A 469306-nucleotide genomic window follows, 5' to 3' on the forward strand; every position below is an offset into this window, starting at 1 on the left:
TTAAGTGCCATTTCCTTCTGAAAATTGGGTGTATGAGGGAAAAAAAGTATGTCAGCTACAATATAAATGTTGAGTACTTTTGTAGTAAAACGTGTCAATTGAAAGCTAACAAAGGAGAAAGCAAGAAGTCTACCGTATCTAAAGCCGCGTTTCCACCAAACAGTCCGGGTCGGTTCGTCTCGGTACGGTGCGCTTTTAGTGGCGTTTCCACAGACTCAAAACCGAGACGAGCCGTCCCACTTTTTTGGGACCCTTTCGTATGGGTGCCAGACTGAACCGATCTGGTCTCAGAAGGTGGAGCAACACACTGCAGACGGTTGATTGGTCAAAAGAATCGTCACTTACCCCGACAGCGGCTGCATTTCTCCTGGCGGCTCACAGACTTCTCTGAAACGAAGCTTGATTGCACTTTGTATGAAAGAGCTACATGCCAATCACAGAGAGGACAAAATGCTGCATGTCTTCCATCCGTGCTCTTTGTTTACTGTGTCGCGTTTTCTTCTTTGCTGGATTCAATAGCGAGGTAAGCTGCTACGGCGTCGCGCTATTGTTTACCAGCTGTGGCTTCCGGCATGCGGCTTACACGCCGCCCACCACGAGAGGGCACAGTTTGCTGTGGAAACGCAAACGGGATGAGACTTAACTGTCCCAAACCGTCCCAAACCATACTGAACCGACCCGAACTGCTTGGTGGAAACGCAGCTTAAATTTCCTCTTTATTGTTTTCTGCAATGGTAGAATAACTAACAATACACCAATATCTTTGTAACTATATGAATACAAGATAAAAAGGGGATAAACTCATGCTAAATACAATAACATGAAGGGAGAAAAGCAAGACTATTGCTAGCCTCTTGCTGGCTTAGGCATCCCTGGTATTCTTGGTTCCTAACATATGAGAGAAGCAGTATTTCCTGGCTCTGCTTTAATTTTTTTCACAACCAATTTTTAAAAGACAAAACCAATCCAGTTTAGAGTTTGGAGCGCAAAGTAAGTGTTAGCTGTTTACAATCCCTGCATTAGTTCAAATTAGAGGAACTTCACTCACACACAAACACACTCTTTAATTTCCCTTTTATCTCCTAGACCAATGAAAACTAATATGATTACCAGGGCTAACTTTGCCAACAGCAACACTCGTGATGGACATGACACATTTTCCCTCAGTTTATCTTTAGGTTATAAAATGCCATTTTATAATTGAAATATTTAGCATGCAGGAAAATGCAAAACGACTCATCAGTCACTGCAAAGAGGAGTGATGACTAGCTGTTACGCTGTGATGCTGAGTGTTGGTGAAAAGTGCCCTGAAATTGATGTTGCGGACTAGACAGACTGAAAATTAGGCCATTGGACACAGGCCCTTAAACCCCCCAATTTTAAATAAGTCTATATAATAGTCTATATAATAATGGTAATGATCTCTGGTTATTTTTCTTTATCTATGTACTTTAGTTTCATCATCATAGGTGCCAGTAATCACAGTTTCCAGACCTACAGTCCCACAGAAAGGCACCTACCTACCTTAGTGAATCACCAAAACCACCAACTCAGCCTTTTAACATCCTCCACATCGATGTTTGTCTCAACCCGGTGACATTTGACCTAACAAAACAACAATCAATAGCCGGCACACACACAAACAATGCTGCCTTGCTCTTGCCTCACATGATTTCCCGCTGACTGAAAATGTGCCTCTCTATCGCTGCGTTTTGTTCCCGTGTTTCTGGAAGCTTCGTCATCGGTGCTGTTGAATGGCACACAGGAGAGCTGCGACACTCCACCAGCTTTTGTCCTTGTGTTGTCGGCAGAGCAACATTAGTCAGCTTTTCTCACAGGAGCTATTGTAGTCACCGTTTTGTTAATCACAGAGCAGAGTCCATCGAGAGGTCAGTGTTTTGTTTGCCCATCGCTTTGGCTCTGAGAGGTTCCTGTAATGAAAACGCTCCTGAGGAGTTCAGCGGTGAGGGCTCCCTGTCTCAAAATAATCGTCGACTTTAGCTTTATTTGCATAACTCAGCCGAGCCTGCTCCCATCCTGGGATGTCAACAAGCTCTTTACATCTTTCAACCTAACTCCCCCTCCTATAGGAGAAACTGGGGTTACCCAACCAGCCCAAACAGGTCAAGGTGAAATTTACCCCTTCTTCCTATAATGATGCTCAGAATTGCTTTCTCTTGTCCTCTGGGGCTCAGTGCAGAGGAAAACGTCTGACTTCTCTCTCTGCTGTCAGGCAGGGTGAATGGTGGTTATCCTGGGGGCTGTCCAATGACCATTTTCAGAGTCCTCCAGTAAAACATCCCAGCTCTCACCCTCCTCTGTGGAGAATACACCACTGTGGAGCCTTTCATTGCATCTCTTGTGGTTTTGAAGCTGTAAAACAGTTTTATCTACATTTTAATAACCTCATTTGTTATACAGTAAAGGTTAATTATGACCCGAAAGAAATTGTGAAAGGTTTTTTTTATGCGCCTTGTACAACCAATTACAGTCTATTCTGATGTGCCATAAATATCGACCTGTCTTATGCTCCGCTGCCTTCCTTCATTGTGTGCTGATGCTTGATTACGTTTCTAAATACAAAGAGAGAAGAGTCTTTCCATCAAACAGACTGGATTAATGAGATTTTTAAGTCTGTGTTTTACTTCAGGAGGGGCACAGATGAGGTTCTGGAAAGTTATCGAGTACAGAGTGAAAGAGTTTGCTCAGTTTATGATCATTTGTTGGAGAGCTTGTTTGGCTTGATAAGTTTTGTCTGCTTCCAGCTTTGGATGGGAAACTGTAACTTTGTTAGACTCCACCAAAAACTTAAACTCGAAGGAAAACCACTGCTCAGCATTTCTTCTGCTGACAAAGCAGTCTTGATGATGGAAATGTGGGCAATTGTTAATAACCCGAAACCTTCCTCTGTTCAGATCAGGTCCTAAAAATGACTTTATGCTCTCTTTTTCATTTTGGTTTCTAGAAATCAGTCAGAATGTATAGGAATTATTGTGACAACAGAGAAAAACTGAGGATCTCAGCATCCTTTAAATATAACGATTGGAAGCATTAGTTTGCAGGGTCCAAAAATGGCGGAAAATGTTGGTACATGCTCATCATTTCTTAGAGTTTTTCTGCAGAGACATGATAGATCCCAACAGTCACTGTCCATAAGGCTAAACATTAGCATCCTTGTAATGACTACCCAAGGAGCAATATCTTACAAACACACCAAGCCAATAAAAAAATGTCACTGCCCTAACTGGATCACTCATTTCCCTCGCAACACACACTGTTCGTTAGATTTTTGTCTAAATCAGGGGTTTAGATAATATTAAGATCACAAGTTCACCCAATCAGAGGCACAGCTCTCCTGACTGACAGGTCTGGTGCCATATAGGAGGCTCAAAGCCCGCCTCTGGAGTCAGCAATTCCAGTAGGGCTGCTGGTGACTAAAGATTTCAATACTCTGTATTAGGAACAGATGGGTGATGTCACAGAGACTATGTCCATATGGTGTGCAGCAGGGGTGGCCAATCTGTGGCTCGTGAGCCACATGTGGCTCTTTTTTCCTTTTGGTGTGCGGCTCTTCGATCCATTCATAAATATATATATATATATAAATAGTTATGAAGAGTGGTGTGCTGATCAATCTAAACTATTGATATACTGATGCCAACAAGATCAGTATTGATCAATGTTTGGGTGTACAGAATGATACTTAAGTTTCAATTTCTCTTCTCTAGTACGAATTTAAACACACAAACACAATAAATCTTGCTTTGAAAATTGGAAATGTATTGATTTTCATTTTATGTCATTTTGTTAATGTGTGAGAGCAAATGCGTTTGTAAGACCCCGTGTGTGACGTGGCTCTTTGTAGTACCACGGTCATTTTTGTGGCTCTTGGTCTCTGACTGGTTGGCCACTCCTGGTGTACAGTCTATGCTACAGCCATGTGTTTTCTTTGCTCCTGCACATGGTTCAACTACAAGCTTCCTGTAGGCTCCCTCAGCAAAGTCCACATTCTTGTGACTTGTCTGTCACCAGGTCCTCTGTCTTGCTGTTTCAAGTCAGTCCCCTTGTCCTAGTTTACTGTCCTTTGGGCCTGTTTCCTGAGTGTATGGCCTTGGCATACAAGAAAATCCCATCATGGAACAAACTGTCACACTCATATCGTCATGTTCAGTCTTTAAATTGGTTTTGTGGAACACCAGCTTGAAGTTGCCTCACCGCACAGGTCCTATCCAGGTCAGTCAAACGTGGATTGTTGATTCATGGAGCGGACACCTACTGACCGCTGTAGCACATGGTTACAGGTGCAGCCCATCAGGCACCCGATTTAATTTATTCATCTTTGTCTAATTTGTGTCAACATCAGCTTAGCTATAAAAGAGGGCTCCTTACTACCCCTCATGACTGGCAACTCCTAATTGACCTTGGAAGTCAACTCAACTTCCCAGTCAATATCCCAAACCACTTCACTCTGCCCAGATATGGTCTTAATATTAGGGTCAACCAAGCAGGGGCTTCTAGTGGAACTGACTATCCCCTGGGAGGACCGGGCTGAAGAGTTGAACTAGCGCAAGAGGTCTAAATAAGCAGAACTGATCGATGAGTGCAGCAGAAATGGCTGGGAAGCCCCTTGTGAGCCAAGTAAAGTCGGTGTCCAGGCTCAAGACAGTAAGTGTGCACCAAAGCTTAGGACCGCAGACCCTTGCCCTGACTTACAGGTCAGTTGGGTGAGTGTTTGATGATTAAAGACCCCAAACACCCTATGACCCCTGGTTTATAACTGGCATGTCCAAATATCACCAGTATTCAAACACTTCTTTATTTTATGAAATATTAGTAATTATTAGAATTCTGCTCACTTTTTATCTCAATTTACGCTTAACATAATCAAAACAGCACATTTTATGTTACTTTCTTTATGTAGTCTCAGCAACAGCAAACATTTTTCAATCTTCCACTCAGAGCAGAGCAAACGACCATGCGCTTTCAGGTCTTGTTAATTTAAATGGTGAAATGGAAAAGCTAATAATTGGCCGCGCCATAATGGAAAGACAGAAACAGAGCGGAGCTTGTTCGCCTCGGTATATTCTGTTTGCCACTCCACCCCTCTGTTCTCTGTTTAATGAGCAGCCAAGTGTCATAAATACTGTGGTTACATGAACTCAACAAGTGCGACCCAAATCTAGACATGAGCACTCTACAGGGAATTAACACGTACCCCCACCTTCAGAATGAAGTGCCTTGATGTCGCTGTTTGGTTTTTATTAATTTCATCATAGACGTTTTGATGCTCTTAAGCGTTACCCCCTTGGGGAGAATGATTGTGGTCTGGTACCAAGCCAAGCAAAAGTTCACCGCATGGGTGACTGTTTCTGTTTACGTCAGAAGTGGAGGAAGTCTGAGATGGTTTGCTCGAGAAGGACGGCTTAAAGGGAAGTGAAAGAAGATGCTTTGAGAGATTTTTAGTGTGGTCATTTGAGGACTGGCTTGGCTCCTTTTTTGCTGGAGTGTGGACCAAGGTGATTAGAGCAGCAGACTGTGTGGAGGGAGAGTCTCAACTGCTGTGATGATTAAACCGCTTGGTAAAAAAGTCTCTTGGGAAATAGGCAGAAAAAAAATAAAAGATGGAGGAGGGGACGGGGATGCTTTCCCAGCCTGAGCACTGAATCTCATTACATCCTCATACTGTACTGTATCTGACTCAAAGATGTTTCAAACGACTGCACTGCTTTTGTCAACAGCAATCTGTTTTTACAAAGGAAATACAGCTCTAAGCAGCATGTTTTATTTCTGTGTAGGCTGTGGTGCTGATGGAATCACTATGAGTGATTCATTTTTATGCGAATCTGACACTTTCATGGACGGGTGCTGTCAGCAGATATTTGTCTGAGTCTTTTGCTCTTAACCTCTCCAACAACTGGTTTTTGACAAAAGTCCCACATTCCAAAAAATCATCCAACAGCTCAAAAAGTGAAGATTTACAGCCTTCAGGATCTTTGGATAACGGTACATTTCAATATCCAACAGTTCCTTTATCATTTTCGAGACTCATCATTTCTGACACCCGGAAAATAGGCTCAAGATTTGTGTTGCTAATTCTGAGCAGAGGAGATCCCGAGGGATGCCAATGGAAAGCATTTCAATATGACAATCCACAAGTTGTATTCACACAAGAAAGAGCTGAGGGCATGGTCGCATCGGCCATCCATAGTGTTCCTTAAAGCATGACTGGCCCCCGCAATGCAGTTCTCTCGCTGACCAGTACGGTCTGCAGTCACACTACTCCATTATGAGCCCTACTCAGGGCGCAGTCACACTGGCAGTTTGTACCAAGCTTAAGCACGCTTCAACCCCATAGTCCAGATTGTTTGGCCAGTGTGACCGCAAGCATGCTGTGCTTGAGCACAGTTCACTTCTCTGCTTTGGCACGCTTAGTAGAGGTGTGCTTCAGTGTGGTGTACTCCATGCATGAGCAAGAGTGGGGTGTTAGAGGGCTGTGTCGGACCTAAAGCCAGTATAAAACATGGACGTAGCCTATGCAACATCACCCGTCTGTTGCTGAAACTGTGAAATGAAGCTGCATTTAATATGACGCTGGCTGTGAGTTTTGTTTCGAACAGCTGCAGGGCGCCTGTCAGTCACGTGATCTAAGCTGTGTCTCTGATCATACAATTAAATGGTTCTAACAACTTCTAAATCGCTAGAAAAACATTCACTCACCGTGAAAATATTGAAATAGTGATAGTAAAATCAGCATTTTAGAGCCAAGCCGTTATTTGAACCAGGCTTTTTAGTACTGTAAGTCTGTTTTGTGGCTGGGTGTGTATGTGACTTCCGGTCTTTCTGCTGCCAGCCTCAAGTGGATTCTCGATGAACAGCAACTTTTAGCACTTCCCCATTGACTTCGGATGTTACCCCTTGGTCGTAACTAAATGAATTAACATAAGCCAAAGAGTCACTAAAGTTGCTCTCTTTGTCTTATTGAGCTGACTCTGATGAGGTTTGCTTCATGTTAACACACGCTTCATGATGATGTAGGTGGGCTAAGCATGTGCCTTGAGTCTGGTTCACTTTGGAGTAGTGTAACAGTGTCATACTGACAGTGACAGTATTCTCTAGCAAGATAACGGCATTGTGGAAGGGGGGATCGTGCTTGAGCATGGTATGGTTTGCATGGCTAGTGTGACTGCACCCTTAAGACACATGCATAGCCTGCCCATGTCATATGATGATGATATCTGCTTCCAGAAAGAGAAGAAGAGACCAGGGCTACAACTTTAGTTACCTCTTGGCTTATGCTAAGTAGTTTTGGTCCAACACAGCCCTCTAAAGGCCCATTTACAATCCTTTTACAAAATATACGTCCATTTCAAGCGATGTTACCGTCAGTGCTTACATCCTTCCATTCGTCCTTTACATTGGCAGTGCAGTTACCCAATGCATCCACCAGGGGAGGGGTAGTGAGGGAGTTACATACATCGCAAAAGTTCTGACATAGTTATTTTTTCTTTGTATTACACTAAAGTTTTGATTCGGGTAGTAACAGCAACACTGCCCCCATGGTTTCCAGTGGTACTGCTCAATTTGGTCCGTACCCATAAGCCTCATGGAAACGTGCAGAATTACAGACAAAATGAACATAGAGCACGGGCAGAAGGCTCCATCCGTATCCATATGTAATGTTGAGCATAAATGGGCCTTAACACCCCGACATTGTTTAAAATGATTATGTGCATCACTTGACCAGGTAGAATCATGTAAGCCAAAAACAAAGAGGACCTAATATTGAGCCTTGAGGGACGCCAAAAGAGGTAGGAGGCAGACAAGTGATTATTGATGACATTACAGGAAAAGACAACATCAAACCCAACACAAAGCTTAAATATCTGTGCATACCCAGATAAAAAGTGCTGCTCTGTGGTCTGAAGTGAGAATCTTTGTTTAATTTTGGCTGTTTTTACTATGTCGTCATTCAAATGATAGTTTTTGGTATTTTAATGTTGGTTTCTGGAATAGTTGACTATGTTTATTTTCTTCAAACAGTTAACTCTGACTATACTTAAAAATCAATGCTCCTCCAGAGTAGATCACGCCCACTGATTTTTCTCAGGTCCTGCACAGAGCAGCCTCTGTAATGCTTTTATGCAGCAACCATTCCTGTCACCACTGCTGCATCGTCTTTCATTGGCAGTCCCTTCTCTGTAAAGATAATGGGACTGACGACTTTCACTAGCCAGCAAAGATAATCAAGGTAATGACTAATTACTGACAGAGCTATGGAGGTAATTGCTATATATCGATCCATGCTCATTTCTGGAGCCAGGCTTGTGTGCTGTTGCAGAATATTTGTTCCTTCCAGTTTGAATTTTGTGACAGTGATGAAAGTTCAACCACAAAAAACCCAACTGAAAATCAATTTTGTGTATCTGAATTCTTAACGTGCATGTCAAGCAGCAGAGCACATTTTCAAATTGGTCCTTTATACGAGAGTTTCCTCCCAATGTTGGGCTTTTCTATGATTTGTGGCTCCTGAAGTCCCACAGACAGAGTTAACTGGAACAAGCACGAGGTCTAACTTATTCATCCTGTGCAAAACGAGCACATGAAGGAGTAAAGTAAGTTTTGAGTGCTGAGAGAAGATTGACTGAGGAAAAAAACTCTTCCCTGACATGAGGAGTTTCCAAACCCTTTCTACCCAACATGCCACAGGAGTTCTTGAAAAACTAGCCTCTCTACACTAATCCTACAGCTTTGTTTCTGTTCAACCACTTCAACCTTGGATGACAACTTTTTACTTCATGATTTCTCTCTTTTAATCAAGTCAGCTTTATCTTTAAATATGCAAAACCTGTGATGTTAATAACTCCTAAACAATTTTCCCAACCTGGGGTCTGCACCCCTCGCAGGTGGGTGCTAGAGAGTTCAGAGGGCACAAAGGACTTAGACTGATCTGAGGCTATGAGGTTGTCATAGTTACATTTGGGCATGTCAAAGAAAAAAAATCACACCTTTAATGGGAGAAAGAAAAGTCTGTCTAAACCCTTTAGAAACACCTCTGAACCTCTGTGATCATGGCAGCATGAGCAACCTAATAAATGATGAGGACAGACTTGTTGGACTGTTGTTGTATCACCCAGAGATTCAGCTGTCGCAACATTTTTTCCTGAATCTCTGTCCACCTTACACAGTGTGCTTGTCTGTTTAAGTGCGTGAGCAAACACGTTTGTGCGTCTCTGTACGCTTCAGGGTGGAACTCTGCCATGTGCAATGCCTTATCTTTGACACAAGTAGGGGGAAAAAAGGTATGGAACCAATATTTCAAAGTAGAAAGTCATACAAAAATTTACACTAAAGTTTTTTTCAGTGAAATAAGCTAGATGGTGCCACCTTTCTGTTTTGGTTTGTATTACATGCAAGTTGCTATGCATAAAGACGCCATCATTGATACATTCAAGATAGAGAAGGAGAGACGAAATCTCATCAGAGAAAAGTTGGTGAAGGTTATGTCTATATGTATTACTTCCTATATAGAGACCTGGCTTTATATTCTCTGCATCTAATTTTGTACAAGAAACCACTGTATAGAAAGTTCCACACTGTCGAGTCCATACTTAATGCCAACCATAGACTGTAAAAAAAAAAAATGGACGTGATGTTGCTCAGCTCAAAGTGAGGTCGCCACAAAAATTGCTTTACCTAGTGGCTGGCTTCAGTATAGGTTAAAAAACACGTCTCTCCAGTCATTCCAGATGGGCTGTGGTCAGATTTTAAAGAATTAATACACCTCATAGAAATGTTTCTCACGTCAGATTGTTGTGGTGATTTGAAGATATTATTTTGCTGCCTTGTATTCAAGTCGTCTTTTTTTCGTTTTCATTAGTTATAAGAGGTTAAAAACAAGGGTTGCGTTTAACAATTATTGACAGCTGCCGTTCATGAGAATTTTTTTACGTGGATTGTAAAATATGTCGGGAGGTAGAGTCAAGAAGTGGTTAGACTCACAGAAGAAAATTTTTTTTTATTTTTGTCACCCAGCTCCACTCTCCTAGAATTCCTCACAGTCTTTACTGCGCAGACTCTGGCTGCACAACGGCTAGCAATGGCTACGCCTGTGACGGGGTATTTTGGCTTCAAAACTGTAAAATGGTAATCAGCGGAGCCATGCTGTCCACTCTATATACAGTCTATGATGCTAACCAGTTAGCCTGTTGGTAAACTTATTTTTTCCCATTCAAAGGCAAAACTAACTTTGACAGGCCTAACTGCATTAGAACAAAAAAGGCCCGTCTCTTTGCCTCATTGTTACTCAAAAAAAAGGTAGGATGAGTTCAGCATTTCCAAGAGGCTCTGAAACTCCATATCAAAAACAAATGGATGACGTCACGAAAACGATGTAGAAGTGCGACGCTCTGTACGTCGGTTTGTCGCACTTCCGCGGTAGTTTCATTTTGAAAACTTACTCTACGTGGTTCACGGACACCATGCGTTGTACCTCTGCGTGCACATAATTGTCCGTATTCTTCAAACTAAGTTAAACAAACCTCCCTAAGGTAAGAGTTTCAGATCTTCAACGTCTTTTTTTTCATCTCGCAAACAGAAGGCCTACAGCAGCAGCTCCAGAAGCTCCAAAGGCGGCTCTCCACATCACTCACACGCTGCTTGTCAGACACGCTGCTCATAATATCCCAAGGCAAGAAATCTGAAAGGCTCCCCGGCAGCCGGAGAGACGCTGCTTTGTGTTTGTCTCCTCTGCTTCGTTTTGTCTTGCACACACACACACACACACACACACACACACACACACACACACACACACACACACACACACACACACACACACACACAGGGAGCATCAAACAGACGGAGACGAACTATTGGCTCAGAGGAGCTGATGACGGAGGGAGCGCACTGTCTTCAGGAGCGCAGCAGAACACACACACACACTCACACGCTGCACCTCAGTGGGATGAGACCAGTGCGCGGAATGACATTTTAACTTGGGAACTTTTATTTTCTTTCTCCCTGCCGGTGCTATTTTTCCGCCTGTGTTTACGGAGGTGGGGAGCCGTTAGGAACGAGCGCGTTTTTCTCTCCAGGAGCGCGCAGTGTGGCGCACGCTGGACAACAACAACAAAAAAAGCAGCTCAGTGCACAGCGAGTGCAGAGCAGGCAGGTTTCCGTTTTAAAAGCAGCAGGAGTGGGAGAGGAGTTACGGAGTCTGTGCGGGAGAGCGGTGCAGGAGAACCACGGGAACCTTTCTGAAATAAAGGGGAAAAAAACACGGAATACTGAAACACAAGACAGCAGAAGTTGGATATGGCAGCCGTGAAGACGTTCGACCTTCTGGTTGTAGTTGTTGTAGTTTTGCAGTGTCTCTGGAGTGCACGAGCCGAGATCTCATCCAGTAACGGTAAGAAGCTGAACCTCATGCATGTAGCAGACCTGCTCGGGTCCTAATGTAAGAAACAAATGCAAAGCCTGCAGCAGGATACGCTCACTCTTACTATCAGACACAGGTGGAGTGGTTTCACTTCCTTTCATGCACATTGCATCGTTTCCAGTTCTATAAATGCTTCATATATCCTCTTTAAATAAAAGAAGAGGTCCTTTGTGTGCAGTAAAAAGAGAAGACAGACACCCTGGAGGCTGTTTCTCTTTCATTATCTTATTTTTAGGCTGTACACGAGGCTGTCTCGACCTACTAACTTCTTTTTTTCAGTCTGGATCAAAGACTCTGCTTCATGCCAATTATCATATTTTCACAACTATACCAAGTTTGAATTAATGAGGTTTCTTTATTAACATATGCATATTCCCCCAAGCCAAAGTAGTAATTACTGCATACTGTACTACAAGCAGTGCTGGATGTTTTGATTCAACTGCCTCTGAGATGATCTCTTACAGTGTCTGCAAAGCTTGTGCAACTTTTGCAGAAGCACAGGTGCGTTTGTTGGTCAAGCTCCTGCAGAGGGAATACATGCTTTCTCTTTTTTTTAAATATATATTCTGGAGTCTCTCCCTTGCAGTTTCCCTACAGCAAAGCCAAAATGTGCACACCTTCTGTCTTAAATCTAGTTCATGCTATAAGCTGTAACTGTAACACCACACAGTCAGAAGACAGTTGGAATAAGTTCATGCCAGCGTCGGTTCTGTCCACACAGGCGAGCTCTTGTTTCCCCCAGGCTTTTATTGCTGGCTGCAGCTTTTCATCACATATCAGATAGTGGTTAGAGAAATGTTCGGCTGCTGACAGTGACTGTAAATTAAACCCTTATGTGTGTGCGTGTGTGTGTGTGCAGACCACAGAGTTACTGGAATGTAAGCCTTTGTTTGAGAGATGTTATCTGTCACAGAAGCTTTCAGGTTTCACACAATCTGATTCAGTCTTATTTATGGATTTAATCAATCTGGTGCTGTCGGTGTGGCTCATTTCACATGTTTTTGCGCCTTTGCATAACCAGCTTTTGGTGTTCCTCGCCGTGCAGCTGAGAATGTGGGTTATTTTAGACGTTACAACTCCATTCAAGACCATAAACACAAGGAGCATTCCCTTCTAAAAGGCTCCATCTCCAGCTCTGGACACTTTTAGCATGTAGGACAGTATTTTTAGACATCTGGGTGAGGTGCTTCCCTCGCTGTGGACTGACCTCGACTCACGCAGCCCCCTGTCCTTCCTCACAGAAGCTTTTATTAATAGAGTGCAAGCGGAAGATAAAAACGCACTCTTCACTTCGCAGGGAAGCATCAAGACTTTTACAAAGTGTCTCAGCAGGGCTGAAAGGCTCGGGCTTGCATTTATAACTTGGATGAGCTGTGGAGCACATCTGGGTGAAATTACACGACATCCTGTGAGCTCAATGCATCTTTTTTTCTGTAAAAGCTTTCAGCCTGTGATGTTAACCGGCTGATGCTCTCACCAGTTGCACATTCACAAAATTGAGGCTGATTTTGGGGTTAATCTGCACTCGGGTGGAAAAAACAAGCGATGTTCTGCTTCAGTCTGGAGTGTGTCTGCATGTGAGATACGGGGGGAAAAAAGAGAAGGAGAGAGCGTGAGAGAAAGAGAGTCCTGCCTCACATAATGAGGTGGTTTGATTTAAAAGCCTGGTCTGAGGGCTGTTAATGTGCTAAGACTGTGGTTGCATGTGGAATGACACTGGTTGTGGAGTTGTGTTTCTCTGCAGGCTCACAGAGGCTGGTATCAAGGGTTAATACACTCTCAAGTGCGATGTGGACGTCTCCAGCTCCAACGTGCTGCTCCTCATCCATCACGCTGCCAGCAGCTGCCTCTGCAATCATAAAAACACACACTCAGAGACACATAATCATGCAAACACACACTCAGAAGCAGAATTGATTGTGAGCTGCAGAGTGACATGCCACCGACTTATTTTGAGGGACTGGATCTGATAGCTGGAATTGTTTTGGTGGGCTCGAAGCAGTGTCTGTAAGTTAGAGAAAACATTAAAAGTATGGACAGTGTAGTAAATAAATCACATGTTACATGGTATGTAGGGCACTGATAAGACTTTTTTTTCTAAAATGAACAAAAACAGCATATAAAGTTAGGTCACTGTTTTAAATGGTTCCTTGTTTTGCTTAAATTCTCCGTCCTTTGGGTCACCACAGTCTGATGTCTTTGTCTTGTTTTATGTAGTTCGTCATCTTTTCTCCTTTCTCATGTTCTGTACCCCAAGGGTTTTTGCTAGTGTTGCTGCTGCTGAACATGAAAAAGACAGGAGGTGTGCTCTCCCATCCATGAGCTTTGGCATCCCACATAAGCATGTGAAAGGCAGGGGAGCTCCCAAATAAGAGTCATACTACCAAATTCAACTGCTGGCCCAATTCTTGTTGCTGGTGCTCTCCCTGCGTTGGATTTTCATCCATGCACTTGAAGGAGAGGCAGTGTGCTCTCCCTGCCTAAGGTTTTAGCATTCCACAAAGGCACTTGGAAATAAACGGGACTCCATAAACAAATCCATACCATCAAATTTCACTTGATTCATGAAAGTAATGAATTCTTCTTTCTTGCTTTTCATGTATGCACTTGAAAGAAAAGGGATGGTGTGCTCTTCCCCATCTTTAAGCTTTGACATTCCAAATTGGCATGCTGCCAAATTTAAGCTATTGCATGCAAATGGTTGATTTTTATGGGGATATTTGTTTCTACCTTGGCTTTTAATAGACACTTGACAAAGAGAAGAGGTGTGCTCTCCCTGCCTAAGGCTTTGGCATTCCACAAAGGAACATGAAAGGATAGGGAATTCCAAGAACAGAGCCATATCAAATATAACTCAATGTATTAAGACGAACAAATTCTTCTGAGGGTATTTGCTGCTGCTCTCCCAGCCTTGGCTTTTCATATGCACTTGAAGGAGAGATATGCTCTCCCTGCCTCTGACTTTGGCATTTGTCACAGGTATTTGGAAGGGCAGGGAACTTCCACTGCCACATTTAACTTGTTGCAAGCTAATAATTTATGTGTTTAAGAGGTTTTCACTGCTGCTGCTCTCCCTGCATTGGCTTTTCGTGAATGCACTTGAAAGAGAGGGGAAGGAGGCTCTCCTTGCCTTAGGTTTTTGCATTCTTCATAGGGATGTGGAAAGACAGGGAGCTCCTAGAACAAATTAATTTGTTGAATGCAAATAGTGAATTCCTTGACAGAATTATGCTTTTTGCCTGGAAGAGCAATTTTTAAAACAACAGCATCGAGGCACATTTGTTCTTGCACTAGCATGACATTGTTGCCAATTTTAAATAATTTAGATGATTCCAAAGGAGAAAAACCTGATAATGGAAGGCTTTACCTCTGATACTAGGAAGATTCAGACCTTAATGCAAAAATTTAGCAGAGAAGGAGGAGTTTGTGTTTTAGACAAAGTGAATAAATGTCTGTCCTCTTTCCACACCTGGGAATCTCAGCTGTTGACACTCCACATCTACAGTTTCTTAACAAGTGTCTCTTTTCCCCTCAAACTGCTGTTTAAAATATACAATCACAGGATGTTTTTGTTTCGTCACTCAGCGATGGCTGCTGATTCTTGACATTAAGTGTCTGCACACAAAATGTGAGGTCTAATTCGGTCCCCGTTAGTGAGGAGATTGTAAGCCCCCTTGGAATCTCATCTCTGCCGGTCCACCCTCCTCTGTGTCTCTCCCTCCCACCCTGCTCTGTGTCTCCCCACTCTTTCTGACATTGCACATTTCAGGACAAACAGAATGAGCTGGCCTCTTTATTGGCCCTCTGAATGACCTGCTGAAAGGACCTGCCATGAATGGATGACGGGGGTGGGGCGGTTTTGAGAGACAGGGAGGGGCAGCGGCGGTGGCTTTAGGTTTATGTGCCGCCCTGTATGCAGCCTCAGTGGGTTGTGCCATACATCCCAAAAGCATGGAGGCAGGGTCGTCGCCCCTGTACCAGCATGCATCAGCAACACCAGTGCTCCTGCATTAGTCACGCCTGGCCCTGGTCTCTGAGCTCCCTGCCCCTTTCTTTCGTGAAGAAGCCCAGTCTTATATCTGGAGCAGCATGCAGGGTTCAATGGGCTCTGAGACAAAGAGCAAAGAGGCCACTGGTTAATGAAACTCAGCACAGTTGAGCTCCTCTTTATTGTCTTTCATGTGGCTTAAAAGCTCCTTCACTTCCAGTTGGAGTAATCAGTTGCGAGTATTTTTCTACTCAATCCTACTCCTGATTTTGTTTAGTTTACGTGCAGCAAAGCTCTGTATCTGAGCCGGTGGAGACTGTTCGGAAAAGGTCAGAGGCGGGAGCAAAAGCCCTGAGATGTAGATCTGAATGTCAGCGTTTCAGCCAGAGATGACAAGCATTTTCCGTGCGCGATAAACCCACAGATCCACAGCTGCTGGTAGACCGCAGTGTCGTCTGCATACGGGCTGTTATCTTCTCCTCCCGATGACTCGGCTGCCAGAGGAGAGGGCTGGATCATCAGCTGAGAAAAGGGTTGGAGTCAGGAGGGAGGGAGAGGTTGCTTTTTTGATAAAGGAGGGAAAAATTTGATGAGGGAGCACGGGAGGAGCCCTTTGTGCTGACTGAAGGAAAGAATTACTGCAGTTTAATAGCAGAAATATAACACTCTTAAGAGTGAGTGCTGATTAACGTCATAGATAACAGGAAATATTTTATGGAAGCAAATGGTTCTGGTGGACAGTTTTGTATTTTGTCAAGTTTTTGAGCGGCTCAATCCCCAAAATGAAAATTTTTCATCAAGAAATGACATAGATAGATTACATGTACAATTCTCGCCCCATATCGCTGTACTTTTGTTGTATGGGGGAATTTAAGCTCACTTCACACTGAAGGCACAGAGATAAACCAGTTATGCCAGGGAATCTTGGTGGCCCAGTTACAGGAAAACTGCTGCAGGGAGAAGACAACAAAAGATGTTTGAAGAAAGGGTTTAAAAAGTGTTTTTATCAGGTTTAGGACTGAAGGAAACAGAATAGGATGGCACAATTTAGAAGAATAAGCAGAATAGTCCATCAAACTGGAAATAAGGGCATAAATCTGCCTGTGGGGGGATGTCACATCGTTAAAAATTTTGGAGCTGCATGTCTCTTTTTTGAAGTTATCTAATCTGGCTTCTTTTAATGCCAAATGCATTTTCTTGTCTGGTCTCGCCCCTCTGTGTGAAAGACTGCTGGACCCCTGAGTTATGACTGAACATATTTCTCCACTTTGGCAGACGTAACATTTGTGCAGGATCCACCGAGAGTTTTTTAGTCTCAAGCCAAAAAAGGCATTTACTTCCATATTTCAGCCTCTTAAAACCTCTTAATAGATTCAGTGTGGGCATAATGCACATGACTTTTTTAAGGATAAGCAGAACTACAAAAAAAAATAAAGGATGACTCATCACGGAGCAGGAAGAGTAAGGGCCAGTGACATCTGTGTGCAGAGTGAGCAGCAGACGGTCTTTGCACGCTAACAAAGCCATATAACTGCAAAATTAATGAACTGAGCCAGCACTGACTCTTTTCCAACTCTGTAACTTATCTAAATAAAAGGTCAAAGGTCAACACCTGAAGTTAGTTAGTAAAGAGAAAGCTCTTTTCACGTTGCTAGTTAAAGGCATGATTATCATCCCGTTGTTCTATCTTATATTAATTATGACAGCAATGAAATAGTAACCTATGTAGATCTGTCGTGAAAATTAGCAAAAAAGTGACCACAGTAGAGCGAGCAGTGCTGCACCACATTTCATGTGTATATGACTGAATTTGTAAGTACATTGAGAACCCATGGTGTTAACTTTTTAATGTTGCGTTGAGGTGACCAGAAGCTTACAAGCCACATGTGGGTGAAGAAGTGTGTTTGTGAATGCTTATGCCGAAACACCATCTAGATTTTTAAACAAGGTCTTACTCTAAAAAATTAGCATTTCCATTGAAACCAAGCTTTTAGATTTGAATTGGTTGCACACAGGATGAACACATAGACTATAAAAAAATGGACGTCATGGCTTGGCTCGATGTGAGGTCTCCACAAGAACTGCTCCCCCTTGTGGCTGGCTGCAGTATAGGTAAAAAAAAATCCAGCTTTCCAGCCATTCCAGATGGGCTGTGGTCAAACTTTAAAAAATTAATACTACTCGTAGAAATGTTTCTCACGTCCGATTGTTGTGGTAATTTGAAGATATCATTTGGCTGCCTTGTATTCAAGTTCTCTTTTTTCTGAAAAGTTTTGTTTTCATTAGTTATACAAGGTTAAAAACAAGGTTTTACATCACGTTTAACGATGATTTACAGCTGCTGTTCTTCTCTATTTTTGGGGGGATTGTAAAATATGTCAGGAGGTAGAGTCAAGAAGTGATTAGACTCTTGAAAGAAAAAAAAAATATTTTTGTCACCTGGCTCCACTCAGATTCTCCCAGAATCCCTCACAGTCTTTACTGCACAGACTCTGGCTGCACAACTGCTACCAATGGCTGCGCCTGTGATGGGGGTATTTTGGCTTCAGAACCGTAGGATGGTAAATGGCAGAGCCACGCCGTCCACTCTATATACAGTCTGTGGTCAAGTCATGCAAATCACATTGTGTTACAGGATCAGTAAAAATTAAAGGAAGTGAATATAGCTGAGCTCCTCTGATGGCTTCAGTGCAGTTTTATTAGAAATGAAAAAAGAAAATAGTTAAATCCTCTTGCTTACCATGAAGTAGATGTATTTGAATGCTTTTGTCTGCTGCGGAATAACAAACGCTGCACAAAAAGAATCTGGAAGTAAACCTGAAAAAGGAGAGAAGTAAAAACAGGTAATCAGTTGGAGAGACATGAAAACTGAGAGGGTTTCTGACAGACTGAGGAGGTTTAGGCCAGAGATTAACTTCACATTTAGCAAAGAGTTAAGGCTGAACGCAACTACCACATCCACGGGATAACAACCGTGGACTGTATAATGTGTGGCTGTAGTTGCCATGAAGTAGCCCATCAGTGATGGTTGCCAAATTGGAAATACGGGACTCAACCTTGCGTTGTTTGAATGAGGAAAAAAGGCGAAGTCCCTGTTGGCAAAATCTGATAAAACATCCCAAAAAGGTAACAATGCAAGAGACAGATGGGATTATTTTGCTTTTCTTTCCATGGAGAGACATTTACACGCGTCTAATGAGCAAAGTGATGAGATTTACTCACAGGTGAAACCAAACATCTGTCCTCTGTTTTATTCTGTAGGTTCACTTAAATAAAAAATGGTGGATTTTGAGGCTCTCCTCTCTTATACAACCCTTCCCTCGCCTTCTGTAGCTGTGCATCATAATATAAACCAGCCTCACTGAATCTGAACATTACATACGGCTCCTGCCAATTTTCCACATGCTGTCTGCACAGAAATGATGAAAAGAACCCAGAGATTTAGTGTACTAGCTCACTGGTGAAAGTTGAAAGAAGTAGCCCTCCAGAGGGGGGGAACAAAGTGTTACATGCATTACTATCATGAAGGCAGAGCACACATTGTGTTTAAGGCCGTTCAGGCATGCTGAAAGAAGATAAGGTGCCGGCCCGGCGAAGGAGCCCGCCGCCCCACCCTGCTGCAGGCTTCATATCCTGAGCCCAGCAGGAGCGGCGGCTTGGCTTTGTCTCGCGAAAGCGAGTGTCACTCACGGGGTTAACGGCATGCTGCTACATGCCTCTGCCTATATGTGCAGCCGTGTGTGAAAGTTTCTCCCTCCCGCTCTGTCTGTCTGTTCCCATGAAGTTTGTTCTCACTGTAGTTTAATTTCTTTTAGACAGAGGAGATACTGATGGTGCTTTCAAACCCCAAGACTCTTTCTGTCCAGATAGAAGGGCTAAAGGCTTGGTTGGATTTTGGTTTAGAGATATCCAACATCAAGGTCTGGTGCTAACACTTCATAAATCTCTTTTTGTCAAAAGAAAAACTGGCTTTTTTGTAGTCAAGTTACTGAATAAGTATTTTTTCTGGCTATTTTTTGAGTTGTCTATTCTTTGAACCCCTTCAAGCACAGTTAAAGCAGACAAAACCAGAAATAAAAGGGGATGTATAAACAGAATGCTACTGACTATTATCATGTCTGGTTAATCAGCTTAATGTTTTTGAGATGATTATTTATCATTTGTCATTTTCATTCATTTGTCACAACTTAAATAACATACTGGTATAAAAACAATCCTGTTAACTGACTAAAACAGAGGTCTGCAACCTTTACTTTCAAATGAGCCATTTCATCTCAGCTCACCTGAAATAAAGTCATTCAAGAGCCACAGAATCGACTTCATCTTCACAGTAAAGACAACACAGTGTATGAAATTCTATCAATAGTTAAAATCTAGTGAATTATTGTGAATAATTATCTTTACAAATTAATATGTTTTTTTTATAAAACTGCACGTGCTGTTTAAGTTTTTAATTTTTAATAAATAAAAAATATATTAAAAAAGGAAATAAAAAAAAATTAAATTCAAAATAGTTGCAAAATTTAAAAAAAAAATTGCAAAAAACTCAAGAAGTTTTGAAATATTAAAAAGTTCCAAAATTTCAATAAGTTTTTACATTATAAAAGGTTGCATAAATGTCAAACAATTTCAAAACTTTCCAAACATTTAAGAAAAAATTGAATTTCTGTTTGTTCCTTCTCTTGCCACATACTAAGCACGTATATAAAGCAGGCATGTTGGCCGATAAGTTAATCCACACGTAATAAAAATCTGTATCAATTCTCTCAGGTTTTTTTTTCCCATAGATTTAGTTATCCTACCAGGGGTGTAAAGCTTGAGGTTAGCCACAGGTGCATGGAAAGTTGGTGGGATGTTGATGGAGGAGTTGAAGTAGAGTGGTGCCAGGCTTTATTGCAAGATGCGATGCATATTTGGTTGAAATTGTTGATGAATGATTTTATTTAGTGTTGATGTCTTTAATCATCAATATCCTCTGTAAGACAAATTAAAAAATCTTTATTTCAAGCTTCAAGGAGCCACAGTAAAGGAGTCAAAAAGCCGTAGGTTGCAGAGCCTTGGACTAGAAATTAGTGGAGAGGAGAGCAGTACAGACGTGATGTGGTCCCTCTTTCTCGTTCCAGTCAGGCGGCGAGCAGCCGTTTTTTAAACAAGCTGCAGGCAGTGTATGGATGACTGCTTTAAGCTCATATACAAAGAATTGCGATAGCCAAGATGAGATGTTATGAGGGCATTTATCACCCTCTCTGAATCTTTGAGAGGGAGATAGGCCTTTACTTTCGCTATCAGTCTCAACTGTAAGAAGCTGGGGCTCTTTTTTTATGCCTGCACTGGAAGATGGAACAGTAGATAGAGCAGGAGGAGCTCCAGGGTGGGAGTCAAACCTGGGGCTACCGCTACTAAAACACTAGCCTCTGTAAATGTGGCGTCATTGTTAACCAGTTAAGCTAAATTGGCTCTTAACTAGGGTGGTTAATTTTCTTTCTTTAACTTTTTTCTTCTTTCTATAAAGGAATAACCTGCCGTCTCAAAACTGGTCCTCAGTTCTATTACATATACGCAGAGGGCAGGGTTAGCATCTCTTGCTAGCTCTAGAAGTTTCACAACCCTGTCTGTCCACGATAGTTCAACTACAATTGATAATGTTTAGAAAATATGAAGGGACAGCACTTTTCTTACCTCTGATGTAGCTAGTTTCACACTTTGCTTATTGCAAGAACTTTGCTAACAACATGTAGCGACTTAGACTTTGTGCAAAATGTTGTTTACGTTACCATCACTTTATATAACTTATCTTATTTGGGCTTACTTAGAGATTTTGATTTACAGATTTTGGGCTTATTTAAGTGGACTTCAGCTTGGTTAGCTAACCAGCACAGTTAGCTTTAGCTAGCAGACGTGAAAGTGTACATGTAAAAAGATGAAGCTGCTTGTGTTTCTCTAACATTAGGATCCAATCAAAGTGGGAATATAAAAAATGCTACTAAGGAAACATTTTTAAGCTAGCTATAAACTGGTCCTTCGTGCTTTTCATATTAGCAGAGGACAGTGTTAGCATTGTTTGTAGGTTGTAGAAGTTTCACCACATCTACCTGTCTGAAGTAATTCAATTAAAATTGATCATCTTAAGAAAATATGAGTAGGAAAGCACTGATTTTACCTTGTACTTACAGCTAGCACCTGAAACAGGCTAGTTCCAGTTAGGTCAAGTTTAATGACTACACAGTCTGCTAATGTTAAAGTTGCTAACTGCTTAGCTCCAGGAAGTGTGAGAGCTGTGGTAGGAGGAGAAGAACTGAAGCGGCTTTGCTAACGGCGAGGCATTAAAATAAGGATTGATATCTTTGGGCTTCAAAGGCAGATTCAGCAAATGCAAAACACTTAATTTATTTTATTGATTCCAATTCCATTTAACCCGACCCTTCACCTTAGCTCCGGCTGATCTCTTTATTAGCCTGTTTGTCATGTTTACAGCACGCTCTCCTGAAAAAACCATCAATAATGTCTTTACGACACACAGTCATGCTCGTCCTCTACATTAAACCTAAAGCCACACGTAGCCTTTGCCATCATTAGCCTGCTAATGCTACAACCCCTGAGCCGTGTTTTTAACCGTGCCAAGCAAACACTCCCACACGTTGATGTGTTTTCCTTGCTGTAGGTCCAACAGCGCTGCCTTTGTTACTCTGCCCGGAAAATGTCTCCGCATCCTCAGTCCAGAAGTTTCTTTTCCCCTGCACCAAACTCATCCTGACAAAAGAACAAGCATGCCCCACGGCCACCTCTTTTCAGCTCTCTCCACAGCCTGCGAGGCTCAGACGGGCTGCTGGATCTTTTTTTTATTATTTAAGGGTGGAAATAAAAAGATTTACAGCCACAAGTGGATTTCTGCATGATGAGGCAGATGATGGATTGTGACAGTGATGGCTACATCAAAGCTGCTTTTTGTTTGCCAAATAACATTTATAACGTATGAAGCCTGAACAAATTTTACTTACGGACTTGTTCCGTTTGTTGTTTCTGCCTTTTTTGTGGATATAACATGTTTTATACTAGGTTGTACTTTTTTCAGTTGGTTAAATGTTATGACTAGATTCCTGGAATCACCAAATTGACTCAGACTTATGGGTCGTGCTGTCAGGGAAATAAAACTGGTTCATCTGTCATTGCGTTTATGACCGGGAGAATGGTCAACAATTTGCTAATTTGCCTCCTGTGATGGAGAACCGTTCAAGTTCTTCTGATGCATCTTTTCCGTTAACCGTTCAGAGATCAGATCTGCCAAAGCAAGGAGTCTTTCCAGAACGAGTAAAGGATTTTTAAGACGGGAGGATCCTTGTTTGCATGCATGCATTTTTGGACAAGCTTGTTTTTAGTGTCTCCCAGCTGTCTGCCTCCTAACTCTGCGCTGAGCTCATGCTGGAGAGCTGTAAACAGGAGGCCAGTTGGCAGCTCAGACATAGTCTCAGCTGCACTTGTAGGACATATTTTATGTCTGTCCTGTTTACCACTTCTCTATTTTCTTTGTCTGACTTGATCAAACAGTTTTTGATTAACTGAAAAACAAGCCAAATGACAGAAAAAGGGGAAAAAAATCAACATGTTCCTCTGGTAAAGGAGGTTTAGTGTGTGCCAGGTGTTCAGGTTTCTGTCTCCTCGCCAGTGCTGAGATTTTTTCTCCCAGAGCTCATTGCGGAGTGGGGAACAAAGGCTCTTTTGAGTCTTTGTGGTGATGAATTGCAAGGTGTAACAGCAGCCTTTGTGTGTGTGCGTACTGTATGAGGGGAAAGTGGGAAACTCTGCCCAGGTAACTAATACTCTCAGGTCTTAATCTGGTGCTCAGGCTGCAGGAGCTGTGTATGTGACCTCGCAAGAATAAGCAAGAGTGTGTGCATGTTTCTGGAGCAGTGCACAGGTTCGACATGTTTGGAAGAACAGCACATCAGTTTTAAAGGTGTGATAAATCAACATCAGAATGTGGTTTGGCTCTGTGGGCTCTAAATTAGCTGGTTGTCAAACCTTGGCCTGGCTCCTTCCTTCATCTCTTAAAAAAAGAAGGTGTTAATTATGTCGAGTGCGTTCTTGTCGGTGGGTTTTTGTGCTTTATTCTGTCCCATACTTGTGGAATTGATAAACAAACAAGCTGGTGCAATGAAGAGAAACCTCACCTAAAGGAAGGGCTACTCTTAGAAATCCCCCTCCTTCAGAATGATGTGTCTTTTATCTCGTTGGAGCGCGGTATTCGCTCTCCGGATGTCACCCAGTATGAATGGTTTTTCCAGCCTGTCTTCCTGAAATACTCTGTCACCTCTGCAGGACTGCCTCCCTGCTCTGCATTTGTAATACACTCCACTCCTGGTAGCGATATCTGCATAAAAACGCCAAATTACATCCATTCCAGGCCGCTAACGGCGCTCTGTGCAAAGATTATGATGAATGGCGCTTGTAATTCTCTGTGTTTGTGACAGTTAAAAGGTGTTTGTGCAGGAGCTCTTTTGTTAGGTGGCTGGAGGAGCCCTAACATCATAAGGTGTAAATTGACTCCCATTCAGAAGCCTTTGTCTTCCATGCCCCAGACTGCTCTAATTAGACAGGAGCAAATTAGTGTGAGCGGTTTAATTATGAATACGTTAGTCATACCACAGCACAGAGGTAATAAATGTTCCCCTCTCTCGAACAGGTGGGGAGTGGGAGTGAATCAGTAACCGATGTACAACCACAGACAACCTGGCAACATGGCATTAGTAACTGTTAGCACACAGTGTCATGGCAGTGGCTCTGAGGTGGGAAGTGACAGCAGACGATACACAATAACAAAAGAGCTAATAAGAACATACAAGGGTGGACTGAAAAGTTCATAGCCTGACTAGGAAGGAGTTATCCTATAGTGATGAAACTTGGCATAAATTAAATTAAACATTTTCTGACACTTATGGCATCGTTTATTTTTCAACACGGTCTATGTTTTCTTGGGTTTTTGCTGTGGCAGGACATCCGGACCTTGGGTCATTTCAAGGCTCTCCCTACCCTCTTGAATTCAGCTGCCCACTTTTTCACAGTTGATAAAGCTGGAGCATTGTCCCCTTGTGTAGCAACCATGTCAGCGTCAATGTCCTTTGAGGTTAACCCCTTTTTCTGCAGATATTTGATAAAACCAATTTTTATCCGTATTCACAAAATGTCTCTGGTTCTCCTTTCCAAAGTCTTCAAACACAACATCAGCGTCACTTAATCTGAAAACAAACCATACCATAAGTGTCAGAAAATGTGCCGAATTGCATTACTATGCTACAACTCCTTCCTAACCAGGCTACAAACTTTTCAGCCCTCTCCTGACCAGTTTTTCAAGATTGAAAAAGAGCTCATTGAACAGGTTTTTATCAAAATTAGCTGCAGATGAAAGTGAGGAAAGTGTAGGATAAAGGGCAAAAATCAGCATATAAGATTCTGTAATGTATATACAAGAGGCTGTAGCGCATCTTAAGGCTGTTTTGCTGAGCTAGCCAGCATTACCTAAGAAGATTGCTAGAATATTAGTGGGTAATTTAGCTTGATTTAGCTTGACCAATCAGAATCAAGTAGGGACAGATTTTCTCAAATCATATCTTTCAAAAGCAATGTTAGCAATCTATCTGGATGAAGTAACGTCACTCACAACTTTTTAAGTCTAGGGGGCTGTTTACACAACGATGGTTTAGGGTGAAAAGTAAACGTTTTGTTGCGTTTCAGCCTCGCGTTTAAACGGAAACAGCTTTTCAGCTGACCTAAAACGCAAACTTTTGAAAACAGCCTCCAGAGTGGGATTTTTCTGAAATGCTGCCAACACATAAACAGTGAGCCGGACTACCATGTTGTGCTTGTGCTGCTCGTTCTGCTGAATCTGCTGACTGTCTTTATACAAAATGTGCATCTGTTGCTCCACTTCTGCACTTAGTATTCACCAATACACCAGATGATCAGCCCAACTCTACTTCAGTGGGGATCTACCAAAAGCGGCTTCTAGACAAGACATTTATAGTGCCGCCTACAGGCCTGGCATGCTTACTACAGTGCTTTCAGTCCCTTAGTGTTTCCATGTAGCGTTTTTGGATGAAACTTGGTGTAAACGAGGCCCAGAGATGCATCTTATGCTCCGACATGACTTCTAACAATACTTTTTAAAGTGTATTATAAAAATTAAATTGAATAAAAGAAACTATGAAGTATTTTATACAGACTTCTCGTCTACAGGAAAAGGTGTAGTGGGGCAACCTTTTCAACCTACTACGGTGAGGAGCTCTTTGAAGTTAAGGTCATGCGCTTAAATAAACCCACTTAAATAGATACAACGCCTTGAAAGCCACTTAACCAGGGGTGGCCAACCAGTCAGAGACCAAAAGCCACAAAAACTACCGTGAAACTATGAAGAGCCACATCACGCATGTGGTCCTACAAACACACTTCCTCTCACACATAAAGGAAATGTCATAAAATGAAAGTTGATACATTTCCAATTTTCAAAGCGTGTTTGTGTGTTTAGATTTGTACTAGAGAAGAGAAACTGAAACTTAAGTATCAAATCAGTATTGGCATCAGTATACTAATATTTTAGACTGATCGGCACACCACTACTCATAACTTTATATATATTTTTAAGAATGGATCAAGGGCCGCACACCGAAAGGCAAAGAGCCACATGTGGCTCGCGAGCCACAGGTTGGCCACCCCTGCTCAAAACCGTAACTCAACAGGATGGTGTTTTCCTTTTGGTTGTGCCACCTGGCTTAATTTTTTATCATGTTTTTTTGGCACTCGCCTCTATTAGATACTGGTGTTTGAGCTGCAGCTGAGTCCAAGAACATGTTTCATTCTGACATTAGGCTCCTCCTCCCTGCTTAACTAAACTGGCTCCCCATGTTTCCATTTATTAAACTATCTTTTCTGTTTTCTGTTTTTTTCACATCATAGCCTCTGTACGAAGTGAAAAAAAATCTAATCTGAACATCTATCCTTGTTTAGGTATAATTGCTGAACCCAGAGGTGGGTTGCAGAGTTTATCACTATACCGGTGTCCCGCAGCAGCTGAAAGCTGATAGGTGTCTCAGGCAGGGAGGGGAGGTTCAGCCATCGATTAAATGTCTGGCTGGCTCTCCGATCACCCTCAGCCCTGTGGTATCACTGGCGCTGAAAGTGCTCAATATGCCAACACATCGAGCATCATTGCAGCCTTGACCCGCTTGCTGCCAACCCAACTTCATCTAAACACATTTATTCAAGCCATAAATAAAGCATTGTGGGGATGTAATTTGACATCTGTGATGCAATAAATTCTCCCTCTGTTTTGTTTTTGGCCGGACAAAGTAAATGACCAACTTCCCAGATTACATTGAATGGGGGTCAAAAATGAAATGCCCTTACCACAGAGGGCTGCCAAAGTGATGATATACGCCCTGGAAATCCCATCTATCGACAAGGAGCCAAAATGGAAAATGAGAGGTAGGGATATGAATATAGATAAGTCAGTTATGTCGTTTTGTCCCAATGAGACTGTCTGAAATGGCTGTCCGACTCAAGACTGTGCCTTTCTTTCGCTCTTTTTCTTCAGTAAACGATCATTTCTCTGCCTCACAAAGACAGCTCAGCCATTTGTGACATAATGTGATTTTTTATGTTCAATTCTGGGTCGCACTTTCCCTCAATAAGTGCTAATTTCATTTGAGAGGTATTTAAGATCCCTCTGATGCTTTTATAGTTTGATCAGAACGGCATGCTGAGAAATACAGAACATGCTCTCTGAGTTCTGTTGTGTCTTGTCTTACGCCTGCACACCCTAAGATTACAATGCAATAAAATGTAAAAATGTCTCATTTTAAATGGCATTTAAACACATAAAACTTCTGCAAAGAGACAGAAGCAAAGCATGAATTACATAAATGAACCAAGACTTTGAAAAGCCAATGTTGTCCTGAATTAAAGTTTGTTTGTAAATAATAAACCATCACCTCCTGCTTCAGGGCTGTTCCCTCTTTGTGTCTGCTGTCCCACATGCAACAAATTTGTGGGAGTGTTTTCACTCGACTGTCCAGAGGATGAGCTCAGATCAGAGAGGGAGATCAGCTCATCAGATGTTTCGCTGAGGCGTTTTATTGTTTGCACATCATCTCTGCAAGCAATTAGGCCTGAATGGATGCATTAAAGGGTTTATCGAAAGGTCAAGTCCAATACACGTCTGCTTTCACTGTGGCATGTTTCAGTGTGCACGTGCAAGCTTTTCAACGAGCATGAGTGTGTGATTTTTTGTGTGTGTGAGGTTATTGAGCAGCCACTCCACAGCCGCCCATCAGCAAAGGGCTGGGCAGGCTATTATGTGTACACAGACGGAACGAATGGTTGTTTTGGGATCATTCTTTGATGCAAGAATAAAGATGAAGGTCGAGGGACATGTAAAAGTCACTCTGAAAAAGGGACTGATGTCCCCCGTGTCTGAATGTACTCAGGAAACATAAATTATCTGTGTGTTTGTGGTGAAAGTGCTTTTAATGTCACTTCAACTGTGACGACCAGACAGAGCACCGAGCATGCAGCATGGCCACAGTGTTAGTGTAGCCTCCTCTGTGTGTTCAATGGTTTGTGCAATCATTGTCCGTATGTTGGCTGTTCATAAATTACTCTGGTTATAGTCTTTTTTTTTGCACTGTTTTTTTTTCTTTACATAAGTGTTAGCATGACAAATACATAAGAAATGTAACCATTGTACTCAAACCAACGTTGTAAACCTGGTGCTCATACTATGGCACCATTATGGTAAAAGTACCATGATAATATGTGTTAGTACTTCTACTTTGGTACCACTACTGTATGAGTCCCATGGTCATATCTCTTTTGGATGGACCTCCTTTCCTGGATATAACAAAAGATGCTGCTTTTTACAGCTTGTACTGACTATATGTAGTATTTGCTTCAAGTTGAAACATGCTAACCTGGTTTGCTAGCTTCAGTTGTAACGCACATAGTTTTTAGCTTTGTCATTTTTTGGTGAGACAGTTTGTTATAATGTGGAATATCAAGTAAATCTAACATAATTTTCTGACTAATAGGCCTTCTGAGAATAGGGCGGAACCCATTTCAGTTAGCCTACTTTGCTAGCTCTAACTGTCTTTATTTTTAGCTTAAATTAATGTTTTTTTCCACACATAAAGAAGATTCAAAACTTAACATACAATACAAAAACATAATTTATCACTTCATAAATTCCAAACACTATGCACAGCTCAGCTTAACTGAATGTTAGCTGAATGTAGCAATCTTTAACAGAAGCTAACCTGTGCAACTAGCCTATAAAAAGTCTGCTAGCTAAATGCTTTTGTATTAGGGAAATCCTATTGACTGGCAAGGAAAGCATCGCCATCGTAAGTTAAGTTTAAGTCCAATTAATTGTAAGCTTTGCTATTCCTGTCTGTTGTGTATTCAAAGCTAATTTGCACAAGTTTTCTTGCTTCATTTTTTTATGTGTGGTTTTTGCCTTGTTAGGTAAAAGTAGCTAGCTCAGTTTGATAGCTCCAGTTTTTTCGAGTGTAGTTGTTGGTGATTACCCTAGCATGCTAGCTTAAACTTTTCAACTTTAAGCTAAAAACCTTATGCTATCATGTTCCCTGATACTGTTAGCTTCAGCATAAATGTGAGTGATACTAAGCTAATAAGTGGGAAAGTCATTAGCCAGTGAGATTGGCTGTGTTTCTTTGAGTTCAGGGTCATTGACTTTAAATTTTACATACACAGAATTTAAGGGGTAAAAGGGTTTTTTGGTTTGTTTGTTTGTTTGTTTTTTGGTATGTTAACATTAATCAAACCTCTAAACAGATCTAATTTACCTTAATAAGGCGGTTAAAAGTCTTTCTCCACCTCAGCACGATCAGGACCATATACTCCAGCTAATGCTCCTGTGTCACAGGTGATTAGCCACAGAGTGAGTGGTAGCTTCTTCTGTGATGACCTGGAGTGACCCTGAGGACAGACTCGGGATGTGTTTTTCATAAGGCTGAGATGTGAGGCCAGTCTGCCTTTTTTCTTACATCTCACATCTCTGTCCTGGAGTACTTGATGGTAGAGAAATGGATTATGGGCATTCACACTGCCAGCAGGGCTTTTTTAAAGGGCTCTATCTTTGCCCCAGCCACCTCTTATGGTCCTGTTCTCAAAGTCTCACATCTCTGCCTGGTCTGTTTTTTCGTCAGACATGGGAGCTGTAAAAAGCTCATCTTACATATTCATGTGTTGTAGAAATCCCTGAATCAGTCTGTAAACTGCTCAAAATGGTCAATTCTAAAAAATAGCACGAGATCTTCACGAGACTTGATGAGGTCAGATTATCGCATGAGGAACTCCTAACTGGTTCATGACATGTGGGGCATAGTGGTGGGCCTCAAATACCAAGATCTGCCCTCAACAGGCCTTCAGGGGGCTGGAGCAGAAGGAAGGGGGTTTGTGGAGCGAGAAGCCTTAAAGAGGTGGCAGATACAACAGAAAGAGGCTGAAATAAGTGTTTTTTTTTACACTAATGTGAGAAAAATGAGGATTTTTTTGAGCTGTAAATTATGTAAAGATACTACAGGGTCACCAGAAGGACAGTATAAAACCTTAAAAAGCACAATACCCCCTCTTCAAAGACAAAGTTGAGCCAAAGAGAAGGCAGTCTGGCAGTGTTATATCTTGGAACTCCTCTTGACCTTTGTTCTTTCTCTGGCTGTGAAAAAGACCTCAATCTGTACCACTGACTGGACAGCGTGTTAGATGAATTCATCTCTCTGTCCTGGAAGAGGAAGACAAACACATTACCGCTGTAGTGCCGGCCCGTAGCCAAATAAAGGTTTGCCAGCAGACCTCAGACAAATACCCTCAGGAGGGAACAAATGTAAATACAGGCTTTCACAGACACTGGAGAGAGTTTCTAATCAATGAGAGAATGGGCGCATTACCCTTTAACCTTAAAGTACGGATGAATTGACGTTTACACTACAGTAGGCTTAGGAAAAGTCGTCCCAAAGGAGACTGATTGGTTTGAAAAGGAATCCAAATCACATGAACTGTTTAAAAAGAGTTGAGTGAATTGAATTATCATACTTTTAAGATATCATGTGTCATAATATATCGACTGCAAAGTGGAAAATCTGAAAAGCTCTGAATCATTTGGAGTTGGAAACAAACAGATGCTGCATCTGTTTTTCACTGGCGCCCTTAACCAGTTGTTTCTTTTTCTAGGCTGGGTTTCATAAACGTGCTACTTTCAAGATTGTTTTTCATTTCATCCTGTTTAGCACATCCACAAGATGCAGCGATAAATCTATTTCCTACAGCACAATACCACTGACACAGGAAAGCTTTTGGGGGCTTTGAGGGTTGTTAAGTTCAGGAAAGCCTCATAAAGTTTTTTTTTCTTTTTTTTTTTTTGAAAGAGAAAGTGTTTTCCTCCTCACTGCTGCTCATATTTGAATTTGTTTGCACTCCTCAACTCCAGAAACTCAAAGGTGTAAATCAGTCATACAGTAAGAAACACCTCTACGCATAAAACTTTATGGCTCTGCTTTATCAGGAGAGAAAAAGTTGACAGTATGATAAGTAAATACTTTCTTCTCCACCCTCTTTAAGTGCATCGTAAAAAAGTAACTGTAAAATGAAGTGAAGATGATTTTAAAAGACAGATCCTGTAAGTCAGGTACCGAGAGCGTCTTCTTGCTTTCTAAGTTAATAACACAAACCTCTTCGCATTTTTCTCCTCCCATATTCTTTCACTACTAAGCTTTCTACAGACACTGCAGTCCAATTTGTGCTAACTTTGATATGTTTTGGTTTCCACCTAAATTAAATATCACATTTGGCCATGTTAAAAAAATTATGCTAAACTTTAGTCTTTTATTGATGAGTCTTACCTCTAGACAGAGTGGTTAGTTGTATTTATGTTGATATTTAAAGAGGGGGTATTGAGCTTTTTTAGAGTCTTTAAATTGTCCATCTGGTACCCCATGGTAGCTTTACCAGCTCACAATAGTGTTTTGGAAAACCCTTATTTAACCCTTTATTTGAAATTCTTTGGGTTAGCTGCTGTGTCTTAAGGCTTCCTGCTCCACAAACCCCCATCCTTATGATTGGATAGTTTTCTGGGGGGCTAATTGGTACATTCCATATGTACTCAGAATTTCCGAGTTCCGAGTGGGAACGCCCGGCTGGAACACTAGTCAAAAATTCTAGAATTTCTGACTAGGGTTTTCTGACTAGTGAAATTCTAGAATTTCTGACTAGGATTTTCTGATTTGTGAAATACTAGAATTTCTGACTAGGGTTTTCTGACTAGTGAAATTCTAGAATTTCTGACTAGTGCAGTAAATCAGCCGTATTTTTGTATTATTTGATGTTTATATACAGAAATACTGCTGTTATGGCAAGTTTTTCCAACTTGGAAACTAGAACGCTGAACTGGGACGTGACATCATTCCCATTCCCAACTTCCAAGTTCCCAGTACAAATAGATCGCAGCATAGAGAGCTTATGGGCAGAAGTTGATAGTTGAGGCCCAGCCCTCCTGTCACGAACCAGTAAGGAGTTCCCTATGTGATGATGTCATCATTTCAGCAAATCTCATTAAGCTCTCATACTTATTTCAAAGTGGACCACTTTTTTTAGCAGTTTTCTACGTAGCTGTTTGAAAGTTTTGTTGCTTTATATCTGTTTTTAAAATATGGGAATGCAAAATACCCCCTCTTTACATGATCTAGAGATAAGTTGTTTTCAGAACATCCTCAAAAGTTCTGGTAGTTTTTCTATGACAAAACGGTCATGACATTCATTGTGGATTCAAAATTAATGATTGTATCTTTCTAGGGAAGTATTAAGCAAATGTGTAAGGAAATGGTTTAATAATCTGCAAGAAAGTTCCCAGTTTCCCACAGAGACCCATGAGTGTAGAGCTTGCCAGCTACATGAATGTTTGCCTAATGCACATGGTGAACATCAGTTCAGTTGGCAGTGGTTTGTGTGGATTCAGCCTCAAGATATAAAACACTCCCAGCTTGTAACCAACCTTTTTTCTTTCTCTTTTTTGACACTAAAATCAAAGTTTACTTTATCTGCTTGTCTTGTTGTCCATGCAGACTGCAGCGCCTCAGGTCATTTCTCACTTTAGCATACATGCTATCAGATAAATCACCCCCCCTTTGACTGGGATGACACAGCGGTTTTTCGGTGCAGCACCCCGGGTGTTTGTGTCCTGTGGCAGATTTGCGGTGACAGGCCACAGTCGAGACATGACAGGCGACACATACAGCTTGACGTGAGGCTACAATCACACTGACAGAGAGGTAATGAAAGGGCCACGTCTCCCTGACACCTCGGCTGTCCCACTCGGTGCCAGCGTTGAAGTGGATTGTGCAGGTGATTGACGGTGATAATTTGACCCTGTCAGTCAGGATGTTTCTTTTTATGGGGTGGCACTGGGACGCGGTCCTGATTGTCTTAGTGGACACAGGTTATATGCTGACATAGTAGATGCGCTAAATCTGTTAAATGGCGTGTTTCACAGTTTTCTTGGTGATTCATCAGATACAGTAACAAGTTAAATCAACAACATGTTTTTTACAGCATATCTTGCACTTTCTGGTCAGTGAGCTCCCTCCTGTCAGCTGTTTTCATCTTAGCCCTGGTATTCAGTGGAAAAAGAGCAATGGGAATAACATGTGGGACCGCACATCTGTCCTTAAGCGAGAGAGGAAAAAAAAGAAAACAGGCCTGGCATTGTGAGGAGGACAATGAACAGAGAAGGAGATGGAGAAAGGTTGGAGGAGAACTCCAGCGGGGTTTAACAGCTGGAGCTTCATCAGCTTCCTTTATGCCAAGGAGAAGATTCACAACCTCACTTCAGCTGCAGGAGATGATTCTGTGAGCCATGAAATCACAGATGGGACTCAGCAAGTTCAGTGGAATAAATGTTTAACGGGTGAAACTTTTAAAGGGTCGCCAGGAGAGCGTATGTAGTGTGTAAATGTTGCATTGCGCAGAGCATACTTTGGTTTTCTGTGCGATATCCCCTCATCTTCTTGACTTCCACAAAACTTGGCCCTGCTCCATCTTTTAGTGTCTCCTGCTAGCTTCCACTCCCTTACTCTGACTCTAATAAACACTAGAAACACACATTCTTACATACGTAAACAGAGCCCACACTCCACAGCCTCCACTCTTCTCATCAAAGCTGAGGTTTCTAGAAAAAAAAAGCTGAATTATGTGCAGCTGTCTTGTTTTCTTCCTGCCTTATTTTTTCCTTACTCCACTTTTTTTTATCTTCTGCAGATGTTAAAGCTTTTGTCAGCCATTTAACATCACAGCATTTCCTGAGCTCAGGGTAGCTTCAGCTCAACAGGCCAAAAATGTGCTCATTTATTTATTATGCTACAGCACACACTGTGTGTAGGTGTTTCATTATGAATAAAGTGCTCTCACACAGGTTTATGGAAGGATGGCATCATGCCTGATTGTATTGGGACAAAGGAAATAAAAAAAGATTTAATCTGGGTAAAAAGGAAGCAGTCCTGACTGAGTGTGCTTAAATATTGCGGAGGTTAGTAATGATCCATTCCTTATTCTGTTGCTTTGAAACCTAAAAATCTTATCCAGAACTCATTGGATTGCTATAAAATTTAATGAAACCATCCGTTTTCACCTCAAATGTTTCTTGACGTAGAAAAATATTAATATTGTTGGTCTCTAAGCTCTCTACCACTGAGTCATTATCATGTCCAAATGTCACCATATTGACTGCTTTTTTACAAAACTAATGACACTCCTGTTATTTCACCTGTATTGTATGTGAGGAGCTTGTTAGCATCCAAATTTAAAAACTCAACCATGATGCTAACACATAGGTTGTATAGCTAATGGACGTAGTCTCTGCATCCCCACCAGTCTGTCTCTGAAACAGATTTTGAAGCAAATCTGAAGCAGCCATATTGGAGGTGATGCTGGCTTTGAGTGACATGAGCTGGGCTGTCCCTCTGATTGGTCAACTTGCGATCTCAATATCCTTCAAACTGCCCAGTCAGAAAAAAAATTCACCCCTGTACAGTGTGTGCTGATACTAAAATTAGCAATTCAGATGGGATATGTTTTTTTGTACTAGATCGTAAATATGTTTATTTCTGTTGTGAAAACAACTTGTTTTTTTAGCTTGGTGTGTATGTGACTTCCGGTACTTCAAGAGTCAGTCTCTAGCGAACACTCCAGAAACAGCAGATTTTAGCACTTCTACATTGTCTCATATTGTTAGACCGAGGTCGCTGCTTGTGCTAACATCAATTAACTAGCATTGGTACATTTACTCTCAGCTTTAAGCATTACTTTGGGTTTCATCACTTAGGTTTACCGTGTTCAGTTGCTCTCAGTTAGTGTTGCTTTTTGATTATGGAAGAAACTTTGTAACCCCTGGGAAAGAATTTTTTTTTTTGTGTGTTAGAAATTATCTTTATTTGCACATTTTCAAAGATTTGTTCCTAAATAAGGTAGACTGACAAGAAGTTTTTGCTCTATGTGATGCTATCAACTGTTATGTGTATTTTGTACCCCAATCAACCATAACATTTGACCAACACAATGGCTCTGGTATAGATTCTACATTTATGCAGCGTATTTGCCTTTAGTTTTCATTGGTGTGTCAGAAAGTGGATAAATGTTCTTTTGGTTTGTAGCGTCAAAAGTGGTAATTTTAATAAGAATTTTGAAGGAAACTTTAGTGACAGTTGCCGTTTGCTTTGTCCTTGTATGTTATTTCTGCATGGTGCTGCAGTGAAAATTACAAAGATAAGGCAAGTGCCTTCCCGTGCTGTTTGGATACTCTAGCTTCTTTCCACTGGCCTTAAAAAAATAAAAAGAAAAAGAAAAAGAAAAAAGAAAAAGAAAAGACAAAAGGCACAAACAGCATATTCTTGCCACCTAAGAGGGCACATGCATTTTTGCTGCTAAAGAGATGAGCTTAGTTCACGTTTTTGGTTCCCAAGATGGCTCTTGAGCTTGTGTTTTGGTTTGTAAGACGGCATTTTGGTGCCTTTCTTTAACAAGAAGGAGGGCAACCGCCACCCCTCCCCCCCCTGTGCACACCACTGCTCTGAAATGCCCATATGTGTGAGTGAATGGTTGGCTGTCTCTTCATGTTAGCTGTATGAAAAGCTGGCGACCTGTTCAAGGTGTACCTTATTATGTGCTAAATGACACCTGGGAAGGGACGCTAGGCAAAAAACTAGACTTGCCCACAACAATGCTGTTATAAAAATGATTTGAGTATCAAGTTGTACAGTTGGGTAAAGAAACAAAAATATGTTTTCTGTATCAGTTTGTAAGTGTAACTAATTCTTCTCTAAAAAAAGGATGCTACCCAGGTTTTCATGGTTTTTTAGGACAGCTTCAAGTACAGGCTCTAAATGACCTTCAGTTTTTCCTCCTTTTTTTTAATAAGAAAGCTCTTACCTTTTTCAACTTCATTTTCCATTTCCATATGTTCTCATACAGAAACAGAGCCTTATCAATGCTGGTGTTGACAGCGCAGATTGTAAGTGAAATGTCAAGGTCCCCGTGTCTCCAGTCTGTCTGACTTTAAGAGCACAGATGGTAATCATGCAATTCTGCATGCATGTGCACATGCTTGTCTCTGCTTTTTATTACACGTATGGATGAAGCATGTAGCTTTGATTTAGCTACATGTGTAGTTGTTTGCCGGGCTCCCTGTGTGCCTCGTATCAGTCTGGATTACTCATAAATGGCATGGAAATACTGAAACTCATAGCAGATGTCGACATGAGAGGAGGAATAGATAGCAGATATACTCAGAGAAGACGAGTTTGTTAGCCAAGGTCATTTCCCTCCCGACATCAGAAGAAGCTGACGAGCTGTTTCCGACATGTTTGTGCAGGTTTGTTTCTGGGAGGTGACCCACTTCTCCAGCTGACAGGGTCATAAAGACAGCAACACACGACCAAACTGTCTTTATAGAGTGTGTAAAAGAGCCAGGGGGATATTACACAGTTTTACAGAGTGTTAGTCATGTGACGCTGTGGAAAAGCAGACTTACCTGGCCTCCTTTCTTACACCTTTTGTAGACTCTTACCTTATCAAGCTTGTTGGGATCTGAATGCAATGAGGAGCTCTGAAATACTCCTTTGCATTTTGATCAGTGTTTCTCTAAAACCATTGCTCATATCAAGTAACGACACTTGGTCAGAGTGTTATAGAAAATCAATTAGAATGAGGGATATCATCTCTCTATCTGCCAAATATTATAGCTACATTTGGAGCAGCACCAAAGACAAGTCTTGTTGATCTATTGTCTCCCTGCCAGCCAGTAATGGCATGCTAATGCTGCAATTATTTTCCTTGTCAAACAACAAAGTTTGTCGTCCGTTTCCAAGGACGAAATTACACTTGAGGCATTTTAGAAACGGATGAAAAATTGCTGAACTCGCTGCCCAAACGGACACCGTTACCTCATGCTAATTGTTGGCTCTTGTCACACCCAAACTGCTCTCTTCAGAGACGCCAATTATTGGAGAGGAGATGAAGTGAAGTTGGAAAGTCCACCTCTCTGTCAGGTACAGAGCTGCAGGGGCCTCCTGTGTGTCTCACAGTAATGGAGCCTGTGTTTTCTGGCGGAAAAGCCCCCCTGGCAGTGTTGTCTCCGGTGGTTGAATCCTCAGAGACAGGCGGTGTGAAGTTGGAGGGTAGTGTCTGCTGCAGCTCAGAGTAAAACAGTGACTCAGCCCTGAGGGCCTTCCTCAACCCTTCACAGCCCCTCTGACAGCTCCCGCTCCACTGTTTCCTTCCTCCATCACAATCCAACATGTTCACAGGGAACAGTAGCTTCAGCTCTCATTTTAACACCATTTCACTTTGTATTGGTTTCCTTTTTGAGACATCATTGTGAAAAACCCACCAACACAATTTGTGTTCCTGAGAAGAGCTTTGCACATTTTATCTGAAGTGTTAGAAACAGGCTGAGTGGTTTTAAGATTTTGCTGTGGAGAGGTTTTCATGCTTTATTTACCATTTCTTTGTGTCGGCCCAGAAAACACAACCTCAGAATATTTTCTCTTTATATTTGTCAAAGTACTGCTCATAAGATGAAGTAAGATCTTAAGTTTCTCATTGTTATGGTTCTCAAAATCATACATTTGACACCTGAATGTGTCGTATTAGACTTAATTTGAGCCAAATTTGCCTTCTTTTTTCAAGAAATTAAAAGGCAAAATGATGACTGGGATTAGAAAAAAAGTGCTTGTCAAGTTTCTCAAAATAAGAATATTATCTTGATACAAGAAACAAAACTAATTGCTCTTTATTTACATTTCTTTTTCCTTTGTTATCTTGAAATGAGACATTTTTCTGGTCTTGTCAGATTCACATGGCTCACTTTTTGCAGTGTTGATGTTGATGATGCGTCTTGCACTTTGGGGCAGAGGTGTGTCCAAAAGTGGTGACCAAGTCGGACCTGAAACTTAGATTAAATCCAAAGATTTGTATGAGCAGTTGGCCGAGCAGTTTTAGCAAATAATGAAAAAAAAAAAGTCACTTAGTTTCACCTTCACGTTCTACTTACACTTTTTTCATAAGAAAAACTCTTCACTTTACGAATCAGATCAAACTTTTGATGCTAATGTACTTTCAGTTGACAAATCTCAATAATAAGCACTTTAAATTTAGTACTGGTACTTTTCCATCATGATTAAAGTCGCTGAATACCTTTTCCACCAGAACCTCATTTATCCATGAGTGCTGCCTCTTTTCCTCCTTGTGGCTGCTTGGACATGCTAGTCAAGGCTCTATCTGTGCCGTGGGCCCCTGAGTTTGATCAATGGAGCCTACAGAGGCAGAACATGGGGCCCAGTGCTGATGGCAGGGTGCCCAGATGCATGGCATGAGGAGAGCAGGGGGCGGGGGGGCTCGGGTATACTTGTCACACTTGAGAGTTTCAAAACAGGAAGATGTTCAAAGGCTGAGTGGGTTAGGGGCTTAGCTTTCCCATGAAATGTCAAATCCCTGGAACGATACTGCAATCTGCTGTCTACCAGAATGAAACGTTATTCTGTCACAAACCAGCTTCAATAATATAGACATCAACTAGGGCAGTCACAGTAACAATAACAGCGGTCTTTAACAAACGGGGAATGTCAGTATCATGGTAAAAATACATCACATGGTAAAACCAAGCAACAAATAAGTTTTCAGTTCTGCTAGAGTGGCACACTGGTTGATGCATATGTAAACATCTCATATATGAATGTACTGTACACAAAAATATCATAAATAGACCTGTATATTTTCATTATAAATGTATCATAATGAATAGATTTTTTTTCTTATTTTAAGCTATCATTTATATACAAACATTTGTATGTGATTGTATAGTGTATAAACTTATAAAAAGTATTAACAGTATAATAAGATATTGTTAATGTATTGTATGGTATATAAAGATATGTACATAAACACATTATATCATATATCATATCATATCATATCATTTAATTTCATATATATAATATCATATAATATCAAGTATTAACATCATGTATAAACATCACATATAAACAATACAATATATCATATTGTACATAGAGGTGTCATTTATAAATGTATTGCATTGTATCAAAACCTATTGTATATCAACCTATTATATATAAAAGTTTCATATCATATATAACATATTGTATCATACAAACATACTTTATAAGTGTTCTTTGTATAAACGTGTTGCATGTATACTTATTTTAATGTATACAAATGTTTACAAAAAACACTTATATACAATGCTGTAATATATAAACCTCTTATCGTGTATATAAACGTATCATATTGTGCAAAAAGATAGCATTTATAAAAGTACTGCATTGTTTATAAACGTAATGTATGATATATCTTTGTACCATATGTAAACATACTTTATATAAACATTTTGTATACTAACAAATGGTATATAAACTGGGCATAAAAGTTAAAAAAAATGTGCTTGGTAGATTATTTCTTTGTCGCAACAATACTTAATTGCAGGAAGCCTTAAATAGTCAAATGGTGCCACATTTGTTAGGAACATGCATTTGTGGGATGAGCAGCAGATCACAGTGTGTAGATATGAGTACGTAAGCCCATGAGAAATTTGCAAGATCTCCTCTGCCGATGCCAAACAACATATTCTGACATTGACTTTTATCCACCCCCTGCTACATAAAAGCAAAAATCTAAGTAGAAGCACATTTTCACAATCTCAATAGTTTTTTACCCTCTGGACCCAAAAGAATCCCACTTTAACCTTCTAAATAAGGTACAAAACCAGTCTGTTTTCCTGTAAATCAAAAAAAGCCTAAGGCTCAAATAGGTGTGAATATGATTTTCCCACAGACTGATTACAAGAAACTTTCCCTGACTTTGGGCCAAAACAGCGGCAGCGTTAGTTCTCCTCCTGGGAAAATCTTGAGGGTTTGTAAGTGTGGGCTGGGACTGCCAAGGTACATCCATCTCTCTACCCACACAACAGTAATCCTCCTCCTCCTCCTCCGCCTCCTCCCTCTTGTTCAGGCTGGCTAAGAAGGCAGAAACAAAAGGAGAAACAAAGTTGGGGGATATTTTCGAAGTGTGCCTTATTTGCATTCAAAGCCAGTGCCTCTCAGGCTGTTTGTCAGAGGGCACTGGACTGTCCATTTCTATTAAAGACTCAACACAGCCAGGCTCAGCTCTACAAGACAAATGGTGCCATCGCTTCTGATGTGAGCAATTACTCCCTCGTCCTCTGCAGGGGTCACAAATATGTTTGGGCTAGATCAATAGGCCTACTTGAAAGAATCGATGGTGCACAATGTAGCGCCCTGCTAGTTTCGGTCTTCATCTATGCTCAAGGGCTTTAACCACAAACATACATGTTGGTGCAAGTGCGTCAGACAAACTGTAGCAGAGATGAGTGTCACAGGTGGCTGTGTGGTGACAGTGTGAGCCTGAGGGTGGAGAGACAAGCAGCAGCATGCAACCTTAGCTCACCTGTGGCTGTTTGAGTCTGGTCACACTACAGAGTAAAGTTTCCCCACATCCTGGTGATTAAGACATTTCTGGAAGCTTGTGCCAGGTTTCTATCTGTGAGTGAGCTCATCATGGGTGCATTAAAAGGAATCTCTCATCACCTTGAAGTAATGTAATGTAACATTTAGTTTTTATAAATTTTAGATTATTTTATTAGTTTTACATGTTGTCTAGAGTCTTACAATAAACCAATAAACTGTTGATGTTTTTTACAACCCCAGCCCCAGTACATTTAAAGTTAGCAGTAGTGTCTAACAGAGAGGTAGGGTCAACTTTAAAAACAAAACATAAAAGTAATCCAGAAATATCAACAAAGCTCCAAATAAAGATTTTAATCAGCTGTTCATATTTTCTTATCCTTTTGCATAATCCGCACAACAGTGTAGGGCTGTACCAAGGCTACTTGTAAGGGAAGCTCCTCAACTTAAGCTAGCAAACTATCATTTGTTCTCAAAAGATGTTTACGTGCTAATGCTAGTAAATACTCTCCTTTTAACTTGTCCTTAACCTTATCTCTTGTATCTTATAGTATTGACACTGTTTATAACATTGTGTGTGTGTATACAAGCAAAAGCTCTCCAGATTAGCTTGTTTGAACAGTCAGTTAACAAGGGGGACGCTAGATAGCTTGGTTGCTACCTAGATATTTAAAGTCACAGGTAGTGTCCCAAATCACAGTGAGTTAGATGTAGTGGACTTCATAGTTCACTCACTCTGAAAAACTAAAACAATATTTTAGACACTACTCACTCACTCCCATGTCGTTCATGAATGGTTTGGGATTTGCAGTTGTAATTTTTCTCAAACACTGCAAAACGTCATGGATTTCTGTGATAACTAATATTATACTGAGCAGATGTTTCCACAATAACCACCAAATATAAGATTTGAATTTATTATACATTTACATTTTAAATAAATAAATACCTTCCATGTATTCGTGCCACATCTTGTGCTGTGTTTGAGAATAACAAGGTGCATTGAATGCATCACCCGCGATTGACGGTTGAACAGCTAACGTCTGTGTTGTGAGTTTCTCTGATCGGAGTAATGAGACGCGCTCGTCAGAGAGTCAAACAGAGAGCTAAGTGTTATTCTTTGACTGTATGAAATGTTGTTGCATGGTATCAGTAATCAGTAATCATTTAATCACCAATTTCTTCTGTTTTTCTGAGATTTTGTACAGCAATACAAAATAGCATATTCACTATATAGTGGATAGGGAGCGATTTAGGACACAGCCACAGCGCTAGCAACTCTTGCCTTGCCAAAGGTTGAGATAAACATACCAATAGCCTTTTGTTTGTGTTTCTGTACAGCAAATTATCAGTTAGGTAAACTAGCTTGTTAGCTTGGCAGCTAAACATATGATCTGGTAACTTTTCCATCTTTGACTAATGGATAGATATTTTGGAGCTTAACGGTGTATGAGATGGTTTCAGCCTGTTTTGCATTTTCTTGCAGCATGTCATTGAAGGTGCTTTTAGAATTATGAGGAGTAGTGTGAGGAGTATTTAAATGAGAAATGTGATGAAATGTAGATTTTACTGAGTCTAATTAGGCTTACATAATCTGACAAGCGGAGAAACCTTTTGTGCTTCTCTTCGGTCCTGTCAGAAAAGAAACAAAGCAGAGCTCAAATGAAACATTTCCTTTGCTAAATCTGCATAATTGGATCGTTCCAGTGGAGAGAAATCTTGTTATTCAATTCACTATGCAAATATTTGGCAACATTCATCCCTGAATGAAAGTTTAGAGTCTTAGCGATATTTTCTGAATCTCTATAATGAGATTTTTGGGATGAGAATCAGCCATCTGTTGGGTGACTTGCTGCTCTGTAGGTCTCTGCACAACTAAACCGCCAGCAAGTCGACAAGGGTGTGTTGTAAACAGTTTTATAATATTGATTTCCTGTGAGCGGCTGAAGTCTCTAGTGCTGTATGGGAAGAGATTGAAGCAATTACAGACTCAGTGTGACTTGGATGGCCTCACAGTTTGTCAACAGATATATGAAATGTTCAGCTCTAGGTTTGGCAGCTATAAGTGTGGACAGTCATCCTCTCTTTCTCTCTGTGTCTCTGTTCTGCTCAGTATTTACAGCTGAAAGGAAAAGACAGAACATATAGACTGCCTAGTGAGCAGCCAATGTGGGTTTTTGGGGATTTGTCTTTTTGCTGATGCATGTTTGTTGGCGTGTGAGCCTGCAGGCTGTATAGGTAGGAGGATGTGGGGTTTGGCAGGATATTAAGGAGTTATCTCATGTTCATATTTATAGATTTCATTCGGTTAAACATTAGGTTAATGCCTTTACATCTTCTTGGTGGAAACATTTGGAATGGATGTTTTTGTTCAGTATTACTCACATGTTCTGTATCTGAAGCAAATTAACTTGATTATGAGGAATTTCATGAGAGGATATGAGAGCTTGTTTTGGTTACGGAAAATGGGCCCGGCTGTGCAGTCTGACAACCACAGAACGTGTTATTTGTCAAATTTGTCTTGATGGATAAGACACTGAGCAGACAGGGGAGGATGCTTCTCTGACTAAACATTAGCAGACTTCCTTCAGGAGTTATACAAGAATAAAGGCTGATGAATGCAAGATGAGAGCAAAGTCTGTACGACAGCTGTGTGGTCATGTTTTTTTTTTGCCAAATCAAACATCTATGTTAAGACGTGTCTTACATTTTCGGTAACTAAGATAAAAGGTAAAGATGAATGTTTGTTTCAAACAGTGTAGCAAAAAAAAAAAAACCTGCAGGAAATCTTGATTACACTTTAAAGAGGCAGTTTGTTGTGCTATAAAGATAGATTCATGTCTTCATTTTTCATTAGATGATTTGGTTTAGTGTCCTTTTTCTTTAGCTTTGGGTTTGTTAGTCATTTTCTGTCTTCTTTGTAGTTTTACCTTGTGTTTCATCTCTTGTTTTCCACCCTGTCTGTATTAGTATAGCGTTATCCTTTTGCCTTCCTTGTGTTGTTTATAAGATGATCTATGTTATTCCATTCCTCATGTGTTTGTTTTCACAAGTCTTCAGTATTTCCTGTTTACAGTGTTGCTAACTTTGTAACTTTGTCGCTATATTTAGCAACTTTTTAGACCCCTTTAGTGACTTCTTTAACAAAAAAAAGCAACTAGCAACAAATCTAGCGGCTTTTTTTGGAGTTTGGAGTCTGATGTGAAAGCATGTCTTGATCTCCAGCACCTGCTTCTTCAGCAAATTAATTGTGAATACGCTTGTCTCCTTACCATCACTTTTTTCAGTCCCTTTTTCCAGATAGAGATGAATTCATGAAAAAGAGTTTCTAAACTTTTGGTTTCTAAACTTTGTCTCCACTGACTGCATGTAAGTCCATCTCTGTTGTTGTGTTTGCTTGCATGACTGAATTCAGTTATTGAAAATCCAGGTGAACTCAGAGCTAGCTTAAACTGAACCCTAGCTAGCTGGGTGACAGTATATAGTTTAGAATGCAATGAACATGCTAACTTTGTCTTTGTTGACACCGTGCTGTTTACTCTTACATTGTATTTACTTATGAGGTATTAGTTCATCTTCAAGAAGTGATTTATGGGAGACAGAGAAAAAGCACACACAGCAAGCTAGCTTAAGGTGAATTGTAGCTGGCTTGCCAACAGTAAATCGTTTGGCATTCTTGCTTTTTCCACTTCATAAATGATGTGTCAAAAGAAGATAGAGAAATCTGCTTAGAGAGCAAGCTTAAAATGAACTGTAGCTAACAGTCAGCAGTTCTCGTTTTAGCTATGTAAGTCATGATACCGCGACTTTTAGTTCCCTGTGTGCTTAACCTATTAGGTATCACTTTATCAAAAAGGGTGTCTTATTAAAGACAGAGAAGAAGCTCACCCAGTAGGTTAGCTTGGGAAGCATTAGCAAGCTAGAAAGCTCACCAACTAACAGGAGGAGTATGGCCACAACTGATCCCAAAAAATACTTAAACACTATTTATTTTAGGACTTAAAAATGAGGGATTCTGTAAATAAACAGAAAATTAGTAGCTTTAACCATCTTGATGTTTCCTTGTTGTTAGCCATCTGCTAGTGGAGTTAAATCATGTGTCTGTGATAGATCATCCTTTGGCCTTTCCTTCTCTATCTCAGACACCCAGGCTTTCTTTATTGTCTGTGAGATATTGCAGGTCCACTGGGCTAAGAGTTCACCCTGTCTCACTGTTTACTTAGCGAACATTGGAGTGTGGAGAGGTTTGGCAGGGCAGATGGGGGCGAGTCCCGCTGATGCTGATGGATTAGCAGGAAAGATGAGGACAGACCCAAAGGCCCCTTTTGGCCTTGCCTGTAGCCCTCGACCCAGGAGGAAAGTGGAAAAAAACACTGTTAATACACTCACAGTCACACTCAGTCAATCAATTTCCACCTGCATGATGAGTCACACACACATGAACACTGAACACACTGTGGACTCATATGGATCTACACACTCAGAATGAGCCTGTCCACGCTACAGGGAATCAATCTTCAGTCCAAACAGGGCTGCCTGACACACTGTTTCTCACTCCGTGTGTCTGAGTCACCTCTAAAATTGATCGTTTTTTCGAGCAACAAAAAGGCAGCGGTCATGCAGCCTTAAGCTCCTGTGTTAATCTATATTTTAAAGTGACTGTGATTTAGCTCTATGGTTATTGTCGCATTAGTGTCTGGATGTGTGAAGGGTTTTCACTCTTTCTTTTCATTTGTCTGACTCAGTTATTACTTTAATCGTAAGCTGTTCAGGCAATAGCTTCCAAACACTGGGATTCATCATACCTGCACCAAGATAAGCTATTGGCTGTTCTCTTTACTAACACTCCTACTCACAGAGGGTCTGGGACAAACATGTTAGCACAGTTTTTAATTCTTTTTTCCTCAACTATCAGCAGCAACCACTTCTAACGGAAAATTTCTGCCTAACCCGAGAGCAGCATACACCCTACTTTAATTAAATCTTTCTCCTCTCCCATAAAAAAACCTCAACAATTTCCTTCCAAGTTGTCAAACCTCAATATAAGTACAGAAGCCCTAAGCAGACATGCATCTATACACATTATTTAGAATAGAATAGAATAGAATAGAATAGAATAGAATAGAAAATACCTAATTTATCCCCGAGGAAAGGAGTCATAGCAATCAAGAAAACGAAAGTAAGAAAGTGTATAGAAAGTGCAAAAAGGTCCATAACAAGATAGATGATGACAGATCAGTCTTCCTCTCTTGTATCCTGTCTGCTCACAGCAGGTGAAGTTCTTCTAATGTAGCATTCATGTCCAGTGTTAGCTATGTCTGTAAAAAGCATGATGCTACTCTGCCCTCTGGTATTCCCTCTGTTGCTGGGTTAGCACGGCTAGCTCGTCCATCTTATTGGAGATAGATATTACGTTCCCAATAACAATGAACGGAAGGAAAGGTCGATGTCGTCACGTCTTAGCTCACACCTGAGAACCAGCACGTCGTCCTCACCTCCTTCTCCTCACCTTGTGGGGAAACATCAGGCCTTGCACCGGTTAGCATTGACATACAATGGACTGCTACAGCTGATTTCACATGTGAAAAATGTAGCCATGGTTACATGAAGTACCTCCAGACAAACACAGGAGCAAAAATAGTAAAAATATCACTGAAGACATAACCAGTTTGGTGTCCACGACTAGCAAATGACCATACAAATTATCCACTCCAAATGCAGAGATTATGAAAAAATCACAAGAAACGAACAAAGAAGAGAGAGCTCCGCAACAGGCAGCCACAAGGGGGTGGCGCTTAGTCAAAAAATAATTAACTTCCTGTTGTTTTATCAAGATTTACACAAACTTTTTATAATATAAAATAAAAAATAAGAGATTTTTTGAGGATTTGAATCATGTAAAGCTACTATGGGGTACCAGAGTGCTTGTATAAAGCCTTGAAAAGCCTGATATCGCCTCTTTTAAAAGTTTTATAAAGGTTGGCAACTTTTGCAATCTTTTAATATGAGTTACTGGCAATGAAACGTGTTCATCAAGAGGGCCGGAGCCACCCCTGATCACCTGTCTGTACACACCCCTGGGAATAAGGTGTTTTGGGGAGTTCAAATGCCTTAACTGCCTCCATCAGCCACATGCCTCTAATCCCGGGTGTGTATTCAGCCAAACATGTATTTAAAGACACAAGCTGGTGAGTGAGTGAGGTAACAGTGCGATCATCTTTTGAAGGGGATATTATTTTGTTGTAAATGTCTCTGATGTCGGGTTCTGTGGCTGAGTTTCTTTTCACTGAAGCTGAGCTGAAAATTGTGAGAGCCAGAGGATAAAGGTGCAGCTATTGTTGGAGATGTGGCGTATCAGAATAAAAGAGCAGGCTTTTGTCCCCAGGATCCCTCTCCATTCAGCAGTTCAGATTTGACCATTTCCAATTTTAAGGTCTGTTGAGCAAGCACTAAGAGGACTGTGGGAACAGTGAGAGGATGGATTCAGTGTTTTTACCCTGAGACTTAGGCAGAGTGAGGTGACAATTTTGGCTTGCTAGTGACCTGTCAGAATACAGTGATATTGCCACAGGTAATGGTCTGCATTAGAGGGAGGAGGAATAATCCTCTGCAGGGGGTCCAGTGTGCTGTGATACATCTCCCGCTAGGTCTGGGCTCCCTCGCAGTGCAGAGATTCAAAGCCTCAGGGCTCCTGGGCCTGAAAGTTGAAAAAGTGAAATCAGAGCCAACACAGCGCTCCGTCGTCCTTCAGTATATCAGTCAATCTCCTGAAATATGAGACACACACGGTGCCTGACTGGAATCCTGAATTCCTGAACTCCCGTGTCACTCAGGAAGCTCACTTCTCTCCATGAACCCTGCTGTCTGTTTGCATCTTTACCAAAGACTCCTTGTATACACTTCCTGCACTGACCAAGACAACCACCAATTACATGGAGCAAGCCACAGCGGTGACAGCATACTCCACAATGGTTTGCTCCAGCACTTTAAACCCTGTGTTTTGGGGTTTGCTACTGTGTGCTTGGGTTTGTCTCTGGATGCTTTGTGGCTTTTTGTGTTTGGATTCTGTGTCCAGCCTTCTCCGTTTTTTTTTTAGCCGATGCCTGGATGGGAAATTAGCTGCGTGGTTCAAGGTTAAAGCTTTGATAAAAAATCAATGGATCTAAAGCCGGACGTCTCTACTTCTTATTCCCCCTCAGTCTCTTTCACCTCTGCCTCTAAAACATGCAGCTCTGACACCTGTCTTCTTCTCAGGGACAGTGTTACCCCAGGCACAGTGAACGCAACATCAGTCTCCTTCCATGCGCTACAGAAAGTAATTAACACTCTGAGGGTTTGAAAATTGTGTTTTATTTTTAGCCCCTCTGTCACACACACCTCTTTTCTCATTGGGGCGACATTAAAGGGACAGACTTAGAAGAAGTTTCACATGATTAAATCCCTTGTTTGTTTGCTCATTTAACACATTTCAAGTCCTTGCAAAATTGAAAGACAATGTTCAGTCTTTGTTGTTATCTTCAATGAAAAGCACAGAACAGTTATCATAGATAGACAGTAATACGTCTCCGGAAATTACACTTTGTTGGCATCCCAATAACTAGACAACTGAATAGCTGCTGTTATGTAATGGTTTCCCATATTTGCAGAATGGCTATACACTCACCGTCCACTTTGTTAGGCACACCTGTCCAACCACTCGTTAACACAAATTACCAATCAGCCAATCACATGGCAGCAACTCAATGCATTTAGGCATGTAGTCATGGTCAAGACGACCTGCTGCATCTCAAACCAAGCATCAGAATGGGGAAGAAAGGTGATTGAAGTGACTTTGAATGCGGCATGGTTGTTGGTGCCAGACGAGCTGGTCTGAGTATTTCAGAAACTGCTGATCTACTGGGATTTTAACCCAAAACCATCTCTAGGGTTAACAGAGAATGGTCCCAAAAAGAGAAAATATCCAGTGAGCAGCAGTTCTGTGGGCCAAAATGCCTTGTTGATGCCAGAGGTCAGAGGAGAATGGACAGACTGGTTGGAGCTGATAGAAAGGCAACAGTAACTCAAATAACCACTGGTTACAACCGAGGTCTGCAGAAGAGCATCTCTGAACGCACAACACGTCCAACCTTGAGGCAGATGGGCTACAGCAGCAGAAGACCACACCGGGTGACCCTCCTGTCAGCTAAGAACAGGAAACTGAGCTACAATTCACACAGGCTCACCAAAACTGGACAATAGAAGATTGGAAAAATGTTGCCTGGTCTGATGAGTCTGGATTTCTGCTACACATTCATATGGTAGGGTCAGAATTTGGCCTCAATAACATGAAAGCATGGATCCATCCTGCCTTGTATCAACGGTTCAGGCTGCTGCTGCTGGTGTGATGGTGTGGTGGATATTTTCTTGGCTCACTTTGGACCCCGTAGTACCAACTGAGCATGGTTTGAAGTCCACAGCCTACCTGAGTATTGTTGCTGACCATGTCCATCCCTTTATGAGCACAGTGTACCCATCTTCTGATGGCTACTTCCAACAGGATAACGCTCCATGTCATAAAGCTGGAATCATCTCAGACTGGTTTCTTCAACATGACAATGAGTTCACTGTACTCAAATGGCCTCCACAGTCCCCAGATCTCAATCCAATAGAGCACCTTTGGGATGTGGTGGAATGGGAGATTCTCATCATTTATGTTCAGTCGACAAATCTGCAGCAACTGTGTGATGCTATCATGTCAATATGGACCAAACTCTCTGAGGACTGTTTCCAGTACCTTGTTAAATCTATGCCACAAAGGATTAAGGCAGGTCTGAAGGCAAAAGGGGGTCCAACCTGGTACTAGCAAGGTGTATCTAATAAAGTGGCTGGTGAGTGTATGGACAAACATGGTGGATAAATGCTACTTTCAGCCATGTTTTGATGGTTGCTAACAGGCTTACAAATAAGAATTTTGTCCCATTGTAGAATCCTTTTTACAAACTTCAGATATTACATAATATATATAATTTTCCAAAACTGTCAGACACTTTATTTGAGAGCATGTCTCCACTTTGTCCTGCATTACACAACCTCATAATGTGTGAATTAGCTTCATTTGAGTGTAATCCAGGCGACATGTCTGCTATCTCCAGTCCTTATCTGAACCTCGGGGGTGTTTGTGTTACAGCGCTGACTTGAAAGGATGTGACTAATTGTTGGCAAAACAAGATCTGTGGTGTAATGAGGCATTCATGACAGGGAGGGCACTCACTTAATGCCTCTGTCTAAAGGGAGACAGAGGGAACAGTTTGCTTCATGGTTACATTTTCAGCAGGATAATACATATATTATTTTATACAACTCTGCTGCAGTTTTTTAACTGTCTGTTTTAACTCCTATGCACTGATTATCTGAGATCAAGCTGTATCTTCCATTTAATCTATTCAAATTCCCTCTTTTATCACGCTGTTCATCTGTTTTGGTGTTATTTGGAGTGGGGCTTGCTCTCTGCCAGCCTACCTGTGTTAAACTTTCTCCTGCAGTCAGCTTTTCTTCTTTAAGTGTTTGCTAAATGACAGGCTGCGTTTTTAAGGGGGGATGTGTAAAAAGCAAGCTGCAGCAGGTTAGGACTGCACGCTTTGCTCTGCATAATAATTGCAGACAGTTTGCATGTCTGGAATTTGTGTTGACTCTATGTTGAGACAGCCGTAATGTTTAATGTGTCTGTAAACCTCCTGCAGCAGAGATTTATGGGGTCTCTAATTGGATTACTTGGAGTCACATATAATTTACAGTTAAATAATTCAATTAATTTGAACATTGAGTGTGTCGTGTTGAAGTTAAGTTTCTGTAAAAAGATGCAAAGAGAACTGAGATCTTGCCTCCGATCAAACCAGCAGCCACCCTCTATTAAATTCAGTTTATTGTCTTGTTGGTTATATTGAGCGCCTCAGCTGGTTCTCATTTTAGCATCATCAAAGCCAGATAACTCTCTATCAGGGTTTTAAACCTCATTTTAAAATCCCTGCCTTGAATCGGAAAGGACTTTTTGCATCATAGTAGAAAATTATTCTCATTCAAGTTTCCGTGGCATCACTCATTCTTTGTTGTTGCCCCATAAATAAAATACAAATTAACTCTGGGAATATAAGTTCAAGGCCTCATCGGGAGGGGAAGTATTTAGGTTTTAATGAGCTTAATATTTCAATCAGTCTGTGTTAAGCTCCTTCATGCCAAGAAAATCTGCAATATACTCTAATTTAACACCAACAGCCACTTCACAAGCTCTCAGACCTTTTCATGATCCGTTCACAGTTCTCGTGCTTACTCACAGGGGTGTGTCCAGGGCATTCATGGCCAGGGATCCTCTTGGATTTCATTGGCCACCCTAGCTAGGCACAGGGCTTGTGTTAAAATAAAGGGTAAATGTTGAGATAAACTCATCCTAAAGGTACCAATTTATATTGTTTTTAGTTGTGTTGGGTTGTAATTCCAGTTTATTTCACCAAAGGGGGCTGTTGTGGGTCTGTAGCATGAACTATGGAGATGGTTTCCATGATGTTCCCTATTTGTTTCTGATACAAAGTTTTGAAGCCTGTCATTGTTGGACGCCATGTTGGTGATTATAAACTCAACCTAGCTTTATTCAAGTTGGGATGACGTGGGGGTTTTGCATCTTTTCTAACAGCTACAAGGTACCTGCCTGTCAGTCAAATTGGTTATGCCCTTATATGGACAAAACTTGTAAGTTTATTAACTTAGTTATGATAATTCATTTTGTAGTGATATATTCAGACTCAAACCCTTTTCTGAACCAGGCTGTAAACATGTTTATTTTTGGTGGTTGTCGATATTTCTGCAGCAAGCCCCAAGTGGAATCCTGAGGAACTGCATGTTTTACTACCGCCGAATGGATTTCATTCTCACTGTTGGTGGTTTTTGCTTCATCTGAATGCTGTTTGCTAACCCTGTTAGACACTAAAGGCAAATTAGCAAAAGAAGAAGAAAACATTTGTGGCGAGCGCGGAAAATGCAGGTGTATGAATGTGAGGCTCAGAAATCCAAAGAGTTGCAAAAACTGTTATTATGTTATCTTTTACAGAGGTTTTTGTTCTCTTAACCTTGAACTTAAATATGTAAAAGGGAAATTAATGTGCTTGAACGACACCTACTTAATCCTTGTTGTTGGTGCTGAGTTGATATACTTGGAGTCAGCACTGTTGCAGAGCTGGAGAGAGGAGGAGGTCTTGGCAGTGTCTGCGGGTACACTGATAAAGCAGCTTCCAGTGGACTCTACATCCAGCCCTCTGACACTCAGAGATAGAACGGCCAAGAAACTGAAAGAAAGAATTTCTTTATATACATTCTTTGAAATTATGCACACCACACACATTTCTCTTGCCAGTCATGTGTGGCCATCTTCTCCACAACACTGAGTCAGTTAGGGCCTGTGGGGAGAAAACAAGTGTGAAAATAAGTGGAATTAAAGGAAAAGGATGGGAGCTTCATTCTTCGGTTTTATGACTTCTTAACAGTGCTTGAAAGGTTTAAGGTGGTACCAAATTACAGCTCGTGTGTATGTGAGTCAGAGGTGTTGACAAGCGTGAGTCCCGCCATCAAGATGAGAGTCAGGGTGAAGGTATGCAGAGGCTTTCAGAGCAACCAAAAGAAAAGTAGAGGGGAAAGATTTCCTTTCGCACAAAAGCCGAAGAACAATCCCGCACTGAGGAGTAGCTCCGTCCTGCTGGGGGGTTATTTTAGGTGTCCCTCAGGAGTCTGCCCTTGGTGCCCTTTTGAAGGCTTGACAAAGGAGCTTGAGTTTCCCCCGGTGAATAAAAGAATGTGCTGCCACTGAATCACTGAAGTGGCGTTCACAAGAGAAATGCAGGTGCATGTGCCCCTCCAAAGGATGACTCATCATTGCCGTTCACAGAAGGACATGCTGGGAAAAGAGCAGCCATTTATTCAGACCCCCTCTGCTGTGGTCATGGTCTTTAGTAAAGCTAGTGATGTTTGCCAGCTTTCCATCGTATACATGTAGGAGCTGACAGAGGTCCTTTACGGGAAGAAAATAGATGTTTATGTGAAAAAGGAGTGGTGCGTGTAGGTGCCTCTTGGTTTCAGGATTATAACTGTTGATAGGAAATGAGCCTGGGCTATTTTGTCCACATGGGTGTGACTAATGACCATTAGGGAAGGAGTGAGTGTCAGGAAGTGTTAGTTGTATGGTGAAAATAAGACAGTGAGTGAATAGTTGGCAGAGAAAGGCGCTGGAGACATAAGCCTGAAATGATGCATGTGGAAGGAAAACTACTTTGTGCAAAGATGCAGAGCTTTTAGCGTCTTGTAGGGTGACATTGTGCGTAGCTTTTAGCCTAATTAAAACACAACTAAAACCTTGTAAAAAGAGTAACTTTGGGTTTTTAGTTAAAACTGTATAAATAAAACATGAGTTTTCTATTGTCTTTTTGTCCTATGTCAGTGGTCTGCAACCTGTGGCTCTGGTGCCTCATGTGGCTCTTTGACTCCTTTGCAGTGGCTCCTTGTAGCTTTAAAAATATAGTTAATAGACAATTTAAAAAAAAAATTCTACCAGGGGTATAAATGATAACACAGTCACTAAACGTTTCACAGTTAAACATTGTATTGTACAAAATATGTATAACCTCTTGCAATAAAGCTTCTACGTTATTAGTATTTTTTTTTTTTTTTCGAAATTTTTTTAACTTAAATATTTTTTTTTTTACATTTTTTCAAATTTTTTAACTTATTTTGCAGTTTTTAGAAATGTTTTACACTTTTTTTTTAAATATAGCTAAATTTAGAAATTGCATAATTTAGGTTTGGAAAATTTTTTCTTTTTTAAAATTTTTGCCCGTTTTTTGCACATTTTTTGATTTAATTTTCCTTTTTTTAAAAATCTTGTTTAGATAATTATTCACTAGATTTTTACTTTGCTTGGAATGTTATTCACTTTTTTTGTCTTTATTGTGAAGATGAAGTATATTTTGCGGCTCTTGAATGACTTTCATCCAGGTGAGCTGAGGCAAAATGGCTGTTTTGAAAGTACTACTACTACTACTACTACTAACTACTATCTACGGTTTATAATCCTTACATGAACTAACCTAAAGGCTAATACACAGGGTGACATCCTGGACACCCTCCCTGCTTGTTTTTTTATGTCTGTAAGTAATCTCTCCCCTCCACCTCAAAATGTTCAGTAATGTCTACAGGATGTAAACGTGTCTCCATTGAACTACAAGTCTAACTGAGCTACATGTTAGCTAGCATAGCTGGAAGCTGACACTTAAGCATTCTGTGCCATAAGTCTCAGCATTTTCTGTCCCTGGATTATGAGCCTGCTTCTGCTTTTGTAAGGTGTGCTTTCATTGCAGTTTTTAGATGGTGTAAGCAGGGTATAATTGCTCTGTATTCATTTAGCTGAGTCACTGGTTCAGTGAGTTTTGAGCTAACATAGCTGAAAGCTGGTGATTAGCTGTATGAGTCAGCACTTTCTTTCTTTAGCATGTGTGGCTTTTATGAAACAGTTATTTTCCACCTTAAGGAATTATATGCTATTTTTGTTGGTTAAATGTAGTTTTACCATCACTAGGGGTTTAGAAAAACCTTAACAGTTAAATATTGTGTGAATAGCAGGATTTTACACTGCTAGCTAGCTTGGTTTACAGCTTACAAACCAAGGGAAAGTACCATCAGATGTAAAATGCACTGCGTTTTTTTCTTTTAACAAAGATATTCGGTCTCCTTTTAATCTAACAATACAAAATGTCTTTTTGAAATAAAAACATAAGTACTGTATGATTCATTTGTCAGGCAGCAAAGTTAGCCCAGAGGACAAAAATAGGACTTATTTTCACAACTGCTCTTTAATTTTTATTCTTTTACCGACTTCTTTATTCCAAAAAATAGTAAGTTATGAAACATTTCCAAACCAGAGAGAAAGAGAGTCACCAACCAAACATTTCACAGACATTGTTCATGTAAGTGTTTCAGGAGAAGCTTGTTGAGGAAATTGGTTTTCAGGACCTTTATTTGAAAGAGGATTCAGATGTAAGGGAAGGTGAGTGAGTTTATTTGTGAAGCACCAGGCCAGTTCAGAGCTCAACAAAAGGTATAAAAGACACAGCATAAAAGACTGAACACAGAGTAGAGGACATGCAAATCTGCAAAAAAATGAGTAAGACTGAGTAACCTAGTAACCGAGTATTGTTTTGGTGAAGTGGAAGACTTGAATTGATGGCCCTTAAAACTTAATCAATCCACCACCAGCCCAAAAATAGAGGCTGCAATTGTGTGCTTTGGTTTGCCAACATTTGGAGATGCATGTAAGAAGGCTGGGCCCCTGAGTAATTAAGCATGAACACTCCCCGTCATAGATCCTTAACGTTTGATATATCATTCAAGCCATGCAAGCCAGTTAAGTAATTAGCCAAAAAGTGGATATTAAATTCAAGTCATAGACCACTAATGCACATGGATTTCTGGCCTGGTTCATGGTCTTTAACATCACTTATTGAATGTGGGCACTAACTTTTAACTGTTCTTCCTTGGCTCCAAAAACAATTAGCTGCAAATTACACTTTGTCCTCTTTCAAACTCTGCACCGTCCGCACAGTTAAATCCCTCCAATGTAGATCAACACCTATCTGAAAGAGCAGATTGGTCTCTTTGCCTCTGTGCTCTGCAGACGCTCATTATAAAGTGAATCTGTCAGCTTCCACTTTAGGTAAATTAGCATCTGAAGCGCCTTTGCTGGCTTTCACCACCTTTCTCTCCTCCCCGTCCGCTGAGGAGCACTGGTCTGGGGGGCCCAGAAAAAGGAGAGAGAAGAGAGGAGGATGGCCAGGAGAAAGAAATGTGAGCGTGAGAGAAAAGAGGTAGAGGAAAGCGTACTCTACTAGTTAAACTCAGGGACCTCTGTCTCATAAAAAAAGAAGCGGTACAGAGTTATAGTAGAGGAATCAGCAGTATTTTCTAACCTGGAGCCAAAACACTTTGCATAGCTGGAACAGTGTAGGCACTTTGTAAACTTTGTGTTAGGACAAGCTCTATGAAAATAAAGTTTATACCTAATTGTCTTTAACTGCTTAATCCTATTAGGGTCACAAGGAGCAGTTATCCAAGCATGCTAAATGTAAGCCTGAGGAAGGGGAACAAGTCTGCAGTCCATTACAGGACTATCAGATAAACAGACTGCTCCAGTCATACCTACAGCTTCAGGCTGTTTCACTAATCCATATGATTGGAGGAAACCAACAGAACAAGTGAGAGAACACGTTAGGGTTTCAGTTTCTTAACGTTTATTTGACTGGACGATGTAATTCAGTACAGGTTTTTATTTTTTTTTTTACTGAAGCTTCTGTCACAGTGATAGTGCCATTGTCAGCTCAGTCATGGGGCACTTCATGCTCCATCATTGTACATGAGGACGACAAAACCAGCATGAATGATGCTATAAATCAACTCTATAATTTGATTCATTTTTAGATTAAAAGGACAGTGTTTTCAGTTTTGTTTGCTTCTTATTTACACTTGTTTCCATGGTAAAACTGACAGGAACAGATAGTGGTCTTTTTATAGTTTCTGTATTTCAATCACCTACTTCCAAGATAATCTAATTAACATAATTTAATAAAACAATCTAGTATTTTTTTTTAGTTTATCCCATTTTTATCACTGTTGAACCACAACTATTTAGCGTAAAATAAGAACAGACTTCATTGTAAGAGGTTGGTGTACCAGTGACGGTGCATGTGATCTACAAACTAGTTTAACTGACAGCCCTGAAACAAACAACCAAAAAAAAGAAAAAAAAAAAGAAAAAAACAAACAACTAAATGTTTATAAACAGTTATTTGAACCAAACATACAAATACACGAGTTATTGAACCAAACTGGAAACTTCCGACTTGGCTTGAAACAGTCATAAGGAGTTGTTTTGATTATTTTCTAACCCTATGTAACGCATCAAACCATAAACTGTGTTAAAAGGGAATGACGAGACAGCTCACCAGAAGCGAAGCCAAAACACTCGGAGCTCCCCCTTGTGTCTGGCTGTAGTAGAGGCCATAAAGTCACTTTTCCCCATGATAAACATAGACTGTATATAGAGTGGACAGCTTGGCTCTGCCATTTATCATTGTACGGTTTTGAAGCCAAAATACCGCTGTCTCAGGCGCCACCATTGTAGCAGTTTGGAGCCATAGTCTGCGCAGTAGACAATTAGGGATTCTGGGAGAATCTGAGTGGAGCTGGGTGACAAAAAGTAATATTTTTTTTTTTCTTTCGAGACTTTAATCACTTCTTGACTGTACCTCCAGACATAATTTACAATTCCTGAAAAAAAATACACAAGAATGGCATCTGTCAATCATCGTTAAACGTTACGTAAAGCCTAGTTTTTAACCTCATATAACAAAAGAAAACAAAACTTTTCAGAAAAAAGAGAACTTGAATGCAAGATAGCCAAATGATATCTTCAAATCACCACAACAATATGACGTGAGAAACATTTTGACAAGGTGTAATAATTTTTTAAAGTTTGACCACAGCCCATCTGGAATGACTGGAGAGCCATATTTTTAAACCTATACTGCAGCCAGCCACCAGGGGGAGCAGTTTTTGTGGAGACCTCACTTCAAGCCGTGCAAGCGGACGTCCATTTTTTTTTACAGTCTATGGTGATAACAGATGGGGCATGGGTCAAACTAGAAAATCAGAACTCATTCAATCAAAATAATGAATTCCAAACCGTTGGGATATTTGGTGCTTTATCGTAACTCAAATAAGTGATTTGGTTGGAATTGTTTCGAGTTGTGACATGAATTTTATGGCTCTAACAGCCAGATCACTTCAGGACACGTCTCGGCTTGAAAGTATGTCGGCAGGAGTTTGGCTTCACTTTTTACAATGAGAAGAGGTGTGTCGTCCACTCTTTTTTTTGTTAATGTTTCAAACATCAATGAAGAATGTTTTCAGGACATGTTTGATACCTTTCTTCTCCGGTCTCATTTCCGTTTTGTAGACCGTTTCTTTTAATGACACAGCACATTTCACACATATCCAGCGCTCTGTCTAAAGCTCAGTTTATCCAGTCGCTGTTTTCATTAATGTACAGTTCTTCCATTTTTCACCTCCCGCCATCATCTCATTTCAGACACAGGACAGGGATGATTGTGTATGTCTGTGGCCCACTGGTCTGTGTGGCGGCTGCTGAGTCATTCCTAATGTGCATCTGTTTCAGGCACTGAGATTTCCTCCCCTGTGCAATGAGAAAAAGTCTGCAGAGACAGTGAGTTATGAGGGAGCAAAGCAGGATTAATAGCTTGAAAAGTCCCTACCTCTGCGATATTCAAGTCTCCTAAAGTGAAAATCTGGATATTGTTATTGTCATGTGTGATTATTGTATCAGCACTTACAGATTGCCTTTTTCTGTCTCCTCAGGGGTCTTTTACTCACACGTGCAGGGGCAGACAGCAGACGAAGATGTAGCCGTGGACGTGAAGCTGTACAGTCACCGGTGGAGGAGATGGCTTCCTCCCAAACCTCGTAACATGGACAGTAACAGGGCCAGTCAGGAGCAGGAGCAGGAGCCAGAGCAAGTGGAGCCTGAGGGCTTTCCTGGCCTGCTGTCTGCAGAGGACACAGATAACAGCTCACAGATAGAGGTGGGTGCTGAGTCACATAAATTCACACTCGCTGGGATCATTGCTGTTGTTGTTTTTTTGTCATCAGAACAAAGGAAGTCGTTTATGGGGGATAATGGATTGCTGTACTTCTGGACTCAGATTATTTTTCTCTGTTATGTGATGTTTCTTTGGCTTTGGGGAAACTTTCTGTCGGTAAAAGTAACTCTAAATTCTTATCAAGGTTAACACAATATTGGAGGAGTGACAGAAGGTCTAATGACTTCATAGTATTATTTTATTGGTCCTCCTGTGGAGAAGTTTTCTTCTCTGGTGGGCGTGTGAACATTTTTGACTTCATTTAATTGGCATGTCTCTGATTTTTTTCAATCCCTGCTTCATTTATGTGACAGAAATCTGTCTGTTCAAATGTTGTGCAAAAAATTCAAGAATACCAGCAAAAGGAAAATAGAAATGCAAATGAATTCTGCTTTTAGAAGCCGTGTCCTAGAGTTCAACATCAAAGCTTTTTTGGTTTTTACTTTTTTTTTTAAAAAAAAGCATCAGTCAAACCTCAAATGCTGAAAGACTTTGAAGAAAATGTAGCGATAAAATGGCAACAATGTTAGTGTCAGTTCAAATCAAGTGAAAATAATATGTTTATACACAAAAAAGAAAAATACAAACTTCACAATACTTGTCACTACGATGGAACCCTGAATTTCCTGGCTGATAAATCAGGGTTTTCCAGTTTAATACCGACTTGTTTATTAATTTTTCTCCCCAATAAGAGAGAGAAGAAAGTTCCCCAAAGCATCTGTCCTTTAATGCATTGATTGAGATGCTTTTCATACCCCTGTTTTTGAAGTTATGTGCAGCTGGTTACTGTTGTTGTCACTCTGCTGTATTCTAACTTGGGTCATTGCAAAAGCGACTTACTTTAGAAGCTTCCTCTGAAATCTAATTGATTTCAAATCACTAATAGTGGTGTCTTTGTAACATGGCTATTGATGAATTTCGTCTAAAGACATCAGACGCCCAAACAAAAGAGAAACTGTTGGAAGAGGGGAATTAGAGGCCACCAATGTTCGTTGCAGGGCTTCAATTTGTCTCAAGCCTGACCATTCTTCAGGTTTTGATACAGAAAGTCATAAAAAATCAAATATAAAAGAAGAGAGTGAAACATTTTGTTACACACCAGTAATATAATTCTGTGTTATATATTTCACGATGGGGATAGAAAGTGACGTCTTGAATCTGATACAGCTCACAGGGGGGACTCTAATCACAATCGCATTAGCTAACTCGATCAAAGTTTTCCATTATCCCTTTCCAACTGAGTGGATTTAAACCAGATTTTATTGTTCAGCAGCTCACCCAGTAAACCTGCCTGTCTGCTGAAGAAGCCCACTAATATAAGGAGGATGAATCGATAAAGTCCTCTCTTGAGCTGCACCTAAAAATACTTTTTGGTCGCATCCCTGGAGCAATTATAAATCTCTCATAAAGAGTGGACGTATTGTAATGAAAAGAAGACCAGGAGGGGCCTTTGAGGATTAATATTTTATATCAAATTAAGTCCAACCCTCAGGTGCTCATCTACCTTCTGCAGGAGACTGGATCCTCTTAAACTTGACCTCAGAGCAACCAGAACAGGAAATTACTCCGGCCTCCCGCAGTTCCAGGAAGGTTGGTGGTGGTGGAGCTGCTGGAGATTAATGGCTGGGTTAGGCCCGTGTTTGAGTCTATGTAAATGAAAGGCATCGCCCGTGTCGCCATGTTATGGCGCCTTTGGCCCGCGCACAGCATCGAGGCGTTCAGTCATAACGTCGGCGGCCGCTCAGGTTCAGACAGCTCGTTAAGTTTTCCTGTGGCTTCTAATCATCTCAGGTTCACAGCCCCATGCCTCTCAGCGAGGAGGGGTGTAAGCTTTGATTGTCAGCTGTAAACACACACACACACACACACACACACACACACACACACTCTCACACACACGCACTCACACACACACACACACACACACACACACACATGCCGGAACAGCAATGTGCTCTCCACACAAACAATCTCACAAGCATGTCCTCCCTCATTGTTGTTGCCCTCTGAGGCTCATTTGTTTTGCACCGGATGGCAAAGCAGTCCACAGCACAAACACCCTGTCATTCCTCCTGTCATTACCCAACACACACACACTCACACACACACATTCCCTCACCGTCCATCTACTCTTTGTTGACATGGGAAAAGCCGTCACATAGAGAGGGCAGAGACAGTCAAGCTAAATTTCTGCCCTCGGCAGTGAGCTGAAAGGTTTAAAGATCTGTCAGCTGAAGAGTGAGGGGACAGCTGAGGGACCTTGTGTCCATGTTTCTTTGAGTTATTTTGTGTCACCTTTTCTAGAGCACTCATCCTGGAATGAAGTATGTTGGGTTCATGATTTGCAAACAGATTTACTGTTGAGAAGAGTTAAAAACTCCTGTTGAAACTGTAGCCTATGTAGAAACAGATTACTCTGGCTCCCCTTTGCTTCAGATGAATAAGACTATTGCAAGAAATCAGTTGTGATGGGATTAGTTACTCTTTTATTTTGGTGTTACAGCCAGCAAAAAAACTCATAGTAACCCACTTAACATTAGACGTTTGATAAAAAACCAAAACCACTTTTGCCAATTCTGGATGTCTTCAAATAATGTCCTCCATTTTTGGATGTCTAATTTCAAACATTAGTTTTTAATAAAAGTAATATGTTGTTTGTTTACATTTCCTGTTTTCATTCTAAAATTGTGTTTTGTGATCCTGTACTGGTTGATCTTCTTGTAACTTCATTTGGCTCAGCAGGAGGTTTGAAGTGGAAATGTGTAACGCCTTTGTATGTATTTACAGTTACCATCTACTGCTGAGAAAATCAAATGAAGCTATTGGGTGAGAAAATGAACCGAAACATGCCACCCTCTGAAATTGGACTGTAGTTATGCACAGAAACTAAAAGTAGTATAAAAGCATATAAAAACAATAAGAATGCCAATCTGCACTTTCAGGAGAATCAAAGTTAGATGTCCAAAAATGATGGTGAAAGGACGTCCTTTGAAAGTCTCTTTGCTTAGTGGGAATTGAGAGCTGTGGGGTGTTGACGAAATGATGTTGCATTTATGGTTAGCGTAGCTTAAAGACTGAAAACAGAAAGGAACCAGTAAGTTTGAAGTCTAATTATCTCTACAAAAATAACAAAAATACATAAAAGAGTCTGGTTTGTAACACTTTGAAACCAATAATTGATGTATTTCTATAAAAACATGATATGACTGTCTGTTAAGGAGCTTCAAGTACATTTTGTTATTTTTGTACAGAACTAGCCAGAAGCGGGTCTAATCTTGGGCTTATTCAACTAAAAAGCAGTTTAGTCAGGACCGCTCTTATCAAAAGACTGAATTATTCACATGCAGTGACTTTAACTTGGTGATATGGCTCTGCTCTGGCAGCTCCCTGCCCTTCCATGTGCCTATATAGAATGCTAAACCCTTTGGCAGGTAGAGCACACCTCTCCTTTTTATTTCATGTCAATATTTGGAACGCCAAGAACAGCAGCAGTAGGCAGGCTATGTAGAATCATAATTTATAGTATATTTTGTCATCTTTTAACTGGATGCGTAGAGCTACCAGCTAATAGAAGGTGGTGTTAAAAGTGGCTGATGTTCTGTCGGCCAAAGTTGACTTTTTGTCTGCTTGAAATAATCTAGGTTATTTATTTAATTTCATCATTTAGCTTCATTTAACCTCATTATTTAAGAAGGTACAGTCTTTTTAGTGACTTTTTTACTTAGAAACAAACAACCTATGTTACCACTATTAATGCTGAGCTAAGCTAAATGGCTGTTGCCTAACATTTTATTTGCACTATACAAACACAGCTGCCAGATTTTAAGTAAAAAACTGATTAATTAATGTATTTCACATTAAGTTATAACTCTATTAAAAGTATTGATCTGTCAGAGTTGTGTTAAAAACAGGAGCTAATATCTCTCCCTCAGAGTCTGTCTGTGTTTGGGTTTTCTGGTGCCATTGAAAGGAGTTTCTAACAATAGTTTGTCTCACCTTATACATGCAGGTTTATAACTGTGGTCTTAACAGCAGACTGTCTGACGCCCTCAATGACTGTGACTCACTGTGTCAGCTCTCCAGAACATTAAAGTAGATTAAACAGCCTCCCTGTTTTTTCAGGTCACTCTGAGGTAGAAACAAGAAAAGATGGAACAAATGTCGGGAGCACATCTGTGTCACTGATTTAATCTGAGATTCTTCACGGTTTCTTTTGTTCAGGTAGGGCAGAGCTTGTGCTCGTCCAGACACGTCACCAGTCGTTGCTCAGTTTAACGGTTTTGTTTTTGTTGTGATAGTTTAGTCGTGGTTTGAAGAAGGTGTCTCACCTTTGTCTTGGATCAAAGCCTGGTTTTATGTTCCCACACGTTTCAAAACCAACAGCTGTTTGAGTCAAGTGACGGTTTGGGTTGCTCAATTTTATCTGGAACTTATGCAATGTTGTGTTTGTATAAGCATGGAGGAAGCTCATCTGCAGCTGCTCATTTATTTATGGTTTTATACTTAATATTCTTTAGATACTGATACAATAAAATAGTCTCCGATCAACAAACTTTGATTGACTTGAGAAACCTTTTAGGACTTTTCTGTCTGGGTTGAAGAAGATCTACCTTCTTAGAATCAGATTTATTGTCATAAACAGTGTAAATTGCCTTTTGCTGGCCGCTAGAAAAATGCAGGTTGTTAACAGTTATATATGCTTACATGGTGTTTTTGGGGGTTGTTTGGGCACCGTGATCTTCGCCAGGAACACACTAGATCTGTGGCCATTCCTCTGCTTCTTTGTGTGTTGACTGCGTGGTCACTTAACTGTCAAGTGACACCGACTGCATGTTCAGTCTGGCACGTCGCAGGACAGCCAGACAGCTCGGTTTCCACCCTAATGATCATCCTCTCCTCATTCATGTTGGGCTGTAAAACCTCAAACCTGATGATTCCTGGCCTGGTATAACCTGTTGTGCCATTTTTTAATAGAATAGAATGGAATAGAATAGAATAGAACTTTATTGTCATTGTACCAAGTACAACGAAATTGAAGTCTCAGCAGCAATCAAGACAACAAAAGTAAGAAAGTGCATAGAAAGTGCAAAAAGGTCCATAAGAAAATAGATGATGACACATTGTTCATCATTGTCCAGTTCAGCCAGTCTCCACCTCCACAGGGTCCAGGACTGAGCTTCTTCAGCAGTCTGTTCAGTCTCTGTCTCCTGGATCCTGTCTGCTCAGAGCAGGTGAAGCTCTTCCAATGTGGTGTTGGTGTCTGATGTTAGCTCCGTTAGCCATGTTTGTGAATAGCATGATGCTACTCTGCTCTCTGTTATTCCCTCTGTTGCTGGGTTAGCACAGCTAGCTTGTCCATCTTATCGGAGATAGATCGTACGTTCCCAATAACGATGGATGGAAGGACAGGTCAATGTTGTCACTTAGCTCACACCTGAGAACCAGCACGTTGTTCTCACCTCCTTCTCCTCACCTTGTAGGAAGACATCAGGCCTTACACCAGTTAGCTTTGACATGCCACAGGCTGCTAACAGCTGAATTCACATGTAAACAATGCAGCCATGGTTACATGTAGGATCTCCAGACAAACACAGGGGAAAAAGTAGTAAAAATATCACTAAAGGCACCAAAAAGTTTGTATGGCTCATTTGTTGGTCATGGACACCAAAGTAATGATCCACTCCAAATACAAAGATAACGAAAAAGAGATGAAAAAATTACAAGAAACAGACAAAGAAGAGAGAGCTGCTGTAAAAGGCAGCCATAGCCAACAGGGCGGCACCTAGCAACCTCAGTCAGTTGGCAGTTTGAGGTGGTTTATGTGCTGATGATGTGAAAAAAAAGAAAGGCTTGTGCATCAAATTCAACCTGCTGGTGCTAAGATGCAGCCAGAACACAACAGATTGGAGGTAATGTGGCACAATGGACACAATGACTTGAATAGAAACCTATGAGGTCCTGTCCCGTGAAGAAGTGGTGACACATCTGGTGTATTTTGGCTGTTTTTATCTGTCTGCATGTGCAAGCAAATGACTTTGGCCTTAGTCAAAGAAGTCGGGTACTTGTTTTTGTTAGTTGTCAGTCACTATGAACAACAATTTCTCCTTGATGATCGAGTTTTTCAGGAAATGCCAGCAAACAGTACAAAACATACCACCATTGCCGCTGTCCTCCATCTATGAGAAATTAGTGTGTTGGAAATTTTAGGTCGGTAAAGTGCCTTTGTCTTGTCTTAATTCTTTCCAAGAAAAACAGAGGGTTGCACAGTCTGCAAAGTAGCTCAACAAGGGTCTATTCGTTGCCTGTGTGTATACAGAAAGATAAACAAGAAGACGTCTTACAGTTCATCTGAGGTCAACAGAAAAATAAGTTTCATGTCTCGATTTTATGCTGAGCGCAGCCGAACACTTCCCTTATCAAATCAATGTCATGAGTCAGATGTCAGCAGATGTCTGCGAGCCACTTCCTTTAAATATTACAATAAATGAACTTCAAAATCTCCATTAAGTTGGTTCACCTTCACCACAAGGGTATTGGTCTCATACACCCTCTTGGACCTTCCTAAAAAATGGCATGTTTAAAACACGGTTGTGGAAAAAACTTGATACTGATTGGCCTGATGAACTCATGAACTTGTGTTAGGTAAGGTGAGGTATTCTAAACCAATGCAGACCCTCTTGTTTCATAAACGTCATAGCGAGTGTAGCCATTAGAGGGCACTACTTTCGCCAGGCTTAAGTAAGAAACTATGAAACCAAAGTCTGTTTTTTCCTAATGACTTTGACAAGAGAGGCCTATGCTTAAATATCAGCAGAGCAGAGAAGAAGCTCTGACTTTATGTTCTCATAGAAACTGTGTCAAAGGTTTTCCCAGTGCACTGTCCTGATAAACCACAGAAACAACACATGGTTGTCACCTGGATGATAAATTTTACAGACTGTTCCTTTCATATTGCAACACCAGTTGGCATCACAAATGAGGTAAACACACACACACACATACACACACGTCCTCATGTTGCCTTGATATGATGTGAACATTTGATGGTGTCATTTTCACACCTGGTTGTTCTCACCTACAGTAAAGAACAGCCTGTTCTGATAATTTAAACACCGATACATGAGTCAGGTTGGTGTTCGTGGGTTGTTGTTTGTACATCTTGCTTTGATGTGTCTTAAAAAGTGTGTGTTTTGCAGTGGAGACTCTTAGGGACTCACATTCTTCGCATAAGTCACTGTTTATTTGGGGATTTCTTTAGGGAGAGGATTCACACGGCGAGGCAGCTTGCTAATTCTCCTTTCCTGCTCTCGATTCCCAGAGCTGCTTTTACCCCCAACACACTCCATATTCTAAACCTGCCATGAATGTAAATGAGTTTTTTTCCCCCCTCCCTTTGTTTGTTTTGTGTCTCAGTTAGTCAAGTTTGTTAAAAGCGTCCCAGAGGATATTATGTTTGGAAAGAGAAGACTGTCTTTATGTTGTTGAGTGTTAAAACTCTGTTACGCTAGCTGCTGCAGCCTGGAGCTGCTCTTAAGATGAACTTATGGTTCATAAATTTCAGTCTGCTGTTCTACTCTTTGACTTTGAATGATCCTCTTCAGTCAATCTTGTTTTTTCGATGGTTGGTTGGCCAGCTTGTAGATGTGCAGTCTGCATATGAACAGAGACAGCAGAGGTTGTGAGTTTGTGTTGTGAGCTCGACATCTCTGAACTCGACTTTGAAATTCGAGCACATTCTGTCTGAACCCTGAAGACTGCTCGCGAAGGCAGTGCAAAAGATCTAAAACCAGAGACCTGAACACCTTGAATTATGTATCAGCAGCCTGGCTTCAGCTTATTGAAGTTACCACATCGCATTTTTTATTATTTAAGAAAAATACACCACCAGTAGTTGGATGTTTGTCAGTTTAAAAATCCTCTGGGTTAGATTACTGCTGAACATCAACAGGGATCAACCCACATTTTCAGGCTCTGTAAAGAAAATGTAAAGAAATGTAAAGAAAAACAAGCTTGAACTTCAGTATGAAAAAGTTTCATAATTACTTGATGCACTGAGTTAACTGAGTTACATTGGAGATGGTCTTTGTTAGCAATGGGCAGATTTGATCAACCACATCCTCACTACTGGACACCAGAGTTACTAGTTTGTTTTACTTGTTGATTTGCTTAATAGATCGGCCCTTTGTCATGGATATCTGATCTAGCTTTTTGAGTCTGTTTCAAACTGATACCCAACACCAGAATTGGATCAGTGCATCCCTAGCTCAGATTGGTCAGTAAAAAGGGGGTTTAACCCCTTGATGCCTATTATTGCAAATTTGCAACATACGCCATCAGGTCTTGATGCAGCTGAAATGACAATTGTTTCCTGCCATTTCCTTTTGGTTTCTATCTTACACGTACCAAGAATCGTATCGGATAAATTTTGTCCCACTATGTTGGTCAGAAGGTGAACATCTCATATTCATAGATATAATGTAACTTAGTTATAACTATTGTGTGTGCTATATTCAAATTAACAATCTCCACTCAATTTAGCTTCTGTAAGAATGCAAAAAAGAAACACAAAAACAATTTTTTAAAAATAATTGTTAGATAATTCATGCAGTACGGGTTTCAACAACTCGGACATGAGTCACTTTAGAATATTCAAAGGTAGAACAACAGGTCAACAGATTTTTGCTAATATATCATTCAGTTCGAGGACATCCATAACCTGTAGAAGCCCAAATCTTGTACCCCCCTAACAGGCTGCTGAACTCATTGGCTGCCAGCCATTTACAGAGCATTTTGACCGATCTATCGAGATCCACAGAAAGTTGTGTTTTATGACACATTGAAAACTTCCCAAAGAAAGCCCAAAGAAAGAGAAGTCTCTCCTTTTTATCAGGAAAAAAAAGTTTGCTTTTACCTTTTTCTGTTCTTTAGTTATCATCAGTAGGACACAGGCAGGTTTCACCAAAAACACTTGTTTTTGATAAAGAAAAAAAAGGTAGAAATTGAGCTTTGATAAGTTTTCAGCTCTAGTCTTCGAAGCTCCATCCTTTGATCTTCTCCCTGATCTCCGTCGTCTTTTTTAATTATTGCAACACATTCTCTGCTCAAGTGTGAGCTGCCTGAACTTGTCAGTTTCACCATTGTCTCTCTTGTCATCTTGCAGCTTCTTTTGATAATCTATGCTAATCTCTCATCCAAAGAGAGCACCACTGCCACTTGCAGGGTCAGTTTGTCAGTACACTGGTTTACAAGCCTGATATTGATGGACCGGTTTGTCTAAAGGGGCCAATAGCAGCCAATGACTTAACAAGAGCAATAAGCAATAAGTTTTTGTGATGTTCCTTTAATTCCTTTAACATAATCAACTTACAGCTGTGAGGTTTTGTATGTATGCATTTTGGATTTTGGATCATTCTCAGGAACAATAAGGGCCAGAACGTATGTTCAGTTTTAGGCGATGAAAACAGACTGTTTGTAAAAAAAAATTGATCAGCAGTATGCATGAGGCAGGTTAACGCTATTACAATTATACCACCATTACAGGTGCTAACGGCAGTATCACTGCATCTGTAGGGCTGTTTTAAAGGATGGCGGACTTTGTGCTGGTGCCGTACATTTGTGATGAAATGTGTGAAAAGAATGGACACTTAGGGTACGATGGTGTTGAGATATACAGAAAATTTAGTACGAGTTTGTGGCTGGTCTGTCATGTCCCAGGTAATACGCAGCCATCCTATTGGTAATCCATAAATTCAGTGTAGGAAAGATTGAGCGGGGCAGGAAGTCATGACCAGAAACTACCTTTAAACACCCAGTTACTTTCAAAATAAAAAACACCCCGTCACAATCAGTTTGTATTTAGCTTGACTGGGATGATAAATGGATGGTATGAGTGGAGCCAGACCAGGAGTCAACAGGTCGAGGTTTTACAGCCCAACATGAATAAAGAGCGACTTATCAATGGAGTGGGAGGCGCAGGAACTTCTCTGTCTGTGACTCCATCTGTCCGTCAGTCACGCTGCTTGTTGAACTAAACACGCAGCCGGTGTAAGTTGACAAACGCAGTCAAGACGCAGTGCAACAAAGTCGCACTGCAGACGTATCTGGTGTATTTCAGGTAGGGATGGGTACCGAATGAGGTACTTTTATATGTGCCGATCGAATTCTGCCAAAAGTACCGGATACCGATTCACGTAAAGTCAAAAGGTACTATGTTCAGGTACCTAAATGCATCCTCATGACTGTGAGGGAGTGGAAGAGTAGGTGATTTTCCATGCTAGACATGAACACAACATTTACATATTGAAGAATAAATATGTTGAATCAAAAATAAAAAAATGTTATTAAACAAATTGATATTGGACACAAAAAAGTACTGAAAATTGGTACCGTGGAGTACCGGTACCGATTGCCAGATATCGGGCATCGATAACGTATCGTTTCAAATGCAAAAGGTACCCATCCCTAATTTCAGGCATAAGGCTAAGTTCAAACACGCTGTTCTGTCACGGTACGCTATGGTTAATGGTCTCGTTTGTGTAATGACTGGATGTGCATACAGGCTCTTAAGATCAAACATGAGTATCTTTACTTCTACCAAAGGGATGTGAAGTCAGCTGATTCAGCAGTGTAATACAGTAACACAAAAACACACCAGTGCCATTGAGCAGCCCCAATGCAGGAGAAGACACAGAGTGATGAATAATGGATCACAGACATTATCAGCTGATAAAGAGCAGCAAACATGGGAGATGGCGTTTTCAAAGTGCTTTTTCAAACAGTCTGCTTTAACTGTGTATTCTGCTCTGAATGTGTGTGTGTGTGTGTGTGTGAGAGTGTGTGTGTGTGTGAGTATTTCGCTGACATGCAGCTTAATTCTAACACATTGGAACATTTACTCTAAGCTCCGCTCGCATACATGAAAGTGTGTTTTCTCAGGAGCAGAGACATCGTTGCAGTTGACAGGATTATGTTTTTCTCTTATTTTTCTAAGAAGCATTCACAGCCAGAGAAGTCTTTCGTCAGCCGCTGCAAACATTTCTAAAACGTATATTTCCTCAAATTGAAAAAAACAAGAATGACTATGAAAGTCAAGTCATAAATCTCTTTATTCACTCCTTCTTTTGTGGAGGGGTCTTTTAGAAGAGAAAATGTGTCGGCATAAGATATTCAGGTCTCAGATTGATGCAATATTAATGTGGTGGGCAGCTTGACTAAATGTCTCAGACAGAGATGGGAGTGAATTTGTGATGAGCTTCAGACACAGAGTGAATTCACATTGTTTTTATGCTTTGAAGGCAGAAAAAATGCCATTCATGAAGTGGCAGGATATTTGGATTTCTCCGTTCCGTTTCAACACAGTGTACAAGTAAGACTTGGTACGCTGTTTTAAGAAGTCACCACACAATACTAGCTACAATACTAACTACATCTTCTTTTTGACATTTGTGGACAAACTCGACTCAGTTTTCTCTGTGCTTTCCTTCGATTCACCTGCTCTGCACTCCTGAGGTCCTCAGCCAAGGCTCTGCTCGCTGCCCCAAAGTCAAAGCTGAGAACCAAAGGTGATCGGACCTTCTCCGTCAGAGCTTCCACCCTGTGGATAAAACCTGCCTGAGGAGATCAGAATGTCAGACTCTTTGTCCTCTGTTAAATCTGTTTTAAAGGCACATTTTTATTGATGTGCTTTTACTGGAGATTCAAGCTGAGGGTGTTTTAATCATTGAAATGCTGCCTTTATTTTATTTTACCTTCAACTTTTTTCTCTCAGAGTACATGGGCAGGATCTTGACTTTTTTTTTTTTTTTTTAAATCTGTGTTAATGCTTTTATTACCTCCGCAAAGGACGGTTATTTTTTGGGGAGAGTTTGTCTGTGAACAACATAACTCAAAAAGTAACAAACAGATCTTGGTGAAATTTTCAGGAAATGTTCAAAATGGGATAAGGAAGAAGGGGTCAAATTTCGGAAGTGATCTGGATCACCGTCTGGATCCAGGTTTTTTTTTTAAAGGATTCTTTATCATTGTGAGATAGAGACGTTTTCACCATATGTGTCTATAACTCCGCGATAAATGGTTGGATTGCTTTGCAAAACAATACAAGACAAGGTCATCATAATTTCTGACGGATGTAAAAGTATGATCCAGATCCTGGCAATATTCTAGATACTAAGATCTGGAATATGAAATATGTACTGGGTCGTCATAATTTTCAACACTGTCAGGTAACAGATTATCGTACAAACCTGCAACTAACACCAAATTGTAAAAGACAATCTGCTGAAAGGGAGTATAACATTAAAGTAAGACTAAAGTGTTGCGTGACAATCACAATATGCTTATTTAACTGTTCATTTCATTTTGCACAGCATTTTATGACACAAAAGTGATATTTATGTTGAGTTTATTATTATTTTTATCATTAAAGCTGTTAGTGTTGAAACTCAAAGCCTGCCCCCTTTCAAATACAGCCGAGGCAGCCAAATTGCTTCAGAACTCCATTTATGAAACAGGCAGGTGACCTATCGAAGACTATGGGTGCATCTCAAAGCTCCAAAGTTCCATCCATCCTTCCTCCACTTGCGTCGTTCTCTTGCGTCTTAGCCCCTCCCACCAGAGATGCATGGGAGAGACGCGAGGAAATGAAGAGAGGAGAGAGGATGGAGGAGATTCGTTTTTAGAGCAATGGGACATCCTCTCTTCGGGAGCGTCACATGAAGCGACGTGTTTCAGTGATGACGGCATCAGCTGATCACCTCTGGATCAGTCAGCTCTAACAGCTGTTTGTGCGTCTGGGCATGTGCGCTGTAATAACTCTGATCAAACATAAACAGTAACAGAGCTTTGTCTGTTCCTTTAACCTGTTTATAAAACACATAACCATGAAGAAAACCTGCTCTCTGTTTATTCTTTGTGCTGTTTAGAAGCACACAGATGACTTTACAAGTAAAATACGAAGTTGTGAGATTATTAATAAATTATTTAGCTTTTATCTAGAGCCATCTGATCGTGAACTCTGAAGCTTATTAATATAACCCACTGTATTGTGTCTCAGGAAGATATTATTCATTAGTCAGTTTTCTGTATTAATCTTCTGTTAAATTGATTTGATGATAGTTGTGTTCAGTGTTTTGTGCTTTAAACTCACAACAAACACTTTATTACCAGATTTATGATCAGCTTCTGAACGATCCTCTGTGCCTGTTTTGAGCTCGTCTTTTCTCTCATTAAACTCTGTTGTGTTTGTGAAGTTTCATGTAGAGAAGTCTGAGCCGCTGAGAGTGATATTCAATATGGGGGCGTGTCTGTCAGTAAAAAGACTTCCGCAAAGCCAGTTCTCGTGTTTCCTCGATCATAGCTCCTCTGATCAGTCTCCTCCATCCTCTCTCTTCTCCTCTGAGTGCAATTATCGCTTTGGGACAGTCTTCAAAATGGCCACTGGGAAAGTTCTCCCGGTGCCGCAGAGGAGATAGGACGGAGGAAGCACGAAGTAAACGCATTGAGATGCACCCAAGGTTCATTTATTAAACAGTCTATGTTCAAAATGCGCTTGCACAAATACATTGAGTAGCTTGGTCACTCTCCTCTTTTTTCTTAGCTGTTCATCATGCGAGCAACTATGAGGTGCACAGTTAGCTTCCTCTGTTTCATGTCCAGTTTTTACCATTGAAATGAAACTGAAGCTGTGTTATGATATGTATCATTTAATAACCCAGAGTCTGATGGAAAAATCAGTTTATCAAAGGAACCAGAGCTAAGCTTACCTCCTATGAGGCCTGTAAAAACACATCATCCCAGCAGCGCTCCTTTTGCACCACACCAACTTTATAAATAGCTGAACAGATTCCAAGTCGACAGTGTTAAAGCAGTTCAAAACAGAGCCAGAAAAGCAGCAGCCGCAGATTTCACACCAAGTTTGTATTTTCACACGTCAATATCGAGTATCACACTTTACTTTCTGGCACTTTTGGCAAGCAGCGCCTCCTTTCTCCACCACCCGCCAAATCTCCCGCTTATAAATGTGTATTTTTAATACGTGTGTGAGACTGTTTGTCTGCTGGAACACCCTGCGCCGGTCTTTTCACAGCTTCAAGTCCACCTACACCCAGCTGGACGATGGCGCTCAGCCCAACCTCTCCCCTGAGGGGGGGGGCAACCACCAGCTGGGCTCCCTCACCTCCAGTGGGAGCCGCCGTCTCCCTCCATCCGTCCTCCCTCCGCCCGGCAGAGGCAGAAAACATCTTGTGCTGATTAAGAGGAAGCTTTACGGCTCCTTCGTTTGTGTGTCTGCTGCTTTTTACAAGCGCCCTTGTTTTCCTATTCTGAGAGCAAAGTGCTGACTCAGGCTGCCTGGTGGGGCTTTTTGTGCCCTGACACGATTTGTCTGCTCTTTAAGCTGCGATGAAAGGCTTCTGGTGATGTTTGCCTAAATCTTCAAATTAATCAAAAGTAACACCACCTACATGGCTGAACCCCATTTGGATTCCTGATATTTATCAATCCCACGGAGGCTTCACTAAGCCTGAAACATAATCTCACTGTCTTGCCTGGATGATATGTAGAGGTATGAGAGATTAACTCGCCAAGGGAAATAAGAATCCTTGAAGCAAAACGAACAAAATAGGAATGGATTGTGCTTTAATTAATGTTTGTCTCGCGGCCTTTTGACAACAGGCGCACGTTAGCGCGTACATCAAAGAATCAGAGCTGCGTGAGATCACAGCGAACAGCTCCCTGTCTTCCTATCCGGCAAAACTCTCACTTTACACATGTTTTTAGATAAAAGAACAGCTGTAAGGTATCTCAAGAGACAAACAAGACACAAGCATTCTTCCTCATTCCACACAGGAAACAATAAAAGCAGAGCGGCCGCTCCCACAAAGCTTATAAAAGTCCACGAATGTTTCTGTTGTAATCCTGACTGTGCAGTCTGGAGGCTTGTTTCAACGTAAAAGCGGAGGAGGTTAATGGGTTTTCTTGGCTTTTTTAATTTGATTAGCAGACATTCAAACCAACTCTTGTACTGATTGTGCCTTAATGAAAACCGCTCAGTGAATGCACACATAATGGAAGCAATTGTATTCTAATATAATCTAATTTAGACACAGATTTGTTTTGCAGCCAAATTAAAAACGCTTTGATTTTCCATACGTGTCTGTGTAGGGGCCAAAAATCTGATCGCGGCTTGTGATTAGATTTCATTTGAGCTCACGGCAGCAGAGCAGAAATGTGTCCTTACAAATATGTGTTTACACATTCAGCACAGTGTGTAGTAACAGCTCATACTGCTGCAGCTTAAATCACAACGCACCACAACAATACCCGCTTTATTACATTCTTCACAATAACTTTGTTTCTTCTTCCCCAGGAGGACACAGACCATGATTACTACACGTCAAAAACATACGGCCCCTCGGATCCTATGAGCAAGGACTTGTGGGTAAATATTGACCAGATGGACAAGGAAAAAGTGAAGATCCACGGGATTCTGTCCAACACTCATAGACAAGCAGCGGTAAGCCGACAAACAACCCCAGAGGAGATTTCCTCTGTGTATTTGGTGGGTTTAGACGCTCCCCAGCTGAGGCTTTGATTTGGAGATCATTCATAAGAAGCTGCTGCTTTTCTGTCATCAGGGTGGGTGCAGTTTGAGGGTACATGACGAGTTGTTGTCAGAGCTAATGCTTGCTTAAAGCATACAGAACACAAAGAGGAGAGACATTTAGTTAAAAGTTTCCATTAAAATCAAATACATTACATCCATAAGTCTGAAAACTACACAAACAAAAAAGGCGCCAAAATCAACACACAAATAGGGTATTTTAAGTTAATTTTCAGGCTTTTTATACCTTTAATCGAGTGGGATAGAGTAGGAAACAGGGTAAGAGTGGGGAATGACGTGTGGGAAACAGGCCACAGGCTGGATTCGAACCCTGGCCACTCACTCAAGAGTGAACTTCATGGGGCTGGACTGAGACTGCTAGACCATCTATGGCCCAAATTAGCTGTTTTAAAGTGACAAAGACTCCTGTATTTTAAACTTCATCTTTTTTTTAAAGTTACTTTTGGGCTTTTATGCCTTTAATTGGATAAGAGAGAAGACGGTTGATAGTGGAGGAAACAGGGCGAGAGTGGGGAGTGACATGCAGGAAAGAGGCCACAGACTGGATTCAAACCCAGGCCACCTATGCGGGGGCAAACTTCATGGAGCACGACATAAACCGTTAGGCCATCTGCGCTCCTGTAAACTTCGTCTTGAGCATGACTATGGCAACATGAGGTTCAGAGTCACACCAGAAAGACTTTCTCTAGACATTGAATGATCGCTGTTTCTATTAAACTGAACAAACTAAGACCATGACTTCTCGCCTCTTTAGATTATCTCATAATGTGTCCTAAGAAAACGTCTTCTGTCTGGATTGACAGTTTGCGAGTATTTAGTTAAATTTGGAATTACAGCTCTGCTCTTGGACCTCCAAGGCCTGAGGCAGGCAGAGCACACCCCCTTGTCTCTTTAATGTACATACTGTACATGTGCCATTGTCAAATGAATTTGCAATGATGATCGTTCTGTTCTGAAACTTTTGGGGGTCTTTGCTGATGCTCTCCCTGCCTGGGCTTTTCACACTGCAAAAACTGACATCAAAGCAAGTGTTTATGTTTTGTTTTTTTTTTTTTTCTAAGAAATAACTTTTTGTTAGATGTAATATGAGCCACATTCACCTGACATGTCCAAAAAATGTTCTTTTTTAAGGCCTGAACCACACGTATATGGATATATTCCTAAACGCACATTTTTCTCTCCAATTGGGCCTCTCAACCACACAAACACGGTGATTTCACCCACATAAACAGAGATTTTTAAAAACGGATAAAAAAGTAAAGAAATGAAAAAATATCCAGTGGAGCGGATTCGTGTAGCGGTGTTAAACGGAGCTGGTGTTGACGCAATGACGTCAATCGCCTAGCAACAAGTCACTGTGTTTGACTGCGCATGCTCATAACGTTCTTCTTCTATGGTTTTCACATTTTGCTAACCTGCCACTTATCGGCCAGGCATGGCATTGCAGGCTTCAGAGGCGATCGTTTTCAGTTTGGCCTCTTCGTATGAAAAGGGATATTTCTGTGGTGTGGACAGAGATTTTTTTTTAAACGAGGATAAAGATATCCGATCAAAAAAATATCCATATACATATGGTTCAGGCCTAAGACAATAGACAAAAATGATGCCTGTTCTGCTTGAAAAGAGTCCAAAAAAATCTGCCACGGGGGTACAAAAAATGCTTGTGTAAATTTTCTTTCTTTCTTTTTTTTTTGGTGGAAAAACATTTTTATTTTTGATAAAGTGAAATGCAAGACACCAGAAATGTCCATCCTGGTACCATATCAGTGATGAGATGACTTGTACATCTCACCCCTTGATTCTTGGTTCAAGAACTTGAAGAGAAAAATTGTCTTATGTGGCTCCTATTAAGTCGAATAACACAATCTTTACTAGAATGAAGACATAAACACTTTCTTTGATTTCAAAGCCAAGGCAGGGAGAGAATCAGCAAAGTGTCCCTGAGGTACAGAACAGAGTGAGCACTAGTCAAAATACATATAACAGTGATAAAATCAGACACAGCATAAAAGGAGGAGCTGAGGTGGAGTCCGGTTGCGAAACAGTTTGCATCAAGTGTTTTCAAATTAGCTACATAGATGTAATTAGCTGAGCTGTCAGCTGACAGTAGCTGGTATGAAGAGCACCTGAAAGTCTGTGGACCGAGCTCAGTTTGTTGCCAGCCTGCTCACTTTATGTATTGGCACCATATACATTGAACCTGGTTAATCAATTAATATTCATCAGAGCACTTCAGAGCAAACTTTATGATTCTCTCGTGCCACATTTACTGCTGAAATACTCGCTTTCTGTGAACCGACCAGGCTCAGCTGCGCATAAGACACCAGCAATGACATAATGTGGCAGGCTTCTAATAAAGCACAGTATATTTGTTTTCTTTAACATTAAAACTAAAGCTGGAAAGATTTCCTATAAGTACTCCAACAGTTTAAGAGCTCCTCTGCAGTGAAGTTTAAAGCCCCCCTCCTCCCCGCTCCGCTGTTAAAGCAGGTGACCCGTGTGAGGAGCATACTGATGAAGCCGCGCAGAACACCGTCAACTGACTGGAGAGACAGAGCGTCATGGCAGCAGGGCAGCAGCAGACTGTGGAGGAAAGGAGAAAGCATCCAGAGTGAACAATAGCTGGTGCAGAGATAGAAAAGAGCTCCACATTGTGTATTCTGGTCCTCCACCTTCAGACGTGAAATGATGGATTGAACCACACAATCTCAGATGGGCCATTCTTTTTATCCACAGAGCGGCTGATCTATTAGGAGAGGGTTTTCTTTCAAATGTTAAAGAGGGAGGTCTCTTTCCTGGAAAAAATAACACACTAATTTGTTATTTTATATCCAGAAAATTTGAAGCTGGTATAGAAATTCTACGTTAACTTTTTTAGAGACTAAAGAGCAGGAGGTGGAAACCATCTGTGCTGAAATTCATCCACCCTGTCAGCAGACTTTCACAAACAGACTCTGCTACGATGGCAGTTACAATGCCTGAGAAACTGCATTAAACTCTGAGCTCAACTGGAGGACAGCCTCCCTCCTGGCTGCTGCCCACCAAAGCTTTGGCCCCCGACACTGAGAGGAATCGGCCAACAAGGTCGTAAAAACAAAACACAGCCGCAGAGTTCAACTTCATCACAGGAGTGTAGAAAAGTTAAGCTCTGGATCTGCTGTGAAGTCAGAGAGATTCAGCGTGGTAGGCCTCAGGATTACTCCCCTTTGTATCATCGGGGATCATGTGTAATCGCTGTGTGTTTACAATGGACGGTCAGGCTCTGTAACACTTTTTGGCTGCTGTGTGATGGAACAGAAGCATACTCAGTTCAGGAATGACATAGTAAATGCATAAACCATCTTCTGTGGTGAGCAGTCTGTTCATATTTGGTTCCAGAGTAATTTCATAATGTTATAGTTTGTTAAAGAGATTTTGAGATCGTGATAATTCCTGTCAACATCTTTATAAATACTTAGAAAACCCTTTTTTTGCCAGGAAAAAAACTGAGACATGGTGGAAAGGGAAAGTTATGAAAACATTATTTTTATTACCAGAGACATACAAAGGAGCTTAAAGAGGGGGTACTAAGCTTTTTCAAGCAGGGATACAAATTAACAATGGTGGATGTTTACATAAAATGTTGACAGTTTTTTTAAACTGCTGTATGTTTATTTGTTGTAGAAATCCCTAGATCTGTTTCTAAACATTTAAAATGGTCCATTCCATAAATAGAGAGAAATTTTCATGTGAGATTTATGACACTTAAAATGATGATGTCATTACTCAAGGATCTCCAAACTGGTTCATGACAGGTTCAAGAAGAAGTCAAAATCAAATCCTCAAATCACCAAGGTCAAACCATAGCTCTACCCTGCCTCCAGAGAGACAGCAGCTAAAAGAGTTGTTACAGACAGAGGATCACACAAGGGTTTTCTATAGAACCAGTGTGAAAAAGTAGATGTTCTTTTTTGTGCTGTACATCATGTTACCAAGGGGGAAACTGTAAAACAAAAAAAAACAAAAACAAACAAACAACAATATACCCCTCTTTAATGTTAAGTTGGTGTAAAATCTCCAAAGAAACTCAAATAAAGTTACAAAAATAGTTAAAATAAGCTCAAAAAAAATCCTTCACCGTTTGAGGAAGAGTGCTTGTAGAATTTAAAACATAGACTGTATAATCAATGGACATAGTCTCCCTGACGTCTCCTGTCTGTTTCTGAAACGAAAAATGAAGCATATCAGCTATCGTGGCCATATTGGAAGTGGCAGAGGGTTTGAGTACAGCTATGTCATGTGACCTGCGTGGCGCCTCAGATTGGGCGAGCTTGCGATCTTAAAACCCTCTTAACTGCTGAGTTAGAAAAAATTCAACCCTTTACAGTGTGTGCTGATAGTAAAGTTAGCGACTCAGATGGGAGACGTTTTTTGAACCAGGCTGTAAATAGGTTAATTTCTGCTTTAAAAACAGCTATTTTTGGCTTGGTGTATATGTGACTTCCTGTACTTCTGGAGCCAGCCTCAAGCGAACACTCAAGAAACAGCAGATTTTAGCACTTCTGCATTGTCTCATATTCTTAGACCGGAGGTTGCCGCTTGATTTAAAGTCATGCTAGCATCTCTGCTGGGGCTAACTGCTAATACCAGCTGGCTAAAACACTGAAAATGACAATCATATCCTGTAAACGTGAAGCAGATGATTACTAGAGTCAGCATTTTGGTGGACTTGAGTCTGATCTTTGCATTTTGATAGCTACTGCTCTACCTAAAATTTCTCTCTAAGCTTAAACAAAAAAAAATGTTTTGAGATTTATAGATACATTATCTGTATGTAAATGCTGCCTTATCAGCCATGAACTTATTGAAGGTGCTATGACTCTGTGACCTTTAATTTTGAAATTTGCATTCCCTCTTCAGATCTGTATTTCATCTCCTGCTCAGAAATGATAAGCGATAGCTCCTCAATGTAGAGTTGAAAAAGCACCTCGGGGCTTGTCTGTATTTTCTTTTCAGATTGTTCTTTTGATCCAAATCCTCTTTTTGTTTTTTTGAAATGGGAACAGTCTTCTCTCTGATCCTCCTCTTACCTCTATCTCTCTGACCGGGGTCGTCTGTCTGTTTTTCCCCTCACAGAGAGTTAATCTGTCCTTCGACTTCCCTTTTTATGGACATTTCCTGCGTGAAATCACTGTGGCGACTGGTGGTAAGTGAACACTGTTTTCTCAATAGTAGTTATTACTGTTATTATTGGACACACTGAATGTGCTTGGCATATTACACTGTACACAGACAGATTTTATTACTGCTGGCTTAGGGAGAGAATGTGGTCAAATTAATAAAATGAGTCTGGAGAACAGAAGCCTTCATGAAACAGAGAAGAGAGAGTGTGTGCCCATGTGTTGCTGGTACTTTATGTACCTGTGTGTTTGCAGCAAGCAGTCAAAATTAGAAGCTTCTCCATAACACTTTTTTTGAATGTAACCTTTTTAAAGTGGCCGTGAAGCCAGAAAAGATAGTAATAAGAGTGCTTGAGTCCAACGCCTAGGGTGATAAACTGATCAGACAAACACAGGACTATCATTAATAAGATCTGGTTGGATTTCTGTTTGAATAAAAAGCAAAAGTTCACTCTTTAGCATCTTTAAAGAGGGGTAATGAGATCCCTCATTTTTAGAACATTGCTATAAAAAAGCTTAGTGTTCATACTGAATGTGCAAATTTTCAAACTGCTACATATTCTTTTGTTGTAGAAATCCCTGAATCTCTCTGAAAACATTTTAAAGCAGCTTATTCAAAAACTAGAATGAGATCTTCATAAGACTTGTTGAAATGATGATGTCAACTGATGAATTTCTCATTGAATGGTGGGCCTCTAACATGAAGGTCTGCCAAAAAATAGACTGCCAACGTGCCTCCAGAGAGCTGGCCAATCAGAGGGAAGGGTGTTTTTGAGTGGAGAGCCTTAAAGTGACATTGGCTAAAATGAAAGGTTCAAACAAATGGTCTTTTCTAAAAACAGCATGTGATGTCAACAAGATCTTCATGAGACTTACTGGAATAATGGTTCTCTATAGGATCATGAGGGATAGGCCTCAAACCCCAAGTTCTGCTCATAACTGCTCCTAAAAAGGTGTCTAGAAGGCTGGCCAGTTAAAGGAAAGAGGGTTTGTGGACAGCAGCTAAGACGAAGGGTTTCAGACAAAGGCTGAAGGGTGAGGAAAATAGGGATGACTGGTTTTTTTTAGCTTTAAATCATATAAAGCTACTACAGAGGTACCAGCAGGACAGAACAAAGCTTTAAAAAAAGCTAATGAGGAGAATCTGTTTTAATTGCACTCCCTTGCCTGGAGTCTCCAGACACTGTCATAAGTCACTTTTAGTGAGGTGTGTGTTTGTTTTGGAATTAAATGAAGATCAGATCAAAACAAATTTTCTTTGTTCAAGATGACTTTTTACTAGATACAACGCACTGAGGTAAGGTATTTATCAGTACAGTTACGTAGCGCTACAGTTTGAAACGTGACATCAAGCAGACATTGTAGCAGCTGGCTCTATGTAGCGACATTGGTGCCCAGTGCTCCGACATATCTGTAGGCTAACGTGACAACAAGTAAACACTGTCAGTTTGTAAGTAGTTTAGTAGCTGTGTATGTTTAGCACAGCTGGCAGTCTGGTGCTCTAAGACGTGTCCATAATGTGTAACGTTAGTAAATCCTGGTTAGCTATGTCCTGCCAGTCATATACCAAGCAGAGCTAATTAGCTTTTAGCTAGGGCTGTATCACTCTCCTATTTAGCTTCCTTCTGTCCTTCTGTCCTTTTTCTGTCTGACAGTTAGCAGAGAAAAACACAGATCTCTGTGTTTTGTCTCCTCTCACTACTAAACTTCGTCAGCCGGTGTGGTGTTGTCATAGAGACCTAGTAAATCAGTCTGGTCCTGGTCGACCTGAACTGGAAGCTTATAAAAAGCAATTTAAAATAACCTGTAACCAGCAATATTGCCTCTGATAATCCAGTTTTAAAGTGTTGGTTATGATCAGGCATATGTCTAGAAGGGAGACTTTTACAAGATAACTTTCAAACTCCTCACAGCCCCTTCAACATGCTCTCATACTCTCTGTCACTCCCCATTGACTTCTGTGGTAATGTCCTCGTCACGTGTTGCTGAGTGGACACCTGCCTTAAGAGTAGTGAAAACGTTCATAAGATGAATTTCAGTTAAGGTGGTGACAGTGTCTTCTTTCACCTAAGACACATCCGTGCTTATGTAACATTGATGCTGTTGCGCTGATAAATGGAAAGATAAGAATCAATGGAAAAACCCCAGTAACAGGAAACAAAAGTATGTGAAGTGATCTCTTAGGCAACATGATCTCTGAAGACGGTATTTCAACTAGTCTTACACCCTTTTAATTGAGAGACCACCACCTCTACCACTGAGCCACAGTCTGACCGCGTTACGTTTACGTAGTTTGATGTCAGGCCCACAGACCACACTGACAAATTAGAGAAGTTTGCAGTGAACATAAGAAGGTGTCTGAAAGGCTGCATCTAACCTCACCCTTTTACCCAGAACAAGACACAAACAATGAGTCATTTTTTTGCTTCTGGGAAATTACACCAGGAGATTTAGGCTTGAACAGTCCTGTCTCGCACTAACCACAGTGCAAAGACACACCAACAACGCTCTGGCAGCCGAGCAGGCAGCCTGATACAGCACCGTTAACAGCTCTCACCTTTGGCTGGATTGTCTATTCGAGCGGGGGATAGAAAAACAAACCACTCCCAACACTCAGCACCACCAACGCCACACCAGACTCAACTGGAAGAGAAACCAGACCGATGGGTTTGGACTGGAAACAGGAGCGTGTGAGCCGAGTGGCCTCGCACACCCTCATAGACATGGATAAGGAGGTGTGTGTATCTGTGTGTGTGTGTCTGGGGGTTGCGCACGTGACACAGCAGACGTGTTTGCCGGAGTGTGCAAAGCAATTTTCCACTTGAGTCTTGACGGTGAAACCACAACACCCCAACCAGCTATTATCACATCAAAGACTAAAGCCCTGCTCTTACCCAAATATTTCAGAGATGCTGCGTTTAGCTGCCGCTGGAATAATAAAGAAATGTGTCTCTTATCGTCATTTTCATCGCCTTCTCCTTTTCCCACTTGATCCTCGGTTACTGACACAACATTGGGTTTGCTTTCTCAGAAGGAATGGACGGCTGCAGAAAGCTGCGAGCTGAGAGCAGATAACAGAAATTTGCATTCCTCCAGGCAGGGATGGAGGGATGAGAGGGGGAAACCAAGGAAGAGGCAACTATCTTAGTCTCACAGGCCTTAAGGGGCTTTGTCTCCAAGAAGCCTTCTTCATCTCGCTGCATTTCAGGGTCTAGCAGTCACCTCGTCTTACCACCTTTCCTCCTGGTTTTGTTGCCACCAAGTCGCTGTTCCTGCTTCTAGTTCCTGCCAATGGTGAAGCATGTGTGTGAACAACTTTACATGAAGAGACTGTAAATAAAAGTAATAATATGAGATCCAACCACATCCAGCTGTGGAGCTCTATTTACTCACCAAGCTGTCACATTTTACAGCCAGAATACAAACACAAACTGAAAACAAAACATCAACAGATTTGTCACGTCATGTCATGGCAGTTATTAGACTCTGTTGTTACACAGCTGTGTTTGGTACTTTATTCGGAAAGGTCATTACACAGCAGCAGTTTATAGCTGTTATTTACTCATAGCTAACTGTGGCTGTAAAAAAACACACTCTTGTTTCCACAGACTAACTGTAATCACATCGATCTGTTAAAGGAAGACGGATGAAAGTGAAACTGCTCTGTTCGCGGAGGGAAACCAAGTAAAGGGGAAAAAATCGTGCAAGAAAAGGAAAAGTTAAAGGAGCAGTTTGTATATATTAAAGGCATGGAGCTGAACAGATGGTAGAAATAGAATATAAAAGTCACATGCTTGTTGAAATCATTTTGAATTTAATATTAAAGATTGAACCCTGGTGGACCTCGGAAATGCACATGTTGGAAAACAAAAGGGGCTTTTCAACTGCAGGAACTCTCCCCTGGGAACTAGGATCTGAACAAAACCTGAGTATCCTACATTCTCACAGGCTAGCTTCAGTGCTGCACACAACAATCTCAACTTTTCTTTGCCATCTATGATGTCGTCTTTACTGAATGGCCTTCATAGTTGCACTACACTGCCGTCTAGTGGTTTGGCCTGATTTGCACAATCTTTTTAGCACTTCAAGGGCCAATGGACATGCAGACAACAATGCAGCACTGGAACCATATAAGCTGCATTTCAACAAAAGGATCCAGGAGCTACCAGTCGTTATAAAACATTTCTCAGGACTAGATTGTTCCTGTTGCCTATTGTTTGTATGTGTTTTAAAGGCGGTGCTGAAAAAGAAGTTTGATTTTGCACAACATGACAATGACATTGAGAAAAAAAACAAACAAACAGGTAATTTCAAACTAAAACCAGACTAGGGGAGGGCAGTGAGACAACAATGAAAGAATTCAAGTGAAAATGACACCATAGGAGACAGAGAAGCTACAACCGCTTAAACACCAGGCTGCTCTGCTGGCTAAACCATGAACATGGTGGCACGTTAAAGGATGAGCCCACTGATGAATTTCAGCAGGATGAATTTGTCTTTAACAGCTTTAGATCTTTATTAAATACCAATCTGATGAGGATATTTTGACACATATATTAAACTAGGATGCATCTCCAAGGACTTCCTCAGTGTTTTACCAGCTGTTGTAAACTTGATATATACTGACATGTTCAGCTGAAGGTCTCCAGTTAACAGGGTCACTCTTTAAACTTTTATTTATTTTCATTAAACTGGGTCAATCACAGCTGTTTGTGACGGTATTTGAAATTTACTACTTAAAACAAAATTCAGTCCCTTGTTCCAAGGGTTGAAATGCACATAGTTCTGGGGGAAAGTTCCACTGGTCAAAACACAGCTTTAATTCCCTAAAGAGTAGTTCCTGGAACTAAAAGTTCTTCCGGTTTAAAATAGGGCTGGGTTTTGCTAGGGACCTCACGATTTGATTCAATTTTGATTCTTTAAGCTGCAATTCAATTTGATATCAATTCGATTTGATGCTGTTTTGAAAGCTTTCGATTATCGATTTTCATGCCCCATGTAAACATATGTGGTATGTCACCTCACGTTTTGGAGCAATAAAACTACCCAAACGTCAGACTTTAAAGCTGAAGGATCTGGCCTTATTCTGCCATGTTTTTGTTGTTTGGTCTCTCGTTGCCCTTGTCCATACAATACGAATAGCATGCACAGTCCCCATGACTTGCCAGGAGATTAATCGATTCAGAAGATTTGCTGAATCAACATTGAATTGGGCGGGAAAATATTTCGATGCATCGATTCATCAATATTTTTACCCACCCCTAGTTGAAAAGCACCTTCATTGCCCTGACCAGTTTAATCTGTTCTGCACCTAAAACCATCCTGTCACATTGTTTCTCATGCAGCTGGAAGTTTTAGTGACCTATAAAGAGTTATTTGTTCAAACACATAAATAGTGCCAATTTTAAGTGTCCAAAGATGTTGAAAAGACTTTGTGCCAGATGACTTTTTGTCCTGAGAGGGGCATGTTGGGTTGGTTATAGCCTGACTCAGCACCAATAAAAGAAATAAAGTAAAACCAGACAGACCTTTAATTTTGATTAGATACTGGGTCATGGCTGTGAGATTCACTCCTAGCTCTGAACAGCTGTGATGACCAGAAAACATCTCTTAAAATAAACACAGCTCTGTGATACAGGAAAGAGGGGTTGTCTAAACACGATGTCTAATAAAGGAAAGCTTTCGTCCACAAAGGAAGTTAATGCTGCTAAATCCTTTTTCCATGAACACTGTTTGGACTTTTAAACAACAGGATGTATAAACACAACTTTACAAGAATTATTCCACTTCATTCCTCTCCACACAGACCTCCTCCTCTAGCTCTCCCGTACTGTAAATGAAGATCTGAATTAATCACCGCTCAGCACAGCAGGGCTTCATGTGTGTCCAGAGACCGTCCTGTGTTTGTGCATTTTGTCATGGATGATGGACGTTCTAAGCTTTCTTCAGAGTAAAAGTGAAAGGCAAACGTGATGACAAAGGTGGAGAATGATGAAGAATAAGACAGGACATGCTGAGATGAGATGGAATGTATTGTTGATGATTTAGAGGAGGTCATTCGTGTCGCTGTACAATCAGATTAACTCTGGCACTGTGTGTGTGTTTACCTCAATTCAGGCAGGTAGACCAAACAAGGTGCCTGTTTATTTTCTCTTTATACTGCGTGATAACAGAGGGACGCTCTTGAGGACAGAGCCAACTTTAAGACCTCCAAAAGATATTTAAAAGTGTTCGCATTAAAAGTTTCTCAACATCTGACATTGGCAGTGTTTGAACAGCTTGTGACCGACAATGACCAGATTTTCTTTTTTGAATAAAATAATCAGAGACTCATGTCTCTACCTAAAGCTATATTTTATACAGAATGGCTAAGTCTGGAAACTGTTATAAAAAGGTCACACAATCTGCTTACCAGAGCAAGATGGACACTTACAAACAAGGTTTTTAGTTTCTAGATCCATACTCAGAACCATGGACTGTGCAGCCAGAGATACAGCAAAGTAACAAATCCATTAAATTATCCATAATCACTGATAAAGTGTCTGGTAAATGTTAAGATTTGGATTTGAGACTTTGAAAAGACCCAAGACTTATGCTAAGTTAAACTAGCTGACTGCTGCTGGTTGTAGGTTCATATACACAGAGAATGGGATTTAGGCCACTTATTTTTCTTATTACTAACATTACTATTATATTTATTTTATTGGGGATTTTTTAAAATAATTTTATATGTTTTAATTTATTTATTTATTCTTTTTTAATTTAATGGTACTTGTAAAATTTTTCTTCCTATTTTTCCTCCTACAATTAAAATCTAAATTCATTTTAGAATCCAAATTCTTACTTTTTAAATTTATTTTCTTTAGATTTCTGACTTCAATCTCAGAAACCCAGCATTTTCATTTAAATTCTGTATTTAAGTTTATAGAGTTTTGATTCCCACATCAACATTCAGGTTTTTTTTTCTTTAAAATGTGAGAATAATTTTAGATTGATTTTTTTTTCACTGATTATGAATTTAATCTAAAAGACCTGATTATGATCATTTTGACCAGATTAAAAAATAATTAATTAGGTTACAATTGTGACTTTTTACTTAGAACTTACGTCAAACCTCAGAAGTCTATAAACAGTTCTAACTCTTTTTCTCAAAAGATTGCGATAAATTCAGACTTTGATTTTTGATCACAGGATAACAAATTTTTTCTTTTGCTTTTTTTTTCTTTCTGTCTCTGAGATTACAGTCGGAGTTTTTACATATAGTTATGGCTATAACCTGAGGATTCTTCAATCAAAGTCTGAATTAATTTTGACTTAGTGGACCTCGGGCCAAAATATCAGAATTCTGTTTTATTAAAAAAGATATATAAAAATAAATAAATAAAAACATACAAAAAAACAGAATTCTAATCTCAGAAATTTGTCCTTTTTTAATCTCTGAATTCTTTCATAAAAATCCAGAAAGCTGTCTATTAGTTATCACAGCCAGTGTTATGAAATATCCCTTTAACAAGGTTTATGTTGTGTTGTCTAGTGGTGATGTCATCAAGCAGCGCCTATGACTTTTACTTCTATTTTACTTCATGACGAAACGCACACTGCGCCAGTCGGATATACTTTTTTGCTTTCTTGTGCTTCCAAAAATAAAGGTGGCAGCTAGTTGTGGCAACCATTTCTTTATGTATGAGAGAGCAATAGCAGTACAAGCAGGTTTGGTAAGGTTAGAGTGTTTGATAAAGTTGGGTAAAGATGGGCAGGGCAGTTTATGAAATCCCAGTATCATGTAGACCTGAGTTTTTTCTTGCTGTTTTCCTCTTATCTCCACTGCTTCAATCAAGCTGCATGGCCCCAAAACCATTACACAGTCAATTTTTCATTGAAAAAGAAAAAAAGGAAATCTCTGCAAAAAAAAAAAACTGTTGGCCTAACCTCAAACCCAAATATCCCTAATCCTCTTCAGGAAATATGAGATAATGTGATTCAGATCCCTGCCAAATTCAACAACATTGTTTTTTTTAATTAAATAATAAATGGAGTTAACGTAAGTTCATGAAGGACACGGAAGTCATACGCCCAGCTGTGATCAGCTGACAGACTGATGTTCTAACCTACCCCTCTCAACCAATCACAGCGTGCGTCTAACAACAAGGCGGTGTATTTAAATCACGTCTTCATTCTCAGTTATTCCTGCTACCTCATTGTTGCTCAGCTGCTGCTGTCACAATCATCCCACCTCCACCCCAGCCTCCTCCTATTTAGCCTCATGTATGTATCTTATTGATCTGTATGCATTCATTTGTTCTGTATGTATACGGGGGGTTTGCTAGGCACTCCCTGGAAAGCTCGAGCAAGCTGCTCGGCTAACCCAGGGAGTACTCTGAAAAGCAGAGCTTTAACGCCAATTCTAACTGTATCCATTTGGCAATAAATGGTTAATCTATGACGAGAGTGTTCCTGACTGAATTACTCAAATTGTTATTTTTGAAAGTGAATTGATGTTTGAATGTAAAAATTAAATGCTCTAGTCCCTGTAATTGCTAAATTTATCTATTTTATACACAAAGTGTTGTTTTGATTATAAAGAGGCAATTACAAAACTAACAGTTTCATAGATTCATCCGTTAAATGGTGATTTATTATGGATGTTTTTTCAGTTGTATTCTGCTCTGAAAAGCTCTGACGTGTAATTTTAAAATAAATAGACATGATATTTGTGTCTGTGTGTTGACAGAGACTCTGCTTTAGAAAGGGGGCATTCAGAGTTGGTTGTGTAGCTTTAACCTGAAACGTAATAATTCCTCTGGAGCAGCCGGTGAATTTCCCACACAGTTAGAGTTATTTCAACACTCTGGTCGTTAAACTACCCTCCCCTTCTTGGCAGCTTCTCATACTGAGCCATAAAGGACTTGATCTTTTACCTGATTCACTCCAGGTGAAGTTCTGTACAGTCGAGACTTCACACGCCTGTATTAAGTCTCATCCTCCCTCCCACCCTCCTCTTCCTCCCTGCTTCTCCTGCCGTGTGTCTGCTGACAGAGCTTCATATAGAGGTAATTCTCAGCTGGGAGGTCTTTGGGGAAAGATTGATTCCCCCTATGATACTCCCTGCTTCTGGTTTCTAAAGTGATAGATGTGTTTTTATAGCCCGCCTACCGAATGAGAAGACATATGGTGTCACGAAATGAGGGTTTATGGGCCCAGCTTCAATGAGACTTTTCCTTAAAATCCGTTTCCTTTCAAAGCCGTGTGATTTCTTTTCTCTTTATGCCTCAGGCGGCTCCTTTCTAACTGTATTACTGTCAGACATCTGCGAAAGCACAAAGAGATCCCTTCATACGACCAGAGGATGAATGATTTTGTTGTGATATTAATTTGGGCCATAACTGGATTTAATATAAACAAATCTGTTTCATCTATATATTGGTAAGACAAATTCACCTTTTTTTCTGAGAGTTAAAGGAGAGGATTGATATTCTTTTGTCTATATGGAGAGTATGAAGTTACAGTGAGCGGTTGAGAGGCAAAATATGAGGTTCACCACATCTTGAGCATCTATTATAGATCACATTTTAAAGTTTGTGTTTGGATTCTTTTTGAATAACACTAAACTCTTGAGATTGAAAACACATTTGCCCTAAATATAGCTTAAAGAGGGGGTATTGTGCTTTTTATTTTAGTAAAAATACTGTCCCTTTGGTACCCCATAGTAGCTTAACATGATTTACGGCTCAATGAAATCCCTATTTTTCCCACACTCTTTTTTGGAAAACCCTTATTCCAATTTCTTTCTTTGAGCTTCTGTCTCTTTAAGGCCCCCTGCTCCACAAACCCCCTTCCCTCTGATTTGATTCGCCAGCCCTCTGGAGGCCTGTCAGGGGGGAACTTATGGACAGATCTTGAGGCCCACCAATTCAACACTTCATGAAATAGATAGGACAATCCTATGTGATGACCATATCACTTCAGCAAGTCTTGTGAAGATATCATGCTGCTTTTAGATTGGATGTTTTTGAGAAGTTTAAAGGGGACATATCATACTGATCCCTGATTTAATACTTACATATAATATAATAATTTGAAAACAAGACCTTTCACCCCCTGAATTTTCAAAAAATGAGATATTGTATTTTTTCTGATATCCTAGAACGAGATTTGATGCCTCTGAAAATAGGTCATTGCCATTTGGCTTTGAAATTTCGACCTTCGTGACAACACGAGGATCCTTTCTTTTTATTGGAGTAATCTGATAAAGCAGCTCATCCACTGTGATGTCAGTTAGTCACACAACCGCCACCGAGGGATACACCCACCAAGACTGACTGAGTGCTGGATGCAGGGACTCTGCTCTGCTGAGCAGCTCGGCTTTACATGGTGAATTAGCAGTTAAAACACTGTAGTTTTAGCAGACGTCGTAATACTTGTGAGACTGTGATATTTGCATGCTTGTTCTGACATGCACTGTGAACCTGGACCACAATAATGCTGCAGTAATAACATAGTGACAAACTGACGGTAGAGGCGATCTTTAGACTACATTTTCAGCATGATGGATAAAACAGACAGAGAAAAGTGAAGGAGCAGGATGGAGCCCTGTTGTAGAAATAGTTTATTGGTGAAGTCTGCCTATATTTCCACGTATAAACTCTACATGTTACAGTACCGGTTTGACTCACCACACTGAAGCGTCCTGAGATGATCTGTGTCGAGGTGGATTTTCTTCCTCCTGAGCTGCAGAACCGTCCGGGTCTGACTCGGGGTCCAATACAAAAGGACGTATCCTACACTCTGCCATTTTATTAATGCTATCAATGCCTTACAGTGAAGTTTTGGCAAACAGCAAACTCGCTCAGTCTGCTCCATTCAATGTGGCGATTTTGTAAGTACTGCCATGCTGCAAAAACCGCCCCCTGGCTCTACCCCCTCCGCCCCTCTGATAGAACTGACCAATCAGAGCACAAAGGGCTGTGACGTTGCGAGGTTACTGGAGGTCATTCTCCAAACGGAGCGTTTCAACGAAATCTTCAGAATTGCCTAAACTGAGGATATTGAGAACGCTATTGTGGGGCAATGAAGGAACTAAATGACTTGTACTGAGGGCAGAAATGCTTTACAGGCATCCTAGTCTGGCATAGTGAAAAGGAGAAACAAGCATGATGTGTCCCTTTAAAGACAGATTCAGGGATTTCTACAACAAATTTAATGTATTGGTTTCAAAATCTACGCACATTTAGTCCGAACATTCAACGTTGTTACTTTATATCCATGTTTGAAATACTGTAAAACATAATGTACCCCCTCTTTACGTTAGCATCTGACTCTGCTAAAGTTTGTCATCATCTGGGAAATCAACACTGTTTGATTCCATTGTCATCACTGCTTTATTTCTTATGCAAAGACTGTTCCCCCGTGATGTATCGCGGGCGTTTCCCTCCTTTTCTGGAGTCCATTAATAACCACATTTACAGCCTGCTAAATGATGCTGCTCTGCTTTGCATTGACAGAGCGCGGCCCTCTCTGTGGAGGCATCTACTTGTGCCTCGTTGAAGGAAGGAATAAATCGAGAAAGTTAACATAATCCCTTCTTGGTGTCTTCGTTAGCGAGTGTGATTGATGATGTGGAGTAAAAACACACACAGGAGGATGGAAGGAGTGCTGGTAACAACATAAAGGAGGATTTATAACTCCTCATTTTGCAGATCTACCTGTGAGTCGTCTGAATTTGCCCATCTGTTGTTGATAACAGATAATAGCACTAATCAATTGCGCCTGCACGCTGAAGTAGCCTGCAGTGTAAGACCAGAGAGAGGGGAAGCAATGCTTGTGTGTAAATGAGGAGCTTTTAGGTTTAGACTGGAGGAATGACTCGTTGTCCTCCTGAGAAATCCTTTATCTGATAACAGCTTTACGGAGGGAGGCAAAGGAAATAGAGGAGGGAGAGATTGATGTTTGTTGATTCTGATTCAGGAAAGGATAAAGACTGATCAAAGCAGGGACACCACAGATGATACATCGAACAGTGAAGCAGCATCTGTACAAATGGTAATCTCTATGTTTTCTTTCTTCAGGGTTCATCTACACAGGTGACGTCGTCCACCGGATGCTAACGGCTACACAATACATCGCCCCTCTGATGGCGAACTTTGACCCCAGTGTCTCCAGGAACTCAACTGTCATCTACTTCGACAATGGTAACATCGCTTTACCTCCAATATCATGTTTCTGTGTTTCACTTTAAACTCTTACTGCAAACTGTCAGGAACTGGCATCCTCTGCTATGTGAGAGCACTAATAGTTAAATCTAAAAATCAACAAAAACAATCGAAAAAGCCAAAAAACTGTTACTTAGCTGCTCTGTAGAAAACTGTGTGCACATATTGCTGTGTTTCCTAAATTTGGGACAGTTTACACGACGCAAGTTAGTGTTTTAAGTATTATGGTGAAACGCAAAAGTGTTGTTGCGTTTCGGCCTAACGTTTAGCATTTATTAGATTTCAGGTTTCAGTTTAATCCTCCGTTTTATTGATTTCATGATGGCTGTGTTCAGTATTTTGTGCTGTAAACTCACAACAAACACTTTATTGCCAGATTTATGACCCATTTCTGAACGATCCTCTATGCCTGTCCTCAGCTCGTCTTTTCTCCCCCATTAAACTCCGTTGTGTTTGTGAAGTTTCATGGAGAGAAGTCTGAGCCGCCGTAGCGTCCAATCAGAGAGTGATATTCTATATGGGGCCGTGTCGGTCAGTGAAAAGACTTCCGCAAAGCCAGCTCCTGTGTTTCCTTGATCATAGCTCCTCCGATCAGTCTCCTCCATCCTCTCTCCTTGGGACAGTCTTCAGAATGGCGGCTAAAAAAGTACTTCCAGTGCCTCAGAGGAGATAGGACGGAGGCACAAAATTAACGCATTGAGACGCACCCCAGACAATCTGCCCACCTCTACTTCCCTGGAGATCTACCAAAAGTGGCTTCTGGACAACGCAGTTATAGTACCAACTACAGGCCTGGCATGCTTACTACAGCGTTTTCAGTTCTTCGGCATTTCTATGTAGACGCAGATTTTTTTCACTGCATTTTAGCATTTTCAGATGAAACGTTGTGTAAACAGGCCTTAATCTGTGGCAATTGGTGCGGCTGTGACCCCGGCTTAGTCACCTCTGGGGTCTTGTAGCAACAAAAAAATATTGAAAACAGAACAAACATTTTTTTTTCAGTTTGATATGCATCCCAACCTGTATTTTGGTTTATATCTTTACAATAATCAAAGAATTATGCAGTACAGACCACCACAATCATCCTATCAGGAACAAACAGGCACTCAAGCTTGCATACAAATAATTTTTTTAGTAAGCACCTTCATAATTCATGGCCTTCATGTTAGTCAGTGCCGTCTAACACTGTGCAGTGCAGTAACTGACCAACACCCTGACCTTCTGCAGTGGAGCTCATCAGACTAGAACAAAAGTGGCAGCTGATCGATCTCTCAGCCGGCCTGATCCTGGGAACGCTGTCCATCAGTCAGTGTCTCACCAGTACAGCAGGAGGAGTGTACTGCGGGTCATGTTGTTGGGGAGTAAGAAATCCTTTATGTCAGACTGTGAGCGGTTTATGGACACAAATTGGCTGAAGTGTTGGTGTGGCACTTGTTTTTATAGATGGAAAAGAAATCCCAAACAATTTCTTGTAATCTACCTCTTTAAGGAGCAGTCACATCTATCATCTGATCTGTTTGTAATTGTGTTAATTGGTACGAATCAATCCATCTTTACATCTTTGACCAATTAAGTCATTTTTTCTTTAAAAAATATCATTGAACATATCCTAAACTGCAAAAACTGAAATCCAAGCAAGTGATTATGCCTTGATTTTAGTAAAAATGTCCTATTTAACAGACAAGCCTCTGGTGCACAGTGGTCACTGCTGCTCCACTCCTTTGAGATTTATTTAGTGGTCACTCATTGTAACTTCAAGTGAATTTTCTCTGGCGCCAAGATGGCGGCTAGATAGCCACACTTGTGGACCCCTGTTAAATTACGATTAGCCATATGTCCTTTGAAGTGGATGCCTTTCAACACTAAGTATGTTTCCAACACAAAGGTAATATGTGTAAAAGTATGTAAAAAAATTGCAAAGCATAAAAAGAGGAAATTATTAATGGAATTAACCCAAAAACACAACTTAATTCTATTTTACACTAATCTCCTATGTTTCATGTTGATGCTCAGGTGCATGTAGTCTACAGGAGTCAACATGTCCTTAACTTTAAAAAAGAATTCAAAAATTAAATTTCAAAACATTTAAAAAATAAAAAGATTAAAAAAGTTCATACATAGGAAAAATGAAATAAGTTAAGGAGAAATTCTTAACACAGGCTTTCATATCTTGTGCATTAGAAGATGAGCCACATTCCTCCAACAAGTTACGATTTTTTTTATTATTTAAGATGTTCAAAGGTAAAAATTATACTTTAATTTCTTGTTAAGAGTTAAAAAATCAACTTGTCTAATTAATATCTTAATACAAGTCAGTTCTTTTCTAACTTCACATGCAATCCAGCGTTATTTCTGTCTCTTAGCATCTTCAGATAAAACACTTGTCCGCCAAATGAGGCTCATAAGACATTTTTAGTGAAAATAAAACGTAAACACTTGCTCAGGTTTTAGTTTTTGCAGTGAAGAACCATCCAAGATGAACTGCTTTAGAAACACCCTGGAGGCATCTTAAAATGCACCTCACCCTGGGATGGGGACAGAATATTTACGGGAGCAATTTGATATCACTGAATGTTACTTGGAAGAACAACTCAGAGTCTTTAGAGAAACACAGAGGAGTTTAAAAAAAAGTATGAAATGGCCCAAAGACTTAATAAAGTGAAACATGTTGAGAAAATTTTCCAAACCACATTGAAACTCTGGAGTTGGCTGGCATAGTACAGTAGATTTGATTTGCTTTTGTTGAGTTTATACAGCATGTAAAGCTTGTAAGAGGAATTAGAAACAAGGCCAGTGTGTACTCCCTCCACGTCTCCTCAGCCTCTCTGTATTTTTAGACAGAAAGTCCCAGATAACTCCAGCCTCCCCTCCTGAACTCAATGCATTTTAAGCAGACTTATATCAGGCTTTACTCGTCTGACTGAGTAAGCACGCTGTGTCATGAGGTAGCTGCAAATTAGCGCTCTGCTCCTCCTTCTGATGATCACGGCTTTCTGCTTCACTTTGTGTTCTTTAATTGATGACGATCCTCAAAAACAGGCCAAAAAGTACTGAAGAGTTTAATTTTCCCCCTTAAATTTTTTATGGTCTGGTCACCACAGTCCAATTTGATTATGCATGATTTCTGTATGAAATTAGGGAGCCAGGGCAGTAATCATCTTGACCTGTGTAACTCAGATCAAGATTGCTTCATCGTCATCATCATTTCCTCTTTCTATCACCGCACCTTGATTTGTTTTTTGTCACAAGTTTCACTTTGATACATTTTTTATTCAGACCCTTTGGTGTGTTTTCACATCAGCACACACTCCTTCATTGTCAATCACGTCACACCCACAGGGCAAACAAAGTCCCTGCCAGGAAACAGTCCCTCAAAAACAGATCCCCTCACAAACATTTCTGCTACATTGATGTCTTCTTGTTCACAGGCTTTTGCTTGGTCAGCGGTTCATTTCAGGCTACATCAGAGACAGTACAGATGATGTTTCAAAGCCGTGAAACACAAGACTGTGTTATAATCTGTCTGCAGAAAGTATAGCTGTCAGTGATGTCTCTGTTTTCTTTTAATCTACATCATTCCCTGGTTTATGAGCTGTGTGCATTTACATCGTGGTTGTGTCTGCTTTAGGTACAGCTCTGGTGGTGCAGTGGGACCACGTTCACCTGCAGGACAACTACAACCTGGGGAGCTTCACTTTTCAGGCGACGCTGCACAACACGGGCAGGATTGTTTTTGCATATAAAGAGGTCAGGACTCATCAATCTGTACGAGTCTCCCATGTATCTGTCATGCTTGTGTTTCTTGTTTTGCATTTACAATATGCACTAAAGTGTTAGAAAATCCACAATCAGGCCTTTGAATGAAAAACTTAGACCAATCCACCACACAGATTTATTTGTTTAAAGCAAGTAAATGCACAACCTTAAAGAGGGCTGAAGAAGGGGGTATTGTGATTTTTCTTTTTCCTTTTTCCCCTTTTTTTTTAAAGAAAGGAAGCAAGAAGAGGAAGCTAGAGCTCCAAATCTGTTTTCATTTATAGATATATTTTTGATGAAGCTGTGGAAAACATTGAGTGGTACTGATTCCACAGATTCACTCAGCTTAAAGAGGGGGTGTTGTGTTTCTTTCAGGCTTCATTTTGCTCCTCTGGCACCCCCAAAGTTTCTTAACATAATATACAGCTCAAAAAATCCATATCTTTCTCAAACTTCAGCCATATTTCAGCCACTGTGTGTAATACATTTTTTTAGCTACTGTCTCTTTAAGGCTCCATGCTCCACAAACCTCCTTCACTCTGATTGGCCAGCCCTCTAGAGGCCTGTTAGGGACAGAGCTATGAGTAGACCTTGGTGTTGGGGTCAGCCCCTCCATTTTTTTACGTAGCTCTTGTGAAGATCTCGTTGTTTTTTGGATAAACAGCTGGCCAATTAAATGTAAGGAGTTCGTGGAGCTGGGAGCCTTAAAGAGACAGTAGCTGAAACAAAGTGTTTCAGACGGAGGCTGAAATAAGAGTTTACTAAAACACTAGTGTGAGAAAAATATGGATTTTTTTTTTTACCTGTAAATCATCTAAAGTTGCTGGAGGGAGAGCAGGGGGGCAGTATTAAGTCTAAGAAATAAATCCCAATACCCCTCTTTAACCTCTTTTGAGCCGGGTTTTGGTCACAATACTTCAACCCCCAGGAAACATGACCGTACCTTAACAAGTATTACTCTATGTGCTCCAACGGTTTTAATTTGCTTTATTCTGCTGGAGCATGATTAAAAACCTCTTTACTAGGATCCATTAATTTCAACTTTTCAAACATTCACCCTTAAACAAATTAATTGGACTGTGAAAAGAAAAAGCTGATGAAAGATGTTATCCTACAGAGACTGCTGTAAGGGCTTAAAATTGCATTAACAACATAATGATACATGATGAGTGAAATGTTAGCGACGGCAGAACAAGGCCTCTTTCATGAGCTGTTATTTTCTTGTACTTCACATTTGAATCTTATCTCTTCAGCTTTTTTCCAAGTACTCCCTCTTTAGTCAGCTCATTCTCACATTGTTTTTGTGACAGAAAGACATCTCATTGTAAATGTCAGGTCTCTGTTTTTGTCTGTTTCGCTGATAAGTGAGTCCTCCAAAATTGTTCCTCTCTGAAATGTTTATTCTCTGCACAAAAGAGGCCATATGCTTATTAAAGCTGTATCCTGCCTCAGCTGATTCCTCTGGGACAAGGTAATAAATTGGTTGAATTGAAGTGCTGTCAGACTGGTGTGGCCTGCTTCTGTTTCCCAGACAGTCTGTCGTGCCTCTGATAATTGATTCTCCTCTCTTCTGTTCCAGATCCCCGTCGAGGTGTCACAGATCAGCTCTGTCAATCACCCGGTGAAGGTGGGCCTGTCTGATGCCTTTGTGGTGGTCCACAAGATCCAACAGATACCCAGTGAGTCTTTTAAAAACCCTTACTCATTAAAAATGTTCTGATAGAAGTTGAATTTGGCTGTTCTTGGAGCTCCCTGCCCTTCCAGGTGCTCACTCCAGGTGCCCAGGCCTGACACCTGCCTGAACTGACACTATGCTTGATATCTGAACTCATTCAAAATAATGTCTGGTGGAGAGACGGGGAAAACAACTCATTAATATCAAAATTGGAATTTTAGCTCTCAAGCGGGCACTTAAGCATGATTTTGGCAAATGCTAAAGCACCCTTGGTTCACAAACGGCGCTTTAGCTGTGTTTTGGTTACCAAAAGGTCACTTCTGCACACATTTTAGTTTCCAAGTGGGCACTGTAGTGCACATTATGGCTTCCAAGAAAGCACTGTGTTGTGTGTTTTGGCCCCTTGTAGGCACTTTTGGCCCTGAAGAGGGCACTTTAGCATGTGTTTCAGCTCCCAAGTGGGCACGAGTCACTGTTTGGACCACCAAGGGGGCACTTTAGCAGATGTTTTGGCTACCAAGAAGGCACTTTAGTGTGACATAACCTTGAAGGGCCACATTAATGGGTGTTATGGCTACCAACTGGGCACTTTGGCACGTGTTTTGGCTACCAAAAGGTCACATCAGCACACACTGTGGCACTGTAGTGCAAGTTTTGGCCCCCAAGTGGGCACTTCAGTGCATATTTCTCACAAATCTGCTTCACCCCCAGAACCCCCGCCTTCCCTCCGTTCTGTCAACACCAACCTCCTGTCCCCCCCCTGCACCAAGTACCGCACCTGGGGAGACTGCGCATTTTCCACTGCTGCCCCCACCCTCTGGAACTCCCTCCCCATGCACAACCGGATCTGCGCTGACCCCGCTAAATTCCAAACCCTCAAAACACACTTATACAGACTTGCTTTTAACTTGTAAACAATTCTTGCCCCTGTTTTTATTCTCTTTTAACGTAATTATTAATCTGCTTTTATTTACTTATTTTTGTGTGTAAAGTGTTTTTGAATTTTATGAAAAGCGTTCTCTAAAAAAAATGTATTATTATTTTATTATTATTTATGTTTTTAAACAATTGGGCCACGACAACCAGGAACACTCCCCCCCTGCACACTAGAGCCCAACCAATACCAATACTGGGGGCAAGAGAAAGCCTATATCGGATATATCAGCCTATAGCCGATATATCAGCTGATATATATAATAAATTCATTGATATACACAGGATATATACTGTATATGAACACAAATTATTATAATACCCATATGATTCAAGACAGAGACAGAACACTATTAAATTAAAACAAGGAACTTGAATTATGAAACTGTCAACACAAGAACTGTAGTGTAAACCAATAATAATAAGAACAAGCTGTAAACACAATAATAAATAAAAAAGTCAAACTTTAAACACAGGAAGTAGAAAAAAAGTCAAACCGTACACACACGATGAGTAGCTTACACAACGTTAAAACTACGTTTTATAGTCTTACATTAGATAATGGTGGACGTGTGGAATTTTTAATTTTTGGCTACATGTTGATTAATTGGTGACAGGCTATAATCTGCCCGATTAATCGGCCTGCCAATTAATCGGTCGGGCTCTACTGCACACCACTGTTTCGACTGGCTTTGTCAACACTGGAAGTTTGTCCTTGTGCTAAAATGTGCCACCGCTTTCATGGTTTACGGTGATCAAGAGAAGGGAAAGCTTGGAGGGTCGAGGTAAACCGACAGAGTGTATCTTTTCATCAGCTCTTTATTGACCCTTTAAACCGTGTCTCATAGCTTGCAGCTCAGACTTGTCTGGTTTGCTTTAGCTCCGACTGTCACCACCTCTCCCCCGACACTCTTTCTGTGGGCAGAGCTGTGGGCACAGCTCCAGATCTGCCTCTCCTGTTTGCTTTCTAGTTACTGCAATTTAGGCTCATTAAATTTAAAGCCAGGGTGAGCGGAGGGGAGGGCTTCAGACCTTTTCATCCACAGTCAACTCTTTTCAGTCTGCCACAATAATGAGAAGCCAAATGTGAATTATTCTGTTATTTAAACTCTGTTTTGATACAGGGTGTAGTTTTTTAACTTGGCTTATTGCATTCCTTTTCTTCTTGTGTCTGTTTGGCATCCTGGCGTTTTTGAATGGAGAGAAAAAAAATCGTATAAGTCTGCTTTAAACGTAAAACCAAACATGGGATGTTTGGATTGGACTGACATGTTTTCTGTGTCCTATGAAGTCTTAAAATCTCCCTCCAGAGAGCTGGAGTTGTTACTGAAAGATCTACATTTTCAACTGGTTCGTTTGCTCCACCCAGACTTCATAAACCAAGCTGTCTGTGACGCCTGTGACACGGCATGATGAAACCAGAGGTCGTCGGCTTACTGCGTGATAAAACTCAAATGGAAGCTGATTAAAATGAGAATCTAAAGTTTTTTCTACCTTATTTTGATTAACGATGGTGTTGGAAATTCATTAATGAAACAACATAAAGAGGATTCTTCTTGCTAGAGAAAAAGACTGCCGTACTTTTCATCTTATATAGAAGCAGTCATAGCAGTAATTGGCTCCTGATATCTGGTATGTTTCATTTCTATATCCTGAGAACATTGAGCTCTGATCCTGCCAAAGAATAAATCAGAAAGAAGAGCCATGAGCACTTCAGGAAGTGTTTCCTCTCAGTTAATTGTCTCTGCAGCCAATTACCGCACCACTGCCATGGCAACGAGGGGGGACATTTTTAAAAGCGACACTGGCTTTGCTGCAGATTAAAAGTTCAAATAAAACATTTTACACTTCCTCCAGGCAGGACAGGCCGTCCAATAAAAGACAGAGATGAGAGAGATTTGTTGGTGTCCTGTGGCCAGAGCGTGTAATTAACATGAACATGAAGAGCAGGGCTTTAATGTACTCTCCTACTGTAAGCTCACACATGATCAGACCCTGTGAGGACAAGAAGATGAAGACAAATCACCCTCTAACCTTTTATATCGTCTACGTGGATCATTGATATCAATCCCATGAGTGTGTCTCACCCTCAGTGTAAGAAATAAATGATTTTTCTTTAATAAGTCGTGTTCAGCTGATAAAAAGTTTGCACATCTGCCTTAAACCAGAGCTGGGTCCACTCACCCACTCCACCCTGAGCTGAGTCCTTACTTCTCTGCTCCAACCTCATCTCAGACAGTCTACTTGTTCCCTCCTTTATGATCTGCACTTCACTGCTATCAGGTGTTGGCAGACTGTTGATGAAACTTAAAGCTCCTCTAAGGGTTTTTGGTTCTTTATTAAAACGACTAAACTCTGTCTTTCTTTCTTTCTTTCTTTCTTTCTTTCTTTCTTTCTTTCTTTCTTTCTTTCTTTCTTTCTTTCCCTTTTACTTTCAAGCTTACTTGCTTTGTCTGTTTTTCTTTTCTTTCTTTCTTTCTTTCTTTCTTTCTTTCTTTCTTTCTTTCTTTCTTTCTTTCTTTCTTTCTTTCTTTCTTTCTTTCTTTCCCTTTTACTTTCAAGCTGACTTGCTTTGTCTGTTTTTCTTTTTTTTTCTTTCTTTCTTTCTTTCTTTCTTTCTTTCTTTCTTTCTTTCTTTCTTTCTTTCTTTCTTTCTTTCTTTCCCTTTTACTTTCGAGCTGACTTGCTTTGTCTATTTTTCTTTCTTTCTTTCTTTCTTTCTTTCTTTCTTTCTTTCTTTCTTTCTTTCTTTCTTTCTTTCTTTCTTTCTTTCTTTCCCTTTTACTTTCAAGCTGACTTGCTTTGTCTGTTTTTCTTTTTTTTTCTTTCTTTCTTTTTTCTTTTGTGGCTTCTTGTTTCTGTTTTCTTTCTATTTTGTTTCTCTTTGTCTTTCTTTTTTTATTTTCTTTACTTCCTTATTTTTCATCTTGCTAGCTATGATCTTTGTAATTTTTTTCTCTTTCTTTCTCTCTCTTTCTTTTTTTTTTACCTTAGTTTAGTTTTTCTGTCTTTTTCAGTTTTTTTCTTTCTTTTTTGTGTCTTTCTTTATTTGACTTTCCTTTTTGTTTCCTTTACGTCTTACTTTCATAATTTCTGTCTTTCTCTCTGTTTCTTTCTTTTTTCTTTTTCTTTCCCTTTTTCTTGCGATCTCTTTGTCCTTTTTATGATTTTCTATGTTCTATTCTCTTTTTTCTCTGTCTTTCTTCTTTCTTTCTTTACGTGTTGTTTCTGTCTTCTTTTGTCTGTATTTCTTTCTTTGTCTTTGTCCTTCTTATTTTCTGTACTTCTTTTATTTTTTCTTTCTATTATTTTATTCTTTCTTTAATTTATTTCATTGTCTTTCTTTTCTGCTTTCAGTTTTTTGCCTTTTCCCCTTTTTCTTTCTTTTTTGTCTCTTTGTTTTATTTTCTTTTTCTTTCTTTTTCATTTTTTTCCGTCTTTTTGTCTTACTTTATAATTTTTTCTCCTCTCTCTTTTTTTCTTTCTTTCTTTTTGTCTTTTGCATTCCAAAATCCAACAGGCATGAGTTTCAAAAAAGTAATACTTAAACTCACTGTGTGAGAGGCACCAGTTACTACAGCTGTTTTTAAGAGGCAGAAGTTAGACTTTGTTGTAGCATTATGACCACAGGAGGCGCCAGAGTCCACACAGATTGAGAGTTTCTTATAGGAGCTTTAATGGGGGTCAGTTGTTGGAGTGTATTCACCTTAATTTTAGTTGGACTCTAACACTTGTGTGTCTGTGCATTCACAAGGGCAGAAACATCACAGATACCTGTGATGTAGTTTCGTAAATGTTAGACCAACACCACTCTGTCCTGTAGGAAAGATGCCAAGACCAGAGATATGAATAACAAGAAGTAGTTTAATTTCTTCAATGTTTATCTTTTTTCAGGATTTTATCAGCTGATCTCTGCTTAAGAATAAACGTTGTGATTTATCTCAACAAGCTGATAATAAAATCACAGGCTTTAAGAGATCGATTGAAATCAGTGTGTGATTTAATTGGACAGAGCCCAGAGATGAGTGGACAGTAGGAGCTGCCATCTCAACATCGATCCTGAGCTCCATGTCTTGATATTACATTTCTATTGATTTTCATGCTCTGTGTGGATGAATAAGCAATGAGAGGATGTTTTTATTACTAATTGTTTTCATTATATGTTTGTGTTACTTCCTGTTTCTTTTAACTGATTTGTAAATCAGGTTTTGTGTTTGATAGTACCAGTGGATGTCAGTTCAATCCTCATTAGACCTTGTTTATGTTGTGGCTGATAGCAGACTATAATTGATCTGATTGGAGGCTTCCACCCAGCCAGGCGTCACAGTCTGCCCACACATCAGCTGCCTCAGGCTGGGGGACTGACCTTCCTCTGGCCCCCACCGTGTCATTAGGCACCTGATAATCCCTTTGCTGGAGGCAGGAGGAAGTCAGGCACCAGGGGAGGAGAGGATGGGAGGCAGGAAGGGGGGTACTTATGCGCAGGTTAGACTGAGCTGCCTCATGTTTGCTGCTTTGATCAGCTGTCCTGTGTGTAATCAAACCAAGCAGGTCTGCAGGGGAACAACATCCTATCACATGAGAGGAGAAACTGTAGCCAGTGCAGCGATTCATGGAGCGAAAACCAACCAACAAAGCACAAAATCAACCTGATTCGTGTTGAATGGAGAGTTTTAACATCTTATAAATACTCTTGCGTTTTCTGTTCTACATAACACAGACATTATCATACCTCCAGTTAATACTGTAAACCTGAAGGAATATTATTATGTCCAAGCATCCACAAAAAAAAAACTGAAATCAAAAAGAAATGAATATTTTTTCATCTGTTTCTGAACACAAGACGATTTTAGGGCAAATACTCTTTTTTAGCTCTGATTTTGGTCTCCACCATCTCCTGAAGAACATTCCTGGTTCTTTTGATTCCATCAACTTGTCTTAAAATGTGTATTTCTACTATCCAGTGCCCCTGGTGTCAAAAGCAACAGCAAAGCCTATTTTAAAATTGATTATCCTTCTTCAGTCTTGATTTTTTTTTCTGCTGGGTGTTGATATCTTCCAGGCTCATAACAGCAATCAGAGTGATCCAAAACTTTAACGTTGAGAGCTTAGAAAATTTTAATGTAAGTCTCAAACTTGTCAATGTGTTATTTCAAAGAAGGGAGTATTCTGCTTTACCATATTTCAAGCATGAATATATAAAAAAAAAACAGTGCTAGATGTTTGTACTACACTAGCAAATTTTCAAGCAGCTACATGTTCATATGATGTAGAAATCCCTAAATCGGTCTTAAAACTGCTCAAAATGATCCAAACTCAATACAGGAGGTCCTCGACTTGGGTGGTTCTCCACTTACGTTATTTCAACTTAACTTTTCTTTAATAGAGAAGTTTTCAAAGTTACCCTGCCCTGTTTGTAAGCTCCTGCGACGCATACTAGTTTTTGACATGGAGTGTGTATGAATACTCAGCTACACAGTGGAACACAGTCATCAGCATCGTCCACTTTGTTTCGAATTGTGTCATAGTGTAGATTGTTTATTTCAACTGAAATGTCTATTATCATTGTCTATTGTTTCCCCATAATTATATGAAGGAATAATACATGTATTTGGATAGTTATTTAGGGTAAAAATCTGACTCATGCGGGTTATGACGTGTTGTAGGAACGGAATTCATTTGTAACTCAAGCACTGCCTGTATAGGCGAGACAATTTTATGTGTTGAGCACAGTTCGTACACAAAGCAATTAAAAGTGCTCTACAGCTATCTAAGTATCCAGAAAATTGTCAGGATCTGGATTGTACTTTTACATCCGTCAGAAGTTATCGTGACCTTGTCTTGTATTGTTTTGCAAAGCAATCTGACCATTTGCCGTGGAGTTATATACACATATGGTGAAAACAGCCCTATCTCACAATTATAGAGTCCTTTAAAAAAATCCTGGCTCCATATGGTGATCCGGATCGCCACCAAACTTTAATCACTTCTTTGTTATCCCATTTTTAACATTTCCTGAAAATTTCATCAAGATCTGTTAGTTACTTTTCAAGTTATGTTGATTTGCAGATTGCTAGCTCAAGAGACAGCAGCTGAAATGAAGTGCTTCAGACAGGTTGAGAACTGGCTCTCTAAAATACCAGTGTGAGAAAAATGTGGGGTTTTTTTGGAGCTGCAAATCATGTAAAGCTACTACAGTCGTACCAGAGGGACAGTATAAAGACTAGAAAAACCCACAACACCTCCTCTTTAAGCTAAGTGAAGCTAGACTTTGTTTCAGTTGATGACAAAAAATGTAAGAAAGGAGATTAAAACAGCCTTGATAGCTTTGGAGCTTTAGCTTCCTCCCCTTGATTCCTTCCTTTAACTCAGCTAAACATCGCCTTGTTGTCATATTTAAGACACTAAATCTTCTATCAGGGGAGTATGAGCTTATTTCCTAAAATGTCAAAGCATTCTTTTAACTTTGAAGCTGTTTCAGCAAATCAGAAAACTATATGATGAATGAGTCGCTCTCCGCTCTGGATGTTACACAGCCACAGTGTGGTGTATTGAATTACAATTTTGTAGCTCAGTGCTCTAGCAAACAGGAGTCCAATAGGAAATGTCATGGATTGAGCAATGGCACGATGCATATTGCAGAGAGTTATTAAACAGATTTAGTGTTTTGTTCCTGGAGCACCTGCATAGAAAATGACATTATAATCCAATTAGGCTTTAGATTAACCACTGCATTAACAGCAGCGAGGGCTTATCAGATCTATTAGGCTCTCTTTTCGACTTCAACAAAGGATGTAATTAATCATCCTATTTTCTATCGCAACTGATGTTGGAGGAGATGCATGTTCATTGAAAGCAAGCAGCTTCTTCCAGCAGCCTGTGAGTTATGAAGGCCAGAATGCAATGAGAGTCAATGATGTATCCAATCAATCGCTCTCTCCTACCCTTCCTGTTATAGATGACTGTGAAGGCAGCCGTTCAACACAATCTGATTGATATCAGCTCCCAGGGGAAATTGCCTCCGTCCATTGCCAAGTCTCGGGCTGACACTTGGTCACAAAGATAAAAAAAGGAGGGAAATAAAGTGCTGTGGCAGCATCCCTCCTGACCTGATTCTGCCTCCCGCCTGCTCTCCACGCTCTTCTGGGACCACTTGTCCCAGTTTTTATCTTCGGCCGGGAGATTTGTGATGGTTTGCTCACTCTGTCTTCTCCCTCTTTCTCTCCGAAATATAGACGTGAGGCGGAGGACAATCTATGAGTACCATCGTGTGGAGCTGACCAAAACGAGGATCACCAACTCTACAGCTGTGGAAATGTTCCCTTTGGCCAGTAAGAAGAGTTATTGAAGTATCCTTCAGCTCTCTAAATGTGTAGCATGTCTGTATATCATCTGAGTCCTTTTAAGATATAACTTGTTTATATTTTGACTGGTTTTGTCTTTTCTCCTCTACAGCTTGTCTGCAGTTCACCAGCTGCAGCACTTGCATCTCCTCACAGATCAACTTCAACTGTAGCTGGTGCCATCGGCTCAACAGGTTAGACTTTTTTTAAACACTTTATTCATATGACACATTCATGACTGCATCATTGTGTCTAAAAGCCCAGCTGAGCATCTTTAGGTAACTTTTTTATCTTAAAAACATTGACAGTATCCAGTTTACAACTTTGCTCGACATTTTTAAGCAGGAAGTTTGATTGAGAAGTAACTCAAGTCATGTCTCAAATTGTTTCAGGTCTTAAAAACAACAATCCTTATTTCAGCATTTTATCAAGTTAAACATTTGAGATCAGAAAAAAAAACTAATGTTAAAAAAAAAAAAATTAAGGGCAAGATCTTTGCCTGCAATAGTGGGAGGTATTCACTAAGCCAAACTACTCTCCAAGACATGTCAGGGTTTAAGAGTGGGTGTATTGCTTTCTCATATTTTTAACATGGACGTGACGTAACAATGCTGAATGTTCGTACTACCTGTGTTTTTAAACTTCTACAAATTCATATGTTGTAGAAATCCCTAAATCTGCCGTTAAACTGCTCAAAAAGTTATGTTCTCAAAATGACTCAAGACCTTATTGAAATTTCCTGAAGTGATGAGTTCATCACAGAAGGGCCTCAAACACCAGGGTCAAAAAGGGCTTCAGAGGGTTGGCCAATCAGAGGGAAGGGGGTTTGTGGAGCTGGGAGCCTTAAAGTGGCAGCAGCTTCGATCCAATAATAATAATAATAGTAAACTTTATTTATCACTTTCAAAACAGAGATACAAAGTGCTTTTCATCATAAAAACAAACAGTTAAAAGAAATAGAAGAGAAGTAAAAGAGGAATGTAAGGAAAAATTAAGTAAATTAAATATGTAAAAGGCTAAGAACCACCACCAAATAAAGGAAAGGAAAACATCCGTAAAAATAAAAACAGTAAGAGATTAAAACAATTAAAACAACAAAGGATAAAGGATTTTAAATCCTGCCCATGATACTGTCCAAAAAAAATGTTAAAAAATAAAATAAAAGCAGCATTATGACGATTAAAATATTCTCAGCTAAAATCTCTGATAAAAGCACATCTATAAAATGTGTTTTTACAAGAGATATAAAAGAGGAATGACATCTTCCCGAGATTTGCTGAAATGATCACGTCATTGCATGACTGGTTCATGACATCCTGGAGGAGTGGGTCTCAAACAGGTCTCACAGATGCTCCTCAAAAGGCCTCCAGAGGGCTGGCCAATCAGAGGGAAGAGGGTTTGTGGAACAGGGAGCCTTAAAGAGATACCAGCTAAAACAGATAGAGGCTGAAATAAGGGTTTTCTAAAACACCAGTGTGAGAAAGATAGGGATATTTATTTTATGGGGGTACCAAAGGAACAATTTAAAGTGTAAAAAAACAGCACAGTACCCCTCTTTAAACTTTGTGGTTTTGCATAACTTCATGTTCAACCCCACCCAAGTTCAGTTCACAGACTGTTTCAGTTATCAAAATGTTTAAGTAGTTGAAAAGAATGAAAGTCCACTTAGATTTAGACCGTCAACAGTGCAACATTTGCTGTTTAAATTCTGTCCTTATCCTGACTGAGAGTTTAGTTTCCCCCATTCAGACGGGACAGCAGCTTATTTTAAAAGCCATTCAGCTCACACCTGTTCTGTCAACCCTCTGCTCCTCTCCTTATCTCCCCCTTCCTGTCTCCTCGCACTTCAAACCAAAGTAAATATTTGAGTTGCTGAAGAAGTGTTAGCGTTTCTCCTCACAAATTCCTGTCAGCTGAAATGTGAGCTAAACTCGGTTTAGGAGTTTTTTTTTTAAGCTGAGAGAGTCGAAAAAGAAGCTGCTTGAGTGACATTCAAGAAAGTGTGAAGATGTGAGTCAGTGGATGTTTAATGCAGATGTCCTGATAAGTACAGAGAGGAGTTTTGGAGGTTGTTTAGAGGTAGTTGGTGTGACTCTTCTGTTTTGTTTGCGGCTGCACTTTGAGTGCCTTTTTTTACATCAAATATTAATCTGCCTCTTCTTTATTCTCAAGTCATCATTTATCCTGAGAATAATCTGGTGAAATGAGGATATGTGGTCCATTCTTTCTCCGTCTTTTGATATGTTTGGTTCTGACTCGTGTCACCCCTCTTCTGATCTTGAATTCTCTTGTTTTTGACAGAGACATGCTAATTTAAAGTGCTGCCACAGTAAAAAGTGCGTCTTCCTCTCAGACACGTCAGGACACCAAACAGACACTGTACGCCTGCAGCACTGATCTCATTAAGCGGCGTTTTAATTAGCCCTCTAACAGCGTTAATACCAGCCTGCTCAGCCACACTCTGCCCTCTGTACCCTTCAGCCACTTCCTTTAAAAACACCAAACATACTCTGAACACACGCTGATTAGAAAGCGTGGCGGCCTCTTGGCTGCTAGGGTTAATGAAAGATGCTGACATTTAAGAGAACAGCCCTAATGAACTTCTCTCATGTTGGAGTGCGGCGAAGGTGAGAGCGCTTTAAGCTCTGAACTACATCAGTATGTTGTGGCGGATGTGTGCAGATGGTGTTGCAGCAGGTTAATAAAGCACGGCAGAGTCCCGGGAGGCCGTGTGTGGCCGTGCAGCTCAACGCGGATGTGTTAAGAGGGAGGGAGGAATTAGATTTCTAAAGACGCACAGCTGGCGAGCCTCAAAGACGCGTCACTCTGGAGATTAATCACCATTAAAGAGGAAAATATTGAGATGACACTGTCTCTCAAGAAACTGTTATTATATACTTCCCTTCAAGACCTACCATTGTGCAGCTCTGCTAGGTTATATTCTTACATTTTTAGTGCAACTTTGTAGCGTATTCTTATTTGCTTTACATCAATAAAACCCTTGCAGCTAAAAAACACCTGATACGTCTGCAGTGTGACTCAGTCAAGACGCATCTTGACGTTGCATTTTCAGTCCAACAAGCAGCGTGACGACAGACAGATAGCTGGGGTCACGAGACCGAGGAGTTCCCACTTCCCACTGCTTTGATAAGCCTCTCTTCATTCATGTTGGGCTGTGAAACCTCAAACCTGTTGACTTCTGGTCTGGTTCTGCCCATTATGTCTGTTCTTCGTCGTAGTCAAGCTAAATACAAACAGATTTTGCCACGGTTTGTTTTATTTTGAAAGTCACTGGGTGTTTTTAGGTAGTTTCATGTTGTACTCGAGCTTGCCAACGCTGTACTTAGGCGTCACAGCTCAGCGTCTGTAAAAAATAGGATGGCCTACAACAGTACAACTATAACCTACAACATTCAAACTGGGCTCCTCCTACTTGGATCAGGGCCAGCGGCAGCACACACCCAATGCCTCTGACTGTGACTACTTGAACACACTCACTAGCCCAGCATCCACCTGTAGCATTGCATTTTTACGTGGGAGAGACTTGAGAGCCATGCACCCGACTTGGCATGTTAGCACAAGCTTGATTAGCGGGTGTTTGACATATACCTGGTTAGAATAGAATAGAATAGAATTAGAATAGAATAGAACTTTATTGTCATTGTAACAAGTACAACGAAATTGAAGTCACAGCAGCAATCAAGAAAACAACGCAAGAAAGTGTATAAAAAGTGCAAAAAGATCCATAAGAAAAGAGATGATGACAGCTTGTCCATCATTCTCCAGTTCAGCCGGCCTCCACCTCCACAGGGTCCAGGACTGAGCTTCTTCAGCAGTCTGTTCAGTCTCTGTTTCCTGGACTTTCCTGAACTTCAGCAGGTGAAGTTCTTCCAATGTGGCGTTGGTGTCTGATGTTAGCTCCGTTAGCCATGTCTGTGAATAGCATGATGCTACTCTGCCCTCTGGTATTCCCTCTGTTGCTGGGTTAGCACGGCTAGCTTGTTCATCTTATTGGAGATATTTCTTACGTTCCCAATAACGATGGATGAAAGGACAGGTCGATGTCGTCACCTCTTAGCTCACACCTGAGAACCAGCACGTTGTCCTCACCTCCTTCTCCTCACCTTGTGGAGAAACATCAGGCCTTGCACCAGTTAGCATTGACATGCTACAGGTTGCCAACAGCTGATTTCACATGTAAATAATGCAGCCATGGTTACATGTAGGATCTCCAGACAAACATAGGAGAAAAAGTAGTAAAAAATATTGCTGGAGCCACAAAAAGTTTGGTGTCCATGACCAAAAAATGAGCCATATAAAGTAAAGATCCACTCCAAATACAAAGATAACAAAAAAGAGACGACAAAAAATACAAGAAACATGAGGGATTGAAAAAGTACCAGAAAACCTAGAGAATGAGTTGTGCAGGGATTTAAAATGATGTCTGTTTTGGAAGGAAAAGAGTAAAACTGTACTCCTGAGGACATATGTTACAGTCAGCAATTTGCAGTTCCTGTGCAGCTGTGTAGCTCAACATGAAGTAGCTCTGACAGCTGTAAACTAGAAACTCAGCAGCAGCTAAAAGAAATTAAATAGCTGTAATGTGTTTATTATATGTTTGCACAAAACTGTTTCTCTTCCATGAATTTGAGTCAGCATTTCAAGTATGAAACCAAATGAAGAAATCTACTTGTGCTGTCATGACTGCAGAGGAACCAGAGGAGAAATACCCTCACTTATGGGTTAATTTATATTCACATAATGCCTCCACACACATATCTAATTAAAAGCACTTTGGCTTACAGCACTAGATGGCAACCAGCAGGGATGGATGCCATTCAGGAGAAACAAAACAGCAGCTCCCCATTGAGACAGGTTAGACCAGAGCTGCTCTGTGATATTGTTTTTCACTGTGCTCGGGAGCAGACGAGGGGAAAAGCAGAGGATTAAGAGGAAGAATCTGTCTCGGCTGATTGAACTGGTGAAGCATATTTTTTAGTGGGTGGGGTAAGCAGGAGAGGAGGGATGATTACAGAGGTGGAAAGATGAAATGGACTTCTGCACAAAAAGTCATTACCATAACAATGTGTTCAGGAAAGAGACTGAGCCTGCTGGGGATATCTGAGACTTCTCTGGACTCTGGCTTTAAAACAACTTCTCTTGATTGCGACGGTCATAAGTTTCCATTTGTGCTCACTCCACTCACAGCTTTTCAACTTCAGTTTACTTAACACAAGCTAGCGTGGGTGGTTTTCCCTTTCTGCATACTTCCTCTAATCCAGACACGATACAGTTTGTGCCAAAGGCCCAAGACTGAAAGTTCACCAGTGGGCGGGTTATAGTTTTGATCCCTTTACAGCATGAAGGATTAGTAGGTGCTGCCTTGAATTACTGTCTGCCGTTTGAGGTTATTAAAAGTCCTGGACTGCGATACACAGCTGACTCAAAATCCCACTTTTCCCAAGACCCATGACCCGATGAACTTCTCCTCACAGATCCTACGTCTTCATATTGCACAAAGCTGCTCCTTCCTCAGAGGGAGGCAGGGAGTGGGAGGTGCAGATGCTGAATCCCAGCTTGTATCTGAGAAAAAAAAAGGATTGTTATATAAAGTGATTATTCATTTTTGGCTTCTAGGAGCTGGTTCACAAAACTCAGTGTTTGTGAAAGGGCTGGTTCACCAATTTTCACTCATAAAGATGCGCTTTGCCTCTGAACCGTCTGGGACTTTGAATTCTATCTGTAAGCCAACCACAGGAAAGCAAATCTGTGAGCTCATTCTTTATTTTGTTTTGGAGGATTCATCTGGACCCCCATTTCATTTTAACAAATATGAGTTCAAGCTCTTAGGTCAGGCCTATCATGACTGTTTATTACCTGTGAGGCTGGTTCAACTGCTGCTTTTAAACAGTGTAAACAACTTCGACTGAGATTGAAAGTGATGTAAAATATATATCTTTTCGTGTCTACTAGATTCTGTATGAGTGCTACCTGCTTAGCCTTGTGGCCTAACTGTAGGTCTCACATTTTGTTGCTTGTGTGTGCTGTCTTGTGGCATTAAGACTCAAAAACTTTAAATAAACTGTTGAAATTGATAACGAAATTATGTTCTTGCCACCTGATGTCCAACTATGGAGTTTTGGTGCATGAAACTGTCTAGTTAGCTGCTGTATTTGGCGAGCTAATAGCAAGGTCTGCTTCACAGTTAGCAAGTGAACTGGAAAGCTAATGATTTTAATTTGAAAGTTGTGCAAATATCTAGTTGCCCCATCACAATTTTGCAGTTCTTAAGCATAAACCGGAACAGTAAGCTGCAATATTTTGCTGGCTAGCTGCTATGCCTTGCTAGCTAATAGCAAAGTCTTCTTCACTCTTAGCAATTGATTCGTAGAAGTGACCTGAACTTCCACATTCATAGTGTAGAAGTTCTTAAACAGGAATCTGTGAAGCAAGCTGCTATAATTCGCTAGCTAGCTGCTGTACCTTACTAGCTACATGCTTATCAAATGAGATATAGAAGCTAACTTTTTTATTTATTATTTTTATTGTTATTACTTTTATTATTATCTAAGGGGTTGTTATAACCTTGTTTACCCAAGCCATATCTTAGCAGTCTTGAAGTATGACACATGACAGCTAGCTGCTACAGTTTGCTAGCTAATGGTCAAGTGTGCTTGACCCAAAGTATGTGATTAGTAGAAGCTAGCAATACATTTTTTGTCGGATGCAGAGAAGAAAAGCTTGTTTGCCCGGTCATATATTAGGTATCTAAAATCTGAAACTATAAAGCTAGCTGCTACATTTTTAGCCTGTCTTCTAACCATTTTCAGGGTAAAACACTCATTTGGCACCAAGAGGAAAAAAGGTGCATCTTGTTTCTTTTTAGAGAGAAAGAGAGAAAGTGCTATCACAGCCAGAGATGTAACAGGTTTATCCTATTATCAGATACACAACAAGCAAGGGAAAACCTACAACTTGTCTTAGCAGCTAGCTTAAAAAGGAAAATCTAACAACCAGCATAGTTTCAGGAACTGTTGGCTAAAATCGTGACAAAAACAAGCTATTCTAACAGATTAAACAAACAGAAAAACTAACCTAGTCTCAGTTAAAATCAGTTTATCCCCACTGCAAGCAAAAGTGCTAAAATTAGTAGTAATTTACTGGCTAACAGTAAAGTGTGCTAGTGTGAACCAAAGTGAGCGATATGTCGAAGTTAACTAATTCATTTCCATTTGGTTTAATCTTGTTTGCCCATATCCCTCATCTTGTTTTATGTTTGTGTAGTTCTGTCTTATGAATACCATAGCTCTCTATTACTACTATTTGCTAATGTTTGTCTGACCATGAGCAAGTGAAAAGCTAGCAGAACACATACATTTTTTGTTTGATTTATTTTTATCAGTTTCTCTTGTTATGGCCCCATATGATTCTCTTGATTTACTGGAATAATGTTTGGAAGATAAAAAACAGATTAAAGTCTCAAAGAGGCTAAGAAGTAAATTTAGGAAAATAAAATCTGCCAATCAAGGCATTGAATTTTTATAGGGCACATTTTTGGTGCTTTCAATTGACCTTTGAACTTTGGTTTGTTTTCTCTGTCTCAAGGTGCTCTAGTGGCTTCGACCGCCATCGGCAGGATTGGGTGGACAACAGTTGTCCAGATGAGGTAAACAATGAAGACCGCAATTGAACACAACTTGAATCTTCTGATTGAGTTCACTGAATTAACGGTTCTTTGTTTCATCGTCTAGACCAAGGACAAGATGTGTGACATCCTCGACACAACACACCTCTACCCCTTCACCACCACCATCGCCACCAAAACAACATCCAGGAGCAAAGAGTCCACAGCAGACAGGAGCTGGCCCTCCACCTCGCACCCTCCCACTAGCGCACCGACTGAAGGTAAAGCTGGATTGAAGCCTTGCTGCATAGTTTCACTGAGCTCAGAGCTTCTTAGTGATGGATGTTCTGTTCTGGCTGTAGGTAAATGAAGTGAATTAGCTGGAACTGATTTTTATTGGTATTGATGTGTTTCCTCTTTAAAAACATGCAGAAGACACTTTTGTGTTTTGGAGGAGGCATAAATATGTTCTGAAAATCCTCACTTAAGCAAAAAAAAAAATTCAGACCAGATGGTGGGCAGTGGAGCGAAGCACAGCAGCTGTGTTTGTACTGAGTTTTTAACAACGCAGATTGAAATAGAGCAAATCTAACCGGTTCAAAATAAAGCACAAACCTGTGCTCACGTCAGTCGGCTAATCCTGAATCATTGTTTTCCAAAACCTTTCATTTCTTAAATCTTCTCAGATGATGGATTTCTTGAGGTGTGAAAAAAATTATCGTCATGCTTTTCTTCTTAATCTCTTTTGGGTTTAATTTGAAGCTTATTCTTTCACAGGGAGGTCAAAGGAAGGAAACCTTTGTATTTAAAGGCTAAATGTTTTAATTAGAAATTAGACTGAGCGCTGACTTTGTAGCAGTGATTAGAAAATGACTTTGAAATCAGTTTGAGAAGAAAATTCACCTCCTGATTCAAACACTGAGGCTCTTACAGAGCAAGAATTGCTATTCTTTCTCTCACTCAGTGAAGGTCTTTGAGGTCAAATTTCATGTATATTACTTTTGAACACGTTGAAAGGAAAGAAGCTTCAAAAGTCAGGTACTCACAGGACAAAAAAAACCCACTATGACTTTTTTTTGTCTTTCAGAAAATGTTGTAACATTGTGAAGTTTATGTTGAAGATATGGGCCGTAATCACATGCAGCGTTTGTTGATTGGACTTACTCACAGATCAACCGGGACTAGACTCTTAACACATCCTCAACAAAAACAAACAAATTACAGGAGAATATAGGCATATCACAGCAGTAAAAGAACAAAAAAAAGTTGGGCCATGAAAAATACTTTCTTCTGACAAATTATGAGATTACAGTCAAAATTGTACCTAAGATGCTATAAGGAGGATCTGTTTTAATTGAACTGCCTCTGAATCTGTCAGTCGAGAAGAGGTCACTTTTACTTTTACTATTTCTTTGTTCAATACAATTTTTTACCAGATACACGCAGAGGTAAGGTATTTATCAGTACAGTTACGTGACAACAGGTAAATGTGGTGAGTTTGTACCATATGTCAGTAGCTAGCTATATGGAGTGCCACTAGCAGCCCAGTGCTCCAACATATCTGTAGGCTAACATGACAACAAGCTAACTGCTGCATGACGGCGGCTATCGGCTATGACGGGCTTATCACAAACAGCTTAGCCCTTTTAGCATTTAGCTCAGGCTGTATCACTCTCCTGTAAGGCTTTCTTCTACTCTTCTGTGCTTTAGGTTATAGGCTCCCGTGTCCACCACCACTACAAAATTAATCACAGAAATCGAGACTTTAAAAGAAAAAGGCCAAAAGAGCAGAAGACAGCTAACGCGAGAGTGATACAGCCCAAGCTAAAACAAGAGCTAAAGGCTAAAACACAAGCTAGACTGTGATAATGTTCTTTCTAACCCACATGCAGCAATCTTACTAAAGTGGTCTGTCCAAACTTGAGTCTAGAGTGAGGTTACGTTAGCTCTGCTTGGAAGATGACTGGCAGGACACAACCAGGATTCACTAACGTTACACATTACGGACATGTCTTAGCTGCACTAAATATGGACAGCTACTACACTACATACAAATTGACAGTGTTTACTTGTTGTCATGTTAGCCTACAGATATGTCTGAGCTCCGGGCTGCCGATGGCACTACATGAAGCCAGCTACGACAACATTTGCTTAAAGTTATGTTTCAAACCGTAGCGCTATGTAACTGTACTGATAAATACATGACCTCTGTGCGTTTTATCCGGTAAAAAGTTGCCTTGAATGATCTCCATTTAATTCCGAAAACAAAACACTCACCTCACCAAAAGAAATTTGTGACAATGTGTGCGAGACTCCGGGCCAGAAGGTGAGGAGGCAGTTCAATTAAAACAGATCCTCCTCATAGCATCTTAAAGACATGTTGTGCTGCGATAATTACTCATTAATGCAGAGAATGTGTCTGAATCCAAGGCTGAAAACAGCCCCAAAACATCTAATATTTATTCTGTGTCTGGAAAAATCCACACAGCCTTTGTTTGCAAAGAAACAGGCATGTATAATGATTTTTTAATCACAGTTTTGTTCCCATAAGAAAAAACTGGCTTCACTCTGAGGTCATGGTTTAGAAGTAGTGATGGACAAAAATACCCTCATCACCCTTTGGGAATCAAACTCATTCATGACATCTGAAGATAGAACATCTAGAAAATGTACTTCCATGGAGTTTTAATCTTATAATCCAGGGTGGATAAGAGTTCAAGTCAAACATATTTAACTTGTCTTTCGTTGAACTGCTTCAGTTCAGCTCACTGACACCCTTCCCATCAAAGTCAGGAGTCATGCTCTTTTGATACTGCTTGTAAAACACTGAGCACATGACTCCCTGAACCCCGGCAGGAGGCTAACCCACACCATACTGCTGCATAATCTCACAGAGATCTGATGCAAATCCTCTCTGAAAGCCACAGACTGCAGACTTCTGCCCGGGACAGGAAAATGGCCAAGGTGTCCTTTAAAGTTTGTTTACTTCTAGTTTTTTTCTTCCTCTTTCCCTTGGAGATGTAAAAGTTATGATGAGTCTGTAAGATTTATGCTTCCACATTTCCCTTTTTATGGCTTTTTGGGAACTTATTTGAGCAGACAGACGTTTAGTCTCGATCAGCTGAAGACGTGTGGTGTTAGAGGACAAAGAAATGATAAAGCCACTCACCTACTGTCATCAGAAGTGAATGTGGAGTCAGCCCAAAGTGGACACCTGAGGTACTGCAGATTTCCACTCTAAATGTTTCTCAAAAGAGAAAAGCTTTTACTCCCAGTAGCTGACCTTATTCTCTATCACACCCTCATTAATCATGTCAGAGGAGGCCAGTGGAGACAGACTCTCTGCTGCAGGTGTGGTGCGCGATGAGCTGCTCTGCTGAGGGAAGGTACAGTGTGAAAACTGGTCAGCTGTGAGCCAAAACATGACAAGCCACCCTGGAGATCACACCAGGTCACTGCTGAAGACGTGACAGAGAAACTAAAATAAAAAAAGTGTGTGCAGGAGGTCAGGAGGTCTCTCTGTGGTATTTGTGACACAGTCGATGTAGAGAAACCCCTCCTCACGTACAGCGGAAAGTCTCAAGTCCCGTCCTGTCTCTTCAGCTGCAGGGGTCAGAGGTCATGTGAGAAAGCGGGCTGGGTGGCTCGCCGGCTTTCTGGCAACCTGCAGCTGGACGGACTTGTGAGTAGAAATGTATATATGTGCGTGTGTGTGTGTGTGTGTGTGAATGTGTGCGTGTGTGTGATGGTGGGAATGAGTTAACAAATCTTAGCATTTAGCATTCTCTCTGTTGACATTAAACCAAACATCAGAGGAAACCAAGTCGGCACAAGCTAATTGATCGTAAAACAACAGTCCTTTAATAACACACCTCCCTTTACAAAAGTCCGGATTGAAAAATTTTAGAAGAAAACTTGCTGTGTTAACTTTTTACCTTTTTATAATCTTTATGTGGTCATGCTCCTGGGTGGAGTTTATAGCTTTAGTGTGAGCTTTTTTATGCGTTTACAGCCTGATATAAAACACAGTTCTGGACTTTATGGCTCATTTCTTAATGCATAAAAACTCCACAAGAGTGTTTTTAAATTTAATTTTTAAGCAAATTCATTTTGATACCATGAAGGCTTAGGGTTATAAATTTGTGATTTTGAGAATAAGTTGTATCTGTTTTTCAGGAGGTGAAGCACAAACTCTTTTGAGTTTACACTGATTAGAAGCTATGTTTATGTGGCTTCATAACCACAATGGGTGGCACCACCAGGGGTCTGCAGCCTCTACTTTCTTAGAGCCATTTTGCCTCAGCTCAGCTGAATGAAAGTCATTCAAGAGCCGCAAAATATACTTCATCTTCACAATAAGTTGGCAAAGTAAAAATCTAGTGAATAATTATCAAAACAAGAATTGAAAAAAAAATGAAATGAAAAAATATGCCAAAAAAAAGTGCAAACATTTTGAAATGTCAAAATATGCCGAACCTAAATTATGCAATTTCTAAATTTTGCTTTATTTTTTTCAAAAAAAATTTGTAAAAAAATTGTAAAAAGATATCTAAAAACTGCAAATTAAGTTAAAAATTTGATTTAAATAAAAACTTCAAAAATTTGCAAAATCTCCCCCCTTTTCAAAATTTGAGAAAATGTAAAAAAAAAAAAAAATTGGAGTAAAAAAAAATTCCAAAAAAAAAAAAAAATTTACAAAAATGTAGAGGCTTTATTGCAGGAGGTTATACATATTTTGTACAACACAATGTTAAACTGTGAATTGTTTAGTGTCTGTGTTGTTATCAGTTATACCCTTTGGAAGAAAAAAAAATTAAAAATTGTCTATTAGTTATATTTTTAAAGCTACAAGGAGCCACTGCAAAGGAGTCTAGGAGCCACATGAGGCTGTAGAGCCACAGGTTGCAGACCCCTGAGTTAGACAAAAGAATTTGGTCTAGAAATGTGAAACTTATGCTAAGATCTGCTGCTACTCAAGTGTCCACTTGAAGCTGGGTGCAGGACAAGGGGCAACATCTGGTTTGGAAAGGTGCTAAAAGTAGCTGTTCATCAAGGATCCGATTGAGGCTGGCTGCAGAAAGACCAGGAACCATGTACTCACCCAGCCAAAAAAGCAGAATTAAAAAGCATATTTACAACCTGGTTCAAAAAACAGCTTGGGCCTGAAGTGATAATTCTGCTATCGGCACACGGTATGGTTGTGAATTTTTTTTTTTTTTAGCTTGGCAGTTTAGACAGTATTAGGATCATCTGGTTGTCCAATCAGAGACACAGCTCAGCTCACGTGACTGACAGGCGCCCTATAGCTGTTAGAAAGGAAGCTCAAAGCCCACCTAATACAGTATCTAACATGGCTGCTTCCACAGATTGGCTTCATTTCACAGTTTCAGGAACAGACGGCAATGTCACAGAGACTACATCCATGTTTTATACAGTCTGTGGTGCAGTAACATCGCAAACTACATACTCAGACACACACACCAAGCCAAAAAAGATTTCACAGCAAAAATAAACAGGTTTATGTTTAAACTGTCAGTGGTTTTACACATTACACCGGGAATATACTGGCTGCGTGTTCAGTCTGGCACCATGACGGTTGGAGTCACATGACTGAGGAGTTCCTGTGCTTCCCACTCCATCCATGGATGATCCTCCCCTCATTCATGTTGGGCTGTAAACCCTCAAACCTGTTCACCCCTGGCTCATTATGTTGGTTTGTTGTGAGAATCAAGCTCAATGCGATCTGGTTTTGACACAGTCTGTTTGAAATTAAAAGTCACGGGGTGTTTTTTGGTGATTTTCGAGCACAACTTCCTGTCCTGCTTGATCCACTTTTCGTAAATTGACGCGTCCACATAGCTACACGCAACGAAATCCAGTGTAAGTCGACACATGAACTTGAATAGAAACCTATCTGATCTGGTGCCATAGCAGAAAACTTCTGTTCTTCTGTCCCACCAACTATTTCTACTCAGACCATAAACACAAATACTTTTTTTTAACAACTTTCACTTCATACTTTGGGTTTAGTTTTTAAAGGTTCAAACCATTCTTTCTTTTTGACGTGATTCTGCTTTTAACACTATTTGCAGTCCTGCTCTTTTTCAGACTTTGCCTAACCCAACAGCATGGTGTATTATTAACAAAAGTATCCAGTTTACACTGAAAATAAAACACTCTGAACATTTCCGACTTGCAAATCAAATCTCATGCTGGATATGCATATTTACAGTATTTATGTGTGTGAAATAAACAGACCCAGACAGTTGCTGTGCCTTGTTCCCCTGATAGCTACAGCAGACCTTAGCTCTCTTTTCCTCAGGCAGCGACCATGATCAATATTTATGATTCTCCCTACGACTGGGGCTGAGATTTTTGGGGCTGTCGCTTACACTACGACGTCTCATTTAATGATTCATTTCAGACACCAAAAACGTGGCTGCATTGGCCTTTTTGTGAATCGGTATGGAAATTTCTTTTGAGTATCATAGTTCAGTGAAATGTATCTGGTGGTGAATGTGCTGAATTTACATAATGTGAATCCTGTGGTGTGTGTAAACGCCTGCTAGCCTTGGAGGAGAAGTGGGTCACGCTGCATTTCCATATTTCACATGTATAGTTAACCCCAGACAGCTTTTAGGAGCTGAATTATGCATGCATGGACTATTATATTCAAAGCATTAATTTTTAATCCAATCTAAAGTGTGGTAAATATCACGGTGCAAGGAAAATGAGCCTCCTAATGAATGAAGCTTGATTTCTCCAGGGAGTTTTTGAGACTGTCAGAGGTTAAAAAACAAACTACAAAGAGAAATAGTGATTAATTTGTCTGACGCTGGAATATCTCTTTCTCTATTTGTCTCCAGATGACACCAAGATCGCCCTGCATCTCAGAGACAACCAAGGTAAGTCCCATCTTCCACCTCGTAAAAGTAGAGTGTCTGCCTCCTCTTTAACTCCCAGATTTTTTATAGAGGAGCTGGTTACCAGCAGACACTGTCTAATGGGATTACCTAATTAAGTTTTTCCAAGGTGTTTGGGTCCAAGAACAACAAATTCAGTTTTGTCCGAGTTTAGCAATCAGACATTTCTACTCATCAAGGGCCCATATGCACATCCAGTCATTTCACAAACTGGACCTTTTACAGTAACTTACCTTTATGGAACGGCCCATTTAGCTCTAGCGTCAGCCACATGTACGGGCTACAAATTCAAAATGTGCATATGTACTCCGCATAATCCACGGTTAAAACTGAAAAATGTTGAGGCGCAGATGGCCTAGAAGTTTAGGTCGTGCCACAAGGTTTACTCACAAGTGAGTGGCCCGGGTTCGAGTCCAGTCTGTGGCCTGTTTCCCGCATGTCACTCCCCACTCTTGTCCCCTTTCCAGCTCTATCCACTGTCTTCACCTCTGTCATTAAAGGAATGAAAATCCCATAAAAGAACTTAAAAAAAAAGCTGTGTCTTTCAAATCTGAGTCTGCTGTATATCTCAACATCGTCATTCTTTTCCAAATGATTTAATCCGTAAATATATCTGTTATCTTCGCATAATTTGTCTTGAATAGTAATGCATGAGCACTGCCACCATTTTTAAAACAGCCCGACTGGTATTCCTGCTGTTAGTGCCTGTAATGGTGGGGTGTACTACCATTTAATTTAATGCTCTGTTGGGGCGCTAACCTGGCTTATGCACAGTGCTTAACGTTTTTTTTTTATCATTAGTCTAAATAGTAGGGGTGGGAGAAAAAAATTTGAAAATAAATATATCAAGATTTTGTGTTTGAGGATATCAAAATCGAGATTCTTTGTCAAAAAACTGTTTGTTTTCTATGAATTCAAATTCTTCATTTCAGTCTTTGTTTATAAGCTAGATTGGAAAAAAGTGACCACTTTTCTCTAGCAGAGGCTGAAATTTCCCATACAATGTGCATTGTATGGGAAAATACACTGATATAGCCTGTGGACATTATCATCATCATATAACTTTTTCACATGGTCTGGTGTTAAAACTACAAACTTAAAATTGGAAAAATCTTAAATATTGGAGAATCGCAATTTAAAAAAGATCAGCACTCCAAGAATTGTAATAGAATCAAATTGCTAGATTAGCATTTCATCCCAGCCCTGATAGCTGGTTTATTTTCATTGCTAATGGCTGGACATGCATGCCTACCCTGGTTTTTACATCTTCAAGGCATGCTTCAATTTTTGTTAATTGATCGATTTCCTCTGGCTTCACTGACAGATACAACTGTGTACATCACAGTATTTTGTCATAATAGTACCCAGAAGAGGCATAAACAAAATCAAAAGAAGTGGGCCAAGCACTGACCCTTGTGGAACGCCATAACTAATGCTGATGATTTACACATTTATAACGCCATAAAATAACGTCAAAGTTAGTTTAAAAATGTTTTTATTTTACCTAAGTTTACAAAATTAGAAAAGCCTAAAGTTGACAGAACATAATTCTGAGTGTCATCTGCATATAAAGGAATGGAGAATGTTATATTAATACTGGTATGGGATCACATCAGTGACGGCTGATGCCAAAGCCCAGGTGTTGGAATTGGTATCAGGATAGTTGGCGTTTCTACAAATACTAATTTATCATGAGTTAACATCAAATTATCAAATAATTTCAAGGACTCACTCTCAGTAAATATACCACAGCAGTCAGAACTCAGCATTCCTCTTAAACTAAATACCTCATGCCTCAGTTACCATACTAATATATGCAAAACATCCACACACTCTGAAAATGCTTCCATCTCTATTCGTTTCATTTCCTGCTTGAGAGGAAATGGAAATCAGCCTCTTCTATCATACCTCCGTTACACAAACGCTGCATGTCTCTCATCACTTGGCACACTGGGGCTGGCACCTCAAACTGTGAGGATATCTCTCCTTTTCATGCATTTAACCTTTTTTCACACAGTGTACCTGGTTATAATGATACCTTAGCACGAGCAGTAAAGATGAGGAAGGCATGGAGATTATCATACTAAGAGAAGGAGACGTATAAAAGTTAAAAGTCTGACTCTTACAAGACTAAACACACAGGTTTGATTTAGACTTGTTCAATATGTTGCTTCATTTTTCCACCTGTGGAGCTGTACCATGGTGAGGCCATTAAACCCACACATAAGGGCTGAGATGAGGAATAACAGACACAAACTGCCCTTTTCCTAGAGTTTATACCTAACACCTCCAGCCCTCCGAGTCCCTACACAGTCTGAGTTATGGCTCTGCCTTGGTGGTATTGTTACTTTTCTAAAACCCCATTAGCCATGTTCAGCTCTTCTGTTAGCACTGATGTATAGCTTAAAGGTAGAGGTTCTTGGCTCATTTGTCTTTGTGTTAAGAGCTCTAATGTATTTACTGTGTGGAGGAGCTCTGCTGTCCATTAGTGTTGCACTGGACTTTGGTTTTCGGAGGTCATACAAACAAAACTAATGGAGAATAAGTCTTGGGTGCTTCTTAGAAGATGATATTGTACCACTACGACAAATTAAGTAACAATTCCATTATCCCAATATCATTCGTCCTATCAAGTTTATTCCTCTATTTCAGACGAGTCTCAGTTTCACTGTAAATATTAAGTTAGACTGAGGCTCCTCTTTGGCTTTCCAGAGTGGTATGATTCTTAAAACTAACCCTTTTTTGTTAATTAGCCCTTATTGATGGGTTTTGAGTATGTTGAGATCATCTCAAGGAAAATTTGTGAAAGTGTCCTCTTTACGATGTTTGTTTTTTCAAATGGAGATGGATGTTGTTGCTGACATGTTCCAGGAAACTTATTCCTGATTGGCTGTCTTGACACATCTGAAGACTGAATGTGTCACAGTGGCACGTCAAAGGGTCCTCTAAGTTACTTTACCGAGGCGTCAGAGGATACAACAGTAGCATTCCTGTGGCCCAACATGCCACATGAGTCTTTGCATGTCAGTTGATTTAATACAGTAATACACTGTTAGATGATAGTATGTTGTTACAACACCATGAATAACTGCCTAAAGTGATTGAAAAAACATACACATTGATTCTTGGAACTATTTTGGAAAGTTGGTGATGGTTGTATTATTTATGTGGTGCTACCTGTGCAAGGTAGTTGGCCATTACTAGGCAACAGTATCAGCTTCTTTGACGTTAGGTTTCTAGCATTAACTGTTGATAGTGTAAACAGTGAATCTCTCGTTGACCAAATCGTCTCATTCAGTTTAGCCAGTCATTTGCACAGCTAGCATCAAACAGATTTGTTGCTCAAGTTGATTCATTTGCTTCAGAATGTATCGTGTGTTGCACTTGCATTTTACTGGGTTAATTGAAGATACAACATGCAGTCCACATCTCTGAACAACCCTTGATAGACGGAGCTCCCTCCAACCTTTTCCTCACTTTTTATGGCCCTCAGTGACATTAGTGTGTGTATCCCTTCGACATTTCCATGGCAACAAATTCTTTCCTGTTTAAATCATACTTAGCTTTCTATCAAGTCATTGGCGCACTCAGTCTCCAATGCAGCATGCTTGCCCCTGAGACAGTTACTGGTTGAACTGTTAGGTTAGCCACATTGATAGTTGAGTGACGACCACTGTGGTTGAAATTATAATTAATGGTGTGACACAGGTTAAATTTTGCCATATGGTCCCTGTTCTTCCAGGTGCCTATGTGGAATGCCTAAGGCCCCATTTACACAACCTTTCATCCAAAAACACCAAAACACAGTGCAAAAATCTGTTTGAAACACTGAGGGACTGAAAATGCTGCAATAAGCATGCCAGGCCTGTAGTTGGCGCTATAACTGTCTTGTACGGAAGCTGCTTTTGGTAGATCTCCACAGAAGTAGAGTTGGGCCAATCATCTGGTGTATTGACGAAGACCAAAGAAAAGATAAAGATAAAGATAAAATATACTTTATTGATCCCCGAAGGGAAATTCATGAAATGAATGAAATGCAGAAATGGTGCAACAGATGCACATTTTGTTGAAAGACAGTCAGCAGATTGAGCAGCACAAGCACAACATGATAGTCAGCAATGATCGTAACAACGGTACTGTTGTATGCGCTTCCACTGAAAACGCTGGCTTACTGTTTACATAGCAACGGTGTCAGCAGCATTTCAGAAAAATTCAACTCTGGAGGCTGTTTTCAAGAGTTTGCGTGTTAGGTTGGCTAAAACGCAACAGAACTTTTGCGTTTCACCCTAAAACTGCCCCTAAGCCTGAGGCAGGGAGAGCACATCTCTTATCTCTGTCGTTCATGCACATGAAAAGCCAAGGTAGGTAGAGCAGCAGCGAAGCCTTTTAGTGGTACAGAACGGAGTGGGCATCAGTGACAATACATATGACACTGATGAAATCAGACACAGCATAAAAAGGAGGAGCTGAGGTGCGAAGTGGTTTGCAAGGAGAGCAGCAGCAGCAGGAAGGCTAAAGCAGTTTAAATAGAACAACTATTTGCGTACTTGCCAATTGGACGTGTAGTGGTCTTAACTTGTTGGCCTGCCTGAACTAACACCTCTTAATTTGTGTGTAGTAGATGGTTGTTAGATTACTGCTGATATTTTGCTCCCTGTAAAGAGTGTTTTTCCTGCATTTAGCAAAGCCTGCTGTTACATGATTGGTCATTACTTAGACTACACCAGCATGCTATCATGCACAACATAAGCAGGCTGTATACGAAGTGAGCATTCAGCGCTTGGCATTACTTTGCTAATGTCTGGCCTGATTGAGCTGCTTGCACAGCACAGCATAAATTATACTTTACAGACTGTGCTTCTATCCTCCTACTGGTTTAAACACATCCCTCACAAGAGTTCAGATAAAACGAACAGTCTCAGAGCTCCTGAGGCAGACTCACCTCAGCTGGCACCATGCTGCTTATTTAGCTGCTGGGCGGTTAGTTTCTCATTGTGTCTTGTCCATCCTCGGCCGTCTCACGCCCCCTTGCTCACCTACTGACACCTCAGACTAACAGCCTGTCGCATTGTTTGAGCTTCAAGCTGACCTGGAGAGGCTCCTGGACAAAGAGACACGGGGGAAGCTGTTTTTGGAGGAGGAGGAAATGTTCTTTTTGCTGAATTATAGAGAGAAAGGGGTTTGATTTTGGTGCGTTTGTTGATTGTGAAATGAGAACAAGCAGCATTTTTATTTTCCACACACAGGCACACATTCACAGTGAGTGGCCACGTGCATCGGACAGGTTTGATTACCACCCGGTTGTTCTGTGAGCTGGAAATCAATGAGGCAGGGAGCCCGGGGGAGCGGCTGGTTGGCTGACAGGCTCAGTGGTGGCTGTAGCTGCTAATTAAAGGCAGGGAGGAGCCCAGGAGGAGGTTGTCGGAGGGGCAGAGAAGATGAAATCTGATGATAGATCTGGGCTGAACCTGCTTCAAATCTCACAATGCTCTTTCCCTTTGTGCGTTTTATTCTTATCAGACGATTTTCTCCTGATGACAAATAACAAGTGAAGCTCCTCTTGTTTCCAGTGCTCCTCAATAGATGAAAACAGATATTAGCTCAGAGGACATTCACCTTCATCTTCAAAAGAACTCGCCGTGAAAACACCTGCTGGGTCGACTTTGACGCTCCAGTGTGTATCTGAGTACTTCAAAGATGACTGATGCCTTCCAAGATTCAGTGAAGGACGGACTCGATGTGTAGCCACTGTACACAGCCTCTTCAGTTTGCATTGACATGAATGGAGGCTTTGATTGCTTTCTCTATCTGCATCTATAGGCCTGTTTCCTGCCTCATATCAGGTCCTGCTGCTAACCTTGGTTTGGCATTACTTGTACGGCAGGAGGGGAGAAAATGCTCATGAATGCCAAAGCAGACCCAGACTAAACAGGAAATGTCACATTAAAGACTTTACCCACAGAAATGAGCCTTCAAGAGAGCTTATAGAAACATCACTCAGTCAAAATGTTGATATTTAGCAGAAGTGTGGGCTCAGAAACATATACTTACAGGCTACAATGTACACAAGAGAAAGGAGGGTCCTGATGGATGATGAGTGCCCCCTACTGGCCCAAATCTACACTGCACATAACATGAAAACATGCCTATCTGCACCCTCCTGACAAAAACAGGCGCTCCAGCATTTGAAGATATAAGCTAAATGAAGTGTGTAATTAATTACATATTTATTTAATTTATAAAAAAGTTTTTTCTCTTTGTGTTTCAGTGATGCCAGCAGACAGCGCTGCAGACAGAATGCCAGGTACACACCCTCTTCACATTGGCCTGATCCTCGGCATCCTCCTGGTGGTACTCATTATGATCGCCGGAGTGCTGGTCACCGTGTATGTCTACCATCACCCGACCTCTGCAGCCAGTCTCTTTCTCATTGAGGTAAGAAAAAACACCAGTGGGTGATTTGAAATTTCACTTTTTTTCTTGACTCAAGAAACGAGAACCGGATGTGGTGTTCTAACACCTATAACTCTGCAATTAGCTGCTGATAAAAACGTGACATCACCCATAGCACAAGAACAGCTACTAAATAAACCCATAATTGAATCAACGCAAACAACTTAAACATCACAGACACCTGTAGGATCTTTGAGGTATGTCTCTTGTTATTGTTGGTGTTCTACTTTTTTCATATTTTAAAAACAAATATGACCATAAAAGTTTTGGATGTCAAGCTAAAAGTGGGTAGAGTCTTAACATAAACGTGTTTGAGTAATCTCCAGGCTGGTTGAAGCAGCTGGTTTAAGAAGCCAAATGAGATTTCAATGAGATTAGCTCAATCTGTGACATCACTAGTTGGGAAATCCTTTTAAAATGGGCTTATTTGCCATTTTAATAAAGAAACACAACTTTTCAAAATGGCAAAAGTAGGGGATGCTTCTTGAAATCTGGATTTTGGTATATAGGGGAGCCTTAAGGACACTGTAGCTGGAATGTAGCCCCAGATGGTTCTTGAAGCCAAATGAGGTTTCAGTGAGATCAACATGAGATTAGCTCAATCTGTGACATCACTAGTTGGGGAATCCTCTTTTAATGGGAAAATTTGGAAAAATAAACAAAAACTTTTAACAAAGCAACAGTGGAGGATGCTTCTCAAAATCTTGATTTTGGTATACCGAGGAGCCTTGAAGACACAGTAGTTAAATTTAAGTAGAAACTAGGATTAGGGAATATTTTTGGAGTAAAGCCACTACAAAAATACTAAATGCACAATATCATGGTAGCCTGTGTTTAGCTGTATTAATGTAAATTTTAAAGCTCCAGTAAAGATTTTTTAACAGCCAATGAAACAGACTAAAAAATAGCATTGATCCCTTTTTCTGACCGACATAAATAAATATGACTGACAGCAACCAGAGAAATGATTTCTTATAGGGAAGTTGGCTGTTATTACCACCGTGGGGGTAGGTGTCAGGCAAGACAATGCTGCAGCAACATATGTTTGAAAACGTTTTCTCTGAGAATATCTACAATGAGTTATTTGTTAATTTACACGACACACAACTTACACATGTGCAGCCTAAAATTGGTCAATTTGTCCACAGGGAGCGCCAGAATCAACACAAACTGGAAGCTGGTCACAGGAGCTTTAAATTTCAGCTTTATCATTAAGCACTTTTTGTTGGGGGAAAATGGCTCCTCCACCTGTTTTATATGTTGAATGCAGAATTTTGTGACTTTTTTAACATAAAAAAGCATTTTAATGAATATCTAAATAATGTATTTTTCAGGACTGTGTTTAATAAGACTCATCCCAACCAAATCTTAAGAGACTCCAATCTAAAGGCGAGAACTGTTTCAAAACACAGCAGCTCAGTGAATTTTATCCTTTAATACCTGGCTCATAAATATGCACGAAGACGTTCAGAGGGGAATGATGAAACTTGGTGCACACTCTTTCTTATTAAGAGAAACTGAACCCCCCTGGGTGAGGGGCAGGTGCTGTTTGCAGAGTGTTATACAAGTCAAGTTCAGATATGTTTTAGACAGAAAATATGTTGAAAGTTGTTTTTAGTTTCCCTTTTAAAGGTCATTGTCAGTCAGAGAGACCTGAAGTGATGTTTTATCTTTTACCTTATGTGCAAGTAGGGTTGCAAAGGGATGGAACATTTCTGGCAGTGTTTCCCCGAGGTTTACAGCCATGGGGGGCGGCGACTTTGTTGGAAATGGATCTTCACAGAGAAAGCATTGGGCGGATGTTTCTTGTGGTGGTTTACCGAGCTCTCTGTCCGCTATACATAGTGAGCTTGTCTGTGTGTGTAAATACACGCACGTGTTTGTGTGTCTGTGAATGCGTCGAAGTGGAACTTCACCGTGCTGTACAAACAATATCCCATCAGGTAAATTAGATGAATAACATAAGGGTATCTAGTCTGTTAGATTTAAAAAAAAACAAGGTAGAGACCTGATTAATAAGGGAGATAACTTAAAATCACTTCTGCTGTGATTTTGTGCTGTATGGCTTCCAGGGGGGGCAGGTGCCTCTGTTGGGGGAAACACTGTCCAATAAATTTCAGGAAAGCTTCCTGAAAATTTCCGTTGGAATTTGAGCTCAGGACTACTGGAGGTTTGCAGAGTTGTGTTGCCATCAAGTTATTTCCTTTTTTTTTAATTTTGGAAAAATTTCAGTTTCATTTTCTTATCAGCTTGATTTTAAAAATATTGTTTTAAACATGTTTGCATGTCTGCTTACATTTTTTTTTCATGTTTATACATGTATACGACCAGGTAAACAACTATTTCTAGAGGATATTATTTATTTCTTGTCTTATCTGCTTTCTTGCTGTTTTAAAAGTTTTTACAATTTTTTTTTTAAACATTTATCTTACCTTGTTTTTATCTTGCTTTACAATTTGCATATGTAGGCTACTTATAATGTCCGACATCTCTATCTGTCCCATGCCTGCTTAAATATGTTTCCTTGGTGATGATTTTATTTATTTATTTATTTATTTATTTATTTATTTATTTATTTATTTATTTATTCATGTTGTTGACTGTCTGTACAAATGCATATACACAGGGAAGCTACAAATGAATTGCCCCTTGTGGAATGAATAAAGTTGTCTGAATCAGACTCTGAAATGCAGTAAATATAAATTCTCAAAAATTTCTGAAAAATTTGTGTTAATGTCCGAAAAATTCACATCCTGTATTCCCAACTTTTAAAATTCCTAGAATTTTGCAACCCTACATACACTTCAAGATAAAGTATTTATCATGTCAAATCCCATTGTGATCTCCAGTAACAGGAGAAGCTACTTTGCTCTTGTTTTCCATAATAAAGGATCATATCGTCTCGTTAAATAACAAATAATATTACGACTGACCCTATCCCTGTGGACTGTCCCCTTGCAGAGACGCCCCAGCAGATGGCCCGCCATGAAGTTCCGCCGGGGCTCGGGCCACCCAGCGTACGCAGAGGTGGAGCCGGTCGGACAGGAGAAGGAGGGCTTCATCGAGTCCGAGCAGTGCTGAGGGAGGAGGGGGCATCTGCCTCCCTAGCAGCCCCCCCCTCCTCCCCTCCCCCCTTTCTCCCTCCTGGACGTCTCACAAGGAACCTCCAGGGTCTGATACTGACGGAGGAAGCTCACAAAAACTCGACTGTGGGAAATCGGCACATTGAGCGAAAGATGAGACTTCAGATAGAGCGACACGGATTTGAGGGTGTGAGAAAAAGCCTGAAAACTGATCTGGGACCAGCTTGCTGTGCAGCTGTTCTGGACTAACCTAAAGGGGATGTGAGGGGGGAGCGCTGATGTCATGGACCCAGGCAGCGTTGGTTAGCTTTGGACGGCTGCTATCATGTTGCAAGGGAGGGGATTGTACAGTCCGACTGCCTCGACTGGATACTGATGTATCTGAGGTGTTGAAATATACAATATATATTTTAAGAAACAATACAGAGTATGTGATCAGACAATTCCTCTTTAATGTTGGTGGGGTTATACTGTATAGGCCTTTATATCCATCAGGTTTTCACTTCTTTTACTCCTCTTTGTCCTTTTCACAGGGGGTGGCACATTAATCTTTAGAGACCATCGGTATTGCTTCTCAGTGCCATAGCAGGCTTAATTGACTTTTCCACTGCCCGCTCTGCAGAGAGGCTGCAGCTGTGCGATATGACGCCAGCTGAAGTCAAATTGATCGATCGCAACCTGATGAAAAAATAATCCTGCAAATTCAGCGCAGGTGTAGAATAAATCTGAACAGTTAGCTGGGTTTTATTTTCTGTGAATGAAACGTGAGATTTTCTCTTTGAGTTTTCCGGTTGATGGGCACGCTTTGCTCTTTTTCTTCCTTTCATTGCTTTCGTTATTTTCTTTATTTTTTTAAACTTCTGCAGTTTTATTCATGACTGCTGTGCCATTTTGTCCCTGACGAGAGTTTGCACATTATTTTCCAAGCACAATTGATTCTCTCATTTGACATGTTGTACTAATGCAGAATGACAAGACAGGCGCTTGTGAGTGTGTATGCTGAAAATATTTTCTATAAGTGATTCTATATGTTTGCGTGAATGCATACGAGCACAGTAGTGTGTGGATATCCTCCTGCGTATGTTTGAGCTGGCTCTTAATGATATAAATCTGAGGTGTCAGGTGACGGTGTGTGTGGTATGGTTTGATTTTACAGTGTGGTGTCCTTCTGGCATAACCATTAGCGAGTGTGTGTTAATGCTATGACTGGCTCATTTATGTATATACCAAGGCCAAAACATTTGCAGATTCAGGTAACTCATGGCAAACATTTTTTTGATATTCACATTATAGTACAGAAAAACTTTTTTATTTTTGATGAGTGGCCTTTTTTCTCTACTTTTTTTACTCAAATGTGAATACTGTTCGAATCATAACAATCAACACACGAGGCTTCTGACTGATTACATTCAAACCCTTATTATTTCTAATGTTATATATAAATATATATATTCTGTCATGACAACATTATGTTTTCACACCAATGATTGTAGACTCATTTTAGGAAACCTGGAATTCTACTGAAAAATAAAGTGTGCAATATGACATCTGTTCAGTTTCATCCCCAAAATACATCCAAATAAAAATCATCTGGATTTTTTTTTTTCGCCTATCACATTGAAACCAAAGACTAATCTGCATTTCAGTGAAATACGTATTTAAGATTTTACCTCAACAACCACACAACCAACCAATCACCGTAAGTTCATTTGTAGCTCCATTGGCTTACAGGCGACACAAAAATGACTCACCTATGGGTTTGTGTATTGGGAAGTTTGAACAGTCGCGTCTCTTTGTTGACAATTTCTTTAACCATAAACACTAAATAAAATTCTACGAAAGGATTAAACAGGGTGCTACCTGGTCTAGCTTAACTTCCAACAACTAGTATGCCTGACTAGCTTACTTGCTAGTCAAGTATGATTGATCTATCATAAAACTGTATTCCACTAGCTAATAAAACTTAACAGGTGTGCTCATTACTTGTTGAATTGCATCTCTATTTTCAAAGCAAACAAAAAAAGTGGATAAAACATTCAAACACATGGGAAACAGTTGGCACCTGGGAACAAGGTTGAAAAAAATGTAAACAATCAAATCTTTTTTGACTCCTGTTCTATTTGGAATTTTGAGATTAAAGCCAGATTATGTTTTTCTTTTCTTGTTCCATTTTTATTTAAAGAAAGTCAGAATTTTACTTTGTCAAACTCTGTTATTGGAGAATTCTAATCTATTTTATTTTTGAGAATCGTCGGTTTATTCTCACAGTCAAATACTTTGGAAATGCCAGAAAAAAAAAATCTGACTTTCTGAGTTATAGGTCAGAATTCTGACCCGATTTTTTAGCAGCCCTTCTCCTCTACTAAAATGTTTAGGTCTAACTTTTGTTGTCAGTTTGTTTCTCGAATTTTGGTTCATTCAGAGCGAAGCTAAACTGGTACAAGTGTCCTGGGATGTTCATCCAGACTAAAATTAGTCTCTACCCATACACTCTAAAGTCAACACATTTACATGTCATTCTTTCTACCTTATCAAGAGACAGGACAGTGAATAAGGTTAGACATCAGGAAGAGAAAGTGGCGAATGGATGGGACGTGAACCAGAGGTCGTAGCTAGGAGGACTGTAGCTTCTGTATTATAGTCACCATTCACCATTTCAAACCCTTTAATTCATTCTTGCTAACACAGGATAAGTTCAATCAGACACCCAAAGATCCAACCACAAATACCAAAACCAGGACTAACAGGTTATTTCTAAACTCTCTCACAGACCCTCTGAGAAACTACACTGGGGAAAGAAAAATTACCTTGGACATTGCTTGTTGTACACGGCCACCTGAAACTGCAAGTGTTTTTATAACATCTCTGAAAATACAGTCAGAGAAACGGTAGCAGATAACAGCGATTTAAAGTTGAGCAACAAAACTTTCATTTGAGTTCACTTGACCTGACAGATCATTTTCACCCTCTCCTTCTTTACAATAGCAGCTCGATTCACAAAAACACAAACATGGTTTTATCTGATGACGATCACTGACACATAAATCACCTGGTATCACAGCTGTCTGTTATTTCTGTAACTGCTGTTGTTTTGATGACTTTTCAAATAATAAACCATTTTGTTATAGAAAAACTCTCAATGTTACTTTTGCATCATGTTGCTGTGTATGACTAAAAGTTTGCAAATCACTTTTAAAGGAAGCATCCACATAGAAAACCTCCAGTGTTTACGTCAAGATTCGAATGACAAGTGGCTAAACTCTCTCATTCTCCAAGACAGAACAAGTCTGTTTATCCTCTGATCATTACACATGTGGAGTCTCCCACAGCTCTATCCACAGGCCTCTCCTGTTTTCCACATGCCTTGTTAGGTAAACAAAAAAGCCATCCGTACTTCATTGTCCTCCAAGGTTGCATGCGGCAAATTTTTGTGTTTAGATTTTCACTTAACAGGTCTCTAATATACAACTTCCATCTTGTTCAGAAATGACACCGCCAGGCTTACTTCTTTTACTTTCAGAATAGCAGAATCCCTGTGTTTTGTGGACAAGGTAAAACCGATGGTGACAGTCAAGCTGCTGCTGCCCAAACATTATCTGTGTTGTACTGCCATCTAGTGGTTACATCACAGACATGTAAGAGCAGATAAGATATTGGTTGCTCATAAGTTTTACAGCATTTCAAGAACCCCATAGTCTGTGCTCATTTTATTTTAACCAATTACTATCATGCTAAATTTGAATAATGAACAATTTATTTTTTCAAACAGCAAAAATGTATAAGGTATATACAAGAATTTTTTTTTTAAAGAAATGGTATATTATGGTTCCCATATCTGAAAGGTAAAGTGTGCAGGATTTTCCTGAATAATAAACTGTCAACTTTTACAGAAATAGTCCCGCTCAATCGTCACTTCTAAGCCCCTGTACATGTACCAGTGTCTGCCTCAACCCCCCTCCTCTGCCTGTATGTTGATGTTTTGGTTAAATCAGGACATTTCTGGGTGGAGAGTAAGCATAGTTAACTCACTGAGTTAAGGAGGAGAAGCCCAGTTTGAATCTGTATTTGCAAACAAGTAACAAAAATTCCTGCAGACCCTATCTTTAAACATGGATAAAATAACAACTAAATGTGTGTACATTTTCAAACCTTTACATTTTAATATATTGTAGACACCTTTAAGTCTCTAAACTACTCAAACACTGTCTATTTTAGAAAAAGCGTAAGATCCTCACACCAGGTAAATTAAACTTTGAAGTGGGGGGCCTCAAACACCAAGGTCTGCCCCTGACAGGCCTTCAAGGGGCTGACCTATCAGAGGGAACAGGGGTTGTGGAAAGGGGTTTCAGACAGAGTTTTGAATAAGGGTTTTCCTTTCTGTAAATAATGTAAAACTACTTTAAGGGTACCAGATGATGATCACTTAATGCAAGTGGGAATAACGATCTCATTCATATAACTATAATTTCTTGTAGATGATTAGATTTTGAATGTTTCTTGTAGTTTAAAAGAAAAACTGGCCGGTGGGAGCCACTTTAACGGTTGTATGGGATACAGAATTCCTTGCGTCTGTCTGCCTCAATTTTGAGAGGAGGGGCAATTTTCTTCTCTTCGCATTTTTGCTGCCAGTCCGAGAAGGATGTCTCGCCCTCTGATAAATACTGAATGAATGCATTAATAAAACACGCCCTCGCTTGAGAGGTTTTCTATTTAAAGAAACATATCGTGCTAATGTTAGTTTAGGGTCTGCTCGTTTTCGAAGTGCGGTAAAAAAAAACGTTACGGAAGTCTGCTCGTGAGGTTAACCGTTACAACGGTTGTTTTTACTTCTCTACAGTTACGGTATTTGGTTTCTTGTCAGCAACAGTAGTCACACGGAAAGAATTTTCCAGAATGTTACTCTAAAATTTCAACTGTATTTGCAGCTTTGAACGCAGCCCGGGGTTTTTTGGTGATGTGATGCAGGGGGCGTGCCGTGACCCCCGCACCGAGTGATATCGACTCCTCCGGGAACGTAAACACACCATTCCGTCAAGATGGCCCCGCTCCCCGGGTTCCGAGTGGTACTGCTGGTGTCGTTTTCAGTGTTTCTCACGGTGTTGTTGGGGTTTGGGCTGCCTGCTTTGCTGAACGCAGTCATGAGGGTGTTAGGACTACCGGAGACCAGCGTGACCGAGTGCATAGTTGTGCTTTATTTATTTTTTGTGCTGTACGTTGCGACGCCTCGAATTCCAAGAGGACTGATCGAGGTAATGTACAGTACCGACTGTTACTGCCATTACGGTAAAGATCAAAATGTGCCTGTACATTATGATTTGTAGCTAAAACAGAATGATAGCATCTCTGCGGTATGCCATGGAGCTTCTTTAGGATGAAATTTCGTCTATGGTTCAAAATTTAGAAGAAATTCATTCAGAAATAAGGTTTAGTGCATGTAAAATGTTCTTAAATAGCAAACTGGGCTGTTTTATGAATTATTTACCTTACTTTCACCCTGTTAATGTTTACAGAGACAACCTCTTTCAAAATATTCATGCATTGAACTGTACACTTACTTTCAAACTGACTGTTAGTGTCTTCAAATCCTTATTTTTATGTTAATTGTCACACCTTTCTGCTCCTCTCTGCAGGTGAAGGGTAAATCTGTGTTTATTACAGGCTGTGACACTGGATTCGGCCATGCACTTGCAAAACACTTGCACAAACTGGGCTTTACGGTCTTTGCTGGGTGCCTACTTAAGGTACGGATATGCAAGACAGTAGCTGACAAAAATGTGGCATCGATGGTTGAAACACAAGACTGCTAGTTTTGAATGCATTTTTATGTGTTGGAAATGAATGCGTCCTTGCAGGATAAAGGAGGAGAAGGTGCAAAAGAGCTGGAGGAATTTCACTCAGATCGCATGAAGGTCGTCCAGCTGGACGTGTGCAGCGATGAGCAGGTGAACCAGGCTGCAGAATACATTAAAGACAACCTGCAGGACGCAGAAAGAGGTGCTGTATTAACCCTCTTGTTTTATTATTGACAAGGAAGAGATCTCACAGATACACACACACAAAAACACACACTTACACACTCTTCCCCTATTAAACAGTCTGTTGTGTCTCATGACTCAGGTCTGTGGGCTGTGGTGAACAACGCAGGCTTGTCAACATTTGGGGAAGTGGAGTTTACAACAATGGAGACGTACAAGCAGGTGTCTGAGGTCAACCTTTGGGGCACTATCAGAGTTACCAAAGCTGTTCTGCCACTGATCCGCAGGGCCAAAGGTAGGCAACTGGAGGACATAACTGTGTTTTATATGTCACATATCAACCTGAAGGAGTTAAATAGTGTCTGCACAGGGAGAAAAATAATCTTAAAGGGACAGGCCCCTTGTATTTCATAAACTTCCAACATCGCTGTTGTGGATTAGATGCATTCTTTGAATTCCTTCTTAAATGAAATGCTTGTCAACAAGAGTAAAAGCCCCATGGCTTCTCGTAGGAATACTACCAATAAGGGTTGCAAAGGGAGGGGATTTACGGTAATTTTCAGGAAAGATTCCTGAAAATTTTCATGGGATTTAGAGCTCAGTAATATTGGAAATCTTCTGGGTTTTGTTGCCCTTAACTTAAATGAATTATTCTTAAAGATTCCTGAGAAACTTTGGCTCAGAAATTTGGTAAATTTTCCGGTTTTTCTTATTATTAACTTGATTAAAAAATAGTCATAGATATGTTTGTGTGCAAGTTTGCCGATAAAAACAAATGTTTAATATATACACACTTTTAAGACCAGATAAATGCAATTCTTCCTGAAAATTTCTTGTACTTCCCATTAATATCCAAAAGTTTCAATGTAAAGTTTCCAACTTTGAAAACTCCAGGAATTTTGCAACCCTACCCTAAGATATTACAATTTTACTTTGTTTTTCCAGATACAGTTCTCAAGATTGGTAAAAGATTTGTCTAGTGCTTAAAAGTGGCACTACACAACAAATCTTGTATCAAAAAAGGTGTCCTCAGTTTTTGTGTTACGGGAGGCTTTAAAAAATGCTCAACAACACTTTTTTTGTCTTTGCAGGTCGCATTGTAAACCTGGCCAGCATGTACGGCAGGATGGGAAACGTCATGCGCTCCCCATACTGCGTGTCCAAATACGGCGTGGAAGCCTTTTCCGATTGCCTCCGCTATGAGATGAAGTCCTGGGGTGTAAAAGTGTCCATCGTCGAACCTGGGAACTTCATCGTCGCCACCGGCATCCTCACCCGGGACATCGTCGCCAACACGGCCAACAAGCTGTGGAACGAGGCCCCCTCTGTCGTGAAGGAGGATTATGGGAAAGCTCACTTTGAGCAGCGCATGGCTCAGATGCGCTCGTACTGCGGCAGTGGACAGAAGAGCATAGCTCCTGTTTTGGATGACATCACTGATGCACTTGTGTCCAAACGTCCGTACACACGATACAACCCTATGGAGCCACACTGGTGGATCAGAGTTCAGATGATGACACATCTGCCCGGAGCTATATCTGACTTCCTCTACCTCTGAGAGAGAAGCTGTGCGTAAACTAGCTCCCTCTGCTCCTGCCCTTGAATCCAAGATATCAGCATTTATTTAGACTATTAGCACTTCACAGACAGGCAGAGGAGGGAACTCTCTAATCCTTAGCACTTGAAATCATTCACTGATCAAGCCTTAGGGTGTTTTTACACCTGACAGTCCAGACCATGGTCTGGATCAAAGCACATGTTTTTGTTATATTGTATACATTTGGTTCCGTCTGTTAGTGGTTTCACACTGTTATTATTGCAAACAGACCGTGACGAACCTACATAATATCATCATCAACTGCGTGCTGTGCGTGTCTCAGTAGTTTTTGGTCATTTGGTCAGTAGGCGTCTGACGCCAACATGTTGAATGACGTGGGTCTTGAATATTGACAACAATGAATGAGAGTGTCAATCCCACTTGCATATTTTTGTTGATTTTGTATCACCAACAGCGACAACTTGAAGTCATGTACTGACTGATCAGACGCTGTCTCGTGAGTTTCATGATCACATGAAATCTTTATCGTCGTCGACAGGAAAGGAGAAGAAATGCAAACATTTCCTCTCCTCCCCTCCCCACGTGCTCCCATAGCTCTATTTGTTTTGATGATGGATTTCTTTTCTGGTAGTTTGTTTTGTGATTTCCTGTCAACAGTACAAAGGTCCAAACCTTTCAAAATAATGCTTTCACACTGGGCATGAACCAGATGTTGTCCTGTTTGGTCCGGACTGAGACCACCTATTTTGGACGACACAGAAAAGTCTGAAAGTCCGAACCAAACAGGGTAGGGGTGAAAGCCCCTTAAACCTTTTAGACTGTAAATTATTGCATTCAGACACATCCTGTAACTACTTTATGTTGGATATCAGCAGGGTTACGATATTAACGTGGCTGTGAATTAATGCGTCTTTTTTCGCTTGCTGTGATATTGTCTTAAAACCCTTAGTGCTTCTTTTCCCCCCTTACTGATACTTACATATTTTTCCTCATGGGAACCATTCAGACTTTCACTGGTGTGTGGACCAAAGCTGGCAGAACTCAAAGGAAGAGCTGCCTGCTGCTCTGTTGTGATGGACTCCGGAACAACGCCGTGGTGAGATCTGGCTCAGCTCGTCCAAAAGTTGCATAACAACAACACAAACATACTCTGTCTGAGAGGTGCTGTTCAGACAGAGCTGTTTATTTATGTAATTAATGGGGATGGTTGAACCAAAAGTTCTCCCCATCTCAGTGGCTCTAACTGGAAAAGTATTTTGTGTACAATGACAGGGAAAAATAATTTTATATTGATGATGTGGAAAAAATATAATTTTTCACGTATGAATTAATAAAGTGATTCAAAAGTGACTGTTTTGTAAATAGTTTTATTTAAGGGAATGGTTCAAAAGGTTGGGGAAACACAAAAATCCAGGGAGTATTCACAGTGCCTTACTCTTCCGACATGCTATGATGTTCTCAGATCACGAGAAAGAATATTCTCTGGTCTCATAAGACAAAGATTGAACTCTTTAGTGTCAATGCCGGGTGCCATGTTTGGAGGAAACCAGGCAACGCTTATCACTGGCCCAAGACCATACCTACAGTGAAGCATGGTGGCGGCAGCATCATGCTGTGAGGGTGTTTTTCAGCGGCAGGAACTGGAAGACGAGTCAGGATTGAGAGAAAGATGAACAAAGACATGTACAGAGAAATCCCAGATAAAAACCTGCTCTGGAGCGCTTCTGTACTCAGACTGGAGCATCAGTTCATCTTTTCAGCAGGAAAAAAGCCCTAAGCACACAGCCAGGGTCATTAAGCCACAGTATCAAAGGAGTAGCTACAGGATAACTCTGTGAATGTCCCTGAGTGACCCAGCCAGAGCCTAGACTTGATGCATACTTGCAAATTTCATCCATTGTCATAAAGATGAAAAAGAAATATGGTTTAAATCTTAAATAAAAGCATGCAAACTTTTTTTTTTCTTTTGCACACAACCTCAGACAGCTTTGCCAGGGTCCTAACAGAAACAGCAAATGCAGATTAATTTACTTAATTTATTTAATTTAACTTAAGTAGCATAATTTTCTACTGATCAACCAATTTGTTTATCTTAAGCCCTTTGTTTCATTCACTCATTCATTCATTTTCAGAAACGCTTATCCCTAGGGTCTGGGGTGGCTTGAGCCTATCCAAGCTGTCATTGGGTGAACGGTGGGTTACACCCTGTAATGGTCGCCAGTCAGTCACAGGGCTGACACAGACAGACAATCATTCACACACACTCTCACACCTACAAACAATTTAGAGTGTTGGATTAACCTGGTGAGCATGTTTGTGGACTATGGGAGGAAGTCATAGTACCCAGAGAAAACCCACACTTGCACGAGGAGAACATGCAAGCTCCACACAGAAAGGCCCACCGGCCAAGCTGGGAATTGAACCATTGACCTTCTTACTGTGAGGCTGCAGGGCTAAACGTTGCGCCACCGTGCAGCCTTTGTTTCATTCACCCACACCTAAAAAGTTTTGGAACCCCTGATTTAAGACACATGTAGTTTAGAGTTGTCTGTGAGTGAAGTATAACAATTGGCCACCAGGGGTCAGACATGTACTACAGAAAATGAGCACTAAGGCTCATTAAAGTATCATCTGCTGCCCATCAGATGAAATTTACGTCCCAATTTAAGCTGCTTTGTTATGAAATGCATCAAAGCACAGCACAGAAGAAGAAGAAGACAAAAAACAACAGGGCTATTTTTAAACACACAAAAAAAAAACTAAACTCTTAAAGTAAAATGTTGGTGGTGTAAATCTGTAAATTCCTGCTATGAAACAGAAGTGAAAGTAAAAAATCTCATCAAATCAAACAAGAAACACTTCTCCTTTTCTCATTGTTTATTACATCTTTTTGAACACTCTAATAAACTCTTCTAAATTATTACACCTGAAGACGGTCTCCCCTCCATAAAAACAGTATTAAGAGCATGACATTAAATTCACAGCACTGCCTTTTCTCATTCCACAGCATGGGTCTGTTTTCTTCACTCTCTCTTTCATACAGGGGAAAAAAACAACAAAACAAAAGAAGCTTTTCGAGACAAAGAACACCATAGAAATGTAAGCAGCACAAAAGCACCAAAAGTTTAACACGGGGGGTTGTTTGTTTGGAATATTATCGAGAAATCGAAGGTTGTCTCAGGTTAGTCGAAGAAATAGTTGCTGTGTTGTAGTTTCATAAACGATTTCTTGATAATATTCTTCAAAAGTCGCCTCTATGAACTTTTGAGCAGATTCTTTTATCATTTCTGTACAGCTACGAGGATCTGCTCCTTGGTTTGAGTGAATTCAGATTTGTAAGAATATCTATGCAGGACGACACCACAGATACACAGAGCACCTGAGTCCAGCAGAGGTGGTTATATTTCTCTAAACGGTCACCCTCCACACAGCTTCAGGAGCTCTGCACAATTCTGTATTTGAAAATAAAAATCAAGCAGTACATTTAAGTATCGAGGATTTCTCTTTTTCAACTCTTTACATATCTGTGTGGCTAAACTGCAAAAGTGACACAAGTCTTATATGAAACACAAATGTTTCTCCACAACCAACAATATGTGATACCGTTGTGTTTGAGGTGCTCCGAACATGAGATACAGGTCATGATTACATCACACCTGGGAGTTCTGCTTCTGAAACATCACATACTTTATACTGTACATGTAAGCATTCACTGTTCAGTTAAAGTGATGAAATCCATTAAGGTAAGGTCACTTGAAAACCTCAAAAATGGGCATTTTATGCATGAGAAGAAAAAAAAAACAAACGTTAAGCCTTTGCCAACGACATAAAGGAAATACCCCTTCTTTTTTACATCAGGATGTTGTTCGACATCCTTCAACGTGGAGCTCACAAGCCAGACGTAACTGATGCACATGCAAAGCTTTAACCAAATAGCGCATGGCGATGAAAAGGGGAGGAAAAAAAAAGAAAAGGGGGGAGATGTAAAACCTTTGGTTGACAGAAAGCTGTGAAGGCACATGAAAAAAATCTCCTAAATCCTTCAAACTGGGGCACGTAGCGTTGGCGTTTTTAATGCTGCGTCACGTCGCAGATGCTGCAGAGCTGGAAGCGTGTCAGAGGAGGAGGGTCTCCAAAATAAAAGGTTGTCGTCAGAACAGTATCTCATGTTAATGGCACAGATATATCAGCTTGGAAAGGGGGGTAGGGGGAGTTGAGTGCAATATACGACACGTAACAGGATTCGTATAACCCAAATACTCATGTGGTGATGATAACAGGCACAAACGTCAGACAGAACAGTCAGCGTACACTGAAAGGAATCTGAAAAGTTAGGGACCAAAACTTAAAAAAAAAAAAAAAAAAAAAAAAAGTTCATTACACACCGATCACAATCCTGTGTTTACATTTTTAACCATGTTGTAATTCCGCTTTCAAATCCTGGAATGTGTTTGTTTTCTTTTAACGTAATCCGATATAATTCACAACCTGCAGATCTGTAATTAGAACTTGCCTTTTTCATCCTTAGCTAATTGTTTCACCATCGTTTAAAGCTCCATACACTCAGTCATCACACCGCCGTCCGATGAAAAGATCCGTCAATCATGTTAGGAAGAAACAAAAAAAGCTCTGTCATGTTTTCTGCTCTTTGTAGTACAGCTGACTCTTCCATCCCATCTATTAATCCTGTCCCCTCTGCTGCGATACATCAGCCTCACCTCCTCTACGACTGGGAGAGGGTAAATCCAGAAACTCCCCACCCAGTAAATCCAACTTTTGTTTTTAAGGGTCCACTTTTCCATTCCTCCATCCTCCGTCTCTTTTTTCTTTTCCCCACGCACAGGATCCAACAGCTGGAGAACTCATCATCAAGAGCATCAACATCATCCTCCTCTTCTTCTTCTCTGAGCCTTGCTGCTTGAGCGGCTCCCTGCCAGGCACTGCTGCTGCTCTGATTGCAGGCGCTAATGCTAGCTGCCCTCCACCTTTGACATTCAACTCTACTTCCACTCAACAAACACCCGCTCATAAGGGAGCTGTACTGTAAATACAAACCATGTGTCCTGCTGGAAAACAACTAACTTCCTTGACTTAATTCAGATATTCAACTTCAGGCTTACTTTTTTTTTTTTTAAATCTGAACTGTTCTGAGTCGTGTCTAAAAATCCCCAAGGAAGAGGGCGTTTCCTAGCTTGCTGTATGTGCGCTGCAACCACATGAACATGACCCCTTTGTGACCCTCTGCTCCACTAATTCTGGAGGAGTGACAAATTTTTTCCGAGCCCCTATAACCTCACCTGATTCGAACCGTACCCTTTGGCAAAAACTGTCAGCGAGGACACATCGGCTGTCAGTCACAATCCAACAAGAGGAGGGAAGGGCGTTCCAGACTATCAAGGAAATCACTGTATAACCTCCGGACACACGGATACACACCCTGCGTCGCTAATCCAGACCGTCAATCTTTCCTTTAGGAGAGGCAGTGAAGGCGCGAGGAGGACGACGCTATCCCTTCAGCGTGCATGCATGCAAAGTCATGGGATTTATCTAAGCCCACCTCCCCTGTCCGCCTGCCTGCCTGCCTGTGATGCCTCAGGTTTGTAACATTCACATGATATGGATACAGCAATATGTGAGACAAGCAGTTCTGTTGTAGAAAGAAAGAAAAAACAGAGAAAAAATGAAGGACTAGTTTCCTTAAAATCAGACGAGTGTTTCTGCGACTGTGATCCTGACAGAACTTTATCAATAAATATATTTTGGTCACTTATCTTTTTTTTATTATTCATGATTAGCAGTTAGCAGAAGTCATGGGTTAGCGTGTCCACAAGCAGACGACACAGACACGAGTAGCAGTGTAGACCTCCGAGGGTTGGACTAACGTCTGAGAAATGCCTGTGTGTGTATTGTTGTGTATTGGATACAGTTAAAAATCATCACATTTTAAAAAGAAACTGTTAAAAAGATTATATATTATCAACAAAAACAAAAAAAAGGAAACTAAATGCGACTCTAATAGATAAAGGTGGAAATACATGGCGTTGCCTATGACCTAACACATCTGGATAATTTAAAATAGGCGACCAAGAGGTCTGTAGTCGTCTCTCTGGAGTCCATAGTCTTTGTGTCTCCTCTCCCATCCTTTTTCCATCCCTCCTCTTGGAATGCTCACAAATCGGGCGTTAAAGTCCTGATGATGTGTTAAGTCTTCAGGCTGGGAGTCTGAATGTTAGTGTGTGTTCTGGCGTTAAGTATCTGTATGTTTATATATGGATGCAGTTAACTATCTATACTTGTGTGTGTGGGTGTGTAAGTGCGTGTGAGTGTGTATGTGTGTGTGTGAGTGTGTGCGACACAGAGGGATCAGGAGGCAGCCAGGGCCTTGATCAGGTACAGTTTGTCTCCCTGTTCGCTGGTGAAGATGGGCGCCTTTTTGTAGTGTTCGACAAGCTCCTCCATGGAGTTGAACTTGCGCTGTCCGATGCAGTAAAGGTTTTCCTTCAGCTGCACTTTGAAATGCTTGTTCTTGCTCTGCGCCTTCAGGGAGATGGAGAAGTCATTTGGCTGTGAAAAGAGGAAACGGCAGGTGTTATTATCAGTTTGTTTTCAACATGTGGATATGCAAATTGAAGGGCTCTTGTTGCACCAGGCGACCAAAACACAGTCAGCAATGTTCTAGTGCCACTTTTTCATTACAAATACCATAAACCAACAATTGTAGGCTTAGATCAGTGTTGGAGACCAGCCACGGGAATTCAACAGGCAAATTTTAAAAACAGACAGAAAAAAAACATTTATATTTGATTCAGCTGATCAATGGAAAATCAGACTCCCTATCTTCACGTTTTTGTTTCCTAAACTAATCATTGCACTGACGCCACTGCCATCCTAGGTTTAGTTAGCTCAAAGGTCTTGCAGCAATAAAGAAATGTGGAAAAAAGATCAACATTTTCTGTTATTATTGGTTTATATCACATGTAACCCCTATTTTTGTTTATAATTTACAATAATAGATGAAATTGGCAATCAAAGAAGCCTACCAGGATGTCCCAGTTGCTACCTATAGAACCTATATAGCAACAATACTTGTATAAAAACATCACATTTGTAAAATTTTGAGATCTCTGACTGATGAAATAGAAATTTTCTTACACAGTGGGGATATTTAATTAATTTTATGACTTTTTAAAACATATTTCTTGCCTTAAAACATTCGGTGTGAATACACAGTTTTATCTTTTATCTGTTTTTTGGTGCTAATGCTGTATTACATTATCATCAACACTATTTTCCAGCCTAGACTGTCATATTAACAGCCATAGTAGCAACTTAAAACGGTTGAAGTTATTTCTTTGCTCATGATGCTCTTAGCACAACACAAAGCAGCCAAATAAAGGTAAAAAACACATTTGACAAAAATTATTAATGCTTTTTTGGGAACTGTTCCAAATTTCGGAGGCGTATCGTCTTGTAAAGCGGCTTTGCTTCCAACGTCTTTTAACGTTTAACCGTTTACGTTTCTAATATCTGTGTGGATCTGCCGTGTCGGGGTAGCATCATATCAGACGTGACGCAGTCTGTAAAAACATGGCGGACAGCAACAGACGAGCTAAAGTTCGACTGATTTTCGCTAAAAAAAAATAATGAAGATGACACAGCAAGAGAGGAAACACAACCGCCATGACACTTACATAACGTTCATAATTAATTTAAGGGACAGCGCCGTTTTCGATGTGCTGCGGTCTCCTTCTCCTCAAAAAACGTCTCGTCACGCGCGGATACAAAACGCAGTTGAGCTCACGTTCTTATTTCATTTATCGTGATAAACAAATAATGTACGCACATATGTAAAAAAATATCTTAGATGGGACTCCAGAGAGCTTCCCTCCACACGGTTTCCATCAACAGTCTCTGTGGTGCAGAGACTGTTCACTTCAGAAATGAAGCGTGAGATAAACGAAACATAAGGTCTCTGATGGTATTTTATTGTCACGGTTTTATATCTTTATGAGTTTAATATTTTCCTAAAAGTTTGGAATAATTTGATTAAAAACATTTTTGATGAGAAAGTCATGTTAAAGGATGGAGAAATCAAAAATCCACATCACTGCTTACATTTCACAAAAGAGGGCCTCAATGAGCAAACAAAGGCTGGGTGGTTTTAGTTTTTCTAACTTTTTCTTTCACTCCAAATCAAAATCAAAAAGAGATCAGGGATTAATATGAACCGGAAACAACAAGCCCAACCTTAAAGTGATAAAATAAGGCTCTAAGGCCTAAATAAGGCTCTAGTTCTTATTGTGTCTCTTTGTCCTGGCAGACTACCTGCGTTTGTTTATATCTGGCACGCCGCACGCAGGACTGATACACTAAGCAGCGAGCGCCTCGTAGCCAGCTGTGGCTCTGCAGCGGAGGTAGCGCCGTTTTACGACCCGATGAGAACTAGAGCCTCATTTAGTGGTGTTTTTGTGTGAAAGTAACATGCTGAAAATTCTCTAAATAAAGCATGAATGCAGACCGATATCAGATTTTTTCTGTGGGAGTCCATTTATTTGCGTTTTTGGTCAAGTAAAAAATGGCCCCGTCTGAGTGCAGAGGAAACCGGCAGACGAGCAGGGAGGGGGTGTTTGGTGCGTGCGCCTCTGCTGCACAAAAACACTGCTGTAGGGGTAATTTCTGCCCTTAACCTTGTGATAGGACCCAACTTGTTCCATCCCGGAGTATCACTTCAAGTGAAAAAATTCAGAGGCTAAACCCTGGCCAAGGAGTCTCAACCCCTGTTGGCTGAATGAGTAATTTTAGAGGAAGGTGGAGGTTACTTACCGACGACTCGCTGTCTCGGATGAGGAAATCCCCCTCGATGCCTCTCTGGTTCAGGGCCACCTCGGCCTGGTGGCGCGTCACCTTCCCATAGTACCACTCCTTCCCCGCAAAGCGCCCGCTGCCTGAGGGCGAGATGTAGTCACAGTCGGGTGTGGGCGGCCCAGCGGGCCCTGCTCCTCCTTTATGGAAGGTGGAGTCCAGCACAGTGACGTAATTTTTAGGCACCAAGCCTAGCTGTCCATCTGCTTTACGACACTTCCACCACTCGGGGTCGTTCTCCGGCTTCTCCACCACCTCCATCACCTCGCCCTTCTCGAAGTTCAGCTCCTCGTCGTTCCCGGAGCTGAACGGGTAAAGCGCCTGGACTGTGTGCAGTACTCTGTTTCCGTTAGTGGTGCTGTTCACCACCGCCGCCAGCTTCTCCGTCAGCGATCCTGCAGGGTCCCCTAGCCCGCTCATGCCCCCTCCCCCCGCTGTCCCATCCATGTCCTCCGTCACGTAGTTGGACGGAAACCACCCAGAGCGGCCGTTATAGCTGCCGCGCCACCAGCCGTCGCTGCACTTCTCCATCACGACCACACGTGTGCCTTTCACCAGCGACAGCTCGTCCTCTCGCTCGGCTGTGTAGCTGAACTTGACCAGCGCGGGCAGGTTGAGGTCGTAAAGCCGCTCGCCGTTATCTGCGTACATGTCTGTGTCTGCGTTGGAGGCCGTGTCCCTCATCCCTCCTTTCCTGCTCTTTACCTTCCCGATTCCTGGAGGAGAGAACAAAGGAAAGATGAAAGAGTTCACGCCTGACTCCAGTATCATCAGCAACAAAACCAGTCGCACAAATAAAGCCAGGAGCTCGATCACAAGCATGCTGACTTTCTGAATTCACAGGAAAACAAACTTTTATGTCAATTAAAGGCAACATTTTACTAAAACACGTCTCTCTGAAGACCCAATTTAAACATCTTTTCACTGGTGTGGAACAAGTTTCAACAGCAAAACAGAAACCACAGGAACAGCACAGAGAAACACCTCTGAGATTTTAAGGGAGGAGGGGAAAAATCCCAGACAAATACCAGGCAGTGGTAATAAGCATTAGAGCTTTACTGAAATACAGGGAGGGTGGGTGAATCAGGCCTTTTCCAACCTGCAGTGCACTGCCCCCCCTCCCACTCCATGTCCTAATACATTCTTGGGGATTAGGTAGACGTGCTGAGGAAACAGAAAAAGCAATGCTGGGTGGTAAAAATAAAAAAGAGTGGGATGAAAACCTGTTATGGCATGGGGAAACTAAGAATCGTATATTAGCTCATGAAAGTCTAGCAGCCTCTGGGTGAACTGAGCCATGCAGGGAAAAGAGCTCAGTCACATTTCATTGTTGCTAATCACATTGCACTAATCACCTCAGCTGTCCAGACACCTGCGGCCTTGCCCGTACAGCAGCTGGATGCTAAAACCCTCGTCCAATTTCTTCCTTCCTTTCCGTCCAGACTCCCCCATCTCTCCTCAAAATCCATCACACCCCGAGCACCCCGCCGAGCTGACCGTTTGACTTCAGCCTAGAGCGGGGGATGATTAAAAGCGCTTATTTTCGCAAGACCTTATCAGCTGTGGTCTCGCAGAGAACTTCTCCTTTTGGTTTGTGGGTAAATGTCAGCCAGTCAAACAGGGAGCGACGACTTCAGGGTGAATGTTAGTGTATTTGGAGTGAACCTTCTGGCATCTCTGAAACAGCCCCGAGGCTAACAGAAGGGGGATTACCAGAGCTCTTGAGCCTGTTTCTGGGTTATGTAGTCTGGAGGCAGAGCTGTGACGGGAACAGGTCATCGTCTTACTAAAGGTTCAGCAAAAGACCAGAGAGCAGAAATTGACTGAAATCTGCCTCTCAGCGCTTTAAAGATAATTTGTTAAGCTCTTCAGTTTTCTGTCTCTCCTTTGCATTTTGTAATCATGAGGTAGTTGCACAACAGACCAGGTTCTGGCCTGTCAAAAGGCTGGGCTGCTGAAAATTCTAGGCGGGCATTCTGGGCAGTAGACAGCCTGGAAGTTACAGAGTTAGAACCACATTTTTTCAGGAAGCTTTTTAAAGTTATACATCCATAATCCTATTCCTGTTTTCAAAGAGAAGAACAGTGGATAGAGCAGGAGGCTGGGAGAAAAGGAGAGGGGGATGATATGGGAGAAGGGGCAGCAGGTTGAAACTGAACCCAGGCCCCCTGCTTAAGAACTGTAGCTTCCGTACAAGGACACAACTTCACCACCAAGTCTAACTGTGCCTGTGTGACCTATTTTATCTGAGTTGTTTTGTTTTTTTTGTTACTTTCACAATCACCACAAGGGGCACTGTCAGTAAACAGGTAGATAAATGCTACAAAAGGGGCACAGGTGAAGCAGCTGTCTTGGGAACAGAAAGAGCACACGGTTTTTACCATTGATAGACATCCCTGTTAACTTTATCACGAATCAAGCAAACAACAGGTGTTCGAAATACAACAACATAAAAGGAAATACAAGATCAACAAACATGAATTCTACTCCTTGCATAAAGCTCATGTCTTACATACATCTACATACTTTTACATTTCTGAAAACAAAAAACAGCTATACAGAACATTGATTTAGTACAGAAACCTACGCATTTAGCCCAACCTGCACTACCTTCTAAATGCAAATGTTGAAACCATGCAGAACGCAAGCACTGATTTGTCTGCTGAGCAGGATGGTTCTTCCAGTATTTACAACACGTCCAGAGTCGACCCACATTGGCTATGAGTTTCATCTCTGACGTTTCCTCTCAAAATAGTAAAATGTGCTCAAACTCGCACAGTAAAACAAACAACACATAGCGGGACCTGACACAGGTGATGTGACAATGATGCAGACTACACTGCTCTCTAGCGTTTTGGTGGAGCACTGCAGAACAACACTGACACATTGACGCAGAAGTACATGATACAATGTGGCATTTCACTTCCAAATAGTTTTGTCCAAAGCAACACACAACACTGAACAGTTGTGGTATCGTAGCTTACTCAAGAGCACCTTGACAGTGCACATGAAATTATATCAACACCTCTCTAGCTATCAGCCCAATTCCCAGTCTTGGTCCATGCCAGGACTTGAACGAGCAACCCCCTGGTTACAAAGCCAAGTCCCTTTAGACTAAAGCCCCGTTTCCATCAAACAGTCCAGTTTAGATCAGTACGGTTTGGTACGGGTTAGCTTGGTTAAGCTTGGTCCTGTTTGTGTTTCCACAGCCAACCGTGCCCCCTTATGGTAGGCGGCGTGTAGGACATCTAGCATTTCGCCTTCTTTGTGATTGACATGCAGCTCTTTGGTACACAGAGCAATCAAGCTTTGTGTCAGAGAAGACTGTGTGCCGCTAGGAGAGATGCAGCCGCTGTCGCACAGCAAGTGACTATTCTTTCGACCAATCGACAGTCTGCAGTATTGTAGCTCCACCTCCCGAAATTTGATCGGTTTAGTCTGGCCCTCCTTTGGAAGAGTGCCAAAAAAAAGGATGGCTCATCTCAGTTATTTGGGGTCTGTCCCGGGATTAGTCAGTGGAAACGCTGTAAAAGCTTAAGCAACTGCTGTCCAACAACATGGTGCTCACAACTGCTTGGGCCACTGTTTTAGCCTGTAGTTTGTTGCATTGTCATTTTAAATCAAATGGGTTAATGTGAATCAAATGATGGTGTTGAAAGTAATTTAGCTTTGTGACTAGTTTGTAGTAGCTAGCTTTAAGAGTTTTAACTACTACGGAGGCAACCAAGAGGACAACCACAGAGTCAGCTTAAGGTGTCTTTGCTTAAAACCATTTTACATTTCTGACATTCTCCTAGAGCAGGCATGGGCAAACTACGGCCCGGGGGCCACATGCGGCCCGTTTAACGTTTTAATCCGGCCCGCCGAACTTGAAAAAAATAAATGAATAAAACTTGTTAATGTTTTATTTTCCCTGCAATTCTGATGTTTTCTATATGGAGAGTTCACATTTAATATCAGAATATCACACAAACAATTTTGACACAATCTTTTATTATTTTTTGTTTTTTCATTTTTCAAACCAGGACAGAAAAAACATGTTTTTCTGTAATTCTGTTTTGGTTTTAAAACAGAAAAACAAAAAAACAAGTCAGTTTTTTCGTTTTTTAGATTTTGTTTTGAAACAGAATAACGAAAGAACGAACCATACACAGATTAAAAATCCCATTATAATTCCATTCTCTCATATTCTAATTTTAATTTCAAAACAAAAATCAAGACAGCGAAAAATAGACCGTTACGTGTTTTCTGATTTTTGATTTGAAAACAAAAAATTGAATAACAAGTCGTTATCCGTTTTCCAATTTTGGATTCTAAAACGGGATATGGAATGAACGAATGATACCCTGATAGTTACCAAAGCACTCCATCCATCTGCTCCTGGTCCGGCCCCTTTGTCAAATGTTAGAACCCATTGTGGCCCACAAATCAAAAAGTTTGCCCACCCCTGTCCTAGGGGATTTTTTTAAAAACTGCAGCAAATCCTCTTTGCAAATGATCTAGACCTGAAATTTTAGGATGTGCCAGTGCCGTTTTACTATGTTTTGTTTACCTGTAGCTCCTGCTACAAAACTCTCAGCTCAGAGAGTGAGACTGTGAGACTCCTCAACAATGGTAAACATTGCTCTGTCCTCTTTTGACTAATGATAACTAGTTGTTCCACCCTTTCTGCTGACCTGTGTCTGAACTGGTCTGCTCTAGCTTTAGTCTTATCTGGCTGTATCATCAGACAAAGTGAGCAGACCTTACTAACGTCTATATGTACGGCTACGTTTGCAGATCTATTGCTTACATTATCAAAGGTCAGCGATTTTAAATTACACACACAGACAGGGTGTAGTCTCTTATGATGACCATGTGTGTATTTGTTTGTTTTCTGAGCAGGGAACGTGACTAATTTGTCACAAGGTATGCTGAATCTGTTCCACCGTGGGTAACTGAAACGTGTCCGTGACTCAAGGGGTGCAGACAAATTTCATGGTAGCGCGTGGAGTCCGACGTCAAATTGCTTCCAGGTAGACCCTGTTATTAGTCAGAGTTGTGTGCATAAGTACAGACTGCAGACAGGGTGTTAAGAAGTGATGTCTGTGCAAGACGGTAAGGTTTGGTAACTGTTGCACTGTGCTGCCTTGATCACTCAATGGGAGAAAAATACAGATAAGAAAACGTTACGTTATGGAAATTACCCCAAAGCTTTGTTGATTTGTCTCAAACCACATAAATAAACACTTTTGTTTTTTGTTTAAAGGTTTTAAATGATACAAAAACAATATCTTCATGTCTGTGTTGAGGAAGCAAACATGTTCCCACAGGTGCAGGCCCCAGGATGTGTTTTCTGCGCAGTTGGAATTGACCTAGTTAGCTCCAAACAAAGGTTAAAGGTCAACCCAGCATAAATACTGTGTCTCAGCTCAGACAAGTGGAGCTTCACGCTTTAACTCTGTGACCAGGCAACACTTGGCTCTTATCAGCGCCCCTGTCAGTTTATTTTCCACTTCCTGCTTGGCCATACTTTGCATTAAAAAAGTAAAACAACCAAGACTGTAGCATTTGACTAGATGTCCCATCTCAGGGAAGTTAAGATTTGCCTGCACAGCTACAGGTGAGTGATGCTGGAAGAAGATAAAGGTTGTTATTTACGGCATCTGCTCCTCTGGGGGCCCGTCTGTCATGCCGCTCTAACTTAATTGCGGAGACTTCACCTGTGTGGCAGCCAAAAAAACAACAGGGAGCCTGTGTTTCCGCCCTTATCTTCGCAGACTGTCACACCAAACACGCAGCGAGGTGCTGCGCAGAGTAAAGGCCACCGTCTTCACTGCTGGACGCAGCTGCATTCTGCTCAACTGACGGTGACAGATTCTGGCAGCAGCTTCTTTGATATTCGGCCAAGGTTCGCAGCCAGGTTGGTGATCCGATGGAGCCGTGCTTGTGGGACAATGTTCAAAGTATACGGGCCTTGACACAGCATGTTTGGTGGCTCTCTGGTATTAACAAGAGGATTACAGTTTGCAGGAAACACATTTGAAATCAAACAAGAGGAAGCGGTGAGGTATTTCCAGTCAAGAGTTTAAAATACAGGCGGAAAAAAGTGTTTGATGCCAAACCATCTAAGCTTGGCACACAAAGTGAGCAAATTTTGGTTTGTTAGGTGATTTCTTTGAAGTAACAATGTGTCTCAGCAATAAGTCTTATACCATTGGAGAGCCTGTTTGTTCCTCTTTTAAATGGTGCCACATTTGTAAGAAGTGTGAATCTCTGTGATGAGAAGCAAAGCTGAGTATGTGGGTTGCACACATGAAAAATTAGCCAAATCTTATCTGCCAACCGCTGCTATTACTTCCCTATAATTTTGGTACTGACTTCCTTAATTTAGAACAAAATTCTTCTCATAAATTTGGCATTCACATTTAGTGAATTAGTATCAGATTTAGTGTTCATTTAACTTACAACAAACAACACAAATTATGACACTGACTGTCAACAATCCTTTTTTTTTCCTATTATAAGCTTTAAAAAAATCCCTGGTAATAAAGACTTTAAAGTCACAAGTTCTGCTTCCTTCAAAAATATAAAATATGTGTTAAACATTACTAGTGGGCTGTCCGATGTATAAAAAATAGGGTTTCTTTCCACATGTATCTGCAAAGTTGGAAACTGCTTTCATACAAACAACTGAATTAAAGAGTGGGGACAGAGTTATGTCGCCACTTATCTGCAACAAGTCGCCACCAATCACCATTCTCCAGCCATCTTTATGTGTATAAATATGTTTTACCACAATGGAGGAAGTGATTGGGGAAATGTCAGAGATTAGGGATGCACCAATCTGATCCTGGTATCGGGTAACAGCGCCCGATCCAGCCCCTCACAGCTGGACCATGTATTGGTGGAAAAGGATTGGTCCAAACTTGACACTAAGGCTAAACTATGATTTAGTCTACAAGGTATAAAATCTACAATCAAATAGTCATTTCTGAAAATTTTGAAGCATTTTTAACCAGACTGCTGCTAAAGATTTTGACACATAGTTTAACTAAATATTAACTGCATGCCCACGGTAGGGCATGCAGGTTATTATTTATCACTGGTACCGGATCAGGATCAGTCAATACCCAAAGCCCAGGTATCGATATCAGGACCAGAATGGATGGATCGGTGCATCCCTACTGGAGATCATATAAAGTGTGATGTTTCACATTTTTGATTTAATGAGGACTAAATATCTGTCACCACAGGTTCAGTTAGGCTTCGCTGAAAAAGTGCCTGACAGACCTCTTCATTCTTGAACTGGCTGACGAGGTCAAGTCAGGGATACACTGCAAAAACTGAAATCAAAGCGAGTGTTTGTCTTCTTTTTTAGTAAAAACTACATGATTAAACTCACTATGAGCCACATTCACCTGGAACGCCCAGAATAATGTCTTATTTAAAGATATGAAACGAGCAGATCAGCTCTGCAAAAAATTCAGGCATCATATTTGTCATTTAATACATTATAAGAAACTTTTTTCTGGATTGGTCAGGTGAATGTGGCTGATAAAGTCCAAGTCAATTTTCACAAAAAATAAGAATCTGAGATTTCAGTGATTTTGCAGGGTATTCATCCTCTGTTCATTGCTCTGTTTTGAGCTCTGTGGGTTCATGACACTATTATTTAAAGTCAAAGAAAGCAAACAGCAACTGTGGCCAAAGAAAAATGTCTGCGGGGGACTATTTCACTGTGTGAGCACTTTTATCTCTGTGTTATGTACTTTCTTAACCTTATTTCAGCTGGGACAATGCATTGTGGGAGAGACTCAGCTAGATTATTACAACTGTGATACGGGTTACTACTGGACTAATAGTTTAAAGAGAGAAGTGTTACAGCTTAAAGTAATGACTAACATATAATCTTTCCCTTTAATCGTGTGACACTAGACTGAAATGTGTCATTTTAATGTTGACTGGAACTAGATTGGAACTATTGCCAAACTAAAAAAAGCCCTCAGAGAGCACAGACCTCCACCAAGAATATTGGGATTGTCACACAACACTTAGGTCCTACTTTAATGTGATACTCCCTTTCAGCAGACTGTCTGCTACAATTTGGTGTTAGCTGCAGGTTTGTACGATAATTTGTTACCTGACAGTGTTGAAAATTATGATGACCCAGTACATATTTCATATTCCAGACCTTAGTATCCAGAATATTGCCAGGATCTGGATCATACTTTTATATCAGTCAGAAATTATGGTGATCTTGTCTTGTATTGTTTTGCAAAGCAATCCGACCATTTATCGTGGAGTTATTTACACATATGATGAAAACGTCCCACAATGATAAAGGAGCCTTTAAAACAATCCTGGATCCAGACGGTGATCCGGATCACCTCCAAAATTTAATCACTTCTTCCTTATCCCATTTTGAACATTTCCTGACAATTTCATCAAGATCATTTTGTTTCTTTCTGAGTAATGTTGCTCACAGACAAACAAACTCTTAATTCAAAAATATCTCAAATAGCTCTTTAAAGGCAGGCAGCTCTGAAATTCATAAACCCCACATTAAACATTTTGCCCTCACCCCAAACTTCACAGTCCTCCCTCTTAAACCTTCCACCTGAAGCTGACTGCTGTCGCAGCTGTCGGCTGTGTGTGTGTGTGTCTGCATATATGTGTGTGTGGCTGTGTTGTATCTTCGTGTCTCCCCTGAAACCCGCAAACTTCGCCTCTCTGCCTCTACCTGAAAAACGTCTTAATATCTGCTGAGAAATGAAGCAGCACCGTGAGCTGGAAACTTTCTGACGTCACCTGCTTTTCCTGTGCATTTCCTGAGAGAAAGACTCAAGAGGAAGGAAGTCACGCTGCGTCAGATGGCGCTAAATCACAAATGACACTCACAAAAGACCTCTACACACTTTTTGTTTGAGCCCTTCTCAAAAACTTCACTTTTTGTTTACTGATGAGGTGAGCCAGCAGGAGGAGAAGAAAGTGCCGGAGGCTTTGTTTGGCTGCTAGTGACAGACAGGAAGTAGTTTTGTTTTTTAAATTTGGCCTGCGCATGCTAGCTGGCCTGCCATTGTCTGCCTGGGCCCTTTCGACCCCTCGGCTTCCCTCCATTCCACGGCTCTTCCTCTGTGGGCGACAACACCCCGCGTCAGGCTGTCTGACAGCGTTGGAACATCCCTGCACTTGAACGCAGCACAGCCACTGAGTCTGTCAAGAGACTGTTTGGTTTTCAGTGCTGCAGCTGACAAGTCAGGACTGAAATAGCCTTTTTTTCACCTGGTTGCCCAACAACTATGAAGCAACTGCTGTGAAATCAGTGCTGAGACTTTTGTGCGTCCCTGCCAATTCAAAGTCTGACACTAATGTGTCACCCCACACATCCACATCCACCAGACGTGTGATGCAACCCTGAGCCATATGGTCTTGTAGTAGACATACACATTAGATGCAATGACATCACGTGCAGTCAGAAAGAGTGAGTCAAACAAAGCAAAGGGAACACACACATCAGGGTGTTGGCAGAGGCTTCAATTGGGAAGGTTTTTGGCTGACAGCTTCAATCGAGGTGCTCGTGTGGCTGACTGATGGCTGCGCAGGAAACGTGCAAAAAGCTCTTTAAACCTCAGTTCTGTGAGACTTCAAACACAGGCAGGCATCAGAGTCTGTGACAGAGAGAATGGAGGTAGCAGGCTCCATTTGGTTCTTACAGATCAGGGTTGTTGGGAGTGTAACTTCTGGTTGTAAAAACCAACAGGTAGCTCAGTTATTGAGAACAAATACAACCAAATTATCACAGCAGGGGAAAAGAGCAGGATTATATCTCGCTCAAACAGCAGCATTTTCATCTCTTCAGATGTCTGCTCAAACTTTTTCACTTGACCTATTTTCCTTCACCTCTATTCTGGTGACCCAAATCTACTGAAACCTTTCTGTGGATTTCTCCCGATTTCAGCAACAATACCTCAGTGTTGTTCCGCCCCACTGAACACTGATAAACAACTTCACAATAAAACCATTCAAAAGATGAGAAAGGTCTCTCGTTTCCAAATAAAAGCCACTGAATTCAATGTTAAAGCTTGTCTAAATACATGTTTTAAAAACAGAATCAGACCTAACTGATTCGTAACTGCTGCTTTGGGATCTTGCTGGGCAAAACTTGTCAGGATGTAGGGCTGGGCAATTTTATTCATATCTCGATATTTTTGGGCCAGATCTCGATATAGGATACGTTTCAATGTTTTGCCTTAGTCTTGAGATGTTGCTTTGATGCATACAATCCAACCAGAATGTCAACACTTGATATATATTGATATTTATTATCGATATTGATGTATGTATTATTTGTTAAATTTAACACTGGATCTAAAATTACAAAAAACAAAAACAAAATCAGAGTAGTAAAAAGTTTTATTCCTCTACTATGGAAACCACAAAATTAAAATACAAATGTGAACTGTAAATTTCAAAAACCAATTTAGAAATTTTGCAAACCGTTAAATACAAATATTTCCATTAAAACAGGAAATTACCAGTTGTTTTTGACAACTATTTACAAAACCTTCTGCTGTCAAAAAAAAGTTTTACAGAATAATTGTCATGAATTGCCTCATTGCCCCAAACACAAAAACAACACTACACACTAAACTGACAACACTACACACCAATGATGTAATCCAAACACGCTAAAAGCCAGGAATTGATCAAAACTCACTTTCGAGCCTGCTGTTTTTTTTCTGTAACTACCGAAACTTTGCCCCTAGTATATACCATATAATTTTGTGATTGGCTGACGTGATGCACTTTTGACCAATAGGAAAAGAGTGTCATGTTTCTTTGTTGTTTTTGTCTTTTGGCTTGCGAGTGCTTTCCAAAGAATCACTTGTTTTAACTGTTTCATCAGGTTTTTGACATTCTTTACAGAACACATTTTGCTGCTTGTCATCTGACACAATGAATCCAAACTATCTCAAAATTATTGAGCCATAATGTAGCTTTCACTAACCAACTCTTTATGAGAGGAAGAGGAGAAGTAGGAGTGAACCTGCGGCCCATATGAAGGAATATATTGCTTGAGATGATAGTGAGATGATAGTGTCATACAAAAGATACTAACTATCGTGTGCCGTGCTATACCGTCTATCAGAAATATATCAATTTGTTCAAAATATCGATATATTTTCTGCATTTCAGTCAGTTTATGGCATAAAAACAAATCTTTTTGGCCCTTTTTCCCCAGACATGAACATGATCTAATTGCTTACTTTCCATAAACTGCTTTCCATGATCCGCTTTTTAGAGTTTCCTGCATTTCAAGGTGAATTTTTCAAAAAAGGACACACGATCCAACTCTTTTATACTAATACTAATACCAAACACCAAAACCGAAACCTGAGCTTTGGTATCAGCCGTTATTGATACTGATCCAGTCTGATACGAGGGTTCATTTAACTTTCTCTATTCCTTAATACAAAAGAGTGAGAATTGTGTTCGACGTGGTAAATACACAATTGCTGAATGCAGAAGAGCATAGGACAGAGGTGAAAACATCTGTCCTATGGATTGGCTCTTTGTTTGCAATATCAGATCTTACTTTATATTATTGTATAAGACTGATCAGATACCTGGTGCCTGTTTCATTGTATTCCTACTTTCTTATCCACCAACTCGTCCACCGACTCTCATGTATTATGTGCAACGAGAAAGATCTTTACAGCAATGTCAAATACAAGAAACCCCCAGTTTTAGAAATTTATTTATTTATTCTTAGAAAAATATTTTTCTTTTTTTACCACTTTGTAGTATGAGTGATATTTAAAAAAACAGACTTATTAGGCCATTTGTCTCTGTTGAAAAATAAACTTATACTGATCATAAGGGCTTTCAGTTGTGTGATGCCTCCTCATATATGCAAATTGGTGATCAGTTTTTCAGTAACACACACACTCACAGTGCTGCCAATTTTTGGAAGCAATTGCTTTGAGGACCATGGTAAGATTTTCCCTTACAGCTGGTGTTTTCAGGATTCTTCTGACCCTCTGTGGCATCAAAATGCAAGGCTGCCTTAAAGTTTCTTAATGTCTCTGCTGCATTAAAAACCAACAACATGAGATCAGCAACTTCTTTTGGACAATCTGCATTTTCTGTTAGGGATGCAGAACAGTGGATCCTCACCATGGCTCCAGACAAACAAGTCACGATATGACCACTGATTTGTCTTTTTTTCAAATTTTTCAACTGAAAGTTCTAAGATTCTTCTCCCCAATAACAGCAGATGTAAATTAGCTTTCCAAGCTAACCCTGACTCAGCAGTTTTGCTGTGCTTGGTCCCAATCCAACAAACAAACCAAACAAACTAATCATAACTCTGCCTCAGATGTTGGTTAGCTTTGTGTCCTTTTGAGTCACTGTCTCAAACGATTCGTCTATCCATTTTTCATCCCTTTGGTGCTGTAGTTGTGAGCGATGGCTGGTCTGAGTGAGGGTGAGTACATTGACACTTTAGCTTAGTGACACCATCTTTTTAAAGTGTTAAAGACTAGTGTCCCTTAAAAAAATGTACAAAGGTGTTTTTACTTTCCACTGGATGTAAAATTGGTAGTAAATTTAGTTTTTAATCTTTTTTTAAACTCTTTTTATGGTTAAATATTGTCTGCAATTCCAAAGAGTAGAATACACATATAGAGTGTTTCTATAAATAACTAGCCTACTACAACTTTGCGTTGTCATTAAGTTGATCTTGAGTTAAGTAGGGAACTATTCAAATATTCAGTAAAAAGTGAGTATTAAATAGTATTTGTGCTTTAAATGCCCATCCCCACAAAAAACCCTGCCCGATATTCCTGTCAATACGGTGGTTGCATTAAGAGAGCTAGAGCCGTTTCATTTTATGTCTTTGAAGAGAAAATAAGTAGAATTCATAATCCACAATCAAGGTTATTGCCGATTAATCTTCTGTGAAGGAAATCAACATCACACCTCAGCACTACTGCTAATCAAAGAGTGGAGAAAATAATCAAAAACAGAGGAAACAGCAGGCGATAGGTTCAAAAGACATGGAGAGATGCCCTGTTGACGTTTCCACTCTTCCCTGCTAACATGTTTACAACTCTGGCTCGTCCTCAACAAGCCCAGACCACTGCTCACTTCCTCTGAAGCAACTCTTAATGGCAGAGGACACAGGAAAACAAAGACTGAGTGAAACAAAGAGGCCGGGAGTGACGCTGACACTGAAGACTCTCCTGCTGATGTTATAATTAAGATAATGTCGTTTCTGTTCTGGGGGAGGAATGTGAAGCGGTGGTTCGAAAGAAAAAGAAGCGGGAGGACAGAAACCTGCCAGAGCCCGGCACAATGATTCAACTTCCTCCCAACTTCTCACTTCCTCTCTAGCCAGCGCTGCTCCATAAAGGCTCAGGGAGAAATGTGGCTCAAATTAGAGTTTCCGCTCGCTGGGGAGGCTGAGAAACAGGAAAACAGAGGGTGGAGAGAAAGAGAGAATGAGAGGAGGCTAACAGCTCTCAGTTTACACAAGGTTTCTTAGCTTGTCGCTGCGTTCTCCTCAGCACACACACACACTCTGCTGGTGTGAAGAGACAAGAGATAGCACTCAACAATTACAAGGTGAGATTACAGCGAGGGTGTGCGGTGAGGCCTTTTGAAAAAGTGTGGCTGTAAAGTATCCGTGGCTCTCGGAGCTGCCGAGGTAATGACATTCCTGTGATAGCCGAGCGAGGTGCAGGAGATGGGCGCCCGGGTCCTATCAATCAGCAGAGGAACCCCCCCAACCCTACGGCACAATGACAACAGTGTTCTACATGAGCACCCCGCGTCCCTTCAACTGTAACCCATGAGTGGCAGAAGGGTGGAGGAGTTTTTTTCAGAAAGCTCACCCTGAGGGGAGCAGAAAAGAAAACAGACCACATCTTGAGATACTCCTAGAAAAAAAAAAAAAGAATCTTCCAGGGAGATAATCCATCGAGTCGCAGCCCACTTATTCGGACAACTTCGAGTAAAAAATGAAGCAGGATAACTGCATGTATGAATGTGTGTGTGTGTGTGTGTGTGTGTGTGTGTGTGTGTGTGTGTGTATTTGTGTGTGTGTGTGTTTGAAAGAAAGACAGAGAAGGATTGCTGTGGCAATTACAGGCTTCAGCTCAGCTTTTCAAACGCATATCCACCCAGTCTGCAGCCACACACACACACACACACACACACAGAGCCTCAAAAGACTGAAGACACCGTCTCTACTTTCTCAACATGTTAGCACAAATAAATCCTCTTTCTCTAATTGTGACACTCTTTCAGAAAACAAACAGAGGAATAAAGTGAAAATCAAAAGAGAAGATGACAAAAGAAAGCTACTTCACGATCAGAGAAAGGGAAAAAAGTGGCCCCACTTTCTGAAAATAACAAAACAACTTCTCCAAAGAGTAGAAAGAGTTTGAGAACTCACGAAAGAAATGTTTGAATAGGTTAGCCATGTCCATTCTCTCTGTCTCCCGGCCCCTCGCCTTCTTCCCACTGCAGCTGTGGAGTTATTCCATGTGAACACCCAGAAGAGCTGGGGCGGATAGCGGAGCAGGGCGGCCCACTCAGAGAACCATGTGGTCAAGGTTCAGCCAATGGGAGCGCGGGACAGAGAGGGCCTCTGGAAGGCAGAGTGCAGAGGCCTCATGGAAAGGGGAAGAGGGAGGGAGGGAGGTGGAAGGAGGGAAGGAGGAGGAGGGTGGGTAGTGGTGGTGAAGTTCAGACCCGGAGGACGACGAGAGATGAAAGAGGAGAGATAGAAGGAAAGTGAAGCAGCTTTTTTTTGTTTACATCCAGCTGTGGATTTGTGTTTTTGAAAAAGTAGGGGGTTAAATAAATGAAGTCAGCAGGGATCTATGAGAACACTGTAACGCCTGAGTGAGTCAGAAAGAGCTCCAGGGTCACATGACTGCAGTTGTTTGTAGAGAGACACTCATAAGTGTGCAGCAAACACAGGAAACATGAATCCACACATACTTCTGAATGATGACACAACTCCACACCCAGCAACAGGCTTGTTTCAGAGAGACTTCATCGCACAAAACATATGAAAGTGTGTTCAACTGACTGTAACTGCTCTCCCACAGAATAACCACCCACGCTCTGACAGTTAAACCATCCTGAATCTGCTCATACGCTTTAAAGAAGTACAAATGAAGGTGACGTATTTACAAGCCGACTCTTATTGTATTAGCATTTTACGAGGCTAGTTTTTAGCCTTACCTCATGTTTTACATTACAGTGTGTGTTTTATGAGACCTGAGACTGTGTGTGCGTGTGTGCATGTGTGTATGTGTATGTGTGGTTTCTGCAGCTGTTCACCTGAGGATATTTGATCAACAGAGGTAGTGACAGGTGGGAAGTTGTTGGGAGGTTCTGTAGATGTTGTACATGAAAACACAAAACCCCCACTGAGCCTCACACACACGTGCATAAATACAACACATAACAAAGGTTTTCTATGCTTTAAGACACAAGGTGTGAGGACGATATGTTAAGCGTTTGTTGGTTACAGAGACACTTTTGGCCAGAATCTGGATTATTTTTTTCTAAGAAGAGGACTCAATTTCCCATGAGCACTATCACCCACTGTTGAAAGGACATGACTCTTGCAAAGGCGTGCATTTGTATTCGCTACAAATGAATCTTCCTCTAACACAGCTTTTTTTTTTAGATCAAAACAACTTTTCGTACAACGCAAAGTGGTGATGTAATGTTTTTATCTATAGTTACATAGCGGGATTGTTTGAAACATGACAACAAGCAAACTTTTTTAGCTCAGTTTTTAGTGTAGTTTGATGAACAGAAGGTGAGCAGACTATGTAATGTTACAGCCTGGCACTCTAAGGCATGTCAACCAGTACCAGGGGATACTGAAAAATAGCTTTTAGAAACTAGAAAAGCACTCAGAGAGCCAAGACCTCCACCAAGCATATTGTGATTGTCACGCAACATGGTGTTAGTTGCAAGTTTGTACGATAATTTGTTACCTGATAGTGTTGAAAATTATGATGGTCCAGTACATATTTCATATTCTAGATCTTAGTATCCAGAATATTTCCAGGATCTGGATCGTACTTTTACATCTGCCAGAAATTATTGTGACCTTGTCTTGTTTTGTTTTGCAAAGCAATCTGACCATTTACTGTGGAGTTATTTACACATATCGTAAAAATGGCCTTATCTCACAAAGATAAAGAATCCTCTAAAAAAAGATCCTGGATCCAGACAGAGATCCGGATCGCCTCCAAAATGTAATCACTTCTTCCTCATCCCATTTTAAAGATTTCCTGAAAGTTTCATCAAGATCCGTTGGTTACTTTTGTTGTTCACAAACAAACAAATAGACAACTCTTCCAAAAACATAACCTCCTTGTCAGAGGTAACAGCAGATCTTAGCACTGATAATCACAGTTCAAATTGTAGATTATCAACAGGCAAATATGGAAACGTGAGACTATTTTAGGTCACTGATAAGCTCCTCACAGGGCCTTTCAGAAGTCTTGTTGGTTGAAGTCAATGTTCATAGAGACATGGATGAACACGCATGGATCATATTCCATCGGGGCATTTCAGCACACAACACTCCTCTGGTGTCACAACAGACATGAAAAGGAAAACACTGCACGGCTCACAGGAAGCCACAGTTCTCATGTCCGACAGATAACTTTCCTTCTGACACTGCAGTGTGCGATAAAGCCAGAGTTTGATGACACACTTCTGGTTAGGAGCACCCACAGAGAACAGCCCCCTCATCTTGCTGTGCTCAGTACAGACATAAGAGCTCCTGGGGGTGCTGGGCTTCCTCTCACAGTCCAAACTTCAGATCACTGCAGCTCGACACCACCACAACAAAGATGGTGGAGGAGATAATGCTCCCCGTGTTGGCGGTCTCATTAGTGTGGTTAGACGTGTTGTTATTGTCTGAAGAGCTTTATAACAGAGTGCTGGCTTAAGAAGCTGGGAGAAAAGCTGCTGTACTGTAAGCAGTAATGTGTTATCTTCACAGCCAGAACAACCCTGAGCCCTTCTAAAACAATGCCATTAGCACACAGGCTTGTTTGGTGTGCTTTTAAGTCTCTGTAACAAATGTTGTTGTACAACACAAACCTTTGACCTAATCTAATGAGATCTGTGCCAAACAAACATGGCCATAGCACACTAACAAACATGGTTATCCGGTAATGCTCTTAGCCGGGACAATGATGCCCTGCAGAGCAGAACAACTCGAGAGATTAGAGTTTTAAAGCATCAGAAACTGAAGAGAAAACAACATGATATGAACGATCATAAAGTAGAAACAGAGTTACTGCGTCTGTGTTCCAGACGGGATGCCAGCGGTCAGAGCGGAGATCCCAAATTATCATGAGCGTCTGTCATCAGGAAGAATTAAGCAAAGAAAAATGGTAACCTTGGCTTATGAACAGAGTTACATTTGGCTCGGAGAATGAGGCCCTTGGCAAAGAGCAGTGCCCAGAAATATAACTACTGTGTTGTCAGAGGAGACAACACCTGAGCAGTTCAGATCCTGATGGGTGGAGGAGGGCAGGCGGACACGCATGGTTCAATCGCTCATACACAAACAGAAAGAAGCGATGCCAGTACTTAATCTCCAAAGAGTAACAGGAATTAAAGAAATATGAAACCGCTTTCGCAGTGAAATAAAAGCACTTTGCATCACACAACATGCTATGCAATCAGATACTAAGTGTGCAGTGAAAAGCAGGAAGCTTTCAGCATTTTGGCCAATCATACGCTACATTAAACACGATGTGTGCTCAGACAGATTGAGGTACTTTTGGTCCAAAAAACTACCCAATGCTAGAATCAGCTGTGTGGTTCAAAAAGCAGGAACGTTAAACCAATGTTTGCTCTGAAAATACCTCCACAGCTAGAATCCAAACCACATAAATCCTAAAGTCATACCTAGAGTGTCTTTGAGATTCTTGACAATCGAAGCTTTCCTCGCGCTGTTTTTCCTTTCTACGTAGTTAGACGGCACGAAGCCCGTTTTGTTTGTGGCGTTCCGAACCCTCCACCAGGACTTGGAGTCGTCCAGGAGCCAGAGGCGCTCGTTCTTCTTGATGTCCAGCTCCTGGTCCTGCTGGGCCATGTAGTCGAACTTGGCGATGACAATCACCTCTTCCGTCATCTTGAAGCGGGTTCACTAATGAGGAGAGGAAAGAAGAGAATATGAAGTTTAGAACGGCTGGAAGAATATAAATTATGGAAAATCCCTCTGCTGATCTAAATAATCTGGTTCAGTGTCAATTTAAGCTGAGCAGTGATGTAGACACGGGTTTCTGCTAGGTCAAAAGCATTGGGATTAAAAGGCAGGTACAGTGAGGAATCATCTGTGTATAAATTCACATTATGGCTGCAGATGAACCAGGGGTTACATGTAACAGAAAAAGAGGAGTAGTCCGAGGATTGACCCCTGGGGAACCCCAAAGGTCAACTTTGCACGACATCAAAGTGGATCTGGACACTGGAAAAATGTAAAACATAGAAAAAATTTCTGCAAATCTCAGTTATTTGTGTCAGTGTCGGTCTATGTCAAGCAGTTTTAGCAGTAATGAAGCTAACATGAGTTTCTACTTGGAATTTCAACAACAAAGAAAGACATGGTCTTAGATCTAAGAAATTGTTAAACTCATTGAATTAAATAGGAGGGTACATTTGGGTATAATCTGCATACAAATGGAAAGTCACATTATGGTTTGTTAGAGGTAACATGTTAAAGAGGGGTAGGGAAGTGGTATGAGGACCAAGCCCAGGGGGACCCCTCAGGTCAACTTAGCATGAGATCAAAGCAGGCAGAAAACTCAACACAGTGAGTGACTGTTAGACATATTCCAGTTATTTTGTTGCAGCAAATCCACTTTTAGACGTTTAAGTCTTGCTCTATGTGACTATATGTCTACAGAGATCATGTTTATGACCCTGCACTGCATGTTTATATCCAGTATCTTTAACACGCCTTTCTTGCTGACTTTCCAGGAGTGTGAGATGCTTGATTCTGATTGGTCAAAGTCCCTTATTGTTATTAATTTCAGTTCCTTCATCAGATGACAAGAGTTCAAAGCTTCTGCTTGTTGACACCATAGATAGAGGTAAACTTTTTAGCTTATGTTATTATCAAAGTGACATCGATGTTAGTTTTGGTTACCATGGCAAAATGTCACAGCTAAAAAGCAGACATTTTCATATGTGACCCTGTCCCGCAACCCAAGTGATAACAGCAGCAGAGCAGGTAAGTACAATTTTAGTTAACGCTTGAGACTGAGCGTTAGCAAAGAAACTTAAACCATGAGCGGTGGTGATCATAGCAGCAGCTTTTCAATCAATATGAATCTTTTAATCAATGTTTCCTTCACTTCACATTGCTGTTGTGTCACACCCTGTTGGGCTTATCTACTAACCATATGTTGTGTTTATCGTTAACATTTCCTAAATTCAATCACAGAAAACACTTGAAATCTGCGTTGCTACTGTTCACCATTGAGAATGATGAAGATGGCATGATTCAGATTTCTTCTGCGGAAATCAAAAACAGACAGGGCACCCCCCTCTGCAAGTTGGTAAGCAGAAGTTGTGAGCAATTCTGGCCTTTTTTTGCCACTTCTGCATCACGGATGAGTCAGTTATTTCATTTTGAATACGCTTAGAGGACTCAGTTTCCCTTCAAAAAGCCTGTTTCTGCATGAAGATAACTTTTTCCTCCTATCTTTGTCTTCCCAGCCTGCATCTGCATTTCATCCTCAACACAGTGATGAGGTGCTGCGAGACGCACAAGAAAAGATAAATTTAGAACTGCGTTTGGGAATAAATAGATCTATCTACCTGTGCTGCATCAAAGCTGAGAACTTCAAGGGTTCTGGTGTGTCTCAGTAGACCTGGGAAGAGCAGAGACAAGAGGAGAGGATTACGAATAAACTCATGCGAAGATTTCTGAACCCTACTCTGAAACTTGTATTTGCCTTTCATTTCAAATGTCATGAAAGCAGACTGTGTGGTACAAAACTAACTGTCCAAACCTACCTCAGCTGGGCAAGAGTTTTGAAGGGATGCCAGCTTCTGTTTCCAAAGTTTAGTCTAGTTAAACATAATTTCCCCTGAAACCAATTGTGCTCTTAACATAACAGAATTCTCTTCAGTTTCCAGCAACTAAAGCTGCCAGAGAGTACAGAGGCAATCTCTTAAGTGGCTACATTCTTACAAACTTTACAAAAGAGATGATTTCCTCAGGAGCAGTCCAGTGATTGTCTATTGTACTAAGTATCAAACCCAAACCTGGGAGGCAGGACGATGGCAAAGATTAGCGTACAGGAGGGTGAAGAAGACAGGGACTGAGAGAGGATCTCTCACTCTGCGCTAATGATGCTGGATATTGCTTTAAATTTAGCACAGGCCTATAAATATTCCTGCATGCGCTGCGTATGCAAATGCTCTAATTATGTGATCTGCATTATAAGTGTGGCCCCATTGTCTGCAGAATTGCTTATCACAAGAACTTTCAAACACCCCCCTTCTGGTTGTTTTAAAAGTATGATCTGAGAGATCAGTGATCGAGCAAACAATGAGCACATTCACAACAACGGGTCTTATGACTGGTGTGGCGTTCAGCACAACTTAGCTTAATACCACCAGCGCACAGGAGGAGCGAGGCAGGACTTAGCCGCTCTGATGTCATGGGAGTAGATGAAGTTTCACCTCCCTGACCGTCTTCGGGGGCCAGACAGTGACCTCATTGATCGAGGGCTTCTTGGTTTTTATTTGAAGCAGTCGAGTTTAAGTTTCAGCTGCAGCTGGCCTTGAGATAGAGGCCCCCGAACCTGATCTTAGGCAAACATTCAGAGCTGAGCTGACTTTCAGTATGATTAACCAAGAGGAGTAAAACAAACAGCAAATAAGCATCGGCTAAGACCCGAGAGGAAAAGTAAAGCTGGTGAAGAAACGCTGAATCATATCATGTAAAAGATAAAAAAGAAGGCGACACCTCTGGGTGATTTTCCTCTCACTGAGTGTTGTTGACTTTGTTTACCAGGACAATTAGGGTGTACACTGTGGTTTTATCTCATGGCATGTTACTGCCTGCTTCTTTTCCATGTCCAATTTAATTAATGAACACTGGGAGACATGTTAGGGAGCGGCACACAAAAACAAAGAGCTGATTTACTCTCCTCGAGTGCTGCCTCTTTCACCAAGACAAAGGCAACAATCTCTCCACTCCCTGGGCTGGGCTGGATAACAGTCTGCCAAAGAGGCTGACGAGAGTATATATGTGCTGCCTCTCCGTTTACAACATCTTTTCCCCTCCCTCACTTCATTCTCTTTCCATCACTGCATAATAGAATCTTCAATGTAGGACTCTTTCAGCTGTGTCCCATTTTTGGGCAGCATGCTGCATCCCAGTCTGACTCCTGTAAAGAGCCACCACCCCCTAAGGCTGGCTGAGCATTAAGTGCACATTAACACCGAGCGTGACTTATGACGGTGCAGATGTGAGGGAGGATCACAAAAAAGGAAAAAAAGTTTGGGTGACAGATGCTCGGAGCTAATCGGGCCACAGCTCCAGACTGAGGCGAGGCCACGAGTCGCTGCGGAGCACTAAGCGAGAGGTCAGACGGGTCAAACTGCTCAAATGATGCGGAGCTCTGTTCACTCTGCTGTCTGTCGGGAGAAATACAGGTACCAAATCATCCGCTGACCCCATCCACAGGGGGCCTTTAAATATAAAGGCAGAAACTCTCAGTCATAACAATGCATGACTGCTATAAAAACCACCAACATGTGAAATATTACAAACTACAAAAGAACTCAGAGAGCGCAAAGCAGCTACATGTAGGCCTGTCACGATAACAAATTTTGCTAGGCAATAATTTTCCAAAATATTATTGCCGATAAACGATATTATTGTCAATAGTATTTTGATTTTTTTTCCATTTTTTTCATTGATGTAATAATGATAAATGGGATAATAAAGTGAGTACACCATATCAAAAGCAAGAAACTTTAATTTCTTAAGAGTATTTAACTGTAATTAAAAGGTCAGGATTTTTTAAATAAAACAAATTTAACAAAAAATATAATAAATTTAACAAACAAGAAAGAGAAAAAAAACCCAATGAAAATGAAATGGACTCTCTTTTAGAAAAAAAAATACATGTCAATGAAAATAATTAATACTAATCAAAAACAATAAAACATAAATCCTGTCTCTAAAGAAAATACAAAACTCAAAAAAAAAGGCAACAACAATAAAAACTATAGCCTAAATAAAAGGGAGCTTATACAGTTCCTGAATTGTTTGTAACATGTCCTTTTTCCCAGTCAATCCGTACTGTCTGTCAAACATTTTTAACTTTTCCGGCTTTCAACCGTATTGAAGGGCTGCATTTCTTTGGCAATGTAGCTGTCTTTGAGCGCCCACCATTTGGCGCTCTTATTTCTATTTTCTTTGCAGACCAAAAGCCTCAGTAAGAGTGGATTGTCAAAGAACAAGGCTCCGCTGCACCTCCCTCTTCTTCTTCGTCGCCACTGTTTTCAAATGCGACATATCAGCTCGTTGGTGTTCATGAGCTCACACTTTGTTCATTCTGATAAAAAACAAAATATTCCCACACTGGGACTGTGGCAGGCGGCTTAAGAACCGTATCTTTCGTGCCATCACTCATATTAGCGTGTTTCCTCCTTACCCCTCAGGGCGCTCGCTTCAGCTCTCTCTGTGTGTACGTGCGAGCAGCCCCGTCGTCACCCTAAAGATCGCATTTTTGACAGATGCTCACTCCGCTATAAATCCGCTAAATCCGCTATAGAACCTATGCACCCCGATGTTAGGAAAGATAGACGTAGTGAGCCATCTTCTCATTCAGCCTCTTTGGTTGAAAGAGAGGGGGAAAACAAACATGCATGCACATGTCAGTTTATCGAGGCTGGCAAACTTACCCAGGACGTTTTTATTTATCATTCGGTTAATTGATTTACTGATTATCGTGACAGGCTTAGCTACATGACTTCTAGGTAGGTATGCTGGTTACATATAGTCTTGTCTAAATGAATTTTAAACTATCTGCAGATGTCCACCAAAACACAAGGAGGCAGTGTGGGCTATGACTGTGATCACTTTTTCTGGTTGTGCTTGCTTTTTTTGTGATTTTGTGCAAACTATATCACGCTGTTGATGAAACATGTTGCTGTATTTCAAACAACTATTACGTGGAAGAATAGAGAATAGATGGCGGATGAGATTCCAGAAATTCAATAGGCACGTGGGAAATCTAAGCTATCTGGAGCCAGTGAAGGGAAGCCAAAACAGTAATGTGGTCTCTCATTTTTTTAGTTCAGGCTGCTGCATTTTAGACTAGTTCTACTTTGTGCAAACTCTGTTGGTTAAGACAGGAACAAAGAGTTGCTGTGGCTCAAAAGAGGAGAGATTGAAGCATGTGTGATGTGTTTTAGGTTTTGTTTTGTTTTCTGGATAAACCTCATTTTGGATACTTTCCCCAGATTGACATACTGGTTCAGACTGAAGTTCTTGTCAAAGAAGACGCCAGCTAACATGCTACACTGACGTGTTCAAGGTGCAGCAAATATGTTTTCCAGCATTAAGGTCAGTTTCAGTAAAAATTGCCACATATTTAATAATTACTTACAAAAATAATAATAAAAAAAAATCTCCTTCCAGTGGGGATTTGTCCTTTGGTCATGGATAACATGATGTCATGATCCACTCTGTGTCATATGACCAGTGTAATGACTAACTGCCCCTATACATGAAGCAAGTCCAGCTCTATAAATAACTCAAATACCAGAAAAAAAAAAGAAAAAAAAACAGGATCTGTGAGCACAAGCTCTGGCTGTCAACAGCAGTGTGCTGACCACATAGATTGCAGACAGGTGGTCAAGTTGTTGGCTGGTGGTAACTGTCGGGGATTCCCCACAAACTGGGACAACTCCTTCAGAGCAGGTCAAAGCTGCAGAGGGTGTTTCATGATCAGTTATATCATCTTGATGGTAGCTTACTTTGATGTGAACCCATAGCACAGCTAATCAGCATACTCCAATATTAACCGGTGCTAATTACCGTAATATCCAGAATATAGGTCACATGGTTTTATGTAGTTTGTGTGTGGAGCTTTCACCATGCTGAGTGAGTTTACAATCCTTCTCATTACTGGTACAGCAGTTGATGTCAGGCAACGGTATTTTTGACAGCTGTGCTGTACTGTGTGGCAGTCATGTTCAAAATACATGTAGTCTCGATAAACTACTATAAAAATATAGAAAATGCACCACTCATTTTATACTGATGGATATGCTTACCACAAGTGGCCTATTTTATGTCTGAAAACAAGACATGAAAAGTGCATCTTGCAACTCATTTATGGCACGTTGCAGCAGACAGAAACCGTCGAATATGGTTCTTTTTCTCACATCGTTTAGTGTTGAGTGTGACCTATAATGACAGGTAGATCTGCCCGCATGTTGATACAGCTGATCCTACCCTTCTAAATCATTCTTATTCTCTCCTGTTAGAAGGACATTGTTGCTGCATAAAGTTCTTGGAGTAGTCTGGATATACTGAGTAAGTCCTTCACAAAAAGTAAATTTATCAATGTCTGAGTCAAGGTGAAATGTCCCACCGGCTGCCCTGCATTTGCTTACTGAGGTACAGGTGCCTTGGTCATTGTGACACAGAGAACCTCAGGGTTTGGTAAGCAGTAGTTTAGTGGCTGAGGAAGGTTTCTAATTAGCAAGCACACTCCTTTTCGATGCTACTAGCTCAGGCTCAACCCAGGTTACGAGCATCATTTATCTACAGGCTAGCATGTAGCGGTGCGCCTGCTACTAGCAAACATTGGCTGATGTTTTCCACTTTAATACCCTAACTGACAGGTTGGAACTAAAGCCAAAAGCCCACATGTATTCCTGCCATTCAGGTCATCGATTTGGAAATAATAATTGTGGAAATTGTTCATTTTGTACTATTTTAAATACTGCACTAGAAACTTAATGAACTTACTAAAACTAATTAGAAATGCTGAGGAAAGAGGAAAGTAAGCATGTATTGCATGTCATTTTCAATTTTCCAGGAGTTATTCCAACTTGTTTAACTGAAATCAGAACAAAGCAACCAGATAAAAACATTCATTCCACATGAATCAACCCACATGTGTTTGAATTCATAATTTTAAGCTTTTCTTTTACTTTTTTATTTGCTTATTACTTCCGCCTAGGGGGTTATGTTTTTAGGAGAGTTTGCCTGTGAACAACATCACTCAAAAAAATTGTAGCGGACAGTCTGTTGAAAGGGAGTATAACATTAAAGTAAGACTAAAGTGTTGCGTGACAATCACAGTATGCTTGGTGGAGGTCTGTGCTCTCTGAGAGCTTTTCTAGTTCCTAAACATTTTCTAAAGCAGATTCATTTCCACCTGCAAAAACAGTTTCACAGAAATTAAACCCACAAATTCACCCACAGAGTGCCAGGTTGAACTTTATTTGCAGTCATAACACCGTGTGAAAGAGCATGAGTGCAAATGTAAAGCAGATACACGGCAACTAAATACCAAGCTGATAAAGCAGATCCACTTATCTGCTGTGACTCTAGGCCAGTGACGGGTCAACCAGTGGTCCTATCAGTCCTCCACTTATGTCCTCAAGAGTGGCAACACTGCTCACAACTGTTTCCCATCAGCAGGAGATAAAACACCCCAAACCTGGCTCTGCTGTCTCTACATAAAGGACAGGCACTGATTTTCAGCTCTCATCTTCCAACGTATTTTAAAATAAGGGGACTTAAAGGAGGAACCGCAAACCACAACTACTGCACATTGGTGGTGGAGTGGAGATGCAGAGCAAGCTTGCGAGTTAGGTTGAAACAACAGTGACACAAGTTCACCACTTCCTGCAGACAACAGCTGCTGCCACAAGCCGGCGTTTCTCTACAGGAAAACAAATACACAAGTGGCGGTGTAGTGAAAGCAGAAAAGGTTCCTGTAGTCATGACTGGATACTGAATACAAGTTGTAGAAAAGTAATTATGGATACTTGCAGCCCAGAAGGAGCAAATAGTGCCCTGCTGCTCGACAGGATTGCTGAGGCACTGAGACAGCAACAGCATGAGCTCACAGAGGCAGACAGAGTAACCTAATCCCTGTGACAGCCTGCTAAAATCACAGCCTCTGCTGCCTTCTGGAATGTGCTCTGTATGCTCACTGCTCACTCAGCCCCTCTGGCACTGCTGCACTTCCTCCAACATAACACCAAAACTCACATTTTGGCAAACAAGGCCGAGGGGGGAGGAAGGGGGGGTCTGCTTTCACAGGAAACGGACAGTTGCAGGATTGATGGAAACATGCTAGTGTAGTCGCTTTTTTCCCCCTTTCCACATTAAACTGCAAAACCCGTGAGACTGCAACTCTCATCCCAGCTGTCCTAGATTCTCTCAAAACAAAACAAAACAGCAGCATCGCAGCAAAGGGTCATGGGAGACTTGGCAGGCCAGCTGTGAGACAGGAAGTGCGGACGCAAGGGTGACCGGATGATGGGAAAGTGATGCAATCTGACAGAGAGCAGGCTTGACCTCTTGATGGAGTGCAGATAACTTATCTCTGCTCTGCATTGATGCAAGTAATGGGCCTCAGTCAGGAGAAGGCAGGGTGTGTTCTCTTCAGCCTGATGCTCTTCATTCAAACAGCACATTAAAACTTTATTAAGAGCAGAGGGGCCTTTGGTGTTTGGGGGCTTAGCATAGAGGCTCATGAGTGTGTGAAAGCAGTTGGTTATTCACCCCTCGGGATCACCCTCAGCAGTTGGGAATGGCCTAAAATAGACAGGGGCTCATGTCCTTTGAGAACTGCCAGAGATTTACTCTCATAGCAACGACAAACACCAAAAGTTTGAGCGCTCTTTAAGGCCAACTTCACATCAAAAGGCCCACTCTGTGCTCTGAACAGATCTATGAGAAGCGTAAACAACTGTCACGGTGTGAGATATGTTTTAAAGCCTTGAAATGAAGACTCCCATGCAAAAAAAAAAAACTTGGTCACAGACTGATCTAATTTAATCTACAGCATTAATTTATGAGAATTAAAGAGATCATCAAATTTCTCGACACAATGATTGCTGAAGGAATTTTCACTTCCTTATTTTAACTTCCCACTTCCGTGTGGCTGTTTTATAAAGCATATTGTGAAACTGCATGTTGTCTGTCTTACACACATGAGGCTGACTGTGTGTATCAACACATTATAAAGTGATTTTTTTTTTATTTCATATTCTGTTTGATTGCAAATTAAATACCTGGAATGTGCTTAATTCATTAGTTGGCAGGCTTAAGCTTTAATGAATTCTTAAATATTAGGTGTAAAAAAAAAATTGGAGCATAATTTTGTCAACCGTGTAATGGACAAAAGTTGGGACAATTTTTTCCAACATAAATCCATATTATTTTGGATTTAGGATTATTAAACATTACTATGCAAGACTACTCTTCCTAGAAATGTTCCTCAACGTTCATATCATAGTTTAGCCAAAATTTAAAAGACACAAAATCACATGTAACACAGTTGACAACATGTTACACGGTTGACAGGTAACACAATTGACATTTTCTCAATTTTTTGCCTCTTGTCATAACTGCAGACTTTAAACATGTCACCACCTGACCTCCATCACCTCATATTTCTGTGCATTTTCTTCACAGTTTTTTTTCTACATTTATAGTAGCACCAGAAATATTGGTAACACAGTTGACAAACAACCAAAGCGCCCCATGTACAGACAATCATTTTGATGAAATATTGATGAGGAGGAGTTAAAATATGCAACATTTTTTTCATGGTTCCCATCAAAATGGGTGTGACTTTAATTGATTTCAGTCATGTGACTTTGAAGCAAATCATTGCTGATTTATAGACCGTTTTTCAAAGGGTAACACAGTTGATGCTGATTTCTCAGACACACACAGAGTGAATTATTTTACCCATATAATTTATTAAAATCGTTTTTAAAACACATTTATAATATTTGGGTGATTCCTTTAAACAAATAATACTGAAATTAATATTCAATACCATGTATTTTGGTGTTAATTTTGAAGAGCAAACTTGTCATTTGAGAAATCAGACAGAAAAGCACAAAAAAGCATAAAAACTGAAACTGAAAATGAAATATCACCCAAATGACCCACTGTAAAATTGGTCATTGCTTGAAATTAACATATAGTAAAATTTATAAGCATATCCCACACCTAAAGAATCACTCTATAGTTTAGTTGACCTAACTTCTGTGATACAATAATTAGAGCTTCACTGATATAATACTGGTACTGGAAACAAACACAAAAAGCTATATTTAGACCAATCCATAGGGCAGATGTGTAAAGCTCATGAATTGAACTAAAGTCAGAACAGCCTGAGGATGCTGAATCATCGTTCTCGGTCCCATCTTCATATTAAAGGATACAGACTGCAGAATTAACACTGGCATCAACTGAATCAGTTCCTGTATCAGTTGATGCCAAAACCAAGGCACTGGTACCAGGACTTCAAAGACTGGATCCTTGCCAAACTCTGATATTTTACTCTCAAATTTTCCTGGCTTTCACTGTGTCACTACACCAGGACCTCATTAAGGTAGAATTTACAAAACAAAACAAAAAAACCTACCTACACAAACAAGAAACCAAAAGCAGCACGATAGAAGGAAAGCATCAGGATTATTTTGGAGCCAAGTGGCAACTTTCTGTCTAAACATATGAAATTGATATGGAGTGCTAAAAACTGCAGTTCTTTGAGAGTCCACTAGGAGCTAGCCGCAGAAACACTGGAAACCACATAAACACCAATTCAAAGAAGCTGATTTTTGCAGCATGAATAAACCTGTTTATGACCTGGTTTGAAAAGTGCCTGGGTCTGAAAAGCCTCTCCTCCATTGGCACGAAATGTGTGTAGGAGAATCTTTTTACAACTTGTTATTTACAATTTTTTTAAACTAAAAGTTTTGTCCATGCTCAACTTGACTTACTTAGGCTTTGCCTCTTGCTACTTTTCCAAACTGGAACAAAGCTAAGTTAAGTTTTGCCTTTCCAATACAACCCCTATTGAAAAAAGCTTCAAAACTCAGTATCAGACTAAGTGCACAGTATTCTGTTTTTAATGTCAAACTCTTCTCCTTTATCCAGGCTCGGGACCAGTAAAAGCAACCCAAAAGAGACAGGAATAAGCACATGCAGCAGTCACTGTTTCTGGCTGCAGCTTTGAGGGACTCCTGCCAGCCAGAGGCACTTGTCTGGATGAGTGTTTTGGACAGTGGAGGGACTTAGCACCCGCTACTTCTCAACAAGCAGCGGGTGCTAGAGATCAATATATGCTTCTACAGTCAGTCTCCAAACTCTACTAAAGGTTGCTAGATTTGTCACTGGTTGTTTTTTTTTGGAAAAAGTTTACTAGAGGGGTCTGAAAAGTTGCTAAATAGCGATAAAATTGGCTACACTGTCCTGAATACCTCAACTGTGTGCAACGTTACTGCCAGTCATCGGTGCGTTATCGAATCTTGGTGACATGAGTAACCCTTTGGGTACCAAAACTTAGCACCGAAAGACAGTGCATATTTTGATTCTCTGCACTATGGTAGCATATTTTTTAGTGCCATACAAGGACCGTAGTTTAGTTCCCAGCCTTAATAACAGGTATTCATAATGTATCAGTATCAATATTGGACCAGGTATCTGACGATGTTGGTCACTTTTTTTTTAACATATCGGCATTGGCCGATGTTGGTAATTTTTTTTTAACATGTCGGCACTGGCTGATGTGTAAAAGTGGGCCAGTATTTACTCATTAGCTGCCAGCCATTTTCAGAGCATCATGAACTATCTTTCAAGACCCCAAAAATATTGTTTTCTATGGCTACGTAACACCAAAACTAAGAGTGGACCCTCTTCTTTAATGTCCCTCGTCCTGTTTATGATCCAAAAAACAGACAAAATATACTTTTTTAAATGCATTCATTTCGGTGCTCCATTCTTTGATCCTCTCTGGGGTCGTCTTTTCCCATGATCATCTGTGTCACGATTGTTCTTTTCCTTTGTTTTCAATATTGATATCAGTAGATATCAGTTATTGACCATATCAGCAATATTTGCATCGGATATTGGTATCGGACAAAAGTTTCCTATGGGTGCATCCCTACCTAATATCATATAGCATGCTGCTTGGAAATTTCCACCCCTTCCACACAGCATTAAACATCTGATTAAAATCCAAGTGCAGCACCATGCCTTTGCCTGTGAACTCTCAAAAGTTTGCACAGTTATCTTTCAGCTCCTTGTTTTGTGCAGTGGTGAAACCAGCTAAGCATGAAAAAGGATGACATGAACATGAGACAAAGTGATTTTCTAGCTGCTTGAACAAAAAGATAAAAAGCCCAGAAATGACTGATCAAAACACATCATGCCACATGCCTTCACAAAGTCCACAGTGTCGCAAAAGAGGCTAAATTTAGACGTGCATTTGAGGAATTAAATTGAGCATAAGCCAGACTCGTATCATCTTATTACTGCCTTTAACCATTTTCACTAAATGACTTCACCAAAGTTGACAAGTGGCCTCTGCAGCAGCCGCTTGCCTGCAAACACTCCCGTCTTCTGTGTAAGCAAATACACACCAGAACATAATACCTCTTTGGAAGAACGGATCAATTTCCTCAGCCCCCACCTAAATGAGAAGAGCCTACACATCCGCCTCCACGCCCTGCCTGTTGCTGGATTTGTCGGTTGTTGTTCTGGGTGGCCCTTTTTTTTTTTTTTTTTGCTTGCAGGTCTGACTGTGGCCACATCCAAGCAATCTGGGATCAAGAAAGCAGCAAAATGAGCTTTCAGGTTACCTCACAGTCTCTCGAGAGCCCAGGGGGATTTCCTAATGACTAATCCAAGTTTACAAAGCAGGAGGACTCTTACCATCAAGACTACTGTAAATTAAATCTGTTTGTGGTTTGGTTGTGTGTGCAGGCGGGCTATCATAGCATTAAGGAGTCAATAAAAGAGACGATTTGAATAAAATCTAAATCAGGCCGTGCAGTGTAATGGAGCTGTAAACCTTGTAACTGCAGCCTTCTGGAAAAAATTATTGTTGCAGTCAAAATAGCAGATCATTTGTAAACCGCAAGATAACTCCAGACTGCCTGTGTCAGGGAGGTGAAATGGATACAGCAGCTTCCTCTTGGTTTCTGTACATCCTGGCAAATATGAGCCTCAGGGTGCTGTCACAATAGGACCAAACAAGCCACTTGGGACCTCAGGGAGAGCCACGTGTTGGGACTTGTGTGTGAGCTTTTTGGGAGCAGGAGGCATTCCAGGTTGCACGGTGATGCCACGAAAATCAGTAAGATATATGATAGGAGGGGAAGCAGAAAGAGAGAAGCCTCATCTCTGCTCTGCCTGGGTGAGAAAAAGCATCAGTTCGATCTTCACACTGACGGGAGTTTGTTTGATTACACTGCGAGTCGCCAATCAAGACGCTTCCAGACAACAAGATAAAACTTAGATGTATGGATTGGAGCCCACACCAAGTCAAAATATTTTTAGTAAAGATTCATCAGTTCTCACAAAATAACAACAGACTTTGTGGATGTTGAGCCAGAATTTCTCCCAGAGTTAGTTTACTTCCACAATTCTAACCCTAGACTTCTGAGGGATTGGATTTCATCCCATTTGAAGCTGGCAATAGCATTGGATAAATGGTCTGAATAATCTCAAACTTCCCGTTGGCTTTCTGTCATGTCCAACAGCGAAGCCTGTTTTTGCTGTTCCTAACAGTTTGTTGGTCAAATTGCCAGCGTGCTGTCAAAAGATGTGCATCAAAATGCAACGCAAGTGAGCGTGAGTTAATCATCTGGAAAACACTTCACATGTTGGGACTAAAACGTTGTCCAGACACAGGGAGTGTAGTTTCCCTTTGAGAATTGAAAAAAGGAACAGGGCTTTCATTTTTGGTCAGAGCAGTTCAAGAAATGGTTTCTTGGTGAAAATGACCGAAACTGTCACTAGACATTCATTCCAGCTGAGCAAAACATTTGGGGACATTAGAAAGAAGAATTACCCAAGAATAGTTCCTTCGACCTGATGTGCTAAGATTTCTTAAACAGTTCTGCTTTTTACACTGCAGTCAATAAAAACATCACACAAGTTAAGCAAAAATTGGTGATCCGAGTTTTTAGTTATTGGATTGGGGCCTCTGTCCATTGACAGCAATAGTGGACATAGGCCCTAATCTATCAAACCTAACCAACAGCAGTAAGAGGCCTTTTTAAAAGACAATAAAGTAAATCAGTTCAGAAACAAATTAAAATATTTGAGAATTTTAAGAATTTGGGAATTTTCACTGCTCACCATTCATTCAGTTATTTGTTGTTGCTTCATTCAGCTTAATAAGTTAAACATTTGAAACACTGCAACACTTGTCAGTGTCATTTCTCCATAACCAATCAGACAGAATCAATGGGAATACTGTCAGAGGCCCAGATAAAGTAGAAACTAACTGCATTGCTTTTTTTTTTTTGCAGGTACAGATATTTCAGTCACTTACTTTAAGGTTTTCTCCGAATTTCATTAAATAAAAGCAAACAGGAAGCATTCATTCCATGACAAAAATAGACTCAAAGAGTCAAACGAGTAGTATTTTTGATCAACTCACTTAAAAAAAAAATAGTGTTTATAAGTATGCATAGATGATTTTTTTTAAGGATGGGCCTTTTTCATTACACTGGAGATGGTCCTCTTTTCCGATTATGAATGTTTGAATGGGAACTGACAAAGGATTGAAAGTAATCTGATTTGCTTTGATTTGTCCAACATTTTTTGAGCTAGATCTGATTAAAACACATTTTCAAAAAGGAATCATGCAAGTTATGCAAAAGTTAACAATCAAAATGCAAATTAAATGGATCGTGTCTATTAGGGCCCATGTCCACCAATAGCATTTAGTAGACATAGGCCCTGAACTACCTAACCTAACTAACAGTAAGTAGTCTTGGCTACATTTTTTTTTTTATTCAGTGAGTGGCTGCACAAGTTGCAGTAGTTGATGGTTGTATGTAAAATTATGCATTTTCAGACGTTGTGATGGTTAAGTCTTAGCACGCACTGAGGAAGTTTCTTGTCCCCAAAAGCCACCATTGCATCACCGACAAAAAGGGTGAGAAAGAGAGAGTTTCAACTAAAATCTAATTGCTAAATATAACCATCTTTCTTCACTCTACCTCAAAAGGTGGCAGGTATTGGACATTTAAAGGATATCTGCTGCCGTCAGTCACAAGTACACACATCCTCATTTTTATAGTGCCAAACCTAACAAAAGAAAGCCCCAAACCATTATGACCCAACCAAGAAAAACACCACTGAAACTTAACACATCTTTCTGCTGTATGAGGAAGTTAAATAACTCACTGTAAATGAGAAATGATAGCAAATATTTCAACCACAAACTGCTTCCATGGTAAGATTTTACAGAAGTGGGAGGAGATGTCATCACACCTTTGTCTGAGCAGTGCTTTATGACTTTCCTTTTGCATGAGATTTACTTTTGTTTTCACATCTACATAGAAACAGCGATGAGGTAAAAGTAAATATGAAGTAGTCATTCTTCCCCTTTTTTTCTCCTCGTCTTTTTGTTTCAAGGAAAAGAATAAATTCCCGTTTCAGTAAGTGATCTGAGTTTTCATAGAGAAAATATTTTTGTTATTGACTCTTCAAACATTCAAGCATGCATGAGTAGTTGAGGGGAAACGTCGAACTGAAAAAAACAGAGACTATGAAATAAATTGAGGAACTTAAGATAAGAGAATGTAATAACTGAAATGGGAGTGATCATAACTGTTGCAAAAATCACCTTTTCAGTTTCTGAGAACTTCAACAGAAACCTAAAATCAGCTTGTTCCTGTGATTATATTTTTGAACAGGGGCGTTTTCAGCTACATTAGCTTTTTGGCTATCAAGGGGATGCACAGTTGGTATTTTCCCCTCAGGCTGTGGCGACAGATTTGGCTGCTTGAGGCCACTGGTAGCAAACATACAGACAGGAAGGCAAAGGCAAGGGCAGGATGTTAAACCAAGAGGGCTTATCCCTGCATATACATAAGCCTTAAGTGTGATGTTATTACAAAAAGAGCAAAAGGGGTTATCTGAGTCAACAGAATCTATAAATAGGGCAGAAATAAGGCCACATCACCATAATATTAAAATGCAAAGCTAGTAGTAGAGAAAAAGATCAGCGTTGTGCATAACCTGGTAACCATTTTCTGTAGGGCTTTCCAGATGCGGTTTTTGGTTTTTAATCTCTGCTGATACAGAGTCCTGATTGGATACTGGAGTTTGCCAAGATCGTTCCTAATGCGTTTCCAAGCGGGCTTTCTGATTTAGTTTAGTTTATTTATTCTTTTTAAATCCTCAGTTTTAGTTTAACTTTAATTAGTCTCAGTATTGGTTCAAGTCTATTTTGTAATGGGGGCAGTTGTTAGGGGCGAGATTTAAAAATGTCAGGAAAAGCGGTTTTGTCATTTAAACTCAAACTAGGCCTGTAACGATAACAAATTTTGCTAGACGATAATTTTCCAAAATGTTATTGCCGGTAAACGATATTATTGTCAATATTATTTTATTTTTTTTTCCATTTTTTCATTGATGTAATTATGATAAAGGGGATAATAAAGTGAGTACATCATATCAAAAGCAAGAAACTTTAATTTCTTAAGAGTATTTAACTGTAATTAAAAGGTCAGGATCTTTTAAATAAAACAAATTTAACAAAAAATATAATGAATTCAACAAACAAGAAAGAGAAAAAAAACAATGAAAATGAAATGGACTGATGAAATGGAAAAAAATACATGTTAATGAAAATAATTAATACTAATCAAAAACAATAAAACATAGACCCTGTGTCTAAAGAAAATACGAAACTCAAAAAAAAGACAACAACAATAAAAACTATAGCCTAAATAAAAGGGAGTTTATACAGTTCCTGAATTGTTTGTAACATGTCCTTTTTCCCAGTCAATCTGTACTGTCTGTCAAACATTTTTAACTTTTCTGGCTTTCAACCGTATTGAAGGGCTGCATTTCTTTGGCAATGTAGCTGTCTTTGAGCGCCCACCATTTGGCGCTTTTATTTCTATTTACTTTGCAGACCAAAAGCCTCAGGAAGAGCGGATTGTCAAAGAACAAGGCTCCGCTGCACCTCCCCTTCTTCTTCTTCGTCACCACTGTTTTCAAACAAATGCGACATATCAGCTCGTTGGTGTTCATGAGCTCACACTTTGTTCATTCTGATAAAAAACAAAATATTCCCACACTGGGACTGTGGCAGGCGGCTTAAGAACCGTATCTTTGGTGCCATCACTCATATTAGCGTGTGTTTCCTCCTTACCCCTCAGGATGCTCGCTTCATCTCTCTCAGTGTGTACGCACGAGCAGCCCTGTCTTAACCCCAAAGATCGCATTTTTGACAGATGCTCACTCTGCTATAAATCCACTAAATCCGCTATAAAACCTATGCACCCTGATGTTAGGAACGATAGGCGTAGCGAGCCGTCTTCTCATTCAGCCTCTTTGGTCGAAAGAGAGGAGGAAAACGAACATGCATGCATGTGTCGGTTTATCGAGGCTGGCAAACTTACCTAGGACGTTTTTATTTATCGTTCAGTTAATCGATTTATTGATTATCGTGACAGGCCTAACTCAAACCATCATAACTTTTGTAAAATATACTACCTGAGGATAGATGAACAACAATAAAATGTGTCGCTCAGTGTTATTCTGTCACTTGGCAGTATATAAAGTGAGTTTATGTGATAGATAGACTAACAAAGACTACAAATATTTTTTTTCTATTATTTTAGTTTTTTTTAGTTTTGTAATCTTAAAATACAGATTAAGTTATTTAAAGTTTTTTTTTCTAAAGCCTTGTTTTCATCTTTATTTTTTCAGCTCAAAAAAAAAATTTCCCTCTCATTTTTTATTTTACTTTCTGTTAACTAAGGATCAGGAGATCCCTGGTTCTCCATAGGTTTTCCAGAGGCCATTTGCTTGTCATTCAAATTGCCTTCTTCTCCAAAGAGAATAAATCCACAGGTCTCTTTTGCCCACCCCCCTGCAAACTGTGGCTCTTCTTCCACCAAGAGCACACCAAATGTCTCCCCCTTCCTCTCACCTCCTTCAAACCTTAATGAGAGACTGTGAAGAGGTCTGTCAGTGTCACAATAATTACAGAAGCTGCTCTATTCAGCAGCTGCAAAAGGCCCCCCACCCTTAGGCACATATGCATTACCATCCTACCAATCATCTACATCCAGCCAGCGGTGTATCTCCAAATTTAAATCAGCGAGATAAAATCCCCCAGCCATATTAATGCGCTGTTTGTTCCATGGCGCTGTTGAGCAAGTTTGGTAACAAACATAAGCCAGAAGAGCTTGCCAACAATTACAAAACCTTATCGCCTGTTGTGCTGCTGAAGCATGACATTTAGTCTGGCTCTGCTTGTGTGAGGTAGAAACAGTGTTAGGAGATAATCAGAGTGAGTAATTTCACACTAGAAGAAAATAAATGGAAAATGTATCGAGTAAGTGAAACCATTTATTACTATTACTGGAGTCCCTGGGTAGTCAGAACTGCAGAGGTTTTCCTGCTGTTGTGCAGGTGTAAGTTTCTGTCATTGAACCAAGTCATTACAACTTGTATGATCCTTCTTAAGAGTGTGGAGGACAGAATTCTATAGGCTTCATCATCTTCCTTAGGACTGGCTCTCAATGCCAACAACACTAAGGTGATATACTTCTCTTGGTCAGACAGAAATGACTGTCAGAGATTTACCTCTGCAACCGAGCTGACTTGCAAATACCTAGATTTTCTCCAGGATCAGATCCAGAGCCTAACCAAATCCTGAGGATTAAGTTGGGTTTCTTTTACAGAATCAACTCTTTTTAAAATCTGCACTACAAAAAAAAAAAAAAACTCACAACCTTTTCTCTGTACCCGAGTTTAGTGATATTGTTTGGATGCACACCACCCCTGCCTCACTAAAATGCTGGACTAGTGTACCATGCTGTATTGCGTTTTGTCTCTGGTTTAGGATTTCATACACACCACTGTGTATGAAAAAGTAGGTTGGTTTCCTTACATCTGTATCTTTTTCAATAAGGCCGTACTAAATAACCTGCTGTCCTATTTACGCTCTTTACCGACTCCTAAGGTTGTTGTTGGCTGTAACCTTTGGACAAAGTGCTTTCCATGGTTTTACTTAGTGAATACCTACTGGTACCAAGTCCAAGTCCGTCTTCATTTTAACAATAATGAATAGTAAAATAAATTTTTCAATCTTATTCCTTCAAACTTAATAGAGCTGGATTTGCAGTTAAAATTTATACAATAAAATGCGCTAAAATCCAAGGCTGGTTGATTCACGATGGACTACAAACATAAGTAGTAAACATTAACATGACCATCACATGTTCTATTTCTCCCTTCTTGCATTGAAATTTAATTTTACCACTAAGCAGATTACAGTTTCAACAGACCTTTTTTTAAATTTATTTTTTTACTCATCAAGTTTAAAAGGTTGGGAAAACACAAACTGCTGGGTTATGCTTCAGAGCTGTGTTCAGAGCCAATTCTGCTCAGTGAATTGTCCTCATTCATCCTAAGTCTGAGCTAACAGGTCACATAAAACTGGATAATTTTGTTAATTTGGATCATTTCAAAACAAAGGTTAAAGATCAACTGAGGATTTTTTGCACATGTTTCACTTCTTGGTTGGTATAATGTTTACTTGTCATTGTCTACACTGTGTGCAACTTTTTGTTCAGCTTTCTTGACCAGGACTCCCTTGTAAAGGAGATTTTGCATCTCAGGGGGAATATCCCTAACAAAATTAAGGTTATTAAACTAAAAAAAAAAAAAAAAAAATCCTCCCATTCCTACATAAAAAACCTTCTCTGTTGTGCAAAGATTAATTAAATAACAATAATGCCATTTGCTGCATTCAAAATCAAAGCCAATTGCCTGTTTGAAACAGGGAGTCATGATTTGATGTCAAGGAATGCTTCCATCGTCACTATAAGCAGGCCGGATCAAGCAACTTGATAATGTGCCAATATACCACAAATGATAGAAAACGACAAATTATACAGCAAAATCTGGAGTCTAGTGGTGCTGCTTCCACTGTAGAGGGTTCATGACAACCGTTAAGGCCATTTTCCTCCCAGGAATTTACGTGTTAACCTGGTGCAATGCACGAAATTAAGTGTAACCCCGTTTACTGGATGAGTTGCAGTTTTATTTGTGGTTTTATCAAATAACTTGAGTGTGACACGCTGTCACGGTATCCAACTTGGCTAGCTTGACTCATGAAATTCAGAAAAAGCTCTCAATATCCACGAATACATCAGTTAGAGTATAAGCAACCGTTAGCCAGCTGGTAATAGACTGTTGGCCATGTTGGCACGGCGACAGACTGGTTTTTGTCTGGGTTAACAGTTAGCTGTTAGCCGACGAGACTTGTAATGTTCGTTGAATTGAAGGGTAGCATCAGCTAGCCTGTAGCTCTCGTGAGAAAGCGTTAGTATGTCTCCGAAAGCTTCACCCACAGAGGAGCTCAGATTCATACCCTGCTCAGCCGCAACACGTCTTACCCGATATGTGATGGCCACCTCTTCTCTTCTCCTTTGGGGGGATATTCAACGTGAAAGAATCGAAGTGGGGGCTCACTGATGATATCCACACTCCTGAGCAAGCAGGGAGTTAATTTCCACTCCAAAACGCTAGCCTAGCTGATGAGACGCTGTGCCCCGTTGGAATAGCATTTCTGTATCAAAGCATGTCATTGCTCAGCAGCACTGCTAGGCTAGGCTAGCAGTTGAGGCTGCAGGTCCCGCCTACTCATGTGGCTGATTGGTTGGAGGAGAGTATGCTGTTTTGTGATTGGATAAGGGCGTTGCCAGTAAATCACACTGCAGCTGCTGATGTTTTGAGTTCCCATGAGCATCCATCATGATTTTCGAAGTGAAAGGCCATTAAAGGCCCTGTGAGGACTTCATAGTGCATCTTGAAATAGTCTCACTTTTATTATTTGTCTCTTCATACTCCACACTTTGAAATTAGGTTATCAGCTCTCAAATGTGTTATTTCTAAATGCCATTTCCCAGTATCCGTGGATGACCCGACCAATCCATTTAGTCCTGCAAAGTTAAGCAGTGAGATCTGTTTTGGATTTATTTTGTAGCGATGACTCTGGGGCTGGACTGTCGAAAAGAAAAAGGACAGTGGAAATCTGAACGGGAGAGTGATAGAGAATGAACTAAAACCCAGGTTAAGCTGTTTGTGATTTAATCTGTATTCCAACCCACATGCAGCAGTAATACTGCAGTGGTCTGTTCAGACTAAATGGAGAGTGAGGTTTGCTGAGATTGGAGTTGATCGACAAGCACATGCTATGTTGCATTATGTAACAACAATTAAACACATTACTTTGTCGCTTTAAAAGCTGTAAAAAGTTGTTATGGACAAAGAAAAGTAGCATTAAAAGGAGATCGAGCCTTCATAGTAAATGCATGTTAAAGTCGCGTCTTTACAACAGTGGGTGAAGGTTCTGATGGGAAACCGAGTCTTTATCCTGGGAAAAAAAAGTTGGATGAAAGGCTTTCAAAACAGGAAATGGGAGTCATTTAAATCTGAATGTAGGCTTGTGAAATCAAAATAGTAATTTCTTACAACTTTATTTTAAAACCAATCACTTGAAATGAAAATGGGAACAGTTATGTTTAAAATATAAGAGGAACTAGCTAACACTGATAATGAATTGCAACTTATTTTCTCCTTCATAAGCCCAAATGTGACAATCTTATACTACTTTTTCCCACTCACTCATCATGGTGGATGGAGCCTATTGTGTACATTTGACTTACACATCAATTGCCCTAAGGGTATACAGGTTGATTTGCTTAAATAGCTAAAAAAAAAAAAAATGCATTGTTACTTTGAGCCTTTCATAAAAGTGCTCAGTCATCTGTATAGCAAACACACATAGACACACATTGAATAACTCACCATCAAATTCCATTCAGGCCCCTCCTGGGAAATTATGGTACTTCTAATAAACATGTCTGCGGTGAACAGAGTTGCAGAGTAATTTGGAAGGTTGTGCAGCGCGCTGCAGGATGCAGTCTGTTTCCTGCTCAAACAGATGGGCCTCCCCTGCATGTATTCTGCTTTCTGCACCCAAAACCTCTTTTGAAAACAAGACTGTAATACTACGCAGACAAAATGCATTATTTAACACATACATACAACTGGAACTTATCTCAGTATATTCACTTAGACTGAAAGTAATCTTGAGCTACTGATGCTGAATCAAAGAAATACATGATTGACAGAATGTGCTTTCAAAGTAAAAGAAAATTTTCGATTATAAGTTAATGATGGCTGTAGTTAGCTCTTGGTGTAAATGAATGGTTTGTTGCCACACATTATGATGACATCTAAAATTAACATGCACTTGTATTTTGGTTGTGGTTTCACACTAAAATGTTTTATTTTCTGTTTCAATAAAGTATACTTTACATTCAACAAAGTGTTGTGATGTTAATAACATTTTATCAGGTGATAAAGTGAGTAAGAGCTGTAAATGTATCTAATTACTGCTCCTGCAAAGACAATAAAAGGAGTTGGGCTGAACTGCATTTCATTTTTTCTGACAAGAAGGGTGCAATAATATCCCTCAGTTGCACGTTGTTAACCGCAGAATGGTCTTACAAGAACAATCATTTCAGTAAGAGCTCTGCTGAGGCTTTTGGAGTGTTGAAGTGGATTGTGAATGCCACCTGCTGGGCTGTTCATGGAACATCATTTTCTCAATTTTGAGCCCAACACACAACACTTCCCCTTTCATTTACTCTGCATTCTCATTATCCTTTTATTTCGACCCGTTGCTGTTTTGCCATGCCCTGCGGGGATCAGAGAGTCAAACGTGGTTTTCTCCACAGAGGGAGGCAGGAGGGCTGGTGAGTCAACACAGAAAAGCAGAGGGTCAGTTGTTGTTAAAGAGGACTTTAATTCAATACAGAGCACCTGCCTCTGGGCATTAGTCTGATATGAGTCTGAAAGTAAACAGAAGCCGCGTCCAGGGATGTAATCACTAGTGTTGAATATCAAACTGCTGCTGGGGCCAGGACCCTGTGAGAGGAAGTAAGAAAGCACTGAAAGCTTTTAGAATCTGCCTCGAAGTTTAGATTTAAATAATAGGATCCCATCCCTATCCCAGGATTCATTGCAGCTCTGAAGTCAACCCCTTCACAAATGCTGGTTCCTCCGTGGGTGTATTTATTACATATGTTACCCATGTGAGCAATAAATTAAGGCTCAAAAAGCTGTAATTGAACATTGGTGGTATTTTTTATTGTTTCATTCATTTATTGTTTCATTGTGCAAATGATTTCTGGACTCACATTTACACAATATGACAAGTGTGGCAGTGTGACAACAGACCTTGTTGATGTTACTATTACAAAAGCTACGGTGCTGGACCAAAATAATCACAAAGAAAATCAATCACCCGACCCTTTTTTTGCTGACATTTTGGTCTTTGAAACGCTGTAACATTAAAGCAGTACTCACAGGTAGAAACTGTCACCATAATACACTTTTCTTTTATTTCACACACACATATTAAGACTTTAGTTACACAAAACTGGCACCCTTCCCACAGCACAACATTACAAAATCATCAGACATTCGTTAAATTGCACAACCAAGCAACATTGTAAACAAACAGACTGACGAACAATCCGGACTCATTTGATGGGCGAGTCGAGGATCTCTTGGTAATCCTGTCTGATGGCCCTGCTCACCCTGTACAGCTTGACTCCAGTGAGCGTGAACACACTGATCATGATGACCAAGCCTCCAATGACATCATAAACAGACGGGATCATCCTCAGAACAATGAGCTGGAGGAACATGGCGACTACGATCTCCAGGTGCTGCACGGTGCTGACTAAGGCTGGATGAAACTTGTTCAGAGCATAGTAGACTCCGAGGAACGCCACAGTGGAGCAGATACAGATTCCGATTAAGTAGCCCCAGGTTTCCCCGTCCAGAGGGATGATGGGCTCCTGCATGATAAACATAGTGGACGCCCCCCACACTGTGCCCGTCCAGCCAAAGGTAAAGAGGGCCGTCCACATGCTTACACGCTCCTTGATGGCCCTGTAGACGATCATGGAGAGGGCGGCCGTTAAACCAGCCATCACTGTCATTGTGTACCCAAAGGCCTCCTTCCAGAACCCCAACCTGGACTTCTCCTCGTCTGCTACATTGGGCACCATAACCAGGCACAAGCCGAACACACTTCCCACCACTGTGACCACGTCCGTGTAACCGAGCCTCTCATCCAGCAGCAGGAAGGCCAAGATTGCACTGAAGACTGTGGTGGAGGCACGCCACATTATGGTACCATTACTGGGAGGGACTATGGCGAAAGAGGTGTATGCACAGGTGATGGAAATTACGTTGCACACGCCATAGAAAAAGAGGCGCAACCGGTAGCCCTTGGGGCCAAATGGGGCCTCATGGTAGTAGAAGACCACCAGGATGGAGAGCACTTGGATCACAGAGCGGATGAAGAGCAGCTCCAAGGAGGGCACTTTAGAGCGGTCGGCTGCTAAACGAGTAATCAATGCAACACAACCATGAGCCACTGCTGCCCCGAACAACGCCATCCAAGTCACCCTAGAAGCCAACACATTCGCCTCCCCAAAGCTGGCCAGTTGACCCTCAACCCCCTTGTCTCTTTGCACACTCTGCTGCCTAGGCTGAGTCTCCATGGTGCCGAAGAAAGTCCTTCCCCCTTTGCTGTCCGACACCAGTCTCTTTCCCACATTGGCTTCAGCAAAGGCGCCAAAATCCTCGAAAGAAGGCGCATCATCGTAGCCTTCATCCCCAGGCTGGGGGAAGTGAGTGGCATATTTTACTGTCACTGTGTCTGGGTGGATCTTAACCCGCTTCTTTGATCCGTACTGCAGGGAGGATGAGGATAAATCCATGTTTCTTTATTTTTCAGAATCTAAAATAGACATAAAAATGGTTGGTGTTATTAACCTCAAAATTATGCAGTGGAATTTTATCCCACTAATCAGCCAAAACAGAGCCTTTAAAGGGGAAATATGTGCATAAATCAACCTTCATTTTCACACTTTCCATGCCTAACACATGCTGGCAAACACTCATCAGCCTATCTTACTTACCTTCCTTCCCTGCCCGTGGCCTGTCAGAGCACTTGTATTGTGTTACTTCTATATATATCTCACGAGAGCTCGTATAAACTGAGCTGCGAACAGTGTGAGGCTGATGCAGTGTGATGGGGATGACATTACATAACAGGAAACCACACAGGGGACAATACATGAATGTGGGCCACTTGTGAGAGGGATGGAGTTGGACGGGATAAAGTGGCAAAATGTGGTAAAGTAGAATGCATGAACAGGGTTACACAGCTTTGAACAGTTTGAAGGTCCTCATCTTGTGAGATTAAATGATTCTTTCTCTCTGTGATGCCAAGAATGAGTTGTGATAAAATCATCTTTTTTTATGTTTTCAAGACAAAGTATTGTAATACTAGCGAACCATATTATTATTCCACAAATGTTCTTAAAAAATATAATCTTTACTGCAATTATATATTTAATTCTCTGACACAGCATGGTTCAAAACCACAAGGGGGCAGAAAGACACTCACATTTTCCTCTGACATGCGGTTTCCCCTCCTTTTTTGATATGCCCAGTAATATAACTTGATTCTGAATAATAAACGATGTAGTTGGATAATAAATTGAGGGATAACCCCTTTAAAAACTGAGTTATTCGACGTAAGTGAGTAGTAAACTAAGATCAAATACGTTCAACTGACATTAAAAACCGTTTAAACGCTGGTTTTTAGATATTCTTGATGACAAAACCGGTCGGTTAAGAGAAATGATTTCCTGGAATTCTCGACGGGGAACCGCGGGAAAAAAAAAGAATACAAATCATTGTTCGAGTTTCCCAAAGAAAGCCAAAAATAAAGTGTGTAAATTATCAAAAAACAGTTGAAATTCAGATTAAAAGTGGTAGGTTTAATAGTCTTTCTTCTCTATCTTCGGTAAAAACCGTTATCAATGAACACTGACGTATTTGCATCAAACTGCAGCGCGCGAGACACAGAGAAAACAGAATTTCATCTTACCGTTTGTTTCTTTGACAGTTCCTTTGATTCATAAAGGAGTTTCCGTATCATAAATAAATTTCTCGTTTCATTTCTTCATCCTTACAACCGCTTGTCTGCCAATTCCCCATCTTCCTTTTCGACCTGAGCGCCTCTAACTGCCTATTCACTCTCCACGCCGTCGATGGACGCTGATTTCTCGTCTGCTGCTGCTGCTGGCGAGGCTGGAGAAGCTGCTGTTGCTGAGGGTGATGATGAGGAGGATGATGGTGATGAAGCTCAAGCGAAAAAGTGGGGGGAAGGAGGTAGAGAGAGAAAGGGGAAAAAAAAGCCAGTGAGAGAAGCAACTGTCACTGTCACAGCCAGTGGTTTCTCTTCCTCCTCCTCCTCCTCCTCGCCCTCCTTGAGACTGATTTCCACTTCCAGCCGTTCATCTTCGTCATCTCTCAGGAGGGAAAGGGATGTGCGTTGGTCAGTCATCATCAGCATCACCACCTCCATCATGTTCATTTGATTCCAACTTTGAGAGAGAGTGTTTTGGTCCCTTCAGAATTAATTAGGCTGCAGGAGAAAGTGAAAAAGAAAAAACAGTCACAGTCTCCATTTGGGTCCTTTTTTAATACATCATTACTGGCCTGGTTGTTCTTCATGGTAATTTGGATAATGGATGAAACATTGATATGGAAATAAATTATAGATTTAATTTATGCAAAAATTGTATTATTGTTAAAAAAAGAAACACATCTCTAGCTGCAATGCGCTGTATTTTGTTAAACTGTACAGGTTGCATAATATTGTACCGTTATGTATCCTATTCTATCATATTACACTGTATCACATTGTACTTACTTCTGTTTGTAGTAATCTTGTGATAGTTTATCAAATTGTGTCATAAAATATTGTAATATATGTAAGGTACAGTATTGCAAGACATGTTTGCATCTTATTACAATATATTGTTATTTACTAAAATATATTGTATCAAATCTGTTAATGGTATTTTATAATACGAAATTGTACTCTATCATATGGTACAAAATACACCATATCAACCTATCATGTTTCATATCCTGTCATATTGTATCAATTATATTGAGTTACATCTTTTGATATCATTTTGTTTCCTGACACACAATAGTGAATTAAATCATATCGTGTCATATCATCTTATATCATACACCACTGAAACATGGTGCATTATTTTGTACCATATGGAGCTGTATTATTTTGTATGTTGTATTTTATCATATCGCATTTCACCATAGTGTATCCTATATTGTATTGTACTTGTGTTTACTACTTTTTCTCCTGTGTTTGTCTGAAGATCCTACACGTAACCATGGCTGCATTGTTTACAAAAGAACTCAGCTGTTTGCAGCCTGTAGCATGTCAATGCTAACTGGTGTAAGGTCCGATGTCTTCCCACAAGGAGAGGAGAAGGAGGTTTGGACGACGTGCTGGTTCTCAGGTGTGAGCTAAGAAGTGACGACATGGACCTGTCCTTCCATCCATCGTTATTGGGATCGTAAGATCTATCTCCAATTAGATGGATGAGCTAGCTGTGCTAACCCAGCAACAGAGGGAATACCAGACGGCAGAGTAGCATCATACTATTCACAGACATGGCTAACGGAGCTAACATCAGACACATTAGAAGAGCTTCACCTGCTGTGAGCAAACAGGATCTAGGAGAAAGGGATGGAGCATGACTGAAGAAGCTCAGTCCTGGACCCTGTGGAGGTGGAGGCTGGCTGAACTGGACAATGATGGACAAGCTGTCGACATCTATTTTCTTATGGACCTTTTTGCACTTTCTATACACTTTCTTACTTTTGTTTTTCTTGATTGCTGCTGTGACTTCAATTTAGTTGTACTTGTTACAATGACAATAAAGGTCTATTCTATTCTATTCTATTCTATTCTATTCTATTCTACTGTGTATTGTATCATACTACATTGCATAATTTTGTATTGTATCACTTCTGGTAATATGGCACTGTATATCGTATTGCATATAGTATCGATCTTTTGTTTCATATTGTTTTGTGTCTTGTGTTTCGTATCTTTTCTTTTTGCACCTTTTGTTTCTTTTCACTTTGTGTGGTTTCTAAACTTCTGATGTCGTATCACAAGTTTCCTTGCAATTCCTGCCCCTATCATATTATATCTTATGATACCACATACTTTATCCATCAGTCAATCAATCAATCAATCAATCAATCAGTATCTATTTATATAGCGCCAAATCATGACCATTCTCCCAAGATGCTTTCAAAAAATGTTAAAATAAAATATTGATGAACCCAACATAAGAAGTGTTAACTCATCTTAACCGTGATAAACCATAATCAAACAGTATCCTATTGTATTATTTCAATCATATCTCATGATATCTTATTGTCATCTTATCTTATTGTACAGCGTTGCATCATAACTTATCATATTGCATTTATTTCATTCTATGTAACTTCTGGTCTTACATCACAAGTTGTACACTGCAATGACTGCTCTTTACTCATGGTGATCAAGCAGTAAATAGTGTTTTTCACGGGTTATCACTCTGCCTTAATTATGGTTTATTGAAACCACCTTAACATGGCATTTCTTTTATTCAATGTTGCAATACAAAGAGAAAAGAATTCCCATAATCCTCCCTAGGATCCTATCATCAGCATGAAGACTCCCTCGAGACCTGTGGTTCTCTCTAGCATGCAGTACACTTTTGACTACTTATTCCTTACAACCAGAGAACAATAACTCACGTGTCTGTCTCTCAAAAGATCAGTTTAGTGTCTTAATAATACAATTACCTGTTTTGGAAAAGGAAGTTTAAGTGAGATGAAAGGCAGGCACACATTTAAAGTCTCATAAACATGAGGAAAGCTGAATGCACTTAAAATTAGATTGCAGAGTTGAACCCTGAGGCGATGCAACAGGAAGCTCAGCTGGTGTGACATAGATCATTCTGCCACTTGTGAGCCCTGTCTCTGTGACATGATTTTGAAACTGAAACTGTGGAAGGTGATTTGTGATGCCATGACAATTAACTCAGTGTCAACATTTACATCCAGCTATTAACAGCTGATGTAAATCAGGCAACAGGGAATGAAGACAGTCAAGGGATATAACTGACCTATTATAGATGTCATTGTTGTCATGACGTTAAGACTTATTGGGATGCAATAACCTGGGCTTTTCATATTTATGGATTACCCAGTGAGGTGAGAGGTCAGTAAATGTTTCTTTAATTGTCTTAATTAAAAGCAACACATTAATCCATGATTTCTACCCTCATTTAATGTGCTGCTTCAGAGTTAGAGCCATATACATAAGTCAATAATTTAAAAGAACACCTAAAATCAAAACCACAGCGCGGCTTAGTGTATCACAGTGAAACTGGGAGGCAGTAACTGCTTGTCCTTTCAATCTACCATCCTGGGTGCATAATCTCAACATAAGAAATTCATGGCTTTGGTTTTAATGATTAACTGGAAGGAAAAATCCCAAGTTGAAGAGAGGTTCAAGGAAGGGAAATGCTAGAGGTGTTTCATTATCTCACTACACTGGAGAATGAATCTCGGCTATTAATTTTCTCCAGGGAAAGGGCAACACATTAAGCTTCCTTACCCCTGACTCCACTGGTTTATGTCAGACATCCTTAGTGGAGGCTCCATATCCTGAATCTCTCCATAAACTCAACCCACTCTGATTGTGGTGTTAGCTAGCATGGATAGTCTAGTCTTTTGCATCTTTTGCATTTTTTTTTACCTGCACTTAAAGAGAGGTATGTGCTTTTTTTAAAAATCATACTTTATACTGTCCTTCTGGTGCCCTGTAATAGCTTTATAGGACTTACAACTCAAAAAATCACATTTGTCTCACTTTGCTGCTTTAGATAACCCTTATTTCAGCCTCTGTCTATTAGCTTGATTTGAGACTGTCTCTTTAAGGCGTCTTGCTCAACAAACCCCCTTCCATCTGATTTGCCAACCCTCTGGAGGCCTGTTGGGGTGGGGCAATGGGCAGACCTTAGTGTTTGAGGCCCACATTTCAACATGTCATGAAACAATCAGGAATTTTTTTATTATCTTTTTATTATTATTTATTTATTTTTGTGATGACTTCATCATTTCAGCAAGTCCCGTCACGATCATGCATAGAACAAACTGCTTTGAGCAGTTCCAAGACAGATTCAGAGATTTCTACGACGTAGAAATATGAAGCTGTTTGAAAATCTGCCCACTTGAAGTATAAACACGCTGCACTGTTACTTTTTAGTTATGTTTTAAATGTAGGAAAGCGTAATACCTCCTCTGTAATGTGTCGAGGAGAACAGCATAATGAGAATTAATCACTGGCAGCAACTGATTTCTTATCATATTCTAAGATGCATCAAGTTTTGTACAACTTTTTTGCAAAAATTAAACCCTTCCTTTCTTTCTAAAAATAATTTAATCCAGAGTCTGTAGAAGTATGGATGACATGACTGCCCTCCAAAAATAAAGCAACAACATTTACCTGATGACCAGCTCAAGTAAACATAAAGTCTTTCTCCTCGTGATAACAGATAGAACCAGGGTCATTGTAGAGGTTTATTTTCCAATCAGTTATAAGGCTCCTGCATTGTTCTTTTCTGTATTAGCTGAGTAGCAGAAAGCAACACAAACACTAGAGCAGGGGTCTGCAACCTTTACTTTCATGGGAGCCATTTTGCCTGGTCTTACCTGGATTAAAGTCATTCAGGAGCCACATAGGTGTATAAAATTCTATACATAGTAAAAATCAAGTGGACAATTAATCTAAATGAGAAGTTTTGGGGTTTATAAAATTGAACATGTGATGCTTAACTTAAATATTTTGAATAATTTTGAAAATGCTTAAGAATAAATTGAAAATTTTCTATTATATATTCATATATTAGCAAAATTTATTGAATTTCAATAAGTTGCATTGTTTTGTTTTGTTTAGTTTTTTTTCTCTCCAAAAAACGAAATATAAAAAATGTGCAAAATAAACCATAATTTTGAAATTTCAGGAATTTTGAAATAAAAAAAAAATTGCCAGAATGTCATACATTTGCAAAAACAATTAAAAAATGTGACTTAAAAAATTTGCTTAATGAAACAAATGCTAAATTAAAAATAAAAAATGGGCTTTAAATAACTTGCAAAATTTTTCAAAAATTAAAAAACAAAAATGAAATAAGCAAAAATTTCTAAACTTTGCAAAATCCAAAAATCTGGAATTTTTTCCAAATTTGAAAAGAAAAGTCAAAATTGAAATATATTTGCAAATTTGTTTTTTAACGTTGAAGTGTCAAAAAATGAAAGCTTTATTGCAGATGTAGATGTAGCACATATTTAGTTCAACAGAGTTATTCAGTCTCAGTGTCTTGAATCATTAAAACCCTCTCTAAGAAAAAAAAAATTCTTCATTTAAATATTATTTTTAAACTACAAGTAGCAACTGCAAAGGAGTCAAAGAGCCGCATGAGGCTCCAGAGCCACAGGTTGAAGACCCTTACACTGGAGTCACTGAGCTTTGCATAAAAAGGAGAACCTGCCCCGAGCCAGACTCTTCTGCTTGGCTCCAACATTTGCACGATTTCTACCGTTTTATGGATATGACACGTTTTTGTGTCATTTCTGTACAAGGGCAGGAACAGAGACAAGTTGTCCATAAATGCACCCAGCGTTAACAGCATACATACACTGACTGACAAAGTGTGAATTTACACCCAGTCCGCAGACACTCCATTAGCAGTACATGTGATGAACCAGGGGACAGATTCCAAGCTGAGTGCAACAATTTGTACTTTTCCTCTGATCTCACAGACAAATTAATGCCCTGACTCTTTCATTGTTTAAGACTTGAAAAAAGAAATGAGGCTCTGTGTTATTGAACTGTCTATTTCAACCTTTAATTAAATCAGAAAGGCCAAATGACAGGCTGCACAGGCTCAAGAATTTATACAGAAAGTTTTGTTAGGTTGACATTTCAAGCTAATTCATTTCTGTATTTCATTTCTTTTCAGTGGTGGCTGAATCTCTGCACGATCTGCAAAAACACATACACTTTGAAAGTCCTTTTCTCTGTAACCCTGATCTTATCTTCAACCTTTTCTTTAATTCTTGTAAATAAATGTTTTTTAACAAAGAAAAAAATCCATGAATTTTTCACCTCTTTTATAGCTTTTTGTTGAGCATGCTGGAGAATATATAAAAGCCTGAAGGCATGTTTTCTACTGATCGTCTGCTTTTTTCCCTATTGTCCGTAACAGGCTTCATGTGGCTCATTTATCTTCTGCCCGCGGCTTAGACTATTCGCCACTGATTGAGCAGTTATATTGGAGTTGTATTAAAGGGATAACAGAAAACTTCAAAACTCTATCCCTGGGTACATTGACTGACAGACCTATATAGAAATCCATAGCCTTATGGAACAGTGAAGGTAAGAGCAGATTTATCCCTGACATGGAGAAAATAAAATAGAATGACTGGGAAATCGTGGCTTATATAGGCAATCTTATTGTGTTGTTTTGTTCAGTTTCAGGGGAAAGGAAATAAGCTCCTACAAGTGAATTTAAAACAGCATACCTGACACTTATGAACAAGTCACATGTTGAATATCGGCTTGTTACCAGTTGTTGAAAGACCTCTTCTGATAAGATTTGAGGCTGTTTGAGTTTAATTTGCTCAGAGTGCCAAGCCAACTTTCTCCATCAAGATGCAACCCACAAAAGGTGCTCAGGGACCAGCTCATCTTGGTAAACTTTCCGCACTCTTGTTTTCTATTTGCAGAACCCAAAACCAAATACTGCCCCACGTTTCATGAATCATAAATGGACAGACACAGCAGTTTGTTCTGGGTTGAGGTGTTTAATTATGCATGAGCTGAGGAGGATTCCACTTTAGTAAAGAGTGCTTCCCTTTTCGTTTTACAGCTCTCTTTCTCAATGAGTTAAATAGTCAGTTAAAAAAGAAAAAGAAAGTGTTTACCTTTATCAAAACAATATGGCTCTACGCATCCACAATAAACAGGTGTTAAAAAAAAAGAAAGAAAGAAAAAACATGTAGAAGCACAATGCTTCTCCATATTTGACTCTTAGATAGTGGCCTTTAGATACTGGTTTGAAAATAAGCAGCTATGCTAGCAGCATGCTAGCAGCTACACTCAGGAAAAAACAGTGAACTAAAAGCTAATAACTCCGACTTTGCCAAGGAAAAAAATTGGCTTAAAGGTAACGACAACAGCTTTTATTCAAAAACACCAAGCTAAAAGCTAGTGCTAAATGCTTTGCTAATGCAACTGAGTTTAAAGGCACTGAAAATAGCTACTTAGATTATCACAACACTTTCTTAAACATAATTTCAGCAACTCCTTTAGCAAAATGGGGAGTTAGAAGCTGAAGCTTGCATGCTTTTGTTTCAAGCTATCATTTAAGAAAGTAGTAAGTACTTTGGTCAGCATCAGGATTGCTGGATGCTAACTATAGCTTCTTATCAAAGTTTTTTATTTACAGAAGAGAATGCTAAAGGCTTGATATGAAAAAGGGTGACGTCAATGTCAATGACAACAGCTTCTGATACGATACAGTGAGCTAAAAGCTAATTCTATTCTAAAAATAAACAGTAGTCTTAAAGAAATGAGGAGCTTCTTCCACCAAACACTGAGCCAGAAGCTAAAGCTAGCATGATGCCATTTGAAGATAGCAAATACTGTGGTCAGCATCAGCTCTTTCAGATGCTAACAATAGCTTTTTGTCAAGTTTGTACTCATTTCATCATTAAAATACATTTTTCAGTCTACCTAAAGTTGAGTGCTGATGCTAGCATGGCTAAAACTCTAAAAGATGACCTTCATTTGAGTCTTTGCTATTTTAAACCATGTCAAGCTCACTAAATATTCAGGTATCAAAAAGAGCAGCAGAATTTGTGACAGTTGGTTTGGATGTCAAACTTCATCCAAGTAACACCCTTGATCAAAAACATCATAAGGGAATGTCTCTGGGTGTGTGTGTGTGTGTGTGGTTTTTTTTTTTTTTTGTTCAGACTCCTTCAGCATCCTCTCCACACTCTTCATTAAACTTGCACCGACTCCAGCAGATGATGAGTTTTAACACTCCTTCATTTTTTTCCCAACTTACTGTGATATTATCAGCCTCTCAGAGCTGCACAGACCATAATTGGATCCTGAAGCTCCAACAGCTGATAATTTTCATCCTGTCACCACTGTTTTTCACTTCTTCTTCTTTTTTTTTTTTTTAAAGTAAGAGTTCAGGGAGCCTTCAGTTTAACTTATTGTTTCTTTCTTGGAGAATTCTGAATCACGACACCAATATGGGAGAAATGAAGAGTGGGTTGATGTCTCAGAGGTAGCTCACGGCTGTACCTCGAGACTTTGATTAGTGTGATTGAGTGTTCGCAGCAGATGGGTCTCTGAAAAATTTGTCCCATTTATATCTGTTTTTGGTAATTAGCTTGAGGGGAGTTCTGTCACTAAGATTGTGTGTGTGTGTGTGTGTGTGTGTGTGTGTGTGTGTGTGTGTGTGTGTGTGTGTGTGTGTGTGTGTGTGTGTGTGTGTGTGTGTGTGTTTCAGGATTAATCTATGCATGAATTGCCTACTTTATTAACATGACAGGCTGTTGACTGCACACGCAGTCAGGTTTCCACATTTTATGAAAAGCTATTATCAATCTGAAATTATTATGTCACATTTTCAGCAGTCACTTAAAAGATGTTTTTGTTGAAAGTATTGCCAATTTTTCAATGCCTTTGCAGTACGCTTAATGTACTTGACTCCAGTGGCGTTTTCTCCCGGAGGCCAAGGGAAGCCATGCTTCCTCTCTTTTTTCAGACTGTAGCTGTGATTTAATGAAAATACTCCTTTTTAACAGTTTCGATAATTCTTCTGTGTTTCATCACTGTTATCTTTTCCTTATTCCTCTCCTCTACTTATTGAGCATTTTATCATGTGTAAAACAGCGCCCTCATAAATGTTTTGTGGCGAATGAGTGGTGAAAATACGATATTGCACACTGTTGTCTGCAAGGAGGCCAAGCCGAGTTGGCGTCCCTTGGTAAAAAAAAACAAGAATGATAAACCAGTCAGATGAGGCTGCGGTCATGACACTGCTCACCTGTAATTGGCCAAGACTGTGTCAAGGGAAGCCGCCCTGTCTTTGGCCTCAAACCAATCAAATCACAGTATCGTCATCATCATCAAGCCACTGAATGAAATCAGGGAGATTAGCATATTAGCGGTGTGTATGAAGCGGCCAGTTGTGTATTTGAGTGGGCGGTTGAGTAAATTAATAAGATATTTAAGCTAAGTCAAGAGGACAATGTGTGAATGAGTGACTGAGGGTGGGAGAGTGAAAGGGTGTGTGTCAGTGTTCAAAGTGTCGGTTACATAACAAGCATGTGTAAGTAAAATGAGCGCTCTCTGGGCGCTCTAACAGATCATTCCATTACATGAAATAGCGATATAAAAACTATAACATAGTCTTTTATGTACCCCACTCCCTAAAAATCATACAGATTAGAGGCTTGTCTTACTTGGCTTCCTCAAAAAGAAATCCCCACGCCACGCCACTGCTTGACTCGAGAAAAAGGATTAACAACTAGCATGAATCAGCACATTTGCAAACTTCTACCCCAGAAGCTGGCTCCTTCTTTTCTACACTGCAAAACTCAAAAAAAAAAAAAAACTCTTATAGAAGAAACTACTTACCTCTTAAAACAGCTGAAAACCTCTTAAGACAAAACTGAGTGCCAACTCTAACCAAACAGCAATCTGCTAGCATGCTTAGACTTGCTTGGCTAAGCTAGAGGGTTGTTTTCTTCATACAGTTTTTTATGATGTTCTCTTGTTTGGGGATTTTATCTTAAATTTCCAACTCATGTCTTTTATTTTTTATTGCAAGTATGCCATAAGATAATTGAAAATAAGGTCTAATGTGAGCTAGTCCCACACAGTTTGGCAGCCTAGCTAGCTGACACATCCTGGTTACAAGCTTAAAAACTTAACAAGTATTATGCTGAAAAAAAGAAGAAAAAATAATCTGCAATGAATAAAAAAAATAAGTGAAGGAGAGCAGGTAGAGTAGGACCAGATTGATCTACGGCAAATCTAGGTCTCTATGACAACGCCATGCTGGCCGATTAAATTTTAGTTCATTGTAAGAAGAGAAATCTTTGTTTTTCTCCGCTGAAAAGTATTTCTGTAATGATTTTAGTAATAATGGTGGACACAGGAGCCTAAAGCCCCGTTTCCACCAAGCAGTCTAGTTTAGATCAGAACAATTTGGTACGGGTTGGCTCGGTCCTGTTTGCGTTTCCACAGCCAATTGTGCCCCCTCGTGGTAGGCGACATGTAAGCTGGATGCCAACAGCCACATCAGTAACATAATAGTGTGATGCCATAGCAGCACGACCGTGTACCCTGCTAATAAATCCAACGAAGAAGAAAAACGTGACATAGTAAACAAAGAGCAACAAAGGAAGACATCCAGCATTACGTCCTCTTTGTGTTCGGCATGTGGCTTGACAAAGTGTTGTCAAGCTTTGTTTCAGAGAAGTCTGTGTGCCACCAGGAGAAATGCAGCCGCTGACGTACAGTAAGTGACGATTGTTTTGACCAATCAACAGTCTGCAGTGCTGAAGCTCCACCTTCTGAGATCAGTTCAGTTTAGTCTGGCACCCCTACGGAAGGGTGCCAAAAAGTGGGAAGGCTTGTCTCGGTTATTTGCGGTCTGTACCAGGAAACACTGTAAAATGGGTGCTGTGCCGAGACGACAGTCAGCTGTTTGTGATAATGTTCATTCCAACCCACAGTCAGCAGTTATTCTGCAGTGGTCTGTTCAAACTAGAGAGTCTATCAATAAAATGAAGAGTGAGGTTACGTTAGCTCTGCTTGGTTGATGACTGGCAGGACGAAGCTAACCAGGATTTACTAATGTTACACGCTATGGAAATGTCTTCTTGCAGGTGGCTGCCAGCTGCTCTAAATATAGACAGCTACTAACCGACATGTTTACTTGTTGTCACGTTAGCCTAGAGACATATCAGAGCACCGGATGGACAATAGCCGTACCTCGGCCTTTGACAGTGTGCTGAATGTGCCGACGGTGTGTGGAAGACTCCAAGTCAGAAGGTGGCGAGGCAGTCCAATTACAACAGATCCTCCTCCAGGAGATGTTAGGTTGCCTTAAACTGGAGATGATGAGATATTCTCTTAAAGGGTCCCTTGCAACTTTCTATGAAACTTGGAAGCCTGACATATTTCCAGTACTCTTTCACTTTTTACCTACTTTTCGACTGTTTTTTTTTTCTTTGCCATTTATCATGTTTGCTTCTGATATGTCTAACTCTTCAATATTTGTGTACTTTTTATTTTTCTATTTCTGGTTTTCTACGTTTGTAAGACTGTGAGTGACCATTGTGTGGTGAGGGTAAGGGAGGGGAGGGCAAGGGTGGGCAGGGAGGGAAGTGTGTGTATGTGTTTGACGGTTGTGGGTATTTGTGGGATGGGTGGGATTTGGGGTGTGGGGTTTTGCTATTGGCGCCTTTTCAATTCTTGAGATATATTCGCCTATTTATTTTTTGCTCCTGCACTATCTCTTGCGAAATTGTACATCTACTGATCTTTTGTGATATACTTTGTTGGCCAAGGAAAATTAATAAAAAGATTTTAAAAGAAAACAGATCCTCCTCAATCTATGGTTAGCTAGATATGCTAATTTGCAACCTTGCTAGGTAGCTAAGATATAATATGGCTACAAGCTTAAAAACAAGGATTATGCTAAGTATGTGAATATACATTTTCAGGAGGCGATCCGTTTTAGTAAATTAGTGGCATACGCTGGCACATTTTATTTAAACAAGCAGGATATCTTGAGCATAGGGTCTGTGCTATTGTTGTTAAGTTTCTGCTATCTAATGCTCCTTATAGAATTAGGAAAGGAAGGGAGTGGGGAGCTGTCTTAAAGATTTGTTTTTGACACAAAACAGATGCCAATAGAACGTCTCTGTGATCACACTATTTTTTTATCCTGTTGAACATGATGGGAAGAGAAATCAGTCAGAAATCTACTTTCTTTCTGCAGAGAACCAGACATCAGAACACCAACATTCTGGGCATAGATTCTGGAAATACTTAAGCACTTGAGATGCCAAAGGGGTTAATATGCTGCTTAAAAAAAGGCTGGAAACTTTGCTTCTGGTTCCATTTTCTCTGAGAGAGATAAACTCTGGGACCTTTCACCAGCAGATTGAATCTCACACCTCTCTGTGTCGACATGTGAGCAAGAGATAGACACTAATGTAGCACTTTCAAATCACCATGTGGAAATTAATGTGACATGTTCCCTGCTGTGTCTTCAACACCTTTCTGCATGTGTGCCTGTGAGCTGAATAGTTGGGTCAAGTGACATTTTTTGAGGGTTAGAGAGTCCTGGTGTTAGAGAGAGCTGTAATGTCTTTTGTTATGAGTGGGTTTGAACAAACCCCACCAAAACTCTTCAGCCTGCAGAGCATCATAAGTAGAAAAGGTGGGCACAGTGCCTCTGTGTTTGTTTAAGGGTGAGTAATCCTGCTTTGTCATACAGGACATCTTTATTTAGACTCTACAAACCTAAATCCAAGCTGTTTAAAACTTCATACCTCACATCTAAAAGGAAATCTTTCATGCTTGGGCACATTTATCTATAAGTACAATCCCTCAGACCATCTGGAGCTGAAACACCCTGTTCTGCCGCAGGTACTTCAACTTCAGATCCAGCTCTGTGATAGGACAAGGCCATTTCTAGTTTTCATTAACCTCTCTAGACTCATGCCACAGATGGCTCCTGTGAGGCCTGATACTGCAGCCTTTGTCCATGCGAGTGTGTGCTAATGTGTGTGTGCTGATCCATAATGCATGTGGCATTTTTGACTGGACGCCTCCTCTCATGTGAATGCTCTTTTCACTGCATCTGCTCTCTTATTAAAACATCAGATCTCCTCTGATACCTCACCACGGAGGAATGTTCAGCTCAATTTATCAGATGCACAATTAGGGGAATGTCTTAAAGGACCATTATTCCGCCTTCACATCCTATCTGGTCTCTTAAACCTGGATAGGAGGAGATAGAGACCATCATTGTATGCAAACACAGGAGGCAGCTGTGTTGTTTTTACAGCCAGCACAGTTCAGAGGCTACAAGCATTAGTCAAACTTGGGCTGCATCCATCAGGCTGGAGAGCAAAAAGGATGCGTCAGTCAAATTATGAGGTGTAAAATGAACCAAACAGAGACCGCATCTCATAAATCACGCGCTGGCTGTGTGAGAGAGGCCGCTGCAGGCAGTAAATGCAGCAGAAACACAGAAAATAACAATGCTGATCAAAGTGTTTTATGAGAGTAGGTGCTGCAGAGGCTGCGGTGTGAGGGCGTAATCAGCAGCTCACACCTGCAGTTCAGAGCAGATTTATCCACATCAATAGTAGTATTGATTGGACGAGTGGAGCCAATAACGCCAGTAAAAGCATGTATCTAAACTGTCTGAAGTAAAGATCAATTTCTAGAGCTAATCCTTAACCGTCTAATTCCACAGAGGATAACTGGTATGCCGTCAATCTTTTGATCCTTCATTGGCATTTAGGTAATGTATTCAGATTATTTAAACAAGTTAAGCTGCGCGTAAAACAATATGTTCAGTAGATAATTGACAGGACTCAGTTTAGAACATAATTGTAACATAGCTCCTCCATCACAAAACCTTTGCACTTTGATATTGATTCTGCAGGGGCATAATATTAATGCCCCAGTGTGTGATTTCCCACAACACAGAAGCAGCTTCACACACTCACAGCCCTGCTGCACCAGATCCTGACAGTGATCCTGTCTCACCCTCTAACACCTCTGCTGCTGCCAAAGACGCTGGCACAGCAGTGGGATGATGCCTCCGGCTCCGTGACATTTAACTTAGAAGTAAGATGTTTAAGGGTCATTACAAGTTGTTTTTATTAAATAATATGACACCTTGGGCTGGCACTATCTAACTAACTGGTAACTAATCTACTTGTTGGATGACAAAAAAGAAAATAGTTATTCAAAAGGAGACCTTTTAGCAATAAATCTAAAAACTGTCACTTTAAAAGCAGTAAAAAAAAAAAAAAAAAAAAAAAAAAACTTTAGAAAAGGTTTATACATTTCCTAATTCAAGAACTTTCCTGTATGGAGTTTAGAGGGAAAAACAAACAAACATTTAAAAAATAAATAAGTAAATAAAAAAATAAACAAAAACACTTGATTCATCACAGACATCACGAGATGTGGTTTACGTGAAAAAAGTTCCTCTGACTGCTGTAGACTATCTTAAAAACTGCAAATCAATTTATATAAACTTTGTAAAGTAACCCTGGCCTGACATTTACCTTATCATCTGAGAGTTTTATTCAGATGTTCTGAGTCGGTGACAAAGGGCACAGACGCCTGAGGGATAATCCTCCTGCTTTAAATGCCACATAGTGAGGAAATACAGCTGTTCAAGTCTTCCATATCTTTTACCCTGTGTGAATCAATCCCACATTTTGTTTCCTCTGAATACATTACAGTTCAAGTTCACTAAAGCCAGCATGGATAATCTAATTACTTTCCATCTTTGTTGGGTATCAGAGGGGAAACTGCAGTATCGTTTTAGCTTGTCTCTGTACAAAGCCATATAAGAGGGAAATAGATCAATAGGATATTGTGTTTTACACCTCAGCTCATGAAAAGTCCACCGAGGCAAACACCGCTGCCACGGAGAGTCTGAATAAAATCAATCTAAAACAACAGCGCATGGGAATCAGATTGACTGCTGCACCTGAGACTAAACCTGCCCTCCAAAGTCCTCTGTGAAGGCACCAGCCCGCTGCACAACAAGCTGTCCAGAGTCTGATTCATTTATCATTTTTAATGCGTAAATGTGGTCTCTGATTGGACAGCAGATTGAGGAGAGGGGATATGCAGGAGGTGGCTCATCTCCGCAGTGACAGCAGTGTGATACACACCAGTAATTACGCCCAAATCTGAAGCCAATTATCAGAGGAACACAACCCATTATTGAACGGAGGATTTATCATAATCTGCATCATAGAGTGATGTCTAGAGATGGAGATATGGGAGATGGAGAGGTTTGAGAGGAAGGTGATTTATTAATGAGATTATGGGTCCACAGAGGCCCCCATGTGAAAGGAAGGCTTAAATAAAAACCCTCAAATCCATCATCCTGTGCGCTTTGACGCCAATCCATAAATAGAGGATATATGTTGATGCAGCCAGGACTCTAAAGACAAGCTGTTTTCTGTGGAGGGCAAAGCTGATTATTGATAGTACTGTTGTGGGGTTTGTTGGCAGTGCATTATTTTGATCCCTTGCATTGTTTGATTGGTTCGTGATATTACATACATCCTTCAATGTCCATTAACCCAGAGAAGAGACCAACATCCACAATGAGTTTATGAGTTTCTACGATACATTCTCTCATAAACCACCAAAGTAAACTTAGAAGTCATGCCAGAGAAAATTGTGATGAGATCTCTAATGTTTCTAACGTCCAACCTCTGGGGACCATGAAAGTAGTTTAGCAACCCAACAAACCTTTGTTCAGTTATTTCAGGTAAGACCTAAGCGATGAACAGTCCTTGAATTCTCAAGCAACTCTCAGACATGTTGCAAGATACCAAAGAGAAATGAAAGAGTCTACCAATAGTACTACGGTTCATCCCCAGGGGACTTCCATCAACTATTTTTAGAGGTATTCAGTCTTAACCAAAGGGCAACATCCAGTTAGTAAAAATTAAGCCTATGCGGAAGTGCTTAAAGTTGCTGTTCATCAAGAATCCACTTGAGGCTGGCTGCAGAAAGACCAGGAGTCACGTACATACCCAGCTGTAAAAATGGACTTTACAGCATTATAAAGCATATTTACTGCCTGGTTCAAAAAACGGCTTGGGTCTAAAACCCTGTGTTCACTATCGGCACACACTGTGCTTTTTGTGGCTTCAGTGATATTTTTACTATTTTTGCTCCTGTGTTTGTCTGGAGATCCTACATGTATCCATGGCTGCATTGTTTACATGTGAAATCAGCTGTTTACAGTCTGCAGCATGTCAATGCTAACTGGTGCAAGGCCTGATGTCTTCCCACAAGGTGAGGAGAAGGAGGTGAGGACGACGTGCTGGTTCTCAGGTGTGAGCTAAGAAGTGACGACATCGACCTGTCCTTCCATCCATCGTTATTGGGCACGTAAGATCTATCTCCAATAAGGTGAACGAGCTAGCCATGCTAACCCAGAAACAGAGGGAATACCAGAGGGCAGAGTAGCATCATGCTATTCACAGACATGGCTAACAGAGCTAACATCAGACACCAAAGCCATGTTGGAAGATCTTCACCTGCTGTGAGCAAACAGGATCCAGGAGACATAGATGGAGTATGACTGAAGAACCTCAGTCCTGGACCCTGTGGAGGTGGAGGCTGGCTGAACTGGAGAATGATGGACAAGCTGTCATCATCTATTTTCTTATGGACCTTTTTACACTTTCTATACACTTTCTTACTTTTTTTTCTTGTTTGCTGCTGTGACTTCAATTTCGTTGTATTTGTTACAATGACAATCAAGTTCTATTCTATTCTATTCTATTCTATTCTATTCTATTCTATTCTATTCTATTCTATTCTTTGCTCCTAATATGGATGTATTTTCTGTATTCCATAAATTAAACTTAATTGTCTAATACCACTTCTGATTGAGTAATATTTGTTGAAAAAGTGTGCCCTGCAGTTCCAGGGCACTACAGCAAAGTCAGGGATGTGACCCACATATTTATAAAAGAGTCTTAAAAATGAAGTAGGAAATAAATGTGTTTGGGGCTGAGGCAAAACTGGGTCGGGGAGTCAGAAGTTACACAGGCACAAACACATTTGTTTTTGCTTTTGGTCTCTGTGGGATCCGAAGTCGTAAGGAAGACAAAGAGAAACTCAGAATTCAGTCGTTAAATGTTATCGACCATGACGATTCCAACTCGTTTTCCTTGTTCTCACTTTTTCCGAAGCATTTATCAGAGAGAGGGTTCCAGCATGCCATTTCCTTGTTACCCCTGGCTACACGTGTTTTCACTCCAGCATTGAAATTCAGTAAGATTACCTCCATTTTCCATTATGCCTTCAGAGTGCCTCCTTCTAATGCCCATCATTATACTCCCTTGTTGTATTAGACCATTAAGAGGGGCGGCTTGTTTTGAATTTGGTTCAAGGAGACGTTTTCTGCAAACACTCCTCGACGCCAGATACCACAGAGCATTGATTTGAGCAGCCAGGTAGGCCCATTAAATTTATCTCTGCAAACACAGTTACCATGACAGAAAGCTTGTTGCTAAGCTAATTTCAGGTTTGTGCCGAAAAGGTTGACAAGAGTGAGACAATGGGAGAGAGAAGAGGAGCTGAGATAACAGAAACAGTGTTAACAGTGAAGTTCCAATTAGCTGTGAAACAACTGTTTTGTCAGGGGGGATTGATTGCGTCAGATAATAATGCTAAATGTCATCTCTGTGTCATGATGGAACAGATAACACGAGAAGTAATGCATACTAATCGGGGGTAATGTCATGGGAGGAAGAGCATGAATCAAACCGAGTGTGTTAGAGTTGGGAAGCTTGGGGAAAGAACTCAGGTTTTCATGCTAACAGAGCAGAAAAGTGGGCTTTGAGAAATTTGAAATTGAAAGTCCTCAAGCTCCAGTTTGGAATGAGTCACGACTTCCTAATTTCTGCACACGAGTCAAAATAAATTGAATTGTGGCCCTCAAGTAACGCACCCTTCCCCTGATAGCTCACAAGCAGCCAGCGAAAGGACGCTGCAGTTTGTCATTGTCCCCACGCCTCTGCCTCAGAGCCAGCAGCACAGGCTAGAGCCTTTATTGACCGCCCGCCTCTCCTGGTGGTCATTATCTTTACTGCCTTGTTACCAGATGGAGCCGGTCAGCACTGGCACACAAAACAGCCTGATACAGCTCCTTTATGCGAGCAGATGGACCATGAGGAGCCGGGTGAGATCACACAGAGAGATGGTGCAGGCGGACTCACTGGTGAAATAGGGAAGGAGGGAATACAGAGTGAGAAGTGACATGATTAGAGGAGGACTGAAGTGATAGGGTCACACGCTTGGACGCCAGTAAGGACAGGATACGCTAATCTGCTTGAATTTTAGCTACCTTTACCACTCCTTTCTGGTTCTTATTTATATTTATTCAACCTTTATTTAACCAAGTTGGTCCCATTGAGATTAAAAACCTCTTTTTCAAGGGAGACTTGGCCAAGACAGGCAGCAGCAAAAACACAAAGTTACAGACAGGAAACACAAAAAGAGACAAAGCACAGTCAATAAGACACAAGATAATGGATTAAAATCTGGTTCCAGGATACAGCTGTTCAAACAAATTAGCTTAAACACTGGCATCTTATAGAGGATTTTCAGTCTACGTCATCATAAAGATGCACATGCATCTTGACCGCAAAAGCAACATTTAGCTCCATTCATTCAGACGAGTTAGCGTTTTTTTTAACACTGAATTTAACCCATCAGCAGCATCAAAATGTTTGGTTGTTCTGTGGTCAGTTTTTAGAAATGATACTATCCAACAGAGGCAAGGTCTGTTAAGTTTTGACCGTCACAGAGCAACTGGTGTTTTGGAGTTAATGGCGACCACGCTAACTGGTGACTCTGAGCCGACAGTGTTAGCAGCCATGGTTACTTGAGGAGTTTTCCGTCTTTCTGAATGGAATCTTTCCGATTGACTTTTCCGAAAACACTAGTATACATGGAAAGGAATATTCCAATCTCTGGTCTACATGCGCCGCTATAATCAAACAGAATAGTCAATGGGGCATGCGCAGAAAAACGTAAACATCACAAGATTTATCAAAGCTGGAGGACAACAGTTTGTTTATCACGGTGTTGCAATTCTCTGTATTGCGAGTTTGTTGTCCGTCCAGTCTTGAATTTATGTTAATTTCTTTCAAAGTTTGGATCAAAAACAAACTTTCCGCAGCAGTCCAGTGCTGACGGCTTGCCGCCATTTTCAAACGTCTCTAGTTGCGTTTTACGTCATATCTGAGCATGCGCTGAAAGAATGTACCCTGACAACTTTCCGTTTGAGTGGATACATGATACCTCAATCAGTTTGGGGAAAGGAATATTCCACCCCTGTGAAACCGATTAAATGTCCATTCAGATTGACACTTTTCATTCGGAATGAGGTGTATACAAAGGTTAAATTCTTTCCATTTGAGCAAATAAACCGAATGCAAGCAAAATTTGGGTCCATGTAAACGTGGCTAGTGATTTACGGCTGAGAGTCACCAGTTAACAGGGTCACACTTTACATTGAAACACCAGCGACGTCTACGGGTGTTTCAGTGTTAAGTGGTTCTGAAAGTGGTTCTTTTACTATGAACCGGGTCTCAGACTCGGCAGCCTGTGTGCAGTTTTTGGTCTGGGAGGGTTTCTGAATTATTGACACGTTTGCATCCTGGTATGTCACAGTGAGTTTGTTATGAACCTCAAGGAGGTATGGTCGGCAGTATCCATATGGTGACACTGTGCAGAAGCATGCATGTACAAAATGTCTCCATAATCTAAATAGGTAAAAAGGTCGCAGCAACAAGACGCTTTTTTACACTGAAAGAAAAATACAACCTGTTTCTTAAATAAAACCAGTTTTAAGCCTCAGCTTTTTCACAAGACATAGTACATTACTGAGCTTGTGAGAACAATTCCTCACCAACACATTTGTACATCACTCCTCACTTAATTAAAGAACAATACACTGTTCAAGCTGAGAGAAAGCCACATTCTGTTTCAGTTTTTGTATTACTTTTTGATTTATGAGCGACATAATGAACCGATAACCCAGAGGGAAATCCAGCTCTGTATGGAGCTAATAATCCATCCATCCATTATCCTGATTACTTTTCACTTTCAGGGGGCACAAGGGGCCAATACCCCAGCAGGTATTTTACACCCTGGACAGGTTGTCAGCCAATCACAGGGCTAGCGTGGAGACACACAACCATTCACGCGCACCTGACAAGCATGTTTTTGGAGTTCCCAGAGAGAATGTTTAAATTAAAACCAAAATTTCCAAGAAATTAAAAAAACTTGAATATATATACTACTTCATTTTAATGTGCATGAACTGAACTGAACTGAACTGAATGCTCACACTATAGTAGGAGTAGTAGTCTCTTCCTGTTCACTCACATTAAAGAGGTTAATTACTTTTCTCATGATTTTTCTATTCAGGTCCATGATCATAACTTTTTTCATGATTTTTGAGTCAGGTCCAGGGTCATCTCTGTTCTCAAAATTTTGCCCTTCAGGTTATTTTTGGGTCTTTCATGCCTTTAAGTGGACAGTTGAGGACAGTGGATGGAGCAGGAAACAGGTCAAGAGGCCTAAGGCTGGGCCATCTGCGTGAAGGCAAACCTCATAAAGGGTTACTCTGGCTCCAGTCCATCTGTGCTCTATGACTTATCATCTTTGGTGCTATCGCAAAAAATATATTGTTATTCAAAATGCGATTGAGCTCTAGTCTTATTGACCGTAAAAATGGATAGAAATCATCTATGAGGTATTTTAGTCTGAAACAAAGTGATGAAAAACCATTGAAACAATTAATTAGATATTACTAGCATGTTTTCTGGTTCACCCCCAGGGAACCATCAACATCACGTGGTAACCCGTCCAACATTTGCAAGCAGTTTTAAGTCTGCACAAAGGTGGCAATCAAATCTTGATTTCACTGGCAACTGTCTGACAACAATTTATCCTCTTCAGTGTTAAGGGAAATTTGAAGATATTAAAACTGTGGTTGAGGTTTAACATATTGGGACCATAAAGTGGATGGAAATCAATTTTAATCCTATTGACAAATCTTCTGACAACTTTTTGGCCTCTTTGGTCAATGGACAACATTTCTGAGCTACTAGCACAAGTGGATCCAGGTGGCACATATAGGCTGAGACTTGGATCTGGTGGTTATCTGCATTAGGCCCAGCAATTTGAGATGTAAGTAGATAGGTGGGGAGTGGATAGAGCAGGAAACAGGCAAGATGTGGGGAGTGGGAAAGAGCCCACAGGCTACATTCAAGCCACCCACATGAGGGTAGGTCTCATGAAGCACCATTTAAACCACTAGGCCATCTGCCCTCCATTCAGGTCCAGGTTAATCCCTTTTCTCAGGGTTTTTCTGTTAAAGTTTAGGGTCAGCACTTTTTCATGATTTTGAGTCAGGTTCAGGGTCATCTCACCTGTGTAACCATTTCTTAACCCCACCCATGAGTTCATACAAAACGAAACACAATAATGGTTCTCTATATTCTCTCCATAGTTTGAACAAGTTGCAGTCCCCAGCTGATGAAACAGGACTGCTGAGATCACAGAGAGCAGGGGGAGCTTGAGGTAACTGATGAAGAAGTTAAGTCGCAAAAACAAAAAAATCATCTTATTTTTCATCATAGTAGCCTCATTGATAGATGTTTTTCTGTGACTTAAAGAGACTGAAGACTACCCGTTTGAAGTGGACTGTGCTGACACCAAACAGCAATCTCAGCAATCTAACAATATGAGACAATGCGCAAGTGCTAAAATCTGCTGTTTCTCAAGTGTCGGCTTGAGGCTGGCTCCTGAAGTAGCGGAAGTTGCGGAAATCACTTGCAAATACCAAGCCAAAAAAGACGTTTTCAAAGCAGAAATTTACCTATATACAGCCTGGTTTCAAAAATGTCAACACTGGGAGTGAATTTTTTTCTAACTGGGCAGTTCAGAGGATATTAGCCTGTTAATGCCCAATTTTATTCTGTTTGTTGAGTTGTGAGGCATATAGTTTTATCAGTTGAGTCACTCTGAATCATATTACACATTTATTTTTTCCATTATATATATATATATATATATATATATATATATATATATATATATATATATATATATATATATATATATATATATTATTTATTTTTTTTGGAGGAAAACAAGATTTCCTGAAAAAAAAAAAGGAAAATAAGATTTTAGGGTGAGAAGCTCAGCTATCTGAGAGGAGCTCGGAGTGGAGCCGCTACTCTTCCGCTTTGAGAGGAACCAGATGAGGTGGCTCAGGCAAAAAAATATTTGTCCCAGGTGCAATTTTTGGAGACATGAATAATTAAATAATTATGAATATGTTTGGGGGGGGGGAAATTATCAGAAGTGTGTAAAAATTGGCTTTTTTCAGAACAATTTGTATCTGTCATGTCTTCCAACGGAAGGATCAGGAAGCAGATGATGTCATGTGACAGGAACCACTCGGAAACTATTTTTTATAAACCAAAATCTTTGTTTAAGTTGTCTACAAGCATAAAAGTGGAAAAAGCTGCATAGTAACGTTGAGATTTTTTTATTGTGAGTGTAAAATGACACACTTCGATACACTTCGGCGACCAATAACTGCACCCAAAGCCCCCACCACTTTCAACATGGCCATGATAGCCGATATGCTTCAAATTCTGTTTCAGAAACAGAGGGGTGACGTCAGGTAGATTAGGTCCATTAATGATACAGTCTATGAGTGACACCTTTGGCTGGAGTCATGTGCACACTGTTGTAACAACATGACTTTTAACGAGATAAAGTAACGAGGTAATGTCCAGGTGTGGTGCTTGCATCACTGTTGTCCCCGGCAACGGAAGGTTCCTTTTACAGTCTTCAAGCAAGCAAGGTTTTTTACAACATACTGCACTCTTTGATTGATATCCACCTTTCTAACTCTACAGCCCTGTTTGAAACATGGAAAAACACAACACCCCATCTTTAAATCTACTGTAACCTGAACTACAGCGAATCATAGCGAGAGTGTGCCCTGTCAGTGTTATCATTTAGTATGAATAGATGCTCAGAAAAGTTGAAGATGTTTCAGACAGGCTGAAAGGAAACCCACTGTTAGATGGACTGTTTCATCGATCGACGGTTCATCTCGTGTCTGTTTCTGAACAGATTTGTTGATTTATCCCCCACTTCAGCCCAAAATGGCCTCATTAGAGAGGATTCATCTTGGCAGGGACATTCCTCCTCATACTGGCTCAACACAAACAAGTGTCGGGCTTTGCTAAAGAGGTTTTGAAGTACTGCCTACCCTCATTTCTGGCACACCTCCTCTTAGAGCCACAAAGCGATCTGAGCACATGTTAAACTGAGACGGATCCACGCCTCACCAACTGTTTTCATCCTGTTTCGGACTGTTTTCCTCTCACTCGTTTGATCTGGCCGGGGGGATCCTATTTATGTGACCAAGCAGCTGTCAACACGGTGGCCTGGCAGACTGCAGAGGAGCCTGCAAATGTGAAATGCTATTTCTGGGTGTCCACAGAATACAAAAACGAAGCTCAGGAGAGAATAAGTCATGCCACACACTGAAGAGCGTAGACGCACAGTGGGTGTGTAATCAGGTCATGCTGCTTTGTTGTGTGCTCACCAAAAAACAACCTCATCTCTCTGTAAAAAAAGCCTGTTGTTACACCCCAATCTCTGTATAACAATTCTCTCTGATACTGTGGCTCTGTTTATCAAAAATATGCACTGACAAAAGAGAGCAGAGAGGGTTTGTGTGTGTTTGTGGACGTGTGTTATACTAGGTTCAGTAATGGCTCCATGAGGGAGACAGAGACAGAGGGATGAAAAGGGAGGAGGGGAAGAGATAAAGGGAGCATTAGAGAGGGAGAAGACTGATAGACAGTCACGACAAAAGGAGAAATGAGTCATGACCGATGATGACGTAGGTAGCGGATGGGTCAGGTAAGCAGCCCCCATGTCATGTAATCATCGACCCAGCAGGAGAACATGTGAAACGATCAGGACGGGAAACGTGAATCAATACCTGCTGCAACACATTTCAGCATTTCACTGCAGAAGTCATTTCCCTCAAGCAAAATTTATTTATCTCCACGTCTCTTGAAATGTGTTATTGTCGAAGGCCTATTTTCTGACAGATTTGTTGTTAACTTGATATGCTTTTCAGAGGTCTCTGCTGCAGTTCTGTGAATGCTTTTGTTTTAATTGTGACAGATGTCTTCAGAATCAGAGTTTAATGTCAAAACATAAAAAAGCACAGCTGGTTTTTTTTTTTTTTATTATTATTTTAACATTTTTCAGTAACTACAGCAATATTGATTGACTGAGGGTGGAATAAACACCTACCTACTTTCTGCCTTAGGCCAAGTCTGACTATTCAAATCCACCTCAATCAATCAATAAATCAGGGATACTTTATAAATCCCAAGCGAAAAATTTAGTATAACCATTGCTCTTCACATAATACAGCAATTGAAAAATAAGATGTAAAGGGGTTATAAAATGAAACTGCAAAAGCACTTAGAGAGCGCAGACTTCTGCCAAGCATATTGTTATTGTCACGCAAGAAAGCTAATCAGGACAGTGATACAGCCCGAGCTAAAGGCTAATTAGCCTTTAGCTTCTGCTGTGCAGTGGTCTGTTCAAACTTGAGAGTCTATCAATAAAATGAAGAGTGAGGTTACGTTAGCTCCGCTTGGTAGATGACTGGCAGGACATAGCTAACCAGGATTTACTAATGTCACACATTACGGGATTTTCTTACAGCACCAGACTGTCAGCTGCGCTAAATTTAACTGGCTACTAAACTATTTACAAACTGACAGTGTTTACCTGTTGTCATGTTAGCCTTCAGATAAGTTGGAGCACCTGGCTAACATATAGCCAGCTGCTACAACATTTGCTTAATGTCACGTTTCAAACCGCAGCAGTATGTAACTGTACTGATAAATACTTTACCTCTGCGCGTCATATTCAGTAAAAAGTTGTCTTGAACAAAAAAAATTGGTTTGATCTGATCTCCATTGAATCCCAAAACAAACACATGCCTCACTAAAAGTAATTTATGACAGTGTTCAGAGACTCCAGGCCACAGGGTGGCGAGGGAGAACAATCAAAACAGATCCTCCTCATAGCATCTTTAATGTTATACTCACTTTCAGCAGACTGTCTGCTACAATTTGGTGTTAGTTGCACGTTTGTATGATAATTTGTTTCCTGACAGTGTTGAAAATTGTGATGACCCTGAACATATTTCATATTCCGAAACTTAGTATCCAGAATATTGCCAGGATCTGGATCATACTTTTATATCTGTCAGAAATTATGGTGACCTTGTCTTGTATTGTTTTGCAAAGCAATCCGACCATTTATCGTGGAGTTATATACACATATGGTGAAAACCGCTTTATCTCACAATGATAAAGAATCCTTTAAAGAAATCCTGGATCCAGGCGGTGATCCAGATCATCTTCAAATAATTGACTTCTTCCTTACCGCTCATGATAAACTTATTTTTAATCATTTGAAAACATTTCATGCACAAACATTTATAACACCAGAGGAATAATAGAATCGTGATCATAGATGATATGTGATAAATGTAAGGAGAAAACCCAGTAGATCATAAACATAACTAAGGATATAATACAAACCCATGAGCCACACAGTTTTCATCTTAAAGATGTGTCTGACGTGTCGCCCTTTGCAACATGCTTCACATTGTGACTTCTTTTTTTTTTTTTTACTCTAGTTATCACGCTAAGCTCAGTGAAAGAACCTAAAGTGCTCAGTCGACTAAACTGTGTTTAAATGAGGTTTCATTTTGAATCCCCCAGATGTGGAGAGCCCAATGGTGACAGGGACAGTGCTGTTGCTTCACGACCAGAAGGTTCCTGATTTTGTTACAAGCAGGTGTCACTGAGGAGTTTGCATGTCATCCTTACCCGATTGGTCATCAATGAGTAAAATAAGGTACATTCTAAATTTACTCATTAAAAACAACAAATCCAGGCAGAGATTTCAGGATCTGCCTGGAAAAACTTTGAAAAGGCATTGATTTATATTACAGTAGAATTCATTATATTTCATTTTTGATCTCCACCAAAAGTTAAATAGTTCATTGAAAATAAATCTCTGTCTTCATATTTAGCAGCTGTATGGAGGCCTGGAGAAAAAAGACTGTAATATTTTACTTTCATGGTTGAGATTGAGTGAACAAGGAATTTTAACCCTGCTGTCTTAATGTCACATCACCTTTACCTGCTCTTAAAAATGTTTCCTACACGTCGCATCAATACTTTCAACGACACTGAAAAATGAGGGAAACCTCAGTGTTTTTGTTCAAGAATAAATAAAGGTTTAAATGGCTGAATGAGTCATTCCTGATGAACCTTGTTTAGAAAAAGTGAAATTCAGTATCTTCATCAATGCATTTCTAAACCAAACGGATCATCTGGTAATGTTGTTATTCTGTTTTAAAGACAGATTGATATGGACATGGATTTTTGAAAGCATCCTCAACCACACGCACACACACACCCACACTTACACCTACACGCACACACACACACACACACAAACACACACACCTTTATACAAAACAATCACACTGAAATGAGCAAAAATAGGAAATGCAACATAAACAGTTAAAAGATCAACAATGCTTTAACAGCATTTGTTACGTAACATACTCTGTAATGTTAAAAATCTGAGTTTAAAGCAAAATTATTGTTTTTTTTTTATTTATTTGTTTCTGTTTTTATTTTTTTTTAGATTTTTTTTTTTTTTTTGCTGAACACATTTACAAACACATTAAAAACACATTTACAAGCATTTAAAGGGAATGGTAATTATTGTAATGTTGTCTGTGACTGATCAAGTGTTTACACACTCAATGAAACACAGGCATTACAACAAACACAGTTAAAGGAGGAACAATGGGGGAACATAGGGGGTTTCAAAGGGGGTTCAGAGGGGGTTCAGAGGGGGTTTATGTGAGGAGGTCACTGGCCATCACTAGAGGCTCCTCTGTTTCTCCTAAAAAGGCCCAGGAACCTTTTCCTCAAAGATTTCTTTGGTCTTCTTTGAGCCAACTCCTCTATTTGACCATCAAGGACTGTGAGAGTGTCCATCACAGAGGTCGATGGTCTTATTTCTCCCTCTTCCTCCTCCCCCACTGGAGTCTGCTGAGTGTTGTTAATAGACTCCAAAAGAGTGGCCTCCTCCTGCTGCCACTGGTCCTGCTGTGGTGCCAGATCTTCTTGCACTTGTCTAAGAGAGGCCGTAAAACTGCAGGTTGGTCTTACTGCCTCCTCTTCCTCTTCCTCCTCCCCTACAGGAGTCTGCTGGGTGTTGTTGACAGACTCCAGGAGAGTGGCCTTCTCCTGCTGCCACTGGTCTTGCTGTTGTACCAGATCTTCTTGGACTTGTTCAAGAGAGGCCCTCAACCTGCAGGTTTCTCTCTGCTCTGCGAGGAGCTGTGACCTGACAATTTCCCACTGGGACTTCTGGGTCGTCAGCTCCATCGAGACCTGTCTGAAGTCCTCTGACATCCTGTGGGTGTCCTCTCTGTGTTTTGCAGTGAGGTTTGATTTTTCCTCTTCCCACTGGTGTCTGTAGGTCTCCAGGTCCTCTCTGGCCTGGCAGAGGGCGGTCTGCATCCTGTCAGCTTCTGTTTCTTGTGCAGACAGGAGATGTGCTCTTTCTTGATCCCACAGACGCTGGAGTTTGTCCATGTTGTCTTGGGCCTCGTTCTGTCTGGCCTGGATCGTCTTCTTCTCCTCAATCTGTTTTTCCAGGAGATGAAATCTTTCTTTTTCCCACTGGAACCTCAGGCAGTTTGTTTCATCCTTGGCTCGTTTCAGATCAGCCGTCATCCTGGAGGTGGTCTCCCTCTGTTGTTCCAGGAGACCAGATCTTTCCTCCTCCCACCGCTGCCTCTGACTCTTCAGCTCCTCTTGGGCCTGATGCAGGGCAGCCTTCAATCCACTGGTCTCCTCCTGCTCTGAGCGCCTTTGGGATCTCTCCTTTTCAATCAGCTGCCTCTGAGTGTCCAGGTGCTCTAGAGCCTGGCGCAAAGAGGCTTTTAGCTTGGTGGTTTCTCCTTCTACTGATCGGTGGTGTGATCGTTCTTCCTCCAGCTGCTTCTTCTGGTTTTCCAGGTCTTCTTGGGCCTGGCACAAAGAGGCTTTAAGGATGGAGGTTTCCTCTTGTTCAGATCGGCGGTGGGATCTTTCTTCCTCCAGCTGCTGCTTCTGATTTTCCAGGTCTTCTTGGGCCTGGTGCAGAGCAGCCTTCAGTTCCTCCTTCTCTGTCTCATGATGGGACCTCTCTTCTTCCAGCTGGTTGTTTTTATTTGTTGACTGATCCTCTGGAGCCGTGATCTGTGCTGGCTCTGAGGCTGTTTCAGTCTGAACCTCCTCAGGAAGATTGGACCTGGACTCAGCTGACTGTGTCTGCTGCAGAAAAACATGAAGCCGTTTGATTTCTTCACGGAGGACATACCTCTCTTGTGCCCACAGCTGTGCGTTGGTTTGTATGCTTGTGATAATCTGGGACAGATAAGCTTTCGCCTTGTTGGTCTCCTCTGTTTGCAGGGCCAGGCTGTCCTCAGTTACTCTGCACCTCTTCTTCTCAGCTTCAAGACCTTCCTTGAGATTTTCCACCTCTGTGTTTGCTGCTCTTGTTGAGGCTTCATGATTTTTGAGCTGTTTTTTAAGCTGCTCTACCTCATGAAGCAGAGACAAATTTTGTTCCTCAAGTTTTGAGACCTGGTCCTTTTTGCTAATGAGGCTGTGAAACTCCCGCTCAGGGATCTGTAACACAGCCTGTTTGGACTCCTTAGGTTTGATGTCCGGCTGGGTCAGAGGTTTCTTTTCAGTGACCTTTTGTTTACCAGAAACCACTGCACTGAATGACAGAGTAGAAACAGTTTTTTTGTACGTTTCTGCTGGCTGCGGTTGTTTCGGTGATTGACCAGGCTGTGGTGCTGGCTTGGGTCCTGGCTGGGGTCCTGGCTGGGGTCCTGGCTGAGGTCTTGGTTGGGGTTCAGGCTTGCGTTCAGGCAGTGGGTTAGACTCTGCAGGCGTTGGTGTTGGTGGCGCTGCAGAGGCTCCTGTCCATTTTCTGCACCCCTCTGCTTCCAGTTCCTCCTGGGTATAATCTCTGAGCAGGACTGGAAAGGACGAAGCCAAGTTGACCTCTCCTTGCTTTTTGTTCTTCTTTTTCTTTGAGAAACTTCTCTCAAAGTAATACTCGTCTAACTCCTCCTCAACAAGGTCGATGGGTCTGAGCTCAGTGTAGGATGTCTGAGCCGTTGGGTGGGAGACGACGTTGTTTTGAGTCTTATTTCTGCCTTTTCTGGCGTTCTTTCTTGTTCCTTGAACAGTTTCCATTGTGTAATTGCTTTTAGATGCTGTGATCTGCAAATGTGGCTCCGTCTGTTGCTCGTGTGAGTGAAATGAAGATTCTGGTCTGAGGTTCTGAGGGTAGTTCATGCAAAGCACTTGATGACATCAGAATGTTCCACTCTGTGACATCACGATGTTCCAAGATAAAGGGACAGTCTGTGTTGTTGTTTTTTCAAATTTGAATTGAACAATCATTTAAAAAATGCTTTTAGGAAGGTAAAAAAAATGAATGAATATGTATCAATTTGATTTATACATTTACAAAAATAAATTTATGGTAACGCTTTATATTAAGGTCCTGTAATAAGCATTAATAAGACCTTCGTAAGTACTTATAAGATGCTTATTAACATTATTTGTTTATAAGACTATATAACTGCTTAATAAGTGTTTAATAAGGTCATTGTAATAGTTATTACAAGACAACTTAATCTATAAGCTATATCTATAAGCTAACCTAACCCTAACCCTCTTTGTTTTTTGTCTTCTGCTTTTGTCTCTCATGAGCCCTACCCCAGCCCTTCCCCTAAACCTAACCAATTTTTTGTTGTTGCTAGGCGCTACCCAAGTAGCTGCCTGTTGCAGCAGCTCTCTCGTCTTTGTCCGTTTCTTGTAATTTCTTCGTCTCTTTTTCGTAATCTTTGTATTTGGAGTGGATCATCACTTTGTATGGTTCATTGTCGGTCACGGACACCAAACTTTTTGTGGCTTCGGCTGTATTTTTTACTACTTTTGCCCTGTGTTTGTCTGGAGATCCTACATGTAACCATGGCTGCATTGTTTACATGCGAAATTAGCTATTAGCAGCCTGTAGCATGTCGATGCTAACTAGTGTAGGGCTTGATGATTTCCCTCGAGCTGAGGAGAAGGAGGTGGGGACGACGTGCTGGTTCTCGGATGTGAGCTGGGAGGTGATGACGTGGACCTGTCCTTCCATCCATCGTTGTTGGGAACGTGGGATCTCGCTCCGGGGGATGGATGAGCTGTGCTAACCCAGCGGCATCATGCTGTTCACGGACGTGGCTGACGGAGCTGACATCGGACGCCGCGACACATCGGAGGAGCTTCGCCTGCTGTGAGCAGACAGGATCCAGGAGACAGAGACTGAACAGACTGCTGGGGAGGCTCAGTCCTGGACCCTGTGGAGGTGGAGACTGGCTGGGCTGGAGAGTGGTGGACGAGTGGTGGACGGGATGTCCTCATCTAATTTCTTATGGACATTTTTGCACTTTCTATACTCTTTCTTACTTTTGTTTTGTTAAATGCTGCGGTGACTCCTGAATTTCCCCTCGGGGATAAATAAAGTATTTTCTATTCTATTCTATTCTATTCAATTGGGGCCCCATGCCTAAACCTAACCTGTGGGGCCTAACCTTTACAATGACCTTATTAAACACTTATTAAGCAGTTATATAGTCTTATAAACAAATAATAATGTGAATAAGTATCTTATAAGTACTTACAAAGGTCTTATTAATGCTTATTACAGGACCTTAATATAAAGTGATACCAAATTTATAAATTTACAAGAGCAAAATCACAAATTTACAAGTATAATCTCATAAATTTATGAGAAAAAAAGTCAAATATTTATGAGAATCAACTAGTTATTTTAGCCTAAAGCTAGGCTATCAGAAGAACAGACACAGACACTAACACACATAAATAGAGGCCCATAGGTGACAGTTCAGCAGGTTTATACCTATAAAAGTTGATATTTCATTTAAAAGGAAATTCTTACACCTCTACCTTTCTTTTCACAACTTATTATCAAAGATGTCACAGAGATGCTCATTTCCTCCCTGCTGAAAATCTTAATGGATTTAGGAATAAACAAAGTGGATACCTGAAAAGAGAAATTGAGGCTTGAAATGCCGTTGACGCACTGACTGATTTAATGAAGTGAATCACAGGCGAGGAGTTAAGCAGCTTATAATGACGTGTTCCTCCGAGGAGCACTTATTGTTGCGTTTCAATTCAAAGCAGGAGCCTTTAAAGATCAAACTGTTATGGATCTGAGAAAATAGCTAAGTTGTTGATATTTTCAGGACGGTAAATCCAGCAAAATAAATGTCAGGATAAAAAGAAAGCCAGTCTTGCATGTTTCTGGTTTTTACTTCACTTTGCATTTTGCCCACATTCTGCATGTGTGTGTCGTGGTGAAGACAACATTTCAGTCATATTTATTATTCAATCAACAGGGAAGATAAAAGGCTCCATTGCCCACACTGAATCGCAGCTGGAGATAAAAGCCCCCGACAGCACTCTGAAAGGAACGCTATCAGAGAACACAAATTCAATCACGGCCAATTAACATGAGCCACCTCCAGACGTCTGAATGTGATGTCTTCATTCACTCGTGAAGATGAAACACCCAAAGCCGACCGAATAATAAAAGTGCCTCAAAAATGTAATGAGTATTTTCTGAGATCCAGCTTTACATTCAGCAAATTGTTCATAAAAACAAGACACAATGGCATTGGTTCCACCGAGGGAAATAAGAGCGAACTGTTTGGATTGTGGCTCAGAAAAGTCTTTTCAGATCTAACAGAGAGGAGTGATTCACAGTGATTTTCTTCTTATGTGTTGTTAGAGAGCTTTTTACAGGACCATTTTTATGGTATACATTGATGTAATTTAAAATAATAACCAAAAAATGGTCCAGATGATGTAATTTTGTTATATTTAGACAGATTCAAACTTCTCTAGCTTTTTTCCTGCAGTTGTGCTAAGCTAGGCTGTGGACAACAAATTTTCCAACTGGTCCCATCATTCATCTTGTATGTGTCAAAAAGGGCCTGGGGTTGGATTTAAGCTAGCAACCAATTCTGTATGCCAAATTGGTGACCTTATTTGTTTTTGTTGTCAGTTTTTGAAGTTCAAGCTGTTTCTTCTCCCCGCACCAAGCCAAGGCTTAGCTGAGCTGAATTGTGCCATACTGAACTAAATGAGGTAGACAGCTCTGCAAAGCTAAACTAAGCTAAAGTATGTAGCTAGGACAAAACATGCTAAACTTAAAAACAAAAACCTAAACCAAGCTGAGCTGAGCTAAGATAAGTTGTTCAGGGCTATACTTAAACATATTCTAAGTGTGGATATGCTAAACAGCCAATCAAAACTAAGCTATAGTAACCAAGCTTAGCTAGAATATGCTAAAATCAGCCAAAATATGTGAAGTTTAGCTAAATTAAGCTCAGTTAAATCAAGCTAAGAGCTGCAGAGCTAAGCTAGGTTGTGTTCAGGTGAACTTAACAGTAAACTACATTAAGAAAGGCTGTGCTTGGACAGGCTAGGTTGTGCTAAGTTACACTAAACTAAGATGTACTGTGGTAATAATTGCCAAGCTGTATAAAACTAAACTTGACTTAGATTGGCTAGATTATGCTAGTATGAAGTTAGCCAAGCATCCTAAGTTAAAATAAGCTAATTAATGATAAGATTAACTTTTCTTAATTAGGCTACTGTGTTCTAGACTAAGCTAAGTTTTACCCAAGTTATGCTGAGCTAATGGGCTATGTTGGGCAAAGCTACACCAAACGAAACTAAAGGAAAATGTACTGAACTAAAAATGGCTAAATTATGCTTAACTAAACTTAGCTTGGCTAAGCTAAGCTTAGTTATGATAAGATAAACTCTTCTTAGTTGGGAAATATCAAGCAGAGATTTACTAAATTACACCAAACCATACTCAACTAAGATGCTATGTTGCAAAAAGCTAAACTAAACACAACGAAAAAAATGCTAAGCGTAGAGAGGCTACATTATGATAGACTTAACTTAGCTCAGCAAAGATACACTGAGCTAAACTTAGCTAAGCTAAGTTATGATAAGATAAATGATCCTTAAGTAGTAAAGCTACTGCTAAGCTACTTTAATGTAAAGCATACTGAGCTATGATAATTTATGCTAAGATTAACAGAACTATAGTAAGATATGCTAATCTTAGATGCTAAACTAAGCCAAGCTAAGATATAAGACGCATAGTCAAGCTCTGATTCTTGGCTATTTAAGCTTAGCTTGACTAAAAAATGTAGCACTAAGTTTAAAGTCTTATAATGTAAAGTTTTGTTTGTTTTTTTTTTTTTTTTATTGATCATGTGAATAATAGATTTTCTCAAATATTCTTGACAAAAAAAATAAATGAATAAAAATAAGACCCTTAAGCATTTTGCATCATAAGTAGCGTAATTCTAGCACACTGTTCTCGAGTCTGAGCTCTCTGCTTCACATCCAGCTGTTCATGTTGCATTTTTAACCACATATGGTTTGATGCAGCATCAGGCAGCCCACCTCCGCGGAGCATGCAGAATTAAGACCACCGCAATCTGCCAGAAGCCATTAGTCGACCACAAATGGATCTTACTTAGCCTTTTCAATCAATTGATTGTTTGTGACTAGAGCACTGGCAGTTCCTGGAGGTTATCAACGGGTCAGCAGGAAAGGGAAGCAGAGGTAGCCACAGTTCAGTGGTAAATGTTAAAGCGGCGCACGGAGCAGGGTTATACAGCACACTTTTGGGTGTTTTTGTGGTATCCTGTTTGAGACTGTACACCATTTTATCCAGTATTTATTTCCTTTTTAATGAAGTCGCAGGGATTTTAGATCAAAGGTGTCATTTTGTGGGAAGAGAAAATGGATCTTCTGCTGGAGGATAAGCTGACTTTTATTAATCTGGTCTTCCAGCAGTCAGATTTGTTTCCCAGCATTGTGCGCCTGCACCACACACTCTGGATCTGTTCCAGCTACATTAAACAAGCAGCTTTCTGAATATAGTACAGCCCTGTAACTGCTCTAACATGAGAACAGATCTGTTTTTCCACATGTCTTCGTGGAATTGCATGCTGTCTAAAATGTCATGGCGGTAATCTAGGACAGGAAAATAGCAATGAAAGAGAGAGAGGAGGCAGCAGCCGCCAGCTGGCTAACTTCAGGGCACAGAGCTGGAGTCACGCCTACATGATGAGCTGCATTATGGTGTTACTGGAGGGAGAAATAAGCTTGGATCATATACCTCCCTTCACAGCAGGAATGCTTATACGTTCCACTTTATGTTTACTCATGTATTGGCGCTTAAGGACACTGTACTTTGTAGCTTTCTGGAACTGGGTGCTCAAAAATCGATCCCTGAATCAATCTGAGCAGCTGGAAAATAACGAGGAGGTGCAAAAGGATAATTTTTAGACGTGTGCAGCACCTCCTAATTATGTCCTCCACTGTAATTTCTAGTTTCCATAGGAACAGAGACAACAAAATCAATTAGGGTGCCTATGTTGGTCTGCAGGAGATCATGGTGTTAAAATAAAATCGAGCCATTAGAGGCAGAATTCTGTGGTGAGGAAGTTCACTTGATTTAAATGGTGTGATCGAAAACTACACTTTTATAATTCACACAGTCTGGAAATACCAGAAAGATTAATTTAGATGTCAGGAAGTTTTCATGTAAATTCGGAGGCGTTAATTAACTTCTTCACCTTCGATTCAACTGTGGCTCTTTCCGCATAATGAAGCCTTATTCATGGAGGTCAAGTGCATGCTGGGAACACAATGTACTCAGAGGGAATTAGTTGTCGTAATGAGTGAGGCAAGCCTTTCCTTCCGTGTGTCTTTGTGTGCTGTGCATGTTTGTGCGACACATATGTCTGCAAGGCAAACATTGTCAGAGGACGCTGGGATGTGTGGAAACTCGCCATCAGAGCTCTAGATCTGCCCACACACGACGCAAACAAACACAGCTCCAGACTCATGCATGTATGTAATATCTGAGTGCATTGATGTTTGGTTTCATCAGATGAGATAAGTGAATGCTTTGCTTTCGCAGACCCCCCTGAGCATTTTGCTCTCCATCTATCATCGTAACTGCAGTCACAGGTGGAAGCAGAGGGCCGGACCCACCTGCCACTCTCTGTTTACCTCCAGCTAGGTAAATAAAGTCTTCATTTCATGTGTTGGCTTTAAAACACAGACAGCTTCTGCGTCCACTCGTCCCTACTGACTCTGAAGTCTGTATTAAGCTATCTCCAAACTCAACGCCTGCCAGTTCATGCAATGACTTCAATTATGACAGATTGTTAATGCCATCAACCGATAGCCATCCACGTCAAGCCCTAATAGGAATTTAATGACTTGGATAACAAATGGTCCTTGGTTCATGCTGCATTAGTATCATGGATTGCAGCTTGAATGAGAAAGTTCTCCACAGCGTGTATTTTAAAGCAGGAGGAAGAGGAAGGTGAGGCTTTCACACAGCAGGAGGAAGGCAGAGCCATCTTCAGCAGCCCTTCCTCCCCGCTCTGCAAAGTAATTACAAAAAAAGGGAAATCTCAAGAGGGAGTGCTTTGTGTGTGTGTGTGTGTGTGTGTGTGTGTGTGTGTGTGTGTGTGTGTGTGTGTGTGTGTGTGTGTGTGTGTGTGCAGCTCAGCTGTTGTTACAGAATGTGGATCTGGCTTAACCTGATAACAGCACATTTTCACTTTCATGCAGTGCATATTCCACACACACACACACACACACACACACACACACACACACACACACACACACACACACACACACACACACACACACACACACACACACACACACACACACACACACACACACACACTTTTCCACTCTGGTTTTTTTTGCACATTGTCTTCATCGGCTCTCTCTGTATTTTGTGTCCCCCTTCAATTTTCACCCTCTACCTCCTGTGGTTGAATATTTTAACACTCAGTGTGTTTGTGTGTGTGTGTGATGGGTACACAACAGCCACAGCACAGAGGCTGGCTGGGGAGGAAATGCTAACCCGGTCAGGCTCTGGGTGTTTACATAAGAATAAATGGCTGACGAAAGCACAAACATTAGTCATCAAGGTTTCTGAAATGCTGTTCCTCGTGTATTTTACTTTTTGTTTGTGTAAATATTTGAAGTCTCAGTTTTTGGGTCAGAGAAGAAATCAGTTCACTGAACATCAATTATCTTTCACATTAAAATGGTAAACAATCCCTATTTTTCACTTTTATTTTTATTGTTATATTTACTGTATTTTAATGTTATATCTGCAGTAACTTACTGACAAAGGCCTTTTCCGTGTATTATTGTAAACAGCAAAAGGTTTTTTAGGGAGAAAAAAAAAAAAAAACCACAGTACTGATTTTAAATGGAGGATATCCTTAAACGCATGTAAATACTTCAATAAATTTGTAAATTTACTGCAACAGTTTGAATGTGCAGGTGCACAACTATAATATCCTGATAAGAAACCCTCAACATAATGTATGTCTTGATCTTTAGAATAAAAGGACTTTAAAAATGCCATATATATATATATATATATATATATATATATATATATATATATATATATATATATATATATATATATATATATATATATATATATATATATATTATATGAGTATATTATATATCACGTTTGTCTGGAGATCCTACATGTAACCATGGCTGTATTGTTTACATGTGAAATCAGCTGTTGGCAACCTGTAGCATGTCAATGCTAACTGGTGCAAGGCCTGATGTTTCCCCACAAGGTGAGGAGAAGGAGGTGAGGATGACATGCTGGTTCTCAGGTGTGAGCTAAGAAGTTACGACATCGACATGTTCTTCCATCCATAGTTATTGGGAACGTAAGATCTACCTTCAATAAGATGGACGAGCTAGCTGTGCTAACCCAACAACAGAGGGAATACCAGAGGGCAGAGTAGCATCATGCTATTCACAGACATGGCTAAAGGAGCAAAAACCAGACATCAACGCCACATTGGAAGAGCTTCACCTGCTGTGAGCAGACAGGATATAGGAGACAGAGACTGAACAGACTGCTGAAGAAGCTCAGTCCTGGACCCTGTGGAGGTGGAGGCTGGCTGAACTGGAGAATGATGGACAAGCTGTCATCATCTATCTTGTTGTCCTTTTTGCACTTTCTTACATTTGTATTGATTGCAGCTGTGACTCCTGAATTTCCTCTAGAGTATAAATAGTGTTTTCTACTCTATATTATTCTTTTCTATTCTATTCTATTCTATTCCACCTGCAGCTACAACCAGCCACCAGGAGGAGTTCTCTTAGTTTTGGTTTGACTGCAGAGGAGCTGTTGCACTGGCGTGTTTTTTTGGTCTGTGGGCCAGAAGGACACATTCTAATCTGCCATTGCTCACATTGATGAAGTAAGTTAAACCATCTGCTGAATACCAAGAAATGCATATTTTATGAATGGAACTAACCACTTTAAGAGGTCAAGATAATTTTTAATTTTGATTTGCAAAGAGAGTGGAAAAAACACATTTTTCACAACCCCTAACCCATCTGCATCCCTCCACTGAATCATTTCCTCGCGTGTTTTATCTGCATATAATCCTCCTCTCAGCAGGCTCTCTGACATCTTGCCTCCATTTTCTTCTGAAAAGCTGACACAGTTCATTCCCTCCCTGCCTCATACTGACAGTGCCACCCAGCAGTAATACACCTCTCCAGGGCTGCGAGGTAGATCAGTGCATTTCTGGCTTGACACGAACTGAACCGTGCACCTGCTGCAGTTTTTTTTTTCATTTTCAAATTCTGGCTGATCTGTTTTGTAACACACACATCAGTGCACACATGCTGAGCAGAGCCACAGATGATTGAAGGAGCTACAATTGGAAATAGGAGTGGGTGCTGTTTGTGTAAGTGGGTAATAAATGAAATGACTGCTTGTGTTCATCAGCACTGGAAAAAATAATGTTTGAAAACAACAGAAAGCCCCAGTGTTACCTAACAGGGACTGAAACTTCTATATGACAAAACTTCTCCCCAGTGTTTCTGTCAGTCAAAATAATCCTGAAAATCTCAGATTTCATGCTTTCATAGACCCTTCAGTGCAAAGCGTGCTATATCGTGTGCGAGTTCATATATGTTGAGTGAGGAGGGTCAAAGCCTGGCATGCATTGCCCTGTGGGGGACATGGTTAACTGGTAAATGAGGTTAACATGAAGAGACAGCTCCCTATCGGCTCAAAACGGAGCCTCTGTAGTTGTGAGGACGTCGTGATAAATATGTCAGGGACAAATAAAAACAGCAGAGAAGGTGCTGAGGTGTGTTTCTTCTCTAATCTTCTCATACTCAAAGTGAGAGACTGCGCTCAACCGTTGACAATGATCTGTCAGGAAAGGGGAAAAAACAGAGAAAAGTGGGAGCTTTCTGTGTACAGTATATGTTCTCAGCTGCCAAAACAACTCATCTTAACTCAGGTGGAGAAATCCGCAGCCTTCCAAGAAATGTCACAAGGAATATTTGTTTTATTTTGAAGGGATTCCCTCAGGACAAAACCGCAGTAAAAGCTTTGCTCCTGAGCTATTTGGATAAGAAATGTTGAAATCATCAACAAAGAAAAAAATAAAAAATAGCTCATGGCAAAATATCAAATTAATTTCCTCCCATGATAAGAAGACAGTTAATGAAAACAGTAAGTCATGAAGATATACTGTAATAACAAAGCCATCTGGTTTTATGCAGGAGAAATGAAATGACATGTTTTTCTCTCCAGGAGATTGGACGCTGAAAAAGCAGATGGATGCAGATTCGACTTCAGCAGGGTCATCCTGACAGCAGAACAATGTGTGCTGTCTGCTGTGTCCAGCTCCTCACCCCTGCTGTATGGCAATTAGTGCAGGAAATAAAGCAGGGCACTCTCACTTAACCTCCTTAGCTGCTGCTGCTTCATTTCTATTCCCTTATCTATTGTTGTGTAACCACCGGGTACCCTGCAAAAACTGAGGGAGAGGAAAAAGTAACCTTTACCTTTACCTTTTCAAAAGTTAAATGCGTTAATCAGTGAAAATCCAAATGATTTACACATTATGTCCAATACCTCAACTTCTATTAAAGGTCCCATATTCTGCTCCTTTACTGCAGTTTAATATGGATCATTGGTGTCATGTTTTGGTCCAAAAAGTCAATAAATCAAGCACAGCAGCATTGTTTCCAGGCTCTCATAGCCCCTCTGTTCAGAACGCTCTGGTTTAGTGGGCGTGGCCTTCATATGTAAATGAGCCACCGCTGATACCGCCCCGCTCTTCTGCGTCACTGAGAGCAGCGCCACGAGCTCAGAGTGCACAATGTTTAGAAAACACCAAAGCTCGTTTCCCGCAACATGACAGGCTAAAACAACAGGCTAACCGCAGCTAAAGTTAGCATCCTGAAGCTAACACAGAGACAGGAGGGACACTGAGGAAAAGCTCTTACCTCTGCTCCACAGCACACAGCATTTAAAATACTCACATTTCCAGGGTCCCAGGTTTGTTGGTGGATGGTTGGTAATGCGCCTGGATTCAGGACCAGTCTATTCGCTAGCCCTCTGTTGTACTCTCCAAAGTTGGAAAAGCAGTCGGCCGTGAAGTGACTAGCACACACGCTGTCATCATCTATCTCGTTATGGACTTTTTTGCACTTTCTATACACTTTCTTACTTTTGTTTTCTTGATTACTGCTGTGACTTCTCCTGAATTTCCCCTCAGGGATGAATAAAGTATTTTCTATTCTATTCTATTCTATTCTATTCTATTCTATTCTATTCTATAAGGGTTATTATAGTGCTAGGGTTTGGGTTGGGGCTAATATAGGGTAAAGATTAGGTTCATTTCAGGGTTGGGTTTTTATATGGTTAAAGTGATATTCTGGGATATAACAAGTTGGGTCCTATCACAAGGTTTAGGGCAGAAATTACCCCTACAGCAGTGTTTTTGTGCAGCAGAAGCCCAGAGCGCTCGCACCAAACACCCCCTCCCTGCTCCTCTGCCGGTTTCCTCTTCACTCAGACAAGGCCATATTTTACTTGACCAAAAACACAAATAAACGGACTCCCACCAAAAAAATCTGATATCGGTCTGCATTCACGCTTCATTTAGAGAATTTTCAGCGCGTTACTTTCACACAAAAACACCGCTAAATAAGGCTCTAGTTCTCATCGTGTCTCTTCGTCCTGGCAGACTACCTGCAATTGTTTATATCTGGCGCCCAGACTGATACACTAAGCGGCGAGCGCCTCGTAGCCAGCTGTGGCTCTGCAGCGGAGGTAGCGCCGTTTTACGACACGATGAGAACTAGAGCCTTATTTAGCGGTGTTTTTGTGTGAAAGTAACACGCTGAAAATTCTCTGAATAAAGCGTGAATGCAGACCGATATCAGATTTTTTCGGTGGGAGTCTGTTTATTTGTGTTTTTGGTCAAGTAAAATATGGCCCCGTCTGAGTGCAGAGGAAACCAGCAGAGGAGCAGGGAGGGGGTGTTTGGTGCGAGCGCTCTGGGCTTCTGCTGCACAAAATCACTGCTGTAGCGGTAATTTCTGCCCTAAACCTTGTGATAGGACCCAACTTGTTCCATCCCGGAGTATCACTTTAAGGTTGGGGTCTGGGTAAGTTTAGAGGATAACCTTAACCTTTAACCTCTTGATTGATTAACACTTTCATCTTAGGTTAGACCATTTTTTTCCCTTTCTTTTGCCATTATGAGGTCTACACCAGTGGTTTTAACAAATCTCAATAACCACTGGATTGGTTGCCAAAAACGTTTTCCTCATAATCATGTCCTCTTGTGGATACAGCCCTGTAGCTTCGGTCAATATGCAGCCTTTCATCTGTGGCTTGTATCAGTCTTAATCAATCCTGGAATCAATCACACCACCCAAGAGAGCAGGAGAAGATTTTCTTTCTCATTGTTTTTTAGGGCTTATACTTTACGAATAAGCCCTGAAAATTATAAAGTCTGTGAGCCGTAGCTTTCTTTTAAGATGGCTCATGAAACATGCATTCAACATTTACAGGAAAAATCCTGCTTCTGGATTATAAACCTGAATTCTGCTTCATGCGCCGTATACGAGGACATTGAGCACATGTAGCTCAGGGCACATACATTACCCCCCCCCCCTTGTTATGAACATGGAAACATGCTGATGTTAGCATTTCGCTAAAAGCATCGCTTCAGCTTCTCAGTTTCCATTAAGAAATACTCCTAGAGCATATTTTAATGCTCAACTTGTAGCTACCACAGAAGACAGAAGCAGCTTGTGAGTAAATTCAGATTCCCCAGAGTTAGAGCCAGCCCCGACGCATGAATGAATGTAATTACAGCTTGTATTACATTGGTGGTATAACACAGATTACTGAGATTATTCACAGGCTCCATGTGCGCAGAACACAGTGTGAAACTTGTATGCCAATAGAGCTTCCAGCACTTCTAAATATAGGGTATCTTACACCAAGAAATGTGTGAACTGGGAAAGAAAGTGACAGAAACTGAAGAGAGAGAAGTCTGAGAGTCTTGTGGAGCAAGAAATGTTGGATTTCTCACTTACATGCTATAGATGTATCAGCTGATTGCCACATTGATTTTCACTCCCCAATCAGCCAATGAAAAGAAGCTGCAGCTCTTTGTGATGCTGTGTGGCTGACATCAAGCCTTATCTCATCTCTGTACCTTTTTCCACCCTCTTTCATCCATCCATCCATCCATCCACACCCCCCCTTTCCTCTCTCAGTAGCTATTCTATCTCACAATTTGTCATGCTGCAACGACACGCTGAGGCAACGGGCACTATGCTGGTGCCTGTGAGCCGAGCCTCTCAGGGGTTGAGATAAAGCTAAGCTGACAAGAGGGTTCGTCTGCGTCACAGTGTCCTTTGGAGCAGCCTCAGAAAAGGGAGAAAAGGAAGAAAGGCGAGGCGAGGCATGTTACGTCCAGAGGTGGCCCCCCCTCCCTCCCTTTTACACTTCACCTCTTGGCTCCTCCTTTGCCTCTGCCTCGGGGGCTGTTTCTTCAAATAATGCTGCCCTCATGTTGCAAAGCAAACACAGAGGCATGCAAAACAATCCCACCCTGAGGTTACATGGAAAAAATCACGACAACTACCAATCAATTTTTATGTTACTACGTTGGAGGAACTTAAACCTGATGAATATCTTCACAGGAACGACCAAAGACGTACCCATCCCTCATTTAACACACACAGACACACACACAGTCTCTCAGGTGTGTCACAGCCCCTCTCACTCTGTAGTGTATACTCACAAATCCATCTCCCTCTCGTCTTTCTACCCCCACAGTCTTCCCTCTCGAGCCCATCCCCCCTCCAACCGTGGAGTGGAGGGCCCTGGTTAATTATTGAGGTATATTCCCTCTCAGTCACTGGAGCTTCCCCAACATCTCTCCTCTTCTCCTCTTCTCTGGGTATCATCACCATCATATCTAAAAACAGCTATTTCTAGGTTTTGAATATTTGATGCGCCCTACTTCCTTCTCTGTTTGCGAAGGGCTTTTCCAGCACGGGCGCAGGATATGCAGCATTAAATATGCAGATACAGAGGCATCAGTGTCGTTAACTTTCTCTCATTAACGGCTTCTCTTGTTCGGTTAAATTAATCAAACAAACCCACAGACTCGTTCTGAACACTTCATAGAGAATATTCATGTCGTGATGAATCATACAGAGAGCTTTCATGTTTTAATATATTCATTTAGTATAAGACAACAGGCCCAATTTGGATTAAATGTTGAATTTGGAGAGGAGTAATGAGGTGATGTGTTTCATAATGAGGTGTTTGCTGACACCTGCTGTCTCAACGCAAGAAGTTCTGGTTCAACATTGTGAAATATACAAGTACAAGTCACTGGCAATTAAATTAGGTACTAGAGTTGCTAAATTCAAGGAATTTTCAAAGTTGGAGACTTTTCATGAGAATTCTAGAAAAAAAACGTGAATTAACGAGAATTTTCTGGAATTTATACTAGTTTTTCTCAATTGCTTTGGTTCATTTCTCAGATCAGAATTGAAATTCTCAAAACTACTTGTTCAATCTTCAAATCAGTGTCACTTTTGCACATCAAAAAAGCAGTTTCTCATATTTTTTAACAAGTTGCAAATGTTTTGGGATACCTATGCAAATGATGATGCATAATTCTCTGCTGTTTCCTACATTATCAACTATTTAAAGGTGCCGTAGGCAGGATTGCCCAGGTAAGATGGCGATTTGAAAACTGGCACAGCAAATGTTACCCATGCAAAAAATGCACAGCAGCAAATTTGTCCAGAACATATTCTTTTGTAAACATTTGAACACTTTTTTATCCAACACTTAAACCAACATTAATGTAATTAACATGTACATTAAAATACAGAACAGAAAGGAACTAGAGAGCACTTTCACACGTTTTGCTCATTGGCACCAACAGAGGAATGAACTTGAAATGAGTCCATTTAAAGTGAAACGTAAGGCAAAGAGGCTGAAATGGTTAGTTGCCTGAGATTAAATGGAAAAAGACATCTTTTTGCAAACATCCCATGAAAAAAAAACCCAAAACCATCAAATAAAAAAAAGTGCAAAAATAAAAACTTCATGATGGATTTTCTTCCAACACTGTTTGACTCATCATTCAGTCATAGGCGCGAATCCCGGGGGGGACGCAGGGGTCATGTCCCCCCCTTCCATCAAGTTGCCCCCCCCCCTAAAAAATCCAGTTATAATTAATTTTCTAATAGTAACGTTTCTTTTTTCAATGGTGTAATACAAGTGATGCTACTTAAAACACAATGATTGACGAGTTTAACTATTGAAAGATCACACACACACACACCCCTCCCCGCGCGATCCTCGCAGTGGTTTGATCCAATCTGCACGTATGCTGCAGCCGCGCGCACACACGCACACAAATAAACTCATACAGACAGAGCGGAGGGTCGCGGTCAAGTAAGTAGTTTTCACTGAAAGACTTATCAATCATAACTTCACTTGTTAAACAGACACACAGAGAAAATGAAAAGCAAATGTCAACTCCTTTTTCCAGGTCTGACAGTATGCTTTAAAAAAAAAAGGCGCTGATTAAGCCTTCCATCCGATGTGGTGCGCACACACAGACACAGACTACAGAGCGCCAAGGATCGCGATTAAGTGCATTAAAACACTGAACAATTTATAAGTTAATTATCACACCGTTTGTTGCTGGCTGGCAAACAGCCTCTCCTCTATGATGCAAAGAAGGCTGTGACAGATAAGACAGACAGGTGACATGCTGACATCCTTGTCCTCTCATTTATGACACAAATATTAAAACTATTTAAGATGCCTCTAGTGAGACAGAGGCATCTCTAGTGAGATTTATGAATTCATAGATGAAGCCATTATTTATTAAAGTCTTATGTTCTATTCTAGATTTATTGATTTAAAAAATAAAGTAGTTATGACTTTGACTTAGATCTTGAAAAGATACAGTTTCTAATTCCATTCTGGCTGTTAATTTACACCCCTTATTGTCCTCTAATTAAGATCAACACTTTTTTCATTAATTTGGATATAAAATACTAATTATTGAGTTCATAGTGTTGTGGATGTGTTGCTTCCACATTCCTGCCAAAACACTTTTTCATGAACTAAAGGAAAATTAAATCTAGGCTGATTATCCATAGTTGGGACTAGTCACTGTTTAATATCACAATATGAAATAACACAGCAAAAATTATAGCATTTATTTTTATGTCCCCCCCCCTAGGAATCAGTCTCTGAAATTTTACTGTTTATTGTCCCCCCCAACAATGAAACGGGATTTTCGCCCCTGCATTCAGTGATAAATGCAGCAAAGGACAAACTATGAGCTCACCATTGGCTTTTAGTGCAAATTAGGACAACCTGTAGCAGCAGCTAACACTGGGCTAAGGCTTCATCCTGCTTTACATGCAATAGCTTTCATATGCTGCAGCACGGCTCTGCTCTTACCTCTGTGTCTCTGCGGTCTCCGGCGCCTCCTCTGTGCTGCTCAGAAACAGTACCCTGTGCCGCCGGGGTGCTCGAGTCACTCAGGCTCTCCGTGGCAACTTCGAGGCCTGCGAGGCTGTTTGCTGTTTCTGTGCTTGGAGGAGTGGTAGTGATCGTGTCACTTTCACCTTCCTGCTTGGCCTCCTGGGTCTGTGGCTGTTCTCCTTTTTCTTCTGCTGCTTTTTTTTGGAGACGGAGGTCTTTGGTCAACAGATGACGTATCTGTGAACAAAGGATAAAAAATATAAATGAAATTGAATTTGAAATTTAAAATCAGGATGGTTTTAAACATTAAAAAATTCTTTGATTATCTGGAAAAAGAATAAAAGCATTCCGCAAAAAATGGGATTAGCTAAACCCAGGCATGTGTACTGTGTCATGGAAAGTAGTTTCCACAGCTTTGGTCGTCTTTCTAAGCAGAATGACATCAAACTTGTGAAAAACTTGCACAAAGGTGCTTGATCCCACTGCTTTTAGAAGCTATAGTGCTCCTCGAGGTGCTTACCCGGGTTACTCTGATCACAAGAGTCACCATCGAGAAACACAAGTTTCTGACCAGTGCACAACATACCAGAAGCGGAGACTCAGGATTTTTCAGTCGTGGCTTTAAAGTGATACTCCGGGATGGAACAAGTTGGGTCCTATCACAAGGTTTAGGGCAGAAATTACCCCTACAGCAGTGTTTTTGTGCAGCAGAAGCCCAGGGCGCTCACACCAAACACCCCCTCCCTGCTCCTCTGCCGGTTTCCTCTGCACTCAGACGGGGCCATATTTTACTTGACCAAAAACACAAATAAACGGACTCCCACCGAAAAAATCTGATATGGGTCTGCATTCACGCTTTATTTAGAGAATTTTCAGTGCGTTACTTTCACACAAAAACACTGCTAAATAAGGCTCTAGTTCTCATCGTGCCTTAAAATGGCGCTACCTCCCCTGCAGAGCCACAGCTGGCTACGAGGCGCTCGCCGCTTAGTGTATCAGTCCACGCGTGCGGCGTGCCAGATATAAACAAACGCAGGTAGTCTGCCAGAACAAAGAGACACGATGAGAACGTGTGAAAGTAACGCACTGAAAATTCTCTAAATAAAGCATGAATGCTGATATCAGATTTTTTCGGTGGGAGTCCGTTTATTTGTGTTTTTGGTCAAGTAAAATATGGCCCCGTCTGAGTGCAGAGGAAACCGGCAGAGGAGCAGGGAGGGGGTCTTTGGTGTGTGCGCCCTGGGCTTCTGCTGCACAAAAACACTGCTGTAGGGGTAATTTCTGCCCTAAACCTTGTGATAGGACCCAACTTGTTCCATCCCGGACTATCACTTTAAAGCCACGTCTGAAAATCTGGAGTCTCTGCTTCCGGTATGTTGGAAATATCTGCAATTCACGGAGGACAAATGTCTTTTCTAATCAGCATTGAGAGACAGAGTGTGTGAGCACACGTTTCCATCTTAAATTAGACTTGGTTACCTAAGTCTACAGCTTGCTGTGTGGGTGAGGCTTCACTTGAAATCCACACAGCTTCTTTAACCAGAAGCAAATCTATTTCGATGACACTGGAAAAGCTGTGCTCAGCAGCTGGAGGCACCTGAAAACAGAAAGTGTTAGACACAAAGAAAAACATGTAACATGTAATAGAAGAGATTTGATGTTTAGTAACTTGTGTGTTTTCTTGGAGTTGGTTCTTCGTTGCTGTGAGGAACCACAGGTGACTGCAGGATTGTCCTTTCAGGCGTGCTGGACTGAGTCAAGTGAGTTGGGATTCTGTGCAAGTATCCGTACCCGATGCCACAGCCTAAACTAATTTTCAACACAAATGCAACAGGGGTGTTACTATGAATATTTTATGAAGCTGTTCATATTCAGGTGACGTGCCACGACACAGACCTTCCCTCTCCTCCCCACGCTCTATTTGGTTCCACCAAGTTACATGTTTTTTTAACAGCAATGTATTAAATGACACAACATGTAACAAAAAGTGTTGAGCCCAAAATGTAACACAAAAAACTACATAGAATCACAACAAACCCTTTAAAGGATTGATGTTTTATTCTATTCAGTCCCTATGTTTTTATAATTAAGCATAAGAAAAAAAAAAACATGATTCTTCAACTCCACTACATTCCCACAAAGGGTGCATAAATTGTCTTCAAATTAAAACCATGCAGAGAGCAACTCCTTTGAATAATAAATTCTGTTTGTTCATTTAAAGTGTGTTTATTTTTGTTTTCTATTAAGTTTTCGACTGATCTTTATATAAAAATTGGTGTAAAATATCATTCCTGTTCTGTCTAATTTGGAATTACGATTCTACTCACAAGTCTTGTATTTCCAATGGAGGGAATGAAGTCAAAGAAAGGCTCCAGGCCTTCTTTCTGAGCAGGGGTGTTCTCCAGAACCTGAAACATGAGAAAACAAACTCATCCATGAGAACAGGTTTAATTTGACGGAAAGATGAGTGTGATGTCGCCCTCTTGTGTCGAAAAACAAACACTGAAGTGCCAGGAATTTAGGACTCCTTGGCGCGAAGTTTTTGAATTCAGTATTAAGACTAACACAATATTAAAATTATCGATGTTGAGTTGCTCAGGCACGTGCAAAATGCCACCTCATCGTGGGCGCGCACCTTATCAGCGACAACGTATTGCACTTTAAGATATAACATGGCACAACATGACAATCACAAAACAGCATTTAGTCTCTTCTGAAATAGATGAAGATACGATTTATTTCACATTGAAGCATGGTTTGAATGTAAATGAATCAAAAACACAGACTCAAGCTGTCGGTGACAGTCAGAGGTTTGCATGATAACCTTGTAATACGTACCCCGTGTACAGGGTATCCACAAGTTGCCCCCATATAGTCTATCGTAGCCCCCTCGTCCGGCAGAAGAGAGCTCTGAAACAGCCCCATTGCCTTCAGCAGTTACGTGATGCTATCCCTGTTTAGATGTCACTGAGGTAGAAAACGTTAAGAATGTTTTCTAAAATCTTTACCAAAATCACAAAACTGATTCAAAGCTGGCAGCTAGCACCAACATCCCGTGTGGAGTGGCAGCACGCGCTACTGGGCAAAGTTCATAAACAAAGATACCAGAGCTGTGCGGAGCTCGATTAGCCGTCCTGGGTGACTTCAGGCTGTCACTCCACGTGGAAATGATCCCAAACAAACAGTGCTTTGCAGCTAAAATGAAATAAAATCACAATAGGCAAAATAAAACTCATACCATTAAACATTAAAAATGATTAATTAAGTTAAAAGAGGAGAGTGCAAATTAAATACTTTCAGTTGTTGTATAATAAGCAAAACAGAACTGTTTTCAGCCGGGATTTGAACATAATCAGAGTTGGGCCCTTGGGGCCTGTCTCACATCTTCTGAAAGACTGTTCCAGATTTTGGGGGCATAAAAGTGGGATGCAGCCCCACTGTGTTAAGTCCTTACTCTGGGCACCAGCAGACCCTCCCTGAGGTTCTGAGGTTCAGAGACCAACCAAAACCCCACCAGCTGATATCACTGATTAGTCCCTGCTCTCTGCTAGAAGGCGAGGTAATCAGTGAAACCAACTTTGTTGGAACAAAAAACTGCAGCCTCTCGGCCCTCCATGGCACGACTTTGACATCCCAACGATCTATGAAAGTTTCAGCTCTGTTCATTCTGTCCCTTTCGATTTGCCATAGAGGGATGACGTCATGACGCACAGCGTTCTCATCCCCGGGCGACGTAATACAAATTTGCGCGGGTTGTTGTCAGTTCGAAGAAACAACCATTTGGAGCCGTTTCGTTAGCTTAAACTTTTTTGGATAAGAGGTTTCATACTAACGACAGACAGCCACAGGTATATTAGGAACAGCTTGAAGAAATAACACTTATGAAGCAAATGGCAAACGGGGCCGCCACATTTGTTTTGGTGTTGTCAACGTACCAAAAGTCATACACCGTAAGTTAGCTGAGGTTGTTTATCCCTGATAGCTGCTGTTTTTCTCATCGCAGGTTTGCAGGAGATCTTGATAAATCGTCAACATGTTAAGGCGAGAGGCTTTTTTAGAGGCCGTCTCTAAGGAAAATGTGGAGGACTTCCTTCGCTTCATCCAACTCAACGTAAGTAGCGTTATGCGACGTGAACCAGTGATCTAAAAGCGCCAATGTTTGGGAAATTAACTGTGTAATTAGATAATCAAAGCAACGCAAATTCCCACTTAACCATGAAGGTTAATTGAAACCGGTATGATCTCACAAGGAAAACACTGTAGAACTGTGTTGTTTAATTTTTATATTTAATTTAGTGCACCAAGACTTGATAAGTTAAAAGTTAGGTTCAATATCTCAGGGAAACGCCTAAGAAACCCAGAAAGATTACAGTAATATTGAAAAGTTTGCGGGTACATTTGTAAACACCTGAAAAAGCAACATAATTCAGACCTCAATTTTTGATTGTGTGACTGTGATTGTTTTTATTCCGCAACTCCTTGTTTTGCTATGCAGAAAGACAAAACAGAGCCCTTCGATGTGAAAGAGGTGATGCAGGAGATGCCCCGGGACCAGAGACAGACACTGTGGGGGAAACTGTCCTTTCTCCTGCAGGATGTCTTGCAGGAGTTACCACCAGAGCGCTGGGTAGAGCCTAGAGAGGAGGGCATGGAAATAGAGTCTGCTGCTGACCCTGTGAGATTACTAATCAGAGATAGTCCCATTCTCCTGCTCTAAGACTCATATAACCTAATATGGATCCCTTGTCTTCTTCATTATTATCTCCTCAGAAACATGTCATGGCTGTTGTGGATGGTGTGACACTAGTGGCTTCAATATCTGTAAAGGTTTTACAGGATGGTGACAGCTATACTGCCCTGCTGGACACAGCACACATGCTTCATGGTTGGCATCTTTGCTTATTTTCATCTCTGCTAAGTTGATGTATCCTCAGGGAGATGTATGTTTGTTTTTCTTATGGGATCGAGTCTTTTGTTTATGTCTTTCTCCTAGCTGTCCTGGAGTCACTGCCTGTCTCAGAAGGACCCCTGCAGCTCCACATCCAGAATCTGTGCGATGCCTGGTGGAAAAAAGGACTGAAGGAGAAGGAGAAGTTCGGTCGCACTGCTTTCCTCATCTCCTTGCAGAAGAGCTTCATTCTAAAGAAACCAGTCAGTGACATGACTTCCAGGAAGATCAATCAGTACCCTGTCTTTTGCTGTAAGTTTTTATTTCAAGATTTCATCTTTGTTGTCAGGGTGCTGAGATCCAGAGAGTTTGGAGTTTGCATGAAGTACTTTTGAGCCTCGACTACACATCGGAGGACAACAGGCAGATAAACGACCTGTTGCTGCAGTGCTTTCAACAACCGATCTACATCAGAAATGATGATGTGAGTAGAGCAGGCGTGTATTAATTGCGTTTGTATAAGTAGTACCTCCTCAGGTCTTATTGTTATGACTCTTCCCCCACCAGGGAAAGCGATTCCTCGTCTTCCTTTTCACCTGGAACATTGACTTCATCTTGAAAATCCACGGCACCATCAAAAACCAGCTGGAGTTCTACAGCAAGTGAGACACAAACTTTGGCACCATGCTCCGTGTGTTAATATTTATCACTTTCTGTCACTTATTGCTCTATTTGTTTTGCACAGGACTGTGATGGCTCATATCATGGAGATCTACTTCAGAGCGTGGAAGAAAGCCAGTGGGGACTTTCTGGAGCAGATTGAGAGCGTATGCATTCAGGATTTGATGCAGAGCGCTGTCCTTCTTCACAGAGCTTCTCCTGTTTACTCCAAAGTCAGACAGGTGGACATATTTCTTCCCTTAACCTACAAACTTCTTAGTCATAGGTTCACACACGCTGACGTCACACATAACGTGCAATGCAACGCCATTTTTTCCCGAGGTGCAAACAATCCACAGCAACGCCCATAGCAACACCTTCAGAACAATGGTACAAATCTGCGGTCCGAGACTTTTATGCCAGTTTGTAAGTTTGTTTGTTTGTTAGTTCGTTTGGTAAGGTCGTGTGGGCTTCCATGTCATCGGACTACATAACTCAGCTCGAGCCTAGTGCCCTTGCCCGGTATAAATACAAGCTTAATATATGCGGTCTGGAAGAGTGTCCATATCGATTTCTGGGGGATGTCTGGCGGAATCAGCCAAAGTCATAAATACGAGATAGTAAATTATAGTTATGAGATAAGTCATAACTGTGAGATGCATTTTCATAAGTATGAAATAGTAAGTCATAATTATGAGGTATTAAGTCCCAACTATGAGATACATAGTCAATTGTAAAGATGCTAAGGCTGTGGGTGGGCTTTTACTTCAGACATAACTCTTGTTTTTTTTCTTTTGCTGCATGTGGTAATGTGAAATGAGATTTTTATTCTTAATGAGGCTCTCCTGTTTAAAGTTTCATTCATTCAGTAGGCTATTGGTAATTTTACTATGACCAAGTGACAGCAGCTAAGAAAAATGACAGGATACTTCGCAATAGCTGTACCAGTTAGAAATCTAGTCACCTCACCTTGTCATCATGATCTTCTGATTTAACGTTACATATTTAATTTATTTGTGTGCTTTTTGGGATCAGACAGCTGGAAAAGTAGATTGCGGCTGACGACAGCAAAGAAACTTGGCAGGCTAGTAGTAGTGAAGGTTGTGAAGTGTGTGTTTCTGCTAAACTACCACAAAACAAACTCTAACCATGATTATAATTAGACATACTGTACTTGCCACTAATGAAGTGTGCCGAACACACATACACGGCCTTCGCCTCATTCCGTGGCGCCCATGCCTTCTTCGTAACCGGGTCGAGGGGGTTACAGGCTTTTGCCCACAGTTCGCTCCTTACTGGCTCTTTTAAATGGGACGGAAACCTGTAGGATGAGTACTGCTGTGTTCCATCCTCTTTCTTCATATAATGATTATTCTTACAAGTCTCCACACTGCACCACTTTAGCATTTTTCAAGCCGTCAAGTCTGAGATGATCGCTCAAGTCTTGTTCTAGAGTGGGTCGTTATGGTTGTTATGGTTGCTATGGCGCTTTGTTTGCACCTTCAAAAAAATGGCACCGTTAGTACGAGCCCACGAATGCCCGGATGTTTGTGTCAACCTATGTCGTGCTTAATTTGATGCCTGTTTCCTTTCAGATTGTGAGTTATTTCCACTCAAGGAAAAGCTGTCAAAAGGTGGAAAAGATGCTCTACAAACTCTACAAGCCCATTCTCTGGAAAGCTCTGAGTGTATGAAAACCAGCATCTTTCTATCTCTACATAAGTATGTCATAGATTTTTTTCCTAGTCTGGTAATTTTATTTTGTTCAAACTTTAATTCTTCAGGCTCCAAACTTTGAGGTGCGAGCAAATGCCACTTTGCTCTTCACCGAGGCGTTCCCTATTCACGACCCGGAGCAGAATAACAAGAACATAGACAAAAGCATTCAGAAGCAGCTGGACACAGTGATGGTGAGAACCTCACAGAAAATTTCAGACACTGAACTATTCCTGAGCTAAATTATAACCAACCCTCTGCAGAGCCTCCTTGATGACCCGTACCCCACTGTGCGCTCCAATGCCACCCTTGGAGTCTGTAAGATCCTGGCTAAATGCTGGGAGCTCCTCCCACCTGTGATCATCACAGACTTCCTGAAGAAGCTGATGATGGAGCTCGCAAATGACAGCAGCTCTGCTGACGTCCGATGCTCGGTCTTCACGGTACGAAAACTCTGACACAATTAGTCCCTTAAATCTTTCCATGATTCAGTCAAACCTGCAGAATTGAGTCAAATTAAAGTAACTAAACACTTGTTCCTAAGGTTTAATGAAGCCAGGTTTTGGGCTGAAATCTTATCGCAGACAGACTTGGTTCAGCAGTTTGTATTTGCAGCCGATAGGATCTTGAAGGATTTGTTGTTCCTGTGATGTTTCCTCAGTGTCTCATCATCGTCCTGGACAACGCCCTCAGTCATCCCATACTGGAAAAAATGCTGCCTACTCTCAAGAACAGCCTTCACGACAACTCAGAGAAAGTGCGTGCGGCTTTCCTTGACATGCTCATCAAGGTCAAAGAAGTGCGTGCAGCCAAGGTAACGTCTGTGAAAACTTTCTCTTTGCTTTTATAATTCAGAAGAAAATGAAAAAATCCTGCACACTGGCCAACTTGCAGAGAGAATTTTTTTTCCTAACGCAACATTGTAGTCATAAACTGTACCTATGTCAAGCAAATAATTCAGAAAGAATACGACACGAACAATCTCATTATAGAAAAAGAGACAAAAAGAGGAACTGAGAGGGATTATCAGTCTACGTCATTATTAAAAACACACGCATCTTGACTGCAGAAGCAGCGTTAAGCTCCATTCATTCGAACGAGGAAGCATTTTAAAACACTGAATTCAACCTGTCATCAGTATAAAAATGTTCGGTTGTTCTGGGGTCAGTTTTTAGAAACGATACTATACAACAGAGGCAACTTCTATCAAGTTTGGACCGTCACAGAACAACTGGTGTTTTGGAGTTAATAGCGACCGTGCTAGCTGGTGACTCTTAGCCGACAGTATCAGTGATTTACAGCAGAGAGTCACCAGTTAACAGGGTCACACTTTACACTGAAACACCAGCAACGTCTGCGGGCGAATAATTAAATGTGCCGTCTTTATCTGATTTGTTGCAGTTCTCTGGACGTAGTTTTCTGGTTCCTTTATTTTGAACCGGGTCTCAGACTTGGTCTGTGTCTTTTTTTTTGGTTTGGGAGGGTTTCTGATTTATTGACACGTTTACGTCCTGGTATGTCACAGTCTGATAAGTGTCCACGGAAAATGTAGTCATGAGCATCGAGTGACAGTTGTATGTTTAAATTGCTCTCTGGGTACACGGCGGATTTCTCTTCCTCTTTCTCTGAAGAAATATCTGTCCGCTTGCTGATCTCTTCTGTCCACTCACTGCTATTTCACAAACCTGGGAGCCGTTAACCATCCGTAACAGTGCTGATATTTAGTTTAAAAATGTGTTTTTTGGTGGTTAACTCCTCCTCGTCAGTTGACAAACCATTATACTCCACAGTGCTTCTGCACCCAAGTTGCGTGGTGTTGATAAACAAATAATCACTCTACTCGTGCCTGCAAGAATCAGAATTTTTTTTTAATCTTTGTACTCAGTCACAACATGTTTTGAATCGATTCTTTCTAAATGTTTTGTACTTTATCAATAAATTCTCATTGTTGCAGTTGTATTTTGGCTTTTAAACCTCTTGCATGCAGAGAAGCGACCGGTTGGAGCCACACAGCTACTCCTATGGAAGATGGCTTCGTTGGCTGGCACAAACAATTGCTTGACAAAGGTTTATGAAATGTTGCATTAGAAATAGTCTTTTTCTCTCTGGAAGTTGGCCAGTGTGCTATTTTTTTTTTTTTGTTTTCTCCTGTCAAATTTGGACTGTTTTGTCTTCATCCGACGCACCTGATGTGCGAAGATCTGTGCTGTTTCTTTTTTGAATTCAAACAGTTCATGCTCTTGCTTTTTAAAAAAAAAAAAAACTTTTGGACATTCTTTCACTTTTCAGTTCTGGGACATTTGTCACATGGACCACCTGCTGGCCCGCCTCGCCGTCGACTCCCAGCCTGTTTCGAAACGCATCGTGGACTTGCTCTCAAAGTCCTTCTTCCCCGCCAATGAGTCAGAGAAAGAGTGGTGCTGCCGCTGTGTGACGCTCATCCAGATGAACCCCATGGCCGCCAGGAAGTTCTACCTGCACGCCCACAAACACACAGCTCCCACCAACATCTGTAAGTGCCACGATCACGAGCTGGAAACCAAACCACGTGTTGCTTCAGAGGTTAATCGCTGCTGTTTTCTCCCCATGACAGTGAAGCTGATGCTCGCTATCCGTCGGGCTCTGAACAGTTGCATCCAGATCAACCAGGACATGTCTGAGCTCAATGACAGCAACAAGGAGAACAGCGCAGTGAGACAGAGAAGCTAATTTAGCCGAGTGAGACTCCCTGAAAGCATTTGTGTCCTAACCAGAGTTTGCTTCCAGCAGGTTGAACCTCACCTGAGGAACGATACCACACTTGTGTCCCGTCTGCTGGAGATCTTGGTGATTCTGTGGAGGAGTGTGGACAAGGCGCTGAAACTGAACGAAGAAGCCCAGAAATATACATACGCCAAGTTTGGAACTGTCATGTCCAAATATTTTCAGGCTTTTGAGGTACTAGAACCTGCGCCTCATGTTTGAATTTTTACTTCCTTTTCTTGTTCAGTGATCAGGTTAGTGTGTAAGTTTTTCTTCTTGTGTTTTCAGGATGAACAGTGCACTGCCCCTCTGATCCAGCTCGCCTCGTTGATGCCTCCAGCTGCAGTTCCAACCTTCAGGTGCCTCCATCGTATTTGATCTTAATAAACTCATTTAATTTTCTCTTTCCCCGTCCTGATCTGACCTCTCTATCCCTCTCGTTCTCAGCTGTGGGGTTCTGTCCAGACTGCGCCGGATGGACTCAGGAGCAGCACCTTCGCAGTACTGCCAGCTGTTAGCCTGCATGTGTAGCTGGGGCCAGGCGGCTGACATCCTCGAGCTCATCACCGACTGGCTCAGCGAGGTTCTGCCCAAACAAGGGGTCAGTAAACACAACAGGAAACGGCTTTGACAGAAGCCTCTAGGGCTGAAGTGTTGTTTTATTCTGTTTTATTCTATGTTAAATCTCTTGTGTCTTATTTTCTTTTACTTTCAGGACAAAGCCAACAACAATCGAAAGGTGCGTATCTTTGAAACAGCGGAGGCCAAACCAGAGCTGGGGTTGGCCTATCTGGAGAATCTGTTCAGCCACACGTCAACACGGGAGAAAGTCCTCGCTCTTGGTGAGCAGCCTCTGAAGCAGCTCCACACTGTCCTGGGAAACTGGAAGGTATGTTAGAAACAACTTTAACATCTTTTTTTCTGTTTGGATACATTTTTCTTCATCTAATCAATGTATTTTATGTCCTTAACTCTTAACTTTTCAGTCGGTGCTGTACATGCACCTCAGCTCCACCAAAGACAATATTAATGGTCCCAATGTGGAGACTGCTCTGAAGGTTTTCACGTACCACAGTCGCCTCGCTGCACATCTGCAGCATAACGTGAGTTTCTGAAGTTAAATGACTTTTTTTTTATCCTCTTCCAAATGTGAAGAAAGACCCAAGTGCAAGTGAATAGATTTACTAAACTAAAACCAAGAATCCAAAATATGTACTGAAAAAACAGAGCCCCAGGGGGAATAGTTGGGCTCAGTGAAATGATTTTTAGTACTGAAATGTTTATTAACTCTTTGAACAAAACCACATTAAAAATATTGCTTCAACATTTTGTTTTTGCACATCCGGTGGTTTTGGCAACTTTTTTAGTGAAGCTTTTAGTAAATATGCATCTTATGAATCAAAAAAATACTTATTTGACATAAAAAAATAGTTACAATGCATGTGTACAAGGCCTCAGTCTGTTATTAAAGGTCCCATATTCTGCTCCTTTTTTGCAGTTGAATATGAATCATTGATGTCTTCATGAAATGGTTGTAACATGTTTTGGTCCAAAAAGCCAATAAATTAAGCACAGCAGCATTGTTTCCAGGCTCTCATAGCCCCTCTGTTCAGAGCGGTCTGATTTAGTGGGCGTGACTTTCATATGTAAATGAGCCACCGCTGATACCGCCCCGCTCTTCATCGTCACTGACAGCGGCGCCACAAGCTCTGAGTGCACAATGTTTAGAAAACAGCGAAGCTCGTTTACTGTAACATTACAGGCTAAAACAACAGGCTAACCACAGCTAAAGTTAGCATCCTGAAGCTAACACAGAGACAGGGGGGACACTGTGGAAAAGCTCTTACATCTGCTCCACAGCACACAGCATTTAAAATACTCACATTTCCAGGGTCTGAGGTTTGTTGGTGGATGGTTGGTAATGCGCCTGGATTCAGGACCAGTCTATTCGCTAGCCCTCTGTTGTACTGTCCAAAGTTGGAAAAGCAGTCGCCCGTGAAGTGACTAACACACACATGCACAGTTTTACTGAGTGTAGCTGGCACATTTCCCTCATAAATGAACTCTAGCCACTTAGTGCTGTCTTCTTCCGAGATGGGAAACTTGTGCATGGAACTATGTGGCTGTTTACAGCCAAAAATAGAGCAGTGATGGCTCATCAACTTTGGTATTCTCCTCCCCGCTGTGGGAGAGGAGTGGGCGGGGAGAGGGTTCGGGGTATCTGCTCCGGTGGACCAATCAGGTCAGACTTGCTCCTGATTGGTCAAAAAAGGGAATTGCTGACGTCGGCAAATCCCTAAAATCCAAACAGCTCGTTTTAGGTCAGGATTTTACATTCACAAGCACCACTAAGTACAGGTTTTGTCATTAAATATCACATTTTGTGGGCTGGGAGGAAAGCTCAAGACCCACAAATTTCACTAAAAGACTTTATAAAGTGATTTTTGCATAATATTGGGCCTTTAAAACTACTATTTTACTGCCCTCCACTGGTGCGTCGTTGTGTTACAGCTACTTTTTTTTTCTATGTCATATGTGATTTAATTTGCATAATTTTTTCTGGGAACACAAGCAATGGTTCCAAGGAACAACTTTGTTCCTGAAACAGTAGTTCCAGAGACTAAAAGTTCATTCAGTCATGGAATTTAAAGTTCCTGGGACCACTCTGTCTCGAAAAGCAACTATTGTGAACTTTTTGGACCACAACAACCTGAGGTAAAATTCTGATATCATGACGGCCCTTATCAAATATTTATACAATTAGTTGATGTTGTAGGTAGTCGTTGCTTAGTTTAGTAGCTCTTTTGCAAACATATGATCCTGTACAATTGCCAAGAACTGAGCTTTTTTGGAGCAAATTAGTATCACCAAGGGAGCTACAGAAAAAAAAATATTGTTGCTATTTCAGTATAAAAGCTCACAAAGCTGAAATCGTATGTGTCTCTTTCAGTTCTCAGAGGGTCGAGATTACCTACTCTCCCTGGAGCACGTGGCAGCGTGGATTGCTGAGAAAGTTCTGCCCTTCTTGGTTAAACCCATCAATGATGATGATGAGAAACAGGAGGCAGAGAACTCACATCTACTGGCTGCACAGATAACTGAGGTGAGATCCACTTTTACTTATGTAAACATTTAATTTCACATGTTCACCCCATCGAACACTTCAGTCTGGAGGAAGTGCACTAAAAGCTATTGAGTCTAAACAAATATGTGTCTAAGTGTTCGCAGAGCTTTTTGTAACTGCAATCAGTGGAGCTGAAATGACTCGCTGAATGTGCCAAGCTGCGGTGAGCAACAGATTTTAATGTGGGCAAATAGGGAGAATGTGTGTGGCCTCCATTAAGGGAGATGGTACAATTTCCTCCACTGCAGCACTAATGAGTGATTCAGGCACACAAGGTGGGAGTAGTTTCATAACAGAGTGTAGCCTGAAGCAGCTGTAAATGAAGACTCATAGAGCCTGGCTAATGTGTGTTTTTGAGACTGATGTAGTTACAGATCAGAGAAGACAAAATTCATCAATTGCCAATATGGTGACATAAGCAGATTTTTTATCTGGTACAAAGCAAAATGTTTTCGTGGATCCCTCAGCAGTTTGGCAGTACAAGTGTTTTTAAACAAGCAAATGTAACTTGTCAAGTAAGAGGTTAAAGAGGGGGTATCTTGCTTTTTCCCTAAGACCTTTGAATACCCTGTGGTATCTTTACATGATTAAGAGCTAAAAAAAAAAACTCCCTACTCTTCTTGCACATGTTTTGAAAAAAAGAACATATCCTATCTTTCTGAAACACTTCTTCTGGCTGCTGTCTCTTTAAGGCCCCTACTCCTAAAAACTCCCTTCCCCCTGATTGGCCAGTTTTGTCATCTTGTGTGAAATCATCATTTCGATCAGGAAGTTCACGTTCTATTTTTAGATCAGACTATTTTGAGCAGATTCACGATAGATTCAGGGATTTCTTTAACATCAATCAATCAATCAGTCTTTATTTGTATAGCGCCTAATAATAACAAACATTATTTCAAGACACTTTCCAAAAACATTAACAGGTCTAGGCCCGTTAATGTAAATTAAATTTTATTAACAAAAACCCAATATCAAGATAAGGAGTCTTATCTTTTCTTAACCCACCATGAGTTCAGGACTTTGCAGCATTTAGCAAGTTACAATGGCAAGGAAAAAATTTCCTTTAACAGGCAGAAGCCTCAGACAGAACCAGACACATGGTAGACAGACATCTGCCTTAACTGTGTCAACATATGACTATGTAGTGGTTTGAAAATCTGCACATGTTCAGTGTGAACATCTAGCATTGTTATTTTATATCCATGTTTAGAGTATGGGAAAGCAGATCCCCCCCGTCTTTAAGAAGCAGGTACTTTGTACTTTGAACCAACTATCTTCATTCTGATTATGTGGAAAAAGGATGACTTTATGATTTATAGAGCAGGAGGTCCTCGTGGGGAGCTATTAAAGTTTAGGCGTCACTCAGGGGAGGTAATGTCCATTTTTTATTTTAAGTTTTAAACAGACTGTGGACTTTTCCCAAACTGCCCCTCTTCACACTTCCTCTGTGTGTGTTGTGTAGAGGATCCACAGCATCAAGAGGTGTCCAAAACCAGGGATACACAATCTATCGGTATCAATATCAGTATCAGTATCGGCCGATGTGTAAAAGTGGGCTGATATTTACTCAGTAGCTGCCAGCCATTTTCAGAGCATCTTGAACAATCTTTCAAGACCCAAATAATATTGTTTCTTATGACTATTTAAACACCAAAACTACCCAAGAAGAGTGGAAGAGTCTTCTTTAATGTCTCTCTTCCTGTTTTTGATCCAAAAAAAAGACAAAATGTAATTTTTTGATCACATTCATCTCGGGCGCTCCATCCTTTGATCCTCTCCATGGTCGTTTTTTTTTTTTCACGATCGTGCCGCTCTTTCTCTCCAAACTACCTCAGTACATCATCTTAGATTGTTTTTTTTTTTCACCAATATTAATACCCTTAAATATCAGTTATTGATATTTCCATTTTTCATATTTTCACAACAGTAGCAATAAATAAAAAATTGATTTTATTTTATTTGGTTACTGAGCAGATGTAAATCTCATCATGACAATTGGTAAAACCAGATGCAACTTTTACACATATATACATTGTAGGCTGTATGTGGGTCATTTTGGACGGCGTCATTTCGCAAGGCATGTGGCCAATGAAATGCATGTGGAGGGAACGGAAAGTAAATTTGTGTTATTTTTACGACCAGCTTTTGACTGCCGAGGTGGATGACAGCGTCTGAAATGACCTAGTTGTGGCGTAAATGTTGCATCCAGTCAAAATGGGAGTTCCATATTATAATCTGCACAGCCATAAACTACTTTTACCAACATAAAAATTAAACCATCAATAATAATCAAAAAAGTAAAAGTTGGCTGTGTATATTTACAGTCTCGCCCTCTTTCTATTTCTCAAACTAACTCTTTTTTTAAAGTGTTTTATTTTCTTTAGGGCAAAATAAGCAATTTGTAAACCTTCAATTAAAGAAAACATGGTATAAAATGAAGAAAGGATGCTAAAACTTCTCATACCTTAGTATCATAAAATTTATGATTTAGTTAGAATGAGGATTCTGTATCAAAACTTGTAGCTGAATCTGAACTTTCTAACCTGATGAGTTCTTCATTTCAGCTTCACTCAGCGGGTAGAAGTGGAAAGGGCCTGTGATTTGAGTTAAAGTGCCCTCTGGTGGACCAAAACATAACTACACCATCTCTAAATCACACCAGGCATTATTTTCTGTTTTATGATGAGAATAAAAGGTTTGTATCGGTAAAAATTCAATAAATCTTGAACTTAGCGGTAGATATATGTGTTTTATCATTTATACATAATAAAAGAGAAAAGATGAAGATTCTTAGATGATTATTGAACATGAGCCAAAAGCTTTCATAAGCTGCTATTTAATGTTTTTTTCCTGAAGGCTGTTGATGCTAAATATCATTCAGGAGCTGCTTTAAAAAGCCATCAGTGATGGATGCAGAAGAATAAAACATCTAAATGGTTTTAAGCCTCATGTTGGAGTGCGCTCCCTTAAAATCATCTCCTCAGTGAAATCATCATTTATGTGGATTATAAAGTCAGGCCAAGCCAGCCAATCTCTCTGCAGAGGGATGATACCTCCTCGTTCATAAATCGCAGATTGAGTTTTTCTTCTTGCTCCTGAAACTCTCAGCCTGTACCGACCTCTGCTGATGACAAACACACAGTGATGGTGTTTTTCAGAACATTATGTTTTGTGGAGCTTTTTTTCCCGCCTACTCTTAGGACTTTTAGTTATGCTCTGTAAATTTAGACTGCTCATGCACTATTCTGCTCCACTCTACACTCACACATGCACACAAACACACACAGATTCTGCTCATGTCTCTTCCTGCCACTCTGAAGTTGGCTTATTTTCTTTATTTGTGCCATAACTTTTCTGCCTGTCACCACACGCCTGCTGCCATCAGCTATAGAAAATAACCCTGCATGTGTTTCTGTGTCCTCACAGTTCGTGTGGTGGTATGCAGCTATAACAGGCCAATATCTACAACTGTGGTGTGTTTTATGTGGGTTTGATTGGGTTTTTAAAAATGAGAAACTCTTCCTCATGATGCTGACGTCTTTTAAAAGAGTTTCCTAACGGTGTGCCGAGATGTTCTCCTCGTCGGTCTGGGTGACGAGACGTTCAAAGGTCAAATCCTTCAGTTGTGCTCACTCACGCTCCTCTCAGGTGAGGGATGATATTTGTATTAAAGTAAATAACTCCTTCTTCTGTCGTATCTTTATCTCAATGAGCAGCTTTGCAAACATTGTTGTTTCTCTGTTATTTCCAGACGCAGGCTACCTGTGTATCCCTGCAGTTCTTCCCATCCTGAAGGAGGTGGCAGAGGGCTACGTACCCGAAGACCACACTCAGGAAAATCAGGACGACCCAGCCAGTATCGTCCTTGGTGTGGTGGCCAACATCTTCCATAAGATTATAGAGCTTTTCGCTCGCCACCTCAAGAAGGAACCAGAGGAAGGGAAACAGGTACCCAGACATTTAACCCATTCTATGTGAACACATGCTGCGAAACTGGAAAGTCAGGACTGGGAGTGACGTCATCTCCAAGTTCAGCGTTCCAATTGCCCAGTTGGAAAAACGTGCCTTAACAGCAGTATTTCTGTATACAAACATCAAATAATACATGTATACAGCTGATTTATTGTGACAAACACTAGTCAGAAATTCTAAAATAAAAAGAATATGACAGGAGCTTAATTACTGTTTACCCCTGAAGTTGGAATTTCCTGCTGGGAACTCAGGGGTGGTGTGGGTGCTCAAACTTACAAATCATAAATTCCAAGCTGGGTATTCCCACTCTGAACTTGGAAATTCTGACTTCTGAGTACAAATAGAACGCACCTTTAGTCCACAACTTCTTAATAATCGTCCTGAACTGGTCGCTTCTGAAACAGACAAGTAGCTAACAGGCGAGTTAGCTACCAGCTAAATAACTAAAACTAGATTAGCTTAAAATGGCTCTATTTAAAAGAACAGTAGTCAAATGGAACTGCATTTAGTGTCTGCAGAAAAAAAGAAAATAAAGATGGATATAAAGTATCAATCCTGAATATTCATACTAAACGTGCAGATCCTCGAACCTCTTCATATTCATATGTTGTAGAAATGCCTAAATCTGTCTGTGATCTGTTCAAAACGGTTTTGCTCTAAAATTAGAACAAGATCTCCACAAGATTTAATCGAGACTTCCTGAGATAATGTGGCCATCGCATCAGGATCTAACTGCTTTCTGACCTTTTGGGGGTGGGTCTCAAACATGAAGATCATCCTTAGTCAAGCCTTTGACAGACTTCTTGAAGACTGGCCAATCAGCAGGAAGGGGGTGGAGCGGGGAGCCTTAAAAGGACCGCAATTACAACAAAGTGTATCAGAGGCCGAAAAAAGGAGTTTCTGTTTTAGCTGTAAGTTATATAGAGCTACTACAGGGGTACCAGAGGGATAGTATAATGCCTAAAGAAAAGCAAAATACCCCCTTTTAATGTGAGGGTTATGGCTTTAAGTTAAATCATCCATTTTTTTAACTGTGACTCTTCACTTGTCCAATAAATATATATATATATATATATATATATATATATATATATATATATATATATATATATATACAATAAAGGCAGAAATACTGTCCCTACATGGGGAGTGCAAAAAGATATTGCATAAAGATCATATTTAAATATAAATGTAGGTTTTTTCTGTAAAATGGATCAAAGGTTTACACTTACAGGGTGTCGGCAGGGTCTTAAAAAGTATCAAAAAGTCTTAATCGTGATGTTATGAGGTATTAAATTCTATCGTTATTCAAGCTTTGACTCCAGAAGTATCCATGAATATTTATTTTCCTCCTTGTGACTGTTACAAACTAACCTTACACGCCAAACAGACAGTTCCATATATCCGCCACGGAAACAGTCCATCTGGTTTGAAAATGTTTTTAAGGGTCTGAACTAGTGCTGCACGATTTGGGTAAAAGGTGCGATTTGCGATTAGGTGGACAATATTGCGATTGCGATTGTGCTTGCGATTTAATAAAAAAATTTGTGTCATGATGAGTCTACAGACTTGCTTGGTTATCATGGAGAAAAATCTGAATTGCTTGTGCTGACATTGCGATTGCGATAACCTCTTTTGCGATTACGTAATTGCATGTGCTGACATTGCGATTGCGATTCCGATTGCGATTGCGATAATCGTGCAGCCCGAGTCTGAACCTTCAAAAATTAACCACAGCTGGTGATTGGATGATAATTCTGCTGGTCACACTCATCACAGACCAGTGTGTGTTTGTTGTGGAACAAATTTTCTTGGTTCAAATCAACTTTTTACTGGGCCATTTGTATTGCTAGCAGCCCAGCATATCCGTTTGCTAATGTGACAACAAACTCAGCTCGTACAGTACTTCAGTAGCTGTCCGTATGTAGCGCTAATGGAAAGCAAATAACACAATCTCAAGCACAAGTCCTAAATTTTGATAATGATGAAATAAATTCTTGTTTTTTTTCTGCAAGTTGGCCTTGAATAACAGCCGTTACTTGTTGTGGGAATGGGAGTGTCAATTAACCTGCCTTTTGTTTTCTTTATTCTTTCAAGCTTTATTCCTTCTAAGCTTACCTAATTTATGTTAAAATGCTAACTACGATTGTCAAAGATGGGTTGCCAACAACAGCTTCAAGTTGGGTTAAGGTATTTGGACTTTTTTAAAGGTTTTTAAAAAAAGTCTTGAAAAGATATTGGATTTAACCTCAGAATTTCAGCATATACCTTTATTTAACTAAATCTGTAATCCATCCCATATACAGGATTTTACTTTTTAGGTTGCACCAGGATTCATTAACAAATGTGATCATATATTCTCACTTTAAAAGACACTAACTTTCCATATTTTTAATCAATGTTTGTTTTGATTTTTATTCTCTATGAAGACTTTTGTTAATCAAAGGCATCCTCTATTAGAGCCACTACGGTAATTTGACCAGCTTCTGTTTTCCTGCTGCTGATTTTCTAACCTTTGAAGTTCTTCAAAGTGGTTTTTAACATTCCAGCATTTAGTCTGTCCTCCATTCATGAATTATTCACTCGGTCTCTGTGCCCTGACTCAGCTGTGTCAGTCATCCATCCCCGGCCTGTCAGACTTCCTCCAGGTGGCTCAGACCTGGGACAGAGCGCCTCTCTGTGGGGTCTTTTCCACTCTTTTGGCTATCATCATCGTGGAGAAAAGACATCTGCTTCAGAAGGTAGAAACTTCAGCAAAGATGAGACAGGATTAACAGTGGGGAGTAGAAAAAATGAAATAATAATACTTTGCTTTTATTTTGAAAGATAAACCACCCTGAGGAGATCATCACACCAGAGTCAGTGGAGGACATGCCTCCTCTGTCCAGTATTCTGCTGGCTGTCATCCTAAAATCACCCTCTGTGATCAGGTAAACATCATCTATGCACAATCTTAGCTTGATGTTAATGACATTTAAATGTCTTTTACCAGCTTTGTTTGATCATGAATGTGTCTTTCAGAGCCTTTTTGACAGAAATGATCTTAACTCTGGACAATGAGCCCATCGGCAGCCTGAGTGAACTCGCTGCTGTCCTCCATGTTTTGGCGGTCATCAAACACAGTGAGTTTTCAGCATCAGATTCAGTAGCTCGTATATTTCCTGGGAAAGATCAATCTCATTTTGTCCTTCAAACATTTAACCAGGTCAGTCTAAAGTGAGTCTGAAGAGCGCAGCTATATCAGTCCAGCAGCATCTTCACAAACACGCCATCTTGTCTCCAGACAGCAGAGGAATCCAGAGGTAAGATTTCCAGATGATTCCTTTAGATTCACTTGTGAATAACTGAATTGATCTTCACGTCACGCGCTGCGGTGACTAACATTTCCTCCCTCTCATCCGCAGGGTTATTTATGAATCTTCAGTGAAGACCTTGAATGAGATCCTGGATTTATAGGGAGTCTTATCTGATATGAAATACTTGCCTCATCAATTTAAAGAAGAGTGTTTTGTTAAATTTCTGCTTTGCTTTTTGCTGTTGCAGACTTAAATCTGCTGGCAGAAGAAAACAAAGACTGAAACACGTATTGTGAATTTGGCGGCCAGGATTTTAAAGCATATGGTTTGGGTATCAAGTGTCTGTTTCTGTGTTTATTTCACATTGGCTCGACTCCTTTTTGAGTTTTTCTTTGTTTACTCATCTCTCATTTTTTGTTACTCACGCTTTGTTTATAGATAAAGTTAAAAAATATGGAATGGGTGCACCAGACAGTGGCATTTCCCTGGAAGCTTTCTCTCTTAGACCTGTCAAATATTTTCTAACTATTTCACAGAAAACATATTTTTTTATGATTCATGCTCTGTGTTTATCTGATGTTCTGTCAGCCTGCTGGCTGCAGTGTGCTTCCTTAAGAAAAAAAAAACTGTATTATTAATATAATGCTTTATCTTCATACTGTGTTGCGTGTTTTATTATTTGTGGCTCTATTATATATTTTCTCAAAAAATCAATATTACAAATAAACTATTAGACTTGTTAAATTGTTTGTTGTCAGTGGCGACTTTTAATGAAACTCATTCAGCTCTTCTTAAGACCATTGGGTCACACTTAGTGTAAAGCTTAACTGTATGTGTACGCAAAGAAAAAGGATAGGGGCCATTGGTTTTGTTTTTGGAGTGTTAAGGTCAGTTAACAAATTTTTTTTTTAACTCTGACTTTAAAAACAAATTCTGAGATTGATTTGTAAATTATATCTCGGGATGCTAATGTAAAGGGTTTATGGTGTGTGTGTGTGTGTGTGTGTGTGGGTGGGTAAAAGTTAAATTCTTGTTTTCTATGGTTTCATTGTCCAAAGCAACATGTTAATCCCAGAATTCTGAATTTATGAAATTAAAGGTAAAAAAAAATAAATAGCCAAATTGATATGAGTTGGAATCATAAGACTCAAAACAAAATCTCACCCTAGTCCCCGTAAGTATTCTGGACATTTGGATTAAATTCAGAATTCTGTTTTGCTAGGTTAAAGTGAAAAGTTATTTTAGAAACCAGAATTATGAGATTAAAGTCATTTTTTAATAATTCAATCTCATTGTGACATCTTAGATTTAACTTAATTTAATGTCAAAATTCTGATGCATGAGACTCAAGTCAGGATAACCTCCTGACTACCAGGAAAAAAAATATTATCCAATCACAAAGTTTTTAAGATTCCCCAATCTTTGTGAGGTCATTAGAATACTAAATACATTAAATACAAAAAGGTTTTTATTTTTCAGATATCGTGTCTACTACAGAGGACATCGGAACGCCGAACATGTGAAACTGAACCTTGATGGCAATCATTTAGTGCCAAAGAAAATAGCAAAAAAAGGGTATAAGAATGAGTTTAACTGTCCGTTTTCCTTTTTGTTTTGCTTTTTTGTGCTTATTTGGTTTAATACTTCAAAAAGCAGTTCCCCTTCTTGGAAACACAAAGGAGAACCTTCACTTTGTGAACATTAAATATGTTTTGCCCTAGCAGCCGGATCTGCGACATCTTGCTGCATATGTTTTTGTCTCCATGTCTGGAAGATGGATGGCATGTTGGTGTTGTACTCAGCAATCGCAAGGGGCCTTGACACCTGGACAAACCTTCTGTCTTTCTTGGACCTTTTTTACAATACAAACTGAAGGTGTCCTTTGGATTTTTGCTCCACAGTTAACACCAACTGGACTTAGATGTGGACTGTTCTGTCATCTGACATCTGCTTGCCCTGCCTGAGTTTCATCCTCAGAGCTCTCTGGATCATCTTCCTCTGCCTCTGCATCTTGATCTTCTTCATCAAACTAAATATCTGAGTTTCTATCAACAACTGCTGTAAAATTCTCTCTGCTTCTGAGAATGAGCCCCTTTCTTGCCTTTTGAAAAAAAAAAAAAAAACAGAACAAAATGAAGTAAATAACTACTGATGTCCACTACAAAGGACAATTCTTAAACACTTAATTACAATGCTAAAATACAGTTAAAAAATTATTCAAATAATGTTTAAATGTGTTGTTAAGAGTCCCATTCAAAATGTGCATATTAAAAAGTTTTATACACTTACTTTTCCTCTTCCCATAAAATGCACTTGCACTGATGGATGCCATTTTCCTTAATGAAAAAGAGAAAGGTACCAAAGCCTCACCCTTTCACATTTGGTATCATTGAACAGCCCCAAATGTCCTCTGTAGATGGCATGAGGAGTTTATTCAGCAGTGTGAAGTAATTGGAAGATATTCAGGTTAAGAAATGTCCTCCACAGAGAACAAATTTGAACTACTGGTAGTCAGGAGGATAAAAGTGAAAAATCTAAGATTACTATCAGAAATCAGAGAGAAAAATGTCAGAATTCTGGCCTCAACATAAATTATAAGAAATACATCTCAGATAAAAAAGAAACGAGTAAATATTATATTTAAATACTTATTTTAATCCCAGATTTCAGACCTTTGATTTCCTTTAGCTATTCTGGGAGATGAAGAAAAAAAAGTTAAGAATCCTGACTTTAACATTAGAAGTGTTAGAATATGTTTTCTACTTCATATAAGTTTTGTACAGTCTCTGTATTTCCTTTTGAGGTGTAACTGCATGTTTTTCTCATAAATCTTAACATAGGGACGTACATGTGTATGATTCTCTAGAATAAATCCGAGGCATCAGTCAACTTCTTTTTATTTATTTGCTCCTGTTTTCTGCCTCCATGTCTCCCGGGCAGTGATCAGTCAGCCCACCTGTCCCCTCAGCCACCCATCCTCCTTCTCTCCTCTCCATCCATCCATCTCTCCTCCGTCCTCTCAGGCGCTGTTGCATGCTGAACACATCGTCCCTCCTCACCATGTGTGTTTGACGTCAGAAACTTAGGAGGGGCTCCTCCGTCAGGCTGGTTGCTGTTTGTGGTGCTGAAACAACGCTTGCACTCTGTTGCCGTTCAGTCTTTTTCTTTGCTCTTTTGTGTTTTTCCTGCTCCAACATGAGTCTTTAATCCGACATCATCGCCCGAGCTGCTCACACCTGGGGTCGGCGTTGAATCATGCTGTTTTAGCGGAGCTCAGAAATGGATTAGCACCGTACTGAACACAGGCAGGAGCGGTATGGATCCACGGTGGTGTCCCATCCTCGTCGCAGCATTGGCGGTCAGCTTGTACTCCTCACCTGCCCTGGCTGACAGAAAATTCGGTAGGAAGCTCTTCATGTTGTGATTATCGAGTGTTGTATCGATTCACTTCCTTTTAAGAAGTCTTAACATGGTACCAAATCCGCCTCAGTGTCTGTATGTGACATTTTTGCAAACATTTCTCTATTTGCAAAAGTTCCTTTTTAATCAGACTTCACAACAGAAATTACAAGCGCATGCTATTTTTATTTGGCATCTTCCATAACTTGTCTGTTCATTTGCTGTCTGAATAACATCTGAATATCCAGCAGAAAAGTTACATAATCCACAAGGCCCAATGGATAAAATGTTGGCATGCACTGAGACTTGGTGCTATATATCGTATCAGCTGCTCTAACACTCAAAATATGTATATAAGCGTAACTTTTTCCAGCTACTAACACATAAAAGCTACATTATTACACATAACTTTCATAATAATGCACTTCATTTCATGTCTGGGTTTTTAATAGGGTTTGGGGTTTCCATGCCGTTTAAAAAATGACTCAACACATAGCCTGAAGCAGCATGCAATTTTAAATCCAGTTTAATATTTAATACTATCCTATGCCTCCTCAGGAAAAAAGGGCATCTTTTACACAGCTCCCTTTTTCAGTTTCAGACTCGGCCAGGCTGGGTCCACATTACCCTTGATTTGTTCTTGCAGCCCAGCCTCAGACATTACACTGTAATTTTTAAAAGTATGGCACACATCCAAAATATGAGATGTTATAAAAGCCACTATAACAAATTATTGTGTCCTTGGTTTTAGCTGACGGAAAATAGATTTATCAAACTTACCATTCTCAGCACATATGACAGGAGAAACTTTATAATGAGCTGGTGGTAAATATAGGCGTATCAGTCTGGCACTTCTGTATGATGATTCATAGAGACACACGGAGCACTGTGTCCTCTTCTTCCTATTTTAGTACAATATTCATGCACTCAGCTTTTATTCTGCATAAATGAATGTAACTCTTCCATTTCTGCCTCTTTTAGCAAACATATTCCAGTAACTACAGATCAAGATTTAATACACTGTTTTCTCCCTGAAAGTGGCGAAATAATGCTAAGACTACTTGTGAATAAGTCAGAGCTTATTCCCAGAGTGCTTGTATCTCATTTAATTCTCAGTATGTTTTTTTACTGTGTGTGGAAGAGGTCTCCATTGACAACGAATAGCTGGTTATTGTTTTTAATTAGTCCCTCTGTGCATTACACTGTATTGGAAAGCTATAGACCAAGGTGTGCTTGTGTGATGTAGTTACATGAATTATATACTAAATATAATAATCACGCTGCATGCTTCTTCCATGAACGTGGGTGTGTTTGTGTGGGAGAAAGACGGTGTGAGCTGTGAGGGGCTGTGTGTGGGTGGGTGTTTGTGTCCTGCTTGTCTGAGAGCACATGAAAGCCAGACAGCGGGAAATCAGTCTGCAGCTACACGCTCTGATTGTAAATTTAAGTGCCATAAAATTTGAAGAGCGGTGGGTGAGTCTGGCAATGTGCATATTACTGAAAAAAATCAGAACTTTGAACAGTAAAAGTTGAGCTATGGTGCAGTTTGAAGTACTTAATGCACTGACTAGTCGAGCAAAACCTCACAAGAGTTCATAGAATTTGACTTTTTAATGCTAAAGCTTTTAGTTGAATGTATGCCAGTTGTACTACAGAGGCAGAAAAATATAGTAAAAAGTTCAAGTAAAGTAGTTTTTATTTTAACAGAGACAGCAAGGTACAAGGTACAGCAAGCTAATGCTAAAGTAAAGATGATTTGGCTAGGCTGTGCCAAGTGTAAGCTAGCAGGTGCAGTTAGCCTTAGCCAAATGAAAGAGTACAAGAAAATAAATTTATCTTAATCTTACTTTTTTAAATGAGTTAAAAATACAAACTTTAATAAACCAACATCTTAATTTTAACACTTTTTGACGTAGTAGCCAAATTCAATCAGGATAGAATGACACAGCAAATTTCTTGCTAACTGTAGCTAACTTGGCTGAGTAGCACTAACAATCATTTTTTTCTTACTTAAAAGGCACTTACATGACTGTATGTGTCAATTTATTTATTCTCCATTGTATATGACTTCAAACTTACTCCTTTAATATGTTCCTTAACAAATTGATGTTAAATACTAATACTTATGGTCTAACTTAGCAAAAAACAGGATTAGGTAAGCAGTGGACTAGCAGAACACACATCTTGAATCTGTTTGGTTTTTGGTTATTTGAATAAGCAAATTAACTTCAGTTTGTCATTATTTACTACTGCAAAGAACTGAGATTTTATTGGTAGATAACTTATTTTCTATTAGAATGATGCTAGCTGTGACTTGTTTAGCACAGAGTAGCTATTAGCTGCCATTAAAGCAGTGAACCCAAGTGGAAAACCTTACAGTGTGGAGTTAAAACATATGTCTGATTGTTTAAATTGATTAATTTTTCATGATATATTGTATTGATTGTTTTTATGAATTAAAACACAGAAATCACTGCATAACAGATGTAGGGCTGAACTCCTGTTTACCTTCCCCCAAATAATTGCTTTTTTAGAAGGCGGTGAAAATGCACTAGACTGATTAAACTGAATTGATGTTATCTGTTTAGTTTCATTTGTGTTTACATGCCTTGGCTTTATAAAGCGCTACAGAATACACTGATTACAGCATCATGTTGTGTAGATTCACTGTGACCCTCACAGCATGACATAAGCAGCAATAAAACACTATAACATGCTCTTTAGTCACCTTGGCTAAATGATGACATCTGCAGTCCCTCGCAGGATGACGCTCTGAGGTCATGGTGGGGTTAATATGCTTTACTTCTCCTTTCCAGCTGAAGTGACTCACAAACCAGCTTACTTACAGCCTTGTGCCTTGATGTGGGACATGATTCAAAAGCATGTTTGAGAAACAGCCGTGGGGTATTATTTCAACCAGTGGGGAGCGTTTGTGAAATTAAACAACATTATTACACGCTAATTATGTCATAACAGCACAGCCTGAAAAACAGAATATTGTTATTCTTTGATAGATATTAAAAAAACGGATTTGAATTGGCACATTTTCCACTGAATGTCATGAAACAAGTGCATGAGCAATAATAATATCTGTAGATAATTTGCAGTGGGTAGTTCTGTTACCATCGTCTTGCAATCAGCTGTAGTTAAAATTTTGCTCAACATCTTCTTCTGTTTGCAGAGGTTTTACAGCGTCCTAAATCCCACTGAAGATCCCAGTGTCTCAACAAAACAGTCTGTGCTTTACGTTGGTCTTCAGACTGCTAATGTAGTTTTATACATCCAAAATTAAATCCATTTTGGAGTAGCTTTCACAGTTTGATGGAATCTGAATATTAGTTCAGCTCCCAAGAGCGTATTTAGCAGGAACACAGAGATCAGACTGTGATAAATATTTCTCAAAGCGTGACTTCACGGCAGGAAAAAAGTACTTCATCACACCACACTGAAGGTGTTGCCAAGTTTTTTTTAGCGTTGCAGCATGCACTAGCTCATCTACACCTGCTTTTTAGAAACATCTGCTTTGTACAGTCAAATAATGGAGAGGTATCGATGGATAGAGATATCTCACACGGAGGGTTATCTTCAATATGTACATAAAGACTTTGTCCTCTAATGCTGCTTTGCCACACGGGCCTTTCATTACAGCTGGCTATCAGCAGCCATCGCCTAATACACCCCGACAAGTTGGATTTGATTCATCGGCTGCTGAGCTCTATCTATTCTGCCGCGGGCCTCTGTCGTCCCATAGATATCAGGACTGAGTGGTGATATCAAATATCTTATAGTGGTCGTAAATCATCTGAGGGGATTGAAATTCACTCTGATACGAGGATGACTCTTTTACAACTGTGTGGGTTATGAGCACTGCATGACATAGTGAGGTTAGACATCTTGATTCACTGGAGGTAGTTTGTTTTCATCCTGTAGGGGTTGAAGTTAGTTTTATTATTATTATTATTTTGCGGAGTTGCTAGGACACTCCTGTTCATCCCAGGGGACCATTCTTTATCCTGGGTCTGACCCTGCCATAGCCTGGCTGTAAGCTAGCTATATTTAGCTCTTTAACGGTTTCAGCAGGAAAAAAACATCCCATTGCTGTTTATGCTTGAAGCTACGTGAAGCTGTGTTCAGCCATAGCAGTGTGTTTAGCTTAATGCAAACATCAACATGCTAACAAACTGATTCTAAACAGGCATAGTGGTGACCGCGTTGGCTGTTTTATCAAAGTTTTAGCATGCTAACATGCTGTTGGGATCATAGATATTCATCTCAGTTGTGTTGCCAGAAAAAAATGTCAACGTGCCAACAGTTATGATACACCTGACCTGAAAGAGGTGTGAGGATTTCCAAGTTTTCCATTATCATCAATGGGGTTAGCATGCTAATAATGGTCAAATCTAAAGTTCAAAGCAAATCTATAATAAGTTGCACATTTTTCCAACCCAAGGCACCCTCTGCTCAGCAAAATTTTTGTGCTTTTTCTGGGGAATCCTGAGGCATTCCCAGACCAGAAGGGGTGTACAATCCCTACTTGAGTTTTGGGTCTTCCTAGGTTCTGCTCTCAGTTGGGCGTCCCTAAAACACCTCTAGAGGGAGAAACCACCCAAGCTGGCACCTTTGATGCAGAGGAGCAACAGCTCTACTCTGATTTCTCTAACCCTATATAAGGATGAGCTCAACCACCCTTAGGAGGAAGACTTAATTGTTCAGGTCCAAATCCATAGGTCAGACAGGTAAATTGAAAGCTTAGCCTTCCATCTCTGCTACCTCCTCACCCTTATATGAAACAAGACCTGAGACATGGGCATAGGCTCATGGCCTCAGACTTGTTGGTGCTCTGTTTTTTTCACTCAGCTACAAAACACCATAAAGCTAGCTGGAGGTCCTGGTCTTGAGAAATGAACAGAATCCCATCATCTACAATGAGGCAGAGGTGATCTCTTGGATGATCCAGAAGGAAAAGTCAGGGGATCACCAAAGTCAATAAACCTGATCTGCTTTTGGTTAGGAGTAGCAGCATCAAAGCTCTTGCTGATAATCATAATCGTAAATACATAAAAAACCTAGATATAAAAGCCCAACAATGTGGACAAAAAGTCCCCATTCTACCATCCTTATGTTTACAATTTGTTCGATATTTAAGGCTATAACATTTCAAAACAAGAAAAGCACTCAGTGAGCACAGACCTCCGCCAAGCATATTTTGATTCTCACGCAACACTTTAGTCCTACTTTAATGTTATACTCCCTTTAAGCTGAATGTCTGCTACAATTTGGTGTTAGTTGCAGGTTTTTACAATAATTTGTTACCTGACAGTGTTGAAAATTATGATGACCCAGTACATATTTCATATTCTGGATCTTAGTATCCAGAATATTACTAGGATGTGGATCATACTTCAACATCTGTAAGAAGTTATCACAACCTTGTCTTGTATTGTTTTGCAAAGCAATCCGACCATTTATCGCAGAGTTATGTACACATATGGTGAAAACGTCCCTATCTCACAATGATAATGAATCCTTTAAAAAAAACCTGGATCCAGACAGTGATCCAGATCACCTCCAAAATTTAATCACTTCTTCCTTACCCCATTTTAAACATTTCCTGAAAATTTAATCAAGATCCGTTTGTTACTTTTTGAGTTATGTTGTTCACAGACAAACAGACAGACAGACAAACTCTACCAAAAACATAACCTCGTTGGCGGAGGTAATAATGGGCTTTCTAAAACTCTGCTTGAACGCCTCTTGAAACCTGATCAAAGCAGAAACTCATACAAGGCTAGAAGCTAATAGGACTGCCAGAACTCAGATGACCCTGCTGAGATGTCTCTCACTTTCTCTGTGAAGGCTGCAGTGCAGTTTTCTCATCTCAGCAAGCCTAACTCATCTTAACTGATCTGGTACAGTGTCTGCTTTCAGTTACAAGTTGTTCACCCTCCTTTAGACTTTGTACTTGGAGGTTTTTTACAATTCACTGAGGGGTATGCTTCTTCCATCGAATAGAAAACTCCAGTCGATGAGACTTTACCGAGGGAGACTGCTTTTCTTTGTTCAGATTGCTGAGCAGGATGCTTAAATGGGCATTTGGTGTTATTAGGAAAGCCTTAATGTCTTCCTTGATAAGTGCAACAGCTGCAACGTTCACATTAAGTGTAATTACATTTAAAATGTGTCAATAAGCAGCCACTACAGCTTTAAGACGATCAGTTGGCACAGATTCCAGACTGATAAGGCAATCAGATTCAAGGAGTTATTTAGTTTCATTCTGCAGCTCGTGTAGTGAACTTAAGCACAAAAAACAACACAAGGCAGTCTGTATATTCCTGACTTGGGATGCTGCCATGGCTGGTGTGAGAACAGACGAAGTGTGATGTTTCTTTGTGACTCAACAGATGCTCGGAGGAGTGAGTGTTGGCTTTGAGTGGTTACTGAGACTGAGGCTGCGCTTCTGTGACTTTTCCTGAAAAAGCGTCAGCTGCTCTTGAGAGGAAGGAAGTCAGAAACGTGTTGCACAGACTTGTCAAGGCAATCCATCTAGTTATTTCTCTTCTCCCCTTGCTCGGGTTTGGGGTGAAGCTGCAAGAAAATTCTGGGTCAAGGTGGAAGTTGGCCACTAGAGAGGCAAGAGAAGGTCGTGTTATGTTTTCATGGTGCACTACATGCTAATCTAAAATTAAATTAGGTTTCCGTAGCAGCATTTTACTCCCTTGAGATGAGGTGTTAGGATTTACACATAGATGTTGGTAACACTATTTAAAGATTGTGCGCCTTTGGACTTTCCCACCCTGTCTTACACCTGAGCCTTACTGCTGTGTGTCACAGAGAGTGTGAAAATACCCGTGGGTCTGAAAAGAAACAGTTGATGGCTCTGTTCTGCCTTTTCTCAACTGTTTCATTCAGTTCAAATTAAACAGTGTTGATAAAAGGGTCAGTGCGCGGGTCACCTTTGTTCTGCCGAGCCAAGATTAATAATGAGGACAATAACAGCATAATGAGGATTCTGAAGGCTTGTGAGTCAGGCGCAGGAATGAATCCATACTATCTCAGCTGTGATTAAAGCAGTAATGTGTCTGCTCAGTCTTACGTGATGCTGATTAATACTGGAGTCCATTTTTCAGGGCAGCAAGGAAATACAATTACCATGGAGGGGGGACGGGGAGGCAAAGACGATGAGCCGGTAATCTAATGGCATTTTCATGTTTTATTCCTTAAACCTATCACAACTAAATACCACCAGATATACGTACAGTCTGTCTCTGCTTCATCTTATAGGTTTTAACTTTGGTTAATGTTGTTCCTTCCTCTGACTCTGTTCTGTTCAGTTCTGGCTGTGTTTCAGATCCAGCAGGTGGTAGCCCTCTGGTGCTGCTAATGCAAGACTTTTATTTTTACCGAATGCTTGAGTATGACGTATTAATCAGCACAGAGCAAAATGAGCAAGACAGGAAGTCATCCACCAAGAACAGCATTTAGATCTCCGGTTGATATTCAGGATAAATCTCTACAGATAATAACTACAACAAACCATTATAATGAGAAGAGCCAGGCCTGGAGCCTTCTGGTTTGACGTTTGCCAATAAAGACAGCATGGTTGAGGAGAGGCTCATCATTTGGGCAGGAGGCACAGGAAATCTTTGACTGCACTGGAGCGGAGATGGATCGGACATAGATCTGGTAGAAGTCCAATGTTAGTTTTGTGATTGGCTGAAGCTACACTTTTTTAATGACATGATATTAATAACAGATAAAATGTGATGTAAAGGGGTGTTCCGTAGCTTCTTTTTAAGCACAGTTTAATGGCCTCATCTTTACCTGTTGCACTGAGGTCATGACCATAGACTGTATATAGAGTGGACAGTGTGGCTCCGCCATTTATCATTGTACAGTTATGAAGCCAAAATACCGCCGTCACAGGCGCAGCCGTTGGTAGCAGTTGTGCAGCCAGAGCCTGCACAGTACAGACGATGAGGGATTCTGGGAGAATCTGAGTGGATCTGGGTGACCAAAGTAATATATATTTTTTTTTCTTTCGAGAGTCTAATCACTTCTTTACTCTACCTCTTCACATATTTTACAATCCCTGAAAAATTTACACGAGAACGGCAGCTGTCAATCATCATTAAACGTTAGTAAAGCCTTGTTTTTAACCTCGTATAACTAATGAAAACAAAACTTTTCAGAAAGAAGAGGACTTGAATACAAGGCAACCAAATGATATCTTCAAATCACCACAATAATTGGACGTGAGAAACATTTCTACGAGGTGTATTAATTTTTTCAAGGTTGACCACAGCCCATCTGGAATGGCTGGAAAGCCTGATTTTTTTAATCTATTCTGCAGCCAGCCACCAGGGGGAGCAGTTTTTGTGGAGACCTCACTTCGAGCCAAGCAAGCAGACGTCCATTTTTTTTTTACAGTCAATGGTCATGACAGGCAGTCATGTTGGATATACCCAAAATGACTGTTTATCCTTGGTCCATGAACCAATGTTTGAAAGATTTGAGTTTTGCAGTTGTTGGTCGCAAACTTATTTCTTTGGTAGCAACACCAAAGCATCTATATATTCAATCATTTGGACCATAAATCTGACAGTGGAGGTTTGCACTGAGCTAGTGAACATTGTGGGGTTGTAAGCTTGGAAAGAACCAAGTATTTTCCAGATGTGGTGGTGGTGGTGGCCAAATTGGAGCAAAAAGAGAAGTAACGAGTGACCTTGTTGAGTACCAGTTGACTTGAAACAAACACTTTTGTTTTGTTTCTGCTAGAAGTGTACACACACAACTGTTTATTAACCGATAAATTACCCTTAATCTGGGAATTGTGTCTACAGCTTTTTGCACTGACAGGAAGTGGCCAGAAACAGTGTTATGATGCAGATTGAAATAAGAACTTAAGAATGTAAACACTGCTGTCAAACCCCCTTTAGCTGTACTATTTTGGTTACAGCAAATCAATCCATCTTTTAACTCTTATCAAACCACAAACTGCCTTTTCACTTGTGACAAATACAGAAAAGTCTCCTTCATTTGCTGGTCCACTTTAAACCTCCTGGGAAAAAAGTGCCAACATTGTTATCCTTTGATGACTTACTTTTTAAATAAGGTTCAACTCATAACATTTAAACCTTTTGGAGCATCTGTTGAGCGGAGATTTCCCTTGGGTGCCAGGTCGTGTTGGCTCAATTTGAGCTCCTCAGTACATTGCAGGGAGGACTCTTATTTATTTGACTTGCTCCGGGTTTGCACTTCAGTGCCCAATCACACCTTAGAAGAGGAGAGAAAGTCAAATGTCTCAATCTGTCATTTCAGGTCAAGGAAAAGGTCAAGCTGTCCTATTTCTGGGCCCTCCGTTGCTGCAGTGATGCTGCCATCTTTAATTCATGGTGGCTGTCTGAGTCTGTCGTCTGGCAGCTGGGTGACTTAAAGTGACCTGCAAACCTGGGAATTCTCAAACAAATTCTCTGGAAAGTTCATGAGAAATATGTTCAGTGAAATGACTGGACGTCAGGTGTTTCATATGAGAGCTTCTCTTTAATCAATGTGCCCCTGACGCCCCCAGACTTTCTACTTTTAGCCATTACTAATTATTCATGTTGTTGACTAACTGTAGCTTATTCTCTGATGCATTACATTGGCCTTGAAGGAAGAGTTCGGGTTGTGCTCTCGTTTGCTTTCTTGCCAGGAGGTAAATGTGAGCTTTCTCTTTTTTAATTATGAAGCTACAGCCAGCAGGTAGCTAGCTTACTTTAGCGCAGTGACTGGAAACTGGTACAGCTCAAGGCAACAAAACTAGCCAAGCAGCACAATTACCAAATATAATCATCTTTATTTTATTGGTAGCAGACTAGATTCCCTTTTTATACAGTTATGTATGTGTCATGTTATTTCCCAGATATAATGCTTGGGGATGTAGAAGGTTTTATTAGCTTGTGACAGGTACTGACCATCTATTTTCATTTTTTTAGTTTTTGGCTTAGCTAATGTGCTGATAACTTAAAGTTAAGCATTAGCATGACACAGTGGTTCTCAAACTTTTTAAAGAGACATATCCCTTTGAAATGATTTTTTTTTTTCTGCCAAGTATCCCCTAGCAAGCTAAAAAAAAAACATGAAACACAGTGCCGTTCTATTAGTGTCTGATTTATGAATATTCTCTTTTAACAATAAAATGGCTGTTAATCATAAAAAATCATGATAGGTACAAAACATTATAACTACATCAGCCATAAAATGGAAATAACTAAACTAAAGAAACAATTGTCAACTCAAAGTGCATTCTTTTGGTATCAAAATGAAGGGCTGTTCTCAAACCAAAATTATGAACTCAACAATAAATGAACATTTTTTCACAAAAAGACATAAACTTCATTTTAAATAAAAGATTTACTAAAAATATATAAAACGTGTTGCTGAAGATGTGATGGCTTCATGCTACTATTGGCTAATTTCTCCCCCGCAGAAAAATCACAATGCCTTGGGTGGGTCACAACTTATGGAAATAAATTTCATTAGAGCATATTTTCCCAAAAAACTGGCAGAATTTTGCTGGTTCTGGTTTTGCCTTCTTTACTGCATGCCCCTCTGTGTTTGCAGTAGCATTGCTGCCATGCTTCAAGCTTAATGCTCTTATTTGTGTTGCTATCCTGGTGTAATGGGAGACTCCTATCTTTATTTATTTGTTTATTTATTTGTTTGTTTATTTATTTATTTATTTATTTTTTTTTGGGGGGGGGGGGGATAACGAAATTGAATAACCTACTGGATGTGATACTCAGTTAATGAACTTAAACTCATATTTGATTCAAATGTTTATTGAATAAATAGTGCAAAGGAATTGTGCCTGGTAGCTAATTTTTCAATATATACTTTCGAATCTTGCACACCCCCTGAGTGCCCTTGCATACCCCCATTTGAGTACCACTGGCTTACAACTTGCTTGCTATTGATCTCCCTACCTCACCCTCAACTAGGAAATAACTGAAAATAAAGTAGAAAGTTTTCTTAGTAATAAAGTCTGTAGCCTAGTGTTGTAGTGAAATTAATTGTATCCCAGGCCAAATACATTTTTCTTAAACATGCTTTCTCTTTGTAGTATGCTCTGATCATACACATTTTTATCCAAGTGTTAGTTTTTGTAAGAGTTTCAGTTGTTATCAGTTTGTTAAACTTAATGATTGGAGGCTCTGTTAACTTCACCTTTCCTCAAACTAACGTACAGAATCTTTGCTATTCTTCATTAAGATTTACATCTAAAAGTATTGTAATGAGGCCTCTGCTAGCCTAGTGGCTTGTGCATGCACCCCATGTACGTATGCGCAGTACTTGTCGCAGCGCATAGGTGCATACTATTTTTCTGTGCATATTGCTTTCCTAGCGCTTCTTGCGCAAGTCTAAATAAGCAAGTTAGCGATTGATGTAGTTATTGTTTAACACAGCTATGTGGGCTCTTTTTATTGCAAGTCTTTGTGCTAATCTTAGCTTTTATGGCTACCAGCCATTCATAAATTCCAGCGTCATACAAATGACATGTACCTATCTTTTTAAAATGCATATTTTAAGTTTGCAGTCATGTAGCTCATGGTACCTTTATTAACAGTGAAATTCAACCCAGAGGATATTTTCGTAGGCCGCCATCATGTCATAGGTGAATTTATACAACTCTTATTAAAAAATGTCATGTAGAGATGAAAAGTGCACGAGGACCATATTGACAGAAAAGGCTAAGGATAGTGATCAAGTTTGCACGTCTGAATAAGCTAGCATGTGACATAGACAGACCTTTTGGAGCAGAGAAAAGCTCGGAGCCATCTTTAATTTTAGCGCTGTAATGACACAAGCTGTTTAAATCTGCAGACATGGTGTCAAGCTGATGCTAATTTGCTTGCAGGTGATGTTCCTCTGTGCCGTCCCTACTCCAGCCACTCTCCCCTTTTTTTCATTTCACTCGCACTTTTATTGCTGTTGTCACCAGCTGCACTCATTTCAAATGGCTTTTTTGGCTGATGGTACAGGTGTGCGTGAGGAAAAATGAGGCAGGTGCCCTTGGTTTGCAGCTAATAATTATAATAAAAGATAAGTTGGTTGCCCCAGAGAGTGAATGAATTACGTCTGAAACTGCAGCAGGCTCTGGGAGCGGCTGTACTCTCTGCCAGACTCCCAGCATCCTCCTTGGCCCCACAGACTATCACAGATGGTATCCTGGCGTTGGCCAACCACCTGTGAGGGGAAAGTGAACCATCGAGTCTCTGACTTCTTGTTCGGCCTCTCAGGGACATTTTAAATGTTCCAGGCAAGGTCAGCCAATGCCAAACAAGTGTTTGAGATGGTCACAAGCAGCTCCTGAAGGCCTTAAGCTGCTCTCTGAGACTTGTAATGCATGGCCTCATAATGTGGAGGCAAAGATTATCTCAGATATTAATGTGCTTATAATATTTCCAATGAGGATCATGTAGTCTGAACTGCTTTTCATATAATGACCTTAAACGAGCTTTTCCCTTTAAACACGCTGCTCGCTGATTTTATGCCTCTGAGGGTAAACACCTCAGCTGTTATGTCCCTTAAAGTGTGCTTGTAGCTGAAGGTGAATTGCTCTAGTGAGTGTTTGTGTGATCCTTACTTAGACAGAGGAGTCACATTATGCTCTTTAATAGCAGTTAGTTATAACAAGGCAGGCAGGGGGCATGATGGGAAAGTGTCCCTCTGCTTCTCAGGGTGTGCCTGTCCTTTTTCTACCTTTAAGTCACATTTAGAAAACTACAGCCTGACCTTTTGCATGCTCTGACCTTCTGGGTTCTCCCAGCATAATGTTTCAGTAAATGATGTCATACAGGGGCTATTTTTAGAAGGGAAGCTACAGCACATTAACTGCACCTGTGTTGAGCTCACGTGCTGATGCTGCTTATGTCTCATTGATGGTTAAATCAATACTGAATATCGATCTGTAACAATACTCTGAGCCAGCCAGCTGACCAAATCAGCACTGAAGAATCCAAAGACTTTCACTTTGATATCTTCTACCTCCAAGAGGAGCAACTTTAAATCATAAAATCCCATTTTCTCACACTGGAGGTAACACTTATTTCAACCTCTGTCTTGAACGCTTTGTTTTTGCTGCTGTCTCTTTAAGGCTTCCTGATACAAACCCCCCTACCCTCCAACTGGCCAGCCCTCAAGTGTGGATGCACTGATCCAGCTTTTCTGGTCCCAATACGATACCTGAGCTTTGGGTATCGACCGATATCGATCCTGATCTGATACCAGTGTTAAATAATAACCTGCATGCTCTACTGTAGGATAAGACTGGTAATGTTTTGAGTAAAAGACAAAAATAAGTACATATTCAATTACTGATGTTAATATTTATTCAAACTATAAGGGCTCTAATTTCGTAGACCAGGCGCAAACGAAGGCGCACCTGCCCTGCGCCGGCCTTCGCCGTGCGGACAGGGTGTGACCGGCGTATATGGGAAATCACGGGTAAATCCTGAGTGACAAACATTTATTTTGTCTCTTTTTTTTTCGTCTTTTCTCTCCCTCTTTTTTTTGAATTAAATGAAATGAGAGAAGCCAGATATATACTCAGTATCAGATGTTAAGGCTGTTTATTGTTTAATTGTAAGATGTGCATCAAACTTCCAGCTGCCGTCAGGTTAACTTTCCATTATGACAAACGGCTTTAATCTGACATCAGATGTGACGGGACAGTAAATATAGATACAAATGTATATGCTGGTTCAGACGGTTATGTTAAATAGCGATTACTGTGATTGTTTACTGCATTAAAATGTGGCTGACACTCTGGAAACCTGCCTCTGAGGCTTTGTTGACATGTGCCCAAATCTGCACCTGTCACCAAATTACAGCTGCAGAGGGTGCGCTCTGCTTTGCGTCGAGGATAGACCAGGTTGGAGCTGGCGAGCTTTCAGCACACTTTTTTGGCACGAAATTGTCACTGCGCCAACATGAATCTGCTGACACCTCCCCCCTGGTACGCCGTCAACTCCCCCTGGCGCGCCGTCACACCCATCTCTGCGCAGACGGTCTACCAAATTGTCAAATTGGCAGCGCACGGCGGTGCGCAGCATGAAATCAACACTGCGCAGGGTGCGCCAGGCTTGCGCCTCCTGCCCTACGCCATGAAATTAGAGCCCTAAGTGTTTAAATGTTTAACAGCAGTTTGGTTCAAAAATGCTTCAGAATTTACAGAAATGACTATTGATTGTACCATTTTATTCATGTGGACTAAATCATAGTTAAGCCTTAGTATCAAGTTTGGACTGATCCTTTCCCACTAATACCCAATACCAGGATCGGATCGGTACTTCCCTACCCTTAAAAGGCCTTTTTATGCAGAGCTTTTGCTAGACCTTGATGTTAGAGTACCCGTCCCTCTAAAGTGGTATGAATCAGTTAGGGGACCCTCATGGAATGACCTCATGATTTCAGCAAGTCTCATAAAGATCTCATAAAGATCTGGACATCCAGCATTAACATAGAACATTTCTAAGAGTGTGAGTGTGACTAGACGCACACTTACCATCCCTGTTGATCGACTTAATCCCACTGAAGCTGTACTCAGCCGTCACTGTCTCATTGATGAGCTCCTGTGATTGATCTGTGATGAGGTTGACATGGCAACAGAGCAGATCACTCAATAATGTGTGTAGCACTTTCTCAGAAAGGTCATTTTGCTTGTGAAATTATCTCGTACTCCCAGAATTACATGAGGCAGTTCTTTGTCAGGGGGTCTTCATTAAGATATAGCCTCAACGGCTTTTTTTTTTCTTTTTTTTATCTCCCAGTAGCTTTCTTCTTCCAACATGACGAGCGAAGCATCCTTTATTTATTTTTTCCTGCCCGAGGTAATCAGCGGCATCCACCGTGATTGCATTTTAATTAAAAAGGCGCCATTTTAATCATCTCTGGCGTTGTGTTGGAGAGAGAGGATGTGGCGTTATCAATCCTATGTCCCTGCCTATCACACTTACACACACATACACACACACGCACTGTCTGACTAACTATGCTTGGCTGGATGCTTCATTAAATGGAAGGTTGTAATTAATATTGAGGGTTGACAAGGCCGCCCAGAGAACCCGATGAATTAAGCAGGGAAGTGATGAGGAGGTAAAGCTGAATGGACTGACACTAATTGTAGAGCAGTGAGGTTCTTGATCAGAAGGGATTGTGTGTCTCCCTCAAATCGAAGGGATGCTTTCTAAGTTTTTTTATGCGTCTCTGCTTTTATATTAAGGGTGGTATTTGTAAAACAAGAACAAAAAGAGAATCCTATCAATTTAACTCAAATATACTCAAATTACTGACAAATATGATACAGAAAAGCAGCAAATTTCCCCTAACTTATTACATTTCTAGTTGTTTTGCATGCACGTAAACACAAAAATTAATTTTCGAAAAGTTTGCTAATCAAGCTTTTTTGGACCATGTTTTGACTGATTTATTTCAGCTCAATTTTCCATATCTCAAAGCAAAAAGTCTCACTTTAAAGCTCCTGTGAGGATTTTTTTGCCGGTAATGAGATACCTCTTTAAAATCAGTCAACCCACAGGAGTATAAACTAATCATCAGCATAAAGTTTGACTGATTTTAAAGAGGTATTTTTAACATCTAAAAGTGCTGCCAGAGGGTAGGTGTCAGCCGGTATTATCAACAACCCCTCTATCGAAACAGCCTTCTTACATTTCCCATTCAAAATATTCTTAAAAAGTGACACATTTGCTGTAGTACATGAAAATATAGTAACTACTAAAATACTAAGACTAACTGGTGTACAGAAAATAATTAGCAAGGGGGTGAGAAGAAACATTTAGGCCACAGGGGGCGCCAAAATCCACACAAAGGAGCTTTAAAGTAGGGATTTAAGTCTTTGTTGCCACAGTATGACCATTCATCACTTTTGAAGCCATCTTTCAACTTTTTAATGTAATGTAGCTCTAACTCATTTTAAGGGGGCATGACATGAAAGAAAAGCTTAATTTTGGTAGAAAACAAATACCTTGTAAAGCATTTAGCAATGGCATTGATTTAAAGTAGACGGTTTTTTTTTTGTTCTTGCTCATTTTTTCAAGCTGATCTTTGCAGATCAAAATTGCAATCTCCTTTTTGCTCTGTTTGGGTCCCCTCCAACTCCTAATGTAACTGTTTCAGCTTCTAAGTGCCAAATGCTACACTTGGTTAGGCTAGCTTTCTCTTTCTGTTATTTGCAGAAGACGTGCATGAGCTTTTTCACCAAATGGTTGTCTGATGACAACAAATCCTAATTCTAGAGAACAAAACTGAGAACGACAAAATGGTCCCCTTTGGTCTCAAAATGCTACATGCTATATGCTATGCACCTTAGCTTACACACATCAAACCATCAATCATCCAATTTCTTCACACTTGTACACACTCCAGCATCTTACTTTCATATGCCAGCATATGAGTCCCTTTGTGTCAAATAGGACACTGTTTTTCTATCTCACCTATTTCAATCAGCTACTACTTTTCTTTTTGTGTTGTCTGATTTTATTATGTAGCTGCTTTGGCTTTTACCTTTTTTGAATATCAAGATGCAAAATTGTTCTTTTGTATCTCCTCTAGCTGCAGTATGGTTGATCCTTTGTACATGAAAACGTTGGACCTAGTACAAAATAATGAGGTTGTCTGAAAAGTATCTTTTGGCCTTGTGATTTTTTCTGAGGAATGAGTTGTTTCCCTTCGTTTCGGAACATTCTGCCTTTTCATTTTGTTCAAGGGAACTGAGCGACCTCACAGCTCTGTCAGGTTGCCTCACTCTGCATCATTAAACGTCCATTTTAGTGGCATACTGAAGCCATTACCTTCAAAAGGTGTAATTTCCTCAAATGTGCCCTCAAACCAGCCCCCAAACAAAATGGATGCATATTGTGTCTGCACAATAATGCTCGCACACAGGACTAGACTGTGATAATTTCATCAGGATAATGATCCTCATGATGGGTCTGAAGTGAACAGAGTTGAACAAACTTGTTACAAGTGTTGCCTGGAAAGTTCCTGTCTCATCCACACCTCGCCTGATTATCTGTCCTCTCTGTGGGAATTGATTAGTAGACTTCTCGCTGCTATCTCGTCTCATTATCGGAGAGGTCTGACAGAGGCCTCTCCTTCTGCTCAGTCTGTTCTTCAATCACGGTCAAAAGCTGCTCTGCAGCGAGGCCACCGGGCCAAGAGGATGCATCTAAATATGTCACACCTTCTGATGCACTGATGGAAGAAAAAACTACAGCGATAAAACACTCGAGATGTGAAGGCTGAGGCTTGACCTAGTTGTATACAGAGTTTTTCTTTTTTTCCCTGAGAATGCAAACAACAAAACACTCAGTGAGAGCCTTTCAGCTCAACCCAATGCAGTGCCTCTCTCCTCTTAAGGTCTTGCTATTGACAGAGCCAGTTTGAACCCTGTGTGCAACCAAATTAGCCAGAGTGTTAAACTCACCCCCTGACTGACTTTTATTCTTAACTCCACACTTTTTTTTTTAGAAAGTTTGTAAATGTAGACGATCACCTGTGCAGATGGGCGAGCAGAACAATCAGTCCTCTGCTTGCAGCAACTCCCACGTGTGAAATATGAACACAGGGAACAGCTACCCATAATGCTCCTGCCATCTGTTCATTTATTAGTCTGGAACACCCAGCCCTAGTCCAAAGCGTTAAAGTTCATTAATATTCATAAAACATTCATATATGGAAACGCTGGCCGTGGAGTTGGGGTATTAGTGTCACAGACAGGATAGGGAAGTCGCACTAATTGATGATTGATGGCTCTGCCATTAGCAGCGAAGCCCACAGCTAGAGTTCATACATTACTGAGCTCCTCTTTGATTTAGCAGTGACACATTTAGAAACTCAGGCATTTGGATAATTTTAATCTTCTATATAGTACATTTTCTGTACTTTCAGCCATCTGTTTCATGTCTTACTTAAACTTATGGTCTCCTGTTATCTTTGTGCCTCCCTACTACTTATAATACATCTACAAAGCATGTATCATTTAAGCTAACAGCTAGTTTGGCTCTAATAAAGGTAACAAAGTAGTTTAAACTTTCACTGTTAGATTTGGTTTTTATTCTGTGCTAGAAGAGATGATAAAGCTGTTACTTTGTGAGGATTAGCGCGAGTCGATTGATTCATTAAATTAAACGCAGTCAGGCCAGTACTTTCCCGCCAAAAAGCTGTTAGCCTTTCAGTGGCAGTTGGCTACAGCTTCATCATTAAAAGACAGTTAAATGTGGTTTCAAGCTTTTTCATTCTGATTTTTTTATTTCATCATCAATATTATGCTATTTTTGCCTTCCTACAACTTACTGTTATAAAGGATGCAGCAAGTTTTTCTTTACATTTGAAATTAATACTTGGACATTTTTGGGACACAGCCTTATTTCTGACCCTAGAATAGCAATACCACTTCTATTGCTTTGCTCAATATAAAAGCCACAGCCAGCAGCTGGTCAGCTCAACGTAGCATACCGACTGCACATGGAGGCTAGGGCTAGATTTGCTTTATTAAGAGGAACAATTTGATTAAAAAAATATTCAAATGTTTTGAATCTGTTAAAACAAAAAAGGTACAACCGCTATTGAGTGAGTCAGAAGGTACAATAATGCATTAATGACAAACAATTCACGTCAGTATCAAGTATTTTTTACACTTTTGTCTGATGTTATCCTCAATTATATGTTATTTTTGTCTTACCATTGCTAAGTGTACATGAGAGCATTTAAGCTAGCAGTGTGAAATAAAGTAAAATGAGGTTGTAGCAAATTTTCTATACCTATGAATCTAATAAATTTCTATACATAACTTCGTTTCCAACCCTATGTAAGAGTTGGATAAGAAAATCAATATAGTTTGTAACCCCCTTACTCAAAATTAAAGATGCTGCTAGCTAGCTGGCTAGCTCAATTAAGCACACAGCCATGTGTGGGTACTAAAAGCTAGCTTGGTTAAAGGCAAGAAAGTGATGTAAATTTTCACGTTTTGCCTTTGGTTTTTGGTAAAGCTGTTATTAAGCAAGGCACAGGGCAGTTTTGAATTATTTAGAAAGAAAATGCAATTTTTTTGTAATTTGGAATATGGAAGTATAAAATATATATAAAGATGGGAGTCAGGAGCAGTATGAAAATGGAATGCCTAAGTTAGGAAGTCTGCTTTTAAAAGAACCCAAAGGACATTAATAGTGATGTTTCATGTCGTAAATACTTGTTCCTCTTTCTCACCTCCAGGTTGCCTGTTTGAAGACGAGCTCTGCACACCCTATGAGTTCTGCGTCAACGGTAAGTCAAACTTAGAGTCTTAAACGCACATCTTGTGTATTTAAAGCATTCAGGAATTCATAGAGGCAGAGATTGACATAACAAAAAGTGTTTTCAGCTTTAAGACGTATGAAACCTATTGAAAAAACATTAAAATATCAGGTTGGCAGTCTGCAACAGGAAGAAATGGTTAAAAATAAACCACATCTTCCTTCAGTGACTCAAATCAATACTGGTTTTACCCTTTGTTTGTCAAGGTTTCTTCAAACACTAAATGGTCACGACCTCATCTACAAACCATCTCAGCTTTTCAGGATGGCTGTGTCTATGACAGCTGTTGCTATGGTAACGTGTCCCTGTATAAATAGAGGGGAGAAATGATGGGGAGGGGGGTGGTTCTTACAGCGTGACATCCAGCAGAAACATACGGCAGGGGGCCTTGATTTTAAAGGCGATTGATAGCACGTGGATATCGAAGGAGGATCTCCACCACCGAGCCGTCATGAAAGGTTAATGCATTCTGCCATACCGTGGACGGTTTCAGAGAAGAGGTGGTGGTTCAGGAAACTGCACTTTCATATTTACAGGGTATACATATAAACCATCCCATCTGTCCTGGTTTATGTCAAGCCTTAGCAGCATAATGATTAGAAATCTTTTAAATTGCTTTGTTTTCCTGCACTTCTACAGATTCATCTCACAGTTAATGTCTCAAAATAAATGATGCCTACAAAGGGAACACTGTCTCATCAGCAGACAACAGAATTTCATGCAGAAACATGATGTGATACATGAGACAGCATGGAGCAAAGTGGGTTGTGACCTTTTTGCAGTGCAAATATGAACCTCTGTGTCTTTCCTTTCACTGCAGTCAGTTAGAGTCAGTGTATCAGAGATGAGATGAGACTTAAACCTTGTTTGATCTGAATTTTGTGAGTGATGCGAAGAAGATTTTGGAATACACTCATTAAAATTTCCCCCAAATTAAGGTGACTTAAGCAAATTGTTTTTGTTCTTCAAATCAACATTTTAAGAACAAAGAAATGTTCAGTTAAATCTTATTCTCATATAAATAAAGTTAATTTTTGTCTAATATTTTAGTGTTACAAATTATTGAAGAGAGGGTGCTTTCCTATATTTCAAACATGGATTTAACTTATAATGATTATGCAGAAATCCCCGAATCTGTCTGTAATCTGTTCAAAACTGTTTTAAAAATAGGTTGAGGTTTTCATAAGATCTTCTTGAAACTTGCCAAATGAAGAGGTCATCACATAAGGATCTTCTAGCTGGTTTATGACCTGTTGGAGGAGCAGGTTTGCCCACAGATCTATCCTCTATGGACCTCCAGAGGGCTGGCCAGAAAAATAATGTTCATAATATACAGAGATTTTTTGTTTTTAGGCTGTGAATCATGTGAAGCTACTTTGGGAATTCCAAAGGGGCTAGTATAGCCTAAAAAATCACAACACCCCCTCTTTAATCAACCATTAAGGTTCATCAGAAAAAATAGCAAACTAATCTCACTCTGTCTTCTCATTAACAAACACAAGATATGAACTAACAAGAGTTTTGGTGAGATTTTGTGCTTGTTGCAGGATCTTGACATCTCTACTTCCATAATAACACACTCCAGGGGCAAACAGGGCAGATTTTAAGACCGTTATAAAAACTGACTTTAATTACACAGACCACAGAGTGGAGCTGTGTGTAGCGTAATAGAGGGAAATTGCTGACACCTCATCTGAAAAGCCCTGTGAGACCAAGAGGAGGGTCGTGGGTGTGAAAGTTTTATATTAGATTAGATTATCAAGCAGGTTTGCATCGTGGATTGTCATTTCCACATCTTTCCATCTTCTTTCATCACTTTGGCCGAAAGAACACAGCTCACATTATCTCTGCAACGCCGAGATGAAATGCAAGCTGCACTGCTCCATAAAGGAAAAATATATACAGGGAAAATAAGATGAATGGTGGGTTAATGTTGTACATAATGTGCAAGTAATGAGACATTATTTAGCTGCTTCATAAACCCTCAGCACATATTCAATCTACCCTCTGTCACTCTCCATTGGACTCGTGATGAGCAGCAGCCACTGTGCAGACACAGGCTGAGTGGGTGTAACTAGGTCTGCCACTTCAACTTTTCCCCAGGTCCCTGAAGGAGTAACCTGGTTTATTCTAGGCCCGGCCAACCGTGCTCTCCCTTACCCGAGCTGTTGCCATGCAAGGTGGCTGAGGGAAGGGCAGGGCAATGGGAAGGAGCAAGTTTTTGTGGCGGCAATGCATGCTATTTCAAACAGGTCTTGTTGGATTCTGCTGTGCTACTTTTTCCCCCAAAATATGAAAAAAATATGAGTGTCTTTCCCAAAGATTAAAAAAAAAAAAAAAATCAACAATTGAGTGTTAAACATTTGACAGGAAAAGTGTTCTTTCAGTCAATGCTAGCCAGTTAGCTAGATATTGTTGTGCTTTTTAAACTTTACTTTTTAAGGAGTGTCAGTTAAGATGTACAAAAACAAAATTTACAGTTTTATCCCCCTGAAAAATGTAGAAATACTCAAGACATTCCTTAATTTGTCACAGAAGCAAAAACAAGCAAACTAGCTAACTTCAGTTTGATTTGTCTGCTGAAATGCTAGCTTACTTCCTCATATACTAGCTAGTGTAATTGTTGCTAACCCTTCGATTTATTACAGCTTTTATCCTCATTTTTAATAGTACAAAATACAACAAATAGATGAACAAAAATCAAATCAAGTACTCTTTGAACATAAACGGAAAACTGCTCAAAAGCTGAAGCTAATGCTAATTCAGGACTATCTTTACTAACCAACAAATCCAGGTAGTGTTGTCTGTGAGTGCGGAGGCATTGTCTGAATAATTGTGCATCTTTTTTGGAGAAAATGTTGAGAAAATATTTTATCAAAAGGTTTTTCAGTGATAAATTGAGATAAACTGAAGAGTCTAGATGTGGTAGGCTACTAAAGACCTGAGTATAGGCTAACTTAAGCTAGCATGTGTCATCTTTGATATGTTTGATTTAGATCAACAGCTACACTTTTCTGTGTTTTCAGACATATATAAAAGGCTGTGATAAAATAAACCTAAATAAAAGAGTAGGCCTATATAGCTTTAGAAACATCTGTGCTCTCTATAAGATACACATTGGAGTGGAGAGATTTCTTTTCATGTTGTGCTAGCACATGCTGCACTGTGCCACTGTTAGCCCCCTTGTGCCATTTAATCTTCCCATGTCATGTCTCATCTTTGAACCATCCTTTTCATACATTTAATTTCGCCTTCAGGGACCAACTTCCTCTAAAGTACATGTGTTTACTTCATGGCTAGAACTGCATTTTTAATTTGCTACAGCTCTCAAGGGCCTGTGGCTTATACTGCTATGGCAGGCTAAGCTAAAGTACAGCACGTAAGTGCTACATGTTTCCCCGAGGGCACTGGTTGGCTCCACTTAACCAACAGAGTTTCATTGATCTGTGGTTGTCTTGCCTCCACTTGGGCCAACACTGTCTGAAGCATCCACATTGCATCGTAGATTTAAATGATTTAGGTGATGTGTGTATTGATCAAAGCTGACAAATAGTTCAGCTGCAACAATAACACTGTTAAGTCTAAAAAACCATACAAATTTACATGAGAGAAGAAAAAGTGCCATGGCAGGAAATGCAAAACTCACTGTAATTAAGCATAAAGATAATAAACATTAATGCACCAAGGTAACAAGATAATATGATATACATCACAAAGCACTGAATAGGCAGTAGGTTTTAAAGTAGCCCTGAGAGGCTGGTTTGTCTCTATTAATTATCTGTATTTAAATGCAGATTGCAGTGCATGAATAATGTAATTAAATTACCATTTCAAAGCTACAATTTCCACATTAATAAAACCTGAATAATCCATAAACATTTTATCAATCATATTCTGATTACTTAAGCTGTTCTGTACGCTCTTTTCTTTATTAGCGGACTTCATCTGGCCGCTCTTGCTGCATTGATTTTTGCCTATTCATTTCCCTGACATGCAGCTAATACACCTGCTGCAATACGTCTTGATTCCTCTCCTGGGTCTTCTCCTCCTTTCATGCTACAGCCCTTTTAGAAATTCTTTTCCGACTGTCAGCTTTAGCGTTTGCTCTTGTTATCCGAGCGTATTAGCCTTCACAGTTTAAATAGCTTTAGCAGCAGCCGGGTGTCGCTCTGTCTGTCACTGTGGGAGGAGAGACATGTCTGGATTTAAGGCTTTTTACCTTTTTTGGCTGAAATTTGCTTCTCTATTCCTGCCAACTCACTGCCTTAGATTCCCTTTATTATGAATGACAGTGATTTGTTGGATTGTCCACCTTCTGTACAGGTTAATCGATTCCTTGGACCTGCATTATTGATGCCATTGATTGGGGTTTATTTGCATTGCAGGTGCTGTTGACAGCAATTGTCTTGTCTTACACGGTGGCACAAATTGATCCATTGTAAGCTTAATATTCCCTGAAACTTGACAGATAATCATTATAAAATCTCTCTTTCAATCTCTGTTTCACTCTCAGGCACCCTTCTTAAAGCTCTCTTAAATAAAGTCTCTGATATTTAACTGTGGTAAATTTTAGTCTTATTTTCAGTTTCCAACATCCTCTTATAAGGAAAATACCTCCTGCACTTCTCGGAGTCTGGAATGAAACCGTTTTTCTAGCTGTCAGGAAATATTAGTGTTACTTGATCTATCACTGCATGTTCTGATTTTGTCACTTCTGTGGATTTACCGCAAAAAATGACAGAGCGGTGCTTTTGTGATTCACTGAACATGTGAGTCTGAAGAGTTCAGAATCATCTCCATGCATCAATCAACCATTACATTTCACAAGTGAGATTTTTTGTTCTTAAAATACCTCACATATTTTCTAAATAATGCGGATCCCTGTTTGTGTGTTCCTTGCTGCTATCGGAAATGTCCCTGACAACACTGAAGAAAATGACATGTGCTTGTTGCCACTGTTGTCATGGAAACCAAAGAGGGATGCACAGCATCAAACACTGAACAGTTTCCCATCATTTTTTATGTCACCAGTCTGCCTTTTTTCCTTACATAATGTCTGTCAAAAGTGTCTAACTGGGAAAAATAAATCACAGTGGTCTTTATTATCATGTCACTATATTTAACACGCCACCTGCTGTAGAATGGTCTGAAAAGAAGGCCTGTCAGGAAAAGACTGACGTCTGTGAAGGTGACGTCCTGTGATTCAGACCCGTCTGTGATGATCTGTGCATCTGTAGGTGGGAAGTTTTCCCTCTGCCCTGTTTGCAATCCCAAAATAACTCCAGAGTGTTGTGCTACGTTGCTTATGCTAATTCACCACCTCTCACTGCTTTTTTTTTGTCTTCCCGGCACAGAGCTGTCATTAAACGGATCGCTGGGAGAGGGGGAGTCAGGAAAACACCGGTTTCTCCTTTGGAATATGAATTTAATTTCGAGCCTCGTCGTCAGACATCAGATTATTATCTTTATAATTGTCAGTCACCGAGTTTTGTGCAGAACATGGCACTTTAATTACATTTTGCTGGGAGGAGGTAAAATGCTCAGTGATGTATGAAGCAAATATCTTGTGTCATACTTGCAGAATAAAGTTAAAGTATTTCTGTGCTCAAATATGACAGCATTAGGATAATTGGTTGATATGATAGACTTAACTCTGATGTGCCCATCGTTAGATGGCTCAAAAATACAACAGGGTTTGCTTGAAAAATTTCTCTCCGTGTGTATTTCATCTAAATAATGTGGTTACCACTTTATAAAGTACGACTGAAAGTACATGAACTTCTCCTTTATTTTCTACTTATGCAACTGTACTCACCCGTAAACATTTCCTTGGTTTGATAATGATGGGGCTGTTTAAATATTGATCCCTAAACAGCATTTTGAACATTAAAGATGAATTTTTACAACATTAGATCAGCAAAGGCTACAAAGATGGGGCATTTTGAACATCTTAATTGTTCATTTCTCACTGTGCTGGTGTTTCACTGGCACTTGTTTAAATTTGCTGTGCTGGTGTACTGTATTTGGGTCATACAGGGTGAAATGTGCTATAGTGTGTTAAATATCCTGAAATATTAAATGAAAAAAAGAGGAAGAAGGATAGAGCAGAGTCATCCCTGTGTTCCCATATTTTTAAGACACTTTCAAAATAAGGTCTTGGGTTCCTACGTTTCCTTTCAACTTAAACCCTATTCTCCGACAGCATTTTGGAAGCACTTTATAGTGAATGAATGAATGAGTAAAAAACAATCAGCAGCCGCATAAATTGTCACAGTCATTACAAGACAAAATAAAATAGGCTGATAGAACAGGGTTTCCGCTACCAAAACTGGAAAGAAGAGGGATAAAATCTGGTTCCAAAAAAAAAAAATGTGACCAAAGGCCTAATTTGGAAAAAAAAAAAAAAAGAAAAGAAAAGTGGGAACACAGGCTTCTGGGTAAAGCCAGGTCACTGGGCAGTTCTTATAAGCCTATGCAGCTAACAGGTAAGACAGGAAATTATACCATCACAGAAGGGTTCATCTTAAAGTTCAAACATACCTTTAAGTAAATTAACTGCTGTAGACTATAAAAATTTAGTTTTTATTTTTGTCCATAACAGAGCTTGTTTAAAGCAGCCAGTTGATAGCACGCTACAGCACTTAGCTACATTTTCCTTACAGTCTGTATCCCTCACAAATTAAACACAAAATTTACAGCTTGAAATTTTGAGTTAATTTTTAACCATTGGAACTTCTTATTACTGATAAAAAGGCTTCTCATCGTTAGCTAAGAGTGGTCAACTTTCTTGTTAGCAAGCCTGTGGCTAGCAAGTTTGGAATAATGGTAAAATGACATTTCATGATTGAGTTTGAAATCCTAACTTCTGAATTGTTTGGATTTTTTGTTGGATAATTTTATATATGGAGACAAATGGATTGGCCCACCATTGTTTTCTTCAATTTATTGTTAATTTAACACATTTACACTACCCCAATATGAACCAGACTTTAGCGGGAATCTCACACGCGCATGGCCCGCCTACGTCATCGTGAAGCGTCTGTTTTTACATAAAGCGCGAGCTCATCAGAGTCAGCACAATGAGACGCAGAGAGCACTGCAACAACTTTAGGGACTTTTTGATTTATGGTAAGTCGTTTTGGCCCAACACAGCCCTCTAACAACCCCACTTCGTTTAAAACGATTGTCGAGAGATGCACTCGCTGCAATCATACGTCATGGATCCCACGCGCTGTCCGCGTGCACGTGCATGAAGTAAACCGTTGATGTGAGTGTGGTACAATACAGATATTTAGTCAAATGAAATGAACAGTTTAGAGGTTTGTAGCATCAGAATGGTAAAAGTAGCTGTGTCAAGCTGTGTTAAACTGATTGGCAGTGGAGCAGGAAATTGTAGCTTGTAACGGACATCAGTGTTGTCTTTAGGGCCGGGCACGTCATTAAACATCAGTCACAACATTGATATTTGCTGTCATATTCAGACAACTTGGGGCTAATTAATGGGATGCAGTGGTGCGTTACAAACTGTTGATTCACATCATTAGACACCAGCTTCATGAATACACACACAGACAGACAAGCTGGCTGAGCTAAAATCTGCAGGATTCATCTCAGGAGATCATGTGTGGGGTGAAGTTTTATTCACTGAGTTTATACAAAAAGATGCACAGGTTTATCTCTCCAGCTGAGACAAGGTGACTACGCAGGTCATTTATATTCCAGGGGCTACGTCTCCACACCGCTTCCTGACCCCCGTGAGCCTCCGCATCCTTCAGAGGTCTAGACCATCCATTGAATTATGGGGCTGATAGGGACTCTGTGGTGTGTGTGTGTTGCCTGGCAACCTGTATTGAGTGAAGCGGGAGGCCTGCTGATAGGGAGATTACCAGGGTCCCCGATAAAGTCCTTTTCGCCATGAACGGCTGCTTATCATGGTGCTGTCAGAGGAAAAATGTCATCGATTAGATCCCTAAAACAGGGAGTTAGAGGTACAGAGACACTGCAGGGGCCACACAACATTACAGACATCTCAACTGGACAGGTCGTTTGACTCTGTCACACAAAAAATAAATGTCAGAAAAGATTTCCTCTCATGTGGGTCTCCCTCTTTCAGATAGCGAAACACTTATTTTTCTTACCTGGATTACTGCCTGGTGGTTTTGTCCAACGTTTCTTCATAACAGGAAGGGAAAATTGATCCAAAAGGGCTTAAAAGAACAAGAAAATAACAAGAAAAAAACTTTTTTCATGAAGATTACCACAAAATTCAACAGAGCTGCTGCTGGAAGTTGAGAAAATGATGCAGTATTGATTGTGGAACCCAGTGGCTGGACCCTGTTGACAATTTAGCCTTTAGGATCTATGTGCAACTTGCTAGGGCTGCCTGTGCCAACATTTCTTTTTCTATGTGTTGCCGTCTCTGCAGCTGGATTAAAAGTTGATAGTCACTAAAAAAAAAAGAGAGAGAGACAGGGATCCGGCTCTACATCATGCTGCCTCCTTTTGCTCTCTGCTTGAATTCTCCTTCCTTGTCTTGTTAAATGCTGGTGCACAAAACTGCTTACACTTCACTTAGCAGATTCTGCTAAGCTAAAGCTAATGTGCATCTAATAAAAAAGAGGAAATGAACATGTTTCTGCTTTTCTTCACTTGCAGATGGAGTGTTTGGAAGATGCCAGCAGCTGGCCCATGCAGACCTGTACACGTACGATATCTCCTCCTCAGCTCTGCAGCGCCTCAGGATCCTCCTCCAGAAACTGGCTCACAGAGGTACCCACCACCCTCCTTACTATCTGTCTTTGTCCGAGCATCTTTTCTTCTTTATCAGTCATGAACAGAGCTTCCAGCAAAGGCTTGCCCCGCTGCCATTGTGTGAGGTTTGCCAAATAAGCCAAGCTGTCTCTTTGGCTGGAACAACAGGTCGTTTGAGTCATACGGGGCCATTGTTTCGCCATCATCTCCCAACTCCAGCAGCCAGTCTAATTGGTTTGTATGCCGCTCGGACATTTAGGGCTAATTTTGTGGATGAATAACTGCGAGGTGTGCAGAATAATCACATTAGGAAGTCTATCATGGCGGCTGCTAATGTGTTTGTGATAACAGGTCACATCTTCAGGGACATAAAGTGCTTCAAAATCTACTGCAGACAATTCATGAGTCTCGTCAGCACATCTCAGTTTTGTCACACTAAAATGGATGGTTTTATATTCCTGTCCTGTTCTGGCTTTGGTACACAGAGCTGATACAGTGTGAACAAAAGCTAGACAAGACTAAAACCTCCAGGCGTTCTGCTGTTATGGACCCTCTGCTGTGACTGTTAAGCAAATGGCTTGGAAATCAAACAACTTAAAGAGTCTTGGAATAATATTTTTTGCACTTTAAAAGCCTCAGGTACCTGTACATACATGTACTTTGGTACTTTTTCCTTGAATACTCAAATATTTTTTCAATGATGTAAAAAAACGTTGTTAAATAGTTCATTTGGTTATTTTTCTCATCTGAAAAAGTAATTTTCGGTTTGTTTTCAAGTGCTTTTTGGCATTTAATGCCCCCCTGAAATAACCTGAGAAAGCATTAGTGTCACCTTCCCATAAAAAATGTGTGTGGCACTTTGAGAGATTTTGGAAGAACTTCTTCCCCCCAAAATAAACCAGTATTCATAAATCATAGCTTATTAGCTGAAAAAAATAAGCAGTTATGGGTGGATCTCTGTCTCCTTACGTCCAAACAGGAGCAGAAGCTATTCAAATAAATCCCAAATTGTTAGCAATGACTATCCAATGGTGTTTTGGCTTGAGATGCCTGCGGAAATTACTGGAAAAGGTCTTTTCTATGTATTACTTTAAACAGCAAAGGATTGCGAGGAAAAAAATGCAGTAATGATACTTAAAGTGAAGACACAATAGTGATATTCTACTTCTTCACATGGCTATGTAATTTCCACCTTTATTCTACTATTTAATTATGCACTGCTTTGTGTGATATATGACATTATTATAGCCAGAGTTTATTTTAGAAAAATGCAGGGAAGACTTCAAAGGTAGTTAATAATTTTGCAAATCACTGCACATGATTCAGTTTTTATTAACCAGTTAATTCCAAATGATTGATTCAGTTACCTTAAAAGTATATTAATACTCATTAATAGGTAATATACAACATTTTTGTCAGTTATCTGATATTTTTTAGTGCAAATTTTTCAATAAATTATTATCTGTCATGTTATTTCAGCATCTGTTATTTTAGATTTCCCTATGAAAAAAACATGTTTTTAAAGTTCTGGGAAATTTTCTTGTAATTTATTTATGAATCTCAGCCCAAACCAATTTGTTACCAGGCTAATAGTGAAGTCATCCCCTGAGAAAATTATGTGGATTTTATTTCTGTTTATTTTTCTTCATACATCAAGCAGCCTGTAACTGCACTCATAACCCACCAGGGGGCAGTAGACACCTATAATACAGACTGTGACCATGAACATCAGCCCTCCAAACATAATTGGCTTTGCAGGCTACCCTGAGCTTAATATCTTTTAACAGGCGTGAACCAGTGTTGAAAATCATTAAGAGTAAGCAGTCGGCCAGGGGAGGGAAAAATGGTGGGGGGTGGGGGTAGAAATAATGCAGTGATGAATATTAGGCAAAGCGAGACCACACATTTATTCTAATTACTGCTTTGAAATAAACAAATGAGACTGAGGAAGATGGGAAGAGATGTGGTGTGTAATTTTTTTTCCCTGCTTCATTTTCTGAGGTGTTTAATTCTTCAGATGCTTTTCATCATTGAGTCTCGTTCTCTGACCTTGTGTTTTTTAACACCCGTTTAGAAACGCCACAGACATGACATCATCACTTTGAATTATTTTCCCCCCTTTCTGTCTTGTACAATCACACACAGACACGTAGTATTATCTCCAGATGAGTCCACAACGCACTGCTAATGCTCGGTGGCACTGTGTTCTTATCAGCTCAACAGCTATTGAAGTGTCATCTTTGAGACATACAGGACAGGTTTTTTTTCTTTTCTTTTTGAGCCCAGACAGGGTTATTGAGACCATTGTACTGTAGCCTAAATTGAAGAGATCAAGGGTGGAAAAACGGGGAGGAACATCGATGGAATCGATTTACAATCCTCTTTATCTTTCATCAGAGACACAGGTTGAAATCACACAATCTGTGCTCGCTGCACAACACCAATGTCATTCTGATCAATAGGAGGTGACCCTTGTACAAAAGGGCTTGAGTTGTCTGGGTGTGTTCCCTGTAGTACATCACATCGTCTGGTATTAAATTTTCACCACAATACCTTTTGAATGCAAGGTCCTGTCACCCAAGTGCAAATGACTTTTATATTACAGCACCCAAAGCTAAGCAACTTCAGTATTCAGCGCATGCAGCTGCAGTATGTTTCATATCCAAGCTGCTGTCATATGTCTCTGGAGTTATTATAGCTCAGCTATAAGTGTGTGTCTGTGTTTTCTGTGAGCAGACTGAGAGTGGGGTGTTAGACACAGAAGCTATAGCCTATTCATTTGATGCACATATGGTCAAAAAATTGATACATTTCATGAAGGCCGGCTAAACGCAACCCTAGCACAGCACAGCATAGCTAGTTAAGTTATGTCTAGCTGGCCCAAAAACTACTCAGCAAGACTTTCTTTTTGGCACAAAATTCCAAAACAGCGGGACGGGAGTAACAAAATGGTAAAGCGTTTTTAAAAAGTAGTACTTGTTTCAACATAATAACAAGCTGTACCTATGTTATAAAAGACAAACCCAGTAAAACATGGCTAGGTAGTCGGCCACATTAATCAACTACCGACCAATTTCAAGGCAACAGCATTGGCGCTACATGACATGAGAGCTGCTCACTGTTTCGGAACAAGTGCCCCAACGAGCCAGGTGTGAACACACCTTTAGACTGTGTTATATATGTGGAAGCAGTGTCTCTGACGTCACCCTTTTTTTTTTTTTTTGTGATAGTGTTTCAATGGTGGCCATCATGGAAATGGTGAACTCTTCCTAGCTTCCTCCAGGTTAGGGTGAGGTAAAGGCCTTTAGCCTCACTGTAGACTGGTTGTCCACCCCTCAAGTCAGCCATGCCCTTCTAAAAACTAGAAAAGCAATTAGAGGTCTTAGCAGACCTCTGCTAAGCATGTTGTGATTGTCATGCAACACTTGAGTCCTACTTTAATGCTATACTCTTTTTCAGCAGACTGTCTGCTAGAATTTGGTGTTAGCTGCAGGTTTGTACGATAATCTGTTACCTGACAGTGACTCAGTACATATTTCATATTCCAGATCTAAGTATCTAGAATATTGCCAGGATCTGGATCGTACTTTAACCTCTGTGAGAATTTTTTGTGACCTTGTCTTGTATTGTTTTGCAAATTAATCCGACCATTTATCGTGGAGTTATATACACATATGGTGAAAACAGCCCTATCTCACAATGATAAAGAATCCTTTAAAAAAAGTCCTGGATCCAGACAGTGAACCAGTTCACCTCCAAAATGTATGTACTTCTTCCTTATCCCATTTTGAACATTTCCTGAAAATTTCATCAAGATTCGCTTGTTACTTTTCGAGTTATGTTGTTCAAACTCTCCCAAAAATATAACCTCCTTGGTGGAGGTTATAACAACTTAAGTGTGCCCACAGGACCCAAGCACTTTTCTACACGGGGATATAAACATGTTTACTTTTGCGTCTTGAATCACTTCAGCCTGACCAGTCAGTGTAGGCTGTAAATTTAGCCCTCTACAGATGCTGCAGCCCTTTGATTGGGAATCAGGTTTTGACATTTATGTTCATAGGTAGGACACTTAAGAGATTGTATCTTTCTATAGCTAGCTTAAGCTACCTGCAATACTTGTGGAGGGAAAATTACATGCCTAGCATCCACCTTTTTGTTGACAATATGCTGCTACTTGAGGGTTTCAAGGGTTTATGTTGTATGCCTGTGCCAGTGTTGGACAAAAGTTGCTCCTTTCTGCCTTTTATGACAGTTCACCCCAAAAAATTACCTCATTCAAGGATCAAAGGTATAAACAAGAGATTAAATTTGATTTTTTTATTCATTTATACTGTAGCTATATTTTTGACCAGCTCTAACAAGGAGAAGCACTGACTGTGCTAATACCCGTAAGCTAACACTAGCCGTGTTACCAGCTAAAATATCAATGTTTTCGAAAATTTTGGGAGCAACACAGATGAGACAGATTTTTATTTACAAACTTTAACTCAGAGCCTCTGTCCCTATCCACTGGCTTCAGTTTTTCTGTTTGTGTAATCAACTGTTAATGCCCTAACGCCAGCGTCACATAGCACTGATCCTGTTGCCTTACTATAGGTTAGCTAGCTAGCTATTAAAGCTTATTGCCTGGCACTGTTAGCATCACATACAACTTTTAATAGTTCTGAAACTAAATTCTGTCATTTAACAGTGTATCATCATTTTGTTTAAAATGCAAAGAATTATGGGATATGCTGGACCCTGAGGATTCTTCTGTTGTATAAAAAAGTAGAACAAATTCAAGGGAGTCTTTGGAGGCTGCAGTCCCTGACTTACGTTATAGTCACAGAGTTTTGGCATTAGCTTGTGAAAGCAAAACAAATACGCTAGCTGTGTTTTCCCTTCATGTGAAAAAAACTTCCATGAAAAAAATGAGAATCCTGATCTTGTCACTTGTGTGTGAGATCTAAGGTGAGTGGACTTGGAGTTGGTGAACTTAGTGAACCTCAAGACAAATGAAGCATAATTTTGTGTTTTCTAAATAGGTCAATGTCATATTTCCAATTCCTGGTCAGGGCTTAATCCCACGAGTTCCCTGTCTTAACTTCAGAAAGTATCATGTCAGAGCATCACTTGATAAACCACGCTAAACTTCTCTAACCTGCAGTCAATTGACCTCCCGGCCCTGTGCGAAGACATGGATACTCTCATAGCTTGGACAAGTGAAGTAAGATGATGCATTGTGACATTTGCATTAGCTCCATTGACAGGAGTTGTCAGTCAGGCGGAGCCAGTGACCGTAAACTGACATCATGTCACTCAGGTGCTATTGAAACCACAATGGTCCTACTTTTCCCCCTGAACAAACATGTTTTCTTTGACAGACAATCGACAAAAACTATTGTTGTTCTTCCTCTTATTCTGCTCTGTCTGTTTCTTGACAACCTTGCTAGATTGTACTGTCGAGGAAAAAAAAAATTGCAGGTACACCTTGCACAGTAACAGGCCATGTGAAAACAAGAGTGGTTTTATTGAACCGTGTCTGTGCAGAGGGTGAGATCATGTCAGGGACAGCTACTGAAGGATTTCACCCTGAGCAACGTATTTCAAACAAAGAAAAAGTGTTTATAAAATCTGAAGGAAATATGAAAATAGTATTTACATTCTGAGAAATATTGCTACTTAGAAATATGGAGTAGTAGCTTTGCAGTTGTTGATGTTGCCGGTTGATGGCCTGATTTTGATTTAACGCTACTTATTTTTGTCAAGTAGACAACAACAATACTCAGAATCGAATGGGATGAAATTACATCTAAAATTGTCTTCCCTCTAAGCACTTCTTGTATCTTTATGTCAAATCTGGATTGACACATTTCATTTTGACTAATTAGGCCAAAATCGCTGCTAAATTATTCACACCGTCTTCCATTAACGGCTTTAGAATCAGTTGGTGGACAGAAGTAAAGGAAAGGGGAAAATCTGCATTTCAAAAACACCAGATGAAACCACAAGACGTGGTGTAGACAGGATCCCATCTAATAGGCTTTGAATATTTAGGAGCCCCCCCCTCCTCTGCCACACAGAAAACAGACAGGAGGCCAACAGAAATATCTCGCTTGTTTGAAAGCTGTTGCGCTAATGGCATGGCGTTAATTAACCGAGGCATTTGCCTGAGACGGCGGCGCTATCCTTAACAGGGGGGAAAGAAAAAAAGTGGGCAGCTCTCGGTGATGGAACCTGCTCTTTCTGTGGACGAACAGATGAATTTGCATGACATTTAGTTTCCTCAGTGCCAGGATAATCAGCTGAGAGGTTGATTGAGAGGAATCCGAGCGGAGAGGCCCCCTTGCTACTTTTCTCTCTGACTTTTTCCTTAACAAAACGGCTCATTTTGATTCTGTAATTTGCGCCAGAGTACCTTTTTTTTCCCTCAAGTGTGCCCATCACAGACAGACAAAACATGGTATGTATGGAAATGAGTGCATCCCACCCCCTAGGAGACAGAGAGGATAGAGGTGTCACAGTCAATGAAGCCAGCCTCATCCACTCTGAACCCATTTAACCAGCTGCAGTTAACCGCAGGTACCATATGGATCCTTTACAGCTGAAACCAGCGCTGATATCCCCATGGCGACTGGTGCAGGCATAAATGATCATCACTGTGTTGATATATAACAAGTATACACCACATCGGTTAAGCCACGGGTAGTTAACTGTCATTGTTGTACGGATGGATGGTCGAGCTGCGTTCCAGAACAGTGACAACATACGCTGCTTTGTGCTGCGTTCAGCGCTGCCAAGAATGACTGGAGGCATCTGTAGCTGCTCTGCATAGCTCAGATCCTCATCTGGTGCTTATGAATATCTATGAGGAGAATACCCAATGACTATGGGTGAGAAACCAGGCTAATGAAGACATTCTGCTGTGTTCATACTTTCATTTTTCCTATATGTTTAAACACAGGCTGTTAGTTTATTCTTATGAAACATGTCCACATCGTTAAGAGCAGTATTGTTCCTGAAGGTTAGATGTATGGCAGACACAATTATGCATTTCTCGTAAAAAAAAAAAAAACGCCTCTGCACTGAATAAATGCGATCAGTCCAGATCTTGGCTCTGGAGAAAAACTATAATGTCTTCAGTGCTTTTATTCTCTCTGCTGATGGAATGTCGCGCCTCTCAGCTCATCAGGAATGGGGCCATGTTTTGGGTATCTTTTTTGCTCGGGTAGCTCCATCTGGTCCTGGCACTGCTGCGCTTTGCCCCTGCCCAGGAGTTCTGCATCCCAACTATGTGTTGGCAATTAGCAGGGATGTTGGCAAGGCGTCAGACTGCAGTGTGACATTCTCCCTGGGCCTGTTGACTGGCAGTGTGTGCGTCTGTGTGCACGTGTGTATATACATGGGTTTTGCATGTATGTTAGTGTGTAGCATTGACTTTTTTTTAGGTCTCAGATCTGCTGTACTTCTGATTATTTCTTGTTTTGTTTTGTTTTGTTTTGTTTTGCTTAAACTGATAAAATATCTTGAATCATGAGTTGCACTCCATTTAAACCATCCTTCCTGTTTAACAGATCATGTACTTTTGTTTTTGGTAGTTCCTCTTCAACTGTCACTAATATCAGCCAAGGTGTTCCTCAAGAGTCAGTTCTGGGTCCTCTACTGTTTTATGTTTATATGCTTCTCCTTGGGTCAAATTATCAGTAACCATAAAGTACATTACCATGTTACGCTGATGACACTTAGCTATATGTCCCATTACAGCTCACCAGTAATTACAGTTTTAATCAAGTGGCTGTCTGTGTCTCTAATACCAACACCTGAGCATCTCAAAAACTTTTTTTTAACTTAATGAAGACAAAACTTAGATTGTAGTTTTTCCTGCACCAAATGATATAAATAAGCATATCTCGTGCACCCCACATAACAGAACTTAATTTTTAAAGTTTAAACTAGGGATGCACCGATATGAAAATTTTGGCCGATACCTATATCTGATATTAATATTGCTGTTATAGCTGATAACTGATATTTACCAATATCAATATTGGTTAAAACAATAAAAACAATATGAGATGATGTGTCAAGGTAGTTCAGAGACCACTTAAGTATGGAGTTTTAGCCTGGCTTATTTCCAGTACTGAATTGATTCTATTTCAACTTGGTGAAGAGTTATGAATTTTCTGTGTTTTACCTTTTGATTTAAAAAATCTGAACATCAGCAAAAACATTTTTTTATCTTAGGGGTACTTGACTTGGCACATGTTTTAATTCTCTCACAACGATCTCTGTGTTTTAAGGTCTGACCTGGCAGGATGACATCACTCAACAAGTCATCTCTCGTGAGCTCTCCAAACTGAGGAGTGTCCCCATCCACCATCAGGGGGCGCTACCAGGCTCCTTGACCGCCTACAGCAGCCCCAGAAACCGCAAACTGAGGCCAGCTCAGGCTGAGTTGAACAGAAACCTCCAGCAGTACCTGACAGGACTTGGCTTCCTGCCCCAGTCTGAGGATGATGAACAACCAGGGCGCCAAAGAGAAGGCAGCAACATCCAGGCAAGAGACTTCAAATCACCTTAGAGTTAATGCATTAAGTACAGTTTACTCTTACTGGTGTCCTCTGAGGCAATGAATTTCTGAGGGTCTATGAAAACAATAGTTACTGTACGTCATACAACATGCATGACCCTCTATTTTTGATCTTTACTGGAGAGCCAGAAGTCTACATTTCACACTCTATGCTGCCATTTTTGTAATTATACATCTCATACAGGCTCAGTATTAGTGTGACCTGAGCTGTATGTCTGATTGGACAATCAAACGATCCTAATAACTTCTAAACCACAGAGTTAGAAAACAATTCACTCACCATACAGTGTGTGCTGATTGTGAAAATCAGCGTTTTAGATCCAAGTCGTTTTTTTAACCTGGTTGTCAATGCTTTTTAATGCTGTGAAAGTCTGTTTTTGTGGCTTGGTGTTTTTCTGCAGCCAGCCTCAAGCTGATTCTCGATAAACAGCAACTTTTAGCACTTCCACAAGGCTTCATTTTTACTAACCCCATGTTGCCCTATGGATGTCACCCATTACGAGTGGTATTTATAATCCCAAATATGGTGCCAGCCATATAAGAATATTTATTTATAGAAGCATAAATGACTAAAATCACTGTTTGTAAGAGGCTGTTCATGTTCTGCAGTAAAATGATCTTTTAACATGGGCGTTAATGAAGTTTCTTTGTTTTTTGGGGCCTACCTCGAGTGGACACTTGGGGAACTGCAGTGTTTTTGTTGATGTGTTTTTTTATTTGTTTTTTTTTTTGTTTGTTTGTTTTTTTGCTGGGGGGTAAATTTTTAGCTTTTATGCCTTTGTTCAGAGAACACACAACAATAGATAGCGCAAGAAACAGGAATATAATGGAGAGTGCCATGCTGGAATGAGGCCACGTGTTGAATTAAAGCCTGGACTAAAAGTTAAAAACCTTTCTTTTTTCCTTCCTTTTTATTTATTTTTTAAAAAGCTTCCCTTTGAAAGTTTTCAACTTGTTTTAATCTTGTTTTACTCTGTAGCACTTTGAAATCTCATGATAAAAAGTGCTTAACAAATAGAATTTCTTCTTCTTCTTCTGCTTCTCATTATTAAAAGTATTATGACAAAAGTATTAAAACAAGATCAGTTGTTAGCCTTACAGGGCCATAAATTGCCTTATAACTGTTTTTTGTTTGTTTTCTGTTGCACTTCCGAATTTGCTTACTTTTTCCAAACTGGAGGTCTTTTCTTTACAACCTGACTTTTCATTGTAATCAATTGAGTTTCCCCCTGGTGGCTTTTAGAAGCAAAGCAGGTCACTAGCACTCGCACATCTGCCTTACCCGACAGTTGAGAGGCTGCAATATTTATACAGAGTTTGTGCTTTTACAGTTGAAAGATTTAAATCATGTTGGCTTGAATTATTTGTCCACAAAGTAAACAAAAAAAACAAGCCAGGCTGAATCATGAACATGCCTCTTCCTCCTCCTTTAGAAAACAGTCAGTACGTCTTGCATCGGGGTCACTCTCTTGTCCCTTCCCTGCTTTTGTTTCCAGCATTCTGCCTTCTCCTTCTTCCCTGCTGAGCATAGTCTCCCTTACACAAAGATCTCCCATCACCTCTTTACATTATTCAGCCCTCATATTTAGGGAGGAACCCCGGCTTTGTGTGAAATGTGCTCTGCATCCTTCATAGCCCAGCTGCTTCCTGCTGCTGTGTCAGTGTGGCCATAATGCAAAGTTGAAGAGTTCAGGACCTTCCTTATTGATGAGACGAGCCCCTTTGTTGGGCAGTGCAATGGAAAAAGGCAAACATGGTTAGCATGAATGGCACAGAGCCCCCGCCTTGCTGTGCTAATGCCATTATGCCCTCTCGGTATGCCGGGATGGAAAGACTGACATTTTCTCTATATACATTTGAAGGACAGAAAATGGCACCAGGGGAGATAGCTAGCATTAGTGCAGCAGGGACATGGATCATAATGCTGCTCAGTGGATCGGATACTGTTTGCTGAATGAAAGCGTGGGCTCTTATGACTCAGACCAGAAAAATGGTTTCTCTGCCTCACAAAGATGGGACAAAATCACACATTTTTCTACCAGTATAACACCAACTTCAATGCCAAATAGTAAAAACTCTTCACGATGTCTGTGTAACACATAATCCTCCATGTGTTAAATATTAACTCATGTGGCTAACTCTGAAATCAGATGACTCATAATTTTGTCTCTGAGATAAGGACTTGGTGCTCCTTCTCTGACAGACGGGCTGTGCCTTTAAAGTTTGTTGTGTTGTGGAAATGCATGAAATTACTCTTTGACTGACACTATCTCATCTATGATTTCCATAATGTAATTTCCAAGGGCAGTTGTCTTTGATCTAGAATCCTTATTCATATCCTGTCCTGTCTAGGCGAGCCCAGGTTTCTTCTCTTCTTGTACTTAAAGCCTGTCACAACAACGCTGACCCAGCACAACCCAGCTGTGGAAAAAAGACACTTTAACAGAACTCAAGCCAGGTTGAAGATTAATCATTTGAAAGATGTCATTTTAGCAAAAAACACAAACATTTGCAGCTATATTAGCGCTATTTGAGGATAGAATTTGGGTACAAGCAGACATGCAACTTCACAGTGAAAATGCTAACATCTGTTTATGCTAACACATATTTAACCAGCAGAGCCTACTTTTCATTTGTACAACACCGTGATGCTGTAAGAGTATTCATTCACTGTATTTGGAGTCTTAGTTTAGCATATCTGCCTGCTAGACTTGGTTAGCTAGCGGGAGCTGCAACATTTAGATGAGACCTACGCTGCCTTCAAAATGATAAAACTATTACTTCTTTGTGCTGAAAAGTGGTGTGGAGAGCAAAACAAAAGGAAATGATAATTGAACTACGTTGTACAAGCTGCGCTCTTGCTAACTTTATCTGATGAACAATTTAACAACTAAATAGTGTACCTCATATATCTCATGCACAACTATTTGTCTGTTTCTCCCTACACATTTTTCCATTGCAAATTTTAATAACCTCATTCATTGACACTATTTAACCCAAATGTTTATTTTTTGGTACAAAAACTTTTTTTTTATAAGCAGTGTTTAGTGTTTATTCAAACATGTTTTTACAGCGAGAGTACAGCTCAAAAACAGTCAACAGTCAAATCTTCCGTATTGTTTGGTGAATGAAGGCTATCCTGATTCTGATTCTGGTTAGCTAACGCTAACTGAGACTTATGCTGCCTTCAAAAGAAACTCATATATTTATTAAGCCCTTTAGTGAAGTATTTAGCTAGTTTTAATAGGATTTCATTCTTCTTGCTAGTGTTAGCTGACTTAGCTCCTCTAACTACAGACCCTGTCAGTTACATAATAACTTTATGTATTTATGTAAAACTGGATGCCCTGGGCTCCACCATTTCAAAGTACATCATCAGATTTTTCACAGTTTTCAAACTTGATGCTTTCAGAAAAATTAGTCTTAGTATGTTGTGAGTGTTATAAGAGGGAAGAGTTATTTTGTCACTATTTGTGAAAGCATAAGTGGGTATTTGGTTCCACTTGGTTCTCTAATGAATACCTGAACTAAATTTAAATCATCCGTCTTTTTAAAGACATTTTTTTAATATTCTGTAATGTCTCCTCATTTTTTCCCATTTGATATTTTTTTGTATCTTTTTCTCACAATACAGAATTTGAGATCATGACCAACTGGGTGTTACTTTAGGTCATACTAAAGTTCATACTACATCACATGCATCAAACTCAAGGCCTGGGTGCCAAATGTGGCCCACCACACCATTTTACGTGGCCTGCGAGAGCATAACAGGTCTGATTGTCTTATAATAGATAAGTCAAAAGGTGCATCGACTATAAACTATGTTTCTCATAATACCTACTGATTATGATACCTGGGAAGTGACGGCATCCCGCCACTAGATCACAGTGTTTTCACATCAGTGCTATTTTCTGAACTAGTGGAATTGAGAAATAAAACAATGATCCTAAAATATAGACATAAGTTGATGCAGATGGAAGGCCATCAGAAAATATTGCAAGGGGAATAAATGTTTGTGCATTAAGAAGAAAAAACGGCATGTCTTTGGTGTTATGAGGTAGTGGTGTTTGTCGAAGAGTACAATCTATGTTGGCATTTTGACACCAAACACAGAGCCAAGTATGCCAAAGTCAGCTTTCAAGAAAAACAATAAATAGAGCAAAATTTAAAATGCAAACTGCAGCAGGATGTGTTCAAGAAAGCTATGACAAACGCATCAGTTAAAGCTAGCTTTAGTGTGGCTGAAGAAACTGCCCACACTGCAAAGTCTTTTTTCAGAGGGTTTACATTTATTTTACATTACATTTAGCTACATTTTATACTGTCTTACAGTTACATCTGGCCCTTTGAGTTTGACACCCCTGTACTACATACTTGGCACATTTACTTTTGTCATTCATAAATCCCTTTGAACTGCAATGAGCTATACAAGTAAAGTTTATTCTTACTCCCTTTGACATTATGGCGACTCTTAAGAGGAAGTCAGGGATCACCACTTTCACAAGGGTACATCCTCTGTGCACAATGAATACCTGCACAAAACCGGATGGCATCACGTCCCATGGTTTATGTGACGGAAGACACTTTGTTGGAATTGCCTAAATTGAAAGGATGTATCTGGAAACCATGAATATCTCTCAGAGAGCAGTCCAGTAGCACACTGCAAAAGCTGAACTTTAAGCAAGTGTTTGTCATGTTTTCAGCAAAAATTGTCTTACTAAGACTTAAAAGTAGCATCAGTCTCTGACATGTGCAGAAAAGACATTAATGATGCCTGATTTAGTTGTAAAGAGTAAAAAAATCTTCAAATGAGGCTTGTTAAGTTTTTTGAAATAAAAGTAGTTTCTTAACTCAAGAAGCTAAAACAAGGAAAACTTTCCCCAGTGCCACTGAAAACGATACTGGATAAACAAGATATCTCTCTTTACAAAGTATTTTTGTCTTACAGAATGGAGATATTGAGTCTGATGGTCATCCTGAGCCCAGCCGGTCAAAACCCCAGCAGGCCTGGAAGGAGACCACTCTCTACAGCCTCCATAAAGGAGACGGCCAACCTCCTGTCACCAAAGTCTTCACCAAGAGCGGAGAGGGCAAACACCCTGGGTTTGGTTCGTCCTTCTCAAAATCAGACCCAGAGAGGAGCAAGCTGCTGTCCAGCCACCTGGAGCGTCTTCTCAGCGAGATACCAGCAAGCTCCCAGCAGGGCGGCAAAGGTGGCGCTGCTGATCGTCCCAAAGGAAAGCTCCATTACCTGAGCTATGTCCAGCCAGAATCTAATGACCATGAAGAGCCGCAGTCTCAGGTGGCTTTTACGTCCAGCGCTGATCGCCCGAATTTGGATCGGCTTCTTCTGAAGGGTGGATCAAACAGACTGAACGCCAAAGAGCCTCCGAGTGTCATGGATGGTAAAATCCTTGTTTTTGTTTACTTTTATAGACCCCTCTATTTTTGAATTGAGAAAAGTTTGATGGTATTTTCCGTTTAATTGTTGGTTTCTGTGTTCGCCCAGACCACTTCATGCACGATATGATAAACGAGCTTGGCAGACACAGCATCAACATGAAGGCTTTCATGGGCGACGATCTGGACCATCTGGTCAAGGTCATGACGGGAGCTCTGCAGGAGGTGCACAAGGCACAGCCTGAGGCCGGGGCCCTGCCAGGACCAGGACCATCTGAATCCAGAGGGGGCAAGGAGGAAAACAGGGGACCAGCTACAGCAATGGATCAAGAGCAGGACCCGAAGTCAGACAAAGGGCAGGATGTAAACCAGAAAGAGATTCCAGTAATGAAACAACAAGGTGCGTGACCAAGAGATCATGAATTTTTGATGTATTTTCTTTTCAGCCATACATGCTTTGAGAGACATCAAGTTTTCCCACAATCTGCTCACAAACATTGCGTTTCTTTTCAGGCCAACAAAAGGAGGCTTCAGAAAAAGAACCTGTCGATGAGGTGAATTTAAAATTACTCAGCTCAAGCAACAAATTGGTTTCTGTGGGAGCAAGACATGTCAACACTTACATTTTATTCTCTTTTGAATGCAGCTTCAGAAAAGGAATGATTTAAAAATTGAGCAGAAAATCATTTAATTTATTGCACTTTGAAAGCAAACTTTTTAGAGAGAGTCTCTGAACTTCAAAAGTTTGGTCAAAATGAACCGGTAAAGCTCTGTTGAAGAAAGTGAGCTCTTTGCCTTGGGTTTTTTTTGTTTAGTGAGTCTACTGATTGTATCTTTTAATCATTCGTAGAGAAGAATTGGTCATTAGACCTTGGACTAGAACTCACACATAGAAAAGACTGAATGCTCCAAAATCCTCTCTTAACCAAAGTATTTAACAAGTCAAATCAAATTAAATACTCTATTCAAAATGTGAGTTTCTCCCTAGAACTTTATTAACCGTCTGCTAAAGCAAACTTAAAGAAACTCATAGAAATTTATGTGTAGAATAATTTCACCTTGCTTACCACCTAAAGATGAAATGTTTGTCTGATTCTATGCAGCATGAAGCTTTCTTTTCCAAGCTCCTCGACTACCTCAACATGGAGCCTTTTGGTGACGCTCCAGAAGTCAACGTGCGTCCAGCTGGCCTCCAGAAAATGGTCGGGCTGGAAAACGTCCAGAGTCGAACAACGCAGAGTAAAGTCCCCTCACCCATCCACTGGGAGAAGACTGTCATAGAGCCAGCGAAGAGTGCTGAAGGCTCCACCCTGAGGTTGACCGGTGCAGCAAACAGCGGTCCTGATTCTCAGGTGGACTCAGAGATCCAGAACTGGATGCAGGGGCATCAGGACCCTGCAGAGAAAAAACAGCCGGAGGAGCCACAGAAGAAGGACATGAAGATCAAAACTCAGCTGGTCCATGTGGGGGTCAAGGAGTTTGCCAGCAGAGGGAAGGACAGACACTTTGGCTACATCATCACTGGATCAGAGTGAGTATGATCAAGAAGTAATATACCAAAGGAGGAAGGCAGCGCAAACTGGGTGAATTTACATTAAAAAAACAACTTTAAGAATTGAGAGAGACTGACGCATAATGTTGGATAAACAAGATTACATCAGCTTGAAAGATTTTTTTGCCTCTACCCCCCAAAAAAACAGAACTGCTCTTATAGGAAGCAGTATTGTTGCCTGTTGAAATACTTGATTCTGATTAGTCAAAATGGCAAAACTACTTAAATCTTAACGGGAAAGTGTAATAAAATCTACCCAGTTCTTTGATTGAACAACCCCCAAAGATCACGAAAAGAGGATCCATTTCTCAGTTCAGCATTTATTCTGGTCACAGGTAAGGTTTACAGCGCTGGTCCCAAAAGAATGAGCCGGGATATCCGGTAGCAATATAGTTATTTAACAATCATTGCTACGCCCATCCAGAGGTTGAGTTAAACTAAACACCCGAGAGTAATTGGCCAAAAAAAAATGACTGACACCCCTGTCTCAACCCACAGCTGGTGAAAAACATACATCAACCCTGAAACTATACAAGAAAATAAGACTAGATAAATGCTAAGCTACGTCAATTATTGGGAAAATATATAACAAAAGGGCACCACATAATCACTCAGCTCATATCAATCTGCTGAACGGAGTCTAACTCATTTCAGCTCAGCCTGTTAGCACTGTGGCAAAAAAAAAAAACATTAGTTACCTCTGCCAAGAAGGTTATACTTTTGGGAGAGTTTTTCTGTTTGTTTGTCTGTGAACAACATAACTCAAAAAGTTACCAACAGATCTTGATGAAAGTTTTAGGAAATGTTCAAAATGGGATAAGGAAGAAGTGGTTAAATTTTGGAGGTGATCTGGATCACCATCTTGGATCCAGAATTTTTTTTTATTTTAAAGATTCTTTATCATTGTGAAATAGGGCTGTTTTGGCCATATGTGTATATACCTCCATGATAAATGGTCAGATTGCTTTGCAAAAGAATACAAGTCAAGGTCACGATAATTTCTGACGACACTGTCAGGTAACAAATTATCGTACAAACCTGCAACTAACACCAAATTGTAGCAGACAGTCTGCTGAAAGGGAGTATAACATTAAAGTAGGACTAAAGTGTTGTGACAATCACAGTATGCTTGGTGCAGGTCTGCGCTCTCTGAGTGCTTTTCTAGTTTCTGTTAAAGCTGGTCTCAGTCAGGAATTAAAAAGTTACTGGGCACAGATGTAAGAGCAGCCTAAAGAGTTTCTGGGCTCTGATGGTTTCTGGTAGGGGGAAGTCCAGGGTAAAGCCTGGTTTATATATCTGCGTCTAAAGTCTGCGTAGCCCTTTTTGATGCTGAAGTCTACACAGGGACTGAGGTTTCCAAACTACCTCCAGTCAAAACTTGATATGCAAATCGAAGCACCAGTGATCCCACTGGCACTAAGGGGTTAATTCATCATTTTTCTTCTTTGAAACAGTCCTGTAAAGAATGTTACATTTAGTGTAATTACTCCAACATTCACTTCTTTTTTGTTTCATAGCTACTGAAAGTGTTTTGTTAAGTACAAGGATTTTTTTTTCAAGAGAAAATAAATAAATTAGATTATTGAAATTTCAAAGGAACTTGTATTCACAGACAGTACTGGGAAGAAGGGAGAGGAGGAAGAGGAATATTGGAAAGTTTAATAATCCAAACACACATGTAAGGATGGTAAATAAAAAAAGAAATCTTACCCAGGGTTTCAAGTGATTTTTTAGCAAGTATTTAAAGCTGTTGGCAAAAAGATGAGTTTTTCAAGTGCTTTTTTTTTTTTTTTTTTACAGTTTCATATTTTTGTGATTTGATCTAATTTTTTCAGTTTGAGTTTGTAAAGTTCGGGTGTTTGAACACTAGTTGAACAATTTATCTGCAGGACTCTCTGCATTCTTCAAATGCTCTTCATTATAATACTTCTGGTGAATTTGATGCAGTGATACAGCTTTGAACTAAGAGTGTTTAAAAATAAAGAGACAGGCATTAGTAGCCAACCTTGCAAACATTACTGGCTTCTATTAAGTGTAGAGTTATGTTTTATGCTTCAGACAGCATAAAGAGCAGACACTGTGAATTGATTTATTGATGAACTGTGTGTCAATAACCTCTCTTGCTCAGGTCATTGTCCACAGCAGCTTCTATTCAGAAAGCTTTACCTCGTGAATGCTGCTCTCACTCTTAAGTGGTTGTTACCAAATGACTCCGTGGAGCAGCTCACAGCTTCACATTATAGTTTATTGCTTTTCACAGCCGTACAGTTGGACGGGTTTCAATGCAGACTCATTTAGCATACCTTAATACCAAGCATATGTCTGCTTTGTTCGGTTACTTAAAACTGCATTTATGAGATGCAATTTCTGTCAAAACCACCCACGTGTTCACGTCTTTATGGAAAAGAATACTGTAGTTTGAAATCCTTAGTGTGTGCCGCACCTGATTACAATAGCAGGGATGATAAATCCCTCAGCGTGTGGGTATTACCGCGCCGTATTACCACTTTAATGATGATACTCTGTCAGGAAGGGCAGCCAGGTTCCCTCTCCCTCCTCCTCTCACACCTCTCACTCAGCTCAGGCTCAGCAAAGATAAGTTCCTATCGACTGTGTCTTCGCCCCTGGCCCTCTCTCAAATCCCTTTATGGCGTTATCAAGTCCGGTGTCAGTGGGTTGTCCTTCACCTGTTCAACACAAGAAGGCTCATAAAGGTGTGCTGGGTGCACTGTCACCTTATTGCCACAAATATAGAAACGCAGATTACGACGTAAACACAGCGTAGTTGAGTAAGTGGCAGGAAAGAGAGACAGGTCACCTCTGAATGAAATATCCTCACCTCCTCCACTTCCTCCTCCATCCTCTCCTCAAAGCAGACACCTATAGTTGGCCTATAGAGGTGTCTGCATTCGCTGCAGACCTCATGATTGCACGGTTGTTATCCTCAGCTCCTTTCGCACCCTGCAGAGAGGCTACGCAAACCTGCTTATCTGACAGCTCCTGACATTGTGGTGGAGGTAGTGGGGGGTTTGGGGAATAGCAGGCGGGTGGTGGTGGTGCTGCTGCTTCTGCTGGTGGGAGGTGGGGGAAGAGGAAAAGGTATGGATAGAAGAGAAAGAGACAGAGAAGAGAAACCCAAGGGGAAAAAGTGCTAGCATCAACAACCAAGTCACTCCTGGAGCTCTCCAGTTGCTAGAATTACCGCAGAGGGATGCAAACGTGTCTGGAATTGCTTCGGCGAAGCTTTAACTTTCAAAATCGCTCAAAAAGTGGAGAAAAAGAGAGCCACCCACTCTCTCAAAGGTGGAGGAATGCAGGCACAGTACACAGTTATGTTCTGTGAGGAGAAATAGCTGGTGGGATATGGTGTCAAAATGCAGGCTAAAGGGATAATGCATTAGCTTAGTTTCTGAGATGACTCTATACTGTTGACAAAGTGGCCTCTGACAAGATGCTCAGGTTTGAAAGCTGAAATATTTTCACAATGTTCAACCACTGTGTCAAAAATACACAACTCATTAAATATTGTAGTGGCAGATCCATTTAGAGTATTTTAAAAGCCACCTGAATGAAAGGAGCCTTTACTGCTGTCCTGATACGTGTCCACTTTAGTTTCAAAAAATAAAAAATAAAAATAATTCCATTACCCACAGGTCTGCGGATGATGCCCCGTTTATTTGACAGATGCAAATTCCACAAGTCATCGTCCTTTTTCAAGCATTTCATGGATCACACTTAACAAAAAATATCCAAAACCTTTTATCATTCACACTCACACAATCAAAGAACATTTGTGTAAGGCTCCACTCAACCTGTGCGTACCAAAAAGACTGACCCCCACACCTGCACTGCCTCACCTAATAAATTAAAACTCCAAGTGTTTTCCTGAACATATCTAGATAAACCTACAAATTAATATAAACAACCTGCTTGATTATTTCAAATTCAATATATTTACATGAATTTGAGCAATATGATAAGTCAATTTCAATTTGAAATGGGCTCTAAAATTATAATTTCACTGCCTCCAGTATGCCTGCAGTCATTTAGCCCTCATTTAAATAAAGCTAATGTTAGCGGTTAACTGGAACACAATAGGTAATATAAGCTGGAAATGGTGATGAGCTAAAGAGTTTTGTTAGTCAGATCAAGATTCTCTTATATTCATTTATTTTTTCATTTAAAGATACAGTGCATATCCATTAACAATTCAGTGTAGCATCTATTCAGAAATACCAGATTTAGCCAAAAGGCTAATTTTCATCAGAGCAGATTAACAATATAAAGAGGCAACTAAAGACGGACACAAACAATACGCCACAAAAACTTCATCTATCTAAAAAAGTTATTTTTACCTGGCCTGACATTCCTCACTTTAAAATTCTGATCAATAAAGATGCAAATTTTCTAGCAAATAAATATGCTAGCTCATAGTTTGTAGATGAAATGTTTGCCAGCAAACATTAGCCCATTTCAACCAGCAAATAGCAACATTATCATCTAGGAAAACTTTAAAGCTAATGCTAGTTGTTAGCAATTACACAGCAACATTATCTTACAAAATTTAGCTCTTTTAAGGGATCTAAAAGAGAGCTTAGCTTTGAAACTTTTCAAAGTTAATGCCAGCTGCTTTGACCTAGCTGAGTGATTAAATTTGTATCTTTTTTCTTAACAGTTACTTAGCATTTTTAAATTGGTTATTTTTACTGCCTACACCTGACAACTTTCATTTCAGATTCTGATCAATCAACAAACAAATATCCTTGCCAATAATAATGGTAGCTTGAGCGTTTTAATGTTAGCAATGAGATAATAAAAGCAATAGCTGACAAAATTAGCTCATTTCCAGCAGCTCAGAGAAGTGTTAGCTATGACACAATTTAAAGTTAATGTTAGCTGTTTTGACTTATGTTTTGGAAAAAGTTGGTACTGCAATAGATTTATAACAGGAAGTAGTTAAATTTAATCTGGCGAACATTAGCTTAGCATTTTACTCCTTATGTCTGACATCCTTCGTTCATTTCTATTGAGGTTTTAATCAATTGAGGAATGTCATACAGAAATGTTTTTTAACATCAGCTCCCTGCTATTGGCATGAGGTCAGAGGTAAAAGGAATCCAGGAAATACTGTGACTGTCTCATAATGTTCCTTTTTTTTACCTGGAGGGAAGGTTATTAAGAACTGGAAAACATATAACTGATAAAGCACCCATACCTACTGCTGCATGGAATTGGTTCCCAGTTGACTTTTTGTTGCGTGTCACCTTGCAGTCACTTGGCAGTCTCAGTGCTTCCAGGTTAAGCTGTCAGCAGTATAAAGTATCCATCTGTGTGTTTGTGTGCGTGTGTGCCCCTCTCATTTCCTCCATCCAGCGCGTCGGCCTGCAGATTGCCTTTGTTTGGTCTATTTCCTTGGCGATTTACTCTCTGAGTGAGAGAGCAGCCGTGGACTGAGCTGAGATGAGGCATGGCTTTATCAGACCACCATTACACTTCACCTCCATTCCATTTGCACCTTATTATTCTCATCTCACCGAGGAGGAGAGGAGGAGAGGGGAGGGGGGGTGGCGGCGTGCGTGGCCCCTGTGTGTTTGTCTACTTTGTGTTATCATGTTTTACTTTGAGCGGACGCACGCGCAAGAGGGGAAAGAAAGTGAATGTAGGCGAAGAAAGAAGAAAGATGAGGGGAAGGAAGGGAGAGGAAGGCACGTCCATATGATACAGCCATTACACCTCATGCAGGTTCCATTTGCACCTTATTGTTTGTCTCATTGCTGGAAAAAAGCAGGTGATTTACCAAGCCTGAAGAGGCAGCTGATCCCTTTTCCCTTGGCATTGCTTTTCCCCTCCGTGTGTTTGTTTGTCTGTCTGCAAGTGTGTATGTGTGCTGTATATCCATCCAGACAACCGCAGCTTTTGCCGTGTTCAATGACCCATTAGTGGATGTGAATTGTGGCAGTAGCTCTATGAAAAAAATTGCATGTAATGGATGAATTGCTGCAGGTATTTTGCCTGTTAAAGTACAAGTAGCTGTATCCGTAAAGGCCTTCAACACTTCCTAAAGTCTGTACTAGAGATCCCTTCTGGTACTACAACTAATCAACCTCCAAGAAATCAGTTGGTTGAAGAAGTATCGTGCAATTGTTACAAACAGCAACAGTGGGGTTGTAGAAGAGAGTGCAACAATAGTTAAAGAGGGGGTGTCATGCTAGTATTTTAGCCTTAGCTAGCTCTAAGGTAGCTTTAAAGATTTAACAGCATGAAAAATTCTCTACATTTGTTAGCTGGTGGCTTCTGTCTAAGCTGGTCTCTCAGAAATCTCACTTTATTTCAGCTACTGTCTCTTTAAGACCACCCAACGTTTCTGAACCCAGCATTCTAGAAGCTTCTTTCACTGTTGCCATCAAACAAAATTGCGTTTCTCTTCACAAAATGAAAATTTTGCCCTTTTAAGGACATTCATCACCTCACAATTTAGGTGTGTCTTGTGCGGACTTGCTTCATTCTTGCAAACCTTTCAACAAGCTCTTCAGAGCAGCCTGTGGTCTCATTCTTGGAATGTTACAACTCATATTTTCCCAAGCTTAGTATTGACACCAGAGTTGCAGAATTCCAGGAATTTATATATTTTTCTATGTTTTATATTTTATATTTACTCCATTTTCCTGGTCATATAAATGTATAGATATTAAATATTTTGGTTTGTTATAAACTGACATGCATGCAAACATGTTTAATGCAATATTTTTAAATAAAGATGACAGCAAGAAAAAAGAAATCCAAACTTTCTGAGACAAAATTTTCCAAGAAGTTTTAGAAAATTCATTTAAGTTGATCCCAACAAAACCATGTATTGATGAGCTAAAACTCCTGTGGAGAGTTTCAGGAAACTTTCCTCAAATTTACCAGAATTTTTTTCACCCCACAGCAATCCTAATTGACACCTCACAGTTTATCTTAGTCTTTTTTTAATATACATATATATATAAAAAAAGAAAACATAATATCACCTCTTCACAGCTAGCAAAGTGTAGCACTTAGCTTTTTCGCTAATATCATCTCTATTTTTATCACACTCGTTGCAAGAGAGGACTTGATACCTCTACAAGACGTGAGCATGTGCCTCATAAATGTAAAACCAAACTGTCTGTGTGTCTCCCCTCACCAGTTCCCTCACCCAAGACCAGGCCTCAGACCTGATGGAGCGCCTGACGCAGAGGCTGAACCTCCATGCTGCAGACCTGTCACAGCTCTCGTAAGTACAGATGAACAGACACAAACTTCCACCCGCATTGTCAAAAATAATGCAGCTTAGAAACTTTACGTTGCACTCAAGATACCTGGTCAAATTTGGAACTGTTTTGTTGTATACCTTCTAGTTCAGAAAAAAAATAGTGAAGGTTGTCCTCGACTGTTTGTGTGGAAAAAAAAAATGCTGCGCCACACTCCCAGACTGTAGGCGTTTGTTGTTTTTCTGACCTTTCTGGGTGTTTGACTCCTCGCAGGGAGAGAAATCAGGCCTAATTACCTCCAGACACACACTGATGTCTCCATTGTATTCAAAACACTGCCTCGCCACTATTGTCACTGAACGCCTCGTCAAAAAGAGAGCAGTCAGCCTATCAAACGCCTCAGTTAGAGGAAGAGAGAGACAGAGAAGCAGCAGCAGATCAGGCGCTGGAAGTAGAGAAAGTAGTCCAGCAGGAGGCGGTTAATATATTAATGAGCGGGCGAACTGTCCTTGAACCCAGCCTGGTTTATGCTTGTACCAGAGTTCTGCTGTACACTCGGTGTCAGACCATGTAGGAGGCAGAGGAGATGTGTTCGCCTAAGATCTGACAAGCCTTTCAAGACGCTCCTGCAGGAGAAGTGAAGTCTGGGTGGTTCAGTTACACTCGCAGCATATGAACAAACCAAAGCTGGCTTGCTGCAGTCTGGGGCTGCACTGTTACTGTAGGTACAGCAGAGTCTGGCTGGGATAATAGAACTGAGAGGAAAACTGTCACACAGAAAACTGTGGCTAGTTGTTAACCCTGAAAGCAGAATGACCTCAGAATGAAAGCTTGGGGAATAGAGACGCTCTGGTCTTCATCTTCAGAGTCAAGCTTTAGGATGCTGGTGATCAGGAACACCAGGATGTACAGTAGGTCATTAAATCAGCCCTGATTAAGTTATTACACCTGTCATCTCATATCACTCAGAATCAACTACCCATGATCCACTGATGGGTGTCAAAGATAAATAACCATTTATCATTAAGGCAATGACAATTATTCATGTCAGCATCCTCTACTCAGGTTAAAGAGTCTTCACCTGCCTGCACAAAAACCTAAGAAACAAGTTTTTTTTAGTCTTACTTTCAGGAATGGTATTTTTCTCCACTTAAATAATGACTGGCAAAAGGGAAGAAATAAAAAAAATGAGAAAGAAAAAAGAAAAAAGAAAGAGAAGGAAGGAAAAAAGGGAAAACAGAAGGAGAATATAAAAAAGGTAATAAAGACGGAGGAAAACATATACAAAAATGGAAAAAAGAATAGAACAGAGAAACATGAAAAATAAATAAAAAAGAAACAAAAAAAAAGAGAAAATAAAGTAAAACCAATAGAGAAAGAAAAAAATGCAAGAGGATGAAAAGGGAAGAACTGAAGGGGAATAAACAAATAGTATCGACCCCTTTAAAAGATTTAAGAATGATTGGCAGAAGAAAAGAAGCACAGGAAAAAAAAAGAACAAAAAAAAAAGAAGAAATGAAGACCGGAATAAGACCAAGGAAGAAGAGGGAATTAAAGATAAAATTGAAAAAGAAAAAAAAACAGCAAAGAAGGAAAAATATACAGAAAAAGAAAAAAAGAGAAAGAAAATACAAACAAAAGAAAAGAGAAAATCAAACAAGGAAATAAAAGGAGAAGAAAAAAGAAGTAGCGGAACTGTGGCCAGAAAAAAAGAAATGCTAGAGGAAAGAAAAGAGTGAAATAAGGACAAAAAAAGAAAAAATATAAAACTTAGAATGAAAAAGAAGCAAACAAAAATGTGAAAGAAAATTTCAGAAAAAAAAAGAAATGAGAGAAAAGAAAAAAGAAAGATCATAGCAATAGAAAAGAAAAGAGAAATTTACAGTAAAAAAGAGGGAAAGTAAAAAAAAAAAAGAGAAAAGAAACAAAAAGGTTAAAATAATATGAAGAAAGAATAAAGTACAGAAAAAAGGGAAAAAAGAACACCTAAAAGGGAAAAGAAGGAAGGAAGAGAAGTAATACTTGATTCTATTCAAGAAGCTAAAAGACCAGAAAAAACAGGCTGCTACACCAAAGTGGAAACAGGATGAGTTTGTTTTGTTTTCTTTTTATTTCTCATAAATTGAATTGTCTCTCGTAATTCTTCTGGTCTTATTTTATTGAAGTTGTTTCCTCTGCCCGGTGCTTCCCTTCTTTTCAGATTATTAAGCTGAAGTTTCAGAGAACGTTTTCCTCTCAGCGAGAGTTTACAGGTGTACGAATCTGAAAGGAACAAGTAGCTGTCAGTTAGACGTAGTGCAGAATGGTTCGCTTTCTTGTTGACGTATAAAGTGGCACAAATGGAAACACGAAAGTACAGCTGTCTGTGGATGTTCTTCTTTCTCTGTGCATATATCCATAATCACAGTGCATTAGAGCTGTTTAGCCGGAGTAAAAGCCCGTAACAGATGTCTCAAAAGAAGCTGCTGCACAGTTTTACACCTCATGTTGATAACACAGAGAGTTTCCTGTGTGTCGGGTTTGTTTTGCTTCATCCTTTTTTTCTTTTAACAAAGCAAATGAAAGCACATTTATGTTGAAACAGTCGAGACGTGAACGTGACGCCGGGCCCATTGTGCGTCTGGCTGTGTGGCCACAGCGGGTAAGTGTTAGAAAGCCTGCGTCTGACTACGAGCTGGGTCAGAGCGCGCCGCCCTTCCTCGCCTCCCTTCGCTTCTCGCTGGCTCTGATGAGTCCTGATAGGAAGAGCGGAGGAGGGATACTCAAATGTGACAACAGGCAGGCGAGGAAGGATTTCAGACGGAGGCTGACGCTTTGGATGTTGTTGAGATTCTCAGACGCTGAACACAATTATGTTCAAGCCTGCTGCTACAGTAATCAGCAGAAGATATTCCCCTCAGAAGAAATAGTTTACTGATGATGATGATGAGCTGCCTGGAGGATGATGATATGCTTCTTTTTGTAGATGACGTAAGTGTTTTACTTGTCAGAAACACTAGGGGGAGTGGGATGCACACTCACAAATCCATCCTCACACATACTCTATGCACACACACACCTCCTGCCAATATCCCGCCAAACCACCTTGCACACACACACATACACACTCATCATGTCCTAGCAGCAGAGCTAATATGAAGTCCGAGCTTACACATCCGATAATATAGGAGGCAGTGTGAAGTCCTCCAGATAACTTATCGGTCTTAACTCAATCTAGTGTTTTCTCCCCTCCTGTGTATTTAAATAGAGTGTGTGTGTGTGTGGCATGGAAAAAAAAACATGTCAGTTTGAGATTTGAGATGCATTGAGATCTCAGCTAAGAAACCTCCGGGCAGAGAGAGAAGAGGCAAGGGTAAAGATTGTGGAAATATTGACATTTACGTGAGCAAACAGAGCCCAGGTGAAAGCATGAGAGGAGGACATTTTCCTCTCAGAGCTGTGAGTGCGTGCATGTGTGTGTGTGCGATCATGTTCACGAATGCATCAGTGCATGGTTGGGTCCGTCTGTCTGGGAGTATCGGCTCATAGATCGCCCCCGGCAGAGTGAGTGTAGCAGCCTCTGACTGATGGTGAGTGGGTCCGGGTCAGGGCACTGGCAGTCTGATGAATCTCTCTCTTACAGTCATACAGTCTGCAGGAGGACAATAAAAATGTATGTACACTCTGGAGCACTGGACTGTAATGGCTTGGTGATGGAGAGCTGAGGTACAAGTGGACATCTCAACTCACATTGGTGCTCACGGTCACTACTTACATAGGAATCAAGGACTAAGTATTTGTTCCGATGCACCAGCCTCGAATCTCTCTCTGAATTCAGCCAATCCAATATTCCAGAGGACCAAAATCAATGCTTTTATGTCCTTTTTCACATCTATTTTACTCCTAATGGTGACAAATCATAGGCATCATGAGTCTGGTAGATTGATGGTTCATTAAAAACATTGAAGAGGACAAACATGTTCAGTACAAATGAAAAGAAAATCAGTCACAAGCTCATACACGTGTTAGTTGAAACAAAGCCTACTTCAAATATTCGAAACTAAGGATGGGCATTTCTGTCTGAACCGTCACTGCTGGCCAATTTTCCGATATAGTCTCCCCCTGCAAACATAAGAAGATTTGATGACTGTGTGAATTAAAATGGGCTAGTAAGATACAATCTTTAGATTTTCTAAATTTACCCAGCAGAGTTTGCACTGTGCTACATTATTACCCCAAGGAGGCTATGCTTTTGGTAGAGTTTGTTTGTTTGTTTGTTTGTCTGTGAACAACTTAACTCAAAAAGCAATGAAAGGATCTTGATGCAATTTTCAGGAAATGTTCAAAATGGGATAAGGAAGAAGTGATTACATTTTTAAGGTGATCTGGATCACTGTCTGGATCCAGGATCTTTTGAAAGGATTCTCTATTATTGTGAGATAGGGCTGTTTTCACCATATCAGTGTGTAATATAGACTATATAAAACATGGGCGTAGCCTTCACGACATCACCCGTCTGTTCCTGAAACCATGAAATGACGCCAATCCTTGGACGCAGCAACATTTGCTATAACGCTGGTGTGAGTTTTCACTTTGAACAGATTTAGGACACCGGCCAGTCACGTGACCTGAGCTGTGCCTGTGATTGGACAATCAAACAATTCAAATAACTCCTAAACAGCTGAGTTAGATACGAATTCACTCACTTTACCGTGTGTGCTGATAGTGAAATTAGCGTTTTAGACCCAAGCTGTTTTGGAACCTGGCTGTAAATATGCTTTCTAATGCCGTAAAAGTCTATTTTAATGGCTGGGTGTGTATGTGACCTCTGGTCTTTCTGCAGTACAGTCCAGATCCTGCCAATATTCTGGATTCCAAGATCTGGAATATGAATTAGTACTGGGTCATCATAATTTTAAACACTGTCAGGTAACAAATTACCGTAGAAATCTGCAACTAACACCAAATTCTAGCAGACAGTCTGCTGAAAGGGAGTATATCATTAAAGTAGGACTAAAGTGTTGCGTGACTATCACAATATGCTTGGCAGAGGTCTGCGCTCTCTGAGTGCTTTTCTAGCTTTTTCATTTTTGAGGAGGTTCGTCCTAAAACTCTTTGGTTCTTTGTGTCTTTGATTTTCTTCATTCCTGAATCTGAATACTCTTTATTCAATCAAAAAAGCAAACAGCTTTTGGATACCCAACTACCAGCTCCTGGAGTTAATATCACGTCACAACCATCAGGTAAAGCTAGGGATAGGTACCGAATTTGGTACATTTATAGGTACCGACCAAATTCAGAACCAGAATCAGACATGATTTAGTGATCCCAGAGGGGAGATTACAGAAACATAAAATGACATTTTCCTCTGTAGCACCAAATACCCATTCAGGTAAAATCAAACAGTATCATATTTCAGTACCTAAATGCATCCTTGTGACTGGGAGGGAGTGGAAGAGTACGACATGAACACAGTATTGCAAATTTATATGTTGAGAAATAAATATGTTAAATTAAAATCTGGACGTATTAAATTAGGTATAAAAAAGGGTGCTGCTCAAATGAACATTTGTTGAATTTGCCAATTTTGCCACTCGGTGTAACTGTTATTTTATACTAGCTGTAGATGAACTTCACCTTATAGTAATGCATTGTAACATTGTTGCCATAACTAAAGTAAATTCATCTATTTAACCACCAGAATAAGTGTTTTAGCCAGACAAAACCTGTAAATTAAGTAAAAATTAAGATATATTTTCCTGTGTCTACAGGGGGCGCCAAAATCAACACAAGCAAATGTCCCTCGTGGGAGTTTAGAAATAGAAAAAAAAATTACAAGTTAGTAGATTGACAGTATAAAAATGCTTATTCCAATGGATGCTACTGTTAATTTTTGTTCAGTGTGTAATTTTTTTTCAGAAGTCAGAATATAAAAACTTTAAATTAGTGACAATTACTTTAATCAATTTGGTGACGGATTGAAATTCCTCTCTCTAATTAGGAGATTTCTCTCAAGTTTGAAGGCAATGAGGCATTTTGCATTGAATAAAACCCCAAGTTAATGACATACAAATGTTCACAGTGTGGATCTCTCTGCTCAGCTCTGTCACTGTAATATCCTCACTAAATGGCCCGTTCCGATTTTCCCAGAACTTGTGTGTTTCCTGCATTGATCCTTTGCTTATTTGTGTCGTGTGTTAGTCATCAGTTTCTCAGACCGAACTGATTTAATTTTGATTTGAGAAAACTTGTGTTAATTGATCTCTCTGCTGCATTTCGGCGTACAGATTTATCCTGATTGGCCCATTGGGGAACTACAATTACAGCCGAAAACAAGTGCCATATTTGTTACTGATTGGCCCCGACTGGGTCTTCACCATTTGAGCGGGATGATATGCTTATTGTTGCTTGCCGAAACTTGTTTTGAAAGACAGCCCTCCCCAAGACTATTAAATCACTATTTACTTTTTTTTAAAGCTGTCAAAATGTACTTTAATTGGGATTCTAGGGGTGACAGTAGAAATTGGGAGTGAGTTTTGCTTTACAGATTGCCTCAAAATACCCCTTTTTCCTAACCACTGCTGGGAGTTCTTCCAGAGTCTGTAGGGGTTGTTAGATTTTATTTCATGGTCAACCTCAGCAACCTTAAATATTTATTCTGCTCCAGGGGGGAGAGGTCTGCTGCTGCTGACTCCTGACTAGACAGAAGAAAGTATAGGCACAGGGAGGAAAGGCGGGTTAGTGTAGATAGAAGGAAGCAAAGTGCTCAGCTGACGTTTGTTGTTTGGTCTTTGGCCCGAGAATCTTTGATTAGTTTGTCATTGGGCACTTTGCAGCTTCTCTTTTCAACACAACACATTTCAACAAATATATTCTGTTTGTTTTAATATTTCATGTCAAGTAATAGTTATTTCAGTCTTTTTCAGTCTCTCACAGCAGGTCAAGTTCTCCCAATGTGGCGTTGGTGTCTGGTGTTAGTTCTGTTAGCCATGTCTGTGAATAGTATGATGCTACTCTGTCTTCTGGTATTCCCTCTGTTGCTGGGTTCACACTGCTAGCTCATCCATCTTATTGGAAAAAAGCTTACGCTCCCAATAACGATGGACGGAAGGACACATCAATGCCGTCACAGCACGTAGTCCTCACCGCCTTCTCCTCACCTTGTGGGGAAACATCAGGCCTCGCACCAGTTAGCATTGACATGCTACATGCTGCTAACAGCTGATTTCACATGTAAACAATGCAGCCATGGTTACATGTAGGATCTCCAGACAAACACAGGAGCAAAAATTAAAAATATCAGTGAAGACAAAACCAGTTTGGTGTCCATGACCAACAAATGCAAAGTATAGATTCACTCCAAATAAAAAAAATGACGAAAAAGAGACAAAAAAATTACAAGAAACGGACAAAGAAGAGAAAGCTGCTGCAACAGGCAGCCACGACCAACAGGGCGGCATCTGGTATACAGACTATAGATAGGGAAGGTTAACAAAATCAGCTTAACAACACCTCTAAAGCTTAAAGTTCACTGGTTTGACTCCCAGCTACTGCCATTTGCTGCATGTCTCCCCCTCTTTCTACTGCCTATAGTCACTATCTCTCTCTTCTGCATTTTTATTAAATAAAGGCAGGAGTTTATCTAAAATAAATTAAAAAAAAGTTTCTCCTTGTTTGGTTAATTAGCTAAAATATTATCCTAAAAAGCTATTTGTAGCTTAGCTTTTTTTTTTTTCTTTCTTGGCTGTACTAAGTTGCTGCAAAGTTGTTTGGGCAAGTGGACCGTTAATTAAAAGATGACTAAATAAAACCATAATCCAGGCTAGCTAGCTCGCTCTGTTTTAAGTCTCAATGCTAAGCTAGGCTAAGACAACTCTCACCATAAGCTTTGGACTTGAGGGTTAGATGTGAGATTGATGCCAGTCTTTTTCAGCTAAGGAAGTAAATGAGCTTTTATAGCTCCAGCAAAAGTTAGTTAGCTTATCTTATCTTAGCTTAAATAAAAAAGGTGACTTCTCAACTCATAAGTTAGCTCAAAAGTTAGCCTCTTCCTTTCCTGGCTGTATGAAGTCCTTGGACTAGTTCCATGTGGATTAGAAATGGTGCACAAATATTTCTTGAATGGACAGTTTCAGTATTAAAAAGGCTTAATGAAGATCCATGTCAGTTATCTCCCTTTCTTACAAATATTTATGCTAAGCTAGGCTAAAATAACTCTCTCCCTTAGTTTGGTGCCTAATGGACAAATGTGAGACTGGTGTTAATCTTAGCAATCAAAGCAGATATGATTTCTTTTATTAAAACTCTCTTATTGTTTTATATTTTACAGTGTCTTGGGTCCAGCGTTGACTTTCAGAATCAGCCACAACCCCAGAAACGTGTCCACCGCAGATCTGGTTCAAGTCGCAGGTAAGAGCAGTCAATTTCTTTTCTTTATTTGTTACATCACCTGTCACACAATGATGCCGCCAACAAGCTTCATTGCGATTCATCTCATTTTCACTCTCCAGACCGCTCTGTCACCGTCTGTGCTTCGATAAATGAGAACACAGATTAGAGTCTCCAGATACAGTAGATAGTCCGCTGTTCATCTTGTTCAGACAAACCCCCGTCCCATAGAAGATTATCAACAGTGTGTGATGACAGATGACCATCAATTACTGAGATGATGAGTCCAGTGTGCACACTTCTACTGTCTACACACATATACACACTCATAAACAGCGCTCAGGATGCTTTATTTGGACTTCTATTATGTCGAACATCCTGACAGGTTGAAACAGGTCTGCACCAGCCAATCACTGAGTGTGTATACCTCTGTGTGTGTGTATGAGAGTGAGTGTGTGTTTGATGTAGACTGATGGAGAGCTGTCACCCACAGAAAGGAGGGTTGTCAGTATGCACTGCCTCTGCTCCCTTGTTCATTGTCTGCACTCCGATCTGCCCTGCGTTGGCGCGCGAGCGTGTGTGTGTGTGTGTGTCTTTGTCCTTGCTTTGGTCGGAAATGACTTTGAGAAGCACAGCAATACTCCCAACAGTCAATATCATCCAATATCACCCCTCTGGAATCAACATGGTGGTGTTGTTATTGGCTGAAATGTGTTGCTGCTTCATTTTTTTTCATGCCGTGGTGACATTTTTTGGCACCAGCTCCTTTCCTATTAGTGATGTGCTGGATGACGGCTGATGATACAGATTTACCACAAGAAAGGCTAGGCCGAGAGTTGAGTTTTGGTTCAGTGGTTGAGAGTGTTAGATTACAGTTTGTATCTCTCAGCGTCATCCTACTTTTTCAGTGTTTGTTCAACAAAATGAGCAAATACAGCCGACACTGTAGATTAACCTACACACATGAGTTGTAATAATTATACTGTATCAAAAGCTGCCTTCTTTACCACTTCCTTATCCATCTCCCTTCCCCTCCCTTCTTCTGCGGCTGGCTTTGATGAGGCGGCGTGTGGTGAGAGCTAATGACAGGCGTGAGCGCGGCTGAAATGTCACACCAAATGTTAAGTCAACATGATCATCAGTCTGACCCGTGTTGATGAATTATGAATACATCTCACCTGAACAGTGATTTGTTAAAGGGGACAGAAGGAGTCCATCAAGCTGTATGTGGATGCATCTGACTCAAACCCGATGCAAATGTTTAAAAAAGTCGGAGTGGTGTTTCAGAACTGCATGAGCTTCCGATGACCTGAGATCAACTCTCATTATAGCTTCATCTCCAGCGCGGCCCTCCCACCGTTCTGCCACCCACTATTTCCACCACAGAGTGAAGTGGAGTGAACTTCCCACTCTCCTCCTGAAACAAAAACCACATGAAGTAAATGCAGAAATTTTCCTTTAGTAGAGGCTCACTGTTATACGAGACAGCAAATGTGATCAGCCCTACCATTAGTTAATGGTGCCTTATTCTGATACATGATTTAAATGTGGTTTAAAGAGGAGGTATGATGCTTTTCCATATTTTAAATATGGATATACAGTATCACTGCTGGATGTTCACACAGAACATGCAGCTTTTCAATCTGCTTAATATGTTGTAGAAATCCCTGAATCTGTCTGTAAACTGCTCAAAACAGTCCATTTTAAAAGCTCTTGGTAAGATCTTTGCAAGATCTCCAGGGGACTTGTCAAAATTATGATGTAAACCTCATAAGGATCTCTGAACTACTTCATAGCACAGTGGAGGTTAAGGCCTTAAACACCAAAGTCTGCCCAAAGCTCAGCCTCTAAAAGCCTGCCAAAGGGCTGGCCAATCAGAGGAATGGGGGTTTTGTGGAGCTGGGAGCCTTAAAGAGACAGCAGCTAAAATAAAGCGTTTCAGACAGAGGCTGAAATAAAGGTTGAAAATAGATTTTTTTTGAGCTGCAAATCACGTAAATCCACTACAAGGGACAAGAAGAAGCCCTTGGATAAAACCGCAATACCCCCTCTTTAAAAGAAATAATAGTTTGAACCATTTGTGTTGTTGTAAAGATTCAAAAATGTCTGACAACCAAGTTAGAAAAGACTTTTACTTGGTATGTATAAGCCGCCTTATCGGGTGGCTGCTGTTTTCATCCCAGACAAGTCAAAGCCCCTTCTGTCTTGTTTTGGGACCAGGGATGAGAATGTTTAAATTGACCTCACTAGTGAGTAGTTTTTTTAAACAAAACTACTCACTAGTGAGGTCAATTTAAACATTCTCATCCCTGGTCCCGAAACAAGACAGAAGGGGCTTTGACTGGTCTGGGATGAAAACAGCAGCCACCCGATAAGGCGGCTTATACGTACCAAGAAAAAGTGCTTTTCTAACTGTTTAAATTGACCTCACTAGTGAGTAGTTTTTTTAAACAATAAATCTGAATAATGTTGTTTTAAAGCTGTAGTTTAGCCTCCTACCACTAGCTGGGGCTGTAGCCTTGTTGAATGGTTGTTAAAATACTATAAAGCCAGAGACTGTATAAAACGGACGTAGCCTCCGCAGCGTCACCCGTCTGTTCCTGACACCGTGAAATGAAGCCAATCAGTGGACGCAGCCGCATTTGATATGACGCCAAGTCAAGTTAGAAAAAGTAGTCTGAGTGTTATCTACTTTTAAACTAGTCTTTATGTTCCTGTCTAAACCAACATTAAATATATCACGTCATGGCATCACTATTAAAATGTCTTTATTTTAAAACATTCAGACTCTAAATTTCCACCACAACATTTGAAATCATGATCCTACCACACTGAGTAAATGGATTCCAAAGTGGTGATCAGGTTGTGCAGCAACAGCTCGCCTTAAGGAATCTGAAAAATCAAACTGACACCCACAAGCAGAGGCCACCTGGGTAATCCTGGCTGACCGTTGCCTTGTGTGACTGTGCATAATGACGTAGCCTCTTAATGAACTCATCAAAACCCCTGCTGGATTCTTCTCTCAACCTGCTGCTGAGAGGCTGCACAGCAGGCTTTATGGCAGTCATTACGCCACAGCACCAAGAAGCTAAAACACCGTGGAATATTGAGCAAACATCTTATTCTAAATAGATGATTAGTAACCATTAAGTGAGTCATAACTAAGAATATTTATTTCAACCTTGCAGGGGCAAATGCTGAAAAGTTCTCTTGTAAGAGACCAAAATGCTTCGAAAACACAGGCTACAGTTTTTTTTTTTTATATATAGACATTCCCACTTAAAAAAGTCCACAGATTTGAGGTCCAGTGTGAGAGGGCTTCAGCATTCAGGAACTTCAACCAGCTGAAGCAAAATGTCTTACTGCTCCAAGCCTGGAGGGAGAATCAGTCAACAAATTCTACTTATAGGACTATATATTCCTACTGGTCATGTTGGCCTGCAGTGGCTTTTTCCTGATCATGTTGGGCTGTAAATATGATCGAATTTGATGTAAAAATCAATGTAAAATTAAAGAAACGAGTATAAAGAGAGGGTATTATGATATCCTGTAATTGAAACTTGACTATAGAGAGACAATCTTCATGAGATTTTAAAAAAGACTTGCTAAAACTATGATATCATTACACTAGGATCACCTAACTTTATCATGTTGTAGAATTGGGCCTTAGAGGCTGTTTACATGACAATAGTCTTAGGGTCAAACGCGAAAGTTTTGATGCGTTTTGGCCTTGCGTTTCCACGGAAACTGCGCTTTAGCGGGCCTAAAACCCAAACTTTTGAAAATGGCTTTCAGAGTGCAGTTTTTAAACAGTAAGCTGGCGTTTTCAGTGGAAACGCTGACATCATGCTCCACTTCGCGCAAGTGCATACAACAGTATGTACCGTTGTAACATTCATCGCGGACTACCATGTTGAGCTTGTGTTGCTCAATCTGCTGAATCTGCTGACTGTCTTTCAACAAAATGTGCATCTGTTGCTCCACTTCTGCACTTAGTATTCCCCAAAACACCAGATGATCGGCTCAGCACTACTTTGATTTAGAGCAACTAAAAGTGGCTTCTGCACAAGACAGTTATAGCGCCACCTACAGGCCTGGCATTCTTACTACAGCATTTTCAGTCCCTCTGTAGACGCTGATTTTTTTCACTGCGTTTTAGCGTTTTTGGATTAAACGTTGTTGTGTAAACCAGGGCCTCAAACACTAAGGTCTGCCCCGAGCCTCCAGAGGACTGGCCAATCAGAGGAAAGGGTGTCTGTGGGGCAGGGGGCCTTAAAGAGACAGCAGCTAAAACAGAGACTGAAATAAGGGTTTCTAAAACACCATAGGTCTCTGTTGTTTTGTCCACTGTCATCTTGTGCACCTCACACTCTAGCTTTGACTGCTTTTAATGTCATCTACTTCCTCCTGAGAGCCAACACCCTAACACTTCTGATTTGACAAGGAAGACTTCACACAATGACTGACGTGTCAATATATAACTTTAAGAGGGGAGCGTCACTTTTCATGTCCTGAAAAATGTGTGATTGTTTCCCATATTCTATTGTCATTACTTAGTAAAACTAACATCTTTATATTTGAGGCAGTTGATGCACCAGTAATTCTTTAGATTTGTTCAATATTTATATATAAGGACCAGTTGAAAATATGTGAAACTTTGCACATTGACTGTGCTGTAAATGGTGATTATTTTTATTCGTACACACACTGAATGAGTACATCCATTCATACATTATAGATTCCCTGCATGTTACCTTGACTGTACTCTGCAGGGTCTTAGGGAGGCTACTATAGCTCTGCTGCATTCTGCTGTCCATCTATCTGCCCATCACTTCTATTTGATGTGTTCAATGAACAGAGAATAGACAAAGAGACTCAGCTGAAAGGCATGGACAGTATAGAGGAGATTTGATAACTCATTGAAAAGCATCTTTTGGGCAGCAGGTTCTTTGCGGCTGTGTGGTGAAAGGCCTGCTGGGAGGTCTGACTGTATTAGTGGAGGTAGAGGCTCTTGTGTTCTGCTCAACTGGAAAACCGCAGGACAAAGACCGGCACTGCCTAATCCCTGCTCGGCTGCAAAACAAAAGAGAAAGCTGCTGCTTTATCAAAACTACAAGGCATTCTGTGTGTCCGCATTTGTGCGGATGTGTGTGTGCATGTTTGTGCGTGTGATTTTTTTTTTCTTTTTTTTATGCAGCTGTGTTCATGCTGTGCCAAGAAAATGATTTATTCAATATTTGATGAAGTGGCAGCCAAGCTGTTAAAACCAATGTTGAAACGTGTTGTTAAGAACCGCGCTTCTTTTTTGCCTGCTTGCTTCCTGCTCAATCTCCATGTGATTTCTGAACATGTAAACCACCTTCAGCTGAGAGAAATTGGATCTGCCAGAGCTGCTTTTGCTCACTTTAAAGTCACATTTTGGATCTGATGGCGGATTTGATCCACTGGTACATGTTTCTGAGTTGGTGGATTGAAGCGTAGGTAGAGTGTCGGCGCCTTCAGAAGTGTCTCTAATTAAATTCTGGTGTTTTTGTTTCTTTAACTGATGATATAGACGTGTTTTGATGGATCATCTTTTAAATTGGCGAGACGTAAAGTGTGACAACACCTTAGTTTGAGCTTCATAATGAATTTCCTGGTTGTTATATAACAGTCATATCCTGTTACTTTTAAAACAAACCTTTAAGAAGTATAGATTGAAAAATAAGACACGAGGAAGGGAAAAAGTCAAATCTTTAAAGCCTGAAGGGTCTTTAAAAATGTATTTTTTTAAACCCAGGAAAAACAAAAAGTTGCATTTCTTAAGTCTCACTTTATTTATGAAGAGCTCCACTTTGGTTGAAACTTTTGATGAAGTTCAAGTCTCTGCTTCGTAGTCCAATAAATGAGTACAAAAACAACTTAGAAGATGATCTTTTGAGAAACATGTGCATGACCTAACATTAGCTCCATATGGCTGCATCAACAGCTTAAGAGTTTTGGTCTGATTGGATTAGTTGGCCTCCTTTAAATCACTTAAAAACTCTTTTTGCATCATTAGAAGTTGTCAGAGAGGCGGATGAGGCCTGCATGATGACCAGTTCTGGTTTATAATACGCAAATGATCAAGTTTATGCCTGTTGACTCAGCTACTATCGACCAAATGTGGACGTCAATGACCGGGCCAAACGCCACTCCAACACCCATCTATATATTTGTGTGTGTGTGTATGTGTGTGTGTGTATTAAAGGAGGCTGGAGGTGGTGGGTGGGAGCCGGGTGAGGACACTCCTTTTGTCTCAGCTGTCACGGCTGGGCGACCCCAGAGCCCCTCGGAGGCCCCAAAGGCCCCAGAGGCCAGGCCTTAGCAATAAGTCCACGGGCCCCCAGGCCGTGAGAACCCCGGCCCTGGTCAATGAGCGCTGGGAGTCTGGGGACCCTGGGAGCAACGGGCTGGGCCATCTGGAGCAGAGAGCAGAGACCCTGACACATGGCTGTCACTCGAAGGAGACACGCAGAGATGTGGACACAAGACAATGTTGGCCCCATGTTTCTGCGCATGCTTCTGTCTATCCATGTCACACACACACACATATACACACACACACACACACACACACACACACACACACACACACACACACACACACACACACACACACACACACACACACACACACGGATACACTCGTTCAGATTTGTGGAAATGACAGGACAAAGGAGATCAGGGGAAAGTGAGAGGGGAAACTTTCGGGGAAATGTCCTTTTATGTTTTAAAAGGAAGGACAGTTCAAACCATCCAGCAACTTCAGGTGTTGACAGATGAAGCCACTGCAGATCACTGGAGAAATAACCTTTTTACAGCCTGGTACAAACACGATTTTGATTGGACTTTCTCATTTCTACTTTTCCGGACAACTGTCCATTTACTTGGCTGTTTTGTTGAAAGAAAAACAGAAATAATTGATATAATTTATTTAATTCGGGGTGTGGTCAAAGTGACAGAAAGAAATCAACATTGTAGCTGCACACCAGGAGGCTTGAGGCCCCTTAACTATAGTTTTTTAGACTATACAACACTCAATCATTCCTTTGCTGTACAACATTTACTCTTTGAAGCTTTCACATTTGGAATGTTAGTTGAATACCTCAAATGAAGTATCGACCACACCCATTTTCGAAGTTATCCCTAAAGCAACCTGCCACTCTGAGCTTATTACTGCACATATTTCAATTTTTATCCCGGAACAAAATAATTACCCCAAAATGTGTATAAAAATAGCTTCAAACAAACTCTGGTAACTCTACGGTTTTCTGAATCTCACAAGAGAATTCCCCTTGAGGATTCAGAGGATGTAGTAACTTTGGTAAACACTCGAACACAGAAAATCAATGTAGAATATCTGACTTGTACGCATTATTTAAGTCACCTACATATGTTTTGGCGGTTTGGTGCATAGTGAAAACTTGGAGATGGTCATTTTGCAGCCTGGTTTTATCATATGACTGTAAGCGCAAATGTGAGGCAGAGCTGACAAATTTGGTCCAGTTTCATGATAAACAAAAAATAAATAAATAAATAAAAACCCTTATTTAAAAACTTGAGACATAACTGGACCTATTTTTTTTTTCCTTTACCTTATTTTCTAAGATCTAATGGTTTAGTCTGCAATAGGGTTAATACAAATGGTCAAAACTGCAGTTCATCGAGTGTCCACTTGAGGCTGGCTTCAGAAGCACTGGAAACCAAATTCACAAACATTAGGTAAGTTTAATTTATAAAGCAAAAGGTTTCCTGACTGTTTCCTGTTTTTCTGAGCTGAATATTTTTTTCTGGCTTTTTGTGTCTTTTTGTAGAGGAAAAGACAGTGCCTAGAGCAGGAAAAGAGGCAAGAGTAGAGAGTAGGGTTCAAAATTACAGTAATTTTGAAGTTGGAAACTTTCGTGGGGTGTTTTCGGAAAATTATATTGACTGCATTTTCCTGATCATATACATGTATGAATGTTAAATATTTTGGTTTTTCCATGAGCAACCACACATTGAATCATGGCTAACATACAATTATTTAATCAAGTTCATAACAAGAAAAAAACCCTGAAAACTTCCAAAATTTCCTAGGAATTTTTTTGGCAATTTATTTAAGTTGACAGCAACAAATCCCTGAAAATTTCTAACATTCCTGAGCTACAAGTCCTGGAAATTATCGAAACGTTGAAACTGAATTTTTGGAGCCCTAGTAAGGAGTGACCAAAGACTGTAAAAAAAAAAAACTGCTCCCCCTGGTGGCTGGCTTCAATAATGGTCAAAAAAATCTGTCTCTCCAGTCATTCCAGATGGGCTGTGGTCAAACTTAAAAAAAATGAATGGACCTGTTAGAAATGTTCCTCACATCCGATTGTTGTGGTGATTTAAGATATTATTTGGCTGCCTTGTATTCAAGTCCTCTTTTTTCTGAAAAGTCTTGTTTTCATTGGTTATAAGAGGTTAAAAACCAAGTTTTACCTCACGTTTAACAATGATTAACAGCTGCTGTTCTTATGTATTTTTTCGGGGGTTGTAAAATATGTCGGGAGGTAGAGTCAAGAAGTGATTAGACTCTCGAAAGAAAAAAAATATTATTTTTGTCACCCCGCTCCGCTCAGATTCTCCCAGAATCCCTCACAGTTTTTACTGCGCAGACTCTGGCTGCACTGCTACAATGGCTGCGCCTGTGATGGAGGAATTTTGGCTTCAAAACCGTACAATAGTTAATGGTGGAGCCACGCTGTCCACTCCATATACAGTCTATGGGACTGACATGTGGGAAAGAGGCCACAGGTTTGATTTGGAGTCGGGCTGCGTGAGAGCTAGCCTCATGGGGTGTGCAACCTACCTGCTATGTTATAACAGCGCCCTGAAAGCGCTACTTTTGTAAACTTGGATATCAGACACATAGTGGTGTGATTTTATACTTTTGATCAGTTTCCAAATATTTGATTAGATTTCAGGTTTCCACCATATTTGCTTTATAATTGACATAATCAACAAATCATGATTCATATTGAATTGCCAGAGTATAGCATTAAACTCAAACTGAATTCATATCCTTCTCTTTTCTATCTTACTCTTAATGCGTCAGTCTGTTTATTCTCTTTTGTATACGTAGTACTGATCTTTGTGAAGACACACACACACAGCCACTGTTACACACTCACACCCTTTGTAGACGCCTCAAAGGTGAAAACACGTTAGCTGTGGCTGCGTAATGGCACTAGCTACCGCCTGAGTGGTGAGTGGTCGTCTTTTCCAGCTGAGCAGATTAGCATAGATCTCCCACGCAGACAGAGTTGACCTTCACTCTGGCAAACACTTGTCAAAATGCCAACGATAATTACCTGCTCTCTCTTCGCAAACAGCACAATGGTTTATCCACCTGCATCTCAGGCGTGGAGGATGGATCCGTGGCACTGTAGCCGCGTGTTTTTTCGAAAACATATGCCGTTTGTAAAGGTAATATAAGCGACGAGGGATTCCTATGTGGCGCAGGTGTGCAGCTGCTTCTTTTTGCTTGATATTGTAATATTTACCATTCCGAAGCCAGTGAGCCACCAGAGGCGAAGGAAATAAGTGTGAATTAAATTTTTCTGAATGTAGCCACCACTCATGCCTGGACACAGTTTTCATACAAAAAAATCAAATTAGATTTGTTGGTGTGGGTTTGCACCATCAAACCTGCAAGAAACTGTCTGTTCGTTCTTTCGTTTCTTTTCTTTTTTTTGGGGGGGAGTGCGTGATTGCGTTCCTGCTGTAACATCTGTATTGTCGAGCGTAGAGGTCAGAAAACAACCTCTCCCCCTTCTCCGTCTCCCTCCCCTCATCACTGACTGCCCTCTCTGCTTGAGTGCCTGAATGTGCTCAGTTCGGTGATCAAAGTCTTCCTTGGTCTCTTCTCCTCCATTGCCCCTGGCTTTGTGTGTGTATGTGTGTGTGAGAGTGTGTGAGAAAGAGTGTGAGTGTCATCCAGCTACATGCCCCGCTTTCCGTCGTTTAAACCGTCAGTCTCACTATCTTCTATCAGTCTCAGTGGTACGCTGCGAGGCTCCCCTTGCATCATCTTTGCATCTGCTGGAGGGCACACACACTTTTGTACACACACACACATATTAACCTGCGATGATGCTTATTCGATAGGACACATCTCACATTTCCGTCGTCTTAAACATTTATGCATTGTTGATCTCGCTAACTTCCCCTTTCTCTGCTGCGAACGGTAAACCAACTTCCCACTCCACACATACTGTGCATTTCTGTGTGTGTGTGTGTGTGTTTCTTGCTGCAGGATGCTAGATAACCAGAGTTTTATGAGTCACTGGAAACTGCTTAACATATCGTTTTTGTTTTTTTGATTATTTTTTTTTTTTGCTTGAAACTTTTCGTCTCCAGTGGAGTGTCAGATGTCTTTAAAAATTCAAGGTCAGGATCTGTTTCTTTGTCTCCGGTAGAGCCTCCAGGAAGAGAAAATATCTCAAATTGCCAAAGACAGCTATTTAAAAAAGGGCTCAAATAGGGCACTCTTCTGCTTGAAATCATCTTCTTATTGTCCTTGTCCCTGACTCTTTGTGAAAGGTGTCGTGTAGAAGCGTTTACTTTCCTCCCTTAAAGCTGAGACTGTTCCAAGCGATGAATCGAGCTCTGTCTTACACTCGCCTTTATCCTGTTTATCCTGCTTATTCTTTTCAGCCGCGCTCTGCCTCCATGCTCCCTTGCTCTTCCTTATTCCTTCCCCCTCTCCTTCAGTATTATCCCTGCACCTCTGCGGTGTAGGGTCAGGGCTGCGCTGCTCCTGTAAACATATTTACTGAGTCAACATTGCTGTTGCAGAGCAGCTGAAGACAGTAACAGGTGCCTGTCAACAGCCGGCCCGATCTCCAGTGCATTAAAGGATCTTTGCTGTAGACGAGGATTAGTGTCGCCTGGCATTGTTTGTTTGCTAATTCCATCTCCAAGGTATTTGTTGAAAATAGGCATGAATAATTGAAAGCGATTTCTAGTGGACGAAACGAAGCCATCAGCGAACGGAGGGAGATTAATGAGTAGGGGGTGAAACACGAGGCAAATTGGAACAACGGAGCAACCTTTTCACAGACACCCGGAGAGACCCTGATTTCGTAAACAAACATTGTATATGCATTGTTTCTTTGGAGAAAAAGAGCATTGGAATGAGGAAGATGGGGATAAAGGAAGGGATACAGCAATATGTTTAAATGTGAAGTGTGTCAAAGCATGATGCCGTGGTATTAAGATGTTTTCTCAATTTTCTCAATACTGAGCGATTTCAAATTGAATCAACATTTTGTCTGCCGTCCAAATGTGTTTTTTGATGTAAATCCAACTTTCTGACAAGGTTATGAATACTGATAATGCTTCTGTCTTAACTGCAAGTCTTAATCCTTGAGCAGAACTTTGCATCAGTAAGTGTTTGTGCTCGTTGTTGAAGAGAGAAAAAAAAAGGTTGTAACCATCAAAAGTCTGCATGTTGTCAGTCCATAAACACAGCAGTGTGGACAAAAACATAATTTGGTCACAGCACTATTCCTATTTCTACGCATTAGACACTTTTTCAGAGTTCACATCTGTTTCTAAAACTTTAAAGCTAACTGCTATGATTTAAAAAAAATCTGATGAGTATGTTATGTGTCATCTTTATAAAGCTACTTTCTACTGCAGGGTTAAGTGTGTTATTTCTTAACTTTAAATGACAACACAATATGTATTTCTCAGCCATCTGGGACTCCCCCAGACTCATAACTGTGGTAGCTATCACTCTTCTATATCTGGTTATGATTTGCCATTAAAGAAACATTGCAAATCTGCTGGGCTTCTGAAATATGTTACAGAAATATTTAATTGTACTAGTTTGAGCAATATGGTACCACTTTTTGATTGATTTCTTTCCATATTACATAGAATTAAAGTCCCAAAAAGATGAGTCATAAAGGGATGCAGTCTCTCTTCCTCCTCCTCTACACTAGGGATAGGCTTTATAAACCTGCTGTAAACCATTTCAAATACCTTTTTAGTTTGAGCCACTCTCTTCAAAGAGTTAAGACCTGTTTTATCATCTAAAAAGTGTGCTCTCATATATTGGTGCGACTTCAATACTGGTATTAAATTGCTGAGTGAGGTATTGAGCTGTGATGTGGTATTTTATCCAGGAGGTGGCGCTCTCATCTAGCTGAAGCTTCATCCCGGTGATGCACAGCCATGACGATCAGTGTTGCCGCTACCCTCACAGTTACGCTACTGTGCCTAGCTAGTACTGTACAAGTTGATCGTTATGTCCGAAAACAAATGCAGGGAAAACTGAAAAGAGCTAGCTAGCAGCGCAGAAAATGCCAGTTGTCGATCTCGCTGAACGCGGTGGAAATCGTCACGTAGGGAGGAATAAATTCGCTTAGTATCTTAATGAATTGCACTCATTTTTTTATTATAAAAAATGATTTAGAAACTGTTTTATCCCCTGAGAGAGCTCCAAAAACCAACTGTATTTTCTGTATGCAATAAATTATATTTAATGGTATTTGTTGGCTCTATTATCAGAACTCCTTGCCCTACCTTGTGTTTATGTGGAATGCCAAAGCCCGAGTTGGGAAGGGCACACCTTCCCTCTCTTTCATATACAGGGCTCTCGAGTGTCACGCATTGAGCGTGACAGTCACTCTTTTGGGTCTTTTGTCACGCACTCCCGCCACACATTGTATTTCTCACGCTGAAAAAAATGTCCACAGAGAGACTTGACTTGGACTTGTGAACAATCATTATGATCTCTCTTTTCCTGGCGTATAAACATTAGGAAAACTATGAAATGTCTGATCAGCTATGGCGCATCATAGATATGACGCGCACCTGGGGGTCCCGCACATTAGTACATCTGATGCCGCCACGATCCGCTCTGTGGACGATAGGCTCGATATCTTCCATCTAAAGTGTGGCTGTTACGTGTGAATATCTGACCTAAATACCTCCCGAAACGCTCGCCGTCTTTGGGGGCTGCCCCCTGTGTGCTGGTGAGAGTGCCTCCATGGATTATGGATCCAAAACTTGAGAGCCCTGCATATACATGCATAAAAAAGCCAAGGCAGGAAGAGCAGCAGCAAAGTCCTAGGGGTACATGACAGAGGGGGTGTCAGTGACAATCCATGCTACACAGGTAGAATCATAGGCTTTGTTAGGCATGGGCTTCAGTAGCCCAGAATGTTTGCTCCCCAGCCCAAACATCAAAGTCCCTTTTTTCCTTCTGTGCCCCGTGCAGCAGTCTAAAGGCTGTGTTTTGCTTTCCGCTCCAATTTGACACTTGGAAATGAGACCCACGCGTGAGACCCATAGACTGTATATAACATGGACGTAGTCTCCAAAACTTCGAAGTACATTGGCTATCGCAGCCATATTGGTAGTGGCAAGGGCTTCGCGTACAGCTATAGGGCACCTGTCGGTCATGTGACCCTGAGCTGTGCCTCTGATTGGGCAAGCTTGTGACCTTAGTATCCTCTGAACTGCTGAGTAAGAAAAAAATGTACCTCCCTGTACAGTGTGTGCTAATAGTAAAATTAGTGACTCAGACAAGAGACATTTTTTGAACCAGGCTGTAAATAGGTTAATTTCTGCTTTGAAAATGGCTTATTTTGGCTTGGTGTATGTGACTTCCGGTACTTCTGAAGCCAGCCTCAAGGGAACACTCCACAAACATCTGTTTAGTCGATAACATCAAATCAGGTTGCAGCAGCTTTTTTGGGAAAAGTAATGTTAGCTTTCTTACTAATTAGCGCATGCTAGCAGCCATTGCTATGACTGACTGGTTAGCTCAGGGGTTGGCAACCTGCAGCTCCTGAACCTAGATAATATTATTTGAATTGATTTTATTTTTGGTGTTTTTTTGTATTTCATTAGTTTAAAAATCTAATTCTAAATTTGAAGATTATAGTGTTTTTCTCACATAAAAAAAAAAAAAACGTGTAACTTTTTGATGCTCGTATACCTTACACCAGCCAACAGCTTTTACTAGAAACTTTGCCAAGCCCCGAATAATCTTGCCTTAGCCCCCCATCCTCCAAAATCCTAGAAATGCCCCTGTTAGCTAGTACACCATTAACTAATTCAACAACTTAAAAAAGCTTCATAGTTGTTTTGATGTATTTTCAGTTACATATAAAACATATCACTTACATTTATTTCTTACTTTTTTCTGTCTGTAAGCAGCTGACTCGTGAGCATCTATCTCATACCTTGACATTCTTGCTAGCTGAGTTTACATCTCTCACACACAAATGTAAGGAACAGCCAGTTAGTCCCTTTTGATTGTTGTAGAAATGTATTAAGTGTGTTGATTTCAGGAGTTTCTCTTCTTTGGCACAGACTCTGAGCGCACATGAAGAACAGACGAATGTGTTATTTGTATATTTGTTTGTCACAAACCGTTCCACTTTGCAGGGACTCGTCATTCCTTGACTTCATATAACTGATCATATCTGGATTTGAGCCAAAGCATTATTTTGATCCAAGCAGAGACTTTGCTATGATCTAATTTCCAGCTGAGACACGCAGGCTGGCTGACAACAACACATTTTCTCACACATGGTGGTGAACTTAATAACACAATGGCTCACTGGCTTCATGTTTTATACACTGACAAAATGGCACATTGTGCCACAAAGTTATAATGATGATTAGCTCTCTCGGAGACAGTCACACATCAGAGTTTCTCTGTTTTAACAGAATGTGGTGGAGATAAAATGTGTGTATCTGCAGACATATTCTGAATACATCTGCTCTGCGTTTGTGTATCAAGTTTCATGGCCATAGAGACGGTGAATACTCGTCCAGTGCTGCGGGTTTAAGCACCATGTCGAGCAGAAAACCCAACCTCCTCTTTGGCTCCACTCTCTTGTTCCCTTTTTTTTTTGCTTCATCTCGACCCCTCCACTCATCTCTTTATTCCCCCCCGTCCCTTCATCTTCCTGCCTGCATCCACTGTGAACGCCGTGCTGATGGCCCTCATGTCGAGAACAGCGGGTACTTGTGCATCATGTTTGTTGAATGCACAGTGGTTTGTACACTCGATGGGTGCTACTTTGTGCAGCAGCAGAGACAAACAGCTATGTAAATGAGCCTCTTCCCATTTCCTGCTATGAGTCATAATTCAATAGAAGAAAATCATAATGAAGATCTGGCCTGAAAATTACGGAGGGTTTTAAAGTTATAGAGAAGTAAACTTTTTGCCTATGTGCGATGGCTTGGTTTCTCTTTCTGTGATCTGATTTATTTCATTGTAGTCTCCTTCCCGCTATTTGTGTGGGAGCAACATCCAAATGAAGGACATTACTTTTTACTGCCAAAAACTTTATTTTTTAAATGTTTTATTTTTTGTGACGCATAAAAAAGTCATCCGAGTATCAGTCTCATCCCATAATAACTACATGACATCTTCAATGACTCCACTATGAGCAGCACTAAAACCCTGAAGCAGAAAATTGAAGATATTACCTTGCTTGAAACGAGTTCCCGAGAGGAACTTTCAAATTGTGTTGATTTTGGCGCCCCCTGTTGGCAAAGCTGCACTTTTTATGTCTTAGCTGATTTTGGCCTGCACATGGGTAGTTTATGTTTGCTGCTTCACTTTACCTAAAAATTACCAGATAGAATGTATTAGCCTTCTCATTGGTTGTCTTGTTTGTCTTTTCACTTGCCTGAAAGATGCATCACTGTCAGAGGTAGAGTCTGTAATCCCTTTGGGCTTCTATGCATGTATGTCAGTGTCTGTGTCTGCCTCAAAACCTCTCCTCTGCCTGTATATTGTTTTGGGACATTTCTTGGCAGAGAGTTAGCGTAGTTACCTCAGCCAATCACAGCGCACCCAGTGTTCAGGTTGAATATGGGTGTTGATTAGCGAGTGGAAGAAGCTATCCCGAGTGGCCATGATAGTGGACATAGCACAGAGCACAGAAAAATTGCTTAAAATAATCAAAATGAAACGAAACGCTTAACAGATTAAACTTTTTCCTAAGCGAGGGTGAAGCTTGGCTCGACTTTCACTCGCTTTTGGGCACTTGGGGAGCTACTTGAGATGAAGAGCGACACACATTGACTTCCTTACTGAACAGGTATGTGTCAAAGACCCTTGATTAGCTTGTGCTAACATGCCAAGTCAGGTGCACGGCTCTCAAGTCTCTCCCATGTAGAAACTCAATGCTACAGGTGGTTGCAAGGCTAGTGAGAATGTGCGTGTAGTCACGGTCGGAGGCTGTGGGCGTGTGCTGCTGCTGGCCCTGAGCCAAAGAGGAAGAGCCCAGTTTGAATGTTGTGTTCACTAAAAAGTAACGAAAATTCACAGAGACCCTACCTTTAAATTTATTAAATTTTCTGACCATCAAAAACTCCTCTGAGGAGCTTTCACATCCCCAGCTGTACAGAATCTGTCAAGTCATAGAGACATCTTAGATAATCTTAAGGATTTTTAGGGTAGGGTCATGTTAAGACTATTTGACCAGCTATAAAACAATGTGAAACTAAAATTGACGTCTTGAAATGACATTAAAAAAGAAGCAAACTCAACTATCTGTAATAAGATTTATAGCTTTGATATAGCTGTTTTTACTGGTGTTGCCTACTGCTGTTGTAGGGTAAATGTAAGAAAGTGCAGAATTTCCCCAAGAAAGATTCATAGTAACTGATTGAACTGACTGTCAGAAGACATTAGGACCTTTTCTATTCATGCACCAATTTGTCCTTAGTATATGCCAAAATCAGACCAACAGTTCCTCTCAGAAGCTTTAAATAAATTGAGTGTAGTTTTAGTTTAAGCAGTCCACAAAGTCATGCTTCTCCCACAGAACATCAGCTGCTCATAACAGCTCAGCTGATTATATTTAAGCATCTGATTGGCAAGTAGCTAAAACTTAACTTTCTGCTCCCCATGCAAACAGTTTTGTAACCCACCTTCATCTCAAAACCTCATTTAATGTGTATTTGCTGATGCTCTCCCTGCCTTAACTTTTCATGTATGCAGGAATTAAAGAGAAAGGCAGATGTGCTCTACCCACCTCAGGCTTCGGCGTTCCACATAAGCAGGTGGAAGAGCAGGGGGCTCCCAGAACAAAGTGATACCACCAAATTTAGTTATTCCATGCAAGTAATTGACTCTTTTGACAAGAGTGGCCCTGACTGAAATTCATGTTATTCACAATTAAGTGGGAACATCCGGTCTAATAACATGAGGCAATGAGCAAGTGCTAAAAATCTGACATTCGTTGAGTTTTTGCTTGAGGCTAGCTTCAAAAGTACTGGAAACCACATTCACACCAAGCCAAAAAAAACAATTTTTTTTTCTTTAAAAAGAAGTAAAAATATGTTTACTGCTTGGTACACAAAATGAATTCAGTCTAAACATCTAATTTGATGTAGAAGATATTAAGATGAAGAGTTTGCCCAATCAGATACACTGCTCCGCTGACTGACAGGTGGTCGGTGTGGAGGTTTAAAGCTAGCCCCATTTCTGATATGGCTGCCAACAACATTTGCTCACGTATGAAAGACGCTTTATTAAATGCTGTTAGGTCTTAAAAACTAATTGTCAAGTAGACATCCCCAGGTCAAATCAAAAAACAGCATTGATTACTCAGCAGTGTTTAATTCGGCAGAGAGAAGCCAAAATAATCAAAAAGGATGAATCACTACAACAACTTAACTTAAGCTGATCTAAGCAAATGAAAACGGTTTTATCATTTAGATAACCAGTCAACATTGTCAGTTTAGACACTTTTTTTGATATCATTATGTCGGTCATCACCACAAGTGTCTTGGGATGTGTTCGGGTCGTTAGTGTGGCTGTACAGATAATCCCAAATTAGTAACCACAAACAGATGAGCGCAGTTGCTGTGATTGAGGATTATTTTTATTATCAGTTAATCTGCCTGTTGTTCTTTTGAGTCATCAATAACTCTTGTTGAAACTCAGTGAAAAATAATCCAATCACATAACCCATTTTCTTGCTTATTTTCAATTAACACAAAGTGATTAGAAAAATCCTGCCGGCCAAAAAAATGACTCCTATTATCACTATCATTTGAATGTTTTTTGGTGCCTGAAATTATCGTGTCGCCCCAACACAACACTGTTTGTCTAACTTTGTTTATCCCTCTCTGCTTTTAGCTCGCTGTATACGATCCAGACTAATCTACAGTTAGAGAAACTCTCCACATTGTTGATGGTGTACTTTCTGAATACATATACGGTGTTTGTTTTTGAATATGGCTGTTAATGGACTAACAAAAGCGCCTGTGTGTATCAAAGAGGCAGCAGATGACTCTTTAAGTGCTTGAAGCTACAAAGGGGTTGTTATACAACAAAAATAAAGAGGTGGCCATACATGCCTCTCCAGGTGTGTGTGTGTGTGTTTGCTGAGTATATCACTGTCTCTGCTCATAAGCATGTGTTTGTATGTGCATGTGTTTTTCTCCTCTTAATGGTACATCCGTGCTTAAATTGGCCCCTGAATGCAGCGTCGGCTCTGTCAGTGGTTCTGTGAGCTACAAGTGTAGAGAAACAAAGAGAGCCAGGGAGCTTCAAAGCGAGTAGGTGACATTTTCGGGCTTTCCATCTTCAAAGCACTATTTGCTTTTGTAGTTCCTCTTTGAGGATAATTATATATTTTTTTCTAAAGGATTACAGCTGTCTGAAAACATAGTGCAGAATCTGAGGGCCATTTCCCAACATTTCCAATAAAGGACACACAGTGAGCCCTCTGTTTTATATATTTCAAGACATTTTTACTCCACCGCCATTTGATCATTTGATTTATGCAGAATCAAATCTGGCTCTCCACTATGGATACCATCCACTCCAGTCTTACTTATTGGCAGCCAATATTGGCAGTGAATTGATCGTTGACCCAATAGAGACACCCGGTGAGTGTCTCCAGATGGAGAAGACATGAAATCCCCCCCCATGTCCCCTCATTTCCATCCACCTTTCTTCCTCTTGTCTCTGTCTTCCATCCTCTTCATCCAAGAGCCGTTCTATAATTCATGTCCAGGTGCAGCACCAGCTTTCTTTGGCACCGGCCTTGAAAGGGAAAAAAAAGCAGATGTTCATTCTTCAATTCCTTTGTGCATCTCTCTATATGTGTTTACGGACCACTCGTGCCCTTCTTCTACCTGTAATGCAGTTTGTGGTGTCCCTGCAGTTAAAGCCTGAGCTGTAATTAAAGAAACCTGCAAACCTCGACTATCTGCTGGCTCCTTCTTAAGGTGGATTTAGATGTTGGGGGTTGCAGAAAAATATGCTTACGGTTGCCTTTGAGTTGTCAAACACAGCAGCATGATGTACACTGTAACAATAACTCTCTTGTTTTTCCCTTCTCTAAATGTTGGCAGCTTTTCCAGCCATCAGGAATAGCTCGATATGCCCACCGCACAGCTGTATTTACACGCAGCCTCTGTGCATCGTGTCATATGAAACACATGGACCCCCTGCTGACTGCAAAGCTGGTGCAGTGACTGAACTCTGCAGGTGGATATCTATATTGCAGAATGACAGTTCTGTGGAGTATAAAGCACAGCTGTGACCTGGAGAGATCTCGGACTAGAAAGAATAAAGTACTCTACAGTTGTTATTTTTGTCCTATACGTATTGTATATGAGTAAAGCAAGACTGTACACATCCTTGCTGTTAAATCCAAAGCTTGTGCTATTTGCTGTGCTATTGACATACACAAGTCTGTTTTTACATGTTACATGCCGATTCATTGGCCTTGCACCAGATGTCATTATATAGCAGACAACTTCCTCATCATCTCAATTCATGTCATCATAATTTTAGTTGTATTATTATATAAAATAAAGTACCAATCAGATGCCTGAAAACAGGAAGGATAGTGGAGCTTCATTAAAGCCTGGTTTATACTCCTAAAGCGCCAAATTTTAAGCACCTGGGGTTCAAGAAGCTCAAAACAAGACTCAATAGCAACATCGGAAAAAGCTGTTTGGCACTGGCAGAGAAGATTTGGCAGATTTTTCATGAGGGCACCCCACATATTTAGCTCTGCTGCTCATCCCATGAATGCATGTTCCTTGCAAATGTGGCACCGTTTCAAAGGGGAATAATAAAGTTGTTACTGCCAAGAAGCATTTTTACAACAATGAAAAAATCTACCAAACACAAACTGACTTAGTTTTTGTGCTATGTTTAGCTAGTAACTGCAATACCAGGTTGGTCCCATCAAGATTAAAAACCTCTTTTTCAAGGGAGACCTGGTCAAGACAGGCCGCTGCAAAAACACAAAGTTAAAGATGGAAATACAAAGAGAGACAAAGGACAGTTTACAAAGCACATTATGGATTTAAAATAGAGCCATCTATGGGCCATACCTGGGAATCAATTGTTTGAGCAACTGAGCTAAAACATCAACTGTAGATTCTGCTTCTATTGCTTTCATTTCAGATTTAAAACATTTAAGGACACAAGCTCCTCGATCTTTAAGTCTTAAGTAAGATTTCAGGCTGAGGGTGCAGAGTACCAAGAAAAAAGGCCTTTTCTCAAATTCTGTCCAAACGTGGGGGACGGAGAATATAAAGAGGTCCTGGGAACACAAAGAAACATGTCCAGTATGAAAAATAAAATAAAAAAAAACATAGAGGGTAAGCAGACCAAAAAAAATCCTCATTAATAAATGTGCACTAGTGTATGAACGTACAGGTACAACTCACAACAGTGAGTCAGTGTTACAATTTGTAATGAACCTAGGGTTGCCACCCGTCCCGTAAAATACGGAATCGTCCCGTATTTCGCACTTAAATGTTGCGTCCCGTTTTAAATCAATAAGGGACCCAATTTGTCCCGTATTTCCAGTTTGCCTTGAACGCAGCACCACTCTGTCTGAATTTAACATGGGTTCGCCCACTAGAAACGGCAGTTGATTGATTTTAATCGTGGAATAAGTGCTCATCATTAATTGGGTGCGAGAAAGTCATAGGAAATTTGTGACAACCCTAAATGAACCTCAAGGATGCATGCTATGCTAGGCAGTTTCAACCATATGGAGACAAGTTCCATGCCTGACATCCTCTACCAGTCAGAAAGCATCAATAAAATGTTGCTTTTTAACCTGAAACTAACCTGAAACAGTAGTAACTGTGGGAAACTTTTGGATTATACTGATTTCGGTACCTCTTGTGGACAAAGCCTGCTGTGAAGGTGCTGCCATGTTGCTTGGAGCAAAAAATCATCCAAAAGCATCCAAGATACAAATCTGATTCCAAAGTTAAGGCAAGCCCCTCAGCTTAGTCCAAGAGTTCCCAACCTTTTCACTACTACATGAACTATTACTGCATGACATGAATCCTGATTTCCATGAATTCACCCCCTATATTTTTTCCTACCAGTTTTCAAACAAGTATCCTAAAAAAATGGGTGAACTTGCCTCGAGGAACTTTTAGAACTTTCTCAAAAGGAAATCTTGAGTGGAAACATAACTTTGCATACCACTGCTCACAAGCAAAAGTGAAACCGCAGTGTTTACATTTGATGCGAATATTCTGAACACTACATGGATTCAACATGGTGTTTTATGTGGTTAGGAAACCTTTTATGACTTAAAAAAAGAAAAAGAGTCTGCAAGAAAATACAGAAGAGGCGTCGTTCAAAATTTCTCATCAGTTCAGCTCTGCTAGACAAACCCTACTCCATTTGTGAGTAAAAGTCTCCAGTGATTTGTTTTTGTAGTAACACATCTGTCTTATTTTCCTTTTCTTTTTTTCTTTTTTTGTACAAAAGAAACCAGTAGGAATGAATGCAAGAGATGTTCCCTGTTTGCACATGTCCTGTTTTTTCTTTATAACAAAAAAAGGCAGCATTTTGTGTGGGTACATCCTTATTCTCGGACTGTACTTGAACGTAGTGTGTGTGTGCGTCTGTGTGTGTGTGTGAAACAAGTTCCACAGGGATGCATTTCAAAATAGGTCGTCGCTAATCCTCCTTAAAAATGAACATTCCCCTGCCGTGCACCCATCTGAAAGAGAAAAGAAAGTGTAGAAGAAAGGGAGAAAGAAAAGACAATGAATTATGGATAAGTTTTAAGAGGGATATCGCTCCCTGGTCTCCTCAGTTTTTCATTTCTCCCCTCTCCTCTGTCTCTCCCTTTTTCTCTGTGTCCTCTGCCTGTTCTTAAATCAATACGGGCTGACTGTCATGGGTCAGTGGCCTGTATGCATCAGGTTGGGCAGCTACAGAAGAGCACTGTGACTCCCAGGGCTCTCTGTGGAGGTGATAACTCGTTTCTATCTCCAATCTCTCTTTAAGGGACACCTGCTTTCAATTTAACGCCAATATCCACCTCATATTGCTTTGAGATATGACACAAGAGAATAAATATAGATATATGGTCACCATTTACCCTAAAGGAAAGGGTGTGAGCCTCAACACCTGCAGCTGACCCTTTGCATGGATAAAAAATAAGTCTTTTCTAATGAAAATGTGGATTATTTGAATTAAATCCTCCCTAATATATTTCTTTAATTGACCTTTTGCTAAATCCAGCCTGGCTTAGCTAAAGGTCCCTGGATTAGTTTTTGTTATTTTACAGTAGCAAACAAAATATGCTTTTTTAAAATGCTCCTCAGTTTAAAGAAAGGGTGGACAAAGTCGTGTTGTCAGTTCAAGCCAGCAACAGTTGCTCTTTCATCTGTCACCACCAGATTTTCTCATCTGTAGCCAGCTAGCAAGACAAGCTAATGTTAGCTTTGTGTGTTTTTGAAAGTGACACTTCCAGGTGACTTTTTATTGTTTTAGTTCCTCTCACTGTATGAACTCTTGATGTCTTTGCCAAGAGACTTCTGTCCCCTGAAGGATACTCACCTTATAGTATGTAAAAGGGCTAAAACTGACATTTTTGACCATGTAGCTTTAGCATTTTTACAGAATGGCGAAAAGTTGAAAAGACATGGAAAATAACGCAACAGGATTCTTGTATTGTTGTGTAGAGTTACTTAATCCCTAAGTATGATATAAGATATACAAATTAAGACTTATTTGTGCTTTTCTATAAACTAGGTTAGCTGCTTTATTAGCTTTTATATACCGTCTGATTTAGCCGTTTGATTTATTTCATTTCATTAACTTACAAAATCATATTTTCATCTTTAATTGAAAAACAGACACTAATGTGGTGAGATTAATAAAAAGAAATTGCTCACATCATGCTAGCTCACTCTATTGGTTGCTAGGACAGAGCTGCTAGCATTAGCCAAAACCCTGTTGTAGCATATGGATTGTTTCTTTAAAAAAGTGTGTATGCTACTGACTAACAATTGTTTTTAAGACAATGTCACAAAATGAGAAGTAACATTGTCCTTGTGTCAAGGAAAAAAATGCTAATCTAAGTGTGATGCTAGCTCAACTGTCATGCTAATGCTTCACAAACAAGATGGAAACCTTCTGCTTGTTTCACCTCTTAAACTTTTGTTTTCTTTTCTTTTGACTATTTGACTTTTTAAGTTGAGTGACACAATGCTTTTAACTCTCATTTTTTGCTACCAAGATAACAATTTGAAGACTGATAAATCAGTGGGTATAAAGAAGCTTTTGGCACACATTTTTTAAAAGTTTTACTGGAAGAAATCATGAGGTCATGGTGAAATTGTGAGGAATTAGAGAGAATTAGAGTGTGCACAAAAGGACTTTGATAAACAATTCACTGTCCGTACTTTACACTTTCCACGCTGAGTGTTTTTTCTTCAGCTGTCCTCGGCACACCATTTAAAGATTTGCAAAACCGCTCAACCTGACCAGCCAGAAACCAAGCAGCTACACTTCACAATCAAACAAGATAAAATATCTCCTCTTGACAGTGTGAGCTCTTCTTATTCCAATTCAGACTGTTGTTTTGTGTATCACAGCAGTGTGTGTGTCTAGCCACAGGCTTCCTCACTCTCCAAGTCCAATTACCTGTGTTAAGGCCACATCTGAGACGGGGGATTACAGCATATTATTCTAGCACAAACAACAGTCTCTCTGCCCACCTACCTGCAGGCAGCCAGACTGAGGCAGCCGAGGAGAGGTGTGAGAGGTGTTGCATTAGCACCTAGATGTGTGAATAGCAGACTAGTGACCTTTTACTGGTGACTGATACACTACCTGCAAAACTTGTTCGCCTCCTGCAGCTTCCTCCTCTGTCCTCAACTCTTTTCAAAAGCTTACCGCCTCTGCCTTTTCCTTTTTTCCTCTTTTTCCTTTTTTTCCCTGTGCCTTAAATTGAGCTTTTATTTCATCCTTCGTTTTTTTCTCCGCTGTATTATTGAAGCACTCTCCACAAAACCACAGCCTGTCTCAATTTTCTCTCATTTTCTGACAGTTGATACTTTACCAGAGGATGTTAGTCAAGATGTCGCCTCTGTCTCTTGACTTGTTGTCACCACTTGAAATTTTCTTTGAAAATGACTGTGATGCAAAATAGTCTATTAAACCTCCTCAAGGCACCTCCTATTCCCCAGAAAGGCCTGGAGAAAATACATCCCCCGCACAAAAACACAGTTTCCTCAGAGGGATGTGTCAGTTTTTAAGCCATAACTTCATTTTCCTCTATTTTGTTTGTTTTGTGGCTACATTTTTTTTGCCGCATCTTCCTCCGTGTAACATGTCTCAGCCAGCATGCCTGAACAAATCGTCGCGCCTGAACATCCGAGAGACACACGACTTTCTTCAAGTCACCTGCCAGGGGCTCTAATTAGACTGATAAGCAGTGCAACTGGAATCAGCTCTTCCTGGTAATCAGCCCCACGGAGCCCAGACAGACGGCTAAATGAGGAGGAGATGAGCCGTGCAGCCCAACAGGTGTCCTTAAAAAGACAGGGAGGTGTGCTTATGCAGTCTTGTCTTCCTCCTCTCCGACTACTCCAGACTTATCCTCAGAGAGTTTGTAACATATACAGAGAGTTCTGCAGTTATTTGGGAGATTAACACAGAAAAAAAAACAGTGTGCAGGCGCTTCTGGGGTGTATAGATTTAATGATCATGCTGTGACTCTGAATCACTGTCTCACTTTTAAAGGAAATTATTTGAGAAACTCTGCAGCAGGATGATTAATTCAGAGTAGGGGGACTTATACAATCGCAAACACACTACTCAAACTGTGTATTTTGTTTTTTGTTTGAGTCGCACCCCATCCTGAATGCATTTCTTGCTTTTCTCCGTGCAGCCGCAGCTGCGTTGCTTTAGACGTATAATAATGATTATCACATTTTGTCCTCGAGCAAAGTAGTAATAAAAAAAGGCGCAGAGTGACACATGAGGCAGGCTGAATGCAAAATGATATCAGAACTAATAAAATCTCAGAAGGGAAATGTCATATTTGTCATTTTGACACCTGCGTGAGACTGTTGTGTTACACTTTCATTTTACACCCACCACTCCCAGCTGTACGCAGGAAGGCAGCGCGGTGAGATTAACACTACGAGCGGAGAAGCATGGCAGAGAGAGGAAGGCAGATTTAAGGAGTCAGCTGTAGGTTACTTCATCCACTCTGTGAGGAAACATGTCCGTTGCGCTCACATCTGAAGCTGAGGTTAGAGAGACTGACTTAAAGGTCCCTGACAGCGAGTGTGTTCGCTCTGACATTAACCTCCCCCGGCTAAAAGCATCTTGAATACCTCAGTGGAAAAAAAACCCCTCTCAGATATTTAATCTAGACGTTCAGACGATGCATTTGTCGGATCTGAAAAATGTTTAAAAAGGGAAAAATGAAAACCTTTTTCATCGTTGCGTCTTTCATGTGTATTTTTATAGGCATGAATCACACTCTGTCAGGACCAAATTGGCTGCTCGGATCATCTTGGGTTGGATTTTTGGCTCCATTTTGTATTTTTTTGTTGAGATGTGAGAAAATGGTTCCATCGTTTGCTGATTAGCACCGTCTCGTGTGACCAATGTGGTTACAGTCCTCTATAAATCAATCCAACATACTTGTAGACTGTGAAAAACTGACGGCGCACCAACTCCCATAGAGTGAAACCAAAACATGTAGCGCTCTATCTTGTGATGTGCTGCAGTATTTTATTAACTGTGCAAGCCATCTTACAACCGGTGTCTGTTACATACAGTAATTTGTTTGTTTTATTAGCAAAGCAGAGGAATAGAGAGAAATCAGCAGAAGCATTGCAAATACACTCACAATCCACTTTATTAGGCACATCTGTCCAACTGCTTATTAACTCAAATTTCTAATCAGCCAATCACATGGCAGCAACTCAATGCATTCAGACATGTACACATGGTCAAGACGATCTGCTACAGTTCTAAGCGAGCATCAGAATGGAGCAGAAAGGTGATTTAAGTGACTTTGAACGTGGCATGGTTGTTGGTGCCAGACGGGCTGGTCTGAGTATTTCAGAAACTGCTGATCTACAGAGAATGGTCCAAAAAGAGAAAATATCCAGTGAGCAGCAGTTCTGTGGGCCAAAATGCCTTGTTGATGCCAGAGGTCAGAGGAGAATGGACAGACTGGTTGGAGCTGATAGAAAGGCAACAGTAACTCAAATAACCACTGGTTACAACCGAGGTCTGCAGAAGAGCATCTCTGAACACACAACATGTCCAACCTTAAGGCAGATGGGCTACAGCAGCAGAAGACCACACCGGGTGACCCTCCTGTCAGCTAAGAACAGGAAACTGAGGCTACAATTCACACAGCAACACCAAAACTGGACAAAAGATGATTGGAAAAACGTTGCCTGGTCTGATGAGTCTGGATTTCTGCTCCACATTCAGATGGTAGGGTCAGAATTTGGCATCAACAACATGAAAGCATGGATCCATCCTGCCTTGTATCAACGGTTCAGGCTGCTGCTGGTGGTGTAATGGTGGGGGGGATATTTTCTTGGCTCACTTTGGGCCCCTTAGTACCAACTGAGCATGGTTTATAGTCCACAGCCTACCTGAGTATTGTTACTGACCATGTCCATCCCTTTATGAGCACAGTGTACCCATCTTCTGATGTCTACTTCCAGCAGGATAACGCTCCATGTCATAAAGCTGGAATCATCTCAGACTGGTTTCTTCAACATGACAATGAGTTCACTGAACTCAAATGGCCTCCACAGTCCCCAGATCTCAATCCAATAGAGCACCTTTGGGATGTGGTGGAACGAGAGATTCTCATCATGGATGTTCAGCCGACAAATCTGCAGCAACTGCGTGATGCTATCATGTCAATATGGACCAAACTCTCTGAGGAATGTTTCCAGTACCTTGTTGAATCTATGCTAAAAAAGGATTAAGGCAGGTCAGAAGGCAAAAGGGGGTCCAACCCGGTACTAGCAATGTGTACCTAATAAAGTGGCTGGTGAGTGTATGTGTGTGTGGTGCGAGCTTGTAGAGTTGAGTGTGTTTAAATTATTCTTCTTTCTACAGTTTCTGTGAGGCACAGAGTAAAGACTCAGGATACGGGGGCAGTTGGTGGTTTCAAAAGCGTGGTCTTTATTCTAGCAAAGGTTCAGTACACAAAAAGTCAGGCAGGGAAGGCAAAGGTATCAGAGGTCTGAAAGGCAAAAACAGGAAAGGATGGTCGAGATACAACAGTCGAAAAGCTGTAACAACTAAGAAGACTAGTGATAATCTAGCAGAGAAGTCAGGGAACAATTTACCTTTAAAAGGACAAGAGAGTGCAACACATTACGGAGAGGTTAGCAAATTGAAACAGGAAATGCAGAAATGGTTCATTGACTTGACAGATCTGGCGTTTTATTGAGCCCTAAAGAAACACTCTGTCATTTTACTCGCACTAATGTTGTGTTTGCAGCCTAATGACAATAAAGTTTGATTTAATTTTTGTATACTTTCTGTAATCACTTTATCTCCTGACAAGAATCTCTGCTGCTGTGGACTGAACCCACCTGAGGGATCTGTACATTGATAGCAGGGGCGGAGTTAATCCCACAGTTCCCCCAACAATACCAGGACCAGCTGAGGCACAAAACAGAGGAGTGCCACCCATACTTATGTACAGTTAGTGGATGTACAAAACAGAAGGCAGTTGTTTTCACTGCAAAAAGTGAAATCTAAATTTTTCTCGTCAGGTTTCTTAAAATAAGAATAATGTTTTAATGCAAGGATCTAAATAAGTACATTATTCTTACCCCATTAGGTTGTTCTTTTGATTTTTTACAAGCAATTCAGGCGCCAGTTTTGCTTTAATTTGTTGAAATGAGATATTTTTCTGATCTTATCAGGTGAAAATGGCCCATATTAAATATAGAAAAAGCAGTTTTTACTGAGAACAGGCTTTGAGGCTGGTGTTACAAACGCTTGAATTTATTTTTGTAGCTTCAGAATGAGTTTGGTTATTTATAAGGACACTGTGTCCTTTCCGTTTTTTTCTTTCTTTTTCTTTCTTTTTTTAATTTTTTAATGAAATTTAAAAGTTTATTTTTGATTGAAGAATTTGGGAAAAAGTTGGCAGATTAAAGCTCCTGTTAGGAATATTTAGTTTGTGTTGATTTTGTTGCCCCCCTGTGGACGAAGTGATAACTTGAATACCTTTGCTGATTTTGGCCTGTATAAATGTAAAATAAGGTCTTTTTTTATTAAAAAGTTTTTTTTTTGAACAGACTTATCACTCGTGGAGAATATTTGCTGTTGAAAATTTTTGACAGGGAATTAAAGATCTTGTTAAGGTAACAAAAAATATTCATGGGAAGTTCCTTGTTAGCTTTTGTTGCTTTTAAAGAGACCCCAGTATTAATTTCCATCTGTTTTATATTGAGTGAGAAACTTCTCACAGGAGCTTTAAGGTTATATATTAAATATTATGATTGGTCGACGACTCTTAAAAAGCAGCATTGTTCCTAAATCAGATCTTTAAAATGCAACTTACTATTTTGCACTTTTCACTTTAAGGGTGTGGTTTTACCTGACAGTATGACACATGTAGAGGTGTGATGTCTTGTTAGTCCTATGAATGTAATCATTCCCGTGTATATCCTCTTCTTTATCTGTGCAGATTGTCCGATGATCCTGTTTACAGATCAAATCCACTTAATTACTGTCACCCACCCTCCTCTCCTGCTGACTCCCCCTGTCTCCCATCCCCTTCCTCACATTCCTGACTTGAGTGATGGCGTTTGTGATTCCTAATGACAGTCGGAACAAATTTACGCTAATGAGGCCACATTGGCTCCATTTTTCTTCTTCCTTTTCTCTGAAATCACCCTTCACAGCTCCGTACTGTCAACCTGCTCCTCAGACTCACACTCTCTGCCTGAGTCCTGGATCACCAGAGTGAAACTGATCAATTCCTTCCTCTGCGAGACCTCCCTGCAGCCAAAATGGACACCCACCTTGTCCTTTGGAGCACCACGACTGTTTTTTTTCTTGTTTTTTTTTTTTTCCAATATCCGAGACTTATTATCTCTTGAGTCAGTGGAGCTCATATCCTGTCCACGTGTTAATGCCGCCTGCTACCTTCCCAAACTCTGCCTTATGACAGCTTTAGCATATTTATTGATTGATTTAGCTCTTCCGGTGTGTGTTTCTGCGTACTTCTAAGCAGTCTGCTCTGTGATAATGCATTTATCTTCAACAGAAGATGTGTGTATGCTTGCATGAGCAATCGTAATGATGTGTGTTTCTGTTGGCTTGAGCAGGATGTCTGCACCATCACATCATTACGATCCGTTCGAGCCATTAGCCTGTGGAGGGAGGGATGGAGGGATTGTGGATGAAAAGTGCGTTTGCAGTGTGCATGTGTGTTGATGGGTATGTACAGAATGTGTACTCTTGTGTGTGTGTATGTGTGTGTGTGTGTGTAAGTGTGTTCAGTGATGTGGTTAGTAATGTGGAGACCTGCAGGAGACGGTCCGTGGAGAGAGCCTGCAGGATAATTGCTGCCACAGTGACAGGTAGGGCTGCCTCTGTCAGGGTTCCCTCAGTGGGGTAGCAGTGAAGGAGTGTGTGTGTGTGTGTGTGTGTGTGTGTGTGTGTGTGTGTGTGTGTGTGTGTGTGTGTGTGTGTGTGTGTGTGTGTGAATGAGTATGTGTGTGCAGCTTCACCATCTCCTCCTATAATTCCCCAGTAGGCTTCCTTCAGACAGTGGCAGACTTCCAGATGTTTTCATCTTGTATCACACACAACCAGGGAATGTAATGAAGCCTTTTTTTACAAAACACAACAATTTCAAACCCTTTGGATTCAAATTTTACCCACCAGAGAACTCAGAATGAAGATTTTCTTAATCTAGCTTCATGTTTCACACACCAGAACGAAATGCTGTACACGTGGATTCAGAGACCACTTGTTGAAGTCCTTCCTAAGTCTAAACAGTGAGGCTGGACCTCAAAATGATTGTAGTCATAAAAGTTGCAGCCCCTGTACTTTTATATCTGTGTTTCTGAAATGAAGTATGTTTACAACAAGACACATCCACACATATTTACAAGTCAACAGTTATCCAGCTGTGTTAAATACTTGGTTCTGATTGGTTGAAACCTCTTAACAAGCAAATACTATGACAGCACAGTGGTCCTGCGTAATCACACATATCAGCATAAAAATATCTAGCATATTTCTTGTCTGCCTGTGGACACTGTGGCAAAAACATGCGTTTAGCATCCTGAATCAATAAACATCAAAGGGAATATTTTTAATATGAGCAATATAAGAAAAGATGAGATGCCCCCAAAGGGGAAAATGTTTAAATATATATATACATATATACACACACACACAAACCCCTTTAGTTAAATATTAGAATTCAGGGGTGGAAGTGAGAGTCCTAATTTTATATGATTCTCTAAATTATACAGTCAAAATTAACAATTACATGTACATCTACAGCCTGTTTCTCTGTTTCTTTTTTTTTTCTGTTTTGCAAATTTTTTACATCCTTCCATTGCTCTATTTTACAAAAATTTTAACATATTTCTTGTACAAAAATAAAAAGGTATTTTACTTATTTAAACTATTTGATTTTTAGTGTTGGTTTATTTATTACATTCATGCAGAGAAAGATCAGATTTTGAGATTAAGTGAGAATCACAACATTTTTTCAGTCCCCCCCCCCTTTTTTTTTCCAGGAACAGTCAAGACTCTGAATATGATCTTGAATTATCAGTTTTAAGAAAAAATTTAAGAGAACAGTCAGACTTTTTTTTATCATTATCATTTTTATTTTATATTATTTAATTATTGTATTTCATTTTATTTTACTGACACCCCCCCCCAAAAAAAATAAAAAAATAATAATAATGATAAATAATAATAAAATAAAATAAAATAAATAAATAATAATAATAATAATTTTAATAAATGTTTTGATGGTCAAATCCTCTCACATTGAAACTAGATTAATTCTTACAGAGATAGAAAAGCATCTCAAAGCAAACAATACATGTGTGAAACAAGTCATATGAGAGTCAAACTCAGGTTTTCCAGCCCAATAAATTCACAGATTTTACAACTTATCAAAATCCTCCATTCCCTCTTCGTTTCTTAAAATGTTTACATGTACAATTTGAAGTAAACAAATCCGCGACAGGCATTGTTTTGTTCTCATTCATCATTGTTGATCAAGCTGTGTCCCTGTGGTTGAGGGTTTCCCTTAAATTGTAACATCCTTCTCTAGTGAAATTTATTTTGGAATATTTGTTTGTCATTTCTTGTGTCCAAACCATTTGATGTTACAACTTGATTTTTAAAACCGATGGATGATGTCACGTTCTTGTCCCACACTGTTCACCGTCCTCATTGCTCTTGTCATGCTGATTTGCATTTTGGGGTTTTCGTGGGTGTTACAGAAATTTGCGAATACTGAAAAAAGTAAGGAAAGTAGGAAAAAAGGACTTCTTTTCCTTATAATCAGATCATTGTTACACTTGTTCCTATCTGACTTTGCAGTGAAAGTCGTGCATGCGTCGTCTCCCTGACAGAAAGACTGCCAGCTTGTGTGATTAGAAAAGGTCATCCAAAGAGCCATCAGCATGACTCTGGCCTTGTGATGATTGTCTCAGATGAGCTTTGTTTACCTCATTACTCACTCCAATATTCAAACCTCCTCTGTTCCCTCTGATTGATTGTCACATGTGATTCTCGCCGCACATGTCACACATCTGCACACTGTCGTCTTGGAGAGGAGGTGATGTCAGCGTGGCCCCGGTGAGAGCGCAGAGTGACATCCGTGTAGGTTTTCTCCCACATCTGGAGCCGCTCGCCATCCGAGTCATTTTCCGTTGTTGCTTCTGTTTCCCTCCCTCTCGATCTCCTGCAGTCCGTGAAGAATTGGTGTCAGCACCTATCAAAGGCAAAACGCCGATTCTACGCAGAGTGTCAGAGCAGCCACAATCCATTAATCAACCAGGCGGCAAAGAAACAGATATTATGTGTGTGTCTGCGAGCACAGACTCATCCAGGTGTTATTACACAGCCATCTTTAAAAGGGGGCTCTAATAAGGGTGGATGCAATTATAAATGTGTCATGTGGGTCGTGTTTGAAAGAGGAAGAGGCCTGTAATGTGTCTCCTAAAGGCTGCGGACACACGCTGCATGCTGATTCTACGGCTGCAAATTTTTTTATACAGTGTTATCTCTTGAAATCGTCCATAACGTGTCAGAAGGAAAACCGGTTTTGACATCGTTTTGCAGCAGGGTTCAGTGTTTTCAGTTAGCATTAGCCGCTGTTTGTGCCGTGTTGACTCAGGCTGAATAACAGCAGTCGGTTTGTTTTTGGAGCACTGTTGGCTTATCCGCAGGAAGCGATCGATCAGGGTGAATAAACAGTGAGCCAGCCAGGACCCCCTGCTGCTCCCAGCATGGCTGCACCATGTGACGGACATGCTGCTGTATGATTGGCACTGCTGATTGGACATTAGAGCTTAATGATAACATAGTTAGCATCATGAGAGGGAAAATACTGTGTTTGTCTGTTTTGGTTGAATTGTCTGGACCAACTTTGTCATTTTTAAAGGCTGAGTTTAACTGTCTTATTGACATATTGGTCTTAATGATCATTTTAACAGTCTAGCAGTGGAACTAAACAAGGAGAGAGCTGCTGTGCTGACTGCCTTGGAGAAACTATGAAAGTGAAAAAGCTGTTTTGTGTTTTTGTTTCTTGTTATCACAGTCGTACTGCTTTGTTCTTGTTGAAAACAGACTATTGTTTGATTCTTGAATATATTTTTTTGTTTTGTTGGACTCCTGGAGGAATAATTGTAATATTTAGACAATTCATAGAGCGACAAAACAGAATTTTACTTTGTCTTTTTTATTGTTTGATGACAATGAGATATTGAAATACAGTATTTGGCTGTTTGTTAAAAGTTATTGTCTTGACCATTAAACTAGACTTATAAAACAACAAGTGTTGAGAGAGAACAGGAAAGAATATCGCAATTTTTAAGATACTGGCTCAATACTGGCTTAAAAACTGAAATATATGGAGCAGATAGGAAATGTTCAACTTCCATTTAAAGCATTTAATTTCGGAAAATAAACAAACAAATGTTTGTTTTGGATTATGCTCTTTCTAAGCACATATGTTATTCAAGAAATCTGCTTAAGACTGAGACATTACAGGCAGAGGACTGGTTAGTTTTTTTTTCCACAATATACTTTTAAAAAAATTCACCTTATCTGTTAGTCTTTAAATTAAAACAGGAGTAACAGATTTGATATTACCACTTATAGCAAAATGTTCACTATGACGTCACTCACTCCAGTGGATATGTGTTTAATTCTACAATTTAAGGTGTAATTGGGAGCCTTAAAAGCAACAGAAAAGTAGAAGAAGGAAATTAGATTACTAGCCTAGCCCAACGGCTGAGTTACTTCAGCACGAGAAAGCACATGTGGCGTTTATACTTTCCAACGTTCACACAGTGTCTGTCCCCAAACTGCAGAGGGCGGTTTGTCGCAAACGCACCTCTACCCCAATAATAAACTAGAGTTGAAGAAGTTGTTGGCAGTGCTTACTACTTTTTTTTGCCAGTTCCTCTTCTCTGCTGAGTGTGGCCAAAATTTCACACAAGGAATCGTTCATCTTACAGTTACCACGGCGATACATGTGTGATGAATCATATAAATACCAGTATTTGTCGTACTTAACTTCAGGCACCAAGAGCTCTTATTCGTCCATTCTATCTCATCTCTGTGCGGAAGTTAGAAATTTTCAAAGGTGCAGGATCCAGAAATTTTCAGCTTGATTAGGACTGCTGGAGGGGGCAAGGCTGCTAAAATGATGTCATTCAATCCCCACAAAGCTTTGCAGACTGATGAGTCAAGCATAAACTAAGTTTAACCTAGCCTAACATAAATTTAAGTGATTCTGTCAAAAGAAGTGATTCACCTTAAGGGTTTTCAAAAATGGATATGTGTAGAGAAATGTCAAAGAAAAAAGGCGTTACAGTCCTGCTGGTTCTGAAGCTAAACAGTTTCTGTTGTTCAATTTTTGCATTTAGCAAAAGGCCAGATTTTTGAACCATGCACTCCTGCACTCGCAGACACTTTATTTTTACCAAGTGGTAACCTCTCGAAGGCTCACTCTCAAATGGGCCTGGGTTCGATTCCAGCCTGTGGCCTCTTTCCCGCATTTTGCTCCCCACTCTCGCCCTCTTTCCTACTCCATTCACTGTCCTCTACTATCAAAGGCGTTTAAAAGTCAGAAAAATATCTTTAAGAAAAAAAAAACTGCAGTTCCTTGAGTGCCCACTTGAGGCTGGAACCAGAAGTACCAGAAACCTCATACTCAACTATTCAAAAAGGACAGATCTTCACAGTGGGTGAAGACAGCTTGGTTGATAACTTTAATTCCCATGAAGAAACCTGGATTTAGTTTATTTTGAGTCTTTAATATTCATTACGTTTACCTTACATATTGCCTTACACATCATTTGACTGTATCAGCTCTGAATTGAAAAAGTGTTTATTGGACTGTTGTGTGTGGACCTACTGTTACTAAAACGTGGGTCATGAAACAGTAGTCACGTATACATGGACCCAAATACTCTGCTTGCATTCGATTTATTTGCGGAAACAGAATGAATTTATTCTTTGCATACACCTCATTCCGAGAGAAAAGTGCCAATCCCGGTTTCACAGGGGTGGAATATACCTTTCCCCAAACCGATTGAGGTATCATGTACTCAAATATAAAGTTGTTAGGGTGTGTTCCTTCAGCGCATGCTCAGATATGACGTAAGACGCAACTAGGGACATTCCTCAAGTTTAAAAATGGCAGCGAGCCGTCAGCACTGGACTGCTGTGGAAAGTTTGTTTTTGATCCAAAGTTTGAAAGAAATGAACATAATTTCAAGACTGGACAAACGAAAAGTTGCAATACGGAAATAAACTTATAATTAGAAAAAGAAAAAATTTAAAAATGTGAAAATAAAATTTAAAAAAAGCGTAGCAATTGTCCCAACAACCGTGATAAACAAACTGTCGTCCTCTATCTTTGATAATTCACGTGATGTTTACGTTTTTCTGCGCATGCCCCATTGACTATTTTGTTTGATTACAGCGGAGCATGTAGACCAGAGATTGGAATATTCCTATTCCATGTATACTATTGTTTTCGGAAAAGTCATTCAGAAAGATTCAATTCAGATAGACGAAAAACTCCTCATATAACCGTGGCTACTGATAGAGGGATCCTGACATGCCTTCCTGAATCAAACACTGTTTATAATTGCACATTTCATCCAATAGTGTAAAAATGTAAACAAAAATAGGGGTTAGATTTTATATGAAACAATGCAAACAGAGAATGTTTGATGCGTTTTCCACATTTCTTTATTGACGACCTCAAGGTAACTGAGCCAGAATAACGACGGTATCGGTGTCAGTAGATTCATTCAGGAAACAGCAATAAGTCTTGTAGGTATTGTTTTCTATCATTTTTGTCAGTTTTGGGATTTGCCAATAGTTTTTTCTGTACAGTAGGGGTCAATACTGCTATTTTGTGAACCCCAAACCTTTATATGTTTTTACCAAAGAAGCTGTACAATTGCACAATAAGATAAAACTTAGTCTTATGAGTTATATGGATTATTTAGTATTTGGTTTAGATGTCATTCGATAAATACGTTGCATGTTCAAGTGTCTAGTTTGTACCTTTGTGCTCTTTTATCCCCCTCCTGCTCAGCTCCTCCTTTGTCCCTCTCTTTCATTTGTAGCTTTTCTCATAGGTGCAGCGTCTTTGATTCGCTGTCCTGACTTATACGAGCCGAGGAGCAGAATAACAATTGATATGAGAGGAGAAAAGAGGAGGGGGTCTCTGAGCTGTAGTGTGTGCTCACATAGAAGCTCGTAGTTTAAAGTTATTTACAGGATGTTTATCAGACCTGGTGTGAGCTCTGGTTGATATTACTCTTTTTGTTAAGTATGAATACCTTTTCTTTAGAGACCAGCAAATAAGCTTTATAAGAGCGACAACGATATCTGAGGCCTGATTTACATTTTGATAAGCATCAGTATTCAGGAGTCACATGTAAAGGGGTCACACTCATGTTATATATGATACATGAATGAATGTGAGCTCCTGTTGTTTTTGTTTCCCGCCTTAGATTTTTGACTGAAAAATGGGTGCATCTTATCTTCCATGGGGATCAGGTGCATCTCTCACTCTTTCCTCCTCCACCTCCTCCTCCTCCTCCTCCTCTCTCCACTCTGATAGGTAGAGACAGCCATCATATGTGCGAGAGGAGGAGGGGGGCGAGAAGTGATGGGCGGAATGGCAGCTTTAATATCGGAGCGATTGCCTGCTGATAAGGCTAACGGCTGTGGAGAGGCGTGAGCGTCAGCCCTCCCCCGCAATAAACACTTTCATTTTGTTTGCTTGGAGTGACGGATGGAGAGATGGAAGCGGTGAATAGACAACCTGAGGAAGAGGAAGAGAGGAGGGGGAGGTGGATGGAATGAATGTGGATGTTATTCAATATTAACAGATCAATCAGAGGGTGGTGAAATATGCATTTTGTCAACGAAACACGCCCCGTTGGTCCAAAGAGGCGACATTATTTCTGCCGAAATACAAAACACTTACAGCCTACGGTCGCATATTTGTCTCCTCAACAATAACAACCCTGTATAGCAGAAAAATGAAAATATATATTCATGACTTTAAGCTCTGATGACTTCATGATAATCAGCTGAATTGCTATTAGAATCTATGATGAGGGGTGTGTGCACAATTGCTTCAGTTTCACAGCATATGGTGGAGAAAAGCAACATTTTAATCAAATTATATCACTCCACAAGATGGTTTGTGTGGCGCGCATATGCTACAGAGCCATTTAAAGGTCACATAAAATCAAGCTTAAATGTGTTTTTTTAATGTTTTTATTCATTAGTGTTGATGTTGGAGATGTTTTCAGACTTTCATTAGATCGGTGATTGAAGTGGCATTTTGCTCTCTCTTCGACGAGTCCTTGATCTACTCATCTTGTTTACCTTTCTCTCTCTCTCTGTCTTTCTCTGTCAGTCTCTCAGTTCATCCATCATGATCCATCTCTTTCTTTCTGTCTCTTTCTCCATCACACTTTCTCAATGTGTCCAGTAAAGGCAGATGGTTTGTCACCCATCAGTCTGGTCCTGTAGAGGTTTCTGCCTTTGAAAAGAAAGCATTTTTCTCTGATACCTGATTGGTGGATCACTGTGTCGGTGTATATTAATGATTTGGACAGGCTCTTTTATATATATATATATATATATATATATATATTTAGGGTTTGTTTGTTGCCCATTTTTTTTGCTGTTTCATCCTCTCCCTTCTCATTACAAAAATAACAATAATAAAAATTAACAAAACAAAAAACATGTATAGTGATGTACAAACTATACACAACAGAAGAGTTATCTAAAAAAGAAGGAGAAAAACTATACTGGTGCATTTTAAGTCCATATACAAACATCATGTGTATGTACCTATGACGCAATTTTTTTTAAATGTGTCAAAAAAAAAAAAAAAAAAAAAAAAGAAAATTAAAGGTCCATCTGAGGTATTACTAAGTAAAACAAAAAAGTAGATTTAGGTTTTTTTATGTATATATTTATTTATTTATTATTTAATTTTCATTCAACCAATCTATATTTTAATGGTTCAAACATCACAACCGTAAATCTGCACAGTTAATATTTTAGACCGAAAACAAAGCAATATTTTTTTCAGAGATAAATGTATTGTAGCTCCTGTAAGGGAATTTTGACTGGTTGTAAAAAAAAATAAAAAAAATAAATAAAAAAAAGCAACCCAGACCAGGTAAAAGACTGGTTCTCTATGCAGCTGTTTTTAATGTCATAAACCACCAGCAAGGTTTAGGAGGTAAAAAATTATTACCGGCATGTCAGGAACAGCCTTTCTCTATGACATGATATTCAGTCATGGCCTCTCTTTAAAAAAATAAGTGAATAAACTAAAAGAATTTAGATTTGGATGCAATAACATGAATTTGGCAGTATGGCTCTATTCTATGAGCTCCCTACCCTTCCACATGCCTATATGGAATATCAAAGTTTTAGGTGGGGAGAGCACATCTCCTCTTCCTTGAAAGGGTGGAAATGCCCAGGCAGGAAGAGCAGCAGCAAAGGCCGTATGGCTCTGTTGTGGGAGCTCCATGCCCCTCCACATGTGGAAGAGGAATGCCAAGCTTTAAGTTGGAAAAGCAAACTTCTAACTCTTTCTGGTGCAGACATGAAAAGCCAAGGCAAGCAAAGCAGCAGCAAAGACCTCCCGAGGAACAGAGCTTTGACTAAAAGAAGTCATTTAATTACTCTAAATGAAAACTGAGTAACTGTACACAAGCAACCTTTTTCCATCCTGAAACACATTTCCCATTTCCACTGAACGTGAATTCCAAAACTCTCAGAACATCAGGCGGTTTGATATTTCACAACCTCCTCCAATAAAACTGTTGTACATGTGTGTAATTTCACTTTAGAGTGCATGGAAATAGAGCACATTTTAACACACTAAAAGCTTTTTGACTGTGTTCCTTTATTCCCCGCTGAACATCAGATGATATGGCTCAAAGTGACTCGGAAACCAAAACGATCACATGAGCAGCAGGGATCACATCACGATATTAGAGATGAGACGAGATAGACTCAGACAATGCCCATTAAAACGGCTGGAGGAGCCGCTCTGAAATGAGACCTGACATCTCTTTTCCACAGTCTGTCAGGAGTATTTGGTGGCTAATTTGAGGCCTAAAAAAACCTGTGTGAAAAGAGAAAGAGAGTGAGCTCCAGAGGGAGGTTAATATAAGGGGCGACTGGGGAGAGATGCTGTGGGCTGTTATCTGTACAGTCGCTGACAGAACAAGCGAATCCATTGGCCAGATTCTCACTTCAGCCACATCCGTCCAGTTAGCGGCTAATGAGCTCGGCTAGTACGTCGTATTTACATTTAAAGTGGCTGTTGTGGGACCGTCCTCTCCCTCAGGTTGATTGGAGAGTCCTCGGCTTTGATTCTGGAGTAAAAACTGACCTTCAGGCTTCTTTAGTTCCACCTTAATGTCAGCGTGTCAGTCAAACCCAGAGCTGCAGCTGCTGTTATCGTGAATGTGTGTTGATTCTGGGCTAATCTTTGTAGTTTGACTCATGATTTGCTGCGCCCTCAGAGGGGTCCTCATTAGAACCAAAACAGTGTGTGACCTTTTCTCTGCTTTGCCTCCCTGCGCCACCTACGACCTCACCCAGCTGGGCCCAATTACCTCGCTCATTACCCTGCTATCTAAATAGCACCACTCAGGTACTATAGATATCTATGGAGAGGCGATATGTCTAGCTAAATACAGGGGCAGGAAAGTTAAAGTGAGCTGATGACTTGAAGATTTTCTCTTCTTCTTCTTGTCTTCTTCTGTCTCCAATTTAGAGACTTTGAACATTTATTCCCTGGTTTTCAGCCACCGCTTTCAATACAAGATGTCCTCTTTGCTACAGTTTTGATAACTGATATGACGATCAATGTTTGCCAGATCGAAGAGAGAAAAAAGGGGTAGCAAAGAAGAGCAAGGGAGATGGATGATTACCCTAAAAGTAGCATGCTTAATTAGATGGATGCTGCATACATTGTGGACTGAGTGGAATCATTGGGATAGATTAAAATACTAATTAAACAGGCCCTCGCCGAATTTGGAGTGTGAGGTGGGGTTCAGCTCTTCAGGGTCATTTGCATAACCTTCATCTGGGGAAATGGGATTTAAAGGACCTGCTCTCTTTCTCTTCCTCTCTTTAACTCACTCTCTTTTTTTTACCCTTCCCCATTACCAATCACATTCACATGCTAACAAACTCAATTAAAATTATGCTCCAGTTTTTTTTCACTGCACTTTATAATTTGGCGTAATCTATTAAGGCCTCTTTGATTTTGTTTTTCAATATAAATGTCTCCATCAAAGTGAGCCAGGAAGCACAGGAGGGGGAAGAAGTCGGCGAAATGTGTGAGCTTCGGCGGCGGATATTTAACGTTGCCTCACTTTGGTTTGATTTGCATGAGAATGTCTTTGGTGGAACAAAGCTGTGGAAATAGCATGCCATATTTGATTAGATCAATAGATCTGAGGATCAAACTCGGCTGGTGTATTAATTACTGCTAGAACAAAGGCAGGAGCTCAACTTATTGTGTGCTGGGAATCTACAAGCACTTCAGCTGCTTTCTGGTGATCCTCAGAAGGTCTTATTCAAAGCGTGTTAAGTAACAGGTTTTAGTGCTCAACTTTTGCACATTTCATGCTTTTGACACTGCTATCAACTTCACCCACAACTTTCTCCCATTGAAAAAGGACGATTTCATCTACTGGTAAGATATTTTCTACAGAGATGGGTGTCTATTGTCCTCAGAGGATGTATCCCTTTGAATCTGATGATGTCCTTCATATTCACCAGTTTTGTCAGTGAGGAAATGTGTAAATGTTTCATCAACTGTTGGATTAATTGCAATTTTATTTGGTAAATATAATATTAAAAAAAATATGATAATTGTGGTCATTATCAGGTCATAGTTTTGGTTCATCAAATATTAGAAATTATGCTAGCCAAAAGCCATTCTAACACTTCTGTTACCCCAACTTTTAGCATATTATTTTTATTAACCTTCACATTTTTAATTAAAAATAATAATAATAATAATATTTAATTTGATTATTAGAATCGAAATCCTTAGTTACATCCCATCCAAAACATATAGGAACACACAGTGACATGGGAATACAGGATATGGGAGAACCTTGGAGCAGCTAACATGCCAATAATAATAGATATGAAATAAACTAATTGAAGGGATGTTTTGCGCAGTGGAGTGCCTTCTATTCAGACTCCTTGGTGGCTATAAAGCCCTGTGATGCCAACTGTCATTCCACATCACAGAAGACTGTGTTCATCTGCTAACTTAGCAAACTAAACATAATTATAGCAAAAACTACATTAGATATGGACTTTCTCAGTGTTTTGTGCAGTGAGGTGTTGGAACATGAAAGAATGAAGCTGTCACAGCTGGCGGACTGATGTCCTGTACATTCAAACTAAACTATCTTGTTGTAAAATGAATTTAAGAAGTTGAAAATTTTCCTCATTTTGGGTCATGGTCTGTCATGGGGGTGCCAGACTTTGAACCACAGCTTTAGAATGCTAGCATTTTTTTTCCTTTTTGATTTTATTGTTTAATATTCACAGTGTAACACACATAAGAATACTGTCAGGTGCTTTTATTTACAACTAGAAAAGCACTCAGAGAGCGCAGACCTCCACCAAGCATATTGTGATTGTCACGCAACACTTAAGTCCTACTTTGATGTTATACTCCCTTTCAGCAGACTGTCTGCTACAATTTGGTGTTAGTTGCAGGTTTGTACGATAATTTGTTACCTAACAGTGTTGGAAATAATGATGACCCAGTACATATTTCATGTTTCAAAAGAACTAGAAGTATTGGGTATCGGTGAGTACTCAAAAGGGAGTACTCGTACTGGTATCGGTCTGCAAAAAAAGTGGTATCGAACATCCCTAAATCTTATCAAGTGTTTTTGTCTTATTTTATGTAAAACTTCTATTTTTTTACTTAATATGAGTCACATTCAACTGGTCAGTCCAGGAACTTGTCTTGACAGAAATGAGGTCTGAATTGCTTGTAACAAGTACAAAAAAGTCTACCTTCGGAACAAGAAAAAAATTGCTTGAAAATTTGCCTAAAACTAGAATAATGTCTTAATACTAGTAACTTTTTTCTTGTTCCATTGGCAGAATAATTTTACTCATTATAAGCAACTCAGATCAAATTTTGTCTTCGAACAACTTGAAATAAGAGATTTTTTCTGGATTGGTCAGGTGAATATGGTACATACTGAGTTTTAAAAAAAACATTTTCCACAGAAAAAAAAAGACAAAAACACTCGATGACTTTTATTCAGTGTATGGTTTTTAAAAAAAGGCAAATTTTGATATGACTGATTGCAGGAAGGTTGGACTCATAAAAGGCCTCTGAAGCATGTTTTTACATAGTTTCTGATTATGGTGCAGTTTTAACCTGCATTTGTGATGTACTGTGTCAGAGATGGTGGATTTTGAGCCCATGCAGCGAATTCCACTACAGAGTTGGGTCTGATTTAAATGCATCATCAGTAAAGATCATATTCATCCCGTATTAGTTTGAGGTCTTGTCCCTTTTGCACAGAGATTTCTCCAGATTGTCTGAATCTTTTAATGGCCTACTAACCACCCAGCAAGTAACTCCTCCATCTGCTCGCTGTCTTACCCGAAAGCTGATTTACTTTTCATCTTGATGAAGATTTTATGATGCTGTGTGTGTGGGCTGACCATTTTTGATGACCGGTTTGACATCTGACTCACACTGTTACATCCATTGCATCATTCTCAGTTTGGTTGACCACTTGTTTTTTTCGCCTCAGGAACTGAAAAATCTGCTACTTTGTCATCCAAGCGCTCATCCTTGACACCTCCTCTGCTTCTTGTCTCCCTGTGCAGTCCAACAGAAGCAGCAGCTGGAGAAGGAGACGGGCCTGAAGATAGTGGAGGCCGGAGTCAGTGATGTAAGTCCTTCTCTCTCTAAATATATCTATTATTCAGCTCCGTGTGTGTGAAAGAAAAAAAAAAAGGAGCCCGAGTGGGAGTTTCTGTGATTGTGTTAGTCTTCTGTGTTCGAGGCTCATGGGACGGGAATAACTGTGATTCCAACTTGTCTTGGCGTTCGAATCGCACCTGCAGCTTCAGTTCTGCAGCCAAACACTGATCTGCAGCACTTCCAAACACACATACATCCTTTTTCAAGTGTGCTGCTTTGATTACTGTCCCCCTCTTGGATTAATTTCCTTTAGGTTTTAAGAGCTGCTGTCACCATGGCAAAGGAAAAACAACACAACAGAACAAACGCGTGATACATTTTGTGCAACTTAAACCAAGTGTTGAGCAACAATAACCAGATTATCTGGAGTGCTGATGCTCCTGTGACATATTCATCAGGGGAAAAATAAGATGAGGCCAGGAGGACACTCAGGATGATGCAGATGAAAGGAGAAAACGTGTATTCATCCCGCGCTGATAAATATTCATATGTATGGGCGGTAAAGATCTAATCAAGCACCCATTGATGCGTCATAGCCCTCCATGCTCACCCCGTAAATGAGTTTCTCTATGGAAATGAGACAGACAGCCTCAGACCCCTGAGCTGCCCCAATCACGAGGCACGCTGAGAGCTAAATGGATGTGGCCCGTGCATCGTAGGACAGTTGCTATTGGCAACAAGCGTCACACACTGTAAAGACAAGATCATTTTCTTAGTTCGATGCTGCCTTCCCTTTCGGTGTCACTGCTTTTCTTTCTTTCTTTGCCCATCTGCCTCCCACTTATGTCTTTTTTTTTTTGACGCCACATTTTCTCTCGTCTTACTCCACATTGTGTCTTTATCACATTCTCTTCAATTATCTCTCTTTTTCCTTTTCCTTTCTTTCTTTCTTTCTTCGCCCTGACTTTTGTCCCGCTTCTTTGTCCGCCTCTCCTCGCCTCCTTTTCATCCTTTTATCCTCGCTCACACTGATTCCTGTGCTTAGCCGGCACTGGTACAGGGCTGTGTTTGTCATATTGGGCCTATTTGTAGATAATTAGCTGCAATAATAGCCTCTCTGCAGGAGCCAGGGTGAGGGAGGGATGGATTGGAAAGAGGGAGGGAGGAAAAGGGGAAAAAATCTGTCTTCCACCTCATGGGGAGAAAATCTGCGCCAGACTGTGTTTTTTTTTATTTTTTTTTCGCAACGCATGTTGAGGAAGCGCTGCATTTACTGTACTACAAATACAGATTTGGCGGAGTATGCGACTCACTCAGAGGGCGTTTTATTAGCAGCAGCGCTAATGTGGATGTGTTGATCCCACCGGTTTGTATCCAAGAAGTGGAGAGTTGAGGGTAAGTTGTGGAAAATAGAAGCTTTTGATAGGAGAGCCTGTGGAGTGGCTCTTCAAATACATTAGATTAAAAGGTGTTAAAACCAAAAGCCTGCTTTCAGTAAATGTGCAGTAAATTGACCACAGAAAGGCTCTGGCAAAAATAGAAATCTACTGGCTGAAATTACCCGGTTTAAGCGTGAGAGGTAGAGAGCTGAGAGTTAACTGTATTCCCTCTCCAAGCTTGTCTAAAACCATCAGCCTGCCCGGTATCATTCAGCCTTATCACTGACAACTCCCTCCTCCTTCTTACGTTTTTATTTAAGAGGTGACAAATGACAAAACAGCTTAGAAAGATGTCCAGATAGAGTGGACGTCAATAGATAGGAGCGCGGATAAGCAAATGTCAAAGTGGGGGGAAGGAGACATCAATCAATACGCCGAGCAATATCTACTCCATTATGGATTGCAGTCAGCTTCCTAAAGAGAAAAATAACTTTCTTTTGTTAATAATGAATGTGCGTGTAGCTGTCTGTATGTGTGTGTGTGTGTGTGTGGGGGGGGGGGGGCTTTGGCAATGAGTTGCACTTTTATTAACAGCTGTTTCCTAAGTGAAAGCTGCACTGCTGTGGACACCCGAAAGGCAAATTGGAGGTCCTCTTGCAGTGATTCTTGTCCTGCAAATGTGAAAAAACAGCAGGGAGGAGGAAGCCAAGTGAAAAGAGAGTCATAAAAAGATGCTGCAGACTTTAAGCTCTGCTCTCTGCAATGAAACCATGCGCACAGATGCATATAGATGCACAGATATTTTTACTCTAGTTTTTCTAAATGGTGTTGTTTCTTAATAGGGCAGACCTCCACCACCCACCTTCTTCTCTCAGCCCCTCTTTAAACTTGCAACAACAACCTGCAGGGATGGGTATTGTTTCAATTTTATTGAATCTTGTTCTGAATCTGGTTACCCCCACCAAGGAGGTTGTGTTTTTGGGAGAGTTTGTCTATGAACAACATAACTCAAAAAGTAACAAACAGATCTTGATGAAATTTTCAGGAAATGTTCAAAATGAGATAAGGAAGAACTGGTTAAATTTTGGAGGTGATCTGAATCACCGTCTGGATCCAGGATATTTTTAAAGGATTCTTTATCATTGTGAGATAGGGCCGTTTTCACCATATGTGTATATAACGCCACCATAAATGGTCGGATTGTTTTGCAGAACAACACAAGACCATCTTTACACCATCATTAAACATATTCGCAGCCTGATTAATAACAATGGCTTGGTTCTGTACACAGAGATTAATTGTTTTTATAACTCCTTATTCCCAAAGTTATAAAACTTAGGAGTTTTGTACAGTGGCCAATAGGTGTCAGCTGATTTGCAAACACAGCAACGCAAATGCAAACACCACAATACGAATACAAGAACAACACCAACACAAATGCTATAACACAAATGCAGACACCGCAACACAAATGCATAAGCCACAACATAATGGAAGTACAGCCTCAACCGAAGTTAAGAGGACAGGTTCCCGAACGGGCATAGAAAATTTGTGAAAGTAAGTTGATGATAGTTTTCTTTTATTATTTAAGCTATGATAAATATAGCTCCAATGCTAACGTAAATAAAGAAATATAAGTACTGTGAAGGATATCACAAGGTGACACCCCACAAAGCTTTATTTATCATAGATGAAGTTAATCGTTTACTTACTTTTACAACTTTTCCTTGCCTGTTTGGATGTCTAACCTCTTTAAACTTCAGTTGTGGCTGTACTTCTATTGTGCTGTAGCTTTTGCATTTGTGTTGTAGCTTTTGCAAATCATCTGACACTCACAGGCCACCGTATTTTTGCATGTATAAGGGCATTGGTGACTTGACTGACAGGCTGTCTGCAAAGAAGCTAAAGGCCCACCTTTTTGCCTCAGCCAAGTCTGAATGAAGCTGGGTTGAGTTAAGTGTTTCCGATATGGCCCCATCACGTGACGTCCAAGAGACTATGTCGTTGTGTTTTACAGTCTCTGAGGGATTACTCGTCAATCCTCCAAAAATATGATCATTACTGATTTGAAACTTGGATTAATATTGTTAAGTGTCCTGTGAAAATTTACCCTTAAATTATCTTTAGCGCTAATGCCCTGATATTTAATCACTTTGTATGTTTTTAGGTTGGATGTGTCTCTGCTAATATTGTCCTAACTCAGGTCTCAGTGACCAGGCAAGTGAGTGAGCGCCTGGTCTGCTGGTGCAGATCCTCTCCCCCATGAATGTGAAGAAGATTTCTTCTGGATTAAAAATTAAATATTAAAAAAAAACATGAACAGGTCTGACAGCTGAGATGACAAAACTCCACCCTGACAGACGGTGAGGAAATATCACCTTATGTGGCTTCTTTTTCTTTACTTGACAAAAAAATGTGCCTCTGCTTTTGCTTTCCCATGATTTCTACATGCCAATATTTCCCATGATGCTATCTGAGAGAAGGTCCCCATGTGATTAAGTTAGCTAGACTGAGAATCGTTGACATTTTGACAGCGGTCTCATGTTCAAAATAACTTTGTTCGAGAAGAGCTTCTTATTAAGCACAGAAGTCCCCAAGCTGCATGTCAACTGATTACTCAACCGCTAAATGTAAATCTTAGGTGGCAGGCAGGAAGTCTCAGCTCAGTGCATGTTTATGAGCACATACGTACAGTATTGTGTGTGCTTTACTGCAGCTGAATGATGGCTATCACATGTGAATCCAGAGGAACAGACTGACACCACCTCATGATGGTCCGAAGCTGTCATGATATTTCTAATCAAAGATCTAAGTGCAGAGGCACAACTCATCTCAGGGAAAGGTCACATGTAATGATGACCCTTCCCCATGGATTTGAAGGCTTTCTTTCCAATATCCTGTGCTGTAATTAATGCAGGGGCACATCTCTGTGGAAATGTACTGAAGGCTTCTGGAAAATACTCCAGAGCATCTTGTTTTCAGTAAAAACTGGTACTCTGTTATCAAATATTATTTTGGTTTAACTTCTTTCCTTATCATCTTTTTATAAACCAAATGTTTTATGTTTTAAACCACAGGGTTTTATTGTTTTATTTATGCAGCTTCTCTGTTAAGTAGAGCAGTTTGTCTGAACATTGACAAAATGTAGTATTGAATTTTTCAGCCTTGCTCACAGCTTGCTCGAGATAGAGGTTGGTCAGTTAGTCAAACACATCGATCCAGACTGAAACATAACATAAGCTTACGTTTGCATGATGGATTGATACAAAATAGGAGGCACTGGAGGATTTCTATTGTTTCACTACGTACAAATGTTGGCGTTTTAAATGAAACCTCAGTCTCAACAGGACACTCTTTGTGTTCTTTGATTAATGAAACAATCACTGTTGTCTCAAATTCCATGTTTCCTGCAAAATCTGTGATACAAAATAACACAAAGCTGGATACAAAGTAAAGCTGGACAGTCTCGTGGTTTGAAGCTTTTCTCTGTCATTTGGTAATAACCCTGCATTTAAAGTAAACAGTGTTATACTCTTGAGTTTATGAAAGGTATCGATTTCTGGTTTGATTAAAAAGACTCCTCAATTTAAGCTGATGAGAGATCAGCAGAGAGGAATGGCGCAATTCTCTAGGGATTATGGCAGCCATAATCCCATCATGCTAGACAGTGCTACACGTCTGCATTAAAACTGCACTTTGCTGAACATAGCGAAAATCTTCACTAATGAACACAGTTAGAACTCTTTTTTTCAAATCTTGGAGCCCTCAAAAAACAGACTGCATCTTTTTTTGCCAAATTGACCCTCCAGTCCAGGCTGTACCTGTGTATACTTTGGCCTAAACCCGCTGATACCCCTGGGTATAAAGTGGCCTGGACCAAATTAACCCAACAATGGTTAAACAGATAGGGCCAGACTATACCCCTCCAGGCCAAGATTTACCCCTCTTTGGCAAGAGGTGATATAGATTTGTCTGTTTTAATGTGGTAATAAAACTAACTTTGTTTGATAATAAAAACTAAAGGTTTTCAGTTTAACATATCTAGTTCTCAATATATAAATTTGCAATGCTGTGTTCATGTCCAGCGTGGAAAATTACCTACTCTTCCACTCCTTCAAAGTCACAAGGATGCTTTCAAGTACTAAAACATGGTACAATTTGATTTTATGTGAATTGGTACTTTAACCATAGATGGAATTTGATCAGTACCTATAAAAGTACCTGATTCAGTACCATAGACTGTATAAAACATAGACGTAGTTTCTCTGACCTCACCCATCTTTTTCTAAAAAAAAGAAAATGAAGCAGATTGACTGTCGCAGCCATTTTGGAAGAGGCAAGGGCTTTGCATACAGTTATAGGGTGTCTGTCAGTCAAGTGACCTGAGCTGTGTCTCTGATTGGGCAAGCCTCTGATCTTAATATCCTCTGAACGGCCGAGTTAGGAAAAAATTCACCCCCCTGTACAGTGTGTGCCAATAGTAAAATTAGCAACTCAGACAGAAGATGTTTTTTGTACCAGGCTGTAAATATGTTCATCACTGCTTTGAAAACAGCTTTTTTTGGCTTGGTGTGTGTGTGACTTTTGGTACTTCCAGAGCCAGCCTCAAGCGAACACTTGAGAAACAGCAGATTTTAGCAATTCCACAATGTCTCATATTCTTAGACCGGAGGTCGCCGCTTGTTCAGTATGTGTCCCGAGCTAAGATGCTCCCTTTCTTATGCCCAAGGCAGTGGTCCCCCCAAAATAGCCTTACCAGAGACTGGTGACCCCCTGCTGTGTGGATACATTAAAAGGTCAATCCAAAAGCAGACACAAACAAAAAATGAATAAAAACCCTTGTTTTTTAATTTATTTGTTTGTAATAAGAGATGAAATAAACAATTGTAAACAGTTTTTGATTGTGAAAGGCTCTGGCTTTGATAGCTAGCTAACACAGAAGTTAACTTAGCTAGTTAGATCAAAACAAGCAAACTAATGTAGCCTTACAGGATTAGCATAGATTCAGATCCTCTTAAATCCAGTTTTGTTTGTTGCCTGGATCACCAAGTTCGACTAGTCCTCTCACTGTGATATATCACACAAACTTAAGCATCAGAGTCGATTTGTACACAGTCACCTTCAGCACCCTCAGTGGGATCACTTCTTATTTGGAGGCACTGACTTTAAATGTGCATTTTGTTTTGCTGCAACGCTTCTTGGCATGAATATTTATTTCCTTTTTTTCTACATTATGCGCATGGTTATCAGGGAATATCAGTGTGCTTTGCTGCCTTTAATCTAACAAAGCATGAATATTGAAGCGCATTCTGAGTAACAACAAGTGCCATGTGCAACCATCAGCGAGTGCAATTCCTCTGAGTGTACGCAACAAATCATTTCAGAGGGGACTTCAAAGAAAATCACGCTGACCGTTTCTCACCACAGAGATGAGACACACACCCGGGCTGAAATAAATAAATAAATAACTGTGATAAGAGTCGTACAAATTGATCTTGTAACGGCATGGGTGTATGCTTAACTTTGAAAACAGATCCCCCCATGTTGGTGCAGTTTTTCTTTTCTTTTTTTTTTTAAGAATTTCAGGATGAGAAAAATGCATTTTTATGTTAATTTCTCTCATTCTCCTTAAAGTGAGGATGCACAGCCTCAGAGGAGTTGAGAGTGGCTTTCTTGCACTGCAGGGTATATTTTCCAACCCATCCTTGTGTTGCATAGTGTGTATTTGTATCAGCCAATCAATCCCACATCGGCTCTCGACTGCCTTTCCCACATTGACATCCTATCCAATCTCCTTCAGACACTGTAATAAACCCAAACAATGAAAAAATTGCCGCCTATAAAATTTTCAGCAGCCCAGGAAGGCCAATCTGGCTGTTTTAAAAGTGGCTAAAATGCCATTACTGTGGCAGATCTGGATGTGAAATGTCATATTGGAGCAGCCCCACTGTGCCTGCAGCCCTGAGTTACACTTGCCTCTGTGGAGACTCCAGCTGCCTCCCGCTGATGAAAGACCATCCAGCAGCTCCGTTTCTCAGCAACCTTTTACCATCACCTGACCTTTGGACTGCAGAAATGCCTTTGATACCATGCCATGCAGTTTGGTATTTGCCTCTCTCTACATCATTACGTGTGCTTTACCCTGGGTATGGCTGCTCTGTCTGTTTTTAATGGGTGTCAGGATGTAAAGTGTTTACTCTCCTTCCTTTTGCTTCTTTTATGTTCTGCTGCCTTTGTTAAAGAGGGGTTCAGTAATGCGTATTGTTGACTGTGGTATTTTACGCTGCAGTTGAAGGGCATTTCTTCTGCCTTTTGTAAGGAATTAAATAAGATACTTTTTCTGTTGGTGTACTTTTATTTTCCTTGAGAAGAAGAGCTCAAGGCCATGGTTTCCTGAGAGGACATGTAGGAAAATTTAAAGCATTGATGAAACCTGGAATAAATGTTTTGTTCTTTAATGATTTCTTCTTCAGTCAGTCTATGCAAACACTCAGAGAAGTACAGTAGTTCAGGGGCTTTGTGCTGTTGTGGTAAAGCTTGAAGGTTTTAATTCTAGGGCTGTTTAATAAATCATACCTTTACCGCCATCCAACATGATCATGCAGAATGAAATCAAATCAAAAAGACTTGAATTGAAAGATGAAACAGAAAGGTTTCTTTTGTTTGGAAGTGTAAAAAAAGGCCTTTAAGACTTGAGGCAAAATATATTCAAAAACTTTAACAAAGTTTGGTTGTTTTTTGGATTACATGTTTTTTTAAGCATTACTTAGAGGATCGATGATGGTTGGCTCCATACTCCTATGTTGTTGAATTCCATAAATCTATCTTTAGACTGCTCAAAACAGTTCATTCTAAAAGCAGCATGAGATTTTGATGAAATTTTGATGAGATCATCACAAGAAACTTTGTAAAATGATGAGGCGATCACATAACGGTCCCCCAACTGGAGACATGTTGGAGGGATGGGCCTCAAACACCAAGGTCTGCCCCTGACCTGACAGACCTCCAGAGGGCTGGCCAATCAGAGAAGAGATAGTTTGTGGAGTGGAGAATCTAAGGGGCCGTTTGCACAACAGTGGTTTTAGGATGAAACTCAAAAGTACTGTTGCATAATGGCCTCTTGTTTACATGTAAATGGCATGTTAGCCGCCTAAAATTGACACTTTTTCCTCTCTCCAGAGTAGAATTTTTCTGAAACACTGCCACCATCTTTGCCATGTAAATAACAAGCATGTGTTTTCAGTGAAAATGCTCACATCACGCTCCGCTTTGCGCATACAGCAGAAAAACAGTGCTGTTGTTATGATCATTGCGGACTACCATGTTGTGCTTGTGCTGCTGAACTTGCAGACTGTCTTCAACAAAGTGTGGATCTGTTGCACCACTTCTACAGTTAGCATTCACCAATATGCCAGATTATGGGCCTAACTCTACTGAGGTGGAGATCTACCGAAAGCCGCTTCTGGACAAGACAGTTATAGCACCAACTACAGGCCTGGCATGCTTACTCCTAGAGGATACTAGAGACTGAAATAAAGGTTTTCTAAAACCCAATTGTGGGGAATTTTTTTTTGTCCCCCTCCCAAAAAAAGCTTCTATGATTTCCCGTAGAAGCTATACATGATTAGAGCACGGATGAGCACCTTTCAGCATGTAGCCTTTGATCCATTTATAAAAATATATAAATAGTCATAAGTAGCGGTGTGCTGATCAATCTAAAATATTGGTATATTGATGCCAGGGATCAGTATTGATCGATGTTTGGGTGTACAGATTGATACTTAAGTTTCAGTTTCTCTTCTCAAGTACGGATTCAAACACACAACCACAATAAATTTTGCTTCATTTTATGTCTTTTTGTTTAAGTGTGAGAGGAAGTGTGTTAGTAAGACCTCGTGTGTGATGTGGCTCTCTGTAGTACCACGGTCATTTTTGTGGCTCTTGATCTCTGACTGGTTGCCCACCCCTGGATTAGAGGGACAATTTAAAATGTAAACACCAACATGATACCCCCTCTTTAAATTATAAACTTGTTTTTATGTTACCTGTATGATCATACTTGTACCAGCATAGAGTACAACACAAGATCAATAACCGTCATTCCTCTGTGTCCTTCAGTAATACTTCTTTTCCCAATCATAAATTAAGAAAGAAGCAACTAACATTTCGTACTCCTCAGTCAATGATGTTCATCTAACGCAGGTACAGTAAGTCTATCTCTCACTCTAGAGACTTGAGGGTCTTTGATCTTGTAGAAAGAAAGAGCTGGAGAAGCTTTTTTTTAGTCCTATTTTTCATTTTTTTTGTTTTTTTTGAAGTGACATTGTGTCATCAAACTTACAACATTATCCCTCCTATCTGTCAACCTCTGCTTTGGACACATTTACACTGTCCTCATAGTGCCACTAAAATGTTTAATGAAGTTGTGATAGAGTGAGCCAAATTGGCATAAGAATCTACATTTCTTACAAATTTTTGAGTAAAATGCCAATATTTGTCCCCAGCATGTTAATAATTGTATCCCGAACAGGGCTGACGATATTTTGCTATGAAATTATATTTATAAATACCGGTCCCCATTCCTTTTATCCAGCTCAAACTAATGAGTGATATTGTTATGGATGATGCAGACTTGTTGTAAGCAAAGCTCTGGCTGTTGATGCTAATTTTGGCAAATGGTGTCTGGCAACTGCAGCAGTAGGGTTGAGGGTGCCTGGGGAAGGCTGAGGGTAGAGGAGGGGGGGTGAGACCTGCGGTGTCCACAGCTGGATAGCATAGCAGAGGTTTTAAATGTCAGCAGTGAAGGGGGCTGCGGCTGCCATTTGGCCTGACGAGCTGCATGCCAAGGGACTGGCAGCGGGATGCAGGGGCAGGGTGCTCCCGGTCCCGGCCGCAGAGCTCTCACCTTCTGCCATTTATCACGAGGCTACTTGCCTAGCGCATCTGGCACCTTAGCATCGACAACAGCAGGGAAAGACATTGCTGCAGGCTAAGTGGTCGCCCTCGGTACACTTTGAGCATCACAGCCAAATTGAAAAGTATTTGTTTGATTTAATTCAGTGCATCTCGTGGTTGAGTTGTTTGAGATTCAGAAGCATTTTTAGAAACTTTTAAAAGAGATGACTTTGGGGTAAATTATGTTCGAGGAAAGGTTGTAAAGTAGTTAGTCTCACAGAGATCCTGAGCACTTCATAATTACTATCTCAGAGGATTAATGTGATTTCCATTAAAAATAACATTTCAGAGAATACTGCTGTCATTTCTTTTTCCTGGTCCAAAATAAGTAATAAGCGCCCTTTTAGCAAACATGAAGCAGTGCATTAATTATTGCTCAGTGAGCACACAAGACAGAAACCACTTTACTGTCAGTAAATGAAATGCAATCAGCTGTCGTAACATCTTTTATTGACGGTAATTGGCTGTAATTGTGGTCCTGGCTGTAACTGCTAGTTACTTCTTGCATGGCAAGGTTAACTGAATTGCTTGATGATGAGTTGTTATAGTCGTTTATATGGTGACCTTGACTGGGGAACTTGAATGCATGAATATCTTACATCCCTGGTGATGGAGCATGAAATGGGTCAAGTGGGTTAACAGCAACGACTGGTTGTGACTGGTTGAATATGCGAGTAGTATGTTGGACCCCCTTTGCCTTCAGAGCCGTTATTGTTCTGCTTGGCCTGGATGGTTTCTGGTCTTTCTGCAGCCTACAGACACTGGGTGATCTGTGGTTTAGCGCTTCCACATGGGCTTCATATTTCTAGACCTGGGTGGTCTATTGGATCGAGATCTGGTGGCTGTGGAGGCCATTGGCCATTGTTTAAGAAACCAGTTTGAGTTTATTTGAGCTGTGTGACATGCAGCCTTTCCCTTCTAGAGGTATCCGTCAAAGATGGGTACACTGTGGTCATAAAGAGATGGATACGTCAGCAACTATACTCAGATAGGCTGTTGCTCAATTGGTACTAAGGGGCCCAAAGTGTGCCAAGTCATTATCCCGTACTCCAAATCAATGAACGTCAACTGGAGGCCCACGGGCAGAATCCAGCCCCCAGAATATTACTGAAATACCCTAGGAGAAAAACTGTTTTACTTTATTTTTTTTCAATCAAAGGAAACAAACGCCCTCTGAAAAGTAGCTAGTGCTACAGCCTGCCTTCAATCAAAAATAACCCCAAACTTGATGCATTCAGAGTCACACTTGTTGCCCTCTCCTGTTTGGGTTAATAGCTCCTCTTGCATGGGAGTTTAGGATTTCAAACTAGAAATGTTTTTCTGACAAAGAAATGTCTCCTTGAAAATGCATGCAACAGATGAGGCACAGGCACAGCATTTCTAAAAGCTGGCACCGTAAATACGTACTTATCAGTCAGCTCTTCATTAAAGTTGTTTTTGTCATCAACTTTTCTGCTTCAGGCTCTTTTATCCTGTCGTTCTCTAAGCTTTGAATATATTCAGAAAACCTTTCTCCTGCAGGTGTTCTCTACAAACTACAAAACACTGCATTTAGACTCACAAATATGAAACCTAAAATACTGCAATCGCCCCCTGGTGGTCAACTGCAGTACAAAAAACATGAGTGAGTTAACACTGACAAATACTGAAAAGAGAACAGAATTTTTTAAGGAAATTTAATTTATCGAATAATAATATATGTGGAAAAAATATTAATTCTATTTATTTCAAAAAAGCATCTAGTCTTCACAGTGTCTGTCGGAGGGATATAGTTAATGAATCCTGATTTAAATGTGGCAGCCGAAATCCAGACTCATCAGACCACACAAAGTTTTCCAATCCTCTATTGTCCAGTTTGGGTGTTGCTGTGTGAATTGTAGCCTCAGTTTCCTGTTCTCACCTGACAGGAGTTTCACTTGGTGTGGTCTTCTGCTCCTGTAGCTTGTCTGCTTCAAGGTTGGACGTGTTGTGTGCTCAGAGACGGTCTTCTGCAGACCTGTGATGTGACGAGTGGTTATTTGAGTTAGATTCTTCTCTGACCTGTGTCATCAAGAAGGTATTTTGTCTTAGAGAAGTGCTGCTCCCTGGGCATTTTGGGACCATTTTCTGTATAAGAGATGATTCAAAGTCACTGAAACCACCTTTCATCTTCATTCATTCTTCAGCAGGTGACTATGTCTACGTGCCTAAATGCGCTGAGTTGCTGCCATGTGATTGGCTGATTGGATATTTGTGTTAATGAGCAGTTGAACAGGTGAACCTAACAAAAGGGCCAGAGAGTGTAATGCTAAAGCTGCCGCTTCCCCTTATCTCTACCAGCTGTTGAATGTAATCATGTATTCATTCACCAGGTAGCATTCAATCACTGGCTAATTATGTCCTTTAGCCTTGACCTGAAGACATTCCTCCAATGCATTTCTTATGACACAACGATGTCTTTCATCCTTGAACATGATGCAACGGTTGCCGCCAACGTGAAGGTGAAAAGCAGCATCAGAAACAAGACATGAACGGCGAGCTATGAACTGCAGGAGTGTCCTGCTGTGATGGGATTTCTGCTTTACATATCACAGTCAGGTTCGTGTGCACATGGTTGCTAACATGTCTATTTACATTCACAAACATGCTTGTCATGCGGCAGGGGCACAGATGCAGCGAACACCTGACACAGAACAGGTGGATGGATGTATTTAAAAATATAAGATGATGAACAGAAGCTTCTGCAAATCAATCACACACTTGAGTTACAGCTCAAATCTTGAATGTTGCTCTTCTAAATATTTCACATTATCTTAACTTTATCAGTTGAATGTTCGAATGAGTCAAATTATTGAAGGCTCCTCCTTTTGTACTAATCTGTCTAATTTCAAAGGAAAAGATTTCATAAATGTGTCATTTTCTCAAAGCTTCCTCAGCATCAAGAGCTAATCGAAAGGATTTCATGTCATTGTCAGAAATAACAATAGGCTAAAAGATCTCAGCAATCCAGGTCCATGAACACATGCAATCATATGTCAGTCGCTATTCATTACATTGTTCACTTTGAAGAAGGAGGAAAGAAAGGCATCATCACAGCTCCACAAAAAGCCATACAGTGTAATTATGTTTGTGGGTGAAAATAGGCCAGATTGATTATATGCCTTTACAATAATGAGCCGTCGATGTATTATTATGTTACAGAGCCATCAAAATCATGACACGAGTCGTAATTAATTCTGCCTTCAGAATTTCAGATCAGCCGTACTTTGTATTGTTGTCAGAGGTTGTGGTGTGAAGCGAACAGGCGGGCGATAGTACTACAGCTGTGGCAGCAGGCTCATTACGGATTCACTGAGGTTTCTTTCCACAGTAGCTGCTCAGTTTGGCTCGAGGGCAGAGTACGCTTATGAATCTGCTGGTGCTGTGAGACAGGCAGACAGACGGACGGTCGGGTGGATGGACATTCAGGGAGGCTGCGGTGCCGGACCGGTGGAGTGTCAGCTCAGTTCATGCAGAGGATTGTTGTGCAGCGCGAGGCCCCCTGACTCTCCCCCAGCTGATTGGTGTGGCTTCATTAGCATGGGCTGCGGCTCCTCCGATTTGCAGTAATTAAAGAGAGAAATCAGAGCGCTCGCCTCCAGTCCACACACAGCCAGTGCCTGTCAAGTGAGATCGCCATGGAACAGATCTAGCATCCTGGCCGGCTGCCACTCCACAACCCCCCCTTCCTCATCCTGAGTCCCTGTAGTAAGACCGAGTCTGGAGGAGAGGTATTGGTAGTTGGCGCCTGTGCCAAGTTACCCCCTAAGTAACCCCCGGGGTTACACAGGCACACACGTCTCTCCCCGCGGGCACACGCTGGCTCTGCGTTGTCATGGCGATAACAGGGAAAAATGTTTAATGAAGACGCTGATGAGAATTTATGAGGCTGAGGCTGTGCGCGTTTACAGGGAGACGACCCATAGCCCATCACGCGCTGCCTCCTGTGGTTCTACATCTATATCTCCACTTACACAAGCTGGAGCTGATCATCAGGGCGTATGCTCAGGCAGGCCGCCCCAATATGCTGCCAGTGCAGCAACACCATCCTACAGTCACAGACATGTGGCTGAGGTTCATCCAGAGTAATCACTTAGTTAAATTTAGTCTAAACAAGAAAATTTACAAATTCTATCGCTTAGGAGCAATTCTCAGGTATGCAGTTCTGTCACATGTTATACCAGGGTGGCTGAAAACTCCTCACAAAATTGAATGAAAGCTTAAAACACACAAAGTGGAGGGAAATGTGAACATTAAACAGCTTTGAAGGCCAAGCATTTATTTCCAACAGTGCATCTTCCACTGTCGGTCAGCTGGGCCCCCTTCATTGAGAAAACAGAACAGCAAGCTAGGCTACAGTTTCCTGCAGATGGAGTCAAGCCTGCCAAGTAATTCAGCTAATTTTGAGAGACTCTGACCCAAACACTCATCTCAGTTAGAGCATACTGAGAATCTTTTTAACACTTTACTTCGCCATCAGAAAAGCGTACACAACACAATCCTGCTCTTCTGCCTTCAGTGCACTGATCAGCTGTTTGGGACCATCATCTACATCTCACTGATATAGAATAGTTTTTTATATCTTGCATCTCATTTTGAAATTATTAAAGGCTTTTGATTACCAGGTGGACACACAGTGTATTTTGATAGCGTAAACATGGGTTGTGTTGCTATGCAATAAATAAGAAACAAGAGACAGAAACTTACCAAAAGATGCACTTCCATGTGGATCTTTTGGTATTCAGCGCTGCAGTAGATTGAGAAGGTGAGCATCAGACTACAGTAGTTTATGAACTGCTGGTATATTTTAATTTCCAAAGGCTGAGAGTTACTGTTGATGCCAAGTCTTCCTTGTGTAAGCACCAGCTCACAGTTAAAACACCTTGAACTTCAGGTAACGTATGACCTCTTATGCTCTCCAGTTTGTGAAGAAGTTTCTTCATTGCTTCCTTTAGTGCAGTGAGTTGCCCTTACCTCTATAAGGCCCAGTTCATAAAAGCTTATTGTCGCCAGTGTCAGAATCATTGGTGGTATTTCTGTGTCTCAAAATAAATCAAATCACATTGCAGACTCAGCCCCATGCACAGAAAACTATAGCCTATCTTACCGTGTGTTACTCAAACAACGTCTCATAATCTTTCCCCAACGTGCTTTACCGTATAATACATAAAGGACCACAAAAACTTAACATTTTGAGTCAGATTTTTTTTGAGTAACAATATCATTTATAGTGAGGGTTGAGATTTGGGGGTCTGAAGTGTCCTGCTGTCCATCTATTTGTTGTCTAGGTTGCACTGACAAATTGAGAAGACAGTTGATTGTGGAGAAAGTAATTTTTCTTCTAACAATTATTTGTCTCTTAACTAATCCCTAGATTTTGCACACTGGTTTGGCCCAGCAGTCTGCTGGTTACACTGGACGCCTGGAAAATGTTGGGGTTGTGGGAAATAAGAATCAGAAAAACACAGGACGTGATGTCAAACATCAGTGGTACCACATTGGTTGAAGGGTAGTACAACTGTGGATCATTCTGTGTATTGGCCGGCCAAACCCTCAACAGTCTTCCAAGAGGTAGCCATCTTCAGAGGTGCACTGTCCAACACCTCCATACCTTGGAGATTGTTTGCTGATGTTTTGTGAGCCCTAAATATTATACTTTATAATGGCTGATAGGTTTGTACCCATTCTGTACTTTAATTAAGTTAGTGAAGTAGAGCATGAATTGACGGGTTGGACAGAGAATGAACAGGATTATCAGAAACCATGTGTCCCAAGCATTTCCTCTGGTTGCCTCAACATGTATTCAGCTGAGAGATTATCAAGCCAACATTCTTCAATGTCGTCCTGGTAATCATTAAAGGTAGCACACTGGTTGGACTCTCTGTAGTCTGCACTTGAAGGACCACTCATCCAAGGCGATAAGGACCTGAGTTCAATCCCCTGCAGCAGGCTTAAACTCTTTCTGAGACTCTGCTGAACTCGAACCCTCCGGACAATAAAATTCAGCACCACTGTGCTGTGGTCAAGCAACCGCTGAGGAATACTGTGTTTCCGAGTCTTTGAGATTGTTAGTGGACACAGGTGTGGAGAGGACACATCCCGCTGAACTCGGGAAGTTATTCTCTGCCCTCTTCTCAACATTTCTTTGTCCTTTCACTGTCAGTCTCAGTATCAGACTCTCCCAGCCCACTAAGTCTCTTGTGACTTGGGTTTCAATTATGAATGCTACCTTTGACTACCTCTGTTATTCTGCGGCAGCCCACATATCCCTGCCTGCCACCACTCATGTGTGACTTGATGTATTGTCTCACTGTTTTCCCCCCTTCAAAATTAATTGCAGTTTTATCTCTCCCAAAGATAAAAAAAAAGCCTGCCGAGAACATAATAGTCTAAAAGTAGTGTGGGTTCTATTCAAACAAAACAATTAAAAGCTCAGTGTTTTTCTGGCTGCTTTTGACTGTGGAAGTGTTGGATGAGATTTTCAATGCCAGGTCTTCTTTTTATCTTTACACAAACTAGACTGAAGCATTACCTTCAAGTACCTTTCATTAGCGGCTTACGTTAAGGCAAACTCTGGATCCAACCGTTTTATTTGGTCTCTAATGACTTTTCACCTACATTATCATAATATCCCTCATCAGAAACTAATTATATTATGAAAATAATTCTTGTAACAGTGAATAATGCAAATCTGAGCATAGTTTACTTTGTCTCAGACCACTCTGCAAACATCCTCCCTGATACTGAGTTGATTTTAGTCTGAATTTAGATTATGAGCACAGTTTTGCTAACTTTGTTTAATTAATTTTGGCTGGCATTTCAGCACACATGAATATTATCCTTGTCAGAAATATTCCTTTTGTCAACACAGCTGCAGGTAGAAGGGATAACTGCTGTCAGCTTGAACAAAATAAAAAATTCAAGTTAAAATAAAATTAACAAACTTAGACCTGACAAGGGCTTAATCTTAAATTAAGAAGTTCCAAAAAAACCTCTACAAAATTAGTCATTCTACATAATTTTAAGATAAGCTTGTTATCTCTCATAGCTTCACAGCCTTAGCTAACGAAAGCTCGTCTAAAATTCGATAAAGAAATTTCCGGCAGAAAGAAGTTAAAATCATTTTTAACATTAATAGTGTCTCGGGGGTGTTGCTGATCATGTCCTGAATTTAAAAAATTTGTGAAAAGTTGGTTGAAGAGTGTGTACCTGTTAAAAATAGGCTGTACTGATTAGCATGCTGAGCTAACTAGCTTACAAGACGCCAAAAACACACTTTTACCAAACATTTATTACTCTTTTTAGGTTTGACAATGCACCCCACATTCAGCTGATAGCACATACAGTGTTTTGCTTCAACATTTAAAACCCTGTGCTAAATGCTATTTCATATGTGATGCTAGCAGTGCGTAATCTACCCATCTGCTTGAGTGAAAATATGAATATCACACCAGCCTGACATTGTATAATCACTAGTTAGCTCGACACTGGAGGATTAATACAGTTTCCCATTTGCATTTATCTAGACAGGATGCTAGCTACTTACATGAATTAGATTTTGTATAATATTAAATTCTAATCATGGATGCTACATGAAATTTTTCAGTTCTTAATTCTTTTTTTTCTTTTTTTTCTTTTTGAGGTTTTGTTTAACGAATCAAACAAATTAGGTTATTAACAACTGAAGGTGTTAGCTTAAATTGCTAGCCAGCTTACTTCAGCTTATAAACTCCAGATAAGCTAAACCGGCAGCTGTTGGCTTAAAGTAAGACTGATCTTCTTCTGAAGTCAAAGATTTGTTTCTTGAAATTTGCTTCAATATTTAGGGCCAAAATACTCTGGCTGCTTCTCCAACTGCAGGTCAGAGCCCAGATACGCAAGGGCACTTTTTGCTAAATGCAATGCCAGAGCGGTGAGGCGTCAATTTATAGATCAAACAGGAAGCTGTGCGCTAGAACCACTTGAACATTCCTTTTGAATTAAAAACTAAAATACACTGTCAGTACCATAGACAGTAAAAAATTGATCCACACCCATCTTGCTCGGTTCGAAATAAAGTCACCACCAAAACTGCTCCCCCTGGTGACTGGCTGCAGTATAGGTCAAAAAATCTGTCTCTCCAGTCATTCCAGGTGGGCTGTGGCAAAACTTTAAAGAACGAATACTCCTCATAGAAATGTTTCTCACATCTGTTTGTTGTGTTGGTTTGAAGATATCATTTGGCTGCCTTGTATTCAAGTCCTCTTTTTCCTGAAAGGTTTCATTTTCATTAGTTATACGAGGTTAAAAACAAGGTTTATGTTATGTTTAATGATGATTGACAGCTGCCATTCTTGTGTATTTTTTGGGGGGGGTTTGTAGAATATGTCGAAAGAAAAAAACAATTTTTATTTTTGTCACCCGCTCTTCTTCCAGAATCCCTCATAGTCTCTACTGCGCAGACTCTTGCTTCACAACTGCTACAATGGCTGAGAGAGCACGCAGTCAACACGCAACTAAGCGGGGTCAGAACCGACATGGATCTGGTGTATTCCCGACGTTAGCTTTTGTTAAGAACCTATTCTTTTTTAAGAGAAAGGGGAAGTTTAATATGTATAAAAAAAAGGAAGAGAGCTTGGCAAACGGTAAATGGTGCAGGAGACTGCTTTGGCCCACCAATTAGCAAATGAAATGAGCACTAAATATGTATCACTTTGTTGTCATCCTCACAGATTACAACATTTTTACAGATATGGTGTGATTTTCTACTCCAGGCTATGACGCCACAACACTGCTCCTTTTTGAAGTGCACATTGTTGTGCATGTGTGTGGGTTTGCCTCTCTGCTTTAAATATACTCAAGATGACAGGCATAGCATTTACCTTGATGTTTTCCAGCTTTGAACTGCTTGGCATGGGCAATGCCTGCGCTGGGATTCACATGAGAAAGAAGCCTATTTGAACAAGCTCATCTGGGGAAAATAGCAGGAATGACATGGCTGATGCACACACAGGCTTTGAATGGTTCCTCTATGGGAAAGAGACGAGCATGAGACACAGCAATTCAGATGTTTCAAGTGAAACCCAGAAATGGGACCTTTTTTTGTGTCTTTGAACATCATCCATTAGGAAACATGGTGCTTCTCTCCCTTTCTTTTCCTCTCCCTGTTGCACACTCACTGAGACATAATGCATTTAAAACCTTCACCTCCTTGTCTAGTTGCTGCACCTTAAGTGATGTAAAATGGAGTGCAAAGTGTCAACTTTTATATTCAGTCTCGGTCTAAGTGCAAAATTAAGCTTCAGTCTGCCAGCTGAGATGACATCATTGATCTGTAACTCAGACTTTAACTAATATTGATGCTTTCCTTCATCATACATGAACATAACAATTTACAGTACTTTCAAAAAAGGTGGGTAAAGCCTAGATTATCTCTTCCTCTCTTACACATCTTGTACTACCACTTCAGCAATAACAATAACAGCTGGTGAAACTGTTGAAAAAAAAAAAAGCCCAGAACACCCAAATGTGTTTTGTTTTGCATACATTTCTCCCTGCATTACAGTTGGAAGCTAATCCTCCAACACCTCCCCAAATGGCGCTGCAGCAACAGTCTTCCTCGAGTATTATTATGAATAATTTATTGCACCCCGTTTCAAAAGAGGCAAGCAAAAAAACCCAACTATTTTTGGTGTAATGGTATCAAGCGTTGGTTAAGTCTGCAGGTACACTGTGCAGCTGTTGCGTTCTTGCTCAGCGCTGAGGTGTGAACGGTATTAGCCTCTCACTGATGTCATTATACTGTGATTGGTATGTGGACCGCAGGCTCAGTGTGCTACCGTGCTGTTTGCTCAAATACATTACAATTCTGACTTCTCTGTGCCCAGGCTAAGGTGTGAGTACCTCGCAAGTGTACACACGCAAATACATGCATTTGGAGGTATATTTGGATTGCAAACATAGAGACAGACATGTAAACATGATCGAAACGTGCAGCATGGAGGTGCGAGCAAATACCGGAGCATGTTATTGTCACTTGGTCCTTTTCCTGAGCTCACACACACACACACACACACACACACACACACACACACACACACATAAGCTAGCGCCAGTGCACGTCTCTGCTCTGCCATCTCAGGTAGAGCACTTCATGATGACATTTGTTTAACATTCTTCACCTCACTCCCTCTCAGCGACACAGTGAAGTGTTGCATACCTCTTCCTTCCCGCTGTTTAAACACCCTCTCCTCGCCTTTCCATCTTTTTTTTCTCTTTTTTTTTTATTAGAAATGTGAAGTGTGTCATGGAGGCAAACACAGGAGAGGCACGACAAGATAAGCCTTGCAGGACTCACAGGAACTGTTCCAACATGTGTTACCGCGGAGGAAGTACTTACCAGAGGAAACACACAAGGCGTGACAGAATCGAGGAGTTTTTCGCCAGTGACCATACGAGTGACTTCAGCATGTTCCTCGATGTGTCTTCTTGGAGGTTCATTTTTTTTGTGAGACTGAATCAATGCACGTCAGATCTCCCTGGTGTGATAGCCATTAGCACCGGCCTCGCTTCGAGGACGGTTGTGAAATCATACTGTGCTGTGTGTAGAAAAAGGCGGGAACGTGTGAAAATGTGTCCATTTACGCAGAGTTCAAGCGAAGGAAAACAACAGGTGCCAACGTCCTTCAAAGAGGAGGAAGATTCATCCTCGCTTTTTTTTTTTTTTTTTTGGTTGGTTGTCTTTTCTCCCCCCTCTTTTCTCTTCCATCCACTGCACTGTCAGGGGAATACCCGCGCTTGGATGAGTGTGGATTTAGATATGGCTGACAGGTGGGTGACCAGGGTATCTCATATGAGAGAGAGTGAACAGAGCTCTCTTCCAGTTCGCCAGACAACAGGACAGATAGGATCGTATGGTTGACTTCATGCAGGGACTGATTTTCTGGGGATTAACTTGCAGAGGCCACTATTTATTTCTCTCCAGTAATAAAACCATTCTCTGGCAGTCATGATAAAAGTCTCCCATCATGCTTTAACCTTGCAAAAGCACACACTGAAGAGGATCTTTTTTTTTTTTTTACATTTCGATTAAGAGGTATGGGAGGCGGCGAAACTGATTTTTGTTCTGCAAAATCTAAAAAAATGAAGGCGCTACCGTGCAGGGGGCATGATGTGACACTGTCACTGCACATGCATTGAGGAAAGACAGCATTGTGCTTCATTTTTTTGTGACTTTTAAGAAAGAAATGTAACAAAACAAAACAAAACGCATGCACAGTTTTAGTTTCGCAGCAGCATCACACATAGGAGTGGTGTTTTAGAAGAAACTGTCGAGTCAGTTTGAGAGCACTCTCCTTCAGCTTTTCGTCCCAGCGATCTGTTTTTTTCAAAGGTGGGGTGGCGTCCGATGCAGCCTCGGACCCAGGCTGGACAGCGAGCTGGTTTTTGTTCTCCCCTTCACATTGCCAACTCCAGCTGTCACACAGAGGGACAATAGAGGAGAGGAGGGGGTGCTCTCTGAATGGAAAAAAAATAAACTGGAGAGCCCCCACCCCTCACCCTACCCCACCTCAACTCTTCCCTCCACCCCAAGACTCGTCATCTGCATTTGACAGGACCCCCGTTCTCCTCTCTTCACCGCCCCCTTTTTCTTTTTTTTTTTCCTTTCTCCTTTTCTCTCCCTGTGCTCTCCATAATCCCCCTTTCTCTTCCTCTCTCCCTGCTAAGTGCAGCTGTTGCTCTCCATTGGATGATTTTTTTTTTCAAACTGATTGCTAATTAGGATAGCTTTATCTGTAAAACTTGTTAAACTTGCAATTTTTGTCTCCCTTTTTCTTTATCCCAAGGAGAAAGAAAAAAAAAAACTTCCCCAATTATGCACAATTTACTTGAGGCGGGGCATTTTCCATGTCCCATGCAGCATTCATATAGCTTACAACTACTGTACTGTGTGGTAGCCTCTTATTATAGCGCTCACTTCAGCTTTGAATGCTTTGAAGAATAGACTTGCCCCATCTCCCTTATTCTGCTCACATAGCTGAATCCCTGGGAGAGGCAGCGGAGGAAAAGGGAGAGCCTGAGAAAACAGCAATTCACACACGGAACACAGAGACCCCTGGTAGCTCAACAAATGAGTGTCTAGCCCTGTGTCCATTCATATCGCCCCTTCGGTCCGCAAGCCTATTAGCCAGGCATCGCTCCTTGAAACATTCACTGTCGACAACATGTGGAGGCATCGCTATAGCAACCAGTGGATATGACATGTGCAATGGACGGGGACTCCTGAGCCGCTGAATATAAGGAGGGGCTCAGCCTTAACTAAATGATCGAGAAAAAAAAAACTCAACCCCACCACCACCTCCCTGTCTCTTTTCATTGGCACACAGACGCTGAAAGGACTCGCTAGTGGGGCTTCTGCACATTCTTCTTCAGCTCGGAAAATCAGGCGGGCATATCCCACATTCTTCTTCTTCTTCTCCTTTTCCCTTTTCTTATTCTCTCCGACTCTCCCTCGTTTTTTCTTCCTCTTCTTCTTTTTCTTCATCTCCGTGTTGAAGCCGCGCTCTTTTGTTGGCGCCGAGGGGGACGCATGGGACCCTCACATGCAAGGGGAACTTTTTTGGGGTGAGAGAAGCGGGGCTGAGTGGGCGGCCGGGGACGCACGGACAGACGCTTCTTGGAGCAGGCACCGAGCGTCAGTGGTTAAACATGCTCTCTGGAATACAAGACGCAGCAGCATCCACCGTTTACTGCGCTGAAATGTGCGAACTGCCCCGCGACATGGATTTAGGTAATTATCTGCTAGCTAGAAACGTGTGTATGTGTGTTTTCTTTTCTTTTTTTTCACGTGCAGTGTGTAAGTTTAATGCGTCAAATGCGTAAAAAGGCGCCTTCAAAGACCGGCTTTGAAAACTTGTCAGCAGTGCTTGCACCACGCCAAGAGCTGGTTTTAATCATCGATTCATTCATTTAGAAGCAAATTTCCTGGAGGTCCTACTCGATTCAGTCTCATTTTCTTAGTAGGAGAATGAGCCCAAAAGCTGAAAGAAAATAGCAAAAATCCATTAACTAGCCATGAAAATGCAGTTTTATAACGTAGCATGATGGAAGAACCACATCAAAGTATGCACTGAGCTTTGTGTGATGGAAGAAGCACATCTGGATGCAGTGCACAAAGTTTGTGTGCAGGTTGGTCCTGATGGTGCTGCCGGCTGCAGCTCCAGCTAAAAAATTAAATAATTTAAAAAAAAAAAAAAACAGAATAGAATCTCTTTTTTTGCACAATTTCTTTCTGATTTGGTTTTAAACCGACCAAAAATAAACACAGTGGTCTATTTTTTTTATTTTTTAATCTTGTTAAATTTTGAATTTGAATGATAAATCTCTTTAGATCTAGAGTTAAATGAATGTAACACGAAAAATAATTGAAACAAATGTCAGCTTTCTGTGTTGAACTAAGTTTGATTGTAGTTGTTGCTTTATTGCTTCATTTCAAAAATTACTAATGTCATCAAAATGTTTTTCATTATTATAAAAAAGAAAATTACTCAAAATTTCACACTCTTTTTTTCAGATATTTGAAAATGAGTTTTCATTTAAAATGTTTTTTTGGTCCTCAATTTTTAGTTAATGTGACATTATTTTTTCAAAAAGGCAATTTTAAGCCCCAGAGTTCAAAAATAGCTTCATTCAAACCTCAAACCTCTTCAATTCTGCTACTTTACAAGAAAAAAAAAAGCTTCTGTGGAGTTTTTTTTTTTTTTTAACCCTGCGTTTTTCGTTTTTCTGTGAGGTATTGTGATGAGGCTGAAAGGACGGCCAGCCGTCCCAGCAACACCTCTCCGCCTGACCTTTAGTCTATCATTTGAATAATCCAGAGCCCCCCGAAATCCATCTGGCCCCCGTCTCCTCTCAGATTGACTAATTCAGCAGAGTGTGAATCTGTGAACAGAAGATAGTGAGAGAAAATGAAAGTCTGTTTGGGGCAGAGGGTGATAACTTCACAGTTTGTGTGAAAAAGGATCAAGAAATTGGGTTGATTGTGGTTTGGATCTCCAGATTTTATTTTTATATCTGAAAACAAAAATAAAAGCATGAAGTGGCATTATTCGTTACGACCTTGAATTTTGATGCAAAATCTGTTAAAAAAAACATCTAAATATTTGTACGTGGGCACATTTTGATCATGATAATTATAAGTCTGACTGAATTAAATTGTAACTCCAATGAGTTGATATTTCATCATCACCATTTTTTTTTTCAGTTATTCCAACCATCTTTTTCTGTCAAACAATTCTGCAACATTTCATCTTATTTATAAAGAGAGATGTAGAAAATAATAAACAGCAAAGGGACAGACTCTCTGAAGGCCCATGAAGGTAATTCTCCCCCTCACATCTCCTCCTCTCCCTCTGTCTGTCTCTATCTCCTCTGGTTTCCTCCTAACACGATTATCGCTTTCAAACACTCTTTCAAGCCTGTTTGCTCCCACAGTGGAGCTGCTTTTTTTTTTTTTTTTTTTTTACACTCATTTCAAGGTGTTTACCTGAATATTTTTAAAGAGTAGAGCAGATTTTAGAGTCCCCTTTTTGATTAACTGGATTAGACTTTTTTTTCTTTCTTTTTTCTCTTTTCGGAACAATGAAAAGGTTTTAGTGAAAGGGAAAAGCCTGGAGTTGTCAGGCAGGTTTTGAATCAATAGGTCTATAGGGGGCACTTTGGTTTCAGAGGCAGCAGCGTTGAAGCACTACACCGGTGTTATGTGCTGTGTGTGCTTCAGTGAAAACATGCTCAATATTAGACATACATATATAGAGTTTCTTTAAAGAGCTGTATACTCAGTCTATTTTGTCAGGCGCTCTCAACAAGTACTCTTGCATAAAAAAACTGTGCTCACATTCAAATGTAATTCTGCCTATCTTAAAATAAAAAAAATACATAGAGAAGCCTTGAATCGAGGCCATTTCTCCCCTCTATACCCGTACACAAGCCTCTTCAAAGCTCTCAGTCGTCATCCAGCCTCTTCATGCTTGATTGAAACTACAGTCGCAATCAACAGCAACCATCGTCAGGCCCAAACACAGCAATCGAAAAGACCTGGGTATTAGCACAGGCGCTAAAACACCGCCAATTACCAGCCACAAGGTCAAACCATATTGTTCCTGGTCTGAGGTGAAGTGTCGTGTTTTCAGGACGGTGTATGTAACAAGATGTAGCCATCCTTCAGACGCCCACATTACAGCCCTCAGGCTAAATGTCAAAGCTCTCTGTGTTTTTTCATGTGGTAGATTTGATTCTCTCCAGCCATCAATCTTTCAATATCACCAAATACAGACAATTAGGAGCCTGCTGATGTATTTGTGGAGTGGTATTGATGTAGCCCCTTTCAGAGATGTATAGATATTGGCATGTGTGCAGCAGCTCATGAAAATCAGACCAGAAGCTGCACAGAAGTGGCGTTTGCAGCGCGGCCATGTTTCTGTGAAAATTCTCGAATGTGCCAGGGGAAAATATAGTATCCGTTTGGAGTCGTGAGTGCAAAGCAAGCTTGGCAGGATGTTTATACTTCATGCAAAGAAAATCCTTAAACAGTAGATCCATTCTAGCCATCATTAATCATCCTTCTCTATTATTGCCTCTAATTATTGCTGTTATGCTCTGAAATATTCGTCCCCACAGGGAATTTATCTCTACAGTAAATGGCCACGAGTGGACCAATTATCAACACACAGGCCGACTCTTTAACCTGCACTGATAAAAATCTCTGAGATAACGTTACTCTGAAAACAAATTCTCCATATTAGGACGAGCTTTCAGTGTGGGTCTGAATATTTAAAAATACAGTCTGTTCTATTCAACTGGTGGATGTATGAAGGTCCAGTGTGTGCTGTGTTGCTGAGTGCCCCCCTTTCCTTCCCTCTGCCACCGTCCTGGTAGCCATTAGCTGCATGTGGCTTGGTCCAGGGCCTAATCCAGCCAAACTCAGGACCAGAGGAGCTAATTAAGCTCAAGCTTTTAGTATCCCAGCCTCCTGTAGCAGCACAGTGCCAGCCCACCCCATGCCAGCACTAAATGGGGTTGTAAATATCTATAGTGGGATTCAGTGTGGAGACAGGAGTGGACAGGGGCTGCTAATAGGGTTTTTTGAGCCTGAATGCATATTATAAGGCCTCTATTAGTTCAGAAAAATGAGTGGGGTGAGTCAGATGGAGGTTGAGGAAGGTAAGAAAGTAGTTGAAGTGTGGTTGAGTCTTCAGTTTTCACAAGAAAAGTCAAGACCAGCCTAAGGGTGTAAATTAGTCTGATACAGTAAAACTAGCTCCAGTACAATATGACTCAGACATATATCTTTGATATAAGATTAAATCAAGAAAAGTAAATATTACATGTTCACAATAACAACAATTGATGCCATTTTGCTAGCGTTGGCTAACATTACTCTCCCTGCCAGAAACATTTATAAACCCTCCTTTTAAAACCCCTGACAGACTGTTTTGGTTCCTTTTTAGTATCAGTATCAGCACAGATATCAACACTGGTATAGGTATTGATATTAGCACTGGTATAAGTGAATGTGTCAGTATTGGCATCAGGAGATTTTGGTACCATTATAGGTATTTGCACAGTATAGGTATCAGTATCTGGTGTTAGTAATATCGTCAGTTTGAATAATGGTTTTGTTATCAGTATTGGTCAACTATCAGTATTAGTATCAACATACTAGTAGGTATTAGTATTTGTATTAGGATTGGTTCCAAAGGTATTTATATAGTACCTGTGTTAGTAGTGGAATTAAATGCACAGCAGACTCAAAATGTAAACTGTTTAAATACAAACAACCCTCATCCATCAAAGCAGACACATCTGCATCCTCTCCAGCTCTAACGTGTGTTTTATCTCTGTGTTTTCTAGAGAGGCAGCCTGACCCAGATCCCCGTCGTGAAGGAGACCCGGGTGGAGTCGGGCCAGTTCCTGCTGCTCTCCGTCCTCTGCATGCTCTTCATCCTGGTGGCGCTGGCCGTATCCACCACTTTCTTCTGCGTGCGCCAGCGCTCACACCTCAGCATGAAGGAGAAGCTGGCCAGCCTGGGGACTGACACCAGTACTGATGCCACAGCAACCTATCAGGTTAGACCTGCCCCCTTTTTTTCTCTAAGCCAATCAGAGGCCAGGACACAGGGTTCCGTGATCTATGATTGGATGGAAACATACTCAGAGTGGATATGAGTGATTTTCAGATTGGTTTAGGAGAGTGTGTGTATATTTTTGGTCTTTTTTTCTACTTCCTGCTTTTTGGGCATTTTTTAGGAGGTGTGGAAGTGATTATCTTTTTTTCATGAGTTTATTTATTGTTAGATTTAAATAAACTACCTGTACATTGGTTTTATTTTTTATTTTTTCTGCCCTGTATTTATTTATTTATTACTTCTTGCTCAAACAGATGTCTTATGTCAGAAATACCTGAAAATGCGTTTGAAGGTTTTGTGTGTGAGAGACAGGCGGCAACTGTGACCTATTCCCTCTGTTCCTCCAGGGCCACGGGCAGCCTGAGCTGTATTGATTTTCAGCTCTGGGGCTCAGCTGTGCCCAGCATGGCACTCAGAACATATTTATCTGCATGTCGCGTTAACATTTTCAATATTTAATCAGGTTTTCACGGTGCTGCTGCTCCATCCATCAAAAGCAGAGTGACAGAGACTCTTTTATTTTACGTCTTAAAATGATATTCACTTTTGCTTATCATTCCTCCTTTTTTGCATTTTCCATCCTTTCTTTAAAATTATAGGTTATAACTAGATTCTGCTCCTTCTCAGTGTGCCTTCAGGGACGGGATAACAGCTCCTTGAGGCGTTCATGTGGGTGTATCCTCTGTGTTTGATGGATACAGTTGTTTCTGTGCTATGTGAGAGAGTTATTATTGGAAGGCACCTCATACAGCAGTCGTTGCCTCCTTTTTGGCCTGTTTTTACTCTTATTAGCGTCTGAATTGAGGGGAATGATAATCCCAAAATGAGTGCTACTCATGTCTCTCTGGTGCTAACTGCATCTCCCCTGCTCCTCCTGAGACGGTTTCTTGCCTCAGGTACAACACGGGCGCTTTGCAGAGATGTTGAGAAGCAGGATGAATTATGAGGTGGACCTGGATATTGCCCCAAGGCCAAGGCCCAGGGCACCGCTTCATGGCTCTAATCATTAAAGTCTGACGGCGGCGAAGCTGATCCAAGACCAGGGCTTAGAGGGGCCTGTGCTCCGGAGGGAAATATCACTATGATAGATCATGAGATAGCATGTGCTTCCAGGCGGCATTTTCCCTGGCCTGCCCTGGCCTCGCTGTTATTAATTGAGTATGGAAATGAATTCTGTGGCGATAACTGGCTTTGTGTCCAAAGACCTAACATGATGGGTTTTACAGATTAAGAATCCAACACAAACATACAATATGTGAACACACCTTATGGGAAAAAGTGCTGGATTGTTTACACATACACATATTGCAAAAACTGACAGAAGCTGTTCCCTTTTATTTCTTTCCTTGACATTTTTTTATGCCCGGTCTACAAATTTTTGATGACCTGTCTCTGCTTTGAGGAAAGGTGGGAGAAAAGCTGAGTCATTGGGAGAGGAGTAATCTGTTTTGCAGAGGGTCTTTTTGCATCGCCCAGAAACTTGTGGGCATCAATCAAAATGGAAAATTATGCTCTACAATTGTGCTGATGAATTTAGATTTCCTTTTTCTGTGGTTTGTGTAGATTTAAGGTGTGAGGTTGAGGTTGTTTTGATAAATGGAGAGCTTACCTTGTAATATTTCCTTCTTTTCAGGTAAATAGCTAGTTGTGTTTTGTCTCTAAAGAGTGACTTTGCAGTCTGAACATGGTTATTTTAAGCTTGTCACAAGCCAAAGATCAGCTCTTTTAGTATGAAGACAGTCTCGTGTGGCAGATAGGTGTGTGACATACTGAACCCATTCTGTAAATCATGTAGGGGTTCCTTAACCGTGCATTTTGACATAATTAGTATAAGCTCCGTAATCCACAAGGATAAGCCATTAATCTACAGGCAAGTGAGGACAGATCAAGTCAGTCGAAATGCAGGATTTTAGGATGTGCATTTTACAGCCCCTAACAGAGTGGATAAGCAGAAAACCTACACAAAACTATTGTTGTTTGCATGAAAGAAGATAAACACATAAAACCTTTCAACATGACTTTTTCAAAGAGATACTGCATTTTTGAAGATCACAATTCCTTTTGCTAATCCTCAGGAGCTTTGTCGCCAGCGTATGGCTATCAGGACGTCGGAGCGTGTGGAGAGGCCAGAGACCCTGCGTCACTCCCGCCTCAACAGTGTCTCCTCTCAGTTCAGTGATGGCCCCGCAGCCAGCCCATCCACCCGCAGCAGCACCTCCTCCTGGTGCGAGGAGCCTGTGCCATCCAATATGGACATCTCTACTGGTCACATGATTCTGGTAAGGAAGTTCTCAGACTCCAGATTTATGCAATAAGGGGGAAAAAGAGGAGGAGGTTGCTTGATGTGCGGTTTGTTGTTGAGCCTACAGGGACTTTTTGTGGTTCTTTGCATCAGATTGTTGCAACCAAACCACAACATATCGTGTCCAAACTCAAACTGCAAGGATGACTGACAATAATCAGCTGTTTTTCTGCTTAAGAGCTGAAGATCACAATGCTACATTAGCATAAAGTATGAGCCAAACCAAGACGCTGCTGTAGAATGAGGAAGAGTTACAATTTGTTTAGAAAAATAAAATAAAAAGAATGTTTTCGATTTTCAAGGCTAATTTAGTTTTACAGTCTCAAACAAGTTAGCTAAAAGCAATGGTTAAGCAAATAGCTTAAATCAAAAAAATAAATAGTTCAATTGTTAGCTTAAAACACAGCCTTCACTTGTGGCCTTGCTAATAGCTACATCTTAAGTCTTGATACAGTTAGCTTGTGGTTGAGGTGATAGCTAGCAGTATTGAGTACACTGTAAAGAGTTAGCCTAAACCAATTGATAACCTAAGAGCTAGCTAGCTAAATGGATAGGACTAGTTAGCCAGAAGCAGTGAAAAATGAGTGGATATTGGTAGCGCAAAGTACTGCTGGTAAAATTGTTAGCTAAAATTAGCCCCATTTGCTAAAGACAGTTGATAATTTTAACATTTTCCTAAGTCATTTTTTTTAAGATTTAAGGGAAACGAATGAGGTATTTGGTGGAGTAGTTGGTCACATGTCACAGATGTAGAGTCCACATAATTAGCTTAAGCTGCTAACTAGCCAAATGTAGTAACCAGGTATAATAAACATTAAGATTAATGAATTAAAAGTATTTTTTAAGACTAAATAAGTAATTTAAAAGGAAAAATTGTTGCTAAAGAGATGTATGAAAACATAACAACGTTAGCTTAAACAGCTCCTAAAAAAGGCTAGTTAGCTTAACATGATGGATGTAGTGCTGTTGCATCAGCACAAATAACTCAATTTGGTAAAATAAAACGTTACGTAATGAACCTTTATTCAAGAATAGGATCTGAATGCTGTGCATGTGAGGTAACTTCAGGTCTGAGAACATAACTGTCGACAAAATAAAGATTTGGAACCAAACCTCGACAAGAGTTGTCTTTTAAGACATTTAATGAGCGCATATATCATATTTTATACTTTTAAAACTCACTGGGTCTATAAATATTCTTGCGCTAAAAACCAACAGCTTGATTTGTCTTTGTTTATCAGTTTGGATGTGTCTCTTTTTCATCCCTTTCTCTCCTCATCCTGCTCAGAACCCTGCTATCTTTGCTGTTTTTTCATCACTCTTCCTGCTGTTTGCTCCCTTTTTTTTGCTTTATCTTGACTCTGTTGTCTCAATTTTTCCTCCTCCTCCAACTTTTCTTTCCCCTCCTCCTTTAACTGTGTCATTTTCTCTCTTTATCATTCCGTCCTGCTCCTCTCCCCACTGTCATTTTCATCTTTTACCTCCTCCGTCTCTGGCGCTGCTGCAGCAAAATAAGGCAGACATTGTTTTTGCATGATGGAAGCTACTCAAAAACTAAAACATCATTACCCATCTTATTGTCATTTGGATGTTTCAGAAGTTCTGTTAGGTTTTCGCTTCTGCTCGAAAAAGCTTTCAGTTGCCGACGCTTCAACAAACACACAATGGATTGTTTTAATTTTGCACAACTTTCGCTTCTTTCATTTGAGACAAGCTTGATAAAAGAGATGGATAGATGCCTTGCAGTGTTTCCATTAATGGAGAGAGCATTCATCACACTGCATGTCTCGCTTTTATATTGGGAGGCTATAATGAATGAGAGTGAATCTGAGTAATGCCTTGTATCGTTGGTAATAGATGGGTTTTGTTGCACTCGTCAAGGCTTGTTTGTGAAGCCTCTTTTGAAAACATTGACAATAGAAAAGCATTTAGCCCTGCAATAACAAAAGGGACACTGTGAATCATTTCTAGGGCCTGTTATTATTAGTGCCTCTTTCTTCACAGCAGCAGCACAGGCGTTGCAATAAGGAAAGGTAAAACACTGAGGGACCTTTACTTCTGTCTCATGCCGTGATTGACATAGAGATGTCCTATAGGGGGTTCTTTTTTAAAATTCCACCGCCATCTCACATGAAACCATGTGTGAGATTGCCTTGTTATCACTGATCTTGGGCCTATATTTTCCCATCTCTGCTCTCCTCTCCTCTCATCTCCCCTCTTTCGCTCTTTGGAGCTCACACCGTGTGGAGAGGGATGATGAATACTCAGCTTTCCAAAGCACATACGCTCAGGCTTCTTCTTTTTTTTTTTTTTTCCTCCTGAAGCCCGATTACCTCACACACACACACACACACACACACACACACACACACACACACACACACACACACACACACACACACACACAGAGTGCACATGCACAGAACAACTAAAGCACTTCGAGAGAGACTACGATGTTGTGCCCCACTGTTCGTCCCACCTCAAGACTTAGAAAGTCTTGCGTAACGGCTCCCAACTTCAAAAGTAAAATTGGATGCCTCTGTGTGCTGAGTCATCTGCCGTTTAGTTTCTTCCTTTCAAAGCTATGACACACCTCTGCTGTCTTACACTTTCTGCCTCTTTCTCTCCTTTTTGCCTTTGTCAGCTGCAGAGTAGTGCCACAACAATACAGAGAAAACTTATGTAACAGTTGAAAACCTTGAAATTTATGTCCATGTGTTGCCTATGTGGCTGTGAGTCCTTTCAGCACCATGGACAGCACTTTTCACTCTCTTTGCTTGTTTCTCCCACAAAAATCTTACCAAAAAATCCCTTTTCTACAAAAGATAAAGGAAGAAAAATAAATAATTAGGTGATTTGAGACTTTTTCTTTGTGGTGAGGATGTATTTTTTTAATTATTGACAATCAGAAGGCAGATTAAGGCAAACAAATTCACGCAGCACGTTCTGCCCTCTGCAGCTCTTAGTCACAGTCTAAGGTTTAGCTCATGAGACATCCATTCAAGGCTTTATAAGTCAGACAAAAACACACATATTAATACCTTCTCCTCACCTCTCACTGCTGCTTATCATATCATAAAGACTCCTGTACCAACTGTAAGCAGCATTGTTCATGTAATTTGACAGCCGAGTCTGACAGTAATGTGTTACCTGTTGTGTCTGCTTCCCCTGGTCGTCCCCTTCATCCTGATTTCACCCAGCACCCTCTGCTGCCGAGGATACTGCTTAGGAAGGATTAGACATTGTTTCCCTGACACCCAGGCCTCCCATCCCAGCCCTCTGATTGGCAGACATAATCCCCCCATTCACTAAACCTTCGTTACCCTGTCTCTGGAATACGCCACGGTCCACTGCCTCCCCCCTAGGAGCGCGAGGGCTCGATAAGGGCCTCTGCTGGCTGCATCGCATTAAGCTGCAAAAAATATGAATTTGGAATGCAATCGATTCAGGGCATCGTTTGAATAGAACGGGATGCAATTCAGAGTGGATTTATCAAGTACATGGAGATGTAATATTGGGAGGGGAGGTGGGATGCTGTCAGGCTGGCGAGCAGAGAGTACTTGTGCGGGGTGACAAGAGCATCGTGGTGACAGGCTCTGTCAAGTGGTCATAATGGCATGCTGTCATTTTCCCTGGAAGACAGCAACTGTGTGTTTGCGTAGGTGGTGCACAACAGCACACATGCAAATATACGTGTATTGCCTGCCATTAAAATTGACATTAACGGGACAATTTTTCCTGTAATTTAGATTTTTGCATGCATAAAATTAAAAAGCTCCAGCAGGGATCAGAGTATAAAAGCAGAAATCTGCTTTGAGCATCCAGAAAATTCACTTTGTGCCATTAATGGGTTCAGATAGGACACATTGTGCTTTGTGTCCTCTCATTATGCAGCTGCATTAATCACAAGAGTTGGGGTTTTTTTGTTCTGGGTGCAGCTTTTTAAGACCTGAGTGGCACCTTTGTGACCTTATCTAACAACAAACTTTGATTCCCATTGTCTGTAGGATTAGAAATGTTCTTAAAGTCACTTATTATTCTCTGCCAGTGTGCGTTTTTCAAAGGGTAATTACCCGTTGAGAGCTGGACAAGCTTATTTGTGATTATCATCAAGGTAGGAATTGTATATATTCTGCAAAGGCTCGGATTTCCTTTTTGACAGACAGGAGGGAACAAGTCGCACGTAACAATAGAGTGTCACCTCTCCGCTCGGCGTACCTATACCGCTTTTAATACGGGATAAAAACCCGCCACATCTGGGTATCACTTTCATTGTATTAGCCAGCTGATCCCTGACATCAGTTTATGAGTCTGTAATCTTCTGCTTCACACAATAGCGGACTAAACCATTTAACCCCGTTGGGAGGGGAGCCATGATACAGGAGAGAAAAGGGAACACGGTGCAATTCTAAAAAAAAAAAAAAAAAAGGCGGTGTTGCCAGCTACACCCTCTAAGCTTACTAAGACTTGCCCTGGTTTGGGAGTATTCACACATACACACTCACAAAACACACACAGGCCTCTGCCCCTCCCCCTTCTCTTTTTCCATCTTTGTCTCTCCAGTGAATTCAATTTTGTCTTCTCCAAGCGACGGCTTAAATGCAGACAATCTTATCAGTGGCTGTGCAAGCAGTGAGGGACGTGATTGAAACACCCCTGAAGTATTTCCAATGCAGACAAACCTTTCAGGAGTCTTAATTGTGTGTGTGATTTTTCCTCTGTCTCTCGGTCAAATACACACACACACACACACACACACACACACACACATGAACACAAACACATAAATATTAGCAGCACACCTTCCCCGCCTAGATCTTCAGCTGCCTTCTCCTCCTCACCCAGTTGTCACGCCGTACAGCAGACAGGAGACAATAATGCTGCATGACACCTGATCAGGGCTTTAATGGAGAGATGCTGTTGTGAAGGGTTTATGTTTGGCTCCATCTTATTATTTGTTGAGTAAAATAACAATACATAACAAATGCCTTCTGTGGTGGAAAAATGTCTATTTTAAGAAGAAAATCTGCTGGTTTTTTATCAGTCCAGCACAGGTTTTTGTTTGAATTAACGGCTAAGGTGGTGTCTCTTTTCTTCTAGTCATACATGGAGGACCACTTGAAGAACAAAAACCGCCTGGAGCGTGAGTGGGAGGCCCTGTGCTCCTACCAGGCAGAGCCCAGCACCTGCAGCGTGGGGCAGGGCGAGCACAACTCCAAGAGGAACCGTTCGGACGCCGTAGTCGTCTGTGAGTCCATTCAAATCGTTGTTTTTGTGTTTTAATGGTTGAAGCTCCAAGAACGATGCAGCCTTCAGTGAGTCCGGAGAAGTACAGCTTCATCACTTTGACTCATAGAGGAACATCATACCAACTGAGTTCACGTTGCAAAAATACACTGCAAAACATGACCAGTTGTGAAACCACAACATGATTTTGTTAGCATTAGCCTAAATTACTGCACATTAGCTTCCCTTATGATATAGTGGGAGGCGTCTTTTTTGATCCTTGTTTGTTTTGAGGAAGTTTACATCCCAGCGACCCCACTAAAGCAACTTTTTCCCTCCAAAACTGTAAAGTTTGAAACTCTAAGCATAACATTTTAATATTAATCTTTGATACTAAGGCTAATAGGCTCTGTGTACAAACACAATGAGTGCTTTACTGAGTGAGAACATTTTGCTAAATAAGCTTTAAAAAGATAGTATAAGACTCAGTCACCAAGCAAAAGAATAATTCAGTTAGCATTAGCTTAAATTGGTACACATTAATTCTAGACTCTTTCATCAAGAGGTAGCAGTGTTGTATCACTAGCTTCAATTATTTTAAGACAGTCGTCACACAAAAGCCACATTTCTTTAGCCTTAGCTTAAATTGATGGACATAAGTTTAAGACCAAGTTGTCATGCGGTAGTGGGATTTCGTTAGCATTAGCTTTAATTGTTGAACATTAGTACAATAGTCAGTATGCTAGCCACAGCAGAATTTTGTGGCTTGAATAAGTTTAAGCAACAGCAGTTTTTGGATAGCATTAGCTTAAATTAGAAGAAATTAGTCATAACTAAGTTTTTAACCAGAAGCAGTATTTTTTTTTTTTTGCATTAGCTTATAATAACAGACATATCAAGATTCAGTCATCAGCAGTAACAGAATTTCGTTAGCATTAGCTTAAATTGGTGCGCATTGGTTCAAAACTTAGTTGTCAATCAGTAGCAGTATTTTGGGAGTATTAGCTTGAGTTACTACACATTAGCTTGGAAAAACCCACTTATAAAGGTAAACTGAGCAGTTTGCTAGTCCAGGTTACTGGTTAGGAATGAATAAAAGATGACATCTATATGGAGGTGGGGTTTTTCTCCTTGGTCTGTGGGGGGTGTAGCTTACTTGGAGCTCAGTGATGTCCCAGAGCTAAGAGCCAGACAGGTTTTCATTGTAACATTGTTTTGATAAAAGTAGGTGGGATTGAGATCAAATTGAACTTCAGTCTTGTGAAAGAAGGGTTTTTTAGACCAAGAACTTGTATTCATCATCATAAATGATACACTGAATTGTCTTTTGTGGCTTTCTTCAGAATTATAGTACAGAATATGATTCCAGCCCAAGTTTTCAAGGCCTGAATCATGAAGCAAATGTGTCAAAAAGACTTCTGAGTTCAGCGAAACCAGAGTGTATGAATCTTGCAACAGTTTCACTCGTTTAAGAAAAGGGAAGGACTTCTTTAGATAAGATATTTTATTATTACTTCACTCTGAACATGCTTTATTGAAGGTGGAGCTTTTCAGGCCTTTCAGAATAGTGAGTGAGTATGATGAAAGTGTAGTGAAATTGCAGCTCATACAGGCTTTTTTTCGCTCTCATATTTCTCTGTTGCTGCTCAAAATTCTGTTGTTATTGTGTTGGGGAGGGGATGTTCGCAAAGTATGTGATGAATTATGCATCTGCGTTACAGACGATCACTCCAGGATCACCTTGAAAGCAGAGAATAACCACGGCAGCTCGGATTACATCAATGCAAGCCCAATAGTAAGTATTGTTTATTCATTTCAGCTGTATGTTGTGGGTAATGTTGGTTGACTGTGAAGCACCTGTTGGGGTTGGATTTTACTACGAGTTAAAACAACTTCCAAAGGACTTGTCATTGACTTAGCAGCATTGATCTTTTTTTTCCAACACTGCAAGCTGGGAGCTTTGGTCGTGTGTCTCAGAGAATCACATGGCTGCTTTCACTGCTTTCAAAATGGCCGCACCCTGGAGACTCCCTCGTTTTTCATCCACACTGACAAAAAAAAGGGGGCTACATTATTTTTGATTAAACAAATGTATCCCATCACACATCCAGAAAGACCTCACTGCTGGAGAGGGTTGAGGGATTTTTTGTAGTATTTTTCCCCCCAAAAAAACATTGCCAGTCATGATTTCCCCCGAGGCTGCTGAAAAGGGATTCCATCAAAGGGAACAGGAAACTATGCATTTCAAATACAGTGCCAAAATTTCTGAGGAGATAGATGAGGGGCGCACACACAGCTGCACTAAAAGCCTATTACTCTTCAGAAACAAACAATGGAGACTTCTGGATGCTCTATTTATTCCTCCATTTCCTCTAATGGCACATTCATAGAGGTTTTCAGTTTATTTAAACACTGCTGTAGTGCCACATTTGGCGTCTTTTAGAATAATTTGACAATAAACATCATCATTTTAGAGAAGAAGTGAGCAAAAAAAAAACATATTGGTGTATCAGAAAGAGAAGTTAGCATCCAGGAACACAAACGGATGCTGCAGACGGGTGAAGTAATGGCGGATGCAGTGGTGTGTGTATGAAAGGACAGTAATTACACCACAAAAGAGACCCCTAGCTGAGCCCAGCAAAACTGTGATAATTATGTCTGTCAATGCGGCTTCTTCCTCCTCATTAGCTTCAGGGGGCAGCGGCCTACGAGTAAATAATCTGTCGCGTCTTTCTGGGAATGCGGGGTCAGGGAGGCAAAAGGGAAGGAAAGCAGAGGGTGACACGCTCGCAGGGAGAAGCTTGGATAATAGCGAGTGTTGACCACAAATAATGCAAGCGCCCCCTGAGGTTGAGGAATAGGTCGGAGTCTTGTGGTCAGAGCAGGCTGTATTTGTTTTCTCTGGCCTTTTTTAACAAAGCCAAACACTGGGTGGCTTTCCCATTTTCTATCTGTCAGCCATGCTTTTTATTTTAAAGACATCTGGGGGAAACTCAAGCTGGCATTCAGCTTCTCTATCTCACATAAACACAGCATCAAGGCGCCACAGCGAGATGTAAAAGTTGTGACGCTGCTCCAGGAACAGATATTTGTACGAGCTATTCTAGTACAAGCTATTTGACTTCAAACCCAAAGAGCACTTTCTTGCCGTTTTGTTGTAGTCTATCTCCTCCCCCACAATAGCGGGAGGGGAGGACAGCTGAAACGCAGGACTGCTCTTTCATGTCTGCACTTTAGTATTCATGCAGGGACGTCGACGCACAGCTTCAGCATGTCTGTGTCCTTGAGATTGGCTAAACGGAGTGGCAGCACCAGCGTTCGGCATCACCCTTTCATTTCTGTGGGGGAGTTTTTCCTTTTTTTTTTCCTTTTTTAACAAAACCTATGAGTAGAATTTCAACCAGGAAAGGATGAAGAGAGAAATTAGACAACACGGTCATGCCTAATTGAAGTAGAACAGCGGGTAATGAGCAATGTTCTCCTGCATTTAGGTGTCCTTTTTGGGAAGATTTTTCAATAAAAGGCAGAAAAATGTCCTATTTCAGACAGATACTGTGTGTAGGTGTATTTAAAGCCTATTTTTAGTCCCTTAGGCTTCACTTCTGCCCCAAAATGACCGTTAAGTTACATCTACAATACCCACAGTGACTCTTACCATCTTGTTGAAGCTTTTTATTTCCAGAAATATTGACTACTAATCAAAAATCTCTGTAAATATGATCAAATGTGCAACCAGGGGTGAGTATTTCAGAAAGACATCTCTCAAATTAACTATTTCTGTAACTTAGTACCATTAAAATCAGCACAATAGAGTATTTTTACTCTTTGGAGTCAGACTTAAAGAGACAGTTTTAATCCAGCTTAATAGAAATAAATGACAAAGAGATGGAATGAAAGAAATTGATTTGTATTAAAAAAAATTCGGACTTCAGCACTGTGTTCGGTTTTATCAGCCGTCCAGAGCATTAAGACTTAATCCTGTTGTCGAGCGTCTTAAACATGAGAACAGAAAAGCATTACAGTAATACGAAAGTCACGATGACATACTCCGTAATTAGGGTGGAGGAGCTTGACAAAGTCAAAGAAGAAGAAAGAAACACACATGTAATGTCTAAGCTTACGTTTAGTATCCTTGGGAAGTTTTTCTTCGACATTAACAAAAACAAGCTCATAAAGTAGAGAAAGCCATTAAGTGCGACCCTGTAGCTTTCCATCATTGTGTTTCCTAATGTTATACTCGGAGATGTCTCCCTTTCTAAACGACTCTTGCGTAATTAGGATATATAATGCAAAAAAAAACTCCATTTGCATTAATGGGTGGCACACAAAGGTAGCTCAGAATGAAAGATGTTTCAGTCATAGATTCTTTTATAATGCTGCATATTCCTCATAAATGACCACTTCTGGTTGAGCTAACAAAAAGAGTCCTTAATGAACCTTTAAAGTCAAAAACAAAGCGCTGCTTGTGCATGCTATCAATCATTATAATGCCAAATATACATTAAGAATGCATCGATTCGTCCCCGGCTATTTCTTTTCCAACGTGTCACCACCTTTCCATTGATGCATCTCACACTGCAGGGTGTGCGTAAAAATTACAATTCAGTAAAGGTGATCATTGATTTATTTCTCATGAGGGAGGGGGAGGAGAAGGGGGGAGTCAACACCTACTCAATCAAGCCTCAATCACGTCCCTCCAATCAAGCCCACCTCCTTTCAACACCCTTCAACCCCCCTGCTCACATCAGCCGCCTGCGGGCTTTCAAGCTCCGCCCACGTGTGTCACATTTCATGCAGGAGAGCTTCCAAACCAGAGCTTTTCATGACATCTGACGATGCATGCAAACTATTGGCCCTATTAGAATTAACCAGTTTATTTTTATGCTTAACAGTTTCCCTGATTGGAGCCAGAAATGAAATGTTGTTGAAGTTTTCTTACAACTGTGCAGGATGTCTTTGTGCACTCAAAGGGTGTAAAGTTACATTTTCAAACCAAGATTCCTCTTTTCATGTTTTTACGAGCTCTTAGTTCAATTTTAGTGCAGCATGTTCCTTAGAGAAGCTGATCCTTAATCTGGCTTTGCAGAATATAGAAAATTGTGTAGATTTCATTCAGATCTCGAGGAGAAAAGAGAGAAAAGAAAAATGGACGCATTGGGTAAAAAGAGAATTCAAACAAACAGCAAAAGGCAAATGTTTCCTCCATCCAGATGGAGCCTTTGATGGAAGCCTTTTTCTCCCAGACCGTGTGGTTTCATCCATCCGAACACTGTGTCACACTCTGCTCCCTCTCTCCCCAGATGGACCATGACCCTCGCAACCCTACTTACATCTCCTCGCAGGGCCCACTTCCCTCCACTGTGGCGGACTTCTGGCAGGTAAAACTCATCTCAATTCACTCTGGTCTTTTATTTCTCGCCCGTTTCTTTTCTCTGAAGATGTGCTGCACTCTGTGTGACCCTGTAGTTTCATGTGATTTACTTTTTTCCCTTCTGTGATGCTTATATCTGCTGCTCAGGCCTTGAGAGAAAAAAAAAGCTTCCATAGAGGGTTTTTTAGTTTTGTTTTTAAGAGTTCAATAACTTCAGTTTGAGTGTCTCATTTACTACGATTACATTCAAGTCACAGAGCTAAACATTTGATTGTCCTTAAGGTTTCTATCTTTACCTACCCTGAGGATGCTGATTGAAAACTCTTTTCATCATCTTACAGTGAAGAAGTCCTTCTGCTACCTCTGCTATCAAGAATATGCCTCCTTTCTATCACAATCACAGATCCTACGCGCTAACTTATCTGTTTTTTAAATCTAGTGAGGTCAACTCTTTCGGCTGGAGTTAATATCTCTGATGTTCTTCGCCCAAAACTTCCAAAAAAAAAAAAAAAAAAACTTTCCTTCAGTTTAAAATGAACTCATTGATAGATGTCTGGCACATGCATGGCTGCATCGCCAACAGGAACTGCTTGTAGCTAATTCGGCGTAGTTCTAATGGCGCCAATCTGCCAAAATGTAAACAAATAGAGGCTACAAATGAGGCTTAAATTGTAGCCGACAGCAAAACTCCCTGAATCAATGACAATATTTGACTTCCATTTTTCAACCCCCAAACATTATTGGAGCTGGAGTTTCTGAGCCCGGAGCGTGATTATCTAAATCATAAAGGTGAAACAGAGTATAATTTGATTTTTTGAGGGGAAGTTTAATGCTGCGCTCTGCGGTGGGTGATGGTTTTGTACTAGACAAAAAAACTAAAGCCACAAGTCATGGTGTCACGAGCAGATTGTGCATGACTAAACTGGAGCTTTTTGTAAAGCAGTCTAGTTATGCACACCCCCAGGAAGTGGAATTTTATTTGCAATAATGCTGAGGTTTGCTCATATTTGCACTGTGCAGTTCACATCCCTCCTCCAGTCAGACAAAGCCTCCATTAATCACCGCATATAGGCTGTTGTAAAACATATCAGAGGTGTGCCTTAAATGATGCATGCCTGCCAAATGGACTTCTTACATGTTAATCGGACAGCACTGTAGTCATTAGCGGGCCCATCACCTCCATATGGTGAAGGAAGTCTGCCGCCGTGACCAGGATGTAGCAGTGTGAAGCATAAATCGTGGCAGACCAGCTGGCCTGCACTCTGCACTTTGCAACTTGTGCTAAATGGAGGCTCATTTCGATTCATTGTCGTTGTGCTGACTTCGTTCTGGCGCGGCTGTTTACACGCAGGGTGGCAACACCAATTTCTGACCGGCTCTGCATACAAAGGGAAATCAAGTCTTCTCCTTTAATTGCTTTTTTCAACCACAAATCAAGCTCTGTCCGCACATAGCATTCAAATTAATTAAAGGAAAAGAATAACTCTGGACCTTTTATCCTTAAAAGTCTGCCTTAATTAGCTACAGTAGCTCAAATAAAAATGAAGGCACCATGCTTCCTGTATTGAATTTGTAAACTCGAAAGCCCCTCAAATGAAACAGTTGATAATTATCTCTTACTCAATTTGTTTGTCTGCCAGTGTTTTCACTGTGCCAGGTGAATAAATGCATACCCATTATCTAATGAGATGTGCTTTTTAGCCATGAACTCTAAATCTTTCCCAATTAAACAGAAAATAATAAAAAATTAGACACAGATTGACTGGCACAATGAGCATCGCTTCTGTGTCCGGGAATAAGAAGTAGCCATTCATTATTCAATATGGTAACCTTGGATTGTGTCAGGAGGGGAGAAAAAAAACACTCTTTCCCCCCATTAAAAGTAAACAAACAGGGGAAACACTGGCACTCTCATGCAAATGGACCGTGCAGAAGGCAAATCTTTTTTGCTCCGTCCTATCTAATCCAGAGCAGCCCCCGGGCTGCGCTCTGAAAGGCGGCTCTGCTCTAATCCTTCCTCTCCTCATTCCTCCATCCCTTCATCCAGCACTTCTCCACCCGGCTCACCTCCCTCTATCCCCCTGATATTACCTTAGCTCTGCTGCTTTTTGCTTTCCTCATCAGAATACGTGCAATCAGTTTTGGGGGGAGAAAAAAAAAAGCCAGCATGAGGTCAAGAAAACCAGCTTATGTTGTTTTCTGCCTTCAACTAAACAAATTATGTGTTAGGAGGTGAATGCCAATATCACATAAATTCTCACAAATGTTTGGTTTTACTAGCTAGAAATAGAAAAAGGAGGCTGCAAATATTTGCCAAACCTTACAAGACTAAGTGGATATTATCGCCTCCTGTTATCACCTTGCCTAATCTCATCACATTTTGGCACAGTTGGCGTAGCTGGTGTGTAATGTGTCCACTGGGCCGGATCACAGAAGCTCCTGATTAGTGTATAGTCAAGGCCATTGTGTTTTTATAGCAATCATAAAAGCCACGTTTCCTCCTCATTTTCCTAATGGCTGCTGTGGGCCTGTATATTTTTTTCTTCCAAGGACACATTAGATTGTGATAAGATGAAATGGAGCAGTAGATGTTGTGATCCCGTTCAAACGACTAAGGGGGGGGCAACACGTGACGTGCCCCCGCTGCTCTAGCCAACATTTATCATTTGTCGCACGCAGAGAGGTGACATTTATTCATACTTCCTGGACCAGGATTAAGAAATCAATTGCACTGGAACACAAGGCTGCCATGTCATGCTAATGGGCAATATGCTGCTCCTAGTGGCACAGTTCAGCTATATATTAGTGCTCTTGTGATGTCACACTCATGAGGGATGCTCCTGACGTCTTTCCTCCGGTCTGTAGATGGTGTGGGAGAGCGGCTGTGTTGTCATCGTCATGTTGACCCCGCTGTCTGAAAATGGAGTGAAGCAGTGTCACCACTACTGGCCTGATGAGGGGTCCGATGTCTATCACATCTATGAGGTACTTCAGAGGGCAATACAAACAAAAATACCTTTTACTTGTGTTGTGTTGTACAGATATGTTTTGGTTTTATGTGCTTTAGGTTATGAGATTTCTGTCTCAACCCCAATTCAATAAAAAATGAATTCAATTTTAGCTGTGGTGCTCACAGCGTTGCAAAACTACATAAAAAATCAACAACGACTTGTCCTTTCAGGATATGAGTCTGTAATTTAGAGACTTCACTGTGGGCAGTTTCATCTGAACCATTTTCCAACAAATAAAATATTTCCTTTCACAGATGTTACGCAACAAGGACACTTACTTTTCTTTGGGCTCTGAAAACCAGATTACTTCAGTGACAAATTTCTTTTACGCTGTTTCAATACAGTATTCGTGCAGTTTGACACAACACTTAACTTACCCAAACAGCAGAATTTTACCTGACTTTTACCTCAGGATAAAAAGTGGCAATGCTGGATAAGTCATCTTGTGCTGAGTCACCGCTAGGTTATTCATGAGCAACTGAATGGATCAGTGATGCTAAAAATCCAGAGAGACATAGAGCGCTTCTTTCAAGGTAAAATCATGATTAAAAACACATTGGCTACTTTTGCACATTTGCATTCTTCAACTTCCTGACATAAACTACAGTTTTATAGTGTTAAACATGAAAAAACCTCCAAGTTGATGCTTAAATTAGCTTGGATTAGGTGGAATGCTAACCGTAAGTGAGGTTTTGTTAAACAGAAGTGTTCATTCCTGCACTTGCTAGCTTTAACAAAAAGTAGCATTACAGCTAGCTGTGATGTTTGCGATTTAATATTGTGAGCTTTGTGTAATTAACTCAAGTATTTGCTAGCTGTATCAAAAACATTAGTAACAGAGTAGGTCTTAATATATAATTGTAGCATTAGCAAACATTTCTTGTAAACACATTTTGGCGTTCTAGCTAACTTTGAACTAGCTTAATTGTCAAAATTTATTCCAGTATTTGCAAGCTATATCTTTGACAGTGATGCAGGAAAAGGCATTTACAGCTAACTGTAATGCTAGAAAGTTGTAGCTTTTTTAGCTTTGTTTTGAGAGTTTTTTCCCAGTGACAGCAAGTCCTATCAAAAATTTTCTGAACTCGTATTTATGCTTACTGTAGTTTCTAGCTTACTTTGAGCTAACTTCATTATTAGAGTATTTTCTTGTCCCGCTAGCTGAACAAAGGTGAAGTTACAGAAGAGGCATTTCCAGATAACTTATATGTTGGAAAGTTTATCTTATTTAGTGTTAGCTCTAACTAATTTTAAACTAATTACATTGTGAGACTTTATTCTCATCCTTTCTAGCTATACCAAAGATGGTGTTACAAAGCTAGCTTTGTCGAGCCAACAAAACAGTTAGCTAACAGTAGCTCACTGATTTGTTGGCTAGACATTTCTTGCAAATAATACCAGAAAGTACCTGCTAACTTTAGTGTTAGCTTCATTGTTAGAACTTATTCTGGTCCTTGCTGGTATAACCATTGGCTTATACAACACAATATATCTTTCCAGCTAAAAGTGAGGCTAGCTGGGAACGCCTGTCCTACTGTTGTTTCCTATTAAACTTTGAAATTCTAGCTTATTGTACTGTTTGCGAGGAAATGATACCAAGTTATTTATGTTGTACAGATTCTGTTTTTAGCATGAAATGACAACAATTTGTATTCTTCTACCCCTTTGTTGCTGCTGTCAGGAAGGTGTCACTCCTACACTCTGAACATCATCCTGTTTGTTTTCTGTCTCTATCTTTAGGTCAACTTGGTGTCTGAACACATCTGGTGCGAGGACTTCCTGGTGCGCAGCTTCTACCTAAAGAACCTGCAGACCAACGAGACCCGCACTGTCACCCAGTTCCATTTCTTGTCCTGGATGGACCGCGGCATTCCCACCTCAGCCAGGACCCTGTTAGACTTCCGCAGGTAGAGAGAGAACGCAGACCCTGCTGCTGCAAATTTCAGATAAATTTCCACCTTAACAACTGGCCTTTATCCTGAGCTTGTTCTTAATCACCTTCCTTTATATCCTGTACTCTCTGGTCCGTCTTCCTTTTGCCCGTCAGCCTTTTTGGTGTCTTGGAGAATGGTTGTTCTAATAAGGACTGTGTTTCTCTACTGTCCCCTTTCATCCTGGGCCTATTTCCCTCACCTCCCCCCCAGCACATGTGATGCAGCAAATTAACAGCCCCACGCTGCCTGGCTTGGCTTGGGAAGAAAAAGGAGAAAAAAAAAATCACCTAATTCAAACACCCAATTAAACGGGAGCTGTCTCACTTAAAACACGGGAGAAGGGAAGAGCGAGTGGCTGAATAACCTCACTCTGTTCTCCATATAACACATTCTGGCAGAAGAGCAGCAAAAGCTCCTCTGGGAGAACCCAGGAGGGATCGGGAAAGCCCTCCAAATGAGAATAGATGCATCTGATTTGTGGTTGGAAGTCTGTCGCTCCGGTTTGTAATGCAGATTAGAGGGAAAAAAGAGAATGTGCAGAGTTATCTGGTCATTCTGACAGAGTTGCTGTTTTTTTTTCTTTTTGTTAAATTAAACCAGCTCTCGCTCACAGTCAGTCAGTTAGTTGCAGGTGTGAGCTGTGGAAATTTCCCTTTTGCTGTTAGTCCCCTCTCTTTCCATTAAAGCTGCTGTAGCTTATCAGGAATCCAAAACACTCCGAGGTCTCACTGCACACTCACTCACTCACTCACGGTTGTCACGGTTTCGGCCAACTCGGTATTTTGCGGTTGCCAGTGTCATTTTTGTGATGTTGCAGCTAGTAATATGAGCCCAGTTGCATAGTCACAAAAGTGATCATTGGAAACTGTGTCTCCTCAGCCAGGCCTGTGCACAAACTGTCTCTATCTCTCACTCCCCTCTCCTCTTCACCCTCCTCCTCCTCCTCCTCCTCACTGCTCCTTCCACTGGCTTGCATGGGAACTCCAATCAAACTCCATCTCTTTTTGCTTTAACCAAGGACGTGTTCTGATTATTGTGAAAGATTTTAAAGATCATGAATGTGGAATATGCAAAAATATCTATAATAGTTATGATATAGGTGTAAAGCTTGCAGCACATATATCACGGCTGTATGAGGAAGTACTAACACTCCTACAAAATAAGATCCCAGTTAGGGAAAACCACAAGGTATCAACAACTCACCAGGAAAACTCATCATTGATCAGAAATTATGCGTTAAAAGGACTATTACACCAAGTACAGCCTATTTATCCAGAGCCCTTCATGATCGATGTGTTATTTTATTACATACAAACAGGAAGTAAGTCTCAGTGTAACAGAAACACTAGAAAGATGTAATAAACTCCCCACATGATGAAATACTCAGACATTTATTTTTCCATTTTGCCGTTGAAAGGTGAAAAAGGGGGGTTGGGGGGGGCGCAGAGTCCTGGATGCTCTCGGTGTAGTCAGTTTCCATGGCAACAGCAGGGGTGTGAAAAAGGCTCGTTGGCCTTCACCGCGCCCGTGGTGTAAAACACTCATAATTGGCTGGGGTTAATGTGTCGGCAGTCTGCAATCACAACATCGCACCAGCACATCCATCAACCCACATGTCACAATAACCGCCGTTTGGATTGATGCTCAGTTTATTTTAGGGTTGGTGCGACACGAATCTCTGTCTCTCCGCCCCCCTTCTTCAGATTGAGATGATTGACTGACAGGAGGGAGATGTTTGAGCTTTGATGACTTCTGTCGTTAATTTTAGTCCCTCAGGAGTCACAGGAAAACTAATCGATCTTTGTTTTCAGAGTGTGGCTCTTCTTTTTACGACGATTGAACTTCAAATATTTCTCTTTCTCTTATTTCAGAAAGGTTAACAAGTGCTACCGGGGTCGATCATGCCCGATAATTGTCCACTGCAGGCAAGTATTTCTATTCAAACCCTGGATTGTTTGTTGGAGGCTGTTATTTCTTTTCAACATGCTCACTCCATTTCCTCTATCTGCTGTTTATGGAAATTCAGTGGCACAAAGACACTTCCATTTCCCATTTGGTTGAGCTAGTTAACTGGCCTTGATTGGTTTGTATTAAACACCAGGTATCTGTCTGACCACTTTTTAATAGTCACATCCTGTTAAGTCATGCGTGGGGGGGGGGCAAAGCAGCCCCGCGCTCCCTCTGTGCGAGCTCGGGCATCTCGCAGTGGATTAATGAAGCGCTGGTGCTCAGGCCTGCTCTCCTGTTTTATTGGCCTCGCCTTTATTAGAGAGATGTGCACGCCTTGTTTGCAATTAACATGCAGAGCTGCTGAATGGCCGGCGGGCACAAAGGGAGGCTTTTCATAAGACTATCTCTGGAGTAATGGAAAAGCAAGGCTCTCCAAAAGCTGTTCTCGAACCGCCCCTGGCCTCTCAACCTCTCCTCTGCTCCTGAGGTGCATTCATTTAAAAGCCTTTGTCCCTGGTGCGCCTCAGAAACCGTTCCCCCCTTCTCCCCCAATCGTCTCAAGACCACACATGCACTTGTGTGCAAAGGTTTAACATTTATTGGAACATGAAATATTCAAATCAGGTGTTTTCATAGGAATATTAAGGATTATTATGGACTTCTTCTGTTTAATCTGCAGCTTTTAAAGGGTGCCGTGTGTTTCTGTACACTTGGACTAATTTGTATTTAGATGTTCTCAGATGTAAATGAGCAATTTGTCTCCTTCCAAAAAACACTCTGAGATTAAAGCCTCACTCCGCCACCTTAATAATCTCCATCTCTCTTCCTCTTTCTCCTTCTCTCTGCAGCGATGGAGCCGGCAGGAGTGGGACTTACATTCTGATTGACATGGTCCTCAATAGGATGGCTAAAGGTAACGATCAATGGCTCTCCCCCCCACCTCCCCTCCCTCCTTTCACTCTCTCTGTTCGCGTTCAAGCGTTGCCCTGGCAACACCAAAGCCTCTCGCTCTCCACAGAGGGTCTTGGGGATGCATTGGAGGGTGACTTTTCTGAGGCCTGGAGAGGCAGCGGGGACAGAGGCTGACATGGAGGGGGAGCTGGAAGGAGCGGAGCGAGGGGAACAAAGAGGAAGAGAAAGATTTCCCACATTATTAGTTTTCTATTCAGGCAGCTGTCACACCGAAGTGACCTGCATCACAGCTCCAACATGAATTTAGATAGCACATGCATGGAAATGAAATGTTTAAAGGTACAAAATGAGTGTTTGCAAATGAAGCTCCAGTGATTTGGATCAATATTAAATATTAAACACAAGGTTTATTTTATTCCATAGTATACTTAAAAATCAACATACTACTGAGCACACAGAATCCTCAAAAATCCACACTTCTAGCTCCATTTTCTCTAAATTTCCTGCTCGTTTATCTCCTTTCTCCTCTCTTGAACAGCAGTCAGGGAAATGTGACAAAGAATTTGATCCAAACAAAAAATTTTGAGCAACTGCTGCAGGAAAGGATTGTCCACTAGTCAAAGAGAAGCTTCTTAAAAAGGACATTAGCTCCCATGCTAACCTTTTGCCAGAGCAAACTTTAACATGTTTGGACTTATGTCCACATTAACTACACAAATTGCTAAGAAAGTGCAATAAACCATTAAAAAAAAGTTAATTTTACACATATTTTCCTAAATTACAGAAGACGTGATGGCTGTGTACCTCAAAAATGTAAATGTAAAAACGTGATGACGTGTGTTTGACGTAGGAAGAGGAGGATCATAATCCTTTTGTTGCTCTAAACTGGATTTCTGCAAACACATTAGTGGAAGGAAACAGAGCTCTGGGATGTACTGAAAACCCGGTGTGAAAGTGTAACTCCTCCGATTTTTAATGATAGGTAGGAGAAAGGTAGATTTTAATCTGAGTTTTATGTTGTGTTGTTCAAAAAGTAGCTGTGAGTTTGTAAGAATAAGCTAAAGCCTAAGATAAATAAGATAAGATCCACTTTTTAAATCTTGTAGGAAACTGTGTCACCAGAGTACGAAAATACAAAGTAGGAAGTTTGTGAAGGTAAAAATCAAAATAGAAAATACTCACTGTGAGTAAAAAAAAACAATAAGATACAAATACAAGATACAAGAGGCCAATTCTGATATTACCACAGAAAGAAATCAGAGGTTGATGATTTGGAGGCTGATATAGGAGATATTTGAACTGTTAGGAACTATTTAAAGCTACTTAATCAAAGATTAAAAAGAAATAAAAAACATCCACAGTTACGATACATCAGTTTCAGGACGATACAGCCTACCAACATGTCTGTCAGAATCAGGGATATATTTCAAGATGTCAAACAGAAGTTTTGCTTTGAAAATCTAAGTTCTGCATCCGAACACATTCAGATTTCAGCATCTATTGTTTCCCAGTCGCTGAGTTCCTCTGAAGCCCTCCACAGCTCAGCCCGCCCTCTGCCCTCCGCCCTCCGACCCCTGACCCCTCCTCCTGCCCTCCTCCTGCCCGTCAGAGCAGGTTAGCAGCTCCAGCCTCGTCTTCATCCAGACCTTTCCTTCACTTTCTGTAAAACAGTAATAAGACTGACCCGCGCTGACCGGGTTCATGCGCTCGCTGCTGTCGGCTCGATGAAAGTCGCCACCCGCTCTTTTTAACCTTTTGTTTCCCGCTGCAGAGTCGAATGTATAAAACCAACGTAATCTCGCCCTCCAAAGCTTTTTTTCTCCCTCCTTTGCTGGAAGAGCCTCTCCTCAGCTTTACTTTGGAATCCAGCCCTTCTGAGACATGAAAGTCTTGTCGGAGCACTGGAGCACTTTGAGCACTAAGTCCAGCTGCATTAAATCCCTCTCCCTCTCATACTGCTCCATCTCTTTTTGCTTCCTCACTTTCAAACCATCTCGAGAGTTCAGGGCCTCTCCGCCGTTCTCTCCCTCTGTCTCTGTCTGTTCTCTCAAATGAGCTCTGACGTGCTCGCTTGAAACCCATAAATTTGAAAGAAGAATGAGATTTCCTGATAAACATCACACACTTCTGCCGCCAAACAAGATTAAACTCAACAGCAGCTGATGTCTGTTGAAAGTTAGCAACTGTTGCTGCTGCGTTTATCAACAGCGAGGCGGCTGCAGAGGGCTTTAAATCTTTTAATGCGAGTATTTTTATCCGCACACACACACACTCAGATGTAGCTGCATCAGAACGCTTGTAGGAGACTTTATAGTTGGACATAATTTAATCCAAGACTCTTACAGACAATCTGAGTTTTTCTTGGGTGTAATATTGCGCATTTCCCAGACCCCCCAAAAATATCCTCCTGCATATTTTATCGAGAAACAGTCCGTGGCTCCCATCCAAGTCTTTCGAGGGATGAATGTAATAATTTTCAATCGCTGCGCTGTTCCAAAGGGAGCCCAGCATAAAGAGAGATTGACAGATGTGAGCTGGATTACTCCGCTGCTTTGAACTCAGTCCAATTTTCGGTCTGTTGCAGGTGCTAAAGAGATTGATATTGCCGCTACCCTGGAGCACTTGAGAGACCAGAGAGCTGGCATGGTCCAGACAAAGGTAAGGTCCCCGGCTTTGAGCTGGAGAGGTGGGGGGAGGCGGGTTTGGGGTGTGTGTGTGTGTGTGTGAGTGTGAGGAGAGGGGGTTGCAGTCATTCAAGCAGACGATTGTCTACTTCATGTGCACAGGATCAGGGGAAATGATGTGGTAATTGATAACCGCTGCAGGAGTAGACAAACATTGTGTTGGAAGATAATAACTCAGAGTTCCACATCAGAGGCTGAGCAAAGATGGAATATCTCTCCACGAAATGCAACATTTCAACACTTTCTGGACATTTCTATCACCTGAAACCAACATGTTTCATGTAAGCTGCACATTTCAATCCATAAGACTCAAAGATATCTTCTTTAAAGCCACAAATAAAGAAATTCTGTGCTCAAAAAGCTACAACAAGCTGATGTTTCACTTAGTCTTCTTCCTCCATAACCTGCAGCCACTTTAACTTCTTACACTTGCTTTTGTCTGCATTGAACCGACACAAAAGCTTGTTTTTCTCTTTCTTGTAATCTTCAGAAATAATAATTCTGGAGAAAAAAAAGCACCAGCCTCGTGCTGCAGTGTGTGGTAATATTTACCCATCGCTTGCTAACAGACTCCTCTCGTCCTCGGTGCTTCATTAAGGCTGCTCTTTCCAGCTTTTCTCTCCCTTTTTTTCCCTTTTCTGACACCTCTAAGTGAAATTACGCTGCAATATTGTCGATTCCTTTCCGTGGCGCTACACAGGAATTAAATCGTAATGAGGTATGAAATTTAGAGTAAGGTGTCAAAGATTGGACGAGTAATTATCTTTTTGTTTTTTTTGGAATGATGTTGCTGCTTTATTTTTGGATGGAGCAGACGAATAAAAGAGAACATTCAAGTTTTTTTTCTGATTCCTCCTTTGACAAACATGAACATGGAGTAATTACAGCATGTGTAACCACCTTTTTTTTTCCTCATAAACATTCATCTCAAGTGCTGGGCAGAGATTGATCTCCCCCTAGTGGTGGATGAATGAAAAAAAAAAAGCGCAAGTTGAAAACCAACATGGGATTAGATATAGGCACGTATAACTTTGATATAAAGAGACGCTCTTGTATATTTTTCTGCCCTATCACAACAACAGAGGACACATAAAAATAGAGAACCTAATCACTCCTCGTAATCTCCACCACGAAGCGACTCCTCCGTATCGATCGAGCCTTTCCTCGGGCCAGACTACGGCAGCCTGTGTGTTGACACATCTGAAGACTCCTACGTACCGTTTCTCTGTGAGAGGACCCCGTGGCCCGCAGCCTGGGGAGAGGAGAGGAATATAAAAACACCAGGTCCACGGGGCAAACATCAATCAGCCCCCTTTTGTGCTCCTCAGGGAGCACTGGGAGTCAGATTCACAAACAAACACTCGCACAGAAACACACACACTCACACACACAAGCGAGAGACAGCTCCACTCAAAAGCTTTATTTTAAGACACACCTGGCTGGATCGATGGCGGGTGCACTCCGAGTTGAAAAGCTCAGGGAGCGGTTCACCTTCACCTCTAGTCTGTGGCCAAATGCATTCTGGGTAGGGTCAGAAGAAAAGAGGAGGCGGCAGCTGCCAATCATTCTGTGGTGACATTTCTGACACTTACACACACTAAAACTTTCATTTTTCCTCCCCTTCTCCTCCTCCTCCTCCTGTACAGGAGCAGTTTGAGTTTGCGCTGACAGCTGTAGCAGAGGAGGTGAACGCCATCCTGAAAGCCCTCCCTCAGTGAACGACATCACCCCCTCTGCCCCCAAAACACCCTCTGCCGGCTCTCCGAGCACCCGTTTCCTCCCTCTTTCTCCTTTTCTCCTGTTTCTCTCCTCTGTCTCTGTCTCCTCTTCACCTCTATATTTACTCTATACTTATGAATGTCGTGCCAGATAACCCACCTGGATCCATATTCACAAAACGGAGCTTCAGAGTGCGATGGCTGATCTGGGACCAGCCCTCCTGCTGTGAGACTTTGTTGTCGATATGAACCCGGATCTTCTTTGACTGTAATGTTGTTCCTGAACATGCCGTTTTAGTGCCACAGACTGAGCTGTTTACGTGATGTCAAGTGAAGACTTTTGTTCCAAAATCAGCTAAAGAAAAAAGACAGGCACACTGAAAGCTACTTATAAGGCAAATTTGGCACCATCTATAGTAGAGCTGCAACCTCAGATTATTTTACATGATAAAAATGACAATTTTTAAAGGTCTTGAAGCGTATCGGAAAAAAATATCCATAAAAGGTTACATTTATAGGTCCTAAAACTTAAAGCTCCTGTGAGGATTTTTTAACTGGTCATGAAACAGACTGGAATTAACACTGATGTTTCTTAACCACGTGCTAAAATAAACTAGACCATCAGTGACAGAACAGATAACCTCCATCTAGCAATTTTAAAGCTTAAAACTCCTAATGTGGGGGTAGGCGTCAGATAAAGTGATTGAAGGCATCCTGCCTATGTTTATACTGTACGGTGTAACTCTAGCTATATTTACACCACATATACATTTCCAACAAAATTGGGAAGAGAAGAAAAGTAAGACACATGATTTTGTTCATAGGAGGCGCTAAATCCAAAGATGTGCACAGGAGCTTTAACTTTTTTTTTTTTTTTGCATTTACAACATAGAAAAGCTCCTCTTTGGGGATTTTGGCATTAATACTGAAACTGAATACAGAAACAAACTAAATCATTAGTGACATGATTGCTAATTTCTGTTGAACCATTTCAACTTGATGCCGGGGGGTAGGCGACAGATAAAGCCATTTAAAGCTACCTGCTACTGCGTATAATATACACACCAATTTTCAGGATGCAATTTCGGCTGTAAAATTGGAAATAGGTTAAATGCACTGGTTTGTCCACAGGGGGCGCCAAACTCAGAGATGTGCACAGGAGCTTTAATGTCTCGAAACAGACTGAAATTAATATTAATATGTCTCAATGTCTAACTTCAACAAATTGGACCAACTCTAAAAGGACAGATAGCTTCTTTAAAGCAGTTTTCAAAGCGTGTAGCTGCTGGTGCGGGGTAGGAGTCAGAAGAAGTGATTTAACTCAATCTCCTCTTGTTAATTATAAATGCAGGAATATTTCAGTATCTAACTGTGGCTGTACAAAACAAAGTAAACAAAAGGTAAGAAGCACTATTATGTCAAATCCAAATATGAGCTCAGGAGCTTTAATAAAATTCAAATTTTGCCTTTTATTTTAAAGGAAAAGAGCAAAATGTCACCTTTGAGTGGCAGAAAGATGGAAAATGGTCCTTTTTGCATGTAAAATAATTTACCAGTTGAACATGTGTTTCAGCTCTGAACTATAGTACATAAAAAATAATTATTTGTAAATGAAGCTACATCCTCGCCTGTAAAGATCCTAATATTGTACAGATTATATTCCTTACATAAATCGGTGTATTGGATGCATAGCTTTTTGGAAATAAACTCCTCACACGTGTCTTCTCTTCTGTGATCTGAACCAAACACTATATATATACTCGGCATCACATGTTGACGTGTGTATGTGTTGTTGTATTTTGGGTCCAGACGTCGCCTCCCTGCTGCAGACGCTCTGACACCTAAAAAAAAAAGAGCCTCATAGGTCATGATTCATGCGACATATCAATGTTTTTTATTCCTGATTTTACACCTGTTACATTCAACATTTCTGTTAATATTCAGTGTAATAGAAATATACAAACAGAGATAGTTAGTATATCAACAGTAATAAAAAATTATATATATATATATATATATATATATATATATATATATATATATATATATATAAAAGCAGATACTGTATATTGGGATTGTTGCTGAATTTGTTTGTCATCCATCACTGATATATTGTGATAATTTGTGCAACATGACAGGTTATTCCCTCTATGTAGAGACAATGAATGACTTTATGAATTCCTATATAGTGCTATATGAACAGTAAACTGAGAGCCTCAATGAGAACTATATATTTTGTGTGAAAAGTACCATGAGAGTTAATAATAAATCTCAACAGATTATAAAATGTGTTGTCTTGTGTTTGAAGTGGTTTCTGGTACACTCACACAGCAGAGAAAATGATGCTTTCACTGCCAACATGATGTGATGTGATTGAGTGGTCGAGAGAGAAGAGACGCATCGCGCTCCCTGAGGGTTTGTGTGTGTGTGGAAGACTCGCAGGTTTGTTCAGATGACATGTTTGGTTCACCAGTTCTGTCAGTGGAGAAAGATTTGAAATGAAGTCAGTCATGTATTTCAGCCGCTGTGGTCCAAATGGGGAGGAGGGGGAGGAGAAGGAGGAGGAGGCTCAGTAGCTCTCAAAGTCCAGTTTGAAGAATATTAACCAAAGCTTCCTTGAAGGTATCAGACAGGTTTCAGGACCTGATGCTAGTCTGTGACCTCTGTCATAACAAGCTTGACTAAAACTGCTTATTGCGATTTAAAAGCTTGATATGTCTTTATTTTTAAGTTAAAGCTCCTGTGTAGTGGTTACAGCAAGTTATGAACCAGACTAAAATGAACACTAATAACTCCTCACGGCCTACAAAAGCAAACCAGACTTCAGTCGTTTTTGATTTGACACAGCTCTCACAAAAGTCAATCTTTGGAGAGCAGCAGAAACAGCCTTCGTTTACATTTAACATGGCAAACATCCAGAGTCAGAGACCAGTTTTTTTTTTTTTGGCCGAATACATGTTGAATACATGAAAAATTAAAAAAAGCTAGACATCACACATCTTTTTCAACATAGGGCCACCAAAATGATCACTTAGCTCTTCGCAGCAGGAATTCTTCACAGGTGCCTTTCCCATCTTAATGTTGCATCTCACAAATAAAATCATCTGTCAATGATCGATGTAAAGATGCCACTCAAAAGTCAGATATGCAGTAAATCAAATGCATGAATGGCACTTATTCCTACATGTTTATCAACCGTGCTCTCTACATTCTCATATTCAGAAAGTTGGGAATTTCTTAACTCCAGCAAATTATTCACAATTGTTAAAATTCATTAATTTAGACACAAACTTTTTACAAAAAAGTTATTTTTGTAGTTTGATTGTTTTATTGACTTATCACGATAAGATGCACAAAAACACCAGTGAGAATATCATACATGTTCCTAATCTATCACCAAAGACTGTGTTAAACTTAAAATTAATGAGTTACAAAAACTTCATCCTCCCTGTGTGTTTGCAGTGTGCAGATAGGAAAATAAGTGAATCCCACAAAAAACATTCTTCTAACCAGCCCGTAAACATTTATTTTCATTGTAAAGAACGTATTTTTATTGAATGAGTGTGTATGTGGCTTCAATGGCTTTTGTAGCCAGCCTCTAGTGGACACCCTCGGAACTGCAGGTTTAATATTTCCGTAACTGCTCTTTTTAAAGGGGACATATCATGCTGATCCCTGATTTAATACTTACATATAATATAATAAACTTGAAAACAAGACCTTTCACCCCCTGAATTTTCAAAAAATGAGATATTGTATTTTTTCTGATATCCTAGAACGAGATTTGATGCCTCTGAAAATAGGTCATTGACATTTGGCTTTGAGATTTTGACCCTATAACACGAGGATCCTTTCTTTTTATTGGAGTAATCTGATAAAGCAGCTCCTCCTCTGTGAACCGCCACCGAGGGATACACCCACCAAGAGCCGAGTATAAACGTATAAACTATACATGTTACAGTACCGGTTTGACTCACCACACTGAAGCGTCCTGAGATGATCTGTGTCCAGGTGGATTTTCTTCCTCCTGAGCTGCAGAACTGTCCGGGTCTGACTCGGGGTCCAATACAAAAGGACGTATCCTACACTCTGCCATTTTATTAGTGCTATCAATCCCTTACGGTGAAGTTTTGGCAAACAGCAAACTCGCTCGGTCTGCCCCATCCAGTATGGCGATTTTGTTAATACTGCCATGCTGCAAAAACCGCCCCCTGGCTCTACCCCCTCCGTCCCTCTGATAGAACTGACCAATCAGAGCCCAAAGGGCTGTGACGTTGCGAGGTTACTGGAGGTCATTCTCGAAACGGAGCATTTCAATGAGATCTTCAGAATGGCCTAAAATGAGGATATTGAGGACGCTATTGTGGGGAAACAAAGGAACTAAATGACTTGTACTGAGGGCAAAAATGCTTTACAGGCATAGTGAAAAGGAGAAACAAGCATGATATGTCCCCTTTAATGTATCTCAAACCCTGCATTTTGTAGTGTTTCCTTTATACAGGCAGAATCAAGTATTTTAAGACCGCCATGTAACAAGCATCAGAATCATCACCTCAAAACTTAAATCTGATTTATAAGGGTTACATATAAAGATTTTGTAGATCATCATTTAAGGTTGAGAACATTAAAGATTCTGTTACCGGAGTGCAAACCCATGAATGAGCATGCATCCAGAGAATACATAATCTACCTTCAACACACACATTCACAGGGTATGTGTATGTGTGTGTGCACTGCCCGTTGACATGTCCCTCCCTCCCCTGACACGTCTAATAGCCGGGAATGAGGCTTCATGCACTTCCTGAAGCTTCATTTGCATACGACTCACTGATGAGCTGCCACCGCTAACCAGCACCACCAAACCAGAAGCCCCATTAATATTCACCCATTCAGGTTGTAAAGCACACAAACCTAATCAGCTTAGAAACGACTGTATGGAAACCATAATTACGCATGTTTAATTGCTTATCATCTGATGGGTACAAGTTTATTAGAAAATGCATTCATGGTAATTGCTTCCTGAGGTATCTCGCACGCTACAATACTATGTGATTTCCCGTCAGCTCCCATTTGGGAGGATTAATGCACTTTGAAAAGTCACAAAATTAAATACTGTGTATTGACTCTTTGGGTGCCCGGTTTAACTCAAAGTGATTTTTAATTTAGGGATTTCTAAATCACTGCTCAAGCCTGGATAAGTCCTTGGAGAGATCTGGTAAATCAGAACATCCCGGCTCACATTTCACTGAGATAAAATAAGTGGTTAAATGTGTAATCTTGGTGTCACTTGAAAATACTCAAAAACCCGACCGCCACTGAAGAAACTGAATTTTCTACCATCAAATAAAGAAGCTGGAAAATCAGGAGCCGCACAAAAGGGAAAAAAAAGTCACACGCATGAAATGAGAAAACACATCTTCTAAGAAAGACTTTTTGAAGTGAAGCCATCTCAAAGCCGATGAATCATTCAGTCCTGAAACAAGTAGATTAAAACACAGCGCAGGTCTCTTCAGAGAGGCCTCCACGCCGCCAAGAACATCGAGTGGGCCCTTTCAGCCTCAGACCTCAGTGAGTCTTACAGCTCTTGCCCACTCTTTGATGATCTCTCTGTGGTTTATTGTAATCACTGCTGGCTCGCGGTCCTTCTGACACACTTGTAAATTCATGCGTTCTTGTAAGGAAACGCAGCAGCCAGCAGCTCCTCTGTGGATCAGTCTTTGTTTCTTTGGAGCAGTGATTCCAAACCTGAGGCACTTTTACCACAGGGCTGCAGAAATCAGTCTATACGTGGAAAGATAATGAAAGCAGCACAGTGACTCAAAGAATGAAATATGAACATGTTTTTACCACACAAACATAGACAAACAAGCTCCAGACTATCTGAAGTCATCTGATGTCTGTTTTAACATTTTCTGCAAGCAAAAGTAGAAAAATGTTCAGCCTTAGAGCATCATGCTTTTCGAGCACAAGTGCAAGGAACTTTTAGTTCCAAGATCGACTCTTCAATATGTCTTGTGACCCTTTCGTGTCTGTGTTTCCACCTCAATTTAAAGTCTTGTGATTAATATGCAAATCAAGCTGGTTATGTAAGACGAAGTGAGAAACATTGTTGCATTACATTGTCAGTCAGTGGCATGCACAGACTTTTTAAGGGCAGGGGCAAAAAAAAAAAAGCAAATACAGTGTGATCTTGCCACTGAAAAGGGCACTAGGTTTCACATGTTTTCTAGGGCACTTCAGCACAAGTTTTTCAACAACTAGGCCACATGGCGGGGTGACTGCCCCTCTTGCCCCACCCTCTGCACACACCACTGCCACCAGTCCATTATAGGGCAGTAAGCAAAAAAACTTATAATAAAAAAACCTTTACGTTAACAACTTAAAGCTAATGTAAAGCTAACGAAACAGAAATTTATATGACTTGAAAAATAGAAAACACCATTTTTGACAATACTGATACTGTCCGTAAAATATTGTGGCGCTGCCCAAGTAGCTGCCTGTTGCAGCAGCTCTCTCGTCTTTGTCCGTTTCTTGTAATTTTTTTGTCTCTTTTTCGTCATCTTTGTATTTGGAGTGGATCATCACTTTGTATGGCTCATTGTCGGTCACGGACACCAAACTTTTTGTGGCTTCGGCGGTATCTTTTACTACTTTTCTCCTGTGTTTGTCTGGAGATCCTACATGTAACCATGGCTGCATTGTTTACATGCGAAATTAGCTGTTAGCAGCCTGTAGCATGTCAATGCTAACTAGTGTAGGGCTTGATGATTTCCCTCGAGCTGAGGAGGAGGAGGTGAGGACGACGTGCTGGTTCTCAGATGTGAGCTGGGAGGTGAGGACGTGGACCTGTCCTTCCATCCATCGTTGTTGGGAACGTGGGATCTAGCCCCCGGGGGATGGACCAGCTAGCTGTGCTAACCCAGCGGCATCATGCTGTTCACGGACGTGGCTGACGGGGCTGACATCGGACGCCGCGACACATCGGAGGAGCTTCGCCTGCTGTGAGCAGACAGGATCCAGGAGACAGAGACTGAACAGACTGCTGGGGAGGCTCAGTCCTGGACCCTGTGGAGGTGGAGACTGGCTGGGCTGGAGAGTGGTGGACGAGTGGTGGACGGGATGTCGTCATCTAATTTCTTATGGACCTTTTTGCACTTTCTAGACTCTTTCTTACTTTTGTTTTCTTAAATGCTGCGGTGACTCCTGAATTTCCCCTCGGGGATAAATAAAGTATTTTCTATTCTATTTTCTATTCTATTCTATTGTTGTTATACTGAATATATAAGTATAATATTTTATGGTTCATGCTGGCGCAGGGTAGGTGTCAGACATGTGATTAACTAGTTTCTAAACCAGCTTATGTTCATGGATTAAGCAGCAAAGTTTCTCAAAAAGTGTTGAAATAATTATTTTTGATTAAAAAATTCTATTAGTACACACTGCTACACATTGCCCACAGGGGGCGCCCAAATCAACACAAACCCAACTTCCCCATATGAGCTTTAGATCAACTACTTTGTGTCAGTAAATTAAAGATTGTGGCACTTTCGGGTAAAGACGTTCTCTCACAAGAGGGAAAAGATAATTATAGCCACAAGTGGCGACATGTGCCCATTGAGGCATGTCAAAAAGCATATTGATGCACTCAGGCTGTGACAGTGAAATGTCAACGTTGGCAGTTGTTCCTGGCCACACCAATGGAGCAATGAAAAAATCCTTTAATACCTTTTCATCTTCAGTGTTTTTCGGTACAAACTCACTAAATTTCAAGATGATCAGTAAAAAAATCTGGGGTGAGTACTTTCAAATACGTAGCCTTAAAGCTAACATCAACACAATGAAAGATCAGTGTTGTTGTTTTTAGGCCTTTCAATTTTACTGATTCACCTTTACTGCTTACACCAGCATTGTTTACAGGTACAAACAGATGTTTACAGTAAAAAAAAAGCAATAAATACTATTTTTTTTACACATTTTGTTTTTAACCAAATGCAAGGCACAGTAGGTGCTTGGTGGAGACCAAAAATGGAGCTACCAAGAGAATTCCGGACTTCTGTGTGCTCAGAGAGCAATTCCTTACAAATGCCTGTGCTATTGCTATATATTTACAAATGTGAAGGCGACAATTTGCGGATTAGATGGCAGTAAGAGGTGATAACAAGATAAATGTCTCCATATTTTTGTTGTCTGAAAATGTTGCTTAAAAATCACTACAACAGTTGTGGTTTTGTGCCCAAAAGAGTGTTTTTATTTCTTTTCCCAGCCAGCCCCCCTCTACATATCATGATTAGTATATCCCCAGATGACCTCATTGGTGAAACAACCCGTACCATATTGTGGATAAGTCAACAAAATAATTGATTTTTCTTAATAAACCAAATCTCATTACGTTATTGTGAGACACATGACTGTAGCTTTAATCAGATCTACTTGGCTGCTTAAGAAATAAATGCTGAGAATATTAAAAACAAAGCTGCTTACTTACCAAGTTTCTTTTATTTTGGAGCCAAGTCAAAGATTTACTTTTTGCATTCAAAGAAACACCTGTGGGTGATTAAACTTTTCAGAAAAAAACACACTACATGCTGTCAAACATGTCATTTCCCCATGTAGAGGGCTGGGGGATCCCATAGTGTTTGCTTGTTGGAAAAAAAAAAAACCTGTCTGGGATGCTTTCCAGGATTCCCCCTCAGAAAAAAGCCTTGTTTTTCTGTGCTGATGTTTTTGGGAATGAATGGAGAGCAGATTGTAGCGGCTGTGCCTCTCATGTCTGTCCAAGGCCTTGATACCTTTGATCTTCTTAAGAAACAAACAAGCTTTTAAACTTGGCACTCCCAGCTTGTGTCTCGCTTTGTCTTCTGACTTCATTCGTCAAAATGCTGATCTTGAAAAACGATCCACATGAATATGTTATGTATACTCTGGGTTATGCAATGTGTAGTTTGGAATATAGACTCTCACTACTCCACTGGAACAACTAAAAAAATATCTATATAAAGAGCGACAGATCTGATACAAAGGAAAATTGATGTGAGTTAACCACAGCTTATCACAGCCCAACAGTATCTCATGGATAAATGTTTGAATAGGCTTGTGTTTTTTTCCTGATCTGAAAACAAACTACTGAGCCCACAAAAGCAGTTTTAATCAGCTTCACACAATAACTCAATCTTATTCTGCCTCCTCGAGTAGCATTTGTTTTCTTTTTGAAAAAGATAAGTCAGAGCTGATGCATCCACTCTGAAATATTCAAACTTTTTCTAGTTTTAGTTTTTGTGATTTTTCTCACATTAGCTATAAATCAGGATCGGTATCATAAACTATCAAACATCGTTATCTCAGCTATGTCACCCATTAAATTCAGCATCAGAGTTTTGGAGTCTTTGTCGTCATATAAGTAAATGCTGACTCATCCCAACTTACAGCTAACTGAGCTAGCAGCTATAAGGTGGAGTTGAAGCTAGCCTTTAGCCTCCTCGCTAACTATAAAAGTGTGACCATCTCTTATCATGCAAAAAAACATAACCTTAATTTCTTTAAAAACAAATGGGAAGATACAAAAAAGATCTTTAAGTTAGCTAAACCAACAAAGCAAACATTAGCTCACTAATTCATGTAATGTTAAAAGGTCTTGTGAAAAACTCATAACACCATATTGGCTGTATCGCAAACTTTAAAACATAAATGAAAATGCTGACTCATCCCATCTTTCAGTCAACCTAGCTAGCAGCTAAGAGGTAGTATCAAAGCTGGCTGTTAGCTTACCTGCTAACTGCTACAAGTTAGCTGTGCCTCTAATTGTTCAAAACTTGTAAACATAATATCAATGAAACCAATCGAATTATATAGAGAAGAAAATCTAATGCTAGCTAACAGAATGAGCTAAATAGTCACAGCCAATGTTAACTTGTTGATATGCTATGTAGTAAGAGGTAAAAACGGATGTGTAAGTTGTTAAAAACACTGTTAAAATGACAAACTGTTAAACATGTTACAAAAAATACAGTACTTAACCTTGCGTAGACTTAAGCTAGCTTGATTTCTCACATCACCTGAAACTAGAATAAATATTTTTCCACATTTCCATGAATGAAAACAAAAATATTAGTCCCAAATGTTAAAATAATAACAGCTAAGTTTAATAAATACAGACATTTAGCCAGCTAAAGAATGTTATTTTTGAAAGCTATACCCCAGCTAGTGATGCTAAAGGGACTTTTTGTTCACATATGTGAATACATTTTGATCAAACAGAGCTAAACTAATTCAAATAGGAATTCAAAAACATGTTCAATTTGTTTTACCAGTTTGGACTAGTTAAAGTTGATTTTATGTTGTTTTTTTTTGTTGTTGTTGAATGTTTTGAATAAGCTAGTCATCATGTGTAATTGAAAATGATGAACTTATGTAAACTGCTAAAGCAGCCAAAGACAGGTGTAGCCTTGCGGCCAGGTGTTAATTTAGGTGTTGGACCCTTAGAGTGCTCTGTTGTCTTGTTTTGACGGTTGAAAGGTTTGGGTCACAGGTTTTCGGACGTTAGCGGCAGACAGAGAAATGTCACAGGGAGGGTTGACACCCGGCCGAGCAGAAAAGACAAATCCTTCAAACAGGAAGCAAATCTCTGCTCGTTGCCCTCCTTCTATCACTTTCTCCTCTCTGGTTATTAACAGACACTCAGCAGCCACACTGACATTTTACACTGTTTCATCCCCGTCCCATCATGCATCTGGGGGATACCCTGGCATTTGGCGGCTGTGTTTTCATCAGTGTCTGCGTCTGTGCTGACCAGCGCGACTTCAATCCCGCTCACTGTCACTCATCATAAGTGAGTTTATCAACACACATCTAATCGCTACACTCCGCGGGGACCTTAACCATTTGCATACTAAGATTGCTTTCTTTTGCACAGCTAAGAACCCACCTCCTTTGCATAATTATTAATGATAAAGAGCCAGTGAACAAATGTGTCAGAAGGTATTAGCATCACGTATACAACTAGATTCTAAAGGATACGTTTAGTGGCGTGTCTGGAGGAAAGACGGGGGCAAAGGGTCCTACCCAGGAGTGCGGCACTGTCAGGAGATGCTCTTTCGCGTAAAGGAAAGGGGTTAATTAAAGGGTCATGGATGGAAAATAGAGAGAAGTGTGATATTATTTTGTAGTTTTAGGTGATTGGTTGACTTGGAGCCCTGTTGAGATTTAGGATGTCTGTCAAAACTCGGGGAATGTTGAGGTCAAATAGATGGAAGTTTGATGTAAAAATCAGAAAAAGCTCTCAAAGGACTTGTGTGAGAGCAGCAGGGTACGGGAGCCAAGACTATGATATAACATATAATTAAGTTTTTAAAAAACACATCACTCCGGTGGAAGGAAAACTCACAGCGGAGAACAACACAACATGTTTACGTACAGCCGAGTCACTGTAGCTGCTCATTTCAGGATTTCTGCTGTGTACCATTAAAGCAGCAGGCCCATATTGTGTGTCATCTGTTGTCAGTAATTACCACTTTTTACACTGTCTTCCCCTCTGTGGGTAATATTCAGCGTCTAAAGCAGAAGTGTTACGTATGAATAGTTTAACTGTTCACTGCTTTATATGAAACAGCTGCAGCCTTTTTTACAGGACAGGAATAAATAAGTCACTCACGCTGCGGTTCAATTGGAGAGCTGAAAATGCCCTTCCTGCTATCTCTGCTAAACTAAACACAGGCCAGTGTACCCCATGAGCAGTATAACAGCACAATATTAAAAATGCCCACAGCGGTTATTAAGTCACGGTCGCACATTTGCACCAGGATGGATGACCTTTCTGTGAATCCTAATGAGGCTTTTTCACGACTTTCAAAAGCAAAACACGCTGTAGCATGTGGAATAATAACAGCTGTGTCTCACTGTTAAACGCTTTAGTAAGCAGGAGAGAATTAAATCACAGTTTCTACACTCAGACACCTATTAGCTACATTTTTCTTCTTCCCTGACCACAATTTGAACAAATAAGTTTATCTTAAGAGCTCTAAAGTGGCTCTCTGCGAGTCACTGTGTGAATATCAGCTGTAGCTGTCAGGAGGTGTCCAAACTTCACACGTCGCAGCGTTAAGAGAACTCTCAAGGGTCAGGAGGGGTCGTCACCCAGCCTCCCTCTGGCTATCCTTCAACAAATAACTGATAATGACCTTTGACCTCTCTGTTTTTGCATGAGAATTGATATGAGTAGTCCCCATCCCCCTCTATGGTAACCCTCAGGATCATTTCAAACGCCAAATCTTAACTTGATTTCTTTTTTTCTAATGAACCCATCCAGAGATCCAGAGGGGGAGGAGGAGGAGGAGGAGGGAGGAGACAGGGGGGAGGCGAGCTTCGGGCTCATCTGCATCACAGATTAGGGTGCTTAGAGAAAAATCAACCATCCATGATTCATTACATGTTTCCTGCTGAGCCTCTGAGATGGCAACCGTCCTAGCAACAGGATCCTAGCAACAGCAACAACTCTCCGCCATCGCCGCTGCCGCAGCCTATCACCAACTTTGATGCCTGATCAAAATTTAGCCAATGGAGGAGGGAGGTTGGTGGGAAAGCGTGATGATGCGTTTACTCAGGCTTTTGGCCAGACTGGGTGTGTTTGGGGCTCTGAACTCTGATGCTCCATCAGTGTGAGCGTGTGAGTGTTGTGTAATCTGATATTTGTCATGTGTCACGTGTGTGAATCTTTCCTGACATTTTAAAATTTGTCTCAAGTAGTGTGAAAATTATTCTCATAATGAATCAACACATATATTGTTTGAACAGTTGTTCTTTTATGGCATCAGACCTCCACATTTTCATCTACATCTCTTTACTACATGTAGAAATTATGCATTAATTAACCAGAGTCTAGCTCAGTGTGGCCAAATTTGGCAGTTTCATGTCGGATTGAGAAGGGTTAAAATTAATCTAGGGGCACAGATAGAGCCTGGCAGGTTAGGTCTCTTCATTAGGTTGGTCTTGAGTGGGTGGCCCAGGTTAAAATCCAGCCTGGATCCTCTTTCCCACTCTCGTCCTGTTTCCTGCTCTGCCCACTGTCCTGTCCTCTCTGATTAAAGGCATAAAACCTGAAACAGGAACTTAGAAATAATGCCATAGAGAGGTCATCTTGACGTGCTGCCTTCAAATGAAAACTGTTAAGTTGTAATGTCGTGTCGTGAAGTCATGGGTGAAAGTTGTGGCATTTAGTTGGGCTTGTTAGAGTTCAATTTGTAATAATGTCTCAAAATGTAAAAAGCTGTTCAAAGAAGTTCTTACATATCAGGCAAACTTTTTTAAAAAACTTTTTTTCACATTTTTTTTATTACATTTCGACTCAGAACTGTTGCTACATTACTGACAGAGTTAGAAAAAATCCCCACCCCACTCCACCCCTTACAGTGTGTGTGCTGGTAGAGAATTTAACATTTTAAAAAAAGAAAAAAAACTACTCAATCTTATACCTGCTTAAGGTCCCCGAATAAAGAATTTGTATTCTAGGACATAACAAAATTGTACTGCATGACCAATCATATGAATACTCAAAAAAGAGAAGATTTGTAAATCCATAGTTTTTCAACTGGCCAATGTTAAAATGACTGTGTTCGCTGCTATTGAAGTCTATAGATGTCAATTCGCTTGCAACCATTTACTGCGCCTAAAGAAGTAAATTATGTTTTTCAGCTGGAGGAGGCAGGATCTGGCGGGGCTTGTCAATCCATATCATGCTCGCAAACTACTGTGGGTGAGAGCGGTGCGCTCTTTGGATGAGAAATCAGCATGGATATGAGGAGAAGATGTGAGATGACAGAGGCAAAGCCAGACACTGCAAGTCAGAAAGGTTCAGGCTGCTCACGTTCAAACTGAGGATGTGTCGTGGTAGTTCAGAGAGAAAGAGTGACAGTGACTGGGAGAAAAGACAACAGCGATCATGGAGAGGATCAAAGAATGGAACACCCGAAATGAACGTTAACAAAAAAAAATTACACTTTGTCTTTTTTTTGGTTCAAAAACAGGAAGAGAGCCCACTCTTCTTAGGTAGTTTTGGTGTTTACATAGTCATATTATTTGGGGGTTGAAAGATCATTCAAAATGTTCTGAAAATGGCTGGCAGCCAATGAGTTAATCTGTGTTAATCTAATTTATGCATTAAAGTGACAGCAGTAATTTTTTTTTTTTTTATTACATTTCATCGTCACATATCGGACTCTAACAGGACTATTTTGGGACACTTGTAATGTAAAAAAAAAAAAAAAAAATGAAACAAGAATACAAAGCCCTCTCCCCTCCCCACTGCTGTTCAAACTGCCTAAGCTGAAACGCTGCTTTGTTGTTGGCTGTAAACAGCCACATTGTTCCATGCACAAGCTTCCCATCTTGGAAGAAGACAAGACTAAGTGGCTAGAGTTCATTTATCAAGGAAATGTTCCAGCTACACTCAGTAAAACTGCATGTGTGTGCTAGTCACTTCACGGCCGACTGCTTTTCCAACTTTGAACAGTACAACAGAGGGCTAGTGAATAGACTGGTCCTGAATCCAGGTGCATTACCAACCATCTGCCAACAAACCTCTGACCCTGGAAATGTGAGTATTTTAAATGCTGTGTGCTGTGGAGCAGATGTAAGAGCTTTTCCTCAGTGTCCCCCCTGTCTCTGTGTTAGCTGCAGGATGCTAACTTTAGCTGCGGTTAGCCTGTTGTTTTAGCCTGTAATGTTACGGTGAACGAGCTTCGCTGTTTTCTAAACATTGTGCACTTGGAGCTTGTGGCGCCGCTCTCTGTGATGTGGAAGAGCGGGGCGGTATCAGCAGTGGCTCATTTACATATGAAGGCCGCGCCCACTAAATCAGAGCGTTCTGAACAGAGGGGCTGTGAGAGTCTGGAAACAATGCTGCTGTGCTTGAGTTATTGACTTTTTGGACCAAAACATGTTACTACCATTTCATGAAGACATCAATGATCCATATTAAACTGCAAAAACGGAGCATAATATGGGACCTTTAAATCTAAATTTGCAAAATGACACTGGAACAGTGTGAGATGTAAGATCTGTCAATGCGTCATTGTCAGTGTCTCCTCCGCAGCCTAAATGCCACATGACGATGATGATGTTAGTGTTAACTTCCAGCTCATACTCCTCTCACATGTAAATGATCCAAAGTGCGGGGGGTTTGTTCACCTGCCTCTTTCTCACCATACATCATTATTCAAAGAGCACTGCCACCATCATCTGATGTCAGAAAAGCCTGATCCTCACTTCAAAGGGAGATGCACTGTGTTGGTCCTAATAGCCTGATAATGCTCAGTGTGATCTTTCTCTGTCTCTTTTTCTTCTGATCACTGAGCACAGAGAAGCTCCAGACCTCCTTACACAGCCATTAAATGTAGAAAACAGCGCTACATTGTCAGTTTGTTATTAAAGTATACAGTCACATGTGTCATTCTGGCTTCAAAAATCAAGAAAGCGCTCCTGTGGGTGCAACATCCATCCTAAATGGTCGCATGTTTTGTCAAACTTAAACTGTTTGGACGGTTAAAAACACAACCAGCATAGATTTGAGTGGCAAAACCTCATGCCTCATGTATGATGCAGAACTTTTTAGTGTCACTTTGAAAGTGCAGTACAGTCAGAGCCCAAAATCCCTCACGCCTGCCAGAATAGTTGAGTTATTACCACACACTTCCTCTAACAAGAGCCTCCACATCAACTCACAGCTTGTGTCAGCGGCAGCTAAAACTGATTTACACATTGTTTTCCCCTCATTTTGTCATCTCACTGCATGTATGTTTTCTTACAAGTATGTGCTGATTGCGCTCGGCAGGAGGGGACGTTATGGCATCAAAATAGCCCGTAGATTATTGCTCTTTATTTTTGTCTCACAGTTTGAAACAACAGTTTTTTTCAGAGGGGAGGGCCCAACTCAATCAGCAGACTGTTGTTTGACTTGAAGATAATTTTCAATGAAACACTTCCTGGATCAATTTTCTTCCAACAAAAAATCCAATTTCGAAAGAAAGAATCCCCCTTCTTCTTCTTCTTTTTCTTCTTCTTCTTTTTCTTCTTCTTCTTCTTGTTTGCTTGCATGTAAGAGAAAACAGCTCGAGCCTCTCTTAAGATGAGATTTTGACTGCATTTCCTCCTTCTGACACTTTTAGCTGCAGGATTTCATTTGACGCTGCAACACTTTTCCTCTTGTGATGGCCTTGAGTGAAACATTCGTGAAAATCCATCAAACAAGAACTGATAAAGGAGGAGTTAAAGTAGGAAAAGAAGGATGACATGTCTCGCGGTCAAATACGAGGAAAAGACCAGACAATGTCATCACCAAACAGATGCTATCATGGAGCTCCCCTGGGGACACGGAGCGGTAGATACATCCAAGACAAGCAGGAGGAACAGAAAGTAACAAAACAAGCTGACAGCTGAAGGAGATGCTGCTCTGAATCTTAAAGGTACAACCAGTTCCTACTGATAATCATGATCCTCAGAGGATGTACCAAAATGTCTGGAAACTCTGAAAATTTCATCCAGGAGGGGGGAGCACACCTTCCATCTCTTTCCTGTGACGGGGGTTATTTGAGGCATAGATGAAGCAGATCCAGCCTCTGTTCTTTGTGCCTTTTTTCACTTTAAGAAGACGATAAAACACTTAAACTGCTTTCTAAAGAAATTTCCTAAGTATTTGCTCCTAAATGCACAAAACAACAGATTTTCCGTTTTTCTGTTTCTGCAACAGGACATCATCACCACATGAATCATCGTACCAAAGCTTTGTATCTAAACATTTTTTATCTACCACAAATTTAACTGAACAACAACATTATATTTTTGCATAAATACTGTAAAATTTACTTTAAATTTTACGGCTTGAATGACTCTGTCCATAGTAAACATTATAAATAGAATGACTTAGCTCTCCTACACAACTTACTTTCAACAATATTAGGAACTATGGAAGCCTCAGAGGTACAGAAGCCACAAATGGATAAAAAGAGTAAATCTCAAAGAAAACATCCATTTTTACAACCAGTTAATAAAAGAAACTCATTTAGATCAAAATTCACAAATAACAAACAGAATTAAATTAAATGTCAATTTTCAAAATATTCTAATTTATAGAATGCATTTTAACTCTGTCATACATACATGAAAAGTCAAGGCAGGGAGAGCACACCCTTTCTCTTTTCCCATACATACATAAAAGTCAAGGCAGGAAGAGCACACCTCTTCTCTTTTTCCCATACAAACATGAAAAGTCTAGGCAGGAAGAGCACACCCCTTCTCTTTTTCCCATGCATACATGAAAGCTGAGGTGGGGGGAGCATCAGCAACAAATAAAAATCCAGGTGTGCAGAAAAGTGTAAGCATCAGCGTGTCAGTAAGACACTAGTAAAATCTGGAACTGAGGTGGAGCTGGATTACAAAAGTGGTTTGCAGGGTGAGCAGCAGCAGCAGCTGGCAGGCTAAAGCAGGTAAAATGAAACGCAAATTTTGCTCTGCAAAAAAATGAAATCTTATCAAGTTTTTTTGGTCTTATTTTCAGTTTTTAAAAAAAAGTATTTTTAGACTAAATATGAGCCACATTAGCCCGACTAGTCCGACTAGTCCAGAAAAATGTCTTATTTCAAGTTATTTAAAGACAAAAATGAGGTCTAAACTACCTGTAACTAGTAAACAAATCTGCCAGTGGGGTAAGAAAAAAAGTGTTTATATTATTATTCTAATCTCGACAAGCACATTTCTCTTACCCCACTTGAAGATTTTTTTACTTGTTACAGGCAGTTTAGACCTTGTTTTCGTCTTTAAAGAACTTGAAATAAGACATTTTTCTGAACTGGTCAGGTGGAAGGGGCCTTGTATCAAGTCTAAAAACAAATTTTTTACTAAAAATAAGAGAAAAACACTTGATAAGATTTAAGTTTGTTGCAGTGTTCTGTTTCTCAATAGGTTGTGTAAATGTGAGGAGCTAAGCTGCCAGCTGAATGAGACTGGTGTTGGGAGCTGCTGATGTTCTGTCGGCCGAGTTTAAACTGTTTTTTCGAGGTTGACTTTTTGACTCAAGAATATCATCCTCATCGGTCACTGGACTCACATAAAATTTTGTCCAACATTCTTGCTTCCCTCTGGATGTATCTTAACAGATTAGGCTGACTTTACCTCAAGCCAAGCTAAAGTGACTAGGACACTTGTATGGTTACAAACAGCTCAAAACCAAGACTTTGTAGCTGTGAGTCCTGTTCTCACAGAGTTGTCTTATTTTTCCTCATGCATCCCCCGTGACTTGACCCCCCCTGACAGTACATACAGTACATCCTGCTCAGAGTGAGCCTCTCTATCCTTGGATTAAGTGACACTCAGACTGTCCAGACACATTTCTATCCCTGTCAGAAAACAGCCACCTGAGTCAGATGAAAACTTGAGTCAGTCTACTAACACTGAGTTAGAGTTCTTCAGGCTTCCATTTGTTGTACTGTAGAGATAAAACCATCTTTACCACCGTGGATCTGCAGTTATTATGTCCACAATCCATTTTGTACACAAACACAAAACACAAGCTTTGGCTCTGACTTACGTAAATCCATTTTCTATTCCCAAGACAAAGCGGCATTAATACCACTAATACGAGACAAAGCAGCACGAGCAAATACACAAACAAGGCCTGAAAAATCAATCAGAGGAGAATCTGAAGATTTGTTTTGTATCATTTGGACAGGAGTAAAGAACAAGAAGCCACTTACCAAACTGAAATTCAAAAAGAGATACAAATCGACCCGTTTATCATGAAAGAAACTGTTTCACAAAAACAGCATCATTCTGGCAGGAGGCGTAAATGTTTTTGCTCCCTCCTCTAGTTTACAAAAAGGACTCTTTCTGGGATGTTTCCTTTCTCCTAATCTGCTGAGTGCACCTTTGGAAAAAATCTCACTCCAATTTAACCCCACCTAAATCCCTCTCTGACAGCCGCAGCAAATAAAACACACCCGGACAGCTTTTTGTTTCACTTTGTGTTTCCAGTTTCTTGTTTATCCTGCTTTGGTTCAAAGTTACGAGGTAGAAAATTTATGCTGGAAAACGTGTCTTAAGATTTTGTGCATCAAACATTTTGACCCGAGCTTTGAAATTCATTGATGGAAGTCCTTGAGCAGTAAAAACTGATAAGTCACAAATTCTCTCACAAAGTTTGTTTGATATACAACAAATTTGTCAGCACTCTGTACAGCAAAGCGGCTAAGTTCTGCTGATGAATAAAGGGTTATATTTGGTTTATGATTTTTTTTTTTGTCATACACTGTTAAAGGGAAGCTCAAAGGATGAACTGCACTTAATAATGTATCATAAAAATGGGGGGCTTTTCGTGCTGATCCAGCTAAATTCTTTTGATTATTATTATCATTTTTTTTTTTTTTCATACGAATTCACTCAAAACCTTTTACAAAATAAAGAGTCAGTAAAACACGAGTTGTACTTTGGTCCTGAAATCTGACCTGTAAGGCAGATCAAAAGAAAAATGTCAGACAAAAAAATAAAAATTGCTCAACCTTTAACATCAATGTCAGTGGCCTTTATCGTCTTCCATACATTAGTCCCTTTGTTTATTTTCTTCTAAAGTTGTACTCAGAGTATAGACCTAAAATCTTACTTTTATTCTTTTTGATCCCTTTTTTGTTTTGTTTTGTTTTGTTTTGTTTTGTTTTGTTTTGTTTTGTTTTGTTTTGTTTTGTTTTGTTTTGTCCTGAGTTCAAGATTATTCCAATCTTTTAAAATGGGTGGAAACATATCTGATTGCAACTTTTATTTGGCAACAGCTCATGTTAGCATTCAACCACTCCCACCTTGTCTGCCCAGTAGCCGCCATAAACTTACAGCTAACTCAACGTGTCGTTCCACTTTCTTGCATGATTTAATTAGCTTGGTTAACATTGAAAACTACGGTGGCCTGTGGGTGTCACATGAATGCAGAAGCAACAACACAAATGCAAAGACTAAGAGAGGTTACTTATTCAAACAGACACAGAGAAGTTGTAAAAGTAAGTAAATGATTAATTTCATCTATGATAAATATTGCCTCGTAGGGGTGTTACTTTGTGATATCCTTCATATTACTTGTAATTTTTTAGTGACATTAGCATTGGAGCTATATTGATCATAGCATAAGTTATATAAAAGAAAACAGTCATTAACTTACTTTCACAACTTTTCTGTGTCTGTTAGGAAAAGTGTCCTCTTAACTTCCGTTGTGGCTGACAGAAAACAGCACTGTTTTCTAGCTAATACAGCAATGCTGACTATGTGAGCAATATATACCATAATGCATTGCAGTTCAGACGGAGGAAATGGCTGATTACATGATTAGTGATAAACAGGAAACAACATTATATACTGACAAGGAAAAACACTTAGCTCTCGGTTTAACTATCGGACGAGTGTGTCCCACAACTCTATCAGAGAAACACACAACACAAAGTTGGCCGCTGAACCACCAACCATGGGTGATGCATTCACAGGACCTTGTAATTCCCAAACACAATATATAGTTTGTATTAATTTATTCATCAATATCAAAATTTATTAAATGTACTTATTATATTTGGTTATTGTGGATAAAATTGTTGTGGGTAATATTAGTTATCACTGAAATCCACGCCGTTTTATAGTGTTTGAGAAAAATTAAAACTGTAAATTCCCAGCCGTCCATGAACAGCATCTTAGTTGTGTAAGAATAATTACGTCACTGTCACCAACTGGTTAGCGAGGAAATAGTGTCCAAACTGTTATTTTAAATTTGTTGAATAAGTGAACAAGTCCAGTACGTCTAATTTACTAAATAGTGAGTAGGGGGAAGGAAATGAGTGAGCAATTTCAGACTCAACCTTTGAAATCTGGGTTTCACGACTACTCATTTTAACTCCCATTTATTCAAAAATACTGGTTAGCTGGTAGAAAAAACAATCTGCTTGCTTAGGGTGCTGGTGTCTGTACACATCTTGTCCACCTGTGCCTACAGCGCCACCTAGTGGTTGAAGCAGTCAAGCAGTTGACTGGTCAATTAGTTAGTGAAACACTTGTGTTGTAGTTGGTCAAGACAAATGTTTGCATTTGTCGTACCGTCTCTTAGCTACTGGGCTAACACCATGAAGGACATTGCAGGAGCCTTGTTTGCCAACAGAGCTGTCAAACTATAACTGATTGAAACTAAGTTCTCCGGTAAAATGAACATTTACACATAAATAAATTAAAAAATAAGTTTCAGAATTTTTCTGTCTTTCTCAGTTGACCCATACATTACATTAGATATCTTTATGATATATACTGCAGCCAGACACCAGGGGGAGCTCTAAATGTTTTGGCTTTACTTTTGGTGCCGTCATCTCATACACCTTTTTTTAAAAAAAATAAACTATATTTAAAGTGTCAGTGTTCCGTTACGGTTTTCTCCCACATCATTTCTCTCCGTGTAGAAACTGCTGTGGTTTTACTCTGTGCTATATTTGACAGATAGGTGATTCGTCTTTTTTAAGGAGGCAGACACTGGAAGCCTGACAGTGAGCTTTGCTTCACTCTTCTCTCTCCAGGAGGGAGATACCCTCTGAGTAGAAGTCAATAGGAGGATTTCACCGTTTTTTGTTTTTTTTACCACCGTCAGAAACGGTTGTGTAGCGACTTCAGGGCGAGGAGGGCTGTGAAAAGTAAGGCGATGCAGGGAGATGGGATAGTGCCTTAAAACTGTTTAATTAAACCCTCAGAGAATACTGTCTGCATGGGAACAAGGGCCAAATGAGTTGCTGGGTCATGTGCATGCATTGCCACATGAATAATACAAAACACTGCAGGCTCATTCAAAGGAATCTCGCAGTGCTGCTTATTTTAGGCTCTGCTCATGTGACAGGAAAAATACAGACTGTTTCGTCCCTGCTTGTGTTCAAGTGAAGTACTTTAACAGTGTGGTGCTCACAGCGGGGGACAGCTCAGGTAGTTTGGAAAGCATGGAGAATTACAAGCAGAGAAAAAGTGAGGTGTGTTGTGTGTTATTTGCAGTTTGATTGCAGATATTTTGTGTAGGATCATACCTTTAATCTGCCTCTGTAAGGACTAGATCACTCCAGTAATGTGACGTGATCCTCCAAAGTGGCAAGTCTACAAAAAGTGATCACAAAACCAAATATTTGCTTTAACTATTGCAGATTTTAGTGCCTCTCAGCTCTTTGTTTTGTTTATTCTTAAGGGTTCAGTTACATAAAGCTTATATCTGTACTCTATACCTGACCACAGCTAAAACTGCAAAAACATAGTGGGCAATGTTGGCAGTTAGCTGCTACCGCTTGTGGCTTGAAGACTTACATATTTCCCTCAGGACTCTGTGGAGACCAAGACAGTGCCAAAAAAAAGGAATCAAGACTCAGAGTGAATGCTACACCTGGTCTATGTCTGCTGGTTACATAAATAGTCAACTGTTTGGCTAATATGTTAGCTTGTTGCTCTGCTCCGAAGTGGTGAAGATACTAAAGAAAAAAAAAGTGGTACTTTCAGCTACTTAGAATAACCGTTTTACTTCACAAACAATAAAAGTCAAACAATGTTTTTCTTGAAGCATTTATTGGTAAGGGTTCATAAAAAATCATTCTTGACAAGTTGAAGTTTTCAGTTTCTGAAGTCATGAGAGCAAAGTTATAAAGCCGATCAGATGAAGAAAACCAGATGATGGTTCATGAAATGTTTCACAAAAACACCCATCAAAGTTAAAAACATGGGTCTGGTAATATAGTGTTAGAGTCAGGACATGTAGACAGGGGTGGATCCAGACTTTTTTGTGGCGGGGTGGCCCGATGTCTTACGCAGGGGTGCCCAAACAGAACATGAATAACATTATTAACCCTTTCTGTCTCCACCAGATAAAACATGTATCTAAAGATGCTAATTACTGCGCATGTTGTCGCTGTCTGTTGAAAAAAAACTCTTTTTGCTAGGAGTGTTAAAAAAACACATATCAAAATAAACACAAAATACTATTTAGACAAAGCCTAAAATGAAACCATTATATTTATAGAGTCGTCCATGAACTATTTAATATTTCAGGTGGACTTACGTGTATTATTGTAAGCTGTGGAGGATAAACATGTTTTAATAATGTGCTAAGTGATGGTTATGAGGAACCTTGAGTCTCCTGGTTTATGTCCCACGAGTTCAGGGGTGGCCAACCAGTCAGAGACCAAGAGCCATAAAAGTTACCGTGGTACTACAAAGAGTCACATCACACACTTGGTCTTACAAACGTACTTCCTCTCACACATAAATGAAATGACATAAAATGAAAATCAATACATTTCCAATTTTCAAAACAAGATTTACTGTGCTTGTAAGTGCATTTAAATTCATACTTGGAGCTGTGTTAAAGACAAATTTCTGTTTTTGCTGCAGAAAATTCATCTATCTATCTATCTATCTATCTATCTATCTATCTATCTATCTATCTATCTATCTATCTATCTATCTATCTATCTATCTATCTATCTATCTATCTATCTATCATCTAGTAAGTAGCTTTGAGCACATGAGTGATTGAGAGGAGTACATAGAGAAGAGAAACTGAAACTTAAGTATCAATCTCAACACAATTCTTTAGATTGATCGGCACAGCACTACTCATACCAATACATACAAATATTTTTTTGTATGAATGGATGGAAGAGCTGCACACCAAAAGGCAAAGAGCTCTCAAGCCGCAGGTTGGCCACCCCTGCATTAGTTTGTAGACAACTAATAGCAGACAGTTCAATGATACCACACAGCACATTACTCGGATCAGTGCTTTTTCTTGGGGTTTCACCCTGAAATCACAATAATCTAAAGGTCAGTAGTCCCATACTGATGTGCACAAATTCCCCTCCTGCTTGGGTGACAGCAGGATGAGATAGGTGTTAAATATAGATAATGTAATAAAATGTCTTTCCATTGGTCATTTAGGTCCCTAATGCTGACGTTTGCCAGGGGGAACTGTGGACATTCTATTTACTGTAAAAAGTCAAATTTGTCAAAACAGGGGATACACATTTTTCTATTGGTTGGCAATGAGATGTTTTTCTTACATAGCAAAGTCACAATGTGAAATTCTCACAACAACAAAGACAGCTACCAGCAGCCTGTAACATTTTTACATGAGGCCCACCTCTGATAAGTTTAAAGCCAACCATACTTGGTGATTTGATCTAGGGTGGCCGATTGAAGTCCAAGGGGCCCAGGCCACCCCTCACCACTCCGGATCCGCCCCTGACAAGTGGCAAAACAACATGTGTTTGTCATTACTTTTATTGTATGAAGTTTGTCTCCTTCTGTCATTAAACTCACTCTTCACGCCTTTCATTTTGACTCTAACATTCCTTTTTTCTCTCTGTTTACATATCTTGGTTTTAAAAAGCACAAAACAAAATGGTTTCTCTGCTAATTCTTACATGCCGTCATCAAAAACATTTCCCAGCCTATCAAAGGAAACAAAAACAAATGACAAGTCTCACTCTACCTGACACACACAAACACACACACTCTCTAAAAAGATGAACGCTGTGAGAGGAGAGAAGTCCAATTACAGGAGTTTGCTGAAGTCCCTGTAGCACTCTACCATACATCCACAGGACCCACCCACAATAAAAACAGCAATAAAAAGCTTTACTACCAAAAATGTATCATGAACAGAAGAAAACACTGAAGTGAGGTCTCTGTGGGCTACTGTCTGGCTGATGAAAGCTGGCTCTGAATGACACAGCAGTGGGAAAGTTTGGCCTGAAATACACAGCAATGATGATCTAATGCCACATATCACAGATGGCGCTTCTGCCAAGAACTATACATACAGTATATATTTATAAATGTAAGTGTGTGTTTGTGTAGGTGTGTGGTTGCGGGTGTTTAAAAAAAGGTTCCAAATCCACCGAACCGAGGGAAGAGTCGAGGAGCTCTTTTCTTTTTGGACTCTGCTTCCTTTAGCCTAAGCTTCTTCCTCTTGGTGTCTGTGTGTCCTACAAAATAAAAGCACAAACATCAACATGTAACAACTTTAATATCATCAATTAGTCAAATACTGTTTCTGTAATACCTTTAAAATGTTATTACAACTAACATGGGTTTCCAGGTTGTCAAAATATCCAAGAGAGCTTTTTGTGTTGAAAAAAATGTGTGCAGTGGCATGGACAGGCTTTTAAAGAGGCAAAACAAAAATAAGGCGCGCATACAGCATGACTTTTTGCCACGAGACAGGGCACCTAAGCACATGTTTTCGCCCCCAAGTGGGAAATTTGGTGCTTTTGCCTACCCGAGGGGGCACATTAGCACTCACTTTTGACCACCCAAGAAGGCACTTTAGTGTGCATGTTTGTGCAATCCCAAAAAGGCACTTTTGCCCACACTGAGGGCACTTAAGTGCATGTTTTTGCCCGCTCAAGAAGGCCCTTTAAGACACACTTTTGCCCACCTAAGAGGGCACTTTAGTGTCCATAGTTGTCATTGAAAAGATAACTTTAGCACTGTTTTTGCCCCCTAAAAAAAAGCACTTTAGCACACATTTTTGCAAACCCAATAGGGCACTTTTGCATGCATTTGCCCACCAAGCAGGCACTTTAGCACTTGTGTTTGCCCACCCAAAAGGACACTTCAGCACACAATTTTGCCCACACTGAGGGCACCTTAGTGCATGTTTTTTCCCACAGTTAGGCCCTTGAGTGCATGTTTCAGCCCACCAAAGCAGGCACTTTAGCACATGCGTTTGCCCACTCAAAAGGACACTTTAGTACATTTTTTTTTGCCCACAAGAGAGCCCTTAAGGGGCACATTTCACTCCCAAGAGGGCACTGAAGGGCATGTGTTCTCCAGAGTTTTTGCCTCCCCATACACATCACTGTATATGTGTCTTTAAAGTCTGTCTTCAAAAAAAAAAAAAAAACTTCCTGAGGACCCCTGTGAGGACTTTGTGGTGTTGCCTCACAAAGAGAGAATTAGGGCCTTTATGTTCCTGTAGGAAACATGCACAGTCAAATTAAAGGTTCTCGTCTGAACCTAACGAAGCTGCTCTTATAAAACATTCACAGACTGTGTGTTGCAGATAATTGCTCAGCTTTTGTCTGCGACTTCCCGACCCCGTGAAGGAAAACAGAGGATGACCTCTGACCTCGAGTCGTTACTGCAGTGTAGAACAGAGCCGCCTAATGAACACCTCTGTCCTCTGTGTTTATATCTGCCAATCACACGCACCGCTTTCCGTCATCACCCTTTGTGCATCCATCAGACACAAAAGCAGACAATTAGCTGCGCTTATTAAGACTCTACTCTTTAAAGGGGAGCTGTGTGTGTGTGCATGCATGTGTGTGTGGGTAATTAATCAGCCCCTGCAGTGGCGGGTGGGCGGACCTCTTGTTAGTCCCAGACTCTGGAAGCCGTGCTCCTCCTCGTCCTCAGAGGGGTTCTGGGCGGAGCTCCTCAGGTAGCGCTGGTGCAGGCTGAGGCCGGGGAGTGCGTTTTGTCTGCGGCGACGGAAGTCATCCTCCAAGGAGTCTTCAGCTGTGATGTCTGTGGGTGTGAGCAAAGAGGAGCAGAGTGGGAATGAATCACACCTAAACCTTCTCTTTCCAGCGTCTGGATGGATGGATCGCCTGAGGGGTTCAAACCAACATTAAATCTGTATTTATTTTTATTCTGCATGGCGCCCATGAGTTAAAAAAAATACCTGCTGAAAGGGAAACATATTACCTTGTGTTGCCCTTGGCAGTGTGAATACAAACAGACACACATCTCTTACAGCAAGTTGAGCACAAGTGCAAAAAAAAAAGCTTATTGATGTAACCGACGAGAAACAACAAAGATGATATAAAACAAGAAGTTCAAAGAGTCCCTACGGCCACACAGACCGCTCCCTTCAAACCTCCTTCCTTTCAAACCTCGCCCATATATTTCATTCATATTTCATCTGCCTGCCTTTATTGTGATTAGTCATGTAAATAAAATGAGATTTGGTTATTCTTTTCTCTAGGTAATTTACATTTATATTGAATTAGTGGCAGGCAGGGTATGAGGTGGAGGGAGGGGGCTTATTATTCTGCAAGATTACAGGCAGATCTCATCGCCATTGTGTTGTGTAATTAAGGCGGTGGAGAGGAGAAGAAAGGGGGCCAGATGCTCGCCTAGCTGAACCTGGTGCTGTTTGGAGGAGGAACTAAAGCAGCATTTCTGAAGTGACATGGACGGGCCTTAAACGCAACATGAGTCATTAGAGACACAGCAGCTTTGTTAGACATATTACTGAACATGTGCGGGGCCAAAGTCAGAAGAAGGAGAAGAAACTTAGACACAGGAAAAAAAGACAACCCTAATTTTTTGTTTTGTTTTGCCTCCCCAAGTGGGGGGTGTGAAAGTCCTATCCAAAACCAAAAACTACTTCAAGATGCCAATTTTTTTCCATTATCATAAAAAGATCGAAAATAATTTTGTTTTCTTTTCTCCCTGAATTAGTTTTTTGTGACTTTTGGGTCACGGTAGGAAAAGTTTGGGATATGGCTGCCTACCAAGCTTGAGGATTTTGTGTTATGATTTTCTCTTTTTTCAATGTTTATTTTAAAAAATATATACTATTTCATTTTGTGCTTTGCTCTTCTTTATTTCTTTTAATATGTAATATTTCTTTTTATATTGCTGTAAAATGTTTAAAACACATTTTATATGATTTTATTTTCACCAAAGAGAGACACATTAAAGAACATTATACCCTTAACAGGTAGTTGGTTTGTTTTCTATAGCATAAATACTCTCTTTACATGTACGCTGTTCTCTTTTAAGGAAAGGTTGGAGCCATTCAGAGACGCCCACACGTTCTAACAAAGACAAAGACGTACCTGGCTTTCCAATCCCCCCTGAGCAGACATCTTATTACTGCTCTCTCGCGCTACGTCACTATGCTTTTCGAGTGTGTTAGGGTTGAAATTGGCTCAGTTTTTACTCTATTTTCTTGCCTGCACTTTAAGGTGATTCATCCTGCCTTAGCCCCTGGAGTTGGATTTCTTCATTTTGCAAAACAGTCCTGCACATGGATTTGACCTCTGTGAGGGGAGACCAGCCCCCAGTGGAGCACCAGAAACAGGACAATTGGTGGCTTTGCTCTCAAGGCTGCAACTATTTGTTTTCTGTTGAGCTTTGGGGAGAAAAAAACAACTAATCTAAACCTGCATTTGTCCAGTGATCCTATCAGGGGAAGTTAGACAGCTGGATTAAGCCAATATGTGTGAGACTACAGCTTTACTTCACCTCCAGAGTGACAATGGTCTTGACTGTTGTAGGCCCAGTTGGTGTAGTGGTAAGATTCCACCTGACACAAAACCAGCCTCAAATTTAGATATCAGGAGCCTAAAGTCGAAAACAAATCACTGTTCAGGCAGACGCTAACCCTTTATGACAACTACAACTGTGGGCCAGATTCTTTTCAACAACCCACCTTCCCACAGTTCAACACATCTGCTGCCGTGCTGATGTGCCTTTACAGCACAGAGATACGGTCTGAGTCCTCGTTCAGACATGGCCAAACAGAAGCTGACAGCTTATCTTTGCCATCGTTCATAAAGTGGCCAGCGGCCCTATTTGATGTTTCATGCTTTGCCATCAAGCAGACAGGAGGGGCAGGTGAGTGTGGAGGAGGGTTTAACCGGATACTCTTTTCTGCCAACAGGAAGCCATCTTTCATTACAGGGGGGAGAGTCCAGGACAGGAAATCACAGTGTTGGTTGTAATATTGGATTGGATGGATGAAGAGGGAGAGAGGAGGGGAATGTAATGATAAAGAATTCACATTTAATTAGCAAAAATATCAAATTGAGAAGAAAAAACAAGATCCCACATAAAGAGTTATAATGTAAAAATTCCCATTATTTCAAATTAGTGACTGTGATATAGGCTAGAGTTGGGATCACTGAAGACTGTCATACCATGCTGTCTTTTGTACAGAAACACTGACATCTAGTGGCCACTTGTGGTACATCTTTAAATTCAAATGTCTCTTGATGGGTGGCATGTATATGTTTGAATAGTACTTATATATATGTAGATGTGTTTTAAGGTTATGAATACAAATTACTGTATTTATATGCGTGTATAGATAGGTATGTATACTGTATGTATTTGTAGAGTATTATGTTATGGTGTATAGATATTTATATAGATTTAGAAGATGAATTGTGCACATATGTAAGTATAGACAATAGTTATATAAGGGTAACAGGTCCTTTGGGGTTAAGATATATATTGAACAAATTTACACATTTTTAAAAGCTAATTTATACGTATACCTGCATATAGGACGATAAGTAAAGATAAATTATTTCATAATTCATAGAATGATTTAGGAATTAAGTGAAAGAGATTGTACAAATAGTATTTATTATGTTTTTAAAGAAAACTGACTGAATTATTACTTCTTAATTAACAACAAAGGAGGGGTGGAAATCAATGAGACCCCTGACTTATTTTCACTCCCTTTGAACGTGTACAAGAAATCAAAATATGTTGTCTATTTAAATATTTATTACTTAATTTAGTATTATCATATTTATGACATAAAGGTATAGTAAATAAATCACAGTGTTAATGCCGCTATTGTTCCAACAGAGGGCGCTATCATACAAAAAAAAAATTCCTGCCCCAGCAACACTGTTCAACTATTCATGAGCCTCTGCTATCTTCTCACTAACGTCAAATAAATGTTATTTTAGCTTTTCTGCTTGTTTTTGAAAACACACTTACATGACACTCCTTATCTCGATTCTTTGGTTCCGTATAAGTAAAAAAAATACATCATATAAAAGCTTTAAAAGATGGATGTTAACGGAAGGAAAATGCACTTTAAGATACTTTGGCGCAGAGCTGCAGTGTCACCTAGCAACAGACCCGCGCAAGCGCAGACGCCGCTCCAATCAACTGGTGAGAAAAAGAGGGAAAAAATAATATTACTAAAAACTGCGTAACTGAAGAAAATGTTTCCGCCAACACCCACACACAGGTCTGGCATTGTAATATGATTATACCATTTTAATAATGTGTTATGAATCACCGTGTTAGAACAGCATACTGTAGTTCTGTACTGTAGCACAGCTAAAGGCCTCACCCTGCCCTTTTCTCCCTCCAGTACTCCTTACTTGTCTGTCTCAAAAATATGCAGAGGCTTGTGTAAATAAACTAGCCCAGAGCGCATTCCTCTAGACACACACACACACACACACACACACACACACACACACACACACACACACACACACACACACACACACACACACACACACACACACACGCATTCACTCACACAGACTTCTCTCTGTGCACAGTGACCTCTCAGCCAGCTGCAATTATCTCCTCTGCTCAATTTCACTTTTAATTTTGGCTTTAAACTTGTTAAGTTTTATAGGACACTGAATTGGAAGCTGCAGCTTTTTAACTGGTTTTAACACACATTGGATTTCAAGAGTAAGAGGATAAGACTCCCTGTTAAGGAGATAGACGTTAACTTAATTTTCTTATCAGCCAAAATCCTTAGCTTGTATTTGTGTCCTGGCTGATTTCATTTTCTGTTTCTAGAAATGTCCTGATGGGAGTGGCTGAGGAGAAACCAACACACCACGAGGGCACGTGAATCCTGACGGTGGGTGTTTCCTTTCTCACTGGTTCAGAGGTAAACCATACCTACCATGAAGAAAAAAAAGGGAAAAGAAAAAAAAAGCACCTCTTGCTTCTGGGATTGGGGTGTGTGGTCGCTGAAAACAAAGTAAATTCTTCCTTACGATCTCGCAGATTAAAGATTGTTTCAGTAAAAGCACACCAGTTTCCACTCTCCTGTAGTGGCACTGACCAAACCCTGTGAGTCACTTTAACTGAGATGGAGGCATTAGTAGGTTAAAATAATGAACACACCGTGCGCTGTATGATGGGTGAGTGTTCAAAAAGAAACAGGCGCTGTGTTTTCCGTCACTGCAGTTCGTGTGAAGCAGGTTTAGGATGTGATCAGGCACAGGCACACACACATACACAAACCTCATAGATCCAGGCAGAGTGAGAAACATCACACAAGAGACACCAGGTGACTGCAGCAGCCTTTCCTCCACATTCCACAAATCCAACTTTATTGACCAAATCTGAATATTTTATTTCTTTATTTTTTTGGTTTTACAAAGACTGAAAATTCCCCTGGCTGTCCGGAAACAGTGTAATGTGTTGTGCGTTCTCTGTTAATGGTTTGTGTTGTGCAGAGAGTTATCGTAGAACTACGAAGCAGCCTCCTGGAATCAGCAGTCATGCAGAAACAAATGAAAGACCCAGTGGAAATCTCAAATTTCTCAAAGAAATGCAAAGGTAAGATATAAAATGCACATTAAAATTATTAATTTATTAATAATATATGTCATTCATAGTACACACGCGTGAACATGGCAACAGCTAACAGGTTAGCAAGGTGGAGTTCAAGTTAAAGACATTAGGGCAAAGTGGTTAAGCGTTTACCATTCACTTTCTGTTAAATTGGCTGAATGAAAAGAGCAAAAAAAAAAAAAGACATGCGTACATCTCAATGTACAGCGTTTGTTTTTCCTGCAACACTTAGAAAGACAATATCCAATTCATAAAAGAAAGAAATACAGATAGAGCACGTACCCAGCTTTGTTCACATGGCAGAAATAAAAGTACAATTCAGTTATTGTATTCAACAAAAACACAAATTCCAGCAAGATGGTCCCCCTGTAATAATGGAATAAATACAAATATACAAACAAGGTGAGCACCACGCTCGCCTCTCCTTGCAGCTAAGCTAAAATGTTCTTCAGGAATGAGATGCAGGAGGACAAAGAGAGGAGAGACCAACGGCCAGTAGCAAACATAGTCACTGGGCGAGTTTTTCCAGGTGTGAAAATGTTTCTCGAATGCTGTGGTGAGATAATTACTTGTTATCCAGTCTTAGGAGCTGCTCCTTACCATTTACTGTGAGAGATTTTAACTGACCGTCCTCTTCCACCTCTACCCGCTCCTGGCCGTTCTCCACGATCCTGTCACACAAAGACACAGAGCAACATTAGGAAAGAGATCTATGGAGGAAGCAATGTGACACTTTTTCTGGACTTTTCAGGTGAATGTCACTCATATTGAGTCTAATAAGGAAATTTTACTTAAAATAAGACACAAACCCTCACTTAAGCCCCGTTTCCACCAAGCAGTCTGGTTAATATCACTACGGTTTGGTACGGGTTGGCTTGGTTAAGCTTGGTCTTGTTTGCGTTTCCACAGCCAACTGTGCCCCCTCGCGGTAGGTGTCATGCAAGCTGGATGCCGACAGCCACATCAGTAACCTAATACTATGACGCCATTACAGCGTGACACAGTGTACTCGGATGGGTTTAGTCTGGCACCCCAACGGAAGGGTGCCAAAAAGTGGAATGGCTCGTCTTATTTGGGGGTCCGTCGCGGGATCAGTCAGTGGAAACGCCACAAAAAGCGTGCCGTGCTGGGACAAACCGAACTGAACCGCTTGGTGGAAACGGGGCTTTTTATTGTGCAGTCTGGATGGTAGAGGCAAAGCTACTGCTGACAAGCTAACAAAAAGCTAAGGAAGGCAGGGACATAGCAAAAAAAAGGTGGCTGTTGGCTTGATTAAATCCAACTTGACCAAGTTTCTTTGTGGCACTTTTAAAGCTTGTTTCTGTTTAGCCCAAACAAGGAAAAAAGTTTCCAGTTTTGTAAATGTACTCAAAAACAGGCACACATGTCAAATAGTCCCATTTCAAAAACACAACCGACAGTTTTCACACTTTGGTTTGAGTTTAAGTGTTAGACCAACTTTAGTTACATTTAAAAGTCCCACAACAAACCTGTCCCTGTTTTTTATGCTAAGTTAAGCTGAGCTCAAAAACTGCTTCTGAAATGTTTTGCACAAACATGAAAGCAATGATCTTACTAGGTGAGGAAGCAAAGCACTGTTTCTTTGATCAAAGTACCGTTTTGTAGTGATTTTTCTGCCGTTGATGAATTTTGTGGAGGTCGATACAGATCTGAAGTTACCCATCCCGCCTCCTCCGCCACCACCAAAAGATGATGAAGAGAAGGATGTAAAGCCTCCTCCGCCCATGTCTCCAAATGAGTTAAAACCTACAAAATGAAAACGTTCAAGGAAAAGATTAGATGAAAAAGAAGTGATGTTAGAGTGTGTGCAGTTGATCGCCGTGATGATTACCTGAATCAAACCCTGAGAAAGCAGGCGCAAAGGATGGGAAGCCTCCAAAACCGTAGAGCGATCCCCCCATCCTGTTGCGGCTTGCGCCCCTCTGACGACTGCGACTGCCTCCAAAGAAGTCATCGAAGGGGTCGTCAGCTGTGGAAGGAAATACACAGAGACATTAGAGATTTTGGAATCAGAAAGTAACATTTAAAGACTTTAAGGGTCAGATGTAAGCATAGGTTTGTAACATGTGTGACAACCTTTTAAAAAATTCCTCTACTGTCAAATTGCCCACCACTAGTTCCCCTCCTAAAACCCTGTGGACATGCAACTAATTGCGTGCTGCCAATCTGGGTCAACCCAGCAGGATCAGGCTGGATCACTGGCACCATTTCCCAAAAGAAGATTCCTCCTTCAACCTTGAAAGTATCGAGACAGCTACAAGAAGAAAAGCACCCCCCTGTCCACTGGTGTACTTCTAAAAGAAGACATCATGAGGCGTCAGCTGAGGAAAGAAGTGGAGACGTGAAGGCTCAGATGTGCTGCTCAAACACTGGATTTGACTGTGTGTACATGATCAGAGGACATAGAGAGACAGGTGGGAGAAAAGCAAAGGCGCGGCAGAACTTCAAAGATGAGCTGTCAAACACAAAGACTGGGATTAAGTCTGGGAAAAAATGTGCCACACCTAAATACAACACAGAACCATGCCATTGGGGCTCTGAAAAATGAGCTGAAAGTGGGAAAAAAAAAACAAAATGGGGAAAAAAATCACAAATCCGTATTATTTGTATCCAATCGTGTAATTATTCTTTTTCATTTGCACAGTTGAGCCTTGAGTCTGTGGTCAAACCCACAGAGACAGCACTGACGCACCCCCACCCCTCTGTTTACTGACCAAAGAGAGGGATGAGTGACTGACCCTGACAGTCAGAATATACTTATAGATCTGCTCTGTTTTACAACACTGCTATAGGCAACAAAAGCATCAATTTCCCTTTTTTGTAAGGGCACATTTGTGACAAAAACAACAAAAAACAGGTCTTTAACCTCCTCAGGACCCTACAGTCAACACGTGGATCTCACAGATCTCTGCTCTTATTCCAATTCAGAAGTTATCTTATGATCTTAATCAAAAACCAGACGAGTTCTGGAGGACCTGGGAACCACTTCACTCTTTCTTGCAGGAGAAGTAACTGTTTATTTCTTGTATGTGCTTTTGTTTACCTGTGTCCTGTCATCTTTTCATTTTCATTCTCTATTTCATCTACTAATTCTTCTTTTGAATACGGACAGCGTTGCGTGCTCTGTTAGTTTGGGGCAGGATTTTTTTGTTTGATAGTTCTGTTTTGCTATGTGTTTTTTTTCTGTTCCAATGTTTGTCTGTGCATTTAAAATTGAAAAATCAATTAAAAACATCAAATAAACAAATACAGTAATGAAATATACTCTTAACCTTGCACTTGAAATAAAAAAAAAAAGATAAATAAAAGGGCAAAATAATAATACTATTACCATTTATCTCAAAAAGAGTTTCTTTTGGTTATTTTTTCTTTTGTTAATGTATTCTGCACTTAAAGTGATACTCCAGGATGGAACAAGTTGGGTCCTTTCACAAGGTTTAGGGCAGAAATCACCCCTACAGCAGTGATTTTGTGCAGCAGAAGCCCAGAGCGCTCGCACCAAACACCCCCTCCCTGCTCGTCAGCCGGTTTCCTCTGCACTCAGACGGGGCCATATTTTACTTGACCAAAAACAGCAGAGGTAGCGTCGTTTTACGACACGATGAGAACTAGGGCCTTATTTAGCAGTGTTTTTGTGTGAAAGTAACGCGCTGAAAATTCTCTAAATAAAGCGTGAATGCAGACCTATATCAGATTTTTTCGTCGGGAGTCCGTTTATTTGTGTTTTTGGTCAAGTAAAATACGGCCCCGTCTGAGTGCAGAGGAAACCGGCAGAGGAGCAGGGAGGGGGTGTTTGGTGCGAGCGCTCTGGGCTTCTGCTGCACAAAATCACTGCTGTAGGGGTAATTTCTGCCCTAAACCTTGTGATAGGACCCAACTTGTTCCATCTCGGAGTATCACTTTGAGTTGCACTTATAATTTTACAATTAAGGGTTGCCTTGCTTATTGTTATTCTGTAAAAAAAGAAAACGTACTATCATTATTGTTGTTACTGTAATTTTACTTTATTCTTTTTGCAAAGCTAAAGGCATGCTAGCCTTATTTTTGGTTGTCTAGTCAAGTGTCTATTTAAGCACTGTGTGAGTGAGGGGGGCTGATACTATAAGACTTTTTCTTCTTTCTGCTCCTTTGTATTTAATGTGAGACTTATTTTGTTTTGTAATGTGCATATATTTTTTATGTTATCAAGAATAAAATAAAGACAAACTAAAATAAACTGTAGCATCTGTTACGTCAAGCAAAAGTTAGATATTTTACTTTATATGTCCGTCTATTCAGAGAAAATAATCTGATACAGTGTAAAAAAAAGCCTTTCAAGATTGATGCTCTGCTGTCTCCAGTTTCCTACCAGCCAAGCACAATAAAGGTCAGAACAGAACTTGAACTGTACTCTGTGCGACGGTGCTGACAGCTTTACACTTTGGCTTTTTTTAAACACTCCTTGTTTACTGAAAAGAGTAAACAGCAGCTGTGCTCCCCCTCACTAAAGCTAATCCATGCCAATAAATACAACACTAACACATTTATTGTCCCAAAGAACAAACAGTCCATGTCCCGTAGCAGTTCCAGCTCATTTCCTGTTTTAAAACAGAAGTTTTATACCTTGTGTATCAGATTACAGTTATTCCTGTGAGTTTGTGTCCCAGCCATGCTCGTGTCAATTTCCATTTGCTTTTACACACGCACAAACACACACACACACTCCCTCTGCGTTATTACATCTGCTTTTGTTTTAATACAGAAGCTATTTTTGAAAGCATTCCAGTAGAGTGATGCAGACTTTCAAATCCATCCTCTGCCTGCGTCTGAACTCCATATTTAGAGCTACACGGGGTGAAGTACACATGCCTTTCAATCAGCCTTTTGCTGAACCCAGACAACTCAGGACAAACCATACAGACTCAAACACACAGGCTTTAGCGCCTTTTAAATCACTTTTTTGAATGTTCCACATTTTTAGTCTCTGAGCTTTCAGGTTGTTTTTTTTTTCTTATTTTCAATATCTCACAGTTTTCATCTTTTTAATTTACTGTTGTGTTTAATTTCATGAGAAAGAATCTGTAGAACAGTAGCACTGGCAAACTAACCAGGGAGTGGGATATCTTTTGAGGGTTACATAAAAGCAAAAACCTTCCACTGTTTTGCTCTTCAGTGAAAAATGCAGAGAGAAGTGGTGCAAAGATAAAGAGAGGGAGATGAAAATCTCTTGAGACCACTGAGAGGAACTGCTTTGAAAAGCATCTCTGCAAAAACATGACCACAACTGTCAAATCGGATAGCAACGGTGAGAAACATGCAGATGAAAAGCTGGATGGCCACTATGAAGTTTTACTTTCATGAGCTACCTATTGCTGTTTAAAAAAAAATCAATTATCTGGGAGGCAAACGGATATTGTGAGACCTTGAAACCCATGATAGTTTGAGATAATATCAGGAATTCAGGGACTTTAATAACCTTAAAAGAAATAAAAAAGGGTATCATGCTAAATTTTCAGGCTTTATATTGTGTCTCTGATAGCTCTTTGGTGTCTTTACACGATTTTAAACAAATATATTTATAAATATTTATTTCTCTCAGGCTGGGGTCTTAACCTATCCATCCAGGTACTGTCTCTTTAAATATTCCAGAGCCAAGCATTCCCTGTTGTCATATAACTAAGTTGTATTTTTCTGTTTAACTTGATAAAATATTTCAGTTTAAGGAGACTCACCAACTTGTGATGTCACAGCTTGAGTTGATCTCACTGAAATCTCATGTGACATCCTGAGCAGTCTTCAGTCTCATTTTGGGATCATTTCAACATGTTCCCCTGAGATTTTCAAAACTTTCTAATGCTACATGTTGACATTCAATATTTTAACACAGATTGTTTTTAAAACACTAAAATACAACAAACCGAGCAAAAAAAAACAAAAAAACAGTACCCCTCTTTAAAATTTGAGTGTTTCCATGACAGCTATTTGAATAATTGAATAACTGAATGTAGTTTTTAGCAATAGTTGCAAATTAAACAATTGACAAATTGTGCAAAAAGCATAGGTGAAATGGCTAAAATACTTTTTAACTGAACTTCCTGTTTATTTTTACCTGTGAGCCTTGATATTTATGTTCTTTTTCTTTCCTGTTACTCTCTGAATCAATTTCACTAGTTCATTTCAACACAGTAAAAAACATCACTATTATAACACAGTTTGATATTCAAGATTCAATAAAAAGGTCAGTGAAAAGCCTGATAAACAGACGGAGGTTACACTCTAGAGCTGAGGTCAACCTCCAGCAGAGGAACAAAGCGTTTTCCAACATGTGACATTTAGCAGTAGATGACCTCCTGAGGTGAAAGTGAAATGCTCATTGCACTGCGACCCCTCCTAGTGGGGGATCGTGACCGAGCTTTACAGAAGGTTTTCTGTGTCTCCATTTTCCTCATTTCCACGCAGCAGGAGCTAACAGCTAACAGCTAGCTGGCACTAATTAGGAAATAAAATATCAGTGTGATACAAGACCGCAGCCTCCAGGACTTTCGACTCTGCTCCCGTCTCTCTCGAGGCTCTTCAGGTCACATGTGAGCATATTTTTAACCAGATAAAATTGTGCAGTTAATAATAGCTGCTGCACGCTCCCAACTCATCTGTGAAAACAGGGAAGTCCCGTGTAACCAGGGGGACAGCATGAACTCACCGAAGAAATCTGCGAATGGATCTCTGCCGCCGAAGAATTCCCTGAAAACGTCCTCAGGATTACGGAATGTAAAGCCACCACCGCCGAAATGATCATAATGGCCTCCTGTAAAACATTGAATCAGACATGATCACAGGGAATACAAAGTGAAACCAAGTGATTTGTGCTACATTTGGATGAATACACTGCTTTTTTTTCAACTGGCAGCTAATTTTTGTACTAAATCATCTCCACAGCAAAAAACATGTCCTTACCTCCCCCTCCTCCTCCGCCTCCTCCTGAAAGGCCTTCTTTGCCGTACCGGTCATAAATATTCCTCTTGTTTTCTGTTATGGAGAGAGTTGGACTTAGGATCAAAAATAAAGTAATAAAAGAAAAAGAGAAATAGATAGAGAAACCTCCCTGTCGTGATTCAGTCTACAACTTAGATAAAGTCCAAGGCTTTGATTTATATCCCTGAATCAAACTCACCACCTTTGTTAATGCTTACTTTTCCCTGAGACTAATTATTTTGATGAGAAGTCTGTCAACATGTTGTCCAGGTGATGCTTTTAGGTCATCTACATGTGACAGCGACAGTTTTATAGCGTTCAGATCAAACTACTTACAGCTTATGAAAAGAACTCTGCACGTGACCCACACATTTCTGCAAGAACAATCCCGACACTGTGTGCTAGAAGCTACTAATGCTCTCTTGAACTAAATTTGTGGAACGTGACTGCAAATTAAACCTATGAGAGTGGTACAGGCTGTTCTAACCTTTGATGTTTTCTATTCACCTACATTTGAATCCCAACTTTACGGTTACAGAATTATTAGTATTGCCACCATAAAACTAAGTAAGAGAAATAAGACTGTGGAATGCTAAAAAAGGGGGACTCAAGCCTGTACCCCATGGCAAAGGCCTACTTGACCTGATGGGCCATGGGGCTCAAGCTCTGCAAATGACCCACTGAATGAGATCGTGTTCCCTGTATTTCCAGCATTTCCGTAATTCCATCTTTTACAGTTTTCATTTCAATAAACAATAGAATTTTGGTTCATACATGATGAGGTTTGCTGTATCGCCAAAAATACACCAGATGTGTCTCTGGTTTGACTCTGCTCCATCACAGCAGCAGCTCAAATAGGTTTCTTTTCAAGCCCTAATCTTGCTGTGACATGTTGATTTACAAAAAGAGAATCAAGTGGGACAGGAAATAATCTAAGAACACCCAGTGACGTTCAAAATAAATCAAGCCGTGTCAAAGCCAGATCATATTTAACTTGACCATAACAACAAACCGGCATATTGAGCCCAGCCAGGTCAAGAGTCAACAGGTTTGGGGCAGCAAAAGAGCACGCAGTCAAGACGCAAAAAAGCAGAGTCTGACCAGAGACACATCTGGTGTAAAGAAGGAGGTAGAAAGAATGAAACAGAAGCATCATGTGAGAAAACTCAAACACACTTTAGCTACGATAAGGATGACATCGACCAAGAAGTAGTGAAGTACCTTTTTCATAAGACGAAAGTTTTTTTCTGAGTAAACACTGCAGAATCAAAATTATGTATTTTGCTTGCAACAAATACAAGTTTTTCTACTTTTTCCCCTTACGAAAATGTGTTGTTTTTTTTCACAAAACATTTTCATTCTAGATGTGTGTATTCAAGTCCATCGTTTCAATAGAAAATTTAATTGTTCATCTGTGCATGTTCATTTCAGTTCCTTGTTTCAAAATTGTACAGATGTTTACAGAATAAATTAAGTTGAGAGTGGGATAATCATGCATTAACCAGGGGCGCACCGATCCAGCTTTACTGGTTCCAATACCAATACCTAGGCTTTAGGTATCGACTGATACCAGTGTTAAATAACTTTTACCCTGTAGACTTGTAATGCAGCAAAAAACAAAGGAAGTGCATCAGAGGTACCTTATCAAGTATCCAAGAGCTAAGAGCGCTGAAAAAAAGTAGACATAGAGCTGGTTCGGCCTGGATCAGCACCATGGATTGGCCCCTTCCCAACAATGACAATCCATGGTGCTGATCCAGGATTGGTACCGGTGCATCCCTTGCATTAACTGTCAGAAATCGAGGTACAAGATTCGCTTAATTGTGATTTTGATTTTTGCCACAATTACCCAGATCTACTTCATAGGACGCTGACACATCAGCGCAAAAGAACATAGAAGTAAAAACTGTGTTGGTGTAGAATCAATGCAGAGCTAGAGACCAGGCCTACGTCTCCTAGTTTTGAAAGTGAAGCCAACGCTGAAGATTGACTGTTTAAAAGCTAGACTCTGGATGCAACCTACTTTTTCTCGGCGGAGATACTGTAGGAAAATGTTTAAATTTGGAAGCAATAAATTGAAAGAACAGCCATGACGTACAACAGCAGAAACATCCTCACCATCTGAGAGCACTTCATATGCCTCTGACAGCTCTTTGAACTTCTTCTCTGCTTCCTCCTTGTTGTCCGGGTTTTTGTCTGGATGCCACTTTAACGCCAGTTTTCTGTAACTGAGATCCACATCCAGCCCAGTGAAAACACAGACATATGCACTGAAATAGAAGCTTACACACAATGTATGTCACTTTATCATGAGTACATCCATCAGTTCTTGGAACAGACACAGGGTGGAAAATATGAATGTATGTGTAACAGACATGCTCCTATCAGACTTACAGATCCACGTGTGAGTCTTTTTTTAGGCTGGCAACCATGCCTACACCAAACATACAAACCCCCACCACCACTCTGTCAACACACACTCTCTGTCCTTCTCCCCTCCCCAGCAGAAATAACAAAGACAGCCCGAGCTCTGGTGACGTGCTGTGTCGGCGCTCGCACAGCCACTTACGCTGCATCAGCTGTTTGTGTCCGCAGCCCCACAGCAGCACCGGCAGCGGACACAAAGACGCTGTGGACGAGACTCAGACTTGTGGGTCAGCCAGTGAAAAGGGCTGCGTGCAATCCATGGATTGTCTTTTCTGTGGTGAATAGTCAGTGTAGTCCAGATCTTTGTTGTAATCTCTGCGACACTATCTGACTGTCAATAGTGGACAGGCTGGGCTAACAATGCGGGGCCAGTTCTGTGCTAAAAGGTCCTCTCGTAAAAAGCAAAGATAGCAATCTGAAAACTCCCTGCTCAGCTTAAACGTGCTCATCCTACTGTCCAGATGGATGCTGGAGAGAGATCACAAAGACGTCTCATGTGAAGAACTGAGGATTAAAATACTCTGACATTAAAAGTTGGATTTAATTACATTTAACAACCGCCTTTGGCTGACATGGGACATTATGTTTTTGGCTGGTTTTCAGACTCTGGCATATTCGCAAGTGCCAAGACGGATCCAGCTCAGCTTTTAATAAACGTCCAAGTGTTCCTTTTTTATAATTATGATTTGGAAGTATTTCTCTGGACACCAAATTAAGAAAACCCAAATGTGACTTGAACTGATGAACATGGACACAGTCCTTTTAGCTCGATGCTAATGTCTAGAAACTAACACCTTTGACTTCAAAGATGGCAATGGATGTTTGATCCCAGTTTTATACCTGTCTATCAATATTAAAAACTAGTGATGCACAATATATCAGTATTAATATGGGGATCAGCCAATGTTGGTCATTTTTTTAACATATCGGCATTGGCGGATGTGTAAAAGTGGGCTGATATTTACTCATTAGCTGCTGGCCATTTTCAGAGCATCTAGAACGATCTTTCAAGACCCAAATAACATTGTTTTCTATGACTATGAAAACACCAAAACTACCCAAGAAGAGTGGATTCTCTTCTTTCATGTCTCTCTTCCTGTTTTTGATCCAAAAAGCAGACAAAAATTACTTTTTTGATCGCGTTCATCTCAAGCGCTCCATTCTTTGATCCTCTCCATGGTTGCCTTTTCTCACAATCACGCCGCTTTTTCTCTCTGAACTACCGCAACACATCATCTCAGATTTTTTTTTTCAATATTGATATTGGTAAATATCAGTTATCGACCATAACAGCAATATTAATATTGGATATTGGTATTGGCCAAAATTTTTATATTGGTGCATCCCTACTAAAAACACAAAACCACCCACCTTTTGGCACAAGAAAAGTCAGGTTTTAAAATATTAAGTATTAAATATTTTGTCTTGTTTACAAAGCTTAATAAAGAGTTAAATCTTAACTCCATTTGTTTCGATATCATTAGGATTCATCAAATGAAAGCTTGTGCCAAATTTGAAGACAATCAAAGGAAGTGGTGGACTTTAGAACCATTCCTTGAGCTGAGCTGCTCACTTTGTAAATAAATTAACCAGAGATTAGAAAGACAGAGTTGGGGTCAGAGGCTGACAGCATGACTTATTGATTGCCGCAAGTCGAGATAACTTTTGATTATCAAAGTAGCCCTTTCCTATTGTTCGCCTCATCTGATCTTTTATTTTATTTGTTTTCCCCCACTTTCTTCATCCGACCAATATTACATTCACTCACTACTTAACTCCATCTCATTAAAGAAAAAAATACTGCAATATACCGTGATACTGCCACAATCTTAAACTAGAAAAGCACTCAGTGAGCGCAGACCTCCACCAAGCATATTGTGATTGTCACACAACACTTTAGTCCTACTTTAATGTTATACTCCCTTTCAGCAGACTGTCTGCTACAATTTGGCGTTAGTTGCAAGTTTGTAAGATAATTTGTCACCTGACAGTGTTGAAAATGATGATGACCCAGTACATATTTCATATTCCAATTCTTAGTATCCAGAATATTGCCAGGATCTGGATTGTACTTTTACATCTGTCAGAAATTATCATGACCTTGTCTTGTATTGTTTTGCAAATCAATCCGACCATTTGTCATTGAGTTATATACACATATGGTGAAAATGTCTCTATCTCAAATGATAAAGAATCCTTAGAAAAAATCCTGGATCCAGACGGTGATCTGGATCACCTCCAAAATTTAATAATCTCTTCCTTATCCCATTTTGAACATTTCCTGAAAATCTCATAAAGATCTGTTTGTTACTTTATGAGTTATGCAGTTCACAGACAAACAGACAGACAAAGTCTGCAAAAACACAACCTCCTAGGTGGAGGTAAAAATACTGTGATACAGTTTTTTGCCATATGGTCTAACTCTACTTTCTTCTCTCTCATATGCAGCGATTTACTGCATTTCACAGCATGATAGTATTCTTCAAGGAGCACAAGCACCAGACTCAACCCAGACCTTAACATCTAAAAAAGCACTTTGACTCACAGGAAATTAATTTATGAACTCAAAACATGTTAGTGAGAAACCTGAGGAAGTGCGATTGACTGGAACTGGCCTGCTCAGTGAGCGATTGGAGAGCTGGGTGAGTGTAAGGGGAAGGTATTTGACAGCAGCAAGGTTACAGGAAATAGAGTGGAAACTTTCTGCATTGCAGGCTCTGTGTTCCCCTCCTTGTGTCAGTTTATATAGCCCAAGGGGGATATAATTAACCTATTACACCCCTCAGTGTTGGGCAATGTAGCAACAACATCAGGGGAAAACCAGAGTGTAAACAAGCAGCCTCACTTACGCTTTTTTGATGTCGTCTTGCGTCGCGTTTTTTGGGACTCCTAATGTCTGGTAGTATTCCATCATGGCTCTGTTTGTCTGTGTGAGATGGAAGTTCAATGTTGAGGTTCCCTACGTGGTGTCTGTGGAGAAAAAGTTAAGCTCTGTTAAGACATGTTAGCTTGGAGAGATAAAGCCCAACAAACTGCAACTGAGCGTAGCCGTGTGTGACGGGTGAGAATCCTGCCTCGTCGGCCCGAGGGCTGAATTAGTGAAGAGGAGGGACGGGGCGACGATATTAAGCAGGGTAACAATCCCTGTACTGAAATAGAGACATAGCAAAGCTAATACAAGCCCAGCGATATTACATAATAGGCAGGTGATCATCCCTCACCCTGAGGCTCCAACACAAAACGTGAATCATGTTCTGCTCTGAGAATTTGGAGAAAGATAGACTGAGACTCTAAAAACAAGACAGGACAGGTCTGATGAAAAAGTATCAGAACATCAGGTTGTCTTGTTAAAGCTCTTTGGTTCTTGCAAAATTAGAACAGAGAGAAATTTACCTGTACCAGCACATGACTGCATCAAGCTATGCACTGCAAATCTATTTTGATTTAAAAGTAGATAAGCAGACATGGGATAAGAGTCATGATGAAAAACACTTATGCAGAGTAAACGGAGAAACATTGCAAACCATCCCTTAGCTTGTAATTTATTATATCTTCACCTAAATGTCCTAAAATGTTCCACAGTCACACATAAAACCAGCAAATCAGCCGTGCAGCAGTTTCACTCTGAAGTCATGTACACACACAGACAAAAAAAAACAGACTTTTACTGCATTAAAAAGCATATTTACAGCCAGGTTCAAATAACGGCTTGAGTCTGAAAGACTGACCTCGCAATCGGCACACACTGTACGTGAGTGACTTTCTGTCTAACTCGGTGGTTTAGAAGTCATCAGGATCGTTTGATTGTCCAATCAGAGACACAGCTCGAGTCACGTGACTGACGGGTGCCCTGTAGCTGTTGGAAACTCACAGCCGGCGTCATATTAAATGTGGCTGCGCCCGCGGCTTGGCTTCATGTCACAGTTTCAGGGACAGACGGGTGACATCGCAGAGACTACGTCCATGTTTTATACAGTCTATGGATGGGAATTGAGAAACGGTTCCAAATGGTTTAATCCATCAACCACATTAACAGATTATCTGAATGATTCCTTTCTTCCAGGTGCCTTAAAAAATGGTCTCACAAGAGCCAGGCTACGCGAACGAGAACAGAGACTTTGAGGGAAAAAACATAGCGGACAGCACGAAAAGTAGGCAAAAAGGATCTATAGTGTGGCTTCATTTTTCTAAGCAAGACAACAAAAACGCGACATTCATCGAACAGTGATAACATGCAAAGGTGGAAACAAGTAATATGATATGGTGGGATGTTATAAGATATGATGCAATAAAAGAAAGTGCAGTACCTTCAGTGTCCACTTGAAGCCACATACACACTAATTTTAAAATGTCCATCTTTATGGCAACACATTTTTGAGAATAAAGTTTAAAAGATCTTTAAGCTACAAGTTTTGCACAGTCAGGGTGAGAGCTGATTTGGCTGCTAGGTGGGCATACTTTAGTTGTCAGAGCGGAAACTTTGTTTACGTTTGCCCCTCCGCGCGTCGTCATGTAGCCTGCCGTCCTCCCCTGAATCAATGAGCCGCACTGTGCATGCGTGGAGGGGCAATCGTAAACAAAGTCTTAGTCAGTTCAGAGGTCGGTACAGCCACACAGCGCTGTCTGGAGTGACACAGACTGCAGCAGAGGACTAACCCGGAGCGGACCATGATGGAATATTGGTGAAAAACACGAGTTTTTGAACAATTAATGCAGTTTTTGGAGTGGCGCTGTCTATGCCCCGATGGATCCCATTATACAGACTAGGGATGCACGATATTGGATTTTTGCCGATATCCGATATGCCGTTATATCGAAACCCCTTTTGGCCGATACCGATACCGATAATCACAAGTTTGTTTGTTTTTTTCACTGTAAAGAAAGCTAAGTCTATCCTGTACTGGCATTTATATGTTACTCTTATTGTGACGGTCTTATTTGTTTAAGAAACACACATAAAACACACATAAAACAAGACAAAAAACATTTGATTTTACCATAAATAAGAAATGTATTATTTTTTCAAACTCAAGACATTCACTATTGAAATACAGAAAAATAATTTCTTTAGATCACATGAACTTAAAATGTACAATGCATTTTTAAACATAACCATGTTGCATTTGATTATTTTAGAGCTACTGTAACAACCTGGTGACAGACACAGAGCTCTGCAGTGCAAATAAATGAAGTGCTACATTTTATTTAATGAGCCTATTTTTCAGATGGAAAATAATAATAATAATGCTAACTGAATAGCACATTATCAGCTGTGCATATCGGCAGAAATGTTCATATCTGCCAATATCGATAAACGTGTTTTTAAGCTTTTATCTGCCGACACCGATATTGTGACGATAATATCGTGCATCCCTAATACAGACGTCCGCTGCACGATTTTGGATCTAATTATCTCCCGAAGCACTGCTTGGATCAGGAAAGCCTGAGTCAGTAATAGAGCAATTGAGTCAAAATTCCAGCCATTCTTTTTGTATTCCTCCTGTCAACAAAAAGAGGCAGCTAACAACAGCAGATCTAATATACCAGCTATCTATTTCTACAGCATCTGCTTGTATTTACCGAGTTGCATTAACAAGCCATTCATGTGTAACAGCTGTAACTTAAAAAGCTTTGGAGATCAACGAGCAGTCACTTGTTATCTAAAGCATCTGTAAACCCTACCTCAACAAAAATGTAACCATCTGTTGCTGCCTATGAGTCCCTTAAAGGATGTCTGTAGCTGTCAGTGTTAGTTAATAATGACCTTTGAAATAGTAATCTAAACTTTCACTTCTTTTGTTTCTTTTTTCAGGTAATGGTTAAACTTCTGATGTTTAATATCACTGTTGTTGGGAGAAAAACTCCTCACTGAAACTAGGACGAGCCTTTCCCATTTTTGTGTTTTTGCAATGATGAAGGACTGTCACGAGTTTTATTTCATCACCCAGACTGCATAAGTGGAGCCTGCTCTGGTTTTCAGGTTCCTCTCTGTGATGTGTCAGGACAGGCACTTATTCCAGGACCTGTTTCTCCTCACATATTAAAGCTAAATATTTAAAAAGGTTAATCTCTGAAGGTTTTAGCTTAAAGAATCTTGTTCTATTTAAAAGAAAAGAAAAATGCCATGTCCACTTTCCACATTTAAAACCTGAACAAACTTACTCAGATGAAGCCTGAAACTACAAACACCCAAAGATGCCACGCTTCAACTTCTTTCTCAGGCAGGCCAAAATCATACATCCACTGGCAGAAGACCAACCACAACAAAAAAGGAAAAACAAAACATACCCTCAGTGGAGTGAATCCATTGATTATCAAGTGATACCTTTGCAAATGCGATTAAACTGGTAAACAAACCAGTTAGGACTACTTACAGGGGGTGTTCTGCGTCCTGTTTGTTTGCTATTTATAACCTGTGGCCTTTGCCGTTGGATTGTGTTTTGTGTGTGTTAGGACTCAGGAGCATGTGGGGTTGGGTGGGGGTGGACGGTTTGGCACATGGCAGAGCCGGTGAGTGATTTCTGGATTGGACAGGCACTGAACTCTTCTCTTTCAAATGCCAGAGCCAGGCTGTAACTTTATATTCCTTTGGCGCTTCATTATCCAGCCTCTCTTTCCTTGTTGGATTTAACAGAACAGGCAAATAAAGTTGAACTGTATGTGTTAATCTTAGATTTTGAAATCCCTCATCCTGAGGAGCAGTTCACTATAATTTAAAGCAACATTTTTCTCTATAAAATCTCACCAACTCTCTAGACTCATCAGATTAAACATCCGTCTTTTCATCCCCCTCACTTCATCCATCGCTAGCCCACTCACTTGGGACCAGCCCCCCTGCAGCAATGGGAGTTAATGGACACTTGTGCCTGCCACACATGTGGATACTTCTGCTTATGTGCAGTGGCTGTATGTGTGTGTATCCATGCATGAGTGTGCAGCGCTATGCCTTGTGGTAGCTTTACACGGCTAACCCAGATCTGATGGATTCCTGCTGGACTTCGTGTGAGCAACAGATGTAGGTCAGTCAGTCCCATGATGCTACAGTGATGGTTATAGAGAGGCATCAGTTCATGGGTAGAATAACTCCATCACTGTATGTTAACATTTAAAGAAGTGAAAACCTGTTAAATTTGAGGGTTAGGGTTGTAATCTTTAAAGTAAATGCTGTGCAAGGATCTGCGGTGAAATGATTTGTTCTTAATGATCCCATTTTTCCGATAGACTCCTCATTGTTTTGTGGTTTTCTTAATGAGTTTTATCTCAAGAGGAAATAAAAGTAACCAATAAATGTTTCGGCTGTCAGATAAGCTCTTCTTGTGTTGTCACTGTGGTAAAGGTAAAGGTATACTGCTTGCTGGAATCAAAGTTCAAAGAACATCCTAAGCAACAAATTGAAAGTCAAACCAAGTGCACTATATGAATCATGTCTCTAATTGTGGTTTGAAGAGAAAACAGGGGTCAATGCGTGGACTTCACCTGTGAAACTTGTGCAGAAGAGAAACAGGACGTGTTACTTCAGTCTTAGACTTTTATTTAGCTGGAGTGCTTTTGCTGAAAAGTACAGGTCAAAGAAGAAATCGCTTAATTTTGAACTTGAACCAGGTCTTAGACTTGAATGAGTCAGATATTCTCCCATATGAATGTTAATTTTGGGTTACAACTATTTATTTACACCTCTGCTTAGGGATGGGTACCAAATTAGGTACTTTTATAGGTACCGACCAAATTCTGTCAAAAGTACCGGGCATCGATTCATGTAAAATCAAAAGGTACCATGTTTAGGTACCTAAATGCATCCTTGTGACTATGAGGGAGTGGAAGAGAGGGTGATTTTCCATGCTGGACATGAACACAGCATTGCAAGGTTATATATTGAAGAATAAATTTGTTAAATTTAAATTTTTTTATGTTTCATTATTGAACAAATTGATATTTTTAACCACATAAACACAAAAAAGTACCAAAACTTGGTACCGTTGAGTACCGTTACTGATTGCCAGGTACCAGACATCTGTACCGTATTGTTTCAAATGTGAAAGGTACCGATCCCTACCTCTGCTGTATCCACAAGGCCAAGCATCACCAAAAAATCTGATGATGTCTTATATATCCGTCTGCTGCTATCACAGTACTGATGTGTCCAACCCAGAAACACTGGTCTTTTTGATGGCATTGTTATGAACACTTCTTTAGGCTGATGATACACAAATACCAACAGAATATATCGAATCTCAAAATAATCAAACATTGGTTTTGGCGTAGTAAGTTCATAAAATTATCACCCTTAACTAACCCAATACGTTTACATGGGACCAGTTGTCATAATACATCTAATCAAATTGAATGTTCCTTTTTTTTGGTGAATTTAATGGACAAAGGTTCAGTTATAGGATATTCTGACTGATTGGAATGGATATGTTTAACTTTGATGATCATGGTACAAAAACTGACTTTAATGTAACCATAATCATGATGAAACCTGTTATCCACACATCCTTCAATAACTTAAGTGAATCCAGGGGAACCCCTATGCAGGACAGGACTTTTGGAAGGGAGTTAGAATCTTTGCTGGCTCTGAAATGAGGTGAATAGAAACCAAAAGAGATTATAAAATGGATAATTATTATGAGACAGTAAAATGAAGTATGGATGCACTAATCTGATCCTGGTATGGTATTTGGACAATCCTAAAGCCCAGGTATTGGTATCAGGAATTAAAATTTTGATTGGTGCATCCCTAAAAGAAGACTTTCAAAAGTAGACAATGCAGGTCATTGCTAAACCACTGCTGGGTGATTTGAGCTGCAGGAATCCACAGCGGGGATTTTGGAGATTCTCCTTGAAGGGGCAATATTGTGCAACAGAACATAGTCGAATAAAGTCAAATTCAGGCAATGGTGAATCACACGAAAGCATGTAGTTCATGGTGATCCTCATTTCTCTTTGTGTCGTTAGACCCCCCACGTGCAAACAAGAGTCAACCTTATCAAGGATGAGTCGCACTCATCTCCACTTGCACAATGTTTTAAAACTATTACACAAAGATGTATCCACCTCATAGACTCTACAATAAATGGATGTAGCCATATTGGAAGTAGGGTGGGCTTTGAGCCTTCACACTAACAACTATAGGGCGCCTGCCTGTCAATAAGCTGAGCCGTGTCTCTGATTGGGTAAAGTTGTCATCTTAATATCTTCTCAACTACTGAGTTAAAAAGTTGGTCTTTTTTGGTTGATGTGGTTTCCGGTACTTCTGAAGCCACACTGCAGATTGTAGCACTCTTACATTATCTCATATTTTTAGACCAGTTTGCTGCTTGAGCTGCCAACACTAAATAAAAATCAGAACTGTTTGCTGCAGATGGAAAGACATATTCAAAATAGTCATTATTAGCCTTTACCAATGCAAATACCTGTAAAGGCTCAAAACAAAGGTGAGTGGTCAAAAAACTGAATCATAGCCAGTGTTTAGTGATGGGTACCTTTCACATTTGAAACAGTACAGCACCAATGCCCAGTACATGGCAATCGGTATCGGTACTCAACGGTACCAATTTTCTGTACTTTTTGTGATTATGTGGTAAAAAATATCAATTTTTTAAATAATAAAATCTCTTTTTTTTTCAATTTGACATATTTAGTCTTCAAAATGTAACCTTTCAATGCTGTGTTCATGTCCAGCATGGAAAATTGTCAACTCTTCCTCTCCCTCACAGTCACAAGGATGCATTTAGGTACCTTAACATGGTACCTTTTACTTTACCCAGTGCTTTCGACAGAATTCAGTCGGTATCTAGAAAAGTACCTAATTCGGTGCCCATCCCTACCAGTATTTATGTCTTATTTTATCTTATGGGCAACATCTACCTGACAAGTCCAGAAAAAATGTCTCATTTAAAGATATTAAGCCAAATGACACCTGAAGTCTTTGTAAAGACAGGGTTTCCTCCAGGATTTTTTGAAACTGTGGGGAAAAAATTAAGACATTTTTCTGGACTGGGCAAGTGAATGTTGCTCATTTAAAGTCTAACACGACAGTTGTTACTAAAAGTAAGATGTACAACCTAAGATCTCTTCTTTTTTTTCAAATTTGATTTACACCCCTCAGCAGCCCTATGGGACACACTCTGCAGAAGTTCAGTAAAAGATTAAGATCAGGATTGAATGCCTACAGCTCTACTGGAATTTCCCTTGCAATGCTGGCCGTCACATGTTATCAGCACTGACGCTATGTCTATCCTGTTAGTATCAGTGCTGATATTGACAGAATGGGTAAGGGGCTCATAAATGTCAAAGCTTTAACAATGTCTGTCTATGCAGCTACTCCCCAGTTAATTACCTGCTGAGGTTTTATCTTGATTTAAATCTGTGATTTCTTGCCTTTATTGCAGGCACATTCTCCTCCAAGAAGACCAAACAAACCAGGCTCTGAGTGCAGCACAACAAGTCAAATCACCCACGGCTGACAAGAGAAAGGCACACATGACATCCTGACAACACACGACAACATGGTTTACTGAAGTGACTCATAGCAGTGTGCTAAATGTCATTCTGTCACTACAAAGAATGCATTCAGAACTTGTTGGCGGCTCCTGCTTCTCTCTGGTATTTATTTCCTATAAGAACAGACAAGTTCAACTAGTGCATCATCCATAGATGGCTTATTTACTGTAAACAGCTTGAGCATAGTTCTCTCAGACCAAGGATCCATTTACACTCTTAAATATGTGAAATCCAGGAGGGAAAACTTAACAGATTAATTCTCCTGTGTAGCTTTGCAAGAAAATATCTGCATGTGCAAACTGAAAGTAGACTCGGACAAGAATTAGTGTTTTTTCTGTACTTCTAATAAGTTTAAATGAACTACAATACAGGTAGGCTGTATTTACATTGTTGTGATGTAATCCACTTAACAAACATTTACCTTTTTTTGTTAAACACTGTACAACATATGTTTTTCAGGTTCATTTTTTTTCCTTTTAAGTTGGCAGTATATTTTCAAATACCTTTTCATGTGAGCAGATGATGCCAATATTATCTTTTGCTCATTACCAGTAAGCTTTATTTAGATGCCCATTTAATGTTTTCCTATTAAATTACCTCCTGACACCAATGGCAACCACTATTTTACATAAACTTTAAGTTAAGAGGTTAAGGAGTAAGCAAGATCTTCTCCTGTAGGTTGTATTCATGAACATTCTGGAAGTTAGCACAGTTTACATAAGACGATTTGGCATCACAGATACGTCTAAAATCACAATAGACCCATGAGATCTATAAAAACTTCTAATAAGTCTTAGGACATCTTTGAGATGTATATCAAGACAGAATGAGGATACTTATAGAAAACCATAACGTTACATAACGAGTGAAAACATCTCTAAAAATAGTGAGGTCGTAACTTTAATTTTAGACAGGAAGTCTCGATAGAGGTAGACCTTTATTGGCGACATGAAGCTAGCTTAGCAAGAATTACACAATACATTCAACACATTAGGTCTTTCCCATAGCTATCACAAAGTCTAGAACATTTAAAAGGCTAATTTTAAAGCTAACTGCCCAGGTTTTCACATTCAAGCTAAGAATAACACTGGCTGATGTACAAGCTAAGGCAAATAAAAAGACCCTCAGTCGTTTGCCCACGTAACGACCGTTTAACGGTCACTAACGGTCAAAATATGCGTTTATTATCGCTAAAAGGTATTTAATTGTGTCGACGTTTGCGAACACAGCACAGCATCACCACATGTAAGGTTCCTGGTTTCTCTACCGCAGGCGACGGTAGTTTGAAACACTCAACGCCATATAAGCCTCATTTAGCATATATGTGTTTAATCAAAAAGGTGCTTACCTGTAAAACAAATGTCAGCTCCAGCCACGGCCTCTCTGCTGAAGCTGTTCACCGGTGTTCTCCTGAGTGCGGAACCTGTAACTGCAGCCGCTGGTGGCTGATGAGGCTGGTGATGTGGCTACTGATAGCGACTAGCCCACTGTGCTGCTGCTTGTGCTGCTTTCAGGTTAGCTCGGAAAAAAAGAATACAAGGATCGCAATTGTAATTGTTTGTACAAAGCACATTTCATGAAGGTTAAGCTCAATGTGCTTTATGCTGATAATAAAAACAAAGCTAAAAAAAAAAATTAAAAGTAAATAATCAATTAAAGAAATAATGAAAAAAATCAGCTGTTAATAGTTAAAATAAAATAAAAAATTAATACCAGACAGCTTACAGCAGACAAAAAAAAAAAAAAAAAACACAAAATAAGATCAAATAGAAAAACACTTTAGAATGGATGATTGTTCTCTCAATTGAGTAGAACAGATGAAAGTTTGAGACAAACATCAAAGCCAATGCAGTAATTTGATGGTAAGATATTTTGTGTAGTGGTGGCATAACATATGATCTCTAATGTGCAAGATTTTGTCAGAAAAGTCAAGTCAAGATTTATTTATATAAGAGATTTGAAAGATAACCATAGTTGACAAAAGGGCTACACAAGTTGAAAATAATATCATTAAAAATGTCAGATATGGGTTAACAAGGCAGACACAAAAAAACAACAATAAAATAAGAATAGAATAGAGAAAAATAGGAGCTAAAGGTCAGTCAAAGAAAAAAGTGTGCATTTATGTAGATGAAAATTTGGCTGTTATAGTTATACAGGACCAAGTTCAGGTAAGCACACAGTGAACAGAAAAGTATACAAGACCAGGTTTGAAGGTCTATGTTAACTGTTATGCTTTATTCTTGAGCCCTATAAAATGTTGGTTTGCTATTTATAAATACATTTCTAGAATCCTCGTCACCAAACTGACAAAAAGTTTCGTTTTATAATATGTTGTGGATTCTTAAAAGATCCATGGTTTTTCCCCAAGTAAATGTAAGTTAAATTTATTCCTGAAGGAGATATGCAATATATAATCGGTACTATCCATTCAGAAAATATACCTGTAACACAAGGATATAAATACATCTTACATCGGTTTTATGTCATTTTGTGTGTGGCAAGAGAAAAGAACAAGGCGGTCTGAATTTTTGCTCTACCTGAACATATTCGTCAAGATTTTCCGAGGAACACCTGAAGGCACCATGCCTTTGAGTGTCGACAGCAGCGCCGTTTTACTGACCTGCACATATTCGTGATGGCACTCAATAGACCTGGAAACAAGGTAGACAGACTGCACTTTCTACATGTGTGTAAACTGAGATATAACGCATTTCATTATTCCTGAATATCACAACAATTGTAATAAAAAATCTTGGTTAACAAACTGAGTTTACCTCATACGAAGCACAGGTACAAATACCAAGCCGAGGGTCTTTTGCGCCATCTGTCGAGCACTGTGGGAAATAAGGGAACCGTGTTACAAGAACTTCGAATTCAAAATACAGTAATGGAAAACAATACAAGCAAATAGAAGAGAGAAAGGGTCGTTTAAATTTGTTAAAGCTATCCTTCTTTTTCTTTACACAAGCTTATTTATATGTAACTATATAATAACCGAGAACAGGACTCATTATGTACAGAAAAGACTGATTTATTTGTTCTACCCTTGGGCTTAACCAGTTAGAGTTATGCTAGCTCACTGACGGTTATAGCTCGGAAACCGTCGGTATTTTGCTAGCTACACTTAACTTTTCACAATGTGGGATGCCACACGTTTTTAGTTCAATATAAACTTTCGAAATATATTTTTAGTGTCAAACGGTGAAATAGGCGTTAAAATAAGTACTACTAGGTCCTCGTCAATTCCAGCTGCGTCATTGGTGTTTATCTCTAAAAACAAAGTGCAGTGTTGATTTTTTTTAGCTTACGCCTTAGTTCTTTGATGTCAGTTTACACTTTGTTTGCCTTTTTTTTCTTTGTTGTCTTGCATTTTGTTGCAGACATGTTTGGGTATGAGAAAATATCACAACTGTTCATGGACACACCAGTCAACCCAAGCCATAAGCTGTCCTTTAGACTTATATTGCTTTATTATGGCTTTGAGTGCTGATATGAGACACTGTTATCTCCAACTCGAGTTTCTCCTCAAATGTGCCATGATAAGGTTTCTTTGTAATTTTAGGCTTACCATATCACACTTGGCACATGTTATTTTACTTTTTACTTTCTTTCTTTTTACTTACTCTTTTAGGCTATGTCCCCATAATCAACTGACCCTTTTCTTCAAACACTCAGTCAGTTTACGCTTCTACTCATAGTGTTTGCCAGTGGTCAGTTTTTCAACAACATAACATCATTACAATGTAAAAACATCCTATCCTAATGATGTCAAGGGAAAAGCTTTTCTTTCCAACACATGAGTGACCTTGCCGCTTTATATTAATAAATTACTTCTTCTTCTATGCAGAAAGGGTTCAAGGATTTCAGTTAAATGTGAAAAACTGGTAAGGTAATAAAAAAATCATGAGAGAGAGAAAAAAAAAAAAACAGTGTCTGAACTCATTGTAACCCAAAGAAGCGAGATGAGGCAGTGCATATTGGGGTTTCGAACGGATCAAGCCTGAAATTACACACTTGCATTGATTTCAAATAGAAAACGAAGGTCGTTTTTGCAGTTAGAGCTCTTGCCAGCTAAAGAAGACTCAATGAAAATGACAGATGGCCATTAATTACACTGGGCATTATGGGCAGTCAGTCTCTAATTAGACTCATTGAGCAGGAGGAATCACAGCATTAGAAATCATGCACGGGTCATTTTTTATCATGCAGTCGATAGCTTCCTCCAAACAGACTTTTTGAGGCTTTGCTTTTGCTTCTATGACTGCAAATTGAAATTTATTCTTAAACCCTTGAATGTTGGAGGTTAAAAAACAGACAAGGGTAGGTCTTGGCTGAAAACTGAGTGAAATGCTGCATACAGTGTGATTTTGAAAGGTTGGCCTCCTCCCTGTTCAAGTCTGGACAGGCAGGAAGTACGCCCAAGGTGCTGTACTGTTTCTCTCTGATGTTGACCCTGCTTCATGAACTTAAAGCTGGCTCAGGACCAAATATATGTTTCAGGTGCGTTTCACCTGAGGGCACAATAATGCATTGCACCAATCCCATCACAGCTTTTTCCTTCTTGTTTTTGCGTGTTTTATTTTTTTCTGACAAGGAATAAACCATGTGATTTGTAATTTTTAAATTTTCTTTTAAAGGAGCT

At 40.4% G+C, this 469306-nt stretch overlaps 7 protein-coding genes across 13 annotated transcripts; 4 read left to right on the forward strand and 3 right to left on the reverse strand.

Moving 5' to 3' along the window:
* Window positions 1-10470: 10470 nt before the first annotated feature.
* Window positions 10471-131023, forward strand: plxdc2b (plexin domain containing 2b). Of its 2 annotated transcripts, none has more exons than XM_074693804.1 (14): window positions 10471-10547; window positions 57923-58146; window positions 73568-73714; window positions 78938-79007; window positions 91047-91169; window positions 94819-94937; window positions 96526-96625; window positions 104790-104885; window positions 105010-105091; window positions 112503-112563; window positions 112649-112802; window positions 119388-119426; window positions 125713-125879; window positions 128859-131023. In XM_074693804.1, exons 2-14 carry the CDS (start codon window positions 58033-58035, stop codon window positions 128976-128978), a joined length of 1392 nt encoding a protein of 463 aa, XP_074549905.1. In that variant the 5' UTR covers window positions 10471-10547; window positions 57923-58032; the 3' UTR covers window positions 128979-131023. The 2 variants fall into 2 exon arrangements, with proteins under 2 accessions (XP_074549905.1, XP_074549904.1); XM_074693803.1 differs by lacking the exon at window positions 10471-10547 and adding an exon at window positions 10886-11407.
* Window positions 131024-133705: 2682 nt separating this feature from the next.
* bdh1 (3-hydroxybutyrate dehydrogenase, type 1) lies at window positions 133706-137834 on the forward strand. 2 transcript variants are annotated; one of them, XM_074692931.1, is made up of 6 exons: window positions 133712-133822; window positions 133906-134229; window positions 134611-134721; window positions 134833-134974; window positions 135098-135250; window positions 136047-137834. In XM_074692931.1, exons 2-6 carry the CDS (start codon window positions 134017-134019, stop codon window positions 136511-136513), a joined length of 1086 nt encoding a protein of 361 aa, XP_074549032.1. In that variant the 5' UTR covers window positions 133712-133822; window positions 133906-134016; the 3' UTR covers window positions 136514-137834. The 2 variants fall into 2 exon arrangements, with proteins under 2 accessions (XP_074549031.1, XP_074549032.1); XM_074692930.1 differs by having other exon boundaries at window positions 133706-134229.
* A 1546-nt stretch (window positions 137835-139380) lies between these two features.
* On the reverse strand, window positions 139381-184295 carry nck1b (NCK adaptor protein 1b). 3 transcript variants are annotated; one of them, XM_074693406.1, is made up of 5 exons: window positions 184079-184295; window positions 165233-165285; window positions 163316-163556; window positions 145337-146091; window positions 139381-143077 (listed from the first exon to the last, which is right to left on the reverse strand). In XM_074693406.1, the coding sequence occupies exons 3-5, from the start codon at window positions 163539-163541 to the stop codon at window positions 142877-142879; spliced, it is 1182 nt and encodes a 393-aa protein (XP_074549507.1). In that variant the 5' UTR covers window positions 163542-163556; window positions 165233-165285; window positions 184079-184295; the 3' UTR covers window positions 139381-142876. The 3 variants fall into 3 exon arrangements, with proteins under 3 accessions (XP_074549507.1, XP_074549506.1, XP_074549508.1); XM_074693405.1 differs by lacking the exon at window positions 165233-165285; XM_074693407.1 differs by lacking the exons at window positions 163316-163556; window positions 165233-165285; window positions 184079-184295 and adding an exon at window positions 159816-160022.
* Window positions 184296-186343: 2048 nt separating this feature from the next.
* On the reverse strand, window positions 186344-234938 carry slc35g2b (solute carrier family 35 member G2b). 2 transcript variants are annotated; one of them, XM_074692955.1, is made up of 3 exons: window positions 234700-234938; window positions 189664-190203; window positions 186344-188505 (listed from the first exon to the last, which is right to left on the reverse strand). In XM_074692955.1, the coding sequence occupies exon 3, from the start codon at window positions 188483-188485 to the stop codon at window positions 187235-187237; it is 1251 nt and encodes a 416-aa protein (XP_074549056.1). In that variant the 5' UTR covers window positions 188486-188505; window positions 189664-190203; window positions 234700-234938; the 3' UTR covers window positions 186344-187234. The 2 variants fall into 2 exon arrangements, with proteins under 2 accessions (XP_074549056.1, XP_074549057.1); XM_074692956.1 differs by lacking the exon at window positions 234700-234938 and having other exon boundaries at window positions 189664-190209.
* A 3509-nt stretch (window positions 234939-238447) lies between these two features.
* ncapg2 (non-SMC condensin II complex, subunit G2) lies at window positions 238448-255777 on the forward strand. 2 transcript variants are annotated; one of them, XM_074692918.1, is made up of 27 exons: window positions 238448-238571; window positions 238727-238834; window positions 239219-239398; window positions 239494-239608; window positions 239717-239874; window positions 239961-240095; window positions 240179-240273; window positions 240357-240513; window positions 241867-241959; window positions 242056-242181; window positions 242251-242430; window positions 242649-242801; window positions 244277-244499; window positions 244581-244678; window positions 244754-244924; window positions 245018-245088; window positions 245177-245330; window positions 245445-245618; window positions 245716-245832; window positions 247680-247832; window positions 251402-251501; window positions 251605-251801; window positions 254432-254566; window positions 254652-254755; window positions 254847-254947; window positions 255031-255127; window positions 255230-255777. In XM_074692918.1, exons 2-27 carry the CDS (start codon window positions 238757-238759, stop codon window positions 255279-255281), a joined length of 3417 nt encoding a protein of 1138 aa, XP_074549019.1. In that variant the 5' UTR covers window positions 238448-238571; window positions 238727-238756; the 3' UTR covers window positions 255282-255777. The 2 variants fall into 2 exon arrangements, with proteins under 2 accessions (XP_074549019.1, XP_074549020.1); XM_074692919.1 differs by having other exon boundaries at window positions 244757-244924.
* Window positions 255778-258194: 2417 nt separating this feature from the next.
* Window positions 258195-415385, forward strand: ptprn2 (protein tyrosine phosphatase receptor type N2). The gene is made up of 22 exons (XM_074693098.1): window positions 258195-258522; window positions 277793-277843; window positions 286529-286642; window positions 294907-295163; window positions 300145-300601; window positions 300706-300996; window positions 301110-301150; window positions 301700-302127; window positions 309317-309403; window positions 317689-317768; window positions 360715-360779; window positions 387994-388209; window positions 390344-390547; window positions 395671-395818; window positions 397518-397591; window positions 401097-401174; window positions 404033-404152; window positions 405919-406085; window positions 407984-408037; window positions 408911-408975; window positions 411559-411632; window positions 413305-415385. Exons 1-22 carry the CDS (start codon window positions 258438-258440, stop codon window positions 413374-413376), a joined length of 3228 nt encoding a protein of 1075 aa, XP_074549199.1. The 5' UTR covers window positions 258195-258437; the 3' UTR covers window positions 413377-415385.
* A 21542-nt stretch (window positions 415386-436927) lies between these two features.
* Window positions 436928-466170, reverse strand: dnajb6b (DnaJ heat shock protein family (Hsp40) member B6b). The gene is made up of 10 exons (XM_074693538.1): window positions 466010-466170; window positions 457008-457128; window positions 453850-453959; window positions 451714-451785; window positions 451460-451564; window positions 446612-446749; window positions 446376-446526; window positions 445360-445430; window positions 439771-439929; window positions 436928-438386 (listed from the first exon to the last, which is right to left on the reverse strand). The coding sequence occupies exons 2-10, from the start codon at window positions 457070-457072 to the stop codon at window positions 438277-438279; spliced, it is 981 nt and encodes a 326-aa protein (XP_074549639.1). The 5' UTR covers window positions 457073-457128; window positions 466010-466170; the 3' UTR covers window positions 436928-438276.
* Window positions 466171-469306: the final 3136 nt, after the last annotated feature.

This window comes from Halichoeres trimaculatus, unplaced genomic scaffold (assembly GCF_033239565.1).
Source record: "Halichoeres trimaculatus isolate MK-OKI-2021-1 unplaced genomic scaffold, fHalTri1.1 fHalTri1_scaffold_18, whole genome shotgun sequence".
NCBI classification, from domain to species: Eukaryota; Metazoa; Chordata; class Actinopteri; order Labriformes; family Labridae; genus Halichoeres; species Halichoeres trimaculatus.

What these genes read in the sequence shown, in the direction of transcription:
- nck1b (XM_074693405.1), bottom strand. Translation starts at nt 163,541, where the DNA reads ATGACGGAAGAGGTGATTGTCATCGCCAAGTTCGACTACATGGCCCAG. An exon ending in GAATCTCAAAGACACTCTAG is followed by an intron (nt 146,092 to 163,315) that starts GTATGACTTTAG and finishes TCTCTCCTCCAG; the next exon opens with GAATCGGGAAGGTAAAGAGC. An exon ending in TCCGAGACAGCGAGTCGTCG is followed by an intron (nt 143,078 to 145,336) that starts GTAAGTAACCTC and finishes CTCTTTTCACAG; the next exon opens with CCAAATGACTTCTCCATCTC.
- plxdc2b (XM_074693803.1), top strand. Translation starts at nt 11,314, where the DNA reads ATGGCAGCCGTGAAGACGTTCGACCTTCTGGTTGTAGTTGTTGTAGTT. An exon ending in ACACTCATAGACAAGCAGCG is followed by an intron (nt 73,715 to 78,937) that starts GTAAGCCGACAA and finishes TTCCCCTCACAG; the next exon opens with AGAGTTAATCTGTCCTTCGA. An exon ending in CACTAGCGCACCGACTGAAG is followed by an intron (nt 112,803 to 119,387) that starts GTAAAGCTGGAT and finishes ATTTGTCTCCAG; the next exon opens with ATGACACCAAGATCGCCCTG.
- dnajb6b (XM_074693538.1), bottom strand. Translation starts at nt 457,072, where the DNA reads ATGATGGAATACTACCAGACATTAGGAGTCCCAAAAAACGCGACGCAA. An exon ending in ATATGAAGTGCTCTCAGATG is followed by an intron (nt 451,786 to 453,849) that starts GTGAGGATGTTT and finishes TCTCCATAACAG; the next exon opens with AAAACAAGAGGAATATTTAT. An exon ending in TCCATTCGCAGATTTCTTCG is followed by an intron (nt 446,750 to 451,459) that starts GTGAGTTCATGC and finishes TTCCTTCCACAG; the next exon opens with CTGACGACCCCTTCGATGAC.
- ncapg2 (XM_074692918.1), top strand. Translation starts at nt 238,757, where the DNA reads ATGTTAAGGCGAGAGGCTTTTTTAGAGGCCGTCTCTAAGGAAAATGTG. An exon ending in GCTTCATTCTAAAGAAACCA is followed by an intron (nt 239,875 to 239,960) that starts GTCAGTGACATG and finishes CTTTGTTGTCAG; the next exon opens with GGTGCTGAGATCCAGAGAGT. An exon ending in CTCACTCACGCTCCTCTCAG is followed by an intron (nt 251,502 to 251,604) that starts GTGAGGGATGAT and finishes TGTTATTTCCAG; the next exon opens with ACGCAGGCTACCTGTGTATC.
- slc35g2b (XM_074692955.1), bottom strand. Translation starts at nt 188,485, where the DNA reads ATGGATTTATCCTCATCCTCCCTGCAGTACGGATCAAAGAAGCGGGTT.
- bdh1 (XM_074692930.1), top strand. Translation starts at nt 134,017, where the DNA reads ATGGCCCCGCTCCCCGGGTTCCGAGTGGTACTGCTGGTGTCGTTTTCA. An exon ending in TTCCAAGAGGACTGATCGAG is followed by an intron (nt 134,230 to 134,610) that starts GTAATGTACAGT and finishes TCCTCTCTGCAG; the next exon opens with GTGAAGGGTAAATCTGTGTT. An exon ending in CCTGCAGGACGCAGAAAGAG is followed by an intron (nt 134,975 to 135,097) that starts GTGCTGTATTAA and finishes CTCATGACTCAG; the next exon opens with GTCTGTGGGCTGTGGTGAAC.
- ptprn2 (XM_074693098.1), top strand. Translation starts at nt 258,438, where the DNA reads ATGGATCCACGGTGGTGTCCCATCCTCGTCGCAGCATTGGCGGTCAGC. An exon ending in ACATCAATGCAAGCCCAATA is followed by an intron (nt 397,592 to 401,096) that starts GTAAGTATTGTT and finishes CTCTCTCCCCAG; the next exon opens with ATGGACCATGACCCTCGCAA. An exon ending in ATGTCTATCACATCTATGAG is followed by an intron (nt 404,153 to 405,918) that starts GTACTTCAGAGG and finishes CTCTATCTTTAG; the next exon opens with GTCAACTTGGTGTCTGAACA.